General features: G+C 35.6%; 2 protein-coding genes and 1 non-coding gene across 6 annotated transcripts; 2 read left to right on the top strand and 1 right to left on the bottom strand.

Moving 5' to 3' along the window:
- Positions 1-39337: 39337 nt before the first annotated feature.
- Positions 39338-84677, top strand: LOC145680824 (putative protein-lysine deacylase ABHD14B). 3 transcript variants are annotated; one of them, XM_081751913.1, is made up of 6 exons: positions 39338-39436; positions 57663-57800; positions 63714-63845; positions 65701-65872; positions 76008-76231; positions 83698-84677. In XM_081751913.1, the coding sequence occupies exons 2-6, from the start codon at positions 57693-57695 to the stop codon at positions 83881-83883; spliced, it is 822 nt and encodes a 273-aa protein (XP_081608039.1). In that variant the 5' UTR covers positions 39338-39436; positions 57663-57692; the 3' UTR covers positions 83884-84677. The 3 variants fall into 3 exon arrangements, with proteins under 3 accessions (XP_081608039.1, XP_081608041.1, XP_081608040.1); XM_081751915.1 differs by lacking the exon at positions 39338-39436 and adding an exon at positions 39493-39512; XM_081751914.1 differs by lacking the exon at positions 39338-39436 and adding an exon at positions 39835-39882.
- Positions 84678-99604: 14927 nt separating this feature from the next.
- On the bottom strand, positions 99605-546213 carry LOC145680823 (gamma-aminobutyric acid receptor subunit beta-like). 2 transcript variants are annotated; one of them, XM_081751911.1, is made up of 7 exons: positions 545650-546213; positions 411156-411256; positions 248265-248332; positions 153436-153581; positions 126040-126197; positions 120609-120893; positions 99605-105854 (listed from the first exon to the last, which is right to left on the bottom strand). In XM_081751911.1, exons 1-7 carry the CDS (start codon positions 545703-545705, stop codon positions 105199-105201), a joined length of 1470 nt encoding a protein of 489 aa, XP_081608037.1. In that variant the 5' UTR covers positions 545706-546213; the 3' UTR covers positions 99605-105198. The 2 variants fall into 2 exon arrangements, with proteins under 2 accessions (XP_081608037.1, XP_081608038.1); XM_081751912.1 differs by lacking the exons at positions 411156-411256; positions 545650-546213 and adding an exon at positions 255645-255763.
- Positions 137878-137951, top strand: TRNAP-UGG (transfer RNA proline (anticodon UGG)). Its single transcript has one exon. It is a non-coding gene; the product is annotated as a tRNA-Pro (tRNA).
- Positions 546214-567382: the final 21169 nt, after the last annotated feature.

Genomic DNA, 567382 nt, shown 5'->3' with positions numbered 1-567382 from the left:
AACCGAGCATAATTTTGTTTTTTTGCTTATATTTTTATTATTTTATTATATTTTTTTGGAAATATCTCCTTAGATGGATTGCTTTCTATTATCTCCACATACTAATAACTGAATTTTACCCATAAACGTAAGGAAAATGGAATAAATGCGAAAAATCTTGAGTTACAGTATACGCGCAATTTTTTTTTTTTGCGCATGGGAGTACATACTATGGACCAATAGGAAAAGTTCTGGAAACTGTGAAACATTGCTTCTTGCTCGATTCAACCCAATTGATTGTGATCTTCCAGTTGTTTCATCTTCAGATTTGAGCACCGACCTGTTGTACCTTCTGGAAATATCTCATGCCATTAAAACTGGAATTTGCTCTGCTGATCTTTCCAAGAGACATCTTGAGGCAATCTCGTGCAAGGTGGCTTACTACTGCAAATCGCATTTTAAGATTATGCATAGGAACAGGAAAGCGTTCTTCGCAGTTAATCTCACTGGTGGAGTGTATCCTGAAGGTATATTGCCCTGGGTGGTTCAGCATTAAGACACATCCATCAAGCACAAAAGGAGCCAAACATCTGTGGTCTATAATAAGGAACTCCCGCTACTTTCCAGACGATATTCGAGGCGTAGTAGATCCAGTTATCTCACGAAATGCGTTTTTCTCTAATCCTGAAAAACCTTTTTTTTTTTTTTGCGCATGGGAGTACGTGGACCCGTTGTTTTTCCATCAAGAAAGTGGAATAGATGACGAAGTGATAGTTCATTAAAGTGCAGAAGGCAGAGAAGCCACTGCAACGGCTTGTTGAATTTCTGTTCAAAAATTCGAATGATCCTGCCTTTCCGACCGGTATTAACGCTGGTACCATCACATCCCACTGCTATAAGTTGATCGGGTTTTACTCCGCTTTCCATGAAGAGAGCAAACACGTCTTCACTGATGGAAATAGCGTTTCCAGAAGAAGGAGTTATGTGTCCGAAATAACGGGTTCCTGGCTCAAGTATCATTGAAATGTGCTCCTCCATTTGTTCTTTACGATAAAATTTTGCTCCTTCCTTCACCTGACAGATTGTCTAATCCTTGCGTCCGTCAAAGTACAAGGCGATATGATCCTCTGGAATACCGCTGTTCTCTGCTTGCTTTTGAAGCTGTTCTTATTTTTTACTTCTGTCTTCTTATTTTATCAATTACCTGAGAAGTGTCATCTTCAGTTACGGCCCCAGTATCGTGAAGAACTGCAGATGCTATTGCTGCCGTCGCTCTGTCTGAAATACCATATCTCCATATCTGTCGTTAATCATCGCTGTTACAGGAAAATTAGTCCGCATCTGTGAAGCTGTCACCAAAGGCATTCTGCTTGTACTGGGTTGATACTCGTCAGAAGAATCTTCAGAGTCAGACTTAACTTCTTATACTTGTTCGAAGTCCTGAAGGTCATTATTGACAATGCTGAGTTGGGAGCTGTCTGTTTTAGCTGCATTATTGTGATTTATATTGCGATATTTTCTCTTGGTTTTCTTCTGTAGGGCTATGGTAGCGGGAATGTCAACACCACCAACATAAGCAAGCCTCAGTGTTCTCTGATCTTCAAGAAAGGCACGTTCTCTTTCAGGCACTTTCCTGGACTTCTCACATCTGTATTTGGCCAAATCTGCACATTTTCATGCAGCTATTTCAAATAAACTGCTTTTTGTTTCATCCATTTTACTTTTAAAGTTTGGCTTACCTTTATCTCGCATGTAACTTTTCATTATGGATCTGTATTTCTGGTGGTATGTCAGTAATATTTTTATAATTCGAGTTTTAGAAACTGTTGGAATTGAAGCTTTTTATATACAAGTTTTCAATTTTTGTTGCTACAATTTCTGCTATTTGAGAAAACTTGGGTTCCTGGTTTTCCGAGTCAGGTGCAAGATAGAATCTTTCTGGGAAATAACAGTGCAGGACGTCTTCATAGGTTGGTAGACGAGATTGTCTCAGTTCCTTGGGAGTTCCAAATAACGGACATGTAAAAGTGGTGCGTCCTATCATGTGGGCTAGATGCCATTTGCAATGTAGCAGACAATGGACATTTCCTTTTTGACCAAAGGTTGTAATTTAAAGACACCATAGTAGAATAAAGGCTGTTCATCTCCGTGGGAAAATTTTGGCCCTGGAAACGTTCCCTGGGAGTCCTAAACCGGCCTAAACTAGTATTTTGCTATGCAGGAATAAGGAAGTATACTCTTAGACAGCTATCAGCTATTGAAACAAGATGAAACATGTTTTTTCCTCTTCTTCTTCTTCTTGTCGTGTATTGGATAGTTATTTTGGACCCTCCGCCCCTCGTGCGAAGCTAAGAAAGGAAGCTTCTCATAGCATTGGGTAGGTATTTTGGACCCCTGCCCCGCCCCTCTTGCGAAGAGCATAAGCGCTTTAGCCTTGGTCATATTCCCACTGAAATGCCTGTAGGTTAGGTACTGAAGATGCGATATTCAATGATCGAAGCTTCCCACCAGATTGTATGAAATTTGTCTTAGTTGCTAAGGTGAATATTTTTTTTTCTTTTTTTTTTTAAACGTGAGATGAGAAACAGTATATGCAGGTGCTCTCATAGACTGGGCGCTGAGTAGTTAGTTTCGAAACACATTCCCATAGAAAACGATGACTAGTAATCAAAATCACTTATGTATAGAATCCAAAGATCAAATTATGCCAACGATTTTGCTGCCTGTGTTCCCCCAAGGGCGTGTGTTACACGTGAAAACTATAATATATGATGATGATGCCTGTATTGAAGTCGTGATGAGATATTGTTTTGAAACACATTCCCATAGCACAAAGAACTGCATCATCAACACCGTCGAAATTTAGTATTTATTTAGTCTTATTTTACATGGCGAAGTTAAGGCTAATCATGCCTTGTCTCCCACTTGACCCTGCGATGATCATGATTTGTAATACAATAATAATAATAATAATAATAATAATAATAATAATAATAATAATAATAATAATAATAATAATAATAATAATAATAATAATAATAAAAAATATGTTTAAAATATATAAAACACTCCCAATCACACACATACCCACACATAATACATACATCACATCACCTGCACACATGGATTATAACCAATAACCACATAGGCCCTAATATAGCCACATTCATTTAGTGAACAAAAAGGACAAATAAAAGGTAGGAACAATAAAAATCAGCATTTTTTCGATGTTAGTAAGCCTTGATAGACTTATGGAGGATGTGCTGAACCGACTTCTTAAATAGATTGATTGTCTAAGATTGCCTTGTGTTGGGTGGGAGATCATTCCATGCACGGATTGTAAATGCAAAGAACGCATTCGAGTAGAATTTTGACGAATGTAGGGGAAAAGAAAGGAGTTTATTTACACCTGATCTTGTATTGTGATCTTGGTGAGCGTTTAGTGGTTGCAAGAATTGAAATAAGTAGGAAGGTTGTTCAAACCGCAAAGCCTTAAAGAGAAGTGTGAGTCGATGCAAATAACGTCTATCGGCAAGTTTCAAAAGGCACCGCTTTCTGTAGTATGGAGTTAAATGATTTGATCGTTTGAGATTATAGGCAAACCGTATACAGGCATTTTGGATACGTTACAAACGATACGCTAATTCTTCATTTAAGTCTGATAGAGCTACATCACAATATTCAAGATGAGGAAATATTAGAGATTTTACAAGTAGTAGCTTTGTTTCAGTGGATAGAATTTTCTTTAGCCTAGTGAGTGAATGCAAAGACCAGAACGCTTTCTTACATACAGCGCTAATATGAGGTTTCCACTCAAGAAATTGATCTATTATTACCCCGAGATTTGTAACAGTTTCAGAAAATGGAATAATTGTTCCATTTATCTGTGCTGTTGGTATATTCGAACGGTGCATTTGTCGTTTAGAGGAGACGCAAATGCACTTCGATTTAAGTGGATTTATGGTTAACCCGTTTTCTTTTGACCACAAGTAAATGTGGTGCAAGTCGTCATTCATTTGTTGAATTGAATTGTCCAAGTTTTCGGGTAGACCTGAGATATAGACTTGAAAATCATCTGCGTATAGGTGATACTTGCAGTATTGTAAGACAGAAGGAAGGTCGTTAATGTACAGACAGAATAGGAGAGGGACAAGGACGCTTCCTTGATGGACGCCGTGAGTGAGATTCCGTAGTGCAGAAGAAGTATCGGTTACGGTTACAAATTGCTTCCGTCCCTGTAAATAATTTTTAACCCAGTTTACAGCACCATTGGAGAAGTTAAATTTCGACGCCAATTTATGGAAGAGAATCTTATGTATAATTGATTGGAAAGCTTTAGAGAAATCTAGTAGAGCAAGAACAGTTACTTGCTTTCTATCCATTGCTAGTTTAATGTCGTCAGTGACATAAGTAACATCTGTAGCAGTACTGTGGTACTTTCTGAAGCCTGATTGAAACGGATCAAAAACGTATTGATCGTATTCCCTGAGATATTGTTTTGAAATACATTCCCATAGCACGAAGAACTGCAGCATCAACCTCGAGGTCACATGCGAAATTAGATGTGGTTAATGCGACTCCGATTATTGAAGACGTGTTTGAACTAGCTATGGCATGTTTTGAACCCCCATGTAAATAAAGATGTGTAAATTAGTATTCAAAGTCACTTTTGCAGATAGGCCATATATGAAATTACGTTAATCGAGCTTAGGAAAGATGTGCTAATGGTTGTATGTATAATCGAACTCCCTAATGCTGAACAAAGTGGTATTAAAACATAAAAAAAAAGAAAATATGTTTTTGCTTTCAACGGGAATCGAGCTTAGGACTGTATGTATGACACCCGAGCTAACCACTAAAACATCAAAATTTCAGCGGTAATCGGTTAGCCTTGGGTCCCATGTACTATAGTATATGATATTCATCGTTCGAAGCAATATAATGCTTTCAAGTGTTCAATGCTCTCTTTCTCTCTTTCATCGAGAATCGAACCTGGGCCCCCATGTAAGTAAAGATGTGTTAATCGGTATAACACTAGGCAACAAATTGAAACATGTTTTTGTAACTGGAATGATAGTATTTGTTCTTTACTAATTTGGGGTCGCTGAATTCAATGGTGTATTTAGAAATTTTCTATCACGTCACATTTCTGAGTTAGATAATATAACCAGTTTCCATATCCCATATAGGCTCACTATATACAGCGCATCATGTTTTGGGATAGTAAAGTACGTAATCATTTTTTTCTGCACCAAAAGTGCGAAGACACACTAAAGAAATTAGTTTTACGAGGCACTTACTTGTTACTGCTGGAAACAAACCCCTGATGAACTTCTTTTGTGTGATTTAGTGTCGGACTCTGCACAAAAACCAACAGTAGTCGCCCATCATTAAAGCATCCCATCTTCCTTGGTACCGGCGTCCCATTTGGGAAATTTCTTGGTGGAATCGCTCTCCGTGTTCATCACTCAGCTACACAAGTTTGGAGGGAAAAGTCCAACTGAGAATCAAGGGAATGTAGCTTCAATGACATGACAATCTAGAACTTGATAGGTTGCTATCAAATCATCGACCAACTGTACGTAGTGAGGACTCCTGTATTTCCCTAGGAAATCGTCACATAACGCAGCAAATGCATTCCATTCAGCGACTTCAAAATAGTTCATTTTATTTTCAAAACCTGGGTCATGAAATAATGTCCTTATCTCAGGGCCGGTAAAAATCCCTGCTGCAACCTTTGCTTCACTTAAGTTAGGAAATTTTTCCCTTAAGTACTTGTAAGTTACGCTCTCCTTGCCCAGAGCCTTCACAATGTACTCATTAAACCAAGTTTAATGTGCAATGGGGGGAAGAAGATTTGGTTAGCATCAATCAGTGGAAGATGTATATTTTGCTCACCAACAGTATATTGCTCACGCTTAGGCCAAACCCTTTGTACATAGTGGTTTGCAGCGTCTCGGCTGTTCTAGAAACAGAAAAACAACTACACTTCGTGTATCCTCCTTGCAAACCCTGGAGGATGGCTACAACTTTAATATCACAACACACTTTCCACTTAAAAGTGTTGTATTTTATGGCAGACAGCATTTCATCCATAGTTTACTACGACTCTTTCATGTCTACTGCGTGGGCAATGGGTATGGACGGCCACTGATTGCCGTTATGCAGAAGCACTGCCTTTAAACTAAACTTAGAGGCATCAACAAAGAGACGCCATTGCATTGGGTTATGTTCAATTCCAAGTGTATGGAACAGTCCATTCACATCGGTACACACACACATTGAATTCTCCGTCCGATAGAACTGTGCGAATTCCTTCTCTCGATCCTTGTACAGAGAAATAGACGTACCTGGTGCTAAAAGATGCCACTGTCGTAGCCTAGACCCAAGTATCTGGGCCTTATTTTTTGTCAAATTCATGTCTCGCAGTAAGTCATTAAGTTCAGGTTGCCGAATGAGGTGAGGCAACTGGTCATTTTAAATTCCCATTCTGATAAAGAATCACTTTCACTTGTGTTGCTACAATCCTCACTTTCAGTTACTGTGCTTGATGGTGCCGAGGGAATTGGCAAATCCTGTCCGTGCGGTACCTGTTTCATTGCTGTCATCACATTGGCAAACACAATAGAATGTTTATTTTTACTGGAATAACCTGAAACACTAGTCAGACAAAAGTAATAATCCGTTGTGTGGTCCTTCGGTTCGCGCCAAATCATGGGCACTCCGAACTTCATTGCTCGTTTCTTTCCTTTCATCCACTCAGTTAGTGTTACCATACATGATACACAACACACATGAGGTGCCCATGATTTATCTTGATCGCCTAGGGGACAATCAAAGTATGCTTTGTATGCTGTCCGTATCAGTTGCGAAATTTGTTTCCTCCGTGATTTTGGTGTAAACTTACCGCACACGTAATAGAAGCAGTTTGGATTTATAACACAACCGAGTTTACGGTTCCGTGCTGTAGCCATTGAGTTCCAACCTGACTATATTTTTATCAAAACCACAGAAACAAAATGTTCTATTCACAACACGCTGTCCAATACAACTACGCAAAGCGGATGACCTGCAGTAACTATACTTCCACCACGATAAAAAAAACAAATAACACAACAATCACGAGAAACTCCAACCGGTTTATTTATTAGAGGTAAATAACTAGTGTTAGGGGTATAAGCTAATGAGGCTTAGTGTACGGAATGAGGATAGGCTTGAGTTAGACTTTAGGGCGGAAAGTATTTTAGTGTTTGTACTGTACCGAAAAAAGAGAGAGGTAGAAGAAGAAGTGAGAATGGTTGCTATATAACTTGGAATATATCTAGTTAGTTGTTTATGTGGTTTGGAGGGACTCAAGTTGATTGTAGTTAGTGTAGATTTTGAGTCAGAATAATGTTGTATGGTTTTTATAGAGAGTAAAGTCAGAGAAAGTGGATGTTAATATTGATATTGTTAGATTGATTAAAGCAAGAGTTTACCTTAATTGATTTTAATAACCCTAACAATTGGCGCAGTCGAAAAGGATTTAAAGTTACGCTTTTGAATCAAGATGGCTTCTTTTGGCAATTTCGAGTCCTTTGATGTAGAAACAGGAAGAATCCAGATCTACATAGAACGTTTTGAACAGGTGGCTTTATCAGCCGCATTACCCGAAGATCGAAAGGTTGCTACATTTTTAGCAGTAATGGGTACTCCGGCGTACGAAGAGTTACGAAATTTGTGTACTCCAAACAAACCTGCAGAAAAAACGTATGACGAATTAAAGAATCTCATGTTACTTCACTATGGAGTCAAGACAAATGAAATGGCAGAAAGATTCAAATTCCATCAATTAACACAGTTGAAACATCAAACAGTGGCACAATTTGTTATGACTTTGAAAAATCAAGCTGCCTATTGTAATTTTGGAAGTTGTTTGGATCATTCATTACGTGACCAATTTGTATTTGGTATGAAAAATAATGTTGCTCGTAGACAGATCTTAACTTCACAGTCTCTAAATGTCCAGCAAGTTATGGATATTGCAACAGCTGTTGAAAATACTGAACAACAAATGTCCGTATTCAGTACTACAACTGAGCGCAATCAACATCCGGTCTATCTCATGCAAACTAATAGAGCAAAGATGAAGACAGGCACTCGGTCGGATTATTCCACTAGTATTAGTTCCTCACCCAGAAGTTCAAAGCAAACATCGGCAAGTTCTGTGCCGTCAGGTTATTCAAGTGGAAGTGGTAGACAAGTTACACGATGCAAAAGTTGTCATCGTTTGCATGCAAGAAATAAGTGTCCTGCCTTCGGAAAACGCTGCTTTAAATGTACAAGATTACATCATTTTGCGTATGCTTGTGTACTACAGGACATAGATGGAGATATTAAAGAATTAAACATAAATGACCAAGTTTCGGAGAAGGAGCAAGAATTAGAACAACTACAGCATCAGAATGATGAAAGTTCTTCAATTTTAGCTAAAGAACAAGTCCAAGATTTGTACCAGATGTTAACAATGGACACTATCTTTTATCAATCACCAACAAAATCACTATCAGGTTCCTCGTCCAAGGCACAAGATCATGTTAGTAGTCGTTTAACAGATGTTAATAAATCTCAGGATACTGGAAAGCGAAATAAAAAGTTTACTAAGAGGAAATCTACAACTAAAAAAACATCTGTAGCAATACCAACGGATTCTGAGAGTTACCGTTTACTGACGGAGTCAGAAGAAGAAAATATTAAATTTGCGGGTGAAGTGAAGTGCAGTTTACCTAGAAAGGCTAAAACAAACGAGTGCGAGGACAAGCATCAAAGGTCACGAAAGTCAAGGAAGATCTACAACCGATGTCGGACTCAGAAAGATAATAAGATAGAAGATGTTACAGAATATATTGAGTCGTTGAAGCATGAGTTACAGGAGTTCTTTTTAGAACATCTATTGATTTGGCAACAAAAGGTTCTTCAGTGGTATAACATACTAACAGACTTAGAACAAAAATTTAGTCATAAGAACAAGGAACAACGATTAGGCAAAGACAAGGGCTAGAATTTCAGCAAGTGCTGAAGAGAAAGTTATATGTATGAGGGTCGTTTCTTTTTCTTTATGATACCCGGGGAGGATGTTAGGGGTATAAGCTAATGAGGCTTAGTGTACGGAATGAGGATAGGCTTGAGTTAGACTTTAGGGCGGAAAGTATTTTAGTGTTTGTACTGTACCGAAAAAAGAGAGAGGTAGAAGAAGAAGTGAGAATGGTTGCTATATAACTTGGAATATATCTAGTTAGTTGTTTATGTGGTTTGGAGGGACTCAAGTTGATTGTAGTTAGTGTAGATTTTGAGTCAGAATAATGTTGTATGGTTTTTATAGAGAGTAAAGTCAGAGAAAGTGGATGTTAATATTGATATTGTTAGATTGATTAAAGCAAGAGTTTACCTTAATTGATTTTAATAACCCTAACAACCAGTAGACTGATATTCGCCACATGTTTTTCTTTTTTTAGTTCAGCAGTGTTACCAGCAATATAAATAAAAAATTCGGCCGCAACGTAGCATCGGAAGTGACGTCACGCGTAACTCGAAAATGTTACGTGCTGGAAAATTTTGCGTTACGATTTTGGATTCAGCGCATCGGAATTAGTAAAGAACACACATTGGCACCGCAGTTACAAAATGGCTGTCACATAGTGTAATCAAACTTCCTAATGCTGAACAAAGTAGTATTAAACCGTAAATAACAAACATAAAAATAAAAAAATACAACATCACAAAATTATTATTTTTGGGGGGAGTGAAAGTCAGGCAGACAACTAACCTTGATTGTAGCTTCATTTACTTACGATTTAAAGATCTTGTGCACAAAATCCATTTTGGTGGGAGCTGGGATCGAATTTGGTACTTCACGATCTAGAGTTGAATAAGTTTCTCTGTGGTGAGATATAATCGTGGGATGTTCATCTTCAAGTTAATTTATGATATAAAATCTTTCCATTTAATATCCCACAAATATGTCTTTCCACGGATACGATGTTGTCTATCATAAATCGGACAGGAAATCGGTAAACTGTGCTTGATGCTGCCGAGTCCCTGATTCGTGCTCGGAAATCGAATCAGGGACCCTAAGCATCAGAGATAAGCACACTGTATTATTGAGACACCGTACCCCCTTGCACTAGAGTGAAACAGTTGTCTGCTTAGTTTGAAAATTAGTGTTCCTTTCTGGGTACTGTAACGATATTAAACAAAAAATAGATATATTGTTGTAGCATATGTCCTTGCTTACAGAAGAATTGTACGTATACAGCATTTCAGAATACATGTATTGTTTAGCTGTCGTGAGAAGTACACTACTTGTACTCTTCGCACACAGACACACACGAACATACATACGTGCGATTGTAGATTATATAATCTGAACGCAAAAACGCTGAGCTATGTGTAATGTAAATTAAGTTTATTGATAAATAGGATTTACTGAAGATGATATTTTGATACACCTATCGAATAATGTGTGAAGAAGAAAATGAGTTAATATTATAACTTTGTTCCAGATGTGGGACTGAATGAGGATGTGAAAAGTAGCAGGGTTGTATTCACTTGGAAAAGCCCATATGTTTCTTGAGAAACTTCGATTTCATATATATGTTGTACTTTTTTGTAAGTAATCGTATTGTAATGCGACTGAAGCGAATTGGTAAAGGGCAAATAATATTTTATTAATTTTGATATTAATATTTTGTAAATTTTCATATTTTAAATGGAAATAAAAAAAACTTAATTCCCAATCTGGTGCTATTAGGTCGTTCACATGGATACAAAAATTAAGGAAGTCTCGTAACAACTCAAACTATGTCTAGATAAAACATTCTTTTAATAGGAAATATAACTTATGTTATGCAGCAATGTGTCAAGTCAATAACAAACACTTCCTACTTGAAGTCATGAGGTAATTCTTGAAAATGTAATTGTAGGCGGAAGAAATGATGCTACCAAAAACTAGGAAGAAAAGGTAGGTGAGAAAAAGAGTAGGGAACTCGAGAGAGTTTTGAAGCGACCATCACAGAAGAAGGTTCGACCTCTCAAATCTTCACCGATCAAATCTTGGTGAGTACATGCTGGTTACAAATTGGTAACACACTTCCATTATTCGATTTCATTACCAATTTAATTTCACATCAATGTCTAACTTCTAATTGAATATGACAGTTATTATTGATTTCGTCCTAAGGCCACAGCACCAGTTTTGGGTAATTATCTGATCTGATATCTCTAGTTTTATTTATGCAATCAAAACTATCCATCTTAACAAATTAATAGCTCTACCTAAAATTAAATGGTTAAGTTTGTTATGAGTATGCATCTTAAATTGCCCCATGCTAATATGGTTTACATGAGCTATGTGTGGATATAAATTGTGTATGTCGGCGTCCGGATTTCGATCCAATGAGTTGGCATACGTTATGGTGGAGGATTCGCGATTGCGTTTACCTGTAATGTATATGCGATTTATGAATTTTTAATTCGTGTTTTTCCGGTATATCGTATTTTTGCTTAGGACCTTTAGGTTTATATCACGTTGCATCAACAGAGTGTGTGTGAAAGAAGAAGAAGAAGAAGAATGCAATGTCATAACATTTCCGGCTGCTAATGAGTAATAAACATATCTCTTTTCTGAGAACCGCCCATATCATATCTGAATTGCAATACATTCATTCACTCACAGAGAAGTAAACGGCGTTACGAATAATGTAAATACGTTAGTGATACTTATTTATTGAATACAATCGTATTGAGGTGACCAAAATGACATTAAAAGTAAAATAAATATGAATCACTGTGTCGTAGACATTAAAACGTAAAATGAAAAGTGATTCGCAAGGAATCGAATCCGGGACCACGTAAACCGAAGTCAAATATTAAGATTTGAACAAAGTGAATGGTCTAGAGATAGAGAGAGAGAGAGAGAGAAAAGAGAGTACGATGTTGTTCTCCACAAATTTACTTGATTTGAGATCGAATACAGAGAGGTATGACGGCGTTACGAAAAATGTAAATACGTTCATGAATCACTGTGCCCCTTGTTCTAGTGCAAGAGTGGACCATTGTTCAATCATTCATTTGCCGTAATTATCCGTCTCCCTTAGCATAATGGACAAAATTGTTTGACGTTAAACTGAAATATTTTCTTTTCAGTACCGAAACTATTTGAGGCATGAACCAACAGTTTAAACTGGAATACAAACAAGTGAAGTGTGTTTTTAAATTTCAATGCTCTCCCTCCAAAATCGAACCCAGGACCACGCTCACCACAGGCCCGTCACACCCTTCGTGGACCTCAAGTAAAGCGAAAGGGCCAGAAGAAGTAATGCTTTAGATGAGTGGTTAAGGTTGTGGTTTCCTACTGGTGGAAGAGTGAACCGAAGTCAAATATTTATATTAATCGATAATTCTTATTGAGCTGAACAAATACCTATTTAATCACATTAAGGAAAAATAACCATTTCCATTTTAAATTTTGATCGTCATTCTGTAAAAACGATCACAGATAACGATGGGTAAGAGAAAGGTAACAAGCAGTTTAATGACGTAAGAATATATGCCATATTCGTCCTGTTCTCTTCACTAAACCTCTCTAATGCAGGGGGTTCCCAGTTCGATCCCAGGCCAAGTAAGTTTGTTGTGAACATCATCGCGTCCATTGATTCTCTCAGAATACTTCCGCTTCATCTCATTATATCATTTCATCATTATTCACTTACCTTAATCATCCCTTCACCTTAGCCTAAAGGAGATATTAGTGGGATGTTAAACTGAAAGATTTCATCTTTATCGTTGCGCACTCGTTTTCCCGTTCAACGCTATTCGAGTGGTGTGCCACTAACACTTAGGATTAGGATTTGGATTTAGATTTCTGGGCTGACGGCCCATTTAGCCCGTTACGTTTTGAGGGATGACGTCCCTCGGCGAGTACATTATCCGGGGAAATTGAAGGAAGAAAGGATTATGGAAGAAAGCGACCTGGGACCTGTAAGTTAGGTAACACCCCGGCATTTGCCTGGTGTGAATGAGGAAAACCCAACAAAACCCCATTCAGGGTGGCTGGCCTAAAAAGCGTTTTACACTTTTTCGACCGAATGGCCCCCACCCGGAAATGAACTCCGGACCGCTCGCACCGAAGGCACATCGTGCTTATTAAAGTTATAACAGAAAATTGTTCTTTGTTATGGATGTTTTTCAATATTGCCCAGGCCCACCGTAAATGAAGAATGTTTGAAATATAAAAATGAAATATCATTTAAATGAACAATGCAAACACGTTAAAATAATAATTTAAAATGAAATTAATTATTCACTGTGACACCCTGCAGTGCCTAGCTTCGAATTTATTACTATACTACGTTGAAAACAAACAATAACACGGGAAGCGAAACGTGTCATTCTCAAGCTCACGTAACGATAAGCAAAAGAAATAATGTTGACCTACAAAGAAACACAGACCTTTCCTATGTACAAAAAAATATTATCCAAGAGTTTTGTTCTCGAGACGTTAAACTTATAAGTCATAGGAGTCTCCATCCCCGATGTGTTGTTTGCTGTACTGAAAGTTATTTTGTTCAAGTGAATAGTTATTTACAAGTAATACGTATACTAATATTAGCGACGTATAGAGTTAAAAGATTCTTGTTTGATAACGACGGGATGAAGGCATAAATTTCAGAATAAGCTGTAGGTTCAATCTTGGAGATCCAGTGTTCGATTTCCAATGGCTCGCCTAAAAGCTTTTTTTCAGGACATCTACCCTATATCCACCAAGCGGATATCTGAACCTAACATTCATATTTGCGGTGCGTTATGCTCCCTCACACATATTAAATTGTAAAGAATGAAACTTATCAAAGCGGTCGAATTCAAAGTATTGATTTTTTTCTTTCTCCTCTGATCTTCTCAGAAATTGTTTCCAATATTAACTCTTAAAATCTAGTTTGTACCACTTTCGTTTGATATTTACGTGCTTCAATTTGATGTCACATAATTCGTGTTTGCTTTGATTATGACAAAGTTTCCTGTAATTAGCATTTCTTTTTTCTTGTTTTCATGAACTAATTTAGGTCTAGATAGGTCAGAAATTCCTTTGCAGTCATATCATTCTAAATTATATTTTGTTTAATTAATTATAGTGCAATATAAACTAATTATTTGCTGAGCAAACCTATATATTTTCGTTTAAATTCAACACGTGTTACAGTTTCGCCAACTAACTCTTTGGCTTCATCAGACATTATGTGATACAGGAGGGGGGCGCGGTAGCTCAGTGGTAGAGCGTTCACCTCCGATGCTTGGGGTCCCTGGTTCGATCAAAGCTCGCGCCGTGTGGACTTTGTGGTGGACAAACACCGTGCTCGTGGGTTTTCTCGGGGTTCTCCCGCTTCCTCCCACTTTCTTCATTCCACCATTTCACTCATCTCTCATTATCACCGTCTCCTTTAGCCTAACCGGCATAACCGTGGGACGTAAAACTTAAAGATTTCATTTTATGTGATACAGGATAACTGTACAAACCTATATACATACAACAGCTAAGATATCTTTCTTCTGATTGGCTACTGGCAGCAGCAAATCCCTTTCAATTATACTTATTTGAAAATTTCTATATAGATGCATTCTATTGTTGCTAATTACACAAAATGACGATCTTAACTAATTTAAACTAACAATTAATTAACTTAAACTATTAAGTAAATAATTACACAGACACACACACACACACACACATATATATATATATATATATATATATATATATATATATATATATATATATATATATATATATATATATATATCAGCGGCGTAGCGTAAGGGAACGCCGGTATGCCCGGCATCCCCTGTTAATAAGAAAAAGTACATATTTCATTATATATAAATTGTTTGCTTGTAATTATCACAATTATTTCCACTGCAATCTTCTGGCGCGCTCTCTCGACTTACTTTGACAAGAGGAACCTACGCATGCGCGTCGCTCAGATGCACATTTTCTGTCTTTCCTCCTGTCGTACGCTATTTTTCTCGGGCTTCGAGGCCTATTGAAAGCATCGGGGTTTTCGTCTGCTTTCTGTTGAATGCGCATGCGCAATACTTCCCTTCTCACTCCTCCTCATCCCTTGCAACCCTACATTTGCTTTAGATATACGCTGGCATATTCAAGTATTTCCAACTGTATATATTTTGAACTAAGCTATAGTTTCTGAACAGAACGTACGAGCCCTAATATAAAGGAAATAGAACAAAACGGAAATGGTTAGTTCAACGCATTTTTGAAGCATGCCGGTTATGTAAATAAAAGTATTAAAATAGTTATGCCTTAATCGTAACTAAATGCATCGTAATTGTAATCTTCATCGTAAAGGAGCTCACAGACACAGGCATAAATTTAAAGCATTCTGTAGAATTACGGTCACCGATCTGGTAGGACAAGAGAGCCACCACTCCCCGTTACTCGCAAAGATTGTGCCAGGGCCCTTCAGTCACTGGCACAAATCTCGGGGACATAAGGGGAACATGTTCCCTACAATCTTGTCCCCCCCCCCCCCCCAATAATCCGATTTGATATTGTGATGATGGTGATTTCTATCCTACTACTACAAAGGAAACTGATGTCCTTTGACTTGTTTCACTTTTTTAAAAAATCGTATTCTTTAACCCTTATCCGGGCAACCGGGGCCTCCCAGGCCCAGTAGCTTCATATTTATTATTAGTAGTCTATTTTCAACTACAGTAAACCCTCGTTAACACGAATTCCAAGGGACTGAAAAATCAGGAGTTCGTGTTAAAAAAATTCGTGTTAACCGGGGACCCAAATTGTATTATTCGAATACATTTTCTCCATACATACGCACTACAGAATACAGACTATACATACCACTACAGTATATTATGTATGTCATAGAAAACACTAGAGATGGTATCGAGACGAGACTGAGTAGTCTCGGTCTCGTCTCGGTTCCAAATTCGAGACGAGACCAAGATTATTCTCCGTCTTGATACCATCCACAGAATTGTATCGAGACGAGACTGAGAGTTTCGGTCTCGTCTCGATTTCGAAAAGCACGGCTCGGTCTCGGTATCATCCTCTGAAAAGTGAAAACACTACAGTAAGCTTATTATCCTATCTTCGAAGATAAAAAAAAAAAGCTTCCACGCAGAAAATCAAGGTCAAGTTATAAAATTGATAACTCCGCTAACAGGTTGGGTACCGCTAGCAACGGAAAGGTATTTGACTGCTGTCACCAGTTTGGAGTTACAGTGGAGAGAAGACGTTTTGTCTCGAGCTGTCACCAGCTCGTCTGCCAAGCACCTGCATGTTCAGCGCTTGACGGAGGACAGAATCAACACCTCATAAGAGAGGAAAGATACCCGTTTCTGTTTTTTCTCTTATTTACAAGGCAATTTTCTTCTGTATAAATACTGTATGACAAAAACTGATCTGGAGTGAAATTTCAAATAGGAATAATGATCTGAAAAAAAAACTAAGGATTGAAAGTTCGTGTTAAATGAAAACATTTACTGACTCAAGGGACTAAAAATTAGTAATTCGTGCTGACCGAAATTCGTGTTAAGCGATAAAACTTCCTAAAAGATAACGTACAGCGATGCCGGGACCGAAATTTTGTTCGTCCTATCCGAGTGTTCGGCTTAAGCGAGTTCGTGTTAACGAGGTTATACTGTATTTGTTTAATTCCTGTAACAATTCCTATAATGCTTTTGTGGTAATCATAATTTTGCTGAGATAAGAGTATTGTTGCGCCAAATATAGGCCTGATTGATTTTCTTTCATAGTTTTGGGGAAGTCATTATTTGTGTTGTTATAAAACAAATGTCCTAAAATTTTAATGTGGATCATTGTGGATGCGTAAGTAGAAACATGTCAATTATTATTATGCATATATTCAAATTTCAGAATGTGCTCACGGCACTGAGTTGTAATAATGATATGTACCACTATTTCATCTACATCATTTGGTATATAATATACGAGTACAACAGGTTTACCTCAGAAATCTGATTCATCTACTGTAATATGAGTCTCTTCTCCCCTCCCCCCACAATAAGCCTTAAAATGTGCTCTCCTGCCGATGTTATAGACAACTCTGCTTCCCTAATCCTCCACAGCATTTTTTTCAACTTCATAAATATTTTGAACATCATTAAAAAAAGGAAAGGATTGTGGGAACAGTCTTACCCATCCCACGAACGTTGAAGACAGATTTGCGCCCTTGACTTCTGTAATCTGGATACAGAAACAGGCCCCCAGAGTTGGTTTAAGTGCTTTGTATTTACATCTTCAAATGATATATACACTCAGGCCCATATTCACGAACGGGCGTCTGAGTTCCGGACCCAAGATGACAAATTTCTAGGGGCGATATATATATATATATATATATATATATATATATATATATATATATATATATATATATATATATATATATATATTTGAAAGAACGAGATTGACGTGTGGTATGTGGAGAAAAAAGCCGCCCACGAGAAAGAAATGAAGAAAACGATACTGGAAACAATGTTCATACAAAAGTGGGGCCTAGTTTTCTCGTCACAACGGTAGTGGCAAGAAGGAGCTGAGACAATTGGTTATTAAATTCTAACGTAATCCACGCATTCGCTTCTCTATGCCCCACTAGACCTCCAATTAGGGGGGCTTCCTCCTAAATTTTGTATAACCCTATATTTCCATTCGAAATAGCTATGTATTGCTGCTTGCAGTAGTACTATATCGCACAAATGACTAACTTTGGCATCCCCCTTTCGGAATATCACGCTACGCTACTGATATATATATATATATATATATATATATATATATATATATATATATATATATATATATATATATATATATATATATATATATCGGAGTCTAGATCATATAATTATAGTGATACCATTTTGCAATTCTGCCTTGTGACACACTGTGATAACTTAAGGAAACCTATTGCTAATACATTGAATGGTATAAAATGATGACGATAACAAAATATGAGCCATACTTGTAAATAGGTTTCCACTCTTTCCTGAAACTAGACGTGAATTCGAACCAAATGAACTCCATCGTCTGGAATCGAATTCAGTCTCCCAGAGACTAAGGTGCGTACGCTAACCATCTAGCCACAAAGGAGTTCTATTCGAAGAATTCTTCGAAAATTTTTCAGACCGAATATTCGGAAAACAAAAGAAAAAATACTCGGATAATTTAACAGCACCAATTTGAATCCAACCAGTGTGTGTCTTACACATTGCCAAGCAATATATTGCTAACGATATTGCTTGATAATATTTTTTAAGACATGTACTGTGATTGGATTCAGACTAGTATTAACTAACTAACTAACTCTATGGCCTATGGAACCCGGAGGTTCAATGCCGCGTTCACAAAAGCTCTCCACTGACTTCTATCCTTAGCTAACTGCATCCAGTTTCTACTTTGTATTCCAATCTCTGCGAGATCCATCTTAATATTGTCCTCCCATCTGCGCCTAGGTCTTCCTAATGGTCGTTTTCCGATTGGTCTTCCAGTCAAGACTTTGAAAGCGTTTCTACTTTCTTCCATTCTAGCTACATGACCCACCCACCCAAGCCACCTAGACTTGACGACTCTAACTATGTTGGGTAAACCATATAAATTATATAGTTCCTCGTTATGAAGTTTCCGCCAATCCCAATTCCCGTTCTCTTGGGTCCGAATATTCGTCTCAGGATCTTGTTCTCAAATACTTTCAGTCTATGTTCTTCCCTCAGACCATGTTTCGCAACCAAACAGAACAGGCATGATTATAGTTTTGCATATTTTAAGCTTCAAATTCCTCGATAGAATTCGTGACGACAAGAGATTTTGAACGGAATAGTGACACGAATTCCCTGCTTTTAGTCGACATTTAATTTCTTCGTGAATATGATTTTCGTCTGTTAATACTGATCCTAGATATTTGAAACTATCCACTTTATCAAAAGTATTATTTAATATTTTAACGCATCCATAATTTGCTGTATTATGGTCCCGACGCACTTCCATGTATTTAGTTTTCACTGCATTTACTTCTAAACCCATGTTCCTGCAAGCGTTTAATAAGATCTCTGCATTTCTTTCATTGTTCTCCTATCATCCCCTATTAATTTACATAATCAGCATATGCTATAACCTGGTGAATACCGTTCAACTATAGGCCCTGGTTGCTATCTTTGATTTTCCTTATAGCGTATTCCAGAACAAAGTTAAATAATAATGGCGACAACGCATCTCCTTGTTTCAGGCCATTTCCGACGTGAAAGCTCGTGGACAAAAAATTTTCCTACCCGGACTTTACTTTGAGATTCATTTAAACATATCTTAATTAATCTAATTAGCTTTCTCGATATTTTAAGTTCTTTAAGAACGTTGTATAATGTTTCTCTCCTAACCGAGTCGTACGCCTTTCTAAAATCAATAAATAGTTGATGTACCGGGGTATTTTATTCCCACCTTTTTCGAGTATTTGGCGAATGGTAAATATTTGGTCGATAGTTGATCGATTTCGTCTAAATCCGCACTGATAATCTCCAATAATTTCATCTGTATATGGGGTCAATCTTGCTAATAAAATATTTGAAACGATTTTATATGATGTTGACAGAAAAGAAATGCCTCGACAATTATTACAGTCAGTTTTGGCGCCTTTCTTGTGAATTGGAACAATGATTGATTCTTTCCACTCTTGTGGCAATTCTTCCTTGTTCCAGATAAGGAGAATGAGTTTGTGTATCCTGTTCCACAATTTTTCGCCTCCAGCTAAAGTTAACTCATACGGAATTTCATCTACACCCGGTTCTGCGGTGTGTATCTACTTTTCTCCACGCATACTAGTTTTTGGTTGCATGTTAAGCAAATCGTCAAAGAAATCTTTCCATCTATTTAAGATGCTATCCGTATCAGTGAGAACTGTACCGTCAGATTTCTTTAATATATAAGCACGAGGTTGATAGCCTTTCTTAAATTCGTTGATCCCGTTAGACATGTCCAGGATGTTTTTATTTTTACTATTATCTTCAAGTTCCTTAATTTTAGCTTTCAAAAAATCGCGTTTCTTTGTTCTAAAAGTTTTGGAATTTCCCGCCTGGTATCTGCGAAATTTTGTGTAGTTATTTCATTCGGATTTTGTATCCAGCGTAATTTTGCGTGCTTTCACTTCTCTGCAAGTTTAATGCATTCCTGGTCGAACCATGGTTTGTTCCTACGTATTTCCACGTGTTCTAATTTTTGTTTTGCTGAAATTTTAATGCTATCTCTAAAATCAATCCATATATCCTCAACACAAGTGTACTCCGAATCTTCTAAAGCCGAAAATCTATTCGAAACTTTATTTATCTATTCGAAACTTTATATCAATCTGGTATTCCTTCCTTACCTGGCTCTCTTCTAATTTCTTTAAATTGAATCTCTCCGTTTTCGGACAATAGATATTACCTTTATTCAACGATAATATCTCTCTATTATCTCTGCTACCAGGTAATGATCAGTGTCACAATCAGCCCCTCTAAACGACCGGACATCAATTATGCTAGATTGCCTTCTTCCATCTACTAAAACGTGATCAATATGATTATGTGTTTTTGCATCTGGTTATGTCCAAGTGTATTTATGAACGTCGCGATATGGGAATTTTGTACTCTTTACGATTAGGTTTTTGGATGTTGCAAAGTTCACAAGTCTAACACCGTTGTCATTACTTTCCTTATGAAGACTTTCGTTCCCTATAATCGGTTTGAAAATATCCTCTCGTCCTATCTTCGCGTTGAAATCCCCTAATAGAATTTTCATATGGTATCGCGGGAGTTGGTCAAAATCCGTATTCAGACTAATATTGTTAAAATTATTCGAATATTTAGTACAATTTACTTGTTCTGCGTACTGGAAATATGATGTGGAAATTTTAGCATCTATTCTGCATTTCATCGCTCCAATGCTGAGATTAAGGCAACTAACATCAAAATATACTTATCTTGTAAGATCAAATTTATTGCAGTGTACATTCTAAGGTATAAGTATATACAAAATAAAATCATAGGTACGAATACTGCGTGTTTTCCTGTTTGAAGATAGCAAAATTATTAATATGACTTAATATTAAGATGAGTTGGAAGAAAGTAGTTTAGAAGAATACATCCAACGATCCCAATACATATACTGGTGCAAAACGATGTAAACCAGTGCACTTAAAGCAGTGCTTCCCATAATCCGGACACTCACCTTTTGCATGTGATTGTTGACACTTATTACGTTTAATATGTTTTCTTTTCCCTCGATTAGAGGAGTCAGATGACGAAGGAAAGGGTGAATGTTGGTCCGTGCTTTATGGTGAACTTTGACCACTAGAAATGTTGTTAGCCTGGTTTTGTCGTTTTCCCTTCCACTTCGCCCGCTGTTTTTCCATTCTACAAATATGTTGTTGTTGCTGCGCTCCTGGACTACTAAACAACGTCATGTGTTCTTCAGTGTTCCCCACTGCTGTCACAATGTCTACCGCTTGTTGGAACGATAAGGAAGATGTTAGCATTTGTTTCCTCGCTACGTTGCTTTTAACTCAAAAACAAATGGTCTCGAAGACAATGTTCTAAACATGAACCAAAATTGCTGTAGGTGGCTTGATTTCTTAATGCCATTGAGCTGCATTTTTGTATTCCAACTGCTTGATGTTGTAGAATTTGTACCTATCTGCTATTTCATTTGTTTTCTGTCCATAGTGTGCCATCATTAAATTTTTCAACTCTTCAAACGATTTTTGTGATGGCTTCATCGGAGCACACAAATTCCTTAATTCCTCATATGCCGGTAACATCATTATTGCTAGAAACGTTGGCACTAATATGTCCTTTGGCAATGCTTAGGATAGTGCAACTTGCTCGAATCTCTCTATATATAGATTTGAATCCTTCTTGTCTTTACGTCAAATAGTTCAAAATTGGTGAAGGATGCCATTTTGACAAGCTAGAGTGTAAATCAGTTTTACCGACTGCGCCAATCTGTTAAGTAATTTTAGAACGTCTAATCTATAATCAAAGTTCTTTATTACTAAGTAGCTATAAATCTCTACCATATAGTAATGTAATTGCTCACTGCAACTGAATTAAGCACTGCTTTATACGTAACTATGTTGTTCTCTGTTAAACACTAAAGTTCCACTCAATATCTTAATAACAACAGTATCTTAACACCATTATATATTTCTAGATTTCATTGATATGTATTAAGACTCGTATCTTCTAGGAAACCAATTTGCTAATCAAATTAATTTTGAAAACTCTGACAGTCACTCTCGGCTCTTTCTTTCTTCTCCCTTCTTCACTATTATTAGTGTTGAAGGAGTGCCTCCGACTTAGAGATAGTCTTCATAGGCTATAAGTGTTATGTTTGTTAGATAATTTCAAATGGTCATTTCCACAGATTTCCAATCTTCAGGTGAAGGAATATTTCGGGTAACACAAATTGGCATCATCATGAGAATTTCTTTCTCTGTATAGAATTATCTTCTTCAACATGATTTAATATAACAGGACTTTTTTTTAAAAAATTAATATTCCTTCTTATGTTACTATCTTCATTTTTATTTATTTCATTTTTTTTATAAACTTATGCCATTAAGTAAAATTAATTGAATCATACAACGAATTGCCTTCCAATTATATGATGCCATGATATATTTATAAGGAAAGGGACCCATTTCAAGAATTTAATTTAGTTTTTGAAGAAATAGGGATCTACTTGGTTGTAAGAAACTACATTTAAATAAAATGTGGTCAAGGGTACCTATACCCTTATAGCACCAACAGTGGTATGTATCCTTCTTCTTTATTTGGAATAATTTAAGCTGGAGTAAGTGCAGTACCAAACAATATGATATCATATGTAATTATTTCTTTTCTTGACCAATTATGTATTAAGTCTCTGGATTTATGTGAATGGTTTCTCATTGATTCCCAATAAAAGTGTCCTGGACTATCTTTGTTATTTTGTTGAAGAGTGTCGATCTGTAATATTGGATAGGAATAGCTTTAATAAGGAATTCTAATATAACTTGGTTTTCCGTCTTTACATGCACTTTTTGCAGCGGTATCAATAAGGTCCCCATATTCTAGGTCTGTGTGAGAGTGCATAAAATAAAAATGTATAGATATTTTTTCTTTAAGCGTTTGAAATAAATGTTTTATATTTAAAAGTATCCATGTTACCTTTGCGTTCCAATGAATGTTCTTCAATGCTTGTAACACACTGAGGGAACCTGTACAAATGCAAGAAAAAATTAGATTATATGGATAGCAAAAGCTTCTGCTTCAAAAATCGACAATAATAAATGTAATTTATATTTCAAAGTTTTTTTTTTTTTTTTTTTTTTTTTATTCACACAAAAATCTTTATGTAACCAATCTAAAAACAAATACAGCGTAGATCTTTTTCCCGATCTTCTACTTAAGGAAATTTATAAACGGATATTTCAAAGTTATGTTTTGTGATAGAATGAATATTGCAGCTCCCACTGAAGAATCTATATATTTAGATGCGTTTGTATAAATCAAAACACTATCAGGTCTTAATTTTTAAATTTGTTCTGTCCAAATGTTTTATGGTATATTTTGTTGCGTATTTCTGTATTATCTATTTTAATGAAATTTGGGATATTAGCTTCAATACTAACTAGAGTAGTTTCATATTGCCAGCTAAAGCAAGAAATAAGAGGTACCTTATGAATAATAGGTTTTAGATATTTTAAGCCACTATATGCTTGATAGATCCACGGACGATTATGGAAATGTGGTGTTTTTTTTTTTTTTTATGAAATAGATTTTCAATATATTGTATTTTACTAATCGATAATGTAAATATTTCAGCCGATTTTTGTAATAAGATAGTTAGAGGATGTGATTTGTTTTGTTCTAATAGTGCTTGTTTTGGACAAAATCTAGGTTGTGAAAATATAATTTTTACAGGGCCGTAACTTGTGGGGGGCAAGGGGCAACTGCAAGCCCCAGGAAAGCTCCTTGCCATTCGAAGGGGGGCTCATTTTAAGACAGACTTTTCTTACTTCATATACGATACAAACATGAAATTATAAATGAAGCATCAAACAGGTTCAGTACATTACATAAACAAAACAACACACAAAAGGTAAATAAACCAAAAATGAGTCGTGGGCCTATTTCAGTTAAAAAAAAAAGTCTTCCATTAGGAACCCTAGAAATAATATTTATTCGTATGGTTTTGAGAATTGTCAATATTGACCCTTCAATTAATTAGTTATGTACGGAACGGGCCCAGAGGCGTAACTAACGGCCTCGCAGACCTTGCCGTGCTGGAGGGCCCACAGGCTTCGGGGGGCCCATAAAGAGTAAAAGAAAGGTGGAAAGAGGGGGCCCAAGAATTAGAAAAGCAACTTTTTCTAGGGAGATCAAATACACGTATTAATGGTTGCCCCCCCTCCCCCGAAAAATCTAAGTTACGGCGCTGAATTCTTAGCAAATCATAAATGATGTTTTCCAATCTTTTCTAATATTGGTTTATATTATTAGGACAGAACACTTTTCCATACAAAAACTTAGCCACTACATTTTGTTTTAGAACAGTTGTAAAACTAGAAGGATTAATACCATATTTCTTAGATGCTTTGCACTGAAAAAGTCTTGAATATTTGTTCACTTTCTGTGAAAGATAATATAGATGTTGATTCCAATTTAATTTTTTATCCAGAAATAATACTAAATATTTAATATAAGATTAGTTCGATAATGAAATATTTTGAATATTAATCGGGTTGTAGGTATTGATTTTGCGTGAAAAAATTACAAATTTGTTTTTTCCAATTTATTTGTAGTCCATTTTGATTGTTCCAATCAAGTAAGGATAGAAGAAAAGATTCTAGCTTCTTTTTCCCCGATCTCCAAATTAGTTGTTAGCATGTGAGCTAATATATCATCTGCAAATGAGACTCTTGGCTCTTAACCACACTTTATAATTATCAAGGATCTTATAAAATAGAGGATCTGCCCCATATATATGTTCATCCTATTAAATAATGAAGCCAAAAAGCAACCGAGCATCGGCACGTCTGATTGGCTACATTCGTTTCCGACATCGTCTGATTGGCTGCTTTCGTTTCCGCCATGTTTGTTGGCTCAAAACATTGCGATCCTATTGGGTGGAGTGGGCAGAGTAGGGGTGGCGAAACTGTGGCGTATGGCTTCAAGATTTTATTGTAAGGACAGATCCTCTATTTATAAAATCCTTGATAATTATTCTGTTAACCTCAACAAAAAACAAAAAGTCCTTCAACTTTTTCTTTAAATCATAACACCGTGTCCGATTTAATTACAAATAACACATTGTCCAATTATCAACCTCTAACATATACATGACCCTAAGAGTTGATGCAGAAGAAAATAATTATTTTACCAATGATATGAAAACCCTGTGCGTTTGTCATTGAACAAGAAGACAAAGGATGGCTGAGTGGACTGTCTCGACTGTAAAAGACCTATTGTAAAATCAGCTATTCCGATATGTGAACTAAATATTTGACAATTCATAATCTTCAAAACTTGAACAAATAATACATTAAAGCTTTTTTGGGTAGTTTTGAAAGATATAAATTTTTGGCCTTTGGAGTGAAGAAATTAAGCCACAACTACAATTAGTAATACATTTAATTCTGTAAAACGTTTGACTACCAAAAACTATTTGTGAATTGTGTACTATAAATTCTTGTAATCGTTTGACTTTAAAATGAAAAAGAAAATCTCTTCAAGGATGACCAAGATCGAAATAATTAAAATATAATTCTAACGTTAATAACTTCTGACATTTATAAAGAACGAGAATCATTTCTGTTTAATTGTTGGTGAAGAGAAGAATTCATTATGAAAATGTTACCCAAGAATAATGTAACACAGAAGCAGTGTGGATGATGTAATATAGCTTTTGTACGTGGCAAAGAAATTTTGTACTTGCTGCAAACATTGCATGATGTGTAATGATGTCTCAGCTAAGGCTAGCAAGAATATGCTTAAGATAATTGTAAACTTTAATCTGTCAATAAATTCTAGATATTGAAATACAAATGGTTTTGTTGAATACAGTGGCGTATTTACGATTTTGTTTCGAGGGGGAATTTGCTAACTTTATTCCTGGAAATGTGAAAATTCTGCAAGATATTTCATTTATTTTAAAACAAGTAAATAAAATTTCGGACGAGCTTAAACCCGGACCCCCTCTTAAATACGCAACTGTGTGTGATATTTTTCGTACTCTACGTTATTATTGCTATCTACGGTATGATAACAGCAACAATGGTGCCGATTGAGAATCCAGGTCCCAATATTTGTAAACTTTACCGCAGAAATTTGTATTAATATATTAATACATCAGTTTGTAAATAAATCGAAATATGTTATGTTCTTAGAAATACATTAACGAAAGTGTAACGTATTAAGAACGGATTCCCTAATAATGTAACTATAAAGCACAGTATACAAAGTTAAGTGAGATGAAGTTTATCTGAAGGCAGGATACAAACTCATGATATGCAGTCCGAGAATTAAGGGATACACATATTTGTAAAATTTACGTAAGTAATTTGTCTTGTTATTTCAGAACAACAATGTGGAAACAATGATCACATGTCTAGATCTTACTTCTAACGTGCAAAATAACATAAAATTAAAAAAATCCAACACTTAAGGCGTTTTTATGCCGTATACAGTGTTTTTGCGCTATCCTGGTTTATGCGTATTCCCACAATTGCTAATGCACCTTCTGCCTACGGACACTCCCCCGCGCTATCGCAAAGATTCTTGCTATACTCCTACCCTAACTCGGTTAAATAGCATTCGTGTTTTAGTGGCAACGTAGCTTCAGTGCCGGATCTAGAAGATAAAAACTGGGGGCAGCTAGAACCCAGACTATGATATAGATCATAAGTTTACTATAAACTTTTAAAAATATATAAATAATAGCCAGGGCCGGCGCAAGGGGGGTCGAGCCGTGCCACCGCCCAGGGCGGCAAAATTTCAAAATGAAAAGAATACTATCAAAATATAATGCGTCGTAACAGGCCCACATGGAAAAATAAAATTGTGTTCACCAGAGAATGTAATTGGACTTACTTCACTCACATTCAGGAAAATACTCAGGAAATTCAGAACATTCCCCATCTTTTTCAATTATCAAACTACTAGCCACAGGTATCTCGTTCAATATTTCCTCGCAGCGGCAAAGATAACATTTTCAGTTACGGTGGATAAGTTTATCAACGTGTCTATAAATTTAATGAATGACGATCTCACCACAAAAGCGAGCACAATATCACACATAGTGATGTTGTTCTAGATCAAGGTACAGCGAATTGGCCTCGTAGTACAAATGATTCTATTAGAATCACTCTAGCCAAAACAGGTCTTCCAGAGCATTTAACCAACTTTTCCAGGAATACTTTCAACCGTCGGTTTACGGGTTACAAGTACACATTATGTAATAGCGAAACTGTGTTAAAAAAATAATTAGTTTATTTAGAAAGTGAGAATGCTGTTTTCTGTTTTTGTTACAAATTAGCATTTTCTGCAAGTAAAGTATCTTTCACAGTTGATAGCTATAACAATTGGCATCACATTTCTGAAACTTTAGCTAGTCATGATAGGTCTCCTATTCACCTTGAGTCGCAAAGAAGATGAATGGAGTTTCGATAACACTGAAGAGTGGTCTTACAATTGACGCAGAACATCAGAAAATGTTAAATGTCGAAGCACAACATTGGAAGAACGTAATAGAACGACTAGTTGCAATAATACAGTTTTTAGGTGGACAATGTGTACCGTCACGCGGACGGTAGTCAGATAAACTTTACACAAGGAATAATGGTAATTTTCTGGAACTGGTGGGGCTATTTGCAAAGTTTAATAGCTTTATGGATGAATACATTAAAAGAACCACGGGAGGACAAAATAAATACCACCATTACTTAGGGAAAGATGCCCAAAATGAAATTATTCAACTTCTGGTACAGAGCAAATGACAATGTTCGTTTTGTACGAATTATATATAGTAATGGAGAATGTCTTGTAAAAAATTGCGAAAACTTTCTTGATTTCGTACCGATAACAGATATCACTGGTGTAGGACTGACAAAAGTAGTAATTAAACAGCTGCAGGAAATAAACTTTCCTATCGAAGACATGAGGGACCAAGGATATAACAATAGGCCCAATATGAAAGGCAAATCTTTAGGTATTCAGAAGAGAATTTTAGAAATAAATTCCCTAGCCTTCTATGTTCCTTGCAGTAGTTATTCACTAAACCTTGTCGTTAACGATGCACCAACAGCATTTCAGTACGCCGTTTCATTTTTTTTTTTTGTATAGTTTAAAAAGTTAATGACTTTTTTCCTGTGTCAGTTCAACGTTGGGCCATACTAAAGGAACATATTAGGAGTCTCACTTTAAAACCATTAAACACTCCAAGGTGGGAGAGCCGAGTTGATCCTTTTACTCCGCTTAGATGTCAAATAGGGGAGGTTTATGATGAATTACTTCAAATAAGTAACGACAGTAGAATAGATGGAATGGTCGCCCAGGATGCTCTGTGTATAGCAAACCAGCTGCGTGACTTTACTTGTCTTTGCTCACTCGTTATCTGGTATGACTTATTACTCCACATAAACATAGTAAGCAAGTTTCCAAAACATTGATTCTCAAGTGTTGAAGGTAGTCGGGTTTCTTCACAATACATCTGAGTACTTTGAGAAATGGTGCAAAGTTTCAATCTTTCTTACTGTAGTTGATGTGGTAGAGTTGGCATCAGCATTAAATATGGATGATCCATTTATAGGTAATACAGTGCAAGCTCCAAGTACAGTTTCAGTACGAGGCAGAGGATGAAGCTATTGAAGATCCACAAAGAAGATACAAGGCCGATTTTTATTACAAAGTTCTAGGCGTGATTGCGTTAAGAGAAAGGTTTGAGCAACTTAAACATCACAGCAAGTATTCCGATTTTCTTTATGATATAAGTAATATTAAAGATATGCCACCTGAACTTTTGTTTGAAAAGTGCACTAAACTTACCATCATTTTAACACACGAAGAAGCGAAAAATATTAACCCCACTGATTTGAAACACGAACTGGCAGTATTATCCGCTATAATTAAGCTAAAAGCTCACCAAAACTACTTTAAAATTAATTAGGGAACATGACTCATCTCAATGTCTGTTGCACTTCCTTACCGGTAACAGTAGCAAGTGGAGAAAGAAGTTTCTCGAAACTTAAGCTTATTAAATATTATGTATTTATGTTCTTCCATGTTTGGAACACGCTTAAGTGGTCTAGCGATGATATCAATAGAGCACGAGAATTGGCTGAAATATTGGACTACGCGAATCTGATAAAGGAATTTGCTCATCTCAAAGCAAGGAAAGTTTCTTTCAATTAAGGGATGTTAAATTTGTGTATAATATGTTTTAGTACATTATAAGGCTTAGGCTAATCACTTAGTTTTGCCGTAATATCTGATTCACTATATCATCTTTATACTCCATTGGAAACTCCTTTTGATATAAAATAAACTTAAAATTCTTAGTCGTGACTAAAGCATATATTTTTTAAAATTTTATTTTCTGTATGAACTGCTGTATATCACAGATATACAGCGAAATCGAACATAATGAATATTGTGTCATGTATGGAGTCGTTTAAATATTAAGTATGCATTCGAGAAAGGCAGTTCAATTTTTTGTTTACTTTTCCATTTCAGAAATGTTTTTAAATGGAACATCTTACTTTTTCGTGACACTTGAACGTTTTCTGTCAAAATAAGGTTTGCAAATTAGAGGGGCGGCATGTGAAAGTACTGCCCAGAGCCCTGCACGGGCCGGGCGCGCCCGGTTCGGCCCGGCCCGGCCCGACCCGTTTCAAGTAATATCAAACTGGACCGGGCCCTAACCGGGCCGAGCACATATCGGGCACATATCGAACCGTGCACATCTCGAGCACGTATCGGGCACATATCGGCTCGGCCCGGATACTCTGAAAAACGGTTCGGAAACTAATGTTGTCAGACTATTTGTTTTTTTAATGTCCTCCACTACCTCTATTTTTGCCATGTTTGTACGGTCTTACTGTCAGCCTATGTTAATCGTAATGTGTTTGGGAAACTGACTCTTTATTCAAGACTGCGATGTACTGGTAATACTATTACTATTACTACTTCTACTACATCTATTACTACTTCTACTATTACTACTACAACCACTGCTAATACTACTACAAGTGCTACGACTTCGCGTCAGAGTTGACATGTCTGGTGTTACCGAATTTACTTTCTAAGTATAGAATAAAATGGAGAAATGCTAGTTATTATGGCCGGTCTGCGTAGAATGTGAACCGATGGTTGATCTACGAGGGAGAACAGTGGCTCAGTAGAAAAAACACTCACATCTGGTGCTAGAGGTCGTCGGATCAATCCCTGCTCATGCTACGTGAGCTTTGTTGTGGACAAACATCGTGTGCGTGGGAGTTTCTGGGGTGATCCCGCTTCCTCCCACTGTTTTCTTTCCACCAATTCATCCCATCATCATCCATACAGCCTGAGCCGTAGTTGCCTAAAGAACGTATGATAAAGTCAAGTACTTGACCTAGTAAGTAGAATTTGGTACGCTACCATTGGACCACGGAGGGCAAAACCATGAACTGGCGTGCTCATAAGATCAGTGCAATTTGTAGTAATGTTTATAATGATCAAATAAATCACCAAATCGCCAGGGTCGACTAGGTGTTCCTGGAACGGTGGCTCAGTGGTTGAGCGTTCACCTCTGGTGTATGGGGTCCCTGGTTTGATCCGAGCTCTCGCCAAGTGAACTTTGTGGTGGACAAACACCGTGTGGGGGATTCGCGGCGTTCCCCTGTTTCCTTCCACTTTATTTATTCCACTATTTCATTTATTTCTCATCACCATCGTCTCCTTTAGGCTAGTTGGCATAACTTGGAACCACCTACCAAGAAGAATAAACTAATGGATTGGGAAGATAGACATTCAGTCTCTGGTGAATTTGATGATGAAGTAGACATCTACCTCAACATGTCATCATGTGTAAGAGAACTAGATATACTGCAGTGGTGGAAGCAACAAGAACAAACATTACCAAAATTGTGTAAATTAGCGCGTCAGTATCTCGTCATCCCTGCTTCTAGTGCGTCTACTGAAAGAGCTTTTAGTACTCAGGAACGGAGAAATGTTCTAAAGCCTGAGACTGTTGACTCTGTTTCCGTGCTATTTGATGCGTACAAGGACATACAGTAAAGCGATGTTCATTTTGCACTATTGGTTTCTTAGGAAACCTTATATTTTCATTTTCTTAATATCAACTATCCGACGAGGAGGAGGGATCGATCCGATGACCTCTAGCACCAGATGTGAATACTTTACCTACTGAGCCACCATTGCCCCTCGTCAAGCAACTGTTCGCATTCTACGCAGACTGGCCATAATAACTAGTATTTCTTCGATTTTTTCTGAACTTAGAAAAAAATGAAATGAAATCTTTCAGTTTTACGTCCCACGTTTATGCCGCGTAGGCTAAAGGAGACGGTGATGATGAGTAATGAATGAAATGGTGGAATGAAGAAAGTGGGAGGAAACGGGAGAACCCCGAGAAAACCCACGTACACGGTCTTTGTCCACCACAAAGTTCACTTGGCGGGGACTGGAATCGAACCCGGGACCCCAAGCACCAGAGGTAAACGCTCTACCACTGAGCCACCGCGGCCCCCCCTTTCTGTACTTAGATTGTAAAGTATGTACCACCAGACATATCAACTCTGACGCGAAGTCGTAGCAGTTGTAGTAGTAGAAGTGATAATAATAATAATAATAATAATAATAATAATAATAATAATAATAATAATAGCAGTAGCAGTAGTAGTAATAATAAGAGTAGTAGAAGTACAGTACTATACAGTCTTGAATAAAGAGTTAATTTCCCAAACACATTACGATTAATACAGGCTGCCAACATTAGTTTCCGATCCGTCTTCCACGGTGTTCGGGCCGAAACGGGCCGGCCCGTTACGGCCCGAAATGTGCCTGGCCCGGCTAGAGCCCGGCTCGAGATTCGGGCCGGGCCGGGCCGGGCCGAGCCGGGCACAGATTTCAGATCCATTCGGGTCGGGCCGGGCCGTCTTCGGGCCTGGGTTTGCAGCAGTGTTGGGCAAATTTCAATTGAATTAACAATTAACAATTAATCTGTAAATTTAATTGTTAATTGCAATTAACAATTGAAATAAGTAATGGTTAATTGTTAATTGCAGTTGGCCATTGAAAAAGGAGAATCAATTGCAATTGATCAATTGATTGAAAGTAATTGCAGTGGAAAGTAATTGCAATTGAATTCTGTAATTCAATTGCAATTGAAATTAATTGGCAATTGATTCAATTGCAATTGATTTCCACAGCAATTACTTTCAATTGATTGATCAATTGCAATTGATTTTCACAATTAATTTTCAACACTATAGTTCAGAGAGGGCGTGGGGCAATGAAAACTTTAGCCACGACCAATTGACTCACCACCCGTCGTGACCCACGACCCACCGTGACCCACTCTGACCCACCACTCATCATAAACCACTCTTACCCACTGTGACCCACAGACCCACCAAAACCCATTGTCATCAACTCTGACCCATGATTCACGCCCTATTCTCTACTGACTAAAGAGTCTAAACTTGTAATAAAACAAGCCTATAAAATTTTCACTCATCGGAGTTTGAATTTCTACGATCAATCGTTCAAGCACCGCACTAATACAATAACGGCGGATCTGACATTTCTAATATAAATAAAATAGAGTTTGTTCGTGTGTCTGTCTATCTATCTTTGTGCAGCCTGTGGAAGAGACGAGTGGACCGAAACTTTTCAAAATTTGGTCACGGGTAGCTTGGTCTAGGCCCCAGACCAAGACGAATAGTTTGTTTTTTTTTTAATTCCTTATTAGGTGGTCCCCAGGGGACGTTTACCGGGACCGGCCTGGAGACCAGAAAAGTCGACCGAGAGTTACCAAATTTTGGTCAAAGATACCTTGGTCCAGGTCCCACACCAAGGCAAAGCGTTTTCAACAAAATTCGAACCAGGGGGTCTCAGGGGGGCGTTTACCGTGACATGTAAAAGTAGAACGATATCAGTGTCGATTTCATAGTTTTCGCGGTCGCTGAGATCAATGGTGAACCTCCGATCGCATTAACTTCCAAATTCACCGTATTCGGCTGTGGGCCGTGGGTCAACGGGAAGGGGATACCGAAACGTAAAAGTAATCCAAAATGACCGATATTAGTGTCAAATCCATGGTTTTCGCGGTTGCTCATATCAATGGCGACACTACCATTAGCGATGACTTTCAAATTCATCCACAGTTGTGGGGAGCGCGGTGGCTCAGTGGTAGAGCGTTCACCTCTGGTGCTTGGGGTCCCGGGTTCGATCCCAGCCCCCGCCAAGTGAACTTTGTGGTGGACAAACACCGTGCTCGTGGGTTTTCTCGGGGTTCTCCCGTTTCCTCCCACTTTCTTCATTCCACCATTTCACTCATCTCTCATCATCACCGTCTCCTTTAGCCTAACCGGCATAACCGTGGGACGTAAAACTTAAAGATTTCATTTCATTTTCATCCACCGTTGTATGCGGGCCTTGGGTCAGCAGAGGGGGGAATTCCGAGACATGTAAAAATAATCGAAAATGACCGATATTAATGTCAAATCCATAGTTTTCGGGATAGCTGAGCTCAATGGTGAAACTCAAGACCGCGTTTACTTTCATATTTAGCCCCCATCAGCTAAGAAAGGGGGCATTATAAAAGGGATCACGAGACGTAAAAATAATCCACAATGGCCGATGTCAAATCCGTAGTTTTCGCGGTGGCTGAGATCAATGATGATACTTTCATTAGCGATGATTTTCAAATTTAGCCACCATTGTATGCGGGCGGGGAGTCACCGGGGGTGGGAAATTGCGAGACATGTAAAAATGATGGAAAGTGACCGATATTAGTGTCAAATCCATAGTTTTTGCTGTCGCTGAGATGAATGGTGATACTTTCACAGGCGTTGACTTCCAAATACAGCCCCCATCGGCTGTGGGCCAGAGGCATTGTTTTTTTTTTTTTTTTTTCAAAATTGGAACCAGAGGATTATAGGGACTTTTACCGGCATATGTAAAAAGTAGTAGAAAATGGCAGATGTTAGTATCACATTCATAGTTTTCGCGGTATTGGTTGGGGGTTGGTGGGGGCCAGAGGAGATTTTTTCACAATATGAACCAAGGGGGTCTGAGGGGTGGTTCACCGGGACATGTCGAAGTAGTAGAATTTGTTTCGAATCCATATTTATGGGAGTTACTCAGACGTATAGTGACACCCCCGATAGTGTATACGTTCAAATTCAGCCCCCATCAGCCTTCCCAATGAAAACACATGTACGGAAACGGTTGTTGGATATATATTCACACAAAATATATCCAATTTTAGAAATGTTTTTTGATTGTTCTCCCGTTGTTCAGTTCGTTTGCATTGATATTTTATCTGATCCATGCGAAGAACGGGCATAACAGCTAGTACGAAATGGTAAAGTATTTGTTATGGAACAAATTACAATGAATTCAATTATATAGATAATAATTATAATTAATAATTATTTCCTTGTTGAATTATAGATACTTTTCAGTGGAAAACTGAATAAAATTTAAAAGTCCAAAATCAACGTAAAGTAGATCAACGTAAAGGAAAAAGGTATAAAATTTTCCATATAATTAAGCTTACAAACTTAAATGGAAATTCAGCTTAATTACATGGAAATTTTTTGCGTCGTTTTGTGCGCCTATTTCCTCGTTTTCTGCGTCACCGGAAATGGGTCAATGTTATCCTACAAATATGGCGGAACAATTTAATGCTGTTCCGTCAGGAACGATTTCGAGGTCGTTTCCTTCACATCATCTTGTGCGTGTTTTCTACCGTTTTGTAAGCCTATTTCCACGTTTTGTGAATCAATGATAGTGGGTCAAAATGGGCATTCAAAGTGGGAAGAAAAATGATCCACTCTCCCACCAGTATCGAATTTCAAGGTCGCTTTTTCGCATTGTTTAGTGCATGTTTTTACCGTTTCTGCGCATATTTTCACGTTTTGTAGGCCAACAAAAGTGGGTCAATGCGGGAGACCCGGGTTCGATTCCCGGCGGGAGCTCATGTGGTTCGGATTCCACGTTAATCAGTAGGTCCACGTCTCATATAGCCTCGCTGCTGAACGGGACGTAAAACTCAAAATCAATCAATCAATCAAAAGTGGGTCAAAGACGACCTACCAATGTGGCAGAAAAAGACATATCCATTCCACTTTAAAGGTCCATTTTGACCCTCTCCCACTGATGAACAAAGCGACACAAATCATGCATTAAAAATGTGAAGAAAACGACCTCGACATTCGATGGTGACGGAACAGCATTATGTTATTCCGCTATACTTGTAGGCCCTTTTGACCCATTTTTGTTGTCTCACTAAAGTGGAAATATGAGCACAAAACAGTACAAAGTAGGCACTATACGATGCGAAAGAAACGACCTCCAAATTCGATAGTGGCGGAACAATGGCTCTATTTCCTCACACATTGATGGACCATTTTGACGCATTTCTGGTGATGCTCAAAACATGGAAGTAGGCGAACAGAACGGTACAAAATACACACTAAACGGTGCGAAAGAACCAATCCCGAAATTCGATAGTGGCGGAACAGTGAGCCATTTAACTCCCACTTTAAAGCCCCGTTTAACTCACCTCGGGTGATGCACAAGACGAGAAATAGGCGCAGAAAACTTAAAAAAAAGGGCACTAAACGATGCGAAAGAAACCACCTAGAAATTCGATAGTGTCGGAACAATGGGTCATTTTGGTCACACTTTGGAGGCCCATTTTGACACACTTCTGGTGACTGGCAAAACGTGGAAATAAGGGCACGAAACGGCACGAAACATTCACTAGTCGATGCGAAAGGAAGGACCACGAAATTCCTTAGGTATAGTGGCGGAGCACTGGGTCATTTTCGTCCCACATTCGAGGCCCATTTTGACCGTCTTCCAGTGACGCCAAAACGTCGAAATACGCGCACAAAAGGGTACGCAATGTGAAATTAACGACCTCGAAATTCGATAGTGGCGGAACAGTGGGTCATTTTCGTCCCATCTTGGAAGCCCATTTTGACCCACTTCTGGTGACTCAAAAAACGTGAAAATGGGGGCACGAAACAGCACGAAAATTCAGTAGTCGATGCAAAAGGAAGGACCTCGAAATTCGGTAGTGGCGGAGCAGTGGGTCATTTTCGTCCCACCTTCGAGGCCATTTTGACCGTCTTCCAGTAATGCACAAAACGTCGAAATAGGCGCACAAAAGGGTACGCGGTGCTAAATTAACGACCTCGAAATTCGATAGTAGCGGAACTCTTGGTCATTTTCGTCCCATCTTGGAAGCCCATTTTGACCCACTTCCGGTGACGCACAAAACGTGAAAATAAGGGCACGAAACGGCACGACACATTCACTAGTCGATGCGAAAGGAAGAACCTCAAAGTTCGGTAGTGGCGGAGCAGTGGGTCAATTTCGTCCCACCTTTGAGGCCATTTTGACCGTCTTCAAGTGACGCACAAAACGTCGAAATAGACGCACAAAAGGGTACGCGATGTGAAATTAACGACCTCGAGATTTAATAGTGGCGGAACTCTTGGTCATTTTCGTCCCACCTTGGGGACTCATTTTAACCCACTTCCCATGACGCACAAAACGGAAGTAGACGCACAAAACGGCACAAAACAATATGAAGGAAACGAACTCGAAATTCATTGGTGGCGGAAGAGCAATAATTTGTTCCGCCATATTTGTAGGCCCATTTTGACCCACTTCCGGTGATGCACAAAATGTGGGAATAGGCGCACAAAGCGACACAAAACACGCACAAAAGATGCAAAACAAAGTACCTCGAAATTCGTTGGTAGTGGAACAAGTTAATGACGCCGTGAGCACCAATATAAGTATATACTGTAGTTCTTACCAGGGGGCACGGTGGGTCAGTGGTAGAGCGTTCACCTCCGGTGCTTGAGGTCCCTGGTTCGATCCCAGCTCGCGCAGTTCGGACTTTATGGTGGACAAACACCGTGCTCGTGGATTTTCTCGGGGTTCTTCCGTTTCCTCCCACTTTCTTCATTTCATTCATTTCCCACCATCACCGTCTCCTTTAGCCTAACCAACATAAGCGTGGGACGTAAAACTAAAGATTTCATATCATTTTTTGTAGTTCTTACCATCAAGGCTGAGAACTGCACGGTTCAATTTTTTAGCCAAAGTAGAAGCCCAACCGGAATAGTGATGATGTCAACCGGCCCGGCTCGGTTCAACTGAGCGTACAGCTTGAGCTGGCTTGGTTGGGATTACCCATCGACTGGGCTCAATTGAGCCAATGGCTTGAACCGGCTCAGTAAAGACGAGTTATCGACTCGGCTCAATTGGAGCCAATGGCTCGAACCAGCTCCGTTGAAACGAGTCCATAGCCTGGGTTCGAGTTAGATTAACTAAGCCAATGGCTCGAACCGGCTCGGTTGAGGTAAGCAATCAGCTCGGCTCGGTTCGGCTCGAGCTGGCTCGGTTGGATGAGCTGTTGGCTCGGCTCACTTCTCGGTTCGGCTCGATAAGTGAATGAGCTGTGACCGAGCCGCTTGAGTCGTTGACAACGCTAAACCCGGGTCGAGCAGTTTTAAACATGTTTGGCTGGAGTCCCATAACTTCTAACAATTTTTGGCTCGAGCCCTAATACTTGCTCCTCCTGAACTCAAACCAAGAACCTCGTGACCGATGTCCTTGCCTCCTGAAGATTTCTTGACTACCGAGATCGACAGTTAACTAATTTTTAGTATTCCGATACAAACCGCCTATATTCCATGTTTATACATGTACACGGTGTTATAATAATAATTAGTTATAGTAGTAGTAGTAGTATCATTGATAATTATATTGTCTATGTAGGATACTTGAAGATAGTAGTACTTGGAACTACACAAAGGATTTAGCTCGAATTGGCTCGACTCGACCTGAAACTCGATCCGAATTCGAGTCGAGTTGGGGGAAAATGTTTCGAGCCGAGATCTCGAGTCGAACTCAAAGATGTCTGCTTCGAGTCAAGTCGAGTTTTAAAGAAAACTCGCTCGAACTCGCTCGTGCTCATTCCTATTGTATGCATGACGGGCATATTGAGTTCTTTCAAGGGGGATAGAACCTTAAACATAATATATTTAAAAAATACTTAGTTTGACGGCTTTCTTCCCAGGGGGGGAATGGATGGTAGGTATCCAGCATTTCTTATAAGTACCTTATTTGAAATATGTAAAACAGTAACAAGTGGACAATACAATATACACACATCTTATCTTCAGTTTTAATTGCTGATTTCAATTGCAATTAACAATTACAATTAACAATTACAAGTTTCAATTGTCAATTGCAATTAACAATTGAATGTTTCAATTGCACCCTTTGCAATTGACAATTAACAATTAAAAGTTTCAATTGCCTGGTGACCAATTAACAATTAACAATTGACGAAAATTTAATTGCTAATTTTATGATTGAATTCAATTGCAATTGAAATTAATTGTCAATTACAAATTGAAATCAATTGCAATTGAAATCAATTGCAATTGATTTTCAGAGCAATTACTTTCAATTGATTGATCAATTGCAATTGATTTCAATTGATTTTGCCCAACACTGGTTTGCAGGGCTCTGGTACTGCCCAGGGCGGCAAAACTGCTAGCGCCGGTCCTGATAATAGCTTCAATTACTTTTTTCACTCAAAAAACTGGGAGCCCAAGCCACCACCAATGCTTAGCTTCAGGTACACTATAGTGTTTATAACTACGAAAACTGACCCCCATTTAACATGAATCTGCATAGTGGAAGGCAAGTTCAAAACCAATAAAATATGTTTAAAGCACAGAAAGTGAATTTATCGAAAAGAAGTAATATTTGTGTCTATATGCATATGCAATGAATAGCTGGATTCGGATTCTGATTCTGCACAATAATAATAATAATAATAATAATAATAATAATAATAATAATAATAATAATAATAATAATAATAATAATAATAATAATAATAATAATAATAATACACATTCTAGTCTGTGATTATTATTATTATTATTATTATTATTATTATTATTATTATTATTATTATTATTATTATTGCTCAGAGGTTAAAATATGGAACATTTTTCCAAAGCCGAAAATTCAGCCAATCTCGCTATATCACTGTCATTTGTTTTATTTACATGTGTGAATTTTCAAAGGAAGGAGGGTAAGTACAAACAGTTTTAAGTATCTTTTCACATATATTTCACAACTGTTATTAATTAATTGCAATAATAAACATAGTAGGTTAATTTTATAAAATTTCTACAATATAATAATAGAGACCTTTTTTTTCATTTTGAAACATGTTTCATTTTCTTAGTTATATAAGTGTGGCTGCTTCACACAAATCAAACTCTGGCTTACTAGCTAAACAAAATAGGGTGGCGGAACAGACTTATTTGTTAATTTACAAACGTAATTCCAGATAAAAGTGAACGCCTGTTTACATTGGAATATCTAACAAATCAACATGAAAATGATATATTAATGTAATAATAAAACAATAACAGCCTCTTAAGTATTAGGTAACAATAGGGGACTAAATTTAACGATTAAAATGACGTCGTATTAAAGAATTATATGCAGCTTCAGAATTATATAAATCGACAGGTGTATATAATATTTCATTATAAAACAACCATGTAAAACAGAGAACCTTGAACTATTGAAGATCTAGGTCGAACTGTATGGAGGTGATACGTGTTAACGTGTTTGAATGGAGCTCAGAAATATTTGCAGTTTTGAGAGTAATATTTCGGACCTGAGTTGGTCGATGTGGCTTTATACAATACAACTGGTGTCAGATAGTTAAATATTTAGTGTGTGTTAAAATTTGTATTTGGTATTTGCACATGTGCGAGGTACTCAAAAGCGTACTATTGCAAGAAAGAAATTAGGACTAAATGTAACTTAGATAGGTTTGTAGAATTTGCCATTGTCCAGAGGTGAACAATATTTTATTTCTGGAGAAATTACTGCCTTCAAAACGTTGCTAAACACCAGAGGTCGTAATTTTGCCAGTTTGTACAGAAGTCTAGAATGCGCATCGATTGCTTAGTTATTGTGTTTGTATGAGGGGTTCGGAGCTCAAGGAATTCAAGTTCAATTAAAAAAGTACAGCAAAAGCTCTTTATTCGCGGGGTATATGTTCCACAAATATGCCGCGAATACAGAAACCGTGAATACGGAATGGTAATTTATATGGGATTATAGGGGATACGTTTCTAGGTGACAAAATAAAAAAAAAATACATATATAAAAATCAATTTACTGTAATTGAAGTTTTTGACCATATTGATTAATTATTATCTTTAGGCTTAGGCATTGGTTTGAAGAATTTTGTAATTTTTTCTTGCTTGGCAATTTTTAAAGCTCCTTCAATTCAGACTGATATTCAGCAGTAGCATTAGCAATTAGGCATTAGCAGTTGCTCTTAAAAATAAGACTTCGTTCCATAGACAGATCAATTTTCATAAAGAAATCACAAAGCTCATTTGCCATTCTTAAACCTTCTCTAAGATTTTTCAAATTAAATGTCGCGTTTCCAGTGCTTGTTGAAGCCTCTTCTTCAATGGGCTGTGAATTTAACATTTCCTCCAAGTCGGTTTCAGTCAAATCTTCATCTTGCGATTCAAGCAATTCCTGAATGTCACTTGATTCTATCTGTTCGAACCCATCTCGTCCTATTCCATTCACAATTTCGGCTATGTTTGCAGTCAAAGTTTGAATTTGCACACATTCTTCGTCATTTTCCGCAGTCAGAGCAGTCCATCATGACTTCAATGTGTGTGGCTTCAGTTCTTCCAATGATTCTTTTATATTTACGATGAATTTTGCTATGTCAAATTTCTTCCAGCATTCCATAACATTCATATCAGGATTACATTCCATATTATCCAATACGATTTTGAAGGTTCGTCTAATGTAATAGAGCTTAAAGGCCTGGATTATTCCTTGGTCCATAGGTTGAAGCAAAGCCGTCGTGTTGGAAGGTAAAAATGTCACTTTTATATTTGGATGCATAGTTTCACGTTCGCGAGGATGAAATGGTGCATTGTCAAAACTAGAACTGCTTTAAAGTCTAAATTCTGTATTTTTTAAAATAAGTTTCAACTTCAGAAACAAAACAATTCCGGAACCAGTCACAAAAAATTGCGCTTGTAACCCACGCTTTCTTATTAGCACGCCAAAATACTGGCAGGTCGTCCTTGTTTTGATTTTTTAAAGCCCGAGGATTTAACGATCTGTAAAGCATCAGTGGTTTAATGACACAATCTTCAGATGCATTAGAACATAGCAGCAGTATAACTCTATCCTTTGCTGCCTTAAATCCAGGAGCAGACTTTTCGCTTTTAGAAATCAATGTTTTTTTGGCATTCTCTTCCAAAACAGTGCAGTTTCGTCTGCATTAAATACTTGCTCAGGTTTGTATCCTCCATCAGCTACTAAGTTTGCAAATTCTTCTGGATATCGTTCTGCTGCAGCAGTGTCTGCAGATGCAGCTTCTTCAACGATTTCAATGTTATGCAATGATTGTCTCACCGTAAATTTATCGAACCAACCTTCCGATGCTTGAAATCCTCCACCTGTACATTCACCACTACAACTACCATTAGGTTCTTTAAAATGAGCGTAAAGACGCTTTCCCTTCTCCCGGACCATTGGGCCACTCAGGGGCATCATTTTTTGGTTGCGGTCTTCGATCCATAATGACCACGCCACTTCCATTTTTTCTATTGCTGGATCACGAACAATTTTCGCTGACTGAAGTTGAAGCTACAGACGATCTTATTTTATCTTCGAATTCTTTTTATCGATCGTATAGTTGATTCGTTGACATTGAATGAGCGTGATATGGATGCAAACGACTCTCCAGGCATAAACGATCAAGTATTTCTATTTTCACTTTAAGCGGTAACACAGATTTTTTTCGTGTCGAAACTCGTTTCTAATTTTTTTCAGTTGACATTACTGTATAAATTAGGAAGACAACGGTAGAAACGTGTTACTCGATCACAATTTTTGTAACGAATGGAAAGACGAAACAATAAAATACGCAAAGCGGCTCTTACCAAAGGACGGAACGTCTAATAATGTGGCGGCATTTAAAAATATACTGTATTCATTGAGTAATAAGGTTGATTTCATTCTGTTTTTTTTTTTTTTTTTTTTTTTTTTTTTTTTTTTTTTTTTTTACATTCTCAAAAACACCGATCGCGGCGGAGGCGGCTTGTGTCAAAGTCCGAACCAATACAGCGGCGATATCACTTAACAACATACTTTAGGCAATGTTGTAATAAGATCTATTTTACATTTTATTAGTCCATTTGACGGCGTTTACAAAGGATATTGGGTTGGATACCAATTAGAATCTTTTTTATTATTATGTATGTACGTACTGATTAGATCCGCGAGTAAAGAAATCTGTAGCCGCGAATATAGGAATTGGGTCGCAATTTTTTTAATCCGCGAATAGTGAAAACGCGAATGAAGGAAGCGCGAATAAGGAGCTTTTACTGTAATGAGAAAAAGATTCAAAGTTTGTACGCTCTGTTTAAATAGATGGAAAATGAACAGTGTTTTGAAAATGAAATGAAATCTTTAAGTTTTACGTCCCGCGGTTATGCCGGCTAGGCTAAAGAAGACGGTGATGATGAGAAATGAATGAAAAAATGGTGGACTGAAGAAAGTAGGAGGAAACGGGAGAACCCCAAGAAAACTTGTGCACACGCTGTTTGTCCACCACAAAGATCACTCGGCTCTAGCTGAGCTAAGAACTCCATGCACCAGAGGTGAACGTTCTAGCACTGAGCCACCACGACCCCGAACATTTTTTTACATCATAAAAAGTTATTTTATAAAATCTGAACGTAAATCGTTTAAGTACTGAAAGGAGCTTGAGGTGGAAATCTTAAATATGAAATACGGTATGTCTAAAATTACAAAGAAGTGGACGTGATTTCTTTGTGCACTTCTCTCCGAGAACCTTCTGGATATTGACTTTCATGACGGGCGAATCATTTGTGTTGTATGAGGAGTGTACAATATATATATAAAGGGAAAATGTTATGAAAGTACTCTTTGCACCATAAGGATAGAAAATATCTATGTCGTTTTGGAGTAGCTTGGAGTCTGTTTTTATTTTGACTGCCCTGAAGATTTTACAGTCGTCTGTGAATAACAAGATTCTGCTGTAAGTTGAGTTGAGAAGAGACTAGTTCAATTATCCATGCACAATATGAATAAGAGGGTCAAAGTAAACTTCTCTGTCTACTTCAGATGTTACAGCTAAGGAGGGAGTTAGAAATCAATCGCACCAAAACTATTGTCTGGGTGCGGCCTTGTAAGTCGTTAGTCAATGAAGATAGGAGTGTCCCATTAATGCAAAAAATATATATATATATATATATATATATATATATATATATATATATATATATATATATATATATATATATATATATATATATATATATATATTAGATATTTCGTAAGGTAGATATGAATGATTAATAGAATCAAAGGCTTTAGATAAATCGAAATATATTGTGTCTATTGCATTGTTGGGAACACTGTTTATAGTATATTTAAGCATATTATTGAGATTAGTGAAGCAAGAACGTTTTTAGACGAAACCATTCTGAACTATTAATATACGGAAAAGTCAACCTGACCAAACATTGAAACTAAAATACAGGGGCATCTTACATAATGTGGATTCAATTTTAGCGTGATGTTTGTTGTTCCCTAAACATTGCTATAATAATATTTATTATTGATGGCCAGAACCGGTTCCTGGTGGAACCGGTTTTCGGGTCTGAACGGATCCGGTTCTAGAAGATCCGGATCCGGAACCGGTTTTTTGGATCCAGGTCTGGAACCAATTCTTCGGATCCAGGTCTAGAACCGGTTCTTCGGATGCAGGTCTGGAACCGGTTCTGGAACCAGGTTTTCGGATCTTTGTGACCATCCCCACGCTAAACCCGAGCTGCTGGCAGGCTGTAAACAGTGTGCTAGATGAAATGGTGGAAACAACAGGCAGGCGCTTGACTCATTTGGCTAAATAAACTGAGTAACTGGGAAACTCATTGGCTAAATAGGAAAACTGGCCAACTCATTTGGCTAAACAACCACTGGTAGCCCAATTTTTTTTCTGGGAGCACAAGGGGGTCTGGGAGGGGAGGACACAAGCGCATGGTCCCGCCTTGCAGTGTTTTGAAGGTGAACTTTGTGCTTCCTATACGGGTCTTTGGGGGCTTTCGGATCCAGGTCTGAAACCGGTTCCTAAGATCCGGTTCTGGAACCGGGTTTACGGATCCAGGTCTGGAACCGGTTTCTAAGATCCGATTTTGGAACTAGGTTTTCAGATCCAGGTATGGAACCAGTTCCAGGACCGGTTCTGAAAACCGGATCTCCGAGAACCGGTTTCTCGCGGAACCGGAACTTTGTCGACATCCCTAATATTTATATTTACGTATATGTTAGAAAATAAACTATTTAAAATATCAAAGAATTCATGAACTTAATTAGTGTAACATGTAAATGAATTAAAGTACAACATTTAATACTATTTGTGCTGCCAACTCAATACAAGTAAATGACAAATGTAGGATATTTAATTTATCTTACAATTTACGTATATTTCTCAGTAGAATGAATAATCTGTAAGGACTCTTTGTTTTATATGAGATAATTATAAAACTGTAAAAATGTGTTTTCATTATGAGCACTGCTTTTGATATGTCCATATTAAGTAGACTTTTTCTTCAGTCCAATACGTGTTCATAATATTAAAGACGCGCTCTATATAATTATTTGCTCTGAGGACACAAAACAAAATCCTACATTCTGCAGATATTGTCATTAACAACGTATAGATCTTTACACTGTTGAAATATTGCTATTCACATTGTGAAAAGGGGTTTTTCTTGCATTTCATCATCACTGTTCTGACGTATTATTCTTTTACATGAAGAAATTCATCAAATAGATACATTTTCATTTAACCTATCAAAGACTTATTAACAAAAAAGAAAGTAGTAGATGCTTGTACACCACTCCATTCAAGTATGACACTTTTGATTATATCATTATGGCAGCACCAGCGTTTTATATAATCGATACAATCGTCAAAGAAAGAATTTGTGATTTTTAAGAACACATTCTTAGTAATGAAGTCTTCTTCTTCTATATACTAGAAAACCTTGATCACCTCAGATGTTATGAAGGCATTTGATTTCTATTGATTAGATTTTTACATAGGTTATCAATTAAACTAGAAACTCCAATCAATGTTTCTCTTTGCAATTGCATTATAGTTCTGTTGTACTGTACATATTACCTCGGTAAGTTCGTTGAACTGAAACTTCAGCCATAATAAAGATGTTAGATTGGAAGAAAAATCATTCAAAATGACCAAACAGCTCTCTATTAAGAGAAAGTGGGATTTCAAGCCATCAAACACACTTAAAATATTTTTTCTACTCCATAGTCTTCCTAATAATGCTTTTTTCGACGGGATTTTCCGCTTAAAATTTTTATCCACCTCTGCAGCCGCAGTCTTCATGATATAAACCATATGTCGTACTAAAACAGTATTTCTGACAGGTAACATATTCCGATAATAAATGGGTATATTCGATGTAACAGTTACTGCATTACAAGATACGTTAGAAACTATTCAGCTCCTTTCTTTAAAATACAATTATATAAACCTCTTCCTTAAACCTGCAAATAAATATACATCAAAGAGTGATATTTTAATCAAAGAATTTATTTCGACCTTTTTATCTTCTCTTATATTATTGTACTAAAATAATTACCAAATGCTATACGAGTAATTATATTACTCGATAAATATTACTTCCTTCAAATGTGTAATTAACTTCATGCATATTTTTAAAAACTATGCGCCTTATGCAGAGTCGTTTTGATGTCTGATTAATGCCATACTACGAGGTTGACTAACGGATGGTTATCAAAATAGTATTCAGTCTCTGATTAGGACGTGATATTTGACGAAGTTAACCATACGTGACTAATTAATCTCGAGTAGAGGCTAATCTTTTACCCACGGTTTGGCGTGCGACACAACATTTCGTATTTCGTATTTCATGTATTTTCATTTTTACAGACTACGCATGCGCTGAGCTACTTTTCCATAGTTGCCATATTTATTTTTCTCACCCGATGCATTGGGGTTATATAAGTTAATCATGCCCAAATAATCATTTTAGTTGTACTGAAAGTAGACTCTGAATACCAAAAATTGCACCTTCCTTAGTAAAGAGTTAGTATGCTTACTAACTAGTCTGTGTCTAGCCCTCGATTAACGAATCCTCTCTGAATACCGCCCTATAGGTCTTAGTATGACATTAATCACACGTCAGAACGACTCTGCATAAGGTCCTATGAGTTTATTCCCACCAATATTTTCTGTCGTGAATTTTCGTATCTATACTGTGTCATGCTTAACCTTTTTTCTACTCTGCAGGTGTAATGAAACTGAAACCATGGAGAGTGTTGCGCGAAATTGAAAACATGAATGAATCCGAATCATTACCTTCTCAGGTTTTTTTCTGTTTTACTTCCCACGGTTATGCCGGCTAGGCTAAAGGAGACGGTGATGATAAGCAATGAATGAAATGGTGGAATGAAGAAAGTGGGTGAAAACGGGAGAAACCCGAGGAAACCCACGCACACGGTGTTTGTCCACCACAAAGTTCACTTGGTGGGAGCAGGGTTTGAACCCGGGACCCCATGCACCAGAGGTGAACGCTTTACCACTGAGCCACCACGGCCCCCAAAATCGACTTTCATTACTAGTTTGCTCACTAGTACGTTTGGCTGCATCGCAAATATAAGAAAGGGAAACATCTTCGAAGTCAAGCAAAGTAAATTGGCATGTGCACTTATGCTCGACCAAGAGAAACAATGCAGACAGAACTGTTGGAGAAATTGTTGATATGATTGTTGCTTCTTTACTCACTGCCAACGTAGGGTTGCGGTACTTTGTAAAAAAAATGTATTTTTAATTTATTGTGTGGGAGGGTGGTTGTTCGTCCGAAATGAATAAGCAAAATAGTGTTCACGCTCCTGGGTTTTAATTGTGAGTACTGCAAATAAATTACGTGTGAATTTCCAATACATTTATCCCTATTGTCATGTCTTCATGAATTATAAAAAAAAAAAAAAAAAAAAAAAAAAGGCCAAGAAACATTTTCCATTAGAGGTAAGAAATTGACGAGAAATCACCGCCCCGCGCATATCAGCTGAGACCCAGGGCAGTGCCAGTCGAAACAAGTAGCGATTGAGAACCAATCAAGGAGACAATGCAAATCAACACACACAAAGGCTTCCCTGTGAAAAGGTTCGCGAGCCAACATGTAGTAATGCGCTTGTGATTTGGCTCTCAAGTTAACATTGCGTTTAGTATACCTGTGTAAATTCAGCTACATACTCCATATACGTCTAATTTTATAGATTATAACTTTATGTAGGAAGCAACCTACATATATTCGTGGACCTTGCTACAATATGTTTCTGAATACAATTATACGGTACCAACCTACAAATATGTGTACTACAATTTCTCAGAATGTGGCAAATGAAAAAACGATAATGATTAGAATTATACCACCGAATTGAAAATAACCTTGAAGTTCAGTGTTCACGATTGTGTCATAAGAGGGAACTCATTTTGAATCAGTCGTGGATTGTTGGAGGTTGTCTGATAAATTGTCACTTAAAATCGGTGGTTTTGCTAGTTTCAGGAAATCATCATTGCTCATAAAGCAAACAAAAGGATATATTTAATTTTCAGCCTATATCTATATAGTGTGTAAATTTGAAGTGAGTAGGCTATGCGCAGGACTTTAAAAGCGTTAGGTACATATATGCCATATACTTCCACATGTCCTCGATTACATCTCTGCGTTCAAGATTAAGGGCATTTCCCCTGCGCCATTAGAAAGGGAGGTTTCTTTCTTATCAGATCAACAGTAATGAATTTCTTTCTTATCAGATCAACAGTAATGAACTTAAGCCCATTACTCAGTCGTATCTACTTCCCTAGCAAATGAGAGTCTCCACTATCTTTAGTATTGGGACTGGGGCGTTTTAAGGTAAATTCACACACCCTTTTTTAGAGCCAGAACATGCCTTAATATCGGAAGTTACAGAATCTCACTATATAACCACAACTCGTCGAAGTCTAGCCCATATTCTAGGAACCCCATTAAAATCAGAGATTTGCTACAATCTCAGCCCTGTCTACCTCAGATTAGGGCTAAGGTAGCATTAGCACTACCGGAACAGAAAGGACTCGCTAATCATTCTGTTGAGGAGTGGAATGAAACTTTTCCACTGGCAAAATGTTTCTTCTCATTTAGCTCAATTTACTTTTCGAGAAAGAAAGGCAATGCCAGTGTAGTATTTACCTGTACCCCAGTAGGCCTACATCTACTTTAAGAAAATAGCTAGTATTTATGAACTGAAATCCATTTTCCAGTTATGCTTCCTGGTGAAGCTAACTCCCCTAGCGAATAGAAATCTCGAGTGCAGCTGGCAGAGCATTAAGGCAAACTTACCTCCACCTTTTCTGCCGAAGCACCTGAAGGTACCAAATCTGATATTAGCACAACCCAACAGAGTCCAACCCATTTCTTGAAAGCCCCGTTCACTTTAACTTTACGTCCTGAAGTATCACGTACTCTCCCGGATCAATGGTACGTGGTAATCATCCATTTGGGAGATGAAACATTCATCTTCTGACCCAGTAGGACCGGAAGAGACCAACCCATTTCAGGGTAGCTCTGCCTACTTCAATTTTAATTGATGAGGTCCGGAGTACTAAAGTGTTCATCTCCTATTAGAGGCATGGCTCAAACCACATCTTTCCCGTCAGGGCCCCTGGAGTTGAAAGTACCCAGATTTATATTCCTTTGTTCTTGTATTGAGGTTTAGCGTCCCCTTTAGAAGCAAGGCTATATGAGACGCGTACCTAAAGTTTAATGTGAGATCCAAACCACACTAGCTCCCCGAGAATCAAACTCGGGTCTCCCGTCTCGTTTGTTTTATTCTTATTGTGTGTCATGTGAGGTGTAGTTCATATATTAATAACGCTAATTGTTAATCATAAGCTTTTATTATTGAAATGATGCAAATCAATGCCTGATATGTTCCAGAAATGTTAATGAATAGTAGCATAAGTATAAAGATATATATATAAAACATTATACTTAGGCCACTATTCATTAACATTTCTGGAACATATCAGGCATTGATTTACATCATTATTTCAATAACAGAAGCTTATGATTAACAATTAGCGTTGATAGTTCATTTTATATAGTTCATGTTCATATTCATTTTATATAGTTCATGAATATATATAGTTCATTTTAGAAAATACTTAGGTAAAATTACGAATTTAAAAATATTTTGAGCGTTTGATTTTCATATATTTATATTTTTTCTTCATAGTTTGCCTCTCTAATAATAACATATGTAAAACATATAAAAATAAGAACACCATAATATAAACTCAAAATCATCATTGTAGCACCGGTATAAGAACGTGTAAGAAAGGAGAACTGGTGGACGATTTTATAAATTAAATAACCTAACAATAATAAACAAAGGTAAACCACCGGCATACAAAAATAGGTAAGATGCTGAGTCGAACATAGATATTAATATAACAGCAGAAAAAATACTGGCAAGTCTTAGATGCGGCAGCAAGTAGCGACTACAATGTCCTTCTTTTTGACGTGAAAGCAACAAGTTTCTCAACAAGAAGTAGATAATAATGAACGGCTAATATACAATCCAAACATCATGAAATATCAAGTTTTGGAAAACCATAAAATTTACCACAAACAGAAATAAAGCAAAACACAAATTTATAGTCTCCTGTAACGGAGATTGAAATATAAATTACGAGACAATAAACAAAAATAAACAAGAAATCAGAACCAATAAATAACTAAACGTTTTGGACCAGCAATTTAAGAAAACTGAAATTGTAGAAAATAATGAGAATCGTATCAGCACAACATGAATCCAAACATAAGACAAACTAGATTAGAAAAATACAGAAAAATGTAACACACTTATCAAGAAAAAATAAACAAATTAAAAAGGAAACATGTAATAATTCCCACTCATGAAATTGATCCTATCAAAATAATAAAAATAAGATTTTAAAACCAATAACCTTACCAATCATTCAAAAACCAGATGCTACCTTCATGGAAGCGTGGAAAGATACCCCAAAATACCTCATGGAAACATTATTAGCATCAGATGCAGAAAAGAATACATTGCACCATTAAAGAGCGTGAAAAGTAATGAATGATATGCCTGATAAAGAATGTAACAAACCAAGAAATCGAAAAATATATAAAGCAACCAAAAAGAAGAAAGAAAGAAAACGTCATGTCCATACTACATCAAACCTGATTTTTTATAAATCAGATAGACAAATAGTTATCTTACCAGAATCTAAAATACCGTCTCCTTTAGCCTAGCTGGCATAACTGTGGGATGTAAAATTTAAAGATTTCATTTCAGAATCTGTCATGAATGCCTTATTCAACGAAGAATCCCATACCCTTGTAAACAAAGGAAAGTTCTTGAGATAGCGCTAGCCTACAGAGAAACTAAACATGTCATTTGAAAGACTAATTCATGCTGATTACAAGCTAATAGAATTTCTGTCCGTTGAGAACTTTTCGAGAGATTCAACGTTAAATGAACAATTGCCAGAAGTACATAACCGAAATATTCTCTTCCATGGCAAAGCCTGATGGTTTGAACTTGCTACTGCTTGATCACTGAGGTCCGTTCACAGATAAAATGTCCATTGCAAGGTGGATGACGGATGGCAAAGACGTAATGACTGAGAATATACCAAAGAGCTCTACACGATTTGTACAACTATTTTATGTGTTTGGATTCCGACCAACCAAAAATTATTGCAAGAGATTTGTGCATAGTATGAAACTTCTTCATGTGGACATTATGATGTACCAACGGAACAATCAAGTAAAGTTCGTGTCCATGCTAATGAATCAGTTCCGATCACCGCGATACACTGGATTGCTTCAGTTTGCGTTCAACAAGTCAGGCTATCGAACAAATTATATACATTTTGAATCATCTGTCGAATTTGATTTTCGTTTTGGTTATGTAAACTGTTATCTTGACGTTGCAACGCAATTGCACATATAAAATGTTCATGGTGCAAGGGAGTCTTTTGCCTGCGTCATTTCTTTATAGAACAAAGGAACAACAGTGATCAATTTTCATCTCTAACCTATCACTATTGGGAACAGTATAACGACTAATTTTAACTAACAAACCCATTAGTTATTGCAAAACAGATTTTTCTGTTACCACCGATAGATTTATATTCATATGTCAATATTCGTTGCTAATAATGTTGTACGTAACGCGTTTAAATGCGGATATAAACTTCCTTTTTTTTCATATAAACTTCTAAGTTGAACCTCTTGAACAGTTCTCAATCGTATAGGAATTTTTATTAGTGTGTAGTAATAGGGTGCAGCGTTTTACCACTTTTTTCTCGGAATGAAATGTAATACCTGGCAAAAGTGGCCAATCCACATGGACATTTCAGGTATAGATATGTTTTCACATCAGATAATATCTTCTGTGAGAACTACTGCCTCTAAGTTTCAAAATTTACCTGAAAATTACAAAAAATACCAAAGTTGTTCATTAATTTTAGTTATGTTAAAGTAAACATATTTTTGGTTAAATACATGTCAGTTGCTATGAAAACTGACATTCAAGTATAAAAATGCCAGTTATATGCCCTTGGGGGGAATAGGGGTGCCTCCTCTGGGGCTAGAAAAGGGGACAAATTCAGTACAGTTAAGCGGTTGTGCAGTGCCTCGCTCACCTGCCAATATAGACTGGCCAAGTGACCTAGAACCCACCATGTAGAGGTGGCTACACCTAGGGCTCCTCTGCTAGGCCTATCCAATCAACCAACCATATGTTGGGCCGGATGAACTGATACGATTAGTCACTGTCAGGAAAAATTCTCACAAATTGGGACTTTGATTGAAATTTAGACGCAGCTTGCCTAGAAAGTAAGGTTGACCTAATTATTCCGCCTCTAGCATCACTGGCACATAATCGGGAGACTTCTTCAGTGACAAATTCATTATCCGTTCTACTGCCACCGTGTGGCACGGATGGACGGTGAAGGAAAATTCTGGCACAATGTTGTCAGGAAGTGAAAGTTTGACCATGAGCTGTTTGTTTGGTACCGTCCATAGAATTTACTGGTAGTACAGTTATTGAAACATCAGTGATTTCCAAAAAGACCATTGCAGTGTAATCGTTTGCCTCAAAATTCAGTCTGGGAATGATGTTATATCTAATGGAGTTATGGAGATTCCCTACTTCGTATTCTCGAGCACTAAGAATCTTATGTAATGCATCTTGTCGGACAGCAAGTCGACCATCAGTCATCATGGCGAGAAGAAATTTTCTGGGAGTGCAAAGAATGCATTCGTCTGAATGGATGAACGGATTACAGCCTGGTATTCCCTTGGTAAGTATCTAGACCTTGAATGGCCTCAAAGACGTGAGAGGACCATCAGCGATGGAAGACTATGTTCTGATACGGCATTGCATAACCACACAGACTTTAAGTATGAATGTCGCAATTTCTATTAATTTCTTGATAGGTTTTTTGTTGCAATATACAATGTTAAAATTCTTTTTGCACTAGTCAACCAGCTAGCTTTGTTTAGTTTGCCAGGGATCATAGAAACAATCTCTTCCGGGCATACTCTGGAGTCAATGGCTTGAGATATCTGGAACAAGCATCTCAGGTCTTTACTGAGTTTTATGTGCTCTTCTGGACTATGATGAGGTAAGTCACATTTTATTGGTTTGAATAGCAACACTGAAAGCTTTTTCACAGTTAGATAGTTTTGAAACTATGGGACGTGTGTGTTAGAATAGGGGCTTGAATAAGCGCCGTGAATATGCGTGAAGAGAGCTCGGAACAGCAGTTCATTAAAATGCAAGAGACAAATAGCCCATTGCATTTGTTTTCCTGATAGTTCCTCAAATTTTCGAAGAACAACTCCATTCCAAGCATGTTAGTGTATGTTCCATCACACCCAAGAACCTCAACTTCATCAAAGCCAATTCTGAGTTGGTTCATGATGTATTCGAAAATAGCTCTGGTCTCGTCATGTGCAGAGCCAGAGGATGGTGTCACGTGACCAACGTATTGAGAGTTACGTTCAGCCACAAGTGATGAGTGCTCTTCTCTAACGATGTCTGTGTATGTTTTAGTGTCATCCATTCTATCATCAAAGTATAAGATTTTAATGGGATCGTCATTTCTAGAACTTTCTTTTAAATTCCGAGCAAGTTTAACTTTCGCACGCCTTATTTTGTTCCTGTCTACAGTTAAAGCAGATGTTATGTCGCTAGATTTTTGAGAAGTTATAATTCCAGCCTTTGAAGCTGCCTGAAGCAATGTTGTTATATGTACCGCAGCCCTCTTGCTTACATTGTATCTCTGAGCAATCATAACAGTTTCAGTCAAATCTACGAAAGTCGTTCGTAAAGTAATGCATCCTTTCTTTTTATGGAAACTAATGGAGATACATAACTAACAACAGCACAGCTAAACCGAGCAATATTTCAGCTACAGACTCATTTTTCCACATAGTTCTCACCATTTGTTATGCACATTTGCCAACGATAAACCAGAGCCTGCATGTCGCGCTTGTAAAAATCGGCATTCCATGGACTGTCTCCTGGATTCCGGCTCGTAGTGATAACACCACCTATCATCTCCAGTGACGATGCTATCCAAACAATTGTCACGTTCATCTGCATATTGGTCCAGCAGGTCCCGAGGGAAAAAGCAAGGACGAAAAATGTTGTAGAAACGCTTAATTGTACCGAATTTACCCTCTTTTCCGGCCCCAGAGGAGGCACCCCTATACCCTCCAAGCGCATATAACTGGCATTTTGAGACTGGAATGTCAGTTTTCATAGCATCTGGCATGTATAAACCCAAAAATATGTTTACTTTAACATAACAAAAAAAAAAAAAAAAAAAAAAATGAACAATTTTTGTATTTTTTGCAATTTTCAGTGAAATTTTGAAACTTTGAGGCAATAGTTCTCACAGAAGATATTATCTGATTTTAAAAAAAAATCTATACCTGAAATGTCCATGTGGATTGGCCACTTTTGCCAGGTATTACATTTCGTTCCGAAGAAAAAGTGGCAAAACGACCCACCCTAGTGTAGTAATCAACATGAATTGGTTCTCTAAATGGCGTGCTTAGTTTCTCTGCAGGCGAGTGCTTTCTCCCCAATTTCCCTTGTTAGTAGTAATAGGAGAAGACAAGAATGAAAAATATTCAAAATCATACTGGACCATCTACTTGCTATCACAATAGGAAAATATTCGAACGAGTAATAGTAACTAGAATAAACAAATACGGAAACATATAGGAAATTACAAATTAGAATACAGTTTTAGGAAAGGAAAAAAGTACTCAAAACGCACTAAGTGGTCTAATGGGACTTATAGAATCATGAAAAATATAAAAGTACCAAATGGTAATATTTCTAGACATAAGCGGAACTTTTGAAATCCTTAGGTTCCCGCGATATTCCAAAGACTAAAGGAATTTAGTAGTAAACAAAAAATATACAAATTAATGCTCTACTACTGCGAGAAAAGATAGGTAAATTACAAAAGACCAGGACTCAACGCATAGAAAAAGTAGTAACAAAAGGGTATGCACAAGGATTAATGTGTGGATCGATAATGTGGAACATAGTGATCCAGCCGCGCTTTGAAATATTAGATAAACGTAAGAAAAAGGAATAGTGGGTTATGCAGATGACATAGTAATTGTTACAGCTGCATCCTCTAGAAGAGATTTAGAACGAAAAGGAAATAAGATAGTAAAATAGTAAACGAATGGTGCAAAAATAATGAACTCAAACTATCCCAAAATAAGACAAAATTTATGCCAATGAGGCAAACATTACAAAGAAATCCAATCCTGAATACAAATACCACAGGAATAGAAAGAACAAAGGAATTTAAATACCTAGAAATATGGATGGATGAAAGATCACAAAACACATAGATGAGGTCACAAGAAGAGGAAAGAAAATAGCTCAAAAACTTCTACCAGTAGCAAAATGAGACTTCAGAATATCAGTCAAAATACCAAAATTTTACAACAAAACAATCATAATGTCAACAGTAATGTATGAAGCATGACTATAAGTACATCGGAAATGCAAAGAGATCTACTAATCAAAACTAATAGAACTAACTCAGCATTACCGATAGAATCTCTTCAAATATTAACAACGGAAGAACCAATCGAATACCATATCTTCAGACATGCAATAAAATACTGGTTAAGGGAGAAGTAGTATACAAAAATTAATGAAATAATAAGAAAAATACCGAAAACAAAAGAACTAAATACAATAATAGATGTACAATGGCAACAAGATTAGAAAATCGCACACAAAAGTGAGAAATTAAAAGAATGCTTTCCAACATTACAAATAAGAACCGAAACAGACGAAATCTCAAAAGAGCCATGGCATGGCTTTCAGGTTACAAGTCTATTAGAAGCCATCTGAAAATATTAAACATCACTGTGATGACCTCTGTGATTAAGGGCAACCACAAACACTGGAACATGTACTATTGAACTGTGAGGGCTTAGAGATAAAAGAAGAAATTATCACGGTGATAAACCTTAATAGGCAAGAATTTCTAACAAATAAAGAAAACTTAAACTTTTTAGAAAAACAAGTAATCAAAGAACTCTGAAAAAAGCTGAAATTGATAATGAGAAGATGACAAGAAAGTAGAAGCAAAACCTGAAGAATTTTAGAACAAACTAACCAAGTCTGAAACTCAAGTTAGAACTACAATTTAGCTTTTAAATACCAAGAACTATAATTCTTTATTTTTTGTTTATGTTATGTGTGAATGTGAATCATATAGTAAAGTGCAGTCAAAAGAACTGATAAATGAAAATTCATATACAGGAGAAAAACAAATTGTAAGTAGAATACATAAATATAAAACTGTATATTGTGAATTTTTCAATGAATGTTTTATGTATCATATACAAAAATTAAAATAAATAAATAAATAAATAAAAATAAAAGACAAAAATGGTGAACAAAAGGGTATGGTGTATATTAAAAGGGACTATACCAGTTAAAAAATTCACTTCACGCCCCGTACTTAACTGTGGCTACGTAAGTCGAATAAGAGAAAGAGAAATACTCTAAAAGTTTTCAACGAAAGTATAGAGACAAAAGGACAAAAGATATATGCAAAGCGTGCTCTTTAATAAGACCACAGTAAGTGGCAACAGCAGAGGGAAGTGGAGGCTTAAAACGAAAAAAAAAAAAAAAAAAGAAAAGAAAATTGGGAGAGTACAATAAAACCCATCCCAAGTCAATTTTCTCGTTCTGAGTTTTCAGTCGAATCTTCTCGACAAGCAGGATCGGCGTGATCGCAATCTGCATGTTGAACTACGCTAGAGCCTTGACAAGCAAGTAACATTCTGAGTTCGTTGTTAATTGTGGTCTGCCATTCACACATATTCTTTAAGTCAACAATAGCTGGAAATGGAACTTATTCTTGGGTGACTGAATCCATATCCATGGAGTTATTCTCGGTGTTACCTACCATTTTGCTCTGATACCTGACGACAGAGGGGGAATAGACATAAACGTTCTATACAAGATTTCCCATATTTTTGCGTGACGTAAGTGCATTAATAATAATATTGATAAATAGAAACAAACTTTTCCCATAATTAATATTCAAATTTTCGGGGCCGCGGTGGTTCAGTAGTAGAGCATTCACTTCTAGAGCATGGAGTCCTTAGTTCGATCCCAATTCGCACTAAGTAGATTTTGTGATGGACAAATACTGTGTGCTTGCTTCTTCCCGTTTCCTTCCGCTTTCTTCATTCCATCATTTCATTCTTTCTCATCAACTTCTCCGTTAGCCAACACGGCATAATTGCGGAACGTAAAACCTAAGGAATTCATTTTGATATTCAAACTTTCAATGGTCTCAAGGCCTTGCAACTATACTTTTCCATGTAGAGCTATGTATCTTATAAAGTGATGTGTACCGGTATGTTACAAGCTTTATATGCAAGCAATGATATGTTGCAAGCTTTCCCATGTATAGTCTTGCAACAAAACTTTCCCATGTAGAACTATGTATCTTATAACATGATATATACTGTGTGATTTCTTTAGATCATGTGAATATGCGTTTGCTTGTGGAAATGATCCAAAGTAACACTTCTTTCTTATTTCAGAGTTCAATATCGTGACAACAGTAAACTGAGATGCAAGAAAAGAAGATGTCTATGTTACCAACCAAAGACAACAAATTTAGTATACTAACGGTTGCAGCTCCTTGCCTACTGATATGGATATTCTTAACTGGAGTTCAAGTAAGTAAATGAGATTAGGTAAAGACAATTAAAATATCTATCCATGGTACTTTCATGAATGTTGTGATTGTATATTTGTGCATGTAGGATGAATTACTGTAGCTTTCTCTTTATCCCTCTTGATTTATTTATTTATTGTTTTGCATAACTTTGAATTTCGATCATTGAGAGCTTTTCTTTGTGTTTGTCTCAGTTATCTGAAGATAGTTGTTATCTCAATTGCATTTAGATGTTTTAAAACTGTAGGGTGTGGATGCATGACTCGTTCATAAGCTATGTGGTTAGCAAGTTTCCCTATTGTAAGCGAGAGGTTGTAAATAAAGGTTTTTAACTTACACAGTTTTCTGTAGTCCGAGGCTCAAAATTATAGACTTCACCCCATATGCAGAGATATGTAATTCTTACAATTCTTATGTAATTGTTATTACTTTGGTAATAAGACTATAATTGGTTAATCTTATTTAATTGAAAACAGGCATCTATTTGTTTTAGAGGAGTTTTAAATTTTTCAGTTATTGAATTGCTTTATAATTTTATGAGACAGAACTGAAATAGCAGTAACCTGTGCTTATTCAACAGTTCACATTATTGATAACGCCTCAAATCTGCTATCCACTCTAGTTAATTTACTTGATAACAATCTGCCATCTAGAAACATGAATATATGTAATAAAGCAACACATTTTCCAATAGAAACTAGGATCCAAAACATTTTGCGTAAGTCCCGCTATAGGACGAGGAGAAGAAATAAATACCCCTTGCAACAGTTGCTCGGTTTCTATTTATTTATTTATTTGTTATTAAGTTAAATTCCGAATGCATTATTTACTTACCAAGAATATAATAATTCTTTTACATTTTTGGCGGTAGTTTTATACTCAGCGGAAAGGAAAAGGAACGAAGAAAGAAACAGAAAGAAGCATTCTACAACAAAGCACAACAGAACCTTTTCATTCTGAAGCAAACGAAGACCACTTACATAGAAGACTGCTTCCAGTCAATGCTCACGGATTGTCTATTGTTAAAAGACTTTCTGTCTAGAGAAAGAAGATGCTATAGTGTGTTAAACTCACATCGTAGATTAGTTGCCTCCGAGAGTTGTTATCTATGATTGCAACACTAGAGTATAATATTTGAAATATAATATTTGAATGCACATTCGAGAAAAGGATCTTAAAAGAGATGGTACACTAAAAATGAATGTTTAGTAAATGGGAAAAAAATTAAAAAGCAACGAATCAGAATTTGCTTTTTAAATTCACTTGTGAAAATAAAGGAAATGCTGTCTTGGAAACAATAATTCTTTGTTATTTAAGCTCTGAAGAACCAAGAACCAAGTGCTTTGGCTCACGGACACAACATTTCAGAATTCAATTTATGTATGTGTGTGTGTGTGTGTGTGTATGTGCATGTATGTATGTATGTGTATGTATGTATGTATGTATGTATGTGTATGTATGTATGTATGTGTATGTATGTATGTTAGTATGATTGATATTTAGTATGTCTGGCTAGAGTAAACCATGTACTGTGGCAGTAAAGAACTATCTCGAAACATTACTCAGACCTAACTGAACTGCTTTCCGTTCCCAAGTTGTTTTATCTTTCTCCAATTATAATTCAATTTTTAATTATCTCTACTTATATTAACTTAGAATGGAATATTTTATTTTTATTAGCCTATAATTAGGTAATAGACAACGTCAAATGGAATATACATACATGGTTTATGAATCACTGTATACTACCTTATCATATATTATACTTACTTGCTAAGAATAAAATTTACATTCTATGGTTTCACCAATCAGTACCTAAGTTTTGACATTCAACGAATCCATTAATATAGAAAGACATTGGTATTGGACGTTTATATAATTTACTTTTAAATTTATCCATAGGCGAATTGAATGTAGGTGAGTAACATTATTTATAAATGTTTTACCTATAATTATATAGCTGCCTTTAACTTTAGATTGCCTAGAACAGGAATCGGGAAATCTCGGTTTCCGTGTTCAGGCATTCAGTTTCTGCGGATACTCGCTCCGAGCAAATAACACAACTACTCCCTCTAACGTGTATTTACGTTTTCAATTCAGCGTTGCCAATCGCAGTATGATAGTGCTACTCTTAACTCTTCTAGCGGTGAAGAGTTACCGTTATTGAATTAGAACCGTTACCGTTATTGAACACTTTACATGGTGAATTTAGAAACATATTTTTACTTAATGTAAGAGCAAGAGTTAGAATTAATTTTAAAATAATAGCCACGAGGAGATGTTTGTAGATTGGAGGTAAGTTTTAATATACAAGAACATTAATGCATAAAAAGTCATCGGAAAGAATATCGATAAGTTATTCATAAAAACAACATTATCACGTTCTGTGTAATAGTTATACAGATGTTCACTCGATAACTTATGTTTGGTTGTTTGTTTTCTACTCTCTGTCTCCTTCCATTATCATTAGCGTGTTTAGGTTTGTGTCACATTATCTTTATCATGTTGTAAACTTGATAGTGCACTTACAAGTGCACTGTGGGGAAAGAAAGGGAAAAAAAGATAACCGCGATTGTTTATAACATCAATGTTTGTGTTTTCTTTAAGCATAAGAAACATGAATGAATGGAATCGTTAAAAAAAATCTAAGAAACGTGTAAACTGTCTCTTGTAGGCTATTTCATGAGAAGTGACTTATCCCGTTTTGTAGAGTTATTAATGAAACATTTATATACGATGTACGGACAAAATTGTGTTTGAAAAAATCTTCCAGAAAGAATTTATCCCTGTAAATAAACTACCCTCTGTTACACTCGGTTTTACAAGAGAAATTACCTATACCGTAGTATAGGATTGTCAGTGACTATAGATGTATGAAATTGTTAGAAGTTTTTTACTCTTTTTTTTCATAAATTCTCAGTTTTTATTTTCACCCTTCAGTAAACTGCTCTTATGTTTGGAAATAAGATGATTCGAAAATCTCTCCTAGAGAACTTTATACAAATCTTTAAAGTTTGACATTATTTTTATCTTCTATCGTTGCTCGAAAGTTAAGAAAAAAAAAGTTCCCTCTTACTTACCGATATACCTAATATAAACGCCATAACTTCGGACTTTTCATGGTGGCAAGCATTATTTAGGTCCCTCTAGAATAATATGAAGCTTTCCTCCTGGAAAAATGTGTGATTTGGGATCCATAGAATTTAATATTAATAAGAAGTTTTATTATCTCTATGGATTCAGTTACTGGGTTCAGATTATATTTATGCTTTATCTTAGGAAATTTATTTTGTTCAGATAATGGGTGTTCTTTTGGTATGATGGGCTCATGAAATAACAAATATGCTTATATATATATATAGTGAACTTATTCATGCTATCTTGAAGTAGCCACCCATTGAATGGTAAGGAGCTTAAATGGGGAAATTGTCAGCTATGTTGATAACAAAATTTTGAAATATCAACATAATGTCACTTTTCTTGAGGTCTTTCAAAATCTTCGAACGTTCTTTATCACCCAGTGCGTCATATTCATCGCGTGTTTATATTTATAACTTCTTTAAATGTTATTTTTTTCTGTATGATGAATGTATTACACAACAGACGCAATGCAACATCACATATTGCTGTAAAATATTTGTATTTCCAGAGACTGATTGGTCGGGTTTTCAAATTTCTCTTTTTGCTGGTTTATCCTTGATTAGCCATTGTACCTATATAATGTTATTACATTGGAATATGTATTGTTTGGTTGTTTGTTTGTTTTACACAAAAAATAGGCAGATGGGGTGAGGGAGACAGAAGCACAGTTGTACTTGGCTACCTGCATTGAAACCCTGAGCGACACGTACACTTTACTATAAGTTTGTTGGCAATGCTGAGCTAAATACGGATTATTGCACACAAACGAACAGAGAAGTCCGACATTCCCGGATTGGAAAAATTTTGTTTCTCGTGTGCTGATCCCTGGTCTAGAATATGACTTATCAATTTGTTTACGCGATCTAGTATGATATACAGGTATATTTTTCTCTGTACCAGAGTAGGGATGTTTTGTTTTACGTAGATCAGCATCATATAAATGTACAGATTAATTGAAGTCATAATTTTAACTTAACGAACAGTGGTTTAAAATGCCCGTTGTTAGACACGCTACTAATCATTGTAACTGCCCTTTTTAAAATCTAATAACACATCATTTATATAACTGCTATTACCCCAAAAGATTAAACTATATGCTATTATACTTTCAAAAATGCAAAATACGTAGTTCGTAATTTAATTCTTTAATAATTGACTTAAACATAGCAATAATATTGTCCTTGATAATTTAGTACCTAGGTACATAATATTTTATTTCAGGCTCCCAAGACAGTTTATTATCTACCACAATACCTAGAAATTTTATATTATACACATCTCTTTTAAGATAATCTTTAAGAGTAAATAATATCTGATTAGTTTTATTTTTGTTTAATAGAAAACCATTATTTTCAAACCACTTCACTTTTTTCTCAAAGTCTATTTCATTTTTATCTGTATTTAGAAAAGTTGTATCACGGTATGCAGGACCGATTTATTTCCGATATTTAATGTTAAATTATTTACCATTAAAATAAAAATTAGTGATCCCAAACTGCAGAGAAACAGACGCAATAAATAAAAGAGTACTTTTACAAATTACTTATGTTTTCGTTGAATATACTACAGAGTGGAAACAAACACTGAAGTATATTTCTACATGAGCGAATAAATTTTAACTTGCTCCCAAAAGAACTGTTATGAAACATTCCATAATACAAAGTGATTTACATGTCATATTGGGGAGAAGGAAAAACATGAGTTTTACTTGAAATAATAGAAAATGAACCTAAACTTTGGAATTATGTAAGAAAATATTGTCATATCGAAAGCCTAATCTGAATCGTTTCACCTATCAAATACTCATTTTAACGTAACTAAGCGCTTGTGAATTTTCACTGCTGTTTTTATTAATTTAATTTATTTTTTACTGTTTAAGAATTTAAGTACGGCGTTACTTTGTTTTTTCCTTCTTAAGCGAATACGAATAAGTAGCGGGAAGGTCGTGAAATGGATTTTGTTTAATTCAATGATTTCTTTATTATTGACGGCAAACAAAACGGATTTCAGGGTAGGAATTGAATTTTCACGCTAAGTCTCATCAATTATATTTCTAATTCCAAAACACACTGGCTCAACTATAAGTAAATTTCCTTCCGTTTTTGTTCGATTTGTATGGATTATCTTTTCTTGGCTAGTGCTCCTAAAACATCGCGTATGTTGTAAATTGTTCTTTCGAGGCATGCTGTTATGAAAATGGTTACTCTGATACCACTAAATCATTACCATTCTGAGCAAGACCATCAAATAAATTCAGAACTGTCCATCTTATTTTGCTTCTTAAAACTAATAAATAAATAAATAAATAAATAAATAAATAAATAAATAATATAATATAATATAATATAATGCACAGTTAAACCAACAAATACCGAATGAAAAATGCTGAAAATATGTAGGAACATTAGAAACAATTGCACATATCACAAGCTTATGTTTTATAATGGCTCCTCCTGACTTTTTGAAAATGCACGAGAATGCTGCAAAAATCATGTATCAATTTCTAGCTCATATCATAAAACTAATCACCGATACCAAACAATATTACAAATACCAACCAAATCCAGTACTTTAGCAGAATGAATAGAAGCTATACTGAGACAGAGAAATAGGAACAGGTTTAAAAACAGTTCCTGCCAAGAGATCTGATGACTTTTTTTTTTATCTCTTAAAACCTATCGCATTCATTATGCATTAAATTACTTGATATAAATATAAGTCTACAAGAAAAACGAAATAGTTATTTCTACGTTTAATTGTTGTATTTTTTTAGAGCATGGAAACAGGGAAAAAGGATCACTTTGTCGATGTTAAAAAGCTGAATTTTTTTGAACATTCTTTGCCTTCTGATTTAATGCAAAGAATGAAACAAGTAACTCTCACAGCTGGTCGAATAGTAGTTCAGGTAAGTTCTAATTTGTTGTCTTAATCTACCATTTTAATTTTGAAATTCGTAGAGTATTCTTATTATCAGTGGCCTGCAGTGATTATTAATGCAACCTAATTCTAAGAAATTTTGAGAAATTATATGATAAATAAAAAATAAATATTCAATTTTTGCGCATGTTCATTTATCCATGACTGTTGAATAAATAGTTTACATAGACAAACCAAAGCTTTGACAGATTTTTCTCAATTTTCACTTATTTAATTTAACATGTTTCAATTGCAAAATATCAGTAAAATAGTTAATATATTTACTATGTAATTGGGAAATCTCGGATTTAAATTTCGCTCCCAGCCTTTTATTTTAGATTTTCCTTAATCTCACCAGACCATGATAGCATATTTCTTGGCATATACTTTTCTTCTATTACCTTTTCTTTCTTCAGTAAGTTGTTAAACTAACTGACAAATCGTCCGTCATTCCGGACATCTGAGAATGTGAGAAAATTAACTTCCGAGGCGAATAGTGGCAAAGCAACAATCCATTGAAGTACATCATTTCATTTTATTTATTTGCTTGTTTCATTAGCTTACAAAAAGCGAGAAATTCTCATGTAAGCATTACAGCTGTCAATGAAATATATAGAAAATATTATCAGGTAGCAGAAGGTATACATAAAATTACACTTATGCGTATTCCTAAAATATAAAGCCATAAAATAGAAGATATTATTAAGCATATAAACATGACTATTTACATGTTAATTAAGAAACCATTTATACCATAACTAGCATGTACTGAGAAGTTTCTGTTGCCAATTCTTCATTTAATAAATCATTTAAATATTCCTTAATAGTATAATAGCACTTTACAGTAAGTGGATTAAATAACTTCTTACGTATAGCGGTAACATTAGTCATATGCTTTAAGTACATAAGAAGTTTATTATACAACCTAACACAATTCATATACACAGTTTTGCTTATATTAGGATATGTTTAATGCATCACAAATAAGTCACTGCTTTGTCTTGTATTATGGCTATAAACATATTTGTTAAAGGTAAAAAGATAAAATAAATTTACATTGAATAAATTTACAAATAAAGAATAAATTTATAAATATATAAGCTGGGAAGTGTTAAAATTTTTGCCTCTATGAAAATCTTTTTACATGACGACTTTGTAGGTAATCCGAAAATTATTATAATCGCTTTCTTTTGCAATCGGAAAGTGATTAAACTATCTTCAGCAATTCCCCAATGTATTATTCCGAAGCAAATTAGGGTCAATCTACTTTAAATCACCAGGCAATGTTGCCAACATTTTTTTATTTTCCTGATTTTTCTTATCATCAGTGCCCTATTAGGGAGACAGTTGCAAAACACTATTTGAAAACAAAAAGTATATGCCATAGATATTTTCTGGCAGCCACTTTTAAAATGGCAGTTGGCCAGATTTTAATAATAATAATAATAATAATAATAATAATAATAATAATAATAATAATAATAATAATAATAATAATAATAATAATAATAATAATAATAATAAAAAAAACGTGGATTCCGGAAAGTTTAATTGTCAAGCTATTTTTAAAGATATCAAAAAATAATTCAAAAACCAGTGTTTTAAGCATGAAATGAACTTCAGGTATACATTATTTTAATTTTTCTACCATGCAAGAAAGTCAGGCAAACTCTCTACTGTGAAAACTCGGAAAAATGTGTCGATCGTTTATTTTGGAGAACATTAGTTTTATGAAGGAAAAGAAACTCACTAACTAATGATTTAAGTTCAACTAGCTTAAAGATGGCAATGTTATGTAGTCCAATAAATTTACTTTATGTTTCTTTCTTTTTATTCTCACTTAGTCTGTTGATGTCTTTTTCTTCGAGGGAGTAGTTCCACCGAATGTCGATGCTAAAGCGCCACCAGTGTTGTTCCTTCATGATGAGAGATTCTCATCAGAAGCGTGGAATGCATTCCACACTCTACACACTATGGCTGCATTAGGACATCGTGCGGTAGCTATCGATCTGCCAGGTATTTACTGTCGTCAATTTACTTACTACTTAATAACTCTAATTTAGACTCATGTATAATTTTAAAACTTCATTATGTTACAAGTTAGTCCAATTTAAGCCAGCAACAAAACATTTTTCTTTCTGTGAACAAACGACATTATCGACATTAAAATATATGAAACAAGCGATATGAATTTTGATTAACCAGGAAGAGGTGAGTTGTTACTTTGATGTCATAAAACGAAAACCTACGCGTAAATAATCTCGTGAATCTTGGGTGGATGGAATGCTAATGAGGGGAAAATACCTTAGTGAATCATATTAGTGCGTGCAGTAACACTTCTTTTATGCAAATAAATGACGTGTTGAATTTTTGTTCAGTCAAAATATAAGCTAACATGGGACTCAAATATCATTACAGAAATCTGACTCAAATTAAAATTATGTTCTAGATTTAAGTTAAATAATGATATAATTCGTGAATTACCAGGTATATATATATATATATATATACCGGGTCAGCTCCTAGTACACAAAAATCTTGTGATGCTTCCGAAATCAGGGGCGTCTCAGGAATATCTCTACGGGTGGGCAACTTCAAATTTTTAAATGGAAACATGGATTTATTTTGCACCTATTGAAACAATTGCTAAATTTTGGACAACTTGAAGAGGAAACACCTTGCCATATCTCTCACCGTTAGGGAGCTACATGAGTTCATTAATACATCAATGTGAGTATTTCTGCATGCTACAATTCAAAAGGAATAGCAAATAATTTTTGAAACTAAACTGAAGTAAAACCGAAGTACGAAAGTGTACATGAGGATACAAACGGTGCAATTTTTGAAAACAGTGACGTCTCGGGAATGCCTCTATTGGGGGCAAACAACTTCAAAATGTCAAATAGAAACAGGGTCGATTTTGCCTGCGTTGAAAGAAGCGCTAAATATTTTATCACTTCCATAGACATTCTTCTTTCTCACCTTAACCATAGGTTGGTGGGCAACATGGAAATTTTAAAACTTTTCTCTCCTTTGGAAGAGTTGGTTTAAGTTCATGACAATTGGTACCGTATGGTTGATACAGAAGTTGAGGTAAAAAATGATATACTATTTACGATGCAAGAACAGAAAGGAAATAGAATACAATTGATCGAAATGAAGAAAAAAGTAACGAATCTGCTGTTACGAAAGGGTTGAGCAAAACATGGGGCATGAACCTGGTTATTTGCAATATAGCGATTTCAGGAAGACATTTTGAAATTGTCCGCTCCCAAAGAGATATTTCCAAGACGCCATTGTTTTCGTAAACTGCACCGTTTGTTTCCTCATGTGCACTTTTGTACTTTGCTTTTACTTCTTAACATTTGCTATTCCTTTTGAGTTGCAACTTGAGGAAATCCTCGCATTGACGTATCAATGAGCACATGTAGCTCCCAAACTCTAACAGATACGGCAAAATGTTTTCTTTCAAAGTTGTTCAAAATTTAGCGGTTGTTTCAACGGGGGCAAAACAAATCCATTTCTCTATTTAAAATTTTGAAATTGCTCCCCCGTAGAAGTATTCCTGAGACGCCTCTGGTTTCAGAAGTATCACCACGTGATTCAGCACATCTACTTTGGTAATAAAATTCTTTGTTTCAAAGATTTCTGTGCACTAGGAGCTGAGTTAAAGGCCTGTTACGGATTTCGTGAATCACTCGTTATACCAGTGCGGTGTATGAATGATGATGTAACGTTCTGCAGGAAACCCAAAATCAGAAAGGTTTAAAAAAAAAAAAAAAAAAATCAACTGTTCAATGTAACTCTGTCCCGCATCTCGAGATACATTTCGTTCCAGAGATTTCTTCCCTGAAGTTCTTGTCAAGCTCACGTCTGCTCAGGTAGCTTTGTGTAGCGATAGTAGACACATTAATCACTTATTGGAAAAACGTTTATTGTTAATGATGAAGAAGGTTTTTCTTTTTTCATCTTTTAGTATTACAAAAACCCTTAGTAACAAAATTGTGTGTAGTATCCTAATCAGAAGCAAATTTTTTAAGTCAGGACTTCCTTACTGTTTCTAGCATAGTTTATTATTATTATTTTATGAAAATTATCTTTGGACATATTTTATTATTCTCTTCTGCTTTATTGATACCCTCTCACTGAATCGTGTTGCATTAGTTAGTAGGAGCCACACAACATTGTTTGTCTTGAAATACGTCAATCCAGGTGTGCATGTAGGAATCTCATGTTCCGTAATTATTTTCTTTTTTCCCTGCTTTTCCCCTTTTGTATCTGATGAAAAGTTTAATGAGAAGACGTATAATCTACTTTTTAGTATGTGTGATATTGTTTTCAATTCATGTTCTTTTTCTATCTACTTCTCATCCCTATCTGATGAAACGTTTAATGAAAGGATGTATAATGTACTTCTTTAGTGTGTGTGTGATTTTTAGAATTTTTTTCTTCTCACTTCTTTTCTTTCTTATCTGATGAAACATTTAATGAAAGGATATATAGCGTAAATTTTTTAATATGTGTGATATTGTTTTTATTAATTTTTCTTTTATTTTCTCCCTAATTTTTCCATTTCCTATTTGTTAAAACATTTAATGAAATAACGCATAGGACGTATATGTATATTTTGGTGTATGATATTGCTTTTAATTTTCCTTTTCTTTTCTCCCTACCTCTTTCTTTAACTTACGTGATGAAACGCTTAATGAAAGAACACATAGTAAATTTTTTTTAGCGTGTTTGATATTGTTTTTGCTTTATAATATAGTAAGAAATTCTTCATAGTAAGTTATGGTTCTCAGTTTCTGCATCAGTCAATAAATGAAAGAGTGTGTATACTTAACAATATGCGGGTTGATGTGTACGGGGATTATAATTTCGGTCACATGGTTGTGATCTTCAAGAAGTTCTTTCTATGTGTTTATTTTTTTATTCGATAACTTCATTGTATTTCTTCGAAACAGCTATTCTTAATATATTATCTTAATTAAGCATTGTTGATTTTAATTCTATGAGTAGTTGTATATAAAAGAAAGATTTTGTAGGCATTAAATGAAGAAAACTGAAGTAGACTGTTAGTTTACACCATATTTAATGAAAACAAACAGCCTCCTTCTCTGACGTAAGTTCACCTTTTGAGTTCCATTCTGAGAAGCGTCATTGTTGCCAAATCATAGTGTTGCGTTAATTTTGTGTAAACTAATCAAGAAAGCTCAAATGTAAAGTTTTATAAATCGTTCAAAATATTATATTGAACGTCGTGCAGCGAAATTTTCAAGTTTTAGGTAAGGCGCAATATGTTCATAGGAATGGGAAGTGTGGAAAATAAATGTTTATACTTATAAATGAAAACATCTCTGTATTCCACAGAATATACATCTTAAATCTTTCTTCTTCAGTGGTTGGTAGCGACGATGAGGGTGTCGATGATGTTATTCCAATTTCTGACCAGAGTGCTATGTAAAAATTAAATTTTGATCTCCTCCTTAGAATGAAAAAAGTATCGAATACATATGTAGATTGAAAATTAAATCCGTGCTAAGTGCGAAAAATGGAAAAGTTCGGTTTAATGTCAAAATGTGGGCTATGTGCTAACACTGCTCAATTAAAACCGGGCTATCTAATATTCACTGTGGAAGTAGTTCAAATAATCGTCAGAAAAATGCGCGTGGGCCTTTGTGCCATCAGTTCTGAAGTAAAATCTGGTCTTTTTACTCAACAGTTTCATTTTGGCACTTAGCACGGATTTTATAGTCAGTCTACATATCTTTCTGCATATGATGTTTTTTTTTAATTATTTCCGATTATCAATATTATGCTTAGAGTCTTTCAGTTATTGCAAAAGGGCTGATGTAAGGACATCGTTTGCATTTAGCATCCTTAATGTTCTTTCATCCCAATGAGTTTCTTTTATCATGCCTATATAAGTGTCTTGACATGTCCATGAAATGTCATAAGATTTCTGCGGACTCGAGTGGATTGGTGAAGAACCTTTTATAAACTGTCTACTTTTTCTCGATGTTCTTCGGGGGTACTAACGCTGCTTCCCGAAAGCTTTTCATATTGTATATGAAACCAAAATTAATTCCGATTATCTTTATTTCGTTTAATGCAAAATTCGTGAATAAACAGAAATTTAATCAAAGTAAAATTAGTAGTACTTAGTCAAGATAATAAATGTTAAATATAATTGTTTTCAAGAAATGTAATGAACTCGTTAGATTAATATCACTACCTAAGAAGGAGCAGGTGAAAGGCACAGCCAGAGCCAAGTTACCGAAATTACAATCTATGTAAATATTACCTTACTCATTAGTGAGAATACACATCTTTCATTTAATTCACTATATATAGATACTTATCAATTTAGTGGAAACATCTAAATAAGTGCAACTTACAAACGTTAATATGGCATTTGACTAACATTCGCCATAAAAACAGCTCTGATGTGACGTGGAATGGAGCTATAGAAATCATGAATGGTAGCAATGGAAAATATTACACCATTCTACATAAAACACAACACTCAGTTCCGTGAAAGAGGATGGAGACGAAATCTGTACTGAATTTGTGCCTCCAAAATGGATCTATGCTCAGGTCAGAGATTGTGCCTACCAGGAGAGGTGTTCAACTTTATCTCATTGTTTCTTAAACTACACTACAACAGCTTCATCTGTGTAAATGGACACTTTATCATCCAGGAATAAGGCACCATTGCCTGGGAACAACAACTGAATTATTAGATACATGAACCCCTAAAATGGCTACATAATTATGGGCAGTGACGTGACCGGTGAGTGTCTACAAAGAACCTACTGAAAGCCAGAATATTGCGATCCACAGCATCAAAAAAGCTGCCATGTTTTACAGTTGGGCGAAGACACTGTGGGTTATACGCTTCTTTGGGTGTCCCCCACACATAAACACTGCCTGTGATTTGAAATATGGTGAACGATGACTCATCCGACCATATCACACGTTTCTAGTTATCAGTGGTCCATGTTGCATGTTCGCAGCACCATTGACATCGTGCTAAAATATGATGGTCCTTTATCAGTGGTTTCGCCCGCAACTCGATCCTGTATGTTAATTCAATGTAAATTGTGGCGGATTGTGATTATCGACACAGGGTCTTGAAATGCTATTTGAGTTCCTCCATCACTTGCACCGCAGTCGCACGTCCATTCTGAGTGGAAAATCCGCTTTAATGCTAGGCAGGACCTGTCACTGGGAGTTTTCTTCCGACTAACGTACCTCCTCGTTGATGTGGTTTTGCCGTGAATTTTGTAGACCATTACCTTGAATAATGTCCTCGCGACATCCAAACACATCATTTTCGTCACGCTCGCAATACATAACAGAGCGGCAATAATTTATTCTCTTTGAAAATCAGAGACCTCTCTGATTTTATACTTTCATCATGTGCTCATTTTACTGCGCCGCTCTACGCTTCTACTGCTCCTCATATAATACGGAGTTTGCTCTAACACCACCATCACCGACGTTCGCCCGACCGTTCACGACCCAAATTATCCTACACATTTCCAACTTCAGATGTCCATTAAATCGAAAAGGTTCTGGATGTAAATCCTGAGTGTATGTCTGCGTGTGTTGCTTGATGTTTTACTGGTTTCATTATTATATGTAATACCTAGTTCTTTTAGTATACATATTTGTTATAAATACCTCTTATTTAGTAGATTTTGAGTGAAATGTTTTTCATAAATAAAAGGCTATGACTTTTTTTGTTATTAAACTTCCAAACTATGCTATGGATATCCCAGACAGAAAATGCAGGTGGTTCACAGGCGCCTGTGAAACATGCATAAACAGGCATATTTTTACAGGTGCCTGTACATGCGCCTGAAAATGGAAAACTTTTAAACGCATGAGAAAGGTATCGATTTTTTCACGATTATTGCATGTTAATTTCACGAAAACAGGTAGTTTCCATGTTGATAGGGTTGCAACCTTGCAACGTGAAAAATGCGTGTAAACAACATGTAGAGAGTGGAAAGACATGTACGTAACGGCATATTCCATGCAGTTGACATATACGTTACCTCATGAGGATCTGATGACAGTTGCTTTTCATTTGATAAAAATGTATTTGACATGTTAAATACATGTGAAATACAGGTGTTAGTGAATTATTGGGCGTGTTAGCAGAATATACATGTAAAGTACATCGCATTAAATACTATACGTGTCTCAGGACCTTGCATATGTGCATCACAAACTGGAGACTTGGTGCCTGAATATTACATGTTTCCTACACCTGTAACATTAATGATTCACTCCAATCAACCTTGTTCATTGCATGCACCTGTTTAACCCATTTATTGGCAATCGTGATCATTGCATTTTCCGTTTACTTGCACATTGCCTGCACATTGCATATAGGTGGGTTCACACTTCTCATATACACAGAGATAATACAGGCAATGTATTCAGTTGTATTCCCATGCATTATACATGTGTCAGGATCTTGCATAGCGAATGTCGAATTGGAGACTTGCGCCTGAATATTACATGTATCCTATGCCTATAACGTGAATGTTTAGCTCCAATCCACCTTGTTCACCACACATATCTGTTTAATCCGTTTATTAGCAATCATGATCACTGCATGTTGCCGTTCACCTGTACATTGCCTGTACACTGCACGTAGGGGAGTTACACACTTCGCATGTACACGAAAATGATAAATATAAGATAACATATTCTGCATCATGGGTTTTCCATGCTATACGCTAATACATAGTATTTACATGTAATGCGAATGTCACATATGTATATTACATGTTGATAAACATGCATTTTCCTTGTACATTTCATTCTTACTGTATTGCGAATGTTATCAATAATCCATTCAAGGTACTTTACATACACATATTCCCTCCATATACTTGCATGTGAGTGATTACGTGTACATTACATGTTCTCATTTTAATGTACAGGCTCTGTACAACGCGTGTTTCCGTGCAAAATTTCCAACAGAAGTTTAATACTTTCTCGACATGCATATCACCTGAAGACAATGTGCCTTTAATATTTTTTTTACATGTGTTTTCGCCGAAACAGGCGCCTGTATAATGCCTGTCAAAATCTGACAGGCTTTTACAGGCAGTTCCATGTACAAAATATTGCATGTTTCCTAAAAATTTTCATAATAGTAAGTATTGAAAATCTTATAAGACGGTATGTCTTCTGTTGATAGGTATCAGAGCGAGAACGATAAGAAATATCGGGAAGCAATTTTCTCGAATCGATTCAGCGTCCCAAGAATAGGAGCTATCTCATCCGTTAAGCCTCTATTCAAACCGGAAGTGATATAAATTAATAATTTCCGGTTCAACATTGAACATCACAGAACGAAAGCGGTAACAGAATGCAACAAGCTGTTTTTTGGAATATGTCGCAAGAAAAAAAAAAAAAAATACCATCTTCAACCGCATCTCTACTAAGATCTGAAGTCATATAAATTTATACTATTTCCGGTGTCAATATTTATCTTCATAGAACAACAACTAAGAAATAGCAACAAGCTTTTATATATATTTTCAATTCAGCATCCCAACAACACAAGTTCCTTCTCCATTAACCTACCATTCAAAATAGAAGTGATAGAAATTAACCGTTTTTGATTTCAACATTACTCATCATAGAACATAAATGTCAATAGATAGCCAAAAACAGCTTTTTGAAATCGATTCTGCGTTGCGGTTCTGCTCCGCAAACATTGGACTAAGAGCATGACACATGATAAAGCGAAGTGAAATCAGTTTGAGCATTCAAATAGATGGTAGATTGAGTCTCTTTTGCTGAGTGTGAAGTCGTGTTTGTGTAGTGCTTAAGGTGTGGGAATGGGTAAGCGAAGTTTGCAGAAGAACACAGAAAGAATCTGCAATTTCTTTCGAAATGTATGTAACAGAGATCGGAAAGTGACGTATAGCTATTTCATCTGTGAAGGGGTTGCCCGAAATACCATTTATCGTATTCTTCGAAGATTTGAAAACACCGCCAGTGCCCAATACGAGAAGCCACTAGGTCCACGGGCGCGGGTGATGAACCAACAAGTAGTGAATAAAGTTGAATTGGAACTTTCGAAGAATCCCAGTGGTGTGTCTGTCCGCGAATTGGCAAGAAAATTGAAACTACCACCTACTACCGTACACAGAATTGGGCTTCAAAGCGTATAAAGCAAAAGCGGCCCTAAAATATACGGAAGAACAAAAGATACGTGCACAAAGAAGCTGCCACAAAATTGCTGAAAAAAAAAATGTTGGATTCAGCGTCATTGAAAATATTGGTGATTTATGATAAGACTATTATCCTGTCGACCCTAATGATGTTGCGAGACGTGAGTACTATTCATGCCGAGATAAAACACAGGTTAGCGACAAATTCAAATTCAAGGCCAAGGTGAAGTTTCCCGAGCAATACCTGATATGGTAAGCAGTGGACGCTGAGGGAAGGGTTTTGGTACTATATTTCGACGACCACAAAGACCGCAGACATTTATCTTAATGAATGCATTAAGAAAAGATTGCTTCCTTTTATCAACGGTCGTAATGTCCTTTTCTGGCCGGACATGGCAACATATCACTACGCTACAAGTCACTGACTATCTGAAAAGCAAAATACATCGACTGCGTTAAAAAAAAAAAAAAAAAAAAAAAAAAAAAAAAAAAAAAAAAAAAAAAAAAAAAAAGTCAACGCCCTAATGTTCCCCAAAGCGAGGCCGATTGAAAAATATTGAACCCTCTGCAAAGCTGAGTAAACCAGTGAAAAATCTAACTTCCTTCAAGAACATTTGGACGCCTCTCTCCAAGAAAATGGCCCAGCAGAGTGGCAAGACTCTTGTGATGGATATAAATAGAAATCTTTTAAAAGAGGGAACAGAAGGCGTTTATGCTCCACCAGTTCTCCATATTATTAAAGGATAATACTAATGTTACTAAATATTACTTTTGGCTTTCATTTATTATTTTTCTTTTCAGTTCCTTCCATATGCATACTACAATATTTCCGGAACATACCTTACCATTTCCACCTTATCCTTATACTAAAACGAAGTGTTAGAGAGTTACCACTTTCGGCTTTAATATTGATCTCTATAGAGCGAAAATGGTAAGAAATAGTAAAAAACGGCACATTGCTTTGGATTTAGTGTCCCAAGAATGAGTTTTGTTTGGTTTCTATCTCTCTTTTCAAACCTAAAGTGGTGGAAATCATACGTTTCTGATTTCAACGATGATCTCCATAGTGAACAAAAAAAAAAAAAAAAAGTAAATAGATTGCGACAAGTTTTTTTTTTTTTTAAATACACGAATTCAGTATTACAAATATGTTTCATGTCTGATTTTATTCTTCTATTACCACCAGGAGTGATAGACATCAACTACCATTTCCGGTTTCAATAATAATCTCATTACAAGAAAAACAGTAAAAGATAATGACTAATGACTTTTTGAGATGTGGATTCAGCGTCGAGGGACAAGTTCTATCTTTGATCCCCCCCTCCCTTCCTATTTTAACCAGAAGTTAAAGCTGTCCTTCTTCCAGTTTCAGTATTGACTTCGCATAGTTTGCTAGTCTACCGTAGTTTCACACTGTGAAATGTAATTCACTTTGTATTGTTTTTATTATTATTATTATTATTATTATTATTATTATTATTATTATTATTATTATTATTATTATTATTATTATTATTATTATTCATATAAATATTTTGCAACGCAGTATAAACTGTGATTAAAACATTACTTGCTTTTGATCTTTAGGCCAAACAAACTGGATTGTTAAAATCAGATATATGATGATAAAGGATTTGCGGGAATAAAACTGGTGGAAGAAACAACAAAAACCAGAGAAGAAACATGTATTATGTTTTTCATCGCAATCTTCCATAGCCTGGGATTGAAGTGGGAATCAATTACTCCATGAGAAATCACAAATATGACAATGATTATTAGACTAGTGAAATGAAAGATTGGTATTTATGAAACACTATTTTGATTGGAAAGCCAGTTTTTCATTTGATCCTATGCTTGTCTGATAAAGTTATTAATAACGTATTCAGTATTATTATTTCTCCAAATCATCTTCGTTTTACAATATGTGATATGTACTTATTTCTTTATAGGGTATGGTCGTACACTTCCTAAACATCCACTGCAGAAGGAGACGTTTTTAGAGAACTTAACAAACAAACTAAAGCTAAAAAATCCAGTAATAGTTTCACCGTCCATGAGTGGTATATATTCAGTGCCATATCTTAAATTGTATCCAGAACTTTTCGGAGGATATGTACCTGTGGCACCTGCTGGAACAAGTATACTTGGACGGACGAATGTGGCTACTATAAAGGTAAGAATATATGCCAATATGTACAGATGTTATAATACACTAACCAGCCAAAACATTATGACCTCTTGCTACTTTTTGAACAAAGCAGTTCGACCCACGTAAGAGGCACGGAGCATAGCAGAACCGCTTGCTAGACCGTGACAGGGATTTCACTCGATCAGTTAGAATGATCTCTGTGCGTAGAATGGGAAAGGCCGGCGATATACCAGTTGATAGGGGTCAGTTGTGATGATCAGACATTTAAAAAAGAGACATAGAAAAACCCGCGACTTGCCGGGTGTTCGAGCTGCTGTGGTTAGTGTCTTCCAAAGCTGGGAAAGAATGGTGAAACCAGCACCAAACCATAAGGCATAGGCGGCCACATCTCATTAAAAATGTCAGATGTCGTAGACTGTCGACGGGTGGTACGACAATATTGGGCGCAAGATGTGGTACAATTAACAGAGTTTGACAGTGGACAAAACACGGCGTATCTGAGCATATAGTTCACCGTACACTATTATATATGGTCCTCCTCAGCCGACGTCCCATACATGTACCAATGTTAACCATGCTGTATCATAGATTACGATTGAAATGGACACGTGTCCATCGTCATTGGATCGCCGAGCAATGGTACAACTTTGCATAGTCCGATGCATCACAATACTGCCTTCATCACATCGATGGACGGGTCGGAATCCGTCGTGCTCCAGACGTGTACAGTAGGATTATGATGGGCTAGTGTTAGCTCCATTATGTTTTGAGAAACTTTCACATGATTACCTATGGGATCGGTACTGCGTGTTAAGGGCAACATGATGGCTTCTAGCTATCAGCAGTTCATTGCTAATCACGTACTTCCCTTACGTGAGCCATGTTTCCAGCTCGGAATGGCATCTTTCAGCAAAACAACGCTCCTTGTCACAAGGCCAATGTTGTGCTGCAATGATCCGTAGAGCACAGTAGTTGTTTCAGTTGCTGCAGTGATCATTCGATCCTAACCCAAATGAACACGTTTGGGATATTATTGAATGTCATATCCGAGCTTATTGACCCCTTCCGCGGAATTTACAGGAATTAAGTGGCTTGTGTTTGTGGATGTGGTGCTCCAGGCCTCCACCATCTACCAAGATCTCATTGTTTCCATGTCAAACCGCATTGCTGCTGTCCTATGAGCTAGTGGATCTACCAGATATTAGGTAGATTGTTTTAATGTACTGACTGCTCAATAAAAGTTGGGAAATTAAATGAATATTTACAGAATGGGCATAGCTTAATAGTTAACGTCCTTAGTTTGTAACGTAACTGTCCCGGAGTTAATCTAGCGATGTATTATCTTGATTGAGATTTTTCCAGTTTTTCCTTTACTGCCACAGGTCCAATGATGGTATGACTGATCAGGCAGAACATTATGACCACCTATCTAATATTTGTTATGTCCGTTTTTGGCTCGCAGGAGAACATACGTGATCAGCAATGAACTGCTGTTAGCTAGGAGCCGTCATATTGTCCTTCACAGTACTGAGTCCATATATGGTCATGTGAAGGTTCCCCAAATCATAATGGAGCTACCACTGGCCTGTCGTCATCCTACTGTGCACATCTCGAACAGCTGTTCCCTGAAAGGTGACGAATTATAATGCTGTCGTTGATGTGATAAAGGCACTATCGTGATTCATCAGACTATGCAACTATGCCACTGCCCTGCGGTCCAATGACGATGAGCATGTGCCCATTCCAGTCATAATCGATGATGCCGTACAATTAACATTGGTACATGTGCGGAGAATCATATACACTATGTGATCAAAAGTATCAGGACACCTGGCTGAAAATGACTTACAAGTTCGTGGCGCCCTTCATCTGTACTGCTGGAATTCAATATGGTGTTGGCCCACCCTTAGCCTTGATGACAGCTTCCACTCTCGCAGGCATACTTTCTATCAGGTGCTGGAAGGTTTCTTGGGGAATGGCAGCCCATTCTTCACAGAGTGCTGAACTGAGGAGAGGTATCGATGTAGGTCGGTGAGGCCTGGCACGAAGTCTGCGTTCCAAAACATTCCAAAGGTGTTCTATAGGATTCAAGTCAGGACTCTGTGTAGGCCAGTCAATTACAGGGATGTTATGGTCGTGTAACCACTCCGACACAGGCCGTGCATTATGAACAGGTGCTCGATCGTGTTGAAAGATGCAATTGCTCTTCAATAGTAGAAAGCAAGAAGGTGCTTAAAACATCAATGTAGGCTTGCGCCGTGAGAGTGGCACGCAAAACAAGGGGTGCAAGCTCCCTCCAAGAAAAACACGACCACACCTTAACACCACTACCTCCGAATTTTACTGTTGGCACTACATACGCAGACAGCACCGGGCATTCGCCATGCCCACATCCTATCATCGGATCGCCACATTGTGTACCGTGATTCGTCACTCCACGCAACGTTTTTCCACTGTTCAATCGTCCAATGTTTACGCTCCTTGCACCAAGTGAGGTGTTGTTTGGCATTTACCTGCGTGATGTGTGGCTTATGAGCAGCCGCTCGACCATGAAATCCAAGTTTTCTCACCTCACGCAAAACTGTCATAGTACTTGGAGTGGATCCTGATGCAGTTAGGAATTCCTGTGTGATGGTCTGGATAGATGTCTGCCTATTACACTTTACGGCCCTCTTCAACTGTCGACGATCTCTGTCAGTCAACAGACGAGGTCGGCCTGTACGCTTTTGTACTGTACGTATCCCTTCACGTTTCCACTTCACTATCACATCAGACACAGTGGACCTAGGGATGTTTAGGAGTGTGGAAATCTCGCATACAGACTTCTGACACAAGTGACACCCAATCACCTGACCACGTTCGAAGTCCGTGAGTTCCGCGGAGCGCCCCATTCTGCTTTCTCACGATGTCTAATGATTACAGAGGTCGCTGGTAATGAGTACCTGGCAGTAGGTGGCAGCACAATGCACCTAATATGAAAAACGTATGTTTTTGGGGATGTCCGGATACTTTTGATTACATAATGTATAACAGTGTACGGTGAACTGTGTACTCAGACGCTCCGTGCTTTGTGCACTGTTAAAGTCTGTTAAAGTTTGTTGTTATTTGTGCCACAATTTGCACACTATGTATCTTGGTTGAAAAGACTGAAGTTAAAAAAAAAAAAAAAAAAAAAAAGTGGTCTTGAGCAGGAAAAGAAGGATCTGAATGTTTCTAGCTATTCACCAGATCTCTGATACTGTTAGACGTAGAACCTTGTAATTTTATAGGAATCTTCTATATACCACAGACTGAAAGTAGAACAGTTTTATGAAATGTGGTGTCTAAAAGGTGTGAAATATAATTTGTTGCTCATCAATTGGAAATAGAAAATTGAAATTTTGTACAAATGTTTCTATTGATCATAATTTTACCAAATGCTACCTAAGAGGGAGAGGGCTGTTGAATGTAGTTTTTATCAATGTGATCCCTATGGAGAAAGAGGGTGTACTAGAAAATCTTTTCGCTGTTTATCCTATCTCCAAAATTGTTAAGCGAAGGAAATTGAATTTGTTCTCCTTGAGCACTAGGGTGAGAAGAAGGCAAAATTTGCGAAATGCAATATTTACATGCGAGAAGGGAAGAAAGTATTGTAATTCTTTTACTGTTCAAAAGATCTCCGATACTACTATCTGTAGAAATTAGAAAATGTTGTATGTACAAACGTTGTTAGTGAACTCTACGCTAATGATAAGTCTAAGCTTTACGAAATGCGTTTCCTAATGGGAAAAAGAAAACACTGAACATTTTCTTTGACTTTTACTGTAAGTCCTGAGTGTAAGAACTTGAAATTTTGCAAAGCTCAGGGCAAAACTAAAGGACCAAAATCGTCATTGAAACTAAGGATGATTTAAGTCCCTTATTTTTATGCTGCATTTAACAAATATTATCCTTGAACTCTAGGCCAAGGATAACACAAAGCTTCAACGAAAACTATCCGTTAAGAGAGATAGGGGGTCTTGAAGGATTCTTCGTCATTTAATAGTGCTATTATTGATTTGAGAATACAAGTTGAAGTCACATTTATAACATGATACAGACACTTTATACGATGTTCCCAGTCATCTCTCAGTAACATATGAAATATTAAAAAGAAAAAGAAAATTCTGAACAATGTATTAGTATTGCAACATCAGAATGGAACCGGTTGTATCGATAGTGTAGTGGGATTATAATGCATTGCCTATCACATGGAGACCATTATCCGAATGATCATGACATTTCATTCAAATATGACAGATTGTGGAATAAAAGAAACTGAATAAAAATGAGAATAAGAATGTATAATGAAATTAATTATTATTCTGAATAGAAGAAACAATTACATATATATCAAATATTCAAATAAAATACAAAAGAAGAAACATTTAAATACTGCAAGAATGGATATTCAAGTTGCCATACTTTACCCATATATTGCAATTAATTATTCTTTTTCCTGAATTTGTAATTAATGTCCTGATGATCGCTTCCCAGAGGCTTCTCCATTGTTACTTCAAAGCTCTCTTGATTGACGAATGATTGTATGAGTCCGAATTTGGTTGAAAATTTTGGTCTTTTTTAATGTACTATTGTTTTTGTTTTATGCAATTATTTTTACTTTCCGTGAAATTTTTGACATTGTATTTTTGAATTTTGAAAGTCCAAATAATAGTTCTGATAAATATTGTTGTTACATTTAAAAATATAAAATATTGATTATTTCTGTTTTTATGTTCAGTTTTGGAAATCCATGTATTATTTGTCCAGTGACTTCACCAGAAGCTTTTACGTTTTTAACTTTCCTTGAAAACAACATATTAGAGAGCACAAATCGAGGTCAGTTCTATGTTGTGTTATAGTTTTCGTTGTTGTGGGAAACTTATTTTCAAGCTCACGTCACTTTGACTGGGTTACTCTCATCTGGTTGTTTTAATTATTTCTTCCTCACCTTCCGCGTATGCAAATATTGGCACTGAAAAATATGATTTTAACTGTCCATTCTATTCCATATTATTATTATTATTATTATTATTATTATTATTATTATTATTATTATTATTATTATTATTATTAATAATAAAATAATAATAATAATAATAATAATAATAATAATAATAATAATAATAATAATAATAATAATAATAATAATAATAATAATAAAAACTTTATGCAATAATATTAATAATTCACTAATTATATGATATATAACATGCACTACTAATCGTCATCCAAACTTGGGAGATTTGAATAAGGATTGGTATCAACGTGGTTGGTCGCGTCTAGTCTATCAGTGACTAATATAAGTTGTTGACGTTTCTCTCTCTCTCTCTCTCTCTCTCTCTCTCTCTCTCTCTCTCTCTCTATCTCTATCTCTCTTTCTAGTACGATTGATAGCCTACTATTTAAGGTAAGAAATACATACCACTAACCAGTTTTTCTTCTCTTTTCTTTTCTTTTTTGTACTAGACTAAGTTGTGATTTGGTCAAAACGAGACATATGATACAAAATACGACTTAAAATTAACTTATATTTTCCAAACTAAATTAAAATTACATTTTTTTTTAAATTTTCCTTTTGATTAATTTAGATACTAAGATACATAGTGAAACTTGACTCAAAAATTCCATGTATATGGAATATAATAAATCTGTTGATCTCATACAACTTATGGTTATTTTATTTTAGTTATTATTTTTAATGCTTAGTGCTCTTTGGTAGATATACTGCTTTCTTTTCTTAACTAACACAATGACATTAAGTCAAGTGTTTTCGTATTCTAATATTATCACTGGAATCTTTCATAACGGTAGCAGATTTTATTTCTGGATGACTATGAATGAAACGTCGATATGATATTCCTAATTTCTTCGGCGTGTAATACAAATATTGTTTACTTACAGTTTCTTCATATGTATTATCTTAGGGTCAGGAGGATATAAATGCTGTTAAATAATTTTATCTAAGATATTTTTGAAGTAACTATATTAACATGATAGTAAAGAAAGAATCTTTTATTATAATATGGAAAGTAATTTTTGGATTATTGTTATGAGCTCGCTAAAAATATAGCCTCATCATCTTTATGCCCTTATTTTGTATTGATATTAACCATTTTTTATAATAAAGCACTACTTACAATAAGAAATCTTGACAAAGTAAAATAAGGACAAATGAAGCTAGAATCACTCATATTTACCAATATTATCAGAGAAATATTTCCTGCAATCTTCAGAAATTTTTCAGACAGAAGTTTCTCATATTTAAATCACATTTGACCAATGTGGACTTCCACGTCACAATATTGGTAATGTTGCTAGAAGCTGGTTGGTTAACGTGAGAGCAGCGTTTAACATCAAGCTTTGTTATTTGTGGAGTTTAGTGTCCCGTTCAGGACTGAAGCTATATGAGCGGTGGACCTACCGCTCAACGTTGGATCGGAATCACATAAATCACACCGGAAATCGAACTCAGGTCTTCCACGTCGTTTCATGTGAAAAGTCAGTTCGGACGCCACGCACTAGATTTCATGATTTAGTGTGTGTTTTACGGGCGCATTAAGAAGAAACCCGAAATATTTCTGAGTAATTGGAAATATCATTAGGATCATCTTTCGAGGCCGTGTCCATTCAGAAATAGTCATAAATCTTGAAATATATCTTGAACTTATAGTTATAAACAGTGATATACCATTAAACCTTGAAATTATATCACAGAGAATTGCATGGGTGACTCACCACCTTAAAAAAAAAGTTATATATTATAACCAATTATCACTAAAACAAATAGATCATCAGTCTTGTGAACGCTCCCTCGTTGACTATATGGTTAACGTACGCGTGTTTGACGCGAGAGACCCGGTTCGATTTCCAGTGGAAGTTCGTGTAGTTCAGATCCCATGATAAGTTGTAGGTCAATGTCTCATATGGCCTCGGTGCTGAAAGGGCGCTAAACTCGATTCCAAACAGTCAGTCAGCTTTGTATGAAGATTGGTCACGTCTATCCAAGTACAGACATAGCATCACTTTTACGTATATAGTTTGCTTTCTTAATCGTAAAATACGTAAACTTTAGATAGAATATACACTACTCATACAGTATAGTACGTACAGTATGCAAGAACGAAGGCGAAATTAAGCAGAGAAAGCAATGTAAGCTGGATGACAAAATTAGATGAAAAGTAAAAAGGTTTGTTGTAATAAGTGAAGCTATGAGTAAAGTTACATATGTTAAGTCTTCAAGTTTAATCTAAAATTCCATTAAGTTATTTGCTAAGCTCTCAGATTAAATAGATACATATTTTTTAACGTATTATGTAAAGTTTTGAATGTTGATATACATACATATTAGGTACAGTTTTTTTTTTTTAACCTGTTTCTCTTTACTTAGAATCGAGCATTAACTTAGCTATATAATTGATAGACATTTTGAGCTCTAAAAAATTAATTAGATGTTTTCTTATATGTTTCAGGTTCCAACACTGATTTTACATGGTAAAAAGGACACAACAACTAAAGGCATTGAGTCTATCAAATATTTAAAGGCACTGCCAAACAGTGTTGAAGTTGTCTTGGAAGGTGGACATGCAGTGTATTTGGATACGCCTATTAAGTTTCACACAGTGCTGTACAACTTTCTGAAAGCTCTAGAAGTGTAAACATTAGGAACAATACTAAATATGTATTGAATCCTAATACAATTAAGTCTTTTTCAGAAGATTTTATACATTAATGTACAGGCTTCTAAATTGAATTGAGTGTTAGCGGTGATTTAATTTCCATAATTTTAAGCGTTAAGTTAAATAAGATAGATTATTTCCATTTCAGTGTTTCTACCGATAAATTAGAACTCTGTGAAGTGTTGAAATTCGTTGCAAGAACAAAAGTAGTTTAAGTAATTGTTTTGGATATATATTATGGGCAAATTTGTGTAGGATATTGGTATTAAAACAATTGAAAATTTTATACTAATGTTAGTAAGTCCTTCTATGTTGAAACAATTGCTTTATATATGAATTTATAGATCACCAGTTCTCACTTAAACAATCATCTGAAGATATTTAAAATTACATTCTGTTTTGTCGATCAGACAACTTACGTATGCATGGCTATGATTATTGTGAGTAGATTTCATTCAGTCCAAAATAATACCGAGTTGTTGTTAATGTGAATCCAGTGTAAGGAAAGAAACCCGTGTGCATAATAGAGTGTTAACAATATTTGCTTTAATAGACAACTATCGACTGAGTTAAAATCATTTTGATTTGTGTATCCGAAGATGTATTATCATTTCCTGACAAATTTTATGTTTCGATCTAATTCTGTATACATCATTACGATATTTTTAAAAACAAGAGATAGTGTTGTATTGTTCCAGTCGTTCGTGTTCAAGTTAATAAAGTTCATGTAAATGTTAAATAAAGATGAGAAGTCCATTTGTTTTATCGTTAAAGCTTTTTAAATGTTTCAGTTTTAAAGTTGAACAGTTGTAATTGTTAAATCGTAAATATACAGGGTGAGGCAAAAATATGTTAACATTAAATGGGTGTTCTTTTTGTTTTTATTTCGCACATTAAACCGTAGCGTGCCGATGTTCCATTGAGGAACAAAGGAAAATAGCTGGGATGGATGGAGATTTTTCAGTCTCCAAGCACGCACAAAAGAAAGAAGAAAAAAAAAAGAAAGGAACGACCTGGACCGGACGGAATATGCATCTTCGCGCCTGACAATTGGTATGATCTACGAGAAACTTGTAAGAACGGAGTCCCTTCAAGACGATTGCAAGGGAAACAGTGGCAGAAAGAGAATTGTCCGTACTGAAGAGAATATCATCCTCGTCCAGAGAGCGATGGCAGCTAGCCCAACCAAGTCTTCGCACAGACTTTCTCTAGAGACTAACATTTCTCAAAGGTCAGTGGTTAGAATTTTACACCGTGATTTAGGAATGAAGCCGTACTACCTAAAGATTACCTCGAATTACCTGGACAACACGTTCGGTAAACATTGATTGGTAGAGGTGGTCCTCTCCCATGACCAGCACGTTTCCCCGACTTGATGCCATGTGATTTTTGGTTGTGGGGCATAGTCTAGGATCGTGTGTGTGCCAGCAAACCTAGCAACTTGGACGACCTGAAGCACCGCATCACTCAGGTTATCGCTGCTATCCCTGCCCAAATGGCCCAGAGAGCCATACAATCAACAGTGAACAGACTTCATAAGTGCATTGAGCGGAATGGGTGCCAAATTGAAACCCTGTTTCCAAATTCTTACCTTGTAATTTCATGTGAATAAACCCCCATTTAATGTTAACATCTTTTTGCCTCACCCTATATATTGACTTCTCTTGTAGAAAGTTTGATAATTTTTTTTTTCTATATTTTACCTCATGAAGTCAATACTCAGAAACCATAGATTATAATCAAATTTACTTACCTTGTGTATATTAATATATAGCAACAAATTAATTTTAAAATCGTCAATATTTCGGACACAATTTTCGATCGCCTTTCATCACGTGTGGAGAACTGGTTTATACAGGGTGTCCAATATACAATGCAACCCGGAGTTTGGGATAGTAGAACTTTTGAACCTGAAGTGATACACAAATAATGGTTATACTAAAATGAAGCCCTGTTCATGCATATATTTTTAAACTAGGAAGCAACGATTAAAGTACACTGGAAACCACATAGTGTTGCCAGATGTAACCAAAGTTTTTTTTTTTTTTTTTAACATGTAAATTGACTTATAACGCATACGTATGGATGTTCTGTCATTAATTTTCAGTTTGTTTAGTTGCAGTAGCTTGGAAACTATGGAGCAGAAAAAAGAATTTTTCATTTCCACCGGATGAGGTCTCTGTAAGGGGGAACTAGGAAAATCGAAGTTTCCATAAATTAACACTCTGAATTGGCAACTTTGCTGATGTTCCAGTGCATCAAAAGGTGTGTTAAGGATCTGTCTACATTATGCAATTCCTGAAAACAATGAAAAACAAACTTTGAAATTATCATGATAAAATTTTTACTTACATTCACCCGACAACACTGCTATTCATTTCTATGGGGCTATTTAAAGTAAGAGGTATACAAGAACAATTCTCAAACTATTCAAGACCTGGAAACGAACATTCGCAGTGCCATTGAAAACATTAACACTTCTTCGTAAAGTTACTACCAACCTGGTGAAATGTGTGAACCAGAGTTCGAATCAAAACAGGGGACACTCCCAGCATCCGCTGTAAAGCTGGTAACTTATTTCTGATAGTAGCAGTGTTGCCGAGTGCATGTAAGTAAATGTTTTATCATGGTAATTTCAAAGTTTGTTTTTCATTGTTTTCAGGAATTGCATAATGTAGACATATCCTTAACACACCTTTTGATGCACTGAAACATCAGCAAAGTTGCCAATTCAGAGTGCTAAGTTATGAAAACTACGATTTCCCTAGTTCCTCCTTACAGAGGCCTCATCCGATTAGTTATCGGTGGAAATGAAAAATTCTTTTTCCCGCTCCATAGTTTCCAAGCTACTGCAACTAAACAAACTGAAAATTAATGACAGAACATCCATACGTATGCGTTATAAGTCAATTTACATGTTAAAAAAAAAAAAAAAATTACACCTTCGGTTACATCTGGCAACACTATGTGGTTTCCAGTGTACTTCAATCGTTGCTTCCTAGTTTAAAAAAGTATGCATGAACAAGGCTTCATTTTGGTATAACTATTATTCGTGTATCACTTCAGGTTCAAAAGTTCTACTATCCCAAACTCCGGGTTGCATTGTATATTGGACACCCTGTATTATCTTATACAATAAATTGGTCACATGTTATGGTGCAACTTCATTCAAATTAATGAATTTATTTTAAACCTCAAAATACCCATCAATTCGAAAATGCTAATTATAGTGAGAGACGTAAAAATACTTGTTCAACAGTAAAAATATATGTATTGATAATAGAGAAGTGCACTTTATCTAGTCTCTAATTTTTATTTTAAGTCTATATATTACAGGTATTCTAAAATCATTATTCCTTCATTATAAGTGTCCTTGTATCATTTTTCCAGTCAACGTAACACAGTATAGAAATCAAGTAGAAAACATCTTGAAAGCTGAAGTTCAATGTTGTCAAATACTGTTCTTCATTTTTATTTAAATAGGTAGATTTAATGACTTTGTTTTGTATAATCGTGAACATTCGTATAACACTATTTTTGCATAATGTTTTAGAAACTACAGTACTTCGAACTTTACTTTTTGATTCCTGCAAATGACAAATAATGAATGTTACTAACAGCATTACGACAAAATTCCCCAAAGACTTTAAAAATCAAGTTTTATTAATATATCTTGAATTAAAAAAAAAAAAAAAAAAAATCCAGTACTGAGTTATGTGTATCGGAAGCATACAAATTTACACGTTTAACGACTTTGTGATAATGACAGTTCATAGAATTACTTTAGTTAGATCTTCCTTGTCTCCTGTCTACATTCTTCTTCAATGACATTTGAAGCTTAAGATGGATCTTAACAATATTACATTCACTAGGAATCAGTAAACATCTTGCATCATAGCCAAAAAGGCCAGCCACAAGAAAGCTCGAACTATTCAATTTGATATGGCATATTATGTTAATAGTTGAACGAGCGCCAAAGAGTATACTGACATAGACTTGTAATGTATTTTGTATTTCTGCTAACCATTTTCTTCAATTTTAAATTTTTATTTCTTTTCAAGCTAGAGAATGTTATAAGTATTTATTAAGAGTTGTAGTCTTCAAGCGGTTGGGTCGACTGCTTATCTTCCTCCAACAGGACAGTTTCTGTGCATATTTCTCGGACTTCAATTTAGCATGCCAAGAGAAATATTCTACTATTGGCTCTTCTGTTTTCTACTATTATCGAACAAAAATTTGTTCCGTTTGTTAATATTTACTAGGGAGTAAAGGCAATATTACAACTCAGAATCGGTGATTTATACAATTGCATTTATTACTATTATTAGATATCTAAAACTATGTTCTGCATAAGTGTCAGAAGTCTTATAGAACAATTTTGTCAATCTGTCGACAGGTGTCAGAGTAAAAACGTAATAGGTATTGACAAGCTTTTTTTTTTTTTTTTTTTAAATCGATTCAGCGTCCAAAGAATATGTTCCATATCCTCCGTTAACTCTCTGTTCAATAGATCAAATGGTTATAACATCAATCTATAGGAACTGTAAAGATACAAATTATCACACATGCTAATGAGGTGCCAATCTATTATTGTACAAATGTTTACCAGCATATCTCAATAATGGTAATGGTAAGAACTTTCTTGGTTTTTCTCGTAAAAATGTAAAAGGCCATATACTGTTATAAGAGCAAACTAGTAACTTGTGCGTTCTCTAGCTGTTTCGTTGATCATTTATTGAATGTCTTTTGTGACTATGACTGACAGCAGACAGCAGACTGTTTCTTAAGTTTTCTTCCTTATTTTCGACAAACACGAAAATACTTAATTAGATACTCACATCTTTGGTTTAAAATGCCCATAATTCATAAACTGTATATTGATGACACAGAAAGAAATGTAAGCATTAGATTGAAAGGGCACTTTTCAGTGAGGATTCAGTCTTAGAGGCGTTACAAGATTTTTTTTTTTTTTCATTTTGTAATAGTACGTTATTAAAGATGTTTAACTGTTGCATAAAACTGGTAACTTAACAAGATAAATTATTGTGGTATATACATTAAAATAAATTTAGATAGTGGAAGTTTAAACCAATATGATACAACTTAATAAAATATGTTTCGGCACGCAATTTAATAAACTTGCAGTACAATTTCTTCATAATAAGTCTAGTCATGGAGATTAAAATTCACGAGATTTCAAAAGCCGTATTAATGTTGCCCTATGAAACGGTTGATTTTGCCTCTGTGATGAAATTATAAGCTAAAGCACCGGCTTGTTATGTTTACGATGTTGAATATCTGCACCATTGGCTTTTAAATGGTGTTGAATATCTGTGCCATCTTTGAATTTTAGATTATTGATTTATAGAATATTTATTGGCCTTTAAATGGTGTTGAATATCTGTGCCATCTTTGAATTTTAGATTATTGATTTATAGAATATTTATTGGCTCTTTAATGGTGTTGAATATCTGCGCCATCTTTGAATTTATTTATTGGTTCTTTAATAGTGTTAAATATCTGCGCCAACTTTGAATTTTAGATTATTGATTCATTGAATGTTTATTGGCTCTCTAATGGTGCTGAATATCTGCACCGTCTTTTAATTTTAGTTTATTGATTTAAATCAAAGAAAAAAAATCTCATGTAAATCAATACGCTAAAAAGACAAAGATGGCGTAGATGCTCAACACTGTTAATTTTTTTCTTGCTAAAAAAAACGAAAATGGCGTAGATGTTCAATATTGTTAAATATTTTTCTAGCTAAAAATACAAAGATGGCGTAGATGCTCAACATAATTAAATATTCTTTTTTTCTAAAGTAATAACTAATAAAAATATAAATTTAAAAATTAATACTTAAATCATGAATACCATTTGAATTACAGGAAACACAAACCTAACTTTAAATGATATGGCAACACTACACATAACATAGTTGGAATAAGTCAGTTTCTTCTCTACAGATGACTATTGCATTAGGATCATCTTGGACAAAGGACGAATAGGAATTGCGATCATACGCATATCTATTCCGCATAATTTCAATCTTGCATTCCCATTGTCTCAATCCACCCTGAGTAGCCCCTGAGCAAAAGATTAACCCCCTCGTCTCAGATAACATCATGTGTTCTTGTTACGTGAGCAGCACTTCATTGTTACCATCACCTCATCTCTCATCGTATTCTTATGTATTAATGGTAATAAATGAATAAATAAATAATTCCTGATACCCACTCCTAATACCTCATTACTACACTTAAATTGATGTCACTGGACCGAAAGAAGGCATTATCTGCTTTGGCCTGCCCATATTTTGGTGGAAATGAAACTGCAAGAAAGAAATGAAGCTCAGGTAATGAAATTTTTTCTTTTGTGAAAATAGTATTTGTTTTTACTTTTGTTTCTTTTATTTATTTATTTATTTATTTATTTATTTTGTAACTTTTAGTATTTTCTTGATAAAAATAGTCTGTTTTATCGAGTTGCTGTTTTTATGAAGAACTAGCGCAATTTAATAAGGATTAATGTTTTCTTTTAGTATGAAAAACTCATAAACGTAGTTTTAGCTTTTCTAGTGTGTGTTATTTATGTATATTTTGTAATATCACTTAGTAGATAAACACTAACCATTAACTATCTATTGTTGTCTAATACATACCATAGCAGTCATTTTATGTGTCATTTCGAAATAGCAGTACATTCCCTTTCTTACTGATTAATGTGGATACAGAACTTGCTTTGCGTCCCTACTGAATGCTGAAAATTAAAAGGGCAAAATCTACTATTAAAGTTCGACCCAAACAACTGATCTAGCATTTTCCGAGACACTGATTTCAGCAGTATTTGAACTAATTCTGTTCAAAATGAAATAATTTTACATTCGACCAATATCAATAAATATTTGAATAACTATTCAACATATATATTTGAATAAACAAATGCTTATTCGAATTAGTGAGATATAATTTTTTTATAATAAAATATTGATGCACTAATTTAACCTTTGACCTTACTTACAGAAGATGAGCGTTCCAGCCAAGAAACTACTAAGAATCTGGACGATACCTCGCAAGATACCTATTGATAACATTCTTACATGATAAAATTGTAGACATACATACATGAACTATTTATTCAGATTAACTGATACTAAATTGTACATGCATTAAACGCTGAAAATGAATGGACTTATAGCCAACTGTGCTTACTTTAAATCATCCTTCTAGTAACACTCCAAAGCTTTCATAGTTCTCCAACACTGGAAGTACTTAAATGAACGAAATAATTAGAATATGATTTCTACTATTTTTATCATTATGTACTACAATACCTTTCACCCTTCTTTATCTACATTTTACTGCTTTTATTCCAGTTTGTCTAGCAAACAAAACGCATTGATGCCTTCACGACATTAGTACGAAAATCCTCATAGGTATATGAAAAACACGGGAAATGACAATGAAACTAACATTTTTCATATTTCTGAGATATCAGCTTTTTAAATATTAGGACAGTCATCATTCTTCCATCTTTTATGCTTCTTAAAAAAAATAATAAAAAAAAAATTACATTAACTCAGAGCTTCTCTGTGACGAATATACGTCCAGAAACTTCATGCTACCTTCTACCAATTGGCGCCATAAAATTAAAAACGTTAAAAATGGGCTTTCATGTTCTTCCCGCTACTCTTCATATTATCGTATGTTAACTATTTGGATCGAAAACCGGACGCTGACATATATATGCGTTCACTTATACGTAACTCAGAAAATAATAAAACATATCTAGTACTGACGCTAATATCTATACTTATAACAGCCTTACTCATTCAACTCATAACCTATTAGTGCAGACAAATGACTTAGTTGGAAATGACTTTACTTATTAAATAGAAATCGAGTCATCGATTTTGTTAATTACTCAAAACTGGTGCTGTGGCCTTTTGTTATTTAATGGATAACGATTAAGCATACTTAATTTAAGAAATGGGTTTTGATGGGAAAAAAATTGGTAATTTTGAGTCGAGTATATATTAATGTGTTATTAAGTCATGAGCCAGCTCTGTACTCACCAAAATTCTTTCGGCTAGGATGATGCAGTAGATCTTGCCTCTTCTATACTCTCTCGAGTTCTCTATCAAATCCAAGCACCTACCTTCTCTTCATAGTTTTTTTTTTTTTTTTTTTTGGTGGCGCCATTTACTCTTCACTTACCTTAACATTGCAAGAATTTCCTGGTTGCTCAAAGTAGGAAGTGTTTACAATTTAAACCAACACATTGCTACATAAGTTTTGTTTCTTATTGAAGGAATGTTCTGTCTGCACATAATTTTAAGTTGCTACATGACTTCCTTAATTGTTCTGAAGATGTAAACGACCGACAGCTCCAGTCTGGGAGTTGAATTTTATTTCATTTAAAATATGAATAATTTATAAAATATTGAGATAATAGTTAATTAAATATCTTTTCCCTTTTACCAATTAATTTCAGTCATATTACAATATTACTTGTTATAATTTGTTACTATTTATCAAAATAATTCAACTCGCGTATTTTTCATGAGTTATCCTGTAGATCCTTCCCTTCCTGTAGTGGCTACGTAATGTGTTAGTTAGGAGTATGTCATACTGAAGTAAAACTTTACTTGTACGATTTTAATAACATGTGTGGATCAATAAAGAATAATTTTCATTCAAATCAACTTTAGTAATGTAGTGCTAATTCTAGTTACTAGGAAATTATAAGAAATAAATACAAAACAATATATTTTCTCAATTTTATATTTCGCAGCAATCTTTTTCATTATTGTTTGATTTTCATTATTATATTAACAATAATGTAAAGTCAAACATTACGTTAATTGAAATCCATGCTTATATTATATGTATTATACTGTAATATATATACTTATGTACAGCATATTTGTTTTGAAATTTACTGCACAACACATTTATTTACAGAAATTCATTTTCCAAGAATAAGATGTGACCTAAATGGCAATAAATCTACGAGAATTGCACTAATTACAAATACATTAAAATGTACTAATAAAATTTTAGGTATACAATATATATGTATATATTGCCTGTTTGCAATTTTGTTTTATTTTTCGTGTATATATACACACAACGTTGTATATTAGGTTTCTCGTACATAAACAGAAATTTTAGTTCTGCTCATTGATTTGTTACTGTACTTCAGTGCATGGCAGGAATTAATAAGATCCGAAAAATAGTTTATGTATGACTAGTAAGTCTACTATGTATGACTATTCTTTTATTATTTTCATGTTGTTTCATGCAGAAGCTTTTTCCTTTTTAGCATTTTGACTGCAAAATAGAGTTCAAAACTCTTTAAAATGTACATAATTGTTCAGATATAAAATATATTTTAAGATATAAGAATAATCTTAACTTCTTATTTACAAGTATGTGTATATACTTATAGTAGGCGTATACAACTTTTTGTTTTAAAAATCCATTTGCTTGATTCCTGATTATAAACAATTCATGTGGTCCTCAGTTCAATAAGAGATTAATTCTGATGTTTCATTAGAGAAGTAATGCCATAATATGGTCGAGTTGGTATAATTATTGTGTGAAAATTTAACACGATTTCGTTATTAAAAATGTTTAAATCATTAAATAATGATCGTTATCACTTGCATTATTCGCATGCTATTGTCTGTGTCATATTTGAAAATACGTTTGAAGTCTGATTGTAAACTTTTATATAACAAGAAAGATTTTCACATATATTTATTTACAGCAATAACATTTCGATTAACAAGTTATTTGTAAGAGTAACAAATTTTTTTAAATATATTTAATGTAATAGGGAGCGTGTTTATTAAGGAACTTAACTGATTAATACTAGACAAAATATTTACTCGTACATGGGAAATTATTTCAATTATAATCGTTATGCAGTTTTATCCCATGCTCCCTCCAATTTATGTCTCTTTTTGTAAACTAAACATCCTGACGCTACATTCCGAAGAGATACAATATATGGGACTAACAAAAATAGCACGAAATTATGTATTCAACATTTTTCAAATCAGCATTTAATTTTTTTTTTTACCATTATACTTACAATAAATTCTATACAACTTAATAAGATTGCCAATTATGCAATACACATACCAACACAACTATTACATTTGAATTAACTTGAACCGCAATTACAGCTTTACTTCTCCTTTTTGAACAATTTATGTGTTAGATTTTTTAACATATCAAAGCGTGTTTTCATTAAAATTTTTAAATACAGTATTTACAATGAATTGATGAAGCACAACATACAATGTAACAATATTTTCCCCCATTTTATATTTTTCATAATACGATAACAATGTATTATTATAAGGCTTGCCAAAATACTCTAACATACAGTAGCTACATGTATCACCTAATCGATATAACAGAATTTACCTGTAAACTTGTTTCTGTTTATAGGTAACAATGCTCGAAAAGCACATTATATGTACAGTACATATACAGGTGTATGGTATTCCACATACATTTTACAGAACATCCAATTTCAAATATTTCAATAGAGAATTTTTTCTGGATATCTCCTTTCTTCAAAAACATTTATGGTATGATGAAACTTTTCCGACGAACAATGGGCTACTGTTTGTTTTTAGTATCAGTATACAATATATGCATTAAGTACGTGATTCACTTTTCAAACATTTAACATTTCTGTTCTATGGTAACAAATAAATAAATAAAATCCTATTAGAAATACTAGTGGCTATTACATAAACATATTAACTTAGAAATCCTAGCAGCTATTATTGAAATATGTTGACTTTTTATCGATGTCATGTTCGTTGAAAATCGATGGCGTTTCAAGAAATTGTTAAAATCTTCAAACTAAAACTGGTAAATTCTCTGTTGATGAAATTAGATAATGTGTTTAAAGCAACAACTGTTAAACACAAGTTTAATATGTGAGTATAAATACAAGAAATTTGCTTACACCCATATTAGTTTGTGATTTTGAATTTTATATTCACATTCTTTTCCCAAATGCATTTAAATTTTTATCATTTGCATCTTTCAACTAAGAAGAACAATGTAGGAAGGAAATGTTATACTAAATCATCATGATCAAAAATGTAAATCTGATTTTTAGAACACAAACACAAAGAGAATAATCATGTCTTTTCTTTATCTTAGTACATTAGCTGGGATACTATACCTTCGTGATACATAGTATAAAATATGATTGCTAAATTACTGTGATGAATTTTAACTAAAATAGCTAGTATTTTCCACAAACTAAACTAAGCTAATTTGATGTTAACTTACTGTTTCTGCGTGTCTGTTGTGCGTGTATTTCCAGTATTGGCTTTGAAAGTGAAAGTTAAGCCAATTCTTCTAGGAGTGATTTATTTACGTAAATATTATTTATACTATAATATAGGAATTAGCCCAGAGATGTAGTAAGTGTCTTGTTCATCTTTAAAATAATGACCAAAATAGAATAGATTTTCTTAAATGTCAAACGTTTCTTTACTATGAAAGTAAAAGATTATAAGAATCTACATATTCTCTTATTTTTCTTTTCTAATTAAATGTGAACTTTATTCAGAAGCTTTTAAAATAATGAACCATCAACAGAGAATTAAAGCTACCAGTAAAGGCAAAGAAATAGTTTCTTAAGAAGTTCCTCACAATATCACAAATTTTAATAGATAATAGTAAAATATTGTGGTGTAGTTTATTAAAAAACCTAAGAAGAAAACTGGTTTTGTAAAATAAGTTAATAGTGGTGATATAAAAAGAAGTGGCAAGCAGAGCTTTTACACAATGTCAGTGTGTTTTAATATGGGTAAAGAAAAATGTTTTGGTAGCTATCGATGTAGTATATGAGTGGATAACGTAAAATATCTTCTTACACAGTAGGGTTATTTTGATAGCATATTGAAATTTTATTCTTTCTTGTTTTGAAGATGCTTAGAAAAAATATTTCATTAAGAGAGCAAAATTTTAACATTTCTTTGAGTTCTTAATTATCAATTTCTTTATTAATACTTAATTATTTATGTACTCTAGGGATTAAATCATAGTTTTTATATGCATCATTATTTCAAACATCACTCAATAAATCGCAGTGCAATCGTGCTCTCGCGATTTTAATATTGCGAAATATGATTTCCGTTTTCGTGAAGTATTTAACAATGAAATACCATTTATGATAATTAATAACCATTTACAATTAAATCGTTAAAGCACTTCATATACCTAGAGAGAGGGATTCCCTGTATTGCAGTATGAGTTCACTTACAAATATTTTAAACTGGTGTTAATAAATTTAAATGACTCATGTGAATTTATTTGGCCAGCGTAACATTAACATTTATTGCTATATTTTTTACTAGAAAAGTTAAATTTTTTCATTACAAACAACATAAAAACAGTCAACAGCTAAATAAATTTGATGCATTTAAACATACAGTAAGATGGAGTAACTTGAGACATTTTCTGAAAATCACAGACACGCGTTAATTTATATGCGCAGTTATAATTCTTTGTCAAATCAGCCCAACACGATTAAAACAAATTTTTTTGAAGCTAGCAACTTTGAAGAAGTACAGAAAAAATATCGTGATTTTTTGACGTCTCAAAATGCCACCGTAGCTCCATATTTGCATTGTAAATTCTTTGTAATCTTATTATCATTATAACTTACTGCAAAACACTAACTTTCACAATATCAAAATATTCTTCACTAACTACAACAGTAGTGTGCGGTGGAATAACTGTTCATTTCAATTTTGACTTTAATTCATTTTCACTTGTATAGATATCTATAATAGTACACCTTTGATATTTTCAAAGGATTAAATTATAAAACGATGTACAATACTTTCATTTGGATAAAAGTTTACGTATATATTCAGGTCATTCATGCAACAAATATATAACTTATTTATTTTATTTTCAAAGTATTAAATTATAAAGCGATGTACAATACACTTTCATTTAAGTATACTCAGGTAACTGATGTAACAAATATATAACTTTATTTTGACATTAGTTACTCTGAGAATCGAATAGAATTGGCATAGCTTTATTCATCCTTATGCCTCAGATGTATGAACAAGAGCAAGATTTATTTTCTTAGCATTTACACATGGCTGACAGTAAATCTGCCTTAACATTAGCTATATATTTGTACCTGTCTACAAACATTAGATCAATGTCCATAGCAAATTCTTTTCACTGCCTCAAGTCACACTATCTTACGGTAGGTTCTGTCTTCTGTAAGTAAATAAATATCTGGGGTACTAACTACATATGGACGTGGTCCAATATTATTCAACAGTATTATGGATGTCTATTACCCTATGTATAAACTACATCTGGATGAGATTCCTTAATCTTAAACATTGACAAAGATTCAAACAGTAATTACCTATAACATAAAATTTTTCCAACAATAATATAAGAACATTTCTTCCTCTTCTGGTGTTTGTCACCATTATAACATTTCCTTTTCAGTGCACTCCACATATGAATATTTTCATGACACTATCACATTCGTCATACTTATATTTCAAGTATTACTTATTAATAATAGTAATTTTTCTTTATCCGAATTGAACAATTTGTATTTTTTATAGAAAAATATTCATAATATAAAAATATCCATACACCATTGTGGACAAATTTATATTTGGAACTAGATAGTACAAGAAGATTCACTTGCTGCTCATGAGAACTTTTCGATTGAAAAGGAGACATAAAATAAATTGTTATTACTGTTTACATGTTTAGACTTTGCAATGACCTAAGTAGTAACGAAAACTCTAATTTCTGAAGAAAAATGAAGTTGCAATATATATATATATATCCACTGTGCGAGAGGTTAGCCCAACCAAGTTATATTCTGTTATTATTTATGAACGAAATGTTACTTCTTTTTTATCATCATGAAAGAAACTTTCTAGTCATATTTTAAAAGCATATGATCCACAATTAAATTGGAAAGAAATTACGGCATTTCACATGAGCATTTTATAGTCAATATTATAAATGTAAGTTTAAGGTTCTCTACAGATATCTCTGTAGGATAATGTTTGATGTTAAGATAATTCAGAGATAATTCTGCTAACTTTTTAGTTATTAAGAACTAATGAATTAATCTAGATATTGTATATGTACGTTTTAATTTCTACGAAGAATTGGGATTAGAAGGCAAATGAATCAAACATAATCGAATTTAATAATACAGTTATGCTAGTAACAGGATGTTTGCTTATTCCACTGACTTCACGTGTATAATATATATATATATATATACACAAAAGCATGAACTATTAAACTGTTATTATTAGTATTCTTTAATGAATCGTTGTAGCATCTTTCGCAGGTATCTATATGTATCATAGTGTACAATTTTTGTATTAGTAATAGCACTATGTTTGTATACTAAAATGAGAAAAGGTAAAATTTCAACAACAAATATATGTGTTCGTTGTTCTTTAACCTTAGGTAGTTACAACAACCAGATATCCTTTCACATTCGTCTTTTGTCCTACTTTAGGAAACTTGATTGGATTAAGTGAAACATTGTTGTTTTCCTTCTACAATATGTACAATCTAGGTAGATAATGTTTTTATAAATATTTCATGCATTGAAAAATATTTCCGTATAAACTTAGTCCTGTTGGTTATTTAAGTAACGAAACCTGCTCTAATCTTACACTTCTGTTCTAAAATTTTTAGTAGAATGAGTTACATTGAGAAAGATTATACTTTTCGGCACAGTTACATAGTAAGCATCAAAAGTTTGGTCCCTTCAATGAAAATTTTCTTTTCCGCTCATTAAAGAATTTAAGATTTTTTCCCCATATATTGCTCTACAAAATAATAAAATAAACGTTCACGATTGTGAAAATAATCAAACGTTATTCTGAAAATACTGTATATTTAAATAATGGCTCTAATAATTTTAAATTGAACAAGTTATTTGCCGAAATTGTGAGTTTACATCCTGCTCGGTCAAATTTAGACTGTTATCCTTTTTCTTTTAATTTTATCGGCCAAATCAGATAAACGTCGAAATAATAAATACATACCACCTAGATATTCTAACTCGTTAGCCACAGTAACAATCTCTCGTATGGCTAAAACATATTTCCCTAACTTACATTAAACTTCCAGAGAAAAACAGTAATCAGTTATTGTAAGTTATTATCATACGTTCAGGAAATAAAAATATCTCATGTCGCTCTAATATATTTATTATTTTGGTCGTTTCCTCGAAAAAGAAAACCTTCCTCTCTAAAATTATATTGATTGTAATTAGTTTTCAGGCAGCAATTTTAAGACTTTAGATGGCATATGACATTCAAATGACTCTAAGCTAATTTAAGAAAAAGCTACTTACGCATTAAAAAAATTGTTTTGACCAACAGGAAACAAGTTTTAACTATGGATGTACTCACATATATATATATTTTTTTTTCATGAATGTGGAAATAAAATAAATGTCTCCATATTCAGTAACGACGACTCTCAGTGTTATTATTAAGATTAACTTTAAACAGAATCTTCAATGATTTTAAAATAAATTCTATGTTATTTGAAATTGTGAATCTCCTTCTAATGAAATTTCTAAAATTTATGCACAAAAGATTTTTTTGCCTTAAATGTAATATATTGTGATTCCTTAAGACCTTTATAAACACTTATTTCCAAAATATATGAATCATTTTAAACATGTAGTCATACCGAAATGAACTACAATGAACATTTGAAGCATATCTTCAAATGATGTTGTTGCTTATATTTATCTAAGGTCAGCAAATGACTTCTTGTACAAAATATACATTAATTAACAGCAAGAAACATTGAACTTTATACATTTATAAGCTCTCTTCAAAGCACCAGAAGAACGAGGAGAAGGAGAGAAACTAGTGGCATACAGCTTTGAATACTAAAATCATATAGTGAAGCTGTATATAGTTTTAAGATCTACATCTAATTCATATTTGGTGATAGTATAGCTATATATGTATGTATCTTTTAACGAATTATTTTAAGTATTGTTTGTTCTGAGCTGCACTCCATAAATCAACTAAGGATGAATTGATTCTATTAAAGCTAATCAGTACTTGACTTGAATTGTAAGTTATACAAATACTTCTACTAATATACCAACTTTTCAGTGATGCGTTGCATAGCATTTTTTTTTTCCTAGAAGTTTTTTCAGAAATGTGTTTTAATTTAACGTTCCATGGTTATGGCTTCTATGATAAAAGAGACGGATGAAAGTGAATAATTGTAAAATTAAATTTTCTGTGCTTTCCCACCGGGAATCTACCCCGGGATCACATGCACCAAAGACGCACTTGTCAGTCACTACAGCAGCGCGGAAGGTCATATATAAAATGTTCAGCTCTCCTAAAGTATCTTAGAGTTTTGGGAAATGTCACTTGAGCTAATCATATTATTTATAATATTTATAAGCTCTTTACAGAATCGTCAAAATGTAAATGTATTTATAAACTTTGAGAATTTAAGAAAGAGTGTGCTATATATATGACTTAAGGAAGAGTGTGACATGGTTAACATACCACAAGTAGAAAATCAACAAATATAATAGGAGAATTTCGACAGATATAGTACCTCAGCATAAGACAGAATAATATGCAAAGAAGATAATTAAAAAAAAATCAAACCGTTTGATAGCTTAATCTTCCACATAACTTAGATCACGTACTATTAGCTCTTTTTTATTTTTCCCATTTCCATCGTTATTTTTCGTCTGTGATTTGATGATGATTGATGTTAAAAAATCAGTATTGTAATGTCCCACATGGTGTTGTGTATAAACAATTCTACACGCCAGTGTTTACGAACACCACCACTTGGTTTAGCAAGAGGATTCCACACACCAGATGGATCTACTATCACCTGCAGACGATGGGCTTCTGGCTCCTCCAATGGAGCAGACGAAAGCAACGAAGCAGCAGCGCCACCGCCGCCCGAGGATCTCTATAAATTGGCTGAACGGCAATTCTGTACCAGTTCACTGATGCCCCTTCTATTGTTTGCTTCGGAACATTAGGAGTAACCTAACCCCAGGCCTCTAGTCTGCTTCAGGACTACGCCTTTCCTTTCTCCTGGCCTAGCTTGCTTCGGGGCTATGTCAGGAATTCCAACCTCAGCCGCTTAGCCTGCTTCGAGGCTCTGTGGTCACCTAACCAACCCACTGCTTGCTTCGGAGCTTTGAGCCCCTAACTCCACTCTGCCTAGCCTGCTTCGGGGGTTTGCAGAGATCCTGTCTGCGATCTTACGGTCAAAGACTATCTATAACTAACCTTGTAAATTTGGAGAGATTATTTGTATAGTATTTTGTAAAAATACTTTTTATAGTGGAACTTTTACTATAAAAACCGGTAGTGAGAGTCGATCCGGACACTCTTGTTATTAACGCTCTACCTATAACCTATATGGGACAAAGTTTTACAATATGTTTTTGTGTATATCAAACACAAGATAACTGTTTTATTATTTTTCATTTTCATGTAATTTGCATATTTTTAAAGGAAGAATATACAGTCTTAGAACCAATAATAAGTTGTTGACATGGAAAAAAAAAGAATGACGAGAATAAAAATATTGACCTTATAGTATAGGCTCATTTGAAAGCGTATAAACAGAATAGGAGATGAGAAACTACACACACACACACACCTGAGATTGCAATTTTTGTATTTTATTATCTTTTTTTGACCACTCGTAACATATTTAAAGAAAATCCACAAAATTTCGTTGAATGTATAACCAAAAACCAACATTTCGAAACTGCCAGTACGATTTGGTCTATCAACTATAGTGACTAAAGATATCTTACCCAATTAAAGCAACTAGGAAGTGAGAAATTTTAGGAAATATTATTAAAAAAATAGACGTTAATGTTACTCCCATTAAGTTAATAAATTGCTGTATTACTTTATTATTATCTTATATTCCTGAATGTTATTGAGAAAATATTCAGTATTTTTATATTTTATATTCTCGCAAAGACATTTCTTACACTTGTCCACCAAGTGTAAACAAATCAACTAAAATAACGAAAATGGGAAATCTAAAGAAAACAGTTGTATAGTAAGAACATTGTTTTAATAAAAAACAGTTATGAACTTAAAGGAAATTTTAAACGTCGATGAGAAAATTTAATTACATTTTCAATTTAAGATGACTTAATATGAATAAAAAGTTCCAATATTAGCCTCTTTGTGAAGCAATACAAGCAAATATTACGTATTTCTCAAAAAAAGCAATCAAATTTTCCTTTCTAAATAAGTTCTGCACAAAATTTATTTGTGATTGATATTGCTAATATACACTATCTGATTTGTTGTTTAGTTGTTATATTCTAATCTTAACCAAAGAATTTGTAGTTTCCAGTTAAGTATATTTGTTCTACCAGAAGTGTCAGTTTTTAAAACAAATTTCGGCTTATTGTAATGTGTTCAATACTATATTGATTACTTTCATTGATGCTAGAAACGTAGTGTGAAAACATGCCTTCCTTAATGATATTTTTTTTCCTTTCTCATATCTAAATCTTATATTAATATTTCAACTAAGTATGAGTTGTTTGACGTATATTCACATGATATTTAGATCTAAAAATACATTATTCATGTATATTCAAAGTAGGAATAAACACAGATTATACATAACAAACAAATGCTTCAAAGATTTATTTATTTCCTTGCCTTTACGGATATACGTATACTGCGAATATCAGTTCTTGTAGCGCACAGATTGCCTTATATAAAATGTAAAACGGTAAGTACAATATTAAAAATCTTTGCACAAAATAAAAAATTTTACGTTTTATTTCTGCACAATTGTCCTCGGAATTTGTTTGATTTTCAAAACTATACTTCTTAATATTTATTCCATCAGTTTAATAATTTCAACATTCCTGATCTTTCTGTTGGCTAATATATAATGTGTAATCTATACGAAAACATTCAAAATCTACTAGCATTTCGGAAGTTATTTTGGGAAATGTCCTATCATCAGATAACTGAAAGTAGAAAGTACTGATAACACTAACGCCAAAAAATTATTAAAAACCAGGGGCGGATCCAGGACCGACTTCTGGGGGGGCGGTGGGTTGCCATACTGCTACTTTTAAGGGCTCCAAACTTTGTGATGGGTTTTATTTATATATATAAAATAAGAAAGTTTGCTCTTCTGGGGGGGGCGATCGCCCCGATCGCCCCCCTCTGGATCCGCCCCTGTTAAAAACAAGTGTGTTTTATTGAGAATGTATTATATCTATGTTTTATTCTAGATATTTTAATTACTGTGTAGCCCAATTTAATTTAATTTCAAAAAGTTCCTGTAATCATCGTTTCCTGTTTAAAGTAATGCTCAAGGAAGAGAAGAAACCACGTTGGTAGCTCCTATGGTGTCACACGATTGGCATTGGATTTTGTTCCCTCCCCAACAATAATAACAGTTATTTCTATATATGATGTACCAGTGGTAACATTGGAATTCAAAATGTCCATCATTATAATAAGCATACATGTATATGATTTGTCTTATTCTTCTTCAGAAATTGCCAGCAGTGACATCAACGTTGTTAAAACAAGTAAATGAAGGAATAGGAGGTATTGAATCGTATGGGAATTTCCATAGAATTATACTGTCCTCACGAACATAGCCAAACTGCTGAAAATGTCTTCGGAGATTGGATTTCACAAATATTTTGATATTATACGGATACTGGCAAAATTGTGAGATTTTTTTAGATCAATTAGTTTAAACGAAATATGCTGTAATGTCTTGAACTATATAAAATATATGTATACTGGAAACATATTGATTCATTGTTAGTTTGTGAGGAGAAACCTCGTAAATAACATCGGTAAAAATTAGCTTTTTTTTTCTACAAGAAGAACAATTTACCTTACCTCCTAATTCAGATATATAGATAGTACCACATTAGATAAACTTTCTTCTCTTAACTTGCCGTGATGAAATCATTATTACAACAAAGAAGGCGTATTATAAAGAGTATCTTATAAAACAGAATTTACTATAAAACGTACTGCATCTTATAACACAGAGGACGACTCTATCTTCAATTTATGGGGTAATGAAGTTGTAGCCCAGAGATGTCACGTAAGTTGACAAGAGAATTTTAACACTTAAACCTTCTAGTAAACTCAGTCTTTTTTGCGGTTATTTCACTCTTCCGCTGTTATATACCCATCTGTATATACATTTGCTGGCACAGAACAAGTTTGTGTATATGTTTGTGTGTATGTGTGTGGGAGGGGGTTAATTATTTCAGATAATCAGATTACATTTAATCAAAAACACAAGCTCGGATGATTACACACCCAAAGGTGAACGGGGTGCTTAATGATAAGATGTTTCTGGTAAAATATCGCTTTCTATTACTTAGAATGCAAATTTGGAAAACAATATATCTACTTAAAATAAAGAGTGAAACACGATATTACAGAAAAACTTGTAAATGATGTCTTTTATGAAAAAAAATCTTTTTCTTTTTAATAAACAACAGGCATTTATTTTATGGAATGCAGCTTGTTTTGTTTTATGTATTATTAGATTAGCAAATGGTTTACCAATACATTTTGAACAGATCTTAATGTTTATGTGCTTTATACATATACTATTATGAGGTACATTAAAATAATGTTTACATTAGCATTTCATGGATCATAATATACACATACCTGGTCTAGATGTCATTTATGATTATGAAGATTGCTGTTGCCAAGATTTCAACCCGCTAACACGAACACACGAATAGAATACCTTCTAACTGTATTATTATTATATTGTCTTGCTCCAAGTGTTTTTAGAGAAAAGTATGAACAAATACATGGTACCATCATGTATTTGAAGTTTTGTGCGCTCATAGCAATTCGTCACAGCTAAATGCGTCAAAATATTGCACCACCTAACACAATAAGAACTGAACTTTGTTCAATTCCATTATGTATATCACATGATTGAAGACAAAAAAAGAAAGCTTCAAGCTGCGTAGAGCATCTTTCGAAAACGCTTCCGCATTACATGAAACAAATGCTTTTCAGTTTCTTCCGAAACGTTGTTGAATGTCTTCAGTACTGTTGGAGGTTTGATTATTCTTCCATTACACTGTAACTTCCACACCACACGAGGTGTTTCAATGGAATTCACCATTATACTGTATACGAAATAATTTTTGGAATTCTTTTTAACTTGTCACCCACAGACAAGCTAATCCCCCTCAAAGAACGTAGAAAATCCAATAAACAGCATTGAAAATAATAAAAGACACTGGAAATACAACACGAGAATATTTGTCTATTATGTTTACGTCTTTGATTTTGGGCATAGAGGCCTTAATTGCAGAGGCACCTCTCTTTAGAGTTTGTAGGACTTTAGGTTTCCGCCCTCCTCGGGCCCTTCCTAGACCACCACGTACTGGGAATGTGTAACCACGGTTAATTCTGAAACTTGGTGGAAACTTCTGATCACCACCACCTTCCATACTGCCTGCCCCTGACGACCCGCCACTAGAAGCAAAAAGTTTGCTGTTATGCCTATTGCGAATGGACGGGATGGGTGACAGTTGGAGGTCTTGAAGTTCAATGATTTCTTCACTAGCAAAGCCATCAGCTTTTACGGTAGCAGCGGGTTGTTGTTGTTGTTGCTGCTGCTGCTGCTGCTGTTGTTCCGAAGATTCTTTATTTTTCTTTGATTTTTTCTTGGCCCGGGCACCCCAATACGTATAGTTCACTGCAGCGTATTCTAACAGTGCTGCAAACACAAACACGAAACACATCACCAAATAAATGTCAATAGCTTTAACGTAGGAAATCCTGGGCAGAGAGGATCGAACTCCTGTGCTAATCGTTGTCATTGTCAAGACAGTTGTTATACCTGAAATTCAAATAACAATATAAGTAGATGTATATTTATTATTTAAAAAATATCAACAATTACCAAATGGCCCCTAAAATAATATTTTATACATAAAGGTCTTTGCTACTCTTACCTTTACTTTTTTGAATTTTTGTGAACAACAAAAAGGCAATGCATATAGTTAAGTGTATTCACAGGGTGTTTCAAAACAACACCGACAACGTTTGGGAGGTGATTCCTGACACCACGACATGACGAAAAGTATAGACCAACCTGGGTGCACAAATGCTTCCTTTCGGAGTTATAGGCTGCGAAAAACATGAAAAAAATGAACTTTAAACATCTATGGCTCTAAAACTATGGAACCAACCACAGTCGGATCAAGATTTCACTTAAGAACTAGTATGTGCCCTAGCCAAATGTACAAGTTTCAAAATCATACGGTACTTCCGCAACCATTTTTATAGAGGTAGTTGGTGAGTACTTCAGATTATATCCCCGTAGCGAAACTCCCCTTATAAAAATAGTTTCGTGAGTACCTTAGGATTCTGAAACGTGTATTTTGGATATCGCACATATTAGTTCCCAAGTGAAGTCTTGACCCGACTACGGTATGTGCCATAGTTTTGGAGCTATAAACCTTTAAAGTTCATTTTTTCATGTTTTCAGCAGCCTATAACTCCGAAAAGAAGCATTTGTGTACCCAGGTTGGTCTATACTTTTTGTCTTATCTTAATGTCAGGAATCATCTCCCAAACGATGTTGATGTTGTTTTGAAACACCCTGTTGTTTTGCGAACAGATTCCTCGCATCAAAATAAGAAAAATGTTCATATGGATATATGGATCTATGCTCAAAAGTAGATAGTTTCGGAGTTATAGGGTGCCGGAAACGTGAAACAAGTGAACTTTAAAAGTTCATAGTTCCACTACTATGGGACCTATCATAGTCAGGTCAAAATATCATTGAGGAACTGCTATGTGAACTATCCAAATATCCATGTTTAAGAATGTTCTAGTACTTGCACTCCAATTTTTAGAGATGGAGGTGGAGAGTGGTCAAGTACACCCAAACAGCCTCTCTAAAAATGATTGTTCAAGTACCGGAGGTCCTGGAAGATGGATATTTGGATAGTTCACATACCAGTTCCTGAGTGATGTCTTGACCCAATTACGATCGGTTCTATAGTAATGGAACTATGCACCTATAAAGATCATTTTTCAAGGGATTCTTCAAAGGAGCATAGGGATTACTTGCCAGGTTATAAGGAATCCATAAGTTCCTTTCGGGAATAGCTCGCACACATCTTGCGGAGGTTTGAAACATACATTTTTCAATCGAACAGGTATGACTTCGAGTGTCATGTTCTATATCAAAAATCAAGTTATGTAGACTCTCTACGTTGCGTTGTTTTTGAATTACAGCCCACTGCAGTTAATTTCCCCTCGTTTTCGGCACCTTATATTGCCGAAACTATCCCTCACTGACCAAAGTTCCAGAGGATTTTTTTGCTAGTTTCGGTATCGGGAATCAGTTCCCGAAGTTTGTTCAAATAGTTTCTTATCACCCGGTATATATATATATATATATATATATATATATATATATATATATATATATATATATATATATATATATATATGGGCGGCGATTAGGGGGGCAAGAGGGGGCAGTTGCCCCCCCACTTTTTTGAAGTGACCACTTAACTCTTTTATTATTCGATTTAAAAAAAGTTACCAAAAAAGCTTTCTCAAGTCTGGAGGCATTGTAGAACACGTTACATATGGTTTCACGCCTTTCTGCGTCGAGACGTAGAGTGTGATGACGTCATAACAAAAATATTTTTATGACTTTTTTATTACTTTTTGCAGGCCTTACTTTTGTTCCTAGAAGATTGAAATTTTGCACACACATTCAGTGCACCCCTTAATATTTTCCAGATTCTTTTCAGATTTCTGCGATAAAACAGGGGTGTCCAGAGGAGACAAAAGGTAAAAAAAGGATATATTTTTAACAAAGATCCCTTTTTTCGCGATTTTCCCTCCTCAGATACATGATGGAGACATGTGAATGGTGCCGTTTGAAAGGCTGTTCTGTTCCAAAAAGAATGATGTACGAACCATGATTTTAGTATAAATAGGGATTTCTCAGGGAATTGTTACCTGAGATCCATTTTATACGGGAATCTGGAGTATTGTAGAGATACTATTTTTGGCGGGCTTACTTTTGCACCTAGAAGATTGAAATTTTGCACACACATTTAGTACACCCCTTAGTATTTTTCAGATTTATTCCAGATCTCTGTGTTAAAACAGGGGGGTACAGAGGGTCAAAAAAGTACAAAGAAGGAATATTTTTTAAACAAATAATCCATTTTTTCATGATTTTCCCACCTCAGGTACATGATGGAGACATGTGAGTGGTACCGTTTGAAAGTATTTTCTATTCTAAAGGGAATGATGTACGAACAATGATCATAGGATAAATAGGGATGTTTCAGAAAAATTCTATATTATATCCGGGTCATCTGGGGCATTGTGGGAATGTTCTTAGCTCATTTGTAAACATTTTCCCGCACTTAGTTTTCAAGATAGAAGCTTGAAATTTTTTTATACACATTTAGTACACCCCTTCGTATTTTTCAGTTGATTTTGAGATCTGTGCATTAACAAAGGAGGTCCAGAGGGGATCAAAGTTTGAAAAAATCCAGATTTCCCTCAAAATTTCCCATTGTTAGGGACACGATAGGAAAACGTAAATGGAACCGTTTGAAAGGTTGTTCTATTCTGAAGAGAATGAGGTACTAACCATGATCCTAGGATAAAAAGGGATGGTGCTGTAGCTGATTGACTGAAATTCAATAATTTACCTTTAAAAAGCAATAATTTAAAATGGTTAATGTATATAGTTTCATTTGGAAATGTAAATTTTTTGCATATATTACTGGTTCATAGAAAAAAGATGGTACCATATAATATTTGTCGTTGGGTAAGTGTGTTTTGGTTATTTGTCTTCCCGTGGAGTTAAGACAGCTACAGGAATTGCGTTTTAATTGCAATTCAAAGGAATTAATATCACAATTGCATCGTAGCATATGCATGTAGTATTTACTGTCTTTCATTTTCTAAGAGTAATAACATACCTTTAATGACAAGTGTGGAATTAAAAATGTAAGTTGTTCATTAATCCCCAGTTTCAATATAACTTCTACAGAACAAGCCTCATTATTCATTAGTGTGATTAATAATATCCTTTCTATTTATTTGTTTTACAAATATATTATTAAATAATTTGATCACACAATTTTTCTGACAGAATTTTAAGATGTTCATGAGCAAGGAATCAAAGGTTAGCACCTATGTGCGTTGCTCTTGTCAATTTACCTAATTAAATATGAAACACGATATACGGTGTTTTAACTGAAAAAGATGGTATCCTATTAGTTATACAACCTTTCGTCAAACAAACTGTTAGAAACAACCAGGAACAGTAACATTGATATACACATATTCAGATCATATCTTGCCCCCCACTTTTAACGTCCAATCGCCGCCACTGTATATATATATATATATATATATATATATATATATATATATATATATATATATATATATATATATATATATATATATATATATATCTGCATAATACTATCAAATGAATTAATTATTTCTTTTGAAATCTTTATTATCACGCAAAAAATTCGAGTGTCCAAAATTATGATACTCATACCGTGTATCCGGATTTCTTGGTATAAGAAAAGATCCAGAAGCAGTTATTATTATTCAGTAGCATTTGTAGATACAATGTAGCTAACATTCTATTTCTTTTTTATTATTATCTTGAAGTAGTTAAAGTTAAAAAATGTAGGGGCAGGCTTAGCGAAGAGCCTTATGTAAGGTTATCTAGAAAGTACTGAGCCTTTGTAGGTCAAAATTGAGATTTACTTCAGCTAATCTTAGACACTCTTATTATACAATCTACCTGAAATTTATGGAACAAATGAATTGCTGTGTTGTGGTTCACTACACCTTCTTCTTTCACATTACAAATTATTTGGTTTCCTGCCGCTCGAGTTCGAACTCATACTGTAACAGTTATTGTTGTTTACCATTATATACTGTATATATAGAGAATGTAGAAAAAAAAAAGAAAAAAATCAAGTTGTGTAGATTTTCGAAAATACCTCCTTATTAAATGAAGTAAATGTTTTTCAGTTTCTTCCGGAATGTTTACTATAGGAGGTTTGATTATTCTTTCATTACACTGTAACTGAAACCACACATCCATCACTTTGTTCGATGATCTTTTTGCCGCTTTTCCGGCAACATCATAATTCCATTGCTACAGAACTTCTATGGCTTCTGGGTAAAAAAAAAAAAAAAAAAAAAAAAAAAAAAAAAAAAAAAAAGTGACGTGGTTTTCACAGATCTCTTTTGAAACTAACCAACCACCATTTAGAAAGTTTTGGAACGACCAAAACGAATTATAGTCTGATTGTCCCAGGTCTGGGTTATACGGTGGATGCATTGGAAACTCCCAGCAGAATTCTCTACACTTTTGACTAGTCGTTAAAGATATATGCTGTGCGACGTTGCCAGTGTGGTGTACAACACTCCTTCTGTTGACAAATTCCTGCCATTTCTTTTGAATTACTAGGTGCACTCTCACCAATTGTCGATAGTATAGGTCCGAGTCTGTCGTTATGCCCAGCGGCAGTAGCTCGCGATCCACGATATTCTTCAAGTTCCACCAAACGCCCAGCATAACCTTCCAGGCCTTTGCTAGATTGGGAAATTTCTCCTCGCTTCGACCACGATCCTTTTTGCATATTGTTGCCGTAGTTACTCACATTTCATCACTCGTGGTCACCTGCTTCAGAAACAGCTCGAGTTCGTTACGTTTCAATTAGGATTCGCAAAATGGCGTAAATATTTTTGAGTCAGATCATGTGCCACCGAACGTCGAACTTCCTTTTATAATCAGCTTTCTCCAAATGGTTTTAAAGTGTTTGGTTATGGATGTTTTGGTCATTGACGATGTCATGAATGCTTACATGGCGGTCTTGCTTGTCTTTTTCCAGAATATCATCAACTTTTGTCGCCTACTGCGAGGAACATCTAATGCATCGGAATTTCCAGAACGAAAGCGACTCAACCATCTTCTGGCTGCTGTCTCTTGCCCATAACTATAAAGGTGCCCAAGAAAGGTCTATCGCTTTTTCACCCACCACCTTCGCACATCGATATGTCACCTAAGACGTAATTTGAAAGATCAAAAATAGTCCTCATCAGCATCGATGACCTTCTGCCAACGTTCTAGAAGGACATGGATTCCATCGCGGTAGAACTTGGTGGCCCGTGAAGGAAGAAGGTATCAAGTGGATTGTGCACCTCTACTAGGGATTTGAGCTGGCGTCTTCTAACGTGATTGTCCAAGGAATGGAACGGGTGATAATCGGACGATGCAATGTCCGGGGAAAATAGCGGATTCAATAGTGTTTCCCATCCAAGAAGTAGAATGGTGTCCTGGATCATCCTAACCACGTGGTGCTTAGTGTTGTCCTGTAACAGAAGGACCCCTTTGCGATTCAGAAGTGCTGGCTTCAGAGTTTTGAGTATTCCTGAACACGGCTCAACTGCTGACAGTACACAGTTACATTAATGCTCTGACCAGCTGGTAGCAGTTTCCGATGCACGATGCCGCGAGCAGTCCACCAAACACACAGGAGAACCTTCTTCTGGTGCAGTGCTGATTTAGGCTGTTTTGAAACCGGTTTATAGGATGCTAAACAAAGATGACGGCGCTGTAGAGCTTTGTACAGGACCCACTTCTTATCACATGTCAACACCCTGTCCAGAAATCGCTCCTTCCTCAGACGAGACAGCAAAGAAACACATATGTCTGCTCGCGTTGCCTTTTGGCACGGAGTCAAATCATGTGGGACCCATCGAACCAACTTGTAGTGCTTCCCAAGTTGTTAAAGGGGCTGTCGAATGGTTTCTTCACTCGTAGTCCGAGTTCCTCACATGTTTAGCCACTCTTCGCCTCAATTGTTGCCTGAAGATCTTCATTTTGCACATGTGTTGGTCTTCCGGCACTTGGTGTGTCTTCGAGTGTTTCGTCACCGTCTTTAAATTTGTTAACCACCGCTGCACTGTCCGCGTAGTCACGACACTCTCACCAAAGACCTGGCATATCTTTCGTCGCGCATCAGCGGAGTTTGACCCCAGTTTGAACTCGTATAGCGTACACGCCCTTCTGACGGTCTGTGGAGGTCCCATGTTCACTCTGTCCTTACGCAAGTTCACGGTATAACTGAACTGCCACAACCAGGTAGTATGTTGGATATATCCACAGCAACAACTGACCTTCGCCTTATCTCCATTCACATTCAACTCATGGTGTGAGAGACAATTGAACACAGATCTCTAGAAAAAGCGACAAAACTTTCTTGGTTTCCTTTATAGCACAACTTTCTGTCACAAGTAAACAGCACGAAGGCCTGTCCCACTGCGACTCCTATATCCTGAGATTTGAGACACTAACACCATCACATATGCAAAAAACATTTTTATACGACCTGATAATGGAATTCTGGAAACATACTTTTCTTATATAAACAAGGAATATTTAACCTGATCTAATCTATTCTAACTAATATCACGTTTTCTCTTAAAGCCAATGGTGTCTCTGGCTTGTAAAAATTTAGGAGGACGACTGGAATAAAAAATGATTGTAAATTCTTACTAAATTTACGTAAAACTCGTTAAATGAATGGGAAGCTGTTTGAGCTGTCCGAATCGGTTTGTACCACTACCAGAGCAATTAATCGTAATTTTAATTTATCTATTTTAGTTCTCTTGCTACAAATTTAAAAGTTTCTATGTGCTGTGGTTCTTAGGGAACTTTATTTTGATATAGAAATTACACTATTAATACTCTTCGTTTATTTACGTATATTTTTCTACTTTCACTGTTTCCTTCTATTATACATTCTACCACGTAAGTACAATTTCTATTCCGACAATGTTTTAACATCTTTTTAATTATTCCACGTTATACTCTTTCACTCATATTATTCCTAATGACTTTTATTGGTTTATCATTCCAATCGGTTAAGATTTTTATGTTCCCCTTAACATACAAATTTCCGAAAAGTCAAGTACAATATTTTTTGGCTGTCTTTTTGTAGTGTACACGTTTCTGCTCCGTACACTGAAAATACTTGTTATTTAACTCCTTTTTGTAACTATTTACTCAGGAGTTTATTCTGTAACTCGTTTTTGTAACTCACATAATGTGCTTCTCATCATTATCACCGCAATTATCTTAAAGATATTTCACTATTTCGCATGTTGCTTTTTATTTATCATTTATATTTCATACCTTCGTTATTAATACTACCTAAGTACTTAGGTATTGAAAACTAATCACCTATACTAGTTTATTTACTCAGGCTTTATTATCCCAGCTAAAATTGCTTTAATCTTTATCATATTTTCTTTCATCTCAAATAATTTTCATAGTTTTTCTTTGTCTTCTTTGATATCATGTTAATTCACAGTCTATATTTCACAACAGCATCCATACCATATGAAAAATAAATATACTTGTGCTTCTACTTCCTATCAAATTAATCTATTCTGTAATCAAACTCTTCTAGATAGTAAATAATGCCACTGAAAATGAACATTTTTGTCCAACATTATTTCCAACTTCTCAATCATCTATCATTTCTTCTACTCCAACTTTTAATAGTTGGTTCATATAAGAATTTCTTCCAAGTCTGATCTTTCATTTTGTTTTAAGCATCTTTCAGGTTGCTTAGTTTAAGCAGTTGAAGACCTTTTCTAAACCAACGAATACTATATACATTTCCTTCCCTTTGTCTTGAAAATTTTCATTTATTTTAATTGATGGAAACTAATTGCATCTTTGCGCTATGCCACCTTCTAAATCATAACTATTCAACTACCTTACTTCTCGTTCATATAGTCTCATTCCTATTCGAAGCTGCTTTGTTACTGCGTGTGATGTGAAACCAAGACCCTGATATTAAGCATTTTAGATTTTGTTAATTTACAGCACATAGCCCGATTCGAACAAAATTCGCACCACAGAATATGTGCCAGTAGAGGCATGATAATCTTAGTTTAAAAATTGCAGCATACAGGCCAGAACAAACAGCAGACTGATCGTAGCTTCTGGAGAGAACATGCTGCTACTAAGATTAAGGTTGTCGAACAACAAGACTACTGTAGTTAAGCGTGGATCGTGGATTGAGCACGACGCCAATGAGCGCGAATTGTACATTTAAGTATCTTCAAGCGTGGCCATATACTGAGATAGCGAGCGGTCAGATGGTCATTGCATTTAATTCCCTCTTACGTGTCATATCCTGATAGTGATACATCCATATGGTGCCTTCATTCCGAGATAACCGCTCGACTTATATATATATTGCAAAAAAAAAAAAAAATAAAAAATAAAAAATAAAAAAAAAAATCAAAAACTCGCTTACGGATATATATGTGATATTAGCAATAGATTGCACAGTTAACGTTGCCGTTACCTGCTAAAATATTAACAGATTGACGAACTCTGTCGAGATAATTGTTCTAGCTATTTATTTTTAAAAAAATAGAATTAAAATTCGCTTCCGTTTAAGAGTTATCGTGGTGAGTAACGGACGGATGGACAATCGTACTAACAACATAATCTTATAAGTTTTACTACGTGATCCTAATACCTTCATCACACACTGTATTTCAGAAAATAAGAATAGGTCACTTCGAACAACCAATAAGGTTCGTTCTTTCATTTTTACGATTCTAGGCTTTAATTAGGTACTAGAGTAAGGAAAACAGAAGTCAAGGATATGATATAATTAATAGGGGTAATAGTATACATGAGAACGCCGTGATCTGCGTTTCTTCTGTGTTCTATTACCATTTCTACATGAAATTCAATAAATTTTCTACGTAGTGCAATAGTAAGAAGTATCCATGTGCACAAGACATGCGATATGCGTTAAATCCCCCCCCCCCCACACACACACATAGTCATAGATAAAGTACAAGGGCACTACACAGGCAGATATAAAGTACAGGTACGTTCTTTTTTATTTTCGTATCAGTCGATAAGTAAATCAAAGTCGCTTTGTTACCCCCTTGGTAAGTTTGGAGATACTCAATGAATAATACCTAAAAGTATGAGCGTCCAGCTCCTTCGGGAACTGATGCGGCTTTACGTATACTATATCCTTAATAGGTACCACCTAATTAAAATTTTATAACTGTAAAAATGAAAGGAAGAATCTTATTTGTTGTTAGAAGTAATCATATCTCATTTTCAGCAATGATATGAACTGCAACCTTAAGTTGTACTTTCATGTCTGATGAAGGCTATAAACTGTAATACAGATTACTAATAATAAGGTTTTGCCCAGGTTTGATTTTTATTTAAGTTACTTTTTTTTAAAAAATATAAAGCAAGAAACATTTACCTAAACTCGAAGAAGAAATCAGTAAAACCACATCATTAAAAATTCAGTTCATTTCATAGAAAAGAGAGGAATAGTTCCCCATACAAATTAATAGATCATAAACTAAAGATTGCACTGGTACTAAATACCATTAATATATTACATAAGGAAGTACTGTATTTGTATGATTCTTCAAGTTATGGTATTTAGGCCATCCAATAATTTTCTTTTAAAACTCGTTCAGCTATATCAAGTTATATATACTCGTATATATCTATATCTATATCTATCTATATAGGCTATATATATTCATATGTACAGAGTGGGTGAAAAAATAACTAGATATTAAAATATATTATAAATTCTGTAATATTGATTCTTATTTATTAGGAAAAAACATGTACGTGCCCATTGTTACGTAAGAAAACAACAGAGTATGATAAATCACAACATAAGACACCTGTGTTGTTAACCAGCTTCTTAAAATGTTTAGGCATATGATTTATACTTTTCTGAAGGAAATCAATCGGGATGTTGGCTATAGTTTTTCGAATCCTTGCCTCCAGTGTCCCCACTTATCACTCGTTATCTAGCTTGAATCAATCTTATCACACCTTATTTAGCTTTTCCTTCTTACATTTAATACCGATGATGCTATAATAAGATTTTAACTTAGCAAAAAATTTGAATTAAAAAGCCTTTTATAATGCAGTTGTATAGTATTTGGACTTGTTATAAAGAATATTAACCAACTTCAAAAATAACACTTAAAAACAGGAAATTTTAAAAGAGCTAAAAAGCAGAAAACAGTTTTTAAAGGCGCTAAATCGTTTCTATTATCAATAATAGAAACATAATATACAACTATAGTTCAGTGCATTTTTTAAGAAATCACCACTGGATATCCAGGCACAAAAGGGCCCTTGACACACACAGCAAAATTCTAACGCACAGAGATTTTTTCAAGTGCATTTTTTATAGTGTACACTTTTCAAATATGATGTACAAAATGACGTCAGACTTCTGCAAACCATTTGATATCCGATTCATCACATCGCCATCAACACAGGAGCGGACATTTTCTTTTTTACATTTTGGCTTAGACCTGCCTTCAGGCCGGTACTTAAAGATGAAACCGTACTGTGCTATCATAATATGATACTTTTCTTTCTTTCTTTCTTTCTTTCTTTATTTATTTATTTTTATAATATATTTTTAAGTTGGGCATAGACAGGACAAGGACAAAGAAACGCGACTGGTACAGATGAAGAGGATACAAAACACACAATACAAGGCACAAACTACTCAACAAGGAAATAACAATACATGAACTTGACTAAACATTTCCCTAACGAAATCATTTTGTGTGTATACGTATGTATTCAATATTAAATAATACTACCAATATTTTATTTTTTTCTTTAAAAAAACGATGTAATCAAAAATGTATCTTTATGGTTTAAATCTTATGAATGGTTTAAATTATAGCATGTAAGCCTTTTTGTTAGTGGTTCAACTTCTGGCATAATTTTTACGCTTTAAATCCCAATCTGTTTCACATTGCTTGGTTTCCCTCTGTTTGAAGAGTGTTATTCCACTTGTATTGTAACTGGTTCATTTCTAGTATTTTTTTCACACTTCAAATTTTAACTTGTCCCATTTTATTTGGTTTCTTACCCGTATGAAAGCATTTTAGGCTATTTGTTAATAGTTATACTGTTGCTATTATTTTTACGCTTTAAACCTGTTAAGCTGAACCTGTTTCACACTGTTTGGTTTCTCACGCGCTTTAAATCATGTAAGCCCAGTTGTTATTAGTTACACTCCTGCTTTTTTTTTTTTTTTTTTTTTTTTAACACTCTACATCAAAATGTGTTCTGCATTGTTTGGTTTCTTATGTGTTTAGAATAGGAATTGAGAATAGGAATTACCATAGGTTTGACGGAGCCGTTAATATCACTAGCAGTCTAACATCTGTATTACTGCCACGACAATTGATACATGATCTACTGTCATTGAATAAAGGGCACTGACTGATAACACATCACAACAGAGCCCTATGTGATATAAATATGTTGATTTTGAATATAACACATTATTTAACTCTAAAAAAATTCTTCACAAACTCCCTCCTTTTATAAATACCACTATCAGATTTACTCTCTGTCTGCCCTTTTGCAACAAGAACTCAGCTACAACCGGTCTTGGGTCATAGTTTGCAGTATCTGTTCCATTTAGTGATATCATAAGTCGACCATTAGTTGTGTTTTCACTCATCGACAAACGATGAATATTTCGAAGCTGGTTATAGCGTGAAACAGCTCGTTCAACTGACATACTGTGAGGCCATATTACAAGTAAGGCAGGAAGAAGTTTCTGCAGTAGTCCAGAAGAGATTGGTAATAGTCTCCTCAGTCTCACAGAATATTTAATTCCTGCATCAGCACTATCCGTTAGTAATGGCACTTCTTCAATTCCTGCCAGTTGTCGCATACATTTGAGGCACAAGTCTGTATTTCTCTTCAAAATATTGCTTCTACTAATGCACGAGCAGCATTTATCATCGACTGTGCTGAAGATGCGGACAAAGTAGTCTGACTGGAGCTGAGAATGCTGTCATCTTCTATGTTCAGTCGAACACCAAGGAAGTTTAAGCAAGACTGCACTATTTCTCTTCGAACAGCTTCCCAGTTTCTGTTCCGACGAGTCACATGCATGTTATGAGTTGTACGGCATTGTCACCTCTGTTCATCGTCATCCACAATGTTGCTACCTACGCCGCAACACCCCGGGAAAGGGATTCTCCAACATTAAATTCAGTTTGGCAAAATAAAATAAACATGGCAAGCCTAATTAATTCTGTCGCTCTTGTTCCTTCCTATTTACCAAACTCCTCTTCAATAGACAAGTTAGCTTAGCCTCAAATATGTTCTAACATGTAGGCCTACCTTATAGACAGACGACAATCCTGGCTTTGACTTCACGTATCTACATTAATTATTCAACGTGAAAGGTTTTCACTAAAAAAGCCATTGGCGTCGACACTCTGAATCAGCAGCTCCTTCTTGCTCTACATCTCGCCGTTTTCTATTTAAGGTTGCCATGCCAGAAACACAACTGGCTATCGTCACAACTCAGTGTTCCCCAAAAGTGTAAAAGTTCTATTCACAATATTTTATCGGAAATAATGAGTTTTAATTGAAACGAACCAAAACAGCGTTGCAAGCTAAAAATAAGTAAAAATTCCATTTCATTAAAGTTAAATATCCAAATAGGAAGTTGTTTTCTTCTGTTATTTTCTCTCAGAGACTATTCAAAAGGTACGTAAGTCAAACGTCACTTGGACCGTTACATGTGAGAGTTCGGCTTCAACCTTTCTACCTCTTTAGTTGATCTATTAACTTTCTCTGTATTAGAGTAGAATGAAAGTGTTAGTTTCTCGAGATAGACAAATGAGTATGCGAAACGAAGGAAAGAGGAATATCTGAAGTTTCAAGAATGAAGCTCTCCAATTTTATACCTATCCACAGAATACGAGCTAATACGTATAGTCATAAAACCAAAGTATACTGAAGTAATTTTAAATTTACAGTAATTCAAGTAATTTTTGTTCAAATACCTTTCCAGTAATTTAAAGATTTACGAAGTGCACTGAGTATCCAAACTGATGGGCCTGGGTGTTCATTTGGATACAAAAGGATAGCTTAGAAAATGCCCTGCTATAGTTTCAATGTTAATTTTGTCAGGCATTAATTTGCTTGGTTTGTCAGCATACTCTTTCAAGGGTTACAAAAAAAAAAAAAAAAAAAAAAAAAAAAAAAAAAAAAAAAAAAGTACTCCAATGTCAGTGTTGTAAGTAAACATACTCCAATGACAATGAAGTTGACTAATTACGGTATTAGGACTGCACCTGTTGAAGTGTTTCATGGTCTTGTTACAAAGACTATAATTAGATTTTTAATGAAATTTACATAAGATTATTACAGAAGTACTTTCCTCCAATCAAAATCGAGGCACATATGTTGAAGTTATGCATGAACATACCCACAATATATATAAACGAGTTGAATTGAAATTCTATTTTTTTTTATTTAAATCGGTTAAAAGTAGTATATTCTAGAATAAACACATAATCTGCACTCTATATCGTAACAGAAAATTTAGAAGCTCCGTAGAAGATTCATAGTGTAGAAGCACAGTGTCTTATATATTCTTATAATTATCAATCAATAAATAAAAAACAAATTCTGTGGACCTTGTTTCTGAAACAATATTTACTGATGACTAATACATGATAGTAGATGTATTACTCATACATTATAAACTTTTTGAAAACTCCTTCTACATAATATTATAATAAATGATTGGAAGTTACAAATACACATGTAGAGATGGCTTTACAATATAGTCAAAAAGTCATGTGCCTTCCACAGGTACAGTAGACACGTGCCTATAAAAATCAGTTATCAAAAACATCGGTCTTTGTTTACAAGAATAACATAATAGGCTTATTTAATAATTTTAGAATGAAGCACGAATCTAATATTGCACTTGCACTTTTTTTCTCTGAAAAGACTATGTAGTTTTGACGGCAACAAGCGCCCCGATTTCACTTGAAGTACGAAGCGTCCACTTGTGTATGCCCATCGTATTCGCTTCCTCTCTATTCCCTAGCAGATTAAAAAACTAAACAGGGGACGCTGTCGACTTGGATTATTTAAAGGATGGCAGATGGCAGCATTGTACAGTACCAGTCTGTTTAGTTAAGTTACACATGCACAACATAACATTATCAAATTAGAACATGTAAAGATGTAGCCTAATAAATACTGTAAGATTCAAAACGCCATAAGTGACTTTTTAATGTAACGTAATGCATGAAAATTTTATATACTGGTATGTATATATATATTTTAATCTTGTGTTTTGCAAGTGTGCTTGTGTTTTATGAGAACTGCATACATGAGTGTTAGGGAAGAGAAAGCCTATGCGTACCTAAAACTTTAATCTGCCTCTACGTACCTTTCCAAGTAATACGAAAAAATATGTTTAAAAACGTATATTTATTCCTGTACATGTGAATGAGAAACGACCGAAAATGTTTACAACCCTGAGTAATGTCCATGAAAGATTTGGCAACTAGCGTAAGTACGATGTTTGATGTTACCTACTCTTCATATGCTTCTTTCTTTCTTTTCATCAATCCTGACCATTGCGATAAAGTTTGGCAAAAGAATTTTTAAAATTTATCTTAGAAATAATAAACAAACAAACTGACTTACCTAATGCAACTCTAGCACTTGTAGCTTCGTGATTGATCCAGAAGGATACCCAGGATAACATAACTATAAGGATTGAAGGTAAATAAGTTTGAAACACAAAATAGCCAATATTCCTTTGTAATTTAAATGAAAGGGATAACCGTTGGTAAATTCCTGTAGCTAGCTCCTCTTTTCTGTCGTTGGTCTCGTATCCAATAATTGTAAATTGTGGCAATTCGGCCTCTTCTACACCCATCACTGGAACTTCTCTCCAATACATTACGACATCGGATACAGTATAGCCATCTGTGGAGAAAATATTTAAATATTCAATTGCTGTATATCTATATCTATATCTATCTATCTACCTATCTATGGATATCTATCTATCTATCTATCTATCTATCTATCTATCTATCTATCTATCTATCTATCTATCTATCTATCTATCTATATATATATAGATAGATAGATAGATATAGATATAGATAGATAGATAGATAGATTACTAATTTATATTTGTATTATTTTCTATATGACAAGGGAAAAAAATATGAATTCAAATTATGTTTAAAATACTTTAATTTTTATTTATATTTTAAAATTGTCTAATAAATGAATTTACAAAATTTCATTTTTATCTTTTGCTTTCTAAAATGTTTACTCCATTCCATTTGCATTTCCATTTTGGCATCCGTGAATGACTTGTTCAGAGGCTCAAACATAAGTTCAAATAGCCTTCTCCCTATAATTGTTTAAAATGAAGCTGAACATTTAGTAAATAACAATTTTAACACTAAGATGTAAAGAGGAATCACTGGAAGGTATGGTTGCTAAAACCACTGGCATTGTTTCTAAACGAATAATTAAATGTTTACTCTAAATTTTAAATTGCTTCTTTCTTCTATCTCTTTTTTTCTTTCCTTTCCTATTTTTATATATAAGATGAGACATTGTTACTTTCTCTAAAAACGTTTCCCTAGAAACTTGGGAGTAGTTAGACCTCTTCATTCAATTTTCCTCAACTTTAAGAGACTACATATTAGCTATAAACTACCTAATCTGCAATTGTATAAACTAGCCAATCACGCTTGCAAGGATGAGATCTCATTTCCCGTTTTTCATGACATACACACTATTTTTGTGATATCCTTTTTTTCATATCTTCTAAAAGACAGTAGGCCCTACCCTTTTAAATTTACTAAATGTTTTAAACCTATGCAGATGACGAAACAGAATATGTCAATTTTTGGCCATTTTCTGATTTTTCGTTCATGTAGTTAGTCACATGGATATATATATATATATATATATATATATATTAGTTGGGTCGAGCGGAAAACGAATGAGAGGGTATTAGAAATGGTGGGGGAGAAAATAACACTTTTAGATATTATTAAGAAGAGGAAGAGAAACTGGTTGGGACATTGCCTAAGAAGAAATTGTGTCATGAGGGGCGTCTTAGAGGGTATGGTGGCGGGAAAGAGAGGAAGGGGGCGAAGGAGACTAAAATTAATGGATGATATAAAAACCGAAAGATTATACGTGAAGACGAAGAGGTTAGCGGAGGACCGTGGAGCATGGAAGCTTCCCAGCTGCGGCAAGTGACCTGCCAGTGATACCTATGATGATGATGATGATGATGATGATGATTATATATATATAGGGATTATATATCGTTTTATTGTTTTTAGAATAGAACTGAAAATATTTTGAATTTAATTCATAAGGTTGAATTTTGCTTCTCTGTACAAATTTACAAATCATGTTTTGCCATCCTCGGATAGATATATAATGATGCTCAAGAGGATAATTCTATAAGTAAAGATGTGGAGGTTTGGGATCTTCGGCAAGCGATTTTAGGATGATCAAGAAAACCTTTTTCGATATCATAAAACTCTTTCTTCACTGATTATTCCTTCGCACTCTTATACTCTTACTGACCTACTCTATCAGTTTAGGGTTACTAGAGTCCCATTTTGAACGAAATTGACCCTCACTTCAAAACGTCCTCCGGTATCCCGAGAAAAGTGCAAACGGGACGCAAAAGATCTTTCTTTTCTTTTCTTTCTTTTTTTTTTTTTTTAAAAAAAAAGAGCCTTCCATTTCTAGCTTGTAGTTACGTACTGTAATATTTACTTGTTCTTAAACTATATATTTGTGTCTTCATTTGAAGATTTCGAAATTTTGTAGAATAGTTTCATATTTTTCGGACAGATGGCTACGTATGAACTCCATATTTTGATATTCGAAAGACGGAGTTTTATTGATCGAAGGTTACAGGTATATTTACTAATTGAATTGTTAAAGTCTGCATATTTGCCTACTGTTTTTTTTTTTTTTTTTTTTTTAATAAGTCATTCTCCATTAGTTTTATCCCTCCACTAATCTCTATCAACTTTTATTATGGAAATACTGCCACGTAATATTGCATTCCATTATGACGCTTTCCTGGGTGCTTTACAGCCGCTACTCTGTATTTTAATTTTCCTTTCTTTTCTCCCTATCTGATAATAGATTTAGCGAAAGTGCTTGACACGTACTACACTTGCATTGTTTTGCTTTAGTGTGCATTGTTATGTTTTTCATTATCATTTCGGGATTTTTTTTTGTTTCAACCACGTTTTTATATATATGTCTATTGATGAAATATATTTTACGGTAAGGAATTTCTTAGCGAACAAGTTACTTGAAAGTAAACGAGTGCGTATCCTACTTTTGAACGTTATTGTACACTTGGCTAAATAAAGTGTCTGGATTTAACCCATATATGCCATTATCTTTTTTGTTTTGAATATTGATTTATTTTGTAAAATAGATAGTTTTCGACCTGCTCTTGGTGAATTTAGTGTCACTTTTTTGATTATCTCCCATTGGCTAAATATGATACTGGGTCGAAAACGACCCGGGGGCAAATATATAGGCTTTAGCAATAACAAAATACATAAGTGGGTCGTTTTCGACCCGAGGGGCTTAAATCGGTTAATACAATACTAAAATATGTACATAAATAAAATGCACATTTTTACGAGGGTCATTTAACTCGAAGTGGCAACATAGTTGTAAAATGGAATGTAGTGAATCACTTACCTCAAGAAGTTTACTGCCTTTCGATGTAGTCTCCGCCAGCCTGTTGAACCCTTCGCCAGATGTCTGATAACCATTGAATACCTTTCAACGCCCCACTTTGTGAGAAGGTGTTGACAGTGCACCCTAAGGCACGAACAATGCTGGGAATGTCTCTGAAACATTTGGTTCTTTCATTTTTGGGAAAAGATCAAAATAACAGGAGCTCATATTTGGGAAGTATGGCGTGCGCCCAGTACCTCCCGACCTCATCGTCATAACAGAGTCTGTACTGGATTGGCTGTATGGCATCTGGCATTGTTGTGTAGGAGAATTGGTCCAGACTTCAGGAGGTGTGGACGTTTGCGCCGAAATGCTGGTCGCAAATGGTGACTGAAGTATGAAACATAGTATGCAGCATTAACGATAACGCTCGGTGAAACTTGATGTGACAGGATAATGCCTTCGTTTTCGTATGACATTATCATCACCTTCACGTTTGCTGGATCTTGTCTAAGCCTTTTCGATTGTGGAGATTCTGGGTGGCGCCATTCACTAGACTGACGTTTCAATTTAGGCTCATAGAATCTTCCCCACGTTTCGTCACTTGGAATAATGCGGTGCAAAACGTCATCACCTTTCTCATTGTAATGTTGCAGGTGTATGCGCGCACATTCCCACCGAGGTGCACTTTTGAACCTCGGTTAGAGCATGAGGTTCCCATCTGGCTGCAATTTTCCGAATGCAAAAATTTTGCCTTATCATGCGGAACACTGATCCGGAAGAAATGTTTAGCTCCTTCGCCAATTCACTGCAAGTCCAGCGCCGATCATCGTGAAGCAGTGTCCGTAGTCTTGCAAGATGAATTTCGTTCGTAGGCATTCTCATATGCCCTCCATCGTGCATTTTGTCTGTTGACTGTCGTCCAACCTGAAATGCTACAATCCATCCCGCCACTGTCCGATACGGTAGAGCAGCTTCACCTCAGGCCTCTACTAATTTTCTGTGAATCGTCCTAGCATTTCGCCCTAGTGCCACCTGGAATTTGATAAACACATGCTGTTCTGCACGCGTGAACATTGCGTTAGGGTGGTATTTCACACAACAATCACTTTAACAATGTCTACTCGCCACATACACCATAATATGGGACCACAGCAGAGTTGAATTGACTTGTACACATCTACGGAATACACTACGTTCGCCATTTGTCTCCCTCCCACGAGACACTCCAATCGTAGCAGTGTTGCCAGTTCGACTTAGATGACCCTTGTATATTTAAAAAATAAATACATAAACTTTATTCTTCATTCTTCATGTATTTTACTATACGTGAACATTATCTGCATTCCGTATTCTCTGGTTGTCAGATGTCGTGAAGTAGTGACTAACTTTATACAAAAATGAATCTGCAATAAACAGCATCCTAACCCTAAGAATATATATATATATATATATATATATTATTGTATGAGGTCACGAAAGTAGAACATTTAATATACAATCGCGACAGCTAGAAGTAAAGTGAACAAAATGGGAACTATTGCAGATTACATTGACATAATTGAATATTGTCTTCGAAAATTTTTACAAATTTTTACAATATATATCCATACACCGGTATCTTATATACTGTATATGACATCAGTGATTAAATTAAATCTGTGGAAACACTTGCGCCCATGGCAATGACTTACAAAATATTTATCTTGTAGAGAAATTATTATTATTATTATTATTATTATTATTATTAATAATAATAATAATAATAATAATAATAATAATAATAATAATAATAATAATAATAATAATAATAATAATAATAATAATATTAATAATAATAATATTTCTGTATCGGCAAGTCAGATCACTGATAGGAGTGTTCTATCAAACGAAACATACAAACGTAAACTAACGACAGGACTAATGAACAAAGATCAGCTTGGGTTAATGTGTACCGAGAACTTCAAACGGTGATATATTTATTCTCAATTTATACTTAAAGACACAAAAAATTATCAAAAATGAAATAACTGGGTAATAGAAGTTTGCTGTATCTCGCTTATAAAATAAATAAATAAAATAAAATGAAATAAAATAAAAGCAAAATTGGGAGGAGTAAGGAAATTTGTCAGCGCCTTAAGAAATTGGAATATAAATAAATCACTTTGAGTCAATTTAGTTATATTCCTTATTCTCAGCAGAGTTCAAGAAATTGGTGTAAATCCTGAGATTTAAGACTGAATGAAATTTCTAAGCTACAAGTGTAAGAAGGCCAAAGATTAACTAGTGTTTCTCTAACAAAACAATAAAATTTCTTTCCAAATGAAGAATGTATTTGTCAATAAAAATAAATTAAAGATTACTATCTTCTATAGCTACTTACAGCTTTCAATTTCTACTGTGCAATTCTGTGAGTCTAATGGGTAATAATGGAGGTCCATCATGCAGGCCAAAGTTGTAGTAAACCTCATTCCATATGTGATACTTCCGTCTCCATTTAGGCGAACGAGTTTGTTTCTTTCGGTGACGTCATGGAGGAAACTGCAAAGAAAGAGAAATCTTATTTTATGAAAACTGTAAAAACCCAACATAGAAATACATATTCAATGTAATATAAGGACACATTGTATTTGCATCAATGAGAACATTATGCTTATGGGCACCAATAAAAGGAGCTCGTAATGCCTTTGGTCTCCTTGCTTTTCAGTTAAATTGTAATGGTTTAGAGTCTAGGTTCAGAGTATCATCCAATTTTGTTAGTGCTGAGCATGAATGACGCTTCTTCTCTGAATTTTAAAAATATATGCTTTATGGTTTATTGTGCTGTATGCAATGGTGTAGTCACACAACTAACAGTGAGGCTGGTTTAATCCAAGTTATTGTATATTAGGAATGGTACTTTCTATGATACGATAATTCGTTAAGGAGAGGGGGTCAAATTTTTTTCGGAGATGGTTTTAGGTCAAGGGTAACCTTTTGGGTTAATAGAGACCCAATTGGGATCAAGGGCCGATTTTACTATCTTACTAGGAAAGACCCTTTGGTCTGGAATTCGAACGTTGCTTTGTAATCCGAGCGAGTAGTATCTTTTCTCAGAAAGCAATTACCTTATGTATCATGGAACATTTTGCCTTCCAAGTAATAATCTCTCTCTCTCTCTCTCTCTCTCTCTCTCTCTCTCAACTTACACAACTATTCCTTTCTAAAGTAAGTACGGGTTTTCAAATATATTTTTAATGTTATTAATTTACATTTTTACTGAATCTATTATTGTTATTGGTTGATGTGATATGTTACCTTAAAATCCCGTGTATTTATTGTTAAAAGTTTGAAAATTCGAATTCATGAGTCCCAGGAACAGATTGACCCCATTAGTATTATTGTAAAGTAATATATATCTATATCTGTATATCTATCTATCTATCTATCTATCTATCTATCTATCTATCTATCTATCTATCTATCTATCTATATATATATATATATATATATATATATATATATATATATATATATATATATATATATATATATATATATATATATATATATCAGTGGCGGCTCGTGGAATAAAAGATAGGGTGCGCCAAGATCCAAGACAAATACTTTATGTTACTGCTACTACTACTACTACCAAGATATTGTCATTATTTGATTATTAAGTGAATTGCTTAAAAAACTCGAAATTGTAGTCAGAAAAACTTATTATACTAACACATTTTGTGTTAAATTCCTTTATTGTGGTAATATAGTCTTTGTACGTAGACAACATTGTTAGTGCATTTAGTTTGTCTTGGCTCACCTAGTTCCTTAGACAAGTTTTCACCCTTTTTAATGTACTGAAACAACATTTTGATTCTGCTGTAGCTACAGGCGTTGTCAACACTATGTCCACGAGTTTTGACACCTCAGAAAATGTATCTGTTAAGTCATTGTCACGCAGAAATAGTAATAATTCACTGGTGTTATTAATTGCGCAAAGAATATCGTTGCTGTATGCGTCCGATATTTCGGATATGAGCTTTTCTTCGTTCAGCATCGAAATAGGAACAAGATACAACTGCTGTCATTTTCCCGGAAGGAATGTTTAATAGTAGAAAAGTTGTGAGGATTCACCTATTGAAAACGCTAGTAATACTTTCTAACAACACGCTTACTTTATTCATTTTTGCACAACCTCACGAAACCACAGAGGGAAAAATAGCACAGAATACACTAAGAAGATGCACGTCTAAATTGAGGGGTGGACTCGCGGTTGATTCTGTATTCCTTCAGCAGAAGTAAGACAGGAGAGCAAGGTCAAGAGATAAAACAACTGAAAGTGCGAAATCAACAACCTCTACAGACAAAGCGAATTTTGACGACAAGCAAGCTTCAAACCTTTTCGTTCGGAAGAGGTCGGGTGCAATCGTGTGATCAGGGCCTACAATTCTTGGCCCATCGTACCTATATTCAAGCTGGGTTTTCACGTTATTCGCCACACGAGTCAATGCAAGACAATACTAGGTCCACACTGAAACAACTTAGGCCCTCTCTCCCTTTGTCTTAAACTGACCGCCTGAATAGCGTGTCCATAAGCGTAAGTAATACATGGAAAAAGTGATTTGAAGGAGTCAGAACTACTGTTTTTGGTTCAGATGGAACTTATAGCAACAATACTAGCAGCAAAGATACATACATATTTCTATGTTAATACAAAAACGATGGGAGGGCCGGGCCCATTGAGGCCTTTGTGACGCTCCGCCTCTGATATATATATATATATATATATATATATATATATATATATATATATATATATATAATATTATGAGAGCATGCTTTCATCTACCTACCAGGAAGTTACTTTCTAAATGATTAGTTCCCTTCAGTTGTTGATTTTATTGGAAATTAGCATCCCTTTCAGCATTGAGGCTATATGAGACATGCACCTACATTCTAAAGTTTAGTCCGAACCACCTTAATGCGTTCAAATTTCAAGACTTCCAGCGTGAATCAAAGCCGGGACCCTCTCCTAGAGACCAGAGCAATGTGGAGAGTTGGCTGCATTTAGGAACACATTGAATACCATTCTTCCTATTAAGTTTCACCTAAAGTATTTTAAAACTATTTTTAGATAAAAGTAAACTATTTTTTATATATAAAAAAGCGCGTATTCTATCGTAAATTTCTGATTATTACTTCTAGTTCTTAAAAGATACAAATTGTTAGAGACCTGAGATATTGATTAATATGGTTTACTGAGGACACATTGAATATCATTGTGCACATTCCTGACTCATACATTATCAAACCTCCGCTGCAGAATTATATCATGTTCAGTACGTCTTTCATATCCATGCATATTGTCGAAAAATTTATATCTAATGAATAACCAATTTATGGATGCCCAAATACCGACATCCAATAAAGTCGAGCAGAAACAAAAGAGGACAGCCAGTGCGTCCATATCAGGGACCAAATGGATGTCTATTGGACGTTCTCGTGTTTCCTGGAGAAGGATTTCACCAAGTAAACGAGGAAAAAATATCTGGAAGGGGCCACAAAAGCGTGGTATTCTTCTTGCGTTAGGCATTACCATCCCTTCCTCTCGAGAGAATGTCTAAACTAAGGCAGGCAATAAATCATTTTTTCTAGCATATGGATATGACTTAAGAATATTGTGATCAACACATTTTGATGTCTTTCCTTGATTTCGCATAAAGCTCTATATTTTACAGTGGACCCAAAACTTACGAACCTATCGTTTTGCGAACAATTTGGTTTACAAACAAGTTTTGTTAACAATCCTCCCCCCCCTCTTCTTATGAACAACATATTTTGGGATACAAACACATATCTACCTACAACAACAATTTTGCGCGCTTAGCAGTGCTTTGCATGTTTGTCGTGAACATTATTTGTCAGAGTTCTGAGTTCAAAAACTACTTTCTTTTCCCCCTACCTTGTTGTTTGTTTTAGCCCTCATACTGTTTAGTTTAATTTAGTGTATTCATAAAGAATAAAGTTATTTTCATTCTATGCTTTTCATCACAGAAAACCATTTTATAATGTAAAAAAATACATTCAATACTAGTGATGATATTAAGTGTGAACGTGAAGTAAAAGCAAGAATAGGAATGGCAAAAGGAGTCTTTAGGAGGAAGAAAATGCTATTTTGTGAGATCTTGAACAAACAGTTGAGAAAAAGACTCATAAAGTGCTTCATATGAAGTATTACACTGTATGGGTGAGAAACATAGACATTACATACAAAATATTAGAAACGAGTGGAAGCTTTCGAAATGTGGGTGTGGAGAAGAATGGAGAGAATTAGCTGGGTCGATCGAAAAATTAATGAGAGGGTGTTAGAAAGGGTGGGGGAGAAAAGAACAATTTTAGATATTATTAAGAAGAGGAATAGAAACTGTCTGAGATATTGGCTAAGAAGGAACTGTACCATAAGGGACGTTTCAGAGGGTATGGTAGGAGGAAAGAGAGGGAGGGGACGAAGGAGACTATAATTAATGGACGATATCAAAACAGATAAATCGTACGTGAAGACGAAGAGGTTAGCGGAAGACCGTGGAGCATGGAAGCTTCTCAGTTGCAGCGAGTAACCTGCCAATAATGGCAGAATACCTATGTTGATGATGATGACCATGTTTCAGTGGTTAGAACGGATTAATTGTACTTACATTAATTTCAATGGGGAAAGTAATTTCAATTTACAAACATTTCGGTTTACGAATCGCGTCACAGAACGGATTAAGTTTGTAAGTTGGGGATACTCTATATTTATTTCTTTCCACGGGCGAAGTACTGTGAATAGTCATTCTTCTTCCTTTCTTTGGAGAAACGGAAAGAGCTAGTCTCACACAGGATAACACTTCCTTTTTATTCCTTATTTTTCTTGATTATAAAATCAAGTCGAGTAAATATTATATATTAATAAGTGTTTCTTTTGTTTTCGGACGATATGATCACATTTCAGAAAAAAAGAAAAGTCTTAGCATAAAACGAAATCTTTTATTACTTTGGCAAAATGTTAAATGCATAAAGTAAAGGGACACAGTTTCCATGGGCTTTTAGTAGGTCAGTGATTTCTGCTAATACTCGGATCCGAACAAAAAACTGTAATTAAATAATTAGAATTAAGAAGAAAATATTCCAAACCATTTTTTAAAAGGCAGTTAGGTTGTTAAACAGTTAAATTGTAAAATATTTAATATTATTTTCTTTGCTTTCGCAACATTTTGATAAATGTGAAATCACCTAAATTTCGACAAATGGTCTTGCTATAATATTATTTCAAAAATGTTCAGTAATTTTTCAAGTTAATGACCTATCAACATTGTACGCATCCACGGTACAGATGCGGGAAGAAATAAAACCGTTAAAAAATCTTAGTACACATAATTATAGGACGGTGACGTTGTAAGCACATTGTCGTTGGAGTTCTCCATGGAATTATACAGTGTAGTGTTAACTCCTTCGTGTAACAACATTGGTATTCGTGTCATTGCTATTTCGCTTATATTGCCAGCAGCAGCCATTACAAAGTTGGAATTACCCTGCTAAAGTATTAAATATGCTATTACGTTTCTCCACTTCTGCGAGCTGTTAAATGCCTGATTAGAGACAAGCTCATTGTAATCTCACAGCGACACGCATTGATCACGACGGGAATTCTCCGCTTCACTCAACCCATGACTCGTCGCATTCTCTCATTTTCTCCTTGCCTTCTTCCTCATATATATAGTGAGCTTATTGAAGTCCTTAGAGACCGTTGAGATTTTGGTTTATCGTAACTAGTTAGTGAAAATTATATTCACGAAGCAATCACAGGTTTTCTAGTTGTAATGGGTAATTACAAATTCCCTTTTCACATTTCCGGTACTCTTTAGTATTGAACTATCGGTTTGGTATTTCATAAATATACAGTGTGTTCGTGAAAATATACAATGAACTCACGTATTTTTTAACCAAATAAGATAGAAATATGATTCTTTCAACACATTTTTTTAAGCCCATGTGCAGATGGTTATCAAAATAGTGGTAACACCAACGGAAAACATAATTACATTATTGATACGGCTTTTTTTGTTTTTTACTATAGGTGACTTGCAGAACAGCTCTGATTCGCCATGTAATGGAAGCGTGTAAAACATGAACGTTTTCCAGAGGAAAGATGCATAATTTTTCATGCAGTGTAGAACCCAGTTCCGTCAGCGAGAATGGGAGAATATATCTGTTCATGATTCTGAGAGATCAAGAACTGAAATCAGAATAATATTGAGGTCTGGAGACTAGGACGCCAAGAAATATTCTGATGTTCACGTAACGAAGCCTCAAAAGCTAGAACAGTGTTAATTGCTGCATTGTCATTTTGGAAAAATGTGTCATTGATCGAAAACAATATATGAACCATAGGATGCAGGTGGGATCATAGGATCTCTACTCAGCCTGATATTTTACTATAAATGATTACGTAACAAAACATAACAACGGCCAGGTGCTGCACTTACGTTCCCAATGTTACGGTACCAGCTTACACATCGCATGTATTGAAAACTACAAATGTATACATTATTTTTTTAATCATTTGTATGTATTGCTCATCTGTAAGGCTAAAGTCCTTGACATGAGCTCCAATATTAAATTCAACTGGTTGAAACATTTTCAAGAGACAGGAATGATACTGAATGTGATAATTTCCAATGAATTAGCGAAAAGGAAAGAAACGATGAAAAAACAGTGATTTTTATTATATTGCATTACATCGAGTTATTTATTTGACAATTTAAATGCAAATTAAACTTATAAACTATACCCGTTCTTTCCGTCCAGATTTTGTATTTATATATCAAACTTCTCTCTAAATGGCCCCTTTAGGGACGGATATGAGTCTTTCTTCAGATACGAAAAATAGGACGCCCTAAAAGCCATCGAAACTTATTGTTGGATACTAAATGCCTTATCTGACAAAATAAATCCAAATGAGGCTTATAAACCACATCTGCCCTCTTCGCTTAGATGTTATTTATATGCATACCCATACTCAATGGAACTATCTATTGTGTGTTTATATGCCACACTTATATATGCCATGTTTCTATTCCCTTTCCTTCCGATAATAATAACCCAATTAGGACATACTTGCGTATCGAATGGGAAGGATAGACGCCTTAAAAGCCATCCATACATATAATTGTGTATTGAATGATATTTTTCATAAATTAAACACAAAAAAGGCTTAAAAACCACACCCGGCCTCAGTAAACGATCCACTGTGTGTTATATACCACTCCTGTTTCTAAAAGGTTAGTAACAAAAATTCACAATTTGTCCAGTGCGAATCCGCATGCTGTATAGAAGTAATCATTTTATACTCAAAAGAAATGTATTTGGTACGCGCGACCACCTGGCACTGTATTGTTAGATCTATGTCAATAATTCGGTGGACAAGACAATAAGAGGTAATTCACTTCCTTCCGATATAGATAACCTATATGAAGACACATTTGGATATCGAGTGGAGAGGATGTCGTGAATATTACAAGAGTAACATCTTCTGAATTGATATAGATGGAGTAGTTAGACGAATGGTATCTTCGCAGAGGGCGGAAATCATGATGATTGATGTGGCAGTGTAACGGCCAGAAAAAAATATACACGCACTGGTAATTTAGATTGTTTTGATTTATTTGTCTATTTAATTCTCAGTTTCACGATTGATTATTTTAATAGCTAACCGAATCATGTCAAATATGACATTTCAACAAATAGTCAGTAGAGATACTCTCGCCATTTAAACATTTAGCATTTAAGCTGTTTGTGCATGTATTACGTAGTTTAAAGATATGAGTAAGTGCTTGAGTGCATCAAAATGGCGGTCAATTATGCCTCCTGATAGTTACTAATTAATTCTAATCTATTGTAAGTTATATCAAGGATGTTACAAATAGAGGATCTGCCCATATGTATCGTCATCCTATTAAATCGATGAAGCCGTAAAACAACCGAGCATCGGCACGTCTGATTGGCTACTCTCGTTTCCATCATCTTCTGATTGGCTACTTTCCTTTCCGCCATGATTGATGGCTCAAAACATTGCGATCCTATTGGGTGGAGTGAGCAGAGTAGGGGTGGAGAAACTCTGACGTATGGCTTCAAGATTTTGTTGTAAGGGCAGATTCTCTATTTTATAAGATTCTTGAGTTATATGCTTCGATAGGTTCCGATCTAGTTGATGTAGTCAAGGATCTTATAAAATAGAGGATCTGCCCTTACAACAAAATCTTGAAGCCATACGTCACAGTTTCACCACCCCTACTCGGCCAACTCCGCCCAATAGGATCGCAATGTTTTGAGCCAACAATCATGGCGGAAAGGAAAGTAGCCAATCAGACGTGTATATGCTCGGTTATTTTACGGCTTCATCGATTTAATAGGATGAAGATACATATGGGCAGATCCTCTATTTTATAACATCCTTAGATGTACTCGTTTCCTTTTTCTTCTAGATACTCGATCTAGTTGTGAGTTATTTTTCTTTCTTCTTTGCACAAGAGAATATTTAGATCAATAGAAGAAAGGGAATTAATAATTTATTGAAACTACTGTGTGAAAACAAATAGTATTCAATATTTAAATGTATTCTGTACAGCACGAGTAGTTTCCCATTAATTGTTCACGAAAATACTACATAATACACAGTTTCTGCTCATCAAAAGCAAAATTAGCCATTTAAGCGTGCACTAGTCTGCTGTAGTTGTTGGAATAATGTATATTTTAAATAAAATGAGGAGCTAAGATTTTGCTTCCACGGATTTTCCTATATCAACATATCTCAGAATTATCTCCTACATGATTAGTTACACCAAATGTAATAACGATTATTTTGAGTTCACTCGAGCAGACGGCTCTACCAAAAACAAAATTTATAGGTAAAATACGATGTCAAACACTTTTCGTAAAAGAAGAGGAGTGTGAATATAAGTAATTTCAGTCAGTGGATATCATATTGAAATATATTTTGAATGGTAATGAACGTATTCTAAGTGTAACTATTTACTGAAGCGGAAGGCGGAAGAGTACAAGGGAGAAAAAAAAGGTGGAAAGAAACGGCGGGAATATTCTGTTCCTGTTACCAATGGACGTTTGCGATGCATGTAATGCAATATACGATTCTATTACAAAGAATTGTGCGATAAAGAGCGTAATATTATCGTGGTTTATGCATTAGCTCCTCATTTAGTGCATGCTGTGCAAGAAGAAACCGGAAAATGCAATAGATGTGTGAAAATTTGGTAGAGCCGTCTGCTCGAGTAATGCCATTATTTTGTTCATAGTTAATGTTACAATCTGCAGATAAATATGCATTCTGTTACCGTGTGATCCTATAAAATGAGATCAAACACAGGTAGTTATTCCAACAGAAATCAAATCTATTCTGAAAGGCATTAAAGAGAAAACTTCAATACCTGGGGAGAGATAATTTTAATACAAAGGTCAATACGCGGCCTTTAGTAATGCTGTGCAATGTGTTTTCTATGCGAAATATTTAAATATATGCATATGTTTGAAATATTAATTAGGTTTATGCTCATGTACTCCTGTAATACACATCGGAAATATGGATATGAAGAAACATTTTAGCACATGTCATGTGCCATGTTATATCTATCTACCTATCTATCTATAAGAATTGTACACTTCTTGTCATAGAAACATAGATGGCTTAAAAACTAAGTTTGGAGAAAATACCATAGATCTCTACGTTCCTTAGATCTGTGCTTACACGGAAATCTATTTTTCCTCCATTCCGCTACATTGTAACATGGCCATTTGGAGCAGAGATATTAACCATCTGAACGTTGCTGTCGAATAAATATGTAATTACCATATATGAAAAGGTCATAAAATATGACAAGAATTTTAGGAATGATAAAAAAAAATGGATCAAAAGATTGCGATCTTGGTCCATAATTAGTTTCTGGAGCAGGCCAGAAAAGGTTTAAACGACCTCTAAATCGAGTTTTCGCATTTTCTACGGAATAAGCACATTACACTTAGTTTGGGTTTGGCTACACTATATGCAGTTCTCCTGATATAAGGCCTACAAGAGGCTCTTTTGATAAAAAAAAAAAAGTCAATTGAAATTAAAATCTGGCTTACTGGGTGATGCAGAAGTCATGCTTCTATGGGATGCACACCACCAAGGTAATAATATACACAGATGGGCAACTTCTAGAATGAAGTCTTCTTGGTGTAGTTGTTAGCATAACGGAATTGCGTGCAGAACATCGTAACTTCGAATTCTGCTTACGAAAAACTGTTTTTTTCAAACAAAGAATCTGCGTTCTATTGCGAAGAGTATAGATGTAAGAAAATCATCACAGTTATGTAATATAGTACATTACATCATACAGTATATATTAAACCAAATCATAAAGCCTTCTTCTTTTGTCTCTAATGTATATTCTTGAGCCGAAAGTAAAATAGAAAGCGTTCGTCTAGTTCTTCAGTATTTCGCACAAAGGAAATCATTACGCACGAAAATTAAAGGTCACTAAATTATATCTATAGCTTCAACAGCAACCAATGGGAATACTCTGGTTGGTCTGTAGAAAATACATACTTTTATTCAAATGCAAGAACATTAAAGAATATTCCAAATGGAATAGCTTCTAAAGTAATATAACGGACTTTTCGCATTGAAATATTTGAATTATAGACACCAAAAAATATTATAGTGGATTAAAGAAAATAATCATCAAAGAATCAGGTAAGGAAGAGAAAGTAACGGGAAAATCACAAATAGGTACGGATTGTGTTTACTACTTTGCGGCATAATCAAGTGGCTAGCGTACCGAGTTACCAAGCGGCAGATGAAGATTGGGAAAAGTAAAGAGAGGCAAAGTATGAAGAAAGAAAATAAGAAAATGTGAAAATCGAAAGTCCAAAATATCAAAATATACGTAGGGCTATATACATTCTAAAAGATAAAGTTGTAGGTTTACACAATTATTCCAATAAAAGTTGAAGTTAACAAATTTAAACGAAATTTTTAGTTTGATGTTCCGCGATTATGCTCTTGAGGCTAAAGAAGACGCATGGAGGAAACGTGAAAATCCCAAGAAAACTCACGGACGCGTTATTGCCCATCATAAGCTCGAGTGGGCGGAGATCAAATCAGAAACTCCTCGTTCATACTTCTATCTTTGGGATAAGGGAAAATTGTTTCAAATCGAAAACGAGGTCGAGCAGGTATTCCTCAGCTTCTGTGTTGTGCTGCGGGTCGGAGTCAATGGTAAATAAAAGTGACACCTACACACGTCAATACAATAACTATTTATTTACTAATTAGGTTTAGAGAGAGACTGGATCAAAAAAATATTATGTTGAAACATAGAGGTATATTGATAGATATATAAAAATTAGCATAAATGCGGGAGTCGCTTCAATAGGACGATCAATAAAGGGGTAAGTATGGAACTAAATGGCTGGACAGAGTAATACGATAATAATTCTCTCGGCTTCTGTTATTAATTGTATTATCTGGTCTTCATATTACAGTAATTATCGTACATCAATGTGTTCTGTTCTTCTCTTAATGCTTGATTATTTAAATGAGTGGTTTCCAACCTTGATTACCTGGCGACTCCTATGTAAACCCTGTATACTTCACATTCTTCCTCTTAGCTGGGCTAACCCCTCCAAGGATTTCATATGTATCATTTAATTCTTAAATTCTAAATAATAATAAATAATAATAAATAATAATAAATAATAATAATAATAATAATAATAATAATAATAATAATAATAATAATAATAATAATAATAATAATACAGAGTAGAAACTGGATGCAGTTAGCTAAGGATAGAAGTCAGTGGAGAGCTTTTGTGAACGCGGCATTGAACCTCCGGGTTCCATAGGCCATAGAGTTAGTTAGTTAGTTATAATAATAATAATAATAATAATACCACTTTATATTTACATTCAGCAGAAGTTCTCAATACCATAATACTGCAGTATTTTTTGTACCATTTTTTGTTGTTTAATGAAACCACAGTTCTTCATATTTATTTTGTGTTTGTTCAGTGTTTAAATATGTAATATTTGTAATTACGAATGTAATATATTTTTCGTAAGTACTTGCTCACTATTCACTCCTCAGGCAGAACTCCTTCGTGACCAAGAGGTTAGCATACGCGCCTCTGAAGTGGGAGAGTTGCCCCGCGTAGCGTAGTCGCTAACGCTCTCGCCTTGGGTGCGAGCGGTCCCGGGTTCGATTCCCGGTAGGGGCACTCTTTCGAAAAAGTGTAAAACCACCCTGAATGAAGTTTTCTTGGGTTTTCCTCATTCTACCTAACTCATGGTACCTAACTTATAAGTCCCAGGCCGCTTCCTTCCTTCCCACATCCTTTCTTTCTTCCCTTTCCCCGGATTGTGTGCTCGCCGAGGGACGTCATCCCTCAAAAACGTGAAGATGCCGAAAGCCCAGAAATCTAAATCCTAACCTAACCTAACGTCTGAAGTGGGAGACCCAGATTTGATTCCTGGTGGAGCTCGTGTGGCTTGGATTCCGCGTTAATCAGTAGGCCCACGTGTTATATAGCCTCGCTGCTGAAAGGGACGTTAAACTCAAAATCATCATCATTCCCCAGGTTGGGAACCACTGATATAAACTAAATGTTGTCTCGAATCTGTATTAAAATAGGCTTTGAGGTGGACAAACATCCTATGCGTGGGTTTTCATAGCGTCTTCCAGTTTCATCCCACTTTTATTATTCCACTATTATAATCCGTCTTATCGTCACGTCTCTCTTAGCTTCGATGTATAACCGTGGAATGCAAAGAAAAGTCAAATTTGAATTAAGTATTTTTGAACATTGACTTCTTTGCTTTTCTTGCTGATAATGTGATTTATTGCCGGATTAATTTAGAAGTTCGATTATATTTGGGTTCCTGCTTCCGTAGTTTTGTTCCTCTCGCCATCTCCCAGAAAATTGGCCAATCTACAGTATGTTCTTACTACCAACACTTGTTGACTTGATGTTATATTCTGCTCCTAAACATTTTCCCCTGTTTCGAATTCGCAACTAAAGCAGCCTGTGTTCAGACTTAGTGTTAAAATTTGAATAAATAATTATTTGAATATTTGAACAATAATTTCCTCAAATATTCATTCTTAGGATGAAATTCGCTTTTGAGCAATTATTCAGATAATGAACAACTACTTGGATAGTTATGAGAACAATTATTTAGATGACGAAGAACTATTTGGATAACACATGATTATACGGACAAGTATTCGGATAATGCATAATTATTCGAACAAGTATTCGGATAACAAGATATTATTTGAATAATTATTTGGATAACGCATAATTATTCTAAAAATATTCGAATAATAAAGAATTAATCGAACAACTATTTGGATAACACATATCAAACAAGTATCCAGATACGAGATATTATTTAAATTATTATTTGGATAACGCGTAATTATTCAGACAAGTATTCTGATAGAAGATATTATTTGAATAATTATTTGGATAACGCGTAATTATTCGAAAAATGTTCGAATAATGCATAGTTAATCGAACAGCTATTTGGATAACGCATAATTATCCAACAAGTATCCGGATACGAGATATTATTTAAATGATTATTTGGGTAACGCGTAATTATTCGAAAAAAATCGAATAATGCATAATTTATCGAATAACTATTTGGATAACGCATAATTATTCGAACAAGTATTCGGATACGAGATATTGTTTAAATGATTATTTGGATAACGCCTAATTATCCGAACAATTATTCGAATAATGCATAATTAATCGAACAACTATTTGGATAACACATATTGAACAAATATCCGGATATGAGATATTATTTAAATGATTATTTGGATAACGCATAATTATTCAGTCAAGTACTCTGATACAAGATATTATTTGAATAATTATTTGGATAACCGGTAATTATTCGAAAAAATATTCGAATAATGCATAGTTAATCGAACAAATAACTCATTAATCGATTTGGATAACTCATAATTATTCTAATAAGTATTCGGATACGAGATATTATTTAAATGATTATTTGGATAACGCATAAATATTCGAACAAGTATTCGATCACAGTTCCCGCCAAGTGGGGTTTGCTGTGAACAAGCGCCATGTGCTTAGCTTTCTATGTTTTTACCGTTCCCTTTCACTTTTATCAACACACTATTATCATTCCTCTTATCATCATCGTCTCCTTTAGGCTCGTAGAATAGTAGTGGAACGTTAAATTAGAAGAAATCGCACAAGTATTAGAATAACGAGATATTATTCGAACAATTATTCGGGGAACGAATTCTTATTCAAACTATTACGTGGATAAGGAATAATTATTCGAATAATTGTTCGAAAATTGAAAAGAAATATTTGGAAATGTGAGCATTGGAATAACGGTAGAAAAACGAACAGGCCAAAACAATATCACACCGTTTAGAAATGCTTCGTATTAAAAAATGTTGAAAATGGGCTTCTTTGGGCGTACAAACATGGGCGTACACTTCTGCACGTTAGTGTAGCGACGTTTTTTCTTAGGATATATAATTACAAAAATGCAATTTTGTTCACAGGTCATTCATACGTTACTGACATAGAAGCGTAATGCACAGTAATTTTATGAATCCACTGTATAAATGACTACAGATCTAACTCTGGCTTACCAGACAAAGCGTAAACAGTTCCTAGTCACTAAGGAAGGTTGACTAAGTATTTTGAGCATTTGAATGATTATTAAAAAGAAAGTAGGCTGTAAATGAATAAATGAAGACTTAATTTTATTTGGCAATTAGAATCCAGAACATATCGTCAAAAAATGAAAAAAATAAAACATTATTACTATTCAAAATATGATGTACCATTATTGTTTGTTGACATTTTACCCCTTTTCATCACCATGGCTCTATAGGACGTAAATCTACGGTTAGAAGCGAAATCCGAAATATTGTAATCCGTTCAATGCTCTCCAACTGGGAATCGAACTCGGGATCACGTGCACCAAAGTGCATGTTAGCCATTAGACCAGTCGGATGACATATACTATTATATCGCAATTCTAACGGAGAATACATACATGTTGGTTACTATCATCACTAGAGTTAGCCACGAGACAGAATTTTGGTGATGTGATTAGTTAAAACTTTCAAGAGAAACAGATACCTTTCCCGAGACGAGACATCACTTTCATGGTACTGTTTCGAGACGAGATAGTTTTAACTGTTGTTTCGTAGGCAAGTTAAAGTAGTGAGCAAGCAATGTACGGCTTCAAAGCAGAGACAATCCATGAAAACATAGTTTATCACTGATAGATTACAAGATCCTTATAAACAAAGGTATGATTAGTTTAGTTTTTAAGGAGTTTGTTTACTCTCTGTCTCTGAAGTAATATCTACTTTTGTCTGTCTGTGTCTGTCCAGAAGACATAAAAATCTTACATGTTATTTGATGGATCGTCATCAATTTCGGCCAGAATGTAGAAGGTGAAGTGTTTGGAATCAAGTTCGTTGATGTGGGGTGGTCCATCTAATTGATCCCAAGATATGGACAATAAAAAATCAATTTCTGATAGGCCATTCCTATGGGATATATGTATATCAATCAGCAAAGTAAATCCCCCTTGCGTGTTAGGCAACACACACATCATAGTTGTTAATGTAGTTGCCTATGAACCATGCATTACGTTTTATTTTAAGGACTTCGGCTTACTAAAAATTCCTTGGGTATCTATGACAAACCGAACTTCCGGTGTGTACTGTGACGTTGCTACTTGGTAAGAACTACGTTAAATAATAGAGGCTGGATAAATAAAGGGAGATCGAATTGAATTAGAAACTCTGTAACCGTGTTACACTGCAGAATATCCTGAATAGGCTCTAAGATTCACCACTTGCAATATCGTTTTTAAATTGTATAATATGCCAATGCAATTCAATCGAGAGTGCAGATGTTTATCTTTCCAAGATCCTGTGAGCTCCCTTGTTACTATATGGTTAGTGGCGGTCGTGTGTTTGGGGCAGGAGAGCCAGTTTCGATTTTCGGTGGGAGCTCATGATATTCGGAAGTAGATCTACGTCCCTTATACCGTCATTGCTGAATGAGACGTTACACTCCATATTGTAACCAATCTAAGGTCCTGCTTTCTATTACATTCTTTTAGGTCTATCCGAAGGACTTTTTCTCTACATGCTTTCCAATTAGAACTCCATGCACCCTACGATTTTTTTTTCATACGAGCAAAGACTTCCGTACACCCCAGACGTTTCGATCTCATACTTTTGTCCAGTAGGTAAAGAGGTTTTCGGTATCAACTAGAAATCGATAGGTATTGATATATTATGTATGCCACAATGTACAAGTAGTTTGGTATTCGCTACGTTGGTATGACAAGCTTCCTCTACATTGGCGACTTGTATAATAATCCTGCAAGTCTCGAGAGTTTCTGTTCAGCATAGTCAGAAAGGGAGCACAGAAACAAATGCAGTCCTTTTTAGCAAGAGAGGGCACGAATACTCATACCTTGATGCACATAATACTTAATCTAAACAATTATTTGGGCACATTGCATAACTTTAGTATAACTACAGTAAATATATTAAATGCTCTAGTGTCTTATTAAGCGAATCTATTATCTTCCGACATGTATTTCAAAGAACAGAACTCCTTTCGAAAATCGAGGAAGGACAATTGATTTATAAAGATAACCAAACAAGTTCTGTCGCTTTTTCACTCACCACCTTCGAACGTCGATATTTCACCTAAGACGTACCTAGAAGATCAAAAATAGTTCCCATCAGTATCGACGACCTTCTGCCAATGTTCTGAAAGAACATGTATTCCATCGCGGTAGAACTTGGTGGGCTGTGAAGCGAAGAAGGTATTAAGTGCATTTTGACACTTTACTAGGGATTTGAACTGGCGTCCTCTAAGGTGATTCCAAGGAACGGAACAGATGATAATCGGACGGTGCAATGTTCGAGGAGTATGGCAGATGTAATAGTGTTTCCCATCCAAGGCGTACAATGGTGTCCCGGGTCATCCTAGCCACGTGGGGCTTAGCGTTATCCTGTAACAAGAGGACTCTTATGCGATTCAGAACTGCTGGCTCCAGAGTTTTGTGTTTTTCTTAAACACGATTTAATTGCTGAGAGTACACAGTTGCATTGATGCTCTGACTAGCTGATAGCAGTTTCCGATGCACGATGCCGCGAGCAGTTCACCAAACTCACAGGAGAAACTTCTTCTGGTGCAGTGCTGATTCGGCTGTTTTGGAACCGGTTCATGGGATGCTAACCAATAACGACGGTGCTGTGGAACTTTGTACAGGACCCACTTCTCATCACATGTCAACACCCTGTCCAGAAATGACCCCTTCCTCAGACGGGATAGCAAAGAAACACAGGTGTTTACTTGCGTTGCCTTCTGGCCCGTAGTCAAACTACGTAGGACTCATCGCCCAACTTGTAGTGCTTCCCAAGTTGATGGAAGTGCTGCCGAATGGTTTCTTCACTCACACTGAATTGTAGTCCCATTTCTTCATATGTCTGGCCACTGTTCGTCTCAATTTCTACCTGAAAATGTTTATTTTGTACATGTGTTGGTCTTCTGACACGTGATGCGTCTTCGAGTGTTTCGTCACCGTCTTTAAATTTGTTAAACCACCGCTGCACTGTCCGCGTAGTAATGGCACCCTTAACAAATGCCTGGCATATCTTCTGCCCCGCTGCAGCAGCGCTTGAGCCCAGTTTGAACTCTTACAGCATACACGTCCTTATCTCTGTGGAGTTTCTATGTTCACTCTGTCCTTACGCAAGTTGACGGTGTAACCGAACTGCCACAACCAGATAGTATGTTGGATATACCTACAACAACAACTGACCTTCGCTTTATCTCCATTAGCATTTGAACTCAAGGTGTGAGGGCCAATTAAACACAGGCCTCCACAAAAAGCGACAGAACGTTCTTGGTTACCTATATACTTGCCCTTCTCTCCTGTGGGTGGCCATGTCGGGACAAGATGTTCATTTTTTATATACAACACGAGAATTAAGTTCCTTAGGCTGGTACATTGAAGCTATCTAAATGACACTACACATGGCCCGTTACTATCGAATTGAGCCCTGGTCAAACCAAAGTCAATGATAGTTTAGTTGAATGTTGTCGGTAGCGTTGTTTCAAATTATAAAGACGATTCTACTCGGATGCTAGTAGAGAACAGGTTTTCATTTGCCACAGCAGTACAAACTAACTTGATCATCATTATCTTGTCCTAATAATTTGAAGATTCCTGATCAGCATAAAGTCTCGCTAGAGACCTTGCAACACGAGTTTATTTAATCGTCCTATAAAAGAAAAAACAATCTTTAGTATAGCATTTGTCAAAATAACGATCTTGAACTTGACTGTTCAACCTGGTAGCTATGAGTAGGTCAGTAGGTAGTGCCATCTACAAATTTATGTAGAAAGAAAAAGTGAAACGTTTTGTCAGATAGTGAATCGTCGAATCGGGTGTCAACACGTCTGCTAATATAAACCAAGCTAAATTATGAATCTGTAACAAAATAGATGTGTTCTTCACAAAAGTAATATCATTAATGACAGTGCAAACTATTACGAAAGTTAACTTTTTGGACAAATATGTGGGAAATAATGTACCGTAAACTGGGTATACTTTGGTCCTTTAAAGGCAACTTTGGCCCAAAGGAAAAGAAAGATTTTATTTTTTCCTATTAATACATGGTTATTATTCTTCTACTAGTAAGGAAAGTTGTGGATCGAAGTATTACAACATTGAGAACACATGAATATTGGCGTTAGTGATTTATTTCCGGAACATGGAAAGCAAAATGCTAGCAACTGTTAGCAAGTAAACATTTATTATATTTCAAGTTCCACAACTTTTGTTCATTGCATTAAAGTAACATATCCTGAATGCATAAGTAAGTAGAATATAAGAACATGTTCATTAGCGAATATTAATAAGCTAACGCTTTGAATGTTTGTTTAATTACGCACAAATTATTAAGCGTTTAATTGCGTGGGGTAACATTGGCCAAATTTTGGGGGCAACATTCTCCCATATTTTCTAAGTGTTGAAAATGGCCCAATATTAAGGATGAAATGGTGTACAAGTGGTACGATGTAATAAAGAAGATTAACTCCCACTAGCTTCTAAACGAGGACATTATACAGTGCTTGAATTGCAAGAATTTTCTTCCTAAAACTGGAGCAGTATGATACCGGTAAAGTACTCTACCGCAATGAAGAATATGGTGCTCTTATTTTTGGATGTTAAATATTTATCCACTTTGAGAGATTTTCATTGAACGATACTCTTGTTTGCCTCTAAATTCACAAAAGTGATTCACTCCTATGTTTGTAATACAAGCATTTTAAGTTACGTATCCAGAAATTTGTAGCGTTCTTTTCTAGGTGTTTCGTATTCACTCAAGTAAAATACAAATATCTTCATGGAACGATATTTCTCGTTCGATTGAAATTGAGTAAAAAAACATGACAATTTCACCAATGTGTTTATAATATCCTGTTCTTTTCTTCTGTTTCTCAAATACAGTGTTACAATAATACTTTCGTGTATTAATTAATCATTTTGACAAATGGACAAAAGTTACCACAACCATGAAAAATCTAGCATGGCATCAAAAAATTGGAACTCTAATCACCATTCTCGGTCATACTGATTATTTACTGCTTTCAAAAGAAAGCCAAAGGATTGCACTTTAACAAGGAGAAATGCCGTAATATTAGGAGATATTACAACGAGAATTTGGAATATTAAAAAAATATATAGGCCAAAGTATACCCACTTTACGGTATTTCTATAAGTGAAGTTACATGCAGTGACGAACGTTTATACTTCTCGAACAAAAATCAATGTTATATATTCATTGGGCTGTTTAAAACACGGTAGCATATGGATAAATATTTGAATTTACTTAGAAGAAATGATTTTGTTAGATTGTGTGGCCAAAGCTCAACTTAACTATAATGATATTACTTATAGACAGAAAAAAATGCCACAAATAGGTTTGGTTATGCGGGTTGCTAAAACTTCAGTTTTAGCAAGAAATCTTTATTTTATTTTCATTTGTTAACGGTAATAAAATGTATTTTTCCACTATATGGCCATCTTTGATTTGAACAAAGCACTAACGACCTTGAATCAGCAGCTGCCTAATTTTCTAGTTTTGTTAGAAAGGCATGCAACCAAGGGCGCCCATGTTGTGGTTTCCAAGGGTGGGAAGTATAAGCAAAGTTTCAAATATAGTTTCAATTTTGCTGTAACTAATGTAAAAATTCTATTAGGTTTTTAGATATTTCCAAGTACAATTTCCTCTTAGGGGGGGGGGCAAGCGCCCCACCTTGCTCCCCTGATTGGCGCCCTTGCATGCAACAAGCCTCGAAGGCTTATATTTCTTAATAAATTGTGTATTATCATCTACAGCAGCCCTGCCCACGGCGAGCAGATAGTGGAAACTCTCCTCGTGAACGCTCACGAGCATTCTACGAGCAAATACCATTGTTCGTGCTTCGTGGATCTTCGGGTTTTGTCCTTAGAGGAGCGGAAGTGTTGTCAACCTTGACGGTAATCACTAGCTTACCAAAAAAAAAAAAAAAGTATGTATGGTAACTGATTGCCATTTAGTGTAAAGTGTTTTTTTACAATGTGGTAACCGTTAACTATAGACAATACAAACTTGTAACAGCAATCAAATGATAAACTATGTACGTTCCTTTTCTTCTTTTTTCTTTCCTTTTGTTAAAGAGGGATGTGGGTTTGTTATATTATGTTGTTTCGCTTTTTAGGAAAAGAGATAATCTGTTGATAAGAAAAAAAACTGTAGTACTTGTTTGTAATTATCTAAGTATATCTCCAGAAAATTAGCTTATGCATGTATGTGTGTACGAATAGGCTTAGCAAGGGGTTGGTTGTGGAGATTAGAAGCCACTATTACACTATCAATAGGAAGAATAGTATTTCTTACTCCACTTTTAAAGTTACTTTGATCGCAAAGAATCAAACAAAATATTAAGAGAGCCAAAGAGATTTTCCATTTTTAAGTGTGACCGTTAGTGACTGCAATTAGTTTTTTTTTTTTTTTTTTTTAACAAGGAGTGTCTTTTTAATAAGGAAAAATGTATTGTCCCTGGCTGGTTGCTTGCCGGTGGCTTGTTAAAAGTGAAAAAGAATGTTAAATCATTTCAACGACTGAAGCTACACGCTTGTCTTTCTTCGATAGTTACTGACTGATTTTTAAAGTCACAATGTTGTAGGCCTATTGTAATAGCGTAGGCCTACTGTAATAGCGTAGGTCTACTGTAATAGCGTAAATTCGAAAGGAAACGTTCCAACTGAATGATACGAACAATTATTCCCAATGTCTTGAACATGAAACGTGGGTTGCACGGATAACGCTTAAAGTAGGCTGGACTGCACTGGAATTTCCTTTCGGCAAATTAGTGTTTGGTCGAAACTCGGTTCTTCTGTGTAATTGTCTCTTAACAACATTTGAACATTTCTTTTAGATAATAATAACTAACTCTATGGTCTATGGAACCCGAAGGTTCAATGCCGCGTTTACAAAATATTTCCACTAACTTATGTCCTTAGCCAACTGGATCCAGTTTCTACTCTGTACTCTTATTTCTGCAAGATCCATCTTAATATTGTCTTCCCATCTACGCCTAGGTCTTCCTAGTGGTCTTCTTCCAATTGGGTTTTCAGTTAAAATTATGAAAGCGTTTCTAATTTCTTCCATTCTGGCTACATGGCCTGCCCACCTGAGCCTTCTACACTTCATAACCCTAATAATGTTAGGTGAGCGGTATAAAAAAAACTATGCATTCTTAGTTATGAATTTCCTCCAATCCCCATTTTCATCCCTCTTTGGTCCGAATAATAATAATAATAATAATAATAATAATAATAATAATAATAATAATAATAATAATAATAATAATAATAAAGCGTATTATTATTATTATTATTATTATTATTATTATTATTATTATTATTATTATTATTATTATTATTATTATTATTATTATTTTCAACCTCCCGTCGTTCTCCTATCAATCTAGCAACGAAAGGCGTTTACAACTTAGCAAACGTGAAGCGAATGACAAATTACAGACCGAGTGCTAATGTAATACAACGTCACGAATTGTGTAAGCAAGCTAAAAAGGTCTGAAACAATTCGTTTCCGATTTTTGCAGTCGTTTTTACGTCTGTAAGATGACATGTTTAATATTAGTTTCTTTCTTTCTTGTTCATTTGTTAGTTACTTCAACGCTAACTGTAACCTCTATCATGCGTCTTCCTTAACCAAAAAACGTACCAATTTTATTTCCTGCAGTGTTTTCGCTTCACTGCTTTCGAAATGGGGAGGGGGAGAGCACACCTGCACATTTCACGCTTGCGTCTGCTCAATGCTTATCATCGTGCGAATTTCTGGCCAGGCTTGGCCATAGGTTTTTTGCCATCATGTGTGGTTGGCAACACTTATCGGATGCAGTGGAAGAAGCGAAGCTAGCAGCACCTGTGCTCACCTGTTCTTATCTTCGCTCGTGCCCGCTCACGCTTTGGCTCCGGGAGCCAATTCATGGACAGGCCTGATCTACAGGGTGCTGCTATGTATGAACAAAAGAAAAATGTACGAAAATTTCCTTTTTCGTAAAACGAATGAATGGTACACAGTTCTTTGCTTAAATTTTCAAGCGACGAAACTTCAAACAGTAAGTGAATCAAAGGTAACAGAAATTGATACAAAATACAGCTGTAAAATGCCCGGACTTCGTATGAGGAGAATTGAAGTTTATGTAAAATATTTGGAAGTAAAGAATGAGATATTTGGAATAAATGACGAACAACGCATTTGGCTTTGCCGTCTGTGTCGATTTCTAAGTCAGCTGACATCAAAGAGAAGAATAAGATTTATACAATTTGGAAATAAAGGAATGACCCCATGTAAACGTCGCCAATACCTAGTGACCTACTTGCTGGCAAATGTCGATCGTCGCTTTAGCGACGCGCCGAAAGCTTGCCGCTAGTGTGTCACTGGTTGCAGGGTTTCGTCGAGTCGAAAGAGATATCTTAGAGTTGGGGTGTTGAAATTAATACCACGTAGCAGCGAGAACTTCATTTTAGTCCGCGCTCCTTCTTCGATTCGTCGCGGAGAATCGCGAAGGGACAAACAGGAACTATCGCCAGTCATGTGCATCCGGTTATTATTTTTTCCTGACGAGTTGTTTCTAAAGTTAGCTCTAGAGTAACCTCTACCTCTACATCATAAAGTGAAAAATCTTGAGAGGGGTGCGTATAATTGTATGAATTTACATGGCAAATGTCGCCGATCATTTGAAAGTGAATATGAGAAAACCATAAAATAAAGTAAATAGACGCATGTCATTTTCTTATTAAATTACATGGCGAGCGGATTGTATCTGATCCCAAACGGTTATCGTAGAATATATACGGTTGCAGGAGCACTCTGATTAGCCAAATTAAAAAGACCTCAACGATTTAGCCCTCTACAAGCGATGTTTTCTTCATCACCTCCATGGCCAAGTTGGAAGAGCACGCATTTACTAATCAAAAGGTTGGTGGTTCGCGCCCACTCCGTGATTGTTTTTTTTACTTAATGTTTTGTGTTTTTTAGACTCACCTTGATGCAAACAAATCACGCATATCGGCGATAGGGGAACAATTTTGTTGTTGATTGGCGTTTCGTTACATCTGTACCAGTGGTGGGCTGCTGGTGGTATGATTTTCAAAACGGAAGTGGGACCACCGCGAATTGTCACTGCGGGGCCGACAATGTTTGGCGAGATGTCGCTAGTTGCCCATTGGTGGTCCACTGACGGTAACTGCATGGAGGAGTGAAATAAATAACGAAGAACAACCTTTTTGACCTTGCCATCTGTGTCGATTTCCAAGCCATCTGACATCAAAGCGAAGAATAAGATTATACGATTTGAAAATAAAGGAATGAGTGAAATAAATAACAGCGTTGTCACTATCAATTCCTGAACCAGCTGGCTTAAGTCTTCGTCCCTAAATTTGGAGTTAAATATCATTCAGACTGTCATCAATCATCTTAGTGACCCCAAAAACTAGGAATTCGATATTAATCTAGGCCATTTACGATTATTTTTACATGTCACCCCTTTCCAACTAACATTTCGTCGTAAACAGCATCAAAAGTACATTATTCAACTCAGCGACCGAGAAAATATTGATCGCACTCCAATATTGTTTTCGACTATTTTTACATACCATTCCTTCCCAAATCTCATACTAAGGGGGGAAAGCATTTGGAATTAAAGGGTATCAAGAGTATCACTATTCATCTTAGCGACCTAGGAAACTATGGATTGGACACTAATATCGCTCGCTTTCGTGCGTGTCACCCCTTCCCACCCTTGCATTATATCCATTCCGATGGGGGATGAATTTGGATTTGAACGGAATCGGGAGTGTCTCTATCATGTTCAGCAACTCGGAGAAGTATGAATTGAATTATGAATTAATATTTGTCATTTTGATTATTTTTACCTGTCACTCTCCCCTTCCCATTGCGGAATATTTAATAAGATCATAATTTATCCAGGATCCACTTATAAACCAAAAATCATCATTATCAGTTGAGTGGAGTAGGTAGAGGTAGCCATCAAACATCGTTACATTATTTTTTTTATTTATATAGAAAATGTTCCTCCTCCTACCCCTTAAAACAAAAATTTTCAAAACCAATGTGACACGTTTATCTATATTTTTAATGAGAAGTACCATACACATTTTTAAATCTTTCTAAGTTGATAAGCTCGTGATATACTGTGTTTTTGGCATACATTTGTGAACTTCCTCTAACTTCTTACGGTTAGAATAAAAAAAGAAACTTCCATTCGGAAAAGCTGGTGTGATAAAAACCTAGGTAAGGCTAAGGCCCACTCAAGTATTGAAAATCATCCAAATCAGTTCAACGATCAAGGACTCTTTTTCAAATCTGTAATCTGATACAAATCTGTAATGTCATTCCTCCCCACATCCACCCTTACTCTTTCTCACCCGAGATCAATGGAGTCTGAGGTTGAAGTTGGACGACGTCGGGGGTGTCACTATCCATTTCAGTCAGCCCTAAAGTTGAATGGATACTAACATTGGTCATTTTCGATTATTTTATACATCTATTCTTTTTTATCCGCATTGGTGGCGATAATGGAGAAATTATTACTTTATTGGCACCGGGTTATTTCAGTATTCATCTCAGCGACCGCGAAAACTATGGATTGGACACTAACATCTGTCTGTGTTTTAAGATTATTTTTAAGTGTCACCCTTCAACCCTACCTTTCACTCGTGCTCACCCCCATACCAATACTGTGATAAAAAAAATCTAAGTTGTGTTATGATGCAATCACGTACTAAACAACATCAAATTCGGTGCAGCAGTCTAGGAGGAGTTAGCCGTCACACATTTTTACATTTTATTATTAGATATAAATAGGTAGATTGTGTTTGACACAATTGTTTCAGTTTTGCTACACGGCAACTTCACTGTTAGTGTTACGTCAATCTTCTGAGCTTTTCTCTAGGTGATTAAAATGACCTTTTTGTCTCCTACGGTAATATACAGAACAACAAACGAGTATGCTCATGCTCTTTGGTCACGAATATGTAATATTCCGTGCAAAATCACGTAGAACAATTACATTTTGAGAACTAAATGTTCAAAGAAGATCAAAATATCGCTTGTTGTTTCAACTCTGAACATAATGGATTGATGTATATTCATTCTAGACAATAGTTGAAATCATTTCAAGCAGTATTCTGAGTTCTGCACATACATACATACATACATACATACATACATACATACATACACATACACACACACACACACACACACACATATATATATATATATATATATATATATATATATATATATATATATATCAGCCAATGCATTATACAATACAGCTAGACCCGTGTTCGATTCCCGGCGGGAGCGCATGTGGTTTGGATTCCACGTTAATCAGTAGGTCCACGTCTCATATAGCCTCGCTGCTGGAAGGGACGCTAAACTAAAATCAACTCAACTCAACTACAATACGGCTACTTTTTGAACGATGTCTTTCGATTGACATAAGAAGTGTGGGTCACAGCAGAACCGCTTGCCAAATGGTGCAGTGCTAGGAATCTCACTAGAGCAGTCGGTGTGATGTTTGAGTGTAGAGTGAGGAAGACCAGCAATGTGTCATAGTTTAATAGACGCCAGATTGTGACGGCCAGACGACTCAGCATGCTTTTGTAACTTACGAACTAATAGATTTTTAAAAATGCTAAAATTTTTACGATTTGAGATATTAAATGGCTGTAAGCAGTATTATAATTGGCATGTGTATCAAAACCATCTAAACTGAATGTGATACTTATACAAGCACTTTTGTAAACCAAATTCCTTTGGAAAAGTCAATTTTGAATTCCTTGTAAGTTCCTATTCATTCGAAATACCTCATACCATAATCGTAGTATTCAACGCTAACGTACTTTGATTGTGTACTGTCCTGTTCGTTTTATTCACCTTATCACTGTCCTACAAACCTCCAAAATTTGGACCTTCCTGAGTGTTTGTGATATTGTAGCGTTAGTTGCAATACTAAGCAATAAGTATGGTATTGTTTGTGTTTGCTTAATATGTACATTTGAAGAATGTAACATCTTGACCTAGTGACTTCAAAAAATGAAATTTTATCTTGGGTTTTCAATAATGTTAGTTTAATAGTACTGTAGAATATGTCGAACAATGTTTCGCTGCTGGTGTTTGCATAAAAAAGTTTTAAAAAAGTTTCCCATCGAAGGTTGGGGAGGATTATCCTATGCTCATAGAATTACTTCACATACCTAATTTAAAATAGTATAATGACAATACAGTATATGTGTTTTGATGTAGTAAAAAAACACTGGATTCGTACAATTCGAAGTAGAGGAATAACTTTGATACACAAGGGATATAAAATATACCCTAGGCTATCCTGTATTGTCTTCAAATATCAGCTGTATTGTTTGGAACGGAACTGTATTCTTTGTAATTTTGTAAAACTCATGTTGACAGCTAACTTATTTATTTACCCATTTCTCAGACACTGAAATATTTTGTATATGAACTAGTTTTTTAAAGGAGTTTGCTTTTACCATCTTTATATGTTTATTCTGTTGTGTTTATTCTGTTACCATCTTTATTGTTTGTGTTTGTTTCCTTACATGTTTACTTTGTTCATGTGTTCGTCCGGGGGACACAAAATCTCATGAATATTAAGTGGATCACTATTAATTTTCAGCAGGATGTTGTTGGTTAAAAGTTAAGAAAATCGAATTTTTTTGATACCGGTGATTCATCTAATTGCTTCCAAGATATGGACAATCAAAACCCGTTTCCCCAGATGTAAATCCCTGGCTTTCAGGCAACCTTCTCAGCGATAAAGTTATGTGGGTTGCATGCATTCAAGGCATAAATATATACTATTTATTATTACGGAGTTTGGTTTATGATAAACTTGGAAATGTTTATGGGAGCCCCGTTAAAACATTTAAACTCCAATTTTCACGTTATGTAAACTATGGCAAACCAAACTTCTTCATGTGATGTACACTGTGACATAATTACTTGTTTTTTTATAAAGAAAAAATTTTGCCATTACTTACCTGTTTTTGTCGTTAGCAAAAAACGTATCTGGCACCCAAATTTTCTCAGCAAAGTCCCCTGATAGTGTAAGAATTTCTTGGTCGTTGCTAAAAGCAAGCCGCTCATCTTTCCAGTACTGGTTTAAGTACATTGTTATGGTATAATCCTAAAAAATAATAATAATAGCAATGATAATAATAATAATAGAAAGCAAATCACTCAGTAATTATACGAACACATTACATTACTTTTTTTAAAAAAAATACTAGTTACATAACCTTGCTAATCATTTATGCCGTGTCTCTCTGGAAAAGAATACCGTTGTGTGAAAGAATTGAAGAAAGGTGTTAGGAATAAGAATTTATTTTAATAGTTTTAAAACTATAAAGAATAAAGCTCTTTCCTAAGAGAGATGACTGGCTGCAACATTGATAAGGGACTTACTTTTGAATAGCATTAAGCACCAATTTTATATTTTCTATATTAACCAGTTTTGCTTACTACTCGCAAAACAATACATTTAACTTTAAAACTAAAACGGGTAACTATTTCACCAGCTGTCGACTTTGACCTTTTCAGACACTATCAGCGTCCAGACAGGTTTAACATTCAAACTTTGCAATCAGAATATCTTGGGTTCGAATCTGGTAGCCGGTCATTCTGACTTAGACTTTTCCTCAGTTCTAGCAGATGAACGCTGGAATTGTATATTTAAATAGAGCCTCTGATTGACTTCCTTTCCTACTGTTGTTTTTATAGCCATTATATATTGACTATTTTAATCAAATTGGCTTTGCACGCAGTAGATTGAACGTTTATTAAATAAATTAAATTCGGTATATTGCAAGAATCCGTATACCCACACACTAGAAGCTAGCCCTACATGTTTTTACTTTAAACATATGTTTTTACGACTTAGAAACGAACAGTAGCAGACTCCAGATGGAAAGTGACTTTCAGGAAGAAACGAAGAAGACACAGAGAACCACAAAGTAATCCGACAACTCCTCCCCAGGTTCTCCCTCCAGAAGGACGGCTATAAAAGCGAACGACGGGACCAAGAAATCATCAGTGCCAGTGCTGATCGTTTACTTACAACACCTTCACCCGAGGGCGCCATGGGCTACGGAGTGTAAACCTTTAATACCTGCTCCTGAGTCTGCTGTCTACAGAGTATAACAACCCGTCTGAGGTCGCTCTGAGCTAAGGCAAACTTCCTTTCTATCTGTGAGGCGCCGAAGGGCATGCATAACCTACACTGAAGGTATTTATTTAGAGTATTTAAAGATTTTGAGAAAGACTTGTAGAAACTTCGTACAAAAATTATATAAGACATTTTACAATAAAAGAGTGAAGGGTTAAATTTTTCCCGTGTACGTTATTTTGATTTTACCTTCAAAATATTACAATATTGATATCTGGAAACGAAGCGAGAAAACTACGTATAAGTCAACTGTAATAAGCAATAAATAATTTTCAAAACAATTCAAATGTAACCCTAAGGTCTTATTTCAAAACGTACGCGTTTTACAGTTATTTCATTCAAGTTATAAAATAGTAAGAAGCAGAAACACTACTATTTAACATAGTAGTTATTTGTAAATACATTTGGTATTTCCTCTCTAATTTATCATAATTTTATTTTTTATAAAAGTAAATGACATATTCTTCCGGGGCAGATCGTAGAAGATCCAAGTTATTTTTCTAAATATTACAAAGAGTGCAATTTCAGCAGAAATTCAGTTCATAACAAACTGATTTGTACTAGGGATGGCCAAAATTTTCCGGAATCCGGATTCCGGAAATTTTGTTTTCCGGAATCGGAAAATTTACTTTCCGGAATTCGGAAAAATTCCGGATTTCGGAAAAATTCCGGAATTCGGAAAAATTCCGGAATTCGGAAAAATTCCGGAATTCGGAAAAATTCCGGAATTCAGAAAAATTCCGGAATTCGGAAAAATTCCGGATTTCGGAAAAATTCCGACATTCGGAAAAAATCCGGAATTTAGAAAAATTCCGGAATTCGGAAAAATTCCGGAATTCGGAAAAATTCTGGATTTCGGAAAAATTCCGGAATTCGGAAAAATTCCGGATTTCGGAAAAATTCCGACATTCGGAAAAAATCCGGAATTTTTCCGAGATCCGGAATTTTTCCGATTTTACTTTCCGGATTCCGGAAAGTAAAAATTCTGGAATTGGCCATCCTTAGCTAGTAGTTGTTAAAAGAGAAACACAATAATGAATAGGCTATATATACTGTATTAATTTCTTGTAGTTGGATATGTCTTTATCACTTACGTAGACAATTGCTACTGCAGTTATTTACTACTTTATGAGAAAGATCTTATTTTCACACACAAAAAAGTCGCCGGTATGTCTCAAACATTATCGCGTTCCCACATGCAGCTGCTCCAAAGCACTGCAAACTACTTTTTAATCAGGCAAAAGGCAGTGAAGGAAAATAAATCTCAACAAATATTCTAATAACATTCGCTTATTGTCAACATACCTACAGTGAGCGCAGAAAGTGTTCGTACACCGTGCATAGTTTATATTGAAAACAGCTAGCATGAGAACGGGAGGTGGAAAAATATATATATAACCAGAATTAAGACTACACATTCATACATTTTATTTCTATATACAAGAGAAAGGCCGAACAAACACAATCACTGTTTTGTTCAGAAGAAAAGAGAGAATTCCTTTTTTGTAAACGCAAAAAGTCACCGTACACTTATGATTGAATTAATGCTTATAAAGTATATTACGTTATTTACTATTTTGTGGGATTACCCTGTGCGTTAATGATTGTCTGTAATCTTCGTGGCATTGATTTCACCTGTAGTAGTTCGTAGTTCTGTAGCTTCGGGACTGATTATGTCCCATTCTTCTTGAATAGCTTTTCTTAGGCCTTCTTTAGTAGACAAGCTGTGCCTTCTGATTCTTGTCTCCAGAACAGATCATAGATGTTCTATGGGGTTCATGTCTGGGGATTGGGGAGGTGTGCGAAGCTGTTTCAAGGTATTATAGAGTCAGGGGCGGGTCCAGAGGGGGCAATCGCCCCCCCCCACAAGAGGAAACTCTTATTTTATACATAAATAAACCCATCCATAACAAGTTTGGAGCTCTTAAAAGTAGCAGTATTACCGCCGACCGCCCCCCCCAGAAGTCCGTCCTGGATCCGCCCCTGGCAAACCTTGCAGACAGGCCTTGTTCAACAGTACAAACAATAATTGCGATGTATAATGTTTCTATCACTGTGCGAAACCATAAAAAAATAATAAAAAAAGAACTCGAAGACCAAGAGTGTTGAGTGAACAAGTTAAACGTTACATTATTAGGGAAAGAAAAAAGGTTCCAAAAAGTAGTGCTGTGCAATTGGCAACGGATCTGGAAACACGCGGTGTTAAAGTATCAGCCAGTACAGTGCGGAATATTTGCAGGGTATCATGGTCGGATAGCCAGGAAAATGTTCTGGGTGAACAAGACAAATCGTATAAAGAGACTAAAGTTTGAAAAAGAGTATAAAGATAAGGGATCAGGCTTCTTTCTGGAATAGGGTCATATTTTCGGACGAAAATAAATTTAATTTTATCGAGTCCAATGGGAGGCGTATGGTATGGCGCAAGGTGAATACAGAGATAAATCCTCAAAATCTCGTCTCTAAAGTAAGACACGGAGGAGGGTCCGTGCTCGTCTGGGGTTGTATGAGTGCCTCAGGAGTGGGTCGTCTCCACCTTATCGATGGAGTGATGATCCACAAAGTGTATATTAACATATTAAAGGAATATCTCCATACTAGTGCACAGAAGATGGTTCTTGAAAACAATTTATTGTTCAGCAAGACAACGACTCCAAACATACAGCGGAAAATACTCGATTGTGGCTACTCTATACAGGGGCGGATCCAGGACGGACTTCTGGGGAAGGGGCGGTCGGCAGTAATACTGCTACTTTTAAGAGCTCCAAACTTGTTATGGATGGGTTTATTTATATATAAAATAAGAAAGTTTCCTCATGTGGGGGGGGGGGCGATGGCCCCGATCGCCCCCCTCTGGATCTGCCCCTGAGGTTTGCTATCTTTCTCAAAGACTTACCCTTCTTATGCACTTTAATAATTATTTTTCTTGTCTCCTCATTTGTTTCTGTTCGGTTGCTTCCCATTTTGACAGCCCACCGTGCAGTTTTTTCACTCCTATTCACAACTAAACTCATTCTGTTACTCGTCATGCTATACAGAGGTGTATACTCAGGTGAATACTAGTGAACCCCAGTTGTGGTATCTTTGTTTCGTATTCGTACGTCAGGTGTACGATCACTTTTTGCGTCTACTCTATATATTTTCTACGGAATTTATTTACTTTCTGACCATTAAACTTGTCTTTGTGGTTCTTTATTGATATATTCATAAAGCTTAGTTTTCATTATTCATATTGTGTGTGTTATTACACTTCTTAAATTTTCTGTTTCTTTTTCGCAAGCATTCTCGTTTCAATAGCATAGGTGTACGAACACATTTTGCGCTCACTGTATGTACAGTAAATACAAATTTATAATTTTTGACTTTACGAAGTATACAATGTAATTGTTCAATAATTAACATAAGCAGGCATTCATTAATTTATATTAATATAATAGTTAACAAAACTAATAAGCGGGTGATTGATGACTCAGTGGTAGAGTTTTCATCTATGGTATTCTAACCCAGGACATGTGCGTTTTCGATGGCTAATTTTGTGTTCGAAAATTTTCCCGGTGGTACTCTTGGTTCCCTTTCTTATATTTGTTCCATCATCACTCATTAACGAATTTAGTTTATCAAAACTCTATAGCCATATATTCATTCTGTCCGTCAGTGAAACAAACAGTCTCAAGAACTATCTGATGGATTACCAATCAATTTTGGCCATGATGTACAGAGTCAATAGTTAAGAATCGAGTTCCCTGATGAATGTAATATTCAAACCGGAAGCGGTACAAATCAACCATTTCCGGTTTTAACGTTAATCATTATATAGTAAATATGGTAATAGATAGCGAGAAGCGGTTTCCAGTAATCGACATATATAACATTCATGTAGATAGCATGTTACCCAGTTTGTGCATCTGCTGAAAATAATGAGCTTAGGTATTTAGAGAGCATTCTCCGCTTTAGAAAATGTGTGCTTGGTAAAGAATGTAGAGATTTAGCTGAGTCAGGCACGTAGCTAGAATATGGTAATAGGAAGGGGGGGGGGGTCTGTCACGAAATACTATGGTTATTTACCAGGGGCTCAATCATTCTAAACTATTTTATTTTCAACATATATTGATTCGTTTAGCCAAGATTTCTAATGGGGGCATGATATGAAATACTGTGGTTACACACCAGAGGCTCGATCAATCTAAATATTTTACTGACAACATACCCATATTGATTGGTTAGGACAATAAAATGAGGATATATTAGTAAGTATTTTAATAAGAAGCTATGAAGAAATCTCGAGTAAAAGAATATAAAAAAGTATTGAAAAAGATATCGTCTTCCGAGGTCATTCGAACGGTGTCGAGAATTTTGCGTCTGGGAAATTTGCGCCCTACCTCAAGAACAGGGAAAATTGCGCCTGCGATGTACCTCCACCGGGAAGTTTGAGACCTGCGAAATAAAAGAACCTATTGGAGCTTACGCATTTCCTCGGAGGGGCTGACATTACAGCATAAACAATCCTCCCCCCACAACCATGCCATTTGTGATTTATTTTCATTGTGGCTATATAAGGGGAGAATAAACTTCAATATAAGCCAAAAGAACACAACGGATCAACGCAATCACTGCTTCTTCCAGAGATGATTTTGGGGGAACACTGGCCTCCCCAGAGCTCTCAGAGTGCCCCCTCGGAGGAGACCAAAATAATACGTCTATAATATAATAATAAATAGAATAGTACCAGCAGTGACCCCCCTCCGGAATACTAAATGTGCCCCCCGGAACATTTTTCCTGAAAGAACGACTGAACGCAATTGTGTGTTTGAAGTGTAATTCCAGCAAGTAAACACACTGTACATAGTTTTCTTGATAATATTACTGAACTGATTTTACATTCACTTTACATTTTCTTTTCTATATTTTGTGTCCTGAAAAGCCAAACAACTCTCAAGGATTGTGAACAGAGATATCTGGGTAGAGCCAAACAGCCTTTTGTAGATTAAATTATACTCTTTGATTATATTAATAAATAATTATATATCAGTCATTTATACGTTTATTGTAAATTTTGTAGTATAATGAAAAATTGTATTTGTATGGATTGCCCTTTAGTGAACTAAAATTGTATTTTTTTTTTCATTTGTTCGGAATATTATAACGGATGGAGTAACTCACTGAGACGATAAGAGGCAAGCCTAGTTCAAGTGCGAGTGGAAGTTACTTTACACAATACAATAATAAGTTGAATTGTAGGGCGCTAACATCCCAGTGCAAATATATAGCCGGCGCATTTTCCCCTCTTTTTGGGGTAGGGCGCAAACATTCCAGTGCAAATATATTGCGAGTGCATTTTTTCCTATTTTTGTGGTAGGGCGCAACATGCTCGCATTCAAGGAAAATATAATGTCCGTGAAGTTGACAAGCCACTTATGTCAGACTCCAATTTCGACTTTAAACGTCGCTAGTGCTACGTTAGTGTTCGATAGTGACGCAAATCGTTAGTACTCCAACTGCATGCCAACACGCCCACTTCTAAGAATCATCTCAAAAGTGAGGTTAACCATTAGAGCAAGTAAGTGCTCATTGGTGCCATTAACATTAACGTTAAAGCCTCCATCGTACGACCCTTTGAGTAATAATAACACCACGTTTTTTGCTAGTCTCAATGCGTCCCTATATTATCGCGAATATTCTGACGTGCCCAAGTTAGTTACTTTTTTTTGGGGACTATTGTTTATGTTATTGTTTATTGTTTATTGCTAGTCTGCAGAGTAGTCCTTACATTAATATGCCATTGTCCTTGATAATCATTGCGTATTTACAAGCAATTTGTTATTACTGTTAGAAGATATCAAAAAACAACAGATAAAATCTACTACTTAACGGTTCATATTTTTCTTTTACAGTACATAAACGATTAATAATAATAATAATAATAATAATAATAATAATAATAATAATAATAATAATAATAATAATAATAATAATAATAATAATAATAATAATAATAATAATAATAATAAGACTATTCCAGCATAAAAGTTATCAATTGCATCACACTGGCAACAAGCGACGCATATTTTAACTTCATAAAAAATCGTTTCTCACGATTTTCTGGAAAACTACGTATGATAACATCTTCATTATGTCAAGTTGTTTATCTCAGTGTGATATATGTCTTACCTCCGGACAATATCACAGTAAAACAAAAATTAAATATTAGGAGCACATCGTACTTTTGGACTACATCTCATTAACCATGGGAAGATTGAGTAGTGTATACTTTAGGATGTAAGTTTCAGCTTAACTTGCATCATACATTCTTAGGATTACAAAAAGGAAATTTGTTCGTTTGCATTTGAACAAAATTCTTAGGATTACAAAAAGAAAAAATAATTATTCCGAATTCCGGAATTTTTTCCGAAATCCGGAATTTTTCCGAAATCCGGAATTTTTCCGAATTCCGGATTTTTTCCGAAATCCGGAATTTTTCCGAATTCCGGAATTTTTCCGAAATACGGATTTTTTCCGAATTCCGGAATTTTTCCGAATTCCGGATTTTTTCCGAATTCCGGAATTTTTCCGAATTCCGGATTTTTTCTGAATTCCGGAATTTTTCCGAATTCCGGAATTTCACCGAATTCCGGAATTTTTCCGAATTCCGGAATTTTTCCGAATTCCGGAATTTTTCCGAAATACGGATTTTTTCCGAATTCCGGAATTTTTCCGAAATCCGGAATTTTTCCGAATTCCGGAATTTTTCCGAATTCCGGATTTTTTCCGAAATCCGGAATTTTTCCGAAATCCGGAATTTTTCCGAATTCCGGAATTTTTCTGAATTCCGGATTTTTTCCGAAATCCGGAATTTTTCCGAATTCCGGAATTTTTCCGAAATCCGGAATTTTCCGATTTTACTTTCCGGATTCCGGAAAGTAAAAATTCCGGAATTGGCCATCCCTAATTTGTACGAACGAAAGCTCGGTGTTTTGTGATCCACTTCAGGTAATACTGGTTAACGTCAATACAAATTGTTAAAGCATGCATGTTTGCTTTAACAATTTGTATTGTAAAAAGCATTATCCAGACTTTAGTTGACACTCAAAGTCCATTCAACTAATTTTGATATTGCTCAGTTAGTGACAGATATTTTATTAACATTTTATCTTAAATATATGCATTATATGAGTTTAGTCAGAAAAATTGTAACTACTTTTAGCAAAAAATAAATCCCTTTGAGTTTTATAACTTTTAGATTGGCAGTAAATAAAGCATGATATTAATTCGTTTATAGCCCTCCTTCAACATTGAAATACAATACAACCAATTTTTAAATTTTAGAGAGGAATTAAGTAATTATTCAATGGAGTGAAAAACTTGAGTAATGTTCTGAATTCAGACTAACTGAAAGCAGTGTAGCAAGCTTCTACCATTTGACTTATCCATATACTGGGATATGTGTGGCTGTATGTCCTTTCTTCGTGTATGTGTTCTATGATAACGCTAGTACAATTCGTTCAATTTTTTTAAAAAACTTTGTATATATCTTTCTCCAACTTCCAAAAGTATTCCTGTTTGTTGGAGCAGAGATCATCACCATTAAGAAAGCAAAACGAGGCAAGATCGGATGAAAGTTTGCATGTAAACATCCAAAAAATTTTACAGTATAGACTACATAAAAAATATTAGATTTTGACGAAACTTAGTCTATATTTTCTTTAATATTCCTCAACCACCTACATTGATTGCGGCGGAAATAGGTCACGAATAAGTGGGCAAAAGATGGTAAAATCCACTCCATATTGCAGGTTTGCGCACGTACATACAACAAAATTTTGTAATAAAAACTATAAAAATATTTATGTTTTGATTAAATATTGTCCGTATTTTTGGCAGGACTTTTCAATCATCTCCACTGGCTGTGATTGAAATCGATCAAGAATAAGTGAATGCCAGGTGGTAGGTTTTCTAAATGTCAAAATATCTTATTTGAATATTATGATCATCCAAAATTACTTGATTTTGATACTATATGGCGCATTCTTCCCTTAAGGCTTCCCAATTAATCCTTATGTCTGGGGTTAAAATCAATAAAGAATAAAGTGGTGGATACCCCTCCCCCAATTTTAAAGTATGTTCCTCGGTAGTTTTCCTATTTAACTGGGGATTATCGGAAAATTTTAATTATCACCATGAACTAGCAGGGATTCGCCCAAGAAAAAAGCTACTAGCCAACATCCCACAATAAAAATCGTTTACTTACCTTCGGTATGACATTAAATTCTCGCCCGCACCGATGAACAACTCGCCCCGGGCGAGTGGTTATTTGCATCCCTGTTAAATAGAGTCAGAATGTTGAATTTTATACTCTTTATTGAGAATTCTCTACACAATCTTCGTGCAGAGTTACTCATTTCTATCATCGTTTTCTAACCTGTCGAAGGCCGTCATTGTAGAACTCCGCAAATCGCATGAAAAACCATTGGTCCATCTACATTATGACGTCACCTGAGTTGTCAAAATGGCAACCTCAAAGTGAATTCTTCATCTATGGGAACAGGAAGAAGTCACTTGGTACCAGGTCAGGAGAAAGGGTTGGATTCGGTAATATTTTAAAGCTACTTCTAGTAGCATCCACTAACGCTGCTCGATATCCATGAACGAGTACATTGTTCGCAAGAAGACAGATTTCTTTGGTGAACATACCGTGACGTTTTTGATTAATAACATCTTCTAACTTCTCAGAAATAAAAGATCGTTTTCACCTTTGCCTTTTAGAGGAGGTGAGGGAACTTCCACTCCATGCTCATTTCTTGTGTCTCAGGATCATCTAGATAGTCCAAGATTCATCCACAGTTAGAAGAAATTCTCTTTATCATGCTACAAAAGATTCAACAAGTGATTTGACATGTCACGCTCTGTAGTTCTGTGAAGAGGAGTCAGCAAACGCAAAACACAACGTGCTGATACCTTAGACATGTGAAATTCTTCATGAAATATTTTACACTAATCACGATAACTGAGTCCACTTTGCTGCTATGGATGATTATTCGTCAGTCTTCTAGCCTCAGCTCTTCGATTTTCTTTACTGTGGTGGTGTTGTCCATGATTGATAGACGCTCAGGATTTGGATCATTTATCTGGAAATTCCTCTTTCACCTCATGAACAGTGTCGCAGAATGGAAAGTCACAACCATACACAAGCTTCATTTATCATAAATTTGCCGGACGCTGTTATCTTTTCAGACACAGAAACCTAATCACGTTACGAGCTTCTATCTTCTCAATCTTCCACTTACTGACAAATAACTCCACTTGTATAGAAAGTACATGCATACATGCATAATTTTCATTAAATCATACATACTAAGACTGATGTCTACACAGACTAAGTTACATCAAAATTACTCAATAACTTCTGTGGGATAATTACTAACTAAAAATTAATGCTGAAGCAATATAACGCATATTTCCTTTGAAGTTTTCCTATCATCCTCACTGCTTTAGTTTAAAACCGGTTGAGAGTGAGAGTAAATTTGAGTCCACCCGTGACTTAGCAAAATACATTCGTCGATAGCTTTGGCCAAAATTAATCAATATTGATAGACTATGGTCAGTCCTAGATTTACATATTTGAAAAAAAAAATACCCGGACCTAACAATACTTGCTTGGTTATTAACTGAAAGTAACCCAATTCACTGACAGAGTATCAATAAAGCAAAAAGGGCTCGGTAAGGTATATTCAAAGATCTACTACTACTACTATTATATTATTATTATTATTATTATTATTATTATTATTATTATTATTATTATTATTATTAATAATAATAATAATAATAATAATAATAATAATAATAATAATAATAATAATAATAATAATAATGTTTTACAAGTTGTATTGATGTTTAGAATGTATGGTTACATTAAAAAAATACATTTATCGAAGCCAGTAGATAAAATTTAAGAGCATATATTAAAGATTTAGAGAAAGAGAAAAGAAATATAGCTGAATTGTGTGATTCTAGAAGAATGATTACGGGTACGACTCCTAAGAAAGAAGTCCACGTTTCAAGATTTCCAAATGTAACCACACAATAAAAAGTCACATAAAACATGTCCACAATGAGCTCCAATATTTTGAAAGTCTATATTTTTCATTTCAGATTGTACAGCTGTGACTCGTGATCGTGAAGGAGAAGGAGCAGCAACTCACAAAGTTTATGTGGAAATCTTTTAGTGCGCGGAATAGCTATAGTGGCGCTGCAACAATCGATTGTTTGGAAATGGAGACTGTTAATGAGCGTAAACAGATGGTGTAGTGGTATGTTGAAACCAATTCAGTTGTTCAAGTGCAATGAAATTTTTATCGTGTGTACAACAATAATCCTCTATCATTCAAGACTATAAAGAAATAGTGTGATCAGTTTTTGGCGACCGGCAATGTTATGAAATCACACGGTGGTGGTAAACCCAGAATGAATGATCAGGTTGTAGAAAATGTGCGGTCATTTGAAAGGAGCCCACAGAAGTCAGTCAGACAACTGACTGAACTTTGTATATCTGTGCCTTGCTATGAAAATTTTATGAGCTGCATTATCATTTTCATGCATAGTATGTATAGTGCATAAATTTTCTTCTCTGCTATTTTGCTTTAAAATGTAGTATCATTGTGGATACTGGATACTCTATATATTAAAGGGAAATGAGAATCTACTAAATAAAATAAGCCTATCTGAAGAGTGGTTTGTTTTCAAACCATATCAATGATTTGAAAGAGAAATATCGGTAACATACACCGTAATCATATTTTCAAAACCTTTCCTCATGCTTAGTAGAGGCACTGTCCGAGTAAGGACCCAGGGCTAAAGCGTCCTCCCCAAGACCATTCTCTCCCATATCCGACCTTGAATATAGTGTATATGATCTGTGTGAATTTTGAAGAATCCCAATTGGCTGGAGTCAATAACAAGAGAGTGAATTTATACCTCCTCCTACACTTAAAAAATACAATACGCAAAAATTCTTTAATTTCTATGAAACATAGTGAAACTTGTAATAGTAGATCGGGGGGAGGGGGAGACAAGATTGTCCACAAACATAAATGTTTCACTTTTTTCTCGTATATTACTATACGATTTATTAAAAAGGGCCCGTTTCTCAAATTCAGGGAGAAAGATGACAGTTACCCCTGTGTCCTCAAATAACGGTCCTAAATAAAGCAATGAAATTGTCCAATAACAAGAACCAAAGTGTTTGATCTCTTCTATAATGCACACTTTTAATATCAGGGATAAAAGTGAAGGAGAACGTGGGGAACTCCGTTTCTCCACTTCCAGAAGATATCAATGGCATCCCTACACTTCCTAAAAATTACAATGGGCAAAGATAGTAACGTGAGAAAGCGTGAAGTCATGCATCTCCCTACCTTTTTAGATCCATTTTTATCCGTGAATAGTATAGATTTAATACGCTATAGAAATGTGAGTAGCAAGAATGAAGGGTTTACTATTTCATTCTATCTCCAAGGCTGTATTAGAGATAAATCTATTGTTAAGTACTGTATGCCCATGTGGGACCAAGCTCAAGGTTTCTGACTCCCTATAATAGACACAGAAATTATAATAGTAAATAAATAAATAAATAAATAAAATAAAAAGCCAAAAAAGTAAACACATCTTTCTGTTGTCTTAAAGTTCTCACTAGTAGAACGAAGGTTCAGAAACAATTTTCCATCTACTTAAAAAAAAGAGAAAAGATAGCAGATGTCAGCTTAACAATACATTCAATTAAAATAGGTAATTAGAAAGTGTGATTTGTATACATACTCCGTAAAACGCTGCTTGAACTGTTTAATTAATATATCAAACAACAACAACAATAACAACATTTTCAATCTCTTGTTCAACGAATAAAATTAAAGCAACACGAATGCGTAAAACAAGAGAACAAAAAAGTCTTCCCTGCTGTTTCTCTGTAGAACATTCTGTGCCGTACAATATTGATTGTCTGTGCTTTGTAATATGAGAAGTAACACGTTTCCAATCACAAACGACACACTACACCGAACAACAAAGAAAACAGTCTCTTTCTCTTTTTTAAAAGTTTCTTTGTTTTTCTTTTTTTTAAATAAACTTTTTCGTTTTTCCATCTTTTTTGGATGTGTATCGAACATCGAATATGATGCCAGCTACAACAAGGAGAAAGAAATGTCTGCAGCCAGTAGATGAAATATTCATAACATTATGACGAATTCAAAACAGATAAAGAAAAAAAAGGTTAGAAAACTTCCCCGACTTCCCTCTTTAAAACTATACTGTAAATTAGTTCCTTATCAATGTACACTGAGAAAAAAAGTCGCATGTAGTGTACGTAAAAACATAGATTGCATGTGTAAGTTCTGTAGTTTGTACAGCAAATGTATAACTAAAAAAAGCATATTTTATACGTACTTTCTGTGTAAGTGTTACGAATAAACGTATTTTCCGTACGAACGAAAGAACTGTATGTAGGCGGCCAGGATCTCACATACATATAGAAGTATGTAACATATAGCTGACGTAAGTAACATATATATATATATATATATATATATATATATATATATATATATATATATATATATATATATATATATATACATCCTGCAATGGCATGATGTAACATCTAAGCGAGAAAAAGAAAATGTGTATTTAGCATATGGATAACGTATGCTCCGTACTGATTTCTGTAGTAAACATAAGGATTCAGTATATTTGGACAACATACCGCTGTCCGGATAAAGGTTTTTAGTCAGTGTAAAATGAAATGATTTTATTCATTTTGAGACGAGTGTGGAAGATAAACATATTAGCCTCGAACGTCTCCGTAAACACCTTAAATAACTTACTTTTAAGAGAAAATTAACCCTTATGGACTTTTTCTATATTATAAGGTTTTTAATAGAACATAAAATATGAACAAAATCAACATATCGAAAATAGTCCGAATAAAAGATCATCCTACGCGTAAACTATACCTTCTGGACTTTCTCCAGAAAGATAAATTATATTGTGTTATAATGCTAGTGAAATATTGATTTAAAATAGGTCCTACAACAAAATAAGTACAACAGTTTCTGATAAAATTGCATGTTAAATATTTTCTAGTACAGAGGTTCTCAACGTTGGCATTAACGCTTCCAGGAGTGTTCTTGTTTCCAAAGGGGGCTCTGGAACGAAAAGGGGCGAATAGAGTATTTAGAGATACCATTACCTGTTAGACTTTTTTATTACTTGGACGAAAGACATAATGCCTTTTACAAAATATCAAAAGTCCAAACTCTTTTACAAATAATAATGTAGATTTCTTAAGATTGATTTTAAAAATTGAAACCTTTTTTTCTAGTTCTTAGACTGCTTCCTCCAAGTCTTTTGTTCAATCTTGTCGATGGGTGGATTGAGTTAAGATGACGGGAGCACTAAGAACATTCACTCAAAGGGACGCTAGGCTCGAAAAAATTGAGCACGACTGCTCTAGTAAAATACTACTTTTCATTTTCGGAGGTGGGAAGAAATTTGGAAACCTTAACCTGGAGAATTTTATAAAAAGTTTAGTTTAAAATTTTGTTCAATAATGGGCATACGTCCAACAGTCATGGTTTACATGTTGGGGCCTGAAACATGTAAATCTGTTGAATTATTGAATTCAATTTGCTTTGACTACCACCATACTTCCTTCATTGCTATTTCTCCTCGAGATTAGAAATATGTATTAACAAAAGCCATACCATGGGCAGCGCCGTAACTTAGATTTTTCCTGAGGGGGACAACTATTAATACCCGTATTTGGTCCCCTAGAAAAAGTTGTTCTTCTATTTCTTAGGCCCCCTCTTTCCATCTTTCTCTTACTCTTTATGAGCCCCCGGAGCCTGTGGGCCCTCCTGCACGGCAAAGTCTGTGGGGCCGTTAGTTACGCCCCTGGGCCCGTTCCATACGTGACAAATTAATTAAGGGAACAATATTGACAAATCTCAAATCCGTACGAATAAATATTATTTCTAGGGCCCCTAATAGTAGGCAGTTTTTACTGAAATGGGCCCACGACTCGTTTTTGTTTTATTTACCTTTTCTGTGCTGTTTTGTTTATGTAATGTAGTAAAACCGTTTGATGCTTCATTTATAAATTCATGTTCATATCGCATATGGAGTAAGAAAATTTTGTCTTAAAATGGACTCCCCTTGAACGGCTGGTAGTTTCTCTGGGGTGCAGTTGCCCCCTTGCCCGCCACAAGTTACGGCCCTGACCGTAGAAGATGAATGTAGAATACTGAAGGTCAGAATCGGCGAGAAATTTTAAAATGATGCTGGTTTTTCGGGAAAGATACGTTAGTAAATGACTTTAGAAAGGGATGCGCATTACAGAAAAGAAATTTGAAACCTTTTGAATGACTATAATTAATTATTAACACTCAACCAACAATAGTTCTGATAAAGTTAGTTTATACATTGAATACATTTGAGATAACTCCGCGCTGCTGAAAGATAATTGCCAATTTTATAAAATTCATCAAGCTGCAAATAATTTGATTTCTACGATTGTACAAAAGAATGTGAAAACTTTTTTTAAAAGAAAAAACAAAAGTGGCCAAGTATAGAGATTTAAACTTTTTAGCTATTTCAGTATAAAAACCTATTAAGAATCAGGCTGACCAGATATTCTGGTTTCCAGGTAGATATCCTTGTATCCAGAGAAGGTTTTTAATTAAAGATAACCAAGAAAGTTCTGTCGCTTTGTGTGAAGGTTTGTTTTCCATTAGCCCTCACACCGTGAGTTGAATGCGAATGGAGTCAAGACGAAGTTGTTGGTGTAAGTATATCCAACATACTACGTGTTGTGGGAGTTCAGCTATACCGGGAACTTGCTTAAGGACAGAGCGAATATGGACCTCCACAGAGCGTCATAAGGGCATGTATACTGTACAAGTTCAAACTGGGATCAAACCCCACTACATGGCAGAAGATATGGGTGTCGTGACTATGTGGACAGTGCAGTGTTGGTTTAACAAGTTCAAGGACGGTGACGAAACACTCGAAGACGCACCAGTGCGGGAAGACCAACACATGTACAAAACGAAGATCTTGAGAAAACAATAAAGGCGAACACTGGTCAGACATATGAGGAACTGAGACTACAATTCAATGTGAGTGGAAAAACTATTCGGTAGCATCTCCATCAACTTGGAAAGCACTACAAGTTCGATCGATGGGTCTCACATGATTTGACTCCGGGTAAGAAGGCTAAGCTAGCAGCCACCTGTGTTTCTTTGCTTTCTCGTCTGAGGAAGGGGCCATTCCTGGACAGGGTGTTGACATGTGATGAAAAGTGGTTCCTGTACGAAGCTCTACAACGCCGTCATCATTGGTTAGCATCCCATGAACCGGTTCCAAAACAGCCGAATCAGCCCTGCACCAGAACAAGGTCCTCCTGTGTCTTTGGTGGATTGCTGGCGGCATCGTGCATCGGGAACTGCTAGCAGCTGATCAGAGTGTCAATGCAACTGTGTACTGTCAGCAGTTGAAGAAAAAACTCAAAACTCTAGAGCCAGCACTTCTGAATCCTTCTGTTACAGGACAACTATAAGCCCACGTGGCTAGGATGACCCGTGATACCATTGTGCGCCTTGGATGGGAACTATTGCATCCGCCATACTCCCCGGACATTGAACCGTCCAATTATCATCTCTTCTATTCCTTGGATAATCACCTTAGAGGATGCCAGTTCAAATTCCACCAAGTTCTACCATGATGGAATCCAGGGCCTTCGAGAACGTTGACAGAAGGTCGTCTATGATGATGGGGACTATTTTTGATCTTCCAGGTAAGTCTTAGGTGACATATCTATGTGCGAAGGTAGTGGGTGAAACAGCGATAGAACTGTCTTGGTTACGTTTATAGAACATCTGAATGTCTGCGGTTTTTAAAAATTGTCACTTCACTGGAAAAAGTCAAATATTTCAACAACTTAAAGACGGACACGACATTGGAGACAAGTTTCGTAAAATGGTGGAGTTTTGTTTTATGTATTCCAGGAACATAATCATGTTTATGTGGAGAGCATCTTTAGTCCAATAGACATATACTGGATTGAAGAAAAATTCCAATTAAGGTGGATCACTAGGTATTCTCTGTGCTATGCTAAACACTGCTTGAATAGTGCGGTATTGCCAGATAGTGTCGAGTGTTTACTGATTCCAGATAATAAAGGGAGTAATCATGGAATTCTACTTACTGGAGAAATTATTTTTCGACCCTTACCGCGATTCCTGTTTTCGAACTGCAACCCTAGAATTCAGGAATTTTCTTATTATGACTACTACAGTAAACGTACAAATTTGACATCAACGCATTATGGCGTTCTGCGCAAATTTCGTCTCAAAATCTATTTCCTTAAATGTAAATTAATATTTAGATAAAATATGAAGCAAAACACGAAAAACGGTCAAACAATATTTCGTAATAAGATCGTTATTTTAAAATACTTTACACATACAAATAAACATTTCGTAAAACTGAGCACTTCTAATAAGATCTTACAGCAAGTGCAATTTTGTGTGCTCATTGTAAAACAAATCAAATATTTTCTTTTATTTGCTACATTTTTTGATATCAGGAGACACAACCAAATGAATCAGGGTCTTGTGATGTAGCTGAAAGAATACCCTATCTTATAGTACAATATTTATAATATGTAACGTTTCATTGCCCAGTAATTAAGGGAATGAGCTAAAAACATGTACTGACTTCCGGGTGGTGATCCACCTTAAATGTGGTAACATGAAAAAGCACTGCTCATAGTGAAAACACACTTTCATCTTATCCTCTGAGAATTGCATAATTACCTCATGCAAAAAGAGTAACCCTTACAGATAATTCATCTCTCTAAAAAATAAAACAAAGTGTATATATTTTAAAGTAAATTAAATATCATATTTCCATTAAGTTGACAACCCAGACGTTGTTAAATGTTGCACTTCAATTCATTAGTATGTTATACTAATTAATTATATGTATTCCTAGATGTTGTTTTAAATAGCCTATTTACTAACATATAAGTGTGATTATTACTGTACCAATGTTAAGGAAGACATAATAAATAACGTGCTAAAATTGAAGTCTGACCATATCACGCAATGTGTTCCAGTCTTTCAGTTTCAGAATCTGGTCAAGCTAATTAAGATTCAAAAGAATCAGTAAGTGTATGTTGAAATCATTTTTATATTTCTCCCCCTCCTCCACCATGTTGCGTGGCTGAATGAGGATTTAAATGACATCGAAAGTGTCACTGTACATCACAGTAACCCCGAAAACTACGGATTCGACACTGATATTGGTAATTTGCGATCTTTATATATATATATATATATATATATTTGTAAATTATTCATTGTAGCTTTGGAAAATTCAAGATTACTAATAAAACTCCAACTGACCAAAGCAGTATATATATATTTAGGATTATATATTTGTGTTACAGTTTCGGCTATGTAACATTCTTACATTTAAGGTTCTGAAGAACCTGCTCGGACACTAAATTCCACTGTTCTTGTAACTCACACTTAAAACTTAACTTATATAGGCCTAAGGAAAAATAAAAATAAAAATTTGTATAACAAACAATTACATATGAATGTGCTTTTGTAAAAACATTAACTTTACACAACTCCGACGGACAATCCTATTGTTTGTGTATCGCTAGCGCTAAGGCAAAATGTAAAAAGCTTCTGGGGACCGCGTTCTTATTTTTGACGTTCTAATAATCGACGTCCTACTATATATATATATATATATATATATATATATATATATATATATATATATATATATATATATATATATATATATATATATATATATATATATATATATATATATATATCCTCCTTCCCCAAGTTAAGGAGCTGAGTTTAGATTTAAACGCCACTAGAAGTGTCACTGTTCATGTCAGCGAAAACTATAGATTCAACACTAATACTAATCATTTTTGATCACTTTTACGTTCACTGAGAAAAATCTGTTATGCGGACAGCGGTATATTATTCAAATATACGGAATTCTTATGTTTACTACAGAAATCGTTACGGAGCATACGCTATCCATATTCTCCATACGCACTGCCCCTTTTCCCGATTAGGTATTGTATCATGGCGCTGCAGGATGTCTGACATCTAACAACCTTCCGTATATTACACACGTATACGTATGCTACATACGTCAGCTATATGTTGCATACGTCAATCTGTATGTGAGATCTTGACCGCCTGTATACAGTTCTTTCGTTCTCACGGAAGGTAAGTTTATTCGGAACACTCATACAGAAAGTACACTACATATAAAATATACTTTTTCAGTTATACGTTTCCTGTACGTTAAGTCCAAAAACTACAGAGTTTATACATGTAACCTATATTTTTACGTACAGCACATACGTTTTTCCTCAGTGTATCTCCTTCACTCCCTCTACAAGTTGCGGGGTTGAATTTGGGTGTAAACGGGATCGGTAGTGTCACTGTTCAACTCAGCGACCCGAAAACTTTGGATTCGACACAAATATTGGTCATTTTTGATCATTTTTATATTTCTCCTCTCTACTCTCACCCAAGCTGCGGGGATGAACTTGGATTTAAATAGCATTTGAAGTGTCACTGTTCATCTCAAAGACCCCGAAAACTATAGATTCGACACTAATATTGATTATTTTCGATCATTTTTAAATGTCTCACCCGCTCTCCCTTCCTAAGTTGCACCGACAACGTGATATGACAGAAACTACCCTAAGTCCAGACCTCATCTATGTTGAAAATTTGATCGAGATCGCTCGGATGGTTCAAGAGTTATTGAGTCATAAATATAGTCAGTTTAATTTGTACGTATATTGATTTTTATATCATTCCTTCCCCTTTCCTACGTTGCTCCGTCAAAGTAAAATAATGGAAATCATCCCAGGCTCGAACTTCATCTATGTTGAAAATTTGATAATGATCGGTCGGGTGGTTCAAGAGATTAAGAATCACAAACACACCATTTTATAATATACATTTTTAATCTATAAACTAAAGGGTTTCAGGTTTCTTTTATTGTATGATATTAGAATAAAAACGGAATCGGGGTTTCCCCACATTTACGTTACATTGTTTGGTTAACTTTACAATGCCCGCTCCAGTTGGTATCCTTATGCAGTTACGAGAAGTTAACGCAGTTACTTTTAAGAAAATGGGTCCAGACTTTCCTAATCCTAAGCAAATCCGAAAGTACTTTATAATAATTATCCTTGCTATACTTTACCCTACCCTATCATTATACCCTTTTAAAGCAGTCCTATTAATCGATGTGTAGCAGGAGCGTATATTGTAAATGCACCCACATATTTTCAAAGGCGTTTCTCACAAGTGATAATTACTCAGTAACATTATATTATTGTTCTCCCAACACCAAAGAAGGGTAGTCACAGCGATCCTCAGAATTCATTTCACAATAACTGGGCGAAAGGAAAATAATTATTATAACCTTAGAATATATTTCTTTTTAAGCATCTTAATCAGTAAAGAATCAAAACAAAATATGCACGTACAGCATATGCTACAATTTTATAAACTGCAAAAATTTTGTATTGAGTTACACAATGAATATATATATATATATATGTGTGTGTGTGTGTGTGTGTGTGTACAGAGGATTGATTAATTAGTGTGTCAATTATTGGTGAATTCTGAAAAAAAAAACCTAAATCGAAGTGATAACAAAGAAAAAGCTGTATGATATGATTGATTCTACGTCGCAAGCCACAAAATATGCATCAATCAAGTGTCAAGGTCAGAGGTCACGGTCAGACCAAGGTCAAAAGTCACCTTGAGAACCCATTTGAATACACTGAATACAACTCAATGTCCGTATCAAATCATGTTAAACATCAAAATGAAGCAGCGGAACAAGCAAGGAATACTCAATAGCAGTATGAGGTCAAAAATCACAGGAAGGAGCTGTAAATACCATACAGCTTTTTCTTTGTTATCACTTCGATTTACGTTTTTTTTTCAGGCTCTTTCAGAATTTACCATTGCAGTCCCATAAGGAAAAAATTAAAATCACTGAAAACTTTGACCCTATATCTCTTCAATCACTTTGACCCTATATCTCTTCAATCTTCAGTACAAGTGACATGCTTCTACGGCGAAACCAAACTTATGTCCTTCATCTAAAGTTACACCAAATTGCACGGCTATATCTCCTACCACTTTTACACAGTGCACAAATGAAATTGACAAATGAAATTGATATATATCCGACCTTACTTTATCTTATACGTTTTCGGTTAACGTTACGTGACGTTACGTTAATCCATCTTTACTCTATTTTATACCCTATACTTACCTTACTTTATCCTCACAATGTATATAAATTGATTATATTTTTAAAATACTTTTTTATCATAACTTTTAATAATGAATATCAGTATACCTTTCCTTTGCTTTAAAATTTTAAACTTATTCAAGGTAACTTGCAGATAAGCATGAATTACGTATGAATACAAATATTTGATTTCAAGTTGTCTGCACTCGGACGACAAAAATAATACAATAATAAGTAAGATCTTGTGGCAATGTGTTCCCAGTCAATAATGTTTTTATGCTTTCATTTAAAATATGTTTTTCATTTCTCTTCCTATTTACATTATTAACAAACTACATGATAGCTGACATTATTAGCACAGAAATAGTAGAATATTGGCAAATATACTTTTTAGCCTCCTTTTCCATTTCCTTAAACGTTATTGTTTGAGAAAAATTTACCCCTTCCCGCAGCTTAGAATATATGTATTTTGAATACAATGGTAGCTAATGATAAGTACCCCCGTCGATGCAAGCTGTGTCTAAAATTTTATTTTAAATTGTTCAATCGTATCCTCACTTTCGTCATTTTGTGAATACATCATAGGATGCTCTCTTTTAGAGGCAGAATATTTAGTAACTCTGGGACACGTTTCAACTTATTTTCAGTAAGAATTTTATATACCGAGTTCCATCTGCATAAGTTGCAGGGCTCATGGGATACATATTTTTTCGTAAATCTTGTATCCCTTCTCCCATAAGATGTTCGTTTTGGTGAAAGTGACGAGATTAAAACCCAGCTCGAGTCAAGTGCTAATTATTTCAGAAATTTATTCATCCGTTTTCCCGTGATGGTGAAACAGATAACGTCGATGTTATTATCATATATTGGGAAGAACATAGACAATGACCCTTCTAAAGAAAACGACTTCTCTGAAACACTGGAACTGATGATCACTTATTTATAATAAGAACGGTATATGTGAAGTTCCAGACGTGAGAGTTTTTTGATAGCGATGAAGAAGAGACTTACAAAACATCCTCATAGAAGGATATATTAAATAAATGAATTACAATAGCTAGACAGATGATCAATGGAAATATATGATTATGGGATAGTTAGTGTAATAGGACTGTGGGAAGAAACAGGAGAACCACGTGAAAATCGTCGGACAAGATGTTGTCCACAATAAACTCACATAGTCTGAGAGTGGAACAATGACTCCTCACATTAGAGATGAACGATTTTACCACAAAGTCATCCTACCCCTAGCTATCTGTTTATACCTGCATTCAACAAGTAAGTTCAGTTTATTTTTTCTATATTCCCTTACCTGGTCAGTCACTAGAAATTAAACATTCTTGAAAAATATGAATAAAGCAAAATCTGTTTGAACACCTTTTTGATTGGTTACATACGATATGAAATATCAAGTTTCTTTTTGCATGTAAATTTCTCACTGGATCCGTTATTTTATTTTAAACGTAAATAGTTGCGAAAACTTTTGTTTTTTAGCCGTTATAGTACAACTAGATTTATTGACAAAAACTGAAGTAATACATTATTTTCAATCAAGATATCTCACTATTGAAATCACGCAAAGCTGATATAATCACACTGTAACATATATATCGCATGACGAAAGTTGAAAACTTTTCAGATAACTTCCCAAAATGTAAATAAATTAAACTCTGAATCTACTCTTTAGAAGACTTATTGCGATTTTAAAACATGGGTCGATAGGAGAATTTAAGATGTTTTACGAAATAGAATAGATAAATAAAATGAATAAATTAATAATAATAATAATAATAATAATAATAATAATAATAATAATAATAATAATAATAATAATAATAATAATAATAATAATAATGTGTCGTTAGCTATTCACATAAATTGTCAGTAGCGAGAAGATATTCGTACTTGCTTGTGATAATTCTTAATTAGAATAGATCGACTATATTGTCAAAATAAACGTTGGTAACTAAATTAAAAATAACACAATTGAACAGACATAAAAGGAAATGATATGCTGTGTATTTATATTAAATCGAGACATATCATTCAGATAAATGTGTACATTTCTTTAATATTTCTTTCTATCTTGTTTTGTGTATGTGTGTGGGAATGAGATGGGTTTGATTGTAAGAATAAAAATAGCACAGATTAATGTCTAGAATTTAACTCAGATGTATGGGATTTTAAGGACATTATTCTATAGCTCTGTAGTCTTGACCAAGCGCTTAATCAGTGAAATTGGAAAAGTATTAGAATCGAAAGAAAGTGCTAGATCATCTCAGTTTAACTATTATATTTTTGGATTCCATGAATTATATTGGATCTAATGTGACGTCATCATTTCCAGAAGAAAGAAATAAGACATCCGAAGAAAGCGTGGAAATTAATGATGGAAATCTAGAAGTATTACTTCCAAAGAATTAGAAGAGACTTTTTGATAGTGGTGTGCCATTGAATTACTTCTTGACATTTCGATTCGGATGCAGTATATTTTGTTTTCTTCAGTATGTTAGCTAACAACGTCATAGGAAACTGATTCGAATACTGTCAGAGAGTGAAAATTTCGTACGAACTACAGCACCAAGAACTTCAAGTAGATCTCCACATTATCACCATGATTGAATAAATGCCAAGATGTCTATCCAATTTCCCAATAACACATATCAGGCGAACCACAAAGAGAACAGGCCATTTTGACCATAAGTCATCAGGGGAATGAACGCATGCTATCTGTATCACAAAACACAATACTTTCAGAACGGACCTAAGACGCTAGTTTCACGCGAGTAATATATTATCATTTACAGGAAGAATACTTTTCTGATACCACTGTTTTCTTTGGAACAATTTCTTCTTCGTATGGTACAGAAAACAAAAGTATTAGATACGTAAAAACACCTCAATGAGCCTGTGTATGGAATTCTGTAGATAAGAACCACAATTTGACTCATATCTATGGAATGTGTCAACCGTGAAAGCTATATTCACAAATTAAGTAAATTTTATGATCATTAATTTTGATTTTGTAAAGTTTTCTTTATATGAAAAAGTCTCAACCTCTTTTACAAATACTTACACATAATTAATTCATTGATTATGTGCTTCTAAAACTTAAATGATCCTTACACAGTTATTTTAGTTGCGTAATTTTAATCCACTTCATTTTCTGGTAAATAGTTGAAAGTTAAAGAAGTCGTTTCTTTTCTCTTCTGACAGAGCAAAGAGAAATCAGATAGATGTATACGTTTGCATTTTAGACAAATATGTACAATTCATACAATATTACATAATGGAGAACACAAAATCATTACAAATCCAAAAATCAAGTACGAATTAAAACCAAGTGAGTTTCGTTTCATATCCTGATCACTACCACTGTCCACAATGCTTCAAAAACACAGACCATCGTATTTCTCCCACCACGCAAACGCTACAGATTCCACAGAAATTCATCACTACTCTCTCTCTCTCCATTCAGAATTCACAAATTCGTCCCAGTAAAACAATCACTTATCTCGGCATTATATTTGATCAACATCTTACTTGGACTTCTCATCTGAACTGCCTCAAAACTTAAGTCTATAACTGTCTCAATCTTCTCAAACTTCTGACTGGTACGAGATGGGGACTCACATCGCTCATCGTTCTAAATACGTATATGGTGTTTCTTCGTCCCGTCCTGACCTGTGGGTTCACTGCCTGGATATCAGCTATACCTTCTTACTACTTCAAATAGGCAACCTTCGAACGTCATGCCTTTCGTATTACTCATCGTATTTCTCTTCCTAGTCCGATTCGCTACTTGTATTCTCTCATAACATTTCCTACATTGCTTTATCACATTGAATCTCTCCGCTGAAACTTCATCAACAATCGCTACCAGCGAGAACAACCACTGCTTTTCGAAAGCATGCATTACCTTACCCTTTCATTTGTTCGGCCACGATACTACCATCTCCTTCTCAATTTACTCTTTACATTCTATTGCTATACTTTACCGCCTAATCATCCAGACTTCGCCTTCCTGTCCATGTCCCGCACATCTACCCGTCATATCAAGCACAGTAACTCTTCTGTCATCTAACAGGACCTCCTCTGTCTACATTGGCCTAGCGTCGTCCTTAGGCAGAAGATAACCCGCATTTACCATTATTAGACTAGGGCCATCGTAACCTGAGCTCTGACAGATCTAACATCGTGTAAGTTGACGACAGTGTTGCGAACTGTCATAGCAAGAAGAATCAAAGCGACCACATGACAGAACGATAAAGGAATCGAATTACTTTATCACTGATTGAATGAGATTATAAGTTGAAATATTTACAAACTAGATATTAAAAAAAAATAATCGTACTTCACTTTACTCCTCAACATTCCAGCACAACGTAGTTCCACTAGGCCTAAAGTTATTGCCACAATAACGAATACTTTTTTCTTTTTCCACTTATTGACACAACTCTGCCCTTTTGACAAATTTGCTACGTAAATAGAAGTGGGGTTACATGGAACAACAACCGGTCCACCTCCCTATCGCCGCAGGGAGTAGGTTTCGTGGAATTGAAAGCGAAGAGGGTAGTGAGTCTGTACGGCTCTTCTAAAGTTCAAGGGCAATGAACCATTATTTGGTATGTCAGGCTGAAATTAGTATAATTTGTAATATTCTTTGTAGGAAATTTGTTGACATAAGGAAAAACTGTACCTACATACTCTATATATTACAGAGATTGTTATAATGAGCTTTTCATAAGGACTGATTTAGAAATTGAGTGGTTGGAAAGTAACGAACGTGATCCAGCTATGTTTGTCTTTTCGTAGAAGACATTTTTCACCAATATGTGAAGGGGAGGATAGGTTTAGACCCACAAAAATACATTTGGAAACACTAGGTTGTTTCCATGGTAACCGAACAGTGTTGTCGCATTTATACCTACTCATTACTGTGAAAGTTTTTGTGTTGTCAGGTTGTTTTGATTTTTTGTGCTATCATCTTAGTGCATTGGTGTGAATATTGTGGTGTAATCATTGTTATTTTCATTCATCAATGGAACATAGTTTGTATTCATATTATTCACATAGATCTAAAATATAAATTTAGTATGTGTATGTGTGTGTGTATGTGTTTATGAACATAATGCCTGAAGTGCGTAAGAAGTGCGGAAGGGGGTGGTGCCCTTGACAAGTCAGGCACGGGAATTTGTGTTTAATCTTAGGGAATATTTCGAAAAAGAACGTAACGACGGTCCTTTATTGCCATTGAATAAAGTGATTGAAAGAGTAGATTCAGCTTTATACATTAGCCCTACAACTGTGAAAGGAATCACAAAAGAGAAGTTCCCGAAAGACCTCGCTGAACCGACAGAAATTTTATCCATCCTAGGGAAAAAACGTAGGATTTCTACAGTAAACGGAATTAAATTGTCTACAAGTGAAAGCCATTCTCTAACGTAAGTAGTTTTCATTTAAAAAAAAGATATAACATTATGGGTCTTACGCAGAGTCGTTCTGACGCGTGTTTAGTGTCATACTAAAGAGTTGAGTTGATTTTGAGTTTAACGTCTCTTTCAACAGCGAGGCTATATGAGACGTGGACCTACTGATTAACGTGGAACCACATGAGCTCCCGCCGGGAATAGAACCGGGGTCTCCCAGCCAAAGGCGTACGCTAACCGCTTAGTCACGAAGAAGCCCGATCTCATACTAAAGAGTTCGACTAACATATGTTTCCATGCAGTAGTCAGGCATTTAGTATGACGCTAATCATATGTCAAAACGACTCTGCATAAGGCCCTATGTGTTTAGAAGTAGCAGTATCTTAACACAATAGTAATTTGTTTGTTTCTTTTGACTAATACTTTCGTCAGGCATAATGCTAAATAATATTTTTGTTGTAATACATATATGATTCATTTCCACAAAATGTGCCCGTTGTTATATTTACATTGTTACAGAAGATAAATGCGGCGGATATAAATATGGCGCTTGATCGCACGTGAGAGTTGTCAGAGCTCTTCTTAGCGCGGCCTTACTCTAACAGTCCCTATGTGTTGTGGCGTGCATCGCATCTCATTTCATATCTCATACTCATTTATACAGACTTGAATTGTTTCTTGCAATATAGTTCAGTATCATTGCAACCATAATTATTCTATTTGTAACTGTATATTATATATATATATATGTTCATTACCTCACCTATAAAATGATTATAGTCGCAAAGACTATAATGGCCCAGAATATAAAGTAATAATTAAAGAAATATATCATAGCCCAACGCCTATAACCTTAAATTCCTTCATTTCCGTTACAACCCTTTCCTAAAAGAGGGTGTAGCACTCTAGAGAGTAGCTAGCCCAAAGGCTACCAAAAAATACGTGCTTAGAATTACAGTATAGGCGTATATATGCTATCTCACAAAACTGTTTAAATTCCATATTAAACTATAGAACAAAGTTTCATATACCTTTGGTGTTGGAAAAACAAACAATCTACAGTATCTTACTAAAATGCTGACATTTTGTGCATCAAATACGTTCTCTTCCAGTAACATAGTGATGTAATATATATATATATATATATATATATATATATATATATATATATATATATATATATATATATAGTGTTATGAACTGATATAGTTTCCTGCTCATTACAAAGATAATTTCGACCAGTTTCTCGCTCACACTCTACTCTCCGTCTTTCCTTTGCTGTTGTTAATGCCATAGCTTTTATTGACAAAATTTCTTACTTTTCACTATTTCTTTTAGATTTTCAAACTGCTATGTATAAATACGGGGTATCTCATAGAACACCTGTATCCTTCCACCCGTTAGTTTGTCGGCATATATCAAATTAAACTAGTAGCAGTGTCACGGTTTTTTATTGCTTGATATTTTCTCAATTATTATTGAAACCGGAAGTGGTAGTAGATTTTTGTAATTTTCTCTTCTAGTAGAGAGAGAGAGAGAGAGTGGAGGTGGAGTAATTCTTCGAACGCTTAACTGACTACAGAAAACCGCTTATCGCAATGTATTAACGTTTTTACTCTATAGCAATCAACGTGGAAACCGGAAGTGGTTGCATTCTCATACTTCCGGTTTGAATGTCACCACTATAAATGAACTCGATTCATAACCTTTTACCCTTTATATCCTGGTCAAAATTGATGGTGATCATCAAATAGTTCTTGAGACATTTTGTCTCCCTGACGAACGGACACACATACTCACAGAATAATAATAATAAAATAATAATAATAATAATAATAATAATAATAATAATAATAATAATAATATATTTTTTATTGTACTTAACACCCAAAGGCAATTACAAAGTACAAAACTTTATATACAATCATCAAAGGATGAGCAACATCAAACATACATATAACTAGTATTTGAACATGAAAATTACAATAAGTATACCCTTTTTTCCTTCTTCAGGTTATAACATACAAAAACAAATCTACAATTTATCAATTAACATCTGAAAACACTTTCGCTTGAAAGTCTTAAATTTATACTGAAATATATCTAAACCCATAATCCCAATTCTATTACCCGCATCACATAATTTGTACAGTGAAGAATTTTTGTTAGTACTTATTCTATTATGAGGCATGTAAAAAGTATTTCTTCCTCTTAGATTTTGTCGAGGAATATAAAAAGGTAATCTACCTAATAAAAACATATTATCTTCCCTATTGTCAATCAATTTTTTAAGATATAACACTATTTGTATAAACCTCCTTTTTTCCAGTGACAACAATTTAAATTTTTTAAGAACTTCGTAAGAAATATATTGTGTTTGTATACCAAATATTTTATAGGCAGTATATTTCAATAATTTGTTTTGAACTTTCTCAATTTGTTGTATTTGACACTGATAAAAAGGATCCCAAACTATAGATGCATATTCTAATTTTGATCGTACAAATGCATTATATAACGATAATATAGTTCTAGTATTTTTAAAATAATGACTTGACCTTTTTATAAAACCGAGCATTTTAAAAGCTTCATTAGTTATTATATTTATATGGTGTTTGAATTTCAAATTCATGTCAAACTATACCCCTAAATCTCTTATAATTTCCTTTCTTTTTAACCTCTGATTTCCTATAATATATTCAAACAATATTTGTTTTTTGTTGAGAGTATAAGTCATTACATAACATTTAGAAATATTCAGTTGGAATTTGTTTTTCATACACCACTCACTTAGTCTATTTATATCCGACTGTAATGTATTACAATCCCTCTCTGTTTGGATTTCATTATATAATTTGGTGTCGTCTGCAAATATCAGGCATGATGTATGTTTAAAAGCTTCTGGTAGATCATTAATCATTATCAGAAAAAGTAAAGGGCCTAAATTTGATCCTTGAGGTACCCCTGAATATACTGAATATTGTTTAGATTTGATATTATTAAAAATTACATATTGCATTCTTTCAGTTAAATATGAATAAAACAATTGAATTAAATCCCTCGATATACCAAACATTCTCAGCTTTCTAAGAAGTACACCATGGCCAACTAAGTCGAAAGCTCGTTTAAAGTCTGTATATATTACATCTACTTGTGTTCCTCTACTGAAAAAGTCATTAATTACTTGATTCATAATCAATAAATTTGAAGTAGTTGATCGATTACACCTAAAGCCATATTGAGAGTTAGACAAATATATAGAAACATGATTGAATAGATGTTTATAAATAACTGCTTCAAATATTTTAGCAGGAGAAGGTATCAGATTAATTGGTCTATGATCTTTTATCAATCTTACTGGATTAACTTTAGGAACTGGACATACCGCTGAAATTTTAAATTTTGCTGGAAATTTTCCTTGATGCAAAGACAAATTGAACAAATAAGTCAATGGTTTGATGAGGAATTATTTACAGCCCTTAAAAATATAAGATGGTATACTATCATGACCAAATGATCTTTTACTTTTTATTTTATTTATTGCTGCTTCAACTTCAAATTCATATATCTTATCTAAAACCATTATATCTGCAGATGAAGGTGTTGTAATTGAGTATATTTCAGATAAATCTATATTAGGTCGTTCTGAACTATAAACGGATTGAAAATGTGTGGCAAAGGCTTCACATTTTAATTTATTATCGATAATTTTATCGTTGTTGTACTCAAGAACAGAATGTTTCTTAGTCAAATTTGGACATCTTCTACTATTTACATATCTCCAGAATACCTTAGGTTCTTTAATGATGTTCTCCTCTATTTTCTGATTATAATTTGTATAAGCCAGTTCAATACTAGACTTAAATTGTTTCCTAATATCAACAAAACGTATATAATCAGAATAGCGTTTAGAATTGTTAAATGCACGTCTAAGACGATCTTTCTTCTTTAAGTTTTTAATTATATCAGCAGTAAACCAAGGCGGGTATAAATGCTTACTCTTTGACTTTTTAGGTGCACTTTCATCAAGTACTTTATATAATTCAGAATAAAAGTAATTAACACCTTCATCTACATCTTTAATTACATACAACGAATCCCATTTTTTAATCTTCAAAAGTTGATATAACTTTAGAAAATCACATTTGTTAAAATCATAAACCGCATCACCAAGCTCCCTATATATTTTGCAACTTTTTAGGAATTGAATACTAATATTCAAGCACGGGTGATGTCTATCTTGTTGAACAAAGTAAACGTCAGATTCAAACACTTCAACATTGGGTGAATTACTGAACACAACATCCAAAATTCTGTCGTTTACATTTTTAACAGTATTCAACTGTGAAAAATTTAAAAAGTTTAATTTATGCAATACATTAATTTCTAAAGTACTTAATGTTACAGAATAATTTCCATTCATATATTCTGTTAGCAGTCCAAGATTGAAATCACCTATTATTAAAACATTTTGGGATAGTGATAATTCTTTGAATATTTCAATGTTCTTAAGAAATTCCAAATAATGTTCCTCTTTACTGTATGGAGGAAAATATATTACACAAATGTATATATAGTTTGATCCTGATATTTCTATCCTAACCCACAAATCTTTATAGTCCGGTAACTCAAATTTACTTATTCTCTCTGAAGTATATTTATTTTTAATGGCCAAGACCAAACCTCCTCCACCACGCATTCCACAACGTTCAAAAAGAAAGACAGGATAAAAAGATATGAGCTTTTATAATGTGTTTAAACATGGCAAATTTGGCACTAACGACCATACTATACCATAATTCATGATAAGAAAAATCTTAGGTCTTCTGTATTGTATTCGGGGCCATAGTAGGTCAGTGGTAGAGCGCATACCTCTTGTGCGTGAGATCGCTGGTTTGATTACCGACCAAGTAAGTTTGTGGTGAACAACATCATGTCCGTGGGTTTTCTCGGCGTACTCCCGTTTACTCCCAGATTCTTATTCTACCAATTCTTCCATAGCCATTCAATTGCCTTAATCATTGTCTCCTTTAGCCTAACGGACTTAATCCTAGGACGTTAAACTGAAATATTTCATTTCATTTCATTTTTCTTATCTTCCTCCTAAAAGGCTAATACTGAGATTGTCTTGAAGTATATATAAGCTTATTAATTTCCTGGGCACATGTTTTTAATTAATAGTTAGTTCCTTTGGCCCCGGCTTCGATTCACAGTACGAGAGCATTGAAATTTGAATCCATTGCAGTCCTTCGAATTCCATCTCAAAATGTGATTCCATGTTTCATATAACCTTCATTTTAAAAAAGAACACTGAAATTCAATAAAGAAACGAATATAATCAATATTCTTCCGAAAATTCCTTTAATTTTCCATTCCAACACTCTAAGCAGTGAAATACCATTCCAACCCTTTCAGTACATATGTTGAGGGGGAAAGTAATGAAATAGTGTTCATAAAGTGTCCTTCGCGTGTCCAAAAGCGTTAATTCTCATAAAACAGGATTTAGTATGACATATATTTAAAACACTTCTTCTCAGCAAACTGTTCGAAAAATGATGACACATTTTGTACATACATCTGGGACGTACTAGGACAACACAGTATCTACAAGGGGTGAATATGTGTCATATGGAGGTGTTTAAAGAGTGTCGGTAATGTGTAAAGTGTCCTACGGTGTCTAAAAGTAGTTTCTTCATTTTTTGCAGTGCCGATTTCATATTACAACAGATTCCTGTTATTAAATTATTATATTGTTACAAACTTATGTTGTTTATTATATTTTAATTAAGGAAGTAAAACACTCATACACACTAGTACATAAATTCAATTATGAAAAGGAGGTTTTCGTGCCATTTCTTAGGAAAGCAAACAGAATATTAAAGAGATAAACGAAGAAAAGAAACTAACCTCAGAAAGTGATTTTAAATTTTGAATAACATCATTCACCACCAAAAACAACTTAAAGAAACTCTTTTACTGCTCTACCGTTCTTGGAGAATATGCGAGGCTCAAAAAAATCAATATTTATGTTTGATTCACATACACACACACACACGCTGACACTTTTCTCTTTCACAACGGAGAAGTTCGTCTTGGAAACTTATTCTTTGCCGTCTTATAAAAAAAAGTTCTAAGCTATAAAAGAGTAGTCGTTAAATGGATTGCTTATTGTGGAATGAAAATCCGTTCAGCCCACAACATTCTTTTCACACCTTGAAACTTCTGGAGAATAAAGCAACTAGGATTTGAAGTATATATATTACGAGTTTGAGGAACGCTTACGGTGCAAGGATTTATTTTTAAATGTCGTAATTGAGAAACAGAAGTTGTTAGTATTTATTATTATTGTTGTTGTTATTATACAAAAAGTGCAGTAACAAAGAGAAACTATAATAACCTCGAGTTGGAAATGAAATTTAAATATGTGTTATATGACTTCGGATTGTCCTAAGAGTAAATAAGTCGTCATATCTTCTTTGATATGATACTGTGCAACAGCAAATTGATGTATCGACATAAATGATAGAAACAGGGATGCCCATATGCGTGTTTTAGGACGCAGATTGAGCCCATGATACTTTTGGGGGATAGATAATTTTTCATTCCAAATGGTACAATTACACTGGAGAATTGTAAATTTCTAGGAGAAAGGTGTATTTAGGAAGCAGAATTGTAAACTTCGGTGAAAAAAGTTAAATTTAGGTGGGAAATACTAAGTTTGGTGGAAAGAATGGTAAATTTGGGGATAGAATGGCAAATTTAAAGAGGGAAATTTAAATTTGGGGAAAGAATGGTAAATTTAGAGGGGAGAAAGATAAATTCGGGGAAATAATGGTAAATTTAAAGAAGAGAAAGGTAATTTTGGGGAAGAATGGTAAATTTATAACGGGCAAGAGGTAAATTTGTGATAAGAATAGCAAATTTAAAGGGAAGAAAGGTAAATGTTTGAGAAGAATATTAAATTTAAAAGGGGAAAGGAAATTTAGGGGTAGAATATTAAGTTTAAAGAGGAGAAAGTTATATTTAGAGAGAGAATAATAAATTTAAATGGAAGAAAGATAAATTTGAGGAAGAACAGTAAATTTAAAGGGAGTAGAGATAACCTTGGGGGAAGAATCGTATATTTAAAAGGAGAAAGATCATTTCGGAAGAATACAAAATTTGGCGCTAAATGACGCGCTTGATTGCAACTAAGGAGGATGATCGAGATACCTAAAAAAGTACAGGTCAATATGTTTTACCAACCTTGAATCATTTTTACATAGTTTCTATTGGTATTTTCTTTTTTCTTCTTTTTTAGTAAATAAATATGCAAACATTCAACACAAGCTAGATTTCTTTTACTCGCTTCTTGTTGAGGGAAAATTGGATGAAACAATACAAGCATACTAAGTTTCATAAGTTAGTTAAAAGTTCGATAAGTTTAGCTAGAGTTATCGTGGACCAAACACATGAATTCCAGTTAAATTTAATGGTAAAAGCTCGCGACGCTTGCTTCAACAGACGTATTTTCTTGCTAGGAGTTCGTTTTGCATTTCTTGCTCTAGAAACTAAGAGAATTGGCGATGGGGTTGTTTGCGAAAACTAGGTTGCTTCACTGTCATGGATCAAAGATTTCTTAACTTAACTTATTACATTCAAAAACTAAGGAATTCAGTATATTTGGACTTTGAATTAATACTTTTGTGTTTTTGAGGATATGCCTGGAAGAATATTGATAGAGAATCCACAGAACAAGAGAGATGGTCAGGATAAAATCTCACATCCACCTCACAAGTATTACATCCGAAGTAATTTCTCTATTCATGTTCAACGTGAATTATCAATATTTTGTACAGTCATATTTTCACTCTCCGTGGAGTCACGATGGCTCAGTTAGTAGAGTGCTCATCACTGGTTCTAGGGGCCGCTGGTTTGATCTCAAGTCAAGTGAGCTTGTGGTCGACAATATCGTGTCCAGACACACCCGCAGCATTTTTTCCAAGGGGGAGGGAGTTAAGGACGATTCCAAGGGGAACAGTAGACCGATGGTAAGGGGTTTTAAAAGACTAACATACAAGCAAAGTCGCGAATACATACATACTTTGAAGCAGATACACATAATTCATTATATAAAAGAACAATTATATACTCAGATATCTTTATCAATTACAGTAAATAAACTTAAATGCCATAGCATTTAATATAAACTATATCAAGCACTATAATATGTGAGAACTATAATATGGCGATAGGTTTGCACATGTATTTCCAACGACTAGACACTCTTCGAAAATCCAGGCTGTGACAACTACTCTGTTGCTCCCCGTTGCGAGCTGCCATGATCGTATCGGTGGATTTTCTCCGGTTTCCCTGCTTCCTTCTACATTCTCATTCCAACAATTATTTCAGTATCATTCACTTTCGCTTATTATCCTTCTTCTTTAGCTTAAAGGTTTAATCGTGGGACGTAAACTAGAAATATCATTTAATTTAAAATAAGAAAAAAATTGTAATATGTTCCATTAGTCAGTTTTTACTATTATTGAAGCGCTCTCTAATATCGATCATTTTCGATTATATATATAACTCCTCCCTCGACACTCCTAAGTTTCACCGTCAAAATGAAGTGATAAAAAACATCCCTGGGACGAACTTCTTCTGTGTTAAAAATTTGATTGAGATCGGTCCGGTGGTTCAAGAGTTACTAAGTCACAAACATAGTCACTTTCATATATATATATATATATATATATATATATATATATATATATATATATAATTACCGTGTATATGAAAGTTCCGTCCTCCGAGGAAAATCTAAAATTACCAACTGTGCTGGACTATTGAAGTAAACAGTTTTGTTCGTGTATTTTGTAAGTTGTAATTGAGTTGTCCTGCAGCCCATTTAACTCGTTCATTGTGTTTGCAGTTGATAGTGCCTGTTACCCTTTGAAGATGACACTCCCTTTTAGCGGTGGGGTATCTTCTCTATCCTGTGTTCTTCTTGGAAGCACATCAATTACAGAAATATACCTGGAAACCCGATCGATAAATCAACTGTCATATTGGTGTAACTTAAAAATTATGTAATATAGACAGAATTTATTGACGAGGAAATAAGAAGAGTTAGCTGTAAGTCGAGAGAAGAGACTGTTGTTACTTCTCGTGAAGTGATTCCTTTTGATGAGTTCTGAGGAAAATCTCAAAGTCAATTGAAATTCAAAATCTTGTTTTCCACTTTGGTAGGCATTCAAACAATAGTAGTGATGAAAACTGTTACACAAGTTTCTCTGCTGACGTTGACATCTAACGGAATGATGTTAGAGGAGACAGGCAGATTTCCAAACTTAGTAAAAACGAAGAAAAAATACATAGGAAAAAAGGAAAAATAGGTTTAGAAGAGATGTTTACGAAATTTGTTTTATTAGATAAATTTAAGGGGTTCAATTAAGAGGTAATATACTGTTTATACACGGTCTACGATCTTAATTAGGTCTAGGAATTAGATTTCTGGGCTTTTGGCCATATTAGCCCGTTATGTGTGAGGGATACCGCCCTCAGCGATCACACTATCCAAGGAAAAAGAAGGAAGGAGGGAAGGATTGGGGAAGGAAGGAAACGGCCTGGGATGTGTATGTAAAGTACCATCCCAGCATTTACCTGTTGTGCAACTCCCATAAATTGGAAATCAGTACCTTAAAGGTTTCTATTTTGGGGAAAAGGGACGAACGGAGATAGGGCAGCAGACTTGCATAAAACAAATGCTTTTTTTATATGGTAAATAAATGTGTCACACATAATGACTCAAAAGATATAATTGATCAGCTCATACTTTACAATAAAATTGCACATATATATTCGTGAAATTCAATATAATTTATTTATTCCAAAATTCATTCCACATATGATTCATTGAAAGTACAAATGAAAGTACTTAATTAAATTTCTTTAGAGTGAACACTTGGGTCCGTTAAGAAGAAGAAACGAATCACAATTTACCCACAATTATACTTAACTAACTCTCCAAGTCTCCGTGAATCTGCCCATTAACCTCTGCGATCTAATTTGTTTCTTCTTCCATAGTAGTAAATATGAGAGAAAGGGGATGGATCATTTGCCAAGACCTTAAGAAAAATGCTTGGAAGAAACTGAGGAGGTCTATCGACTTTTCTCAATAGAAAGTAGGAAGAAAGTAAGGTAATACATTTCCGTCCTTCCGCAATTCAATCCAACTACATCCCTATATTTCATGATGTTGCATTAAGAATATTTTTTCCAATTTACTGAATTTTAGTAGAATAGGAAAATTCACACAATCAACGAATTATCCCTGCACGGGAAAAACATTAAAGTTTGAGAAAAAGGAATTTTAGTTGAATTTTTAATTTTAGGTTATTGCTTTGAAATATTTAGTAATAAAAATAAGTAACAATGTAACATGTACACCACGTAAAGAAGATTAGTTTGTATTGCGTGATATTGAAAAATTATTGAAAAATTATTATATATATAACGTCTGCTGAAATGCATGTGGCAGGGTTTAGTATGAGTAAATCGATGATCGATCGATCCAGGGCGCAGTAAAACTATTTTCGCCACTAGTTGCAAGGCATCCTCTTAAATCCGTTTGAGAGCATTCGTGTCCAAATTCAAGTAAAGACATAGGAGACCCGAGTTCGATTCCCGATGGGAGCTTATGTGGTTTGAATTCCACGTTAATCAACAGGTCCACGTCTCATATAGCCTCATTACTGAAAGGGACGTTAAACTCAAAATCAAGTCAAGTCAACTCAAGTAAAGTTAAAAGAATGAGAAAGTTTTCAACTGTTTTGGCGTATGCAATTCTACGTTAAAGAAAACTATATATTTGATAATGAAAGCATCGTCATAAATACAGTATCCATTAAAGCAAACCTTTCGAGAAGCGTTTTGTCTCAAGATCAATACACCTATTGAAATAGTTGAAGGTGCGTAATGCAGAAATGCTATTTTATCGCGTGTGAACTGAGGTTTCTGGCATGGGAATTGTCACCCATGTAGTGTGTGTTAATGTAATTCGTGATTTAAAAAGTCTAAAAAAATTAACGAGTGAGGCGGATTCGAATTGCCGCGCATGTAATTTACTAACTCGCTTCGCTACTCACTCGGACTAACACTTAGGTTACACTATTTACATTTTTTTTTCATTTTATCGAAAGTATAGGCTAATCTTAAATTCACATTGCCGATTCGGGTTTTCTAACGAGAATTATTATGTTGCAACTTAATTTGGATGTAAAATCCTGACTTAATTAGCATTTAAGGACTTTGCAGTACTATGTGCATTAAAATTAAAACATAAATATTGTGAAATGTCGATTTCAAACTTCACGTCTACCTGTTCTCTCATTTCCAAATACCTGTGCTCTCATTTCTTTGTTCACTCAATGTTTGTAGAAGCCGAAAGTTGGTATTGATTTCTAGTATTTTTCGCTTATATCATCTTTATTTCCCACTATTTTTGCATAAAAATTTAAAGAAATATTAGTTACTTACTTCTTTCTCCCATGGAAAGAAAAAATAATACATTAAATATTGCGGAAAATTGTAAGTTACAGTATATGCAGTTTTTTTTTTTTGAACGTGGTGGTACAATACATTCTTGAGACATTTACTTCATTGCCGAAAACAACTTCTCGCCGTCTATTACCGTTACTACTCTATAGTGTTCAACAGTAAAACCGGAAGTGGTTGATTGCTGCCATATTCGATTTGAACAGAGGATTAAGGGAGAAGAACACTAAATCGATTCCATAAAAAAGAGCTTCTCACTATCTATTACCGTTTTCGTTCTATATAGATCAATATTAAAACTGGAAGTTGCAGTGGACTTCTATCGCTTTCGCTTTTAGTAGATAGTTAAAGATGGAGATTAAATGAGCTCTTGGACGTTTTATTGATTGGACGGATTTCCCTATGTACTGCCGCTTCTGCTTTATAGTGATCAAAGTAAAAAGCTGAAATGGTTGATTTTTTTTACCACTTTCGGCTTGAATAGAACCTCCATCTATTAACTCGATTTTTTAACTTTTGACTCTTTACATTCTGGCCAAAATTGATGGTCATCCATCAACTAATTCTCGAGAGTTTTATCTGTCAAACAGACGGACGAACATACAGACAGAACAAATATACGAGGTGCACACCAAAAGTACGTGCCTTTTCGTTCTGATTCCCAAGAACAAGAAAATACAAGGAACTAACCTGTATCTATTTCTCAACAAACTCTCCGTTTTTTAGAAATACACAGTTGCCATCGCTCCGTCCATTTGGTGTAGCATGTGGCATAATCAATAGTCATCTTTGGGATATGTTTCAGATACTGGAAAATAGCACTTCCCGGGGATGATCTACTGGCAAAATGGTGTCTACGAAGAGAATCCTTGAAATTTGGAAACAAGCAGAAGTCACCCGCGGGTAAATCTAGTAAGTAGGATGGGTGTGGTACATGTTCAATAGCGTGGTAAGCCAAGAAGTGAGGTCATAATATTAGCATGGTATGGTGACGCATTGTCTATGTGGAGGATGAAATTGCCAATTGTCATTTGTGGTAGTTTCTCAGTCAATTTTGGCAAGAATTTTGTATCCGAAAGTGTTCGAAAATACTTACCCGTAATTGTATCATCTTTCGGAACAGGATGGGACAATATCTCTTGCTGGGAATACTAGAAGATAACGTACAGCACCTTCTCACTGGATGTCATGTGGAGATTTTTTTTTGAGGAAGGGTTTTGTTTTTTACTACATCGACTGTCTTTTTGTTTCTGGATTGAATAATGGAATCTGTGATTCATTCACTATCACAACACTTTCCAAAAATTGCGTCCCTCTCTTCTGAAGCGTGTCAAATTTTCAACACTTGATCTAATCCTCTCGTTTTGATCATTAATAAGCATTTGTGAAACTCAACACGAAGAAATTTTCCTTATTCTCAGCTCGTTTCTAATTATTCGTTTTACTGTTCCAATTGTTAGACCCAATGTATCACAAATCTCCTGCATGGTGAGAAGCCTATCTTCCACGAAAGAATTTCCAACACAGACAATGTTAGCGTCAGTTGATGATGTTTTCGGACGTCTAGACCTATGCTAATCACTCACTCTCGTTCGCCCTGCTTTGAACTCACGCACCCAGTTCCTAACAGTGTTTTCTACAAAAACACTATCACCATACACAGCCTCCTACATCCAGCTCGGATAAGGAATTTCACAATTACTCGTTGCTCTTTAATCGAAAATTTCATGTCTCCTGGTAGAATCAGAAACACGTCTTACTCGTTCAGATACTATGACTCCACTGCCACTATCTAGTAAAGAAAAGTTGCACTGCTTACAGACGAAGAATGGAGATCTCCGACGCCGCAGTTGCTTTTCAGAAATGACAAAAAATAGGGACTTTAGAACAAAATGGCATGTACCTTTGGTATTTACCTTGTACATTTATAGGGTATCAGGGATTCTTAAGAAATCAAAAGCTGCAACTGTTTTTGGTCCCAAACTGTAATTTCATTGATGAAATTGGTTGCCAATGAAACATAAATGAGTAAAAAGAAGCCAAAACATAAAAACCCAATAAATCACCCCATCAAACAAACACAGATATCTTTTTAAAAATACAAACGAGCAAGAACAATAACTAATTTTACCTACAAATTCAGTTTTCCAAAATGCTTTTTGCACTATTGTTTATATATCAAGAATACTCATACATAAATTGTAGAAACATCCTTTAAATATAAGACCTTTGAGGAAAGAAAGAAAATTTGTGTGAAAATATCTTTGCTATCCAAGATGATAAAACAAAAGTGCATTTTTCTTCCGCTATCCATATTAAATTTTTCTATACTGTATTGGAGTTAGTGGAATAGGTCAGTTCCGTTTCCTCAGACCAATCCTTTGTGTAGACCATATTTTTCTTCGAGAAAAAGAAAAAAAGAGTTCCTTGAGCAGTATGGGAACGGGAAAAGGGATATTATTTCATATTCCATTTCCCTGAAACGTGCCTGGTCGCAATAAGTGTTTGGGTCTTTAATGTAGGTGTTACATAGTGCTTGGTTGGATAAAATTTTAGAGACTGCTATATATATGATATATAAAACACGCCTTATTCTAGGAGAACGACAAAAAAATGTGTCAGAATTCTACCGTTTTGGCACACAAGGCATAATCGATTATTCATTCCTTATTTTTATTCTTGTTTTCTTAGTTGCTTTTTTCTTTAAAGTTGTCTCCAAGACGTGACGCCATTTTGTGTTTTGAGGACAATCAGCCAGGCATCTCTTTTCTTCCCTTTTTCTCCTATTTTTCCCTTTTTATTTTTGGAACGTAGGCGTGTATGTGAAAACGAAAGAGAGAGCAAGTGAGAAAGATATAGATATATGTCTATATGGGTGTGTCTGCTACCTCGCATGACTTGTTTCTCACTATATAAACAGGATACTTTACGTCTCGCATTTGACACACAAAAATGAGTTGGGTATTTTGAACACTTTTAACCTTATGTTATCTCTAAAGTTGCACACATACGATGAATATTTAATGTCATGTTGAGACTGAACTAAATCACTTTGTATTAGCCTATCCGAAAACGACAGCGAAATTGTTATTCTGCTTCTGAGAGAAAATTCATAATCATTTCTAGATATTCCTAAAGATGTTCTGCTCATACATGGGAGCAAATATCTCCCCCCTCCTCACTGACGGAATTGAGAGCGTGAAGAATGATATGAATCTCGTTCAACTTCTATGTATTCATTCCGCATAAGGTTACTCTGTCTGGAAAATAAAATTACCTCAGTTCAGACCTATAGGTACAGAAAATTTGAAAAAGAAATGTATTGTAAACTCACTAATGAGGATAACAAGTACATAGCGAAATAAATTAGAAACTATACCTAGGTGCTCAGTATTCAACCTTTTATTATATTTACACTGTTTATAAATATTTGCACAATTAGAATATTTCGCTAGGAAGGGGATGATCCCTTACTTAAGAGAAGTGAAAGAACTATACTTCCTGTTGTCCAACCGTATTCTAGAAGGGTAATAATGTTTTAGGGAGGCCTGAACCTCTAGTGACGTCTATGTTTATATCCCCTAAAAGCATTAAAACAGACGGAGAATAATTACATTTTAAATATCTCTTAGATATCTTATTATCCATATTTTAATTTTTATTTCATTATATGAAATAAGAATAAAAAATACTAGTCACATATATGATCGGCAAGGATTCTGTACCGACTACCGGTCTTATTCGGAATGGCAGAATTATTGTCTGGCCTGCCAAAAAACTGTCAGTTGGCAACCCTAAGTTCACGTCGAATCAACAATCATCCGTTTCAATTAGGTAAGTTTCAATTTCTTCAGATATATCCATTATTTTGATAACCATTTGTAGGGGTAAGAACCCCGAATATGAGATCCTAAAAGTTAAGATACTATATACTAGTTAATTATAGCATAAACAAACACTGTTGTTACTTTAATATATTCTGTGGAATGTCTAATTTACAGACAAACTATTGGAATACATAAAAATATAACAATAAAAAACTATATTGAAAAATGTGACCAAAGTTGCTACACTGCCATTTTTATGAGGGGTACCTAATAAGAGACCCCGGCTTTTTGGGTCTTTAAGCGAAATCCTGTGATGGCACAAAAATATAAAACGTTACACTTTCAATCTAATTCACTTTCTTCAATTTTACAATATACGCACTGTTAACTTTCACACTTTTTGTGCGCATAAATTGCAACGATTCTTGATCACTTCTTTTAATGTTCAAATATGTACCAAATGAGAAGAAATGTGTCCAAAATGACAGCACAATGTCAACGAAATCATTGGTTCTATCTACAGGATTAAGTTTAAGAGACTACTTTGTGAATACAGAAATGTCGATACAAATGAGCTCCTAATATAAGACCCAATATTACAATACGGGTCACATTATGAGAACGGTCTCATATACTGAACCTGTTAAGGGTCTCATAATAAGACATTCGACCGATAAACAAATGACTAACGCCATCTCAACTGTAACTGGAAGAAAATCGGTAACTCATTACATGTTGCAATACGCATACTCACTGGTATAAAAGAAAGTAAAAATAGAATGAAAATCAACTTACTTGCTCCAATTTCAGTGCCTGATGTGTGCACGTTAAGAAAACTTTGTAGGGGCGCAATTTCTTTCAATCTCCACCTACTAACAAATCTCCACATAAGGTGCTCACGTGACTTCCGATGCTGTGGTGCGCTATTTCCTTTTGTTTTAGCTCGATTCCATTAGATTGCAGCTCTTGCTTCACAAGATAGGTAGGGGTCTCAATTTAGGTGCCTATCCTCATCTTAGGGGTTACAACGAGATACTTTGTATAAATTGATAATTACTTGTATTTTTTGGGCAGAAAGTGCTTCTACATAAGCACTATACCAGATATAATGTTAATTTAAAAATAACAAAAGAAGAATGTTTTTTAATATATAAGAAATAGACATTATTATATAGTTGGTTGCTATGTAGTTGTTGATATATACCTAATCAACATGTATGTTTGCAAGACAGTTTGAGTGAAAATACGTTAAAAGAGTATCAACTAATAAACCATTTAATACGGATCATCGACTTGTAATTTCGATAGAAAAGGTGAGAATAATAGTATATATAATTATTGAAGATATTTTTATGTGTAAACAATTACTACCACTCAAGATTTACCGATATCATTAGCCGAACCAGGTTGACGACTACCTTTGGTGAGTCGTTGTAAAATTTTAGGTTTACCTCACCCGGGATACTTGTAAATTCATATCCCGAAGTAAAGTAAGGGTGAATTTACTTCTGTAATAAGGTTAATGACTACGAACTTTACAAGACTTAGAAGTGGTAGAATAATCACACGAAAAATGAACGGTGAGGCCATGGAGAAAGAAACCAGTGATTGTGATAACGGTGAACAAAGTGCAGCACCAGGAATGACATTAGAAGACCGAATTTTGCTAGCCTTACAGCGGCAAGAACAATGTCGAAAAGATGATTCGGAAGCCATGAAGCGATTAGAACAAAATTTGGTTCAAATGTCCAACGAATTCAGCAGACAATATGAGGAATTAAAGCAGACGATGGAGCAGAAGTCCGAGGAATCCAACAGACGATTGGAGCAGAAGTCAGAAGAGACGAAACAATTTATTATACAGGCGATGAATGACATCACCGCGCAGTTTGATGAAAAGTTAAAAAGAATATCTGAGGATTGCCAGGATAATCAAAACCATCTAATCCAAGAAGTCAGTGGTGTAAAAAGGGATTTGGAAGTAATAGAATCCTCTGTACAGCAACAAAAGATTCAGGTCACGGATAACTCCAACCAGATACGCGCGAATACTCAGTTGATAGCTACCTTACAAGAGAAAATCAGGACACTACAGATCAAGGACAACACATACCGTAACAACATGGTTAATGATCGTGTAGAATTCCCTTGTTCACAGGAGATGACTTCGCCTTCACCCGTATCTGATGAGGACATTATTTTGGAAGAAATTCATCCGTGGAGTACTGATGTGCAGAAAAGAGATGGTGCAACTACACATCACGCCATAGGTAGGAATTGTCACTCAACAAGAACACGGAATGATAAAAGGAAGGTAAAGTTAAGCGTAAAGATGAGTGAAATACGTGCTATGAGTAAGTTCAGTGGTAAATGTAATGAGAATGCTACTTCTTTCCTAGAAAAATTTCAGGATGAGTGCAATATAATGTGTATAGATAAATCGCAATATATGAAGCTAATCCCTCATTTATTACTCCCACCATGTTCTTTATGGTTTAAAGCAGTGCGAGATCACGTTAGTACGTATGACGAGTTCAAAGCAGCGCTAATCGCAAATTACGAAAATGACTTTTTGCTCGCAAATAGAGATGCCACGATTAGAAATCAACATTTCAATCCTCGTTTGCACAAATCTGTTGTCGAGTTTGTTGTAAATACATACAATGAATTAAAAGTCGTAAATCCATTGCAATCGGAATCTAGAATCATAGCTTCAATTCGAAATTTGCTACCGTTTAAGTTACAACAGATCCTGTTTTCTACCCAGTGTATGAGTTTTAACCATTTATTAATGCTTGTTCAATGCTATGAAACTCAATACCATGCTCTGAATCAACAAGCTGGAGTAGGTAAAAGTAAAAATAATTCAGATCATTTTGTACCTGTTCGGAACCTAAATATCCGTAGTGTGAACGATACGGAACACAACCTAAACCGAGTAAATTCAAGCCATCAGAATGAGCAAAATAGGCAAAGCTATGTAGGGAATCTGCCTAACCTAATTAGTCGTGGTAATCCTTATGTAAGACCATATACCCAAAATAGGTTCAAAAATAGACGAAATACGTGGCGAAATTCCAGGAATACAGTAAATTATGTGGATAGACGTAATCGGGGTTCAAGAGATGTCACTTTGTATCAAAATCAAAATCATGACGCAATTCATGTACAAAACAATGCGGAACCTAATCACGATTGTGCAGTACAATGTACTTTATTAGAATCATATGCAAGTACGAATGTAAACTGACTGCAGTTGATGAAGTAAGAGTTAAACCCATATCAGCTACTGATTCTTATGAATATGTTTGTGTAAAAATAGATTTATTTTCTTCCTTTTGTTCGTCCGAACATAGGTTACGTTTAATTTTTGATTTTTACTTAATTTAATTTTCTTTAATTCTTATTAACCAATGATAATTTTCAAATGATTTTTAATTCTTTCTTATTAATGTGAAGGATTATAATTTAATTCATGATTGATTAAACACAAAAATTGTTTACATTATATTAATTTGTGTTGAAACTTTATTGTCAAAAATAAGTATTAATGGAATAAAAGATTTAGTATAAATGTATTCATGTAAAGGAAACTAAATAATGTTATATATGCATACGAGGGTCGATCAAAATGTATAGAATATAATTAATGGAATATTGTTCTTATAAACGGACCAGTGGTTCTTAAATATAAAAACCAAGCTCCCTTGTAACTTTTATATTCAGTCCCATCGTCGGGCGACATTTTTATACAACGAGATACTTTGTATAAATTGATAATTACTTGTATTTTTGGGCAGAAAGTGCTTCTACATAAGCACTATACCAGATATAATGTTAATTTAAAAATAACAAAAGAAGAATGTTTTTTAATATATAAGAAATAGACATTATTATATAGTTGGTTGCTATGTAGTTGTTGATATATACCTAATCAACATGTATGTTTGCAAGACAGTTTGAGTGAAAATACGTTAAAAGAGTATCAACTAATAAACCATTTAATACGGATCATCGACTTGTAATTTCGATAGAAAAGGTGAGAATAATAGTATATATAATTATTGAAGATATTTTTATGTGTAAACAATTACTACCACTCAAGATTTACCGATATCATTAGCCGAACCAGGTTGACGACTACCTTTGGTGAGTCGTTGTAGGGTTTTAACGCTATATGGAGAGCATTCACTTTTGCTGGTGACTGTACAAGTATATATTTATTTGCTTAGGTGTGAAAATAACGTAGCTTACATCGAAAGTATTCTTTGCCCTATCTTTCTTCGAATAAAAGTTAAATACTAGTGTCGTGGCTGTATCTTACTGTCTGAAACACAGCAAATAACAAAGCAAAGAAAGATGTAATTTATATATATATATTTTTTTTTGCTTGACGGAAACACCTATTTTAACTTCTCATTTACATTTAGAGTAACATAGGGAATAACATTATGTATAAAAGTAAGTGAAACATAAGTTACGTTCGTTATTTATGAAGTATTAAAATCGCTAATTTATGTGGAAATTCTCACAGCACAATAATTACGTCTGTGGTGTTAAAAATATACGTTCTAACATGCAAGATATAGTACATCTTAGCATGAAACACCAAACTTCTCAATCTAATGAGAAGAAACAGGGTTGAAAATACTAAAATAATTTACTTAACATCAAATGAAAATGTCTCGTTAATTTTACGCATTCACAAATGCAAACAGACTTTCATTAGCAATAAAACGTGAAGTTGTACACGTTAAGAATATTAGCACCTCATTAAAAAAAATGTGAAAATATTTCATGTTTTCCTTAAAGGATTTACAACAACCAAAATGTTCATGCGTTTATTTGCAATTGAGAATTGAAAGAAAGGCGAACCACGAACAAAAATGTGTGTATACATTACATAAAGAATGTTTATTTCGTTGACCAGCGGATCTCAGTAGCAAATATTGGCAGTGGCAATAGATCATATGAAATGGATCCAATGCTCCAATCAGTGAAGCCATATCTAGCATCTTGGTGCTAGATCTAGCATAATCCACAAGCATTTAGCATCTAGCATCTTGACTTTAGCATCCTGGTCAAATCTAGCATAATTTCATTTTACCGTTTCTTAAAAAGAAAAAGAACGAATATTTAGATGGTTTAAAGACCGTCGGGAATTATTCTTTTCAGTTGAAGCGATGGTTGGAGCAATGAAACCAGTCAGTATTTCTGCGGTTGTAATTTTTTGTTGAATTCAGAGCAAACGCAAATGTTCAAAACTAGCAAACGTGACTGCAAAACATATTTACTTACCCATAGTTTTATTACTGCCAACTGACACCTGAATGTGTGATTATCTGGTATGTTTCTGTTTCTTTCAAATTACAACTTGAGAGGTGAGGGATTTGAGCGTCAGAGGACAACTAGTAATACACTAAAACAAATGCTTCAGGGCTGTGTCTGAAGCGGCATGTTGTATATATATTTCTTAAAATGTTATCCATTCATAAAATATAAATTCCACCATCCTCCCCTATAACGTCAGCGTCATATTAAATTTGTACATGAATACAGTTAATACACTTCATTAAAATAATGAAGATAAGTAGGGGCGTGTCTTTAAAATTAGTTAGGAAAGATAATTTGAAAATCTGGCATAATTTACAAAAATCTAGCATAATTCAGACCCGTGTTTGGCATCATCGCGAGTCTCGAGTGTGGCAACCCTGGCTCCAATAAATAACTGTTTCCGCTTTTAATTTGCGGCCTCTGTTATAGTTCCTACGTGCGAGAAAAGTTTCATCTACTTCCACGGTTGTTCGGGGTCCTCCTATTTGGTTGCTTTTAAAAAGTAATTTTAAAAAGAGCACTTTCTTGATTTGGACTCTTGGAAGAAGGAGCGGGGAGTGTTCTAGAACTTTACCTCTTTTAGTTTCGTGTTATAGAGCTATGTATTGCACTGGCATAAAATAATGAATTCAGTCCTTTTTGTCTCAATTTGGTACTATTTTTCAGCCCACTCCAGAGCTAGGACTGTGGCAATACTGCTTTGTTCTTTAAAAAGAAATCAGTACAATAGCAATAGTGGTGTGTTTGAATGTCTGTTCAAAGTACCATAATTTTGCACCCATTGTTGACCGGGTGTATTTATAATCTTCATACCACGAAACATTTGTGTTGGAACATTCAATGTACCACGGAACATTGAGAGACTAGTTTAGAAATTGAAGAATCAAATTCCCACTAAAATGATAAATAAATAGGTTTCCTCTGCGTTTTTTTTAGTAAATAAACATTTTGGTTGCCGTTATAACAGTTTTTGAGTTCCTACAATGTTAATGTACGATAAACGAGTTTCTGAATTAAATATGACCTTTCGATTGTTATGAATATGTTCTACATTCTCTCGTAGGTCCTCGACGTTAGTAAATCCACTGTGATTGGTCCATCTTCTGTTCCAATTTGCACATACCTGGTCTAGGGGGAAAAAGGAATGTACAAAAATGGCTCGCAAATTTGGTTCTTATTTTATTGTAGCCTGCGACGCGTTAGAAATTGGGCATCACTGCTCTAGATGAGCGTCAGTACTAACGATTGTTCGCGAAATTCTTGCTGATGATTTTATCTTAACAACTGTATATAGTCAGAGAGGCTCAATAAGGTTGAGTCGACAAAGAAAAGGGACTGATCGAGTCAAGCTCACGTTGCACGATACATTGAACATTTATCATTCAAGCATTCATAAAAAACCTGAAGAAGTTGGAATACATAAGCAAACTTGCTGTTGGGTTCAGCTTGAACGCAAAAAATTTCGTTTGACGGCGCGCGTATAAACATGTGCGATATCTTCATCATACGTGAGAGAAACGGTTATTTCTGGAATCGATTTTACAACTCATGATAAGAAATTAAATGTGTAATTAATGTGGTGCGCAACGAATCTTGGTCACGACATCATGATCTTTCTCAAACGACATAGACAACAGACATTCAGCAGAGGAAGATTTGTACTTGAGGTGGGATTTTAAAATTCTCCTGTTTCTCAAGTCCTTACTAACTAACCGAACAATGAATTCAGATGTGTGCTTTTGGCAATTGGACAATTTGTAATACAAGTGTTAGATCAACGGTTAGAGATTATCGTGTGTATATCTACAAGTGCAGTGTAGATACTATATTGAACTATAATCCACAAAATGAGGTTAGAAATTTTAAAACAACGAAGTTATTATTTACAACACTAGAAGCAGCTTTTCCTGAAACCTTTCTGAAGATAGTGAATTGTAAAAGTCATGTGAAACAAATAGTTAATGCAAAATAAATAGGCTTGAATGTCTTCATCTGAATTTATATGATATTTATGCATGTACTAATAGTGTATGATGACTGAAGAATGTGAAAATGACATTACATTCATTCAATACATAATAAATTCAGTGGACGCTAATGAAAAAAGTATTTTTGAAAACAGGAAATTAGGTTCTGTACCTGCTCACAACATAAGCGTCCGAATTAAATATAAAACAGTTATTGTCCATGTGTTGTTTCTATGCATATCGTTGCTTTTTCATTTACAATAGGGTGCCTTACCAATGAAGAGCCTAATCGGCTGGTGCGATTGAAAACATTCTACTATTTTAGATACTTTACTCAGTACACATTACGGACCGCATAATCCAAAACATAAAATCAAATAGCTTTCATAAGTGAAAAAGGAATAAAGCATGCATGTGGCTTTATAGTTACTAAATCTGCAATATCATTTACTTCCAAAAACTTTTTTCCATTTTTCCTAACTCTACTTATAACGGAGTTAGCCTTTGAGTCCGGACTCTTGAACTCGGTATATATCTTTGATATTCAGTATATTGCCCTATCTGTGTTTATTTATATTATCAGTTTGGGGATCCCATGGTACAATCTGTACCATACGGGGTGTTTCATGGTACATTGCGTTATAACTCTCCTATTTGAGCTTTTTCGTCCGGTTTTTTTTTCCAAGTCCAGAGGCATCGTAGAAGACCTTACGTATGGTTTCACACCTTCCTGCGTCGAGACATAGGAGGTGATGTCATAATTCTAAAATATATATTTTCTTTTAATATTGCGGGGCCGGTCTATGTTCATTATTTTTTGGCGGAATTATTTTTGCACGTAGAAGATTGAAATTGTGCATAAACATTCATCTCCACCTACTAGTATTTATCAGATATTTTCAGATCTCTGCGTTAAAACAGGGGGGTCCAGAGGGGCTAAAAGTTGAAAAAAAGGATATTTAGACCCAAAAAATCCCTTTTTCGGGATTTTCCCGCCTTAGATACATGATGGAGACACGTGAGTCATACCGCCTGAAAGGCAGTTCTAAGCTGAAGAGAATGATGGGCGAAACATGACCCTAGGGTAATTAGGGATGTCTCAGGAATTTTTTTACCTGAGATCATGGTGTTTAACGGTAATTTGGGGCATGGTGGGAATTCCTGATAAAATTTCTCCCGCCCTTAGTATTCAAGATAGAAACTTGAAATTTGGCACACACATTCAGTATACCAAGTACTATTTATCATATTTTTTTAATTGGCTACGTTCACACAGGGCCGCTCCAGAGGAGCCCAAAGTGCGAGAAAAAATTTCCCTCCGAAATTTTCCCTTTGACATCATTTTTCCCTCTCCTGGTATATGGTATGAGTAGTGCTCTCAACGGGTCGGGTCGGGTCGGGTTGAAGACCGACCCGACCCGACCCGTGACCCGAATTGACTGACCCGACCCGATGACCCGACCCGACCCGACTGACCCGAACCGTAATCCGATCTGATTGACCTGACCCGATAACCCGACCCGAGCTGACCCGGTTGACCCGACCCGACAACCCAACCCGAATAACCCGACCCGACAACCCGACCCGAGCTGACCCGATTGACCCGACCCGACAACCCGACCCGAATAACCCGACCCGACAACCCGACCCGAGCTGACCCGATTGACCCGACCCGACAACCCGACCCGAATAACCCGACCCGACAACCCGACCCGAGCTGACCCGACTGACCCGACCCGACAACCCGACCCGAGTTGACCCGACTGACCCGACCCGACAACCCGACCCGAGTTGACCCGACTGACCCGACCCGACAACCCGACCCGAACTGACCCGATCCGAGTCGGGTCGGGTCAACCCGACCCGTTTGAGAGCACTATGGTCACGACACTGGGTGAACGCCAAAATGCACTCACATTGGGAAACTAGTTTTAAAAGCATAATTTTAGAAAATAAAGCATAAAGCATAATTTAAAATATATAGCACAATTCTTGAAAAATTCTCTTTAACTGAAAGTTTAACATACTGTGTTAATATTTTTAAAGCCAATATTTACAATGCAAAATCATTGAGAACATAACAATGCAACAATGAAAATCTTATTTTCATTTCTGTAAACTTTTCGGTGAAATCCTTTGATGTGGAGAAAAGAAAAAAGTAAAAGAAAAAATTTTTCTGCCAACAATGAATAGTATGCAAGAACTCCATACTATATTGTTACAGTGACGACGCCAGCTTTAAGTTCTTAGGGGGGCAAAGGAGGGGCAGATACATTTTCGGGGGGGGCTATTTGCCATACCAAAAATGACATATTTATTACGTTTGACTTATTTTACATTACATTGTGTATTTCGTTGCTGTTTTTATGTTAGATCTATATGATTATAAATTAAACTTATTTCAAATAAAATTTGTAACTAACAAATAAGTAACGTCTGCACATGAAATATTTTTCAATGAAAATTTTGAAGCCTAAACATAAACTGAATTACTTTCGCGTATGCTACAAGTAACACATTCGTCTATATGCTACGTCTCTCTCTCTCTCTCTCTCTCTCTCTCTCGATATATATATAGCCAGAGAGAGAATTTAGGAGGAGCTGCTGAAAATGTCGTAGTCCAATCCAGAAGGAGTGTAGGTACTAGGTAGAAAAATGAAACCTAGTTTAGAAAAACATATCTCTGTATATACAAATATAAAGTTTCATATTAATAATGACATTCTTATTGTTTCTCAGGCCTCTGAAGTGATTATGTGTGCCCAAACAGATAATTTCACGAACATCCAGATCCTTACGTTATAACATTTTTGTTCCACCAAGGAAAGTCACCGAAGTAAATTAATTAGGAAATCAGTGAAACACCACGGGACTCTCCTCCGTTATATATGGTGGTGAAGAAGTACGTGGCTTATTATAAACGTAGCAATTTCTCAACAAATTATGCTTTACATCCAGGATGATTAAAAGCAATGACTCTTCCTGGAATCATGGATGCAATTTGTGACATTATTCTTGAAAATTGCAGCATTTCAGCCAATGGTGGATATAGCCCGGGGCCGGAGGGCCTAGGCCACCCCAGTTTTTGTGTGACAAAAATAATTTAAGCTATTATTTATATAGTTTTTAAAGTGTATAGTAAACTCACGATATATTTATTATAGTCTGAGGTCTGCACCCCGCTTTCTCAGTTTTTACCTTCTCAGCAAAACTTGTGTCAGAGATTCTGGGCATTTCTTTGGAACTCGTCGGTAGCATAATTCAGAATGGCTTGGGTATGCGCAAGTTCTCGGCATAATGGGTTCCCAAAAAATATGTCAGGAGAATAAAAGGGTAACGGCATTAAGAGAAGTCTTCTCCCAGTTTGACCGTAATGCTGATCAATTTCGCTGACGAATAGTAACCATAGATGAAATATGGTTGTACCACTATGATCCTGAATCGGAACAACAGTCAATGGAGTAATAGCACTCATTTCTCCATCGCCCCAAAAAGTTCAAGACACAGAAGTAGGTTGAGAAACTGTTTGGAACATTCTTCTGGTATAAGTATGGAGTGGTAGACTACCTCCTCAATGGTCAGATATTTAATCCAGAATCTATACATTACTTACAAAACTGAAAGAAAAATTCAAAGTTCAACGCTGCGGAAAATGAAAAGAAAGGAATTCTGTTCCTTCAGGAGAATACACCTGTCCATCAAGCCCCTGCGAACATAACTGACATTGCATAATCTAGGATTTCAATGTCTAGATCATCATTCTTATTCCGCAGATTTAGCTCCGTCTAACTATTACGTGTACTTATTTCTCAAACTTAAATAACACTTGAAAGACGCCATTTTAGATCTGCTAGGGGTAGTGCTACGAACAGTGCTGCGAGGAAATCTAGATTTTTTTTTAACTTTTCTGCAAAAGCTGGAGCACTGTACAAGGTAGTATATTGACTCTCGGGGGAAGAGAAGAAGAAGTAAAACTTCACCAATCCACGTGCACTCCTTCCGGGTTGGGCTACGAATTTTTCAGCAGTTCCTAGTCAATATGGTAGACGTCACGTCAGTACTTTGAAACAAAATAAGTAAAGGAGCACTAGTATAAACCAATTACTAACTAAAGATCAGTACTCTGACAATACATTTTATTGGGAATCAATTTCTTCCATAACTTTATTATTATCATTTGCAGGAAGGGAAAACACAACTCTTTTTATCTCCTTCAAAAAATTAAGCCCTGGTAGTTGCAAACTAAGCTGTTATAAGCACATCCTCTGAATATTGGAAGCCGAGAATAATGTTTCAGAAAAAAGAAGTTTTAAATAAAACAAAATATGAAACTGAAAACTTCAAACCTGGATAAATACAAACAAGTTACGTAACTGATTTTACCTTTCTTTTGTTTCCAATCGAAGTTGATCCAATGAGAAGAAAACAAGTCGACCAAATCTACTATTGTTCGCTAGGCACAATTATTAAAAATCATAAGAAAGAAGTATAACTAAAATTTACCTCAAAAGGGGCTAAATTAGAAAACAGAAATATGCGTGCATACCCAGACGCTCAAAGAAGAAAGCTTGAGGATTAATCTGCCACATAGTAAATTCATGGAAAGTAGACTACAATTTGTCAATGAGATTGGTTATGATACTGATATAAAATACTACGTGAAGAATGTTTAAAGATTGTACGAGTCTGGAGGGGCAGTCTAAGTGGCAGTCAGGGGGCAAAAGTAGCTACTATGGGGGCGCTCGCCCCCCTTGCCCCCTTCTGTCGTCGTCACTGTATTGTTATGTTTACTTTTTGAACTTAAGCACTTTCTGTACTTTTTGGTGGCATTTTTACTTTCCCTTTCTGTATATATGTACCTGTAAGGCGCACACAAATGATAGAAAAAATTTATTCGAGCAAAGCACATCTCTTTACAATGAATTAAGTAGAAAGTTCATTAAATATGAGAGAAACTAGTTGCAAAAAAATATCAATAAATAGATCAAGATATTTAGAATATTTAATGTATAATAAATATACATTATACACGATTAATGTAAAATAATCATTGAAATTAACAATAAAGCATAATTTAAAAAAAAGCATAATTAAACAAGAAATAAAGCATAATGTGGGTTGCTCTAACAATTAAGTTGTATGAAGACGAGAAGAAAACGAAAGCTGGTTCCTTAACGAATTTCGTTGATCTTCTTTGTGTCTACAAAAACACATTCCTAGAAACCTACAAGCTAGGTATCATCTCTGTGATTATATCAGTTTCTAGTGCTACATGTGAAAGGTCATTCTCTTCTTTGAAAAGATTAAAGACTTGTATACGCAAGTCAATGACTCATGATAATGACTGACATCATGATAATGTCTGGTTGAAAAACTAAGTGTTACTTTATATTGAGAAGAAAATTGCTAAATCGTTAGATCTTTAACAAGTTGTGGATATGTTTGCTGCTGCCCACACGAATAGAAAGATCCTCTTCAAGTAGAGGCATGAACCTATAAGTTATTTTCTTTACCTGTAAAAGTGTATTTGCTTCCACTTAAGTCAACCAGCTACACATATTTTAAACGCCATGATTAAATAACTATTTACTTATATTAGAAATCAATTGCATTAATGAATCCTAGTTGTTTGAGGTACTAAATTCTTATATTTTCACTGTTTTTCAAAGAGTAAAATCATGAACAATAAAGATGGAAACATTCACCTTAAATACACACACACACACATATTTATTTATATATATATATATATATATATATATATATATATATATATATATATATATATATATATATATATATATATATATATATATATATATATATATATATATATTGGAGATGTCCCCCTCAAAATCCTCTTGGGCCCTTCATTGCCCCCCCCCTGAAAAAAACTCTAGCTACGCTACTGGACACCATGCAACAGAGATGAATTCTCTACCACTGAGCCACCGCGGCCCTGCTTGGGCTTGGTCGTCCATATCCAATATCTCTTTTGGCGTTGCTTAAACAACTTCTAGTTTTCTTCTAAATCCAGACTCCATATTGGCGTAGATATTAATATTACAGTCGATTGGTAAAATCAATCTTCCACATTTAAAAATTAAAGTACACACAAGTAGAAAAATAAGCATTTATCATAAAAACACTAGCTGCAAGTGTTCAAAATAGATTTATGGTTTCTATAAAATCAATTGAAAATTGCTTTTTTTAATTAGGCAGCTAGTGAAAAACAGCAGCTTTCGACTCCAGCCGAGTTTAAACTCAACCTAAACTCAGTTGACCAAAGTGAACTGACCCGACTAACCCGACCCGACAACCCGACCCGATAACCCGACCCGACAACCCGACCCGATAACCCGACCCGATAACCCGACCCGACCTGACCCGATTGACCCGACCCGACAACCCGACCCGAATAACCCGACCCGACAACCCGACCCGAGCTGACCCGATTGACCCGACCCGACAACCCGACCCGAATAACCCGACCCGACAACCCGACCCGAGCTGACCCGATTGACCCGACCCGACAACCCGACCCGAATAACCCGACCCGACAACCCGACCCGAGCTGACCCGACTGACCCGACCCGACAACCCGACCCGAGTAGCCTGACCCGACAACCCGACCCGAACTGATCCGACTGACCCGACCCGATAACCCGACCCGAGTTGACCTGACCCGACCCGACCCGTAACCCGACCCGAGCTGACCCGACCCGACTCGGGTCGGGTCGGGTCACGGGTCGGGTCGGGTCAACCCGACCCGTTTGAGAGCACTAGGTATGAGCATGCAAGTAGTGCCATTGGAAAGCCAGCTCCATTCTAAAGAGAATGAGGTATGAACTATGATCCTAGGATAAATAGTGACGATGCAGTAGCTGCTTAACTGAAAGTCTAAAAAATAGCCCAAAAAACCGGGTACCGGAAAGGGTTAAACGTTTGTCTTATTTTTCACTCGCTGTAATTCGAAACAGTTGTAACAAGTTTTAAAACATTTTGACCTTTACATCGAAAACAGCTACAAGAACAATATTTTACTCAGTACACATTACGGACCGCATAATCCAAAACATAAAATCAAATAGCTTTCATAAGTGAAAAAGGAATAAAACATGCATGTGGCTTTATAGTTACTAAATCTGCAATATTATCATTGCACAGACATTTACTAGATCTTCATAGTCAAGACCTTTAAAACATGTATTATTTATTATTATTTTGCAGTTTATGTAAATCAGTGTTGCCAGGTCCCCAGCTCGAAAAGTCGCTACTGTGCCGTTAAAATTCCGTCAGGCTCCGCTACTCTTACTGAAATTCCGTTATTTTCCGCTACTCTATAAAATTGAACTTTAATGATAAAAAAAAACCGGTATTAATAAAACTGCAAAATATTTCTTGTGTCCCCACCGGAATATAATCTGGGACCCCTTGCTTACAAGGCGACGAAGTTGTCAGGCGAGTGTTTATAAGGCGACGACATTATGGGACTAGCCCTTAGTAATCAGAAATATGAAGACATTTTAGGATTGGCCATTAGTGACCAATGAGATATGGTGAAATTTTAGGATTGGCGTAACATTTTAAACTTTCTATGACGGGAAATATTTATTAAAATTGTTATGATGGAAAATACTTATTATGTTTAATCTAAGTAGAACCTATGATTTTTATTTGAGACATAAATGGAGCAAAAGACAACTCTTAAACATAGCTACGAACCTGTTATCAATACACTTGTCAGAATATAATCTTATTTTAAGAAACACATTTCTTGAAAACAAACATTAGTAATTTTTTTTCTCAAATACATGTGCATTTTTGGGAAATTACTCTCTGGGCTTAACTGTAAATAATACAGGTCGACAGGTATGGTAATTTCCGCACAAGCACGTATCCAGTCAGAAGCGGAGTTTGGGGATCGCCAATGGGGCTACCGCCCCAGGCCCCAACCTTATACTAGGGGCTCCGCGTTCTGATGTGAGCATGTTTCGTCCAACAGGTAGATACAAAAGCACATCACGATTTTTACCAGTACTCTGGTCCCTTGGGGTCATTATTGGCACCAAGCTCAGTGCGCACCTAACGCTGCCTCTGTATCCAGGAATTTTATTGGGAGTGACCTCTAATTTTTTCCAATTAGAGTCTAAATTCAGCCTGAATATAGAGTATATATTAACTCTGTAAAATGCTCCCAATTTATATAGAAGTTGGAATTCTGGGTTATCTCTCGTCCTCGTACCCCCACTCCTGCGTACGTACCTGTTTGAATAGTGCTTTCCATTAGTTCAAAATTATAACATTTTACTTAAATAATATGTGGTTTAAATTAGCAAACTCCAAAGAACTTTAGATTATATGGCTTCTTGTAGATGTTGGCTACCAATTACATTAACAAAAGATGTAACTTATGACTCAATTGCAATTTCTATTTTGAATGAAGTCAGCAGCACAAGGAGCAAGTATGGACACTTGTGCAATTCTCCTCTTCTCCTACATACAGCGTTCTCGGAAACGGGACAATCCCATTTATTGTATTTTCTCTCTACAAAACTATATATTAAGCACTAGCACATATTACCCGCTTCGCTGTTTTTAAATAAATAATTTAAATGCACATCTTTGTATGTTGTATGAATTTGTATCTATGCTGCATCGTAAGCACAAACGTTCAACTTACTGACCCCGAAAATTATGGATTCAACATTGATATTGCTCATTTTCAATCATTTTAATGTATGTCACCTCTCCTCATCCCCCAAGTGTCGCGGCTGAAAATTGATTTAAACAGGATCAGAAGTGTCACTGTTCATCTCGGCGACCGTAAGAATTATAGATTCAACACAAACATCGGTCATTTTTGAACATTTATATATACACACACACACACACACACACACACACACACACACACATATATATATATATATATATATATATATATATATATATATATATATATATATATATATATATATATATATATATATATATATATATATTTCTCCCTCCCCAAGTTGCGGGCCATGGCATCGGAACTGTCACCGTTCGTCTCAGCGACCCCCCAAAATGTGAATTCAGCACTAATATCGGTCATTTTCAATCATTTTTACATATCTCTTCCTCCCCCTCCCCCGAGTTGTGGGTTTGAATTTGGATTTAAACGGGATCGAAAGTACCACTGTTCATCTAAGGCAGCGTTTCCCAACCTTTTTCAACTTGCGGCACACTACGGGTGTTACTTGGAATCTCGCGGCACACTTATAGATATTACTTGGATTCTCGCGGCACACTTATAGATATTATTATTTGTAAATATAAAACACAGTGGTATTTTTTCTGTGATTATTGACCTCCTTCTCAGAGAGGTTTTTCCTCGAGGTAAATCATTATGCTTATTTTTCATTCTATTTTAAAAATAGAAAACAAATAGGTTTTTAAAAATACGCTTTCTTTTTAAAAACTGTATCCAACCTTTTACTAATAAGGAAGATCACTAAATAACGAACGAACAAACCAATCTCTTATATTTTTAAAACACAAATGTAGATAATTTGTCGAAAGGATTGAATTATATTTTAAACTAGCAGCGTTCACCCCGCTTCGCTGCGGTCACCCCGGAACGCAATAAACTTTGTTACTTAGATAATTTTTACTTTTTCGCTTTCAAGTGATATGATAAAAACCATAGAAGATTGCAGTAAATCTTAACATTATATCGCCTGTCATTTATGTTAACCCGCCCCGCTTCGCTGCGGTCATCCCGGTGCTGGCATATTGTAAAAGTGTCTGTAAAAATAAGCAAATCAATTAAAAAATTTTAAACAGAAGATTCAAGCTATTTTCCGCTGTATATCGCCTGTCATTTATGTTAACCCGCCGAGTGACACGGTCATGCGGGTTGCATATAAATACGTTTATTTTTACCTATGATGAACTAATAACAAAGGATTTGTACGTTATGGACACCTGATTGGTCAATTATCTCAAGACACTGCTAATTGAAAATTAAAGTGATATGATAAAAACCATCTAGGGTCCAAATCCTAACAACCCCCCAAAAATGAAAGAAATCGGTTCAGCCGTATTAGCGTGATGAGCGGACAAAGGATTTTGTGCGTTCTCTTTTATATATATAGATAGATAGATTTTCAAGTTACGAAATAATCTGCAACAATAAAGAAGCAATAATGGTCATAACAATGATAACAAATACATTTTTCAACATTAGAAATGTACAGAACAGTAACCCTGTATGAAACTTAAAATTGTAGATTCATAGTAGAGGTTCATAGTCATGGAAATACAAATATACATTTTTCCCTACGTTTAGCAATTTGATTGCTATAAAATTAATAATTTTGCTTCTATTCCTCGCGGCACACCAGCGGCCCATTCACGGCACACCAGTGTGCCGCGGCACACCGGTTGGGAAACGCTGATCTAAGGGATCCAGAAAACTATAAATTCGACACTGATAGTGGATATTTTCGATCATTTTTATGTATCTCTTTCTCTCCCTCCCCCAAGTGATTTTGGATTTAAACCGGATCGGAAATGTCACTGTGCATCTGAATGATCCCGAAAACTATGGATTCGACACTAATATTGGCCATTTTTGATCATTTTTAAATGTTTATCCCCTCCCCTGCGTTGTACCCTCTCCTCCCCCACTATCAGGGCTGAACTTGAATTGAAACAGCATCCGACCCCGAAAACTATGGATTCAACACTAATATCGGTCATTTTTGATCATTTTTAAATTTCTCTCCCCTTCCTCCTCCCTTACGTCGCATCGTCAAAGTGAATAGCCTAAAGTAATCCCTGCCTCTAAACTCATGTATGTTGAAAATTTGATTGAGATCGGTCGGGTGGTTCAAGAGTGATGAAGTCACAAAGGCAGTCATTTTTATTTTAATTTTTTTACATACATCTCCCCGCCCCTTCCCCTACGTTGCTCCGTCAAATTTAAATCATAGAAACGATCCCAGGCCTGAACCTCATCTATGTTGAAAATTTGATCAAGATCGGTCGGGTGTTTCAAGAGTGATGAAGTCACAAAGGCAGTCATTTTTATTTTAATTTTTTTACATACATCTCCCCGCCCCTTCCCCTACGTTGCTCCGTCAAATTTAAATCATAGAAACGATCCCAGGCCTGAACCTCATCTATGTTGAAAATTTGATCAAGATCGGTCTAGTGGTTCAGGAGTTATTAAGTTTTATTTATTTTATTTTACCTCATTCCCCGCCCCTCAGTTCTACCATCAAAGTGAATAGCTTAAAACCAGCCTAGTCTCGAACCTCATCCATGTTACAAATTTGATCGAGATCGGTCGGGCGGTTCAGGAGATTTAGAGGCACAAACATAGTGATTTTCAATTTTATATATATTGATTTTACAAATAAATGTTTTCTAACCTAATTTTTTTCATTTCTTTCAAACTATGGGGAAAATTGAGAGTTTTAAGATATATTTTCAAAAGTCGCTACATTTTCCGTAATTTTAACAGCCGCCGCTTTGTTGCCAGGGCAACGAAAAGTCGCTACGCGTAGCGGAATTCCGCTATGGTTGTGAACACTGATGTGAATATATATTAAATCAATAGCTCAAAAACTCGCAACTTGAACTTCGCGGATTGTTTAGAAAAAGACAGTACAACAAAAAACATATACATCAGATTTCGTTTTGTTGTCATAAATTTGTGTACTCCGAACTTTACCTAAGGTGACTCTCTTTAAAGCATGTAAGAGGTTTTGTTTGAAAATCACTCTTCTACTGATAAAAACGTCTAACTTCAAGTGATATTTTCAAACTTGAAATACCACTTTAAAATTAATTTTCTTTCCTGAAATGTCAAGCAGGCACCGGCATTTTGTTTCATTATCATATGTCACACGTGTCAATCATGAGAGTACCGACATCTGCTCAGGAAACGGCTTATTACATACTGTAATAATATTTCAAATCAACAGTTAAAACCATTCACATTTTGTCATCTATTGAATTTCGTATACATATTCTTGACAGACTCATTAACATTTCTCGTTATACGTATATCATATTATCTTTTTGATCGGTAGGGGTTAAGCTTATTAACAACTGAAGTGAATATTTTAACCTCCCAGTTTCAATAGAGAGGGAAAAGGAGGAAATATGGTAAAATATTTTCCTGGAGCGTTAAAACCACATAAAAAATACGTTTCTCGCTCTTTTATCGTTTAGCTCTGATATATGTAAATAGAGAGGTGGGCAAAGCCTACAACAGTGATGAAATGGGTCATGAAACCAGAAGCAATTATACCCATGACTCACCCACCAGATCGGATGACTCGGCTAGACCTATGACAATGATTTATGACCCAGAATGACCTGATCTGCTTTTCGATATGACCCGGTATGACTCAGTGAGAAATATGTGTGATGTTGCTAATGTAATTTTAACAAACACGATCCTCTTCTTTCTCCCTCTGGGTATTCTTTCCAAATCTATAATTTTCTTTCTTGCTTGTTGTTTGCGCCTATGTGTGTCAAAGCATTCCACTGCGAGATAACTACAAGATTTATCAGAATATAAATGCGTGAGGATCATATAAATTATAAGTTACATGTATTTTATTGTATTAAGGATCGTCAAAGTTTAATCGAGTGAACATGTAAAACTTGTCGTTTAGAATACAAAAAATGCCACTGAGCCCAAGCAGTGTTTTGTTAAATCTTTTTTTTTTGTATAGTTTACGTTGATAAACCACTGTAGTATTGTCCAGTATGGGAAGACGAATTAACATGAAATTATTGAAATATTCAAGATATGGTATTTTGATTAAAAAATTTCACCTCGGGAATGAAATAAATCAATGTCCGAACTCGAGTAACAGACATCATTATTTAATCCACTTTGAAATTCTGCAGTAACTCTGCAGAGTTTATATTTTGTCACTTTCCGGGTAAGTGGGTCTGTCCACGTCACGAGGTCTGCCGTGTTCTTCGGGTCAGACTCTGTGTGGAAACCAACATCCAGACTCAGATGATCCGGACAAAAATCGTGACACATACGACCGTTCCAGCTCTACAAATGTAACAGTTACTATCATTTTTCTTTTTCTTTTTCTTTTTTTTTTTTTTTTTTTTTTTTTTTTTTTGTATGTTGCTTTCGAAAATAAGTTCTTAAAAATTAAGTGTTTAATTTTCCGGAAAGAAAGAGAAAAACAGCTAAATGAGAAGTTGGGAGGAAAATGAATTTGTAAAAGAAGAACCAAATTTTGTTACTTTTCTTTTCATAGGCAGTGAAATAATCTTAGAACCATTTTAAAATATAATCTAGTCTTCACACTTTGAGTTTTAAAATAATATTGTAATATGCATGTATACACAATTCTAGCAAACAGGATGTCGAAAGCTATCTGAGGTAGTATATGGACATAGTGAATAGAGCCTTTTAATATCTATACAATAAAAGTCGTCAAAAATCTTAAGCTAAAAAAGAGAAAGTTTAAAATGACTGTCAATATCCTATTCTGAACAATATGTTGCGAAGGTAAATTGAGTCTCTGAATAGAAGCTTTTTTTCCATGGTGCTCGGGGGCAGAAAACCATTATGCAGATTTTGTGGAAACGCGGCCCTGGCCATTAAGGGTAAAGAAACACCGTTCATCACTAGAACATCTAAGTTTCGAAGAGTTTTTCGGTGTAGCAGAAAATAAAACTTTCTTGTGAGAAGTTGATGATGTTTCCCACGAAGTTTCTGCTTTATAAAGACCTATTATATTGCTAGCAATACGGAGAAGTAGCAGTTAAGTCTCTTTGCTTTATCAAAAGAACATAAAAGTTCAAATGTTATGAGCTAGACCTAATGATATTTTAAAGCAAATAGTGATTTCTTACGTTTTACTTGGAGGCACAAAGTCAACCATATTCACATTGCTACATTATCTCGGTCGATCAACTTAAACCATTTTCCACTTATATAGCTATACTGTTTTACGCACCTAAATAAATAAATAATAATAATAAAGGAAACTACCAGACAAACAAGTATATTTTGTTTCACACTGTGAAACTACGGTAAACTTACAAACTATTACAAGGACCTAATAATAGTATGATCTAGATCCAAGAGGCAGCTATGGAGGAGGCGAATGCGAGACCGACAGCCAAACAATTTTCTAACTCCTCAGGAATAGGATTTGTATGTTATATGTTTGCTAATCTTCTTTAATACTTACAATAAATGTAGAAAAATAATAAAGAGTGTGAAAGATACATATTTTAAACTGAAACATTTAAGACAACATCCACACATCAAAATAATTAAAACAAATACCCACTTTAAGCTATCATTTGGATAACTATAGATGCAAACAGTTGTGAATAGGTCGTTTCCTACCGCACTATTTCGCCTCCAGGTCTAGACTAATGAACTCAGAAGATAGTTCAAGTCAGTTCTTAAAGAATTGATAGAATGTAAAATGAAGGAAAACGGAGAACCTTTAATAATATACCAACACAGAGCTTATTTATTACCGTCAACTCACATGATCCAGGATCGAGCATTGGACTCTTCACACCAGGCATGAGTGTACTGGGACATAGCCAACATGTCATCCGACGTAATTGTACTTGCAACTCTTATTTACATGTGAACGGTAACAGTAGGTCTTTTATTGTTCTGTATATATATATATATATATATATATATATATATATATATATATATATATGTGTGTGTGTGTGTGAGAGAGAGAGTTCCAATGTTCAGTTTCCTTCATTTCCAAATTGTATCTATGAGAAATCGTTAACTGGAACACTCTTTCAATTCTCTTGTAATTTCTCACTTTCACTCGATTCATGTGAGGACAGTAACGGATAGAAATTTAGTAAAATATGTGTCCTCTTCAGATTTTGATCGTAGAATTTCCAGAGAATTTCACACACTCAAGATAAACGATAAATTGTGTGCGAATTGATTTCCTGTTCTACATGCCACATTCGGTGCAAGAGAGATGAGCACTGAAGCTTAACAACCAAACTTTAAAAGAAGCTACGAAGATAGAACCAATAAAAATTGAAATTAAATTGTTGAAAGAATATGCAATATCACAAAAACAGTACAAATAATTTAATATTAAGAGCATTGTATCTACCTATATCCATCTCTCTGTCTGTCTGTCTGTCTGTCTGTCTGTCTGTCTGTCTGTCTGTCTCTCTCTCTCTCTCTCTCTCTCTCTCTCTCTCTCTCTCTCTCTATATATATATATATACATATATATATATATATATATATATATATATATATATATATATATATATATATATATATATATATATATTAAGCTATGTAAAAGCAATAATATATATATATCATTATTTGTATAACTTGGTTTTTGTATCACAAATTGCTAAGCAAATTTAAATTTTCCTAGTAAATTGTAAGCTTTGCATCATCGCATTTTCGGCAGTGTACGAAATTATTATTATTATTATTATTATTATTATTATTATTATTATTATTATTATTATATTATACTATTTTATGTGGCTACAAAAAAGTATTTTTATATATCACAAACAATAACAATAATGAAACGCAATGCAAACAAAATGTAATGTCACTTGCATCTATTTAAAAATGTGCTTTATCGTATAGATTGTCTAAGCTGGTAGCTGTTTCGAGTGTGTTGATATCTACTTTTGCACTAAGTGCTGAATCCGTAATGCCGCCTTGAAACAGAAAATTGGAATTATGCAGCCTACGAAGCCTCATAATAATAACCTATGAACCCTCATTTTTACCATAAATAAACAATAAGTTAATGTGACACAAATACTCATTTACTAACTGATATTGTAGCCAAATACTACTCGGATCCAATTCATTATTTCACTTTGTTAAAAATTCTAAATTAAACTCTACTTTTCTTTCCCTACTTTCAATGGAAAGCAAAATGATTAAAGAATAGAAGAAGCACGGGATTATCATTGGACAGAAGATCCAAGCTGAAACACAAGAATAAAACAAAACAGAAATCCAGCGTCAGTCTAAGAATAAGAGGAACAGGACAAAGTTCTCATCTGGCCACAAGATTGAAAAAGAAGTAAATGATAAATAAAACAAGAATACTTTATTCTGTACTTGCAATTGTGGAATATCAGTTCAGTTATCTCAAAAACTGAGTTATGAGTTACTCGCAAATTACCATAAAATTTCTCAGACAAATGGATATAAATGGAGATGACAACTGACAACTCAAACGCAACTGAAATCATGATAGGTTATGCTTCAATGCATAAATGAAACTCAACAACTTCAAATGATGAAATAAAGACTAGCTTAGTGAAAGGTAAAAATGGATAGAGAAGATATTTGGCTAGTAGGATAGAAACTGAGCACTTGACCTTAATTGTTCACATTTCATATTATGCTGAAGTTTGTCCAGTTCGTGAGATTGTCCTCCAAAGTTGCTATAGACTAAAAGTTTCTGGCGTAGATGAAATAGAATTAATGGTGAACTTAACAATTGGATTGCATATCCCGTCAAATCTGACAGGTGATACCAATGGTTCGTAGTAGCCCAATTCAGTGTTGACATATGGTGGTGTGGTTTCGTTTCGTAGCTTGCTTCTGTAATGATGAACTCTCGCAGGTCCCAACTCTTGATCGGCCTGGATACGATTCTAGTCACCAATAGTGATTGCTGTGACATTGTACTTCACTCTCTATGTTTACAATCCACCAAGAGAAATACAGGGTGATTTTTTTAATACTCACGGATTTCATTTGGGTCTAAAATTTCTAACTGAAGTCCAATTTTCATATGGTTTGTGAGAATTGATCAAGGATGGATGGGAGATTTATGAGACTATGTTTGCTTGTTTAAATTCTTCCGGAGTAATATCGACCACGCCTCAAGGAAAACAGAAAGTATTAGACAGTGTACCTTCCAATTGGAATGAGGTTTTTGACATATAAACGAAGTTGCAGGATATAAGTTGCTAGTAAGAATACAAATTAAGCGTTAGTGGTAACAACCATAGATCACATGTTGAATAGCTATAGTCGGTTTCTTGCAACAAGCGACGAAGAGATTTCTTAGGCGACCTAAGAAGTCGTTAACTGACATCTTCCACAACACCCGTGTGCGCTTCCCTGTCTCATTCAGAAGCGATCTGTTTCTCCCAATTTATTCACTAGCGACTATATTATGTTCCTGTCTGAGGCAGGACATGAGACAAATTTGTTTCGAAATACGCTTTGCGTAGCAACAACAGATTCCGTTCTCCCAAAACGTTTGGCGATAAACTCATGTTGCTCCAAAAAACACACTATTATAACTGTGTCCTGATCATACTCTCACAATAGCACAGAACTGTACATATCAATTTCCAACACAACGGCCCAGCTTCCTGTTGCTTATAGACCTAGGCAAGGTTGCCATCTAACGATGAAAACTCAAATCTCCACACCGCACCGAACCTCTTTCCAATTGTAAGGTACACTGGCGAATATTTGCTGTTTTTCTTTAAGAGTGCCTAATATTACCCCAGATGAATTTAAACCAGCAAATCTCTCATCCTTCCTTAATCATTTACCACAGATTGCATGAAAATCGAACTTCAGTTAGAAATTCTAGACCCAAATGAAATCCGTGGGTTTAAAAAAAATCACCCTGTATATTTCAATAGTTTTGATAAAAGGAATGATAATGTACAACCAGGAAGGGTCGTGCAGGGAATTTAGGATAATGTACAAGCAGGGAATTTAGCGTGATGGTTGAAGGAGTACTATTGTATCGTTTAGTTTTTCTTAGAGAATGATGAAATGAATGAAATTATTTTACAAATTCTTGTCTAACAATGTACGGCAAGGATAAACGATCTTCGAAGTTAAGCTAATAAATGAACGAGACTTGCTAAAGACTTTAAATGATTTGATGTTAACAGTACTTTAAATAGTTTATTGACGATGTGGTTGTAATAGTTTTAGAGTATTCTATAGTACTACATACTATATTGACCACAAGACTTCAACATATACCTGGACAATCTACCTCAGGGGACTAATATAAATTCTCAACAAGTATCTACGTCTTCTCCCAAGAAGAAATCATCAATCGACGTTATCTTCTGTATTACTGTTCGACTAATGGACGGTGTTATGCATCAATTGACCAAGCGCCATTTTTCGATTTTTGAGATTTTTACATCAGTGTGTAAGAGAGAATGTAATTTATTACCAAAGTGTGCTACTTCTGGAACAAAATAAAACAGCATATTATTGTCTTCCTTCAAGCCAGAACGGTTTTCTTTCAATGTAACACACTAGGAAATGTTCAGTGTCTCTATATTTGTCTTCACATAACATATTCCTACACAATGAATAACTTAGAAAGCACAGAATGTTTGTCCATGAAAGTAAATCATTTACCTTATTCATGTATTATGGCGCTGTAAAATGGATTTATCGATGTGGGGTCTATTCATGTTTCACCTAATCTTTCGGGAGAAAGATACAACGATACGATATCAACGAGAACTTTTTCATGTCCTTGATACTTTTTGTTCTGTGATTCTCCAACTTTTGTCTATTAATTTTCAAATGAAAAAAAAAAAAAAAACTACAGAAAATTCAAATATAATTTAAACAATGCTTGGCAAAGGAATGGTAGAAACTGATATCGATATCGCAAATAAAACACAGAAAAAAGAAGAGAAAAAGTAAAATGTATTTCTACTAAAAAATTAAAACACTAGCCGTAATACAGTGTTGTATGTATTAATACAATAATGTCACTGACATGTTGGTGAAAACTACAAAACACATTACACAGTCAGAAAGCATTACTTTTAGTAAGTTCACTTCAGTACCTATATTTTCGGTTGCAGGTGTAATTCCTGCAATGTATGTCACACTTTGTTATTAAGAATTGATGTTTAATATAAACTGATAATTTATCCCAGTTTCTTATTACTACGTGTCAAAAAAATTCCACTTTGAAAAGTACTCGTTGAGATCGTTCTCTTGTCCATTTTTATTCATCGTTCGTTGTTACAAGCGACCTAGTTAAGGAATATATATATATATATATATATATATATATATATATATATATATATATATATATATATATATATATATATATATTTACTGTTTAAACATTAGTTCTAATATTTTGTTTGTACTGAATTATGGTTAAATTTGTAAGAGTAATCAATGTTATAAATAAAAATTAGTAGTCGAATCTCTAGAAAAGTTGTTAATTATTCATTAATAGTTCCTTGTTTCACATTCATAAACACAGTCAGTTATAATTACATTGAATATTCCTGTTAAATAACGCACTGAATTAATAAAAATGTTAGAAATTAAATTTGTAGGAAATCTGAATATAAAAAAGAAATTCCAACAGAGCTAAACTCTTTCCAGAGGTAAACAGGGTTAATGGGCCTCAGAGACTTACTCCGTTGTCCATGGAACGTAATTTTTTGTGCATGAATATACCTTTGTTGTGTTTATCGAATGGACTAGGTTTGATTCGGATGTTCGGATGACACGTTCATGTCCGTTCCTTGTGAGTTCTATCTATTATTTTCTTTTAACAAGCCCTTCTGAGTAATGAAATACAAAAGAATCATTTACATCAATATTTTGTAAACCATTTTCTTTGGTATGTCCTTCATTTGGTTCACACCAAAGATACTGCCTATGAAAGGAAGAGAATATACAAATCCGTATATCTTTCAATCTTGTTTCAACGCTAGGTAAATGATAGCCCTATCCATACAGATTCTGAAAAGCATAAAAAAATGAAAATCATTAACGTAGTGACGGATGTTGTTTTAATAAATATTGATTCAATTGTTTCCAGCAGTTTTAGTGCCTATATAGCTTGAGTTCTTTATGCTGAGTAAGTAGTATTTAAAATTAAGTACAATAATTCAGTATACAGTATACTGAATATATGCAATGATAAATTCGTTGTCAGTTTTCCCGTTATATTTGTACCTTACATTACAATTTAAAGAATGCTTTCAAAGTGTAGGATTACTGATAACCCAAAAGTTGGGGGAAGGGCAAAATCGGTTTTGTCAAAGTGACTTCACTGTTGTAGAGATCTGGAGCCGCCACTGTCTCTGAATCCATTTTATATAATCACTCTTCGCTTAAAACAAAACTCATAAGCATAATAATCCATACATTAGACACTGTTAGGTTTGAAAACTATCAGAAGTGACGCTATATCAAAGATACATCGGAAAACAAGCTAGGAGCTTTTGGAACCACGGTTAGTTGCAAATTAAATGCAAAATTGAAACTCGCTGGTAGATCAACAGTTCAGTGTGATATGAATATGCTAGAACCCTTCCCACCTCTCTCGCCCTCTTTTCCTATTTCTATATGCATATGAACCCTCGTTCCTGTCTTTCTGTAACGATAAATTTTCCGCGCTGTCAATAAACCTCGTATCGTTGATAACGACGCCACTTTGTAACTTGTCAGGAAAGTGTTCAACATCTCGGTGGGTGAGAACTCCCTGGATTTATGCATGCATCAATCACAAAAGGTCCTTTACAAGGGCAAAAGCTGCCTCTACGAGAGATACAAAGCATACAGCAACCAATCTGTAGCAGGTTACGAGGAAATCCTTTATTCTTTTTTAGCTTTTTTTCCAATGATTTTTCTACTTACCACACAATCTCATAAAACTACCTGGAGATTTCCCCTTGCATGAGCGTTATACATGTGTAATCTTTACCTATAATTCTCCAACATAATATTATTTTAAAAAGGTAAATGTATATACAACGGCTAGAGCAAAACTAATGACAACATTGCTATAATTCCTACCTGGCTTTATGTATATATACCTGTTACCATATGTTCAACACACACATTCGAAAGGGGCAGCAATTTTCGAGGGGTCGCAAAATCTGTCATAACTATATTATTTAAAATAATTATTTCTTGTTAAAAACAGACTTATGATTATGGTAGTTAAACTAACTAAGTTGAATTTGCATTTTAATGCTACATTCATAAATCATGTTTCGGTTGCATTAGTTTAAGGTTACATGGACAGTGCAAAAGCAAAGAGTCAAAAAAAATCCCAACATGGATTGTTTGATTATTGTCAAATACAAGAGCTCAATTCTCGAACAGTAGTGAAAACCTATTGCATTTACTTAGTTATTACAGTTTTGATATGATACCGTCAGCATCAGCGTACACCGTCAGCGCCCTTGTCAATGTGTCGCAGGGTTCGCCATTGTTACTTCTCTTCTATTTACTTAAAAGTAATTCTACTCAAACTTTTTCTCAGCAAAAACTATAAATTACGCTATACTCTTCACTCAAAAATGCATTTTCATTATGATCAGCTCAATAAGATTTATCATCTAACATGCCTCACTTATATATCACTACCATGAACTGTACTTTCTTGTTGTTTGAAAAACAAATTAACGATGAATGATTCTAATGACTATGAGCTATGTTTCTAGGGAATCGTTCCAAGGGCGTAAGCCTTACAGTTATCTCCACCATGTGCCGTGGTGCGCCATCAGTTTGTAGCTCAAAACAATATCTAAAATACTCATGAGGTGAACGTGACAATTGGGGATGAAACTGATGCGCAACACGGTACTCAACTGTAAAAGTTATGGTTGAATTTAAATAAAATTCTAATGTTTCAATTTTGAGAGTGACTAGTTGTGGGAAAGGTGAGAGGGAAAGAAAGATTTAAACTATGAAACAAAGGATGAGCACTAGCCTGATGTTTCAATGAGACTGGTATCGTCCTGATCATCTGGGATGGAGAATGGCTTTCCCTGGAAGAACCTGGAAGCGCTGAAGTCAGCCAACAATTGGATCTCAATCCTGTTGAACTGCTACTGGCGTCGACTTCTCTCTTCACGATGCGTCTTTAACGTTGTTCTTTCTTCATCTCCATTCCACTAGTCAGATGTTAAACTCAAGTGAATCTGTGGCGATGAACCTACAGAATGATGTTCCCAAGACATGGAGTAGGTTATTCTCCAATGGTGCGATATGCTTCTCAAGACGATCCTGCAGCTTTCCAAACCTAGTGGCAAATACCCCGTGTGAACGTATCTTCCGTGGTTTTGTTCTACAGTAAAACGATGAGTCTTCATTCAATCAACTAAGAAGCATCAGGGTAGGCGAAATGGAATGCGGAAAAGCAAGAAAGAAACTAGTCGTATTTATGAGCAATTTCAGTAATAGCCATTAAGAAATACATGCTTATGCAAGCCGTCTACAAATGTACATCATAAATAAAAGTTTTGTTTCTTGAAATTTCATGATTCTGTTGTAGATAAACGTAATTTAATAAAATAATAAAATAGAATTTAACAAATTAAATCAAGAGTTCACACAGTCATCTCATAGTCACTTTACAGTTACTTCACAGTAGTGCTTCCTGACAAGTCATTCCTTCATTTTGGCGAACAGGCCCGTAGACAATCCCTGAGGAAATTTTACTGCACTGCACCTACATGTCATTTCAATCTCGATCGACGCATGTTGTTCGTCTTTCCCATACATATTGTTATGTCGCTAGCACTGTTCTCTTCTATGTTACGCTACTGCAGCTTTTGACTGAATAAAACACAGTTGCTACCATTCACTACACTTAATTGTCTCATATTCTCTTATCAGCTACGAAACTCTTGTAGTACTGAGATACACCTCTTTGACGTGAAAACAGTGTTCTCACTATTTTTTATCCACCTATGTATAAGCAATTTACACTTCCAAATTATGCTATGCATAAATATGGGGAGTCTGTAAAACGGCTATGTCCGTCCATCCAACTGTTATGACTATATTCAAAGCAAAAGTGGCGAAAATCTATTATTTCCTGCTTCAATACTGATCAACATAAAGATAAACGATGATATCGAGGAATTTCTTTAAAAGGAAAAGAACGTAGTATCTAAAGAATAAGTTAACCCTTTCACTGTGGAAGGCGACGGAAAAAATTTCCCTAACATGCGAATGTCGATTATAGTCGACGTGTTAAAATTTGTCTGTATCTTGGTTTTGTCGATTGTAGTCGCCAAAGGTTTTCTGTGTGATTTCTATTGTTTATCGAAAACAATAGAACACAAACAAAAATGAACGGTACAACTTTGGCGACTACTCTCGACAAAGCCAAGATACGGACAAACAAATTTTAACACGTCGACTATAGTCGACATTCGCATGTTAAGGAAATTTGGTTCTGTCGACAAAAGTCGACTTCCTCTGTGAAAGGGTTAAATCTCATCTATCTCTCTAATAAAGCCAGAAATGGTAGAAACTTATTTTCTACTCCGTGAAAGTTATTTTCATTGTTTCCATAGAACGAAAGCAGCAATGGGAAGCGAGAAACGTTTCTTTAATATATATATCTTCTATTCTATATATATAAAAGAGAACGCACAAATCCTTTGTCCGCTCATCACGCTAATACGGCTGAACCAATTTCTTTCATTTTTGGGGGGTTATTAGGATTTGGACCCTAGATGGTTTTTATCATATCACTTTAATTTTCAATTACCAGTGTCTTGAGATAATTGACCATTCAGGTGTCCATTACGTACAAATCCTTTGTTAGTTCATCATAGGTATAAAAATAAACGTATTTATATGCAACCCGCATGACCGTGTCACTCGGCGGGTTAACATAAATGACAGGCGTTATAATGGTTTTTATCATATCACTTGAAAGCGAAAAAGTAAAAATTATCTAAGTAACAAAGTTTATTGCGTTCGGGGGTGACCGCAGCGAAGCGGGGCGGGTTAACATAAATGACAGGCGATATAATGTTAACATTTACTGCAATCTTCTATGGTTTTTATCATATCACTTGAAAGCGAAAAAGTAAAAATTATCTAAGTAACAAAGTTTATTGCGTTCCGGGGTGACCGCAGCGAAGCGGGGTGAACGCTGCTAGTAGAGCATAAACTGAAAAAAAAAAAGCGTGAAACTGTTTTAAATACAATTTGAGCGTCCCCAGAAGAGTTTACATCAGTGCTGTCCGAATGGCGGCCCGCGGGCCGCATGCGGCCCGCCAAAGCATTTTGCACGGCCCACAAAGCTTTCACGATTTACGATTCTTATTACTGATTGTATTTTCATTTAGAATCCACGGCAACACCTTTTCCAAAATCTTGGAGCTTGGTCGGGAAAAAGTGTCAGTGTTTGAAAGTACTTATTTGTGAAAGTGCATTTTCCACTATGAAAATTGTGAAGAATCGCTTCAGAAGCTGCCTTGGACTTTTTTCTCTTTTACATCTCCTGCGGCTCACAACGACAGGAATGAATGTAGATATCCCGGCCCTTGTAAACGCTGCTAGTCACCTTCATTTCTCACATTGAATTGAATATGTATGTAATATTTAAAATACGTTCTTTAGATTTTTCTTTTCTAGCGTAATATAATAATAATAATAATAATAATAATAATAATAATAATAATAATAATAATAATAATAATAATAATAATAATAATAATAATAATAATAATTATTATTATTATTATTATTATTATTATTATTATTACCAGCTGCGGCCCTCCACTTTACTAGTAAAGACGGTTATGGCCCTCAGGCACATTATAATTGGACACCACTGGTTTACATCATCAACTTTACCCTTGAGATGCCACCGGAAGTTCTAAATCTACTACTTTAGAATATTGAATATTGAAATATCAGTAGTTTGAAAATCTACCGCATTTTTAACATGTAAAGCGAAAAATGGATCAGGTTTTATGCATTAATTGACCAAGCGCCAAAACATGGTTCTGAGATATAGAAGGAAACGCAAACATGCTATTATTACGATCCAGTTCTTAGCGCTTGATCGAATAGCTTTTCCTGAACATTTAAGCAAATACTAGGGTTTCAAACTTTTTTTTTTACATTATTTACATTATCTGATGTAAAAATCTCGAAAATCGAAAAATGGCGCTTGGTCAATTGATGCATAACACCGTCCATTAATTAAAACAGTAATACAGAAGATACGTCGATTGATGATTTCTTCTTGGGAGAAGACGTAGATACTTGTTGAGAATTTATATTGGTCCCCTGAGATAGATTGTCCAAGTATATGTTGAAGTCTTGGGGTCAATATGGTATGTAGTACTATAGAATACTCTAAAACTATTACAACCACATCGTCAATAAACTATTTAAAGTACTGTTAACATCAAATCATTTAAAGTCTTTGGTAAATCTCATTCATTTTTTTTAGCTTAACTTCAAAGATCTTTTATCCTTGCTATACATTATTAGACAAGAGTTTGTAAAATAATTCCATTCATTTCATCATTCTGTAAGAAAAACTAAACGATACAATAGGACTCCTTCAACCATCACGCTAAATTCCCTCGGACTGCACGACCCTTCCTGGTTGTACATTATCATTCTCTTTTATCAAAACTATTGAAATATACAGGGTGTTTTTTTTTAAAACTCACGGATTTCATTTGGGTCTAGAATTTGTAACTGAAGTTCGATTTTCATGCGATTTGTAGTAAATGATTAAGGAAAGATGGGAGATTTACGGAATTGTGTTTACTGGTTTAAATTCATCTGGGATAATATTAGGCACTCTTAAAGAAAAACAGCAAATATTCGCCAGTGTACCTTGCAATTGGAAAGAGGTTCGGTGCGGTGTGGAGATTTGAGTTTTCATCGTTAGATGGCAACCTTGCCTAGGTCTATAAGCAACAGGAAATTCGGCCGTTGTGTTGGGAATTGATATGTGCAATTCTGTGCTATTGTGAGAGTATGATCAGGACATAGTTAGAATAGTGTTTTTTTTTGGAGCAACATGAGTTTATCGCCAAACGTTTTGGGAGAACGGAATCTGTTGTTGCTACGCAAAACGTATTTCGAAACAAATTTGTCTCATGTTCTGCCTCAGACAGGAACATAATATAGTCGCTAGTGAATAAATTGGGAGAAACAGGTCACTTCTGAATGAGACAGGGAGGCGCACACGGGTGTTGTGGAAGATGTCAGTTATCGACTTCTTAGGTCGCCTAAGAAATCTCTTCGTCGCTTGTTGCAAGAAACCGACTATAGCTATTCAACACGTGATCTATGGGTGTTACCACTAACACTTAATTTGTATTCTTACTAACAATTTATATCCTGCAATTTCGCTTCAAAATTCAAAAACGTCCTTCCAATTGGAAGGTACACTGGCGAATATTTTATGTTTTTCTTGAGGCATGGTCGATATTACTCCGGATGAATTTAAACCAGTAAACATAGTCTCATAAATCTCCCATCCTTCCTTGATCATTTGCCACAAACCGCATGAAAATCGGACTTCAGTTAGAAATTTAAGACCCAAATGAAATCCGTGAGCATTAAAAAAATCACCCTGTATTTCTCTTGGTGGATTGTAAACGTAGAGAGTGAAGTACAATGTCATAGCAATCACTATTGGTGACTAGGATCATCTCCAGGCCGATCAAGAGTTGGGACCTGCGAGAGTTCATCATTACAGAAGCAGGCGACAAAACGTAGCCCACATCACCATTGTCAACACTGAATTGGGCTACTACGAACCATTGGTCTCCCCTGTCAGATTTGACGGGATATGCAATCCAATTGTTAAGTTCACTATTACTTCTATTGCATCTACGCCAGAAACTTTTAGTCTATAGCAACTTTGGAGAACAATCTCACGAACTGGACTAACTTCAGCATAATATGGAATGTGAACAATTAAGGTCAAGTGCTCAGTTTCTATCCTACTAGTCAAATATCTTCTCTATCCATTTTTACCTTTCACTAAACTAGTCTTTATTTCATCATTTGAAGTTGTTGAGTTTCATTTATGCATTGAAGCATAACCTATCATGATTTCAGTAGCGTTTGAGTTGTCAATTGTCATCCGCATTTATATCCATTCGTTTGAGTAGTTTTATGATGATTCGCGAGTAACTCATAAGTCAATTTCTGAAATAACTGAACTGATATCCCACAATTGCATAGTACAGAATAAAGTATTCTTGTTTTATATATCATTTTTTTCATTTTCAATCTTGTGGCCAGATGAGAACTTTGTCCTGTTCCTCTTATTCTTAGACTGACGCTGGATTTCTGTTTTGTTTTATTCTTGTGTTTCAGCGTGGATCTTCTGTCCAATGATAATCCCGCGCTTCTTCTATTCTTTGATATTAAACGTTCTTTATGGAAGTGTTTCTTGCTTACGGAAGTTTTGCTTTATTAGTGGAAAGGGGAGTTTTCTTTTTATCTATATTCTAGAGAAGCATAAAAAGCGTCTAAACTTACAGGTCTCCGGGATACACACGTTCCTAAAACCCACGCTTTTATTTATCCATCTGTGTTCTTATTGGACTACGTGAAAGTGTCTACCTCAAAGTCCTTCTAAGAATAATGTTACTGATTTTATGTATACTGATTTTATGTACACCCCCCCCAAAAAAAAGAAAGGTAAAACGGATTCAGGAAAAGAGGGTAAAAGATATAATTGCTACGGAATTTTCACCAGAATGCACCCTCCCCCAAAACAATATTCTGTCTACAGGCCTGGTCGTGGCTATGCTTTACTAAATATTTCGCTAGAAAAATATCAGGTTAAACATTTCTTAGAAAGCTCATAATGTTTCTGTATTTTAGTAAAATGAATTAAACAAAAGGACAAAAGAACTTACGACAAGTTACAACGCAAGACACGCTTTTCGGTGAATACCACCCAAGGCGTATCTGTCGATATAATATTGTCGCGATCTACGACAATGTTCCTATGACATTCAAAAGTGCTAGTCCTCCTACTTTCTCCATTCCACCATTTCATTCATTGAACATCAGCACCGTCTCCTTTAGCTTAGCCTGCATAACCATGGGACGTAAAACTCAATAATTTTATTTTTTCCATTCAGCCGCTTTTCGCCAGAACGAGATCGCAACCACGTTTTCAGTCGGTGCAATGTGGATTAAGATCGTTCTGCACCGGCCACGCTCGAATGCAGAGTTACAAGTATGCACAGCAGTTTTCGAATAGTCACGTGAAGATCTTCGTCACCGGTGGCCAAGGCTTCTAACGCAGTCCGTGATAGAGTGTCACCTTCCTCTTTAATTCTCTTCCATTTAGAAGTACAGATTGCAAATTCAGAACTAAGGAGGGAAAGCAGCATTTTTTTTTTCAGTTCCGATAGTTTTAGAACGCAGAGGTTTTTGCTCAGAGTTTTGTCAGTTGCACGTGTTGGCAATAGAATGCTGAGTCCATATACGTTTAAAACTTCCGGCGCAAGACGCAATTTGATGTCTTCTACAACCGATTCTCTCAACGGAATGTAGACAGTTATTCAGTAGTAAGATGTCGTGTCATCTGCCCTGAGTACGATGTGTTTGTCTTTGGGTGAGATGAGGAGTTCGAATCTGCACTCCGACATTGGCAGCCATTCTGGATATTGCTTCGAAAATTGCCTTGAATTCTTCTTTGCTGTTTGAACGCTTCTTGTTTAATGCTGCGATAGTGTCCTGAAAGACATCTGACGCTGCGTTCATGTCTAAATATGTCTTCTGCAAAAGTCGATTAAGGATAGAGTTATCGTGAGAAAATCCTGAAGACAAGTAATAGTTACGATAAACTCGCTGTCGTGCATGGCAGAAGAAATTGCCCGTGCTTTGGCTGTATCTAACTTGGATAACTTGAAACAAACTGTAGAACCTCACTAATTTCTTGAAATTTCAAGTGAAATTGTAACACCATGTCGTTCCGTTCAACCCATCTCGTTTCACCAAATGTCTCCAACTGGCCACCAAGCGTAAGCTTAAGGACAGTATTACGTTTTGACGATGCGGTGGAAAACGCAATGATCTCTTTCATTGTCCCCAGACATTTCCTCACGCACTATACTGACGATGACCTGAAGATGGACAAGTTGCGGCTGTGATTGCAATATGAACAGTGCAGCGCGTTTGAAGCCTCCTTCTGGATCTTCTGCATTGCCCCGCGACTTTGAAAAGTCATGACGGCGCAACCATCTGTACCAATACCAACGCAGTTTTTCGGGTCGAGTGAGAAGTCTTGTAGCAAAGATAGAACAATTTCTCCAATTTTCCCTCCAGTCAGTGAGAGTTCGGGAGGTTCTGCGTCTTCGGATTCCGAGCTCAAACCAATGCCCTAACGTTTCAGGTGATCAAGGATCAATGAAACTGAAGCAGTCTTCTCTTATTTCACCCATGTGTTCGTACCTTAGAATCAAAGATAGCTGAGATATGTGCGAAACGTCCGTAATCTCATTAAACATAATAGAATAAAACTGACCCTCCCGCATTCGATTGACAAATTATAGACGTGATTTCTCATCCACAACCCTCAATGAGGGCATTTTGTGTGGTTTTATTGGCAAAAATTGTCCTTTTCGATGCTTTCTTCCAGTAATTCTTTAAAACATCTTTATCACAAGTCATTCTAAATTTGCCCAATTCTCGAAAATTGCCCTCGTTGATTTTAGTTTCTACACCGTCACCATCTGAGTTCCAATCATGCGCACAAGCATCTTCCTTGTAGCCTTGAAAAGCAATGCCTTGCCTTCTACGGGATATCACATTCTACAACATTAATTTCAGTTTGTCGCGATTTAGTATTACTTGTCTTCTTGACGAGTTGATTTGATTCTCGAGTGGTTTCACTGGTTCCCAGTAGTTTTTCAGAAACGTTTTTCCGACCTCAACAGCGTTAATGTACTATTATGCCTTGTTATGAGTTTCTAAAATACCGAAGAAAGTAGCGAATTTCTTCAAAGGTTTAGTCACAAGAGTTTCAAGAGGCATGTTTATTCGATAGCCCCCAACCAAACCCGTTGCAAAAAATAAGCAATATTTACAAAAAAGAAAAAAAGATCCCTCTGAAGGGAAAGAACCAGCCATGGATAGTTTTCCTGATGTTATGGCCTTAAGTAAAATCGTCCTTCTTCCTGAAATTTATCTGATATTATGTCTTGAGTTACCGTTAGCGTGAACGCGTCATGCTGGACAGACAATTTTTAAATAGAATTTAAAGAATTAACCCTCTTTTGAAATAACGCAAGACTTCCCAAACTTTCGTTCATGTGGCGGTAAGCTACAAGCAGCAGTGTGTGTAATTTTAATATTTTGGAGGGCTCTTAGGGGGGGGGGGCGATTGCCCCCTCGCCCCCCTTAATCCGCCCCTGGCATCAGGTTCAAACCTCCCCAAAATTCCTACCTCAAGATACATTTGTACACTTTCCTAATAAAATATACTTTTTTTAACAGATAAATTATTGATACAGCATGAAAATTTGATCTTACACTTAATCTGCACTCTTTTTCTTATATATATATAAAAAAAACCAATCTAATTCTATCATTTTTTCTGAAAATATAGGTGGAAGTATTTTACAATTACTTATCGTCTTTACGGGTGCAGAATAATACCCGTTGAATACTACACAGACGTAGTGGCTTGTAGTATTGGACGCCCCTTCCCAAAGCTTGGGCACTTTTCAAAAAAAAAAAAAAAAAAAAAAAAAGTGGATGTGCACCACGCCCGTATCCAAGGGGGGTCTATGGGGGCCTGCCCCCCCTAAATTTTGGCTGGCCCCCCTAAAATTTTCACGGCAAACTGGCAAATGATTATATGATGATGAACTATAATATGGTTGCATCGGGCTCCCACTAACTTCAGCCGCCCCTCCCTACATTCTTGGGCTGGCTACAGGCCTGGTGCGCACCTGCGTGACGCAATTATATTTGCTGAACTCTGACAATTTAGTTGAACTCTAACAATTCAAATAAATTTGAGTTTTAGTTTTTTAAAATTAAGTAGTACCTTTAGTGCGAGCAGGTGTATTCTAACCCTTGTGAAAGCACATAAATTTCAATATTTATTTATTTATTCAACTGAACAAAACTAGTGTTTACAATTGCAGAAGTCTAATATACTATACATTCAATACATGTTAAATAAAAAAAGACAGAGAAAGAAACAAAGAAAAATTAAAAATGAAAGAATAAACTAGGCATCCAGTGCTACAAACAATTCAAATTCATACCAAATTCTAATAATATTTATAAATTTCCCTGTATGTTATTCCAAACTTTGGTTTTAGGGTATAAAAATATATGCTGTATCCTAATTATGAAAGATAAACATGTCAATCTGTGTATCATGCTATCCTGGAATGTTATACACGTTGGTTGCAGAAAGAAAGTGGGTATCATGAGAGCCCTTTAACAAACAGCAAATCTCTCAGTTGGTCACGATAATTCCTAATAGTAACCAGTTAGGCTAATGGATGTTGTTACATCCGTTATCACTGGTTTACCTGACGCTAACGGATATCACTACCTACCGGATTGTTTTGTATTACTAAGCCCGTCGTCACGGTAATTCCTAATAGTAAACAGTCACTCTAATAGATGTTGTCACGGCGTTATTACTGGTCTACCTGATGCTAACAGATGCTATTATCTGCCGGATAGTTGTATATAACTAAGTGCTTGAACAACTAGATAAAAATGTGTTATGGTATTTGAGGTGATTTTTGGTTAAAGTCAATAAACAAAAACAACTCTGGTATACAATAAAAAGGATCACGCACTAGAAGTTTCAATTTCGTCAATTAGGTACCAACCCCTGGAGGATATTTGCTGCCATCTAACGGCGAGATGTGTAACTTCTACTACTTTTGTTTCAACAGTATAAAATGGGATACGGATAACTACCGTTAAAGTTATCGTACTCCTGAAGATCTTAACAGATTGACTCCATTGACAACGTATTAACTCCATTAACAGCTCAGATGATCGCTCTATTGTGTGGGATACCGGGCAAACGGAAGTTATCGTTGAATAATCGATCCCCTAGATATCTATTACGAAAAAACAAAACCATTCTAAAAAAAAATGCGTATGTTCAAGAGTTATTGTGTAGAATAACGGATATACTAAAATTTCAATATTATGAGTCCCACTTGCATTGTCCTAATAAATTCGTTAATTAATGTAACAATTAAGCACAACGTTAACTTTCAGTGTACAGCCACTTGAAAGCTCGGACGGACCAACTATTCCAAGAATGTTTGAAAGTTAAGCGCAAAATCCAGAATACTTGTCTGCATTACAATCGCATGTTATAACGGTATTGACATTCCTGAGAAATTAAATTTGACTAATGTGGAAGAAGCTCGGTGTTCTAATTAATAAACTAGTCCAAGGAATACGAGTGCAGGGCCCCGTGTGTATATGTAATCTTTTACATGATATATCGTTGACGAAATAATTATTCTCTGAACGTAGATAATCTACATACAGACACACAAACGTAAATACGGAATGGTAGTCTTCACCCAAATCTGGTCGTATTTGGATTTACATTAGGTATTTTGACCGTAATACAAAGCTTCCTTTTTATAGTATAACATGGAAGTAATAACAATCACTCACAGAAATGTAATAAGATTATGCCTTCAATGTTGTAAAGAGTTTGTTTATACCTAAAAAAATTTCCAGTTAGAAATTGTTTTGATTTATCATCATCATAAACGTAAGAGTAACTGATATTACTCTGCAATGTCTATTTGCGAAGTGCCTGGGGGGATTTAGTATACAGGACCTTCCAAACGGTACAATTAACTACACCAGTGAATTTCCGGTAAAATTGTACATCAAATTGATGTGTCACTTGCACCTATTCCCATTTGAAAAACCGAAAGTTGAATCCAATATGGCGAATCCAAGATGACGGCCAGGCTGAGTAACATGTGTCAGAGAAGCAGAATTGGATCCAATTTGTTTTGCATATGCCCACATTCATGTTCAGTTACATCTAAAGAAACTAAAAGCAATTTTGTGTCCGAACGTTATAATAGTGTAAGGCAAAACTCTGCGTTGTGGAACGTAAATAATAGATTTTAAACTTTCACAAAATTTGGTGTTAGGTTATCGTTATTGCCTCCATTTACAACTTCCGTTTGATAGTATCTAACAAAAACAAACAAAAGAGGAAGAAAACACAGAAGTTCTTAATATTTTGCATGATACCAGATTACGTATTCTTGACTTATTTGATCTGAGAATCTACCGGTACTATAGTCTAAGATTCGATTACTCACTGTATTTTAAAATATTAGCTACAGTATTTCTCGTCTGTTTGTCAAAGACTTTTGCTAAAAAGTTTATAACTTATCGTTAAAATAAGTATCCCTTTTAAATATTATGATTGATTATATATCTTTAGAAAGCATTTTTGTACTGTTCGACTTTCATAACGGAGAACGGAGATCATACTGTAGACCAGGCTTTCTCAACCTATTTCATTTCATGCCACCCTTTAATCGCATCATCTTGCCAGCGACCTTCTAAGTAGTTTTCGGTGTGTAATAAGCTAATAGATTATTGCTGCTTATCGCCTACAATTTTATATAAACTGAAACTATGCGCATTTATTCCAATTGGTTTTTAACCGATTCTTTAATAATTTTAAATTTTGTTTAATATTGTTTGCTATATTTGACAGTAAGTATGAAAGTAAAAAATACACTCTATCAAAATAAGCTTTGAAATATATTTTTTCGTTACTAGATCCTGATTATATGTATCTTTTTCACCTCTCTTCACGACCTCTCTAAGGATATCGACCCCCAGATTGAGAAACCCTGGTGAAGAAAAATTATACCAATTCTTTTCGAACCGAATTATTATATAGAAAAATATCTGTAAGGTATCTTAAAGTTCTTATAAGTTTTTTTCTTGTAATAGAAAAGAAGATTCTGTAGTCATCATTTATAATACTACTATCAACATATGTTGTTTTCGAATAAAAAATCCATGTTGTCCACCAACCTATGGTTGAGGTGAACAAGAAGAAGATAAACTTCGTAAATATCACATTACAACTTACAACTTCATTAATAAAAATAAAAATTGACCAAAGCAGCCATTATTTATTATTAATTTGTGTTACAGCTTTGGCAATACATCATTTCCTTCATCAGACACATTATCTTGTACGTTGATAAGGTGTCTGACGAAGGCAATAATGTAGAACTTTCAGTGCACAAGGGGATCAAGCTCAATATGAATTTAAATTACCTGGTCGGATAAGTGTGCATATTTGAATCATATTTAACTTTAGGTCATATTTAAGCCCGAAGTAATATATATATTAAAAAAAAACATATCTTTGGTCATATTTTAGACGAATTTCACTTATTTCTCACAAATATATTTGCCACTGTTGGCAGAGAGGCTATTTGGAACTTTTTCTTAGAAATGTTTGACCTTGTGTGACAAGTTTTGAAGAAATCTGTGTGATAAGGTCAAAATGGTTGACCTGGCGTAGCATCAATCACTTTGAAAAAAGAGAAATCGCATCTCAGATTCTCTCGGTCTCTGTCGCTTTCTTTCTCCTCTTCTACAAAGATACCTGAAGTCTTAGTTTCTTTGGTATATATCGGTAGAAAATACTTTTATTCACATCCGAGGTAGATTTTAAATGCACAGGAGATAAAAGTAGTATTGCAAAAATGCTCGTAAGACACATTGATCACTATCGGATATATAATCCGTAAACAATTTCCCTCCAGGCCTGAAAGTTTAACTGGTACTTGTCATAAAACTCATTTTTCTTGTATTTACACTAAACGTTTGAATATTTTTCGATAGTAGATTCAGTGGGGTCTTATGGGGAAAAGACTAAGAGAGGTCTGTATTTGATTTTATATTTAGTGTAGTTTTATTGTAGTTAACTTCTGAAAATGTACTCGATGTGTGCTGTTTGATGCATTTTTTGTAATTTTTGTTTTAAAAAATCGAGTATCTTTACTTCTTCGATTAAGAAATATACGATACTATACCCTTACATTTTGATGTACTGTAACAATCCTTTCATCTATATTTTGTGGGCAACACTTTCTGCCACTTCTGTCGCGATATGAATTTTTGTTGTGGATTAAACAAATAGTATCATGACTGTTGTCAGTAAGTGCTTCATGAAAAGTAATATACTGATTTTGATACGTTAAAAAGATCCTTATCTAATGACGGTAATATTCATTGTAATCTGGATCTAATAATCGTTGATATTAACAATGACGGCAGCTTGTTTGCATTGTTACTAATGCAAAATATACATGATTTGAAACTGAGTAGTTACACATAATGAATTCTACGCTTTGCGCGTGAAGATAGTAATTTATAATTAAACCAAGTAGTGCAGTATGGTTGTTCCAATTAAACATGAAACAGATATTGGAAAATGATTCATGCTCCACCAGTGGCGGATCCAGGGGGAGGATTGTAAGGCAACTGATCAACCCTAAAGGCTTTTCAGTTTTACAAAGCTCTGCTATTAAGCATGTTCATTCTTTTTAACATCACATTACAATTATTGTATGATATGATTATATAAAATCTACCAACAACATAAAATCAGGTAATCGTTTGCTTTATTATGAGTTGAAAATTTATATTATAGCTACATTATATATACAGGGTGTTAATGAACTATACGGACAAACTGAGGTGATTCCCCCCATAAAAATAAGAGAAAAAGTTCATGTGGTCCTATTGCGAAAAGTGCATAGTTTCACACTAGGACTGTCCAAAATTGCGAAAAAGCCAAATTTCAACAGGCCATATTTCGAATTCCAGAAACTGTGGATGGTGGTCCTTATCAGCGTAAAGGAAGCCTCGCATAAACAATCCAAAAGTGCATATTTCGTCATTTTCAATAGGTATACAGGGTATTCCCTACAGGGTTTAATTCTCAGATATGCTCTCAATAGAGTTTTAAGATATATCCTGATTTGAAGGAGGGTCCAAAGTAGGCTGGAGATAAGCCTTGACAACAATGGACATCCAATGCTTTGAGGGAAGTAGGAAGGTTAGGAACCGGCAGCTCTATTTTGTGTGTGTGTGTGTGTGTGTGTGTGTGTTTGGAAAAACGTGTGATGCGATGTAGTTCGTCAAGGTATATTTCACGTTTTCTTCACCTATAAGCGTGAAAGAAAACATTGCACCGTGCTTTTTCCCAAGTACTAGAGACCGTGCTGTTGACGATCCTTAACACTTCCGACATCGCGCCAAAGGATTCCATGTTCACTGCTGTCAAGTTTTATCGTTTGCCTACTTTGGACCAATCATAAAGTCGGAGCATATATCTAAATTCGGGTCATGGCATGTATGGGAATTTCGCTCTGCAGGGAATATTCTGCACACCCATTGAACAATAATGAAATATGCATTTTGGATTATGCATGCATTACTTCCTTTTCGCTGATATGAACCACCACTCCACGATTTCTCGAATTCGAAATAGGGCCTCTTGAAATTTGGCTTTTTCGCGATTTTGGACAGCCCTAGCTCTGAAACTCTGCACTTTTCCCCACAGGTTCAAATGAACTTTTTCTCTTATTTTGATGTAAGGAATCATCTTTTACAGTTTGTCGGTATAGTTCATTAACATCCTGTACATTCGTATTCCCAAATGTTAAGCATACGTTCATCATCCAGGAGACGATCCGCAACCTCCAAATAACTCTTCTGGATCTGCTTGTGCGTTCCGCTCACCCTTAGGTGTACAGTCATCTTGTGATACATTCCATTGAATTTTTGTTAGATACAGGAGCGATGGTATCAGCAATTAGTGTAAATCAATGGAAAAAATGCTCCAAACATAGATGTTTCACGGAATATTGAGGTGAGTGCAGATACATAGCCTTTGTATTTCAATTGTGCGTCATAATTACAGGTGTTTCGTTTCATGATGTAATGTTAGGGTCAGTGATGTAATGTTAGAATTGTTGGTAGGTATACCCTTGACCGTTTTCAAAAATATAGCGTGCCAACTTCTGTATTCATTCGCTCTTTCATAAATTTTATGTGAGAATACGCTGGAGTATAAAAATATTAGAGGTGTTTAAGCCGTATACGCCCCATTACATCCCTAACTAGTGTTCCTAACACCCTTAAAGAGACTAAATACAGCAAAAATGTTACAATGATAACTATGTTATCTCAAGGGACGCTTAATCATTGTCTCTCAAACGCTCGTAGACAGATCATTATGAAGAAATGGTGTGTTCAGTGCAAGAGGGAATCAACTTCACTTTTTTGGCATTTTGGACATATTTCCAGTGATGTTATTCTAATATTTTAACCACTTGTTCTGTATATATATATATATATATATATATATATATATATATATATATATATATATATATGTGTATATATATATATATATATATATATATATATATATATATATATATATATATATATATATATATATATATAGAGAGAGAGAGAGAGAGAGAGTTGATGAATATATATAACTCTCTTAGGAAACAAAACACACAAACCATACAAGGTAGACAACAAAAGCAATTATTTTACTGAATACCACAAGTGACAAGTAGAGATCCACACAGCATTTTAATACAAGGTGGTAAAACGGAATTAGATAGCACTGAGAATATCTTGGAAACGATTTATACAAGATAAATGGTCATCAAAAAGTATTGGGAAGATCTTAATCCAGCAGTGGATCGACAATTGTTGATAATGGTATGTATGCGTTTCAGATATAAATAACCTTCAGCACTACATTCATATGATTCAGTTTTTATTCTTGATACCTCAGCATTTGGGATTAAGAAATAAATGCTTATACCTTGTTCCGGTAGACTATATGTTTAACCCTGTAGTTATAAGAATTTCTAAAAAGAATATAAAAAAATAATTAAACTATAGTAAAATTTACTATTACTGGGTATAACTGGGTAAAATTTACTGTTATTACTGGGTATAACAAACGGTTCTGTGTACTCGAAATATTTTAACAACTTGTTCTAGCGAACCGGTGAGAACCGGCTGAATAGCACCACTGTATATTTCATATTTAAGATCTTTATCTGAAGTTCCTTTCAGAGTTCAAAATATTCATGTCCAGATATCGTAAATAACTCGTATAATGAAGAAAAGGGCAAATTTTTCATGTACAAACTTTATTCTCTTTTTGTTACTACTTTGACAACTGGACTTCCTTGTGCTCTAAACCCCCTAAACAAGAAAGTATGTTTTCGAATAAAATAAGTTCCCCTGTTCATGGGTCAAAGAAATCTATTCCGCTGAAACCACAATGACACCGAACAATGTAAAAACAGTGCTACAAACACATGGATGCTCACTATGCCAGTCATAAAACAGTGACAGCCTGTTAGAGCGCCGATTCGGCATATTTTATATCGTTGTTATTTACCATCCTTTGAATGTTCCGTAGCTGGTTTTGCAGGACGTTGTATTTTGTATTGTTATATAGCTCATTGCTAGGACCACATTGACTCTGAGGTACAGCTCTCATCCCTGGATCGATCCCAGCTCCCGCCAAGTAGGCTTAGTGGTAAACAAACGCCGTGTACGTGGCTTTCCTCGAGTTCCTCTCTTTTCTGCCACTTTCTTCACTCCACCATCAAGCATTCATCGTTTCCCTTACCTCCGACACACTGTCATAGAACTTAGAGAAAATAAATAAAGTTCATCACTGTAATCTCCTGTTGTTTTTCAGTAGACATCTTGCAAAACGTCTTCCGTAAAACAAAATGGCTAAATGTTTTGACGATTAGATTAATAGAGAGCGCTATTTATAGTATAAATTCGTAATGGAAGTGGATCTCTACCCCAAATCGTCTGATTTCTTTCTCGTTTTAAACTTATTAGTAATATAAGTGTAAATAATCAAAAATTGGAAAGCTTAAAAGACTGAAGCTCAATTTTACTCACGCTCAGTGTCATTCGGATCAAAATAAGAAACTAGCCTACATTTAGAGGACGTGTTACCCTGTTGCAACATGAATACGCCACTGAGATGTCCGTTAAAATTACCCTTCCTAACGAAAGAATAGTTATAGTGGACAGCAAAGCGGGATATTCAAGATGTGGCAATTATAGGGAAGTGATTTATTAGAGTGGCATAGAAGTCCTTACTGAAATCTGGAGATCCATTGTCGAAGAAGAGAGAACAGTTAAAGTGTATGTATTTAGCAGGGGCAAAAGTTCAAAGTTAGACGCACTCGTCAGTCCAAAAGTGATGGTCGCCAGTACCTCTCACGTACAAATTGGGAGAGGTCCACTCCTAATGGCCTTTGGTTTGACAAAAAAGATTATATAAGGTATAAAATGTCAGAACTGGACAACTCATATAATGTTAAAAATTATCTTTAGACTTCACGTTTGTGTAACGCTCTGTCTCTGCACTTAAGAACTAGTTGTCGATTGTAGTTTTCGGATCAAAGTCCTTAAGTGAAGAACCATTGATGGAAATTAGCAAATCATCCAATGTGTCAGTTTTCCGTGAATTCCTGTAGGTAGTCTTAACTCTGTTGAGACTGCTGAAGACTCTCTCACATGAAGCAGTACTTCTAGGTAAAACTGCACAAAATGTTACAATTGGAAGCAAATTTGGGGATCTCGTAACGAAGTTTTCACTGTAAATCTTTGTTGTGAAGACTTCATTTTCTATGTCCGTTGTGAACACTTTACATTCCATGTTTTCCCTCACTCAATGACAACTATTTTCCTGCGAAACAGAAAGTGCGCAGCCCTGTGAGTTTAAGCACAAACCATTCCTACTGAACACTGGTCGCCACCACTAAATTTCTAGTCTCCACTGGCGACCTGGTGACCGGAAATTTTGCGCCCTGATATAGGATTATTACATACTGATATTTATGGTTTATGGTAGTTGTATTAGCTTTATTCGGATGTAACGGTAATCATCGCATAATTATTTAAAGAAATAACAAAGTAATGAAGAAACAGGATACAGAATATGAATTAAATGTTTCATTTTCATCGTTATAACAGCAACATGTAAAATGACCTCTGAATGTCGATTCATTCCTTACTTTTCTCCCAGTATAGTATTAAAGTTGATGCGTCAAGTTATGATCCCCGAATTACGAATTCAAATAATGCAATGTGAAATAAACATATAATGTGACAAATTCTTTAAAGTTATTCGATAGAGTAATAAAATAGATCTATAACAATCTATAATATATAAATAGTATTAGGGGTTCATTTTCGTTATTTAGACCCAACTCTTACTCTTTTTTGAAGCAAGGTTAACATCGTTTCCGTGTCTGTCTGTCTTGTTATAACTGTCCGAGTAAACTTGATCTGAACAAAACCACCTAATGTGCAAAAAGTGCAGCAAAGTTCGTCAGCTTCAAAAAGTATTCCTTGGCCACTGCGTCTGAAATGAACGTTGGAACTTGGTGCGAGGTGTCTAACATATTCAAATACACCAATATATCTGTTCCTAGTTTCATGGTCTGGACATTCAAGCCCTAAGGCTAGTGGTGGCTCCCAAATCCACCACGCTCACAGGTACCATCCCTAAGGCTCGTCAATATAATTTTCCTTGACACCTCCTGAAGGATTATAAGTTTTCCTTGTCTGGGTTTCGAATCACCAATTTTACTGCAGTATGTATGTGCCTTAGCTCATTAGTGAAGTTGATATTCTTAAGATTAGTTGTGGTCCGAAACCCACCACGCCCACTACTACTATCTCTAAGGCTCCTTAACATAATTTTCCTTTACACCTCTCTCCAAGTTCCAGTGTTCGTTTCAGATGCAATGGCCAAGGAACTTGGCTTTTCCATTCTCATCTCAACACTTTTTGAAGCTGATGAACTTGGCTGCACTTTTTGCACCTCTGGTGTTTTTGTTCAGATTTCACTTCGTTTTGTAGTTCACCATATCAATATCCTATATTGGGATTATCAATTGTGGTATATTGTTGGATTGAAATTTAGATTGTACACATTTAAAGGAATCATAATGTGTCACATGCAACATTAGTTCCCAAGGGGTTTCCTACCGGGAATCGAACCCAGGACCCTGTACAACAAAGGCGCACATACTAGCCACTGGACTAGCGGGGAGGGTTTCTCCTATTAAATATCTGTCAGTGAGCTATGCCCAAACGAGATTCTAATTCATTTATCTAAGCTACAAAATCACGATTGCTAACATCTCATTTCTCATTACCTAATACGAAGAGTATCAATAGGGCTCCAAAAACCTTGATGCTGAATCCTCGATGCCACTTCACTAGACATGCCTAGTGTTTCAACATACTTAGTTGTTCTGTATCCATCCACATTGCGAAGTTACGGAGTTCATTACATGAAGCGCATGTTGCGCAGTTTCATACTGCCTCGGGTTTTCCTTCAAATGATATACACCTTTTAAATAGCTTGTAAACTTAATTATATTTGCCACTCACAAATCTCATATAAAAGTCGAACAATTGGATTTCTCATTTCTTGGAAAACTTCATTAATTCTAAATATCCCCACCTCTACATTCTCTTAATTATCAATTTAATTTTAATAGCTATTTAGTGCCAATGACTGAAATAAAGGAAAAATATTCACCGAAAACACAAAAATCTTAGCCTTCCTTCTCTGTGTTTCCAACCACCAAATTTACGGTACGCGCCTTAGCCCACTCGACCACTCGGATGATTGACAACATAATCACTATGCACATGATATGTTGAATAACGGAATTGTTCCCAATTTCTGACTGTAAGAACAGTTTTTCGCCCATTGAAAATTTCCCGTATCAAATTTCTCAAATTTCACACTCAAGCCCTTCTAAGGTAGCTTTATGGAGAGTTTCAAATCTTTATCTCATTGGGAAGTACCTAATGACTACGGACAATTTTTAGCCTATAAAAATTTCCCATTGCACATTCCTCACATTTCGTACTTTTTTCCATACTCAAGTTATTATAAGGTACTTTTATGCAGTTTCACGTCTCTATCACATTGGTAAGTACCTAAGCAATGTGATGAGTAAGTGAGTGAATAAACCGATTTATGCTTGGCTAAGGACAGTTTTCACATATAAAACTTTTTCCATAGCACATTCCTCACATTTCGTACTTTTTCCATACTCAAGTCATTATAAGGCACCTTTATCCAGAGTTTCACGTCTCTATCTCATTGGAAGTACCTAATCAATTTGATGAGTGAGTGAATGAACTGATTTATTCTTGGCTAAGGATAAGTTTACGGCCATAAAAATTCCCATAGCACATTCCTTAAATTCCGGACATTTTCCATACTCAAGTCATTATATGGTAACTTTATGCAGAGTTTTACGTCTCTATCTCATTAGGAAGTACCTAATTAATTTAATGAGTGAGAGTGAATCAGTGAGACTGAAAACTGCAAATTTTAGGGCTCCAGTAGTCAACTGTGGTTGAAGCTAGGAATATGAGATTTAGAATATGAGCACGTCTCTCGGACATCTCCTTAGATTCTAAATCTCAAGTTTCTATCCTTAACATAATCGGTTTTAGAGAGTCTCGAAAGCGGCGATTTTACCCAAAACACTTGTTCACGCATAACATGCTTACGACAGTGCAGGCCAATTTTGATTTCCTACGAATTTTCTTCGCTGAACTTGGTTGACATGCACCGCTGTGCACGTTGATACAATTTCTATGAAATTTGATGTGGGTTTTCATAAAGTGGCTTGCTTGAAATTAATATTAGTGAAGATGAAATAGTTGAAAGGAGATAAATATATCTTCAACTTGGATGTTTTGTTCTAGGTCTCTTTCTCATCTTTGCGAGTAAAGTTCTTCAAAACTAAGGCAGATAATTTTACTTCATCAAATCTTAAACTATTTTTCACTATAAATTTCATACAGGTTTTCCTATTTTCATGATACATATTTAGATTATATTTTATTTGAAGCTTAATAAGTATCCCTATTACTTGACTTTAAACCAGTTTGGGCAAGAGGATAAATCACTCCGTCTAAAGGAAACATAATTAGCGTTATCGTCGTAAAATTACCCTGTTTTCACTAGGAATGGGTATACATTTCTTGAGTTTTCCCAGTGGAAACCAGGGTTGAATTCAGGGGGTAGCCCGGGGGGGAATGTCCCCCCCGAAGAAAATTCATTCCCCCCCGGAGAAACTCAAAGAATTTCAGTCACAAAATGTAGAAGTTACTTCACATAATTATTTGCTTTCTTTCCGTGCAGGTGCGGACGAAATCCAATCTCTCAATATACACATAAATGACGCAGACCCATTCTATATAAATATTAAACATGTAACATCTAAGATAGAATACCAAATAGCCAATAAAATTTGTATTTCTTAACGCTATGACCGAGTTTGGCAGAACATGAAATTGTCAACTGTTGAAGAAAGGTTTGTATCTTAGTAGGTACTATACTCTCGCCCTATATTGTATATTTGTAGGTAGCACTAGCACAGGTTGATATAGGAAAGGAAAGATAGGAAGATCTTTCGATCATTCCATATGATCTCTGATGTCAACAGATTTCAGTTCTTGAAAATGTACAGTTCTTGCATTATTTGAAATAGGGCACCTAAATCCCATTTCTCGCATCGGAAGTAACAGATGTAAATGTGTTTTACGATTGTTAAATTAAACACACCTTTCTTTAATTAAAAATAATTAAGTTAAAGGGAGAGATTCAGAGGACGTCATTTAGAGGGATCAGGGAGGAACAGTTATCCCTCCTGGATTAGAGACTTATATAGAATTTATCAATATGATAGTAGTATATAAGTGAAAGATCGCTATTGAAGGTGTTGAAGATCCTGCTCAGAGCCGTGCCATGGTGGAGGGGTAAGCGGGGCGACGGCCCCGGGCGCCGAAGTAAGGGGTGCAAAATTCGGGAGGGAAAAAGAAAAGAAAAGAGGGAAAGAAAAACAGGAATAAAACACATGTGCACATATTATATAAAATAAAAGAAAAAAAGTAATGAAAAGTGCTCAAAATCAAGGAAAATCATGGTTTACTTTTTAAAATTTTCTCACCTTTGCGGCTGGTCTGTCGACCTCACTCATATATACGGGGGTGCCGTCGTATACTCTCGCGCCAAGCGCTGATTTTCCACGACACGGCACTAATCCTACTGAAGATTTCGTAAACTAAACTATTGATGTGTATGCAGTGAAGAAACCAAGGCTAATATGCTTGATTTAAAATCAGAAGTGTGAGAAAGAATGATAACTTTTTGTTAAGATATTTCTGTGTGTGTTTGTTTTAGGACAAAAAAATATTTGAGTTAATTTAAATCTTTTTAAAAACTTCTACATTAGTAACAAACAGTAACTACTGAATATAGGAAATAAAAACAAAAATAGCTACTGTAAATAGCAGTTAAAGTTTAGTCTAAAATATTTTTGCCAGTCTTTATTTAATGCTTTAGATGAAATCAAACGATTATTTTTTTTTTTTAATTGTAATTTCACATTGAATATTTATCAGCAATTAGTCTCAATATTAGGTAAGATGTGTATGTGAATGGAATTGTTAAATATGCTGCTGCTTTCTTGCAAAAATACAGAAAAACAACCGTCCCCCCCGAGGAGTTGACATTGCCCCCCCGGGTGAAAATGTCTGAATTCAACACTGGTGGAAACTATCATATAACGCTTACAAATACCTCATGAAACCTTAATGTGTCTGTCTGCATTATATTGCAAAACAAGTAATAACTATTGCGATCATGGCATTCATATCTATGGCTCTTTTTGCATGATTCTACAGTGGACTCCCTATGATTTTATATACTGGGTGAAACTAGTGTCACCAAGAGACGTTGCTGCAAACTACTATTGAAATCCTCTTGTCTTATGGGGTGTGATTGATATTATTCTTTTCGTATAGTAGTGTAGCAACTGTAGCAATCTCCCACTTTACACTGTGGTGTAAATCACTTGCTGTATTACTGAGCCAATCCGATCTCATTATAAGTAAATACATTAATGGCGCCAATACACGGAAAAGAGGGGGCTCCAAGTAGACCCTATTCCTAAATATTGCAGTGCTAGGCTTTATGCACAATCGGTGCTTATTTTACAGCTTTTCGAAAATACTATACACATACATTTTGAATACATTTTTCCACAATATTGATCTGGGATCTTAACGGTTTAATTTTTACAAATTGGTGATTGGCTCCTTATTGGTTCGAGGGTCTCTTCTTAATGGTACCAATGAGAGCCCAGATCCCAGTGTTTATACCTGAAAACACAAATTAGCTACAATTTTTCGTTCTATTTTCCAAATGCAGATTATCAAAATGTTCACATACTTACCATGTTCACCTCCGATATTGAGTCGAAACTTGCTATTGTCAAATCCATACCAATATCTAGTGCTGGACCTGAAACACAAACATAAAAAGTTCAAATACATTGTCAAAATAAATAAACTGATATTCGGTTAAATAAAACTCCGAACAAAGCACTATAGTTGATGACAAGAGGCGTTCCAGTTAAGGGCGAAATCAACAGAAGACTACCACGTACAATTTGGGCACTATGAGTATAAATGCCTAATTGATGTGTTGCAGCCAGTTTTGATGTATATATGCATAGTTTATAGTTTGTCTTTCTTCAAACGAAAATATAATTTAAAAATAAATTTTAGATTACTTCGATTGTTCAGCGTACACTAGTAAGAGGAATTTTAAGGAAACAAGTCTGTTGAGTTCGACCTTACTACTCGCAATGCATCATATAAAATGTAATACAGTTTCGGCAATATAATATAGCTTTCATCATGTACTAAGCGCATTATGATTGAAATGTACCTTTGTCCACGGTTAATAGTCACAATATTAAGAGGAGAAATCATACTCCCCAGCCAACCAGAAGCCGCCATTTTATAAGGTTTTAAACTGTTGGGAAAAATCACCCGAGAACAGTGCACAAGTACTCTTGTATGGACACTTAACTCGATATAAATACAAAAAGCCAAATACAATTGCATGTCTAAAAATGCAATTGGTTAAACAGTTTATTAAAGGAATTTCATTTCTCCAAAACTGGGAGGGATTCAGAAGGTAACGTTTCCTCTGAGCCAGGGATTTTTAGATACCAGGAGATACTACTGTATGAGGACAATTGGGTGGAGAATTGACCTTCAAGGCAGCGGATAAATGGAAATATAATTAACGTACTTATATGAAAGTATCTAAGATACGTTTAAAGTTTAGTGTGGCTGGTCCCAAATTCTTCATAAACAAATAGTAAGTGATGATATCCGACGAAAGAAAAAACCTGAATAACTTTTCGGAACTTGAAATGCCAAGACACTGTAAAGTTGCTGCTGTACTTATATAGAATCCTTGGAGAGAAAAAGCAAATTTGGAAATAATTTCTGGTCAATTTTATCCATGCAAAACATTTTTGTAAGGTTAAATTATAAAATAAAATGAATGTATGCGAAGACTGCTGAAAAAGTTTCTCCGAACTACTATAATAGCGGCACTAGTGTTTATCGCTGTTAGAAAATTCTGAAGGAAAGACATTTTTACGTTTAAAATATCTTTGATTGTTTATTTATCCCTATTCGCTTATGCTTCACAGCATTTTCGAGAAGCAATTTCGAGTGAGAAATGGAAATATCCCGTGAACATTTTCAAATAATGACTTTTTAAATGATTTCAAATGTAGTTTAATACTAAGACAATGCATCAGGAGACTTTAGGCTTTTGGAGATATAGTATCACCCAATAAGACTGTGTTCAATTGATGCTTTGAATTACAGCGTAGTCGCACTTTTCTCAGTGAAAGATTTCTTGAAGACCACTCATTGACGTCTGTTGTTACCAATAATATTGATATGTGCATGAAATGATTAAGATCAGTATGTGATATGTGTACCATGAGTTGGAGGCATCCTTGAACATTGACACTAAAGGAAGACATATAATTTTGTGTGGTTGTCTGAACGTATCGAAACTTTTAAGCTGTTGGATCTCACATAACTTGACCGAAGTTCAAAAAGAGGCTTATGTCTATTGGTGTGAAGAAATGTTCAAAAACAATTCACCGTTGTAAGTCAAATTTGGTGAACTATATCTTCAAAGAAAACGAAATTTGTATCTATTTATACGGATCTGAAATTAAACAGCAATCCACTGTTCGAGTATTTTAAGTGAGATGAAAACGTTCGAGGAGTTTCACAAGTTGTTCGTTCGGGGAGTACTATGAAACAAATTGTTTCATGTTTCTTCGGTTATACCGGACATTTATGACATATCATAGCTTTAGAAAATCGAAGGACTGTAAATGCTGAACGAAACACAACAATTTATTTGCCAAAGGTCATCAATGAATTCATAAAGCAAACCCAAATCGGCATATCATTCTTCAAGCTACAATGCCAGTTCCCACTCAGCACACCAAATTCTTGAATTTTTGTCCAGTAAAAATGTCGAATTAATTACTCATTTTCTGTAGTTACATATTTTATCACCTAATAACTTCTTTTTGTTCCATACATGAAAAATAACACACATGGACAGCGATTTGTGTCGCCTGAAGCAACTATCAGTTTGTCAGGTAGTAGCATCAGAATGTATAAAATGTTTTCGAAATTGCTTTGAGCGTAAGTAAAAGTCTATCTATCATAACGATGAATACTTTGAAAAACAATAAGGCCATTTCCAGAATTTTACATGTCTTTCTTCATATTGATTGTAGAACTTTTCCAGTATATTTATATTAAAGTAAGCAATTGTATTGAAAATGAGAATAACACAAATTTTTGTAATCTTAAGAAGGAGTGTAACTCCAGCTTAACACATCAATATAATCCAACCTTCATGCTAAGAAGCCCAATTTATAACCGTCTGAGGATGGGAAAGAAACAAAGAAACAGTTACACTTCTAACACAGTAGAAATCGTTTAACAATAAACTTCCGGAGTTTTAATTTTAAATCAATCTATACAAAATCAATATTTATCCCTTCAAACTATACTATGCGTAACTATCCGAAATCTTATAGAATAGCCATGTCCATCTGTCTGTCTGCTGACAGATATCAGACCACAAAGGGTCAGAGATCGACAAATGGTTTTCTGTACTCGATATAGCATCGCAACAATTCATTCTGTTACAACTTCTATCTCTCTACTAAAATCGAAGTGCGATAAATCCAGTTTCCATATTGATCTTCGTTGAGCGAAAGCAAAAAATGGATTATTGATATGGGATCAACGTATCGAGGACCCATTTCAATCCACATGTCTTCTTACTTTAACGAAGTGGGATAAACCTGCTAAAACTTCCGGTTTCCATATCCGGATTTTTGATATGGATACAACGTATCGAGGATACATTTCTACTCAATTTATCTCAATATTAAAAATGAAGTGACATGAATGCACTGAAGCTTTCAGTTTCCATATTGATCTCTACAGAGCAAAAGCGGTATGAGACAGAGAGAAATTGATTTTTGATATGGATACAACGTATCGAGGATACATTTCTACTCAACTTACAATTCTGTTTAAACCAGATGTAGTGACAATCTACGGTTTCCTGTTTCAGCACTAATGAAAATAGTTTAAAAAAAAGAAAGAAAGAAAAAAAGAAAAACAAAAGAGAGAGTGAGAGAGAAAGAAAAAAATGGTATTATAGTAGATAGTGAGGACCAGTTTTTATAAATTCAGCACTGCATCAATAGGTTTAGATTTCACCCTTCCGTTACAACCGGAAGTTATTATTACCGGTTTAAATATTGATACCAGGAAATAGTTTTTGGATGGATTGAGTGTCGCAAGCAGTGGCGTATTTAAGGGGAGGCTTCCGGGCTTAAGCCTCCCCGAAATTTTATTTACTATATTAAAGTAAATGAAATATCTAGAAGAATTTTCACATTTCCAGGGATAAAGCTAGCAAAGCCCTCCCCCCGAAACAAAATCGTAAATACGCCACTGGTTGCAAGAATAAGTTTTATCTCAGTTTATGTTCTCCTACTGAAACCAAATGTGGTAGAAAGTACTACAACGTTTGACTTTAATATAAGTCGTATATTATAATAACTGTTGGAGAAACTTACAACTGCTTTTGATAGAATTCGTGTTAAGAACAGATTCTCTGACAGGTCCTGAACCCTGACTCCCATTTTATCACATCCTCTTGCCAGCGACCACCTTATTCTGGTTTGTAAGAAGTTTGTGTGGGATTTTTAATATACCTATTGCGGAGAGCTCACGATATACATCTATTTCTATAACAGTAGAATCCATTTCTTGTATATAGTGGATACAGTAACTTCCCTAAAAGTAAATGAATTAAAAGCAAATTTGATCAGTTGATTCATGTTACAAGTATTAAATCCGACCCGTTACACTGTTTCAAAATGGAGGCCGTTTGAAAATTTTATAAGTTCATAACTCCCTTAATTTTGTGTCTTATGGTAAAAAAAAATAACATGATTTCTAATTTTGGTTAAAACAACTTGGACATTTGTTAAAAAAAAAGTTATTGAATATTTTAAATGACTTGATAATGTGCATCACGAAGATTAAAACGGACATTGCCGCACTAGTGAAATCACACCATGCTCAGGTATCTCATTAGCATTCAATTTTAATTGTATTTCAATATGTAGGTTTTGTGACATTTGTATTTTTCTAGTATTTCAATATGAAGCTCTCAATAGTTTAATATCGTACTTCTTTCTTTTAAATTGATTTTTAAACAACTCTGCACCTGGTGAAAATGACATATTTTTTTTGTTTGTTTTCAACAGTATGTATAAAAATTAAAATAGAATCTCAAAGTTTCATAATCCATAACCACAGTTAATACTAAATCCCAACGAAGTTCTCTGTAACTTTCAAGTTTAAAAATTAAATTTAAAAAAAATACAACCATATTGTACCAACAGAAACACCTTTCCAAAATTTATTAATATATTTTTGGATATTTCTTTGCACTATTTAAATATGGGTGCAAATAATTTACAAGACGTCGAACAAATATTTAAATGTTATCTAGTGTAATGTAAATTAAGTGTATTTAATTTAAGTGTAATAGTAAATTTCTTTCTTCAATACAATCAAATGATTTCTGCCATCTAGAAAGGGATTAAGTGTGAAAGTGTTCGTATTCTTCGTAGAATGTTTTTTCTTTCGTTCTTGCAGTGTAGAAGACATAATAATAATAATAATAATAATAATAATAATAATAATAATAATAATAATAATAATAATAATAATAATAATAATAATAATAATAATAATAATAATAATAATAATAATAAAGTTTTCTCTACTGTTTTCTAAAATCTAGGAGGCTTAGATGGGAGAACTAGCTCAGGGGAGTAATGCTCTCGGAAGTAGGAAAAAAAAGAGTTCTAATTGGTTGGCGTTATCCATTTCTTGCCACGTTGCATTTAAATAGCAGAAATCAAACGATTGCTGTAGTCGATCTTCGTGTCCGAGTGGACTAGCGCTATATGCTAGTAACGAAAATCTCTTTCCGCGTGAGTTCAAATGCGGCCTGAGGAAAGTTTTTTTACATTGTTTTTACATTTTTATAACACTTTTTAAATTAAAATAATATGAAAATAATACTCAAAAAATGATTTACTTACTTTTGTGCAGATAAGTAGTAGCAGTAGTAGGAACGGGTTAGAAGTCCCGCAGGGCTCGTTTTGTTCCCCTTGTACTCCATTATATAAATTTTGTGACCAACTTAAAACAACTGGCTAGGATAGCTCGTAAAACAGCTGGCTAGAGTTGCGCGCGAAAAAAAGTATTTCTGGGAGCATTACTCTCCCGAGCGGGTTGTTAGATGGGCGGGTCATGTAGCCAGAATGGAAGAAAGTAGGAACGCTTTCAAAGTCTTAACTGGAAGACCAATCGGAAAACAACCATTAGGAAGACAGGCACAGAAGGAAGAACAATATTAAGATGGATCTCGTAGAAATAGGAATACAACATAGAAATTGGACCCAGTTGGCTAAGGATAGAAGTCAGTGGAGAGCTTTTGTGAACGCCGCATTGAACCTCCGGACTCCATAGACCATAGAGTTAGTTAGTTCTGTACTAATGAGAAAGTAATTGATCTAATTACTTGCTAGATATCATTTATTATGTATACGTAAGGTTGGTTCAAGTGAAATGTCTAGTGCGAGTCAAATTCGTCATTTCCAAAGGCTAAAATAAACAAGTAAAACCATAATACCTGAATAATCCAAATAGTCAGAATCTGTAACCATCGATTAGTTTCCGTTTCGAAAGAAATCTGGAGTTTGTAATTATTACAGGGATAAGAACTATTAGAACACAGTCTCCCTCACCACAGAATATAGTTGGACCACAGATAAGATTCTCTCAATTCCCAGAAGTAAGGATAATTTCCAGGGGCGTCATTTAAGGAGGGCAGGAAGGGATAATTGCCCCTAAGAGTTTGAGGAATACATTATATTTTAATCGATTGTCTACTAATATACTAGTACAAAACGTGAAAGTCTTTATGTCGGTGGTGCTCTTGCCCCTCTCAAGCGAAGTCTGAAATGATGTCCCTGGCTATGGCCTTTTCGAGCAAAATATCCTATATACGAAAGTGCCTCCCATGCGAATAAGTTGTCAACTGCATCTTCCACTGCCCAATCTCATCAGAGAAGTTCTTCCCTCCGAGGAAGTTATCGAAATGCCAGAAGAGAGGTAGTCGGTGGGAGAAATGTCAGGTGGATGAGGAAAAGTCTCCTATTGTAAATCACAAAGAGTCTACAACGTTCTTTTTGCAAAATCAGCAGGTGCACTGTCATGTAAGATGAGGATGCTATTCGTTTAGAACATTTCTGGACGATTACGTGAAAAGTTGCTTGAAATTTTGTTGGGTTCAGCACTGCAGAGATTCCCAGTGATGGTTTCGCATAGACAGAGAAAGACATGGAGGATCAATTTCACCATTCCAGCAATATCATCTTCTAGAAATTTTGGAAACTTCCTGGACTTTGATCAATATCAAACTACTGCCCTGAATATTTACGATTGTCATTGAAGATCATTCCTTGTCAAAAGTAACAATCCGATCCAAAAATAATTCCCGACATGGCAGGTAATACAGAACTATTATTTTTGATATTAAATCTATATTATAAAAATGAAAGTTACTCTTCAACCACCCGAACCGATCTCGATCAAATCTTCAACATAGATGAGGTTTGAGCCTGGGATGGTTTTTATAATTTCACTTTGCAACCTTTGACGGTGCAACCTAGAGAAGGGGGAGGAGGAAACATTTAAAAATTATCCAAAATGGCCGATATTAGTGTCGAATCCATCGTTTTCGGGGTCGCAGAGTTGAACAGTGACACTTCCAATGCCGTTTAAATACAAACTCAACCTCGCAGCTTGGGGGAGGAGGAAAGGAGATGTATATAAGGTATCGAAAATGATCAATATCTGAGATTAATTCAGTAATAGTAAAAAGTGACTAACTAACATAACATATTACTAATTTAACCAGCGAAGCAAGTAATTGACGCTAGTATACATACATATGCTACTCCCAAAAGTTGTTCTGCCTCTCCACTTTTCCTAAAGGAATTACAACTAGCGTAATCACTGCTACCTAGTGACCTAAAATGATAATTTTCTTAAATATTAATTAGGTTTAATTGAAATTCTCTATAATTAAATGCAAATGTATTATACCACATACATACATTGCTATTTAAATTGAACTTTGGAGCCGATTAAATATTGACTCATGTGATTACAACGCAACTTTGCTATCAATTTACGACAAACAATGTTGCCGATTAAATATTGCTCTTCCGAACCTTTGCAATCACAGTGTCTCGCAAAATTTTTCTCTTCGTTTACGACGTGTTTACGATTTCACTTTGCGCGGAGTTAACATACCTATGTCTGTCAAATCCCAAATGAAAACTTGTGGTTTTGTATGATTTTGATAGCACAAGCTTGATGTAGAAAGGTTTAGATATCTACAGGCTGTAGATATATGCTGATAATAAATTTCTGAAATAAGTGTGCATTTTATTTCATTTAATTGATAAAGAATTAGTAGTAAATAATACATTTATAGGAAGATAGAGTAAAGGCTTGCGAAATTACTGTGTACGGTTTCCGATATACTCCAGTGTCTGCTTTTAAATTGTTGTTATTATTCAGAAATTGTTCTATTCAGAAATTGTTCTATTCAGAATTTGTTTATTCAGAAATGTTGTTCTAAAATTCCGATTCAAGATTTTCAATATGATAAATTTAGCTTCAAAATCGCAAAATCTTAAGACTGACGTCATTACACAAATTCCGAAAAAAGAAATAATCATGTGTTGTTTGCCGGAAATTGATCGCAAAGATATTTTATTATCTGGTTACCGTGAGCCTTAACTTCTTTGAGAGCATATGCGTTCGTTATCACACTGATTCATAACACATGATTATTTCTTAACTTTAGCATTTTATTTAGCTTTCATCTTAGGACGAAGATACAATCAAGTTCCTAACATAAAAATTACGAATCGGTCTACTTTATTTAACCTTTTACTTAAAACAATAAACTTAAATGAATATTTTTTGCAAATTGTATTTCACATACCATCACTGGAACTATTTTTGTCATTTTTCTTCCCCCCTTTTTTTTCTTAAATCATTGCACTCATGAATTACGTAATCTTGAAGTTTTATACTACTTACACATTACCCCTGATTATTGCTGCTATCTAAATTGTAGTAGCATCTTTAAGCAACGAGGCATTTCTAAAGTGCGAATCGGGCAACTGATCGGAATCCGGCGGTTGGAAATGCCTTGCACATCAGAGGGTTACTCTTGATTTTTTTTTTTTTACATTTACAGACAAAAGATCACGACTTTCAAAATTTTGTGAAATTTACAGTCTCAGAATACAGTAAAAGCCCATTACAGTTCAAAAATCTGCAGTACATAAACACATCCATTACGAACAGCCCGTTAGCCAGCATAAAAGTGTAGGGGCGGCTGAAGTTAGGGGGCGCCCGATTTAACTATACCATAGTTCATCACAATATTATAGTTCATTTGCAAGCCTACCGTGAACATTTTAGGGGGGCAGCAAAAATTTAGGTGGGCCCGGCCCCCTAGACTCCCCTGGATATGGCCCTGATTAAGAATAAAAAATATTGTGATGAACCATTCCCTCCATCTAAATGTTTCCTCCAGTGTATTAACAAGTTCCATTGTCTTACAATTTATCTTGTAATATTCTTGTGTAGTTGGATAGAAGTGAAAAATTCCAGTAGTTTTTTTTTTATGATCATCTTTGCGCTGATGATACATTTCTGCAATACAGTAGTGTTGGACTGTGAAACTAAAATAATAAGTTTATTTTTTAATATTAAGTTCAGTCTGCCTATTGTAGATAGGTTATTTTCCATTATTCACTTCCTACCTTCACAATTTAACATTCAAAAATTATAGAGAAAAATCTGAACGCCGATTTTATCAGTATTTTTGTCAAATAAATTCTAGATTTGATGCAACTTCATGTCAAACGACAAGCAAGTACAGAGATTAATAATCACTATCTCGAAAAAAATGTTTAAAATGGATTTAGAAAACTTAATAAGGGAATAAACGCAAAAAGTTATTAAAAAGTAACTACTACTGCATTATTCTTGATTGTTCACGAGGTCTTGTTTCTGTTAAGCATCTGTCTGTTATATTGCGATGAATAAGCAAAGATGCCGTTGAAATAGAGATTAATTATAGTATATATTTGCTCCCCGGCCACTGTCTAGATCTGCCATTGCTCCCGGGCTTTCCATGCCCTAGGCCTCAAAGGCCAAGATCAACTCTGATTTTCAGAAATGTTGCACTCTGAGCATTTCTTTACTCTTTGTATATCTTTGCACAAATAATACTAAAGACGTGAATTAACTATTTATATTTCGTGTATAATTCAAACACAAATAATTAATTTAACGACACCAACAGTTTATCTGGTAAATTTAGTAAAGAAAGAATATTCAATCTTCTGTAGAAAATAATATTAATTACGTAAGTAGTGACGTTTACTGACCAAAAAATCAACAAACAGTTGCAACATATAAGCTATGATAAGTGCATAATTTTACTGAGTTGTAATCAAAATGAATGCTACAGAAGGTTGTTCGTTGTATATCCGACAATTTTCGATTCGGTGCTGCCATCTGGTATATCATGCTGGAACCATGGGTTTGCTGATGGGAGCAGGGTTTGTCTGACCTTGAAAGTACGCGAGTGTTGGTAGTGAGTGTCATCAAATGGCGCTGAAAATCAGCCGGTCTTGGGAGGGTTATGTAATGGCCCTTTTCCATACAAAATTATGGTACGTACACGTTGTGAAACAGTCTGGGAAGAATGGGTTAACACTCGGGATGACTACTGAGAAAACTATTGTGGTATGTTACATACAACAGGTTCCCCTTGCGAAACATTCACCCACGAAAACCGCCAGGAGAAGGGGTGCAAAGTGATAAAGTGATACCCCAAACTGCTAAGGGGGATGTGTCGATTGCCTTGCTAAGAAAATCCTCTGATTTAACGTGATATGGGCCACAAATTCCTGTGAAAAGTCCAGATGCCAGTCCAATGGAGTTTTGCGCATTTGGAGTGTTGAAACAACATCTTCAACATCGATACCCACACATAATAGATAGTCTACCTCTTAAGGTCTCTTAAGTTAATTACCCGTCAAAAACGGTCAGATGAAAAGTGAACAACCTTCTGTAAAGTTGTTCCTCCACTAACATTAAAGAGTTCATAAAATTCCTTATCCTTTCTAGATTTGGTATGAATTTTCAGTTAAAATGCAAAATATTTCAAATTACGACCGGAGAGCGTAAATAGAAATTGATGTATTAACGAATGATCCAATTTTGCTTTTGTTGTTACAGTGTCAAATTTAATATTTTTGTGTTTTGAGGCAAATGCATCGATAATTTATACATTTTTTTATTATATACATTATAATTTTCGTAGTTTACTTCAGAGCACTTTAAAAGTTAACTCTTTTGAGCGCATTCATTCCTATGTAGGATTCAAGAGAAGTGAAATATTATTTTATTTGTGAAAAGTATGGTCACGTAAGAAATATAAGTGTAGCAGTAATGAGCACCTTCTGGTCCCAGTAATGGACACTTGGCTTTGACGAGGGAAATCCCAATAATTATGAAAATTGAAGTTATCACAGTTTATTAAAAACAAATCATTATAACTTACATATAAGTAATAAAAAATCAGATTTAAAGTTCAATATAAGAATGTTATTCTGCCACATTGGACAATAATATCCGAATAATGAAACGAAGAATATTTTTAGAAAATCAAATTATTAGTATATGTCAGTTAAATCAATACCTACCTTGTCACAAAACCACGTCATTATTATTATCAGTTCTGTTAACTTTAAACCCACCATCACAACAATTAACGTTTTTATCTCATTGTCTTGCACCTATTTTGTACCATTCTGCACCTTCATTAAGACATTTTATGTCATCACCATTATTGACAAATTCAAAATTCAAACTGTTTTTCCAAGTCGATGATATTTGAGCCAACAACTCATTTTGAAAATTTAAAAATACAATCATCATCTCCGTATTTAGCACCTCCTTACAAGTCCTTTGGGAAGTTTTGTACTATTACCTAAAGTGAGAAAATGACCTCAAAATTCAGAACTTAAAATCTGAAATTTTCTACGGAACACAAATTAAAGTTTCAGCTTACCATGTGATAGAGTACATTTTGCACCCTCAGAAAACAGTTAATACTAATTTTGTTCCCTTAAAATGAGCGAGATTCGAACCTCAAAATTACCATTAACGTGGAACACCACCAAATCATTCTGAAGAATTAACGCCACAATCTCCTTCGAGTTATTCGCCGTCACAAATGACAATATTTTATTTTGTACCATCTACAGTTAACGGAAAATTCAAAATTCAAATGGTAAATTACCATTAACTTAGAATATCACAAAGTAATTTTGAAAAATTAATAATGCCGCTGTTTTCTTATACTTGGAATACAGGAAACTTACATCAATTCGTGTTATATCATTTTACGTTACTAATTAGCAATTTTGTAGTTATTTGGTAAAAAAATCTTTTCTCAAATTTATGTTATCTGTTATGTTCATTAACAGCGCATTTAATTTGCATTTGACTTGTCCATGATTTCTATTACTCCTTGTGTTCTGTGACATACTTCTGTGTTCTGTGACACTCCTTGTGTTCTGTGAAGCATCATATTCTAAACCTGACTTATATTGTCTTTTACATACCTATATTGACCTACATTCACCTTTAAATTATGTTCATATTAATGATCGGAAATGAGGATGCTTCTACAGATATCTACTCATTGTTTTATTAAAATTACCCTATTTACGATATATTATTTTACTATAGAGTCATTGACTAATAGTGACTTCAATCTTTGCAGCATTACTCTTCCCTGATTTTTGCTCTCTAGCGTCAGCAGAAAGACAGAAACTTCCAGTTTTATTTCCGCCTAAACTTTTGAAATATTTCTCAACAACATTTCGAACTGGATCTGAAACTATACTTTGGTTTGAGTTTCATTTCGAATCAAATGGAACTTTTATTCTTGACAAAACAGAAGTAGAAAATATTTGTACAAGTTTCTGAATCATCCAAATAGAATTAATTAGTGATGTTTATTCGTACTATGGGGTACAAAATGAGGTATTAATATTTTCTGAGGGTGCAAAACTTGGAAAATATGCAAGCATTGTTAATTCCTCAAACTGAGTTGGTGACGTTAATGTTGACAGTAATTTGATATTTTGAATTCGAAAGTTTTCGTTATCTCTGAGAGTAGAAAATGAAATATTGATATTTTCCGATAATGCAAGACTTACTCTATCACATGACAAGTTCCAACTTTAATTTGGCTTTTCTGGAAAATTTCGTATATTACATTCACAATTTTTATGTATTATTTTCTCACCTTGGGTGAGAGTACAAAAGATTTTCAAGAAGATGAGATAACAGGTCAAACTTCGGAGATGATGACGTAATGTTAAATTTTTAAATTGAGTTATTGGCTGAAACACAATTAAGTTGGAGTGCCAATTTAATTTTCAATTTCTCCATGATGGTGAGCTTACAAAATTTTAAAATCAAGATGCAAAATGGGTGCAAAACGGTGAGATGAATAACATTAGTGGCGTTCCAAGCTAATAGAGTTCTATGACTTGTATGTAATTAAATACAGTTGCTCTATCAGTATAACGAATATTCATAAACAACTGATACGCGATCGAAAAAATGAATGTCAAAATTAGAGCCAATTTCTGATGTATTTACCAGTTTATGGGCGAAATAAATAAATAAAATAAAATAAATTGAATTACATCTGGAACTGTGCAAATTTCTACTGCAATCCCAAACTCGAAGGATAAGATATGTAACTCGACTGATGGAAATAAATTTCTCTTAACATATGTCTAAAAGATAACTCAATAATGTTTAAACTAAAAGAAACTTGTTAGACAGTGGCTTTCGCATGACCTGTATTAATTTTATTCATTTTAACGTTTAATATATACAAGGGGAAAGACAAACTAATATTAAAAGCAGGGGAAAATCAGCATTGATTTACAGCCATTGTTGCATATCACATTGAGAATTGTGATCTGCTTTTTTCTTTTAGTTCTAGTAAGGGTATTGATAAACCATTACCCGTTATCAAGTTATTCATGAGTGCCGTGATATTGTATTGGTGTGTCATTATATATAACTTTACGGACTTTGACGGAAAATAGATTGTTAGTGATCGCTTACTTAGCGGGTGTGTGACAATACCAACATGTGCAGTGAGGGTATCAAAGACACAGACGTGTTCAAATTATTAGACTCAACATTCAGTTTCTGAATATTTTACTGTTCTTACAATATTGCATGAGAAAATACGTTTGAACTTAGTCCAAATTACTACTTTGTAACTCTGTCGTAATTTCTAGTGGGTGTGGCATATGCTTGTCAATATCAATAAGACAAATGGGTACGTACCATTCAAATGTAATTACTATAAAGTGTATATATCCAAATTGGAAACAAAAAATGAAATGGAATACTTACAAGAAAATTATCTCGCACAAAGATTAATATTTCTTATGAAATCCCTTATTCTTTATTAAGTTTTTTATCCTTCGTGGCATCCTATGTACGAGTTTAGCACATTTTGCCTTCAATTCAGCATTGTGATTCCACAAATTGTTGATCTCCTTGATCAATTGAAGTATGGTTCTAATGTGCTTCTTCTCTAGCTTTTCTTTCGTGGAGTTCCAGAAGTTTTCAATCAGAACTAGTGCCTGGCCACGGAACAACACTAAATCGTTGTCCTCGAAGAATTTTGTTTCAGTTTTGGCCCGGTGGCATAGAGCTCCATCATGCATAAAGATGAATTCTACATCATAAAACGAGAGTGCAGTCTGGGAAAGTAGTTCTTCTTGAAGAACTTGTAGGTATTGGTCGTGCTTCATTGTCCTCTCTACTATATATAGTCTTCCAGGCCCGAAGACAGAGATCACACCCCAGACCATGACGGTTTATTAAAGACATTCCAACTTGAATTCCTCCCAGGTCAACGTCGCATATATTGAGAACATTCATCAGACACAAAGATACATGAGTCATTACTGAAACATACTATTCTCCAATCGTAAGCAGCCCAATATTCTAGGTCTCATGCCATTTCGAGGCACTTCTTTGCCATGATTGGAGTAGATTCTAATTTTTGTTTTCTTTCTTGACCGTGTGTTTTTATTTACTCGGCACAAAGAATCCTTCGAAGATTTTCAGGCCAAATGTCTGCGCCATACTCAGCCATTTTTATGCTTAAGTCTATTAGAAGTTGCACTTCTGTTTCCCAAAGCCAATCCTTTTAGTTTTCTGATACCTCTTAGCGATAGCTTTGGTTTTCGCCCACACTTCCCAGCCCTAGTTTGGCTCTTGTTCATTTCAACAGAGATTCTACTCAGAGATTTTTGTTCTATCCAACTCTACTAGCAATGTATTGCCGTGTATATCTTATTTCCACCAGAAATATTTTGTTAACTTCCATTTTACGCGGAGAAAGATCTTTTGCTTTTCCCATTATGCTGCAATTACAGGACTACACAGAATAAAGAGATTGATTCACGAAACACGTCACGATCATTTTAAACTGGTCCATTCGAACTGTTGAACGCTTTAAATGTCGTTAACTTCTTACGACACCAACTACAACACTTCAGACTGTAACTTGTTGATAGGAAACACAATAGCTATCTGCAACTGAAACACCACTTTCAAAATCCCCCCCCCCTTCACTAATACCATCTGCTGTTCTACGGCGATATCAACACTTCAACTGTACAGTAAACAAATGAAGGATTCTATATTGGTGTTTTAATCATTAAATTAAATGTTCTAAAACTCTGATATTAGGACTCCTATATCAATTTTGCATTTTTCGAGAATGAGTCTAATAATTAGAACACGTCTGTACACGTACTATAAAAAAGAGAATGAAGAATGCTCCATAAATTTCACAGTATTCAGTCTTGGGCACAGACCTCAATCTACTTCCCCCGTCCCCAAGCAATTATTCTACAAAGAACGTGCAATGGTATTGGATATGTTACTAGTTCCCGACTCCTAGCACTTTCAAGAGGCTATCTACCAGAGTTGTAGAAGAAAACGATCAAATTTTGGCTAATAACATTAATAAGTGGAAACGATGTAGATAGAAACAGTAAAACCCAGGAAAATCTGATAAAATTATAGAGCCCAGCTAAGCGGAAAAACGAAGGCCATTGCTAATTATGAGATGGTTCACTAGGAAAAAAGATGAGATTTTAGAATCCTGTTGCGAGTTAGACACATGAGTCAGTAGTCATGAGGCTATTGATGGGACATGAAACTCTTGCGAACGTTACAACTTGCCCTGTCTGATTGTCACTAAATGGCTACAGTTGAACCTGGACGAAATAAGGTCTTAGATACTGTAGCGTAGCGAAGCATTAATCACAGTAGTCAAAGTTGGTGGCGCGGCACTGTAATCTAGCTTTCTTGGTGGCAAGAAAGTGTGGTGGGGAGCGGCAAATAATCTGAGTGTCGATCAGGTCGGTAACCAGCCCAAAAATGTAGGGGAGCCGGCTGAAGTTAAAGGGGCCCGATCCAACCATATTATAGTTCATTTTCAAGCCTACCGTGAAAATTTTAGGTGAAAAGCAAAAATGTAGGAATGGCCCGGTCCCCCTAGACCCTCCTGGATACGGGCCTGGTGTCAATCATTCATAATGGTATGTGCACTTGATTGAAGCTCCAGTCGTGGATGGGAGTTCAGGCCAATAGTAAATCCTGTTCTTCCTACATAAAAACGCCAAATATAAGAACTCAATTAAAATTGCTCTAACATTGTGACTACTTCTAGTGTTTGCTGTAATATAATACAACAGAAACAGTTATAGCCAGGGATGTACTTAAAGGATGGCTGGACTAGCAAATGTTCAAAGGGACCAACAAAATGAAGAAGCCTTTCTGTGCACAGGTTCACTCTTTATTATAGTTTCTAGAAATATTTTTCTGACATTAGAGGAAATTAAACATACAGAGTCCGCAAGAAAAATGTATACATCCTTTGTCAGGATGTATACATTTTTATGAAATTTAATTATGTTGTAGTATGTTTCTTGCCCAACAGATGTCGACATTGTCAATTGTTTTGAGTTAAAAATATGTTGTAGTACGGTTTTCCGCTCAACAGATGTCGGTACTGTCAGAACGCTCAAGAGATTGATTGCCTTATTAACATGGGTGTGCGGATTTTTTGCATCCTAGTAAACACAGTTATGTCGATTGACTGTTTCATTTAGTTTAAACTGGACTTCTTCATACCACACTACCTTCATCACAAACTGTTCATCGTTAGATACCATTATGATTCCATTCACAAAATTGCATTCGACGATCGGGTCGAGATCGTTCATTATTAATGGCATGCAGTAATCGCGGAATGTAACATTTCCACTTAGCATTTTTCAAAATTCATCATACACTTGTAGTACTAACCCCCCACCTCCCGTGCACATTGCATAGCAGACTTCTGTGGTGACGTTTCAAGCTTTTCCAATACAAAAGCCGATGAAACAGGACTTGTTGCTGTAGACGTTCTTCCTCATCTTCCTTTGTGAATATTGCAAATTGTTTCATGAGCCTCAAACTTGTCAACAATCCATGCGTTTGATTGTTAGGCTGTTTGGTGGCTCAGTACCAAACTACCCTCTTCACTGAAGCTGCACTTCGATGGCATTCCCACACCTGATAAAACATTTTAAAACGTACTTGCGCTGCTCGAACGTCAAGAGTGCTCCTGCCATGTTCTTATCTCGCTAACCGTACTGACAGTACCGACATCTGTTGAGCAAAATCCGCAGTACAACATAATGTTAACTGAAGACAATTGACAATGCTGACATCTGTTGGGCGGAAAGCCATACTATAACATAATTAAATTTCAGAACAATTGTCAGTGTCAGTATCCTGATACAGGATGGCGAAGAGTGTATACATTTTTCTGGTGGACTGTATTGTTCTCATTCACTCAAAAAAATCATTTCACCCAGTTCTCCGAAAGTCTTTAAATCTTTTATGTTTCTGACCATTCCTTTTACAACTCATAATGTAGAATGCTCATTTGCCAAGCTTGAAATAAGAAACTACCTGAGAAGCACCATGGGTCAAGAAAAAGTAAAAGGGTTAACACCTCTTTCCATCGAATAGTCCTTGTTTCAGTTAGGTTTCAGAACTAATAAAAAACTTTGCCCAACTAGAAGGGAATTATGATATGAAAAATGTTATATAATGTTACATTTATAGAAGATTAAAAAGAAAATATATCATATAAACTGTGTTTAGAATTGAGTATTTCCAATAAGCGCGGTTCACAAATAATTTAGTTATCGTAAATTTTGTAAAGATGTCACTTGTCAATTAAAGAAATCAGAAGAGAGGAACCACCATAAAAATTTGTCAGGGGCTTGCAAATGAACTAGTTCAACTCCTGGTTACACCACTTACTATACAGGTGAAAACAACAACATAATTCTATGTAAAGTTCCGTCGTGAGTATACTTTTGTACCGTATAGTTAGCATACCTTCAGCGCATACCTGAGTTCCCACATACTAAGGACATTCATAACTGTTAACGTATGTGGGTTGAGATGTAACATAATAAAAGTTTTTACTTCACAACTGGAAAAGCATTCTTTTAAGTGTAAAGTTTGCTAGAGTCAGCGGTTCTTAGCATCTTTTATATTTTCTTATAAACTGAAATAAATATTTGAATAAATGCAATTCGTTTTGTTAATAAACTTATATTCCAATTTTTCACAAATACAAGTTTCAACTCTTAAAGTTGCACATAAGTGGAAGGTTAGACCTGACTCAGAAGAATTCAGCTTCTCCTAGTCTCCGCCTGAAAATATGTATAATAGCAGAGAGTAGAGAGTTTTATTTTAGAGTTTTGAATCGCTGGAAAAGGGATCATGCTGGCATCGTTTCATGGACATCTTTTTTTCTAGGGTTACCTTGGATCTCTACATAAGCTTGAAAAATCGATCCGTATTGCATCTTATCCAGTTCGCTTCATTTTTGGCACGTTCCGATTTGAGGCGAAATTCATGTTAAAGTTAAAAGGGGATAAGATTATTTCTCTATTAAATAGTCTAGCAAAATATTCGTGTAAAACAGTGAAGCACAGTTATTTAACTATGCTCATACATTCATATATAGACACGTTAAAGACTCATTTCTTGAAGTTGTACTACATTCTTATATTTTTACTTTAACATTGTACTAGGATTGAAGACGTTACATCAGAGTATTCCTCCCTTTAAATGCATTCTGGCAAGCTGATGTGCCCACGGATTGTCTATTACATAAAACATGTGCTTAAAGAAATTCTGCAGTGCTGCGTTTTACACTCCATACATGTGTTTAAGTGAGCTTCCAGCATTTGACTCAATCGACATTTGCGTATATGTCTGTCTGCCTAACACCTTGTATGTCTGTTTTACGGTTTATGTATGATGTATATCAAACTTGGCATATACTTTCCTCCAACCTTGGAATATAAATCTGTTGTTCAGGGTTAAAAATTAATTAATATAAGGGAGTACAAGAGGTAAAACAACCCCTCCATATTACGAAAAAAATGAACTTGATTTTGACGCAATAAGGTGTATTTATTCTTCTGTGCTTCTCGATCGTCATCATCTGCTTGAAATTCATATCATACAGGATTAAGAAGTAAAGGCGGCTAAATTCACTTTGGGTTTGAAAGTTTTCTCTTATAAATAACACTGTACAACAAATTTGAGGTCATATTCTGTCCTTTAGTTGGAAATAGGTGATTTTAACTTAATTAGGGATCCTAAATCGATATGTCAAATTCGTTTTCTCCTAACACGTACTGTTTTTATTGTGCAGTTACATGGCATTTTGTTACACAGACATGAGATAGGCATTTTACGTATACAAACAAAAAGCTATGCGAATTTCTACGAAAATGTCACTTAGTTGATAACATGTGACTTTAAATAAGTTAGAGGTACTAAATCGATATATGAAGTAGCATTCATATTATACAGTCACATGGCATTTTGTTATACAGATATAGGAAACATTTTAGGTATACGAACAAATCATCATCATAATCATCATAATTGATTTTAGCAGTCAATTAAGCTTTCAAAGAGTATGTTCTATGTCCTCCCTTAAGCATTTATTCAATCTGGAAGTAGTTCAAATTAACGATTTCCGGTTCCAACATTTATCGCCGTAGAACAAAAGCAATAAAGTATACCGAATAATATCTTTTGTTGATATAGATTCAACGTTTGAGGAACAGGTTCTAACTTTGATCTTATTGCAACAATAGTTATAAATGTACTAGTTCAAGTTTGAGCATTGCATTTCCATATTTTGGAAGTCTACTGTCGTTTCACACAGTGAAATGCAACTCACTTGTTATCTTTTGATATCTTCTAGTGTAATTTGAGGAAAATGTTTACAATGTCGCTTTTCTTAATTGTGCATTTTAGAAAATGAATTAAGGTTTTTATCTGCTTTCTAAACGTACTAAAATGTTTTGAAGTTCCTTGTTTTTTTATTTCCTTAGGGAGTTTTCGATTATTAATAGAGGAAGTAACAAATTTAATATTCGCGAGAAGTTTCTATCGATATAACTGCATTAACGAATCTGTTGTTCACATTGAATTATTGGGCAATTTAAAAACTAGTTCTAGATCTGCGATATATATAAGTGAAAGGTATTTATGATCCATTTAAACTCTTAGTTTATACAATCTGCAGTCACCATGCTGCCTCTTTAGTTATGACGTCACACAGGATAAACTACGTAGTGAAAGTGAAACTGTATGGACTCCTTAAGAACACGTTTCACGGTAATTTTTAATAACGATAATAATAATAATAATAATAATAATAAAAACCATATACTAACGAGGAATCTCTGGTTACGGGGTGGGGCACAATCTTTTGTCTGCTACAGAGGGCACAGTTGCTCAGTAATACTGCTCCTTTCTGATATGACAGGTCCTGATTCGATTCCAGGTCATGCAATTTTGTGATTGACAGAATCGTATCTGTAGATTCTCTCGTTTCCTCTCACAGCTTCATACATAAGCATTATATTCATTACCAAAGTCACTTTCATTAACTATTAGTTTAACCTAATAGCCTAACCCGTGACTTTAAATTAAATATTTTATTTTATTTTTTATGTTTTGTAATTAGTTTTATGTTTATAACTTTTTAAATTGAGCAAAATTTGTTTCAAAGTTTAACTGAAATTATTTCGAAGTATTATTGTGAAGAATACTGTTCTGAGTACCCAATGCGTTCTATACTTCTACATTGTGAGTGTACGAACATATTGATTAGAGAGACATTTTATTCCGGTACGATTCTCAGCGATCATAAACAATAACTGCAAGTGCTACATTACACAAGCTCCCACCTCCTTGTAATTTAATTGAAAATTGTAATATTTTTCAATATTTAATCAACACAATGGGTGTACACAGCAAAAAATGATGGCCTTAAAACAACTCATTCTACCTACCACTATTAGCACGTTTCTTCAACACCAAGGCCAGCTACTTCCTAGTGTATCAGAAATATCTAGCAACTAACAGTAAGAATTTGTATTAGTTATTTTTAGCTATAAGCTTTAAACGGTATATTTGATATTTATACCAAGCAAAGACTGGAATTTTTAACAAAAATAGTTTTGTGATTATATGCATTTTTTATTTACATTAGTAGAAGTCCTGCAATATGTTGTTTCTATATGCACTACATTTCTAGCGCTAAAAAATAACAACTATTATAAAATCTCACTGTCAAGTACTAGATATTTCTACTGCTGTAGGGAGAGGAGAGTCTTAATGTTGAAATACGACTCTAAGAATATCTAATATTAACACACTAGTAAGACAAAGTCAGTTGTTTAAACTTGTTTAAACATATAATTTCTTGTATGAACACTTCCTTTGTTAGTGCCATTTCGATGAGGTGCCTTAAAGTTATACAACATATATATATATAAAGAGAGAGAGAGAGATAGTGGGTCATTTATCTTGATAGTGGGCCCTTATAACTTTTAAACTGTGAGATACAAAACGCTGAAATTTTGCATCATGAAAATACCACTAGGGAAGATTGTTTGACATACTACTCAATACCAGCAGATTCACAATGTTACCAACTCAACATAAAGTTTTTTTTCAAATGTCACTACGTCAGGTTATTACATATTTCCAATCTACACATAAAACGAAAACTTATAATTCCACATTTATTATACAGTGTTGCAAATTAAGAAACATTTACATCTTAACATTTGGAAATGTAGATAATGATATATTGTACGTTAAATAATTGAACATATTCAAACAATGCCCAATTCAAGATTAAAGGTAACTTGAATCTTTTAAGTGCTTTTTGAGCGAAAAAATGTGGGCAATGAACATTTACTTCTAAACATTTTGAAATGTACTAGTTGGTGACATTTTGTAAATTAACTAATTAAATATATTTAAACTGTGCTTAATATCTGAATGTACACTCATGTCGAAAATGATTGTCGCATATCTATAACTGTCTTCTTGTAAGAATATAATTTGGTAATGATTTTGCAGGGTACTTTTAATACTGATACTATGTGTATAATCGGGAAATGTATATTTGTGGTAAATTTCATACGAAAAGAATTATAAATACGAAAATTAGAATGAGTAAAACAAAATGTTGCTAAATGGACAAGAAAGTTTTATTTTCGTTTTATTGTTTTTATTTACTGCTCTTTTGACATGAAATTTCCCACATACATGTTTTTTGCCGATTATACACTTACTAACATTATAAGAAATACCGGGCGAAATCGTTATCAAATTATATTCCTACAACAACATATTTATAGACATACGACAATAATTTTGGACATGAGTGTACATTGCAGAAAATCAAGAACACTTAATATAAGCATTCTAATATTGTAACTTGAATTTTTGTAAGTCCTTTTAAAATAAATATATCCATTTCTGAGGAAACAAGTTTAAAAGAAAGTAAGAATTAAGGATAAAATAAATATGTATATCACATATTTCGTTATGAATTTACACTTTATTTTATATATTACAGATATTTTATTAGATATATATGTACATATTTTAGAGAATTACATTACATAAAACTTCGGGCTCTACACGACAGAAATAAAAGTACATTTTTCCTTCAGGTGAAATTTGGCTCGCGTTTCACTGATATTCTTACCTTCCTAAATACAATTTTATTGGGCCTTCTTCACAGTCGAAGGTTTCAAAATTCAACAGAATAGCCATTCTTTTTTTCTTATTCTTTGCCAGTAGTAAAATAATAAAATATCTGACAATAGTTTTATACTAGAAATACAGTATATTATACTTAAATTATCTTCATCAATTGATTTATCCGTCCTTTAACTATATCTAAAAGATATAGAATGGATGCTTCACGCTTCATAATAGATAACTAAATTATATTTAAAATATTTAAGCATCCTACTATTAATATCAATCCAGATACGAACTCAGAATAAACAACAGACTAATCGATAAAAAGTAATAAATCCTAGCCAATATTTAGACATGTTTCAGTTTCTGTTGAACTTTTTTTTTTTTTTTTTGACGCATTACATTTGCACTCACAACACTCACAACAAGACGTAGGAATTATCTGTGTTGGTAGGAAATTTATGTCAAAATATCTAAGACTAGTGACTCTAATTGTATATCGTTTCACCTCGTGGTTAAGTGGCTCACGCTTCTGATATCCACACACGCAATTCCGGATTTAGTTTTCAAACGGAGCACAAAGATCTAGGTATAAACTCAAGAAGAGGTTTGAATTTCACCTCCAAACAGGACAGTTTCGTTCTGTTGTTTGTTGAAGTAAGGCGTCAAATTTTTAATTTGGTTAATGTTCCTCTACTGGGAATCGAATTCGGGGTGGTATACACCAAAGATGTTCGCTAGCTATTAGACTAGAGAGGGCATAACCACAGTCTTGAAAAAGAAGTTAAGGTTCAATCAGCCAACTAAAGTCTATTATCTATATAAATCCAAATAGAGTATGTGAAATACTACAATTAACTGAAATCTCTATCATAATTTTTTGACTCTTCCTCCTCTTCCAACATTCTTAAACAACTTGTGGCCTTTCCTTCGACTCCCATTAGCAAAACACATATGATATTTCACATATTTAGTGCAACGTTATGATTTAATTATAGTTTGATGCTGATATAGTCAATTAATCGGCATCCTATTTGTTAACTTATCCTTAGTGAACGTCAGTGAGTGAATCCCGCCTAATTTTTGACGTAGCTCTTGACTTATTTTACGATCATTTCAGTTGCTTTTATTATTATGTCGGATTCAAAGGACTGAACCACACTTAATTGGAAGATAATTAACTGTCTTTTATTGATGGTCTATTTAGGGGAAAGAGTCTCATTTGGTTGATTTCGGCAAAATCCGAAAACTGAAACTATCATATGTCATTGATTTTTTTTATTTCCTAGACGCCGCTTGAATGATGTGAACCAAACTTAGCATAAAGGCTAATTGATAGCCTATTTAAAGAATCTGTTCATTGGGTTAAGTTCAGTCAAGGTAAAATGCCGAAAACGGTTTAAGGCATTTACTGTTTTTAGAGTTTTACCTCGATCGAACCCAAATAAAAGTGCATATTTTCTATCTAAGTCATTAATTGTTTTTCATAACAGATTGGGATCATCTTAGCGCATCATTGGTACTGACATTTTCGTAATTTGTGGTGCTCTTTATTTGGACCTTCCGTGAAAAAACAGTGCTCTCTGCAATCATTCGCTTTTAGTTGATGATTACTGCGCTTTGAAGAGACCTTATCACAGCGAAATTAAAATACCGTTAATTTTACAGTAATTATGTGATATCTTCAAATAGATACAAGATAGTCAAAATGTGGAACAAGATCGCTCTAGAGAATATTATTTTGCATGAGATACTATTATCACGGGTCATCTGGTAGCTTTCTGTTTGCAGCTATTTAAAAACGCGAAAAATAAATGCCGATTTTCTAAATGGCTGAAAATCGAAAGCAGGTAAGTGAGTCGTGATAACGGTATCTCGTGTGAAATAATATTGTCAAGGGAACTCTTGTTCTACTTTTCGATTATCTTTTACCTATTTGAAGATATCACATAATTGCTGTAAAATTAGCGGTTTTTTAATTTCGCAGTGATAAGGCCTCTTAATCCGTAAGTATGGACATCCTCTTGTATGGAGTATTTAGGCATCTTAAACGAAAACATTATGCAAGAAGCTAGGTATTACATCATTTCGTCCTATCCTTTAATTTGCTTTCGAGATTGAAGTTAGATAACATTTGGAAAGAAGGGGATGCATCTTTTGTTGTTCTCCATGGCTAATGAACGAAACAGTCACACTGCCAATCGAAACCTCTCACAAAATCGGATTCTTTCGAAGGCTTCTGCTGATGTCAAATTATTCTTGTTTCTAGTATACCTAGCAGCAGGCACACAAAAAGAAAGTTTTCTTGGGGGGGGGGGGACCAAACTGGGGGGATCCAATATTACAAACCGCCACCTCTATGTAGTATTGAACGAATATTATTCTGCACCCGAAAAGACGTTAAGTAATTGTAAAATACTCCCACCTATATTTTCAGTAAACAAAATGATAGAACTACCTTGTCTTTATAAGAGGAGTACAAATAAAGTGTAAGATTAAATTTTCATACTAGGCACATTATTTTCCTCTTAAACAAGTATAGTTATATTGACAAAGTGTACAACAAATATATGTTGACGTAGAAAGTTTTGCAGAGGGGTATCTGAAACAGGTGGACACCGTTGGTGAGCCCATGCCTAGCACTGTATCTAATTCCAATATCTTAGTTCTTTTCATTAGCAACCTAGTGAACTTGTTACTTGCTAGTCTGAGAAGATAAGCAAGGAATCTATTATCTAAAGTTTGTTATATGCAGAATAAAATAATGGAAACCTTTCATGTTTCTTCATATGATTTACAACTGTACCTACAGGGTAGTCCGGAAGTGGGCGTACCTCCCCCCTTTAGTTTCAACAATATAGTGTTAGTTATGGTAGAATGTTTGTATGTAGTTACCTTGAAGTCTTAAGAGTCTTAAGAGTGATAAGTATCGGTATGATCACCATCCATGTCGTCACACAGCTGACATGGTTGTTTCTGTCTGTTTTATCGCCTCGGCGAAGGTCTTTCACACTGCCCGTAGCAAATACAAGTTTTTTTCCACCCCAACATTGTTGCTTTTCTTGGTGAATTAATACCAAACCGGTCTTTAAATGTCGCTTTAACACTTCCCATGGTGTCACCTGTGTAACGCCTCTTGTGAAGCCAAACCGCAACAACTAATCTTCGTGCAATGCTATATGGACTTTGATTACACATTGTTGATTACTCCAAATTCACTGCAAATAACTGTTACCAGGCAGAAAACAGCAGAAAACAAATGAACATGACTAGCAATGTTGCTAGACAATGTCAAACAATGTTACCAGACAATGCCAAGCAATGTTACCAAACAAATGTGGGTAAAACCTAAAACCCTCAGAAAACAACAATCAGGGCTACTCTACTTCGGGATCACAATGTACAATGGGATAATACTGGAAATCGTTTGCTATGTTGAATTAACGGGATAAATCACCAGTGAAAGTGAGAGAAGTATAGTCCTCACTTTCTCCTCTATAATGGTTATAATAATAATAATAATAATAATAATAATAATAATAATAATAATAATAATAATAATAATAATAATAAATATTGGAATTTCTTTCCCGTTATCTGTTTTCGTTCTCTCTGACATTTATTACTCCTTTCTACTTTTCCCGCTTGGGTTCATTCATTTTCTGCTGTCAAAAAGGAAGTGAAATAAAACATATTCTTTGGACAGCAGACATATTTGAAATATTTCTTCTCAAAAACTGTATCAATAACACCATGAGAGAGACGACAAGATTTTTTCTTTTTTTCATTTTTTTACCGTTCCTGAGACAGAGGATAAAATTGACCACACAGTTTCATTGCATCATTTTTACTCATTAATTGTCAATTACTAAATACAGGTTTTAATGAAGTATACCGACAACCTTTAACAGGCGATTCTTAACATCAGAATAATATTTAAAAAAAAAAATGTGAGCAACTGGGGAAAAGTGCATAATTTCGAAGCTAAAGCTGCCCAAAGAGTGAAAAAAATACATCGCAGCACGCGTTATTCCAAACACGTGGAACTGAAAAACTGACGGTTTCTAACTCCTCTCATTTCCTGCCAATGCATTTCGTATTTACTACTGTTAAGGCTTGCTTGCTTTCTCTCTACCTTGGTCCCACTTTTAGGTTCGTGCAAAATTTCGGAATTCTGTTGAAAATTATGCCCTTTGAGAAATCCCTTGCGCACCCAATTAATCTTACTGAAATACCAATTTTTGGATGGCGTAAGTATGAATTTACTTACGTCGATATGAACCGCCACTCTACAGTTTCTCGTATTCGATATTATGCGTATTGTAATTCAATTTTTCTATGCTTTTTGAAGGTAGTAGCTCTGAAACTGTGCACTTTATTCGCATAGATCCATATGATATATTTTTTTGTTGTTTTGATATGAGGAACTATCTTTTAATTTTATGGTTTGTCGGTATACTTCATTAACACTCTCTATATTCTTTCGAAACTACTACGTAGTAATTTTATTCTCATTTAGTATTACTAGCTACCATACAACTATTTTCTTATTTATTTGTTAATACAGAGCTCCAATTTACAATAAATCTTCGGTCATATGAAGTCAAAACATCCTAGAAGTATACAGAAATAATATAAAATAGATAACATTTAGAGACAAATAAGTTTCGTTTTGCATTTTGAAACTATGGTAGACATACAAGCTGTGTACAATCTCACATTAAAAACCGGAAGTAGCAGGTTTGCCGCGTACGGTTTTAATAGAAAGATAAGTGTAAAGACGAAGTCTATGAAAGTGTGGATGCACTCACATCATGTATACATTCTATATTTATGCATCGCTTTAGTTTTGAAGTTTAACAAATATAATAAGTGACGTGAAAGAAAGATTGTTTTTTTTTTTCAGTTTTAAAGTCTCACGTTTATGTCCTTCAGGCCAAGGGAGGCAACGATTAAGGCAAGTGAATAATGATGGAAAAATTGGTGGAACAAGTATGTGAGAGGAAACGGGAAAATCCCGAGAAAACCCACGGACACAATGTTGTCCACCACAAACATTTTTTGGCCGGGGATCGAACTACGGACCCCATCCACCAGATATAAGCGTTCTACCACCGAGCCACTTTGCCCACAAAAAATGAGAAAATAACATACTTTACAAAATAATAAAATATGACTAACAACTCAGTAAAAGAAACTGGATATTTATGAAATTTGAATATGCAGTATTCATCTCTGTAATTACTCTGTTAATGGCATATATGCTTGATATTATAAGAAAAAAAGTATCTTGTATACTCGGAGTTATATTGTCATGTGGTACACCCTCGGCCAGAGAAACAAACTCAGGTCAAGGACAAATTGTGCCACTATTTCTTTAGCAGCTGTGCCAAAGTGTGTGCAATTTTTTGCAATTTGTATTTAGGTGAAAAGGTAAAACAAGGTGAAGAAAGATCAAAATTATATATATATATATATATATATATATATATATATATATATATATATATATATATATATATATATATATATATATATATATATATATAGGCATTGAACCAAGAGTGAGGCTATAGGGGCTATAGCCCACCCTGAAGCTCAGATATACACTGGGTAAAATGGGCTTCAATCCTGCTTTACACTGGGTAAATCGGCAAACTATGGTTTAGCCCCTCCCTTGATCATATCCTGGATTCGCCACTGTATATTTAGCATGGATCATAATTTATGCAAAAAATTGAGCATCTCACAAGCCCACCAAGCTAGGAAGATGGAAGTCGCTAAATAAACTCTTCATTAAAAATAAAGGAAAACATATCCGAATGTTTTTGAAATTTTCCATTTTAAGCGTGGGGTTCTATATAAATAAATGTAAAATATGTTTGACGGCCATTTTCTAGACCACTGCTTTTGATGAATTTTGGTATATCAGTGGATCATCACCTAAATTAGGTTTTCATCACATTATTGGTATGGGGGATGAGAAGGGTGAAGGGTATGGGTGGGAAGGAGGTTATATAAAATTAATCAAGAACAACCGATATTAGTAATCCATAGTTTCCGCGATCGCTGAGATACAGTAAATAGTGACTTTTGAGACGCTCTTTAATTCCAAATGCATCCCACATCGGCATCGGGAATAAGTAGTAGGGGTGGAAAGGAGGTCACACGTGAAATGTATTCACGTGTTCAGCAGGTCGTCTGCCGACATAGTTTTCCGCCCTTTTGGCCACACTCGTCGTGTAAGTCATATTAACTCCTTCTTTAAACTTTCTGCAGCAGTCGTGTACACAGTCATCATTTATACTGTAGTTCCTGCCGAAACCTCTACTCGCTCGACAATGAATTATGTCCTTCCACCTGGAGAAATTGGCATACATCATGTTACATCATGTAGTTCATACTTGGTGCAGGCTCCGATTGCACTCGATGTGTTTTCGATGATTCAGCGGAAGAGTCTATCTATCGAGAGGGGAGGGAACGACGTCCAATGTACAGCTTTGTGCCGGGAGTGATCACAAAGTAAGGTTACAAAGCCTGCAGTGAAACATACATATATTATTTGATAACCAATACAGCCAACAGACAGTACATTCATTGAGTTATTTTTCGACAGTCTCCATATCGGTTGAGGCACTTGTCGCATCATGGAATGAGTTTGAAGATTCCCTCCTGGTAAAAATCCTGTTCTTACGTGTTCAACCACGTTGTCACAAAGTGTTTATCTCCTCGTCTGAAGCAAAGTGCAATGCATAATGTAACGAATACTTCCGAATGACATACCTAATTCTGCCATGAGATGCCAATAACATCCTCCTCCTGCTGTCCTGAATCAGATCCTCCACGTGAACTGTGTTCAAACCTGTTCATACTGTACTGGGTCGACCATTTCGCTCCTCGCCAGTGACATTTTCCTTGCCAGCTACAAACTTTCAACACTATTCTGGGACATGCTGACAATACATTATACTCTATTCGTATACCTCTATCAGCTGCCAGTTACATGTTTCGCCCATAGGAATCGAATAACTGAGCGGACATCTTCGCGAGTCTAGTTTTGCAAACGAGTCGCCATTTGTGTTTATCTACAACTAGTGCCGTAGGTGGCGGGTGGTTGAAACTCTGCTCAGTTGGCAACTCCATGTATTCAAATTACACTCCCCATTCCTCTATGACACGCGAAACTCCAGAAATATCGGCCTTGTAACTTAATTTCCCGATCCTCCCTCGTATTATTGGTACTTCGTTATCTCACGTGGTTCTTTTCTAGTGACTAAACGGAGATTGAAAAAATAGCCCTCTTATATAAATTAATTAACATTTTATTAAAAAGAAGAAACGTATTCTCATTGCAAATAGCAATGATAAGTACATTAAATCAAGTCAATTCACTGGAAATTTAAAACAGTCTGTTGCTAGGGGCACTACCATTTTGAATACTAAGAGAGAAAATCAATTGAAAGATGAAAATTATACATTTTTATGACATAATTAGAAAGAAAGAAAACTCATTATTTTTACACGGTGCGTAAGGAATGACCGTGGAATGTTGAAACTTGAATTTAATTTATAAAAGATGAGTCGACTATTAATAATAGAATATGTTTTCGCAATTGGCTTTATCCAACGTAATATATCAGCCTTTTCAGTAGGCGGCTATTTGAAGCGTTCATAAAGCGTTTTTATTGCTCATGTGTACGCTTGGAATACACTGACCATGTATTTAAATGTGGATGACAAATCACAATGCGCTGTAAACGCGAAAGCAATAAAAACGCGGAGATAACGTCAGCTCGAGCGTATTTGCTGCGTTTCGGAACAATAGATTACCTGCTGTTTAAAAGATGTCTAAAGCAAGAGAAAAAAAAAAGAAAGACGTGTTGCCAGGTAAGGGGATTTTAGCAAGAAACAACTGCTTGGGACATGCATTGTGCAGAGTATTGCAACTCTATTATTATAGATCTGGACCTGGCAAAAAGATCCTGGAAACCCTGACTGGCTCACAGTACGATTTTTAACTCTGGCGAAAGTAAAATTACCGAGTAGTCAGCTAGGTCGCGTTCGCTGCGGGGGATAACGCATCAAAAACGCATTCTCGAATAGCCATACGCTTAGTTCTACGACCATAACAATAGGGTGAAAATAGTGCTCCCTTTGGCGTTTCACCCAACAAAGTATATAGGTTTGTAAGTGGTAGAGTTATAGTTTGTTGACGTGTGTTCTGCACATCGGCTCCTATCCTAACTACTATCAGGATTACACTCCAAAAGTTTCTACATTTTGTATCTAAAATCGCGCACCTAAATCATTAGCTTCTACGGGATCATGTAATTTCATGTATAAATTTTAATAAACGTCCAACTACCAGTATTATGGGGCGCGTCCAGAAAGTAAGATTCCGTAGGGCGGTGAACAGAAAGAACACACAGTGACCTTGAAATATATATTGACACAGATTCAGCACAGGTGATACTTCTTTTCAACTTTCTAACCACCGGAATTTAGACAGTACAATTGCATCAACTTTTGTATATTTCGATGTCATAAAGTTCAACTGCCTGCGAGAGGAACCAATATATGACACCCGTCTGCAATTGTTTATCACTATCAAAAATGATTAACGGACAGGAATGTCTTGAGGTATATGCAGACATGTCTATAGGCAGATGACAACCGATCTTATGCAGTCGTTCCACTGGCACGAGTTCAACCATCCATCGTATAGCTTGGATCTTGCACCGAGCAATTTTCATGTCTTTCTCAACCTTAAGAAACTTGTGTTCGGTAAGCATAATGATGAAGATTTGAAGATGGCTGTGATACATTGGTTCCCCTCACAGATGTCTAACTGTTATGACAACCGAATACAAAAGTTGACTCCAAGGTAGTGAATTTAGGTAGTGACACCTGTGTTGTAGCTTGGCAATAATAAATGTTTCAAAGTTACTGTGTCCTCGTTTTGTTTACCAGAAACTTACCTTCTGGATGCGTCTTGTACGAATAACAAGTGAGTTTCGTTTCACAGTGTAAAATTACATTACACTTCCCAACTAGGAATTTAATACTCAAATTTGAAGTAGTACACCTCTGGTGCGTGGGGCCCCTGGTTCGATTTCCGGCCAAATAAGTTTGTGGTGGACAGCACCGTGTCCGTGGCTTTTCTCGGGATACTCCCGTTTCCTGCCGCATTTTTATTCCATCAATTATTCCATCATCATTTACTTGCCTTATTTATCCATCTCCTCTAGTTTAAAGGATATAATCGTTAAACTGAATGAATAACGTGTACTTGTACAGATTACCGTAGTAAACACAAGGATTCCGTATATTTATACAATATATCGCTGTCCCGGTAACGGATTTTTCTCAGTGTATTCTTGAGACCCTGAATCGATTGCAGAAAACCGCTTGTCGTTATTTATTACCATTTTTGTTCAATGGCAATAAATACTGAAACCAGAAATGACTAATTTTACCCTCTTCCGGATTCAATAGTGCACTGAGAAAAATCCGTTCTCCGGGCAGCGGTATATTGTACAAATATACGGAATCCTCTTGCTTACTACAGAAGTCAGTACGGAGCATACGTTATCCATATGCTGTATACGCACTGCCCTCAGATGTTACATCATGCCGTTGCAGGATATCTGACATCTAACAGTTTTCCATATATCACATGTATATACTTATGTTAACTTCGTCAACTATATGTTATAAACGTCTATTTGTATGTGATATCCTGACTGCCTATATTGTTTCATACGGAAAGTACGTATAAATGGAACACTTATACTGAAAGTATTATAAAACATGCGTTTTCAGCTATATGTTTGCTGTACGTTAAGTCCAAAAACTACAGGATTTACAAATGTAACATACGATTTTACATATGCCACATACAATGCTATTTCTCAGTGTGGGTTAAAGGACGGAATAAGAATCTGCTCTTGGGAAGTTGAATCAATTGTAAATTACTGCATCTAGATATATCTTACCTGTTTTGCTCTACGGAAATCAGTATTGAAATCGGAAGTAAAATTAAATTTCAATTATTTCCCGTTTTGGTAGAGTCTTGCAAGTTGTGATGGTATGTACTCTTGAAACAGTCAGTCGATTCAAGGAAACCACTTGTCGTTATCATTTTTCTTCTATTGTAATAAATATTGAAATTAGAGATAGAGAATTTCAACCGGTTTGATTAAAGGAACAATGAAAGAGATGGAACATATTCTTAGGACTGTTAACCAATTACAAAAAAAAAAATCACATCTCGATATCTGTTATCTTTTTATCACTATGAAAATTAGTATTCAAGCCGGAAGTAGTAGTGATTTGCAGCCACTTTCGTTTCAGGTAAAGTATTGTGGCTTATGGCGGTATGCTCTATTGAGACATTAAATCGATTGCAGAAAACCGCTTGCTTCTATCTATTACCATTTTTATTCTATGCCAATAAATGTTGCAACCGGAGGGTTATTCAAGAAAATAGAGCCTATTGTTGGGACAATCAATCGATATTTCTTACCATTTTTGCTCTTTGGAAATCAGAACTAAAGCCGGAAGTAGTATTAAATTTGAACCACTACTGGTTTCGGTATAATGTTCCGATAGTTATGGTACGTTGGTTCGAAAACCTCAATCGTTTGCAAAAAAAAAAAAAAAAAAAAAAGAAAAGAAAAACATCGCTAAGGTTTCCTTTTTATTCCGATAAATGTTGAAACCGGAAATTACTAATTTGAACCACTTCCAGAACGGAGGAGATGGAACCTATTCTTGGGACGGATGGATGGATGGATCTTGGAGATAGAACCTATGCATATCATAGTTTGGAAGTCTAAAAATACTAACTATAATAATAATTAATATACCCCCAAGTAATACTGAAAATCGTCGGTGTCTGAATATTCTGATACGTATATACGTAAATGATTGCATACAATAACGACATAATACCTTGATCAAAAAGTTCCCGGAATCACCACTGAGTGGCGCTCTCAATCACCCGATTTGACTTTCTTCTTTTCTGGGTTGCCAGTGATATTCCTTCCCAATTTGAACATCCTAGTTTGCCAGTCGTGAAAGTGACGCGGTGTTGAGTACATCTGTTTGGGTGTATGTTTGGATTTTTGCAATGAAGTTAATTTTGCAATAACGAGTGTGTATTCAGTTTTGCGTTAAAAAAAGAATTCAATGGTGCAAAGACTCTGGAAATATTGGTAACGTGATTCGGCAATGATGTTCTAAACAAAACAGCGGTTTACCAATGGCGAGCACCCAATGAGACAGAAAGAACAACGTCGTTTTCAGTCGAAAAAAGTTATGCTCACGGTTTTCATGGATTATAATGATGTTGTACATCATGAATTTCTGTCAAAAAGGCAGACAGCCAACAAGAAGTATTATTTGGGCGTTGTGAAGCGTTTGCGTGAAGCAATCCGCCTCAAAAGAAAAGATATTTGGACAAACAACTCGTAGATTTTGCACCATGGCAACGTGATGTCACATAATGCTATCATTATTTGCGAGTTTCTCACCATAAACGTAACGAATATCATTCCGTAGCCGCAGAATTCACCGGATTTAGCTCCGCGCGACTTTTTCCTGTTTGGTCAATTCAAGAAGTCATTACTTGGAATGCATTTTAGCAGTCGAGAGGAGATAATACAAAAATCGAAGACAGCTCTGATGGACATAACGAAAATAGAGTACCACAATTGTTTTCAGAATTTAATCAAGCACTGGGATAAGAGCGTTGCAGTGGATGGGGATTGCTTCGAAGGGGACAACATCAACTTTCAGGAACAAACTTGTATTTTCAACGTACTTAGTTAATGAATTCTCTATGTCTGTGTGTGTGTGTGTGTGTGTGTCTGTCTGTCTTTCCGTCTGTCTGCCTGTTATTTGCGACTTTTTAAATTTTGAAGCCAGCATTCGATAGAGCATCAAAAACTGTCAGAGAAAGTAATTAAAATTTTCGCGTCACTCTTACCGTTCGCGAGATATTGGCCAAAAAATGGCCGATTTCCAGATTTAAGGAGCCATATCTCGGGGACCGTGAGTCATACAGAGATAATATTGGTGCTGATCAATATCTAAAAGGATGGTAAATATTTTGGTACCAAATAGTAACAGGTAGCCATGGTCGAACTGGCCACTGGTTTAGCCAATGGCCAGTTGGACAGTGTCCACCAACTAATATCTGTACCAAAATTTTTACCATCCTCTTAGGTATTGACTAACACTAATATCATCTCTCTATGACTTACCGTTCCCGTGATATTAGCCAAAAGAATGCCAATTTCTGGATATTTAACGAGCCATAGGTCGGGAACCATAAGTTGGAGAGAGATGACATTGATGTTGATCGATACATAAGAGGATGGTAAATATTTTGTTACCAAATAGTAAGCGGTGGCCACTGTCCGACTGACCACTGACGAACTGGCCACCGTTCCCCAGATATTGACCAAAAAAGTTCAAATTTCTTTAACCAGCCATATCTCGAGAACTGTAAGTCATAGAGAGATGATATTTTGCTAATTTTTGCGAGAAAGAGAAGAATGTGCGGATAAAAAAATACTTTTACATCTCGGAACAATGACAGTTATCCTTCCCGCTGCATCACTCCATTCTTTTTAAGTTCGTTCTGGCAATGCTGATGGAGCATCCTCAACTGGTTAATTTGGTGAGTAAATTCCGGGAACGTTTTGATCAAGGTAGTGTAACCCTTCCCATTGGCCCAACGACTAGTGGCTAGCGCATGGGTGGGGAACCTGCGGATTTCAGTATTATAAATTACGATTGGTACTGTTATGAAAAATGCTAAAATTATATAAGATATTTAAAATATACAAGAAATATAATTCCGAGGCTACATATATCAAACATTTTCGTGTACATTATTAATGCAACTAATAACTGTAAAATGACTATAACAATTAGGTCTATTCAAAGCTATCGTATGCGGTCTTCTTGGGAAATGGGCATTGTCAATGTGACTTTTGATACAAGGTAGATTCCCCAATTCCTGGACGAGCGCATGTACCTTTGATTCATGGTATATTGGAATCGATTGCCGGTAGTAGGCGTTGAAACTTGAACACATTACATTGCTTCGGCTACGTCTCATACAGAATCAGTGCTGAAAGGTACGCTAATCTCCAAACAATCCAACATAAATTGTAATGAACTTTCCAACTTGAAGAAATGCTAAGTAATATTACGAGACGAATGAAAGTAAGGTTACAAAGCCTGTAGTGAAACGTGTACATATTTCATAAACCAACGCAGCCAACAGACAGAACATTCATTAGGTAATTTTTCGACAGACTCCATATCGGTTAAGGCACCTGTCTCATCGTGGGATGAGTTTGAAGAGTCCCTCCTGGTAAAAATCCTGTCCTTGCATGTTCAGCCACGTTGTCACGAAGTGTTTCATCTCCTCGTCTGAAGCAAGCCGACGGCCTCCTAGATGCTCCTTCAAGTGCGGGAACAGGTGAAAGTCGCTTGGAGGGAGGTTTGGGTTGTAGGGAGGGTTGTCGATGATGTATCAACTGTATTAAAATCTATGGATGCCAGGCTGGGTGGCTACTGCGCTCCTCGTCGGTGATGTTTTCTCTACCAGCTGTACAACTACCGCCGTAGGTGGCGGATGGCGGAAAAGTTGCCAACTTCATGTATTAAAATTACCCTACACTTCTCATTCCTCTATAAGAGGTGAAACTTCAGAAATGTCTGCCTTGTAACCTTAGTTTCTGAGAGATACCCTCAGTTTCCAAATTGTGGAAGATAGTTGTTGCTGTTCGCTGAAGTTTACAATCCCTTTTCAACTTCGAGGTTATGTGATATGTTAACCTATAGTTTAAGATGGAATCCAAACCGCTGTAAATGAAATGAAATGAAATCTTTAAGTTTTACGTCCCACGATTATGCCGGTTAGGCTAAAGGAGACGGTGATAAGGAGAGATGAGTGAAATTGTGGAATGAAGAAAGAGGGAGAAAACGGGAGAACCCCAAGAAAACCCACGAGCACGGTGTTTGTCCACCACAAAGTCCACACGGCACGAGCTGGGATCGAACCAGGGACCACAAGCACCGGAGGTGAACGCTCTGCCACTGAGCCACCGCGCCCCCTCCAAACCGCTGTATGCTCTTTCACCTGGAATTGAACCCAGTATCCCATGTATCAAAGTCGCGTGCGTTAGCCGTAGACCAACGGGTTGTTCAAATTGTGTGGAAGATATCTTCATATAGTATCTTTAAGTTGTTAGATACAACAACGAAATTAAAAATTTGTTCTTGCAGAAAGAAGTGTTCGTTGAATGCTGCTTCCGAAGAAACGACTTCTTTCTTTCTTTCTTATGATATTCATAAAAAATAAAAAATAAACTTTTCTTTGTATTGGTAAAATATTAGACTAAGTAAGAAAATAACCTCATTCATTTAAAAAATCCAAATAATTGTTTAATGGGAGAAGATAAAAAGTTAAACTGATATCTGTTTGGAAGAGCAAGATGGGAAGATAAAGACAAAGAAGGAGAGGTGAAATAGAAAGAAGAAAAAGAGAGAAAAAAATGAAAAAGAATAACAATGAACGAAGTGAAGGGCGCACTGTCAGATGCAGTGCATTGTCTTTTTCCCTTTCGCGGTGGTTACCTCTACGCCTTAAGGAATTATGTCAGACTAGAAACACGACTGGGTCTTTCGGCTTCCTGTCTGTTCAACCGCAAATTCAACAACTTTTCGCTCCGCTATTATTGATTTGCCGATGTCGAGTCGAGGTTTACATACCACCAAAAATCACTGCCTCTTTTTTTCCCTCTTCCTCCAATCTACTTGTTTTTTCTTCCTCCTTGAAGACTGCATTACGTCACGTCATTTCATACTTCCCTCACATCCTATCTCCTAACGTCGTTATTCAAAGTATCTACTACCACGGAACTCCCACAACTAATCTGAGTCTTTCTTTCTTCCGTTTCCGTCTTTAAGTGTGTTCGTAATACATTTTGCTGTAATGTATACGTATATGTGTGTGGTTTAGTGTATCATTTACTTTATGCTTGGAGCCAAATGAGGATTTTTTTATTACTGTTGACTATATTCAAACCCATGTGGTTTCTAATGAGCCTAATTAACTGAGGAATGGATTTAATGTATAATTGTATACATATTACGAAGAAACAAAGTAGTTCAAAAACTACATTATATTTGCTATTCTTTCTATCCAAATAGAGCTACGTACCTCGAATATATATATAGAGGAATGTGTGAAGGAAAAGCAGTCCAAGACCATATAAATGGTATTCCTTTTAGCAGAGGGTATTTTTAAAAGATTTTATCCATTTGTATCGTTTATTTACTTTGAATCCCTTTACATATTTTCATTAATATCAATACTTTAGGTTTTCATCCTCATGAACTCCTATTTTTCAATACTTTAAAATGTCTGTAGAAAAGAGGATAATTATTGAATAAAAGAGGATTTCTGGCTAATAAAATCATAATTAACTAACTCTACGGCCTATGGAACCTGCAGGTTCAATATCACTTTCACTAAAACTTTTCATTGAATTCTGTCCTTGATCGACTGGATTCAGTTTCTACTTTGTATTCCTATTTCTACGAGATTCATCTTAATATTATTTTCCCATGTGTTGCTAGATTCTCGTTATGGTAAACTTTTTGAAAGCGTTTCTACATTTTTCTATTCTGTCTACATGACCTGCCCGCCTGAGCCTTGCAGAGTTAACGACCCTAGTAATGTTAGGTAAACAGTATAAATTAGATAATAAAAGAATAACAAATCATTTTTGAATCAACTCACATATTCTATTAAAAACTATTCTTAGTCTGCTCCTTTGCAATTAAATGCATAGATATGCAAATATCTAACAGATTGCCTATCTCCGTCTGTCTGTCGACAGAGAAAAAACGGTAAAGCATAAAGAAAAGCAGTTTCCTTAATTGATTCGAAGTCCAATGAATAGGTTTCATCTCCTTCTCTAACTCTGTCAAGCCGGAACTGGCGAGCGACCCCCGGGTTCGATTCCCGGAGGGGACACTCGGTCAAAAAAGTGTAAAAGTCTTTCTTTCAAACTGGTCATTCTGAATAAAGGCTTTCCTCATTCACACCAGGCAAATGCCGGGATGGTACCTAACATAAATGGTCCCAGGCCGTTTCCTTCCTTCCCAATTCATTTCTTCCTTTCTGATTCCCTGGGCATTGTTATCGCCGAACAATAACTCATATCAGTGACACATATAGTCCTAACAGTAATGTAAATACGTTTATAATGTTGGAGGTATTATTAAAAAAGGAAAACAAAGTGATTAGTAAAACATTTTCTGATAGAATTTCATACCTTTTGTTCCCTAAAAGTGCAGATGATGGTCAATCATTTGAATGGTTTGTAAACATAGCTAAGCATTACCTATTCATTTATAAATACGTAGAAAAAAGTAAGATTATAAGTAAATATAAGAAACGAAAGAAATGCTACAAAGGAAAATATATAATAAAATACAGAAACTATTTGTGACTTAATTGCAGATAATAGTTCTTTTGTTTCTAGTTTTTCCTACGAAATGTTACTACTGTATCATTATATAATGTTCAAAGTAATAAATAAGAAGTGGGAAAATGGGTCTAAGAAATGTTTAACCCCTTTCTGCGTGATTTTTCCTTTTTACCGAAAAAATAATCAGTATTGGAAATCCTCATATGGGAACTTGAAAAATGAATTAGAACTTGAATTTTAGATTTTTCACTTATTTCCGACGAGAAATAAGTACGTGCCGTATATGGCACACTATGCAGTAAGGTATACGTTCCTAGAAGTGTGCAGGGAATGGATCTTGCCATATATATAACTTCATGCAGTATCGGGCTACTGTATCTATACTATACTCTCAGTTCTTTGGGAAAAGTGCACACAATGTATCATAAAAAAATTATTTTCACTCACAAAAATCCATTGCTTCACAAAAACCACATGTCAACGTTTAACCGACTAATACAACTCACAAAGAACATGCCAGATGACACCAAAATTTCGTATTCGTACACGTCAATATCTCACACAGCAGACAAAACAGTCATTTTTCACCTTCGGTCAATCACACAAAAGCTAAAGTGAAAAAGGAGGATGTGCCGTATATGGAACGGCATGCGGCAAGGGGTTAAGGAATTCAAACTCTCAATTTTGAAAGTATTTAACTAACAAGTAGCAGCGTCATAGCATACAGCAGATGAAAGATATCATTTTGTTTTAGTGTACACAGCGTGAAAGTTGAAGTGTGAATTTTTAAAATTTTCTTCACACTCCATTCCCCATTCAAAAACTTAAGTGGTACTATTTGATTGGTCCATATTTTATTCATGTGATAACTTCCACATTTGGCCAATCATTTTTAATCAACCCATTTAACGAAACATTAAAGTTTGACGCACAGCCCTAACGTTGGGAACCGATTTTTGGGATAAACTAAATAGATCATCTCCATATGCACAGAGTAAATAATTAGGTGAACTAAATTCGTTAAAGAACTTCTTCTAAAACTGCTTGGTTTTTAGGCAACCACAATCACAGCTGTGCTCTGTGTGTTGCATAATGTGAAGGGGAAGTTGCTTCTGTGAATGATATACTATCTCAGAAATATGAACAGGAAACAAAGTTTTGATTGCCCATATCCTGTGATCAAGTGGATCAATCACTTGTATCAAATAACTCGATTCCTAACTTTCAACCCACCATATCCTGACCAAAATAGATGGTAATTCATCCAGTTGTTCTCGAGATTTTGAGTCTCTCGGATGGAAGCTCTGAGTAAATATCTAGTTATACAGGGTGTTTCAAAACAACACCGACAACGTTTGGGAGGTGATTCCTGACACCAAGATAAGTCAAAAAAAATATAGACCAACTTGGATGTACAAATGCTTCCTTTCGGAGTTATAGGTTGCCGAAAATATGGAAAAATGAATTTTAAAGGTCCATAGCTCCAAAACTATGAAACCTACCGTAGTCGGATCAAGACTTCACTTAGAAACTAGCATGTGTCCTGTCCAAATATCCATGTTTTAGAATCCTGCGGTACTTTCGCAAAAATTTTTATACAAGTAGTTGCTGAGTACTTCAAATTATGTATTCCCATAGCCAAAATCTTTGTTTAAAAATTTTTGCGTGAGTACCTTAGGATACTGAAACATGGATTTTTGAATAGGGCATATATTAGTTTCCAAGTGAAATCTTAACCCGACTACGGTAGGTCTTATATTTTTGGAGATATGGACCTTTAAATTTCATTTTTTAATGTTTTCAGAATCCTATAACTCCGAAAGGAAGCATTTGTGCACCAAAGTTGGTCTACACTTTTCGTCTTTTCTTGATGTTAGGCATCCCCTCCCAAACGTTGTCGGTGTTGTTTTGAAACGCTCCGTATAAAGGAGTATCCGACAAACCAAATTCGGGTTATTACTATAAATTAAATGTACTGAAGTGCACAAGCGCCGATCTTAGGAGATTTAGAAAACCCGTACCCACGGAAGATCTCCTGGTGCACCTGTATTTGTATCAAAAGCCTCATTGGTGTTTTGGTAGATGATACGTAGTAATAATGGACCCATATACCTGAACGTTCTCTTCCTCACAAATTATACAGAAATCGGGGCCGCTGCAAAATTCTACAATGTTATTAGCATTTAATGAAAAAATAAGTTTGTTTATTGAGATGAGACGTATACCAATCAATAAAATGTATAGGGTCGAACAAAATGATATGTATGCGTATGAAAGCTCATGCTTATTTTTTCCAGAACATGGAGGAGAAACATTGTTTTTTGTAAATCCAAAAATTGATGCTGTACTAGTACCATGTTATTTACTGAAGTGAAACTGAAACTAAAATATATTCTCATTAGGCTTTTCATTATGACACTTGAGCAACAACAGTACAGTTAATGAGATATAGTAGCCTTAAAATATAATTTATTCTGAAATTTAAATTTCTGTTTAACTAGAATACTGTCCAAAGATAAGACATACTATATCAGTTATCTATACCATATAGTCTAGCAACTAGGAGAGTCCTGTTGGAAGTTTGAGAGCCAGAAGGTTTGTTTGTTTTACCAAGTTCTACTATCTTTAGTGTTAAAAAAACGCTGGTCACATGTTTGAATCATGGTCATTATTACGCAATGGCCACCATCTTGAATAGTCCTTTCGTATTTCCTAAATTTTTCTGTGATCGTTTTAAATACATGTAGCTCAAGCTGAAATTACCGCAAAGTTATCAATTATACCTCGTTCGATTTGCAATAGTAAAGGCTTTTAGCTAACGTTATTCACTTGTCAGTAGTACACACAAGAGGGAAGTAAAGGAAGGAAATTTTGGAAATTTCCCTAAAGTTTCCCTTTTACCGATATTTTGCCATTGTTAGATGGCAGCCTGGGTTCTAGGCTAGAGAGAAAAATTACGGACATTTTCTGTTAAGTCATAAATATATACCGGTACTAAAAGTTTTGTTGTGATTGATTTAATAGCAAAATAGTAATAAAATATTTTTATTTTATGATTTTGGTCACTCTAACAACTTTTTGATTTAATGGAAGTACTTGTGCCACATAGAAAGACCTCCAGCTCAGACTGTAATTGCCGCAGAGATACAAATAATATCTCGATCTACTTTTTTTTAGGTGGCTTGCCAGTAGTGCACATAGGAAGGAATGAAAAGTGTGGTAAAAACGCTTAAAAGTTCCATTTTTCCCTTTAGCACAGTAAGTACAAGAAGAAATATCTTGGTGCGTGGCTTCGCAGCACTGTTGTAGTCTTGACTATGACCAAAAGTTGAGGTTAACGTCGAAGCCGTCAATAAAGCGAAGATTAATGATTTAAAGATAAATGATATAGAATTTTCTTCCTTATAAACTACTGGTTGTTACTCTAAACCTATTAAGTAAAACATTTTCAACGAATAGTTTAAAATTTACAAAAGAGAGATTAAATACGGCTTATATCTCAAAGTGCTTGCATTTGATTACAAGGCATCATCAAGTGCTCAACGTAGATGCGATATCTTATTTCAGATATTTTATTTCTTAATACACAATGACTTAAAAAACCGTTACATGTCGCTAATGCGCAAGCAATAGAAAATTTAAGTAGTTCTATAACTCTCATCACCATATTCAACCGTCATGGAGTATGCCGCAGTTGTGATGATGAACTACGTCAAGATCAAATGCTAGTAAGTAGAACTATTATTAGTGCTGAAGGAGACCATATTCCCATACCACCATTCATAAAACCCCACATTCCTGTTCGAGGTACTATGGATAATTTCGACAGAGAAAAAGCTACATTTTCTGGAATGAATGGAACTCATGATACAGTACTTGTCTTGTTTCAAGATCACCATCTGAATGATTAAATTAATGTCTCGTTAGAAAAGCCCGATAGTGCATAGAGATACCTAAAAACGTTTGGCACTGATGTCACTTCACAAACTCTTGCTATAGACACAGATGCCCAAAAACTATTGTACTACACAAAGCCAAAAACAAGGTACACAATCCTCAGTACTTTCGTTTCTAGCAGTGACCTAATTACAGCAAATGAAATAAGACAGCCAGGCAGAAATTTGGATCTCATATGATTTCTTTCAAGATTTCTTAAAGAGATCCAACGTACCTCAAACACATTTTCCTTTTATGAGTGCACTGTCTGAACATCCATCTCGATGGACCATTACACTCGAATTCTATCCTGCAACTCAGTATGACTCTATTTATACAACAATGTATAATTTCTCAGATATCTTGCACCAGTTAAATGTTGAAGAGATTTCACGGTGGTGTGACAAAGGAGTATATCATATAACTAAAGAAATCCCGCTCCTTCTGCCCGAAAAATTTTCCAACATATTTCTTGGTCTTGGAGGATTTCGTGTTCAAAAAGACGTGCTTGCATGTATTGATGCTCAAGGGCAGTGGAGCTTCGGAATTCTTGCTCAGACTAAAACCATGGGTCCACACACCAGTGAAAGCAATTTAAAAGGAAACCACCATAGCAGGGGAGTTAGAGCAATAGGAATGATGTGTGGAGTGGAAGGCGTTCATGGAACAGATTAATATAACTAAGTATTCCGAATTGTTCTCAACAGTTAAACTCATACAGTTATCACTGTATGAAAGTTTATCTAAATTGAAAACCTAAGTGCCATCAGAATGGACTTGGAGAAATTTAGATAAAGTGGAGCACAAAGAAGTTAAATGTTTGTTTATTGGGAGCTCTCCACACTGGCTCCTCTTCTCCGAAACTCAATTCAAGCGGACAGAGAAAATAACTGGGACTTGCATGGGTGCATCCTAAGAGAGTGTTTGTCACTTTTCTTCTCATTTGATAGAACAAATTCTGCAGGGTGGTGTACTCTATATTACCACGATGGCTTAAAACTAAAACAAAAACATCCTCTGATCTATAATGGGTTTAAGAACGATCAGTTCACAGTTCAACATAGTAACAATAGATTTAGTAGTGTTGCATTGGATCAAGCATTAGAGCAACATTACAATAAGCCAACCAAGGGATATAGAGGTAAAATCGGAGTAACCAGACGAAAAGAAGCCGCGACATAACACGATCTTATCAAACATAAGATAGAAAACATAACATACTTTTTGAGGTAGTTTTGTGGCCTTAATGAAGATGCTCTTCATCACGAGTTTTCAAAGTCTTTAAGAGTTCAAGAGCAGCAGAATATTTCAGAGACGTTAACTCTTGTACTTGAGCGAGAAAATTCGTTCTCGAAAGTTGATAGTTGTGGAATTTCTAACATTATAACTGGAACAAAAACTGATCAAGTAATAACTGAGTACTTACTGTGTATACAAGGAAAAGGAGATACTAGCTACAAAAATTTCATTCAAGAAAGGCTGATTGAGAAATCCAAAGGTTTTCTAGATCCTATGCATAAACAATTTCCAAAGACAAAGAAACATGTATCTGCAACTGAGTCGGCGCACCAAGAAACAAATAATACTATTCGACTCATACAAAGAGCATGTTCAAGAAGTTTCGATATTGAAACACTACTAAAATACGAGCTTACATCTACATGGCATTATCTAACAGATGATGGGTTCTTAAAGAAAAAAACCACAACTAAGCAAAGGACTTGAAAACAACTTTTTAATTAAGAATGATATAGTTACTTATCTACCAACGCAGGAAAGGAGAGTAGCAATGAGTAGTAGAAAATGGATCGATCTGGGCCATATGAGGACAGCATTGGCCAACTCACAAGCCCCTGAGAAATTGAGCACCGTACACCGTGAGCCCACGGTCTTTTACGACCTCCATTTTAGGGGTGAATTTATTCCCTTTTATGAGCACTTTTTAGGGGGTGTACTCGTTCTCTTTTACGAGCACTTTTTAGGGGGTGAACTCGTTCCCTTTTATGAGCATATTTTCCAAACCCTATAGCAGAAATTACACTGAGACTATGAACAGATAGAAGAGCAGATAACACATAACACTACGTAACACACAGCAGAACAGATAACACATAAGAGTACGTAACATAACAAGGGTGTACTCGTTTTCAACCCCTATTTTAACATAGGAGATAACATAAAATTACGAACACATAGAAGAGCTGATAACACATAGCACTATTTTAACATAGCAGAACATAAGACTACGTAACATAACAAGGGTGTACTCGTTCCCTTTTATGAGCATATTTTTCAACCCCTATTTTAACATAGGAGATAACACATAAGATTACGAACACATAGAAGAGCTGATAACACATAGCACTATTTTAACATAGCAGAACATAAGACTACGTAACATAGCAAGGGTGTACTCGTTCCCTTTTATGAGCATATTTTTTCAACCCTTATTTTATCATAGCAGAAATTACACTGAGACTACAAACACATAGAAGAGCATAAGACTACGTAACACATAACAACCTCCATTTTAGGGGTGTACTCGTTCTCTTTTATGAGCATATTTTCCAACCCTATTTTAACATAGCATAAGACTACGTACACATAGCAGAGGTGTAGTCATTTTCAATCCCTTAGCATAAGACTATGTAACATAACAGTTACTAACATACAGCAGAGCAGATAACAAACACAACCACCTCCATTTTAAGGGTGTATTCATTCTCTTTTATGAGCATATTTTCCAACCCCTATTTTAAGATAACAGAAATTACATAACGGATTACGAACACATAGAAGAGCAGATAACACATAAGAGTACGTAACATAACAAGGGTGAACTCGTTCCCTTTTATGAGCACATTTTAAGTGAACTCGTTTCCTTTTATGAGCATATTTTCCAACCCCTATTTTAACATAGCATAGAATACATGGAGACTATGAACATACAGCAGAGCAGATAACAAACACAACCACCTCCATTTTAGGGGTGTATTCATTCCCTTTTATGACCATATTTTCCAACCCCTATTTTAACATAGCAGAAATTACACTGAATCTATGAACACACAGCAGAACAGATAATACATAGCACAGCTAATAAAAGAACATGGCTTATTTTCCAACCCCTATTTTAACATAGCAGAAATTACACTGAGACTATGAACACATAGCAGAGCAGATAATAAACACAACAACCTCCATTTTAGGGGTGTATTCATTCCCTTTTATGATTATTTTTTCCAACCCCTATTTTACCGTAGCAGAAATTACATAAGATTTTTTTTCAACCCCTATTTTAAGACAATGAATACCTATGTAACATAGCGATTCGATACGCTCTTTGAACCGATTTGGATGAAACTCGTCATATGGGGGTTTTCGACCATGCTGAGTACGAATATCATACTTATTTTTACCTGGGTCCTATAGTTTATGTGGCATACGCCCTTTCTATGACAATTTTAGCCGATTTGGATGAAACTCGGTATATGGGGGTTTTCGGACATGCTGATTACAAATATCATACTTATTTTTATCTGGGTCTTACAGTTTATGTGGGATACGCCCTTTGTATGACACTTAAAACCCAATCACTCGTAAACGAAGCAACATATTGAGATGGTGTTTCCACATTTAGTAATTGGTCATCAGGTACTACATGTCCCAAAATTAATGGTCATCGAGGTCAAAGGTCAAAATACTTAAAACCTAATAACTCGAAAACGGAGCCACATATTGAGATGGTGTTTCCAAATCTAGTAATTGGTCATCAACTAGTACAAGTTCCAAAATAATGACCTTCCAGGTCAAAGGTCAAATATTTAAACGCAAATAACTCTTAAACAGAGTAACGTATTGAAGTGATGTTTCCAAATCTAGTAATACGTCATCAACTATTACATGTTCCAAAAATACTGACTATCGAGGTCAAAGGTCAAATATTTAAGCTTTAATAACTTTAAACAAAGCCTTTGTGACTTATTCAGTTTTGTACCAAGCAGAGAGAAGTCAAGAATGAACAAATATGATTGGTTTACTTCGAGAAAGACAGCAAAGATATGCCATTTTAACTATTTAAACAAACAAACAAAAAAAAAAAACCGAAAAATTATTTTAACTAACTCAGACTTTTATACCATTTTGTACTACTCCAATAAACGAAGGAATACCAGAAAAAAAAGAAGTAAGGAATGAATAAAATTTAGGTGCACTATTTTCTTTTGTACCAACTGGAAAAGAGAAGAAGAGCTACTTTAACTAGCTCATTATGCACTGTTTAAACAAACGAAAATTGACCATTATGTAACTTTTGAACTACTGAAATGTTCTATTTTTGTATTAATCAGAAAAACCTGAAGAAGGATCATTTTAACAAGTTCGTAATTTCGATGTTCTACTTTTTATACCAACGAGAAAAAAAATGAACTAGCTGAATATACTAGTTCTAAAATAGGGGTTGGAAAAGTAATTATAAAAGAGAACGAGTACACCCCTTAAAATGTATTCTCTGGTCTGCTGTGTATTCGTAGTGTCAGTGTAATTTCTGCTATGTTCAATTAGGGGTTGGAAAATAAGCCGTATTAAATCTGCTATGTAATCTGTGCTATGCTCATAAAAGGGAATGAATACACCCCTAAAATGGAGGTTGTAGTGTTTATTATCTGTTCTGCTATGTGTTCATAGTCTCAGTGTAATTTCTGCTATGTTAAAATAGGGGTTGGAAAATAAGCCATGTTCTTTTATTAGCTGTGCTATGTATTATCTGTTCTGCTTTGTGTTCATAGTCTCAGTGTAATTTCTGCTATGTTAAAATAGGGGTTGGAAAATATGCTCATAAAAGGGAATGAATACACCCCTAAAATGGAGGTGGTTGTGTTTGTTATCTGCTCTGCTGTATGTTCATAGTCTCCATGTATTCTATGTTATGTTAAAATAGGGGTTGGAAAACGAATACACCCTTGTTATGTTACGTACTCTTATGTGTTATCTGTCTGCTGTGTGTTACGTAGTGTTATGTGTTATCTTCTCTTCTATGTGTTCGTAATCTTATGTGTTATCTCCTATGGTAAAATAGGGGTTGAAAAATATGCTCATAAAAGAGAACGAGTACACCCTTGTTATGTTACGTACTCTTATGTGTTATCTGCTCTGCTGTGTGTTACGTAGTCTTGTGTGTTATATGCTTTGCTATGTGTTCGTAATTTTATGTGTTATCTGCTATGTTAAAATAGGGGTTGAAAAATATGCTCATAAAAGAGAACGAGTACACCTTTGTTATGTTATGTACTCTTATGTGTTATCTGTTCTGCTGTGTGTTACGTAGTGTTATGTGTTATCTTCTCTTCTATGTGTTCGTAATTAACATAGGGGTTGGAAAAGTGCTCATAAAAGGGAACGAGTTCACCCCCTAAAATAGAGGTCGTAAAAGAGAACGAATACACCCCCTAAAAAGTGCTCATAAAAGGGAATAAATTCACCCCTAAAATGGAGGTCGTAAAAGACCGTGGGCTCACGGTGTACGGTGCTCAATTTCCCAGGGGCTTGTGAGTTGTCTGATGCTGTTCTATGTTGGCCCAGATCGATCCATTTTCTATTTTAACATAACATAGAATACATGGAGACTATGAATATACAGCAGAGCAGATAACAAACACAACCACCTCCATTTTAGGGGTGTATTCATTCCCTTTTATGAGCATATTTTCCAACCCCTATTTTAGCATAGCAGAAATTACACTGAGACTATGAACACACAGCAGAACAGATAATACATAGCACAGCTAATAAAAGAACATGGCTTATTTTCCAACCCCTATTTCTGCTATGGTAAAATAGGGGTTGGAAAAAGTAATCATAAAAGGGAATGAATACACCCCTAAAATGGAGGTTGTTGTGTTTATTATCTGCTCTGCTATGTGTTCATAGTCTCAGTGTAATTTCTGCTATGTTAAAATAGGGGTTGGAAAATAAGCCATGTTCTTTTATTAGCTATGCTATGTATTATCTGTTATGTTGTGTGTTCATAGTCTCAGTGTAATTTCTGCTATGTTAAAATAGGGGTTGGAAAATATGCTCATAAAGGGAATGAATACACCCCTAAAATGGAGGTGGTTGTGTTTGTTATCTGCTCTGCTGTATGTTCATAGTCTCCATGTATTCTATGCTATGTTAAAATAGGGGTTGGAAAATATGCTCATAAAAGGAAACGAGTTCACCCTTAAAATGTGCTCATAAAAGAGAACGAGTTCACCCTTGTTATGTTACGTACTCTTATGTGTTATCTGCTCTTCTATGTGTTCGTAATCTGTTATGTAATTTCCGTTATCTTAAAATAGGGGTTGGAAAATATGCTCATAAAAGAGAATGAATACACCCCTAAAATGGAGGTGGTTGTGTTTGTTATCTGCTCTGCGGTATGTTAGTAACTGTTATGTTACATAGTCTTATGCTAAGGGATTGAAAACGACTACACCTCTGCTATGTGTACGTAGTCTTATGCTATGTTAAAATAGGGTTGGAAAATATGCTCATAAAAGAAAACGAATACACCCCTAAAATGGAGGTTGTTATGTGTTACGTAGTCTTATGCTCTTCTATGTGTTCGTAGTCTCAGTGTAATTTCTGCTATATTAAAATAAGGGTTGAATAAATATGCTCATAAAAGGGAACGAGTACACCCTTGCTATGTTACGTAGTCTTATGTTCTGCTATGTTAAAATAGTGCTATGTGTTATGAGCTCTTCTATGTGTTCGTAATCTTATGTGTTATCTCCTATGTTAAAATAGGGGTTGAAAAATATGCTCATAAAAGGGAACGAGTACACCCTTGTTATGTTACGTAGTCTTATGTTCTGCTATGTTAAAATAGTGCTATGTGTTATCTCCTCTTCTATGTGTTCGTAATTTTATGTGTTATCTGCTATGTTAAAATAGGGGTTGAAAACGAGTACACCCTTGTTATGTTATGTACTCTTATGTGTTATCTGTTCTGCTGTGTGTTACGTAGTGTTATGTGTTATCTTCTCTTCTATGTGTTCGTAATTAACATAGGGGTTGGAAAAGTGCTCATAAAAGGGAACGAGTTCACCCCCTAAAATGGAGGTCGTAAAAGAGAACGAATACACCCCCTAAAAAGTGCTCATAAAAGGGAATAAATTCACCCCTAAAATGGAGGTCGTAAAAGACCGTGGGCTCACGGTGTACGGTGCTCAATTTCCTAGGGGCTTGTGAGTTGTCTGATGCTGTTCTATGTTGGCCCGGATCGATCCATTTTCTACTACTGCAATGGTAATTGACTTGGTGGTACGCGCGAAAAGTCTATGTCAAATGGCTTATGTGTAAGACGTTTGGAGATTGCTTTGGTTACTTGTGGAAGATATTTTAAACCCTTATCCGGGCAACCGGGGCCTCCCAGGCCCAGTAGCTTCATAGTTTTCTTCAAATTTCTTAATAACCATAAATATTTCGATGTCATAAAATCCTGAATTCTTCTATCTTAAGTCGAAGTTAAAGTTATGAACATATCGAGTTGGTAAGGCTAATAGAGTTGGTAAGGCCCCGGTTGAAGTCTACGTTACAAAAATAGCTTGCCCGGATAAGGGTTAAAACTCTCCGAAGGTTGTTTGCGCTCTGACATCTTGTTTGATTTGATCAAGAGAAAAATATGAAAAACTGGAAGCGACTGAGGCGACAAAAAATGTTGATCCTATTGATGTAATCGTTAGTAACCCAAATGTAACCCTTCCTGTCAACATGGATATTTTTGGGGTATAAGCCAGAACAAAGCACGTTTGCAAGAACATTTTATTGAGTGGATTGTAGATGAAGGAAATTGCACAAAATCTTTGTATATGGGAGGAGGTCACAGTCAACCCAAAGCTATGCCTGAAATTAACAGAAGGATCTGTTAGTTGTACTGTGAATGTGACAAAGCTGATAATAGAATCATGAAACACATTCAACATATGGTAGAGACTGATTCCATTGAAAGAGTTATGATTGCCACAGTAGATAAAAGATGTTACGATTTCCGCATTTCAAAAGCAGTTATCAAAAATGTGGCCTGGAAGAACTGTGGATTGTCAAAGACAAACGACCATCTATGAGGTACATGCCACTTTACAAAATGACGGAGAATATGGACGACACTCTTTTATGTTTTTCCTGTTGTTCACAGTGTAACTGGTTGTGATACCACAAGTAAGGTTGGAACAAAACTTAGGCACTTAAAACAGCAATGACATCGGGAACACTGTTAAGCAATTTTGGAGTTGCTCCCTTGGATGAAGGAATGATACAAAATGCCGAGCTCTTTATCGCAAAAGTACTTGGTTCATCAAAAACAAACTGTGATATGGTACGATTTGAACAATACAAAAGAAAAGCTATCAACTTTTCTCAACTATATCCACCATCGTCAAAGATAGTCTATCATTTCATGTGAATTTTTCATTTATTTTCCTTATACTTATTGTCATAAATTATAATAACAGACATGTTATTACGTGTTAGTCCACACCATATATCACATCAAATCAAAGAATATTTGTATCTCTGCGGCAGTTACAGTCTGAGCTGGACCTCTTTCTATGTGGCAAAAGTACTTCCATTTAAAAAAAAATTGAGTGACTAAAATCATAAAATACAAAATATTTTATTCCTCTTTTGCTAGTGAATCAATCAAGACAAAACTTTCAGCATATATTATAACAGAACAGAAAAGGTTCGTAATTTTTCTCTCTAGCCTAGAACCCAGCATTGCCATCTAACAATGGCAAAATATCGGTAAAAGGGAAACTTTAGGGAAATTTCCAAAATTTCCCTCCTTTACTTCCCTCTTGTGTGTACTACTGACAAGTGAACAATGTCAGCTAAAAGCCTATACTATTGCAAATCGAACGAGATACAATTGATAACTTTGCGTTAATTACAGCTTGAGCTACATGTATTTAAAACGATCACAAAAAAAAAAAAAAAAAAAAAAAAAATTAGGAAATACGAATTGACTATTCAAGATGGAGGCCATTGCACAATAATGACCATGATTCAGAACATGTGACCAACTTTTTTTTAAACATTAAAGATAGTAGAACACGGTAAAACAAACAAACCTTCTGGCTCTCAAACTTCCAACAGGACTCTCCTAGCTGCTTGATTAATACTTGGTTTTTGCAGATCTGAACACAATGGTATGCTAGTGCAGTGATCTGCAACCGGTGTGCCGCGATACACCGGAGTGCCAGCACAAGGTGAAAGGTATGACGCGAATTTATTTTTTATACAATATACTTATGAATTCCATTACTGTTAAAGTATGAATATAATTATTTATTTTAATAGTAAGTGTAATGGGAAAATGTATTTTCTTATACTTTTTACGCTTCATCTATAGTGAATTATAGTTCATAAGTTCAGAAATCTATTTCTTTTTAATAATAATAATAATAATAATAATAATAATAATAATAATAATAATAATAATAATAATAATAATATGAAATATAATAATAAAAATAATGATTATATTACATATTTGTATTAGGAATGGCCACAAAGTTCCGGTTCCGGCGGAACCGGTTCTCGAAGATCCGGTTTTCAGAAAGATTTTAGAAACCGGTTCCAGACCTGGATCCGAAAGCCCCCAAAGACCCGTATAGGGGGCATAAAGTTCACCTTTAAAGCACTACAAAGAGGACCATGCGCTTGTGCCCTCCTCGCCCAGGCCCGCTTGTGCCCCCAGAAAAAATATTTTTGGTTCACCAGTGGGTGTTTATCCAAATGAGTTTGCCAGTTTGCCTGTTTAGCCAATGAGTTTGCCAATTACCCAGTTTGTTTAGCTAAATGAGACAAGTGGCCGCCGCCTGGGTGCCTGCCTGTCGCTTCCACCATTTCGTCTAGCACATGTGAACAGCTGCCAGCAGCTCGGGTTTAGCGTATTGATGGCTACAAAGTCCCAGTTCCAGCGGAACTGGTTCCGCGAGGAACCGGTTCCAAACCTAGATCCGAAAACCCAGTTCCAGAACCGGATCTTGGGAACCGGTTCCAGACCTGGATCCGAAGAACCGGTTCCAGACCTGGATCCGAAGAACCGGTTCCAGACCTGAATCCGAAAACCCAGTTCCAGAACTGGATCTTGGGAACCGGTTCTAGACCTGGATCTGAAGAACCGGTTCCAGACATGGATCCGAAAAAACGGTTCCGTAATCTGATCTTCTAGAACCGGATTCGTACAGACCCGAAAACCGGTTCCACCAGGAACCGGTTCTGGCTATTCCTAATTTGTATTAGTAGTGCCAATATCAACATCACGTAGCAAAATTACATTTTGGTGTGCCGTATTGAGTCAAATAATTTATTGTGTGCCGCGATTACCAACAGTTTACGGATCCCTGCTAATGGGTAAATTCTCGTCTGTAGTTATGCAGAAAATAAAAAAGAACGAGATTTTCTTGCACGAAAATAGATGTCGTTCGTTCTTAATAATAATTAACAGTTTCTATTTTCCTGGAAGAATTTGCTATTTATTTGCTGTATGTACTGTGTGTACCACTTCTAATGGTAATCAATTAGAATACACTTTGAAATATTAAACTTCGTAAGAGAAAGGAGACAGAATAAGCTAATAGCACTTAGAATCAAAGGTATTAGGTAAAACAAATATAAATATATAAATCTCATGATGGAGCGGAAAATACGGAGGAAATATGTTGGGAGAACTTGGTATTCTTAACTTATTCTATGGTCTATGGAGCCCGGAGGTTTAGTGGTACGTTCACAAAAGTTCTCCATTGACTCCTACAGTTAGCCGACTGGATCTAGTTTCTACTTTGTGTGCCTATTTCTGCAAGATCCATCTTAATATTGTTCTTCCCTTTGCGCTAGTTCTTCCTAATGGTCGTTTTCCGATTGCATTCAAAGCTAAAACTTTGAAAGTGTTCCTACTTTCTTTCATTCTGGCTACATGATCTGCTTACTTGAGCCTCCTAGATTTGACGAACCTAACAAAGTTTGGTAAACGATATAAATTATGTAGTTCCTCTAGCAATCCTATTAATGGGTTAAGAAATGAAATCTTTAAGTTTTACTCCCACGATTATGCCGGATAGGGTAAAAGAGACGGTGATGAAGAGAAATGAATAAAATGGTGAACGATGAAAGTAAGAAGAAACTGGAGAACCTCGAGAAAATCCACGCACACGGTGTTTGTTCACCACAAAGTTCACTTGGCGAGAGCTGGGATCGAATCAAGGATACAAAGTACCAGAGGTGAACTCTCTACCATTGAGCCACCGCGGTTCCAGAAATAAGTTATTTTCCGTTCAAATTTAATATTAACGGAATTAGATTATAATCTTAAGACCGATAGACTTGTTCTAGGAGCCTAGAAATTTAAACTCTATAGCAAACAAGTGAACTAAAGTAATTCACTTAATAAATCACAAATCATAAAGTATTGTAGTATTGTAGACCGTTACTGGAGTCTTCTATTTATCAGGTCGTAAGAGTCATTATCAATAAAACGTAATACAAAAAAGTAGCATCATCAGTAAATTCTGGATTTATTATATAAAAAATACTACTTCGTCTTTGGGTATTAGTTAAATATTTTTATTAAAATATTAACAGTTATTAGAATTGTTTTTGTGCAAAATGATTTTCGATTTTCACCATCTAGAAGAGCGACTTCTTTTATTTGCTTACGACGCTCTTTATTGAATACCTGGGACATTAATGCATACTCAGCGTAGGCACTGGATTATTGATATATAATAAACATACTTAAAATTTTACGGAAACACCTGAAAAAGTGCTGCTCACTACAGTTGTGTGGGCATTGAGTCACCTTTCGTCTTCGAAACAGTACTGATACGATGTAAAATGGATTCATAGAGATCGTCAACGCTAGCGGTAATGACATCAACCATATGACAATCACATGTATTGTGAAATTTTATGCTAAAAATGGAGCGAAAATTGGTCTTGCCTGTGAACGTTTTAAAATAATACTACAATAATGTTACTAATTAATAATAACATAACTATGTGTTACATTTTTTTCTGGTAATTTACTTTGTATCCTACATTTCAAGACGTAACCAAACTTATTTGAATTGCTTTATCAACTGAAATGTGTATGCAATATATTTTGTATGAGTATGGAAGAGGCAAGAATTAAAAAGAGGCTGTCTTTTAGCCACAATGCATTTTGGTTCACGTGTCTAGTATCCTTCCATTATCTTGCTGTAGCTACCAATTCAGCTCCACAATATCAACTCCTCCTCCCGGAACACAGAAGGATGGAATGATTGTGAATAATGGATGAAGTTACTCTTGTACAGAGAGAGAGCGGAACGGCAGGTAGCTTGTAACGTACACGATCAATCATTGTTATGATTTTTCAAATAAAAATGTATGACATGAACATGTTTGGAAAAGACGTAACATTTTTCTGTTAATAATTGGAATAATATTAGAGAAATTCTTGTACATACCTTTATAAATTAAGCGACTTCTCTTTTAGTTTAATTTAAGAGAAATGTTTTTGTTATAAGTAAATTAATGAATCCATGAGTGGTATCTGTAATAATACCATATCTTTTATCGAAGTTGGTATGGGGTTAATACTACTAAATCGACGCGTCGTCAAAACGAAGTTTTTAATTTGGGTTTAAGTTCTTTCAGGACGATTTTTAGAAAATGTATTTAATGATTTTCTTTATATTTCGTAAGTAAATGAATACAATAATTACTTTTCCATGAAATAATCTGAAAAGAATAAGTTATTGATAAGATGACTCGGCTTCAAAACATATGTTCAAAACTGGCTCAAAAGTTGTTCTTCATACAATAAAGCCCCAATTTTCGGCGAGCAGATGATCTGTGATGTGGATTATCCGCGAGTGCCGCGAAATTTTATTCAACTCTATAAATAGTATACAATTATCCAAGCCAACAACTGGGGAAATGGAATAGGTCAAGGTCAAAAATTTCTGACAGGTTTACAGTACAGGATTGCCTTTTTTGTTTGCTATTCTTAATTTTAGTGATTTAGACGTAGAGCAAAGGTATTTTAAAAGTTTTATTATGTTTTTTGTATAATAAAACAGTTTTTATGCTGAAATATTTTTTTTTCGTGTTTGCATCTCATTTACAGTCTTTTTTCTGGTTATCTGCTATTTCCTTATCCGCGGTGGCCTTGCCACTTATTTCCGCGGATAATCGTGGCTTTACTGTATTTCATAAATTATACGATGTCAGCGAATAAGAAAAAAATGTGTTCCAAGATGAGACGTAATTATAGTTCTCAGACATCCCGACTGTACATCGTATGTCCTGTTGTCCTTACGAAATTGTTCCGGACTTCAAATCTTCTTTTTCCTTCTTCACAACATAAGCGAATATCATTCAACATAAATTACAAGGAAATCTCGCTTTCATTAGTCATCAATTTAAGTATTATTTAACTAACATATTATTTAACACGTCGGTGCGTTATTTAACTAATTCTGAACATCCCAGCGAAAAAGAAAGTGGATTACTATGAATGTACTGTAAAATTTTCATAGATTGTCACAGTTATCTACACTCATGCTCAAAAATTAAGGATAATTGCATATTGTGATACTACACAACGTGCCACTACACAAAACTGGCGCTAATAGCATAGGCACATAGTGAACACAACATACGAACAAACGAAACATATCGGTACCACGGTATTGGTGATATCCACGGTATCCATGGTATTGGTGATAAGTTGAGAAACACATGTGGTACACAACGCCACTGTTTTCTGCGCATGTACCCCGACATCAATATGGGATATGATCATCATGCACACGTACACAGGTCGCACAACGGGTTGGCATACTCTGGATCATGTGGTCGAGCAGCTGCTGGGGTATAGCCTCCCATTCTTGCAGGAGTGTCTGTCGGAATCCTGAAGTGTCCTAGGGGTTTGAAGATGTGCAGCGATACGTCGACCGAGAGCATCCCAGACATGCTCGATGGGGTTTAGGTCTGGAGAACAGGCAGGTCACTCCATTCGCCTGATATCTTCCGTTTCACGGTACTCCTCCACGATGGCACCTCGGTGGAGCCGTGCGTTATCATCCGTCAGGAGGAAGGTGGGACCCACTGCACCCCTGAAAAGGCGAACATACTGATGCAAAATGACGTCTCGATACACCTGACCTATTACAGTTCTTCTGTCAAAGACATGCAGGGGTGTACGTGAACAAATCATCACCCCACCCCACACCATCAAACCACTACCTCCATACAGGTCCCTTTCAAGGACATTATGGGGTTGGTATCTGGTTCCTGGTTCACGCCAGATGATAACCCGGCGAGAATCACTGTTCAGACTATACCTGGACTCGTCCGTGAACATAACCTGGGGCCACTGTTCCATTGACCATGTACTGTGATGTACTGTGTTCTTGACACCAGGCTTTACGGGCTCTCCTGTGAACAGGGGTCAGTGGAATGCGCCTTGCAGGTCTCCGGGCGAATAAACCATGTCTGTTCAGTCGTCTGTAGACTGTGTGTCGGGAGACAACTGTTCCAGTGGCTGTGGCAAGGTCCCGAGCAAGGATACCTGCTGTACTCCGTGGCCGTCTGCGGGCACTGATGGTGAGATATCGGTCTTCTTGTGGTGTTGTACACTGTGGACGTCCTGTACTGTAGCGCCTGGACACGTTTCTTGTCTGCTGGAATCGTTGCCATAATCTTGAGATCACACTTTGTGGTACACGGAGGGCCCGTGCTACGACCTGCTGTGCATGACCAGCCTCCAGTCGCCCTGTTATTCTACAACTCATAACGTCATCAATATGTGTTCTTTGAGCCATTTTCAACACACAGTCACCATTAGCACGTCTGACAACATCTACACACTTATACGCTGCACCGTACTCTGACATACACCAACACACCTCTGCGTATTTGGACTGCTGCCAGCGCCACCGTGTGATGACCGCATTGCATGCACCGCACCGAATGGTCAAATACACCGCATGGTCATACCCCAGGTGATTTCCAACTGAAAACCGCCCACCAGAGCGTTGTTTCACCATGTATCCACATTATCCTTAATTTATGAGCATGAGTGTAGTTTAAAAATGGCGGAAGCTCTAGACATATACCAATTACTAGATATCATGCTTGATGAACAATATGATATGATAGGGCCAGGCCCGGACCCTGAAATTTTTTGAGAGAGGTCCAAGCTTTGCGTGGGGAGGAGGCCGTCCAATACTACAAATCACTACGTCTTATTCTGCATCCGAAAAGACGGAAAGTAATTGTAAAATATTTGCACCTATATTTTCAGAAAAAATGATACAACTAGATTTTCTTATGTACGAGAAAGAGTACAGATGAAGTGTAAGATCAAGTTTTCTTGTTATATCAATCATTTCTCTGTTAATATATTGAGAAAATGTACAAATGTATGTAAAGTTATAACTCTCTATGGCCTATGGAACCCGGAGGTTCAATGCCGCGTTCACAAAAGCTCTCCACTGACTTCTATTCTTAGCTAATTGGATCCAGTTTCTACTTTGTATTCCTATCTCTGCGAGATCCATCTTAATATTATCCTCCCATCTGCGCCTAGGTCTTCCTAATGGTCGTTTTCCTATGGGTCTACCAGTCAAGACTTTGAAAGCGTTTCTACTTTCTTCCATTCTAGCTACATGACCTGCCCACCTAAGCCTCCTAGACTTGCCGACCCTAACAATGTTGGGTAAACCGTATAAACTATGTAGTTCCTCGTTATGAAGCTTACGCCATTCCCCATTCTCGTTCCTCTTGGGTCCGAATATTCTTCTCAGGATCCTGTTCTCAAATACTTTCAGTCTATGTTCTTCCCTCAGAGTAAGCGACCATGTTTCGCAACCATACAGAACAACAGGCATGATTATCGTTTCATATATTTTAAGCTTCAAATTCCTCGACAGAATTCGCGACAACAAGAGATTTTGAACCGAATAGTAACACGAATTCCCTGCTTTTAGTCGACATTTAATTTCTTCGTGAATATGATTTTCGTCTGTTAATATTGATCCTAAATATTTGAAAGTATTCACTTTATCAAAAGTATTATTTAATATTTTAACGCCTCCACAATTTGCCGTATTACGGTCCCGACGCACTTCCATGTATTTAGTTTTCTCTGCATTTACTTCTAAACCCATGTCCCTGCAAGCGTTTAATAATATCTCTGTATTTATTTCTACTGTTCTCCTATCATCCCCTATTACATTTACATCATCAGCATATGCCATAACCTGGTGAATACCGTTCAACTCTAGGCCCTGGTTGCTATCTTTGATTTTCCTTATGGCGTATTCCAGCACAAAGTTAAATAATAATGGCGACAACGCATCTCCTTGTTTCAGGCTATTTTCGACGTGGAAGCTCGTGGACAAAAATTTTCCTACCCGGACTTTACTTTGGGATTCACTTAAACATATCTTAATTAATCTAATTAGCTTTCTCGGTATTCCAAGCTCTGTAAGAACGTTGTATAATGTTTCTCTCCTAACCGAGTCGTAAGCCTTTCTAAAATCAATAAATAGTTGATGTACCGGGGTATTGTATTCCCACTTCTTTTCGAGTATTTGGCGAATGGTAAATATTTGGTCGATAGTTGATCGATTTCGTCTAAATCCGCACTGATAATCTCCAATAATTTCATCTGCGTATGGGGTCAATCTTGCTAACAGAATATTTGAAAGGATTTTATAGGATGTTGACAGAAGAGAAATGCCTCGATAATTATTACAGTCAGTTTTGTCGCCTTTCTTGTGAATTGGAACAATGATTGACTCTTTCCACTCTTGTGGCAATTCTTCCTTGTTCCAGATAAGGAGAATGAGTTTGTGTATCTTGTTCCACAATTTTTCGCCTCCAGCTAAAATTAACTCAGCCGGAATTTCATCTACACCCGGAGATTTGTGTTTCTTTAATTTCTTTATAGCGGCTTCCACTTCTATTCGATTGGGTTCTGGAATATACGGTTCTGCGGTGTGTATCTCCTTTTCTCCACGCACATTAGTTTTTGGCTGCGTGTTCAGCAAATCGTCAAAGAAATCTTTCCATCTATTTAAGGGGCTATCCGTATCAGTGAGAACTGTTCCGTCAGATTTCTTTAATATATAAGCACGAGGTTGATAGCCTTTCTTAAATTCGCTGATCCCCTTATACATGTCCCGAACATTTTTATTTTTACTATTATCTTCAAGTTCCTTAATTTTAGCTTTCAAAAAATCCCGTTTCTTTGTTCTAAAAGTTTTGGAAGTTTCCCGCCTGATATCTGCGAAATTTTGTGTAGTTATTTCATTCGGATTTTGTAGCCACCGTAATTTTGCCTGTTTTCTCTTCTCTATTAGTTTAATGCATTCTTGGTCGAACCATGGTTTGTTCCTACGTATTTCCGCGTGTCCCAATTTTTCTATTGCTGAACTTTTAATGCTATCTCTAATTTCAATCCAAGTATCCTCAACACTAGTGCACTCCGAGTCTTCTAAAACCGAGAATCTATTCGAAACTTCAATCTGGTATTCCTCTCTTACCTGGCTCTCTTCTAATTTCATTAAATTAAATCTCTCCGTTTTCGGACATTGAGTATTACATTTATTCAACGATAATCTCTCCCGTATTATCGCTGCTACCAGGTAGTGATCAGTGTCACAATCAGCCCCTCTAAACGACCGGACGTCAATTATGCTAGATTGTCTTCTTCTATCTACTAAAACGTGATCAATTTGATTATGTGTTTTTCCGTCTGGTGATGTCCAAGTGTATTTATGAACGTCATTAAACTTTTTTGCTGGGGGAGGGGAGGCGGATCTGGTGGACTCCCCGTGAATGCGCCCCTGGGTAGGATCTTCGCTCTAATCTAGTGTGTAGCGTATACGCCTTTGCTACATGGTGCCCCATCTTCGCTTTCCGGTGGTAGAGCCTTAAAATTTGCACACACTCTAATGGTTCGTATGTCACTTTAAATTGTAGGTCCACGTTTCATATAGTCTCGTCCCTGAAATGGATACTAAACTTCAACAAACAAACAAAGTAATATGATGAGAATAGATCATCACGTGTGGATTATTCTTTGAGAAAATCATTTTTGTTTTTTGAAAACCTAAAAATTGTTGTTCTACGATAACTACATTTCCTATTAAAGTGAAATTAAGACTGAAGCACTCTAATCAACACTATTATTATAACACTAGAAAGAAGATAATCTATTATTAATGAGATAACGCCAAAATTATGATTAACCCTTAATCAGAAAGTTTTGTTTAACTATACTCGTAATATTGCCCAAACATGAGAACATCAATCGATAAATAAAATCGATCTTTACAAAATAATCTGCTTGAGGATAAATTCTCATGTGTAATTTTGGAGAAAATCTAAAACAAAACTAATTTTTATGTCGTTCAAAAGTATATCATCACCCACCAATTGACAGTCTTTAATATGCTAAAACAGATTGTTTATTTTTATGTGTCGCACATTTATTCGACAGAATAAATGCACACAAATTCCACTATTACAAATTAATATTGCAATATTTATGCAATATGCGCGATTGCAATATTTATGTGCATAAATACATAAATGAAAATTTATTTATAACACAAAATCATCTCAGTCTGTGAGTAATGCTAATTTCCTAGTAGTTTATAATCGCTGCTTCGCTACGTTCACTGCCTGCCTACATATTTGTCTTAATTTGTAAATAAACAGCGTAGATGCTGAACGCGAACGTGCTTTGCTCTTTATTACTAAGACAAGGATCGTATTATAGTATAAATAAGGTTGTAATTACTGATATAAAATCTACAAGTATATACGCCATGTTAAGCACAATATAATTTATTAACTAACTAAGCACATTAACACAATTAATAAACTACAGACAGTTGTTATCGTATACTTCTTGAATCACACTTTACCGCTAACCCATCAGCAGCATGCAACTAATAACGGGTTTTAACCATATTCAAGTTTGACCGCAAGCAACTATAATGTAACAGCAAGTTAGTCGTGCAAATTAAAGAAAGCTAAGTGTAAACAATTAGAACTTTAACCCTTTCGGACCTGGGTGGCCAAAGTGGCACACACACATGTGTCACTTTTTAAATCCGCTTCTGTGTGAACATTAATTAAGATATCAGGATATTTTTTTTCGGCCAATTATGGTTGGACTATAGTTTATCATATTAGTTTATTTTTCTTCTGAGTGTCGAATTTCCTTCTCAAATTTCAGGCCAAAATAAAAAAATCGAGAATTTTCGTATTTCGAATTTTCTTTTTCCTTTTTTTCCCTATAGCCTTCGTTGCAGAGAGATCTCCTTAAGACTTGTCAGATAGATACATCGCATAAATATCTAACTGTTGACATCAATTGGACTGGCCAGCAAGCAGTGTTGCCAACTAGGGAAATTAAAAGTTTCCTAAATTTAGGCAAAAATCGAAAATTTCCTTTATAAATCCCTACCAATACGTTCGACCGTAAGTCAACTTACGCCAGTCAGACACTGACCCTTACTGAACAAAATCGGGTACAGATAATTACAATAGAGTAATTAGTGGGCGCACGAAAAATTCTTATTTAGGTTCTTATCCATGACTTTTCTAGTTTTTCCCTACTTTTCTGTTTACCGTAAACTATTTTCGTAATTAGAAGCTTTCTTTCTTAAATAACGCCATGATACTTGTAGGATACATTAGTGGTGTACCAGTGTTTATTTTAGAGTAGTTTGCGTCTGTCTGGTAGTAGTATTGCCAGCTACAGAAAATTCCCGAATTCAGGGGGAAAATTTTTGGAAAATTTCATTTTTTGCCTCTTTCTCTCTTGTTGGCTATATTCGAAGAAACGTACCCTGTCTGAAATCCTCGTCCTTATCCTACACAACGCATCATAGAAAGTTTCAGCAGGGTAATTAGGAGAAGTACAGTTGAGGTTTATATTAAACCATATTCTGTAAATGATAAATTATTAATTTCTTGGGTACAATGAGATTTTTAAAAATATTTCATGCTTACTTTGTTAGATATCGCCATGATACTTCTAGGATTTATAATTGGGGTACTAAGGTTTATTTTCAGATAGTTTGGGTCTGCCTGGTGGCAGTGTTTCAAGCCCAGAAAAGTTAATTCCCGATTTTAGGTTAAAAATTCGGAAAATTACCACTTTTCCCTCTCTATTATTTCCCTCTTGCTGGCTACACTGGAGCAAACGTATTACTATCTAAAAGCCACATCATTGGCCTACAGAACACATCATAAAAAGTTTCAGTAGGATAATTACGGAAGCTGTAGAACCGATGACAGAGAATTTCTTCTTTCTTTCTTTGTATGGAAGCCAGTAAGTTCAGATTTTCACCGTGTCTTGTCAACACACCAAAGAATATTTTAGATGACTTCGAACCATGTGGTAACAGTGGTGTCAGCTACAAGAAATCTTGAAATTCGGTTAGGGAACTTTTTGTAAATTTTTACCCTTACATTTCCCTCCCGTTGACAACACTGCAATGTAACTTACACCAAAAAACAGCCATATTCCTCTTCTAGAAAAAAAGCAAGGTCTTAAACATTTGAATCGGTTAAATAAATTTGAACAATAAGTCACTAACTGAAAATATAGGAAAACACCAAAAATGACCTGGGTCCGAGTCCGAAAGGGTTAATCTTGATTTTAATCTCCAGTGTGGCCACGGGATTCGGACAAAATCTCGCGGCTGAAACATCGCCGCCCAAAATGTCGCCGGCCAAAACGTCGCGGGACAAAATCTCGCCGGGCCAAAACCTCGCGTGGCCGAAACCTCACCGCCCAAAACCTCCGTGGCCAAAACCTCGCGGGACAAAATTTCGCCGGGCCAAAACCTCGCCGTCCAAAACCTCGCGGGACAAAATCTTGCCGGGCCAAAACCTCGCGTTGCCAAAACCTCGCCACCCAAAACATCGCGTGGCCAAAACTTCGCCGCGAGTTTCTTAATATGCAATTCCACATTACAAATAATAATAATAATAATAATAATAATAATAATAATAATAATAATAATAATAATAATAATAATAATAATAATAATAATAATAATAATAATATACAAAACATCGTGTGCGTGAGCTTTCTTGGGCTATTCCCGTTTCCTCCCACTTTCTTTATTCGATCATTTCCTTCATCCTGATCATCTACGTCTCCTTTAACCTACAGGACATGATCAAGGGACGTCGTAAAAACTTTCAGACTTTCATAAATATTATTAGATTTTTGTTAAAATTTTAAGTTTTTGGATGTTCCAAAGTTCACCAAACTAACCCCGTTAGTTGTCTTTACTTTCTTTATGCAGACTTTCTTTCCCTATAACCAGTTTAAAAACATCCTGTCGCCCTACCTTCACATTGAAATCCTCTAATATAGAAATAGAATTTTCATATGGTATCGGGACTTGGTCAAATACCCGTGATACTTCTTCTTAAATAGCGTTTTTTATACCGTCATCCTTATCATCTGTTGGAACATCTACATTTTGGTCAGTCGAAATTTTGGGTATGGCGATATTTTGGAGCGCGAGGTTTTGGAAGACGAGGTTTTGGCCCGGCGAGATTTTGGCCCGCGACGTTTTGGGCGATGAGGTTTTGGCCAGGCGGGGTTTTGGCGCGGCAAGATTTTGTCCCGCGAGGTTTTGGGCGGCGAGGTTTCGGCCCGGCGAGATTTTGGGCCGCGAGGTTTTGGGAGGCGAGGTTTTGGGAGGCGAGGTTTTGGTCCGCGAGGTTTTGTACCCAAACCGTGGCCACAAAGTCCCTTTACATCCGAACTATATGTGTGTAACAATTACCATGTTAAAATATTTAAGATTTTGAGCCTCCCATCCTGATGATTGATACGACAACAGTGTTTCTCACGTGAAATGCCACGTGATTACCGCGCACTTGCCACGTGACGGCCCAAGGAAGGAGGAGAATATAAAGTCTTTGCATTGACCAGTTCATAGTCTTGCCTATCCGTGTTTCGTGAACAAAAGTGGCTCATACCAGTGATACCACTTTGAAGGGGAATTTAGTGGCAAGTGTGAAAGTCCATAAAAAGAAGCACAACGAAAATTTGCTGCAGGTGATAGATAGGTTTCGTGAACGGTTCGGTAAGGAGTCACTAAGTCGTCAGACTTTGATTACATGGGAGAATAAATCTTTTTGCCTGGGAAGTATTTTGGATGGTCCTCGTTCTAGTTGTTCATCATCTTGAAAAGGAACATATGCAGAACTTAGTGCGCCAGTGATGCGTTCACCCTGCAAGTCAATCAGAAAGCATCATGCAGAACTTGTAGTTGCAAGGAAAATAATGCAGCTACACATGAAAATGGACATAGGTCTGCACACAGTTTGGCCAATGACCATCAATGAACTAACTGACGACGAGGACATGGAGGCGTATCAAGCTGTACAGAGATAATGGAAATGTACATATGGACGTTTAGGACAAATAACTGCAAATATTGTTAATGTAGGGATCATAAGTGCATGTGTAAAAGGACTTTCTAAACAAGCTGTATAGCATACAGTGAGCCAAAAGTTTGGCAGAACAACTTATAAACATAATATTGACGCAGATGTTGTTGTAAAATAAACTTGCAAAAAGCACGCGAATGATACAACACGGTATTGCGAAACATAGACTGCTGAGTATAACATAATAGTATTTTACTTTTCTCTATTCGAGATTAAATACTGTTTAGTATTGTTTGAGGTTTTTGTAAAAATCTTTTACGTCATAAAAGTAATTTAGTATAAAGTATGTTTATAACTTCATAAAAAAGATACACCTTTCACGTCTTTACTATCCTAGTAAATACAATAAGAAAAACTTGCTATATAGCTGCGTGGATTCAATTTTTAATATCAATCATCATTGTATCATAAGCAGACTCGTGTTCATGGACGAGCCACAGAATGGCATATTTCTTTTTTTTTTTTAAAAAAAAAAATGAGATTGAAGTATAACATGCGGAAAAAGAGGCTATCCAGTAGTTTGTGTGATCCTTTGCTTAAAGAGCAGTTTGTGGGACGTTAAACTGAAAGAAAGATTTGAAAAAGAAGTTGTCCACGAGAAAGATATTTAAGGGAGCTCGATACTGAAAGCAATGTCGGTACAACATAGCGACCGAATTTTCTCGTTACGACGCCAGAGGGTCTACAAGGAACTAAAGATATAACGTAAAACTATATTTTGTCAGTTTTGTGTAGTTTTGGTTTACACTTAACTGAATAGAAGCAAATACAGGAGGAGGGGTTGTCGAAATGTTCTTAGGATCAGGGCAGTGATATTTTCAGACGATTTCTCCCAGGGAAGAATTTCAATACATAGAAAATTAAAGTAATACTGCGAAAATATTGGTAATCTTTAGTGAGCCTCGGGGGTGAATTGAATTTCCTAGGTCTGGAATGGAAATTACCTCCCAGGCCATCTTCTGAAATCATTACTCTCCCAGTAGTATTGGGGTGACACAAATGCTAGCTATGGCCATGAAATAGCATGTTAAATAATTAGACACAGAATATTAGTCAATGTCAAGTGGCCGATATACGTATGACCTCATGCAAGCTTCTCTATTCGCAGCAGCAATTTCAAAAAAAACATGCAATGGACAGTGCAGGGCAGCTGGTAAATATTAAAACGTGATTCCAGTGTGCGACTAGTTACGAATCTCTAGGTGATATCCTAATATATATAAAACTGCATGAGCTGACATAAATTATTAAGCACTTCCTGTAGGGCTACAATGATTAAATTTGGCATGATTGTAGCTTTCCGGAACTAACCCACAGGAAAATTGTCAAAAGTGAATATTTTTAATTTTTAGGGGGTCTAAAGAAGGGATGAAAAATTTTCCCATGTTATTTAAATGGACCTTTTTTTGGACTTATAATCTCATGCTTAGGTACTTAGAATTGGAATAGAAACTTGAAATTCGGTATGCTTACACATTTTTGTTAGCACTACCTAACTAAATCAGTACAAGTAAAAAATTCCGACCTTAGAGTGGTTTTATAGGGAACTGAAAAATCTTTCCCATGTTATTTATATGGGACACCTTTTACACCCTCAAATTATTGAGCACTTCCTGCAGGGCTACAATGATTAAATTTGACATGATTATAGCTTTTCGGGACAAACCCACAGGAAAATTACCAAAAGTGAATATTTTTAATTTTTAGGGGGTCTAAAGAGGGGATGAAGAATTTCCCCATGTTATTTAAATGAGACTTTTTCTGGACCTATAATCTCATGTTTTAGGTACATAGAATTGGAATAAAAACTTCAAATTCGGTATGCTTGTACGTTTTCGTTAGCTTTACCTAAGTGAATCATCAGAAATGAAAATTTCTAACCGTAAAGTGGTTTCATGGGAAACTGAAAAATCTTTCCAATGTTATTTATAGGCGTCGTCTTCTATACCCCAAAATGTTTAGGCACTTCCGGCAAGATTAGAATGATGAAATTTGGCATGATTGTAGCCTTCCAGGACTAACCGACAGAAAAATTGCCAAAAGTAAAAAATTCCAACTTTAGAGTGGTTTTATAGGGAACTGAAAAATCTTTCCAATGTTATTTATATGGGACACCTTTTACACCCTCAAATTATTGAGCACTTCCTGCAGGGCTACAATGATTAAATTTGACATGATTATAGCTTTTCGGAACAAACCCACAGGAAAATTACCAAAAGTGAATATTTTTAATTTTTAGGGGGTCTAAAGAGGGGATGAAGAATTTCCCCATGTTATTTAAATGAGACTTTTTCTGGACCTATAATCTCATGTTTTAGGTACTTAGGTTTGGAATAAAAACTTCAAATTCGGTATGCTTGTACGTTTTCGTTAGCTTTACCTAAGTGAATCATCAGAAATGAAAATTTCTAACCGTAAAGTGGTTTCATCTGGAACTGAAAAATCTTTCCAATGTTATTTATATGGGACGTCTTCTATACTCCAAAATGTTTAGGCACTTCCGGCAAGATTAGAATGATGAAATTTGGCATGATTGTAGCCTTCCAGGACTAACCGACAGAAAAATTGCCAAAAGTAAAAAATTCCAACTTTAGATTGGTTTTATAGGGAACTGAAAAATCTTTCCAATGTTATTTATATGGGACACCTTTTACACCCTCAAATTATTGAGCACTTCCTGCAGGGCTACAATGATTAAATTTGACATGATTATAGCTTTTCGGGACAAACCCACAGGAAAATTGCTGAAAGTGAATATTTTTAATTTTTAGGGGGTCTAAAGAGGGGTTGAAGAATTTCCCCATGTTATTTAAATGAGACTTTTTCTGGACCTATAATCTCATGTTTTAGGTACTTAGAATTGGAATAAAAACTTCAAATTCGATATGCTTGTACGTTTTCGTTAGCTTTACCTAAGTGAATCATCAGAAATGAAAATTTCTAACCGTAAAGTGGTTTCATGGGAAACTGAAAAATCTTTCCAATGTTATTTATATGGGACGTCTTCTGAGTGACGTATTCGCTCACGGCCAACTGTATGTCGCACTTGGACGTGTCCGATCAAGGGATTCAGTTGTATTACTGGTTCAGTCTGAAAGAATAATTGAAGGAACCGCTTTTGTAAAGAATGTTGTATACCCACAACTTCTACGATAGTTCCTTTTAGTGAGTGATAGCTATGGAATTACCCAGGGAACAACACCATTGGACTTTAATTTCGGAGTATGATACATGTCTGCTGCAAAAATTGCTTTTCACTTATACTTGATGGTAACATAAGAGTCTACGCAAAAAAGAAATCCCTTTAAGCTTCTTTACGGAGAATGCTTGGTGCCTGTCCAAATACAAATCATATCGAACTTCATTTTCACACTATGATACGAACCTTCCCAGACACAAATACCACTTACGTTCCAGTTTTTTTAGTGTACGAAAGACATGACGAAGCAAAAGCTTTCATTCAAAGGAGTATGCGTGTAGCAGGATACCACAGTGGTGTTGTGGAAATACTACAAAGTTACAAGAAAAAGAATCGACCTTTGTCTTACAAATATGCAAGAGTCATGGTCGAACAAAAATCCCAGATTTCTTTTTTGAAAATTATAAATAAGAAAAACACCTCTGAAAATGAGAATCCAAACATCATCATTCATTATATAATAAGTCGATAAATTGTGGTTGACAAAACAAAGGTTGGTATAAAAAAATAAACTGTGAGTTATTAAGCAGAGCATTAAGGAGCAAAGGTTGATAAATATGAGATCTGGGGATGTTGGGCCGATTTAAGGAAACATTAAGAATAAATGCACGAACATATGACATGCGAGGCCGTAGGCCGAGCAAATACGGGGGTCTGGGGGCGAAGCCCCCAGCTGGCCAAAGGCTAGTTATAAGTATAAACTTCAACTCTGAGATCGGGGTTCTTGTGTATGTTATTTCACTATTCCATCATACTACATATAGAAGTGGTTTAATGTTGGATTCGAGTTTTTCTATGATGATTTCTCGAAAAAGTCTTTAATTAATTTTGCGAGTACATTCGAGAAAATAATATTAGAAATCTAATCATCATCTTTCAGCTATGGTAGTTTACAATTACTATTCGTAAAATACTGTTTCCTAATTGAATTTGGAGAGACAAGCGTTGGTAAATGGTTATTCCAAGAAAGTTTCTCAGTCACCGGGTTAGGTTAGAAGCACGCAAAAAAAAAAAAAAAAAAAAAAAATGCTTGACCTTTTACAGGATTTAAACACATGAATACATTACTATAACACACTATTCACCGAACGTTTCGACTATTTCGTATGCTATCTCAAATTTACTTAGTGTGAAGTGGTTTTCTGTTCCACAATAAGTTTTGTTTACATTCAGATACTACTCAGTTTGCGACTAATAATTAGAATTTATATCTCTTGCAATGTATAAATTTATTTTTCGAACAAGTCACATTTTGTTTTATGTCACAGTAACAGGTTGAATCTGTGAAATGATGGGGATTGGAATGATCGTTAATAATAATAAAAAAACGATAATAGAACTACAATAACAATTACTGAAACAATAATTAGGAATTAGGAATTAGATTTCTGGGATTCCAGCCATGTCACGTATGAGGGATGACGTACGCTATTCAAGGAAAGGGAAAGAAGAAAGGATTAGGAAAGGAGTGAAACGGCCTGGGATCTGTATGTTAGGTATCATCCCGGCATTTGCCTGGTGTGAATGAGGAAAATCCAGGAAAACCTCGTCAGAATGGCTGGGTTGAAAAGGTGTAACACTTTTCTGACCAAGTGCCCTCGCCAGAAGTCGAACCCGGGACCACTTTTACCAAAGGCGAGAGCGTTAGAGACTACGCCGCGCGGAGCCACACCTAAAAAATAAAACTTGATGAAGAAAATTAATTAATTTAACACTGTTAAAAATACTTCCTTAAATCTGATAAACCGTTTCTTATCTGTGCACCCAAACAAGAGTTTGAAATTCTCATTAATGAGAAATGAAGAAAAGTAGATGAGGTTGTATAAAGCGAAACGAGAAAATATACTGTTATTTTCCGCGTGAATGAGAATTGCCAACTCTCACTTCTAAGAAAATATTGTCTCGGTACACAGATAAGAAACAATTTCTCAAATTTAAGGAAGTATTTTTAACAGTGAACTCATGATCGTATCTTCATAGTGCCTTAGTGGCTTTTTTTGTAAACTCAAGAAACTGTTTAGCGTAGATAAGTGATTATTACATTATATTTTATCGCAAACGACCTAGATTCGATTCCCAACAGGTCCGCACTTTTAACATGCTTCAATACCAACTCAAATTCAGTGTGATAATCAAGATCTTCTCCTTTAGCGAAAGAAAGAGATGTTGTATTAACGAGAATGATGGGAAATGAAAGGAGGTCCATGAAAGGAACCAAAGAATTACAAACTTATTTCCTTAAACTGTTCCAGATTTGATATTTCCAGTTTATTTCAATCATTTTCTAACTCATGTCTGATCGTTGTTATTTCTTTCTTTTCATATGCAGTGTGTAGTGAGATAATACATTATACACACAACAGGTTAAAATGTTTTTGATATATAACACTCACTGGACAACACGCTCTAAATGATAGAGATAGAGGAGAATGGAGAAATTTCTTTATTCGTTAACTGAACAGCAAAAGTCTGATTTACTATTCCGCAGGCTTAGCAACTGTCGCTGCATGGTTGAAATGTTAGGTGTAAGTTAGTTTGGATATGTCCAAACGTTTGTGATACCAGCAAAACTACTGGGCCCGACCTAATGAAGTTATAGCAGTCAGGGGCTCAGATTCTTATGCAGTTGACGGTACATTCACATCAGTGGTGTCTCCTGACTTTGATGGGATTGAATTGGATTTTTAGTTTAGCGTCTCTTTCAGTAGCAAGGCTATATGAGACGTCGACCTACTGATTAACGTAGAATCCGAACCACATGATGTCCTGCTGGGAATCGAACCTGGGTCTCTTACGCTAAAGGAGTGTACGCTAATCGCTTAGCCGCGAAGGAGCTCTCCTGACTTTGAAGTTGGCAAAGAGGGGAAATGTTTATTCCGATAACCTGTAAACAAAAATTTTCTCTTAATAATTCAGCGTGTAAATTAGTAAAAGTAAATCAAGGAGGATATTATTACGGAATCAATAAATTTGATTAGAATAATTTATGTAAAACATAACCTTTCAAAATTTGAAAAGGAAAATCAACAATGGAATCTGTCTACTTTCTTTCCATAGAAACTTCTAGATCACTGCTTTATAGTATTTGAGTTATCTTCCTCTCGTCTTATAACTTGAAAAGCAGTTTTTTCTTAATAGAAATGAGGCTTAAATTAACGACAAGAACGATGTCTTGACGGTTTACTTTATCGAATGTGTGTTGTTGCAATCTGCTTGGGTAATTTGTATATTTCCATGAAACCACTTACTAGATTCATATCAATGAAATCTGAAACTGTGTTTTTATCTGATCTCTCATTCTGTACCAAACGTACAGTTCATTTTTCATAAATATAAGAAGGACCGTCATATATTTTTTAACAGGCTATGGGGAAAGTTTTCCCTTCTGCTGAAGTACGTCAGTTTAGATGGATTTAGATCAAAATACTGCAATTTTTCAAATGAAACACATCTGGTTGTTATCTAATTACCTATATTGTCAATGATTTCGAAGTACATTCTCAAGCAATGGTCTTTGTGGAATTTATAATTTAATTTCCTTCTTTTTATCTGAATTTCCCTTTTATTTCCTAAAACTCCATCACCAAAACATTATAGTATTTCAAAACTTTCCCCCTTTTAATTTTGCAGCTGGTTTCAAAATTCAGTAATTTTATTGGAGCATATTAGATGTGGAGCGCATTACGAATGGAGCATATTAGATATTACGTCTGAGAAACTAAGAAAACATAAATTTATTAAAGATATTTTTTGGAGACTTTTAAAGAAGCTAGCAAATTCTTTACTCCTTATTGCAATCAAATTGGCACTCATAAAACAAACTGATAACCCCAAAAATCATTGTTTATAAAGAAACTTGATTATATCATCTTCTTTTTTTTTTTTTTTTGGATTTTTAATATTATTTAAATATGTATGGTATTGTAGAGTCTTTTTTAAATACATACAAACTACTAGACAGTAAAAATTAATAACAATTTGAAACCTATTTGAAGTTTCGATAGTCTTATTCTAAGAGTGTGAATTTTCAGTCTCCACTTTCATTAGCAATCAAAAAACACACTCAAAACTTCCCTGTTTTCACTGACCATATTGGTAAGTCTAGAGGTAAAATTCTATCGAGTAGAAGATAATGATGGCAGGTTTTTCAACTTGGAAGCTGAAAGTTCATGTAACCTCTTTGGTGAACGAAAAGAAAAAAAAAAACGGAAAGGCAGTGTTGTATGACCGCCGAAAATCGAGCTCTTCATTGGTTCTAACGATTGTTATACGACTAAATTAACGAAATGAGCATAGCGATGAGTAAAGAAAGCTTTTAGAAATCCTAAATTAGGATACTTTTCCACTACTTTGCTTTGAAGTTCCTTGAGATAGCCGCTCAATGCCGAAAATCCATCGTATACCTGAGAAATTAGTTTGACCGGATAATTACATGTGCTCATGGTTGGAAAGAGATGCTGTAGTTTTGCCAGCGTTCACATCATGAAATCCAAGAAATTGTTTCAGGGCAGTGCCATTAAATTCAATCAAGTTGAGATTTGTTGCTTACGTTTGATGTTTTGTCAAGTGTAATAGCTACAAAATCTTTGTTCTGACTTTCTCGGTAAATTTCATATCTCTGTACATTGGTAACATAATTTATCTAAGCACAATAGTTGCTTGCTGAAGTCTGTAAATGTTCTTTTAATATGGAGTCAAACTAGGGAAGTAACTTCCGGGGGGGGGGGAGAAATGCAGGGACCACTGCCCCAGCAGGGAAGCTCCCCACCGTTTGAGGGGGCAAATTTTTAGACAAAATTTTCTTACTCCATTTACGATACGAACATGAAATTATAAATGAAGCATCAAATAGGTCCACTACATTACATAATCAAAACAGTACACAAAAGGTAAATAAAACAAAAATAAGACGTGGGTCTATTTCAGTAAAAGCGTAAATACTATTAGGGGCCCTAGAAATAATATTTATTCGTATTTCTTTGAGATTTGTCAATATTGTCTTCTTAATTATTTTGTCATGTGTGGAACGGGCCCAGGGGCGTAACTAACGGCCCTGCATACCTTGCCCTGCGGGAGGGCCCACAGATTCCGGGAGCCCATAAAAAAGTAAGAGAAAGATGGAAAGAGGGGGACCAAGAATTAGAAAAGCAACTTTTTCAATGGGGCCCAAATACTTATGCTTGCCTTGCAGAAAAGTCTAAGTTACGGCGCTAAGTCAAACTGTATATTTTCAGTATGAAATTCCATATAACTTATCTCATTCAGACAGTACCTGCTCACTATGGGAGCGGAACAGTAGCTCCTGTTTTGTTAAATAGCAGACGGTATTAATCAGCCACTATAATATTTCACTGTTTTTCTTTATTTTTTTTCATTGTGCAACACAATTTCAGCCCTTCACTGAGAATCCAAAAGAATATCAACTCTTGTTGGAGTTGCAGTATATGTATCAAATAAATAACAATAAAACAAAAATACGCATTTACGACTCACCATGCTTCTTCACTGTAGTGTTAAAAGGTTCATCACATCCTACATGTACAACAGTAAAATTTGTTCACTACACTGCACCCTTAAGGCAATTCGAAATTCCGTACTACTCCGTTCGAAAATGTCTCTCAAAAATTGCACAACTTTTGCCTTTCTCATTAGTTGACATTGTGATATTAGGGCACGGTTAACTATTGTTGATCATTTGTTTTTTCTCATTATAAGTAATGAAAAAGATTTTTTTAAAAAGTGTTTTGAATTTTATTTTCACTACCCACCTTGTAAAATGTAAAGCGCTGGTAGAATTGTATACGCGAAAGAGGGAAGAGAGCCACGGAACAAGTCAAGACGCTGAAATTGAAAACTACAATATGAAACGCATGAGGAATATGTCTTGTTACTTATTGGGAATGAAGCATAATACTTGCAAATAACTTGCTTCTCTAGCTTGCGTCATCCTAAGGGCAGATTTTCATGCAAGCGTTGATTGCTTGCGATTTCTACGTATGCGTAGGCAACAGAAAGTTGTGTTACACGTAGAATTGCACTTAAAAAAACTTTCTCAATTGGCTATTCAGCCACTTTGCAAGCCAGGACCACAAAGGACGCTTGCATGAAAATCCGCCTTAAGGCAAACTGCTGAATCGCAGCATTTGATTATCTGCACCATTCGAAAGAAAGAAAGAAAGAATATAAAATAAATAAATAAATAAATAAAAACACTCCCAGTTCTGAAGATCTGTTTAATTAAATTAAAAGATTTTTTGTTTTCCTTCAGGTGTTGACACATGACTTCACGCGCTGAGAAGACGCCACTGATTCACTTGTCCTTACTTGTAGCACTTTCATGTACAGTATATGTTTATCGCTACATGCATGGTTCGATTCAGAACCACTTGGGATAAAGTGTCGTTTTAGAGTAAATATTATAACACTTATCGTGATTAGAGAAGCATAAAGTTAAATGTAGGACGAAAGACCTCTAAATCTGAAAACTCCTCCAGACATAATTAGTCCTTCGTAATTAACATTCTTTGTGTTCCACCTAGACTATTGAGTTTGCAACAGCTCACACTATATTGGATCTGGTTGCTATGACACAACGCTACTCAATTACTGAAACGTTACCCGTTGTCTAGCAACTGCAGCTCATTGACTCTGAAGGGAATAGCTGTTAACCTCCCGCTTTGTTTTAATCAAAGCTTTGTGTCTATTTCACAGAATATATATACTTCCACAATATGAACAAACACTGTTTTCACTATGTAAATTGTTTGAACTTGTATTCACTTAAGGAAGAATCTCCTATATATCATATATAAAAATTAAATATAAAAATGTTCGACAGCTATCTTCTCCTAGTCCGCTGGACCGATATTGATGATTTCTGAACATGAGTGGAACGTATCTATTTTCTTCTACATTAGTTTCCCCGAAGGGCGTACCTTAAGTGGGGTAGAGCAGGTTGACTTTTTTTCCCTTCAAAATGCAATATCTTACAAACCTACCACGTTAGAAAGATGAAACTCGGCATGTAAACTTATTGGTAAAAATAAGAGGACACATGTTCCATCGTACTTTGAAATTTCTGTTTTAAGAGTGAGTTGTACAAATAAATAATAAATTAAATGATATTTGACGCCTAACTCCTCATTAGCAAATACCGCCGCACGCTTTCGGTCCTTCATTTACAACGACGGAAGAACCGCTCACATGTGTAAGTACGTACATTCGGATCAGTTTCAGTAGTTCAGCTGCTGTTTCCGATCAAGCTCAAAAACTTCGGGGAGCTTCCTTGGGGGGCAGTTGCTCCCCTGCCCCCACAAATTACGGCCCTGCATATAGGGTAAATATATTAAAAGAGTGTTGCTAAACCAAATTTCTTAAAAAAATGGCATGTGATCATCATTCCGTGTATAAGGAACCATAAAATTTATATTATAGTTTTTGTTTCATTCTTATACCTGCTATTTATCAATTCCTACCGATAAAAGATCTAATCTACAAGTCAGACATGCGTACTAAAGTCGAGAGTATTAGTCAACTGATCAGTCTATTAGTTTTTAATTGATTGATTGATTATTAGATATTTAATAATGACGTCAGCAGCGAGGCTATTTGTCTTCATCACGAAAAAACAAATGGCAGATTGAAAATTGAAAATAAAAGCTTTTAAAAGAGGGAATACATGAAAAGTAAGTCTTTAAATAAAATACAACTTAAACGAAATGTGAAAATGCTAAAGAAGTAAATAGTAAAATATAAGAGATGTAACCACAAAATAAGTCAGGAAAACAATAATAATAATATATAACAAGGAAAATTTAAAAAGAAAACCTCAGAGTGAATTAATTATTCCAATCTCAAAATAAGTCAGAATACGGTCACTAGAAACTGTATTATTCTCGAAAATGTGATTAAGATTTTCAGCCATTTTTAAGTGTTCTCTGAAGTCAGTATTCTGGGAAATCTACAAGAATGTGCTGAATACTCAGTGGCAAGACGCAATGCTCACAATATGGACGGTTAACGCCGCGTACGAAGTAGGAAATGAGTGAGTTGAGTGTGTCCAATTTGCAAACGTGTAAGGGTAGCTACATCTTGGTGATCAGTAAATGACGTCGTTTGCCGTGCCAATTGCACAAAATAGGTTTTACTCAGTGAAACTTATTTTCGTTTGCCTGGTTGCCGCTACGGAGATCAGAGCACGGGACAGAGTGCTCTAATGCAACACCTGCCTATGCGCCGTATTTGGCTGTTGTGTCGGTACGTTTGTCCCTCCTAATGGCGATATAGTTTTGTTGTAGTAGCTGGTAGCATTTCTCAATATGTCTTCCACTGCGGGGTGTTTTGTAAATACACTCTACAGGCTTATTTTAACGCTTGTGAGTCAGTGCAGATGAGTACACGATGCGCAAAGATTGATCAACTATACCATACAAGAGGTCCATGGCATTATTAATATCATTTATAAAGTATGAGATGTAAATAATATCATGGATCCCGTAAACTTCTTTCATAGACCCTTAGTGGTCCCAGGACTGTCTTCATAAACTTCTTGGGATCCGAGGAAAAAAAGAGAAAGAACGGAAAGCTATTGGAAATATGTGCTTTCAATCTAAAATGGTAGGATTTTTCCGGTCGCAGCAGCCGTTTGGGTACCATACTGCTCTATGTGAAATGAAAATATAACGTTTCCAGTTCAGCAAGTTGTTCGAACGTAACTTAAAGCCACGCAGAAGTTGTAAAGATCTAAAACATGAACATTCTTGTTGGAGAGAACCTATAGCATCTCAATTTTGTTCACTATATATACCCAACCACCTATTACCAACAACTTTGCCTTTATTCATGATGAAGTTTGCCTAAAGCTCCGAAATTTTGATACACCTGATATACGCGTGGACTATTTATCTCCAATCGCCATCTTCTTAAACTAATAGATAATATGCAATGAAATTTTGAAACATGCAATTATTGATAGGGGACATTATTTGATATACTCTGCAATATCATAAGATTAACAGTGTTGTTTTGTCAACCCAACAAAATGTTGTATTAATTTTAAATTGCACTATCTAGGATTATGACACACAAGGTTATATTTTAAATTTACATGTTAAAGGAAAACTTACAATGTCACATTTATTATTTAGTATTAGAGACGGAAGACGGTACAGAGCCACGAACATCTGTAAACACCCAAAATTTGGAGACTCCTACCATAAGCAGCAACTTATTTCACAGAGGTCCAAAGCTTTTTAGGGGTTCCAAATTCAATATGGGAATAAATTATAATAAAATTTATAAAAAAAAGCACTAAAATTAGACTAAATTTGCAAAGAAGTCGGAATTGTAGAGGGGAGGAGTTCGAATCTCATTATCCACTCCCTGTGTTCTTCCCTGGTCCCCACAACAGTAATAACGCAACTGACACGGACGTGCCTATATATCGGAAGTACCTTAGTGTCAAATACTATAATCAAGATATGACGTATTTCTAACAGGTGGAAACAAAGCTACAAGGGATTGAAAATTTTATTTTCTTTAAAATATTTTGTTTAGAAAAAATCTTCAAATAAGTATAATATCCAAACAAGTAGTTGGTTTTTAATAAACGAAAAGATTACAGTACCGTATACAGCAACTTAATATCTCAACTTGTTCCGGAGATATAAAGGAAAACATAGGTACAGAGTACTATACTGTTTAAAATTACGTAGTTATGTAAAATTATTTTTTTAAATATTGCTTTTTGTCTCTTTTTAAACATTACAATGATAATGTTTGGTAGTTGTAATTACAAGTTTTCAAAGTTACATAATTTTAATGAACGTTGCAAATTTTTACAATGTTCATCAAACCTCCAAAACGTCTTAAGATATCGAATTGATGTAAACTGCATTACCATTTCTATGATTATTGTAAACCATCAACAGGATTGGATGTAATATTTAGCTGTTTTTTTAAATAACACCTTTTGAAGAAAGTACAATTTTCAATTCTTTTCAACTTTGGCCCTACTTGATAGAAATACATCATATAATGGCCATACGAGCACTAACATATTTATCTCAGTTGTGTTATTACTCTTGTAGAAGCCTTGAACATTTGAATGTTTATAAAAGTTTGTGATACTGTAGCGTCCTTAGTTTGTAATGCTGAATAATAAATGTAATATTGTAAGTTTTGGTTTAACACGTAAATTTAAATTATGTAATAATCTGACGTATTGTAATTTGAAAATATCAATCTTATCTTGGGTTGGCAACACTTCAATCTTTTGTACTGCAGAGTATGTCAAATAGTATCTCTTTTGATACTTGTACGTTATATATTGTAATAGCATCACGTTTCCAGTTTTCATTCATTAAATTATATATAATCCAACAAGCATAGGAGAACAGGAGAATCCGGCATCTAGCTACATGGCCTAGTGATCCACTTTGAAGGCATACCTTAAATGCTGATGTGAGGCACAAATAATATGTATTTTCCACATTTTAAATTCAAAATTATGTAAATACTTTTGATTTATTTTTCCTTTCCTTTCCTTTCCTATCCTTTCCTTTCCTTTCCTTTCCTTTCCTTTCCTTTCTTTCGTTTCGTTTCCATTCTTTTCTTTTCTTTTCCTTTACTTTTCTTTCATTTCATTTCCTTTCTTTCATTTCGTTTCCATTCTTTTCCTTTCCTTTCCTTTCGTTTTCTTTCTTTGCCTTTAATTTCTTTCGTTTCGTTTCCATTCTTTTCTTTTCTTTTCCTTTCCTTTTCTTTTCCTTTCCTTTTCTTTTCTTTCCTTTCCTTTCCTTTCCTTTCCTTTCCTTTCCTTTCCTTTCCTTTCCTTTCCTTTCCTTTCCTTCAATAGCATTTTTTCACCTTTTTAAAATACACTAATTGTAAAGTATTGTATTCGTTCCCGTAAAAACAGAAAAGTAAGTTTGCAAGTTATTATTTGTTCTATAAATTTATAAGGATTCTCGTCAGTTCACACTTTTTTACTAAGAATAATATGTAAATTGTTAATGGCTTAGTTTAATGAAATTAGGAATAAAAATCTTGAAATAAAACATTCCGACGATCGTTAGTGGTATATGTCTGGAGCGGACTATACCTACTTTTAAAACTGATTGTAGTGCCAATCACGTTTCATTCTTTTTTCTATCTTTCTAATTTGTACCCACAAAAGCATCGTGCAAAATATTTTCTGCATTGAAAATGGAAATGTTAAAAATGTCATCATATGTTTATCGTGAAAAGTGTATATTAACAATTAGAAGTGGCCAACGATTCTCTAATGGACATAGTGGGAAAACAATCACATGAGGAAATCTCTAAAAGAAGAAGCCCTTGGACAGTGGAGTCCATGGGGCTGTTATCGCCGCCACTGAGACCAGGACCAATAATTTTGATACACTTGTTTACTACTTAGACGGAACAAGACATGAGATAATTTTCAAAATTTTATGTAATAAAGAACGGCAAATTTTGCAATAAACTGGCAGTATCTTTTCTCTCGCTGGTTCTCCTGGTCATGTGTTACATAACTTACGTCAAACCCACACGTGTCTTGAAATTTACACATGAACGTCTGGATCAAAACACGAGACAGCACGTGAGTCTCAAGAGTGGGCATTTTAAAGAAACCTAAGGTGACGCATGCTGTTTTTGTTTTTGTTTACTATCACTGGAGAAGGAAGTTAAAGGATCACTTGGAGCGGAGCCATACCAGAGAGCAAACCGAGGCGGCTGTTGAAGAGAAGATCGTCCGACCATCAAATGGAAGATGAACAAAGTACCAGTCTCAGTTTCACAGGAATGAAAATCAAAATATTTCTCTTCATAACATTTACTCTGTTTCCGTATTATGAATTTTGTGTTTCTGTTACGAACTTGCTAAGTTTCCAAAAATTTTTACACTATAAACCTAACGGTAATACTTCATTATTTGTAAAGATATGTAGTATTGGTCGTTATTGTTTAGAAGCCATAAAGAGTCAAGCATACCTTTATAGTAATTTAACAAGTAGGTTTTGCTTCACGTTGTAAAAGTACGAAAAAATCCAAAACTTAGAGATTAAAACCGGAATTAGTACCTTTATAGCATCCGGTTTTAATACAGGAATAAGGTCAGAGGTGGAATCTGTTCTAGGATATACCATATACCAGAAATAAAATATATATACCAGAAATGGTTAAATATATACCAGAAAACGATTTACTGCTCGTTTACTGTTTGTCCTACAAAACTCAACACTAAAACCTCAGATGGGACTAGATTTTTATTCCTTCCAGTTTTCGTATATATAGACAAAGAAACTCATGGAACATATACTGTGACGAAAAAATAAAAGTAAGAATGACGAACGGAGACTTCTGATAAAAGTAGCCTCAGGTATAGCATCATTATATGTATTCTGCTGTTAATGTAGACGGTAGATCATGCATTTTATGGTCTTTTGTTTATCTATTCGCTTCAGTCTTAAGTGTTCTACTTTTAATATTATTTCTCAATTGTAGCATTCCCTATTTTTCTTTTATGCCTAACATTATAATTTCTTGTCAAGTGTTTAACTAGCCTCTGTTTCCCTTTGAGCTTATCTTCAACATTGCCGTATTTTGCCATTACTCTTTCGTTCGACTCAAATAATTTTTTCCAGTCTTTAGTGTTATTATGTGAAATCAACCCCAGAATTGTGCAGTTGTATTACACCATTATACAGTAATTATCAGATTTGATGACTTGTCTCTATCAGGTATCCTTCATGTTGATTTCTAAAAATAACCAATGAGATAAAACAATAACAAACGTGTTTGAAGTCATCATCCTAATCATAACAGTATTTAAAACCGTAGACGTTTAGTGCGTCTAGTAACATTAAACGTACTGAGGTACAAATATTACTTGTATATTGGTTCAACTCCTTCTTTGGATCAAAAGATTCAGTAAATTTCAATCAAAAACTTTGTGGCTTCTGATCCAATTGACCCAAAAGACCCAATATATTTCAACAAAAAAAATCTTGTAGGCCTTATTTCAGGAGAACTACATATAGTAGCAAAACCCAAACTATCACTTAACTCAATATGATGTGCTAATTAAGTAAAAAATACGATTTAGGGGCCGATCAAAAATTTTGTGACCCCTGATCCAAAAACTAATTTGGCTAAGATCGCAATCTTCTGATCCATTTTTAGTTTTCCTAAAATTCTTGTTTTCAGTTTTCTCATGACAGAACTTCTTTATAACCACAAATTTATAATAATTTCGGACCCAAATATAATAACTCGAATTCACTTACTTCCCACCCAAATACTTAATTTCTACTCTCAACACCTACTATATCTACATTTTTAACACTAATATTCGTCAGTATTTATTTAAAGGAATAACGAAGTACTCTTTCTGCATTATTTTTTAAGGCGAGAAGTAATTCGATTCCCAACAGTGCACTTTGGCTGTTCCAATGTAACTAGGAATATTATAATTTGCCTAATAGTAGCCATCGATGTTGAGTAACCTTGCAATTTTTTAAAATCTAACTTTAAACTTTTTATGAGTTTCTTTTTCCTAAGAGGTTTTCATCATGCTCATCATTGCTTTAATTTCTATCGCATTTAAAATTTTCATTAACAATATTGTTTGGTACACTGGCCTAGACAGAAGGGCTCAAGATGTCTTAGGGATCTCCAATTATCTTGCTTATTACATTAGATATGTTGATAGAATATTAATATTTGAAATAGAAAGAAAGCAAAATACAAATAGTACAAATGTAGTATTTCCTGGAACATTAAATCTAAAGGAACTTATTTTATTCTTTTACAGTGTATGTACACCTAAAGCCGCGTACTTTTAAATCTTAAAAAACTAGAATTGTGATGACATATAGACATATAACGTTACGTTCCGAACTTTGCGTTGCTGCGATTTAAATGTGCATTTTTCTTGTGGTTAACAACCCTTACATTGCAATTGATGGGTGGACCGAGGGTATGCGTTTATCGTGATAAACCACGTACATGTTCAGAAAACAGGCTGGGGTAGTTAATCAGGAAGTGGTGTGTTGTTTAACAACATCGTTAGTATAGGCAAATTAGGGTTGGAGACGGAAAAAAATATTAGAAAACAAATTTTCATTTTAACACATTCTACGGACTCCCCTGATACTCTACACAAAAGACCCAAAAATACCACGTGGGTAACTGTCTGAAATGATGTCATCAATATGGCAGCCATGCAACTACGACTACTTATGCTTATGCGGTAATATCTCATCACAGAACTGAGATACAAACTTCGTTCTGGTGCCAAATTAAAAATAAGGCATTGTATAAGTGATTTCAGTGACTATCATTCTTACGTGTTGCCGTCATTTTTAAATATGGTGGTTATTATCTTAAAAATTAATTTTCTCCGTTTCATTTTATTTGTTTTAAAGTATATTACTATGAAACTAACAGATATACGGAAAACACCTCGAAATAAACGTTATAGAGTGGAGTCTCACCTTTCTAAAAATACCAATATTATTTCTGTATCTTAACAATTAAACGAACTACTTCATTTTCTGTAGCGCAAGGTGTTGAATTTTTAGCACTTAGATTACGCGAAATATGTGGGAATATTTTTACAATTAAAGATGGAAAAACGTTTGGAAAACAAACTTTTAACACATGTTCTTTAAACCAATGAGACTTCTGAGAGAATTGTCAAAAATAGCACATGAGCAACCACCTGAAATGACGTCATGAATATGGCGACCATGCGAATACATTCATTTATGCTTATACGAAATATCTCATCACAGAACTGAGATATGAACGTCGTTCTGGGGCCAAGTACATGGTACATGATTCAAACGATTTCAGTTAATATCGTTTTTTCATGTTACCGCCATTTTAAGATATGGCGGGTATTATCTTAAAAATTAATTTGCTCCGTTTCATTTTTTTTGTTTCAAATCAGATTATGAAACTACCAGATACATACATAAGAAACAGTTTTAGTATTTTAAAGTAACATTGATATCGCTAATTTACTTTACTTTGTAATGAAAAAAGTCTGCATTTTATATTACGATATTATCAAACAAAATTATTATTTAAAATAGTAAATATTAAGCATTTTTCTCTTATAAAATAACACATATTTAAAATTTTGTTTAACAACATAACATATATATTTAATCAAAATTTAAAAACCCATTACTGCATTACAAATCCTATAACCTAGCTTTCTACAATTTCCTCTTAACTGTTTCATTCATTAATGTTTCTAAATCGTTTAGAAGATGGATTTTAAGTTTCTTCAAGATCTTTACAAATATAATCGTCGTCTTCTAATGAATTTAATACTAGTTTGTTTGTGCATGATTCTCCCGCACATTCTCCACACATGGGTGTGCAGTGAAGTCCTCCTTATCGGCACTTACAGTTTCTGGAACATCAGGATCGAGTGGTCTACTATATCCACATTTACGTGCACGCGTGGAGGGTGAGCCCGCGGCCGTTCGGTGTATTTGATGGACAGGCTCCGCTAAACAAGGCATTGTGCCCGAAGTTCCTCGTTCTGACTCTTAGTCCTCGTGCACGTAGTGCACTGTCAAGATCTATCCCCCGACCTTGACACCTTGGCGTGTAACCCCTATTCTCTTAGGGAGTGGGTACGTGCACTGCGCGACAGAAGTTCTGCCTACTCGTAAAAGAGAAATGCTAGCGAGCCAGCCCTTCCATGCTCTGCTGGCATGGTACCCGTGCATTTCAGAGCAAACTCATCTCCCACAAATACTCACCGTTACCAAGATTCCTGGGATTCCCCATGAGCTATCGAATCCCATGGTATGAGCGCAACCCTGCAGTCTAACCCAATCCGGGAGCCCCAAGCATTGCCCGAGGGGGCTAGTTCAATCCAGGGCTCTGAATATCTCTATCGTTCAACCGGCAACCGCCTTCGCGTGTAGAGGTACCACACACACGTCGAGATACTCCCATATTTCATTCCGGATCCAATGGTACGTATTAAGTCATCATTTGAGTTTGGTGCCATCTCACATCCTACAAAGTTCCCTCCTTTTCACTGGGATTAGAAACCGTTACCCAGATATCTGGGATAGGCAATTTTCCCCAGTCGAAGTTGTCCTCCTGCAGCCAGGAATCTGACACTCCTTCCCCCCGGTAGGATCGTCCAAGCAATACGGGGCTTCCTCTAATTACGGCAGAGGTACACTGTACATTACCAGAACCAATAGTAATGTAGACCATGTGTTCAACACAAACATTGTCATTTCGAAGCCGTGTCTTCCCTGGTAGGGTAGCCCAGGCAATACGTAGCTACCTATCTTTTACATGTCTAGGTACCATGTACACGTCGTAGATAAACTACATTCTGAATCCAATGGTACATGTAGGCCACCATTGGCAGCGACCATCACATCCTCCCTCGGTAGGGTCGTTAAGACAATACGGAAATTCCTCTAATGACAGTAGAGCTACACTGTATATTACCAGACTCAATGGCTGATGTAAACTGTCTACCTTTAAAGACAATGGTCATTTGGGAGCGGCGGCTACCTTGGTAGGGACGTAGACTCTGCACCCAGTAAAAACAAAACCTGGGATGAACGATCCCAGTTTCTCACCGCCCCTAAGGTACAAGTGTACGTTAGGATAATAGGTATCCTGTCCCGGACCCCAGAGCACGTACGAAACGCTCTTTGAGGGCAGTACCTACATCATCCTTCCGGTAGGGCATCGGACGCGTCTCCTGGGCAAGCCACTACTCACTCTTTCATACGTGCTGGAATACCACGTAGCCTTATCTCCTGGACTCAAGGGCACGGCTTAGTTTCCCATTTCGGAGGACAGCCGAAACTTTCACCTTTGCCGTTAGGGGCGACAGCAGAAGCTACCTACCTCACTGAGAACGTGATGAGGTTACACGTACTCTCCCGGATCCAATGGCACGACTCACTTCCTCCGGTAGGTTATTGTCGAGTTTGTTGGAACAGTCTATGAGGAAGTGCTGCTCGGAGTGCTGAACATTCGAGATAGTTACATGATTCCAAGCACCACTCAAACCTATCTCCCCCTCAAACCTATCTCCCCAGCCCACCAGAAGGCATGCGGTAACAGGTGTGTAATGAAGGGGTCATTCCCCCTTTCTCAGCACGGGTTGGTTGGGGGGGGGCACCGTGTAGCGTAGTAGCTAACGCGCTCGCCTTCGGTGCAAGCGGTCCCAGATTCGATTTCCGATGGGGCACTCGGTCGAAAAAGTAACACGCGTTTTCAGGCCAGCCACCCTGAATGAGGATTTCCTAGGTTTTCCTCATTTATACCAGGCAAATGCCGGGGTGGTACCTAACTTATAGGTCCCAGGCCGCTTCCTTCCTTCCCAAATCCTATCTTCTTCCCTTTCCCCGTATTGTGTGCTCGTCGAGGGACGCCATCCCTCAAATCGTGAAGGGATAAATGGCCTTAGATGCCCAAAGCCCAGAAATCTAAATTCGCCGTAGATTTTTATTTCTTTTTACAGGTAGAACATTTTTATCGCTATCGCTTGGCCGCCATATTGAAGATGTCATATTATGTCACTGGCCATTTCTATTTTTGGCAAGTTTTTATGGAGTTACAGACGCACAAAATAGTTATTAAAATGCTAATTAGCTTTCCAAAAGTTTTTCGCTAAGTATTTGCAAATGTTTAGCGTAATCTAAGTGCTGAAGAGAATACCCGACATATTTAAAAATGGCGGTAACACATAAAAACGATATTAACAGAAATCATTTGAATGATGTACCTTTAACTTGGCACCAGAACGACGTTCATATCTCAGTTCTGTGATGAAATATTTCGTATAAGCATAATAATTGTATTCGCATGGTCGCCATATTGATGATGTCATTTCAGGTGGTTCCTCATGTGCTATTTTTGACGATTCTCTCAGATGTCTCAGCGGCTTAAAGAAAATGTGTTGAAAGTGTGTTTTCCAAACGTTTTTCCGCCTTTAATTGTAAAAATGTTCTCACATGTTTAGCGTGATCTAAGTGCTAAAGATTCAACACCTTGCGCTACAGAAAATGATGTAGTTCGTATAATTGTTAAAATACAGAAATAATATTGGTATATTTAGAAAGATGAAACTCCACTCTATAACGTTTATTTCGAGGTGTTTTTCCGTATGTCTGTAGTTACATAGTAATCTACTTTAAAACAAATAAAATGAAACGAAGAAAATTAATTTTTAAGATAATAACCACCATATTAAAAAATGACGCCAACACGTAAGAACGATATTAGCTGAAATCACTTATACAATGCCTTATTTTTAATTTGGCACCAGAACGAAGTTTGTATCTCAGTTCTGTGATGAGATATTACCGCATAAGCATAAGGAGTCGTAGTTGCGTGACCGCCATATTGATGACGTCATTTTAGGGGTTGCCCACGTGGGATTTTTTTAAGGACTTTTGTGTGGAGTATCAGGGGAGTCCATAGAATGTGTTGAAATGAAAATTTGCTTTCCCGTTTTGAGACATCATGGATAACACACAATGAGAGTGATCCCTTACAAATTGAAACTGGGTCATTCTACACATTTATCTATAAAAAATATCAATAATGTATTTGGACCAGAAGTTATGACTGAAAGCACCAGACACCATTCATAAATGGAATTTCGTAATAGTGACACAGCATTGAAAAATGATCTCTGTCTGGATATATGCAATTTTCTGAGTGTATGGAATAACAGGAAACGTTTTCAGCATCAGAACGTCACTTCCCATGGCGGATTTATTTGAAAGAAGAAAAGTATTATACGCTTTATCTATAAGTACAGAAACAGAACCTGATTGTTCTCTCTGCGCTCTGTTTCCTACCTTATATATTGATTACTGATGAACATTGATGTTGAGGTATTTACGTGAGCCAGGTAATTAAAAGAATAATAAAAGAAGACCGTACATGCTAATTTAAATTTTAATTAATAAGGTTACCTATTTCTAGGTGTAAAATCTACATATTATGAATAAAGGCAATGTAGCTGCAATCTCAAACTAATTAAAATGAAAGTTTGGTTTATGTGTAAAACCCTTAAATATATGTATTAAGCTCAACATCTTAATTTAATATTGTTTCAACAACTGTTGCTAATTTCCTGTATACACCTAGCAATATCAAATTATTGCCAGATTTATTCTTCATTTAGATATACATATATAAATTCCATCAGAACACATACATATAAATAAATTTCAATACAAAATTGCTTATTTCATTTAAATAAATATCATTAAATATTACTATTTACATAAGTTATTACTAAACGTAGCTATTGCAATCAAATCTAAGTTTATTTTCCTTCTTTATAATTCTCTTCGGCTATTTTATTATTTAAAGCATTTATATATCTTATATCTCTTCTTATATCTCTTATAGTCTTATATCTATTAATTCTCATTTTAATATCCATGAGAGAGAGAAAAGAATTGAAAATTCTGTTAATAAGAGATGTGTTAATCTAATATGTAAAATCTGTAAACGAAGATTTGGTAAAAAGAAGAAAAACTCTTATGGCTTGAACTACGCAAATCCTGTCTTATCTACAGCTTAGTATGAAAGAAGAACATTTATGCAAAATTATGTAGATAAGACTCTACGTCTAATAGCTTTGAATATCTGGAGAATGGCAAAAAATCACTCAAGCCCCCATATCCATTTTTGGTGCTTGTATTTCGCTAAATCCCTCTTATCTATGTATGTGCAAAGAGAATTTATAAATATTATCAAAGCTCTACGTCTAATAGGCCTAGTTTTGGGAAACATGTGTACTGTCACTTTGGACCGGTGGGGCAACAACGAACGTTTCCACTCTGCCATGGAACCAACACTGTAATATTAATTTTAGGGCCCTATTCCTCACCGTTGGCTCACGATTGATCGTGATGTTGTTCCAACACGGCGTATGAAAATACACCGTAACTAATGGCACGTGCAAAAGTTTTATTGCTTATTAATTTTATGAGATTGTGGAAATCAGTTATATTTTTCAATTATTTCTTTCCTGGTTCTGTTTCAAACTTATTGTTAAAGGTGTACACGTTCAGAAGTACTCAGAAGTACTTAGATTTACCATAAAAAAACATGTTAAAAAGAAAATATATTTGGTACCCTTCTAAAATTTCCGGCGGGAGTTCATGTGGTTCGGATTCCACGTTAATCAGTAGATCCACGTCTCATATAGCCTCGCTGCTGAAAGGGACGCTAAACTAAAATCAACACAACAACAACAACACACTCTAAAATTTAAATAACGGGCACTTGACACGATTAAACTTTAGATGGATATTTTGTGTCATACTGAGTTTTTTTGTTTATGTCAGGTGCAAAGTGACGTACAATTTTAAGTGACATCAGACATTTGTTGTTTGATGCCCCTCAAAACGTATTTCATATTCCTCATAGTCGGGTTCTGATTCGCAACTTGATTAGCTTAACTTATCACTATGCGGAGAATAATCTGGATCTTCATCTAATGTACCAACATCCTCATCAGAGAGGTCTATTTCATCAACTGAAGATCTAATTTCATGAGTCAATAATCGTTTAGCTACCATTCTGATAAACTAACTCGAAATAAAATAAAGCTGGCACAAAAGTAAACTTAGTTACAATTACTTTCAAAATACAAGAGAGCGAAACATCTTTTGAGGGAAAAAAATATGTTTGTTGTTTACCCGCAAACAATTGCTATTAGTTCATACGAGTTTCTAAATAATTTGTACGCTTTTCTGATAATATTGGTTGTTGTTGTCAATACTTCAAGCCGAGTACAGAAACAAAAGTTCATAAAACTTATAAAGTGAGAAAAGCAACGCCTGTACGCAATGGGACCAACCTAAGGACTAACACAGTCAAGCGATACAGAAAAGTCATCGCCACGCCGCGTGGGTCCCATGTGATCAACGCAAGAAAATTTTATTTTTTCCAGAAATTGTTAGTAATAGCCTATTACAAAATTATAGCAACAGATTAACAATTCAGTGACAGTTATATATTAGTGTATCAATGGCGTATTGTGCCCAACGAGTAAAGTTTGTTCGGCATGAGTAAATCAGTGAGTGAATCAATGGAATTTACTCTTATACGAGGACAAGTCCACAAATAAGTTTCCCCTTTCGTTTTCCCCAGGAAAAGAACATCAATGAGGAAAACAAGATAGCGGTTGCACGCGCAACACACCCAGACGCTAGTTGGTATTGTTCGCCAGTGATCCGGCAGATGGCGGCATTGCAGCGCCTGTGCAAAGCGGAGACGAGACTCTCAATCTGAGCCTGGTAGCTGTGGAAAGAAGGCGCGTTTTGACATCGTAAGCAAGAAAGGGAATGCGAGCGGTTGTCCGCTATGAATCTGGTATTCTGTTGTTGGATGACAATGCAAAACCATACTCACCGGTGGCAACGCAAAACCATATTGCACCTCTTGGAGTGGCTTACCATAGGCTGATCTCGCACTCAGTGACTTCCATCTGTTTCCGGTTTTGAAGAAGACTCTCGGCGGCAGGCGCTTTGGAAGCAATGCTGAAGTCACAGAAGTTGTTCGACTTCTTCCGTATGCTAAGTCCTTAGTTTTTCCTGGAATATTTTTGAAAGTTATAGAACGGTATGACAAGTGTATCAATATACGTGGTACTTATGTTGAAAAATAAAGATTCGTCTCATCTTTAATGTCGTATGCTATTTTTGGTCTTGCATCCCCACCTCTGCCCACAGTCTCCTGGGGAAACTTATTTTCGGACTTCTTCTCGTATATAGATATAGATTTTGAATAACATCAGACAGTAGAGGTACGTCTTTCATATTGAAACGGTTAATAACACAGCACAAAAGTTTACTAAATAGTGTAAAGAATAGCATATGGAACTTAACAAAACGAAGACTCAACATCAGTTGCTTTATTCTAATGCACGATTAAACAAAAAAACATTAATTCTGTTCATTACAGAAGGAAGCAAAAGTTTTGATTTTTTACGCCAATTAAATCCCAACAGTTTCTCTCTGATTTAAACCGGATTATACAGACATCTTATTTGCAGTGACCATCTAGCGCAGGTTGATGCTAGTTTTTTGCATGAATATAATTTTTAAATAGAACGCTGAATTTATAGCTATAACGACTGTGCACTCTTAAACCTAACCTGCATAGAGGAATACGTTTTCTATAAAATTCGATATTAAGAGGCAAATGTGTCATGAAGGTATTGTAGGAATATATATGTAATGAATATCTAACAGTATTCTTACTGTAAATTCGCACCATAGTAAGTAGTATTTCTGCTATGAAAGTCTAGCACAGGTTGATGCAAGTTTTTCGCACGAACAATCTTTCTTCTTCCTTTCTTTCTTTCTGTTTTGCATAGACTTTTGTATTTATAGTTATAACTGTTATGCCCTCTTAACGTTAAGCTGCATCAAAGAATGTACATCATATATAGCGTACGGTACAATATTCGTACTAAGAGTTGGTTTAGTTAAAAGGGCAAAGCTCATTTAATTACATTCTTGTTGGGACCTTATTATATTGGATTTGAATTTTGCGTCCCATTCAGAAGCGATGACTACTATCCATTTCATAAAGATAGGCCCCTGACTTCGCGGTGCTGCCCTGACGTTCACTCAAGACTTATATTGCATTGTCGTACCTCGTTAGAATTGTTGGAATGGTATCTTTTCAATATTTAAGACAGAAAAATTTTCTTTGTACTGTGTAATAAGATAAAAATAGAAATTAATGAAAAAGTGCGTATTTTATAGTACTTTTTTTGTAAATCAATGTTCATAGGACTATATCTCGAAAACGAGATAATTTAAAATAATTTCCTGTGTACGATATGTAGATACATTAATTAGCTGTAAGTTGTGAAAAGGTCAATTTTCATCACTTGATACTTTTTGTGTAACTAAAATAAATGTATGACGCTATAATCTCCTTTACCGTGGTAGGTAGAGAAACGTACAAAACACAGTTCGAAAATTTGGAACTCTAGTGTTCCAAATATTTGAAACTTTTAACGAAAAAGGGTTTAGTTGGTAGAGTATTTATTTTTTAATAAAAGTGTTTATTCGAACATATTCTGTGCGTTAAGTGAAGAGCCATGTTGCAGCCCAGCCTTTAAATTCCCGGCGCTTATATGAAGAAGCAGCATACAGTAACTGGAAGTGTGGCAATGGTGTTGTGCTGTGTTGTCGCGTTCAGAAAGCTTGCAGCGCGAAGCCTACTTCATGAATGTAATAGGAAAAAGTATTTAAGATCTCATAACCTTTCATAACATCTTAATAACAATGCATGTACATATCTCAATGTAATCGAAATAAAACGTTGAAGTAATACATCCAAAAACTCATCTCTTAATCTATTTAACTCATTCACTTTCGTCACTTGTTCACTCATCCATCATAGCTCTTGTTATCTTCCTGAATACTTACTAACAATGGCTCCATTTCTACCTCAAGATCTATCAATATACACACTTACCAGCTTACAAACATGTTAAAGGGAAAGAAGAAATGTAGCCTTGGCAATCACATGCTCACCCAAGTTGTTCTGTGATAAATTCCCCTGCTGAATGTAATAGAGAAACATGGGTCCTTTGTTTTATTTCAACGAAAGAAAACTATGCAATGTGTAGGTGACGAGGACTGTTTTTGCATGTAATCACGTCGCACTGATTACGTTTTCAACACTTCCCTTCAGTTCGTAGGAGTCAAAAACTTACACAATAACATCATATGTGCTCATTGGAGTGATACGGGCGAACGTGCATTTATATTTTTCCTAAGTATTTCTCGTGCTTTTTTATTGAAAAAAATATGAATATTCCTTCTACGAGAGGCGGTAATACAGAAGGAAGTGGCAAAATTTTGAGTGATAATGAAATTGCAGAACTGATGAATGACTCCGACACAGATGGTTATGAGTTAGATAGTAATGACATTGATTATTCTGTGCTCAGTGGCGGCATATCCGGGAGTGAACAAGATAGTAACTCTGTTTTAAGTGATCCTGAGGTTGTGCCCTGAAAGAAGAAAAAAATCGCGTCATTCCTATTTGAAGGCAGATTCTGATGTAGTTTGGAGCGATAAAACTCAAGTAAATGCAAAACTCCTGTTTAGTGGTGGCCCGGAAATTAATCAAAATGCTAGGCTATATGAGTTGATTTTGAGTTTAACGTCCCGTTCAGCAGGGGCGATATGAGACGTGGACCTATTGATTAACGTGGAATTAAAACCACATGAGCTCCCGCTGGGAATGGTAGAAAAAGAAATGAATAAATACGCAAAACAGCAGACTGAGAAAAAGAAAAATTACTAAAACAAAAATCTTTGTTTTCTAAGTAAAAGCGTGTTACTTCAATTGAAAACAAGATATCTTCTACATTGATTATTCCCATGTGCTTTTTAGCCAGCTTTATGCGGTTTTTACAAATCAACTATACGTAAGAGCTATTAGTATGTCTGTCAAATAATTTAAGAAGATGTTTTTGCTGATGTTTGACTTATCACTTTCAGTGCTGATATACTGTACAGGAAGAAAGCAGGAAAACAAATCGCACTTCGAACTTTTTATGTGAACGTAACAGAAAAACTGCTGCACTCAGCAGGCACTGAACTACAGGGACTATCCCAGTCTTCACGCATGGAAGACTGGTAGCAAGGGGTCATTACCCATACAAAGTTCCCCTAATATCCGCAAATCCTAATAGAGTAGGACAAAGGAGATGCAAAGTGCGTAGCATTCGCACAGTGAAAGAAGTTTTTAATAAAATATTAGCGTTTATTGTCTGATATATGAAGTTGAACTTTGTGTGGGGGAAATGCTTCGAAATGTACAACATTAAAGAGAAAGACTGGGACTCCTAGATCTGAAAACAGATTTTCTGTGAAGTGTAAACTCAATATTACATATCAACTAAGATTATATCATATCATAAACTTCGTGAGTGTATTTGTTTCGGTGCAAGTGTATTTTGTACTGCGTGCAGTAAGTGAAGAAACTGACAAAAAACAACAAATTTTCGAGGACCATCACATGCAAATCTAAACAAGGTAAACAGTTCGTTTCCCTAATTTAAACAATAGGTATGTTTACTGTATACCCTGTTAATTTCTCAGAAATTAGTTTAAAATCTTTGGAGATATGAAATTTTAAAAATACCTCTGCGAAGTGTTGGACAGTGTAAGTGACAATTTTAAATACCCGTCGGACTGAGAGTGTACACGCGCCAGGAAAATGTGGTAACGTGGTACTCCGAATAACATGCGATAGCGAAAGGCGCAGAGCATAGAAAATCATAATGTCATATTTGTTATTGTTTATCTTTTAAGACAAATCGAAACAGTTTGTTTGAAAAAGGTACTTTAAGATCTTCCTAAAAGATTTTTCAGATTGATAATACACCGCAGCAATTCAGAGATAATGATGTCTCACTTTTTACTGAATAACAAGAACATTACTACGTGTTGAGTAATGAAATTTTCAGAACTTACAGGTAATAGATGTACTTACATATCGTGTACAGGAAATTATTTCATGTGATATCCTTTCCGAGATATAGTTCTATAAACATTAGTCTACCAAAAAAGTACGATAAAATACGCACTTTTTCATTAATTCCTATTTGTTTCTCACTACACAGTATAAAGAAAATTTTTATGTCTTAAATATTGAAAAGACAACATTCCAACAATTCTAACAAGGTACGTTAATGCAATGTAAGTTTTGAGTGAACGTCAGGGGAGCACCGCGAAGTCAGGGGCCTATCTTCATGAAATGGATAGTAGATGAGATGTGGACCTACAGTTTAACGTGGAATCCGAACTGGAATCGAACACAGAATTGCCAAGTCAAAAGCGCGTACGCTATACGCATAACAACGAGGGAGCTTGTGAAGTGCCTATTAAAAACCAGTTGTATATCCTCGTTTTCCAATAATAAATATTCAGCAATTTAGTGCCGAAATAATTTAATGATGAGAACAGAAGTAATAAGCGTATTACCAAACTATCTTGATTATATCGCTATCGTGTGATATAATCTATGCCATAATATTTGCTTCACTGGCACTATTCATAAATAAACTCACCTCTAAATCTTCAATATCTCAATTTTGTGTGGAAGAAGCCTTGGCCACGTTGTCAATCTACCAGTGTGTATATGTGCGAAGTTACCACATGGTGGCTATTACACTTTATTCTTGATGGATTGTGACCTCAAACAACAGGGTTGTTTGTGCGAGTGGAAGGAAGGGACATATAAGTTTCATCAATACCGGATAAATTTCAAGAGAGTTTTCGCAAGGCAGACGGAAAGACAGAGTACCATAAGACAAATGCAAAAATACCAATCGATTCGAATGGTAGAAGCTTCGCTAACTCGCTTGAACAAACTGTACAAGTCAGTATGATAGAGATCTAATGCGGACCGAAGTGTGACCGAGTATGTGAAAGTGCCGGGCTATCGGGAATGGGGGTAAAAACGAATAAGTACGAGTGTTTCATCAGAAAATAAAGTACTGTACTTGTAAGCATTGGATGCTTAATAATACAACAGAGAATAAACTGCCCAAATACCCTTAAACAAAAGAAAAGTATGTACTTTCTGAAGACATAGAGTCCCTACTGTACGTGAAAATGAACGGCTGAGTGTGCGCCGGCGCTAGACACGTGGTACGAGAAAAAGGAATGCGGAAAAGGGGGAAACACGCATGCGGGAAAAGATCTTGAACGGGTCTACGCGCGGGATTTTTTCGCCTTGCCAGGATGTGACCGAGTTATCCGGACTTCCGGGTTATCGAGTGCCGAGTTCTAGGGGCTCTACTGTGACAATTATGTTTGTCCAAAACTCAACTAGTTATTTGGATATCATTTTACGTGAAAGATCAACTTTGAACGTTCATTTAAAATACCTCAAAGAGATTCTAAAGAATAATTCAATTATTGAAATATATAAGAAGTCCATTCTTTATTGGCAACATTAATACTAAAATTTTACAAGACTAAGAGACATATGGATCCCCATTATTCATGAGCAATCATATCAAATGATTAGGAAAACTGAAAGAACACGGCTCAGTTTAACAAACAAATAGGCAAATAGAAATACGTACCAACAACATAGATATCTTTGTATTAGAGGGGATAAAATTATCTATTTAAAAGTATTTTGCTAGAAAGTTAAACTTTGCCATAAGACTAACGGTACTATCTTCAACAAGGAACATTTCAATCTAGGTGACCTCAAAAGAATAACATTCTAAACAATAATTACACCAGTCTTATTGGTGTAGGTCATACATAAACAAAAATAGCAATTACGAAAATTAATAAACAAAAGTTTTGTTATTTTAGTGTAGGAAGTCGTGGGATTGCAGACTTGGTTAAATCTATAAGGGTTAAGGCAGGCATTACTGCAAACAATCAAAAAAAAGTCTGGATGAAGAACGATGATAACTACATATAAGAACAAGAAGAATTAGGACGAATTCAAGATTAAAAGGTACTGTCTTGCAAACACTCTAGTTTGTTAATTTACGTACTCCGATATAAACTACTAACCAAAGCTTCAGCACCCTCTATTACAAGCATAAAACAAAATATTAAAGAATAAGCTTTGGACAAACCAGATATGAGTTATTTTATATGCACCCTGCACTTCACTGTTTTGTTCTTTCATATAAATATAAATTACGAAAGGAGGTTGTTCATTTCGTTTTATTATCACTTGGCAAAAGACCAACCCACTTTCTCTTATTCATATGGTAAAGGAATTATTAAGGAGTTTCTCGCTAAGCTTTTGTCTGAGCATAGTTTCTTCTGTTTCCTGAGATGATGTAAATATGTCTGTGAGCTATTGCTTGTCTGTTGTTGTGTAGTATTTGAGTAATTACTACATGTGATGAGAGATTAACTTTCGATTGGCCTATGCCAGACTTGTTCCTTTTTTACACATACTGGTGAATGAAAATTAGGATATACGTGTATTTTCGTTTTACTTGAACGTTTTTATTATAGTATACTTGAACTTAACGTTTTTATTATAATATACTTGAACTTAACGTTTTACTTGAACGTTTTTATTATAATATATTTTAGTTATTGAAGTTAACAGCTTATACGAGGGTTGTCCAGAAAGTAGAGAATGTTTTGGCATGATTAAATAGAAACAAAAGATAACAGCACAAAACTTTATTAACAAAGCCACAGGATCTTACACTACTTTTCTATGTAATCGCCATAGTTGTTAAGATGGGATCAGTTTTTCAATGCCGATATTATACTCATCTGTCGCAAAAGACTTGAGTCAGGCTGTCACTGCTTGCTTGAGTTCCTCATCGTTTGCAATCTGTTTTCCACATAAAAATTCCTTAAGTGTTGGGAATATGTGAAACGTCGCGTCGGTTACCAATTCAAAATCCATAACATTCCCTACCTTCTATGCAACCCGCACGGCAGTAACGTGATGTTGGTTGCCTATATAAAGTTTCAATAATCCCTCTCCTTGTTACAAATTTTCCATATACTTTATATAGAATCTCGTGGCCCTCTTTACTATCTTTAGCAGAGTTCATTTTTAAGTATGTTTCATATGCAGTATTTCCAGTGTTTATTCATGCGTAAAATAACCAAGTTTAGTATATTTTGGAAATCAAATTTGGTTGTCTTCCTGTGGGTGGAGGGAATGTGACAGTGTTTACTCAATACTTTGGAATTGAATTCAAATTCCATAACCATAGATGATACTGCTTGGTGTCTTTTCGTCTCTCTAGGATAGATAGACTTGATGTGTTATGTAACATTACACCAAGACGAAGACGTTGGCAGCGTAGTGTAGTGAATTGATACTTCTAATTAGTGGTGTAAGTGACTATCCACTAATAACATACTAAATATTATTATAACTCATTTGTAACTTTCTAAAAACAAAATGTTTCTGAAAATGTGTTTGGAGTTTGACTAATCTTTATATACAAGGGTGATTCAAATGAAAACCTCAAAAGTGCTGTAGATATTATATTATAACAATTATGAAAAACATACATATCATTTTTCAACGTAGTCTCCTTGACGTTCAATGCAAGTATTCCAACGCTTCGGAAGTGTATGGATACCACGTCTGATAATGTCTTTTGGCTGTGACTGTAGCTACTCGTGCACCGAGGTTTTCACCCCTTCATCACTTCTGAAATGCTTGATTCCCAATTCTTCTTTGAGCAGTCCATGCTGTAACAATACACCCGAAGGCAGAAGGCATCGTCATTTACTCCGAATTGCCGGGCGAAGTTGGTTTGTGAGCAGATATGAATAAGAAGTACTGGTTACTGTTGCCCCCTCTTCATGTAATGTTACAAAATGACTCCCTTTGTATTCCAGAAGAGAGTGAGCATGATTGTTTGCGCTGATGGTTAAGTGAGGAATATTTTGGATTTCAGTGATGAGCTATGGCGCTATTCTTTTCTTAATCTTTTTGTTTCTGGTTAGTGGTAGCGAATCCAGGTCTCATGACCTGTAACGATTCTTTCCCGAAATGAATCACCTTCGTCGTGGAAGTTCTTCACAGGCATCAACGAGACGGTCTTTCAATTCAGCTGTCAAATGATGTAGCACCCATCTTGCACACACTTTATTGAACTGCAGCACGTTATGGACAAAACACTAATGTTCAAAATGGTAGCTATTTCCTTCAGAGTAATACGCCTGTTATCCTTTATCCACTAAAATATTGTTTTCGACCGTCATTACACGATGAACCCACCCCAGTCGTGGGACATCCACCACAGATGTTACACCGTTTTCAAACTTTCTACACCATTTGTACACTTTCTATAGGGACAAACACGAATCACTGTATTGTACTGTCATCCTGCGATGAATTCCAGTAGGTTTGACACCCTCACTACTGAAGAAACAAATCACAGATCGCTGCTCTAACGCGGTGTATGTTGTAAGTGGCGCGGCCATCTTCATACTAATGTTTTTGCCATTTCCTATCCTGTAAGTCACTCTGCCACTTGTAGTTCATTTTGTGGAACTCAAAGAACGCTACTGCCAAACACCAATTCCATCGTATAACGTTTCGGCATTTTATAGCACTTTTAAGATTTTTATTTGAATAGCCCTCGCATATATATATATATATATATATATATATATATATATATATATATATATATATATATATATATATATATATATATATATATATATATATATATATATATATATATATACATGGATATATGTTCCAGGATAACTCTGGAACTTTTGGAGAAATTTTAATCAAACTTAGTGCACATATTACTTACAGTCTGGAAAAGAGTACTGATAGTTCAAGACCCCCTAGCTCAGCTAGGGGAAGAGAGAGAGGGCGTCATAAAAATGATCGAAAATGACAGATGTTATTGCCGAATTCGTAGTTTTCGGGATCTCTGACAAGAAAAGCGACACTTCCAATTTCAGCCTCCATTAACACTCCTAAGGGGACAATGGTGACATGTAAAAATAATTGAAAATGACCAATATTTGTGAAGAATCCATAGGTTTTGGGGTCCGCACGATGATTGGCGACAGTTTTGGTGCCTTTAAGTTCAAGGTCAGCTCTGTAACGATCCCTTGGATCATTTCTACGAATCGTGATAATAATTTCTTGGAAGTGATTGATAATTCAGCATCTCAATTTTGGTAAGCGGGCTTAAACTCGATGTGCACGGTGTTATTTATAATTTACTTTGTCTTTCAGTTTTAATTAGTGTAAATAAAGATTGATATTAATTCAGACCGGTTTTTGAACTCTTTGAGATTCAGAAACTTATCAGTTATTGTAGGCGAACGGTGTGGTGAGGTACGGCATCCAGAATTTGTTAAAATGAATTGACATAGCTTGTTAATTAATTATTTATTGTTGTTGCCAACATTTATCATTCGGATCTCTTATTATTTGAGATTTACCCTCCCAAATTTGGTCCTTGTCGGATATTTGATTTTTTGAGAATTTTTTTGATTACCTTAATTAAGATATTTGAAATTAATTAAAGGAATTTTTCTCTCCTCTCTAGTCGAGTTATTGAAGTTGATAAAATTCATATTAATTATTATTCAATGAATTTGTATTTTGCCTTAATACGTAATTGTTACTGGATAGGGTTATTAATCTGATGAGAGTTGGGCTATTTTTTATAATAATTGATTGAATGATGTCGAAGAATCAATCCTACCAATAGACTACGAAGGAAGAAAGGAATGGTTTGTTGCTGGATTTTTTTTAAAATATCATATTGTATTTTATTATAATAAATGATATTTATTCGAGTTGTTGTTGTTGTTATTTATTTACTATATATATATCTTGTGATTGGATCAAATATTTAGTATTATTCGTTTATGCTGAATTATCCATCTGTCAACTGACGATTGTCGAGAGGTTGCGTCTGTCTTCGTAGATCCCTCTGTTTTTGGACTTAGGGTGGTGTTGACAGGTCAACATTTCTTGAGTTTTTGGTATCCATGAATGTTGCCCTTTTAACATCAGGTCTTATCCTGACAGCGGATAGGAACGCTACAGCTCCCAGTTGGGGTAAGATCCGGTTAGAAATGAATCTTGCAAAATAGTTAATTCCTGTCTCTAAGTTTTTAATATGTCGCATTGATTAAGGGTCGTACCCTGAGTGGTAGGGAAGTTCAAAATTTATACCAAGAATATATTATCTTATGGATTTTTATAATTGCACTTTCATTGAAACGTATATCATAAGGAGAAAGAGAATTTAAATATTTCCCATAAACTTAATCTTCCTGTGCAAAGAACGACCATTTTATCTAGTAAATAAATAAATAAATAAATAAATAAATAAATAAATAAATAAATAAATAAATAAATAAATAGAACATGAAGTTCTATAGCTTCGACATACATCTATAGAAGTCAATTAAATGTAAACAGAAGAAAGGAGGAAATGTAACTGAGCCAAACTCATTTATCTTTCCAAGAGTCTAAATTGTTTGCTGGTTCGCCGCTTGGCAGTTAGAGGACATTAGTGTAGACAGATTTACGCTATTATATCTTTCAGTCTTTTTCGAAACAGCGATATTGGTTTCTTCTCAATTTCAACAAGACTATTAAACCCTTCAAGTACTAAATCACGCATTAGTTAATACAATTTATAACATCATGTTTGTTATTCTTTTGCAGGTTTAACAGAATATTCCTGTGGGTTACCCGTGTATTCTATAATTTTCAATAGAAAGGGAAAACAAAGGATAAAATGCAAATTTAGACTTTCTAGTGGTCTATACTTCGAGCGAACTAAGAAACAATGAGCTCTCATGGCTGTTCTAGTGGCTAGCGTTCTTGGTTCGATTCCAGATGAGAGAGCGTAGAATTCATTACTGTAGTTTGGATTCTATCTTAAATTATACAATCTCATGGAGCCTTGACGCTGGAAAGGGATATTAAAGTTTAATAAATAAACGACGTAACAAAGGGATCAATTTTTGAGAAACTGTCACGTACATTAACCGCATATTGTTTGGATTTCAGGTTTTCTGTTTTATGTTCTTACGCAGCCCAGAAGTTACACTATTAACGTGACCTCCAAACAACGACCGGGGCTTGAACCTGTTAGTTGGCGGGTGCACAGACCATAATCAAACATCAACCTTCAAACTATAGACCGTTATTCATTACCTCCTTCAGGAGAGCTGGATAACACCGATCCCGGCCACAGCGTCTTAAAGTATGCACAGGAATCCTTGCCACAAGTTACAAACACATATATAAGGGAAGGGCGTGACAGTATATGAACAAACTGATATGTTTAGAAATATACATTTTACTAGAAGAAACCGTTAGTGTACCAGTGCATCGAACCCATAGTTGCCCACTTTGTGGAGGTCACCTTTAAAAGTTGAAAACTATTTTTCCCATATTTGGCTGCCACTATCTTGGAAATCCGTGTCCATACAACTCTAAAACCTGCGGGACCTGTGATAATCTTGCTACTGGACCAGAACTTTGCGGTTGGCAGCAAAAAAGGGAGCATTTGATGGTTTTTTCTCTTTGAGTACAAAATCAATTTTGTGGTCCTTCAAAAATTTCTGAACATCATACGTAAAGTGGCTTTCGCAAAATCAGGTCAAAACAGAAGAGTGTCTCTGTCCACAAGGAATTGACAAAGTTTTAAAAAAGGACCACAAATTATGTACTTCATGTAGATCTGATCATTCAAAGAACTCTTAGTGATTAAAGGGTTGCTGATGACACCATTCTGAGCAATGGCCTGTCACCTCAGAAGTTTGGGAGGAAACTGTTTTGCTTTGAAGACAACAGGAATGTTGATACCCGGTATTCCAGGATTCTCTTCATGGCGTTTGTGTTGAGTCACATGGCACGTAACCTTCGTCATCCATAACGATGAATTTTTCACCACCATATTTCACTAGCTACTTGTATAGTCGTTTGCACTGATGTTTTGTACATGTACCCTGACCACTTTTCATACACTGACGCAGGCTACTTAATCTATGTTACGACCATGGTGCTTCTTGATAGCACTTACACTGGTCTTGGACACGTGTAGTTTCTTTGCAGTCTCACGATTACTTAATGACAGATTCTTCATGAGCAACTGTTTCAAATTTGTTGCATTCTGCGCAGTTTTCACCACCGAAATTTACCCTGATGATTGCTTGTACATGTCGTCTTCATTCTTATGACGCTGTTGTAATGTTCTGTAGATGGTCCGAACATTCATTTTTTGCTGTGGGAAACGATGAACTGTCAATTTCGTGTCATGTTTATTAGCCAGGAGAAAATTAATTATTTGCTTACGCTTTCTTTGGTTTTCCATTGTTTTCATTGGGGATTTCACTAATACTTCCAAAGTCCGCGAACACTTTAGATGTTCTATCACCGCTGCCCAAACAACTACGTACATCATTCTGCTTTTTGCTACTGCTGCTTTGATTCTGCTCTTGCCCCCACTTTGTGACAGGAATTTCTGTGTTTCACCTTTTACATAACGTAGACTAATACAATAGGATATTTGTAGTGGAACGAAGTAAAATTAAAATTCATTAACTTCATATTTTTATAACCAGTTATTTTAGTATTTGGTATCAGTATCGTGCCGTGAGGAAAGAGGCGAGCGGAGCGACGGCCCCGGGGGCGCAAAATTCGGGAGAGAAAAAGGAAAAATTGGAAAAATTACTTGGAACATATGTATGGCTGTGCCGCCGTATACTCTTGTCCCGGGCGCTGATTTTCCACGGCACGGCGCTGCACCCCGCCGAAGAACGATATACGTTACATTTTGTGGATTGGAGAGAAAGGAGAAAAACTTGTAGTATATTTCAGAAGTAGAATAGCAAAACAAAACCAGGTGCAAGCCCATTGACGAAGAATTGCCGAAAGTGAACAATAGCTGATCTGATGACTGGCTAATTTGTAGTTTTGAAATTTCACTGATAACTCAAAATGGTCCAAGATGTCACATGTATTGTTGTTCGGCAAGGTGCTTTTTGTTTAGTTCATTACACGTTCATTGTAAATTTAATTCGTTCAAGTTTACATTCAATAACCACTTTACTTCAGGATATTTCAAAGCTAACGAATTCTTGTTTATTCTATAGAATGAAACGTCATGCTAAAAGAACAATCTTTGCCTCCTATTAGCTGTGTACAAGAAATGATAACTGAGAATCGAAATCTGTGGCTGATAAATTCGTTGTTTTTGGTATAGTTTATGAAATGAAATCTTTGAGTTTTACGTCCCACGTTATGCTGGTTAGGCTAAAGGAGACGGTGATGATGAATAATGAAGAAAATGGTGGAATGAAGAAAGTGGGAGAACTCCGAGGAAACCCACGCACACAGTGTTTGTCCACCACAAAGGTCACTTGGCGGGGACTGGGATCGAACCCGGGACCCCAAGCACCAGAGGTGAACGCTCTACCACTGAGCCACCGCGGTCCCCATTGGTGTAGTTTATAAAAATACGATGATGTAAAACGTTCTCCTACTCGTTAAGGTTTTAAACGAAGGACAATGATTTAATACTCTCTTCTATATAGCCCAGTGTAACATATTCGGTTTTGGATCAAAAGATCCAATATATTTCAATTAAAAATTTTTTGTAGGCCTTATGTCTGGAGAACTACATATAATGTAGCCAAACCCAAACTATCACTTAACTCAGTATGATGTGTTTATTTCGTAGAAAATACGAAAACTCGATTTAGGAGCCGTTCAAAAATGTTGTGGCCTCTGATCCAAAAAGTAATTATTGGGCAAGATCGCAATCTTTTGATTCATTTTTTGAACATTCCTAAAATTCTTGTTAAATGCAAGGCTCAATTTATTTACTTCTATATTTGAGCATTTACTCAAGGATCAAATTCCCTGAGCAATTTAGTTGCAACTCTTGAAGTACGTCATATGGCTAAAAAATTTAAAATTTGCTGCTAAAAGTCGTGGAAAGAAAACTTAATTAATGTAGAAATTTTTGTATATAACTTTCTGAAGCTATATACAGCTTCATTCCCTTAGTTTGTAGCAATATGATTTGAAGGGTGTGAGGCGAGAACATGGAAACCCACAATCTTACTATTATAAGAAATTAGAAGTTTTCTGCTTCACGATTCATTTCCAAAGTCGGAAAACTGAGTTTTCACGTAAGACTATACATGAAGAATTAAACGGACAAGGTTAAACGAAGCGGTATGCGTTGCTCTCTATCGGGTGCTACAAAACGCAGCAATGTCAAAATTGTGGGTTACCATGTTCTTGTCTCACACCCTTCATTTAAACTTTTGTCAATGTTACTTCCGTCATTAGCCGTCATTGCTGAACATACTAAACGTTCCCCTTGGTACGTTTCCAATATGCTTTTTGGTATAGTTGAAGGTTGAAAGAGCCATAATTTTAGCAGAATGATACCAACTGGAGTGTAAGATGACTACAACAATTTATGGCACATATATTAGATAATAAGTATCTTACTCTTCTTCTACTTTAGTATTTAGATTATTGCTATCATGAAATACACTTAAAATGAACTAGAGTAAAAAATGTAGTTTTCTTATTCAGAACGATTACATTTATTCGTACTGTATACGGATATTTGACATGCAATAAATTTTGTCAAAACTACTGAAAACAATTAATGATTCGACAACAATCTTAGACAACTTCAGATAAGCAGTCTAACATTTTTTTACCGTACAACTCTAATTATTCGAGGTCCAGATATTCGAATGGATATCAGAAAATAGGATATACCGAAACCCGAACTACAACTATTCTTCGTAAAATAAAATTTTCTTGAAATTCATAGTCAAACCAGCGTTAAAATTTAAGTTTAGTTAGTTGAGTGAAAGGCATGCTTTGGTTCCCAGTGGGAACTCGTGTGCTTCGTATCCGATGTTAAGCTGTAGGTTCACGTCTCATGTAATCTCAGTGTTAAAAGGGACGTTAAACTCATATAAGAACTTCTTTAGCAATCATTATTAACTGATTTTGTTGCACCTTTTGAGTGAGGTATTTCATAGTCTAGTTTCAAAGATTATATATTGATTAAATTTATATGAAATCAACGAGAAAATATACTCTTCAAGTCGAACAATAATTAAAATCGGTATTTGTTACTGAAAAAACTGGGGGGCTAGGCCCCCCGGCCCCAGGCTAGATCCGCCAGTGTTCAGAACATACAGTATATATAAATGGGTCGAATAGAGAGCCTTCTTTTTCTAAAGTTGGTTAATGAAGTAAATAATTAATTATATTTCTTGGAGCTTATTGTGTTTTTAAAATTGGTTTTAGTAAAGTGATTTTATTTATAACATACTATAGATCTATATATATTTTTTTATAAAACAAATGTGATGTAAGGTTTTTCCTCACAACATAACCTCTCTTCTTATTACTTTCTCAATAACCATATTACTTTTAAAACTCATTAATACAGATAATTGAGATTTCACTGTACTTTACATTTATTAATTTGAAGATATAAAATTTAATTACAAATAAATTGACGTGTTTCAAATGAGTGACAAAGTTCAATTGACTAACAACACCGACACGATTCTTTTATATTTCTATTAATTTGCCGTTAAGGCATTCACCTATCATGTGTTTAACAGACCGAGTACAGAGGTAGTGATGCATTTCTGAACAGATAAAAGACTAATGTTTTAGTAGATGTAGACTTTAGTAATGAGATATGTGTTGTTGGGATCGTAATACGGCAAATAAAGGGTGCCTTAAAATATCAAATAATACATTTGATAAAGTGGTTACTTCCAAATATCCATGATTTAGCAGACGAAAACCATACTCATGAAGAAATTAAATCTCGACTAAAAGCAGGAAATTCGTGTTATTATTCAGTTGAAAATTCCTTGTTGTCGAATCCTATCGAGGAATTTGAAGCTTAAAATATACAAAACGATAGTTATGCCTAATGTGTTGAACGGTTGCGAAACATAGTCACTTAGTCTGAGGGTAGAACGTAAACTGAAAGTATTTGAGAACATGATCCTGAGACGAATATTCGGACCTAAGAGGGACGGGAATGGGGAATGACTGAAATTTCATAACAAGGAACCACACAATTTGTACCGTTTACCAAACGTTGTTAGGAGGCTCAAGTAGGCAGGTCATGTAGCGAGAATCGAAGAAGGTAGGATTGTTTTCAAAGTTTTAACTGGAAGACCAATCGGAAAACGAGCATTAGGAAGACCTAGGCGCAGGTGGGTGGACAATATTAAGATGGATCTTGCAGAACTACAAAGTAGAAACTGGATCCAGTTGGCTAAGGATAGAAGACAATGGAGAACTTTTGTGAACGCGGTATTGAACCTCCGGGTTGCATAGGCCATAGAGTTAGTTAGGTAGGTAGATATGAATGGTGTTATTTAGACACGATTAACACCGAAACTTTTCTTTAAAACCTCCTCCTGCTGGTCTAGTGTCTAGCACTGTTGCGCATTTGGTGCACTGGATTCCAGGTTCGATTCCCAGTGAGACAGCCTAGAATTTTGAACGTATTATGAAGATTTGAATTTCACTTTAAACTATAAGGCGACGCCTCATATAACGTCAGCGCTGAACAGGGACGCTAAACTTCAACTAACCAAGTCATACTTTTGTTTCCAATTCGAGACTTTAAAGAGTCTAAATTCTTTCAATTTAAAAGATTACTCTTTTACATGTTTGCAACATGAGAACGAATGATAAATTTGTATAATGATAATAAAAGTACCCCAAGGAAAATTAATTTGATACAATAGTGCATTTCAGGTTTTGCCAGAGGGAGGGAAGGGGGAAGATGGACTGCCGACATAACGGTTTCACGTTCTTTATTAGTATATAATCTTTTAAAACGTATGTGTTTCTCAAATTCAGGGCAGTCGTGTTAATGTCAACCTGAAACATTATAAAATTCCGTTTTTAGAGGCAGATATTCCCATTTTACTCTTGAATTTCCCACGCTCTACAAAATTTTCAAAATTTTTAAAAAATATATGAAAAGTGAAGGCCCTATATGTCACTCAGTTTCTTCAGTATATGAGTGAATTTAGACTTTCTACCTTAATCAAATAGTTTATAAATAAATCATTACGAGAGAGAGTATAAAATGCTGAGGGAAACAAGGACATTTTGTTGTTAGAAATTAGTATTTTCATCGCGCTTTTTCTTGTTGTAATTTTCACTGGAAATTAACAAAACTAGACAAGACAAGCTTCATTCTCCAGTAACTTCGTGTAGAATGTTTTGGGAGATGGTTGTTTCTCGTTTGATATTTTTATAAAAGTACAAGAGTTGTTAATAAGTTTTATGGTGCTTATTTTTTGAAATTTGCAAGTCATTACATAAATCATTTCCCTATTACCATGAATTTTACAGTAACAAAATTTGACAATTAGCAGGGATTTCTCGTTTATTGAAAACCCATTAGTCTACGTTCTGCCGAGAGAGAATTTTGTCGATGACGCAAACGTATGAAACGTCCCATATATGCTACCATTTTTTAAAATGAAAATTCTCTTTATTCCTATTGGAAAAATTAATGTAAAAAAATCGCTTAAAATGGGATTTTCCCCACGGGTTGGCATCACTGACTCTGGGATGCAACTTCCTACCTGTCCTCCTCAAAAGATGTCCCTATTTTAATAATAATTATACCACTAGGTATTAAAACTGAAGTTACTTGTTTAATGAGTGTACTGGATGTTAATAAAGTCAAGTTCAAATATCAAATGAATTTACATGCGTCAACAATAAAGGTAATGTGGTATTTGAACCTGAATGCAGGGAAATGTTAAAAGTTAGATTAAGTATGCTAATTCTATGTACAGTGCTTTGCATTTTCTCTCACGTGCTGCCTAAGTTACAAACTGATTTTTCGCTTCTTAGCACATGTAATACCATGCCAAGTTATAAAATTTTAGCTTCCATCTATCTTTGAAAAACGAAAACGAAGGAATGTCCTTGCGTGTCAGATAAACATTATATATTTTTTTTTCTTTCTTTCACTTTTTTGTTTTCTAACAACACCGCAAAGCGACTACAGCAGTTGCTGGCATGTTATGCTTTTCACATAAACAGAAAGGGGCAATAGAAAAGACTTACTACAGTATATAGCCAGGATTTCGTGTCATAGGAGTTCGCATGTCTTTTGTATAAGGGAATAGCTGCCTTCGGCCCGACTTCCTTTTCTGTGAAAAGAGCAACGTTAGATGACTCCCGTGTCAGTCTAGATAAAAAGAAAAGAAAGAAAGAAAGAAAAATGGTTGGTTAGTTGATTTAGAGTTTATTGTACTTTCGAGACTATATACGTGGATCTACGTATAGTTTAACGTGGGAGTCGAACCGCATAAGTTCTCACCTGAAATCGAACCGAGATCTTCTGCACCAAAAAGAAAAACCATAAGAATAGTTGAAATGAGAAGAAATTTTAAGATGAGCAGCAAGAAAAATTATTACATATTAACAAATTGTAAATATTAATGACAGTTCTTTCTGTTAATATAAGTTACGAGGGACAGTCAAAAACTTCCTGGAATTTTGTTGAAGATCTTTATTACCACAATATAAGTACACATTTTATTTAATTGCCTTCAAAGTAAGCACTTGCGGAACAAACTGCTCCTGCCATTGCTGGAAATACCAACGAAATTTCTCTTTCGGTGTCTTCCGTAGTTCGGCTGTCGTGTTCATGTGCATTTCTTCTATGGTGGTGAAGCAGGTATCTTTGAGACCCATTTTTAGCTTTGAGAACAGCCAAAAACTCGATGATGCTAAATTTGTTTTTAAGGCTATCAAATTCTTAAGCAAATTTCCACTATCTGCACATGAACTTAAAGTTTGAGTGTTGCTCGAGCTACGACATTGCGGCAACTAATCACTATTACACATTCCTTCATTCAGCATTGTTATGACCTGTTCGCATTTGTCAAATTTATAATTAATCTAACGGCTCTAGTGTACACGATTCACTGTGATTGCATTATAAATGCCAAAATTGCGGAAACTTTCTGCCATTCTATCGTATTTCTCGCCTACTTCCTTCTTTAGCAATAATAAGCAGAAGTGAACCACGCACACCTCTATTCTCAAAGCCTAAAAATTCCATAGCTTACCTAAAATCACGGGCAGGAGAGAAGGCATAACCTTCTGAAACCTATAATTTGAAGTCTGGGTGGGTGTGAGGGAGGAAATGTGACGTTTTCTTAGAGTTAACATTAAATAACTACTCATTCGAACGGGTAAAATTAATAATTTTTAGAACAATTACTTCACATTATCAGTTTATAATTGCATAATGCTATGAAGTGAACTATTTGCGGTTTTCAACACATTTCTTGTAGTGCATTAAGTTGAGTGCCCAACAAGTATGGCACCATAACCTTCGCATTTGGATCTCTGGCATGTAAGAAAAGGTATGAAAACAGATAATTTAATATTGTTTTGCTGATACTATTTGGTTCATTTGATTTGTAACAGTAGTGGCTGTTCTTCATTATATTTACTAAAGTTTATACTACTTTTTAATACACGAAAAAGTTAGAAACAGTGGCGGATCCTGAGAGAAGTCTCATCAGATAAAAATGTAATCGTATGAGTTAATGAAAGAAAGGTTACCTCATATGCCATTCCTCGTATACAGTATTCTGAAGCTGTATGAATATAAAGTTTTATTCCCTTTAGCATGTAATGATAAAATTTAACTTGTTACCGATGTTGCTTAGTGCAAGAGTCGCCATTCGTGGGAAACAGCGAAGATCCCTAATATACCAAGAGAGATTGTAACTCTGTTCAAACTAAAGGTGTAACCTTTATAGGCTCACTTAACTTTGGATAAGTCCAAAAACTGATTGTTAAAAATATATAACAGGTTAGCATCCACTGGAAAACCAAATACTGCTTGGAAAACTTTTTATTGATTAACACATCTTCTACCAGAGGGAGAGAGCAAACTGTCTAAGCGGTTGTTCTCACATATCTACACCATTTCCTTAGGCAACCGTTTTTATAGCCTTATTTATGCCAGAAAGGTATCGGTTTGAACCTAACACTCAATATTATTCCTTACAGGTTCCCCAAGTTCTCATCCGCGCCACTCCGACACTCAGCATTTTTAAATTTTGTTTTCTGTCTGGTAGAAGAAGACACGCCAGGTGGCACCACCAGTTCAAGTTGCAAATCATCATCTGCTATCGTATTAGATCCGGAGACAAGTGAAAGAATCAGCAAGATAGGCGTAGATTTTACTGTTTTCATAAGGGTTGAAAAATTAGTGTCACGATTGCTCCAAATTGGTAGAACATCGACTGATTTCGCCACAAATCAAAGAAGGAAATAATAATTCCATTCTTCCTCATTATCAGATCAGGTATCAAGAAAAAAACAGATGTTTGGAAATTCAGAAACAAGAATTATATATTAAAAAAGGAACATCAAACCACGCTAACCTACATGTGTTAATTCCTGGAATAATTAAATCTTGAAGTAGTTTACAAACCACAACTCGTAAGTTTGTATGTTTTGTCGTTACATATATAATAACGCTTAAATTTGATACTTTGTAATTAATATATTTAGATTTAAAGGAAAAAAACCTAATCAAGTAATACATAGTTACAGTCTTAACATTATTTTCCATCCGAATTCATCATTTCTGTCGATTATTTAAACTAAAATCGAGACGAAAATCCTACTTATATATATATAAAAAGAACTTTTTCAAATTTAGCAAATAGAATAGTATAATAACATTATTTAATTTCTGGTTTAGTTCTATGAAACACATTTTCCTTCTGACAAGATAGTAGATTTTGTGTCAACAAAGCTGCTCTTCAAAGGAATTGAAGATCAATGCTCAAACATTACGTCACCGCAGAAGCAAACAAACGAAAGGAAAGGAATCACAGTTGAGTGAGATACAAATAAAAGCTCCTGTCACAATCATTGAAAGCTAATCGTGAGGGTAAAGTTGTGTGTACACAATCAATCCACAATTGTTTTCCCACCTTTACTTCAGTGATGGATTAATCGTAAATAAAACTCTACTAAAGGCAAGAAAGACAATCATGCAATTTGGGGTATTCAGAATGAGATTGTATGGCGTTTTATTTTATTATAGGCAACCAGCATCTCACTGGAACTGTACAGGTTGCATAGAAGCTAGGGGTGTTATAGAGTTGAAAAGAATATTGATAAATGCTGTTGAAATCACCGTTCTGAATGAAAATGTTAACGGATAGACATCTTTAACTAACTCGGCCGAAATAATTCTTAGCTGTCTATTGTACTACTACTACTACTACTACTACTACTACTACTACTACTACTACTACTACTACTACTACTACTAATAATAATAATAATAATAATAATAATAATAATAATAATTCAAAAATTCGCTTTTGTTCAAAAGTTATTGCGTGGGGTAACGAGTAGAAGGAATGACAGTATAATAATCTTCGTTCAAACATTATCGTGTGGGGTAACGAACTGAAGGACTAAAATCTTAAAAGTCCATTATCGTCATTTTGTTAGCAAAACTTGCTTCTATACTAAAGTAAGTCAATTGCACAATAGAGTTCGAACATAGTGTAGCAACTCAGTTTGTTATTAAATGCATAAATATCTACCAATATTGGTTCCTTTGTTTGTTGTAATTCAGGACCGTTTTTTCGAAATTTGATACAACAAATTTTGAGAAACTTAGATATGCTTTTTTCTGGTATGCTTTTCATGCTACCAATCGAGCTGTGAAATCAGAATTGACAAATCTCGAAATGTGCCATGTATATAGAATACTAAATCATGCACGTTTTGTCAGAACTCGATAGATGTTATGTACAATACGCGTAAGAACAATAATGCAATTCTTGTGAAAAGATATTTTGTGCTCTATCGAGTTTTGAAAAAACGCCCCTCAATTGTATTAGTAATAAGATTCCAAGGCTTGTACATTGTAAAATATATATATATATATATATATATTTCACGGCTAGTAAATAGAAAAGAAGAAAGATAATGGATAATGGTAAGTAAAGGTGAGTAAAGAAGTCCCGAATTTCACTAATTGTCAAACCTTTTCTGTTTATGGTTCCATCCCTTAATTTTATTTTCCATGTTTTTCTTAAGAACGTTTTATATCTAAAAGGTTGTTAAAGGAAGCAATAAAAAGAGCACCATGAATGTGTGGTCCCATGCCAAAACGGACTACCTATATTTTTGATGAAGTTGAAATAGAGTGACATTTGTGTTGAGAACTGAAAAGTTCATCACTCTTCATAAAATCCACTAATCACAACAACTTACTCCATCCCTTGGCAAACTAAAGAAGCTACGCATTTGCTTCATCTTGGCATGATAAAACCCTCAGTTCACAACATGACACTCTATCTCAAATTTATCAAAAATGTAGTTAGATCGTTTTGACAGGGGACTACCCAAATAGAAATGAAGATTAGAAATACGTGAAATTTGGAACCTTCATTATAATAATAACAATAAAAGCACTGAAGAAAAGTGATAATAATAATAATAATAATAATAATAATAATAATAATAATAATAATAATAATAATAATAATAATAATAATAATAATAATAATAATAATTATTATTATTATTATTATTATTATTATTATTATTATTATTATTATTATTATTATTATTATTATTATTATTATTATTATTATTGAAATTAGAAGAAGAGGAAGGGTTAGTTGGATGATTATTGTATTGATTCACTATTAGCAGTAAGTCTATATGGGACGTGGAGCTACAGATTAACTTGTGATCCTAACTACATGAGTTCCCACTGAGAATCGACCGTCGGTCGCCCTCGCTAAGTAGTCATGGTGGCTTGTAGTAAAACGGGTCTCTGGTTCAATTCGCGAAACACGAGAGTTTATGATGGTCAACATGCTGTGGGACTCTCTCGTTTTATTTGCTTTCTCATTCCATCATTTTTCCCCATCACCATTCAGTTTCAGTAATCACTCATCTCCATGGGCGCCCTAAGGAGGGACCAAGGTGGAGCCCGGGGCCCCCTGGCTCACGAAAATGTATACGTAATGTAGCAAATCACGTATATTAAATACTAGAAACGCCAGATGTAACATAGTAAGCACGGAGATGTTCCCCTCTAGAAAATTTTCTTCGGGTGGTCCTGTCCATCTCCTTTAGCCTAAAGAGCATAATCGTGGGACGTTAAACTAGATAAAAATGTAATTTTATTTCGAAAAGAAGAAAAAATGGAAAAGCACAATGAAGACAAGGTATTGCTGTATTGAAATGTGCTGTTTGATTTGCGTTAAGAAAGTGCACAATCATAAAAATATCTTTGTAGAGTGAAACTTGGTAAATGCTATTACTTGAAGATAAAGTTAAAATCAAATCTCAATTATCGTCAAGACGAATGATTAATGCAAATTAATGAAGATGGAAGAATCGGTAGAATGGGGACGTGGAGGAAATATAAATATCCCGAGAAAACTCATAGATATGATATTGTCTACCATAAACTTACCTGGACGGGGATCGAACCAGAAACCCCACGCACTAGAGGTAATAGCTCTACCATTAAGTCACCGTATCCCCCGTCGTGTGGTTTGAATCTACTTTAAACTGTATATAAAAACTGCAAGAGAGCTGCGACATACTCAAGCTCAAGATGCAAATTAAGATTCAAAATAAAGAACGGAAAACTAGAGAGGTTACTAAATGATGTAAAAATATCAAGAGTAAGTTCGCTTCTATTGAAGAAATTTCCATCTCAATTCCAGAACTAAAGTAGCAGCACTGAAACAGAATCTCCGAGTTGGGCGCCAATGAACACAACATCCTCAGAATCGCTTCCAAAAGGCAGTTGTTTCCTAGCTTCAAAGCAGTGACTGAGTCCTCCAATTCTGGCTCCAGTCCAAGAAGTGCTTCTTCCCAAACAAGATGGGATTCATCTTTACAACAGTCGTGCTCAGTTCTTACACCGACGAAAACAATTATAAGGCTAACCATTCATCAGAGAGAAAAGAGCAGTTTTTCCCCTACATAATCAACTTTTCGAAAACTGTTGCAAAACCAGGTACTTCACTATCTTCTGTAAATATATTGTTATCGGAAGGAGGTTGATCTCCAAACACAGAATTTGCTACTTTTGAAACCAAAAGTAGGAAAGTTTTGAAGATGCTCATGCGGCCCAAGTCGTCAACTTAACTTACTGTCAATTTGGTTAGACAGTGTGGGGTTCAGGACAAAGAAAAAGAAAAAAAGAGAGATTTATAATTGTTCTCAAGAAGAAAGAGGTAACAGATATTTATTTTCATAGTAGCATCGACCATAGGATGATCAAATGAAACTCTCACCGCGGTGCATACTTGACCTAAGATGTTCTCACTTTCTAATTTGGCAATCAAGAAACCGTGTCTTAACTTAAATTTTGTCATGAAGATTATTTTCAATTATAATTCGATAACAGAGTTCATCTATTGCCTGTTTTTGAGAATTTTACCTGAATTGGTTTGAAGTTGATAACTGTATAATCAAGGGCGTGATGGACGTACAAGGTGTATATCTAGCTAATATTTTCATAGTCCGGCAAACACTCACCTTAAATTTACGAAAGAAAACGTGTTGTGGGTATTTAAAAACAATGGAGCATACACCTACCAATAATTCCAGCATTACATCACTATAACTGAACTAGTAACTCAACAATAATTAGTAGTTATGATTAGTGATGTCGGTAGATGTCCTAATAGACCTTTCAGCTTTGTAATTCAGTTTAACGTCTTACGATTATGCTCTTTAGGCTAAGAGAGACGATGATTAAGACAAGTGAATGACAATGGAAGAATTGGTGCAGATTGAACGTGAGAGGAAACGGGAGTATCCCGAGAAATCCCACAGACACGATGTTGTCCACCACAAACCTACCTGGCCGGGGATCGAACTAGGGACCCGATGCACTAGAGCTTTACTATTGAGCCAAGAAAGAAAACAGTTAAGTCCTATTATGAAGATTGCAGTCACTTTCAGACAAAACAGAAAAATAAATCCTAGTATAAATCAACGGGCTTAGATATAAAAATGACGCAGGTATTCGAACACTGTTAAACCACAGAATTAGTATGAGAATATTTTTGAACTAATAACACTATCTATCTATATATGTATACAGATCTATCTATATGGTAACTGCAGGTAAATACACCAGTGCAGCTAAATACGCCAATTGATCAATGCTGGGACGGTTTCAGCGGTTTCCAACGAAATTCGCTAGAATGCGCCTACAATATGTGCCACGGGCTTGGACAAGCCCGATTTGACAAATTCTCTGGGAAACAGTGCTAAGACCGCCAAGCTGTGCAGTGTTGTTTCCTTCGAGAAGGTTCCATGGAAGGATGTTATTATTTCAATAGAGGTAAGAATCCGCTATTAATACCGTACTAACTCAGAACATTGCCGATTGTTTACAGCAATGTACGCCTTTTCTCGTGTCCGTCTAGGAACACTTTATTTTATAAGTCTAACTTCAGTATTTATGATTCCATAGCTACTAAATCAATACCAAGTATGATGCAGCGAAACACGACAGGTCTTGTGTAGGACTGACTGCAGAAGACAAAGATGTTTTCATTTGTCCCACATGATTCATGTAATGTCAGTGTAGTTTTTCTTAAGTCGCAGTACAGTAAAACTATTTGTTTATCTTCTTATGGACTGAAACTTTTCAGTTTGGAACTTCATTTCAACTTTGGAGATTAGCGTTTTTACACTTTATCTTTTTATCTTCATCTTGCACTTTGGTTATTCTATTTATTTTATTTTATTTTATTTATTTATTTATTGCTTCAGCCACGCCGTATAGTAATATTTGAGTTCGTATAATACAGACGATGTAAGCAGTTGCAATATTTATTACAGGTTTCTAGTAGTATCCTAGACTTGGCGTAATTACCTGCACATGTTGGTAAATACGCCAGTTTGTAAGACTTCTTTCTTTTTCCTTGGATACAAAACAGAAGTGTGTGTCATCATTGCCACATTTTTGTTACACACGGAAGAGGCTACTCTGCAACGCACATGTGTTGTTCTTTGTATTTTATGAAAATTAAGGCCTTAAAATTCTACCACTCTTAATATGGCGTATTTACCTGTATCTGCCTTATATATATATATATAAAGAGGTTTGGACGCTCGAATCTACAATGCTTGAGTTTCATTTATTTTAGACAATGCGACGAGAAAAAGAGAAGGAAACAAAGGTATAATCCGAAACACATGAAAACTAAATAATTACCGCATACGAAATTAGTTTAGTGATTTACTACGTTTTGACATTCAAAATACTTCTCATGTCAGTATGTGATGAAATATGACGTTGGCATAAATAGACACTGGTGATAAATTGTAATAATCATAATAAGTCAATTCATGTGGATACAGTAAATAATAATAACAGAAGGACTGTTGTGAAGTGTTGGTTACCGGATAACAGACACATTGTATTGAGACCTGAATATTGTGTCAGTGGTGAATGAAAGCTTTGGTACAAAGCCAGACATATACATACGTAATTAACGCAACTCAGTTTATTACTCACGTTGAATGGTTGCCACAAAATGGTTATTACGGCTAATTACATGGCCTCAGAATATGCATATAAAACAATAGTTGGGGTCTCCACACCACGCTGGGTGCTGAGATTTGTAGACACATGTTTCATTCTAGAGATTTGTTTAATACGCAACTTTCTTCTTTGTAAGCTCGGCTCCTGCGTTTCCCAAGTGAAAATCGCTAGGTCCCAGATAATCATCATAGGTATTCTGCCGTTATTGGCAAAATCACTTGCTGCAACTGAGAAGATTCCATGCTCAACGGTCTTCTGTTAACCTCTTTGTCTTCACATATGATTTCTCTGTTTTGATATTGTCCTTTAATTGTAATCTTCTTCACCCCTTCTCTCTCTTTCTTGTCACTATAGAAAATACCCTCTAGCACGTCCCTCCTGATACAGTTTCCTTCTTTCCCAATATCCCAACCAGTTTCTCTCCCTATTCTTAATAATATCCATAATTGTTTATTTTCCCCCTACCATTTCTAACACATTCCCATTCGTTTTCCTCTCGACCCAGCTAATTCACTCCATTCTTTTCCATACCAGCATTTCGAAAGCTTCCAGTCGTTTCTAATCATTTTTGCGTAATGTCCTTGTTTGTGTCTTATATAAGGATGCGCACGAGACAAGATTTGAGGCTGTCTCGTCTCGAAAATATGCTAGAAAAATGATGTCTCGACTGGAAAAATGTATATTTTTCTATTGGAAGAGCTGTGTCTCGACTCGAATTTTGTCAGAAAAATTCTGTCTCGACTCGATTTTTTTCAGAAAAATTCTCTCATCTCGTCTCGTGCGCATCCCTAGTCAACTCGTCATTGAAGGTCCCACAAAATAGTATTTTCTTTCTCCTAAAAGCTTCTTTCGCCAGGTCCGAGAAGCAAAACAAAATTTCTATTAATCATTAGAACTGGAAGCATAACATTATTCACGTATATGATAAGTTATTAAAAATTAAAGCAGTAACGTCTTCAGTTTCACAAATAAACTTGATGAAGAACAAAAAGAAGTGTCTATCATTAGCGGTTCAAGGCAATTCTAGTGCTCATATCTATGGAAAGTTGTAAAACAAATTACCGTGACTATCTTATAAATAAGCTTTGTGGAGAACAAACATCGTGTCAGTCACTAGTCGTACGTTAGTGCTAAAAGCACTAGGCTCCTAGGTACACCTCCGAAGTACGATATGTCCTGGGATATTCAGGCTCGTAGTAGAAACTAAGAATCATGGAAATATACATTAGATTTCCCTTGGATTTTAATGAAATTTACCTGTCATGCAGTGGCGGATCCAGGGGGCAATCGCCCCATCCAGAAGAGGGAAGTATTTTGTATTTTATATATAAATAAAACCCATTCCAGAGTTTGAAGCTCTTTAAAAGTAGCTCTAAGTAGCAGTATTACAACCCACCGTCCCCCAGAAATCCGTCCTGGATCCGCCGTTGCTCTCATGGCACAATATTTGGATTTCTAAAACTCACCGCGTCATTATCCCATAAAGAACTCAGAAATGTCTAGCAGGAATACCTCACTTACAAAGCACAAGCGGATCCGGATGTGCACTACAGGATGTCCAGTACAAGAAAAGGACATCTCGTGGACATCTTGATATTTATGGCTGACGTTCAAGGAATGTCTTTTTGCTATATGAGCGGTAAGTTATAAGTAAATTAAAATGGCGATTCTGATTTCCGATTAACAAGCAGGGTGTCAATCTCAAGTACTATGTTAGTACAAGAAGCAGAACGTTAATGCTCCGACGTACAGTAAGTTATTATTAAATCAAAGTGGCGATACTGATTTAATGTAAATCTAGTATCTCCATTTTTACAAGGAGTTCCCTCGTGGCTAAGTGGTTAACGTATGCACCTTTGGAGTGGGATACCCCTTCTTTGATTCCCAGTGGGAGTTCGTGTTGTTTGGATTACACGTTATGCTTTACATTCACGTCTCATATAGCCTCGAGATAACTTTATAAATAAGTTTTGCGATGAACAAGTAGTGTGTCGATCTGAAGTACTAGGTTAGTGCACACTTGTAAGTGTCGACTCTCGCTTGATGCCAAACTAGCATTTCCAGCTTTATAAATAAATTCTGTGGAGAACAAGTAGAGTGTCAGTTGTTAGGTTTCTTGTTCATGACCCCTTGGAGGAGAGGTAGCCACGTAGCAATTGTTCCTGAGGAGAGTAACCCCGTAAAATATATATAAAGTTAAGGGAGCCAGTTTGTTATGGCTAAGTTGGCAAGATCAACCAAACTTCAAGTATTATATCTTCAAAATAGGACGCTGATTGGGAGGCCTAAAAAATATCGTCTTCCACCTTGATCAATTCACTGATTCCAAGGGAGAAGGAGAATAAATCCTTGCATTGAGTCCCCGAGGAGACTTTTTATGATACTGTTCTGTCATAACAAATTGCTTCATACAGAGGTGGGAGACAAATCATGTTGTGAGTCCAAATATGGCATACTTTTCAACAGATCTCAAAGCAGCTTAAGAGGAAAGTCTTTTTTCATTATTTGTTCGGAACGGGCACCGCAGTCTCATTCGTGTAGTTAAATATGTCATTGTTTAAAAAAAGTTATGTAACAGCAATAAAATTACAACATATTTGGAAAGAGCATATAAATATTGAGATTGACCTATCTTCGTTTAAAGCCCCAAAAACTAATATTGACCATTGTTATATTTATATGTCATAAGCTTTTTGTTTGACATAATTAGTTGACAGAGTTTGGGTTACGATTAGCAAAATTTTCTTTTGAGATATAGGTCTATTTGTATACAAAAGTTAAAGATAATAAAATCAGTAGATCAAAATTAAATGCCAACAAAGTAGGCAAGTTGAATGTATTAGTATGAATTAGAAACAAGTATTCACACTTACTCGTTAGTTGATGTACATTATATATATATATATATATATATATATATATATATATATATATATATATATATATCGATAAAGAGAGAGAGAGAAGGATCACACACTCTTGATAGAGGTTCAATGGCAAATACGGGTCGTGGAGGATTTTGGGTAGCTAGACATGATGGAATCTCACAGTACTGTATGTTCGGAGCCAAACCAATTTAGTTGGAGAATCGATTTCGCTGAAGAAACGAAGCGCAAACAAGGTTAAATCCATCCGGATTCCTATCCCAAGAGAGATAACTTCACACGACCATATTTCCACAAATTGTACACTGATAGAAAGTAGATTAAAAGAAAAAAAGGGAGATCATATTCGATACTGAAAAAAAATAATAATAAAAACACGAAAATTTGAGCTGAGCTAGGGTAAAAGAGAAAATAGGATAGACTACAAGAACTAGTGATGGAAATAATGATGGAAGAAAGTAGTGGGAAACTTGTATACGATAAAGATAGAGTAAGCAATACGAAATACAGATACCAGGAGAAGAAGTTTTGAAACTTAGCGATATTTTTGCTCCAACTACTGGTATAATAAGATTTGTCGAAATACTATCACACAGTATCCCGTAATATCATACCACTCAGGATAATAAGATAGTATTAGGACTCTAATATAAATCATAATACTAAATAGTTTAAGTATCAGTAATTATAATAGTGATATACATTATAATAGTATAAGATTGTAAATTATTATATAGTATTATATAATGAGTGTCAATGCCGCCTTTGACTGTTGTAGTCGATCTCAAAATTGATTTTAACTTATAGCTAGGGTCAATTAATTGCTTTGCTGGCTTAAAATAAGAAACATTAGTAATATGTCCGTTAGTTAGTCACTTTTTACTATTACTGAATCACTCTCTGAAAGACAATATTTTTTGTGTTGCATTTTTCAACATAAATTTTCGAGATTACCAACTAAATACATTCCGCTCCCTCAAATCACGGATTTGAATTTGGATTTAAACGGCATCGAAAGTGTAACTGTTCATTTCAATGACCTGGAAAACTATGGATTCAACAGTAATATCGGCCATTTTCGATCATTTTGGTATATTTCCCCGTTTCCCTCCCTTACGTTGTACTACCAAAGTGAAATGATAAAAACGATCCCAGACCCAAACCTCATCAATGTAGAAAAATTTTATCGATATCGGTAAGATAATTCAAGAATTACTATGTCCCAAACATAGTCACTTTGATATTTTTATATGGATAGATTAAATAGCTTTGTTCTAAAAGCAAACTGTGTCGTATAAAGTCTACGCTTATAGACCATCTTAATTACACAAATTTATTTTTTAAATTCCAAAACTTTCGCGTCTTATCCCACGAAACTGAATGACACAACAGCGTGTAGTGACACAGGCTAGGAAAATTTTATATAATGTATACGCTTTCTCTCATTGATTTATTTCAGATTTCTTTGTTAAGTTATTTATTTCGTTCTTGAGAATATCAAATTTCTTGAGAATATCAAACAAGGGGGGCTAAGACGCAAACTGCGTCATTGAAATATTTGGGGGTGTTAAAAATCTATATAAATATGTTTGAGGAGGTGTAAAAATTAATCGAAAAGATTTTTCTTCATGGAAGAACACCTACGGATAGACAATTGAGGGGGGGTGGGCACCACTGAAAATATATATATATATATATATATATATGTATGTATATACCAACATCGACAACGCTTGGGAGGTGATTCCTGACATCAAGGTAAGATAAAAAGGATAGATCATCCTAGGTGCAAAATACTTCCTTTCGGACTTATAGGCTACCGAAAACATGAAAAACTGAACTTTACAGGTACATTGCTCCAATACTATGGCACCTACCGTAGCCGGATCAAGACTTCACTTAAAAACTAATATGTGCGCCATCAAAAATACATGTTTCAGAATCCTAAGGTACTGACGCAACAATGTTTATAGCGGGATTTTGGCTACAGGCATATAATCTGAAGCACTCACCAACTACCTGTATAAAGTTGTTTCAGAAGTACCACAGGATTCTGAAACTTGGATATTTGGTTATGGCAGATACTAGTTCCTAAGTGGTCTTGATCTGACTACGGTAGGTCCCATAGTATTGGAACTATGAACTTTTAAACTTCATTTTTTCATATTTTCGGCAGCCTATAACTCCGAAAGGAAGCATTTGTGTACCCAGGTTGGTCTATACTTTTTGTCTTATGGTATTTTGATGTTAGGAACCATTTCCCAAACATTGTCAGTGTTGTTTCCCTGCATATACACTACATAAACTTAATTTATAAAAAAGCTGTACAACGTAAGGGTATTTAATATGTAGATACAGTACACTGCAAAGATATTCCAAACATATTGTCAGTAGCAGCTGCGGAGTTTCTCCCTGGGTGGACAACAAATGAACTATGAAATATTCAACAAACCTTCTTCAATAGAACAGTGCATTAGAACTAGTAACAGAATATTCGGGTCTGCAAGTCATGAGATGAATCCTTTTTATTGATGCTACAGTGTACTATATTATTACCGTTCAGTAAAGAAACAGTCAAAAGATGAGTAATATACCAATCAATAGATCTCACTTAGCTGAACAAAATGATATAAATGAATGTACGACCTCATGCACAGTTTACGAGAAAAGGGTAGAAAAAGATTTTTTTGTATATAGTAAAATTTATATTCATAAAGTACAAGATGCATGCCACTTATTCATGTGAAACTGATACGGTCATATTGGGATACGGACAAAATCTCGCGGCCGAAACATCGCCGCCCAAAATCTCGCCGGCCAAAACCTCGCGGGACAAAATCTCGCCGGGCCAAAACCTCGCGTGGCCAAAACCTCGCCGCCCAAAACCTCGCGGGACAAAATCTCGCCGGGCCAAAACCTCGCCGCCCAAAACCTCGCGTGGCCAAAACCTCGCCGCCCAAAACCTCGCGGGACAAAATCTCGCCGGGTCAAAACCTCGCCGGGTCAAAACCTTGCCACCCAAAACATCGCGTGGCCAAAATCTCGCTGCGAATGAAACTTTTCTTTAAAATTTACCCAATGAGTTTCTTAATATGCAATTCCACATTACAAATAATAATAATAATAATAATAATAATAATAATAATAATAATAATAATAATAATAATAATAATAATAAAAGAAGAAGATACAAAACATCGTGTGCGTGGGCTTTCTCGGGTTATTCCCGTTTGCTCCCACTTTCTTTATTCGATCATTTCCTTCATCCAGGTCATCTACGTCTCCTTTAACCTACAGAACATAATCAAGGGACGTCGTAAAAACTTATATATTATTTCATACTTTCATAAATATTATTAGATTTTTGTTAAAATTTTAAGTTTTTGGATGTTCCAAAGTTCACGAAACTAACCCCGTTAGTTGTCATTACTTTCCTTATGCAGACTTTCTTTCCCTATAACCAGTTTAAAAACATCCTGTCGCCCTACCTTCACATTAAAATCCTCTAATACAGAAATAGAATTTTCATATGGTATCGCGGGACTTGGTCAAATACTCGTGATACTTCTTCTGAAATAGTGTCTTTTATACCGTCATCCTTATCATCTGTTGGAACATTTACATTTTGGTCAGGCGAGATTTTGGGTAAGGCTATATTTTGGGGCGCGAGGTTTTGGTCCGCGAGGTTTTGGGTGGCGAGGTTTTGGCCAGGCGATGTTTTAGCCCCGCGAGATTTTGGCCCGCGACGTTTTGGGCGGCGAGGTTTTGGCCAGGCGGGATTTTGGCCAGGCGGGATTTTGGCCAGGCGAGATTTTGTCCCGCAAGGTTTTGGGCGGCGAGGTTTTGGCCAGACGAGGTTTCGGCCCGGCGAGATTTTGGGCCGCGAGGTTTTGGGAGGCGATGTTTTGGTCCGCGAGGTTGTCGCCGCGGGGTTCTGGCCGCGAGGTTTTGTACCCAAACCGGTCATATTAAGCTCTTCATTGTGACACTAGGCAAGACGATAGTATGTAGTATGGTTAATAAGAAAGAGTTTAAAATTATCATTCACACGTTAATGTTCGTTTACCTAAAATATTGTACAAAGATCAGTCGATAGATCACACTGTGCTAAACAAGGCAACATTTAAATAGTAAAATCCCATGTTAATGATAAAATCGATATCAGTTTTCGAGAACCGATAAAATCGAACATGTTTTGGCGCTAAAAAAGTATATTGACAGTTTTTGTTATTTATGTACTTTATATATAGTAAAAAATACTGCCAACTGTTGCCTTTTCCTAACGAGTACGCAAATAATCTTTATATGATTTGATATATTAGCCATAGCTTCTATTATAACTATGGAATCTTAAAAAACATTTTTAATGAATCTAATCCTTAAAGGAATACAAAGCCACAAACTTTGCTTTCCAAATATGCACTATATTTTAAAACGAAACATTTGAATAGATTGGTATTTAAATTACTTTCTACTACGTAACTATCCGTTGTAGCTAAGATATAAACAGCTCTTTTGTTGAAGTAAAATGATAAATTTTAATTCTAAACCATTTATGTTTACAACAAACACTAGTGACATCTTGCGGCACAGCTGAAAAAACTTTTGGTTCTCCCAAAGTTGACGGAGACATTTTATTACTTTATTGATTATTATGTAGATTTATCATCAAGGTAAAAATTGATATTTTATTATAGGGAGCAGGTATAAAGGGAACGTCACAGTAAAAGCACTGAGCTCCATCTTGGCGATTAAAGACCAAAAATATCATTTAAAACCAGTGATGATTTTAGTGATGACCAGGAGAGGGGGAATTCGGAGCTACGAAATTTCCACTCGATCCCATATCTCCGATCGTGTTCAATGTCGGTTTTTAGTATTTTTACAAAACTACCTTTACTCCATGTGTATATAGAAAGTCCTTCCCGGGCGGAGAAAATCTTCTGAAAGCCCAATTGTTTACAATTACTTTCAATTAAATATTTGGGGTTTAAGAAACCCTAAAAAAAAAAAAGCTTTTACTTCAGGGAATTAAGAGGAAAGCATTATGACAGCGATACAAAGTGTTGCGGAGGAAATATCTATATTTTTCTTTTTTTAAACTAATTATATATTTACTTTGGACTTCTAAATAAGGTATTAATTCAAATTAAAATGCCACGAAATTAGTTAATGAAAGCTTTCCTTCGTCTACAAAAACACATAAGAGTTTAGGAACAATTGGATAGCCACATTACGCAAGATTCTCAATGTGGGAGTTACCAACCCAAGAGAGCATTCTCGTTTCCCAAGAGGATGTTGGAACAAAAAGGAACGATTTGGAAACGATATACCATTTAGGAATTGTTTGATGTTCTATGACTTGTTAGGCGTTTTCTTATTATTGGAAGAAAACCATTATACATTTTACAAATTATGAAAAGTTTAGATTTTTTTCTACAAATAATAATGTAGATTTTTCAAGGATAAGTTTAAAAATTTAGACCTTTTTCTGGTTCTTAAGCTGATTCGTCCAGGTTTTACGTTTAGCTTTGTGCATGGGCTAATTGGGTTAGGATGACGGGGGATGCTCAGGACGATCACATTCACCCAAGGGGGCGCTAGGATCCAAACGGTTGAGAACCACTGCATTAATGCATCATGAGAATGTTATAGTCAACGATGATTTTGAGGGGATAGTTCCGGATGATTTGTCCCCGGAGCTACGAAATCCCCGCTGGGACATATATATATGCGATCGTGGTCAACTTAAAATACCGGTATTTACGAAACATACGTATGAGAGTTTCCAATCGAATCATGCCGCTTTGTTTAGCTGTGTGTAATCTATCGACTGTTATACAACCTAACATAACATACGGTATAACATACATAACATATAACAGTCGACAGATCACTCCGAGGTGAAGAAAGCGGCATACTGCAATGGAAACTCTCGTATATGTGTTCCTAAAAAATCGAGAAAAACGAATTTTTATGGTGCTCATCATTCTGTCGTTCGTTGCCAATATGACACAGATCATATTTCTTTTACACCGTATGTACTCTATTAGAATAGACTGCTTATGTAAAATATACACTATTACCTAGCATATCGTATCAATTGTTGCTTGAGTTCTCTTAATAGTGGATGCACATACTAATTGTAAATCACTGTAATGGTTGGAAACAAACATTGTTTATTTGTTTTATAAAAGGCTTGGCTGTTAGATGGAAACACTTACAGGAAAAAAAAAATTCTAGATTGAAACAACTGGTGCTGTATCTTAGTATCATTGGCACATATACATATATCTGACATCATGTAAAGAGACTACTTATCATGGTGTGGAAGGAGTGCTTGATTAATAAATAGACTGCTAAAGATATATTTAGCTGTTCACTGAGAACTGAAGATGAAGCCATTATAAATAGAAGGCTTCCTATATGCAGTCTACCAACAAGCACAATTGTCCCTATTATACAAGTTACAAAGGAAAAGCAGACGGTGATTCATCTTTTTCAACACTCAAATTAGTTTACTATATAACACTTTCCTCTTAAACAGCAAGACAATTTTATTTTCAATTTTCCAAGAATGTTTAAAATAAAGATTCATGTACTGTATGATAATTCTATAGTCACAGTTTTCGTGAATAATTTAATTTCTGACCAAGATTTTTTGTGAATATTATGTTTTTCTTTCATAATGTAATTCTTCTTTTAATCTCCGAATAACAAAATAACCATTAAGAAATGAAATGAAATCTTTAGTTTTACGTCCCATGGTTATGCTGGCTACGCTAAAGGAGACGGCGATGATCAGAAATGAATGAAATGGTGGAATGAAGACATTGGTAGGAAACGGGAGGACCCCGAGAAAACCCACGCACGCGGTGTTTGTCCACCACAAAGTTCACTTGGCGCAAGCTGGGATCGAAACAGGCACCCCAAGCCCCAGAGGTGAACGTTCAACCACTGAGCAATTGCGGCCCCAATTAACTTCTAAGAATAAACTATCCGTTTTCGACTTTTTCATTAGTGTTTGCCTACTCCACATTACAAGGGCGCACCCACTGGGTTCGGAATATCCCAAAACTTCCTAACTGAACATACATTTGCGCCGCAGTGGCTAAGTGGTAGAGCGTTTACCTCTAGTGCATGGGGTCCTTGGTTTAATCCCAGCTCGCGCCAAGTGAACTTTGTGATGGACAAACACCATGTGCGTGGCTTTTCTCGGGGTTCTCCCGTTTCCCCTCATCTTCATTCCACAATTTCATTCATATCTCACCCTTGCCGTCTCCTTTAGCATAGCCGGCATAATTGTAGGATGTAAAACTGAAAGATTTGATTTCATTTCAACATACATTTGTACACTTTCTTAATAAAACTATATTTATTTAATCAGGGAAATGATTTATCTAGTGTGAACATTTTATTTTATATTTTATCTGTATTATTTCTGTTATAAGATAATTTAGTTTCATCATTTTTTTCTGAAAATATAGGTTTAAGTTTTTTTTTACAGTTACAATTATGTATAATTACGTACATATTGGGTACAGAATAATACGCGTTCAAAACTCGTTCAATACTACTAGCTTGTAGTATTGCCCTCTCCCAAGTTTCTGGGTACACGCCTGTTTTGTTAATGAAATACGAACAAAATTGCCTGAACAATTTTTGGAGCGAATTGTCCGAAAAAGTAACTTCTGAGAATATACTACGTCTTGTGGTTTCTTAAATCAGAAACAATTTATACCTATTATAAAGTTGTTAACGAGAGTACTTATGAAATAATAAAAAAAATGTTTGAGTTGCTTCCAAGAAAATTGTCTGAAAGCAATTAACTTTCAAGAGCAAACTATTCATTTGTATATATTTTCATAACATCTAGTACTATGAGTATTGTTAGTAATAAAACATTTACTTATGAAATTTGCACAAAATCAACTAAGTTGTTTAATAAGGAGTTTACTTCCAAGTGTAAAGAGTTTACATTCTTCATGTCATATGACTTATACCACATTATAAAATTGTTATTGAAATATTTATTTATTTATTTATTAAATATGAACAAAATCACTTGATTAATTTTAAAGGAAATCATGCAAGAAAGGAAAAGAACTCATTTCCAAGAACAAACTAATTCTTTTGAATTATTTTCCCCAAAATTAGTTATATCACATCGCAGGGTTGTTATTAAGTTTCCTTTAAAGGTAAAATAAAATCGTTCGAGTCTTTTCGAGAAGGTAGTTTTCCTGCTCTATTATACTACCCTTAGTTTTAGAGATATTGAAAAAATTCGAAAAAAGGGTTCCTGAGGAATCTTATAAAAAAGTTAACTTTTAAAATTTGTTAAAAATACGGAAAAGGTATGGCTTTCAGATGAGTGTACGTACTTTTGACGCATGAACGGACGATCACAGACAAACTCCCAAAAAGCCACTTATCTCTTGGCACTTAGGGAACATTAAGTTTGTAAATTCGTTGAAATCTCGAATTTGATGTTTTCAACATTACTATATTTTCTTTTCTCCTATCGCATTGAGAAGTAAAAATCGAACATCAGAAACTGCAGTCCTCACATTCTATAGCAAGTATAAAGTACATTGTAAAAAAGTTTGGGCACAGAATCCTATACCTATGGAGAGAATCTACAGGTTTGATAAAAATCTATGCTGTCAAGTTGTATAACCTATTCCAGCTGCAATGGGTGCTTGCATGATAACATGGAGACTATTAAATATATTAGAAACAACTCTATAGTCTATCCTGCGGAATGACATTCGACGCTTATTCCAACGGCTTGAATAATTGAGCTTCTATTGCTTGGATTGCAGATCAATCCAAACGCCATTCAATCACACCTGTTTAGAGGGGAAAGATTTGGTTATCGTGTACGCTAGCTGATTTGATATATGATTTGAAGTAAAGCATAGACTAACATGACTTGGAAGAGTATCGTTCCATTGGAAGACCACATCTTACTGATGGTGTGGAAAAGGTAACGGAAATAATAGGATTGTATTCGGAATGTATGCTGTGCTGTACATATCAACATTCCCTATAGAAATATCAGAGGTGAACGGCAATTTTAGGGTAGAGTCTCCACATCATCATACATAGCATTGGTCTTTACACACAAAGTATATTTTGTGATGGACAAATGCTTTGTGCATGGGTATTGTTGGGATTTTCCCGTTTTCACCCACTTTCATTATTCTACCATTATCACCGTCTCTCTAAGCCTCAGAGCACAATAGTGGGACCTTAAACTTGAAAAAAAAAAAGGTGTTGTTCACTTGTCGATGACCCACCTGCTAACGACCATACTAGCACCAAAACAGAACTGACCCTCATTACGAAAAAATGCATTCATTTCTACACATGTATCTGTCTTCAAACTATTGGATATTGGGTATATAATAGTGAGGAGAGAGAGAGGAAGTCTGACGTACAATACCATAAAAGATCGTACAGTTCATTTGACATAACTTGTCCTTTCTGACGATCGTTCTTGTTTTTTCCTTAGTGCACGTGATCGTAACAATCAGGCAAATCAGACAAAAAGAACTCTTTCTATGACAACAGCATGTTCAGCCAATTATAGTGTCTCATTTCTCTCGCTGTACAATGGCAAATATTTCACACTTTCCGCACGTTGTCGATTAGAATAGCAACAATGCAATTTGTTTTAATCGAATGGCAACTTGAGTAGTGGACCTCCTGGTTATTTAGAACATTTTTTAGTTCTCTTTTGTGTTATATAATTTTATAAAACTGAGATTTACTTGCAGTGAATAATTTCGTGTTTTAATACTCGACGCAAAAGCTGGCAACACAGCATTGAGCACCACGTGCACGCAGCGAGCTGTCAGAAAGGACAAGTAATATCAATTGTAGTATAGTCCTATTGCATTAGTGTTCATCTTTCATGCATTCGCAGTACAGTTCGAAATAGTAAATACTTTTATGCGATTGACGTGCATGCCTTCGTATTTCTATTGAACGGCGACAACATTGACACAGAACCGACATTTCCACTACAATGTGCGATTTTATGGAACAAGTACTCGGCCTCCCGAAGGCACATTGTATCTCTCGTAATGTCTGCCAGTATATTATTGTCGAGAAAATTTCGCAAACAATTTGAACTTATTGAAATACTTGAATCATATTTAATGAGAATTTTCTTCCGTTGGCACGGGAGATCCGGAATCGATGGAAGCTCATGTTTTAAGATCGTTATATTTACTTCTTATGTTGCCTTTTGCAATAGAAACAAATGAAATTAACTTTTAAGCATTCAGAAAATTATTTAAGTATATACAAAAAATTCTAGAAATGCTACTGCTGCTATAACTAGAACTTATTCACTATTAAGAAGTTATAATGAGTAGAAATATATTCTGTTTGCAAAGAATATTTGGAACTCGCCATCAAATTCTTCGTAGGAACGTTTGGATAAAAACAAGTTTTACTTTCTGCCAGATTTTATTTTCTTATTTGAACTCAATTTCAAGTTTGTCTTCTTACTTGTTGACACTCTTGAGGAAATAAAAAAAACTTTCTGGAAATGACTTCTTCGTGGTTCCAGAAACGAGAAAATTCTTTCTGAATCGATCTACGGTGTTGCGTTGGTTTTGTTTTGTCCAAGCGCAAATAATACGAAAACAAATGTAACAAGTGCCTTTCACCTAGATAAACCTAGAACACTTCTTCTTCTTCTTCTTCTTCTTCTTATTATTATTATTATTATTATTATTAATAATAATAATAATAATAATAATAATATTGAGGCAGTAGCTTGCATTGTTTAATTCTAATCTACATTACACATTTTACAGCTGTATCTGGACCGAAAACACACTTCTAATTTCGCTTGAATATGTTAACTTTCTGAATAACTCAGCAGAAAATTCCTTGTTGTGTGAACGGATCACAGTTTATCATATTAGTTTCTTTTTCTTTTGGAAGTCGAATTTCCTTCTCAAATTTCAGCTCAAAGTAAAAAATTTGAGAATTTTCAAATTTCGAATTTTCTTTTTCTCTTTCTTTCTTATAGCTTCCTTCGTTGTAGAGATATCACCTTAAGACTAGTCAGGTAGATACCTCGGATGAATATCTAATTGTTGGTGTCAATTGAACTGACCCGCCCGCAGTGCTGCTAACTAGGGAAAATAACATTTCCCTAAATTTAGGCAAAAAATTCTAAATTTTCGTAATTTTTATTTATAAATTCGTACCTATACGTCCGAGCGCAAGTCTACTTATGCCAGTCAAACATTGGTCATTACTGAAAAAGAGCGGGTACAAATCGTTACAATATGGTAATTAGGGGCGCACGAAAAATTCGAAATTTAGGTTCTAACCCTTGATTTTTCTAGTTTTCCCCCTTCTTTTCTGTTTAGTGTAATCCATTTTTTGTAATTAGAAGCTGTTTCTTAAATATCGCCATGATACTTTTAGGATATATTAGTGGAGTACCAAAGTTTATTTTTGGATAGTTTGCGTCTGTCTGATGGGAGTGTTTCCAGCCAAAAGAAAATTCTTGATTTTAGGTGAAAAATTCGGAAAATTTCCCTTTTTCCCCCTCTTGCTGTGTACATTGGAGCAAACGTACCACTATCTGAAAGCCTTCTCTTTGCCCTACAGAACACACCATAAAAAGTTTCAATAGGATAATTAATGAAGCCGTAGCCCCGTCACATCTACTGATTTTTGCTTCTGAGGCGTAAAAACTGTCAAGATTTCATGTGTATAATGACATAATTTTTTTTCTCTCTTTGTATGGCAGCCAGTCACTTCAGATTTTCACTGTACCTTTTCAACACAGCAAAGAATTATTTAGGTGACTTGAATCCATGTGGCAACAGTGGTGCCAGCTGCAAAAAATCTTGAATTTCGGTTAGGGAATTTTTTGTAAATTGTCACTCCTTCATTTCCCTCAATAATTTTCCTCCTGTTGGCAACACTGCAATGTAACTTACTTCAAAAGATAGCCACATCCCTCTTCTAAAACACAGGCCTTAAACCATAGCAATCGGGTAAATAGTTTTTGAACAATAAGTCTCTAACTGAAAATGTAGAAAAACGCCAATAATGACCTAGGTCCGAATGGGTTAAGGGTCGTATTGATCCTGGAGATGATGAAATTTGTTAGTTGTTGCTGACATGAACAGAAGTGGTTGATAGACTGAAAATTATTCAAAAAGAAATAACCTAATCTTCAAACTATAAGCGGAAATGTCAACGAAATCTAAGGAGACTCTAAAGATTTAGAATTCCCGAGTTACATGACCACATGAGACAAGAAATAATGTCTCTAATGAACTTATGTACCCCAGACAAACGACGCCGAGCTGCAAACCTATTTTACCTATATAAGATTATCAATGGTAAAATTGATTGTGAATTTTTACTATCATATGTTAACTTTCGAATTCCTCCCCGGTGAATTCATTCTCTTAATTTGCTAAATTACGAGACACCTAGATTATCAATTGTAAAACGCTCGTTGCTTTATAGACTAGTGTATGATTACAATACATGGCTAACAGGATGTACTATTTTTACTTCTGAACAAAACTTTAGAACACAGCTAAAGAATACATTGTGAATTTAAAGGCGAACCTTCTTTGTTTGTATTTCGTTTTTATTTTTTATTGTTTTTATTTTATTTTATTTGTTATTGTTATGTTGTACAGTTTCAGTCAATTGGCGTAATGCTGTATGAAACTCCATGAGTGAATAAATAAATAAATAAATAAATAAAATCATCTCGTGCGTGAAGTCAGAGATGGTGTATTCGTGAAACAATTGTCTGAGAATAACCATCGATGTCCTTGATGTATGTGCAGTATCTTCATTTCATTGAAACCAAATTTATGTAGAAACAATTAGTCTCTGCGAGACTCTCGCAAGAGAAAGTCTTGGAATATGATACTAAAACATAGACACAGAGGGCAGGCACGTTCGCAGTAATTTATTTCGGTAAGATTCCAAACCTTTTGAGAGGGTCCAAACTCAGTATCGAAAAATTATATTTAGATTTATAAAATAACCTCTAAAATTATACTAAATTTATAGAAAAGTTGGGATTTCCGGTGGTTCTGATCCGCAGGTCCCACCTCCTGCGTACGTTTTTAACGGATGGAATCATGTATTGAATTTTTGTGCATCAGCAGTGATATTTCTCGGTCCTCATTCAGTTCACTATTGTAATGTGTTGTGTTTCATGAGGAGCAAAGTACAATGTTCAGAATCTCACTTACAGAGTGAGTTCGTACAAATGAATCTCATTGGGATGGTAACACTTTCAGCCTGTATATGCATTCGTGTTATTTTTATTCTTATAATAATGAAATGCTATCATTTGGTACCTTACATTTAGTGTTTTGGAAGAGCATTTTGCTACCTTAGATAGATACCAGATTGTACTATTAAAAGGATTAACTTCAGCGGCGTCGCCGTATGCAGTTCAAAAGAGCACGTGAACTACCTAGTATTATCCGTTGTTCATTGTTCTTTAATATATTTAGTAATATTCAGAATATTGTATTATTGTATCGTTTCTTTCTTTTATTTTCTTCCCTGAAACATAGTAGCTGCTTGCTTTCCCCTTTGCGTATGCGCATTCCATCATCACACCACGTTCACAACAGCGTTGCGAGCGTGGTTAGCTTCTCTGTATAGTACAGAAGGGTAAGCAGGGACAGTGGGGCGAAGGAACTGCGGTCTCTCGATGTTCAGAACAAGGTTTGAACGTGCAGTGTTACCTGTTACTGACTATTTTCTTGAATTAATATGACACTTTAAACAGAATCAAAGAAAAAACGTTTGCAGTTGAAAATAGAAAAATATAGTAGTATATAACTCATTCTAGTGGCGTATTTAGGATTTTGTTTCGGGGAGGGCTATACACAATAAGGGGTAGAAGGGGAAGAATTGCCCACCTGAGTTTGAGAATTAATATTTTAATCAATTGTCTACTAATTCTGTACTAGGAAAAAACGTGAAACTCGTATGTCGGTGGAGGATCTTACCTCCCAGGCAAATCCGAAATTAAGCTGCTACAAACTAGTGTTGTAAATAGAAAAAAACGGTTCGTATTTTTTCAGAAATGTACGTTTTTTTTAAGAAAAAAACATTGCCTCTCGTTTTTTTTCTAAATTTCGTTTTTTTTCAAATAGTCATTTGTAATGCATCTTGCGTCTATTTAAGTATGAAATATTTTTATGTAGGTGTAATCACCGTAAAATGCAACATAAATTAAACGCTAGATACTGATACGCTACAAATATTTTACAATTTACATGAATACCATACCTATTAACAATTCGGGTTTCAGCAGTTTTCATCAATATCAACTAAGAAATAAAAGTAGAAATGAAATTTTGTTTTTTCGTGAAAGCAGGCCTTTAATAAGTACGAAAATAATGTCACGAACAGTATAAAATTCCAATAACTTGTCTAAAGGTAAAAAATAATACTAATTTGCCTAATAGTATTTTTCTAAATGTCATATATAAATAATTTGTCGACTAGATATATATGATATGCAGAGCCGGCTCTACCATATATGCAGTGGCGTATTTACGAATTTGTTTCGGGAGGGGCTTTCCTAACTTCGGGGGGGGGCTTTGCCTGAAAATGTGAACATTCTGCAAGATATTTCATATACTTTACTATAGTAAGTAAGATTTCGGAGGGGCTTAAGCCCGGAAGCCCCCCTAAATACGCCACTGTATATATGCAACACGTGCATTTGCGTGGAACGGCAAGCTTGGATGGTCCGGCAAAATCTGTCATAAGTATATTATTTAAATTAAATATTTCTTGTTGGAAACAGACTTCATGATGATGGTAGTTACATTCACTAAGCTGACCTTCTATTTGAATACTACATTCATAAATTATGTTTAGGTTGCATTAGTTTAAGGCCACATGGACAATGCTAAAGCAAATGGTCGAATAAATCCGTGCACAAATTGCTTGATTGTTGTCAAATGCAAGAATTCAATTCTCGAATAGTAGTGAATATCTGTTCCATTTAGTAAGTTATCACAGTTTTGATATGAAAGTAGTCTTGTTTTTGTAAGAAGCAAGTTCCTTATCATTGAAGATAGAAACAAGTTTTTTTTAAAAAAAAATGTTAGAAGATGTAGAAGAAAAATCAAGAAATAAAGATAAAAGAGCTAGTTGCACTGGAATTGCAAACTGATACATTGAGATTGAAGCTCGATAGTGAATTCTATAAAAAGGATTAGCATCTTTCTTCTGCAGTTGTGTTTGCTTTATCTTTTACTATCATAATTGATTAACATTTAAAGAAAAAAAAACAGGCACAACGGAATTGCATTTTTAGTAAGTATTTAAGCCTTTCTGAGTGCGACTGCACTTACCCTCACCTTTCTTGTTCATGCTTGAGTAGCATACTTAAAATCATGACTTTTAAGATTTGTTCTTTCTGGAGAAAGGGGGAGGCGGCAAATTATGCCATTGCACGAGGCGACAAATTGACTAGGACCGGCCCTGATGATATGTATATAAAAGACATGAATATAGGATGACACAATTTGAAGTAATGCAGGGTGTTTCAAAATTAATATTAGGGTTTTGAAACTTTGTAGTACGGTATCTATTACAATTAACTTACAATTATAAATATTATATCAAATGAAAGAGCAACTCAAACAGTTCTGTACACACGCATGTACATGCATTGTTTCTTCTGTCTGCCGTTAGAAAGGGCAAGTAGCAAAGATGGAGACTAGAGAGCAGAAAGCTTTTTTTTTTGTTTTAATAAAGACAACTTGTACAATGCAACCGTCTGTGTGAAGAATATTAAGGAGACGCTTGCAACTACGTCTTTATTGTTTGCAGTTGCTACAGGTTTAAAGCCTACAGACTACGGTTTACGTGCCAATTTCGCAAGTGAAATATTCCTGCATAACAATGAAGATTTTCTGGATCGTGTCGTCTTCAGTGATAAATCGGCTTTTCGCCTAAGAGCTAATGTGAACACTCATAATGTTTGCATCTGGCTGTCAGCAAATCCCAAGGAGATGGTACAGTTGAAACGAGACCCCCTAAATTGAATGTGTTTTGTGCCATATGGCGGAAAGTTTTGTGCCATATGTGCCTTTCTCGCCTATCGACTAGATGTGTACCGTGTGACGAATGAATCTCACATCGAACACTTGTAGCAAAGACTGTTTGAGGTGCTCTTTTACTTGATGCATTGCTTATAACTGTACGTAAAATGTAATAATTACTACGAAGACTTAATGCCCCAAAATTTATTTTGAAACACCCTGCATTTCTCACCAACAGTGTTGGAACAAAGATGTAAAAAGGAGGGAAAATTTTCCTTTAAAGTTATTGTTTACAACAACGATATTATTATTAGTCGAGACTATAACTACAACAACAACACGGTTTAGTAGTCAAAAAAATGTAATCAAATGTATACTCGGTGGCCCAGGTGGCCAAATGGCACACACAGGTGTGTCACTTGTTTAATCCGCTCCAGTGTGGACACTAATTAAGATATCGGGATATTATTCTTGCAAAATGTGGTTGGACCATAGTTTATCATATTAATTTCTTTTTCTTCTGGTGTCGAATTTCCTTCTCAAATTTCACCCCAGTCAAAAATTCGAGAAATTTTCTAATTTCGAATTTCCTTTACTTTTCCCCCCCTGTAGCTTCCTTCGTTGTAGAAAGACATCCTTAAGACTTGCCAGGTAGATACCTCGGATGGACACTTAACTGTTGACATCATTTGGACGTGCCTGCGCGCAGTGTTGCCAATTAGGGAAATTAAAATTCTCCTATATTTGGGCAAAAAATTAGAAATTTTTGTTTATAAATCCGTACCTATACGTCCGAGTGCAAGTCAACTTACACCAATCGAAACATTTGTCCTTACTTAACAAACGAAAGTACAGATCGTTACAATGGAGTAATTAGGGGGTGCACGTAAAATTCGTATTTAGGTTCTAGCCCTTGATTTGTCTAGTTTTTCCTTACTTTTCTGTATACCGCAATATATTTTTGGTAATTAGAAGCTATGTTCCTTAAATATCGCCATAACACTTGTAGGATATATTAATGGTGTACCATTGTTTAATTTAAGATAGTTTGCGTCTGTCTGGTAGCAGTGTTGCCAGCTACAAAAAATTAATTCCAGATTTTAGGGGGAAATTTTGGAAAAATTATTTGTTTTCTCTATTATTTCACACTTGTTCACTACATCGGAACAAACGTATCACTAACTGAAATTCTCGTCTTTGCCCTACAAAACGCACTATAGAAAGTTTCAATAGGATAATTAGGAGAAGTACAGTTGAGGTTTACAGTGGACCTTGTTCTCTAGTTGGAAAGATAACTGTGATTTTTTAAAGGTACAAAAAATGAGGTATTTTTTATTGATATGCTTACTTTATTAGATATCGTCACAATACTTGTAGGATATATTAGAGGGATACCAAAGCTTATTTTAAGATAGTTTGTGTGTGTCTGATAGTAGTGTTGCTAGCCACAAAAAATTTTAATTCCAGATTTTAGGGGCAAATTTTGGGAAAAAATCCCTTTTTTATTTCTATTATTTCCTTCTTGTTGGCTACATTTGAACAAATGTACCAGTGTCTAACAGCCTCATCCTTAGCCTACACAGCGCACCATAAAAAGTTTCACTAGAATAATTAGGGGAAGTATAGTTGAGGTTTATAATAAACCATGTTCTGGAAATGGTAAGAAAATAGTGAATTTCTGAGGTAGAATGAGATTTTTTTTTAATTTCATGCTTACTTTTTATATATCGCCATGATACTTGTAGGATATATTCTTGGAGTACTACGGTTTATTTTCAGATAGTTTTCGTCTGTCTGATGGCAGCATTTCCAGCCAAAACAATTAATTCCCGCTATTAGGTGAAAAATTGGGAAAATTTCCCTTTTCCCCTTTATTATTACCCTCTTACTGGATACATTGAAACAAACGTACCACTACCTGAAAGCTTCCTCTTTGCCCTACAGAACGAACCATAAAAAGTTTCAATAGGATAATTAGAGAAGCTGTACCCTGGCATATTTGATTTTTGCTTCTGAGGCGTAAAAAGTGTCAAAATTTCATGTGTATGACAGAATTTTTTTCTCTCTTTGAATGGAAGCCAGCGACTTCAGGATTTCACTGTACCTTGTCAACACACCAAAGATTTGTTTAGGTGACTTGAACCCATATAGCAGCAGTGGTGCTAGATATAAAAATTTTTGAAATTCGGTTAGGGAATTTTTTATAAATTTTCACCCCTGCATTTCCCTCAATAATTTCTCACCCATTGGCAACACTGCAATGCAACTTACACCAAAAAATAGCCACATCCATTTTCTTAAAAACAAGGCCTTAACCATATCAATCGAATGAATAGTTTTTGAGCAATAAGTCACTAACTGGAAATGTAGGAAAACGCCAAAAATGACCTGGGGCCGAAAGGAATAATCACACAATTTTGCTCGTATAGGTTCAAAGAAACAAACGATTTGTAAGTTACGAGGGCTTCGACTCAAGTTCTGTTGATTATTTCAATAATCTGCAACATAAATCAATAAATAATAGTTGCCAGAAAAAAAAACAGACTTTTGAAAAAAAAACATGAAAAAGAACGATGTTTTTTATTGAAAAAAAAACTTCACACAAAAAAAACGTTTTTTTACAACACTACTACAAACACACGTTGAATGTTTGTAATTTCATTTCAACCTAACTGATTTCAATTTAGAAAAAATGGAAATATTCAGTTTTTACCTGAAAGAAAATGTTGAGACAAGTTGAAGCTGAAATATACTGATTTCAGTTTTAATAGCAAGAATTGTAGACTTGTGAATCTTATATGATATAATACACACAAACATTTAACAGTGAATCTAACCTTTTATTCTATTCATAGAAAAAAAAGGAAGCATCTTCTTGACGTACATAATTTCCCGGGCTACTTATTTCCCATCTCGATTTTCTTTAATTCAAACATTTATCTTTCTTTATAACTAAACAATGTAAATATTCCTTTGCAATAACAATAAAAGTCCAATTATGTTGATATCCGTGCAAGTTGGTACGGAACATTAGTTTCGCTTATCAGCTTCTCTTAGTTTTGGTGTTACTGAGGAAGGCCGACTCAAATCACAACCAACAACGGTGGAAACTATGACAGGAGAAACGAAAGAAAGTAACAACCAAGAAAAAGAAACAGAAGAATAAAATAGACGAAAGAAAGAAAGAACTCAGTTCTTACATGGAATAAAATTTGACAAATACAGTATTAGGTCTATTTGTGAACATAGAGCATAAGAAAATGGAAAGTTAATGAAATTCTTAGAAATTATGAGAAGGATTATTGTTGTAGCGCTACGTGGAATGCGAAAAACCATCAAATTTATTTTGGGAGGGGCTTGAGCCCGATAGCCCAACCCCTAAATACGCCACTGACTCATTCTCTCAATCAGTTATCTATTTCTTTTTGTCTCAATTTCTTATAATAAAAATAAACTAATGAAATACACAAAATTACTTCTTTCAGAGCCGTACGGATGAGGATGGGAGTTTTATAACTCTTCCCTAGAGATTCTTAAATTAAAGCAGGATAAAATTACATTTCAACTTATTTTGAAGTTTTTTATTTACTACGAATCTCCCATTTTTCTTTCGGATATGGTTTTCCTGCCTAAATAAACTGAATATTATTAAGAAAGGCGAATAGCTTATGAAATCACACTCTGCTTTGTAACATTGTTACAACGGTAAGATCTTACCTGCCATAGTGTGAGAGTTAAAGGAAATTTTGGAATTGATTTTCCTATTTCAACATTATTTGTTAATGTATATGAAATAGAAATAGATTAGTATTGTTATTTGCAATAACATAACACACCTAAACACTTTTTTTTTTTTTTTTTTTTTTTGCGTAACTTACTCCAGTTTGCAGGGTGCGCTAAGACATGATTCTCTAAATGTATTTCAAAATGAATACATGTACGTGGTGGTACACTAAGTGACTTATAAATGTGTTAGGTAGTATTTATTATTTCTTTTCTATAGGTTACAGTCATGTATTGCTAGAATTTTTGGTAGATATAGCTCGATCGTTTTGAAAAGTATAGCTTATACCCACTCTTATAACTCAATTAAATCCCTGAATTAAAGTAAATATATGCTGAACTATAAGAATATTAGGTGAGTCCACGCCGTATATTTATGTATACCCTCTATCTTTCAGCAGCAGGGGTATATGAGACGTGGACTTACAGTTTAACGTAGGATCCGAACCACATGAGCTCCGACCAGGAATCGAACCCTTCTCTTCCACACTAACCGATTAGCCATTAATGTATTTTCGTGAAATTGATGGTGAATCCGTAGAAAGACATAGAATCTTCCAGCACACAAAACAACTCGTGAAAATCATAGTGAATATTCATACGTCCATTTTAGAAACTTGCTGCACTTTTACTGCAGCTTCGTCTGTGGCAAAAAGAAGGACCTTATCGCATTTTACACATTCTGTCCACAGAATACTCAGCAATTTTGTAAAAGCCTGTGCAATTGCCGTGCCATTTACTTTTTCCAGAACTTCTGATGCAATCAAAAATGTTGTGTGCCTTCTTCCCCTCCCAAAGTTTCAATTACAATGTTGGGAATGGAACGCCCTAGAATATTGCAAGTTTTATCAATTGAAATCCATATATTTTTGTCAGTAATACTTTTACGGATATCGACAATAGTTCTGCTGTACGCGCTATCAACGTAAGTCTTTCTCAAAGATGATTCACTTGGCACTTTTTGTTTTGTGTATTTCTCGAGAAAATTTCTAAAGGAAATATTTTCTAACTACCATAAAGGAATGTCCGCGTTAATTAGAGCTTCAGACAGATCATTCGCAAAACTGTTAGTACAGGAAGCGGGATTCGTGACTGTTCCAAGAAGATTTTGAACCTTTTCACTAGCTGATTTGCGTGTCCGTGCAGAATTGTGTTTTGCAGTGCTTATATGGTGTGTTACAAAATAACGCTTTTCAGCGGAAACCACTGTTTCACATAACATACAAAACAGTACAGAATCGTCTGTTAAAAACACAGTACGCCCGAACTCACTGACAATTTTTTCCAACTTCTCTTGCCTAGAAGGACCAACTTTCGGCATCTTGAAATATTGAAACGCACATAAATACCAATTCTGTATCACGCACGCCTAAGATTCACAATAACTGTCCACCTGGCTACTTCTTGAAAGTAAGCATCTTCGTTTATCATTCCAAGAACCGAACACTGCTTCAAAATTCCAAGAACTGAATATGCACTAGCATCCCCGCTCCTCCACTTGTCACATTTCAATGGGAATAGACCAGTTATTATCAGACACCGAGATCGCTTAGCTAGATAAGAGCGACTCAGATCTGTGGTATCCTGTCATTCATGAGTAAATAAAGAGCAGTGGAAGAGACAACCTGTGACAATGGCAAGAAATTTGCTTCTAAATTGTGAAATTGCACTTTTCCTGAAAATATCATGAAAATTGCAATAATGGCACTTAATGGCATTTTGCCATTAATTCCGGGCTTTAGTGATAATAAGCAAAATGGTGTAATGAAGAAAGTGGTAGGAAACACGCAAAGAGCACAAAGTCCACTTGTCGAGAGCTGGGATCTAACAAAAAAAAAAAAAAAAAACGCAAGGGCTCTACGACTGTATGGCTGCAATGAGATTGCGCACACTTTTCCAGTTTTATCAGTTTTATCTGATAAGTCATTGACAAGCTGTCATTATGTACAGGATTGCGCACAGAATAATTAAGCAATGTTGTCAGATGGAAAATATTTTCCCTTGTGTTATGTAAATCTGTAAGAAAAGAGCAGCGGAATACCCGAACCAAGGGCCGAATAAAATTACTAGGATTGAGCTAATTTAGAAAATACGGAGGAATTAACACATAAGGATAGAGAAGCTATATACTGTATTCGAAAAGAAAGATCTCACACCAGTTCTTCCGAGAAATATTACAGAGGCTGCTTCAGTAAGTGATTGAAAGAGAAGTTGAGTTCAGTTATGATGGAGAAAACTTACTATTTATAAATGAAGAAGCTAAGATTATCGTCCTAACTTGTGCGAGTAACATTAGGTACGGACACTGATAGCATTTACTGTGCATAGTCGTCGAGTATGTAATAAAACTAGCAGGTAGCTACATCATACTGTTTCTAATTATATATTCTAACTAGATTTAGGAAAGTTATTTAAGATATATATTAACAGGTTCCATATTATTAATAAGTAAATCGTGTAGTTTTGCAAGGATTATATTAGAATGCAGTGTGATTAGTGTAAGGAAGTAGTTTACTCACATCGTTGTATTATATTAATAATATTGTAATTTAAGTTTATTGTATCGCACATATTCTTGTAACAAGTATCCTATTATATGACCAGACGTTAACGACAAACCTCAATAAATTTACCAAAGCAAAACTTTACGACAATGGAGAAAATTATTCACATTTTCAATTTTCAATTTTTCCCTAAAACTTGGCTAGTAGTGGGAAGTATGTATACTATATTACTATTATTAGTATTATTAACATTAAGAATGTCATCACAAATGTTAGCTTTGTTTTATTTAGGTTCCCACCTAGAATATGGGCTTCAGAACCCTCAATAGCTCCTCGAACGAAAATAGGGCGGAAACATTTCACAAACATTACAATTAATAATTCTATTCACTTGGTCCAGATATTTATCAGGTGCTCTCTTTTCGTTCAAGATACAATCAGAAACAAAATTAAAATTAAGATCAATTGCGAAAGGATATACCAATACACAAAAAAAAGGAAGATTTAAAGAAACATAACATTATATTGAAGCAGTATGAAATGCTTAACCCTTATGGATTCCGGTTTTTAAGGTAAATTAGAGACTTTCAGTCAAGCGGCTACAGCGTCATCCCTATTTACCATAGGATCATGGTTCATACCTCGTTTTCTTTTAACAATAGACCAACCTTTCAAACGGTACCATTCATATCTCCTTATCATGTCCCTGAGGAGGGAAATTTTGAGAGAAATCAGGATTTTTTTTTGAAAATATTTCTTTTTATTAAAAAAATTAGCCCCTCTGGACCCCACTGTGTTAATGCAGAGACCTAAAACTCAACTAGAAAACACTAAGGGGTGTACTAAATGTCCGTACAAAATTTCAAGCTTTTATCTTGAACATCAGAGCGGGGAAAATATCAATAATCCCCACAATGCCCCAGCTTACTGTAAAATACCTAGATCTCAGGCAGAACATTTCCTGAGACATCCCTATTTATCCTAGAATCATAGTTCGCCCCTTATTATCTTCAGAATAAAACTGCCTTCAAACGGACCTTTCACATGTCTCCATCATGTATCTCAGGCGGGAAAATCGCGAAAACAGTTTTTTTAAACCACAAAATCCCTGTTATTTACCTTTTTGCCCCTCTGGATCCACCGTGTGCTAACGCAGAGATCCGAAAAAATCTAATAAATAGTACTCGGTGGACTGAATGTTTGTACAAAATTTCAATCTTCTGGGTGCGAAAGTAAGCCCGCCAAAAAATAATGAAAATAGGTCTAACAAAAATATTTTTTTAAAGTTATGATGTCATCACCTCCTATGTCTCGACGCAGGAAGGAGTGAAACCATATGTAACGTGTTCTACAGTGCCTCTAGACTTGAACAAAAGTATAAAGCTTTATTGGTTCTTTTTTAATCGAATAATGAAGACGCTACTTTAGTACCTAAAAATAGGTTCTAGAAGTCCAAAGGGATTCAGATTATGAGACAAGAAAATTTTAACGTTTGGATTGTAAATTTGGAGGTATCATGACTTCTTGTATCTACTGACCAAATTATACTTAGTTAACCCACAATATAATATAAATTTTATTTCTAAATTCTGTTACTATCCTAGTCTGAAGGAAAACCTTCTTTGCGCACAGATTTTAATTCTAGCATTGTGGCAACGTTGGACAAAAATCTGTGTTCAGAAAGACCAACAGAGATTTGTGCGCAATTCGGGATCTACAGTGTGCGCAATCCTGTTGCTCCCGACTGTATAACCGCAACAGCCAGAAGTGCAAATACCCGAAGTGACATTAGTTGTCACATGTATTTAATATACATTTGTTGTCGTTCAGTAGTTGTCAGAGGAATTCGTGTCAATTGAAAGTAGTTGCCGGATGGGTAGATTCTACTAGTATGGCAATAGTTGTTGAATAGTTCTAATATTTGGACCTTGTATTAATGTTAGATGAGGAACAAATCATATGTGTGAACATTATAACGGAATTGTATTACGTTCTTGGTCAGATTAGCAAGCACATATATATGGATATCTTATGTTTGGATTTTCATTATCATACATTGATACCTTCTACGTATAGCCCAATTAAAATCCCACTGGAAACAAATTATTCTGGGTGCACTGGTGTAGTAAATCATGCTTGACCAGTCCACTTGAGAAAATGCTCACACCTGTAATAAAGCCTGATACATATTTAGAATTTGATTTTATTTTTCGTGAGGGCCGCGGTCACTCAGTGGCCACTCTGATGCATGAGGTCCTTGGTTCAATCTCAGCTCACGCCAAGTGAATTTTGCTGTGGACAAACACCGTGCGTGGGTTCTCGCGGGGTTCTCACATTTTCTCTCACTTTCTTCATTCCATCATTTCACTCATTATTTCATCATTACCGTCTCATTTAGCTTACCCGGCATAACCGTGAGACATAAAACTAATTTATTTTTCGTTGTTCGGCGTTGTTAAGTCTCTCTTAAGCAGCGCAGTGATATGAGACAAGATACAAGATATTCTTCTTATAAAGGGAAATTAGAAAGCTAACTATAATTTAATTCGATGCTCTGTGTTCCTATTCTGAATGGAACACTGGTTCACGTATACAAAAAACACGCAAATAATATATTTGGTAAATGATAAAGCAAAAAAACACTGTATTATGTTTAAAGGCCTTGTACGGTTTTTGTCCATTACGAAGTCTACATACTTCGATCGACTTTGTATTGAACTCGTATATAGATAGAAGTCTCTACCAACACGGCAGAAAATGTACTATGAAATGAAGATTTTACGCATCATTATGCGTCAAGTGACAAAATATCACTGCTCATATAGATTTTTACGCATGTAATAATCTGTCATTGAAGTCACAAATGTTTGATGTGTGAATTTTAAGTCACGTCTCCATTACTTGCATACATTCAAAGTATGCAACATAATACCATCATTGCACTCAATTTTAACATCCAAAAATCACAACACTTTTGTATACCTTATGCTATTTTGCCAGTGTGCCCAGAAAGAAACGAAATATGATTCTTTTAATTTTCCTCTTTGTTATTCGGGAGGTATCCTTAAAAATGGAATCATAGGATTAGTCAATTTTGGGATACATTATATTTATTATATGGATATCATAATAATATTTCAAGCTTATTTTTTGGGTGTCACTGTGTGTACTATTTTAATTTATCTGCTGATTGCTTACGAGGCACCATCTACAGTCGGTGTCTTGAACTGAAGCTCATAGTTGGATTATTATACCATCATTTTGTGAGGCCGGTTACTAGAAGTTACTGTTTCCTCTTAGCTATATTTATAAAAGAAATAAAATTGCTTTGTATCCTTCTGCTTTTCAAATACTTGAGTGGCGAGTGATACTTTAGAACCGTACTTACAAAGAGCAACTCGCTTCCCCCTCCGCCCAGAAAACATTTTATTGGCTTTTGCATAAAACATTGCAATACTTTATTTTGATTTGATGTAAAACTTTGTATTACAAGCTTATACAGTATTAATCCTCCAGGAGGCGATCTGCTCCCTCCAAACAATCGTTTTGGATCAGCTAGTGACAGAGAAAGGGACAAATCATACCCATACTTCATGATGAACCTGGACCAAGTAAAAATACACAGCTGAAAACTAACAATACTCTTAAAACAACGATTTTCTTCATCAAACACGTCTTGAGCAATCCCCGGCTCATAGTTTAATATGGTTGCTTTGCAGTGAAATTTACACTTCTAGTGAGCTTTAGAGTATAATTTTCATTAACAAAGCAGCAAATCAGCATGATTTAGTTTACATGTTTATGGATGTTTAGTAGTAAGGTGGAACAGACGATAAGTATTTGCATGTACCATGATATTCTGCTACTTTCTTCGTTTTGCACATAAGAATTTCCTTATTAATTTTACCTTAACAGTGTTACATACTTCCATCACCTTTGCCTTTCTGTCCATTGATTTATATAGGAAAGTATTTTCCCTTCCCTTAGAATTTAATGATGTGCTATTACTGATTTCATGTTCAGACTTATTTAAATATCTCTTACCTTGTGAAAATTAAATTTTATGTTATATATTTTTAGTATTTTATGTTAAACATAATTTAAGTAATATTACATTTAAATCATTTTGACAAAGCAAGGGCATTTTTAAAAAAACCTAAAAAAGAAAACAATAAAATTACATTATTAAAATTCTTTTAAACGGTGGCGGATCTAGAAGGTAAAACTGGGGGGGGGGGGCTGCGAGAACCCATACTATGATAGGTATATCATGAATTACTATAAACTTTCAAAAATATATAAATAATAGCTCAAATTATGTTTGTCACTCATAAACTGGGGGGCTAGGCCTCCCCAGATTCGGGTTAGATACGCTACTGCTTTAAAAGAAGTAGAAAGAAAAAAAAACTTCCTCATATAAATCAATATGTTGGAAAGAGATGGCAGAAATATTCAAATGTTGTTAATATTATTTATCAATTGTACTTTTCCCTTCCTTCTCTTACCCTCCTCGACACTTTCTTTTCCACTCATTATAACATAACTTATTCTCAAATAACCTACTAAATAAGTTTATTTTCATATAATAACTGCTTCCAACATTTCTGTTTTCTCATCTAATTACTTTCTCTAACACTACACTATATTACACTCCCTATTCCACCCAACTTAATTTTGGTAAGTTCTTCTCTAAAATCTCATTTTGGACACTTTTTTTTATGATGCTCATGTGTTGCCCCAATACTGCAGATGAAACATCTGGTACTCAATGAACAACACACATTTAATACATTTTTTTCTTCTTCTTAAAAGTCATTCCCACTTTTTTGCTTTTATTCCTTGTTAACGTTTCAGATATTTATTAAATTCTACCTTGGTCCATAAAACTAGTAACCTCTTTTATTATTGTTTATTTCTTATAAGTTCCACACTTGATACATTTTCTTTGTATAATCACAATTCCTTCTGTCTTCTTATCATGTACGTAGTTTCGTTTCACATTTTTTCACATTTTCTCACAATTTGAGATTCTCATTTAGACCTTATTTGGAAAAGATGGATTAAAACAAAATGTAAGAAATTTGCACACGACTGTTATTTGAAACTGAGAAAGTTGATGAGAAGTTTGCCGAACGAAATATTGCAAGTATAAATTAAATTTCGAATAGGAAAATAAAAAGAGGAACGTGGAACTTCCAGTCAAATAGTTTTATTTTATACTAATACGTATTTATTGCGTGAAATAAACTGAAATATTTAAGGTTGTGTAACTTTCTAGGGATTTCAAAAATAGTGAATTGAAGTCACTTTCTCTAAAGATAGCTAAAAAGCTCTTCATTTCATGTTTGTACAATCAATTTGTTCACATCCTTCTAGTTAAGTCCTAGTGACAAATGGTTCAAGCATTCTTAGCGACAGAAGAATTCGAGTTGGTGAACGGTTACATCCCACATATATCTTCTTTTATGTATCTCTCTAACTATTTTACTTGTTTCTTCATACAGACTATATATATATATATATATATATATATATATATATATATATATATATATATATATATATATATATATATATATATATATATATATATATATATATATATATATATATATATATATATATACAGTCATAGTACACACAAGTGTATATAGTAAGCAATACAGCTCTACGATTAAAACACTAATATACAGAATATGTTGTTTATATTAAGCTGAAATCTATAGCTACAAGTGTGATTTTCTTTTAACACAAAATATTCCAAAAGTACTTTAAAATAATCTAAGAGAGAGGCATACAAATAGAACAAAATATCCAAAGTTAATTTGTAATTGACTTCAGGTCGAACAACTACTTATCGCTTATAAAATACGTGGAAGTTTCGGAAGCACTTACTATAATGTACTTGCGTACTAACATGTATTTTACAGTAAAAAAATACAATTAGCGCTCATTTCACATTTATTGAGAATTTAGTCTGCTTCTTACCCGTAAAGAATTTGCTTGGCGTTGATGGAGTAAATCTATAGAAAATCCCAGATATGCTACCAATTTCTGCGAAGACTCCTTTTGTCCCTTTTCGAGAAATTATCAAAAAATAATCCATTAAATGGGATTTTATTCATGGGTTGGCATCGCTGATTTACACCAAGCAAATGCCGGAATGGTACCTAACATACAGTAGAGGTCTGCAGGAGCTTGGGCCGAAAACATATATCACTTCGGGCTTGGGCCTTAAATTTTTAAATATACAACCGACATTTCTCGGGCCTACCCTTGTAACGATACTGTACAACGATATGTATCGAGCCGTTCTTTCTGCAGAACTTTTAAAGCACATGTTCAAAATTAAACTTTTAATTGCTGTATATAAAAATATAATTTTGCGTTAATTATTAAGTTTCTGTAATTCGGGCATAATTCGGCTCATTTTATCGTAATACAGGCTCTGCTATAAAGATTAAAACATATTTCGGGACTACTTAAAGTGTAATGTAAATAAATTCACTTCCTTAAAGAAGATGGGATATACGGAAGAAAACTAAAAAGTGAAATCCAAAGAACTAGAACAGGATCTTGAGTTGAGTTGATTTTGAGTTTAACGTCCCGTTCAACAGCGAGGCTATATGAGACGTGGACCTACTGATTAATGTGGAATCCGAACCATATGAGCTCCCGCCGGGAATCGATCCCGGGTCTCCCACGACAAAGGCGCGTACGCTAACCGCTTAGCCACGAAGAAGCTCTAGAACAGGATCTTGTTTTAGTATGAGTGAGTAACTTTTGTACTAGAATCATCCACAGAACATTACGGAATCCAGTCGTACACACACCAGTAACATTTTACCGTAGATAGAACTCACGAAGTGCGTGCAGCCTAGTGATTTACTTGGTAATGAAACACACAACTAGCGTTATCAGTGCACGCACATAATAAGCACAATGCTTAAACATAGGGTATACAGTAAGGTTCCGGTAGTAAACACTTTATTATAAGATAGTCTATATAGTATGTATTTTCACTTTGTGCGTGTGTATAGCCTAATAGCATAGACCGAGTGGAAGGGCGTGACCTGGGCCGGTGGTGTCACGTGACAGTGACATACCAGAGATGACACTGAAACAACACGTGGAGGACATTTATTAACCGAATTGGGTCATTCTAACGTAGGAGCTGGGTTTAAAGGTGAATCAATATTTTCACACAAAACATAACATCGCTCGAAGAGAATATCTTCGGGAGAACTACGCGTGAAATATTTTGAATAACATTGAATGCATAAAGTAATTTTACATAGAAGTTAAAATAGAGTACCACTCATACAGAAAGAGACGAAATAGTCACCTAAATTGCAAATTTTGAGTCATTTACATAATTTCGGATAACATTCCATACATAACTAACTAACTAACTAACTCTATGGCCTATGGAACCCGGAGGTTCAGTGCCGCGTTCACAAAAGCTCTCCACTGACTTCTATCCTTAGCTAACTGCATCCAGTTTCTACTTTGTATTCCTATCTCTGCGAGATCCATCTTAATATTGTCCTCCCATCTGCGCCTAGGTCTTCCTAATGGCCGTTTTCCTATGGGTCTACCAGTCAAGACTTTGAAAGCATTTCTACTTTCTTTCATTCTAGCTACATGACCTGCCCACCTAAGCCTCCTAGACTTGACGACCCTAACAATGTTGGGTAAACCGTATAAACTATGTAGTTCCTGGTTATGAAGCTTCCGCCATTCCCCATTCTTGTTCCATACATAAAAACGTAAAGTAAAATTATGCTTAAAATATAATTCCAATACAATCATCGTAGCATTAATATTTATTTTTTTTCGAAGTACGACACTTATTGTACAAAAAACGAATACTTTCCTTGGAGGGAATTACTACGCTGAACGAAAAAACCAGAAAAGAAGTTCCCAAATCCTTTAACTGTTTTGTATCTATTATCATACAATTAAGACTATATATATATATATATATATATATATATATATATATATATATATATATATATATATATATATATATAAAATTAATTTTAATTATATCTCAGGCTTGTTAAAACAACGGTTTCTTAGCTGATTGTCTTCTGTTATGCTGAATGAAGCATTTCAGGCTATTAGCAACGCTGTACGTCATGGTTTAAAGAACATTGTCGAAGAGAGTCTTTTAGTAGCATGTGGTTTCCAAAATTGGGTTGCAGGGCCATCACGTGGGTTGTAAACGCCCGGGGCGAGAATTCCAAGGCATCTCTCCCAGTGTGTTATGAGAACCAAAGTTTATTCTGTACTCCTAAATTTAAATATGGAATGTAAGATCATAATGTAAGATAAAAGAAGGTAATATTATGTCAATTTTTGAAAGTGAATGGCTTTTGTAGTTAAAACATAAAAGTTAATGAAAACAGGTTTTGAATTATTGAAATCGAGCGTTATTCTTGTTTATTTTGAACTTGATACACTTCAACAAAGTAATAGCATAGAATATATATATCACAGCATGTGTTATTTTGAACATGAAGAAAAGTACAGCCAGTGGTTCATTTCCGACTATCGACTTCTTGCCGTCGCATTCCGTGTTCACTGCTGCCAAGTCTCGCATTTTGTCTACTTTGGAGTTCAAACATGTTTGGAAATTTCTTATACTTTGTAGGGAACCCCTTACGAATCTGCTACACATTATTGAAATATGACTTTTGGATATCGGATGTGTGATTTTCGTTCCGCTGTCGTGGTGCATCGGCTCCACAGTTCATCGCGTTCAAAATAACACGTTTCCACGTGTTTCTACTTCCTTTTGGGAGGCTCTACATTCGAAACTATGAGCTTTTCTTTTTCTAATTTTGATGTGAGAAATCACCTCTTTTAGTTTGTCAGTGTAGTTCATTAACACCCTGTATATATACACAGATTTTACATTTTACATGCAATCTATCACTTGTACTGTATGCATTGTGTTTTCATAAATTCTTAGGTTACAAAGAAAGTTACGATTTTCTGCTATGGCAGTCTATATATATCGTAGAAATAGATATATATAGATGTCGAAAATCATAGATATAGATATGTAGATAGACAAAAGAGAAGCCAACCTAACAGGGCCGTCGCGTAGGCGGGGCGACCGGGGCAACCGCCCCGGGCACCGCGACCATGGGGGCGCCAGGACGACAAATCAACAGAACTCAAGGAATTCAAATTATGATGGTAAATATTTTTTTTAAAAAAAAATAATGATAATTCAGAAATTTAAATAATGATCAGGCTATGGCTAAGTAAAATTACCGCTAATGTAAAACATCATCTAGGATTATTGAATGGGAAATTTCTCCAGCCCTCTGTGAGAAGAGATTTTATCGTGGAAAACTGACCGAGATCTATTACTTCTTATCCGTATGACAGTTTGGTACAAACTGAAGAAACTTAATTAGAATTTAATAACATTTCTTTATTCCTATTCCGTCCAAGAAATGCTCAAATAATACCAGAATAACTGCAGCACTACAATAACTGCAATACTACAATTATCTGCTTAGTTTGACACTACTTGATAATAACCGGTTAGCATCACAAATACAACTTTGCACGTACTTTTCAATCAATAACAGAATAAATATCTTTTCAGTCCTTCAATTCTGTACTATACAACAACTGTGTTTATTGACTATCAGGCATGTAGCCATGGAGGGGGCTGAAGGGTCCCCCCGACTAGAATGGAAAAAGAAATCTTAATAACATTCAAATTTAAGCTTTCCTATATTGGTTTAAACTGAAAACAGTTTCTTTTACAAAAGCATTACAACGCAATTTTAAGGCTTAGTTTTTCAAAAAGTTTCGAATGGTACTGCCGAGGACGGGGAACGGGGCGATGCCTCAGTGGTAGAGCGTTCACCTCCGGTGCTCGGGGTCCCTGGTTCGATCCCACCTCGCGCCATGTGGACTTTGTGGTGGGCAAACACCGTGCTCGTGGGTTTTCTTGGGTTGCTCCCGTTTCTTCCCACTTTCTTCATTCCACCATTTCATTCATTTCTCATAATCACCGTCTCCTTTAGCCTAACCGGCATAAGCGTGGGACGTAAAACTAAAGATTTCACTTCATTTCATTTCGGAAGGGGGGGGGTATTCCCAGACACTCTTTTCCTGTGTTCCCGACTCGAAATACTGTCTGCGTCCCTGCCAACTATTACAATGTTAGCAACACAAATCATTTTCATGTCCAAGAAACATCTAAGTTTAAAAAAAACATTCTATTATTTTTTTAATATTTATGTAAGAATGCCTGTCTCATTGACAATTTTGTAAGCTAAAGCTGATAAAGACGTATTTGTGATCAACTATGGCCCAGGAAAGACCTAATTCACTCGCCATACTAGCTATTGAAAATGATGAAGCCAGAAAGGTACATTTCAAGGAGATATTGTACATATTGCTCACAGAAAAAACAAGAGAATGTCATTTAAAGTTTGAATCAAGTAAGTATGTGTCATTATGCAGTTAATTTTGCATACTTCTATTTTAATTTATTAGTATTTTTATGTTATCATTAATAATATTTTTATGTTACCATTAAGAATTATTATAGTTCTTATGATCTTTACACTACATGTTTTGAAACAACGTGTCGTTAACTTTATCTTGCAGAACAAACATTAACAAATCGTACATTCTGATTTTGAACATTAAATTATAATTGCAGAATTGAATTGAAGCAAATACTCAAAAATAATTACAAATGTCACCTGAAAAAGTTAGTACTTCAGTATTCTAACGCTATGATAAATTTACTAAAAAATTTAAGTTAATCGCAAGGAAAGGAAATTTTATTTTATTGTTTTCTTTTAACAGAAGTCAGAAAATAGTTCTGGTTATCACTTACATATTAGGATTTAATATTTATATTGTTATTTGTATATTCTATGCTATTACTTTGTTGAAGTGTATCAAGTTCAAAATAAACAAGAATAACGCTCGATTTCAATAATTCAGAACCTGTTTTCATTAACTTTTATGTTTTAACTACAAAAGCCATTCACTTTCAAAAATTGACATAATATTACCTTCTTTTATCTCACATTATGATCTTACATTCATATTTAAATCTAGGAGTACAGAATAAACTTTGGTTCTCATAACACACTGGGGGAGATGCCTTGGAATTCTCGCCCCGGGCGTTTACAACCCACGTGATGGCCCTGCAACCCAATTTTGGAAACCACATGCTACTAAAAGACTCTCTTCGACAGATGTTCTTTAAACCATGACGTACAGCGTTGCTAATAGCCTGAAATGCTTCATTCAGCATAACAGAAGACAAGCAGCTAGGAAACCGTTGTTTTAATGAGCCTGAGATATAATTAAAATTATATATATATATATATATATATATATATATATATATATATATATATATATATATAGTCTTAATTGTATGATAATAGATACAAAACAGTTAACGGATTTGGGAACTTCTTTTCTGGTTTCGTTCAGCGTAGTAATTCCCTTCAAGGAAAGTATTCGTTTTTTGTACAATAAGTGTCGTGCTTTGAAAAAAATAAATATTAATGCTACGATGATTGTATTGGAATTATATTTTAAGCATAATTTTACTTTACTTTTTTATGTATGAAATGTTATCCGAAATTATGTAAATGGCTCAAAATTTGCAATTTAGGTGATTATTTCGTCTCTTTCAGAACAAGAAAATAGGAATAACAAACTATCCAAATTTAGAATATATAATAACGAAAATAATATAGTAAACCAGTGCCGGATTTACGTATAAGCTAAACAATAGCTTAAACTATAGCTTAGGGCCCCACTCGCTTGGGGGCTCCAAAAATTTAAAGAAAAACTGATTGTAATGTTATTTCCAAATTACAAGAAAAACCAAATAAGATAAAACGCACACACAACAATGGTGTTTTGTACTGTTATGTACTAAGCTTTTATGAAGCAAGCAATAGGGTTCTGTTTCTCAGCCCCACTTCTAATGATGCCCCTGTTATTCAGCTCCGCTTATAATAGAACCCCTGTTTCCCAGCCCTGCTTGTAATGGACCCTTGTTTCCTTTTAGATATAAATATTCATTAGGTCCATAAAGTAGAATATGGCATATATTTAAACCTAAAAAACGGGGACACTTTTTTTCGCTGAAAAAGAAAGCTTGACGTATAAAAGGCCCCTTTCATTCGCTTAGGGCCCCATCAACCCTAAATCCGGCACTGTAGTAAACGAATGAACTCATAACAAGAAACGATAAATGAAAAGAACTGACGAAATTGGAGTATAAACTAAGGTACAAATTAGAAATGATAAGCACTGATGGAGATGAGAGATGAAGTGAGGTGCACTTGATACCACAACACATCATGAGGACTGTTAGAAGGCCTATTAGGGTTATCTTCTGCCTAGGGGCTACTCTAGGCTAATGAGGACGGGCGAGCCTTGTTAGTAAACGTATGGAATTACTGTGCAGAAAATGGATTTGACTCGAATTGTGTGTGTTTAAAACAATTATTCTAAATCAAGAAATTCAGATATTTTGATCATAATTGATTTCCAAATATGTGATGTAGGTAAGTCAAAAGAAACAAATTTCTCTGAAAAATTGCGAATTTTTCTGTAATTCAATAGATTTAATCGGATTATTTTCATATATATATGTAAATAATGTTTAGCTGGGTGGTTCCATGAAATTATTTGCAGAACTCTCGCTGGAAAGGTAATGAAGATATTTTCCAGGGAATCAATGAGAAGTTAGTTGGGTACGAGATTAAAAATAGCTATCAGGGAGTCTGTAGAAAGTATTGAGCCTTTTTACACATGATATAGCATTAGTGTCCCAGACCTATAGGGTATATGAGTTGTAGCCGATCATGTATTGCTTCATTTGACAGCTAATAATTGAAGCTACAGTAGTAGCAGTGCAAAAAAAGGGCTGGAATTCTCGTAATCAGACGTAAGGTATTGCGTCGTAAAGATGAATGAATTTTCCGCAAAATTGTGGTACTTTTCACAACATTATTTCGATAAAGGAGCAAATGCTGCGCAAGCTCGTGAAGAAATTTGTGCTGTTTATGGGGAACATAAATTATCACAAACAATACTAAGAAGGAATCTGTCGCTTCCATTCTGTAAATTTCGGTGTTCCATATTCTCCTCGTAGTGCATAAACAATCATAGAAAAGTAATGATATTCTGGCGAGTGTCGACTTTGATTTGATTTCGAGATTGAGTTTAGTGTTCCTTTCAGCAACGAGGCTATACGAGACTTTGACCTACAGCTTAATATGGAATCAGGCCGGTAGCCAGCCAATGTAAGGGGGGCCGGCTGAAGTTTGGGCGGCTCGATCCAACCATATTATAGTTCATCGCCATATTATAGTTCACTTGCAAGCCTGTCGTGAAAATTTTAAGGGGGGGGAGCGACCATCTACACCTCCCCTGGATACGGGCCTGCGTGGAATTCGAACCACATCAGTTCCTGTCAAAAATCGAACCCGGGTCTTCTGATGTTTGGGTGCTACATGATCTAACTCAAAAACATTTATTCGATCGAATTTCCATCTGTACTGAAATGTTACGAACTCGAGCCATTTCTGAAGCGGTTAATCACAAGTGATGAAAAATGAATAACCTACAATAACAATGTGAGAAAAAAATAGTGATCGAAGCATGAAGAAGTTCCACAAGAGAAGACGGCCAGGAAGATTATGCTGTGCGTTTTGTGGAATTTGGAAGGGCTCTGTGGGCTCTGTACATCACGAGCTACTGCCCCCGAACAGAAAGATAGATTCGGATCTCTAATATCGACAATTGGCGTGAGTGCATCCAGCAAGTCAAAAGATGGCGAAAGTAGTCGACAGAAAAGGTTTTATTATGTTGACAACGTCCGACCGCATACATCTTTGATGACCCGTCAGAAATTGTGAGAACTTAGCTGGAAGTTTTAATTCGTCCACCTTATAGCCCGGACCTGGTACCGTCAGATTATAATTTCTTTCGGTCTCTGCAGAACGTCCTGATTGATGTTGAGTTAGTTTCGAAAGAGGCCGGTGAAAACCACGTGTCAAAAAGCACAGAAGTTTAATAAAGACGGATTATGGTCTTGCAGGAAAAATGGCGGAAGGACATCGTGCAAAATAGTACTTATTGAGTGTTTCACAATATTATTTTCAAATCAAAATAAGTTTATTCTCAATTTTGACTTTAACACTTTTTCAAGGAACCTATAAAAGGAGTCGGAGAAGAAATAATCGAGCTATGAATTTTAGATTTTTAATCCATAGAGCTTGAGTTTCGGCCAGAACACTAAATTGTTAGAAATTAAAGTATCTATTCCCGGGGTACGACATTTTAATGAAAAAGCAAGGATTTTAATTATTTGCAATATAAAGATATTTCATCATGGAATCACAGACTTTGATTGTAGTTATTTTGCTTGTTGAATTATTGGAATTTGGAAACAGGTAATAATTTTAGAAATAAATCTTGGATAAAAGGTTATTGGACTAAATACCGACTGATTCTTGGTAAAGTGAAATAAGTTTTATTTTTGGCAGTAAAGTTGGGTTGTGGTCGACCAGAAGTTGGTTCCTACGAGTTGTTTTCTGATTATCTGAAGTACAGGATTTTCCTTTAGTCTGCAATATTACTTATTTGCACAAGTGTTAAAATGAATACAAATATGAAATTACATTCCTTTCAAAAAGAAATAGCTGTTACTTGAATTTGTTATAGAATGTTTTTGCATAATGTGTTTAATATGCTTTCAGAAACACAACAACAACAACAGAAGAAAATTTGTTTCCCCATTTCTAGATGTTTGAGATAAAATCTATAATTAGTTTCACTGAGTTTTACCACAAACTGTAAGTGTGGAATTAATATTATAATAATATTATATGCATGTCATAATATTATATACAACAGTGAATCATTTTCAGTTGTGATAAACTAGAACTGTTGAGTAAGAAACTGTTTTTAATACCTAGTTAGAAACTGGGAAAGATTTGGTAGAGATAAAAGAATAAAGACAGAAACCTGAATTTGAGAAACGTTAAATTTATTAATGAATGAAAGATGCTGAATGAAACTTTTGGAAAGGTTGATAACAGTGACATCATACGTGTATGCATGCAGCTTTTATGACGTATAAATCTCGAGTTTTTAATTTCACCCCCAAAAGTTCGCAATCAAAATGTCAGTGCTGTTTCGCCGAACATTATGGCTCCGGATACTAGCAGAGTTTAACCAAATATGAAACATACAATATAGAAAAAGATTTGATTTGATTTAGTTTTAGCGACTGTTTCAGCAGCAATTCTATATGAGACGTGAATCTACATTACAGGGGCGGATACAGGACCAACTTCTGGGGGGACGGTGGGTTGTCATACTGTTACTTTTAAGGGCTCCAAACTTTGGAATGGGTTTTATTTATATATATAAAATAAGAAAGTTTCCTCTTCTGGGGGGGGGGGGGGCGATTGCCCCGATCGCCCCCTCTGGATCCGCCCCTGCTACATTATAATGTGGGATCCGAATGACAAGAGCTCCCTCTAGTAATCAATAAAGAAAAGGAAAGTGTCAAACAATTCTACACGAGGAGAATATAATTCCACATTAGATCCAGATCAATAATTAAGGCTGTGATAACATTCTTCTACGAAAATTAGTAATTTTCACTTTGTCGTCGAACTTGTAGATACTTTAGTCTAGTAAAGATAGGATTGAGAAAGGAACTAATTAGTAACAAGCTGAAAATTGGTATGGAAGTACAGGGATATGTCAGATTCTCGTGGATTTGATACTACATAACGTCTTACGTACACTGAGAAAAAAAATGTAGGTGGCGTACTTAAAAAGATAGGTTACATGCGTAATTCCTTTAGTTTTTTTTACTTAAAGTACAGCAGACGTATAACTGAAAACGCATGTTTTATAATACTTTCTGTTCCATATATACGTACTTTCTGTAGGTGGTCAGGATCTCACATACAAATGGATTTATATAACATCCAGCCGACGAAGGTAACATAAGTATAGGTATGTGATATACGGAAAACTGTTAGATGTCAGACATTCTGCAACGGCATGATGTAACATCTAAGGGCAGTGCCTATGTAGGATACGGATAACGTATGTTCTGTACTGATTTCTATAGTAAGCAAGAAGATACCGTATATTTGTACAATATACCGTTGTCCGGAGAACAGATTTTTCTCTGTGTAGCTATAATCTTTAGGCTTTGTTACCTATCAAGAATGTAGACTAGCGAACTTTATAACTGCGAGTGCAGATTGACATTAGAATTTGAGGACATCAAACAGAGATGTATAAAAGCCTAGTGAGATTGGATGATTGAATTGGAGTTTCACTGAAGAGGCATGACTGAAAAGATAATATCTAGGTGTGTGTCAAGTATGCCAGCAGCGTGCTACTTACGAGAATGTCTTGAAAAATTATTAAACAAAGATAGGCAAGAACTTCACACTGGTCGGCATGTGGACCCGTACCAAAGCAGTCAATCGCGTGATATATTACATCTAAAAAAATTCTTGCGTTGGTTTTGCCAGCATTCTCCATTCCCTTCATATCCGGAGCTCGCGTCCTTAAGCACTGGCATGGTAGGTAATGAAATGGTCAACAGATAAATCTAAGGAAATCGGATTGGCCGCTATGGAAGGAATGTTTGGACGGATTTTTGGAAATGTGAAACTTAAACAAAAAGATAGTCATCCCACTATCCGTAATTCACAGTGTAGTGCGTATCCGTGATGGGATACTTCAACTGAATCATATGAGTAGAAGTACGAAAAAGAACTCCAGCAGTGTTTTGCTTACGAGCTTGCACCCTATTCACTTCCTCTCTTCACAGAAATGCCCATGAGAAAAACGAAAAAGTCCGCTTTGTACGACATGTTTGAATATCGAACAAATTTTAAAACTCTAATTGAAAACACTGTGTACGTTATAGATGGAGGATGGCTTCTACATCATATTGTTTGGCCACAACATGGAACATACCTTGACGTGCACAACTCGTATGTGTCCTATGTACTCACAAACTCAGGAACGAAAGCAACAATTATTTTTTAATGGGTGTTGCACTGAAAACTGTACAAAAGCCGCTGAGCGGGAGCAACGTGAGTCAAAGGTTCAATCAGCTTTGGTGTTATTCACGAATATCAGTTAAAACCACATTATTAACAAAAAAGATAAATTCTTAGGTAATTTCAAAAATAAGGATTGTTTCGCGCGTGAGTTGATGGTTCATTTGACACAAGCTGGAATTCAAACCCAGCAATCAAGAAGTGGTGCTGACGCACTTATAGCTAAAACTGCTGTAGCCAAGTCTTTAAATGCTTGTAGGAACGTCGTGATAATAGGCGAGGATGTTGACATTTTAATCATTTTGCTTGAACAAGGTAATAATCAGTACGACATCACATTTCGAAAGCTTGGACGTGTACAAGACGTGAGTAAAGAATTTAGTACTATGAAGTTGTAAGATACACAGACAAATATACTAACTGTTTTGCTCAGCTACCATGCTTTAACTAGATGCGACACATCATGTGGTTTGTATCGACAGGGAAAGAAAAACCCATTGTGATTACTTCAAAACCGGGAAGATTTATGCCGATCACTTGAAGTTTTGAACCATGATAATACTAGTGTACAATCTATGAAGCTGGCACATCATTTCTACTAACACACTACGATTCTCCAGCAATAGCAACCTTACTGGATGAATTCCAGTATCATTCATACATCCTTGCAGTAAGTCGCTTCCCATTCAGAACGAAATACAATTGGCAAAATTGCCACCCACCAGTGATGCTGCGAAACACCACATCATCAGGTTCAATTGTACTGTGGAAATGATTTGCGTGCGACTGAATATGAATGGACAACATTACGAGGTATCCTCGCACCAGCAAGAATTACCAAGGAACCGCTCCGTGTAATATCCTGTAACTGTAAAAAGGGCTGTGAAAGTATGTACGGCTGTAGAAAAGCAGGAATTGTGTGCTCTAATTTATGTCAGTGTCGAGGAATTGGATGTGTGAATGCAAAATCAAATGATGAAAACCATAAAGATGAACGAAATAATGATAACCTCATTGATTTCTAATAAAATAAGTCCAAATGGACTAGTTACAAAAATGTTCTCAAAGTGCATATTAACGTGTAATGTAAATATTAAGTTGATTTGAAGAATACTAGGAGGAAAATTGCATTCTAGTTATAAACAAGACATTTTTAAAAAATTACATTCAAATGACTATTGTAGTTGAGAGTGATTTTAAGTGTGTGAATTACGATTTTCCTATGAATAGGAGACTATCAATTTCTGCTACTTTCTAATGCTGTCAATAAATGATTTTTGTGTTATATTTAAGTGATGTAAAACTATGTATCATAAAAGCTTACTCGATTGGGAAAAACGTTGGCCATTTTAAGAGTAAATTAATAATGATGATAGTGAAAACGGTGGCTGAGTTTTGTTAACATACGATAATTGTCAGTGTTGCAGTTTTAAAGAATTTATTACGAAAATCACGTTTTATCCCGACATTTTGGGTTTAGCGCTTCTTCCACAAATTGGGCTTCATTAGTATGTTACCTCGTTCAAATTTACGTTTCTTAAGATTTCCAATGATATATAACTCTTGGTCCTAGGTGATAAAAGAAGGTGACTAGAACCGCGAAAGTGTATGTCACCTTATGCACTTTTGTACAAAGAGGTCAGAAAGTAACATAAGTTATATTTTTTTCTCGGTTTGTATTGCACCGATTTGTGTCATTGTTGGCTATGATTGAGATAAATATCAAGGACATCTGCTATTGGTGTTTCGTTGGTGTGCAATAACTGTCAGTGTTGCAAACTTCTTATGATTTCTGAAAATATATCTTTTTTAAATAAAAAAAGTTGTTTTCTTCTTCCTCTTCTTCTAGAAATTTAGCACGATGGGCATATATGTTATTTACTTAGATTTTCTGTCTTTCAAGGTTTCCAACCATATATGATTCATGGCTTTGTGATAATTAGAATGGTGGCTAGAGGAATAAACATAAAGGGTAACGATTTCCATAAATTCCTTGTCGTCGTCTAAAGATGGCGGACATTTTTCAAAATTGCGGGAAAAGCTACAGTGGGATTTTAGGGGACTTTTAGTATGTTATTCCTGACGCATCCCTGTACTTCCATACCAATTTTCAGCTTGTTACTAATTTGTTCCTTTCTTGGCAGAAAAATGGGCTATCTTTACTGGACTACTTCACGAATGAGGTTAACTATATTTTAATGTCAGAAATAGGATGTGTGTGGCTTTCATGGTGAGTTGGAGCATATTTGATAAACATGATTTATTTTCTGCACAGATCTTATAACTCATTCTAATAGTAATAAAGCAAAAACAGTGTTTGCATCGTTGTAAGATCTACATTTGAGCTTAGTCCTTTCTCAACATTCCACTACGGAGTTTCTTCCTGGCTATGTGCTTACCATACACATCTTTGACTTCGGAGCGCCGGGTTAAATTCCAGTTGGATTCTATGTTAAGCTACAACTCGATACTTGATCTAGCATTGGTTCTAGAAACGGACGTGAAACTCCAATTCAATCATCCAATCTCACTAGGCTTTTATACATCTCTGTTTGATGTCCTCAAATTCTAATGTCCATCTGCACTCGCAGTTATAAAGTTCGCTAGTCTACATTCTTGATAGGTAACAAAGCCTAAAGATTATAGCTACACAGAGAAAAATCTGTTCTCCGGACAACGGTATATTGTTCAAATATACGGTATCTTCTTGCTTACTATAAAAATCAGTACAGAGCATACGTTATCCGTATCCTACATAGGCACTGCCCTTAAATGTTACATCATGCCGTTGCAGAATGTCTGACATCTAACAGTTTTCCGTATATCACATACCTATACTTATGTTACCTTCGTCGGCTGGATGTTATATAAATCCATTTGTATGTGAGATCCTGACCGCCTACAGAAAGTACGTATAGATGGAACACTTATACAGAAAGTATTATAAAACATGCGTTTTCAGTTATACGTCTGCTGTACGTTAAGTCCAAAAACTACAGGAATTACGCATGTAACCTATCTTTTTAAGTACGCCACCTACATTTTTTTTTCTCAGTGTACGTAAGACGTTATGTAGTATCAAATCCACGAGAATCTGACCAGAACTAAAAGTGATAATAGATTGCAAGTATTTGTTTACTTTTCTAGGAATACTATTGTGGAACCATGAGTCTCTCTATAGCTGAGATTAAATCCTTTCGTTTCGGAAAAATGATCTAGTAATATGTATTATTTAATAAAACATTTTAAAAAATATAATAATAAAAATGTAAAAGAAAGTACTCAAAATTAGTAATAATTGACATTGACATAAGCATAATTTTCAATAAAATAAATTTAAGGACGGCTAATGATATGTGCTAAATTCGAAAGAAGAGTTACTTCATTTAACACTAATTTAACCTGGGTTTCAGGTGGAATACATTTAAAAAAAAACGAGAATGGCGATGTTCAAATATTCTAAATTAAAATGTAGTTTGTCATTCAGTTATGGTTATAATTTGAGCAATTTCTAAAATAGTAGATACTTAAAAATAATACACATAAGAATAAACGTACCGTATATGATTTTCAGATATAGTACTTACCTCCGAAGTTGGGTCGCAACCGGATGTCGTAGCCAGCTAAGAGCTGAGAAATCGTTTGCGTAACATTCTCTAGTCTGTCCGATGACGTAGAACGTACATAACTGAAAATAAAAAAATATATATATATATATATTACTCAACCATATTTGTGATTCCTAGTACAAGAAAGACACAATTTAAAGTTATTATGTTACATTTCATAACTAAATGTTTTTTTTTTTCAAATAAATACAATCGCATTACGATTGGTGTGTTTCGATTTCTGAGTAGGACAACATGTAAGCGTAGTTAATGAACTGTTTATTATATGACACATGCATTACCATGACAATAACCAAGATGTGAGTTTACATGGTGGTCTAAAAACACAAATACGCAAATAAAATCTAAAAGATGTAGAAAATATAAAATCAAAGCATTGTTTGTAATATGAGAAAAAGAAAAGACATGACAGAACATGTGGATCTCGATAGCTACGAGGTGCTTCCAGAAAGTAAATTTCCTCGAGGCGGTATACTACACAAAGAATACAAAATAATCTTGAAATATTTATTGTCGAACATTACAGCATAGGTGACAGTACTTTTAACCCTAGTAGCAAGGTTGGTAGGCCCAACGTTGGGGATTAGGTGGGATTTGGTCAAAACGGTGGGTGATGATTGGTGCGAGCCTATAGCGAAAAAACTTACGTTTGCCTAATATAGGTTAAATGTATGATTGGACAACCAAGTATTCTCCCAACCTTTACGTAACGATATTGAAATTGACTGTTTTCCCAACCAAGACGTAAGTTTAGCGTTGGCTAAATGTCGGGGAACCGCTCTGTTGTTTGGGAAATGGTTGCCAAAGTGGACAAACTTGACGTTAAACCACCGTTGGTATGTCGCGTTACCATTTTCCCAATTTGGGCCAACTGTTGCTACTAGGAAACATATTCGAAATCAGAATTTAGGCACTTGCCGTATCATGGGATCAACATTTGTAACCCGATGTCGTAAAAGTCAGTCGCCTGGGAGGGAAACCAATATTTGTTGTTTTAGCACACACCTGGGATATAATTTCTTGAAACCCAGATGTGTAGTAACAATTTCGTGCAACAGGAATCTTAGGTTATTAGGGCTACAGTATATATTATGATAGCACAGTTATTTATTTTTCATTCCATTTTGATATATCTTAATTCATATTTCTCGTCAGACATGCTGTTATTTTTTATTTTTACATCACTCATGCATTTTCTGTTAATTTAAAAATATAGCTATATTTCTATATTTTTGCTCATCTATATTTAACGTGATACATAGATTTTGTTTACTACTAATATCTTCTATTCATCTTGCAGTTAGGAGCAGCACACTCATCTTCATTTATGTATTTTTAAATCTATTTGTTAATTTCCGCTAAGTGCTTCTCCGCGTGTAACTCTATTTTCATAATCCTACAGAAATGTTTGTTTATCTATACATTAGCGGCTGTTCGCATTAGTATAAGTTCTTATGGAAAAAATCAAGGAAAACTTTTTTTTTTTTTTTAATTCTAAAAGTTGATGCTGTACATAACCACATTAGCTATTAAGATGAAAACAAAATTGATGTATACCCTCATCTAGTCTTTCACTACGTCACTACCCATATGACACTACGAGACTCTTACCCAGTATGGTTAATGATATGTAGCCCAAAATTATGAATTTAATTTTTTGTTCAGTTATAATATTCTCCAAAGATAGATGCATGCCAAAATGGCATGCTTCAGGGTAAATTCTCATAGTGTTGGATAAACCCAAGAAAGATGGAATTTTATGGCGCTGAAAGTATGTTATTTGTTGTTGTTGTTAACAATTTTATTATGCTGTTTATTTATGTTCACTGTGTGTCAAAAATACATTTACTCCTAATAGCGGGGCATATATTTCTAACACCAGCGCGTATACTACAAACAGTAAGACACATAGTCCTAACAGTGAAACACATTCTTATCACTGAGACACATATTCATGTAGTGAAACGCGTACGACTATCATTGGAACACATATTCAGGGCAATGATTCATATACTCCTAATACTAACAAACATATTCCTAACAGTGAAACACATACTCTTATCACTGGAACACATATTCAGGGCAGTGATTCATATACTCCTCATAGTGACAAATATATTCCTAACAGTGAAACATATACTTCTATCACTGGAACACACACATGTTCCTAGTAGTGATTCAGATACTCCTAATAGTGACTAACATCTTAACAGTGAAACACATACTCCTATCACTAAGATAATATTCCTGGCAATGATTCATATATTCCTAACCTAACAATGAAACACACACTCCTATCAGTGAGACATATGTTCCTGGCAATGACTCATATACTCCAATAATGATGAACATATTCTTAACAGTAAAACAGATATTCCTATCACTGAGATACATATTCATGACAATGATTCATATATTCCTAACAGTAACAAACATATTCCTAATAATGGAACACGTACTCCTATACTGAGACATATATTCCTGGCAATGACTTATATACTCCTAATAGTAACAAACTTATTCTTAAAAGTGAAACATATATTCATATCACTGAGACATATATTCCTGGCAGTGATTCATAATTGCTAATAGTGGCAAATATATTCCCAACAGTGAAACACATACTTCTGTCAATGAGACATTTATTCCTGGTAGTGATTCATATACTCCCAACAGTGCCCGCAAGTCCCCTGGGACCCTATGATGGGGGACTTGAGGGCACTTGCGTCTCACAGAAGTTTGTCGCCCGCTGGCATGGGTACAATCCTGCACAACTGGATGTGTCACATTTTTTTCGCTTTGAAACCATTTCAGTCGCAGAGTTAGGTGGGATACTCTGGATATATCATATAGGCGGTGATAGTACTGCAGACAGCAACACAGATCAAGCCTTTGATTATGTTTGCTTTCTACAGGTGTGGATATGTGATAGAAAGACCACCAAAGGTTCCGACACCTCTAGAGTACTGTTTCGAGACATTCACGGGCGATCATTGTACCATGTGTGACGGATTGGCAGTATTCCGTTGTGCTTACTGCAAATGTATCTTCTGTTTGGACCATTGTCTCATCGAACAATTGCACGTACAATGTGGACGAGCATGTACAAATGATGCGAAGACTAATGCCTGTTGTTGGAATTTTCTTTTTGTGAAGCGAGTGGCCTAACTATATTAGAATTGTCTGGATGTTCATGTCCAGTGTTGCCAACTTTGGAACTCGTTTTTCTTTTTGACTCTAGGTACGGGGGTTTCCTGCATAGTCGGTGCTTCTTGTTTTTTTCATCCTAATATGCACAGCTCGTGATAAAATGTGGCGCATTATGGCCAACTCCGTCTTTTTCGTATTTTTCGTACTTCTGTTTTTTCTATTCTCTTTTGTTAGATTGCACCACTGATTATACACGTCATATCTTATGTTCTACATGACAGGGTGACACTGAATATTGCACTCACTTCTTATAGTGCTCTTTGCAAAATATGTACTTTTCATTGTAGTTGGCAACACTGTTAACCCCACTGGTGGCCTTCATTTGTTCCCTATTGTGGCAAGTCTCTTTCTATACATCACTTGTCAGCATTGTATTTTGCCGTGTCCCCCTTTTTTGCGGAATTTGCACCTTTCCCCCCTTGTCCAACCTTGCTGTTTCCCGAACTTCCACCCCTTATATTTCTTGAACCTATTGCTATGGGCAGCTAATTTTTTGGGTATGAACATTTCTGTTACAGCTCTTTCAATTGGCATAGGCCACATCTTTCACTGCAACTATCATTTTCGGAAGGTTCCCTTGTGAGCTCCCATTCGTACGAGAAGAAGAAGAAGAAATTCGAAACATTTGTAAAAAAAAAGTCATTTTTTGAATTTCCGGCCACGCTGGTAACACTGTTAGTTATTCTACGTTGGTAAAAAAAAATAATACGAGTTCCTTACATAGTTATACCAACCATATAGAAAAATGAAAGCCGTAGGTACAATAGGAAGCGAGGAAAAAAATCAAAGTGCAACCATCGTTCATAAAATTTTGTTTTTTGTAAACATTCACGTTGTTACCCCTGGCGTCTCCTAATTGTCACAGAGATATGATCGACACCTTGTTGGAAAGGTAATAGAACAGGAAATCCAACGAGATATATTTGGTAACCCTGGCTCCCGTTCGTAGAAGAAAAGGAAGAAGAAAGTCGAAAAAGTTGTAAAATATGGTAATTCTTTTGAATTTCCAGCCATGCTGGCAGCCCTGTTATTAATACTACGCTGGTAAACAAAATCATATGAGTGCCTCACATAGTCATACCAACCATATAAAAAATGATGTGATCGACTTGTTGGAAAGTTTAAATGGAATTAATGTGTGAAGAGAAACAAATATCAGAGTGCCCTTGCCCCTTACTCAGCATGAACTTAATGATTTGTTTCGTGACCTTAATTTAACTAAAGATGCAGCAGAATTTTTAGGACCGCGATTTCATGAAAACAATTTATTGGGTCTGAATACGAGATTATCCTGGTACAGACACAGAGGGCAGAATTAGTTCCACTTTTTGCAGAGGAAAATAGTTTGGTATATTGTCGAGACATTCCGGCAGTCATGAAATTCTACAACTTCAATTGCAATTCAGGAGAATGGAGGCTGTTCATAGATTCCAGCAAATCCAGCTTAAAAGGTGTTTTATCACAGCACTAACGTCCATACGTCCATTCCAATAGCACGTTCAGTGACTATGAAAGAGACATACGAAAGCCTTCAATTTCTGCTGGAAAAGGTGCAATACAAGTCTTATGAGTAGTATGTGTGGGGGGATTTCAAAGTCATTGGAATATTGCTAGGCCAACAAGCAGGCTACACAAAACATCCTTGCTTTTTGTGCGAGTGGGACTGCAGAGCAAGAACAGAACATTGGGTTCGAAAGTAGTGACCACTCAGAAGTACTTTCATACCTGGCAAAAAGAGCATTGTTTCCCTTCCATTGGTTGATCCCTCTAAAATACTGTTGCCACCGTTACATATAAAACTAGGTTTAATGAAACAATTCGTGACAACTTTAAGCAGAGATAGTAAATGCTTTCAGTATCTTGCCAGTAAATTTCCATCTATCACGTCAGAAAAAAATCAAAGCTGGAATTTTCACAAGCCCACAAATCTTAAAATTGATGGCGAACAAAACATTTGAGGAAAGTATGAGTGAGATAGAATTACAAGCATGAGCTGCGTTCAGAAATGTATAAAACTTTTTTTTGGGAACAAGAAGGCTGCAAATTACAGCGTTTTAATCGACGAGATGCTGGAATCTTTTAAAATGCTTGGCTGCAACATGAGCGTAAAAGTTCACTTTCTTCATGCTCATCTCAATTACTTTCCTGACAATCTTGGAGATATTACGGAAAAACATGGCGAGCGTTTCCATCAGGACATTAAAGTGATGGAAATGAGATACCAAGGAAGGTGGACTGTCCATATGATAGCCGACTATTGCTGGATGTTAAAAAGAGATTGTACGGAAGAACACCAACGCAAATCCAAAAAGAGGAAGTTTCAAGGGAAGCCCGGTGACGAATGTTAGGTACGTATGTTTTAAACTATGCATTTATGTTTATCTTCTTTATTCTCTTTCTTCTTACCGTTCTTCTATGACTATTAGACTATGGGTGCGAAGCATACCTCATTGCATTCCCTGTTTCATGAACTTTCCAACCAAGATGTCATTCACATCTCTGTGACAATTAGGAGTGGGGGAGACGCCAGGGTTGCCAATGTGAATGCTTACAAACCAAATTATAAATTTTATACAGGTGATTGCACTTCGTTTTGTTTCTCCCTTCCTATTGTAGCTACGGCTTTCATTTTCTACCAAAATTCATTTTTTTTTAACAAATATTTCGAATTTCTTCTTTTTCTACAAATGGGAGCTCAGGGGTACCAAACATACCTCGCTGGATTTCCTGTTCTATTACCTTTCCAACAAGGTGTCGATCATATCTCTGTGACAAGTAGGAGACGCCAGGGGCAACAACGTGAATGTTTACAAAAAACAAAATTTTATAAACGGTGGTTGCACTTTGATTTTTTTCCTCGCTTCCTATTATAGCTACGGCTTTCGTTTTTCTATACGGTTGGTATGACTATGTAAGGAACTCGTATTAATTTTTTTTAGCAACGTAGAATAACTGACAGTGTTGCCAGCGTGGCCTGAAATTAAAAAAAAAATGACATTTTTTTTACAAATATTTCGAATTTCTTCTTCTTCTTCTACGAATGGGAGCTCAGATGCACCAAACATAGCATGTTGCATTACTTGTTTTATTAGCTTTCCAACAAGGGGTAGTTCCAAGCTTTCCAACATGTGTTTGCAAAGATTAGGTGAGGCACCAGGGGTAACAACGTCAAGATATGAATTCCCTGGCAGGCGTCTACAGGTTAAAAAATTCGTTTTTTTTCAATTTTGACATTTTCGTGATTTGTGAGAAAACCTGACGTGATACACAATTTTGAAGGTCATTTTCGTAATCTGCAGAAAATTCGATTCCGATACACCTCTTCACTTGAAAACAACAAAACCTTGCATATCAGTGGTAAGTTATTAGGCATGTAGGTTTACTATACGGATCCACAGTATAGGTAGTAGTAGTAGGAGTCGGAGTAGTAGTAGGAGTAGAAATAGAAGTAGTAGTAGTAGTAGTAGTAGTAGGAACGGGTTAGAGGCCCCGCAGGGGTTCGTTGGGTTCTGTTCTCGACATGAAATTGACAAATTAAAGACTTGCTCAAATTTTTCTGTGCATTTTACAGTCTATGAATCCGTATAGTAAAACAAGTGTACCTCTCCGCGAAATAGTTCATCCGCCTCCACATACAGTGCCGCTTACAATATAAAAACAATCAGCAAGTATAAACACTTTCTTAACTTTTACTATTCACCTTACCTGACTTTCACTCATTCTTCCTCACAAACTTAAATAAATTCTCCAATTGACCTGGTAAATTTTACTAAAATTCATTCGGCGATACAGCAGTTAACCCAGGAATTTTAGTAGTAAAGGAGAAAATTACGTGCTGTTGACAACAAGACAATAACGTATTAATACTAATATAGAATTCGTTCTTGCTGGGGCGACATCATAAGAAGACATAAATACGAGACGACAATTAATTCTTCTTGAATCATAACGAGACAAGACTTCTAAATATATGTGACGAGAATATTTATATAAAATATACGAGAAGAGACAAGGCTTTACAAAATATACGTGACGATGTAAGACTTTTGTAAAATATATGCGACGTGACAAGACTTTTACAAAATATACGAGACTAGGCAAGTCTTCTACAAAATATACGAGACGAGACAAGACTTCTACAAAATATGCGAAACGAGAAGAGACTTCTACAAAATATACAAGACGAGACAAACCTTCTACAAATTATACGAGACAAAGCAAGACTTCTAGAAAATACTCATATACAAGACTTCTACAAAATATATGGGACGAGACAAGATTTCTACATAATGTACAAGAGGAGATAAGACTTCTACAAAATATACGAGACTAGAGAAGACTTCTACAAAATATACAAAGCGAGACAAGACTTGTAAAAGTATACGAGACGAGACAAGACTTGTAAAATTATACGAGACGAGACAAGACTTGTAAAATTATATGAGACGAGACAAGACTTCTACAAAATATACGAGACGAGAGAGGAAAAAAACAATTTCTCGATTCGTAATGAACACTATGAAGGATTCAATTTCTCATTTGAAGCAAAAGTCTGCATCATACCTAAATTTAAACTAAGCAATATTCTTGCTTGAACAATATCCCCATATGTTAGAAATTGTTTTAGGTTCCCTTCCAGAATATTCAACAATCGCAAATAATTTCATTGTAAAATGTTATTGGGGTTTTCAGTCGTGCTGATTTTATAGATATTATCCTTTGTTGACATGAGTTGTTACGAGTCTCCCACACGACGATTTTCAAGCAAAACGCAACTGTTCCTCAAATTTTTGTTTTACTAATATGTATGTATCAAATGGTTATATAGAAGAAACTTTGAAGGAATATAACAAATATAATTGAAAGGGAACATCAGGAACCCATGAAACATAACTGTAATTAGTTATCTTATACCACTTTGATTGTCGGTGCAACTGACCATCAGTGTAGTAAAATTATGATAATTATTTCATCTAGGTTAATTAGAATCATGTTAATATTGTTATATTAGGTTAGTAAGTTCTTACGTCTATTAAACCACACGATAACTCTTGAACGAAAGTGAATTCTTATTTTACATTGTTTATTCTTTGCAACAAATAGCTAGGGCGGTTAACTCGTCAGAGTTTGATCATGGAATCAATCCGTTATCATCTTCAAGGGTAACGGCGAATTTAGTGGTAGTTATCCATATCCATTATCTACTATGCATACGAAGGTGGTGGCAGCAATAAATCTCGCCGTTACGTGACATCTATCGGACAAAATTGAAACTTCTAGTGCGTGATTCTTTTGATACTGTCTAGTGCGTGATAGTGTCTAGCAGAGTTTTGTTAACTAGTGTAAGCAGAGAAGAGATCAGTAGATAGGAATTTCTCCAAGTATTTTAGAAAGCATAAATATTGTAAAGAGTGTTCTACTTCCTACTTGGAGGGAATGTTCTTTTTCCCTAGTGTTCGATATGGAAAAATCAAAAGAAAAATCAAAGACAGATGTGTGCTTCATTTAATCCCATATTTGTTGAGGTATACTTTGATCTGTAGTATCGACAGTGGCGTATTTACGATTTTTTTCGGAGGGGGGGATTTGCCAACTTTAGTCATGTAAATGTGAAAATTCTGTAAGATATTTAATTTACTTTAATATAGTAAATAAAATTTCGCGGGGCTTAAGCCTGGAAGTCCTCCTAAATACGCCACTGAATATCGGTATAAAATTTTCAGATGATCTAACGTTCTAGCCTATCAAAAACAGAACTGTAGTGTCGTGGCAACTTATACTGTCTCAAATAACGTTTCAGGGGGCACAGTGGCTCAGTGGTAGAGCGTTCACCTCCGGTGCTTGGGTTCCCTGGTTCGATCCCAGCTCGCGCCGTGTAAACTTTGTGGTAGACAAACACCGTGCTCGTGGATTTTCTCGGGGTTCTCCCACTTTCTTCATTCCACCATTTCATTCATTTCTCATAATCACCATCTCCTTTAGCCTAACGGGCATATGCGTGTGACGTAAAACTCAAAGATTTCATTTCATTTTTTGACTTTGTTTTTCTTAATTGTGGAATAAGTATTTTATATCTTATGTTCTTCTACAACTAAAGCTAAAGCTAATAATTTAATTCATACTTTCTGTTTACTCATATATATGGACTAGCAATTATTCCAACGTGTTAGTGCGGTAACTATTCTGCACTCCTTCTTCTGCCTCTTTCATGTAAAAATTCCGCTCAAGTTGAAAGCTCGCAGAGCCATAGCTATATGATTTGGATTCCACGTTAAGCAATAGGTCCAAGTCTTATATAACATCGCTGCTGAAAGGGACGTTAAAATCAACTCGTTGCGGAATAGGTTAATAATTGCAAAAATTACGAACTTTGAAAAATTTTAACTTCCGTCATTTTGAAACTTATACGATCTTGCTGGCTAACAAACACATGTGCTAGGGGTGACGTACAGAAAAATTACATAGAATTTTTCACAAAATTTCTGATATGAATGTTTCTGCAGTCAGTAATGTTGCAAAGAAATGTTCCCTATATAGTGCACTTAGTCGATTTCTTTTATTGTTGGACGCCACATTTAAGAAACGGTGGTAATATATGCATGATATTTTTCACAGAAGTTATTTTCTGAGGTATTCTTTAAGAAATGAACCTAAAATTTAACTTTTCTAATTAACGGTAGAGGTTTTATGCAATTTTCAATGTACTCAGGCGAAATTCACGGGCGAACTCTGAATTCTGTTTCAAATTTTGTTTTATTTTTTTAAAAAATTGCAGAAGTCTTTGATCAGATCCTCAATCGTTACTATTATGAATCAGTACGTCATTCATTACTATTATCACTTCCGCAAGAAGGCTATGGGGTTGACGAAGTATGTGTGTGTGTGTCTTCCACTTAGGTTGTACAGAAAATATACATGTTTTTCAGACAGCTTTAAACGTTTCCGGTTTTTATTTAGATTATGTAGGAGATTTTCTCCGCGTCGATTTCATGACTGTTGGCTAAGTTCTCCACTCCCTGAGTGCTGGTTTTATTATTATACTATATATATCTGCATGTAATTGTTTTCATTTAATATGGAAAACCCTTTTGAGAATCCTGGTTGAGCTCCGCCATTTGCAGTGCTGCACCATATGGTCCATGGACCGTAGAAAATTTGGCAATGGAAAATTTCTGCGGTTCCCCCTATCCTTGATTCTTTACACACATGCTTATTTGCTTAATAGTTAATTCACTCCAGCTGATCTTGCAAGATGGTCTGTGTACACATCAACTGCACCGGTAATGATTCGGAGCTAACGTTAATAGAATATGCTCTATCTGTCACAACTTAACCCTTTTAGAATTTTCGGTAACTTTTGTTACCATGATGTAGTATCATCTTTGACCGCTTATTTAGATTCTATAACAGGTATTTAAGCTGAACTTTTTTATTGGTCAAGTCAATGATGGATCAAAGAATACCCCAGATGCGTTTTGGAACCGGATGACCAAATTGGTGACGTCAAGTGCGGTGGAGGGGTGTGACTTTATTTTTTTCTGCAAATTTCAAAACTTTTTCACGCCTTTAGTTTTCAAGATATCAGATTGAAACTTTGCATACGGATTGTATGTATCTTTGAGTATTTCTCAACTTTTTAAAGATCCCTACTCGAAACCAGAGCCGGGCCCGAGAGGGTAAGTGTTCTAAGAGGGTGATTTTTTCAGAAAAATTTACGGTTTTCCCCGATTTTTCAGTTCAGGTGTATGATACGGACATGTGAATGATACTGTTGAAAGGAGCTTGTTATACTAAAGAAAATGATGCTTGAACCATGACTCTAGATCAAATAGTAATGAGGCAGTAAATTTTTATATTAAATGTATATAGTATATATATATATATATATATACAGGGTGTTTCAAAACAACACCGACGTTTGGGAGGTGATTCCTGACACCAAAATAAGACGAAAAGTATAGATCAACCTGGGTGCACAAATGCTTCCTTTCGGAGTTACAGCCTGCTGAAAACATGAAAAAATGAACTTCAAAGATCCATAGCTCCAAAACTATGGGACCTACCGTAGTCGGGTCAAGACTTTACTTAGGAACTAATATGTGCTCTATCCAAAAATGCATGTTTCAAGATCCTAAGGTACTCACGCAACATTTTTTACAGGCAGTTTGGTTACTGGCATATAATCTGAAGTACTCACTAACTACCTCTATAAAAATTGTTGTGGAAGTACTGCGAGATTCTGAAGCAAGTATTTTTGGATAGCTCCTTTAGAGTTCATTTTTTCACGTTTTCGACAACCTATAACTCCGAAAGGAAGCATTTGTGCACCCAGGTTGGTCTATAGTGTTTGTCTTATCTTGGTGTCAGGAATCACCTCCCAAACGTTGTCGGTATTGTTTTGAAACACCCTATATATATATATATATATATATATATATATATATATATATCTTGTTTTGCCCTATATATCCGTCCGTTGTTTTCAAGATACAAGATTGAAATTTTGCACATTTATTATGTACATAACAACGTATTTTTTTAAAAAGAAAGTCAGATCCGTACATGAAACCAAACCCGGATCAGAGGGGCGCAAAAATTTCGATTTTGTTTCGAAAAATCTCCCACTGTTACCCGATTTTCCCATTTCTGGTGTATAATACGGACAAGCAAGTGGTACTGTTGGAACGTGTGCACTATCGTGAAAGAAACGAGGTATGAATCATGATCCGTACGATAAATAGTAAGAAAACAGTAGCTGTTTCAGTGAAAGTCTAAAATTTACTTCAAAAAGTGGAAATCCTAAAAGGGTTAAGAGTTGCATAAGGACGGAAGACACAGAAATTCAAACAGTGAAATTAAAATCAAAGCTAAAGCTGCCGTTAGTAATTCCAGTTATATAGGTAATAAACAACAGTCTGCCTGCTCTGTTTAGAGATATTGAGATTCTGGCTCTACCTGTGACTGTGACCAATCTTAAAATATCATCTTAATACTTCGCCATCCTAAGATTTTCGTTTATTTATTTATTGAATTATTAGGAAACGGTTAATATGCCAACAGTTTTATAACCACCACATGCGCTCATCTCCTTTAAGATGATTTTGGCTACGGGCCTGATTCTGGTTTCAATTTCCTATGTGTGTCAGACGCAACCTATTACGAAATGGGATACCAGTGTATACTCACAAGTTTCACTGCACTTGCTTAATAAGAAGAGTTTTATGACAATGTTTAGATGCTATAACTCAATGAATACTAAATATTCCTTTGCCAATATTCTTGTCTTCTAATTATGTGAAACGTAAAATCTTGTTGATAAATATATCTGCACACAGAACACATTAAAAGTGGTAATAAAAACATTTATCTCTTATTCTTGTATGGTAAAACTGTAGCCGTTACAATTATTAGGATCACGCTAATGGAACTTCAACGTTGTAATGGTAGTATGTCCGTCCAGCCGTTACAATGGACACTAGAGCAGTTATCTCGGAAGAGTTCGTTAATGGAGTCGTTCCATTAACACCTTCATGGGTAACAGCGACTTTAACCGTGGGCTATCCATATCTCACATATAGAATATAAAATGAAATGAAATATTTCCGTTTAACGGGTTCCCCGATTATATCCTTTAGGTTAAGGGAGACGATGATTAAGGCAAGTGAATGATGAGGGATGAATTGGTGGAATGAGAAAGTGGGAGGAAACGGAAGTACTACGAGAAACCCATAGACATGATATTGTTTACCACAAATTTACTTGGACGGGGATCGAACCAGAGACCCGACACACCATAGCGTGGGAGACGCGGGTTCCATTCCCCGCGGGAGCTCATGTGATTCGGATTCCACGTTAATCTGTAGGTCCCGTCTCATATAGCCTCGCTGTTGAAAGGGACGTTAAACTCAAAATCAACTCAATCAACTGAACCCACGCACCAGAGGTAAGCACTTTACCAGTGAGCCAACATGCCATCCTCTGTACATAGGATACTAAACGCTTGAACTATCAGCATAGATGCTTCATTGATAAATGTAAGTTTTGCGTGATTTATGTTGACTTTAATAGAGTTCATTAACCCAATGAAACTATTTACGAACCCAATGTTTCTTAAGAAGAACAAAATATTTTGTACAGAATTACACATATTTTCATGTTTGGTATAATGAGGACCAAATAGTTATACCAAGATTGGCCGTTGTAGCAAGATAAGTATTTAGGATGACTAATAACGGAACAAATGGTATCGGAGTGTAACACGTGTTAGTTGAGTTTAGCGTCCCTTTCAGCAGCGAAGCAATACGAGACGTGGCAAAACTGATTAAATTGGAATCCGAACTATATGAGCTCCCGTTTGGAATCAAACCCGGGTCTTCCACACCAAAGACGCGGACGTTTACTGCTTAGTCACGAAGGAGACCCTCAATACCTGTTAGATATAAATACAAATATCGTCCGTTTTTAACCCGCGTAGGTTGAAACAAAATAGATACTGATTCCTTGTATTACTTCTGTACTTCACAGATATTCAGAAGGTGGGTCAGTAAATCCATGGAGCTTCGTTCCTAATAACAGTAGGTAGAATTTGAGCTTGTTGGTCCTATTAATGATAAATCTACGTCCTTTTTACTTCAGAATATCACTGCAGGAGGGAATAAAAACCAAAGAGAGAGAATGTTGCTAGGGTCACAAGGGATCCCCATGACGATGAGAACATTTTTAACGCCTTGAATAAGGAGGAGTTTGACCAATGATAATAATCAAAAGCAGGAAAACTAGTACCCTATCGATTCATATGAGCTTCACAATACTCGTATTTATTACGTCACATCCACATAGTCACATCATACTCTGACATTCTACTCTCATTTCACAATCATCATCCTCATAAATCACAATTTCCATAACTTCCTGAATTCATCACTATCTTTAAATTAAAATATCAATCTAAGTCGGCAATCTCTTATTCTTTCTCTTGAGCCAATAACCCTATATGGCCTCATCTCTTCAGTAATTATTTACCAATCTTATTGAAACAACTTTTCCATTTCGTACCGTGCACATTACTATGAGGTATAAATCCACGTCTTATAAGCTATGGTACTGAAAAAGAAATGTACAAAAACAACCAGCCAACACTGTCAGACATGGGCGGCGATTAGGGGGGGCAAAGGGGGGCAGTTGCCCCCCCACTTTTTTGAAATTACCCATTAATGTATATAGATTCATTTGGAAATATAAAGTTTTGTATGTATTATTGGTTCATAGAATAAAAATGGTGCCATAAAATATTTGTTGTTCCATGAGTACGTATTGGTTGTCTTCCCGTGGAATTAAGAAAGCTACAAGAATTGTGTTTGAATTGCACTAAAAATGGCCCAAAAATTAACCTATTGGAGCACCATAATTCGAGCGTACTTTTAATTTCTTCTTGCAAGGGCTCGATATATTAGCCGCTCTGGAACTAATTGAGATAACATTTCGCAAGAAAAGAAGTCTTTTACAAGTTATTCTTTAATTGCACAAAAATCGACAGTTCCTAAAATGTATTTTCTTCTTTCTAATAATAAGGAATATTTTGATTTGATTTTTTCCAGTTTAACATCTTGTTCAGCAGCGACCTTATATGAGACGCGGACTTAATGATCAACGTGGAGTCCGAACCACGTGTGCTCCCCCGGGAATCGAGCCCGGGTGTCCCACGTCAAAGGCGTGTACGCTAACCGCTTAGCCACAAAGGAGCTCAGTAAGGAATATTAATTTTGCAGTGTAATATAGGAGTTTAGGGGTGTACATATACAGTTTTGTATATACAATTAAATTTAGTAAATTTAGCATAATTCTAGGTTCTGGATTATTTTGTATAACTGAAATGTGGAGTGACTAAGTATTGCTGAGTTTTGATATATTCCAAGAAAGTGAAAACTGTACTTAATGGCAGCGAACATGTTTCGGGAAGCTGCAAAAGTATTTCTTTAAATGTTGTAGCATATGCTTGTAGTATTCACTGTCATCTTAAGAGTAATAACACACATAATAGCATGCGTGGAGTTAAAAATATGTTGTTCATTAATTCCCAGTTTCAAAATAACTTTTGCAAAACAAGCGTCATTATTCATTACTATGATTATTTGATTAATATTATCCTTTCTGTTTATTTGTTTTGCAAATTTGTTATTAAATAGACCCCTAATCTGATCACACAATTTTTCAAACAGATATTCATGATCAAGGAATCAAATCTCTTCTTACACTTTCGTTGTTTAAGAGTTCAAAGGGCTAGTATCTAGGGGAACGTGGGGCATAACGGGGTAGGGGGGCATAACGGGGTATCGGTATTTTTTGAACTGTAATTAACTGCAATCTAGCGATAAGTACCTAAACAAGATTCTCAAGGACGAAGGGCTGTTGCGCTTGAGCAGCGTTCTTATCAGTTGAAAAGGAACAGTGCTGTGTGTCAGTTCTTTGTTTTCGCGCTATGGCATATAACGATTGGGATTTTACTTCGGTCAAGGTAAGGCAAGTTATTTATTACACACTTTTAAACTATTGATATGTTGAAAGAATATTTCTTCTGTGTTTGTTGTGTGTTTTTGAGGTTTACGGATTGTAAGTTATAACAGAGATACTCGTTGATTTAACACTACAACTCATCTGGGGCAAAACGGGGTGGGGCAAAACGGTATTGCAATCACCCCATATTGCCCCATTACCCCATTATGCCCCGTAAGAGTATCGATTGTGTAGTTTACTATCCAGCTCGAAACATTTCTTGTTAATGCTGGGATTGCATTTGCGCAGTTTTGTTTAAGTTCTTCATGCTGAATTTTCAAAATTTGGTTATGTTGATTTGATGTCAGGAAATATTAAGATTTAACTGACAATAATTCGATGTAATCTGCATAAACTTTGTAGTACAATTCCCAATGATCACATTTTTTTCTTTTTCTTAATAATGCCTAATTTAGAATGTACCTTTTGAAGTAATTATCAACATTTTTTTTTTTTAAAAAAAAAAGAGTACTCATCTTTTGTTATATTTGATTATTGAGTCTAATAAATATTTCATAAAATTCAAGTTGTGTTGTATAATAGTAATCATATATTGTTGTTTTATGATAAGTCTATATTAGATCTGGATATTATAGATGTAATAGTGTACGGGGCAGTATGGGGTAGGGGCATAATGGGGTTGACTGAATCCAATGTTCCATTATGCCCCACGTAGGGGGCATAATGGGGAAAAGAGCCATTTTTGGAATAAGCTAAGCAAAAAGGTGCAAAACAATATTTTTGAAAGAATTTGCTGGTTGAAATATCACAATAAATGTCCAACGTGTCTACCGCAGAAAAATTACTGCAATTGAGATATTGGTTACCAATTTAGAAAGGCAAATATCTTAGCTTCCCCATTATGCCCCACGTTCCCCTACTTGAGTTGCTCTTGTCAATTTACTTAATAAAACATGAAACAAGATATACGGTATATTAACTGAAAAAGACAGTATCCTAATAGTTATACAACCTTTCGTCAAACAAAGTGTTACAAGCAATCAGGAAAACTACCATTGATATCAAATATTCAGATCATGTCTTGCCCCCCCACTTTTAACGTCCAACCGCCGCCACTGCTGTCAGATATATACACATATTCATTAACACGGTGAACAATACAAACTGAGCAATTAAGTGCAGTGAGCTCTATCAAATGCTACTGACAAGGAAACCGATTCAAGTGTGACACGAAATTCTGGGCGAGTTTATTCGCAAACGAAGTGTTTTTGTGTACAATTAAACCCACTAGAGGGAAAAAAACCCTCGATCTCAACCGTTCCGAGATATAGAGGAATAAGGGGAAGGCTGGTCTCCGATATTTTGCGAATTTTTGAATATGTAACGATAGTACAAGTAAAAGAGACTTTTAAAAATTAAGAATTCCTTCATCCATGAAACTGTAGTAATATGTGGCCGTAGACATGAGGGTTACAAAACCGAAGAGTCCATAAAAATTCTAGAGGAAGAATGTTTTGGAGGGGAAAGGCGAAAATACCGGAGTTCTATTGTTGCCTGAAATAAGCGTGTAAGGTGTATGTGTATAGGTTTCTTCGTAAAAGCATTATCAGGTCAAATAGGGTACAAATGTAAAAAATGGTGGCCGTCCGAACTTTCCAAACGTTTATAATTTCTACAATTATTAACCGATCGGAACTGTATGTGATTTACAGTATATCAGATTACAAATTTTCGTTTTTTAAGTGGAAGATACTATTTTTGTTTGTTGATTCATATTTTGGGCTTTAATGTATGTCACACAACTACACACTGTCGTACTTACGTTTGCAACAATGTGTGTTTATGTCTCATATTATTTGATTTGCTTTTCTATAACGCTTTTGCACAGAATATGACCTTGCATTTTTGTTCACATAATAAAGTCTCTTTATTTCGCAATATAATTAATACATTTTCATATAACCCTTTCTCATTTTCTACGAACTAAAAACATGATATGTTAGCAAGTAATATCACGCAATTTTGTTCTTCGTCTCAATGGCGTCTGTTATTCCTCATATCCCCTTCTTTTTTCGGCCCCGGGTAAAAGCCACGCCATTTACATCAACAATCAACACCACTTTTATTCGCTCTGATGCATCTTTCTTAACGTTTCAATGCAACTTTCAAACATATTCACTTTCAATATAGCCGAAAATCCACAAAATATCAGAGCATCAGCTTATTCCTCTATATCTTCGGAACGGTTGAGATCGAGGGTTTTTCTCTCTAAATGGGTTTAATTGTACACAAAAACACTTCGCTTGCTCATAAACTCGTCCACAACTTCATGTCACACTTGAATCGGTTTCCTTGTGATATAAAAGGTGAGTTCAGTGCACAAGGGAACGAAACCTTTTTCACGTTAGTTTGGACTTATTTCGTCTTAAACATCTCTATCTAAAACCCTTTTCACAGCTTAAAAGATTCATGTCTAGATATTGCAAATAACTGTTATAATGTAAAAAAAAAATAGTGTTAACTATTCCATGTACTTAAGAATACTGTACAAACTTTATGCCTCATTTTATCATTGTTTTAGTAATTTGACTTGATTCCCTTGTGCTCTGAACGACCTAAATGCAGTGCAATGTGTGTACATGTGTGCCAGAGTTGGCAATTCGAAAAATTGATAATAAACATACAAACCACTAACGTAAGAGTTGATCACAACAGGCTTATTAATAAGTTAAAGCTTACTAAATTGAATTATTAAGTGACAATACTGTATTTTTTAAGGGACACTTTCCATCGTGAAAATGATAAAAGAAAAGTCAATTAAGAGTTCTAAAGTATATTGAAAGCTACATTTTGTGAGTATGAGATAAATCACTACGCACATATAGTGCATGAATACCGATAATATTACAATATGCTAACGAGTATTTATTTTATTTCTTTTGTTACATTTCCCCCTTCAAATTTGTTCACATATTAAGCTGAAAGTAAGCAAGATATTGCATTTTTCTTGACATTTTAACCGTGTTTTATGTAGTGGATAATCCCAGTAAAAATTCAATTGAATATGAAAGAAATGATAATTACGTACGCGCGATTGGTATATAATTGTTTATAGGCGAAACGTACTCCTATTATACTAATTGGCATAATACTATCTGAATTTAAACTGTTGACTCTTCCTGTATCTTTCACAGGAAGAAATACGCGTTCACACATAATCGTATACATGTATAGTTAGTAGGAGTCTTTTTGGTTTGCTAGTGCCGGTGAAGGAGCGGAATTTTCAGCCAATGTTGACCTAATGTAGTAAGGCAAATTGAATTGCGGAATAGCAAACTTTCGTCTAGAACGCCAGGAAACCACACAGTATCCATCGAGTCTTAGTTATTTTTCTGGTTAATAAACTTCTATTGTATTTCACTTTAGTTCAAGTGAAACGAATCTAATTTCCTGAAGTAAAACAAGTGAGGGCAATGAAGAATATTGAAGCAGTCATAAACAGAGTAACGGAATATTTCAGTTATTAATATATTTGTTTTACAAAAAAAAAAAAAAAAAAAAAAAAAACGGAAATATATATATATATATATATATATATATATATATATATATATATAGATAGATAGATAGATAGATAGATAGATAGATAGATAGATAGATATATTACGAAAACACGACTACTGAATGCAGTTGCATGTTGCTAAATAAGCAGTGTAAGAATATGCGCTGAACCGAATACGAGCTCCTTACAAAGTGTGACAAGGTTACAAATACCAATCAGCCTCTGGCATTTTTTCTGCCGAGTCGGCAAGAAACTGTTGTGTGTTCTGGATTTTATAGTTGATGGAACACTTGACAATTTCAGTTCTAGATACTGTTCACAATGGGAACACTGTTGAAGAATGGCTACTTCTAACCAGGCCGGTAGAGAGCCAAAAAATGTAGGGGCGGGGAGGGGGCAATCCAACCATATTATATTTCATCACCATATTATAGTTCATTTGTAAGCCTACTTTGAAAATTTTAGAGGGTGCCAGTAAATATTTAGGGGTGCCGGCCCCTAGACTCCCTGGATATGGGCCTGCTTCTAACGCTAAGTTTGCTCAGCGAGTAGCGGTGTGACTGTGTGACTTGTATGTAAGTTCTAATAATGTTACTCGGAAAGCGGATCTTCGACTTACTTGTCCACAGTTAATTCATATTTCTGGTTTATCTAAACTCACAACTAAACGTGATGGAACTCAAATATGAGTTACTTAGTTACAAGCTACACGGGTATATGTGACTCCATCGTAATGGTTTTCCAAGTGCCCGATCAATGCACGACGGTCTTAAGAGTGCTCTCTTTAACCTAAAATGACGAACACTGAGATACCGTTTTACTCAAAATGGGCTAACTAGGTTTTGTCGCTCTTTAACCTAAAATGGTGAATACTGAGGAACTATTTTACTCAAAATGTGCTAATTAGGATTTGATGCATACGAATGTGGCTAGAACATGCTTACACTGCACGAGCTAGATATCTTTGAATTGCATTAATAACAGTGGTTTAGTTAAACCTGCACCTAAACGTCGATCCTGAAAATATTTATCGTAGATAATCTGAAGTTCAGTAGCCAATTAGCTGATTAGCTGATAAGCCATGTGTATTATAGCCGTTCCGGTAAATAGTTTTTTTCTTTTTTAATTTAATCACTGATTAACAAGAAAGTTGTCTCTTGATGACGTCATAAATGTCCAATCTAGGATATCAATATGTGCTGAAGAAACTGCCATCGGGACAGCAACTGACTTTCTGTTGTCGCTCTAGACATGAGTCCTTGTAAACTGGCAACACAAATCATCAGCGAGCAGAAGTTGTTTCAATGTTGCTAGAAAAACTGAAGGATAACTTATAGTCCCCGGATAAGAATCCCATTGAATCCCCTTCATTTTTGGGCTGGCTACCGGCCTGTGTCAGACTAGAATAGGGCTGTAATCAATATGATGAGAGACAATAGTAACTGTGTGCTGATTAGGTATTTTGTGAACGATGGAGTAGAAGACATGATTATCTAAATCAGTGGTTCTCAACATTTTATACCGGCGTACAACCAAAGCATATTCATTGTTAATATTACCATAAGTTGTAAACACCACCAACACTGCGACTAGCATACCACAGATTGAGAAACCTTGCTCTAAAGCATACTTCCCGCAGAACATGATGATGAGATGCTAAACCACAGTAAGACACTTTAATGGTCGACTCAAAGAAGGTCGTTCGTTCGCAGTGACGATTCCGGAAGTGATGATTCCTAACAGACATTCCTGTGAACATTCAACACGGTGAAAAGCCTGATCCTATAGATAATATACGCATAATTCTTCTTCAAATTGCATAAGACTGGACTCAAACACAGCTTTTCGCGCTTTTGATCGACGAAGAAAAGTTTAAGTCTGGACTTCGTCCGAGTTATTTCCATTTTTTTGAACACCTAAAAGAATTCCTCTAAGGTCAACATTTCAGAAATGAAACATGCTATTTTAAGGTGATTCAGCCGTAATAATGCCGTAGTTTTTTATTCAATAGTTAAATGATGGATAAATGTATAGATGAAGCTAGGGAGTTTGTCGAGGTGAACCCTCCTCGCATTATTATTATTATTTCTGATTGTAAATTCAATTATTTTCTATGGTCAGCTATATTGATGTATGTAATTTAACATGTAGCCTATTTGTCAGTAATCCGTTGCAAAATAACCGAAAAATTTTGCTGTGCACCAACAAGCAAGCAAAGCGGATCCAATGTATTTGGTTCCTTTAGCAGTGAAACATTAAGCCTCAAAAATAAGAGTAAATTTATTTGTCTTAAGAATTCGAACTCAAACGAAATATCTCGGTGCAATAAACGCTCAGTCTGATTTTGTTTCTTTTTAACTTACCCATCGACACACCCACAGAGAGCATGAAACAAACATTATTTTACATGAAATCCTAAATACAAAAACATGAGTAAATAGAGTAAGTTATTCTTTAAAACCACTTAAATGCATGTTTAAGGCTGCAAAACATTTTCTAATAAACACAATTAAATAATATGAAACTACAATAATAACATGTTGATTGTCAATGACTGTTTTAACATATTTTCTTTTATCATCATAAAATTACAACAATAATCATATTACTAAAGTCGATGAGATGATGATACATCATGCCTCAGTGTTTGTCATGTAAGAGATCTGCTTCCAAAGAAACCACTGATGCTAGCGTAACTATGAGCATTTATCATCGAAATAAAATCCATGAGGTGTAAAAATCTTACGTTATTTCCGATATATATATATATATATATATATATAGGAAAGCATATATAGATTGAATTACCACATTTCTGCCACTCCAAATGCAACATTTTGGTGGAAGCTTTACTTTCACTCCTTTCATCGGGAGAAATTATCTAACCAGCGAAAGAGCAAATTTAACTTTATTTCTGTTCTATGAGATAGTTATAATAGTTACGAAAGTTATATACATATTACGTCCATAGATTGTATGTAAACTGTATGCTCTGCGAGATGTGGTATCCTCGAGATAAGAGGTATGGATAGCTATCGTTAGTCACTGCAATCCCTTAAGATGTTAACAGATTGACTTCATTAACGAACGCAAGACCAAGATAATCGTTCCAGCTATATGTTACAACAAAAAAACAGAATTGAAAAATTAACTTACATGAATGGAATATAAGATATACATAGATAGCCACCGTTAAAATCATCATGATCCGTTGATCCGTTAACGAATTAACTTCATTAACAAACTTGTCCGAGATAATCACTCTGCCTTTATATATTACAATAAACAAATAAAAATTCCTTATATAGGCTATAGATAGTCAACGTCAACGTCACCATTATCCGATAATCTTTTATCAGATTGACTCAATTAATGGACTTGGGTGAGATAAGTGTTTCAGCTAATTCTTGCCAGAAACATAATTTAAAATGCACCTTACATATATTGAATATAGATAGAGACCGTTAACTGTTAATATGTTAATAGATTGACTGTATTATTGAACTCGTTTGAGATAATTGCTCTAGCTATCTATTACAGAAAACATAATTAGAATTTAAAAATTCGGTTACATGTATGAGATATAAGATAAGGATAGCCAACGTTATCCGTTAATCCATCAACATTGTCTCCATTAACGAACTCGGCCAAGAAAATCGCTCTGGCCATCTCTTCTCGCTTACATACATGGGATATGAGCTATAGATAGCCACGGTTAAAGTCGCTGTTATCTGTTAATTCGTTAACGGAATGTCTTCGTTAACAAACTCGGCCGAGATAATCTCTCTAGCCATCTGTTCTCGCTAATACATGGGATATGAGATATAGATAGCCACCGCCAAAATCACCGTTATCCGTTAATGAGTTAACGAATCGACTCCATTAATGAATTATCCGTTAATGTGTTTACGAATTGACTCCATTAATCAATTCGACCGACATAATTACTCTACTTATCTATTGAAGAAAACCAGAACGCAAAACTTTGCTTCAATATGAGATACAGATTGCCACCATAAAAAATCTTATCCGATCATACGTTAACAAATTTATTCGATTAATGAGCTTGGCCGAGATAATCGTTTTAACTGTTTGTAACAGAAACAGAATTCAAAAAATCGCTTAGGTGTATATAGGATATGAGCTATAGGTATTCACTGTTGAAGTCGCCTTTATCCGCTAATCCTTTAATGGACTGACTCCATTAACAAGCTCGGCCGAGATAATCATTTCAGCTATCTGCTGCAGAAACAGAATGTTAAAAAATTGCTTGCACATATGGAATATGAGCTATCAATAGCTTCAATTATAGTTGTCGTTACCGTTACCATGCTAACGGATTGTCTCCATTAACGAACGCGGCCGAGATAATCATTCAAGTTATCTGTTCCAAACATAGAATTAAATAATTATCTCTCCTATAATATGTGCTATAGATAGCCCCATTAAAGTTGCCGATATGGGTTAATCCGTTAACAAATTTACTCCATTAGCAAATTCGGCCAAGTTAATCGTTTAGCTGTCTATTGCATAAATCACAATTCAAAAATCTGCTTACATATACGGGATGGGGACTATTGCGTTACCTCTTTTCAATTCCTATGGGTGCTAGAAGTATCTTGACCTGACTGTAGGTAATCGTAGTGTCACTATTCATCTGAGTGAACCCGAAAACTATAGATCTGACACTACTGACAGACATTTTGAACGTTTAATTTTTCACTCCTTCTCTCTACCATGCCAATGGAATGAGCTTGAACTTAATAGCATCGAGAGTGTCGCCATTCATCACAATGGCTCCGAAAACTATTGATTCTATGCTAATATCGCTCGTTCTAGACAATTTCTACGTCACTCGCTTGCATCCCCTAAGGGTACTAGGGGTGTCTTACCCGAATGTATTTGTTTACAGATTGCAAGTCATATGTGTATCAAGTTTGGGTAATTGTTCCAGGGGTTCTACAGTTTTGGTGGAACATATGTACATTTATATATATAATATAGTTACATAAAATATAGCTTTTTTTGCTAATTAGTAACCACCCTCTTAACGTATATTCAGTTGCGTCCTTTCAAACTAGGCACTTCTTAGTCTCCAGTTGTGTACTATATTTCAGCTTGAGTGGCTGAGTATCTTGGCTGCAGCGAAATACACTGTATAGTGTTAATCATTTCCTGTTAAGATTCTCTTTGCAGTCGACTCAATAATAATCACCCCTATTCCTTCCCCTTTCAGCCCGAATTTGCTAGTATTCTTCCTTACTGGTAACTTTCGTCAAAAATCCTATATGTACTGTCGAAATTTCAAGTCTCTTAAGCGGTTTGGCTTGACCGTTGATAAGTCGGTCGGTTACTTACTCACCCACTCAGAACTTCTTTCATATATAGAAAATTCATTCTAGTTTTCAGCATTTATCTTTATATTTACTAAACGGTGTGTCTACATTAAAATGTGTTCTTGGAAAGAATTTACAAAAAAAAAAAAAAAAAAAAAAAATGCTATACTGTTATATTTTTATATTTTGTAAAGTATATATTTTAAAAAATTTGAGGTCTTAAGACTTTCAGAATAAATACATATTTTTAATCTATGTTCTACATTGATATCTGCTATTGCTACAATTTTACATTATAATCTTTACTATCGTTTTATATAGTGTTTGAAATCAGAGTGCACCTGCATATTTATAATATCCATTGGTATTATTATATTTCCACGGTGATGGTGGGGACCCTGGCAGGTTAAACAACAAGAAAATTAAAAAATAAAGTTTTGTTTCACATTTGCAAAATATGGCACACCTCTAAAGTATAAGTCCAGCATTCTAATCAAATGTGATAAATTTACTTTTCCTCGATTGTTTTCATATAATAATGTTGTTGTTTTTGTTTGTTGCCATTCATCATCCGTTTCTAGCAAGGCTTTCTACAAGGCTATTTTGAAATGTGAATTTACAACTCGAGGTGGAATCTGAACCACTGTAATACGTTTAAATTTCAATGTTGTTCCACTGGGAATCGAATCGACCTGGTGCGCCAAAGGTATTCATGTTAACTACTACACCAGCGGGAAGGAATTTCAAACTTATAAAAGTAAGATGGATTCTAATTTTGAGACGCAGAACCTACATAAAAATAATAATGTCTTGCTCTCTTATTCCTTTTTTTGCTGTAGGGGCCGCGGTGGCTCAGTGGTAGAGCGTTCACCTCTGGTGCTTGGGGTCCCGGGTTCTATCCTAGACTTCGCCAAGTGAACTTTGTGGTGGACAAACACCGTATGCGTGGGTTTTCTCGGGGTTCTCCTATTTCCTCCCACTTTCTTCATTCCACCATTTCATTCATTATTCATCATCACCGTCTCCTTTAGCCTAACCGGCATAAAAGTGGGACGTAAAACTCAAAGACTTCCTTTTTTGCTGTATGACGATTTAATGTTAAAACCGGAAACGATAGATTACTACCACTATTGGTGTCAATACAGGTATAAGGCAAGGTAAGAAGTAATAGTCGAAGGGTGTGTGGGATAGAGGCGACGGGACCGTAAGAAAAAAGCTTCGCACTGGAATGTTTCACATATTTGAACATACAGTACAAAATTATTAAACTACATATTACGGATTCCGCTTACCTAAGGTGACCAGATGTCAGTAGTACTAGCATGACTTGGCGGAAGTTTTAGGCCCCTGTGTCCCAGGCTCAAGGGCCACGTTTCACGGGTGCATAAGACCAGCCCAAGGCAATGGCTACCTTGACCCGCTTCAGGAGACGTGTATAGGACCTCTAGATGGACCTCAAAAATATCAAAATATGGAGGTTTTTGACCTAAAATAACCCTTGATGATGCCTTATTACCTTTTGAATCAGTATAGGATCCATTGTCTTTCATAGAACAAGGATACATTAACGCACTTCCTCTAAAATTTCGAGAGGTAGATATATAGGTGCACCATTAGATTTTGAAAATTGCCCGATTTTCAAATTTGGTATGGCAGTGTACGACTATAGTATATATTTCTGTAAATTTCAGTGTTCCATTTCTTTCCTTTTCATGGATAAAAATTTCCAAACATATAAATATGGAAGATTTTTTCACCTCAAGGATCCACTTTGAGGATGACTTACTATGCATGGTTGAGTATATGGGTTTACTGTCCATCATAAGAAAGGGGAACATTAACATCATATCCCCTTAAAAATTCTGGATGGGATATATACTCATCCATAAAATTTGAAAATTTCCAAATATTAAAATTTGTTTTGGTAACGTATGACCATAATATATTCCTTTGCGTAATTTATATCATTCCCTTTCATGAGTAAAATAAAAAATTGACAAAAATATAATTTTAGAAGGTTATTGATCTCATAGGTCCACTTTAATGAATATTACGTTATGTATATAAGTATATTGTCTTTCATGGGATAGGTGTACATTATCCATCTCTCTAAAATTTTGGAAGAAGTGTACCGGTCCCTTTTTAAATTTCGGAAATTCCCAAATTTTAAATTTGTCGTAGTAACATGTGCGTCTTACTAAAAACACTTCATACAGAACACGTAAGTTTGGCCCTCCACTGTACAACACGTGTTGCGGCTGCCGATCGTTTTTTGTTTTCAATGTGTCATGTGGACCTTCTTCTTCCGTCAGCAGTACCAGTTCACCTGTGAGTGTCGTGGTGTGAAAGTGGTAAATGGGCGACCTGACAGACTTTCAAAGAGGCATGATCGTTGGTGTCGTCTGGTTGGAGCTTCAGTGGCAACAGTGGCGAACATTTTGGGGGTATCGAAAGGCACTGTATCCAATGTCATAAGGGCATACACAATTCATGGGCAAACGACGTCTGCAAAGCACAACAGTGGTCGAAAGACAATACTGTCAGATAGGGACCGGAGGGCATTAAACGGATTGTAGCAGTAAAATAGAAGACTACTGCAATGAAAATTACGTCTGAACTCAATTCTGGCCTACAGAACCCAGTTTCATCGAAAACAGTGCGACGGGAACTTCATAAAATGAAAACTCATGGCAGGGCCGCTATCGCCAAATCCCTGGTCACAGCAGTAAATGCGAAGAGGCGTATCCAGTGGTGCAAGGACCACAAGGCGTGGACTCATGAACAGTGGAAACACGTAATGTGGTCCGATGAATCGACCTTCACCTTATTTCCAACAACCGGTCGTGTTTACGTATGAGGAGCGCCGTCGCAGGCCTATGTTACAGACTGTCTGCTCCCAACTGTAAAGCATGGGGGTGGTTTTGTTATAGTATGGGCAGTGATATCGTGGTTTTCTGCAGGTCCCATCATAGCCCTGCATGGAATAATGAATGCTAAGGCGTTCTATCCATGGCCTAAATATTGTTCCCTGATGGTGATGGCATTTACCAAGATGATTTGGCACCCTGTCACACTGCAAAAACGGTGAAATCATGGTTTGAGGAGCATGACCAGGAGCTATCATGCCTCTCCTGCGTCCCACAATCACCAGATCTGAACATCATTGAGCCATTATGGTCTGAGTTAGAAAGGCGTGTTCGGTGTCATTACCCTCCACCAGAATCCTTAAGGAACTGGAGCATGTTTTGTAGGAACAATGGTACAAAATTCCACACACCACGATTCAGGAGCTGTATACGTCCATTCCACGTCGAATCCAAGCTGTTTTGGACGCAAAAGGAGGCCTCACACCATACTAGGTATGATTTTCACACTTTTGCAAAAGTTTTAGATTTTTTGTCGAATCCCTATATATATATATATATATATATATATATATATATATATATATATATATATATATATATATATATATATATATATATATATGTATTCAGGCGCTAAATTCGTTGTACAAGAGCAAAGGAGTGATTCCTGAGAATAAAACAAACAAAAATATTCCAATAAACACAGGGCAAAAACCTCATAGTTTACGTGTTATAGGCTGCCGAAAACATGAAAAAATGAATTTCAAAGGTTCATAGCTCGAAAACTATGGGACCTACTATAGTCGGGTTAAGACTTCACTTAGGAACTAGTATGTGCTCTATCCAAAAATACATGTTTTAGAATCCTAAGGTACTCTCGCAATAATTTTTATGGAGGTAGTAGGAGAGTACTTTATATCATAGGCCCGTAGTCAAATTCCCTCTATAAAAATTGTTGTGGAAGCACCTCAGGATTCTGAAACACACATTTTTGGATAGGGCACATAATTTATTTATTTATTTATTTCGAAAAAACAACAGGCAAATGCCTAATTATAGTTTTCCCTTATTGTAAAGTGTATTTAATACACTTTAAAATACTCTTTCACATATAATAAAATAATAATATGAAAGCAAACTATACGTTAAAATACAAATAGCACTATATTCAGAATACAACAAATTTATGTAGAATGAAAATTTTGTTTGTAACTAAAAATATCTATATCTGGGTGTTCTTGTGATATCTTATTATACAATATACACATTTTTCTGACAGGCGATACATCTAATGCATTAGTCCTTTGTGCTGAGAGATGGAATATGTCATTATGGGGTCTCGTTGCTCTATGTGGGACGCGAATTTTGATTTCTGATAATAAATATTCTGAATCTATTGCACCATGAATTATTTTATGTAAGAAAGATAATATGAAATGACTTCTTCTGCTTTCAAGAGATTGTAATGAATATTTGTTTCGAAGACCTTCGTAGTTCTCAAATTTTGGATATATACCTGTTTCTTTATATGTCAAAAAACGCACAAATTTATTTTGAATGTTTTCGATTTTATTTATATATTTCTTACTATTAGAACCCCATATTATCGCTGCATATTCCACTTTAGACCGTACATAGGCAGTGTATAATGTTTTGAGAGCATTAGTATTAGAAAAATCACCTCCTAATCTCATCACAAAGCCAAGATTCCTAAAGGCCTCACCAATTAATCTGTTGACATGAATATCGAATGATAGGTTTGACTACAGAGTGACTCCAAGATCAGTAACATAATCCACTCTCTCAATTGGCGTTTGATTAATAGTATACACATTGCGTACATAGTTTATTTTCCTGGTGTATGATACTACTTTACATTTTCTAATATTTAGTAGCAACTTGTTTGATTCACACCATTGGGAAATAGCATTAATGTCATTTTGCAAAGAAATTGCGTCTAATTCCGTGGAGATACTGCGATAGATTTTTAGATCATCAGCAAACAAAAGTTTGTGGGAAGATGTTATTACAGGTGGTAAATCGTTAACAAATAGTATAAATAACAGAGGTCCTAAGTTCGATCCCTGAGGCACACCAGAGTCTACGACATATTCCTTAGTTAAAATATTCTTGTATCGAACGCGATGTTTCTGCTAGTAAAGATAGGATGCTATAAGTTGTTGAAGATTTTGTGAAAAATTGAATATCACAAGTTTGCTTAGAAGTATATCGTTATTAATTACGTCGAACGCCTTGGAGAAATCTGTATAAATTACATCTACTTGTTCCTTTTTATCAACTTGATTAGCTATAAAATGTGTAAGTTCTGAGAGATTAGTTACAGTTGACCTCTTTGGCATGAAACCATGTTGAAAGGGAGATATTACTTTTGTTGAAAGGGAGATATTGTGAGTAAATTTTTTCGTATATAATAATTTCAAATATCTTAGATGGGGCAGATAGTAGGGTTACCGGTCGATAATTTTTTATTTGGTCTGTAGGACAGCCTGTTTTGGGAATGGGACAGACGTCACCAATCTTCCATTTCGTAGGAAATGTAGAAGAAGCTATTGACTTGTTAAAAATAACTTGTAGGGGATGTTTCAGTATTTCTGAGCAGCCTTTAATGATATATGGTGGTATTTTGTCGGGTCCACAAGATGACCGTGGTTTAAGTTTTTTAATAATATTCTCCACATCTTCGATTTCTATAAAGTTAATATTTAATTTGTCCAGGATTTTGGAATTATTGTGTTACTCCATAGGAATAAGATTGTAGCTCGATTTATTGTGTGTCACTTGAAAATTTGCCATAAAAGCGTTTGCGATATCAGCATCGTCACTCAAAGTTTGACCATCATAATGAAAGATATTACTTCCCGAATTACTCTTTTTATTCTTAACATACGCCCAGAAAGTCTTATGATTATTTATAATATTGGCCTCACAGTTGTTTAAATATATATTGTATGCATTATAAATTTCTTTTTTAGAAAGAGCTCTCAATTCTTTAAATTTATTGTAGTGATAAAGTGAGTCCCGAAAACCTTGCTTCCATTTCTTATGGTGATATGATTTGCTCTTAATTAATCTAATTATGTCACTTGAAAACCAAATAGGATAATTGAATTTAGCTCTTTTTCCCGGGATGCATCGGTCAAATATAGAATAGAGTATATTATAGAAAAAATCCACAGAGCCATCTACAGTCAAACTATCTGTGATAGGTTCCCAATTTGTTAGTGATATTTCGCGGTACAGTTTATCAAAGACAGCTTTAAAAAAAAATTATAGTCTCTTGCTTCGTTTTTGTTTGTACACTTAGCATTTCTAGAATTAATACATTTATATTCAGCTAGGAGGGCTGGGTGATGAGCATCCTCCGGTAAAAGGGGAGGGTGTTCGTGTGTGACCTCTACGCTGTTAAGATTCGAGAGTATTAGGTCAAGCGTTTTCCCATACGAGTTTTTAATATTATTGAAGGTTTGTAAATTATAGAAATTCATTAAGTGAAATAACTCTTGACAGGTTCCAGTAGATGTTAAAAAATTGAAAACAGTTCCCGTGACCTGTGAGAGATTGTAGTCGCCTGTCAGAAGAATGTTACTCTTTGGTTGTAGTACACTAAATATGTATTCAAAGTATTCTCTATATGTTGATTGATTTGACCCAGGTGTAATATATACAAGACCAATATATATACAATTAACCGTATCTACAAAAACTTTTACTGTAATACAATCAACACCAGGAATGTTTGGGGAAGGAATTTTCTGCACACGATATTTTTTATTTACAGCTAATACAACACCACCACCCAATTTCTACCAGAAGTAACAATATTTCTGTCAGCTCTTACCACGACATACCGCGAATCAAAGAGTTCAGAGTCATTATGACTGTTAGTAAGCCAAGATTCAGTTAATGCAATTGCCTGATAATTGTTACTTAATACATTTTCGGTCAGCGTTCTTAATTTGGTACGAGTTCCCCTTACGTTTTGAATATATATATTAAAATAGCCATCTTTCCCCTTAACTATATTGTCACTTTCACCTCTCACTTCGAATGTTTTTGTACTTACGGAAGTGTCCTTGGTGCACCTCTCATGCTGATATCTTTCTGCCTGCCTTGGAATGTCCAAATAGAGGTTGGGGGAGGGAGCGGATGTTTGGTTTTCTTGTCGCAGATGCTGTCGAGATTTTCCTTGTTCTTGATTGACAGGTGCTTTACGCGATTCAGGTGGCTGATTGTAAACTCCCTCGGCCTGGTCAGTTTCTTGGAAATACCTGTCTTCCCTGTTCTGCAGTTCGGTAAGCGTGAATCTTTTCCCTTCAATATACAAATATCGGAAATTGATATTTGCATATTTTCCTTCTTTGCGCGCTTTCATTAAATAATATTGTAACTGTTTACGTTCCTGTCTTACAGAATTAGAGTAATCTTGGTCCACGCAAATGTTTGTACCCCGAAGTTTATTTTTATTTTTTAATATGTGTTCCTTTTTATTATTACTTAAAAATTTACATACTATGGGTATTCTTCTGCCCTGACACTTTCTTCCAACGCGGTGAGCCCTCTGTATAAGTTGATCATAAGGTTCCATTTGCAGTCGGTCGTTTAGCAAATCACACACTTTTTTCTCTGTAGTTGCCCAGTCTTCATTCCCTTCTTCCTTCACCCCATAAAACACTAAATTTTGTCTTCGTGACCTGTTCTCGAGATCGTCAATTTTTTGTTCTAAGAACGTAGTATAGCGATGTAGTTCACTTACTTCACTTGTCACTTCCAATAATTTCGTTTCGATGGTATCTACTCTGTCAACCAGTTTTGTTACCGTTTCCCTTAATGTTTTGATTTCGGTTGTTAAGCGTTCATTAGCTGCACAAAGGGATGCCACTTCAACCACTACTTTTTCATTGGACGCGCGAAGAGAAGATAATATATCTTTACTTCCAGCAATGTCATTGCGTTGAGTGCTAGGAGGCCCAGGATGCTGCTCTACACCCCCGAAGATTAACAAAGTAAATATTATTAATCCGTAGGCAAAAAACACTTCCGTATAGTCTGGTGTATTCACTAACACAGAACATGATGATTTTTTACAGCAATTCTGAATAAGCCTATTCTGGCCCTATAAATTCCAAGCTCAACACCCATCACGGTTCACTGCACTCACAAGTAAACATTACGTTTGGGTGAATCGAGTTGCTGGCTGAGACACATATGAGAAAGTAGTACTAAATGTGGTCAGTATTTCAGTGAAGTTGTAGGTGCGAAGCTCCAGGGGTGTAGGAGATACAGCTACCAGAACATCACATGGAAGTACAGAATAGTCTTCACACAGTTGGAGGTAAAAGCTCTGTAAGACCTCTTGTAACGACAAAGGGTGAATAACAAATATATCGGTACATATTAGGACTAGGGGGAAGTCATATAGTAAGGGTATATCTGACGGCGGCCATCTTAAAATCCGCCATTTTGAATTAAGGTTAACTTTTTAAAATAGGAATAAGGTCATGTAATACATGATTTAAGGCGCAACTTTAATCAGAAGAACAATGGTGACGTTAATTTTGATTTACGCGCAATTGGTAAAAAGTTACAGGGAAATTAAATATTGTTGCAGCATATGTATTAGTCCTTTACCCCACCTTGCAAATTTTGTGTTAATGATAATAATTAAATAAAAAGTAGGTAAATAAATATTAGATCTATGGTAAGAGTTGCCTTGATGGCGGCAATGTTCAAATCCGCCATTTTGAATCAGACAAAAGTTTTAAACAAAACGCATAACAGTGACACCTTATTAATAGCACATTTTACCATAAATCCAACGGTATAACCATTTTTGCTTTATCATTAACCAGCACAAAATTAAATGGAAATAGAGTAATGCAATAGATGACTTCGGGCTAGAAGTTAATCAGAAATACAATGGGGGCGTTACAATGTTAGTTGTTTGATGCTGTACTTGCACGCCATTTCGTTGTTTTTCTTGTATCCTGTTCACATCTATTTCTCGCTCGCTATTTAAAACTTCTGTCTGATTCAAAATGGCGGATTTGAACATGGCCGCCATCAAGGCAACTCTTACCATAGACCTAATACTTATCCACCTGCTTTTATTTAATTATTATCATTAACACAAAATTTGCAAGGTGGGGTAAAGGACTAATACATATGCTGCAACAATATTCAATTTCCCTGTAACTTTTTACCAATTGTGCGTAAATCAAAATTAACGTCACCATTGTTCTTCTGATTAAATTTGCGCCTTAAATCATGTATCACATGACCTTGTTCCTATTTTAAAAACTTAACCTTAATTCAAAATGGCGGATTTCAAGATGGCCGCCGTCAGATATACCCTTACTACATGACTTCTCCCTAGTCCTAATATGTACTCATATATTTGTTATTCACCTTTTGTCGTTACAAGAGGTCTTACAGAGCTTTTACCTTCAACTGTATGAAGACTATTCAGTACTTCCATGTAATGTTCTGGTAGCTGTATCTCTTAAACCTCTGGAGCTTCGCACCTACAACTTCACTGAAATACTGACCACATTTAGTACTACTTTCTCATATGTGTCTCAGTCAGCAACTCGATTCACCCAAAGCTACACTCGATTCCCTCGATTCACTCAATTCATATAAGGTTTACTTGTCAGGAGCAAGAGAAAAACACGTCCACAGTCTTTCATATTATTTCCTAAGTGAAGTCTTGACCGGATTACGGTATGTCCAATAGTTTTGGAGCTATGGACCTTTAGAATTCATTTTTTTTCATGTTTTCGGCAGCCTATAACACGTAAACGATGGTGTTTACGCCCTATGTTTATTGGAACTTTTTTGTTTGTTTTACTCTCAGGAATCACTCCTCTGCGTTTGTACAACGAATTTAGCGCCATACTGTATATATATATATATATATATATATATATATATATATATATATATATATATATATATATATATATATATATATATATATGCTATAGATATTTAGTTGTTTTAAATCTATGCCCTTGATATTTCTTAACCCAATTCATATTTTGATATTAACAATTTTCGTTTATGTACGATACACAATATGATTCGTTTGAATCCGTCTGACAATAAAGAGTGTTAACATTAATTTTATTGGTTAAAATATTAAATTTAATGAATAGCATCAGTCGTGAATCCAGTTCTTTACACTCAACAACATTCTTTTTTTATTATTATTTTTTCCTCCGTTCGTATTCTAAACGCTAACGATTAAGGGAAGATTTTTAAAGCCCTCTCCTATTAGTCTCCATTAATTTGTGGTTTGTTGTCTCAGTTGTAGGCAATCATCTCAATTCACAATTCTCATTATATATTTTTTTTATTTCTTCCAAGCTCGTGTATTTTTTAATCTTTTCAAACACACAAACTCAAGAACCTTCGATACCATTTTTCCATCATTAATGCCTAATGATGATTTGTAGCTTTTCTGTTTACCGTATATACATATATATAAAACTGAAAATTCTTTTCCATTCTTTATTGAGAATACGAAACACGCTCTGATTTGTTACGGAGATTATTTTGGATATGTATATATTTTTTGTAACATGACTTATTCTTTGCTTTGTGACTCAATAATCATTAACCAGAGTTTTGAGAATCATTAACTGGAATGATGTTAATTACGGAATGTGTCATACCTTACATAAATTTCTTTTTATATATATATTTCTCTGTCCGTGTCTTCGTCTGGGAGACAACATCTCAAGAACTGTTTAATGAATCACCATCAATTTTGAGTCAAGATGTAGAGGGTCGAAAATTAGGAATCGAGTTCGTTTGATGGAGGTGATCTATCCAGTTGATCCCAAGATATGAACACTCAAAAATTTGTTACCCATATATCTCTACGGAAGTAATCATGGACATCATCATTGCTTGATAGACTATTAAGATTAGTGGGTTAATATAATGCTCAAAACACCAAACACCAATATGTCCATGGAAAACAACGTTAAAATGAAACTAAATGATTGTTTACTCGACATATCTAAAGACTTTGTATATCTAAAGACTGTTGTATTGTTGCTTCAAGTTCATCCTTGTATATTGATGATTTTTTTCCATTTCTCTAATATATGAGTCTATAGCAACAACATATGTAAAATTCAGCCATTTTCCAAAGTGGATAAAATTACGGCGAAAAATGGATTAACGCTTTGTATACTGATAAACCGAGGTTCTTCATGTAGTGTATACTATCACAAAGCTACTTGTTTTAAACAAGATCTAACACAATCAATTCTTTAATATCCCCATTAGTTCTACAAAATATATGAGAACATATAAAAATAAAAAAGAGTCTCTAGAACTAACAACTATCACAAACGTTATTTTTAATTTTTCAACAACTTTGTTTAAATTTTTTCAAGTTTGAAATTTTTAGCACTCATTGGAAAGGTTTTTTTAAATGGTACTGTTTTAGTTTGAAAATTGTTTGCATTTTTAAAAAAAGTTTTTAGATTTTTTGGTTTAAAATTTAAGTTTGAAATTTTTTTTAAAAATTCTTCACCACATGAAATTTTCTAGCTCAGAGAAAAACCTTACAAGAGTAAGAAAAGAATCGAAATAGTTTAAAAGGAAACGGTCTGGCAACACTTTACACAAAAATTGCATCATTATAATGTGATCATGCATGTCAAAACAAGTTTATGCAATGTCCGTAGAATTACATAACATTCGTGTATGACATGTCCACCATTGGTATAAATATCATTTGAAATAGTATCCATCATAGCGTCATCACTTTACTTATTTAAAGTTTCTAAATGTGATGTGATGAAAATCATTTATCAAGATTCCTACTTTAAATCAGAATACATCTTATAAAATTGCATCTAGCCGAGTTATTTCTACAAATTTTGGAGTCAGAATAGAGATGGAGTCTAAGTTTCTCCATCAATGTCAGACTATGAGTCCTAACTATAATTCTGGAGTTCAACAAATTTTCAAATTAAATTTTAAAACTCATCGAAATGTTGAAGAAAAGTTTTCCAAACAGTTGAAATTTTTTAAAATTAAAATTTCCAAGTAATTTGAAGCAAATCAGATTGCACCAAGGATAGTTTCCTACTAACGACTTTAAGACTATGAGATGTGACTTAAGTTTAATGTGTAAATATGTTATTGTTACATATTAGTCGATTGTAATAATGACGAATCTGGTGTTTCAAGTTCTAAATTATTGCACCAATTATTTTCACTATGATCTGTAACTACAATTCTAAGATTTCAAAATTTTCAAAATAAAATTTTAAAGCAGTGGTCGATATAAGGTTAATAAAAAATTGAAACTTTTTAAAAAGATTTTAACAAAGATTTGAAACTAAATAGCCAATCAGATAGCATCAAGAATAACTTTTTATTAACAATCTTAGACTATAAGTCACAACTTCAATATTAGAGTTCAAAAATTTTCAAAAAATAAAAAATAAAAAATCAAGCAGTGGTTGAAAAACAATAAAAAATAAAAAAAATAAACCAAACTTTTCAAAACGCTTTAAAAAGAAATAAACAAAGACTCGAAAGAGATCAGCCAATAAGATTACTTCAAGGATAACTTCCCTTCAATGACCTGAGGCTATGAGTTGCAACTAAAGTTCAAAGTATGAAACTGATATCGTTTCCTATCAGTCGGTTCCAATAATTACTTACTAGGTTCGAGGTTCTAAATTTTTACACTATGACCTTATTTATTTATTTTTCTATTTATTTATTTCTTATTTAAAATGGCGGAGTTAAGGCATAACCTTTTCTTCCACTCAACCATTTACATTTTTCTTTTACAGTCGGATCTCATATTTGTTTTTCTTTTTTACGACGAGAATAAAAATGATATACAGTTAGGCACGTTAAAGAGTTACCGACACACAGAACAATACAGAAAATAAAACATGAAAAATGAAAATGAAACTTATTAAATATAAAATAAACACTAAACAAACAAACGACAATGCTAAAGACATGTTAAGCTATACAAGGAGAAACAAAGACATCAATCTTGATTATATATAACATAAAATACATTCCTATGATTCACTATCTATAGATAAAATGATGCACCTACTTAAATGAACTTAGAGGGGCCGCGGTGGCTCAGCGTTCAACTCTGGTACATGGGATCCTAGGTTCGATCCCATCTCGCGCCAAGTGAACTTTGTAGTGGACAAACACCGTGTGTATGAGTTTTCTCGAGGTTCTTCCTTTTCCTCCGACTTTCTTTATTCTACAATTTCCCTCATTTCTCATCATAACCGTCTCCTTTAGTCTAGCCGGCATAATCGTGGGACGTAAAACTTAAAGATTTCATTCCATTTTCACTATGACCTTAGACGATTAGTTATGACTACAATCTTAAGATTCAAAGTGAAAGTATTAATGAATATTAATAGGATACAATAATTACATATCAGGTTTCAAGCCCAAAATTAGGAGTTAGAAGCAGGGATCAACCGATCACATTTCATCAAACATACTTTCCACCAGTGATCTTAGATTATGTCTTGTACACATGCACATAGTCATATGATATAATAAAGTCTATCAACTTAGGTGCTGTCAAAATTCCCAAAAATTTAAATTTTGCAAATGTTTTACCTATGCAAAAGGAACAACGTGAACTATCCTATTTTACCAGGTCCTAGAGAACAATTATTACTTTCTATTTTTGGCAATTCCAAAATTTAAGGAGATAGTTCAACGTACATCTTCCCTAATTAGAGAAGAGTGCCTCAAAGTTATGTGAACAAATATGTGACCCTGTTTTTTGCCCTGAAATAATCATATATTCTAATGAAGCCACAGATTAAATGTTAAAATTGGGCACTAACCTTCAAAATTTCTATTTATGGTAATTTTTACTCGTAGAAGAAACAACATGGACCATTCAAATTTACAGAATTATATACCTACATATCTTTACCAAACTTTAGCTCTGACAATATCTAACACCTCCCAAAATTTCAAAGGGATGTGTCATGGTTCCCGTGTCTTCTTCAAAAGAAAAAAACAAGGTATTCATCCATATGATCATATGTTACAAAAATGTATCACCTTAGTGAACATTAAGGACAACATTCAAAATTCTCACCTCATGCAAATTCAATTTTCCCGCTAATATTTAAAATTCCCAGCAAACATTAAATATTAGTTTTGACAATTTTGTACTCATAGAAGGGAACAAGAAGAACCAATGAAATTTAAGAAGTATATATTCAAGTTCTAGAGAAAATATACCAACATCTATATCTTTTACAATTGAAAAGAAGTGGAGCAATGTACAGTATATCCTCCCAAATATTTGGTCTAGGAATTAATTCGTGCGGGTGGACAAGAGATGGCGCAACGAACGGAGCGTCCCACAGTTCCGTGTATCCACACATGTGTTGCAAACCTTTGTCATCGCCTATCGTTCGTAGTATAGGGCAGTGGATTAAAGCGTCAACAACACCAGTTTGTAGTTAAGTGAACATGGCGCAATTTGTGCCTGATAAAGTGTTTTTGCGGGGTGTCCTGCTGCATTACTTTAACATGCAGAAAAGTGCGACTGAAAGTCATCGTATTTTGGTGGAAGTGTATGGTGACCATGCTCTAGCTGAGCGAACGTGTCAGAAGTGGTTTACACGGTTTAGAAGTGGTGATTTCGGCTTGGCAGACCAAGAGCGAGCTGGACAGCCAAAAAAATTTCAAGACGAAGAATTGACAGCATTGCTCGAGCAGGATTCGTGTCAAACGAAGGAACAACTTGCAGCAGCATTAGGCGTTGATCAAACAACAGTCTCCAAACGCTTGAAAGCCATGGGAATGATTCAAAAGATGTCACATTGGGTTCCACATGAATTGAAAGACAGAGACGTTGAAAGACGAAAAACCATTTGCGAATTGCTGCTTCAACGACAGAGCAGAAAGGAGTTTCTGCATCGAATTATTACGGGTGATGAGAAGTGGATCCATTACGAGAACCCTAAACGAAAAAAGGCCTGGGTGAAACCAGGTGAACCAGGTCCATCACAACCAAAACGAGATATTCACTGTGCAAAGGTTATGCTGTGCATATGGTGGGATATGAAAGGTGTGGTGTACTATGAGCTGCTGCAACCGGGTGAAACTATGAATGGAGAACGTTATCGACGACAATTAATGCGTTTGAAGCAAGCTCTGGCCAGAACACGACCAGAATGGGAGAACAGACATGATAAATTTATTGTTCAACATGATAACGCTCGCCCACATGTCGCAAAACCGATCAAAACCTATTTAGAAAATGTCGGATGGGAAGTTTTACCCCACCCGCCGTATTCACCAGACGTTGCTCCTTCGGACTACTACTTGTTCGATTGCATGAACAACGATTTGATTGGACAGCGGTTTACTTCTTCAGAAGATATCGAAACATGGGTCTCTGACTGGATCGCTTCCAAGGATGAGGACTTCTTTCGCCAGGGAATCCGTACATTGCCTAACAGATGGGCGAAAGTGGTGGCTAGCGATGGACAATATTTTTCTTAAGGTATTTATGTATTTTGTGTTTGTACTACAGCTTCAATGTGTGCGTACCAACCGCACAAATTAATTCCTAGACCAAATATTAAAAGGGAAGCATCGAAGTATCCATCTTCTATGAAAGAGAACTGACCATATATTGAACTATAGGTGATAAACTTTCATGAAAGAGAAATGAAATGAGAACTGTAAGTTTTACGTCCCACAGTCATGCCGGTTAGGCTAAATTAGACGGCGGTGATGAGAAATGAATGAAATAGTGGAATAAGGGAAGTGGGAGGAAACGGGGGAACTCCGAGAAAACCCACGAGCACGGTGTTTGTCCGCCACAAAGTCCACACGGTGCGAGCTGGGATCGAATCAGGGACCTCAAGCACCAGAGATGAACGCTCTATCACTAAGTCACCGAGCCCCCTTTCATGAAAGAGAACATCACCTCAATACGAGATGGTAAATCTTCAAATCTTGTATTTTGATATTTTTACTATTAAAAGAGAACAACGGTGGGGGCACTCGATCAAAAAGTGTACAAAGCTTTTTCAGGCCAGACGATATAAGTACATTAAAAGTAAATCCAATTGCAACGTAATTTTGAATTACATCAGTAAAACATTTCAATAGGGTGGGATTCTCAAAAGCAATAGGCAATTAGAAATACAAAGCATACAACAGTAGGGGAAGTCAGTGTAATATGAGCAGTCCGAAAATATGAGTAACACGAAGCTTAAACTCACACAGCACACACATACCTTGCGCGAGAGGAAAATAATGAAGTTCGTAGCATTGTTTGGAGTTTCATGATATTGCAGAAAGAAGCCCAAGTGCATTCGCTGCAGTTATTGTGAAATAAAAGACAAGTTTACAAGTACGTAGAATAAAAAATGTAGCTTTTTGGAGCTATAGTTAAATCAGGGTGATGGATTATAAGCTAAAACTTGGTATATATGCGTTGTATATAATTTGTCACTGGATTTATAGTCAGTTCTGTCTAGGGACGCAACGCCAGTCTTTCATTCACTTCTTTTCTGTACACAAGAGTTGCCAACTACAACACGTTAAAATATCACTAGCAGTCGGTGAAATATGAGCTTTTAAATTCAGTTAATTGTGGGCACACATTTTTTTTTAAAGTGATGAGAGAAATGGACATGACGAGCTTTTGCAAATGTTAAATAAGGTAGACATTCCATAATAACATAATTTGTAATAACATTGGTGATATAAATTCTACAATCTTCAAGTTCATAATCAACTTGAATACATTTCGTCCATTTCCAGTCTATCACCCCAGCTCTGTGTAGGAGGAGTGTTGTCACAGTCTATATGTGCGGAGAAGGTGAACAAGCAGAAATCCATAAATAAATCTAAAGGACAAGTGGATAATAATAATTTCATTGAAGAAAACGCCAGAAATGCTACGACAAGAAAGAGGACAGGCTCATCCACACAGTGTGAGGAGAATTATAATATTTACCATATTTGTGAATCAAAGTTTAGTGAAGACTCCAAAGAGGAAAAATGGAACAAGTGTGATATGTGCCAAGACTGGTATCATGTCCTTTGTGTGAACATTCAGTGCCCTGAGTTCTTTGTTTGTGATTATTGTAATTATTGTGATTGTGTTTTTAATGCCTAGTTATTTACGTCACGCCAATAGCCAGGACTCTTCAAATGAACTGTGTTTTACGTATATGTGCAACTGTGCAACTTCCTCTTGCTCGTTATTGTAATCACTTACATTTTATTTCTTCTTTTGTACATTTTTTGTATCTGCTTTGTATTTTATGCGAAAATGTTAAAAAAAAATAATGCTGCTCATATTTGCCCTATGAAGTGCTCATATTATCCTTGTACTACGGAAAATATGAGCACTGCGCACTTACCTTACTAACCTGTTTATTACTCACGAACAAAAGTGTGTATAACTTTGTACTTTTTAACGTTTGTAGACGAAAGATCAGGCTTTCTTTTCCTAAGACGTTTTACTTTCTGTAATACATCGTGTTTGAGATATACTAGTATTTTCATTTACTATGCTCATATTCAACTGACTTCCCCTATATAATGCCACCGTTCGATAGGGCGAGAAAATATGGTTTATCCGTTCACTACTCGCACATGCAAATATGGGCTCAGCAAGCCTCGAAACTTGTCGCACTTCACAAATTCAAATTAACTCATCAACAAGCTTGAGGCTGAATACGAGATTGCTGCCCGATACATTACCATGTTTGTCAGACTTACGAATATTATTGATGATCACATTACTCGTAAGATTGCACGAAGAAGTAAGTAGATATATTACACAGGAGGCTGTGGTGTGAGGGAATGTGTGAAACAGTAATCGAAGTCAGTATTGTGAAGCATTGCCATTTCCCACCCACACTATCTCACAGAGGAGAAGAAAACATACTTGGCGTGTTGCAATCTGAGCATAGTTCCATTCTCAATATAATAAAAAGTACAATTAATCCGACTATCTCAATGAGTGGTACATTAATCAAGAAGCTATACATAAGATTGTGCTTTGAAGAGAAACAAGGCACATTCTTCCCAGATGCTATCAAGAAAATTGATGAAATATGTCCGAATAACATTTACATGGAGGCAAATAAAAGTGACAAAAGTACATATGAAAATATTTCTAACGAATGTGTGATGAAAAGTGCGTTACTGTGTGATTCCTAGTCCGGAGACAAAGATTGGACCTGTTACAAGAGTGTTTTCCGATAAAGATGTTACATTGAAAATAAAACCACCTAAGACAACGAAATATTGACAATCTCTTGATGTCAGGCTCTTTCGGTAATAGAAGCCCTAGAAAATTATTGTCGCATGTCTATAAATATGCTTTGTAGGAATATAATTTGATAACGAATTTGCTCGGTATTTCTTATAAGGTTAGTATGTGAATATCCGGCAAAAACATGTAGGTAGACAATTTCATGTCAAAAGAGCAGTAAATAAGAACAATAAAACGAAAATAAAACTTTCATGTCCATTTATCAACATTTCGTTTTATTGATTCTAATTTTCGTATTTCTAATTCTTTTCCTATGAAATTTACCACAAATATACATTTTCCGATTATACATATAGTATCAGTATTAAAAGTACCTACAAAATCATTATCAAATTGTATTCTTACAAGAAGACAGTTATAGAAATGCGATAATCATTTTGGACATGAGTGTACATGATTCCTGTTTCGTTGCCAAGCAGCACTCCGTAATCTACAAACAAATTTCAGCACCGACCAATAAGCCTATATTGCAGTATGCTTTGCTAAAAGGCCAGGTACGACATCAGTTCAGTCATATCGACATTTGATAATATCATTAGTGTAATATTTGAGACAAGACTATTCCATGCAGAGGCGATGTTGACTGTAAGTCTGTACACTTTACACATTTATTGTGGTTTAACCATTTCTTTATATTCTACATTTGTACTTTGAAGATTAACTGGTTCTAGCAAATTCTCAGGTCAGCGTAGAAACCTAATGTTGCATTTTTAAGTACATCCATATTGTATCACCTTCAATCCATATTGTATCACATCCATGCTGTATCACCTCAACAGCTGCATATATATTTAGGATCTTAATATAATGATTTCTTGCCTCGGTACCCATCTGTTACGCTTGAAGTCTGTACACGAAGATAGTGGCCGCCGCTATGCATAACGTTTTATATTGAAATGACTATTCAATGTGCTGTTTCTATGTCCGTCGATTTCTGTTATTCACATGTTTTCATTTGAAACCTTGCATTCGAGTCCGGGTACATCCCTTACCAGTAGATTGGAAATCTACGATACTTCAACAATGTAAGGTGAAACTTATTTGTTTAAACACATTTTCGCGAACTAGATCCTGAACCACTAACGGATTCATGCGAGTCTTTTGCTGGGGGCGAATCGCCTAATGGACTATTAATGTACGCTTCATATAGAAAGTGTTACATCTAATCTGAATAAAGTAGTGTAATATTTCATATGTATACCTATAAAAGTTAGTCTTTAGGAGGGACAGTTGTCCTCGCCGATATCCCCGTGGATCATGCAGTGCCCTGAACAGTGGAAAGTTCAGAAAATTTTCTCCAGGAATGAGGAAGACTTATAACACACAGGACGAAAAATGATTACTGGTAATCCACAAAGGACACGATAGAAGACATGGCTCCGGGCAACACTACCCAGACCACTCACTGGAATGATCATTGGTGCTATATGTACAATGAGCAAAATCCGTTATCCGGACAACGGTATATTGTACAAATATACGGAATCCGTATGATTACTACAGAAACCAGTACGGAGCATATGCTATAGGCTACATATCCTACATATGTACAGCCCTTAGATGTTACATCATGCTGTTGCAAGATGTCTGACATCTAACAGTCTTCTGGATATTACATAGTATACATAGTTACATATATCAGCTATATATTACATACGTCCATCTGTATATAAGATTCTGACCACCTATATACAGTATCTTCGTTCATACGGAAAGCATGCTAATTCGGAAGTACGTATCAAATATACTTTTTCAGTTATACGTTTGCTGTACGTTAAGTTCAAAAAGTACAGAATTTACATATGTAACCTACTGTTTTACGTACGCCAATTACGATTTTTTCAGTGTGTATATACTTTTATATACTTTGGATTGTTTTGGAATTGTTAGACAACGTACATAAGTAATTAAACAATGAATATTTTATTTACTTAGTAACGGCAGTATCCTCTCGAATTATTGCTGACGCTCTTACTATATTCAATATTACATATGGTACTTCCTAACAGCATCTATGTTAACTTACGAAACGCTGTTATGTAATTCATGGAACACTGTTACTTATGGAATCAAAGAAATAATAAACAAATCATATAGCTGACTTTAAGATGAAATTCTATAAACTGATTATGGCATAGAACCGCCGTACGCTAGAGATGGAAATGGCCCTCCAACAACACTTAGTTAGCTTCTGAAGCCACTTCAAGGAAACCAGAGATTATGATTGAAGTTTCCAGGTAAGAATAAATACAGAAGTATTCTGTGCCATCTGTTATGCCTTGGTCTCCTTGATGTTTAAATTTTGCATTTACTATGTTACAAATATGTAAAATTACAAAAACCATTTTTTAGTACCAATTAAGAACTACAGCAATGTTTATTGGGATGCCAAAGGTGACCAACAATACCATGTAAGTAAGCACTAGATGACGTGGACATAACTTTAATATCGATGAAGGGAGATCAACTTTGCAGTTAGTAAAACAAGAACTTAAGTGGACGAAGTACATTTTAAAGTATATATGCAGTGTCGGACTAGCCAAATTGAGGGCCTTTGGCGCAGTAGCGTAGCCAGGATGTGTGTATGAAGGGGGCCCAAGTGCTGTTATAGGTACACCTTGTCTCAAAAAGGTTGAGCGCATTCTTTATTGGTGTTTTGAGGCAAAAATTTTCTAAGTCCAGCTTCGGGTATCTTCGGGAAAAAGTAAGCCAGGTTCGAACCTCCAAGCCAGCCTTTGCAATCGGGAAAAAGTTTGCAGATGTGTTTTTCTTCTTTTAAATATAATAAGACTTGTTACCAAGTGTTTAAAAAAGCAACATTGATTGAAATACTTAATGATACAATATTTCGAAACCTTTTTTTTCAATGTCAGCACATGCTTGTTTGTCATTTAGCTCTCCATACGTAATGGAACATTTAAATACGTTAAAGAATCTTTCCATATGTAAAAGAATGCTCAAAGTTAAGAAATAGAACATAATTATCGCCTGAGTACTAAAATAAAAGTCAAAGTAGAACAGAAACGGCGTTTGTAATGGATATGAATGTCATAATTATCTTGAGATCCGTTATACATCGCTAGAAGGTTGTGTTAGCTCATTGGTAAGCTGTCGGATTTCAAATCGTAAGGTTGAGGGTTCGAATCCCGTCTAGGCTAATCCTTTTTTAAAATTATATTTTCCGCAATGCATGAAAAATTATATAAAATAATTACATTAGAATACATAAGTTGTGTATATATAACATAATCATTGCAGAACATAGTAATTATTATGTTTAAAATATAACATCTGAGATAATTTTCACAGTAGGTCGGTATTATATATGAGGATGTAAATACAAGTTAAGAAACTCGTTCAACAGCAATAAATAAATCATGTAGTGTATTTATTTGCAGCTATTTGTCATATAGAGGGTAATTCTCAACATTCATAATACAGAATGTCATTTATGTTCTTGAAAAGTTATTCGATGCATAAACAGAAGGTATAAACAGAGAATCCAAAGTCGGAACGCTCGCAAAAAAAAATTATGAACCCCAAAGGTCACGTGAGCAGACTGGAATTGTCCTTACGAAGCATGCCACAGCAGAAAGTCTTTACATAGATTTTCAATTCAATTCCTGATATATGCTTTTGCAATGTGGAGGTGGTGATGCCTTGAGTCGCCCTCTCTCGCTCGCTCGCTCGCTCTCTATTTATACAGAATATAAAAGTGGATTTATGTGTGTATTTCAACATAATTCTGATATATCTAGAGCAATTTTAACTATATTTCTTACAGTCTGGAAAAAGAGTACTGTCGGGATAATATCAAAAATGCTAGAAACGGGTCGATATTAGTATCGAATCTATAGTTTCGTGGTCGCTTAGGTGAATAGTTCTACTTTCAATTCAAGTCCAATTAAGCTTTCATTAGCACCCAGGGTGGTTACGTAGCGACATAAAGATATCGAAATCATTTGATATTAGAATCGAATCGTAAGTTTTCAGCGCCGCTAACAGTGCAGCATTTCCCATTAGTCCACATTAGTCCACATTTCACATTAGTCCCATTGCCTAGAGGGCAACATATTTGCAGAGTGCAAAGTTTAAAACTTGAATAATATTTTAATTTTTTCCGTATGAAAAAGTTATAAATCAAGAGCAAATATACTATTTCACGAACAATCCTCTTTTACTATTCTAATATGTTTAATAATAGCGTAAGAAATCTAATAGTAATTCAGAACATGTTTCACAGTTGTTATTTTTTGTTACATAGTTGTAGCTGTAGCATGTAGTGAGTGGAATTTAACTGTAATAAATTCACTAATTAATCATATTCGAATTAAGTTTTATTTTTAAGTTCGGGATGAAGGGGTGGAGAAATATGTAGTTATTGGGGGCACCGTGTTTTTCTACATTTTACTTTCAAGATCTCCATTTTTCTTTTGTCATTTGTTCCTAATAAAAAAAAGTTCAGTCACTTTTGGATTGTCATAGGATAGTAGGAGTTGGATTTTGGGATGCAGCCTGTGAGATTCTAGAGGAGCTAACTGCTTGAAAAAATATTTTTGAATCATCTGTAACATATGAAATAAGGATATGTATCATAAAAAATTGAAAGTAACTATGTCTGCGTAATCATCACGGTCAAATTGCAAAGTCAAATGAATTGACGTTTGGTATATAATCAGGCTCCATTCCCAACTGGGAAGTTACCATACGCGTGTCACTTTCATTATAATACATATCCTTAGGGGGAGTAGAAGTCCGAATTTTTGCGAAAAATTTAGTATCTTACAAGCCGTTCAACTGAGAGCTGAAATTCAACATATAACTCTTTATTAAAAATAAAGAAAATATGTCCTGGCATTTTTAAAAATTATCTTTTATGAGCGGGGGGACGGGGGTGCATTTTCTATATATTGGAAATTGGTAGTGGGTTGATTTGTAAAAATAATCGAAAACGATTGATATTAGTTGAAAAACAAATTGAGTAATGCAAACTAAAGTTCTTTTTGAATTTTATACCCACTGCTTTCTATTTATAATTACTGAAGCTGGTGTTTAATGTATGGAGCGTTCCGAGCATAAGGCAATCAAGCCATAAAGTTAGAGAAAAATGGCCATAAAATTTGTATTCTAAACTTAATTACATGGGCATTTTCAATTAGTACGGCATGCTTAATTATATAGAAAATTAGTTTCTCTCTCTCTCTCTCTCTTTTTTTTTTTTTTTTTTTTTTTTTTTTTTTTTTTACGTTGGTCTACTTTTCCTTGATTTGAAACTTTCAAATTTCACCCTATTTTCTACTGAAATGTGTCTGTAAGGCAACAAAGAAATAATTATATATGATAAATTTAAATTCATTTTAATTTGGAAGATGAGAAACACTTTGCCATTATATATCGTAAAGGTCAGACCCACCAGTATTGTAACAGAGAGGTGCTTGAGCCATTGACGGTAGAAATTCAAACTCCGATAAGTGATAATTTCACAGTCTTGTTTTATTACAAGTGTAACCTCTTTAGTCAATGGAGAGGAGGACGTGGGCCATCGGTCAGAGTTGATGTCGATGGGTTTTGGTGAGTCGGAGTTGGTCGCAATGGTTCAGAGTGGTTCATAGTTGGTGGTGGGTCAGAGTGGATCACGATGGTTGATGGGTCAGAGTGGACCAATGGGGCATTTGGGTGGTGGGTGATAGTGGGTCATGGTGGGTCGTGGATCAAATTTTCATTGACCCACACCATCTCTGGTTAAAATTGTACTAAAGATAAGAGGCACCGAAGATGCATGTCGGCTATTATGCTCAAATTTTGTTCATGGATAGTACTCCACCAGGAAGCAATAAATCTGAAACGGTTCACGGTATCACCTTCTAGAACTCGAGATGTAGGGGTTTGTCTGATTGGCTAAATTAAGAAGTCAATGATTTATCCTTCAACAACCAAGCTTTTTATGATCGTTTCCGTGGGGAAGTCAGGAGAACACGTGCCTAGTACTCGTAATATTGATAGTTTGCGTCCACCCCGGGTATTTGTTTTGTGTTTTTTTGATTCACCTAAATATAAACAAATCACACATATAGGCATTTTGACATATTTTGGGAGAGTAATTTTGTGGTTCGTTGGCGTTTCATCGCGTCTCTGCTGCTGGTGGTAAAGTTTTCAAAATGGAACTTGGGCCACCACGGATCGTCGCTGCGGGGCCACCAATTTCTGGCGAGAGGTCAATAGTTGACCATCTGTAGTCCACCGACGCTTACAGCTTAGAGTAATGAACGATGTCTTTGCCTTGTAGAGTTCATGACTACCGACGTCGGCAGTCAACTAGCTTTTAGTATTCCTTTACTAACCATCTATTGTTCATGTTTGTACACGGTGTTGTCATAATAATAATAATAATAATAATAATAATAATAATAATAATAATAATAATAATAATAATAATAATAATAATAATAATAATAATAATAATAATAATAATTATTATTATTATTATTATTATTATTATTTGTAGTAATAGTAGTATAATTGATGATAGAATAATTATTGTCTATGTATTGTCTAGGTAGGACTACACACAGGATTTGGCTCGTTTTGGTTCGACTTGACTCTAATCCGAGTCGAGTTGGAAGATATTTTTCGCGCCGAGTCCAAGAGTAGACCTCAAAGATGTCTGTTTCGAGTCGAGTCAAGTTTCAAAGAAAAGTCGTTCGTGCCCATCCCTACTAATGAGAGCTTAATCGGAGTTAAGCGAAATTGAAAGTCTCACTATTTATCTAAGCGACCCCGAAAACTATGAATCTAATATCGATCATTTTCTAGCAATCTTTTATATGTATCCCCCTCCCATTCACCATAGGTAACCCGACAGCAATCTTTTTGAAACTATAAGAAATGTGGTTAAAATTACTCTAGACCAGTGGTTCTCAATCTAATTCCTATCACGATCCCCTTTTATCACACGCTCTTGCCAGCGACCCTTTTATAATTTGTTTTATAATAAGCTTGTGTGAGATTTTTAACATACCTATTTCTATAATAGTAGAATCCATTTTTTTGTTTATAGTGAATAGTGCCATGGAAAATCAGTGCCCGGGTCGAGAGTATAGTACGATGTCACCGTATATATGAGTGACGTCGACAGACTAGCTACGAAGCGCCACCATGGTTGGCACGAAGCTCAATAACATTTTCAAAATAAACCCTACCTTTCCTTAATTTTGAGCACATTTTATTACGTTTTTCCTTCTATTTTACACATGAACACATGTACTTTCCTAACATGAGTAACACACTTCCTCCGAAATGTGTGGCCCCTTTTTTCGGCGCCCGGCACGGACAGTGGATACAGTAACTGTAATATCTATATTCCCAATGACGAAGGTGCTGGTTCAAGATGGATGTTAAACTCCTTCATTGAAGAGGCCATTAACGTATCCGATCTAAGCCCACAACTTCTTGACCAAATAATAGAATGATCATGCGACAAGTCTTTGCAACTGGTTTTTTGTAACGAAGACTTGGACAAGTTCTGCCTGATGAGGAGAGAAGAATATCCTGGTCTGGGGATTGCTGCTTTAAAAGTAATAATTCCATTTGCTATATCGTACTTGTGCGAAAGTGTGTTTTTTTTATGGTAAACATTAAAACAAAGATAAGAAATCGCTTATCAGTTGAAAATGGTTTGATAATGTTCGTCATGAAGATTGAACCGGACATTGCTGCACTAGTGAAATTACATCATGCTTAGGTATCTCATTAGGTTTTAATTTTAATTGTATTTCAATGTGCAGGTTTTGTTGCATGTGTATTTTTCTAGTATTTCTATATACAGTTCTCATTAGTTTTATATCATACCTCTTTGATTTAAATTCATTTTTAAACAACTCTACTAACTAACTAACTCTATGGCCTATGGAACCCGGAGGTTCAATGCCGCGTTCACAAAAGCTCTACACTGACTTCTATCCTTAGCCAATTGGATCCAGTTTCTACTTTGTATTCTTATCTCAGCGAGATCCATCTTAATATTGTCCTCCCATCTGCGCCTAGGTCTTCCTAATGGTCGTTTTCCGATTGGTCTTCCAGTCAAGATTTTGAAAGCGTTTCTACTTTCTTCCATTCTAGCTACATGACCTGCCCACCTAAGCCTTCTAGACTTGACGACCCTAACAATGTTGGGTAAACCGTATAAATTATGTAGTTCCTCGTTATGAAGTTTCCGCCATTCCCCATTCCCGTTCCTCTTGGGTCCGAATATTCGTCTAAGAATCTTGTTCTCAAATACTTTCAGTCTATGTTCTTCCCTCAGAGTAAGCGACCATGTTTCGCAACCATACAGAACAACAGGCATGATTATCGTTTTGTATATTTTAAGCTTCAAATTTCTCGACAGAATTCGCGACGACGAGAGACTTTGAACCGAATAGTAACACGAATTCTACACCCTTTGAAAATGTTCAGTAGACTTATTTTTTATTGTTCTTTACAGTGTGTATAAAAAATAAAAGTATGCTTATCAGAACAAAATTAAAAATAATATTTAAAAATAATTTCTGGTATTAGATTCTAACTATATTTATCTCTTCCGCCTATCTTCGCGATCCCCTAGGGGCCGCGACTCCCAGGTTGAGAAACCCTGCTCTAGGCATACATGAGTTATGTTGGAACATACATACATACACTTTTATGTGTATAAATGCAGATAAGAGAGAGTTGAGAGAGAGCGATTAAGGAATTGCCGCTCTCAATCTCTTCACTTTACTTTTGCGATTCGCGAATTTCTTGCGTGACAGTTTGGGGCTAGCTAGTTTTTTGTCTTGGACCACGATCCGATTTTCGATATGCTCTACCTAAATGCTGTAATGCGAATATTGAGAAGTTATCTGCGATGAAAGTAGCTGCAAATAAATACATTACATAACTTATTTATTGCTATTACACAATTTTTTAAATTTGTATTCAATATTCACACATAACACACCGACGTTCTGTCAATACCTCAGATGTTATATTTTAAAGATAAGAATTACTTATGTCGTGAAATGATATGAATATATATATTCAACTGATATATACAACTGATGATATGAATATATATATTCAACTGATATATACAACTGATGAATTGTAATGTAACTATTTTACATAATTTTCATGCATTGAGGAAAGTAGAATATCATAAAAGAATTTCACCTGAACGGGTATCGAACTCACGATTTAAGCGCTCGGTGGTGTACCACTGAGCTAATATGACCGCTTTTCGGAAGCTGCTTCTGAAATATAACTGAGCTCATACGTAAATGCTCTTTTCCGTATGGAAATCACAATGACGAAACGAGAGTGTGAATACATAGCCTCGAAATATTGTATCATTAAGTATTTCAATGTTACTTTTTTCTACACTTAATACCATTTCAACATGTCTTATTATATTTAACAGAAGGAAAAACATATCTGTACATCGTTTCCCGATTACTAAGGTTGGCTTTGGAGGTTCGAACCAGCAGCTTTAGTTTACTGTTTTCCGAAGATACCCGAAGTTGGACTTCGAAAGTGTTTGTCTCAAAACAGCTATCATCATATCGCTCAATCTGTTTGGTATATGGTATATGTTTTTATACGTGTAAAGTCAGTATAACAATTCATTCTTTAAACAGCTTTTCGTATGTATTAATATTCCTTTATAAAAACTGTTTTTAATATTATTATTACGGCGCACCATTTTCAGATTTCTTTCGCGAGTCGTTGACCAAGTCGTTCCCCACCAGCGTTCCCAGACTCACAGCTCGGAATTATTCCAAAACCTGATCGAACTTATGCTAGATTCGGTCAAATTATGCTACATCCTCATAATTACTAATTCAGGAGTTTAAAAAAACGAAGTTGAGATACGATAACGTAACTTAAAATACACAGAGAGCAAGAATGCATGGATAGAACTCAATACTTCACGCACCAAAATTTTAACTCAACTAAATTAATGCAGTCGTTGCCAGATTCAATGGCGTATATGTCGTATAAATGAATGCAAAGTTTTTGTTTACATATTTTGAAAGAAAACTACTTCGCAGCATAAGCGGAGTTGGGAATCGTCTGCTGGGGGGGGGGGGCAGATTTTTGGTCGGTCTCGGAGCTGTCATTTCAGGAATAAATATGATCATGAAGTCAGAAATAAAGATGGTGAAGTTGTCAAAAAGTTGGGGGGAGAATGGCCCCCATAGCTGCGCCCATGCGTCGGAGTTAAAGGATTAGAAAACTCTGGGTGGAGCCACAAAAAAGCCCAAACACGTTTCGAACTTACTTCGAAAAATAAGACTGCCTGTATGGTTTACCGACTGTATGAATCAATGGAAGAGGATACATTTCTGCCGTTCTTTTTCTTCCCACGACCAACTTCTTTCTCATCTCCAGGTTTTACGGCTTTTTGATAAACTTGCTGAAATTGTGCTAGATTTGGGCAGGATGCTAAAAGCAAGATGCTAGATGCTAGAGACATGCAAATTATGCTAGATCTGGCAACGCTGTTCCCCACAATAGGCGTGTCGTGCAAGTAACCAATCACACGTCAGGTACTAGCTTTTACCTATTGCTTCCTTCTCACAGCTCAGAACATTGGTAACTATGGATAGACGTACAGCAGTAATTACTTTATGGGAGTTGGAAGGTTATTCTGCAACTGCATCTAGCAGGCGAGTAGGTGTCCCGGCCTCTACAGGAAGGCGATGGATTCGGAAATATGGTGCTACAGGTCAGACTGATAATTTACGATCTCCTGGTCGTCCGCATGTGTCAACCGAAGCCCAAGATGCGAGATTAGTAAACGAAGCCCGGTTAGACCCACTAAGGACGTCTAGACAGCTAAGGGAAGTTTCTCTCTTTCCTGGTAGTAAGCATACAGCTCTGCGAAGGCTTCGTCATGCTGGGTTACGTGGCCGTGTTGCTGCCGTGAAGGAAAAACTCTCAGGCGACCACAAAATTTACCGTCTCGCGTTTGCACAGGCGAATGTGGGTCTCAATTGGGAAAACGTAGTTTTCTCAGATGAATCCATATTCACAACATCAAAGGAGGGACGCCGTTTTGTGTATCGTCCGAGAGGCACCCGATATGACCATGGATATGTGGCTGCTTGCAATCGCAGTGGCCATGTATCTGTTTTATGTTGGGGTTGGATTTCCAGTCGCGGAGCAGGACAGCTTCATAGAATTGAAGGACATCTGGACAATGCTCAGTACTTAGATATTATCAGTAATATCAAGGTGCTATCTGTACGAGTATTTCAGCCTGATGGTGTAATTCAGTTCCAGCAATACCAGTCGCCAATACATACTTCCCGTGTGATTCAGGAATGGTTCGCAGGGCACCCTGAGATTGATTTAATCGACTGGCCGCTCGTGGAGCAGACCTCAATCTCATGGAAAATATGTGGGCAGAAGTGAAGCGTACTCTAAGGGAAAGTTGGCCTGAGGCAGATCCACCAAGAACTCAGGATGACCTGTGGCATCTTGTTTCCGAAGCATGGCTGGAGGTAGGGGAAGGAGATAGATTTGTCACCCATGTAATAGATTCCATGCCCAGAAGAATGGAGCGTGTAATAAATTCAGAAGGGTCTTGGACACAATATTAATGTCCCCGCCTTAACTCCCGAAAACAGCCCTTTTCAGGGCTACCTAAACGATTCTGAAAATATTTCTAGAAGTAAACCACTCCTTGTATCCGATTTCTGTGCAATCCTACCAACAAAAGAATGATAATTAGCTGTAGGCTTTGAACTCAAGACCTCTTTATTGGCAAGTCCGTACTCTACCAGTGAGCTAACATGAACACGCAAACCCAATCTGAAGAAACACGATTTTCAATTTCTGGTATTCGATGACAATGATGCTCATATACTTGGCAAATGTTGTATTCAACTTGGGATATTCCGCAACACACACACACCCACACACACACACACATACATAAACAAAGCGAAAGAGAGAGAGAGAGAGAGAGAGAGAGAGAGAGAGAGAGAGAGATGAATATACAAAAGCATATTCAACGTATTCGAATGAGACTCTAAGTAACGACATTCCGTTCTAAAGAGAATTTGTGTTTCTTCCCGTGACGTTAAGGGGATCGGGAAAAGTTATGTGTCTTGAAGCAGGATACGACTTTGGATACTCTGTTTATACACTTTCTATATCCGTAGGAATATATTGTATTTCACGAATGTAAATGACATGCTGTAATGAGAATATTGAGAAGTTACATCTGTATGACAAATAGATGCAAATAAATACACTACATAACTTATTTATTGCTATTAAATGATTTTCCTAACTTGTATTTAGGCTACATCCTCATATATAATACCGACCTACTGTGAAAATTATCTCAGATGTTATATTTTAAACATAATAATTACTATGTTCTGCAATGATTATGTTATATATACACAACTTATGTATTCTAATGTAATTATTTTATATAATTTTTCATGCATTGCGGAAAATATAATTTTAAAAAAAGGATTAGCCTAGACGGGATTCGAACCCTCAACCTTATGATTTGAAATCGGACAACTTACCAATAAGCTAACACAACCTTCTAGCGATGTATAACGGATCTCAAGATAAATATGACATTCATATCCATTACAAACGCCGTTTCTGTTCTACTTTGACTTTTATTTTAGTACTCAGGCGATAATTATGTTCTATTTCTTAACTTTGAGCATTCTTTTACATATGGAAAGATTCTTTAACGTATTTAAATGTTCCATTACGTATGGAGAGCTAAATGACAAACAAGCATGTGCTGACATTGAAAAAAAAGGTTTCGAAATATTGTATCATTAAGTATTTCAATCAATGTTGCTTTTTTAAACACTTGGTAACAAGTCTTATTATATTTAAAAGAAGAAAAACACATCTGCAAACTTTTTCCCGATTGCAAAGGCTGGCTTGGAGGTTCGAACCTGGCTTACTTTTTCCCGAAGATACCCGAAGCTGGACTTAGAAAATTTTTGCCTCAAAACACCAATAAAGAATGCGCTCAACCTTTTTGAGACAAGGTGTACATATAGAAAAATTACAAACAGAAAAATATATAAACATAAAAATATATAAAAAAATTACAAACATCAAAGTCCCAAAGTACATTGTCGGACCTCTTTGGGCCCCTCCGGCCCCTCCGGCCCCCCCCCCTTCCCTAGGCCACTGGCTCCCTATATATATATATATATATATATATATATATATATATATATATATATATATGCAAAACATGATAAGTAACCTAATAATATTTTCTGTATTGAATAACTATGTAGTACAAAACAGATCGCAAAAGAGGTTACAATAATACTGAGCCAATCATTACTAGACCTATAATTTTCCAGGGAGAGCCTGCACTGTAAAAAAATCGTTGTGTTATTTCAACGACATGCCTATGTGTTAACACGATTGTGTTAAAATATAACACAAACAAGTAGAACAACTCACTCTCCATTTGGAGTTGTGTGTCAAATGCCGGTAGTTGAAATGACACACAGCCTGTGTGTTAAATTAACATAAGTGTATAGAATCTTCGGTGTTGTTTTCTGCGTGATTGCCAAATATGTTGGGCATCTAATTATAAAGGCTTATGAATTGAAGCTACAGACACACAGTAGAAAAAAATACTTAAACAAATGCAGGTATACGCAAAATTTCAAAATGCAAACTGCGCGATGTGTTTTCAATTGCTTTTTATAATGTTTCTGAAGAAACCCTAACAGCACAAGATGTACTAGGCATGTGCGATTAATTCATCTCCCACATTTGATGCATTTATTGTTGTTTTTTTTAAAAAAAGCGATTGTGTACTAGAAGCAACAAACACATCAACTTTATTAGATGGCAACTGTCACCGATCATTTGAAAGTGAATGTGAAAGAATTATAAAATAAAGAAAATAGACAGTCGTCATTTTGTTATAAAATTAGGTCTACATGGCGAGCACATTTTATCTTACTCCGAACGGTTATCGTCGAACATACGCGGCTTAAAGAAGCACTCTGATTAACCAAGTTCAAAAGACCTCAACATTTTATCCCACTACAAGCGACGTTTTCTGCATCGCCTCCATGGCCAAGTCGGAAGAGCACGCGGCTAGTAATTGAAAGGTTGGCGGTTCGTGCCCCCTCGCCACTGGAGCACTTTTTTTTTTTTTTTTTACTTGTTTAAAGTGTTTTTGTAGACTCAGCATAATGTAAACACATTATGCATATAATCGATTTAACATATTTTGGGGGAGTAATTTTGTGGTTAATTAACGCTTAAGGCACGATTCAACACCGGTTGTGTGTTAAAGACGTAACACACCCCCTGCGTTAAACGCCAACACCGCGGGGTATGTGTTGAACTAACACTGCATAGTGGTAGTCACGCTGGAACCACTGCTCTGTGTTAAAATTGAGTTGAATTAACACAACCATTTTTTACTGTGTGGGTTTTTAGGGTTTAGATTTCTGAGCTTTCGGCATCTAAGGCCATTTAGCCCTTTATGTTTTGAGGGATGACATCCCTCGGCGAGCGCACAATCCGGGGAAAGGGAAGGAAGAAATGATTGGGAACGGAAGGAAGCAGCCTGGGACCTATAAGTTAGGTACCACCTTTGGATTTGCCTGGTGTGAATGAGGAAAACCCAGGAAAACCTCAGTCAGGTTGGCTGGCCTGAAAAAGTGTTTTAACTTTTTCGACCGAGTGCCCTCTCCGGGAATCGAGCCCGGAACCGCTCGCACCGAAGGCCAGAGCGTTAGCGACTAGGCTACGCGGGGCCACCAGGGGAAAGCCTGGAGAGGAGAGTTGGTAGTATATATGAACGGTGTACCCATGAGACAACAGGTGAGAGCGAATAAGGGCAAGGGGCCGTTACGGACTAGAGGAGTGCCTTTGCTAAGTACGAAGTTTTACTGGCTCACGGGGCCGTACTGATAGAGCAAGGGGGTTCGAGAAGGCTTCTTTCGGAAAGACGAACTTAGACGTCCTCAACCTTTCTGGTAGGAAAGAAGGCATTTGCAATCGCGTAAATTCGGCCGAGGGCTACAGGTTCTGCGCCTCGTGATCCCTGCGGGGCCGCTCGGACCTTGGGTTCTTGGCGATCGTCAAATAGCCAACGTGGCCAGTCTGGTACTGTGTATATGTGTATACAGTTATACATAAGACATTTCGGAAGTTGATTTATGCAATGGAAGATGGTCAAGTGTGGCCAAACTATGTGTGAATTAATGTTTATTTCCAAGTTCTTGTCAATAAATTACCATAATAACAATAATGGAAAGCCAAACCATATGTTTTGTACGCTTTCGTTTGATCTTTACACTCTTTGTATTTGTTGGATTTTTAAGACGTACAGAGTATTGTGAATAGTGTGTTTTCTTTCCAAACAAGTATTTGGAGAGAGCAAAACTTTTTGACAGTTACGATACTTATTACGAAATTTCTCCAGCATATATGCTAAAGTAAATATGTATAGAAGAAATAACACTTCTTCTAAGTATTGTTGTTATGTATGTTAGTGATCATAAGTCTGAAAACTTTTTATTACCGTTTTTATGCTGTATTCAAAATGTTCATTTTGAAATCTGTTACTCGATCTGGCACTAGGTCAGGCTCATTATCCTTAAAGAAGCTCGCACTAAATCTGACCATCATTCCGTCATTCAGTACAGTTATTGACAATGAGATTCGTGCATGCTCAATTGTGCGCTCATTAACCTAATTGCGTTGACCCTCAGTAAGGGTTTGGACTCACTATTCTCTAGGTTCGCATATGCTCATGTTTGCACTATCTGCCTTGGGACTCGCTTTAGCTTGGTCCCAGATTTTGTAACGCAGTCCACTTACATTACTCATGTTCATGTAGGATTGTGCTCAGGTATTGAGATCGAGTCTGATTGAGCCGAGATCGCTCGTTTGGTCATCTTTGTCTCTATTTCTTAGTTGAATTGAAGAATTTGGGGCAAAAACAGGTTAAGTCCAAAAACTGAAAATGTAAAGGGAGTAGCTTCACAACGGCTTCCACTCATCCGATTTTCTTCAAACTTGGCATAAAATCCTGAAAAAAATTCTTAACGGATATAACCATCAATCACTGACCGTTTGGTCACTACAGATCCACTTTTTTGAAAGCAGCCGAAGATAGTGATATTCTGGGTTTTGTAAAAATGACTGAAACTGTGATATGTTGTAGATATTTTGCTCCTAAATATCGTAACGGACATAACCACCAATCACTGACCGTTTGGTCACTACAGGGCCACTTTTTGAAATCAGCCGAAGATAGTGATTCTGGATTTCGATGAAAATGACTGAGACTGTGATGTGTTGTAGATATTATGATCCTGAGAAAACGTCTTAATGGACAAAACCACCAATTACTGACCGTTTGGCCAATACGAGGCCGCTTTTTTGAAAGCAGCCGAGCCAAAGATAGTGATATGCTGGATTTCGGTCGAAATGACAGAAACAGTGATATATTGTAGATATTGACATCCTGAGAAAAATGGACACAACCAGAAGTCATTAATCGTTTGGTCACCAAAAGGTTACTTTCTTGAAAACAGCCAAGTATAACCATGTTCTGGATTTCTGTAAGAATGAGGAAATTTGTGATATGTTGTAGATCTTCTTATCGTGAGAGAAAGTCTTAATGGACACAACCATCAATTGTTGACAGTATTGCCACTACAGATGCAGATTTTTGAAAACAGCCGGGTATAACGATATTTTTGAGTATGATGTACATGAATGAAACTGTGATACGTTGTAGATGTCGTGGTCCTGAGAAAAATTGCCTAATGCTTTCCAGTATTTTCCTTTGTCTCTCAAGATGAACATCGGAGTGTTATCTATGCTTAAATGATGTTACACGCTACTCTCCCCATCCCTTTTCCGGGTTGTTAGATAGGACATTTCGTGGCTTCATACAATTCCACCAAAATTCCAGAATATCCTTACCTTCTACTGTTTTAAGAAATATGGTCCTGTAGTTGCCAAATGGTCAGTGATTTGTGGTTGTGTCCATTGAGACGTTTTCTCAGGATCACAATATCTACAATATATCACGGTTTCAACCAATTCCACCGAAATCCAGAATTCTGCTGTTGTCAAAACACGTGGTCCTTAAGTGGTTAAACGGTCAGTGATGGGTGGTTGTGCCCATTGAAACTTTTCTCAGGATCCTATATTAAGAACATATTATGGCTTGAAGCAATTCCACCGAAATTCAGAATACAGTTACCTTCTACTGTTCCCAAAAAAGTGGCCTCGTAGTGGTCAAACGGTCAGCAACATATAACAGTTTCAAGCAATTACACCGAAATGCAGAATACCGTCACCTTCTGCTCATTTAACCTTTACAGGACGAACGACTAAAGAGTTGAGCCAGCATTTTAAACCTAATTCACTTCGCTCCTAATTAACCTAAAGAGATGATTTATGTGTCTATCTCTTTAGGAAGGATCAACCTTTCCAACGGTGTGCATTTCGACTACATCGGGAGTCCAGCAGCGGAAGGGTAGGGGGAGAAGTTGGATGTACAAGTTAACCCTCCCCCTCAGCATTTGGGGGAGGAAGACTCTCCCTCCAAAGGAGCTACAAGCATAAAGTTGGTATCAATAAAGGTAAATAAACATCCTAACTAATGATACCCTGTGTATGGCCATTCTTGCGAACTACAAAACAGTGTTGCCAACTTCGGGAAAATGTACTTTTTATTTCATTTTTTAAAATTTATTTTTCAACTTCTTTTACGGGTTGGGCACGAGGAGCACAGAAGTCGTTGAAATCTATGTCTCACAAGCTTTCAAATGAGGTATGGCTTATATCTCTGTGCCAATTAGGGACGTCAGGGTAAACCAATGTACAGGGTGATTCTCGTAGAAAACATATGCGGAATTTTTTCTCACTTGGTATTGAACTTTCGACCTTCGCTGTTTGCATGATTTACCCAATGACTAGCGTACACGTGAAAATATTTTTTGTGCGTACGACAAGTAACAGTGTTGCCAGCTTTTGACAAATTTCCTAAAACAAAATCTCATTTTTTTTCAAAATTTTCGTCTTCTTCTTCTTCTGCAAGTTTGGCATGAAGGCACAAAAGTTAGCACGTTGGAATCCGCGTTCCATAACCTTTAAAACGAGGTATATTTCATGTCCCTGTGATAATTAGAAGGGGTACTAGGGCCGTCAACGTAAAGGTCTACGATTTTCTTGAAATCCCTATCCGTCCTGTAAAAGCTTGGCCTGTAATGGGCAAACGGTCAGTGATGGATGGTTGTACAAATTGAGACGTTTTTTCAGGATCACAATATCTACAACACATCACGGTTTCATTAATTTTTACAGAAATCCAAAATACCGTTACCTTCAGCTGTTTACAAAAATGTGGGCCTGTAGTGGCCAAACGGTCAGTGATTGGTGGTTATGTCCGTTAAGATTTTTTTCAGGATCAAAATATTTACAATATATCACAGTTTCAGTCATTTTCACAAAATCCCGAATATCGTTATCCTCGGCTGTTTTCAAAAAAGTGGCCCTGTAGTGGCCAAACGGTCAGTGATTTTCGGTGGTGCCCACTGAGACTTTTCCTCAGGTACACAATATCTACAACATATCACGATTTTAAGCAATTCAACCGTAAAGATTGTGCGGGTCCTTTGTCATTTCGAATGGAGCCATTGCCCCCTTAAACTCTTTTCTCGCAAAAACGACAAAACCCGTATTTCCTACTTTGAAGTCATCTTTGCATCGGCAGAGTTTCGTTTCTTTAATGTGGTCCTTTTAATCAAGAGGGAACATTTTTAAAAAGGGGGCCTTTGCCCCCTTAACTTATTTTCCGAAATAAACAAAAAAAATACGTATTTATTTTCGGTTTACTATATATATGTCAAGTTTGAAGACAATCGGATGAAGGGAAACCGTTGTGAAGCTACCTCCCTTACATTTTCATTTTTTGGACTTAACCTGTTTTTGCTCCAAAGTCTTCAATTACCCAGGCATAGAGCAAAGTATGTGAGTAATGTCATTTGTAATCTATATGGCATATATGACTTTTTTGCTTTTGACCATGGAACTTCTGCGCTTCCAAATTTTCTTCATAATGCTAAACTTGCTCAGAAAATGCAAAGGAAAGGTGGAATAAGAAGACACCCAGTATCTTATACAGCAGCAGAATAATCACTAATGGTATTATTATATTCATAACAAAGGAAACCAGAAATATACATGCAATTCTATACAAGTTATTTCCATTGGATCTCCGTACAGTCATATTATACAGTTTATAACTTAAGATACACCAATGTAGTAGAATCAAATTGATATATAAGTAATACATTTTAAAATTTTAAATGGTAATACTACAAAAAGGAACAGCAGATATAATACATAAAAAAATAACGTACTCTATACAAGTTTTGCAGGAATGAGGTCCTTCCAAACTCCTCAAGATAATCTTTTCCGGCGGTTCAGGACGTCCAAGTAAGTCCATAATGGACACAATATAAATATCCTATCAACAGATGTGTAATGCACGTTATGTTACTAAGTCGAAATAGGTCTGTTTACTTATGGACATCCAACTAGGTATATAAAATTGACGTAATTTGGATGTCCAAGTTTAAGTTAATAGAAGTAAAATGTACACGAAGGTCGTAAGGTCGTAATAGAGACGGCCACTGGACTTCAGAAATGTTGACACAATAATCAAACAGCAATAAGCTAGTGTTAAATGTTTGGGAGGAGTCAGATATGGACAATTTACTAAAGCATATGACCAATTCTTAATATCTCCGTGTACAAAAAATAACCCTTCATGAAGAACTTTACTGATACCTTTGACTTCATATTCCACAGTAGCAATAACAATTATGGACTTTCTTCCTACCTTCCTTTCTCTTCTCATCTTCACTATTATTTCTATTCTTTTTCTTCATGATTCTGATAAAGTTAGTTCCTGTCCCTTCTTCTACATCATTCCTTCTGTAGCAATACACACCTACTAAGCATCCTTTTCTGTGTCATCTTGTTATAAACATCCCTTTTTCCTTTCTTACTGCCATATCCAAACAGCTGATTTAAGCTTGTTCTTCTTATTCCACATTTGAGGCGCCTAGAATCAAACCCCGCCAAATCCATTTTTCACTCAAATTGACTTATAGACCTATATCCTACCCTATAGTTTTAAGCATGCTGAATTCAAAGAAAACATTATTAGCCGCCACACCCTACTGTAAAATAGTGTTGAAAATGTGGCTTGGTTTCAAACTCCGTCACATCCCCAAGGCAGCTAATGAGTGCCAGGCTCAGTCATTTGTCTTCCCAGAATGCTCAGCGTGGGTTAATAGAAAAAGACTTGAAACAGAAAGACACGATTCTAAGACCAGAGCAATATGAGGGCATCCTTCGTAAGCATGGTATAGTTCACAATGTAGGGGTAACAGTATCAGTTAAAGACTGGAAAATAGAAGCAGAAAAGGTATAAAAGAAGCCAGGCAACTCGCATTTCAAATTCAACCTATCCAAACGAATCCAAAATCAGAAGAAATCGTGTGCTCCTACGTACTCTAGGAAGAAAAAGGTGATAATTTAGATGTCGTTTAGGAAAATAATATAAAAAGCCACTCTTCCTAAGATTTAACAACATCATGTTTTCAACCCTGAGATAGTTTTAATATAGCAAATGACTGTGTAACCTAATTTTGACAACAGAATAAAATATTTTTCAACTTTACATTTTATTATTAATATCCTGTTATTGGTTTCACCCTTTTTATTGTTAAATCGTACTTAGTTTAAAAACTCCTTTGAAGCAAAAGCATAAATTTAGTTCTGATTTTCAATACCAGTCAAATCCTTTCAGTATCAAACCCTGCCAAATCCTGCATTCAGTATCAAGACCCGCCTCATCGGAATTTCCAACAATTATATTGCCTTATATTTCAAATTGTTATTGGATTGTATTCATATTTTGTCACTATGAGGCAATACAATTTTCAACAGTTTGTTTGTGAAAGTTTTTGTGACTTATCCGTAAAAATGTGTAAGAGGTTTTGGCGGAGTTTGTTTCTAGATGCCTCATTTAAGCTTATTCCTCTTTCTTTATCCTCGATTCATCTTATAAACTGTCCCAGCTGTTCATTTGTGCATTTACAAAATACTTGCTATCGCGATAACATTCTCCGCCTTTAAGAATATTGTGTAGTTTCTCAACAATATTTCACCCTTTTCTGACCATAGCACTTCACTCACTATGTTCATTTTGCACTAATCTATTCCACTTTTAAATTTTCAAGTTTTCTCACAACTCATAACGTCCTTACGTTCCAAGTTCCTATGCTGAAATGTAGTTTTTTTTTTTTTTTTTTTAATGATTCTTCTGGAGATTCCTACGAAGGACTGTTTTACCTCCGGAATATTTTACCTTAGGAAAAACTATCATTACGTTTAGTTTCCTCCTGGGAAAAAAATGTGACAGTATTCCCATTTGCTGTCTATATCTCCATGCCATTGACTACCTTATAGTTCATCTGCCTTTTAGTACAGCTTTCCCATCTACAGACAAGAAGGTGCTCTGAACTCTACCCGCTCCTCCGGCCCCCTAAGGCAATGCTCGCTTACCACTATGAGGAGATATAGGTTTGGATTTTCCCTTTAACCAAGATGAGGCACGAAAATACTCAAATCTCTCCAGTACTTTTAGAAAGAAAAGTTTTACATAGTTATTCTCTGATATCTATATCGATCTGTCTACACAGAGGAAAAAATATGTGCAGTACGTAAAAACTTAGGTTACATGCGTAAATCCTGTAATTTTTGGACTTAAAGTACTACTATATATAATACCCTGAAGCAAACGTACAACTGAAAACGTACGTTTCATAATACTATTTGCATAAGTGTTCCATCTATATGCACTTTCCGTTTGACTGTATATAGCTGATAAGGGTCCCGATGGATGTATATAACACGTAGCTGACATATGTAACATACGGAAGACTGTTAAATGTCAGACATCCTGCAGCTAGATGATGTAACATCTAAGCGGCAAAAAGGACTAACATATGGATAAAGTATGATGTGTACAGACTTCCGTAGTAAACATATGAATTACGTATATTTGTACAATATACCACTGTTCGAATAACGGATTTGTCTCTCTCTCTCTCTCTATTTTGATGTTTCTTTCTTTTACTACTCCCCCGCTAAACGAAAAAATCCAATACTTCATTATATTATTTAATGATATGTTGGTATGCATGTACAACTGAAATAGTTTTCCTAAAAAAAAAATAATTTTCTGAAAGGTAACAAAATCTTTGATTTGCAAATTTGGAAGGGTGAATCCGGACAGTAGGTTGGCGATTCCAGGCACTGAACTTTGAAGGAAGATGTATACGTGAGAGGTATATTTTAGCTCACTATCTTGCTACACTAACATTCAACATGATAAATAGAGAATATAAATACAAATACATGATAAATATAAACAAATTACTAACATAGCAATTTCTATACTAATTACTGTTGAAAGTGTAAGCTAGATTCACAGTAGAGTAACTACGACTATAGTGTTTATTCATTAAACATAGTAATCACATGTAATGTAGTTCTATTAAAACTACATTGTACTACAATTATTTGCTAGTCATAACTAGATTATTAGTAAAATGCATAATATGTGTGCACTGAGATTAGTATTTATTATTATTATTATTATTATTATTATTATTATTATTATTATTATTGTTTTGTTGTTGTTGTTGTTGTTATTTTGCGTTAACGACGTCTGCCAGTTTCGTGAAGCACTAGTCATAATTCAGACTCATCGTCCAAAGATAAAATACAGTTCCTTATTAAATGCCACACATCTTTCATGGAACTAGGTCTTACACAAAGTGCAGAACACCCAGGAATCGTATTTGCATGATGATGGTGCATAATAATTCTTCCCACAAAATCCACAGTTGTTTTCATCGATACTTTCGATTGTGTTTGAGGAAACAGTTTGAAACAAACTGCAATTCGTGACACTTAATTTTTTAGCAACACCTGGCCTTTTGGGATGTGGGTCTGGAAGAAGCAACAGCAGGAAAAGATAGGAACTGTTTAACTGAGGACTTTGAAGACGATTGAGACGTGCTTGAGGATGAGTTTGATGACACAGAAGAGGAATTGTTCCAGCTACTGGCGGATCATGTTTATTCGACAAAAGAAATTCATGTTCCCGAACTTGTTGCGGATCAAATGGGAATAAAATGAAAATGAAATTTTTGAGTTTTACGTCCCACGGTTATGCCGGCTAGGCTAAAGGAGACTGTGATGATGAGCAATGAATGAAATGGTGGAATGAAGAAAGTGGGAGGAAACGGGAGAACCCCGAGAAAACCCACGCACACGGTGTTTGTTCACCACAAAGTTCACTTGGCGGGAGCAGGGTTTGAACCCAGGACCCCATGTACCAGAAGTCAAATGGGAATATACCAGATGATGTTGCCATTCAGTAGTGTAGAATTTCTGAGCATCTTATGATTAGTATTTTGTAATTTAGTTGTGTTGGTAGATCCTAAGATAATTTTATAACTTTTTCTGGTAATTCCTCGGAGTCCATTTATTGCAAAAATGAATCGACGCTAGATATAAGCAATAGACCTCAAGTAGGGCCTCAGTAGACCTCTATTTCACACTCACAAACATGAAAAGCGAGAGAGAAGAGTGTTCTGAAACCTCTTAGTTCATTAACACATTGTCCGAATTCAACTTGACGTAATAAACGTGTCCCAATTCACCCTTCCCTAAACGTCCGCATTCGAACGTTTTGAGCACTGTAAACTTGTGCACGCGTTAAATAATAGAATTATTCCAATATGCAACGAAGAAAGTAGTGCCTTCGCTTCGATATATGTCTTACAGTATTATCGTAAGCTTAGGATGTCCAAATTCAGCGACTGTCCGGAATATATATATATCAGTGTTTTAAGCGGTATCGCATCGCAGTTTGCAATGCAAAAACATGGAAATGCGATACAAATTGAAAAATATATCGCAAGTTGTGATAGATCATTTCGTTTTTCATTATACCACGGAAACTAAAATAAGGAGCAAGCTGAAAAATGTATTACTCTTATTTCAAGAAAGTTTTCTTTAAAGGGCCTGTTTAGGCATGCAGCCAGGGAGGGGCTAGAGGGAACACTGCTCCCCCTAAACTCTTTTTTACTTCTTCTAAAAAGTTACGCTGAATAGAATTTTCAAACTGACTCAACACCAGTGAAATTCTTACAATAATATTTATCAAATTAAATTCAGCTTTGCGAAGTCTACTCATTTCTGTGTAAAATTATTTCTTGCTAGACGCACCAAACATCTTCCAGTGATTTTACTCATTTCAAGAATATCAAACTGTACCCTATTATTTCAACCATAACAAGCATCCAAGGATATTAGGTGCGCTTCCAAACAGTATCATAGTCCACAACGTTAGTTGTGAATATAATTAAACTGTAGTGTCTCGCTTATTTTGAAAGTTAGAAAATTGAATGCAAACGTTGAATAAAACATATACTTCTATTTTGTATTGATATAATCTAAAGTTGCAGTAATATGATTTTGTTCCAATGTTTAAAAACTAAATACTTCAATTTTAATTAATACGAAATAAAGTACCTCGCAAAGATCTTGTATTAAGCGCACAAGAATGAAACAAAAATTTACGTTCGATTATACATATATATAGCGATTCTCTTTTAAGGTTTTTCTATTAAAAAATGCAAGTGCTTTGGACTCAGTATTTTTTATCTCATCATTTTTTTAGGGAATTAATAGAAAAATAACTAGTAAATGCTTACGAGAAATTAATAACTTGTAAAGCAATACTACAAAATTGTCCTTACCGCTGGTTTAGTGAACAGAGCACGTGTGTTTGAACGGGTTACATGCACAGGACCGACACGGCGTAGGATCGACACGGCATAGGATCGACACGGCGTAGGATCGACACGGCATAGGATCGACACGGCGTAGGATCGACACGGCATAGGATCGACACGGCACAGAACCGAAACGGCACAGGATCGACACGGCATAGGATCGACAGCAGAACTTTCATACGATCGAAATAATAAAAAATACATTATTTTATAATTACGCAATATTAAGTAACAATTATTTTCTCAAGGATATATAGGAGAGAACCGTCATACGATCGAAACGGCATAGGAACGAAACGGCGTAGGATCGACACGGCATAGGACCGAAACGGCACAGGGCCGACACGGCACAGGATCGACACGGCACAGGATCGACACGGCACAGGACCGAAACGGCATAGGATCGACACGGCACAGGATCGACACGGCACAGGATCGACATTCTGTAGGGTGGTCAACACTTTCTGAAAATATCAATATCGCATATCCCTCACCTTGAATTTGTGGACATAAAAAATTGTAAGAATAAATAATTCTAAATGGTCTATTTTTAAAAATATATATATATATATATATATATATATATATATATATATATATATATATATATATATATATATATATATATATATATATATTTTTAAAAATAGACCATTTAGAATTATTTATTCTTACAATTTTTTATGTCCACAAATTCAAGGTGAGGGATATGCGATATTGATATTTTCAATACCGAATAAATAATATTATTTGTCTGATATTTTTATAATGCTGTAATTTTTATGTATACTAAGTTGAAGTATGTACATGTAACTGCAATTTTAAAACTGTAGGCTTAGAATTTGCGTTTGGATTTTTTTTTAAGCGAAGCAATGCACCTATGTTAAGTTGCCTCCTTTCAAATTTCGAATTGAAATCGGAAGCCAATCGTTTGTTTTTCGTTTGTTATTGACTTTTTTGAAGAAAAATAGTAAAAATCGTATCTTTCTTAAAACATAAAGAGATGTTTACAAAATAAAGTTGGTATATGGCCAAATTTACCCTTGTTCCTCCACTTAAAATTTTGATTGAAAATCAAAATCAATTGTTTGATATGCGTATACTACTAATTATTTTGAAAAAGAATAGTCTGTTTCGAAAAACATAAAGAGTCTTTTCAAGAGAAATGGGTGATGGAATTTCATATTGGCTCCACTTTAAAGTCTCGAATCAAAACCGAAGCCAAGCGTTTCTTATTGGTTGTTTTTAAGAGCAAATCGCTTGTTTCGAAAAAATAGAGAAAGAGATTTACAAAATAAATTTAGAATGTGATCAAATTCAATCTGATTCCTTTACTTACAAATTTCGATTCAAGCCCAAAATCAATCGTTTGATATGGATTTGTTGTTGCTTGTTTGGAAGAAAAGTAATTTGATTCGAAAAACATAAGAATATAATTAAGAAATAATGTTGATGAAGGTGATTTGTTTCGGGGCGGTTTGCTTATTTTGAAGAAAAAATCACTTGTTTCAAAACAACCAGTAAAATATATCTATTTCCAGGATACATTTGGTGGTCAACTTCATACTGTTTTTTCTGCTTTTAAATATCGATTCAATACTCAAGCTAATAACATGTTTTCCTTTCTTATTGATTGGTTTGAAGAGGAAATAGTTTGTTTTGAAAATTATTAAGAGTCATTTACAAAATAAGGTTGGGTGGGCCAACTTTTTGGTGGTATTTCAAATTTCGATTTAAAATCAAACTCAATCATTTATTTTTCGTTCGTTATTGATTGTTTTGAAGAAAAACTAAGAACCATTAAAGAAATTTTTATAGTAAAGGTGGTCACCTTCACAGGGTTCCTGCACTTCAAATTTCGTTCAAAGCATAAAACGGTTCAAATAATAAGAGAAACACAATCAGTACTCTACGCAAATGTTTAGGGGGTTCAGGGGCTTTAGGAACACAAGTTTATATAATATCAAGTGTTTATATATATAAACGTGCTAATATGATAAACGTGCTTAATTTTGCATAATACCTTGCTCAAGGGGGGTTTCAAAGTCCTTAATCCCTTTACTTCAGTACGCCACTAAACATCAATTATAAGTCATTCGTTATCCAAATTGTACTTCTTGTACTGATTCAATCCTTAATTTTAAAGTTCAAAATTATATGAGCACTTATTATGCTATTGGAAAAGAGCACATATTTTATGACAGTGCAAGGTAGTTTCTTGTTTTAACAATTGAAAGAAAGGAAAACACCAATAAAAGTAATAATAATACCTGACACGAATTCCGATAGTAAATCATATTTTATTATCTTATTTGAAACTTTGAGAAAATTGAAGCTCTACACCGAATACAAATTGGATAATAAGCAATGCTTTATAATTGCTTGATAAATTTCAAATTGAGAACAAAGAGAGTGATACTGTTTAAAAGAAAGATTGGATAAAAACAAGAATTTTAGGAATGATCTAAAAAATGGATCAAAGTATTATGATCTTGGCTAATATTAATTTTTGGATCAGTTACCATAAAATATTCGAACGGTATTATGATCTTGGCTAATATTAATTTTTGGATCAGTTACCATAAAATATTCGAACGGTCTCTAAATCGAGTTTTCTCCAGATATGTAGTTCTCCAGGTATAAGGAGTAAAAGAAAAATTTCGATTAATTAAATATTTTGGATTTTTTTTTATAACGGGCCACAAAATTTTTGGACGGTCCCTAAATCGACTTTTCATATTTTTTACGCAATAAGCATATCACACTGAGTTAAGTGATATCTTGGGTTGGGTTACACTATATGTAGTTCTCCATATATAAGACATACAATAAAATTATTGATTGAATGAAATATATTGGACTTTTTGGATCAGGGGCTACAAACGTTTGGACGGTCCCTAAATCAAGGTTTCGTATTACTTTCGGAATAAGCACATCATGCTGAGTTAAGTGATAGTTTTGGTTTGGCTGCACTATATGTAGTTCTTCAGATATAAGACGTACAAGATTTTTTTTTTTTTTTATTGAATGAAATATATTAGATTTTTTGGATCAAGGGCAACAGAATTTTTGAATGGCCCCTAAATCGAGCTTTCGTTTTATTCAGGCACTAAGCACATCATACTGAGTTCAGTCATAGTTTAGGTTTGGGTACACTATATGTTGTTCTCCAGATATAAAGCCTACAAGAAATTTATTGTCTGAAATATATTGGATCTTTTGATCTAATAATAGTCCTTCATCCTCCATTTATACATTAAGCAAGTAACAGTATAACGTGTACATTACGTGATACACTTTGTATTTTATGGTGTGATGTTTAATAATAAATTATTAACAGAATACCCGTTCTTCGCACGGGGAGAATAGTTTCATTTTGAGCATAAAGGGCAATGGAATCTGAGTATGGATTTAAACTGCATCGGGAGTGTTACTGTTCGTCTGAGTGACTCCAAATACTATTTCATCGACACTAATATCGGTATTATTTTTTATCATTATATATATAGTGTGTAACTTCATTAATGTAATGAACGTCTGGAGGTGATTCCTGGACTCGGAAGAAGAATTTAAATGAAACGAAGTCTTTAGCTTATCATAATTATAACTTCTATGCCAATGGTAACGGATGATCAATCAACGGCTTCCTGTTCAACTTAAGAGTGTGTAAAAATGAGAAAAAAATAACTTTGATCCAGAGTAGGTTTATAACGACTGTGCATAAGACAGTCAGGGGCAAAAGATCATGTACGATGAATTAGAATATAAGGGATTCTTCACATAACAACAGTGATTCCCACAAATTATGTGAATATAATTTGAGGAAAAGTAAGCTAGATTAAAAGATTTCCTCCCCGTAATGCGTAAATCCGTGGAAGATAATAACTACGAGTACAGAAGGAATGAAATTCGACAATACTCAAGGTGTTGCGCGTGTTGCACAAGGAAAGAAAGAAATACAATTTCAAATTATCGATTTATTCTGTTTCGTACAAGGTAGGATAAATGTGAAATACTCAGAGGTACCTTGTACAGTATTTGCGCAATGCAGTATGTGTACACGAGACAGCTATGAAGAATAACAGTTCACAGTCTGATATTGTCGACCGTTGACCGCATTGCAAAGATGACATCGGCGAAGCAAATTTTTCCGCCTGTGATCAAGCACATCTGAAATTTCGTAGATGATTGCCGCAGCTATATTACATCGAGCTACAAGTTCTTCGACTGTCGTGGCCGGAGTTTCATACGTATCCCCGAAATAAAAAATCAAGCAGCGTGAGGTAGAATGAACGAGGTTGTCATAACACAGGTTTTTCTCTCCCAATCTGGGAATGTTTCATTTAGGTAAGTCTGCATATTCCTGTCAAAATGTGCAGGTGTACTATCATACTGAAATCACATCTGCTGTCTTATGTTCAAGGGCACATGTTCTATCAATTTTGGGAGACAATTACGTAAAAATAAAAGATACGTACTCCCACACAGGCAGACCGATAATAAATAAGATCCTACCACAAAATTATCCACCACACCACACCAAATTTCTGCTGCTGATCGTTTACTAGAGTTGCATGTGGGTTTTTACGCCATACACATGATAGTTTCGAGACGGTTTTGATCATTCGACGTACGCTGTCTTCAAGTTCAGCTGTCCATATGGGGCTATTTCCTCCGATTTCACGTACGAGAAACCGAAGGGACCCCTCTCTCGAAGTCGAATATGGAGGCGTGGAAAAATACAAGGAAAGTTACTCTCTTTTGAGGGCGACGGTCACGATGTAAACGCCTCACTTCTGGGCTATTGCCCTTTGCTACTCCATAAATGAGTTGCATATCTGCCAGCTCGTGGACAGGGTAATCTTCCATCGCGCAGGCGTGTACAGATTAACACAATCAATTTTACTTAAACACCAACGTCTACACTTTTACACGACATTAAATACTGGACACAACCCTCTACCGTTGAACACAACATTTCCCATCCTGTTATACAGCAATTACACGTGTAACAGTAGAGCATCTGACTATGTATATCACTCACAAGTTGCGTAGATGCTTATTACAACTCAGCTATACTAACTGAAGCCATTCCACAATAAAACTTCAAGACAGCCTTCTGTAAGCCACTCGCAATTGGCACACAAGGGACGATAGTTCCGTAGGTATTCCTCCGTGTAGGTATTCCATACAGCTCTAAGGTATGTACATTAGAATGTCGAAAAAAGACTATCCTTTTTTTAAAATGTACTTTCAACGAGCTTCCTTTGAGAAAATTTCTCCGGCAATGATAAAATCAAAATGTAAGTGGTCTACACTAGGATAGTATTTTGGTATATTCACAATAGCAATGAAGTTTTTCATAGCTCAGGGAAAAGTTGAGGTTTGCCAACTCGAAGGAAGGGGAAAACGCCATCAAAAGTATTCCTGGGAGAAGATTCATCTAACGGATAAATCAAGTATACTATTCCAGCGCACTTCTTGGTATCGTTATGCAACGTGTACAACATCCCTTGTTTCCCCACTTTTGTTGCTTCTGTGCACAGAAGTACCATATTCCACGGAATTACATATTACGAGGAAGAAACCGTTTAATGCAGCTTACTTTTGCCCCATATCTATTCACATAATATTTGGAATCCCTGGGTCATGTGGAGAATTCCTTGTACACTCGTTCATCACATATGATCTTTGCATTTTTTGATGTTATATTTATTTACATGCCGCCTGACTGTCCTATGCACAGTCGTTTTAAACCTAATCTGGATCAAAGTTATTTTTCCTTTTTCACACACTCTTGGACAGGAAGCCGTTCATTTATCATCCGTTACCATTAGCCTAGAAGATATAAGTGTGATACGTTAAAGACTTCGTTCCATTTAAAATCTTCTTCCGAGACGTCATTATGTACTGAGACAAAATAGATGAATCACACATGTGTATCTCTCTTTCTTTCGAATTCTGAGTGTTCTTCTAACTTGAACGATGCACTATTATTTTTTAATGTTAAATCTTGTACTTGATTGATCATTTCTTCATTCAACGTTTGATAAAATACTCAAAGGAATACTCCAGTTTCTTTGGAAGTCATCCTTGCATCGTCACTGTACACTAATCGAATCTACGACTAAAAACAATGGACATTCTTCTGCCCGACTTCAATCCGACGTTTTGTTCATGAGTTATGGCGGTTTATACATTTTTCCGACAAATTTTCGGGTGTTACACCCAGGTTGTTGTATAGTTTTTGTTTTATTTCGGTGTCAGGAATCACCTAACGACGTTTGTTATATTAATTAAGTTACACCCTATATATATACGGGCGCCATTTTATGTATTAAAAAAACCAAATTTGTTTAGTAACGTAAATAGCTAAACTATGAAAACGTATTTACTAGAGAAACACTTTTTAGTTCTTGTAATAATTTTCTCTCAAACAAACTGAAGGTAAATATATACCAATAAATCAATACAGCTATATTTTAGAAAATGAAATGAAATCTTTGAGTTTTACGTCCCACGCTTATGCCGGTTAGGCTGAAGGAGACGGTGATTATGAGAAATGAATGAAATGGTGGAATGAAGAAAGTGGGAGGAAACGGGAGAACCCCGAGAATATCCACACACACGGCGTTTATCGACCACAAAGTTCACTTGGCGGGAGCAGGGTTTGAACCCGAGACCCCATGCACCAGGGGTGAACGCTCTACCACTGACCCACCGCGGCTCCAGCTATATTTTAGAAATACAAATGGGCACTGATTTTTCGAAGACTGCTCTAATACATAGGAACAATCAAATTTGTAAATAGAGAGTTTTCTTTTTAAATAAAACAAACTGAATTGCTTAAACTGCGCTATATCGATTGGTTTCAGCATCTGATTTTTTAAAAATAAATAATTAGCAGCACGAAAAATTCCTATATTATCTTCGAAAATAGACCTACATGTTAATTGCTTTACTGGCTTTATACATTTTTTTTTTTGAAAAAGTGATTGTAGGGGAAGATGGGGCTAGTTGCAACAATTTTCAGGTCTGTTTTTTTACTCGAAAACTATTATAGATATAAAAACTATATTGAGTGTACTAAAAGGTACATGCCTTAACTACATACCAAAAAAAGAGAAGTGCAAAACATCGAACGGCAGTTTTGATAGCATCCACTTTTTGAACTAAGTCCGACTGTTGACACTTGCCCCACCCATGGGGTAAATTGCAACATCATCTGGGGTAAGTTGCAACAATCGGACTTGATTCAGAAATTTAATGCTATCAAATCTACAGCTTGAACATCGCTTCACTCATTTTCACTGTGGCAGTCAATGTCTATAATCTATACAGATGTAGTACGGATTTCTCTCGGAACACGACCAATGAGACCACTTCTCACAACATAAACACTGTACCCAGTCTTCTTCTGTATCCTGTTCTTCGTACGGTTCTTCAGAAACCAAACAGACGACTTGAGAATAAATTCTTCTCAGCTGATGATTTTACGTTTTCGGTTGCTTTTAGATGCTTCTTTTTCATTTCGAAAGTACTTTTTTCTAGAGTGTTTGTAAGAATAGCACATCTCTTCCTTTTCCGAGCTGTCAGTTTTCTAGTTCCAGATTTTGGATAGAACCATACATGTTCAGGAGATCATCTGAAGGATTCTACACTATCTTCTTAGATGCATTTGCAGGTGATCCATGAAGCTCACTTTGACCTGCAGTCTGAAGTTCTAACTGAGAAGATGAAAGGAAACAACTACTACTAGGCACTGCAAGCAATAAGCCATCACTGTTGTCCTATAATAATAATAATAATAATAATAATAATAATAATAATAATAATAATAATAATAATAATAATAATAATAATAATAATAATAATAATAATAATGGAATAATAATAATACTCTTAGTTTTATTACCAACAACAATTGTTCATATAACAATGCTTAACCGCAAAAATTTCTATTTCAATGGCATGCGGCATGTTGCAACAGATGTTGCAAGTTACCCCATCGAAATATTTATATATAAAAGCTTTCCTCCCCACTAAATAGCAGGTAACATGGGAACAGAAATATAATGTCATTGTACTTCAACTGTTATACTATTTGGGTACTACATCTTACTTATTGTTATTACATATATGTAAGGAGTAGTTAGTGCTCTCAAATGGGTCAGGTCGGGTCGGGTCAACTCGCGTCGGGTTGTCGTGTCGGGTCAGTCGGGTCAGCTCAAGTCGGGTTGTCGTGTCGGGTCAGCTCGGGTCGGGTTGTCGGATCGGGGTCAATCGGGTCAGCTCGGGTCGGTTTGTCGGGTCGGGTCAATCGTGTCAGCTCGGGTCGGGTTGTCGGGTCAGGCCAATCGGGTCGGGTTATCGGGTCTGGTCAATAGGGTCAGCTCGGGTCGGGTTGTCGGGTCGGGTTAGTCGGGTCGAGTTGTAGAGTCGGGTCAATCGGGTCAGCTCGGGTCGGGTTGTCGGGTCAGGTCAATCGGATCGGATCACTGGTCGGGTCACTCGGGTCGGGTCGGGTCAGTCAATTCTAGTCACGGGTCGGGTCGGGTCGGTCTTGAACCCGACCCGACCCGTTAAGAGCACTAGGTATAGTAAAGAAAGAAATGGTACCAGGTTATGCGTACGCTGATGATGTAAATTTAATAGGGGATGATGGGAGAACAATAGAAAGAAATGCAAAGGTCTTATTAAACGCTTGCAGGACAAGGGTTTAGAAGTAAATGCAGAGAAAACTAAATACATGGAAGTGAGTTGGGAACGTAATACGGCCAATTATGAATGCGTTAAAATATTAAATAATACTTCTGATAAAGTGGATACTTTCAAATATCTAGGATAACGAAAATCATTTTCACGAAGAAATTAAATGTCAACTAAAACAGGGAATTAGTGTTATTATTCAGTTCAAAATCTCTTGTCGTCGCGAATTCAGTCGAGGAGTTTGAGGCTTAAAATATATAAAACAGTAATCATACCTGTTGTTCTGTATGGTTTCGAAACATGGTCGCTTACTCTGAGGGAAGAACATAGACTGAAAGTATTTGAGAACAAGATGCTCAGACGAATATTCGGACCCAAGAGGAATGGCGGAAACTTCATAACGAGGAACTACATAAATTATACGGCTTACCAAACATTGTTAGGATCATTAACTCTAGGAGGCTTAGGTGGGCAGGACATATAGCCAGGCAGGGGTGAATTCAGGGGGTGGCCCGGGGGAATCTCCCCCCGAAGAAAATTCATCCCCCCCCGGAGAAATTAAAAAAAATTCAGTCACAAAATGTAGAAATTTGCTTTTCTTTTCGTGCACGTGCAGACAAAATCCGATCTCTCAATATACATATAAATGACGCAGACCCATTCTATATAAGTATTAAGCATATAACATGTAAGATAGAATACCAAATAGCAGCGGCGGCTGGTACTAATGTTGCATGGTTGTGCAACCGGACATTTTTTTAATACTTAAAATATTTTTAAGTATTAAAGTAGTGTATCAGTGAAAAATAAACCTTTGATCTTGAGCGCAAAACAGTATTGATGCATTTCTGAAAAAAGTCAATTAAAAAACGGAAAGAAAGAGATGATTTACATTTCCAGTGGCAGCCAACGTTGTCACTGGAAGCAGTAACATTGAGCATATAGCAGCGAGCTCCTATTTCTTAACATGGAGAAGTGGATTTATTCTTGCATCGCTCCTATCTTCCCGTATTGCTCTCTTGCGATTGCATTTTCTCCCGCAACTGGTCAGCTTCTGTAATAGTTACGAATTCCTCCGCTTAGCAGCGCTTGACTCAATTGATAGGGTGAGAGAGATACAGAGAATCTTTATTAAGCCTATTACTAATATTACATATTAATATTAGCAATAATAATAATGATAACTAAATTCATGGCGCAACAGCCTTTAGAAGGCATGGACTTATGGCACTCATTTCTGTGGGGTAATGTGTTTATAGGTCTGCACGGGCTCGGGCTACTATGATAACCGTAATGGGGCTAGCCATACTGAGAGCTTTATACAGTTCTACCTGAGTTAGAGCGGCAACGCCGGAATCTGGTTACAATGAAGCATTTATGGTAGGGACAAGTAAACCCTTAGATCTTTACTTACTATATATATATATATATATATATATATATATATATATATATATATATATATATATATATATATATATATATATATATATATATATATATATATATATAGATAGATATAGATATAGATAGATAGATAGATAGATAGATAGATAGATAGATAGATAGATAGATAGATAGATATCGAGTGTTGCAAAATAAGTGTTACAACTCTTGAGAGGTGACTCCTGCCACTGAGACAAGAAAAAAAGTTCTCTTGAACTTTCGGCTATCGGACGTAGTTTCGGATCTACAAAGCGTGGAAAAATGAGTTTCGGACGCCAATAGTTCGGAAACTAACCAACATAAAGAGGGCGGGTAAAAAATTCACTGAAGAAGTCATACCTACTCCATTGAATTTTGCATGTTTCACAATCCTACCATGCACGCGCAAGGGTTCCCCAAAGGAACGTAGGGAGTCCCGGATAATCTTCCAAGTGAAACTTGGTCTAAATGGATATGAATTGATAAGCTTGTACCAGGTAACAATAATTCGTTTGTATTAAGTCGATATCTGGAACAAATATAAAATGGCGGACACCATGCCCGTTGTGTGTGGTTGCATAATCGCCAGGTATGGATGCCGGACAACAGTGATGTTCTGAGTATTAAGTATAGCGAATTTGTACTCAAATGCTCTAGAAAGACATCTGCAATGTCGGTAGAGCATAACAGTGAAACAGGGTGATTCAAATGTGTGGAAACACTTTACGAAAAATCCCCAGAATGCACTCATACTCAGTAAACGTGAGTTCAAATCGTCGGAAATGTAAGGATTAGCGTCAAGAACATGAAAGCCATTGCCAATTCATCAATAATATTCCCTCAAACTGATGCCATGTGATGTGCACGGTTGCATACCAATAAGGATGCGATAACTGAAGCCAAGTTACTTTACATATATATGATTGTTATTAGTAAGAAGATAAATAAGAAAATAATCAGGCAGTATATTATAAGGAAAGAACATTAATGATCATAACGAAGGATTAGGTATAGAATGCACGATACGTATGATATAGTAATGGGCGTGAATGATGTGGCGAGATGCATACACAGGACAACACGTGGGTGATATTAGTTAGACAAATGAGCTTATCTTTAGCCTAGAGGCTGCTCTATTCAATGATGAAAATGAATGAGTCCCATGTTAGTAAATAATGGTAATCACTGTGCTGGAAATGATGGGTGAATGAGAGGAAGATGTTCATGAATGACGTAATCGGCGATGATAAGTAAAGAGGGATCTAACGGTGGTAGATTATAGGAGCGAAAGTGGAGAATGATAGTAACGGTGAGGTGTTGGGTGAAATGCTAAATAACGCATTGTATCCTGAAGTAAAGGATGTCGGTTTTCCAAACGTCTGGTGATATATGTTAGCCGAAGTTTTCCAAGAAAGTATTGTAAGGTCGGAAAGGTAATTTGGCGGAGTGTGCAATTAAAACAGTTATCGTGGAATATGAAAAGAACACGAGAAGCTGACTTCCAACACGAGGCCGAAACGTGTAAGTAGCCAGTAATGAAATTTAATGCATAAATGATATATTTACTCTTAAAACAATTCTAAGCGATATAGCCCAAGACTTATCCTATGTCTGGCGTGTTATTTCAAATCATTTTGCTAATATGATAATCTTTGTAAGTCAAACAAAATATCTATTATTATTTTAAACTCTGTTAAACTAACCTTTGTGACAAACAGAGTTTGACCCTGGTTTAGCAGATACACAGTAGTGACCAAAAGATTCCCTTTTGTTGTATGTATACCTTATGTAAATAAACTATCATCATCATTATATATTTTCTCAATTATTCCATTTTGCAATTGTTAAATAAGATTAACAAAAGGTTGTAAGAACTAATAGCGTTATATTAACAAAGGTTCACCAAGTAGTTTATAAAATAATATCGTCCTTATTTGTAATGGAATTGCAGGGGCTTATCGCCCAGCCTTGTTAGGAAGAAGAAGCATATACAGTTTATTGCATTGCAGATAGCATACCCTACAGGGAAATAAAATCATAGGTCACACTCTATCACTGTACTACCAAACCAAACTAGTAATATTCCAAGACAAGAACCATTGTCTTGTTCTAAAAATAACACTAGACTAGTAAGTGATAACACAATACGTGTACAGAAACCAATACATAGTCATTCAGGGTATAGCCAGCAAGTTTTTCTAGAGGGCCTTCATTTTTACAAACTAAAAACAAATCAAAAGTTTCTTTCAAGATTATGAAAGAATTAATAACACATAGATACATATGTATTTCAGAAGTACATATTATTATTATTATTATTATTATTATTATTATTATTATTATTATTATTATTATTATTATTATTATTATTATTATTATTATTATTATATTATTATTATTATTATTATTATTATTAATATTTAGTAGTAGTAGTAGTAGTAGTAGTAGTATAGTAGTAGTAGTAGAAGTAGTATATTTCATATATGCTACATTTCTGAGACTTGAGTCTTGATAGTACGTGAAGTTTAAATCAAAGGTTATGTTACGGACGGCAAATGATGGCTTAACACCAAAAACATATTCTGGCCGGGACCGGAGGTTAGTCTGTTTTATGTTTATTAAACGTGTTTAATAATTACAGCAAATGAAATATGTTTATAATAGAATGTGAAAGAATACAGTTTTAAAAGAATTAAACTACGTCAACATGTTAAAATAATTAAAAGAACCTAATTCATCAGCCACTTTGTACTCTCGTTTGCTTAACTGGATGAACCGAGGCCTAAAGGAAAAAGAGTTTTCTGCCCAAATCTCATAAGCAGTGGGATATTTTAATATTATAGAAACTGACCCTCCTTTCGCTTAGAAGTGTAATTTTCAAGACGCTGAAACATATAGTATTTTATTACTTTTAGTTAAAAGTTCAAATGCCGAGTTTCACGCATCTAGCTTAAACAAATCCTTCCTTAATTTATTTACATATTTTCTGAGTAAGTAATGGGGAAATCGAACATAAAAAAATGTGCTCCCTTTGCTCTTTCCCTTTTATGTGTTCAATTTTCAATTTTCAATTTTCAGTTTTTTTTTTTTTTAATAGGAAAGCTTATATGCCAAGTTTTATTTTACTAGCTTTAGAAACTTGCGAGATACACTACCCTTTAAAAAATCTTACCCCACCCTTTTTACGATACTTATTTCCAAAAATTCTTTCTTATGTACTGCTTTCATAAGAAAATTATATTTTATAACTAAAATTTATCGACTCTACTTGTAGTAGTATGCCCAAAAATCACTCATCTTTACTCTTTTATATAAGAGTACAGAAGATAAATACAGTCAAACAAATGGACTTCCATGAACAGTTTCCGATTTCTTATAACTAACTTATTCGTACATTTCCCACAAGCTGTGGTTTTAAATTTACGCTCTGTCAAGGTCCAGGTTTCAAAAAGGAAGTAACTGGAAATACAATAATATTATGTATTTGTGTACATGTGTAATATGTATAAATTTATTGTCTTATTGAAGCTTTTGTAATCTGAAAATAAACTTTTGATTTGCTTTTAATATATAAAAATCAAGCTCCCCTAGAAAAAATTGCAGGCTACACCCCTAAATGACTATGTAGTAATTTCTGCAAAAATGGCACACGACCTAAAATTTAGGTCTAGTGCCTATATTTTTAGGACTTGTGCCGTTTAGAACTTATGAATGTCACCCAATGTATTGCATAGTAAATGTTCTTTGTTCAATTTTAAATTTACTGCGTTCTTTATGTATACCGTTGGTATTTAATGTTCACTCGTGAAATGTCTAGTGAGCTTTTGTCTTAATTAAGTAAACTTTGGTGGATTTTTGTCTTACTCTTAATAAAATTAGCTCCACACAGTATATATTGAAATTCTGAATGTTTTCTTGCTTTCAGAAGTCTGGTAAAATATGCTTTTTAAACATTTTTTCAATTTTTTATTTATTTATTTTTGTTTTAGGAATTTGTCTTGGGATTCTCGTATCTCCATTCGAAAGAAACGAATTTCTTAACTAATTATGTAATTAATTCTTAGAATGAAATAAGTTGTATTATGTAATTCACGTATAAGTGCAGAACAGATAGTGATAATAATAATCTTAGTAGTACACATATAGTTGTTATTGTTGGAATTAGCTACGTTCGTGACATTATTGCCAACTAGTTGCTGCATCGTCGCAATTTCGTGGGGTGGTGGCGAATTTCAGAACTAAAGCAAGTGAATGAAAAAGGCACAAGACCTAAACGGCACAAGTCCTAAAAGGCAGAAGTCCTAAACGCCAGAAGTCCTAAAAATCATATCGCGGCACAAGTCCTAAACGGCAGAAATCCTAAAAATCATACCGTGCCACAAGTCCTAAACTGCAGAAGTACTAAAATTCAGGTCTAGTGCCTATATTTTTAGGAGTTCTGCCGTTTAGGACTTCTGGATGACACCCAACACATCATGCTGCCTCAGTGATGGTTTGGTGGGGAGTGAGCTACTCAAGCACAACCCAGCTGTATTTTTGCGAACAAGGTGTTAAAACATCTGCCAAGGTATACCAGAACACAGTGCTAACACCTATAGTGTAACCACTATCTGCTACCATGTTCCCTGGAGAAAGGTGGACCTTCCAACAGGATTCCGCTCCAGGCCACACAGCGAAACCAACTTAGGACTGGCTGGCGCGGAACGTCCCTCACTTCATTTCTACCATTGATTGGCCTTCTAGCAGCCCGGATCTTAACCCGTTGGACTACAAACTTTGGGCAGTACTTCAGGCAAAGGTCTGCCATAAACGGCATCCATCTGTCGACAGTCAGAAACAATCTTGGCCCGAGCAGTGAACAATTTTCCCATGGACAGTTTTGGGTAAGTTACATGTAAAAATGTAACGCGTTACAAGTTACTTTACTTTTTCCTAAAATGTAACGCGTTACTTGCCCCCAAAAAGTAACTGTTACTTTACTTCGAAAGTAACGCGTTACTTTTAGGTCTGAAACTTAGAATATGTGAACAAATGTTATCACTTCAATTTTCCGTACTACTATTACTATCGCTTTTATTATTATTATTATTATTATTATTATTATTATTATTATTATTATTATTATTATTATTATTATTATTATTATTATTGCCCTTTCTGGATTGCTTTATGTAAATGCAAGGACACATTTTTACTTGACAGCTATAAGTTATGAATATTTTCATATAAGGTAACATTGGCTAAAATGCCATACTGCGTTACTCGTACGGATGGGCTAGGGTAACCAGACGCACTGATTTTCGCAGTACAGTACTGTTTTTCAAAGAGCTGTCCTGCGTGTTGCGAAGATGTCTAGGAAATCGAGAAATATCCTTCTTCTTTAAAATGTCCTGCGAAATGTCCAGAGTTAATTTATTTGCAATATCTTAATGTTTCATTCTTTATTCACAATATTTTGAATCAAACACACTCTTTTCCTGAATGATGAACCGCTGTGTTTTTTAACACTCCTCAGAAGACTAGGGATGGAGAACAATCAACAAACCATTTTTTACAATACATCGCTTTTACTGAGAAGGCCTTGTTGAGATATCGGTAAAGTAGGAAAGGTTTCTTATTGAACTTATGACAGTGATGCTAACTAAGTTGAAAGAAAATTTAGACCGGCACAAAGGAACTTCTATTTATTTCTTAAAATAATACCACGCTTCGAAATTTATTATTATTATTGTTATTATTATTATTTAGCCCAACACGAACTTTGACTGTACGTTCATAAAATAAACCAATTTGTTATTCATCAAAGCATTTGGAGTTGTGTTTAATTCCTTTAATAATTTTGTTCAGTGCTTCTTCTTAACAAAAATGTTCATTAATTTAAGGTTAACATTAATTGAAATAATGATATGCGTATTGCCGACGCAGTAAGATATCATATACAGTACTATTATACTTGTGTCCTACTTTTCGATTGTTAGAATGTGGTCATCCTACGATGGGCACGAGTGAGTACGAGCGAGTATTCTTTGAAACTCGATTCGACTAAAAACAGACATCTTTGAACGCGATTCGAAAAATTTCCTCCAACTCGACTCGAATTCGGGTCGAGTCGAACCAAATCTGGTTTGTAGTTTCGAGTATTCTCTTCAAGTATCTTGCATAGACAATATAGGTTATCAATGATACTAGTACTACTACTAGTACAACTTTTTTTATTATTATTATTAATAATAATAAATAATAATTATAATTATAATTATAATTATAATTATAACAACACTGTGTTTAAACATGAAAGAAACGCGGTCTGTGTTTGAATACTAAAAAACTAGTTGATTGCTAACCTCGGTAGTCGTGAATTCTAGGAGTCAAGGATATTGTTCACGAGCTTGTGAATTTGGGTTGAGGGTTTAGGTTGAATATTCGGGCTCGAGCCAAACATTGTTAAAAGTTATAGGGCACTGGCCAAATATCTTCAAAACTGTTCGGCCCGGGTTTACAATTGTAAACAACTTGAGCAGCTGGGCTCACAGCTCACTCACTATGGACCCGAACCGAGAAGTGAGCCGAGCCAACAGCTCACCGAACCGTGTCAGCAAGAGCCTTCGGCCCAGATGAGCCGAACCGAGCAGATGGTTCATCCAACTAAGCCAGCTCGAGCCGATGGTTCACCCCAAGCGAACCGGCTCGAGCCATCGGCTCAGTTATTACTTCCCAACTGAGCTTCTTATTAAAAAAGTCTCTTGTGGTCTCGATATCGAGACGAGAAGACATGCGAGCATGTTTCCTCTAGTGAGCAACATTAAAAGTATTCCATATTACTACTTAGCTTACATTTCTCATGGCTTTCGCTTTCTAGTGGAATCAGGCCATGATTTCAAAACGAGTTAAAACGTAATAATAATAATAATAATAATAATAATAATAATAATAATAATAATAATAATAATAATAATAATAATAATAATAATAATAATAATAATAAATATAAGTATTCCATACATATAGAAATGCTTTTGACCAAGCACACAAGAAATTATATTTTGTCCATTTAGCACTATCATTCTTTTGTCACTCACAATTATTAATATTCATATAGTAAATATCTTATAATTCTTATATTTTAAAATCAATTGACAGGTCTCTGATGCTTTTATGAGAAATAAATATTTGGTTTTATAGATACTACGCAGTGGGGATGATCGTGCGTCGTTTCGGTCCTATGCCGTGTCGATCCTGTGCCGTTTCGTTCCTATGCCGTGTCGATCCTGTGCCGTGTCGATCCTGTGCCGTGTCGATTCTGTGCCGTTTCGTTCCTATGCCGTGTCGGCTCTATGCCGTTTCGATCGTACGTATTCTATGCATATAACTTGCACAGGCATAGAATCGACAGCAGTTTATAATTTGTAAGAGCAAAGATTAAACAGATAATAAAAATATTATTTTTTTAGGCACATGATTAAAAGTTAAATTATTTCAGAGCAGCGGCGTGAGAGCAAAACGGCACAGGATCGACACGGCATAGGATCGACACGGCATAGGACCGAAACGGCACAGGATCGACACGGCACAGGACCGAAACAGGTTTCTGAGCTGAATTGTCGGTCGTATGCCGTGTCGATCCTGTGCCGTGTCGATCCTGTGCCGCATCCCCTGTTTGAACGTGATCTCGGGTTTGATACCAGTGGAAAAATGAAATCTTTGAGTTTTACGTCCCACGGTTATGCCGGTTAGGCTGAAGGAGACGGTGATGATGAATAATGAATGAAATGGTGGAATGAAGAAAGTGGGAGAACCCCGAGAAAACCCACGCACACGGTGTTTGTCCACCACAAAGTTCACTTGGCTGAGGCTGGGATCGAACCCGGAACCCCAAGCACCAGAGGGGAACGCTCTACCACTGAGCCACCGCTGCCCCTTTAATTGGTGGGTGTGTTCTTTGGATACCCCTGATTAACATACTCAAAATCCCAATAAATCCCACCTGAGCAACATGCCGCCATCTTGGAAAATGGCCGCCATTGATTTTTTTTTTTACTTAGGTTCCTTTTGAAGGCCATAACATGGGACACAAGAGAGATATTGATGTGCGGTTTGCGCGAGGTTATCGCAGACACTCCAGACTATTCACTGAAAACAACATTTAAACCTTTGATTGGAAATCTATGTAAACAAAGTATATAAAAATTACAACTGCGAAAATTTTTCGATACATATTTTCAATACAACTCGATTTTCGCTCTTTTCCGTCCGTGTTATCAAAAAAAGTAATGAAGCAAATGTTGTAGAGCACAAAAAAAAAAAAATACACAAGAATATATCCTAGTTTTGTCCAAAAACTCAAGTCTGAATGGTTAAATAGAGCGCGCAGTAAACGCAGTGTCATTTGCTAAGCATTAGTTAGTAACAAGAATGTAACAAAACAACTTCCAGATGGGCAACACTTCCAAATATTTTACTTCGAGCATTTTTTTTTTTTTTTTGAAGGAACCTACGGATTTAGAGCATCCACGTCGCTTGCTTGCGGTTGATATCAGGTTCGGCATTTCGTTATCGGTCAGGTCTTTATGTTCTTCTTCATAGATCATTGAATCTGCAGTATCCTCTTGATTTGTACATCCCTCAATTGCACAGTTGCAGCAAATTGGTGAGCATCGAAGTCCATCTTTCCGACAACCACAATATTTTTCACACCCTACGTGGCAATTGCAGCTTACAAGGTTCATCAGCATATCTGGAGCTGGAGGTTGAGTGCTAGGAACATGTATTAACTCATCATTACTGTTTTTCTTCCAGCCCCATTCGACTGGAGGAAGGACACACCACGCCATTCCTGAACCTGATGATACACTCTTAAGCAATGTTGCTTCGCTGCTGCTGATGTTGGAGGAAGGGTTGCTAAATCGAATGTTGCACCTATTTTCTGTTTAGCAACAGTTCTTACGTAGCACTTATATCGAGTTTTGTTAAGCCCATCGGAACTTTTTCCACCGTACATAGCGACAAGAAATTCTTCACCAGGCGTCACGATCTCATCAACTGCTGCATTCTCCTTATTAAAAATGTCCACTTTCTTGCGAAGGTTTGGAGATGCTTCCAGTGTCTTAAAGGCGAGTATTTTTTTTTCAAAGGTGCCGATGTGGTGTCGTCCGTTAGTACACGGCCCAATACACTTCTAAATGACACTACGATACCCGATTTGCCTTTGATGTGTGTGAAAATTACTCTTGGACCAAAATGTTGCTGCAGTCTTTCTTTAAGGTGCCTTTCACTGTACAGTTCTACACCAGGAGACAACTCACTCATTACCCGATGAAGATCGGCTAAACGATATTGGCACTCATCATCATTTTCCATGAATTCACACAGTTTTTCAAACGCTGTATCCTTTTCCAACTCAGACCCCCTGCTGTGATAACCCAAAGATGGACGATTTTGATTTTTCGCTGCAAACGTAGAAAAACATTTTCGGTGATACTTAGCTTCAACTGCAACAAGGTCAATCACAGAGCAGACCCGTAGAAGAACTTCGCTTCCCCATTCGTCATTTCTTCTTTTTGCCTGTGCAATGACAGTTTCTTTAAATGGCAATGTAGTAACTGCGAGAAAACGTTCGGGATGTTTTCTCAATTCGGCAAACTGGGTTGGTTTTCCACACAGCAAGCAGTGTGCCTTGAAATCAAACGCATCGACACTTTTACGTAAGTTTATGCTAAAATCTTGTCCCTTATCTGTAACTTTCTTAATTCGACGTGTGTAGTCTTTCCTACATTTATTATGCACTGTCACTCTTTCTTTGTCCACTAAACTCTTATGCAAGTCATCTCCTCGAATTAAGCTTATGGAGCGAATAGTTTCTAACCCTCTAGTCACGATCACAGCCTCATTTTCGGATATCGGGTCTTTGCATATCACACATACAACACTCTCCATCATATCCATTGTAAACCCTATTCAACACGAAAATTAGCACAGTTTGGTACTCATTTTCAAGCCAAAACCACTGATCCCACCAAACACTGTTCACTAGTCAAGTATTTTTTTTAACGCTGTCGAAACTGCATATAAAGACAGAGTTAGAAACAAAACTTCGAACCGTTGTAGATACAACAAGGCTAACATGTGTTAACGCTGTTGCCAAATTTACGCGTTGCCAGGTATGCACTATTAAAGAACCTAGCTTATCAAATTTTCTTTTCCATGTTTGGGAAAATAAATATACTCACATACTTGGTTTTCTCGTACGTAAGAAACTAACGAACTTATAATTTGTGAAGATATAGTTTTGTACTTTCAAGTGCAAATATTTTGATTGCTTTTCATATAAACGAAAAAGGCACCTAACAACCGAAGGAAAAAAATACTGCACTACACATGGTGCCGCGTTTACTGCGCGCTCTATTAAACCATTCAGACTTGAGTTTTTGGACAAAACTAGGATATATTCTTGTGTATTTTTGTGTGCTCTACAACATTTGATGCATTACTTTTTTTGATAACACGGACGGAAAAGAGCGAAAATCGAGTTGTATTGAAAATATGTATCGAAAAATTTTCGCAGTTGTAATTTTTATATACTTTGTTTACATAGATTTCCAATCAAAGGTTTAAATGTTGTTTTCAGTGAATAGTCTGGAGTGTCTGCGATAACCTCGCGCAAACCGCACATCAATATCTCTCTTGTGTCCCATGTTATGGCCTTCAAAAGAAACCTAAGTAAAAAAAAAAAAAAAAAAAAAAAAAAATCAATGGCGGCCATTTTCCAAGATGGCGGCATGTTGCTCAGGTGGGATTTATTGGGATTTTGAGTATGTTAATCAGGGGTATTCAAAGAACACATCCACCAATTTTCAGCTTGTTATACTATTTTTCCGCACTTTGCCCAATTTGGGCCTAATTTTCCTATATTATTTATGATGTTCTTTGAATCTTTGTCATTGCCCCGTCAGCATTCATTTCTGCCTCCCCTATCCTTGTAATCCTATCCTAGTTTCTGAGTGTGCAATAAATATAAAAGTCCCTTGAAGAAAAGGCGCATTGACAGCAAAGAAAACAAGTGCAAACAATGTTGGGCCTAGTCAATATTTGCTGTAGCATGAATAGGGTTGCATGCGGTTAATACAACGCAGAAGTGCATTTTACTTTCCAGGGTTATTAAGCCTGTAATTAACCTACCAACTGTTTGGGATTTACGAAAATTCATTATTGTTATTGCTGCGTAACTATAGTTCATAATAATGAATAATAATAATAATAATAATAATAATAATAATAATAATAATAATAATAACAATAATAATAATAGATTTATAAAATAAATCCAATAAATACGTAAGTAATTCCATTTATAATGAACGGTATTATGAAATACTTTCATGTTTATTTGATTTCTTCTATGAATCCATAATTACTCAGTATAATTACGAAATTTACGAATTGCGATACAAATTGAAATTTGAATGACGACTTGCTACACAAAATGTAAATTGTAAAAAGTGCTCTTATATGTATAACTACATTGTTTATAAATTGATGATATTTTGGAATACAATAATTAAAAAATGTAATAATGAGTAATAATGAGTAACGGAACATTTTATTCAAACTATTAATAACTCTCTAATTGTAGATGTTAACCTTGTCTACACGACTAGAAGAGAAATGGTATCCACAGAGAGTGCATATATACTAATCTAATCTACACAACTCATGAACAAGGTTTTCCAATTGATGCTTATCTTATCTTAGCAAGTTATGAACAATATTTTATATTTGATCCCAATTTTTTCTATACAATTTATGAAGAAAATTATGAAATTGATACTAATTTTTTCTATACAATTTATGAAGAAAATTATCCAATTATCCTATTTTTTCTAATTTTATCTAAGCAACTTATGAGGGAGAGTATGCGATATATGCTAATTTTATCTACGCAACTTATGAGGGAGAGTGCCGTATGCAATTGATGCTAACTTTATCTACGCAACTTACGAGGGACTGTACCATATGCAATTGATGCTAATTTTATCTACGCAACTTATGACGGAGAGTGAGAGCCGTATGAAATTGATGCTAACTTGATCTACGTAACTTATGACGGAGAGTGAGAGCCGTATGAAATTGATACTAATTTTATCTACGCAACTTATGACGGAGAGTGAGAGCCGTATGAAATTGATACTAATTTTATCTACGCAACTTATGACGGAGAGTGAGAGCCGTATGAAATTGATACTAATTTTATCTACGCAACTTATGACGGAGAGTGAGAGCCGTATGAAATTGATGCTAATTTTATCTACGCAACTTATGACGGAGAGTGAGAGCCGTATGAAATTGATGCTAATTTTATCTACGCAACTTATGACGGAGAGTGAGAGCCGTATGAAATTGATGCTAATTTTATCTACGCAACTTATGACGGAGAGTCAGAGCCGTATGCAATTGATGCTAATTTTATCTACGCAACTTATGACGGAGAGTGAGAGCCGTATGAAATTGATGCTAATTTTATCTACGCAACTTATGACGGAGAGTGAGAGCCGTATGCAATTGATGCTAATTTTATCTACGCAACTTATGACGGAGAGTGAGAGCCGTATGAAATTGATGCTAATTTTATCTACGCAACTTATGACGGAGAGTGAGAGCCGTATGCAATTCATGCTAATTTTATCTACGCAACTTATGACGGAGAGTGAGAGCCGTATGCAATTAATGCTAATTTTATCTACGCAACTAATGACGGAGAGTGAGAGCCGTATGCAATTGATGCTAATTTTATCTACGCAACTAATGACGGAGAGTGAGAGCCGTATGCAATTCATGCTAATTTATCTACGCAACTTATGACGGAGAGTGAGAGCCGTATGCAATTGATGCTCCCTTTATCTACGCAACTTATGACGGAGACTGAGAGCCGTATGCAATTGATGCTCCCTTTATCTACGCAACTTATGACGGAGACTGAGAGCCGTATGCAATTGATGCTCCCTTTATCTACGCAACTTATGACGGAGACTGAGAGCCGTATGCAATTGATGCTCCCTTTATCTACGCAACTTATGACGGAGACTGAGAGCCGTATGCAATTGATGCTCCCTTTATCTACGCCACTTATGACGGAGAGAGAGAGCCGTATGCAATTGATGCTAACTTTATCTACGCCACTTATGACGGAGAGTGAGAGCCGTATGCAATTGATGCTAACTTTATCTACGCCACTTATGAAGGAGAGTGAGAGCCGTATGCAATTGATGCTAACTTTATCTACGCCACTTATGACGGAGAGTGAGAGCCGTATGCAATTGATGCTAACTTTATCTACGCCACTTATGACGGAGAGTGAAAGCCGTATGCAATTGATGCTAACTTTATCTACGCCACTTATGACGGAGAGTGAAAGCCGTATGCAATTGATGCTAACTTTATCTACGCAACTTATGACGGAGAGTGAAAGCCGTATGCAATTGATGCTAACTTTATCTACGCAACTTATGACGGAGAGTGAAAGCCGTATGCAATTGATGTTAATTTTATCTACGCAACTTATGACGGAGAGTGAGAGCCGTATGCAATTGATGTTAATTTTATCTACGCAACTTATGACGGAGAGTGAGAGCCGTATGCAATTGATGCTAATTTTATCTACGCAACTTATGACGGAGAGTGAGAGCCGTATGCAATTGATGCTAATTTTATCTACGCAACTAATGACGGAGAGTGAGAACCGTATGCAATTGATGCTCCCTTTATCTACGCAACTAATGACGGAGAGTGAGAACCGTATGCAATTGATGCTCCCTTTATCTACGCAACTTATGACGGAGAGTGAGAACCGTATGCAATTGATGCTAACTTTATCTACGCCACTTATGACGGAGAGTGAGAGCCGTATGCAATTGATGCTAACTTTATCTAAGCAACTTATGACGGAGAGTGAGAGCTGTATGCAATTGATGCTAATTTTATCTAAGCAACTTATGACGGAGAGAGAGAGCCGTATGCAATTGATGCTAACTTTATCTACGCCACTTATGACGGAGAGAGAGAGCCGTATGCAATTGATGCTAACTTTATCTACGCCACTTATGACGGAGAGAGAGAGCCGTATGCAATTGATGCTAACTTTATCTACGCCACTTATGACGGAGAGTGAGAGCCGTATGCAATTGATGCTAACTTTATCTACGCCACTTATGACGGAGAGTGAGAGCCGTATGCAATTGATGCTAACTTTATCTACGCCACTTATGACGGAGAGTGAGAGCCGTATGCAATTGATGCTAATTTTATCTACGCAACTTATGACTGAGAGTGAGAGCCGTATGCAATTAATGCTAATTTTATCTACGCAACTAATGACGGAGAGTGAGAGCCGTATGCAATTGATGCTAATTTTATCTACGCAACTAATGACTGAGAGTGAGAGCCGTATGCAATAGATGCTAATTTTATCTACGCAACTAATGACGGAGAGTGAGAGCCGTATGCAATTGATGTTAATTTTATCTACGCAACTAATGACGGAGAGTGAGAGCCGTATGCAATTGATGTTAATTTTATCTACGCAACTTATGACGGAGAGTGAGAGCCGTATGCAATTCATGCTAATTTTATCTACGCAACTAATGACGGAGAGTGAGAGCCGTATGCAATTGATGTTAATTTTATCTACGCCACTTATGACGGAGAGTGAGAGCCGTATGCAATTAATGTTAATTTTATCTACGCAACTTATGACGGAGAGAGAGAGAGCCGTATGCAATTGATATTAATTTCATCTACGCAACTTATGACGGAGAGAGAGAGAGCCGTATGCAATTGATGTTAATTTCATCTACGCAACTTATGACGGAGAGAGAGAGAGCCGTATGCAATTGATGTTAATTTCATCTACGCAACTTATGACGGAGAGAGAGAGCCGTATGCAATTGATGTTAATTTCATCTTCGCAACTTATGAGAGAGAGCCGTATGCAATTGATGCTAACTTTATCTACGCAACTTATGAGAGAGAGAGCCGTATGCAATTGATGCTAACTTTATCTACGCAACTTATGACGGAGAGTACCTATGCATTTGATGTTAATATTATCTTCGCAACTTATAACGGAGAGTACCTATGCAATTGTTGCTAATTTTATCTACGCAACTTATGAGAGAGAGAGCCGTATGCAGTTGATGCTAACTTTATCTGTGCAACTGATGAACGCAACTTATGAAGATTATTCGATTGATGCTAATCTAATTTTGCGAATTTATGTAAAAGATTATGCAATTGATGGTAACTTTATCTTTGCAACTTAGGGAGAAGTTTATCCAATTTGATAAATAGTATGTTTTTGTGTAATTTATTGTGACTATTTAAGAGTGAGTCTCCAAAAATCTTACTGTTAAAGAATTGTAAATTGGAGATAGAAATACCTCCCCGAGAGTATTTAATAAATCATGAAGCTGCACTAAGGAAAGTAAAGTTTATATCGTTGGAAATTTGCACGAAATATTTAAAGTAGTATTTCTCTTTGCCATCTCTTATGCATTTGTTTTCTTGAGGTTTTGTGTTTTGCATTTACTTACTATGTTACGAGAGTAAATGTGAGTAAATCTGTTTTATTTGAAGTCAATCAAGAAGTAATGACATACAACTTGGAATGGTATATGTGGCAAACAATACGATCATGAAATGGAATATTAAGAACGTAATAATTACATCAAACTAATGGAAAACATAAGGACCTTTTATGCATGGACTGAACTAAATCTAATTTATAGAATTTTTGCTGATTTAGATCTTTTTCGGAGTTGGTAAAATGAGGATAGATCTGGAATAGATGGAGAAGGATTTCTTAAAATAGACAATGGAATGTTGCTGAAATATGGATTAATTATTCTTTATTTACAATTTTATGTTTATTTTCAAGAAAATAATAATACTATTTTAAAATAAAGCTAGTATGTTTTATAATCCTTGCATTGATCTTTCTACTCTCTATGTTTCTTTAGTTTATACGAGGTACAGTATTATAATTCAAAATAAGTTTTGTAGAAGCCAAATTATTTTGTTAGATGCCATATTTATTACGGAATTTCTTCAGCATACATGGCCATTCGCTCTAAACTCCTCTAGATACTTCCAATTTGAAATAGGCGCCAAAGTCCTATTAATTTAAATCACAAAACATGCAGATTAAAAATACGTGAACTCGTTAGTTGCATGAGGATCTAGATATGGTATTTCTTTTTACTTGAGGTCAGTGTTGCCAGATCTACTGATTTTGCAGGAGATCTCCTGCTTTTTCTACGTTCTACTGATCTACTGCGAAAGAAAATGAAAAGTAAACAATCTCCTGCTTTTTCCTTACTTCGAGAAGTTAAAGAAATATATTATTATTCATATTGAATTTTCAATGTTTCTTCATATAAAAAGACGAAATTTCTCTGTTATAATACACAAAGCTCTATAGAGCGTATAGTTATAGAGCTTTACTGTATATAATATGAAACCAAAGAATACAACTGTACGTCATCTTCTATATGCATTATGGTTAGCGTTTTTATGACTTTCTGGAAGATTTACAAGTGAGTGTTGTTTAGATTGGGACTTGGGTTGGAAGAGTGGCTTAGATCGTTTCTCCACGATCGTCAGCAAGAAATCGTCTTACGCCACGATCACGCGTGAGTGCACAACACAGCTACGTTATCGCTACGTGCATGAAAATACATTTTCCCACTCCACTTTGATGTTTCATTACGTTTTACTTCACACATGTGTGTATCAAATAATATTAATATAAATCGGGACTTTTCCCTTTCATTTGCTCAACGTAGTTCATCGGAAATGAATTCTGGACTGCTTGTTTTGACTATTGCCCCCTTAATAATGGCAAATTTTATTGCCCCCCCGGATTTACATTCAAACGCCACCACTGTATGTGTCTACTGCAGCGTTTCCCAACCTTTTTCAACTTGCGGCACACTATAGGTGTAACTTGAATTCTCGCGGCACACCCATATATATATATATATATATATATATATATATATATATATATATATATATATATATATATATATATATATATATATTATTTGTAAATATAAAATACCAAGGTATTTTTATGTGATTACTGATCTCCTTACAGAGAAGATAGCTCGATCACTGATTTCCCCCCGTGGTAAATCATTATGCTTATTTTTCATTTTAATTTTAAAATAGAAAACAATTGCAATGAAATATAGGACTCGGGTTTTTAAAAATACACTTTCTCTTTCGAAAACTGTATCTAACTTTTAACGAAAAGGGAAGATCACTAAATAACGAATAAATAAACAATCTCCTATACTTTTAAAACACAAATGTAGGTAATTTGTATGCATATTTGCTTTGTTGAATTTATTGAATATGTTAAAATTTGAAGTTACGAAATAGTCTGCAACAATAAAGAAGCAATAATGGTCATGACAATGATAAATACGTTTTCCAACGTTAAAAATGTACAGAAAAGTAACACAGTATGAAATTTAAAATTGTAGATTTATAGTAGAGGTTCATAGTAATGTGAAATACAATATACATTTTCCCCTATGTCTTGCAATTTGATTCCTATAGAATTAATAATTTGTTTCGATTTCCTCGCTGCACACCGGTTGGGAAACGATGGTCTACTGCTTTCTCCTGTTTTTTGTCTTCAAATCTCCTGCTTTTCCAACTGGCTGGTCTGGCAACACTGCTTGAGGTAATGCTGAAATTATCCATGACCTTCTGGAGATGATTTCAATAAACACCTTATCATATCCTAAACGACATTGGTAGCTAAGAGCCATTACTAAACACCTGCTGTATCCTAACTGCACATTAAAGTAAAGCAAACTAAAATATAATGAATTATAACAGAACAGTGAGAGTTTCGTCCTAAACAAAGCAATTTCTCAAAATTCAATACCGTCATTACAATTCAAATAACAGGGCACCTCTGGCCGCTGTCAGTTCACTATTTCCTTGTATAACGTTATTTCATATATTTTAAAAGTAAGGTACATTCAGTTTCTATTTCTTAATGTTATAGTTTAATGTGATCTTTGTTTTGGGGAAATTCCATCGTTTAGAGATATTAAAAACAATCTAAATGACACTCTTCATTTGCGACAGACCATATTGAGGCCCAAGGGTAAAGCACTACCTGTATTTAGTCCTGCTACAATTCAGCAGATACACAAGGTAATGTAGTCAGTTCAACACTCCGGTCATCTTTAGCTCCAGGTTTTCTTAGATACCTAGTTTACATAGTGAGGATGAAGCTCTCTGCACTGAAACGAAAATAAAAATAACAAAATATTTCCTGCCCTCATCGGGGAATCGAACCCAGCCAGTAGGTAAATGAGTTATTTACCACGCCACTACGCCTCTTATTGTTTAAATGTAGCTGTAAAGCTCTGATATCATACTGAACTATGATGAACACAACATCTGTGATGTGTACGTTTTCTCAATAACAGACCGTTTATTCTTAGGCAAAGAATCGCTTATTTTATCCCAAAAGAAGGTATAATGATGCGTAAGTTAGTATTTGGTGTTATTTACCAAACTTTTTATAACCAACTATGGTCACATAAAATTTGCAGATTACGCAGGTATATCATCTTACTTCGTCAGATTGTATTATTAACTCTTGAAAAGAATGCATTATTACGAGTACGTATTTGAAATCGAACTTTTCTTTGGAAATAGTTGATTTTGTTCGTACTAGTATTTTAATTTGATATCTTGAGATATTCAATTATGAGTTTTTGGCAGGGATTACTTGTACGATATTCTTCGTTCTGATGCTTATAAACTGATCTTTAGATAGTTTAAGATAGATGTAAGAATTGTCAGAACTTCATTCTAAGCAAGTTCTACTGAAGAAGGAAAGAGAAAATAAATATTATTTTTATAGGAGTAGCCAAAACTTTTCATACGGGTGTGAGCAAAGGTAATAATTAAAGCAAACCTTTTCATATGGGTGTGTAAAAAAGGGATTAAAGCCCACACACTCGATCACTATAAAAGTCACATGTGTGCATTTTATTGAGTTTTGTGTGTATTAAAAACCAAATAAAATATTATTTCAGTTGAAGCATTCCATTGTAACAAAATTTAAGAATAGATGATAATTAAAGGAAAATGAACCAAACAATTTTTATTAAGCCGTGCACAGGTACAACTGGAACTTCTTGTAGCGACAAATATGATTTTTTCGGGAAAGGAGAACGTGTCACAACTGTTATACAAGTTTTATTTAATTGTGTGTTTTTTTTATTATTATTTGATGAAATTACACTAGATTTTTCAGAATAGCAGATCGTGTAATATTCACCAAAATTTCTATTACAAAGTCTATCCTAAAGTTCAGGAGCATATTCACGAAAAATAATTTATTGCAAATATGTATGTTAAAATTCTTCAAAATAAGATTCTTTTGCGTCAATACACCGATGTCAGCAACACTTCTCACTTTCCTTAGAAGTATGCAACCAGAATCTCTTTCAGCCACTGTATTGAAGAAGCTGCTTACATTCTTTCCATCGTTCCATATGGTGTCTTTTCAGGCTCCTTTCCATCCGAGAAAAGAGAAAGAAGTCGGGCGAGGCAAGGTCTGGGATGTAGGGAGACTGAGGCAGCGTTGATATGTTGTGCTCCTCCAGAAACTATCGTAGTAACGTGTGACTCAACGCGCTTTCGTTGTGGAGTATCCTGGTATCACTGGTCTACCGTCGGACGCCATGGACCGTTAGCTTTTCAGTTTCATACAAAACTTGATTACATACTTCTGTTATATCGGCGATGCATCTTAATTCCTGATGACACCAGAAAACAACTGCTCACTTCGATTGCGACAGATGTTTTGCAAAGACAACTGAGCCGGGTCACTCCGTACACTTGATATTCCCATCCCATGTCTCTACCCATGGAGACCACACTCCAGCGCTTCCCTTTGACTAGAAATAATCAGTCCCGATATTCTTTGAACAGACCTTGGCGTTGAACGGAACTATATGACGTTAATAAATATTGATTTTCAAATAGTTTATTGTAAGTAGTACGTGTGTCACTGATTGGATCATTTTGTCACTATAAGGATTATGTGTGTCTAGGAATATATCTGTGTCAACGTTATGTGTGTCAACGTTAGATGAAGACTAATTACAATAGATACAATCTTCTACTTAAAGGTGTTTTTTCAACATTTACAGTACATAAAAAAACAAATAAATCTGTTCCAACAGAATAAAAGTTATCAATTATTATTAATAACAAATTTTAATGTTGAAAATGCAGCTTACATTTTAACTCCATAAAGGTTGATTTGTCTCGAGTAAGTTTGGTTAACCTCAATATAGTCTATTAAGATAATCTCATACTTTTTTCCATTTTATTAGTTAAGCAAATTTTAAATTTAAGTATCAAAAGAAGTTATGGTCCATATCTCATTAATTATATTGTGTAATGTCGTTTCGCTAATGTCATAGTGGGATCATGGTGACTCAGTGGTAGAGTGCTTACCTCTGGAGCAGGGCTACAAACGTTCGATCTCTGGTCAATTTTGTGGTGGACAACATCGTCTCCGTAGGTTTTCTCGCAGCTTTCTCTCACATTCTCATTGCACCAAATATCCCATCATCATCCACTTGACTTAATCAACCATCTCACTTAGCCTCACAGGCATAACTGTGGAACGTTAAACTGAAAGATTTCATTTCATTTTTCTGTTACAGTTAAAATCTTTATGAGCCTGAAGTTCAGGTACAGTTTCATCTTAGGAGGTGGAGGAGTTATTGTATATTCATTTTTAACTTTACGACAGAAAATAGTTTTTTTTTTTTACGGTTTTCTTCGAAACTACGCATGAAAATTAACTTTATGCATATCATATTGTTCAGTTCTTTTTAAAAAAATAAACCAAACTTTTGAAATAGCGTACCAACCGGCAGAGGGAATGCACTGCGCCTACTGAGAGCATCTAGTGGCAGGTTTAGACACAAACTCCCATTTGCTTCGTTTTACTATGACAGTTAGTTACCGAGCTACAGAGGCTGAAGTGAGCACGTACACAAACTGTTCGTCGGATTAATGATATATTGACAATGAAAGAGCTTAAAAAAAACAACGTGTCTGCGTGAAATTTTCCTCCAAACTTGACAAAACATTCCCAGAGACATTTCAATTGCAAAGAAAAAAAATTTTAAGTTTTACGTCCCACGGTTATGCCGGTAAGGCTAAAGGAGACGGTGATGATGAGAGAGGAGTGAAATGGTGGAATGAAGAAAGTGGGAAGAAAGGGGTGAACCCTGAGAAAACCCACGAGCAAGGTGTTTATCCACCACAAGGTCCACACGGCGCGAGCTGGAATCGAACCAAAGACCCCAAGCACCAGAGGTGAACGCTCTACCACTGAGCCACCGCGCTCCCCCCAAAAAAAACCTCGTTCAAATATTTAGTTGATTTTTTTTATTGAAAATACATTGTCCATCGGAATTTATATCACGTAGTCGGATGGTAAACAAACAACTGTACCACAAAATTTTTAGCATAGTTGAAGGATGCTGTGAGCATGAAGACACCTGAATTGTGGGAAAACCAGATCTAGATGGCCCATCTTGCTAATGCGTTTACTCAAGTTTCTTTCTTCCCCCGAAGTTATCTGGCAAAACATCAGACTCCCGTTGTTACCCATCCACTCTATTCTCCGGATCTAGCCCCAGTAGACTTTTCCTGTTTCCCAAACTTAAATCATTTAGAAAGGACGTCGTTTCCAAACCATCGAGAAGATTCAGGACAATGCGATAAGAGACTTGCGCACGATCTTAGAAAGTGCGTTCCAGAAGTTCGAAAACTGGAAGAAATGTTAGGAACGGCGTGTTGCAAGTAGAGGGAACCACTACGAGAGGGCCGTGCTTAAAATATTATACAATGAGCAATAAAAGTGCTATAGCAAATATTCGGTTTCTTTTTGAACACATCTCTAACTAATAGATCTACTGTGAAACCTCTCTATAACAGACGCAGATGAGACGTGGTAATTTCTCCGCAAATGAGAGATGTCAGTTAAAGAGGGGCTATACAAACTTCGTTATTCATAGCTCATGAGGTAATTTATGTAGCAGAGGCGGATCCAGGACGGACTTCTGGGGGGGCGGTGGGTTGTAATACTGCTACTTTTAAGAGCTCCAAACTCTGTGATGGTTTTATATATACAACAAAATGTTTTATATATATATATATATATATATAATAATAAGAAAGTTTCCTCTTCTGGGGGGAAGGCAATCGCCCTGATCGTTCCCCCTGAATCCATCACTGGTATGTAGTATGCCACTGTAGTAATATATTAGTTATAAATGGAAGTATAGATACACTCGAAATATTGTACGCAGTATTTAAATTACTGGGGGCAGAGTGATGGGAAATTCTCTCCTGTAAAGAAACAAATCTTTTGCTGGAGGATGTGTTTATATGTGCATGCACTCCAGTAGAAAGTATAAACCCTCTGTGAATTTTCTTCTCTACCTTAAATCATATTCCTATAAAAAGCCCTTTAATTCGCTTAATGCCGTATTGAACGTGAAAGTCACACAATAGGAATATGCAAAATTATTATCATTATTATTAAATACAGTACTGAAGATTTAAACAGGACTAATCAGTCATTACAGTTCATGAATTTCTTGAGAAAAGCTTGCAATATTTGTGTGCATTATAATTCTGCAAGCACGAGGAGTTAGGAAGTACATTACTTAATCTTCGGCATCATTGGCCTTTTAAGTCCGTCACGTATGAGGGATGACAGCCCTCGGTGATCACAATATCCGGGAAAATGAGAGAGGTATCAAGTGGCCTGGGACCCTGTATGTTAGGTATCATATTGGGATCTCCCTGGCGTAATGAGGAAAATCCGGGGAAAATCTTAGAATAGCTGGCTTCAAAAGGCTTTTACCGCTTGGGACTAAAACAAACACGGTCTGTATCCATATCTGAATGTGTCCGTAAAAAGGATGGTCCTGTCCCATAATAATATGGACAGTTTTTACGGGACAAAAAAATCTGTCATTATTACGAAGGTGCCCGCCATTGAGAGTTGTTCATTAAGGGAGTTGTTATTGTAATTTCGATATAGAAGAAAACGAAATTTAGAAAACAGAACTCATGTCAGTATGTATATAACTATTCTTAATAGTATAGACAAACAAAAAGGTATTGGTATCCAAGTTACAAAGCTAACAGATGCATCCAGCGTGCAGCGACTATTTAGTGGCAACTTTAGAAACTGTTCTTTCCATTTAATTGTTTCAAAATAAAATACGGAAGTTTCGTGTCACAGTGTAAAACTACGGTAGACTACTAAACTATCCGAATACTAAAATTTCAAGTAGTACATCTGTAACTACTGATTGCAATATATTGACATCAAATATACACACTCTGCTTTCGGACGTTGAATAGATATAAAAAAGACATTACTCACTATCGAGTGTTGTAAAGGCCTGGAATAAACCGGAAATTTAAAAAAAAAGTTTTTTAAACCTTTTTTTACGAGCTTGAAAAAAACCGGAAAATTTGGGAAAAATTGAAGTGTTCTAATATTTTACTACATTATGCTTTTTAAAATGAAAACTATTTTATATTTGTTCGATTCCCGCTGGAGCTCATGTGATTCGAATTCCACGTTAATCAGTAGGTCCACCTCTCAGATAGACTCGCTGCTGAACGGGACATTAAACTCAAAACCAACTCAAATATTTTATATTTACTAGTTTACAATTAAGATCATTGAGTACTTATGTTTCTTGTATTAGAATAGGGAAAATTTGTGGCAACAAATATATTGGCACCACTTCATTGAAGATAGCACCGTGATAGGATGGAGCTATGGCTACAAAAAGTACTAAAATATATTCCTAGTTAAATTAACTAGGATATGTTAAAGTCATATATATATATATATATAATGGATATACCTATCTTCCTTGTGTTATGTGAAATTTCTGGAAGATTTGAACCTATTAGAAAAAATGTCTTGTTCGGAAATATAGCCAAAACCCGAAAAATATAATTTAAAAACTATTTCTTCGCCTGACGCTAATCTTATTTCCAGTAACGTGTCTGAAGCATATATACGTATTTCGCTATCAGGAAAAATACTTAAAGCAACAGGTTTTAATTTTATTTTGTACCTAGGTAGCTTTCTGATTTCTGGTAAAAAAAAAAAATCCCTCTTTATTATTTGTATTCGAACAACTCAGAAAGAGAGATGATCTTATTTTCAAATACACATATGCACCGCACAAGTGTGTAAATTTGAGCAGCAAGAAATTAAAGAATTTAACATGTACAATTTCCGAACGTTATTATTAAAGGCTAGCAGAATACCCGTTGTTCCCACGAAAAAAAAAAAAAAAATACGCTTCATTTTGGACATAAAGGGCACCAAGACTGTCACCAATGAACTTAGGGACCCTAAAACTATGAATTTGACACTAGTATCAGTCATTTTCGATTACTTTTACATGTCACTCTCCCTCTTTAGGAGTATTAATGAGGGCTACATTTTGATTTAAACGGCATCGGAAGTGTTACTGTTCATTTCAGCGACCTCAAAAGCTATTGATTCGATACTAATATCGGTCATTTTTGATCATAAAGATATATATATATATATATATATATATATATATATATGATTTAAACGGCATCGAAAGTGTCACTGTTCATCTCAGCAGCCACGAAAACTATAGATTCGATACTAATGTCGGTAATTTTTGATCATATATCTCCCCTCCCTCTTATAAAGTTGCAGAGCTGAATTTTAATTTAAGTGGTATGGGAAATCTCACTGTTCATCTCAGGAACCCCGAAAACTATGGGTTCGACACTACCATCGGTAACTTTCAATATATATCCGTACTTCCTTTCTCCAAGTTGCACCTTCAAAGTGAAATGGTAAAATCCATCCCAGGCCCGAACCTAATCTATGTTGAAAATTTTTATAGAGATCAATCTATGGTTCAAGAGTTGTTAAGTTATAAATATAGTCATTTTCATTTATATATATATATATATATATATATATATATATATATATATAGATAGATAGATAGATAGATAATTTGTCGCACTAATAGAACAGGTATTTGTTTACATACAAAGTTTTGTACATAAAGTTTACATAAAAGTCTGTATTAGAATATTAAATAATACTAGTAATTATATGTCTTAGTGTATGAGTATTAGTGGCATTTGCCTACTGCTCTCTTTTTTAAGAAGTAATTTGGTTAAAATTAACAAAATTTCACCAGATCAAAGAGCACATTAAGAACTCAGTTTTATTTAAAAGCCCTATTTGTTGCAACAGAAATGCGTCACATGATGGTAGATGTGTATGAAACTGTAAAAGTTCTGTAATTAATACACAACTAGGAGTAAACGACTAAAAACGACACAAAGGAAATGAATGCAGACTATTAAATTCCAAGAATAATTACAAGTTTTATTTTCGAAATGTTTCTGTTTAAATATTCACAATATTGAAATTTCTCAACTTACATTTTTCACGCGTTCAAAAAAAAAAAAAAAAAGTTTCATTACTAGTGAAACTAAGCTAATACAAACAAAGATTTTTGTTATTTTCCTAATTTTTCCGGAAAGATACCGGAAATACGTTTTTTAACCAACAAGTTAAGAATTTCCGGAAATTTTACAACACTATCGCTATCCTTTACTATTTTTACTCTATGGTAATAAAGATTTTGAAAATCGTTAATTTAAACATCTTCCGGTTGAATATAAGGTTAAAGGAGAAGATATGATCTATTCTTTTGACACTGAATCAATTCCAAAAATCTGCTTCTTGATATCTCTTGCGGTTTTTGCTGTATATAAAAATCGGTATTGAAACCAGAAGTACTAGTAAATTCAACCACTTCCGATTCCGATATAGTGTCGCTGGTTGTGATGATGTATATATTGTCTTGAAACACTGTATCGATTGCAAGAAGGAGCCTCTCGCTATCTTTTACAATTTTTGCTCTCTGTATTGAAATCGGACGTGGTAGTAAATTTCAAACTTCAACTTTCGGTTTTGTTAGAGTATTGTGGATAGTGGTTATATATCCTCTAGAGATCCTGAATCGATTGCAAGTAACCGTTTGTCGATATCCATTCCCGATTATACTCTATGGTGATAAACAATGAAACCGGAAATGTCTAATTGAACCACTTCCAGTTTGAATAGGGCTTCAACAGAGAAAATAGAAACTATTATTGGGACGTTGAATCGATTACAAAAAGCCGATTCTTGATGTGTTTTACCGTATTTGCTCTACGGAAATCAGTATTGACACCGGAAGTAATAGTAAATTTCAACTACTTGTTGTTTTGGTAGAATGTTGTGGATAGTCATGCTATATTGTCTTGAGACAGTAAGTCGTTTGTAAAAAAACGCTTCTCGCTATCTGTGACCGTTTTTGTTTTATAGCGATAAATGTTGGAACCCGAAAATGCTTGATATGAACTACTTCCGATTTGAATAGAGGGTTGAACGGACGAAGTGGGACATATTTTTGGGACGCTGAATCGATTACAAAAAAGAAAAAGAAAAAAACGCTTCTCGATATCTTTTACAATTGTTGCTCTGATCTGTCCACAGACCGACGAACAAAGGCGTTCTCTAAGCTTTCCGATACTTGTGCATAACATAGTTTGAAAATCTAACGAGGGTTGTAATTATATGTAGCATTGAAACATTCAGTTTAGCGTATATTTCTATATGAACAAAAACACCAGAGGTGCAAAAAGTGCAGCCAAGTTCGTCAGCCTCAAAAAGTGTTGAGATGAGGATGGATGAGCCAAGTTCCTTGGCCGCTGCATCTGAAAGGGACACTGGAACTTGGTGCGAGGTGTCTAACATATTCGAATACATTAAGATGTTTGTTCCTAGTTTCACGGCCGGGACATTTCAGTCCTAAGGCTAGTGGTGACCCCCAAATCCACCACGCTCACAAACACCACCCCTAAGGCTCGTTAACATCATTTACTTTGACACTTCGTGGAGGAATATAAGTTTTCCTTGTCTGGGTTTCGAACCACCAATCTTACTGCAGTATTCTGTATATGTGCCTTACCTCATTAGCAAAGTTGATATTCCTAAGGTTGATGGTGGTCCCAAACCCACCACGCCCACCACCACTATCCCTAAGGTTCCTTAACATCATTTTCCTTGACACCTCGCGCCAAGTTCCAGTGTCCCTTTCAGATGCAGCGGCCAAGGAACTTGGCTCATCCATCCTCATCTCAACACTTTTTGAGGCTGACGAACTTGGCTGCACTTTTTGCACCTCTGGTGTTTTTGTTCATATTTCACTTCTTTTTGTAGTTCACCATGTCAATATCGTATATTGGAATTCACAATTGTGGCATATTGCTGGATTTAAATTTAAAATTGTACATTTTTAAAGGAGTCATAATGTGTCACATACAACATTAGTTCCCAAGGGCTTTCCCACCGGGAATCGAACCCAAGACCTGTACAAGAAAGGCGTACATGCTAGCCACTAGAACAGCGGGGAGGATTTATTCTATCAAATATCTGTCAGAGCGTTATGTCCAAACGAGATTCCAATTCATTTACCCGAACTACAAAATCACGATCGCTAACATCTCATTTTTCATTGCCTAAATACGAAGAGTATCAACAGGGCCCAAAACCCTTGATGCTGAATCCTCGCTGCTACATCACTAGACATAGCTGGTGTTTCAATATACTTAGTTGTTCTCTACCTTTTCACATTGCGAAATTACGGAGTTCATTACATGACGCGCATGTTGCGCAGTTTCATACTGCCTCGGGTTTTCCTTCCAATGATATACACCTTTCAAATAGCTTGTAAACTTAATAATATTTGCCACCAACATATCCTAACTGTATATAAAGCTACATGAACTGGCATAAATTAAAGGGGTGCTTCCGGTTGACGTGGAAAGTTGAAATGATGAAGGGGGATGAAGAATTTTCCCATGTTATTTAAATGTTTTTTTTTTTTTTTTTTGACATATTATCTCATGTCAAAAAATTCGGTATGCTTGTACGTTTTCATTAGTATTACATAAGTAAATCAGTAAAAATAAGCAATTCCAACTTTAGAGTGGTTTTCTGGAGAAGTGAAAATCTTTCCCATGGTACGTATTTATATGAGACACCTTTTACACCCCAAAATTATACGGCACTTCCTGTAGGGCTACAATGATTAAATTTGACGTGATTGTAGTTTTTTGGAACTAAATGACAGAAAAATTGCCAAAAGTGAATATTTTTAATTTTTAGGGAGTCTAAAGGGGAGATGAAGAAATTCCCCATGCTATTTAAATAGGCCTTTTTTTGGACAAATAATCTCATATTTTAGGTACTTGAAATTGGAATACAAATGTGAAATTCGGTATGCTTCAACGTTTTCGTTAGTATTACCTAAGTAAGTCAGTAAAAATGAAAATATCCAAATTTAGAGTGGTTTTATGGGGAACAGAAAAACCTTTTCCATGTTATTTATATTGAACGTCTTCTAAACCCCAAAATGTTTAGGCACTTCCGGCAAGGTTAGAATGATGAAATTTGGCACGATTGTATCCTCCCGGGACTAACCAACAGGAAAATTGCTAAAATTGAATATTTTTAATTTTTAAGGAGTCTAAAGGAAGATGAAGAAATCACCATGTTATTTAAATAGACGTTTTCCTGGAATACAAAATCTTATCTTTTAGATAGTTGAAATAGGAAAAGAAACTTGAAATTCGGGAATTGTAAGCTTAAGAGGTTTGAGGAAGTAGGACGAGCAAAGGCGAGGGTGTGGGGGCGAACCCCCGAAGGGCAAATTCAGAAAATATGAAGAGCAAAAGGCACGAAATTCACTGTTGATGAAAAGGCTGACACGTAAGAGATTCTCACACTGTTCACAGATAGAGACACGAAGTATCAAGAACATTTTTACATAACGACTGTGGTAACTATAATATAACTCTGGTACCAATATATTTACGAAATCGGTTACATTTTGTTGCTAGTCTCACATAAATTCGAACAATTGGATTTCTCATTTCTTCGAAAACTTCATTAATTTTAAACATTCTCACCTCTACATTATCTTACTTATCAAATTAATTGCAATATCTATTTAATACCAATGACTGCAATAAAGGAAATATATTCAATGAAAAAAGACAAAATATTGGCTTTCCTTGTCTGGGTTTCCAACCACGAAATTTACGGCAGTATGTACGTGTCTTAGCCCACGGTTTTAAAAGTTAACTGATTCACAGAACGTGCCTCATTAACTTGCTTAACTACTTATTACTAGCTTTCACTTATTTTACTCGCGCACTGAGAAAAACTGTATGTGGTGTACGTAAAAACGTTTGTTACATGTCTAAATCCTGTAGTTGTTGGACTTAACGTACTCTAAACGTATAACTGAAAAAGTATATTTGAACGTACTTTCCGTATAAGTGTTCCGAATAAACGTACTTTCCACACAAACGAAAAGACTGTATGTAGGCGGTCAGGATCTCACATACAGATAGCCGTATGTAACTTACAGCTGACGTACGTAATGTACGGAAGTCTTTTAGATATCAGATATCCTGCAACGATATTGTGTAACATCTAAGCGGGAAAGAGGGCAGTGCGTATGTAACATATGGATAACGTATGTTAAGTATAGCCAATACACCAGCGAGGAGGGCACCAACTCGACCACTCAGACGATTGACAACATTATCACTATGCACATGATGTGTTCAATAACGGAATCGTTCCCGATTTCTGATTGTAAGGACAGTTTTTTTTTTTTTTTGCTAATGAAAAATTTCCGTAGCAAATTCCTCAAATTTCATTTTCAATCCGTTATAGTGTACCTTTATGGAGAGTTTCGCATCTTTATCTCATTAAAAAGTACCTAATGGCTATGGACAGTTTTTCGCCCATAAAAATTCCCATAGTACATTCCTTAAATTTGGAACCTTTATTTACACAGGTCATTACATAAGGTAGGTACCATTATGCAGATTTTCTAATCTCTATCTTATTTTGAAGCACCTAATCAATGATGAGTGAGTAAATGAACCGATCTCTGTTTGAGTAAGGACAATTTTTCACCCATAGAAAATATCTTAGCACATTCCTTAAATTTCGAATATTTTTCATATTCAAGCCATTATAAGCTACCTTCGTGTAGACATTCACATCTTCATCTCATTGGGAAGTACCTAATGGCTACGGACAATTTTTCGTCTATAAAAAATTTCCCATAGCACATTCGTCACATTTCGGACATTTTCCATACTCAGGTCATTATAAGATACCTTTATGCAGAGTTTCACGACTTATCTCATTGGAAATACAAAATCAATGTGATGAGCGAGTGAGTGAACCGATTTCTGCTTGACTAAGGACAGTTTTCACCAATAAAATTTTTCCATAGCACTTCCTTAAATTTCGGACATTTTCCATACTCAAATCATTATAAGGTACCTTTATGCAGAGATTCATCCTTCTATCTCATTGGGAAGTACCTAATTAATGCTATGAATGAGTCAATCATTGAGTGAACCGATTTCTGCTTGGCTACGGACAGTTTTCACCCATAAAAATTTCCTTTAGTACATTACTTAAATGTCAAACCTTTTCCATACTCAAGTCATTATAAGGTACCAATATACAGACTTTTACGTCAATATTTCATAAACAAGTACTTAATCAATGTGATGAGTGAATGAATGAACCGATATCTGCTTGGCTAAAAATAGTTTTTCACCCATAAAAAAATTCCCATTGCACATTCCTCACATTTAAGACTTTTTTCACACTCAATTCATTATAAGGTACGTTAATGCACAGCTTCACGTCATTATCATTGGAAACTAACAAATCAATGAGATGAGTGACTGAATGAACCGTGCTTTGCTAAGGACAGTTTTTCGCCCATGAAAAATTTCCAATAGCACATTCCTCATATTTCGGATTTTTTTCACACTTAAGCCATTATAAGGTACAGTACCTTTCTGCAGAGTTTCACGTCTCTATCTCATTGGAAAGTAATAATCAGTTTGATGAGTGAGAAGACGAACATATTTATGTTTGACTAAGGACAGTTTCTCGCCCATAAAAAATTCCCATAGCACATTAATCACATTTCGGACTTTTTCTGTACTCTAGTCATTATAGGGTGCTTCTATGCAAAGTTTCACGTCTATACCTCATTGGGAATTACCTAATCAATTTGATGATTAAGAGAATGAAACGATTTCTACTTGGCTAAGAACAGTTTTTCGCCAGTAAAAAATTTGTTATAACACATGCCACACATTTCGGAATTTTTCTATGCTCAAGTCATTATAGGGTAACTCTATTCAAAGTTTCACGTCTCTATCTCATTAGGAAGTACCTAATCAATTTGATGAGTGAGTCAGTGAAACGATTTTTTTCCTAGCTAAGGACATTTTTTGCCCATAAAGAATTTCCCATAGAACATTCCACAGATTTCGGACTTTCTCCATACTCAAGTAGTTATAGGCTACCTTTATGCAAAGTTTCACTTCTCTACCCCATTGGAAAGTACCTAATCATTTTGATGAGTGAGTGAGTGAAACGATTTTTTTCCTGGCTAAGGACAGTTTTTTACATATAAAAAACTTTCCCGTAGAACATTTCTCAAATTTCGGACTTTTTTCATACTCAAGTCATTAGAAGGTACCTTTGCGCAGAGTTTCAAGTCCATGTCTCATTAAAAAGTACCTAATCAATTTGATGAGTGAGTGAGTGAAACGATTTTTTTATGGCTAAAGACAGTTTTATACCCATAAAAGATTTCCCATAGCACATTCCTCAGATTTCGGACCTTTTCCATACTCAAGTTATTGTAGGGTAGCTTTATGCAAAGTCTCAAGTTTCTATCTCATTAGGAAGTATCTAATCAACTTGATGAGTGAGTGAGTGAAACGATTTTTTCTCTAGCTAAGGACAGTTCTTTGCCTATAAAAATTTCCCATAGCACATTCCTCAGATGTCGGACTTTTTCCATACTCACGTCGTTATAGGATACCTTTATGCAAAGTTTCAGGTTTCTATCTCATTGGGAAGTACCTAATCAATTTGATGAATGAGTGAGTAAAACGATTTTTTTTCCTGGCTAACGACAGTTTTTTGCCTATAAAAAATTTCTCATAGCACATTCCTCAGATTTCGGACTTTTCTATACTCAAGTTATTGTAGGGTATCTTTGTGCAAAGTTTCGCGTTTTTATCTCATAGGGAAGTACCTAATCAATTTGAGGAGTGAGTGAGGGAAACGATTTTTTTCCTGGCTAAGGACAGTTTTTCCCCCATAAAAAAATTTGCATAGCACATTCCTCAGATTTAGGACTTTTTCTATATTCAGGTTGTTATAGGGTACCTTTGTGCAAAGTTTCAAGTTTCTATCTCATTGGGAAGTACCTAATCAATTTGATGAGTGAGTGAGTGAAACGATTTTTTTCCTGACTAAGGACAGTTTTTTGCCTATAAAAAATTTCCCATAGCACATTCCTCAGATTTCGGATTTTTTTCATACTCAGGTTGTTATAGGGTACCTTTATGCAAAGTTTCAGGTTTCTATCTTATTGGGAAGTACCTAATCAATTTGATGAGTGAGTGAGTGAAACTTTTTTTTCCTGGCTAAGGACAGTTTTTTGCCTATAAAAAGTTTCCCATAGCACATTCCTCAGATTTCGGACTTTTCCCGTACTCAAGTTATTGTAGGGTACCTTTATGCAAAGTTTCAAGTTTCTATCTCATTGGGAAGTACCTAATCAATTTGATGAGTGAGTGAGGGAAACTTTTTTTCCTGACTAAGGACAGTTTCTGGCCCATAAAAGATTTCCCATAGGACATTTCTCAGATTTCGGACTTTTTCCATACTTAGGTCATAATAGGGTACCTTTATGCAAAGTTTCACGTTTCTATTTCATTAGAAAGTACCTAATCAATTTGATGACTGAGTGAGTGAAACGATTTTTTTCCTGGCTAAGGACAGTATTTTGCCCATAAAAAGTTTCCAATATGACATTCCTCAGATTTCGGACTTTTTCCATACTCAAATTGTTATAGGGTACCTTTATGCAAAGTTTCACGTCTCTATCCCATTGGGAAGTACCTAATCAATTTGATGAGTGAGTCAGTGAGTCAGTGAGCCTGAAAACTGCATATTTTGGGGGTCGAGGACTCGAATATGGTTGAAGGTAGGAATGTGGGATTTAGCATATGAGTACATCTCTCGGATATCTCCTTAAATTCTAAATTTCATGTTTCTACCTTTAATAGAATCGTTTTTACAAAGCCTCGAAATCGGCGATTTTACCCAAAACTCTTGTTCGTGTATAATATGCTTACGGCAGTGCAGGCCAGTTTTCATTTGCTTCGCGGAACTTGGCTGCCATGCACTGCCGTGCATGTTGATACAGTATATTATGTTAATTTAATTGCAACTCACTGTTACCTCATATTTATCGCCACCTGATTAGAGGTTATAAGAAGAAGAAACTGTAGGCTATTGTCTCAATATAACTATTTGAAAATTGATAGCAGTGATACTGAATGCAAACGTCCTTTGTTATTTATTACTATGACAAATAAATAACTAGAGTTTTTAATTAAACACGATTTTTATAAATTTAAAGTTTACGAAGAGACAAACGCTTGGACGGACCAAGTTGAAATAATCATTAGAAAAATGTCGCCACCTGCGTTACAAGCTAATAGTTGCTGCCAGCTAAACTGGAAAGTAGTTTGTCATGTAAAAAAAATAATGATTGTTATTATACGTAGAATAAACCTACTTAGAAAAGAAGCGAATGATGTACTTTGTAATATTCACCAATATTTACCTTGTAGGAGAAAAATGGAATAATCATTAATTTATGGAATACAAAAGAAATATACAGTTGTGCATCAAATAAAACAATCGTAGTTTAGGAGATAAAATAATGGTAATAATGATGATGTGATTAATAATAATGGAGGAAAAGAGAGAACCCTGAGGATACACACGCAAAATGTTAAAAAAAAATGGAAATTTTCTTCGTCTAGGATCAAAGTAGTGATTTTTTTAAATGTGAAAGTAGAAAGGTCAATTACAGCCATTGTACTATATTTAGGTAAAACCATAGAGAGAAGATGTTTTCCTCTTTAATTCATATTAGTTTGGGAAAACAGATTTGCATTGTTTGTAAGTGAACCACTCATATTGATTGGAGCAGATGTCTCAATGGTAGTTGTCTCGGCAAAACAGCCTCTGTTCTACTCTCGTCTTTTAAAAAGTTAGGGTTTTCTATCTCATCTTCACCTACCAAAAAAGACAATAGCAAGTAATATATAACGCAATTGAAGTCAAGAGATTAATGGTGAGAAAATCAAGAGTCATATTGGGAAGTTCGAATTAGGCTGTATGATTATACAATTTACACTAGTGTAATGTGAGAACAGTCAATCTCTGATTAATTTCGAAAACTCAAAAGACATTGTTTATATGACCAGAAAAGAACTAGAAGTAAAACAACTTATGTTTAAAGAATGTTTTTCTTTTGCAATGACGGCTTTTAAGGTTTTAGATGATAGATACCTGAGAAAGATACCAGTCTCCTGTGACATCTAGATGTAAACATGGAGATATGTCTCCATTAAGATGTGTCTCCATCATTTTCACTGTTAAAGGAATTATCTAACGAGTGGTGATTTCTCCCAGGAGAAACTTTAAATACGTGAAGAATAAGAAGTACTATTGCAAAATACTCCTAATACATATTGAGCATGATCGAAAACATAGCCTAGGGAGAAGAATTGATTTCATTGTCCAGGGGGACAGTTTCTCCCCGTTTCAACCCTAAATAATCATATGTCTGTTAGTTATGTATCATTTGTTTGGTACTAACTATCTTGTCAGCGCAAAGGCTACAGGAGACGTAAACTTGAATTAAGTAAAGGTTAGAGAGTTTAACGAGGAATCTTAACCACATGATCTCCCAGCAGGAATCAAACCAGAAGCTGACAAGGAACGGACATGAACGTGTCATCCGGACATCCGAATCAAACCTAGTTCATTCGATAAACATAACAAAGATATTTTCATGAAGAAAAAATTAGGTGCCATGTACAACAGAGTAAATCCCTGGGACCCATTAACGTGTTAGTATAAAGAAAATCGTAGACTCGTAGTGAAATATCTATTCCATCAACACTGTTCATTGGAAAGTTATGGTTTATAGTTCATTTTCATCAGCATGAAACAAGCTTTCCAAAGGTGCTATGTATTGGGGTCCATAACATACTTGAACGGGGAAAATTGGGAGAATGTTAGGAAAATTCCCTACAGAAATCCCTCCCATCAACTTTGGTCCCCTCTGGAGTGGCCCTGAGTAAAAGCACACAATCCAAATGTATCTCGAACAATACTATAGGGGATAAGAAATGAGCGTAACAAATTTTGTTTTGATAGACGAAATAGGTATCAGGGGAAAAGTTGTATTTATATACGCTCTGACATACAAAATTGAACCTATGACTTGACCTATAAAGAGAACGTAATATAGAAAATATAAACGGAGTACTATTTATCCTGATATCAAGATTTGTACCCCATTCTCTGCAGAATGAAGCAAGCGTTTTAAACAGCAACTGTGCTACAGTTGTATTGGGATAACCCCTATTAATCTCTATCCACCAACCAGTGCCGTTTCGTGGGGAGGGCAAGCGGGGCGACAGCCCCGGATGCCACGCCGAAGTGAAAGGGGCGCAAAATTCGGAACGGAAAAAGAAAAGAAAAGAAGGGAAATGCATGTGAACATGTATAAAATGGAAGGAAAAAAAATAATAGAAATTGCTCAAAATTAAGGAGAAGCTGGGTTCAGTTTTGAAAATTTTCTTACGCTTCTCACCAACCATGCGGCTGATCTGTTGACCTCACTCATATGTGCGTGGGCGCTGTCGTATACTCTTGCCCCTGGCGCTGATTTTCCACGCCACAGCACTGCCACCAACACCCCCAATTCCATACCGTTTTGCTCTCTATTCCGTTCTTACTGTGTCATACATTTGGATTGTGTGCTTTTATCCAAGGCCACTCCAAAGGGGACCAAAGTCAATGGGAGGGATTTCTGGAGGGAATTTTCCCGACATTTTCCCAATTTTTCCTGTTCAGGTACGTTATGGACCCCAATATATAGCACCTCTGAAAAGCTTGTTTCATGCTAAAGAGAACGAACTATAAACCATAAATTTCTAATGAAGTGCTGATGCAACAGCTTTTTCGCCGCGAGTCAACGATTTTCTTTATACTAACACGTTAATGGATCCCAGGGACTTACTCCGTTGTCCATGGCACCTAATTTTTCCTCTATGAAAATATCTTGGTTATGTTTATCGAAAGGACTAGATTTGATATAGATGTCCGAATGTCATGTTCCTGTCCGTTCCTTATGAGAGAGAAAGCAGTAGAACTAACTACAAAGCCAATTGAAACTACCTTCAGTCTATGAAGGCAACAATGAAGTAAATATTGACTCTAGCTCAGTGGATGTTCGTGGTACATACTATAAAAGTACAATATGCGTATCAATGTGATCAGAGAAATTTTCATACAACATTCATCAACAAGTACAGAAGGATATATAATGATACCATATATTGAAAACAGAATACAACACACGTCTTAGACGTAAAGGCGCCGATCCTGGGAGTGCCGGGGGTGCCCGGGCCCACCAAAGCTCATGTGGGCCCCCTATTGCATTTATGAATATACAACTGAATGCCTCCCCAATTTACAGAGAAATCGGCGCCTTTGCATAGACGATGCTACTTAAAATGTTCCAGTTAAATTGTGATCCAAACAATGAGACTTTTGAAAGAATCGATGACTTTCCAGCCAAAATGAATAAGATCGTACACTGAAATTACAACCTTAATTTCATACTCTTAAAAATTGAGCTTTCAGATTCTTAAAAGAGATTTTGAATCTTCTATAATACAAGACGCACATCAATAGTACGTACCGATTCGTTCTAATTTCCAAGAACAAGGACATACAGGGAACTAACCTGTCTCTATTTCTCAACAAACTCTCGCACTTTATTGATACACAGTTGCTATCGTTGCGTCCATTTTGTGTAGCATGTGGTATAGTCATCATTGGGGTATGTTTCAGATACTGGAAAATAACATTTCCCAGGGATTATTTACTTGCAAAATGGCGTCCACGAAAAGAACCCTTGAGGTTTGGGAAGAACCAGAAATCAATTGGTTCTAAATCTGATGAGTAGGGTGGATAGTTTCAGAAGTTCAATGCCGTGGTCAGCCATTCTCTTTTTGATCGTCATTAAGCAGTCGTGCAATCCAGAGAAAAGGAACTTTCCTCAGGCGTAGTATTGTTGTGATTATTCGTTTTACTGTTTCTATTATTAGCTCCAGTGTATTACAAATCTCCTGCATGGTGACACGCCGTATCTTCCGTGATGAAAATTTCAGCACGGATAATATTAGCGTCAGTTGATACTGTTATTTTTTGACGTCCAGACCTCTGTTCATCTTTCACACTCGTTCACCCTGTTCTGAACTCATGCACCTACTTCGTAACAGTATTTTCTGCAAGAGCACTGTCACCATATACACCCTCCAATTGGTGATGAATATCATCTGCACAACATTTAGCTGTGATAACGAATTTTACAATTACCCGTTGCTCTTCATCCAAAAATTCCATGTTCCCGGACAGTATAAGAAACGCATCTTACTCTTTCAAACACTGTGACTCAACTATTGCCATATGACGTCTCATATAGCCTCGCTGCTGACAGGGACGTTAAACTCAAAGTCAACTCAACTCAACTATTGCTACCTAGTGAACAAAACCTGTATTGCTTAGAGACGGATAGAGGTCTTCGACGCCGCAGTTACTTTCCTGAAATGACAAAAAATGTGGACCTTAGAACAAAACAGTAGTACTCTTGGTGTGCACCTCATAGAATATCAATTTTTTTAATGTTATTTCTTGTGCAGAAAAGTAATTATTAGATGAAAACATTAAATTGTTTAAGTAACATAAAACCCAGCGACATTATTCAACTTACCATATTAACAAGTACACCGGGAAAACTAATTACTGTTTAAATGTAGTTTCATTTTTTTTAAACTAGTGTTGGTCACTATTTAACCAGCCCAAAATGGTCTCAAATGCTATATCAGTGAACAAAGAATGTCTAGAATGCATTCTAATAGAAGTTAATAGGAAATGTCCTAAGGATAATCAGAATGTACCTGTGATCTTCTGAATTGTCCAATGAGTACACAGACAGAAAGGAAGTTACTTCATTGTTACTTTAATTTAGTTAGGCCTATTATTAGACTTTCAAACTATGCTATAGAGTCTTATAGAACAACTTTGCCCGTTCGTCTGTCTGTCGACAAGTATTAAGGCAAGAATGTTAAGAGATATCTAGAAAGTTTTTTTTTTTTTTTTTTTTTTTGTAATCGATTAAGCGTTCCAACAACAAATTTCATCTCCTGCGTTAGCTCTCTGTTCAAATTATTCTAATTAACTACTTCCGATTTTATTATAACATTTATCGCCATAGAACCAAAATGGTAATAGATAGCACAAACGGTTTCTTGTAAATCGATTCAACATTTCAAGAGAACATTCGTCACCACTCGCAACACTCTACTACAACCAGAAGGGGTTGATATTTACTGTTACTTCCGGTTTCAACACTGATTTCCACTGAGTAAAATGGTAAAAGATATCGACAAGCGTTTTTTTATTGCAATAGGTTCAGTTCAGAGTCACAAGAATAGGTTGCACCTCCTCCATTAACCCTCTATTCAAAAAAAAAAAAAAAAAAAAAAAGAAAGAAAGAAAGAAAGAAAGAAAATGTTAAAAGTCAACTATTTCCGGTTTCAACATTGATCGCAATAGGACAACAACGGTAATAGATAGCAATTAGTGCCTTTTAACAATCGATTCAAGAGAATACACCTTCATCACCCACAATACACAGCCAAAATTGAAAGTGGCTGAAATTTACTAGTATTTGCGGTTCCAACTTATTGTAGAGTGAAGACGTTAAGAAATTTTGAAAAGAAAAATGAAAATGAAAAGAAATTTTTAGGTTTTACGTCCCACGCTTTTGCCGGCTAGGCTAAAGGAGATGGTGAAAAATGAGAGATGAATGAAATTGTGGAATGAAGAAAGTGGGAGGAAACGGGAGAACCTCGAGAAAACCCACGCACACGGTGTTTGATCACCACAAAGTCCACACTGCGCGAGCTGGGATCGAACCAGGGGCCCGAAGTGCCGGAGGTGAACGCTCTATCAGTGATCAGCACAGGTATTTGAATTTAGTTTACACATTATTATTCAGAGTCTTCAAAATGAAAAAAAAGCGTCATGCTGGTAGGGACGTAAAATATATTCCTATGTATGGGCTACATGCTATCTAAACTGGTCATTTTTAATTATGTATATTACGTGTATACGATATAGAGGATATATTGTTTAAATATTGTCCTAGTTCGTTATTATGGTGCTTTATTTGATTTTCTCAGTAAAATTAACAACCATAAAACGTACAAGTTCAACCGAACTTATCCAATTGTTTTAAAACTTGACATTGTGGTGGATCTTTACGTGATATACACTGCTCCACAAAACTTAAGCAACCCGAGAGAACGTGGTATAAGTGACGTGTGATGCCCATTCAAACACTGGTTAGTGGCATGCACATACACAGAGACACACAGGCAAGTCGAGCACCCACTCTATCGCATAAGCAGCATCGTTGCAAGCGCGGTGAACAACTTATGCCATGAGCCGTACACCACAGCACAGTAGTGTCCGAGGCTCCAAGCATTGAGTTAGTGGTTCTTGTGTGGGGTACACACCTTGAAATGGCTGGTAGACGACATTTGAGTGACTTTGACCGCGAGCAAACAATTGGGCGGTGGAATTTGGCCGATCGCAAGTGGAAGTGGCGCAGGAATTCAACGTGAACAAAAGTGTTGTGTCGAGGCTGTGCAATCGCTTTCAAAATGGAGGTGAAGTCAGTAGACGTCATGGAGGAGGCCGTCCGAAGAAGACGTCGGCCGTCGAGGACCGATTTCTCACAATTTCTGTCAAACGTAACCGTCAAGCTTCATGCTCTCACCTGGCCAATGAGTTGTTTCAGGCTACAGGACAACGCGTGAGTCGTGAAACTGTTCGTCGGCGACTCGATAGAGCAGGACTGTATGCAAAAAGGCCTGCGCTGTGTGTGCCATGAAACTGGAGCACAAATGTGCGCGTTTCACATGGTGTCAGGAACATGTTGTATGGGGGAACACCAGTGGGCGCGTGTCATGTTCTCCAATGAGTCGAGATTCAACCTGTCGTCAGATTCTGATCGGACTTTAGTGTGGAGAGAGCCAGGAGCACGCTATCATCCAAACTTCATTGCTAAACGGCCCTCCTATGGCGGTGGTTCCATTATGGTGTGGGGTGGAATTATGCTGGACGGGAAAACGGACCTCCATATTGTGCAACATGGCACTTTGACAGCACAACGGTACCTGAATGAAATTCTCAATACACATGTGTGCAATTTCAGCGGAGCATTTGGCCCAGACTTCCTGTTTATGGATGACAATGCCCACCCACACCGTGCATATCGTGTGTCCGAGTATCTGGAGAGCGAAGGCATTACGCGTATTGCATGGCCTGCCGGACTTGAATCTCATCGAGCATGTGTGGGATGCTCTTGGGCGGCGAATAGCGCAGCGCAGTTCACCAGCACACACTCTCCCTGACCTGCAAACAGCTCTCCTCGAGGAGTGGCGCCATCTGCCGCAAGACTTGATCAACACTCTGATTTGCAGCATGGAGGCCAGATGTCGTGCCTGTATAGCTGTTCGTGGTGGTTACATGCCATATTGACTGCCTATGCCCTCGCACAACCCAGCTTCACCTGTTGAGGTATCGTTGTGCTGAACTTTTTGGTCACCCTGTACATCCTAACTGTATTGTTCGTCTTCACTTGTGTTGCATTGTGCATCTGGACCGTCTGTTTGTTCATTATACTTGGTGCAGTGATCGTGTCGTTTTATTTTCTGCCACTTTCTTCGAGTTGCTTAAGTTTTGTGGAGCAGTGTATAATAGTATGGAATTTTATGTTGTGCAGGCTTTCAATTCTCGAGGTGTGTACGGTTAAATTTTGAGTTATGCTTTCGAAACCAAAAAAGTCATAATCTATTCTTGACTCATTCGGTCAGGAATGAACTTAGCATATTAGAAGGCATTCACCTGCTTCGTAAGCGTGTGAGTTATGTTGTGCGAGATTTTGGTTCCCCAGTTCTGGCCGTGTCAAATTTTGAGTAGTAGTTTTCGAAAATATTAAGTTATCCATTGAACTCATCTGATCGGGATCAAACTTGGCATAGTGATAGACTTTGACCTGCTGTATAAACATGTGAAATATATTGCACAGGTTTTCGATTCCAGAGTTAGGTATAGAGCTCTAAATCAATGCATTGGGGATAACGCAATCGTAATGAATACTAATTAATAGTCAGTCTTGGGCAGACAAAATCAAGTAAAGGACGATTTGTTTTAAGACTATGCGTATTTTAAATATGAGTTTGTCAGTTTGTTAAATATGAGTCGCTCGCTTATAAAAACACATGTTACATTATTACGTATTAATTTCATTGGATTTGATTTTTTAGTTTATGGTCCCGTTCAGCAGCGAGGCTATATGAGACGTTGACCTACAACGTAACGTGGAATCCCAACCACATGAACTCCCGCCGGACATTGAACCCGGGTCTCCCACACTAAAGTCGTGTACACTACCCGCTTAACCACGAGGAGGCCCTCATTGTTACGGAAAAAGCACCGCTAGTACATTTTTCTCTCTCTCTTACACCTTATATGCATGAAGTGTGACGGATAGGTGGGAACTCTAGTCAGAGCTTCAGAAGAGAGACATTGGGATGTCTCGAGCAAACGTCTTGCCCACAGTAAACCACGTAACATGTGCCATCATCACTCCAAAAAGTATGTTTTCTTATTGGAAGATCTCGGTCTCATTGCGAAGAATCAGTCTATTCTCTCTCTCTCTCTCTCTCTCAGGCAACCCATGAGCTCTACCAAGAAGTATCATTTAAACAAACAAAGAAAAAAAATCAACTGTTTCAAGAAGTTTACGCAAAGAAGAAAAGAAATTCTCTTATATGTATATTTTCTTCACCTATATTCTGATAGGAAGGAAGGGGAAACATTTTCCATCCACTAAAATCCATTTTCTGCGCTACTGATGCAAAATGATGTATTAATTGGTTTTAAATTGGTAAATGTCTGGTGGTAACAATTTGCTGTAAACCATATTTTGAACACGGAGAGGGGGAGAAGGTAATTACTGAAATATACTGTAAATGCAATTTGGATCAGAACAGCTGCTTTATCAAAAGGAAACAACAAACATAGATATAGTAAAATAAACGTGTGAACTTTTATTTTAAATTTTACATATAAAACAATACTTTGTTCCACCTGGTTCTGTTATTTGATCTTTTCCTTTCTGCAGGGTGGCCAGAAAGCTCCTTTACACCTGCACTTATTTCATCCCTACACTAATAATGCTTAATAATACTGCACAGCTTGATACACCTTTGTGTCGTTCTACTCATTTACTTTAGCAGCTGTGGCTTCAGGAGCTGGAAAGCTTCAAGCACACTTGCCCGCATTGTCTACGTACCGCTTTTTCCTGACGTGTGATTTGATGATATCCTACAGAGCATTTTCTGGAGTCGTAAGGTCTGAAATTCGAGGCGGCCAAGGATAAGGCTCTGGTAGCTACTAAAAGCGAGAATGGTAGAATTTAGTATTTAGATTTAGCTGAAAAAGCTTTTTACACTTTTTCGACCGAGTGCCCCACCGGGAATCGAAACCGAGACCGCACGCACCGAAGGCAAAGCGAGAATGGTATCTAAACCATACAGGATAGAAACGGCGAAACCTTTGCTTAGCACATATATTAGAGTATTTTTAACAGGCCATATCATAACACACACCATGTTACTAACGGGTGCAGGTGTTGTTTTGGCCATTTTAGAAGATTTACAGTAAGATTCAATACTTTGCATGAAAAATCATGTTTATAAGGAACACATTTCTGCAGGCATCAGAATTAAATACAAAGTAATAAAACTGTATTTTAGGTTTACAAGTGTAGAGCTACTAGTGTAAAATTATTACAAGTTGTTTACGATGAATAAAATAAGTAAGTATATATGAAACACGGCTCTATTAGGTGCTTTTTTCCACCGGCAACACATTTCTGCACAGTTTATAGGACCTATATTTTATGTTTACAAGTAGAGCGTTACTAGTATTTAACCATTACAAGTGCTATTAAAACTCGTATCATTGCCAAAATCAAATTCTTTCCACTACCCTCGATTGCGCGCATACCTACCATCCCTGGCGCGCCTGGTCCCTTCGGACACCACTGCCCCGCGCTACCACCAGCTTCACCGAGCGCTGACTCGGGTTGATAACATTTGTTCTTGTCATCTAGCACAGGTTAGTTTGTGTTTTTTCATTGTAGCTTTTATTCTACATATCCGGAAGCCGTATTTGTACGCAAATCATAAAATAATTGTAGTTTTTCAGCAATTACTTGTGGCCTCTTTGAATTTTATTTATGACAATTGCAATATGTTCATGTCGCCCAGTGGAAATCTTTTAGAGGATAATAAGAAGAAAATTAGTAAAAGAATTATAATTTTGCAACAATTCTTTCTAGTGGTGCGGCAAAAGTAAACCTGTACACAGTAGCGTAGCCAGGATGTGTGTTTGGGGGTGGGCAAGTGCTGTTATAGGTACATATAGAAAAATTATAAACAAAAAAATAGATAAACATAAAAATATATAAAAAATTACAAACACCAAAGTACATTGTCGGACCGCTTTGGGGGGAGGGCGGCCCCTCTGCCCCCCTTCCCTACGCCACTGCCTGTACATACTAATGGAGATTGAATAATGTAGTGTAAAAAGTGATAAACTTCATGAACCCAACCAAGCTACTTTGGTTGGGATATTTCTTCCACACCTGCACCCAACCTTTTCGAAGCATTTTGATATTTTTAATTTTATTCCGTAGATCCGCAGTTGTGATGTTTAAATTCATTTGATGAATAATTGCTTCTAGTGCTGTTCCTATAGCAGCAATATTCCTGTAAAGAGCTTTTTTTATTCATTTTTTTCATATAATAATTATTATAAAAGTAATATCATCTCAGCTGTACCGAAACGGGCCATTTCCAAGACACTTTTCCTTTCCGCTGAAAACTTTCTGGAATCAGGTGTTTACACTAGGGAACCTAGTCATCTTTACTGGGCAATCTGATCGAATCGACCACAGAAAATAGAACATCTTTCAATTCAGTTGTTAGTCGATTAGTGGCTTTCGACCAGCAGACAATTCAGTCGAAATCCTGTTTACACAGTCCACTTAGTCGAAAGTGACGTTAGTTCAACTGAATCGACTACAAATCGACTAAGTACAAACGCCCCATTAGGTTTAAGAATATTAGTTGGAGCGAGAAATGTTTTAAATTTGTAATATACTTACTAGAAAGAAAAAGAAGTGTGTTGCTAGGTAGATTGTTGTTATTTATTGAAATTGGGATTGGAATATAGGACATGGATTAACAAAAATGTCAAGTGAGTTATGTGTAAATAAGTAGTAAAAGTTGATGGTATTTAGTATATTCGAAGATTACGACATTGTGATTAGAGTGTGTTACGAGTTTTAATGAATAAAGGTAGGCCTAATTGAAGGAGGTAACAAGGTTGAAATAAATGGAAGCTAGTGAATTCGAATATATCTATTGCTCTGCTGATAAATGAAATAATTTAGTGGAAATTACTTTTAATAATTATAGTAAAAAAGTTTAACAGTGGCGTACACGTTTATGTTATATATCAGCATTCAACTTTGCACGCATTTTTGAAATAAAAGCAGGCTTTAGGCAAGAGAGTCGCGTCAGAGGGGGAAACGAAACAGGGAGGTACATGTTCCCAAATTTCTGGCCTGAAATATCTACTTACCTCTTTATCAAATGTATATTTGTATGGTCCAGATATTTATAACATAGTTTAGGAAATACTTGCCCTCCAAATTTTTGATCACGCTACGCCACTGGATAAAAAGATAAATAGTACATTTGCTGAAAATTTAATTCTGAACAACTTTTGTAGAAAGCAATTTTAATAAAAACAATCGTTTTAAATATATTTAAAAATTTCTGATATAAAGTCATTTTCGGCGACCTTTGACCTTGGCTGCCATATTGTCAGAAAACTTATGGTTTTCAAAACATGCAACCAAATCACCCACTAGGATCATTAGACAAAGCCCAGTAATAATTTGTTCTCGACCTTTTTGGTCCAACACGACCTATGGATGGTCCCCGCAGTAGGTGACAAAATATTTGAACTGCCCTCACTAAACTACACACACTGACGCTACAACTGCAACTGGTATTGCCTCATGCGCATGGCATGCTGGGAGACAGCGCGCTGGCGTATTTCGACAGAAACAACAAACATAGCCAATAGCTGCAGTGAAAGCAACGGTTCAAGATTGACTTCGTTCGAGGCAGGTGATTTCTACGACGTCGGCATACAAAAACTTGTCAAATGCTATGATAAATACTTAAACAAACATGGTGACTATGTAGAAAAATAGTTTAGTGTACAGAGGAAATTAACCAAAAATATATGGCACTATCTTTACTAGTTTTGTTTCTATGTATCATCGGAAATTACTTAAAAATAGCCCTTGTATATATATATATGAAACTCAAGGAAGGCTAGACTGGCTCTTCCCACACTAAATCACGTTTCTGGTTCAATTGTTAATGAAAATTGAAAGCAAAGTTAAAGCTCTTCTTTCCAGTTATCGCTGTTTTTTTCTTCTTCAAGGGGTTTGGTTTACTAATTAAAACTCTTTCATATCCTTTTACTCTGTCTATTCCTGTGGGTGTCCGTCCAAAATCTCAAGGACTACTTTGGCCAGGATGTAGAGGTTTGCAGTTTGTTGATGGAGACAGACGTTCTATCAATTGATCTCAAGATATGTCACCTCACCCATGTATTATCATAGGAAGTTATTACATATTACTTAGTAGTGTATAACCCAACTGTACTTGAATGTCGGTTCAGTTGCACACCATTCAGTTATTTTTCTTATTCTAACCAAACTCCAGGACGTGGTGTACTTGTGACACTGCTAGTGTTTTAAACCATGGTTATTTATTATTTCTGTATATTTTTATTTAAGAGATTGTTATCCCATTCTCAGGACCTACTACACGAAACATTTTTTAGCGTGATATCGAAATGAAGACTACGTACCGGTATGTAATTCCAGCTAGGATCGAACCTTAGCAGGAACAGCAAAAATGCTCCTTAACCACGACAATTCTTCATTTTCTTTAAGTTACTCAATAATGATGGATGACATTATGTCCATAGGTTTTCAGGAGATTCTATTTCTTGACTAACTGATACCAAGTGCATTAATTTTGACTGATAATTACGTGTATGAGCGTCGTGAATGTTCACAGATCTTGCTAAGATGCGTCGTGTGTTCACCTTGGAACAAAGAGCGAACATCAAATTTTGTACGCGTCTGGGTGAAAATGTTACAGAAACTTATAAAATGTTCCAATAAGTATATGGTGGCACTTGTTTGCTCCGTCTGCTTGTATTTGCATGGCACAGGCGTGTCAGAGAGGAACAGAGTCAATCGAAGACGACGAACATCCTGGAGCGGCAAGGACAGTGAAAACACAGGAATTGGTGAAGAAAGTTGAGGTAACTGATCACGAAAGACCGAAATGTGACCCTGCAAATCCTTCTGAGGAATTGCACGTGAATAAAGAAACTGTAAATAATAACCCTAGATCTCAACAAGAGGAAGGTCTGCGCCCCTTTCGTGCCTCATTCCTTAACAAATGACCAAAAATGACATTGTTGATCATGCGAAGAACTGATTGCTACCGATTATAGGGACCCTAACTTCCTCCTGAATATCGTTACTGGACATAAGATATGGGCAGTGGCGTATTTAGGGGGTGGCTTCCGGGCTTAAGCCCCCCCCGAAATCTTACTTACTATAATAAAGTATATGAAATATCTTGCAGAATTTCTAGATTTTCAGGCAAAGCCGCCCCCGAAAGTTAGCAAAGCCCTCCCCGAAACAAAATCGTAAATACGCCACTGGATATGGGACATGGGGTTTTTCAATATGAATCGTCGACAAAACATCAGAGTACAGAGTGGGAGTCTTCTGACTCTCACAAACCAAAAGACTACACCAGTGAAAATCCAATATCAAGCTCTTACTCATTGATTTTTTGTTTGCTTTTTTACGATAAATGTCTCATTTTACCTTGAGGTATTGAAGCGGTTACTGCAACGTATCACAGGTGTGAGGCCCGAGCATCGAGTTGATGCTCAGTGGCGTCTGATCTATGACAATATTCCAAGTCACAGAGCAGTGATTGTGCAAGACTTTCTGTCTCAAAAGGGGATCTGTGTATTGTCCTCCTCCGTATTGATCAAATCTGGCTCCATATGATTATTTTCTATTTCCTAAACTCAGGTCTGCATTCAAAGGTTCATACTTAGATGACGAAACGGCCATGAAGATGGCTAGGCAATGATTTTCAACAACATTCCGCAAAGGACTTCCAGCAACCTTTCTGTGCATTGACGGGCAGGGCACAACGATGTATGAATGTAGAAGGGTCTTATTTTGAATCATTCAAGGTAAGAAACTTTCTATGTTCACTCTTTATTTTCTACAGCTCCGGTCTCGATTTCAAATAGCCACACTGTGTATGTGTGACATGGACCAACAGATTTACAATGCAAGCAGTGCACCGCCTGGATTCTGCTTCGACTGGAGGTTACACACCCACTATTTGTATCTCATATTACTTATTACTGAGTACTTATGTTATCCCTTTATTTTTGTTTGTTTTTTGTATATCTGTTTCTTGCTACCCTTGATACATAGACCATATTATTAAATTTCACATTAGTAGAAACTCGTTTTTATCTCTGTTCGATAGTTAAAATGTAGTAAAATGTAAAATTATTACGAATTATGAAATCTTGTAATGCATTAATATATATTTTCAACTTAAATGTTTCGTTATTTTGATTTCTTCAAAAATCATGTTTCTACAACACATATACGAGACTCTCGACTATTCAGCCTCCGTACTATCCAGGCTAGTTCAAAACAGAAATAGACAAACAAAAAGCTCTGTAAAAAAATTAAAATATTTTTAAATATATTATACGGTAAATGACAAACGCAATTTATAATGAATTCATAAAAAAGGCAATTTTTTCAAGAAGAAGCAGCCATCTATCAAGGACGTTTTTATCAAATCTTAAGGACTTTTTTTTTTTTTTTTTTTTTTATCAAATCTTGAAATTGTAAGTTCCGGCGCTTTTTAGGTAATCTTTTCACCGTTATGTAACCATTTGTCGATGAACAGTAAACCATGGTCAAATCATTTTTGGGTCAATCCATACGAAGTGGTTCCAGAGTTGGTTGCTCGACCGTCTCCAAAAATCATAAAACTTTGCATGTGACAAACCTTGTGCATGAGAAGATCAATAACACTATTCACGTTGTCGTATGTACAGTCCGCAGCAAGAAATCTGCAACATGAGCATATAAGTTTATTGTGGAACGACGAAGTCTTTTACTCCAAAATAAGTGTGCAGGGGAGGACGCCGAAGTTTCTCCTGGCGTGATTCGTGCCACTTAGACGTTATGTTGATTCTCTGCGCTGTTAGGCGTAGTTTCACAATAAACTTACATGCTCATGTTGCAGGTTTTTTGCTGCCGACTGTACAAGTGTTCCTGAATGACGGCCACCTTTGTTATAGATGGAGTGCCATTTATTGCATTTGCAAGCGTTTACGTAAAGTACAGTTGCTCTGGACGTACGAATCACACGAACTCCAAACAAAAATGTTTAAAGGAGAGACTGAGGTATACGGAGAACATACACTCTTGCTTCTAAATAAATATGCAGGGTTGCAAACCAATACATGACATCACTAGAAAAACTACAGAAAAATGCAGTTTTAAAGGGGCTGTATTTTGGAATGGCATAAAGTGGGGGGGGGGGGTCATAAGTTTTGTGCTGAATACCATTGCATGTAAAGAGTCTGTAGAACTATCCACACCTATGATACTACTAGAACTGTAGATTTATGGGGGTAAGAAAATTGAAGTTTGTGATTTTGATGCCATTTTTGGGGCGTAATATTTCAGAAGGGCAAAGTGCTAAAAATTGTTGCTTAGGCCACAAAATAATTATGTATGTGTATAAACTACTGCAAAAAATCAGGACTGATATTACATGCAGAAAAAAGTGAGGACATGGTAAAAACGCGAAGAAAGCAGACGCGTGACGATGGTCGTAGCCCGGAAAAAACTAAATGTTTTGATATGTTTCATGCTAGATCTTAAAAACTACGCATGATTCAGCAATTAGACCCGCTTTTGTTTGTGTTCAGTTGTGCAAAAGCTTGCAAGTGGCATTTGTTCCATCTTTCCAGCTCCATGATCATTGCCACTTCTACAGAGTGGACAATTTATGTTGACGATCCGCTATAATGGACAAACCAAAAGAGAGATAAAAGCGAAACTTTGCACGAATCAACTATAAGAAGGGGACATCTTTGTATGTATTAAACAAAAGAACTCAACAAACAGTGTTGCCAACCCAGTATAAAGTTATATTTTTCAAATGCCACTACGTCAGATTATTACATATTTCAAATTAACGTGTCAAACGTAAACTTAAAATACCACTTTTATTATTCAGTGTTGCAAACTAAGGATGTTATAATATCACAAACATCCAAAGTTTGGAAGCCTGTAACGCAAATACAGCATAACGAAGATGCACAAGATAATGCACATCGAAAGTTCTTTAGTGTTGATACAATGGTCATGGTATGACTTGTTTCGAATGAATAAGAACGAAATTACCAGGGCTTGAAATTTTTAATTTTTTTGAAAGCATTTATTTCGAAAAAATGTTGAGATAAGTATAATATCTAGTTATTTGTATGGTTTGTAATGCATGTGTAAATTATTTTGCCATTTACACCCCTTCGATATCTCAAACCTTTCCAGAGATATGATAAACATTGCAACACTCAAGTTTGGAACACTGCTTAAATCGTGTAATTGAGAGAACTTAAGCTGCTAAAAGCTATTGTTGTAATGCTGTAGAAGAGAAGGAAAATAACAATTATTTTACCTATTTGCCACAAATACGCCATGTAATATCAGTCATGATATTTTTGCAATAGTTTATTCACATACAGAATTACTTTGTGGCTTAAGCAGCAATTTTTAGGTCTTTGCCCTCCTGAGATATTACGCCCCAAACAAGGCATCAAAATCACGAACTTCAACTTTCGGACCCCCATAGATCTATCCCATGGCGGGTTGCCAGTAGTATCATAGCTGTAGATATTTCTACAGACTCTTTACATGCAATAGTATTCAGCACAAAACTTTTGAACTCCCCATTTTATGCCATTCCAAATTACAGCTTCTTTAAAAGTGTAATTTTCTGTAGTTTTTCTAGTGATGTCATGTATTGATTTCAACCCTGCATACTTATTTAGAAGCAAGTCTCCGTGTACCTCAGTCTCTCCTCTAAACATTCGTTTTAGTTTGGAGTTCGGCTGATTCGTACGTGCAGAGCAACTATAGTTTTCGTAAACGCTTGCAAATGCAATAAATGGTACTTCACCGACAACAAAGATGCCCGCCATTCAGGAACACTTGTACAGTCACCAACATTAATAAATGGGGATTGGAGCCATAAGAAATAATGGCTTCTGCCTCCATTTATTAATGTTCGTGACTGTACATACGACAATGTGAATGATGTTATTGACCTTCTCATACACAAGGTTCATCACACTGCAATTTATATTATTTTTGGAGATGGTCGAGCAACCATTTTCCTCATCTTTGGACCACTTCAGTTGGATTAACCCTTTTCTAAGAATTAGGACTATATTTTACGTTAATCTTTTGTTTATTTTAAAATTCTATGTGTGTACAGTGTGTATCATTGTTTTTCAACCCATGGTACGCGAACTATTACTATGTATGGTGGACAGTGCCGGATTTAGGTTTGATGGGGCCCTAAGCTATTAAAAGTGGCCCTTTATAGTTCAAGTTTTCTAGGCCCTTTACACGTCAAGCTATATGAACCTAATGGATATCTTAATGGAAACAAGGGCCCATTACCAGCAGGGCTGGGAAACGGGGAATTATTACAGAGGGGCTCCATTATAAGCGGGGCTGGATAACAGGGGAATTATTACAAATGGGTCTGAGGAATAGAGCCTAATTACTTGCTTCATAAAAGCCTAGTACATAACAATACAAAACACCATTGTTGTATGTGTGTTTTATCTTATTATTTGTTTTTTCTTGTTATTTGGAAATTACATTACAATAAGTTTTTCTTTCTTTAAAAGTTTTTGGGCCACTAAGCGAGTGGGGCTCTAAAGCTATAGATTGTTTAGTTTATACGTAAATCCGGCACTGATGGTGGAAATTGAAATTATTAAATTTATCTCAAAATGTGTACAATATTGTTACTCTTGGGCTTTTTTTCTGTAATAAATTATAAAATGTATAGTACAGTAGGCCTTCATAATAAATATTTATAAAGTACTGGGCTGTACTACAAAGTCAAAAAATACGATTAATAGAAGGTTTTGGTATAAAAAGTATGTTTTTTAATAGTATGGGTGGGATAAGATGTGAATAATTATAGAACTCCACCCTATCCAGCATTTTTGTTATCCGGCTTATCCTTCCGCCACACTAAGCCGTATAGTACGAAGTCTACTGTATATATACATATACCCTAGTTCACAAAGGGCGGATGGCAAAAAATCTAGTTTTTCAAGAGAAGCTAAAAACGAAAGCGAAGTGTGAAATTCTGTAGTGGACAGCCGCCTTTTATAATTGCGATTACTCTGAAACTAGTGTCATAGCATTTTGAGAGATAGTTGGTACATTGATAGGCTATTGTGATAAGCCGTACGTTGTAATATATGGTAAAAAAGTAAAAAGTGCCAAAAATGGACATCCGCCCATAGTGAACTAAGTTACGAATACATACAACTCGCTCATTGTATGAATACATACATCCGTAAATATCATTCTGCACTGGGGTACAGAAGAAACGCGTTAGGACACTGCGTAAGATTCTAACTACATGAGCTACAACCGGGAATCGAATCCGAGTCTTTCACACCGAATGCTTATTATATAACCAGAGAAAGCTAATTCAAATTGTATTATTGTAAAGCATAACAATGTTGGATGAACTAATTGACAATAGTGAATCATCAGAAACAGTTACACTGTAACTATACAATTTATTTTATACGTACATGTGCACATTTGTATACCCTCATACCATCTTAAACTATGAGCCCAATGGCCTCTTACCCCCGGGGACAACGAGCTTAAGCTTTTCATGGTAGTTAGTGTGCCTTACTGGGTATTATTGATATTTTGCTTTTTCAACCCATGTGTAATCGTCAAATATTTTATAATTTGCTCCGGTGCAGTATATTTTTAATGTTTTAACATCAATTTTGTTGAAGTGTCAATAAAATAAATATGTATTGAATATTTTTCGACCATTTACATTTTACTCCTATGCGTGTTTGTCGTAAGGGACCCAGGGTATTTGTTTACCCAGGGGCTCATAATGATGTTAATTTGTCCCTGGGTAAGTTTTCAGTAAGTCTCCAAAGTTCTAGAAATTTATATGGCTTAAATATGACGATTCGAGGTAGAAACAATATTTATAAAAGTTTTGAAGAAAGAAAATATACAGTGTAAAACGATCAAGTGTTTCAGTATAATCAATGATGCATTGTAAAATGTCAAATGAAATTGTTTTTAGCTGATAATACTTTGATTGCTGTAAAATAGAAAATCTTTTCAAACATGATACTGTCTACATTGCGGTCCGTAGGGTCCGTAGAACAATGAGCGTTCTAGGATTTTTCAAAGCGGGTTAAATTATTCGAAATAAATGTAAAGCATATTAGGTTTGCTTACTAACACACTTTAGTTTATTGACGCAGTATAATATAGAATATTTAACTTAAATATACTTATATACATTAAAAACTACAGTATATTTACTCTAGTTAATAAACTTATGAATTATGCATAAACAGTATTTGTTTTATATAAGTGGTTCCCAATTTCGAAGTGCACTCTATTGACAGACATGAGGTACATTCTAATTTATAAATATTACGAATGTTGTACAACAAACAAGCGTTAGATTAAATAATCGAATTAAAAAAAAAACATAACCATTGAGTAGGAATTGTTGTTTCATTAAGAACAAATCTGGTTAAAATAATACTGCAACTATGGTATGCAGAACTTTTACTGAAAATAAATATAAATTGGGATTATTATTATTGAAGAGTTGAGATTTTTGCTGCATCTGAAATCGCAAAAGAGGCCAAGCCAACAAGTTGCAGGGAGGGTAATTTGAAGTTTTCTGTGTCTACGGAATAAGAGCGCCAGTTAATAAGGTTGGAACCACTGTTTTACAAGAAGTGTTATGCGTACACATGCATCGATATTATGTGATCAAAAGTATCCGGACAACTGGCTGAAAATGACTTACAAGTTCGTGGTGCCCTCCATCGGTACTGCTGGAATTCAATATGGTGTTGGCCCACCCTTAGCCTTGATGACAGCTTCCACTCTCGCAGGCATATTTTCAATCAGGTGCTGCAAAGTTTCTTGGGGAACGGCAGCCCATTCTTCACGGAGTGCTGAAACGAGGGATGTAGGCAGGTGAGGCGTGGCACGAAGTCGGCGTTCCAAATCATCTCACAGGTGTTCTATAGGATTTAAGTTAGGACTCTGTGCAGGCCAGTCCATTACAGGGATGTTATGGTCGTGTAACCACTCCGCCACAGGCCGTGCAGTATGAACAGGTGCTCGATCTTGTTGAAAGATGCAATCGCCATCTCCGAATTGCTCTTCAACATTGGGAAGCAAGAAGGTGCTTCAAACATCAATGTAGGTCTATACTGTGAGAGTGCCACGCAAAACAACAAGGGGGCAACTCCTCTCCAAGAAAAACACGACCACACCATAACACCACCACCTCCGAATTTTACTGTTTGCACTACACACGCTAACAGATGACGTTCACCGGGCATTCGCATTACCCACACCCTGCCATCGGATCGCCACAGTGTGTACCGTGATTCCTCACTCTACACAACGTTTTCCCACTGTTCAGTCGTCCAATGTTTACACTCCTTACACCAAGCGAGGCGTCGTTTGGCATTTACCTGCGTGATGCGTGGCTTATGAGCAGCCGCTTGACCATGAAATCCAAATTTTATCAAGTCATGCCTAACTGTCATAGTACTTGGAGTGGATCCTGATGCAGTTTGGAATTCCTATGTGATGGCCTGGATAGATGTCTGCATATTACACTTTACGACCCTCTTCAACTGTCGGCGGTCTCTGTCAGTCAACAGACGAGGTCGGCCTGTACGCTTTTGTGCTGTACGTGTCCCTTCACGTTTCCATTTCACTATCACATCAAACACAGTGGACCTATGTATGTTTAGGAGTGTGAAAATCTCGCGTACAGACTTCTGACACAAGTGACACCCAATCACCTGACCACGTTCGAAGTCCGTGAGTTCCGCGGAGCGCCCCATTCTCCTTTCTCACGATGTCTAATGACTACTGAGGTCACTGATAATGAGTACCTGGCAGTAGGTGGCAGGACAATGCACCTAATATGAAAAACGTATGTTTTTGGGAGTGTCCGGATACTTTTGATCACATAGTGTATATGTGTATTCGCGCTGGCGCTTGTGTGTCTATCTTTAGTCCCCCTTCCCTTTCAAAAATCCTACGGGCGTCCCTGGCTGTCTATAGATTTTCCTATGTGTACAATTATTCAATTTTGTCGACTATAAATGCAGGGAATTGAATGAAGGACCCTCTTCATGAAAAAACGAATTTGTTATCAATTTACAACTTGTTACATACTTATGCACACATTTAATACATTAATGTAGTAGTTATATGCATGTTTTATGAAAATATTTTTTTTCTCTTCATGCAGTGAACATTGAGAATGATTTAATGTAACGGATTAAGTTATCTGTATCAAAATATAACACCCATGGTGTAAAAATTTAAATGTAAATATGCATACAAGTTCTGATAGGTTATTAAAGTAAAGTTGGAGGACTGAAAAACTGAGTAATAAGAGTGGAAAAACATATTCTGGTTTACTTAAGTTACAGAACATCACTGACAGAAGCAATGACAACATCTTCGTTAACTTACAATAGACATAAGTAATTGATATTAAAATGACAACAAATCACAATTTATTTTAATACAAATCTGTTATACTTAGATTTAATTTAATAAAATATTAACCGCGTACATTTTAAGTTATTCATAATAAGTTTTGCTGAGATATTGTGAATTGTTCCGCCTGAGAATGTCAAAATGTACACAACTATTCGGTATTTATTTTACCTAGAAAAAAAATAAAAAAGTGAGCGAAAAGTTTAAATATTAAACATGGGCGCCCGAAGAAAATTTTGTAGGGAGGCATCTTCCTGGTTGCTAGATTACTTTGGTATTTTTTCTTTTTATTTATATTAAGAAAATCTTAAGAAATGTAATACATTTTCGTGAGCCAGGTGGGCCCGGACCCCTGCCCCCTCAGGCGCCAATGGTATTAAAGTACATCTCCATTTCTAAATAATTTCGTAGTTTAAAACCAATTTTCTCTATAGATGAGATGAACCAAAACGTTTATATAAATTATTTTAACAATGTAAAATTTGTATTTAAATTTTATTTAAAAGGAAATAAAAATTAATTTCAGAAAACAAAATAAGGGAACACTCTTTAGAATCATACTATATGAAAATAGTATTCAATGTAGAAATGGTTTCGTGAACGTGAATTTCAATAAATTAAAAACGATGTTTTAATTAATAAATGATAAAAGTTTGGAGGCAACTTTTATATGACTTAATGTAAATGAAGTATTCACTTTCCTTGTTTCCGACAAAGTTTCAAAATTTCAGAAAGTCAAAACAAATTGAAAGTTTCGGTTCTTTATAGAACTCTAATAGTAAAAAGCAACAAAAGTACTGCAGCCGACACGCATTAGCATTGCTGTCAAAATTCTTAAAATTATTTTTAAAAAATACAAAGAATTGTTCTCTTTTATTTGCGCGTAAAAATAAGAATTAATTAAATTTTAAAGAAAAATTTCTTACTTACCTAACACTCCATTGACTTGACAGAAACACTAGCATTAACAATAATCCTTCGGCCATCGTCAGAAAAAAAAATCACTAAAACCCCGGTGGTCTTGTATCACTTGCGATGCTTAACAAACAAATGGCGTTTGCGCAAGTACACCACTCAACGCATCTTCTGTCCTTGTCGTCGAAAGTCGACATCAGCGCCACACCATGTTGAAAGGATGAATTAACCGTTGCCTAGCAACTATAGCACTGAGATTGAAGACCAGATTTTCCTTTCAGGTGAAGTTAAGGAAAAGAAAACAAGAAGAAGAAAAAAAGACAATTGGAGTCGGGGTGGGAGGAGGGATGCTTGTTTGATGGATTTGAGAAAACGTACTGCCTTATGCTTCGCTTGAAGGAAGTGAGAGCAGTATATATAAAGTCGAAGAAGCTTGGCTTCCAAATCGTTGAAGAAAGGATCAAACGTCTTTCCAACGTTTATAATATTCGTTACTGGTGGCTTTTGTCGATATATCTTCAATGGATTAACTTTTATTTCTTCTATCTATGGTTTCCGTTTTGGTTCAAAAGAGCAGTTTTTTTTTTTTTTTGTTAACAAAATTCCTCTTCTTTCCCTGTAAAGATAGGCAAGAAACAAAGTCATGAGTTTGTTACATTAATCTCAATAAATTATCTTTAATTAATTACGACAGTAGTTTAAAACAATGCTTGAAAATTTTCACGTTTATAATACTTCACTAGCTGATCCTGTACTCTCTACACAGCATATCATTCACATATGAGCATAAATCTCCTTGCTATTCCGCACATCTGTACATGTCCCTTTACAGACACAAATGAAAGACGCCTTTATAAAAATCGGAAGGGTTTACCATAAAAGGGAGATTTTTTCGATTACTTTTTTCAATATCTCGCACAGTTTGCAACATTTAAGTCTACTTCCGGTAGTAGTTTCTAATTCATGTATGATCAGTGTTATCTTTCTTCTTGCATGTAGTATATAATAAGTAAATACATTACATACAAAATTAATTATAATGTCAGTGATATATAATGTTCATGGGGTAAAACACTCCAAACAATAAAGATTCATCTTAGACTGAAAAAATGGTTATCCTTCGTTTTTCATTATCATTTGGACATGAAACGAACACCTGTGAGGTATACAACCGCTGTATACAACTATGTTATGTTGAAATGTATAACTCATAGGATATGATCAACTTTCTTAAAATTTCAACACTTCCAGTGTACCCCTAAAAATGTAAGAAAGAAATAACGGTCACGTGTTTTAAATATTCAACTAAAACTGGACAATCTACACAAAATTTGGAATCGATCAGCGAAAACGACACGTTTTTAACACTTGTGGTTTTCGAGACCTCTTTGTCGAAAAGACTGAAGGCAAACATACAGGTATAAACTTTTCTTTGAAGGAAAACATATTAACCTAGCATTTTAATATATAGGTGCTCGATTTGTTTGTTTACTTTTCTCCACATTCGAGATGCTAGCTTGGTAACTTGTAGGTAACTATAGAATCGAAACCTATACTAGTTAGAATGTTTAAGACGTGTATCGCACGGGAGTAACAGGTGATCAAAATTCAAGCAATGCCTTAGAAACTCCTTAGGTTATACCAGAGGTTCTCAAACGATGTGTCACGAAGTCCCCTAAGGTGATTAGACAGATTTTAGAATTTAAAAATCATGAAGAATTTAATAATAATAATTAGTTAAACTGGAGACAGACTGTACCAATCAACACCTCAAGAGGTAGCAATAATGCTCAGTGTTATGTTGAGTCATATAAAAACTAATTGGTTTCACTATTATAATAGATATTATTATTTACAATAAAAATATCAAGCAAGTGTGGAACCACTGGGTTAGACAGTCCAAATGAGTCAACTATGTTTCAGTTATGATACATTTCAGCCCATTGAAAGAGCGCGCATATCGGCTAGGCTTATCCTTTTAAAAGCTGAACGTTTTTATGTTTGTCTACTATAAAAGTCCACACTGTTGAACAGATTGAAATGGATTTTGGAATATAATGAAACGAAATGAAATCTTTGAGTTTTACGTCCCTTGGTTATGCTAGCTAGGCTAAAGGAGACGGTGATGAGAAATGAATGAATTGGTGGAATGAGGAAAGTGGGAGGAAACGGTACAATCCGAGAAAACCCACGCACACAGTGTTTGTCAACCGCAAAGTCCACTTGGCGTGAGTTGGGATCGAACTAGAGACCTCATGCACCAGAGGTGAACGTTCTACCACTGAGCCACCACGGCAGGATTTTGGAATATAGTTGGCACTTACATTCTACTGGCGGATCTACTGGGAGGACAATGAGAACGATCAACACAAAAGCTCCCCTTTTTATGGGCCTTTAAATAAATCATTCCACTACTTTATTCTGATTTAGTTTAAAGCTCTGTACTTGAAGCCTACATTAATCGTTCATAGGTGGCGATCCACCCCCTTCCGAAATGACCATTCTAGATCTACCAGTGTTTCGAACTAGGTTTCTATCATGTCACTGATTGAAACGCATCTCCTTTGGTGGTGAGCGTAAGGCGTTCAAAATTAATGCAGAAAAACGGATTATCTCAGGAGACACTCAAGTTAGAAATATGATAAAACACAAGATACATATTAAACTCCTCATGACCCCTTTTGAGACTTCCACTTTTTTAGGTAAATTTTAGACTTTCAGTCAAGCAGCTATTGTATCAAGACTATTTATCGTAGGATCATGGTTTATACCTAGTTGTATTTGAAATAAAGCAGTGTTTCCAACTGTATCAGTCAAATGTCCCTAATATGTACCTAAAGGAATAAAAGTTCCGCCAAAATTTGGTGAAAATATTTTTTTGTAAAAAAAAATAAAGTCCCCGTTTTCCGTAAATCTTTCCTCTCTGGTACACGACACGGACATGTGAATATTACCAAAAGAACTTCGCTTCATTCCAAACAAAACGAAGTATAAATCATGATCCTGGGATAGGTAGTCTTGGTGGTAAAATTCATTTACTATTTTTTCCCGACCCATTTTTCCTAATAACTACTAATCTATTATTATTCAATAAGCTCTAGTGTCAAGACTCTTTATCGTAGGATTATAGTTCGCAATTCATTGGTAATGAAGCAATTATTCTAACTGTATCATTCAAATTTCCCTATTATGTACTAGAAGTGGAAAAATCTCGCTCAAATTTGAAAAAAAAAATGTCAGGTAAACATAACTTTTCCGGGAATTTGTTCCCCCAGGTACAAGCTAGCGCCACGTGAATGGTATAGAGTTTGAAACGTTACATCATTACAAACAAAATGAGGTACGAACCATGATCTTACAATGAATACTCTTGACATTAGAGCTTATTGAATAACAATACATTAGTAATTATTACCCAAAAATGGACAGGAAAATTTAATAAATCAGTTCTAGCACCAAGACTATTTATTCTAGGATTATGTTTTGTAATTATTTTTGTTCCAATTAAGCAGCGTTTCGAATCGTACCACTTGCATGTTCCTATCATGTACCTGAGTGGAAGAATTCTCGCCCAAAATGTATAAAGAAGTAGCAGGAAATTCAAATTTTCAAAAATTCCCTTTTCGGAAATTTATCTTCTCAGGTACACGACAACGCAACTGTAGTAGTATCATTGAAAACGTTGCATCATTACGAACAAAATGAGGTACGAACCATGACCCTACGACAAATAGGGATGACACTGTAGCTACTTTACTAAATACATTGGCTAAAAACGTGTAATATGGGAAAAATACATTTTTTTTTAAAAAAAATCTCTATTTACCCTATAATCATGGTTTGTACCTAATTTATTCGGTATGATACTAGGTTTTAAATGGTACCACTCACATGACCCTATCATGTACTTGAGGGGAGGATTTCCCGGAAAAGGAAAAAATTTCCTGAAAAATCCGTTTTTTACCACTTTGCGCTGGATATTCCCGCTTCTGGTACATAATACGGGAATTTGAGTGGTACAGTTGGATACATTTCTTCATTACGAACGAACGAGGTACGAACCATGATCCTAGAATTAATCGCGATGTGGCAGGAGTTTTTTAAAGAGCTCTAAAATGTACCCTTTTCTTTTCTCTTTAGTCCATGTTTGTGACATCACTGCCCCCAGGCATCGCACGCGTGACTGCAAAATGCCCATGAAACATATTCTTTGATGCTTCCTCGCTTCAATGAATGCAAAAACTCCGGTTTTAAAAGCTTTACTATACAGATTTATAAGGCAAATTCCGAAGGTCGACGCCATGATACAGATCTGTATCAAAGTCTCCAAAGGATTAAAAGTAATTGGGCACGTGACCCAATCAGGGGCGGATCCAAGACGGACTTCTGAGAAGGGCCGGTGGGCTACTTAGAGCTACTTTTAAGAGCTCCAAGCTCTGGGATGGGTTTCATTTATATATAAAATAAGAAAATTTCCTCTTCTGAGGGGGAGGGCGATTGCTCCGATCACCTCACTGGATCCGCCCCTGGACCCAACGTCCTAAAGGGGTATCTGAGTGTATGCCTCCCCGCTATACAATTTCAAACCGTTTTGCCTTATAAGATGATTTTTTAAAATAGTTAACATTTGGATGGCCCTAAACTTTTATCAATACATTTTGATTGAAATGATTATCCTAAAGAAGGAAAGGGATTTACATTTTCACACAAAGACTACATATTAAAGAATACCGGATGCAGCAATTGTTATTATTTTTTAAACATATTTAATGTTTGGGTGGGCCGGGATTTTGTCATATCGTTTCGATTGAAGTACGCATTTTAGGGGAAAACGGGGTTCAAATATGTCGTCGACAGCGGGGATAAGAGGGACGTCACTCTGAATTTTCAAAGGATGTTACGTTTTTCGAAGTGCTTGCTTAATCACATACTATAGTACTTAAATATTTATATTAAATACTATTTTGCTACGGAAGAAAAATATATTTACGTAGTTAATAAGAATACATATATTATAATTAATTAAATAATTGTTATTTGATATTATGTACAATGCAAACTCGTGCAATAAAGCATGTGTATAATCTGGACTTTGCTTGTGTGTATATATTGTGTTCCCCCTTGAATAGGTACTTTGGCTCAACTGAAAAAAAAATCCTCGGGCGTCCCTGGATTAAAATACAGTATACTTTTCAAATATTTTCTATAAAGCAAATAATGGTTATTCCTGTACTAATAATGGTTACTGCAGCTAGTTATGCTTAACATACTTTTAGGAAACTTTAGACAAGAGACAGTAGGCTTGCTGGACATATTTTGAGTTAAACTATAGGGAAGAGACCGTAGATATACTTGACATACTTTCAGGTAGCTGTTCGGAAGAGACAGTAGGCATGCCTGACATACTTTTAGATAACTGTACGGAAGATACAGTAGGCATACTTGACATACGTTTAGGTAACTGGTAGGAAGATATAGTAGGCATGCTTGACATAATTTTAGGTAATTGTAGTGAAGAGACAGTAGGCATGTTTGCCATAATTTTAGGTAACTGTAGTGAAGAGACAGTAGGCATGCTTGACATAATTTTAGGTAACTGTAGTGAAGAGACAGTAGGCATGTTTGCCATAATTTTAGGTAACTGTAGGGAAGAGACAGTAGGCATGAGAGTGTATCGAAAAAAGTATTTTTTTTTTCGAAATGTTGAGATGGGTAATACGGAAAAGTGACCATTTTTGAAAAAAAAAAAAAAAAAAAAAAGACGTCTGATTTTTATCACACTTTTTTGAGGTCGTTTAGGTGGCACGCGTCGATCTTGAAGTTTTGATACTGATTTAGTTATGTAACACGCACAACAATTTCACAAAAATGTCATTCTTTTTCTATTTTATGTCCTTTTTCTGCATTATGGTCGTTTTCTGTTTTGTTTATGACAAATATATTAAATTCGTGCTTCATGGATGCTTTCCTATGCTGTTTACTTAAACTTTTGGTCAAAAACACTGGCGCAAATCCCGGGGGGACGAGGGTGACATGTCCCCCCCAATGTTGGACCTGGGGGGGACAGTCCACCCCAATAATCTGACTTAAAAAGTGCTTTTTGGGATAAGCTTGATGATTTGTGTCCGACTGCCACAAAGGAATATAAGATGAAATTGATTTATCTTGGCTTTTCCATTTTTAAAAAAGAATCGTAATCTGTAGTACTTCAAACTGAACTTCGTGCTGTAGTGCATTTAGTAGTCTCATCAATATGTATTAATTCCACTTCTGATAGTTGGGCACAAATTGCAATAAATGACAGAAGAGGATATACCCCTCTCTTCATGCTGGAAACTTGTCTCAGCTGTAGGTACGGGCACAAATTCGGGAGAAATAAGGATGTATGTCCCCCCCAACATTGGAACTGGAGGCTCTCCCAATAATCCGATTTGAAAAGTGCTTTTTGCAGAAACGTCTGATGATTTGTGCCCGACTGCCACAAAGGAAAGTGAGATAAAATTTGTTTCTCTTGGCTTTTTCATTTTTAATGGCTTTTTTCATTTTTACGCGACTGTGCGTGACGTAACCTGATATTTAATCTTATCTCCTTTTCTCCCCTAGACCCTAGCACACGAAGAATATACAGACTATCCTATGTCAGTAGAACCCATCTTTTCAGTAATGGGAATTTAATCTATTTGTAGTATCATCCTAGGCATCTACTCATGCTTCGTAAGCTAATTAACTCTATAGCCTATGGAACCCTTCCCATAAGCTGAAGCACTGAACCAAAAGCTCTTCACTGACTTCTATCATTAGCCAACTGGATCCAGTTTCTACTTTGTATTCCTATTTTTGCGAGATCCGTCTTAATATTGTCTTCCATCTGCGCCTAGGTCTTCCTAATGGTCGTTTTCCGATTGGTCTTACTTTCTTTCATCCTGGCTATATGTCCTGCCCACCTAAGCATCCTAGACTTGATGACCCTAACAATGTTTGGTAGACCATATACATTATGTAGTTTCTCGTTATGAAGTTCCGCCATTGCCCATTCCCGTTCCTCTTCGGTCCGAATACTCGTCTCAGGATCTTGTTCTCAAATACTTTCAGTCTATGTTCTTCCTTTAGAGTAAGCGACCATGTTTCGCAACCATACAGAACAACAGATATGATTATCGTTTTATATATTTTATGCTTCAAATTCCTCGACAGAATTTGCGAAGATATGAGATTTGAACCGAATAGTAACACGAATTCTCTGCTTTTAGTCGACATTTAATTTCTTCGTGAATATAATTTTCGTCTGTTAATATTGATCCTAGATATTTGAAAGTATCCACTTTATCAAAAGAATTATTTAATATTTTAACGCATCCATAATTTACCGTATTACGGTCCCGACGCACTTCCATTTATTTAGTCTTTTCTCTGCATTTGCTTCTAAACCCATGCCCCTGCAGGCATTTAATAAGATCTGTGCATTTCTTTCTATTGTTCTCCTGTCATCCCCTATTAAATTTACATCATCAGCGTATACCATAACCTGGTGAATACCGCTCAATTGTAGGCCCTGGTTGCTATCTTTGATTTTCCTTATAGCGTATTCCTCCAGCACAAAATTAAATAATAATGGCGACAACGCATCTCCTTGTTTCAGGCCATTCTCGACGTGAAAGCTCGTGGCCAAAAATTTTCCTACCCGGACTTTACTTTGGGATTCATTTAAACATGCCTTAATTGATCTAATTAGCTTTTTCGGTATTCCAAGTTCTGTAAGAACGTTGTACAATGTTTCTCCCCTAACCGAGTTGTAAGCCTTTCTAAAATCAATAAATAGTTGATGTACTGGACTACTGTATTCCCGCTTCTTTTCGAGTATTTATCTCATGGTAAATATTTGGTCGATAGTTGATCGATTTTGTCTCAATCCACACTGATAATCTCCAATAATTTCATCTGCGTATGGCGTCAACCTTGCTAATAGAATGTTTTAAAGGATTTTATAGGATGTTGACAGAAGAGAGATGCCTCGATAATTATTACAGTCAGTTTTGTCGCCTTTCTTGTGGATTGGAACAATGTTTGATTCTTTCCACTCTTGCGGCAATTCTTCCTTGTTGTAAATAAGGAAAATGAGTTTGTGTATCTTGTTCCACAATTTTTCGCCTCCAGCTAAAATTAACTCAGCCGGAATTTCGTTTACACCCGGATATTTGTGTTTCTTTCATTTCTTTATAGCGATTTCTACTTCTATTCGGTTGGATTCTGGAATATACGTTTCTGCGGTGTGTACCTCCCTTTCTCCACGCACATTAGTTTTTGGTGCGTGTTAAGCAAATCGTTAAAGAAATCTTTCCATCTTTTTAAAATGCTATCTGTATCAGTGAGAACTGTTCCATCAGCTTTCTTTAATATAAGCACGGGGTTGATCATCTTTCTTAAATTCGTTGATCCCTTTATACATATCCCGAATGTTTTTATGTTTACTATTATCTTCAAGTTCCTAGATTTTAGCTTTCAAAAATCGCGTTTCTTTGTTCCAAAAGTTTGGGAAGTTTTCCCCCCTGATATCTACGACATTTTGTGCTGTTATTTCATTTGGATTTTGTAGCCAACGTAATTTTGCCTGTTTTCTCTTTTCTGCTCGTTCGAACCATGGTTTGTTGCTACGTATTTCCGCGTGTCCCAATTTTTCTTTTGAGAGAGGATGCTTCGTAAGCAAAGAAAAGAATTCAATTGCTGGAATATTTTTCTTCATAATCTTAAGGTTACATCTGTTAACTAAAGAGTATATGACATGCGTTAGATTTCTGTAACGATTCCTTTAATGTTATGGAGATCAAGGGGGCCGATCCTGGGAGGTCGGAGGCCCCCCCAAATGCTCACGTGGACCCCCTGTATTTTTATGAATATGTATTTTCTCTTGTTATATGTATTGTTTTATGCATTTTTTTATTAATGCCCCTCCCCCCCAAAGTTACAGAGAAATCGGCGTCCTTGATTGAGATTATCATCATTTAGCTCAAAGAGTATTGTTGCGCCATACATAATTGATATTCTTTCTTCATATATTTGGGGAAGTCATTATTTATATTATTATAAAACAATTTTAACGTGGATCTTTGTGGATGCCTAATTAGAAACATACCAATTATAAATATGCATGTATTCAGATTTCAGAATGTGTTCATGGCAGTGATTTGTAATACTGATATGTACTACTACTTCATTTACATCGCCTAATATATAATATACTCTACAACAGTTGATCAGATTCTTCTACCGTAATATGAGTTTCATCTCCCTTCTCTAGAATAAGCCTCAAATGTGCCCACCTCCAAATGTTGAAGACAACCAATGGCGTATTTAGGACTTTGTTTCGAGGGGCTACGCCCAACACAAGGAAGGAAGTGGGCAATTGCCCACCTGAGTTTGAGAATTAAATATATTTTAATGTATGCATAAATTGATGTTATAATGGCAAGAATTGCAGACCGATAAATCCTATATGATATGATACAAAAATTTAGGAGTGAATCTAACCCTTTATTGTATTCATACAAGAAAAAGGAAGCATCCTCTTGGCCTTCCTAATTTTCCGGGCTAATTATTCCCCCGTTTTGATTTTCTTTAATTCAAACATTTCCTTCTTTTAAAAATAACTAAACGATATAATTTTTCCTTTGTTATAATAACTCAAGTCCTGTCATGTTGATATCCGCGCAAGTTGGTGTGGAATACCAGTTTCGCTTATCAACTCCTCTTAGTTTTGGTGTTACTGATGACGACCGACTTGAAACACAACTGACAATGGTCGATAAAGTATGATAGACGAAATGAAAGAAAGTAACGTCAAGAAAAAGAAACAGGAAAGTAGAAAGAACGAAAGAAAGAACAAAAAAGCAGTTCTTACATGTAATGAAATTTGACAAATACAATATTATTTCTGAACAAATAGCATAAGAAAATGGAAAGTCAATGACATTCTAAGAAATGTTAGAAGGATTATTGCTGTGCGTAGAATGCGAAAAACTAACAAATTTATTTCGGGGGGAGCTTGAGCCCGATAGCCTCCTAAATACGCCACTGAAGAGAATTCTGTTTCCCGATTCTTCACAGCATTGTTTTTCAACTTCATAAATATTTTGAACATCGCTTATATACAGTGTTCGAAGTGGAAAAAAAGCAGAGGCGGCATGTTTCATTATGATTTTGACTCAACATACCGGCTATATAAATATTGTCTTCATCACTGAAAAACCAGAGACGGTATGTCCTAATTACTGAAAAACCAGAGGCGGTGTGACATACCACCGCATACCATCTCACTTCGATCAATATATATATATATATATATATATATATATATATATATATATATATATATAGATAATATGGGAACGGTCTTACCAGTCCCCCCCAATGTTGAAGACAGATTTGCGCCGATGGTCAAAAATAGTCAATTTTAGGCTAAAAATGTCCCTTTTTCTAATGATGTTTTCTAGTTGGTTTTGACTCTGCGTTTTATTCGAAAGTTTTTCGATATAAAAGCCTAAATAAATAGCTTTTCATTTGCAAACAGTTCCTCAATTTCTGTCTAGCGCTTTGCTTATTTTCATAGCTTATTATCCTTTGAAAATAACCCAGAGCTCACCACAAAGAGGTGGCTGGACATCGAGATCCATCCAACAACTTACCTCCAATTACTTCTGCAAACATGATTTTACTAAGGAGCATGCCAAGATTTTCTTCTAGATTTCTCCTTGAACTTTATAATAGTCTCTTTATGTTCGAAATGGCGATATGTGTTCCCTAGATTCCAAATTCGCTTTGCTGTAGCCATCAAGTACGCTGACGGGGAAAACGGAAGAAGCAAGCTCTGTGATGATTTTTACAAGCAACTTCACTCCTTAGGTGACAGGAGAAATCTTGCATTTCCGCTGTTTTTTTAAATATAGGCATCTCCTTTCTCATTCGCAATATTAGGTCCTATTGTTCAACGGAGGTTCGTGGAGGGAGCATCAAGCCCAATAATTCATGTCACAGTATTGTTCTGCATTAAAATTGATTCTTGGTAAGACAGAAGTGCGAAGTCTTTTGTCTTTTTTCCAATCTTCTTGCTTTTTAAATTCCTCGTAACCAAGATTTTATGTCTGAGTTTTGGTCAGTTATTAAAGCCAATAGTAGATTTTCAAAATGGGCGAAGAATGTGTTTTGTTGGATAACTCTATCAATAATCAATATAGAATAATCCGATCTCTCATGTGATGTAGGAGAAATCAGGACAAGTTAATCATATTCCAGAAGTGTACTGCGTTGTTAGTTATTGATAGTTCCTCCTTGGTAACAAACTACAGTGGTGCGTACACCTTCATTGTGTACATTGCAATAAGCTGCGGTTGTTCAGAGCGGTGGGGGCATGTTTGACATACTTTTAGGAAACTGTGGGAAGAGACAGTAGGAATGCATGACATACTTTTAGTTTAGGTAAGTGTAGGAAAGAGACAGTACGCATGCTTGACATACAATTAGGTAACTGTTATTAAGAGACAGTAAGCATGCTTGACATACGTTTAGGTAACTCGGAAAGAGACACTAGGCATGCACGACATGCTTTTAGATAAGTGTAAGAAAGAGACAGTAATCATCCTTAACATACTTTTAGGTAACTGTTGGGAAGAAACAATAAGCATGCTTGACATACTTTTAGGCAATTGTAGGGAAGAGGCTATTAGGGTGTATTGAAAAAGGTTTTCTTTTTTTGAAATGTTGCATAACCAAATCACGCTCAATACTTCAAGGTCGATATGAGTCACCTAAACGATCTCAAAAAAATATGAAAAAAATGAGACGTCTTTTTGGTCAGAACTGGCCACTTTTCTGCACTACCCACCTTAACATTTCGAAAAAAAGTGTTTTGTTTTTTTAATACACCCTAGTAGGCATGCTTGACATACTTTTAGATAAATGTAGTTAAGATACAGTAGGCATGTTTGACGTACTTTAAGGTAATCTGTAGGGAAGAGACAGTAGGCATGCTTGACATAGATTTTAAGGAACTGTAGGGAAAAGACTATTGACTGTTCCTTCTAGCAGTTTACTGGTTCCGATTATATTCTGGCGTAGAGAAATGGTAAGCGCGTTGACCGTTCGTGCGTGTGGAACTGGATTACAATCCTAGTAGGATAGATCATTTTCTGTGTCGTTACATCATCATGAAGCAATTGGGGTGTTACTTAAACTGTGTCTGTTCATACTGCTTTGAAAGTTTGTAATACCTTTTAGTTAGTGTAATATACCGTTGAAGAATTTCACTCTTATCTATTTTGCTTAATTATTTGTTTACTTTCGTTTATAACCGGTTAAGTAACCAACAATAAATACCGGTACTCTGAAAATCAAGAACTATGTTCATAAAAAAACGTTTCATTAACTTGACTGTTGTTACTTATAATGTTCTACTTTAATATTAATTTTCTATATGCAATGTTTAATTTTTCGATTGGGTCCTTTATATCTCTCGGTCCGTTTTGAGCATAGAAATATACTTGTATTTATGCACGTATACGACAAATGCTTGGCTATTCAAATTGTGAAATTTTTATTGAATGGATTTGAACTGGAATTCTTCCCTTACAGAAGAAATATCTTTTTCTTCTTTTGCATTCAAAAAGCGATTTCCTTGCTAGTGATTTATCCTGCATATACATTTAGATTACATCCATACACATAGAAAAAGACGAAAAGGGAAACGAAAAAACAGATAATCAACACAAGGGAAGGATAACTTCATACGGAGCAACAAAAAATATCAACGTTCCTTACCACATCATAGCAAACTGCCGTATCCCATTAAAGAAACAGGTCATAATTCGTCAAGAACAGTTTAGCTAACGCTTAATCCGAATAAGCTGAGGCCTAGGGCGGCATATTTGGCTACATCTTCCCCTCTTTATATGTTACAAAATGCATTAATTTATTGTGCTATGGCCGTTTCTGCATTACCGATTATTATGTTTATCCGTTTGCGAGTGATCCGGCCCTAATGTGTGTATTGAACAGGGAGATTTTGTGTAGTTGCAACTGAGTTTGGATCTGTTAGTGACGACAATTTGGTTCTTGTAAGTTTGAACAAAGCCTAAAAGATCTATCAACATATAGAATTGTCTTCATATATTAAAACAGAATGAGCAACAGCTCCTTCAAATTCAGTATGTAGAAATGTATTCTAAACGCATTACTCTTTCTGAGAGGGAGGGCTGTTCGAGAAATTCAGTCTAGAGTGGAAGAGTGTAGTAATCATATTATTACCCTGACCAATCGCATTATGAAAAAATCAATCAGTTTTCTTATAGTAATCAGTCTGATCGGTCAGCTCCACCTTTTCTGTTATCTTGTCATTTCATACGTCAAAATTAGCTGCTTTAATGAGTTCCTGAAAACGTCCTGTATTCGAAGTATAAATTAATTTAGAATGCTTTGATGCCCTTCTACCAACGTCCTGTATTCATTGTATAAATTAATTTGGACACGTAAGTTGTTCTCCCGTTTTCCGGTGGGCTAGTTTCGATCGTCGAGGAATACCATGCTATATCCGGTAAACACGTATTTTTTTTCACCGTATATTACAAGGCTGAATCTGGAAATATTCCAGTATACAACATATCCATTGATTACAGTAACATGAAAGCTGGTTAATATTCAAAACATAGTCCCTTGTGTTGGACTGTCTACAGCCACCTTCCTGCCAACTGTCCGATTCCATGTCTGTACCATGTTTTGTCCTTAAAGGCAAAGAAGTAAGTCACTGCTTGCTGTTTCTACCTCCTGCTGGTTAGTGAAGCATCATGAAATCAGAAGGGTGCCGTGGACCGAAAAAGGTCGTAATCTGAAAGCGCAAGCTCAGGACTATGTGCCGGATGTGGCATCAGTTCTATGCTGTCAAATTCTTAATTATTTTGTTGCGTTTTTCAAACTAAGTGTATTTTTACGTTAGCCTCTTGCACTTTCTGTTCACAAATGCAGAACATTTTTGGCGTAGTGCAGCATACATCGATTCCAACTGTTCGTAATAAAGATTGACATTGATAGTACGACAGTTAGGAATAAACCCAAAATGAATTACTCCATCGTATTTGTAGTTTCATACACATAGAGCATAATTTTATGCTCTGAACGGTCTTGTTTGATAACAGGTTTCACTGATATTTGAAAGTTATTTTTATATTTTACTCATGAAAAAAGATCTGTTTGCTCCCTGCCAAGCTTGTTTCGGAAAGAGAAATAAATAAGAAACTAAATATCCAGTTCAAACAGTTGCTCGAAAAAAAAATATTGGAACTTAGATCCTGTAGCATATCTAGGTACCAAAATAAAATAAGTGACTTAGGAATTGTTCTTGATAATTAATCAAGAAACAATACGGAATAACGTGGAAGAAATAAGCGGAACCCAGGATTTAGTATAAAAACTTTTGCTCACATAATTACTGAACTTATCCATTGGCACTTAGATATTTTTCTTACTATCCAGGATCAAACTCCTCATGATTGCCGCGTTTGGTGAAAGAGAAATGTGTTCGACCCCTGGTGGAAGTACGAACATGCGGTACGGATGTTTGGTGTAGTTGAGCTGTAGATCAAAATCTCATAAACATCATCATCATTTCAGGTTTTACTTGAGGGGGTAGGGGAGTTGCAAGACCAGGTCCATGGTTAGGGAAGTGGCCAGGGGGCTCCTGAAGCATTCAGTTATTTACAGATATGTATGTATAAATGAAAGTTGAAGTTAAGTTTCCCCCTTCTCGCCAAAAATTCAAGTTCTCGGCAATTTGTCTCCTATTTGAGCTATTGGTCCACGCAAGACACTAGGATATAAGCAGAATTTGTCATTACTATATTCCTATACAATTGATTAAATAAATGTAGCCTATATTTGAATTTTAGTAGAGACAATTGTTCCCTCTGAAACTTCAAATGATCCTTCTGCACATGTAGTTTCCTTATTGAAATCAAACAAAAGTACTAATTAATAAAAGTATCTAGTATTGAAAATTAAATTTCGCTTGGATTTACTAGTATTTAAAATATATACGTACTTTGGGACTTTACAGAATTACTTCGAGATAAAAATAGACACGAGCAGTGTCGTATTGCAAATTTTATCCGATTTAGTTACGGAGTTGGCCTACCATTTAAAAGTTTGTATATCAGGGCACTCATTCCATATCAGTATTTTCAAACTTTTGCGGACCCGAACAGAGTGCAGAAACTAGAACCAGCAATTAAATTTTAAGTGATATGCCAACTATCGCAAACTAAAACATATATTTTGTGTTGCACTGACGCAGATCCGTATGGAATGGGGCTCCAGGTTTAGCTACAACGTTGTGCCACTATCTAATGTTAGTGATTGAGGTAATATTTTCAAAATATTTTTCTGTAGAAGGAGGAACTTTCGTCATTATCACTTGGCCCACATAACAGCGTTGAACAACCCGCCGATTGCCAGCTAGCCGAGTGGACAAATTTGTGTCTGTCTATGAGATTAACATCTGTAAGAAATCTACGTTTCGTAATCTTTCTGAATGAATTTTTCCATATGGTGTGACAAACTTTGCAAACCGATGGCGAAAAGTCTATCACTCTCCGAAGTGGGGTAAGGCCGCTATGGAGAATTTTCGAACATTGAAGCCACGCGCTACTACTATTCGCAAAGTTTCTCTTACGTACCTCTTGTGCTCCTCCTAATAAACATAGAAAGATGATCAATACATCTTTGTAAAGCTTATGGAACGCAGATTATAACGATTTAACATTATTTCCGATTTTGCCCACCGACTAGAAGAAGTAGAAGAAGACATTTTTGAAAAATTCACAAGAAACTCGAAAATATTCTTTTCGAAAATATTTCATCTCTGGCAACACTGTGTGTATGTACAGCAGCGCAATATAAAACTCGTTATTACATACCTTACATTTGTGTGTAACATGTACAACAGCCACTGAGATCTAGGTCGAGGAAGGTGTCCCAATATGGGATACCCTTTATGGGCTGTATCACCGATTTCAATGGACGAAATACCGGTAGACACTTATATGAGAACACTCTGCGACATTCCTAATTAACACAGTCTCATGATGTACATCCTTGTAAAGCTTATAGAACACAGATTTCAACTATGTAGGATTGATTCCTATTTGACCCACTGGATAGAAGAAGAAAGTTAAAAAATTACAAAGAAGTTATTTATTTATTTATTATTGAAAAAATATAATTTCTGTATACGCATGCTGTATCAAGGATTTTACTGGAGAAAGTATATCGTTGTATGAGAACACCCTGCAATGTGATAGTTGTCCTTATTTGTTCGAACTGGAAAATTGACTAATAGAAGTGGAATATGGACCTTAACAGCCTAACAAATTTAGGTACAGAAAACAATGAACCGCTATATTATTGTAATGTATAATTTAGTGTTTACATTTCTTTTCTTATGAAAAATACTTTAGAGAAACAGTGTTAAAAAATTTACAATACTCCGAGAGTGAATGCTGAGAGGTCTTCTATGGTGAATTTTCCAATATTGGGCCGCGGTGGCTCAGTGGTAGAGCGTTCACCTCTGGTGCTTGGGGTCCCGGGTTCGATCCCAGCCCCCGCCAAGTGAACTTTGTGGTGGACAATCACCGTGCTCGTGGGTTTTCTCGGGGTTCTCCCACTTTCTTCATTCCACCATTTCACTCATCTCTCATCATCACCGTCTCCTTTAGCCTAACCGGCATAACCTTGGGACGTAAAACTCAAAGATTTCATTTCATTTTCTCGCTACGGCGCAGACGCAGAACGCATTTTATATGGACTGGGTCGCCGGTGACTCCATATTGTGGTTGTAAGGGTAAGTTGTTTTTACAGGTGCAAATAATGAATATATACGGGTAGCATATTGTAATGTAACAAAGCTCTAACACATGGAAATATTTGAACACTGTACTAGATATAAAACTGTAGTGTACCATGGAAAAAATATTATAACAAAAATATTAAAAACAAAAACTTGTTTAAGAGTTTGCTTTAAATTGATATAAAGAATAAGATTCCAAATATTGAAGAATCCTCAACATATAATGATATCAAGTACTACAAAGGAAACCAAGAAAGTTCTATCGCTTTTTCACCGATCACCATCGAACATCGATATGTCACATAACACGTACCTAGAAGATCAAAAATAGTCACCACCAGCATCGACGCCCTTCTGCCAACGTTCTGGAAGGCATGGTTCCCATCGCGATAGAACTTGATGGCCCGTGAAGTGAAGAAGGTATCAGGTGCATTTTGCACCTCTACTAGGGATTTGAACTAGCGTCCTCCAAAATGATTATACCGGGAATGGAACAGGTGATAATTTGACGGTGCAATGTCTGGAGAGTATGGTGGATACAATAGTGTTTCCCATCCAAGGTGTAGGATGGTGTACTGGGTCATCCTAGCCACGTGGTGCTTACCATTGTCCTGCAACAGGAGGACCCTTTGGCGATTCACAAATGCTGGTTCCAGAGTTTTCAGGTTCTTTTGAACACGGCTCAACTGCTGACAGTTCACAGTTGCATTGATGCTCTGTAGCAGTTTGCGATGCCCGATGCCCCGAGCAGTCCACCAGACACACAGGAGGGATTTCTTCTTGTGCCGTGCTGGTTTCGGCTGTGTTGGAACCAGTTCATGGGATGCTAACCAATGATGACAGCGCCGTGGATTTTTGAACAGGACCCACTTCTCATCACATGTCAACATACTCATCAGAAAAGGTTCCTTTCTGAGATGAGACAGCAAAGAAACACAAGTTTCCACTCGCGTTGCCTTCTGGCCCGGAGTGAAATCATGTGGGACCCGTCGACCCAACTTGTAGTGCTTCCCAAGTTGATGGAGGTTCTGCCGAATGATTTCTCCACTCCCTCTGAATCACAGTTTGTCATATGTCTGGCCACTATTCGCCTCAATTGCTGCCTTAAGATCTTCAGTTTGTACATGTGTAGGTCTTTAGGCATGTACTGCGTCTTCGAGAGTTTCGTCATCGTGCTTAAACTTGTTAAACCACAGCTGCACTGTCCGCATAGTCACGGCAACTTTACCAAAGTCCTGGCATATCTTCCGCCCCGCTGCAGCTCCAGTTTGACCCCAGTTTGAACTCGTACAACATACACGCCCTTATGACGCTCTGTGGAAGTCCCATGTTCACTTTGTCCTTACGCAAGTTCACGGTGTAACTGAATTGTCACAGCCAGCTAGTATGCTGGACATACCCACACCAACAACTAATCTTCGCGTTATCTTCATTCACATTCAAATCACGGCGTGAGGGCCAATGAAACACAGATCTTTACAAAAAGCGACAGAACTTTCTTGATTACATTTATAGGAAACGTGGCGCCAATATTGGAAAATTCACCATACAAGACCTCTCAGCATGCACTCTCGGAGTGTTGTAGACTTTTTAACACTGTTTCTCTAAAGTATTTTTCAAAGAAAAGAAATGTAAACACTAAATTATACATTACAATCAGATAGCGGTTCAGTGTTTTCTGTACCTAAATCTGTTAGGCTGTTAAGGCCCATATTCCACTTCTATTAGTCAATTTTCTATCTCGAACAAATGAAGACAACTATGTATTACATTGCACGGTGTTCTCATACAACGGTATACTTTCTCCAGTAAAATCCGTGATACAGCATGCGTATAGAGGATTTATAATTTTTCAATAATATATAAATCAATGAATAAATAACTTCTTTAATTTTTCAACTTTCTTCTTCTTCTTCTATCCGGTGAGTCAAATAGGGATCAATCCTACATAGTGTTCTATAAGCTTTACAAGGATGTACGTCATGAGACTGTGTTAATTAGGAATGTCGCAGTGTTCTCATATAAGTGTCTGCCGGTATTTCCTCCATTGAAATCGGTGAAAGAGCCCATAAAGGATATCCCATATTGGGACACCTTCCTCGACGTAGATCTCAGTGACTGTTGTACATCTTACACACAAATGTGAAAGGTATGTAATAACGAGTTTTTTGTTGTGCTGCTGTACTCACAGTGTTGCCAGAGATGAAATATTATCAGATAAAATTGAGTTTTTTGTGATTTTTAAAAAAAATCTTCTTCTTCTTCTAGTCGGTTTGCAAAATGGAAAATAATGTTACATCGTTATAATCTGCGTTCTATAAGCTTTACAATGATGTATTGTTTATTTTTCTATGTTTATTAGGAGGGGCACAGGATGTGAGTAAGTGAAACTTTGCGAATAGTACTAGCGCGTGGCAGCCATGTTCGAAAATTCTCCGTAGCGGCGTTACCCCACCTCGGTAAGTAGTAGACTTTTTGTGATCATTTTCCTCAAACATTTTTCCATAAGAACCCGTTAATAGAAATTGTATTGCAATTTGTTCCCGGTTCAGCAACAATTTGCCAGACTAATAGAGCGTGTCATTACAAGAGATGTAGATACACTATAAACACATCCTGTATGTGGAGAGAGTTAAGTGTACCTGTCTTGTGGATAATAAAAGTGTGAGATTATTCTGAACGAAAATAAAGGAGGCTGTTGTCGTATTTATATATACGGTTTTTAGGCAGAGGCTTATAGAAATTAGTATATATCAACTGGAGCGGAAAGTATTTAAAAAATACTACGTTTCTAAAACAGTAACAAAACATGTCGCACATAAATGCTTTTAACAGTTTCGATGTGGAACAAGGCAATAATCAAAGTTTCATAGAAAGATTCGAGCAAATGTGAGGTTAAGTTCTTAGGTTTTCAGCAAATATTGGAGATAAAACGTACGGAGATCTTGAGACATTTAACATGGCCTGTTCAACCGGCTAAGAAGACTTTCGATCAACTTAAGAAGTTTCTAGTGACACAATATGGAGACAAAGTAAATCCTATCTCAAAATGTCACATCTTTCAGGATATGATGCAATCAGAGGGGCAAAATGTGCTGCAGTATGTCTTATCATTAAAAAAAGGATTGTTTTGCGACTTTGGTAACAACTTAGAGGAATTGCTAAGGGATCAGTTTATCTTTGGTGTTATGAATGATAAAGCCAGAAGCAGGGGCGGATCCAAGGGGCAATCGCCCCCCAAGAAAAGGAAGCTTTCCCGTCCCTAGTCAGAAGACGACCAAAGATTTGATTTTCCAAGGGTGTATCTATCTATCTATCTATCTATCTATCTATCTATCTATCTATCTATCTATCTATATATATATATATATATATATATATATATATATATATATATATATATATATATATATATATATATATATATATATATATATATATATATCAGTCAGTATTAAACTGACAGAAAAGCAGATGAGGAAAATACACATGGATATGGACAATGCTCAACATTTGAACCCGACCTCCTATCCGAAAACAAGACATACGAAAAAGCTACACGGTAAAAAATAAAGAGAATAACAGACCATAGGTAGCGAAGAAGGAAATTTTTAGCTATGCTAATTGTGATATACTGTGTATTGCAGTAGCAAAAATGTGCTGCTTTTAGGGTTTCCATATTTCTACTGATCTAAATCAGACAGTGTGAGGTAGTAAATCTTCCAAAGTGGGGCATTTTGGAAGATTGTTTACTTTCACACCTCCCATCGGTAGAAAATACCTAACCAACAAACAAGCCGCTTTTATTTCAATCCTTTTAAGTGTATCAGTAATGATGGTTAGGTAAGTTAGCCACTGGGAGACAAAGGGAACCCGTGCTCTCTAAACTACTTCCTGCCACTTCTCCAAATTGGGTTCACCTGTTATGTATTTTTAAATTTATTTAAAATTTATAGCAAATGAAGTATGTTTATGATAGAATATGTAAGAAAATTATTTTCACAAATCCAAGTTAACACCTTAACACAAAAGAACTGGAATTAATCATCTATGGATGCAGACAGTTGCTAATTTATTTCACCGGTACTATAGTGGATAACATTGTCTGAGTTTGGTCTTACAAATAGTATGCGTGTAAGGAGAATTTTATTAATTGACTGTTGAGAAAATTCTGTTTCGTAGTTTAAGGTCCCACGATTTTGCTCCGAGGAGATGGTAATGATGATAATGAACGAAATAATAGAATGAAGAAGGTGGGAAGAAACAGGAGAAACCCGAGAAAACCCATGGATATGGCGTCTGTCTTCAACAAGACCTATTTGACGAAATCTGGGATCAAACCATACACCTCACGCAGCAGAGATAAGTACTATATCACTGAGGCAGTACTGCTGTCTTGACCCAGCATCACAATGTAATTGAGGGCTAATTGCACTAAAATGAAACGAAATCAACTCTAGAAAGACCAAAAAAAAAATCCGTTATGAATCAATGAGTTGTCTACACAGTACCTAGTTAAAAGTTTACGGTTGTAACGCCAGTCGAATCTCAGCTGATTCTTTACAGTTAAACTTTATAGAACAGGAGAAACAAGTACTTGCCTCCTTTCAGATATAAATGTTCTAATTTAACCTTTCATTCCATTACAAATCTTAACGCATGGATATAATAGGGTTACCATGTTTTGATATGTCAAAATACGGACACATTTCCTTCTGGCTAACGTGTTACATAAGCATTAGCTATTGACACAAGAAAGGTTAATTTTTATCTGTTACGTTCAGTTAGCCCCTAAAACACTTTAAAATAAATTCAAATGTATAAAAATGATTAATCAAATATAACAGCATCAGGTTGATTTTGCCT

This window comes from Thermobia domestica, chromosome 3, assembly GCF_964235325.1.
Source record: "Thermobia domestica chromosome 3, izTheDome1.hap1.1, whole genome shotgun sequence".
NCBI classification, from domain to species: domain Eukaryota; kingdom Metazoa; phylum Arthropoda; class Insecta; order Zygentoma; family Lepismatidae; genus Thermobia; species Thermobia domestica.
Note: the sequence above shows the minus strand (reverse complement) of the source record. Positions and strands in the feature narration are given on the sequence as shown.

Excerpts from the sequence above, each read along its gene's own strand:
- LOC145680823 (XM_081751911.1), bottom strand. The coding sequence starts at position 545,705 with ATGGCCGAAGGATTATTGTTAATGCTAGTGTTTCTGTCAAGTCAATGG. Across the intron at positions 411,257-545,649 it reads TCAAGTCAATGGAGTGTTAG|TTATGTACGTTCTACGTCAT; the intron begins GTAAGTAAGAAA and ends TTTTATTTTCAG. Across the intron at positions 120,894-126,039 it reads CACAGTAGAAATTGAAAGCT|ATGGCTATACTGTATCCGAT; the intron begins GTAAGTAGCTAT and ends TTTTCTCCACAG.
- LOC145680824 (XM_081751913.1), top strand. The coding sequence starts at position 57,693 with ATGCAAGAAAAGAAGATGTCTATGTTACCAACCAAAGACAACAAATTT. Across the intron at positions 57,801-63,713 it reads TATTCTTAACTGGAGTTCAA|AGCATGGAAACAGGGAAAAA; the intron begins GTAAGTAAATGA and ends GTATTTTTTTAG. Across the intron at positions 63,846-65,700 it reads CTGGTCGAATAGTAGTTCAG|TCTGTTGATGTCTTTTTCTT; the intron begins GTAAGTTCTAAT and ends ATTCTCACTTAG.